Here is a 537180-nt window from a genome sequence, read left to right on the forward strand (position 1 = left end):
AAAATATACAAATGGCCAATAAACATACGAAAAACTGTTCAACATCACTAATTATCAGGGAAATGCAAATTAAAACCACAATGAGATGCCACCTTACTCCTGCAAGAATGGCCATAATAAAAAAAAATCAAAAAAGAATAAATGTTGGTGTGAATGTGGTGAAAAGAGAACACTTTGACACTGCTGGTGGGAATGGAAACTAGTACAACCACTGTGGAAAACAGTACCGAGATTTCTTAAAGAACTACAAGTAGAACTACCATTTGATCCAGCAATCCCACTACTGGGTATCTACCCAGAGGAAAAGAAGTCATTATTTGAAAAAGACACTTGTACATACATGTTTATAGCAGCACAATTTGCAATTGCAAAGATATGGAACCAGTCTAAATGCCCATCAACCAACAAATGGATAAAGAAAATATGGTATATATACACCATGGAACACTACTCAGCCATAAAAAGGAACAAAATAATGGCAACTCACAGATGGAGTTGGAGACCACTATTCTAAGTGAAATAACTCAGGAATGGAAAACCAAATATTGTATGTTCTCACTTATAAGTGGGAGCTAAGCTATGAGGACAAAAGGCATAAGAATTATACTATGGACTTTGGGGACTCGGGGGAAAGGGTGGGAGGGGGATGAGGGACAAAAGACTACACATTGGGTGCAGTGTACACTGCTGAGGTGATGGGTGCACCAAAATCTCAGAAATTACCACTAAAGAACTTATCCATGTAACTAAAAACCACCTCTACCCAAATAATTTTGAAATAAAAAATAAAAATATTTTAAAAAGAACTCTTTAAAATAAATAATGAAAAGCACCAACAGACTTATGAACAGGCAATAGAAAAAATGAGAAATAGAAAGGAATACAAATAAAAGTACAGAAAAAAAATATGGCAAGTTATTCAACCAAACTGGTAATTTGAAATCCAGATTGAAATAATGCAAAAAAAAGGCAATTTCTGGCACCATGGCAGACCAGGTACCTGGATGATCTGTTGCTGAAAACAACTGAAAATGCTGGTTAAAATATATTAACACATTCTTGAATACAGTCATGGCCAAAGGAAGTCACATGACTAAGCCCACAGTCAAGGAGTGAGAAAGTATTCTCTACCTACCATGAGGCCAGGGCAAGGGTGTGCACTTTTTTTTTTCTTCTGTTCATTGAATACAGTCACTGTGTATTTTACATACTTTCATTTAGTCTTATGACAATCCTATGAAACAAGTACTTTTAAAAAAATTGAGATAACAGTTGCATACCGTGAAATTCATCCATTTAAAGTGAGCAATTCACAGGTGCAGCTAGCTCAGTCAGCAGAGCATAAGACTCTTAAAGTGAACAATTCAGTGCTTTTTAGTATATTCACAGAGTTGTGCAACCATCACCACTATCTAATTGGTCTTAGTCTGTTTGGGCTGCCATAACAAAATACCACAAACTGGATAGCTCATAAACAACAGGCATTTATTGCTCACAGTTCTAGAGGCTGGAAGTGCAAGATTAAGATGCCAGCAGATTCTGTGTCTGCTGAGGGCCTGTTCCTCATAGAAGGTGCCCTCTTGCTGAATTCTCACATGGTGGAAGGGGGAAAACAAGCTTGCATTGCAAAGAGGTGGGCCTCTTTAATCCCAAAGGCCCCACCTCTAAAAGGCCCCACTTCTGAATACCATTACATTGAGAATTAAGTTTCAACATAGGAATTTGGGGGAACACAAATATCCAGACTGTAGCATAATTCCAGAACGGATTCATCACCCACGGGGACCCCAGCCCCATGAGTAGTCACTCCCCATTCCTAGTCCCTGGCAACCACTAATCTACTTTCTGTAGGACCACTAACTGAATCTACCACAAGGGACTAATAAAAACCCTGCCCTGAGAATTCATAAGTATAAGTTGGCCCTTGCTCTGGTTGGCAGCTCAAAGTTGCACTACCTGAGTGACCTGACAAACCTTAAGTAGATAATTTAACTTCAAGGGTTTTCTTGACTGATAGAGCCCCAAGGTGCCTGGCAGAGCAAAATATGTCTTTTTGAAGGAGTCCTCATTGATACCAGACCTTAAATTCCATACATATTTATAGACTGATAAATCGCTAAACAATCAAGGAAACAAAGTCCCGTGAGGGAGATCCAGCAGAAACGATAGGTGACCAAATTGAACCAAAAACTTCAGATACTGAAATTCAAGATTAGTTAACACTAGAAAATTTATTAATCCAATTTACCATATTCATGGAGAAACTCATATTATCTCAGTAGGTGGAAAATATTCAATGTAATTCAATATCCATTAATGATAAAATATCTTTTATCAAATCTAGGCATAGAAAGAACCATCTTTAGTCAGGCACGGTGGCTCATGCCTGTAATCCCAGCACTTTGGGAGGCCGAGGTGGGTGTATTGCCCGAGGTCAGGAGTTCGAGACAGCCTGGCCAACATAGCTAAAAACCATCTCTATGAAAAATACAAAAATTAGCTGGGCGAGGTGACAAGCACCTGTAGTCTCAGCTATTCGGGAGGCTGAGGCAAGAGAATCGCTTGAATCCAGGATGCAGAGGTTGAAGTGAGCTGAGATCATGCCACTGCACTTCAGCCTTCAGCCTGGGTGACAGTGAGATTCTGTCTCAAAACAAACAAACAAACAAAAAAAATCTTCCCTCTTTAACCGATTTTAAAAAACTATTTGTAAAACATCTAAAATACCTACAACGAATATAGTTTTAAAAAGCTGAATGTATTTCCTTTAACATGTTGAACAAGACAAAGATGCCTCCCTCTATAACCACTTTTCTCTGTGTCGTATTGTAAGTTCTATCCAGCAGAATAAGGCAAAAGTAAATTATCATGGTATAAAGACTGGGAAGGAAGAAACAAAATTGTTGTTATCTATGGATATATTATTGTCTTTGTAGAATATTTAAAAATCTACAGATAAATTATTAAAATTAATAAATGCTATTACTAAGGTTGTTAGCTACAGTCATACAAAGAAATCAATTGTATTTCTATACACCAAAGATACACAGAAAATTTAATTTTAAAAGACACCATTTTGTTATGACATCTAAAATGATCAAATACCTAGGAATAAGTTGAACCATATATAGGTACTGTATGGAGAGAATTATAAAATTCTATCTGCATACATTGAAGAAGAGCTAAAAATTGAAAGAGAAACATGTTCATGGTTTGGAAGGCTTAATTTTATTAAGATGTAGGTTCTCCTGAAATTGGCCTATAGATTCAATGCAATCCTGGTAAAAATCTCAACAGGTATGTTTTGTGAAACTTGACAATCTAATTTCAAAATATGTGTGGAGTTGTAAAGAGCAGGACTAGCTAAAGAAGAACAAAGTGGGGGACCTGTCTTGCAGATAGCAAGACCTTAATAAAGCTATGGTAATTAAGAGTGTGGTATAGGCACAGAAATAGACCAATGGACCAGAAGGGAGAGGCTAGAAACAGATTTGTGCATATTTAGACACTTGATAAGGTGACATGAGACATCAATCAATATATGTAAGATGTACATTGGTTTCATCCAGTAAGGTGGGACAACTGAAATAGAGGAGGAAGCTTCCAGATCGTGGGTAGATAAGAGACAAATGGTTGAATTCTTTTGAGTTTCTGATTAGCCTTTCACTGGATACACAATTTACAGGAATAGTCAATATGTCTTGGTCTGGCTCAGTGCAACAGTAGGGCAAAAGAAGTAATCAGGTATGCATTTGTGTCATGTGAGTAGAGGGATGACTTTGAGTCCTGCCTGCCACTTGTTTCACAAGGAATTTCCTTGTGGGCAAATTGTGAGGGAGGTATGTAGCTTACTTATTTATTTATTTATTTATTTATTTATTTATTTATTTATTAATCTTTATAGCTATCTTATTTAGGAATAGAATGGGAGGGAGATTTGCCCAATGCAGTTCCCTGCTTGACTTTTCCCTTTGGCTTAGTGATTTTGGGGAGATTTATTTTCCTTTCATATTCTCCCCTTTTCTTTTTAAAATCTTTCGGAGAAAGCACTTTAGAAGAAAATGAGCCTCTGGTCTCAGGTTTTGTCTGATCTGTCGTGGCTAGGATGCTTTATTCCTAGACAGATAGGTCCCACATTATTAGGAAAGCTCATTTTTAGCAGGTTGTGAAGTCTCATGTCCTACAAAGGGAAAATAGGGGTAGGAAGAGAGAAAAACAACAACAAACAAACAAAAACTGAGGAACAATCCTGGAAAATCAATATAGGCCATATTCCTCTGAAGTCCATACATCAGTAGGCAGGCATGAAATTGGTTTATGTGTAATATGTAAATTGGTTGCTGTTGTTTTCTTCTGAAGTTTAAGTTGTCTAGCTTTAGTTTACAGAGCTTTAAGAAAGCACAGCTTAATTTTTAAATTTCAAATCAGGAAAAATGGGAAAAAAGGAAAGAATAAAAAATTGAAAACGTTATTTTGGAGACTTGTAGCCAGAAAAAATTTTAGAATTCAGCCCAAACTGTAGAAAATAATAAAAATGGAAAAACGTTAGGGAAGACCAGAATCTAATAACAGGTGTACCATAGTTTATTTTGAAACATAATTTTTCTCTCTCCAGTTCCATTTTCAGTAAAGACAAATCATAGGACAAATTCATTTGCAAAATAAGTTTTAGTCTTATTATACTTGGCTGGAGTAGTCACATAAAGTCAGCAAGAATAATTATTTGCCATATAGGCTCCTCTTTTTTTTTAAAATTGGCTTTGCTGGAACTTTATTCCATAAGGAATCTCAGATTTGAATTTAATGTCTTAAGCCCAGCCTATGTCTGCAAATACCTATGTTAATTGGGTGAATTCCTTACCTCGAGGTTCCAAGAAAACTTGGGGATCCTGGGCCAGTCAGAAAGTGACATTTTTCACTTACCACAGGTCAGGAACCTGTATAGGGACTGCATAGACAAGGTATGAGGCATGTTTTCCCAAGGGGCTTTTATTGGCTCTATAATTCAACTTTGATTACTTGAAGGAATCTGTATTTGAAAGCATGTTATTCCAGTCAAAACCTTGGTAGAATAACCAGTGTCTCCAATTGTGTCCTGTTACCAAAGAAAGCAGATTCTTACTGTACTTGGGCAAATAACAATATTGCCACAAGTTGAGAATACTCACAACTACTTTCCAAATTTTGGAGAAATCAGGTAGAGAGAAATGTGCTCCAAATTTTGTTTATAGGAATATATTTTACTTAATTGTCAAAAGTTTCAAAAAGTTTCTTTGGCTCTGAAAAACAAACAAAAGATCAGCAATGTTTTAGGCAAAAAGTCATAAAAGGATTTATTTCAGTCTTCTATTAGTTTAGTCCATGCAGTTAACTCCTGTTCTGCTTGATATTCATGAACATTTCAGCTCTCTATGGGAGTCTTGGAAGTTTTTCCTCTAATCTAGTGTCACAATCTCCAAGGTTATCAGAAACCTGCAATCAAGAGCACCTGTCAGAGTCCTATGCTGATTATAAACCACCTTTTGAAAAGGATAAAAATAAAACAACTGTGGATGACAAAAGTCTTAAAATAGTCATAGTTAAACACACAATTGACAAGAAAATTTGGTTATTTCTGTGGCATACAACAGTTTTACATAATAATCATAATCACTACTGATAACATATGCTAAGACCTATCAGAATCACAGGAATTTCATACAATTCTGGAACATACACTAATAACACAGTTATATAAACATAATCCAAAGAAGCTTAAACACTGTTTCATATTTGACAATACTTCCTGTATGACTTTATTATACCAAATAAGCTGAATATGTCTCTTCTGAACTTCAGGGAACTAATATAAAAAAATTAATGAGGACTGAAGTTAACATTTGATTTTGGAAAGTTTGTCAAATATAAAAAGTTTAAAACACTTGATATCACAAAATAGGATCACAGGTCATTGTAAAATAAGTCATTCATTTAGCCAAAGTGATAACTCAGTTTTTTTTTTAAAGGTGAAAATCTTTAGTCTTTGAGAGAGGAGACTTAATTTTCCAAACAATAAGCCCTAATAAAGACAGCATGAGGCCAATTAAATTTTTTTTTCAAAATTTTATAAACAATCTATAAAATGTTAACCATCCTGACCATAAGATATAATTTCCATAGCCTTTTTATAACCTTTATAATCTTTTATTAAGGAGTAGTTTAACGCTCCAAGAAAACCTTGTTAATCTGACATAGGGACCCCTATGCTAGTCCTACATCAGTGTGCCTTCAACATTAATGGTTAATTTATAGAGAAACTGAACTTACTTTATCTCTCAAAATCAGCCCTTACAATCTCATGTGCTTGCCTCTTCCACGATAGTCCCTGGGCCTTGAGAAGTTAAATAGTTTTAATTTCTGGCCATGTGTCTCATGAACAAAGTTTATTTTCATTGGCATCTTCTATGGGGTTTGAAGATAAGGATTTAACTGCCGTCAGTGTTTAATATTTAGCAGGACTTGGGGTTCTTTTCAGACCCAGTAGTCAAAGCCCTGTGACTCACTGGCACAAGAACTTTAAAAGCACATATAGAAAGTCACACGGATGTAATAACCTTAATTTTAAAAAAAGTTTTAATCTCAGTTTTTTCCCTAAACAAATCAAAACTTAGTAATAATGACATAGAAATTATTTTGATAAAGCATAAAATCTGTTTATTAGGCCAGTTACCCAAAGGCAAAAGAGACCTTCTGCAGTGCGACTGCTGTTCCCTATGGGGAGTTCCATTTAGATAAGTTCGAGTCAAAACTAATGAAAAAGGTACTTGAACTAGTTAGACATAGGAAGAATGTTTCCTGGATCATAAATGCAAATTTTCAGATCCATAGAACAATTTAAAGCCAAGAGCACAGAATATTATGTTGGAAGGAAACACTTTCTTTAGACCTTTAAGATAAAACATTTTTAGCATCAGATCACAACAAACAGAAACCGAAGGAGGAAAAAAAAAACCGTACAGGAGCTGAAAATGAGTTGAAGGAGAGTTATTATTTCAGACTTTTAACGGAGAGAAAGCTGAAAACACGAGACACAAAGTTGAACTTTGCATTAAAAATCATAATGTCTTATAGTTTTATTAAGGGTAAAGCAAATACCTTAAGAAAATATCATTGTTCTAATCAATCCTTTAGTGTATAAGTGTTTTTTTCTTTAAATATCAAAACCCAATCTCTAGAAAAACCATTATAAATGATTTCCCTTTAATTATAGACAACTTGATCATGTAAGTTTTTTTATTTTCATAATTGAGATTTTATTGGTTGAGGATCAGTACAGACATTTCAATTTGTACACAAATCTTAACATACATAACGAAATTCTAAAAAGCCATGTATTGTAATTCTTTTTTAAAGTTATTCCAGTGACTTTCCAGCTTAAAATTTGGAAGCAAATTTTCCTTAAGAGGCTATCAAGTACCAGTATCTTCACATGTTGGTCAGCTGTTACATACGGCCCACCAGTTCACAACTGAATAGCACGTACACTACATGTTCAAATTTGTAATCTTTCACAGCACAGTAACCAAGTGATTAGGAAAACCACAACCAAAGATGTTACAGAGTGCACACAATTCTGACAGGGAGAGCCATGATCAAAGAGTGGTTTTCTTTAGGAAACAATTCTACTAAAAAACAACATGGGAATAGAAGTAATTTAAAATGTTCAAGACATTAAATGCAGGACTGACTCCATATTGCCATTTAATATGCTTTGTATTATAGGATATAAAAACTAACCCCCCCATCTATGGAATGTTAAGCTGACACCCGAGACAGTCAGAGCCTCCCATAATTCAATATCCCACACTATTTTCTGGTTGTACCAAAAAATAAACAACCAGCAAATGATTTCACCTCTTAAAAAAAGCATTTACACTTAAAAAGTGGGATGAGGTGGGATTCCCTCCTTCTTAAAAATGTTTCTAGAGCTACTAAAAAACTTGCATTTACAAAATAGTTGATAAAAATATTCCTCTGGATTGTACAAGAAGGGAGACAGGGACCACTGATAAGACATGGTATATGGTATTAATCAGACTTGGCTTCTTTCTCTCCTGCTTCATCAGAGGCTGGACTCTCCTCAGTTTTCGTTTCCCTGTTTACTGCAGGTAAATCTTCTTTAGTTTCTTGGTTAGCCACTTCGGCCTGTTTTCCCTTTGCTCTCCTTTTCCCTTTTGTTTGCACTTTTTTGTCTGAAGATTTATCCTTCGCTGCTGCCTTTTTTGGCTTCACTTCCACTTTTGCAGGAGGTTTAGCTGACAACCGCGCCGATCTCCTCTTGGGCTCTTCCTTGGCGGCCCCTTTGGTGGAGCTGACCTTCCTCTTGGGCATCCTGGTGGCAGGGAGGGTGTGTGCCGGGTGCCTGCGGGCTGCGGCGCGCCGAGAGCCTTCGCGAAACTGGGCTGCCTGGCCGCTGCCACTCCTCCCGCCACCCGAGCTGCTGAGACCCACCGATCATATAAGATTTGATCCCATATTTTTTTTTTCTTAAAAGGAGGAACTGAGCTGTGGCCAGACCATTCATGATATGCTTGGACTTTCTGGTTTGTCCTGACCTTCCCTCTTTCTTAAATAAACAATCATTTTATTCTGGGACAAAAAATTACCATATAAGATTCTTTATCATATAAAATTATTTTTAAGCTTTCTTACCAAAAATACTTCATTTCTATACCTTTCTTTACATATCTCTTATTTCCCGGTTCTTTTTACCTTGTTTTATACATAACCTTTAAATAACCTTTGAATTAGACAAAAATTACTCACCCTTTAACAAGAACACACACATTTTTTAGAAAAAATGTTTTCCTACAATACATATTTTTTCATTAGAAAACACCCATTTAATGAAATACCTATTATTTAACTTTAGATTCTAAATGATGGCAAGTTTATCTACAAGTATTTATCCCATCACATTTACCTAATTATTTTATTTTAATAGTTTACCTAGATTATTTATGAAAACTGCAACAGTCACCAAAGTTATTTTCCTGTCAACCATTTTATAGCTTGTGAATTTCAGGCATTTATCTGAGTTAGAATCTTAAGATTGAATACATGGTTATTTTACCAAATAATTCAGGATTTAGCTGTCTTCATTAAACCAATAATAATGTCTTTTTTGTGAAAGATTACACAAGCAAAGATCATTCTGTTTTGGGCTGGGTTTATTGTTTAATAACCTTTATGACAGCTGGGCACGGTGGCTCAGGCCTGTAATCCCACCATTTTGGGAGGCCGAGATGGGCGGATCACGAGGTCAGGAGATCGAGACCATCCTGGCTAACACGGTGAAACCCCGTCTCTACTAAAAGTACAAAAAAATCAGCTGGGCATCTGTAGTCCCAGCTACTTGGGAGGCTGAGGCAGTAGAATGGCGTGAACCCCGGAGGCGGAACTTGCAGTGAGCCCAGATCGCACCACTGCACTCCAGCCTGGGCGACAGAGGCAGACTCCGCTCAAAAAATAAAATAAAATAAGCTTTATGACAAATTTTGACACCTTATAATATTTGGCAGGGATAAGTATGAAATCTCTTGATCAATAAATGCAAACAAAAATGTATACTGACATTTCTGAAGATATTTGTAATATTACTCTACCAATAATTTTAAAGCTAGCTTAGTAAAAACTCTACTTAAGTCATGTGAGCTTGAAAAGCATTTGGGCTTATTATTTAATTTATGAGTACTCTTTAAGCCAAATTTGGTACCTTGTGGCAGAAAACATATAACCAAATACATCTACATACACGTAAACACACACACATACACACTCATATAAACAAATATCCTAGAGCATTTACTTCAGAACTCTAGCCATGCGATATTAATAACAACTCATTGGTTTGCAAAAACAATAACAAAAAGAAACGGTTAGGTGCAAACAGTGGATTTTATCTCAGTAGAAAAGTAACAACAGACTTAAAGCAGGCAGAAAAGAAAGCAGAGAGATAGAGAACTCAGGAGCTTTATAGTTGCAGATTGACCTTCAGGCTCGGAATTTTCCTTGATGTAATCTGCCTGTCAGTTTAAAACGTGCACAATAACAGACCTAACGCGTGAGCAGCTGGAGTCGTAGGAAATCCGGCCCTTCCATTTACACAGCCACTTGCGAGTACAGGAGCCATGAAACCAAATGGGCTTCCAAGGGGGCTTGTTCTCCTTGTCTTTCCTTATTCTTAGATGATGTGTTTCCCACATTGTTTTTTTCTTAAAAGGAGGAACTGAGCTGTGGCCTAGGGTTTAGTGTGGTGGGTCAAAGTGTGCTGGTTGCGGACAGGACTCCACAATGCATCACCACTGAATTGTTTCGGCCCTCTTTTGTGTCTCAGTTTCTCTCTCCAGAGGTCTAGCACCTCTGGGAGGGCTCAAAGCTTGGGGTGAGCAGCTCCTATATGTGCTCCCTGGACGAGGCTTTTAAAACTAATTTTGTTGGCAATTCCCTGTAGGGCTACTGCACATCACATGGAGGCAACCCCCAGACACTCCCACTTGGCCTCCAGTCACCCAGGAGCACCTTTTGACTGGGAGGAGCAAAATGCCCTTTCTCTTTGGGGTTGAGGAAACTCAGTCTCTCATTTATCTATGAAAGTGACAGTGCAGTTCCTCATGCAAATATGCAGACAAGCCAATGGAGATTAATTTGGGCAGGAAAGGCAATGGAGAAGACTCTTTAAAATGCACCTCTGAATTAGAATTGAGATCCTAAACAACCTCCTAGGAGGAAAAAAGCCCAGCCAAGACCACTTTCTGTAAACTGTCCTCGGCCACCTTTAACTGTAGCTCTTGTCTGCTATTACACATGCCAAGGTCAAATCCTCTCACAGGACAAGGTAATCTCTGGTACCCCTGATACAGGACTTAAGAAGAAATCACTTAGGCAGACAGTAAGGGTATGGGGATCCTCAGTAAAGTTTTTCTTTTTAATGAAAAGCAGCCTCAAATGATTTTCTAACAAAGAGCAGCCTGTAAAGTTCAGCTGCAGACATAGAGAGGCAAGATGGCTCCAATCAACTGGAAAGTCCATTTGCATAATAATATTCAGCTGGGGCCACCAGCCTTCCCCCGCACTATGTAAACGTCATACCTGATCGAACCAATCTGTCAGCCCTATGTAAATCAGACACCACCTCCTCAAACCTGACTAAAATTTGGCGCATCCACCACCCGCTGGTCCTTTCCACCGGGAGACCCCTTTCTCTATAGAGAAAGCTGCTTCTCTTTCTCTTCTCTTCTGCTCATTAAACCTCTGCTCCTAGACTTGTGTGTGTCCATGTCCTAAATTTTCCTGGTGCATGACAACGAACCCCAGGGTGTATACCCCAGACAATGTAGCCACTTCACCCCCAGAAGCCAAAGAGGTCAGGTAATGCAATACAGGAGAGCAGAGCTTTACACCTAAGAAGAATCTGCCCATGACTCTTGAAACTCCACAAAGAAAACAGAACAGCCCCAAAGGAGTGAACGGTGCCTTTGTCCTGAGTTCTTTAAAGGGTTAGAGTCATTAGATGCCTTCTTTATATTCTTCTTGGTACCAAAGATGGCGAGGGGAGAAGGAGGAATAGGGTGGAAGAAAAGTAAACGAAAGAACAGTTATTTTTTTAAGACAGGGAGCAAACACACAAACCAACTGCATGTTTGGTCATTTTTTTCTCTTTTGCAGCTGCGAGGAATTTTAGCCAATTCAGAGATACCTTGTTACTCACTATTTGGAATTCTCATTCAAATTTGACCAAGTCAGGTAGAATTGGCCAAATCTGATGGGAGAAAGACTGGAACAAACAACAAAAGAACCCCAACAATATGATTACTGAGTCCTCTAATGGTAAGGAGAAATTAAGACCAGCCGACTGTGAATCATAACTTTAGCCAAGAGAAAACTCCAATTCAGCTACTTACCTAGGAGTGGGTCTCAGGCTGAAGACTGCTCTCTACCATCCCAGAAGTAGGAAAAAACTCAAACTCACCTTCCCTGTTGGAAGTGAGCTCAAATTCCAGAATGCAGTTATTTGCCTTTCATTGTCATGGAAGCAGGAAAACTTGCCTTCCTTGTTGGAAGCAAGCAAAACTCCAGAAAAGGAGTTGTACAGCAAAATAAACTTTAGATCTCAACCAAATTTTGGGAGATGAGGGATTCTCTGGAGGGAGGGGAGCTCCCAGGCCTCAGCAAATTGTTCTATTGGTTTGAGCCATAAAGATAGCTCGAGTTGGTACCAAGTACTGATAGGAGATTTGTCAAAGGTCAGGGCCACCTCCACTCAGAGTCTCTTTGTGGTCACCAAATGTGTACCTCAAATATCTCAGACAGGTCTCAGTGAATTTAGAAAGTTTATTTTGCCAAGGTTAAGGACATGCCCATGACACAGCCTTAGGAGGTCCTGATGCCATGTGCCCAAGGCTTGGTTTTATACATTTTAGGGAGACATGAGACATCAATCAATATATGTAAGATATGCAATGGTTTGGTCCAGAAAGGTGGGACAACTTGAAGTGGGGAGGGGGCTTCCAGGTCATAGTTAGATAAGAGAAAAATGGTTGCATTCTTTTGAGTTGCTGATTAGCCTTTCACTGAATACACAATTTACATGTGAGAGCAGGAAGAGTCACTTATGCTTTAGTCTGACTTTGTGAAACAATAGGGCAAAGGAAGCAATCAGATATGCATTTGTCTCATGTGAGCAGAGGGATGACTTTGAGTTCTGCCTGTCCTTTGTTTACAAGGAATTTCTTCATGGGCAAATTGTGAGGAAGGTATGTAGCTTTAAAAAAAAATCTTTGTAGTTATCTTATTTAGGAATAGAATAGGAGGCAGGTTTGCCCAATGCACTTCCCAGCTTGACTTTTCCCTTTCGCTTGGTCATTTGGGGGCGATTTATTTTCCTTTCATGGGGTCAATCCATCAAGAAGACATAACAACTGTAAATATATATATGTATGTACCCAACATTGGAGCAGCTAAATATATAAAGCAAATATTTACAGAAGACAAGGGAGAAATTGACAGCAACACGGGGACTTCAACACCCCATTCTCAACAGTGGACGCATCATCCAGAAAGACAGTCAAAAAGGAAACATTGGACTTAAGCAAAACTCCAAGTCTTTTCTGAGTTCACCTTGGCTTGCCACAGCAGGCCACATGACAGGCCATGTGGCAGCCCACTGGATCTCACCTCAGCATCAATTAGAATTTCACTTCAGTTTTTCTTTCTCTTTGCATTTTCTCTGTAGTAAATTCCTAACCTCCTGCAGTTTTCTCTAGCTCAATAAATGACAACCCCATTCTTTCATCTGCTTGGGCCAAAAACCTCGGAGGCATGCTTGAAGCCTCACTCTCTCTCTCATCTCATCCAAATCCTAATCAAATCCCATCTGCTCTCCCTTCACATCCCTCCTCCGATCTAAACCTTCTGTTGGCCCCCACTATGGCCCCCAGGAAGAGCCTAAATCCTTTCAATGGCTCACAATATCTACTCTGCCCCTCGCTTAATCTGGTTTCTCTGAATCTTCACATTAGCATGGTGGCTCCACAAGAGCTGGGGTTAGATAGCACCATTGCACTCCAGCCTGGGTGACAGAGCAAGACCCCGTCTGTTTGTTACCTGTTCAGTGTCTGGCTCACAGTAGGTGATCAACAAGTGTCTGTTGAATGAATGATTTCAAACTCAGAACAGCAAAAAGGAAAAGCAAATTAATATATATTTTTTTGTGACGGGGTCTTGCTCTATCACCCAGGCTGGAGTGCAATGGCACTATCTCAGCTCACTGCAGCCTCCACCTCCCGGATTCTAGCAAGTCTCCCACCTCAGCCTCCTGGGTAGCTGGGATCACAGGGGCTCACCACCATGGCCAGCTAATTTTTGCATTTTTAGTAGAGATGGGGTTTCACCATGTTGGCCAGGCTGGTCTCGAACTCCTGACCTCAGGTGATCCACCCGCCTCGGCCTCCCAAAATGTTGGGATTACAGGCATGAGCCACCGCACCCAGCCAATAATTTTTAATAATATTACCTGTATTACATTTATAATAGTCAATAAATAGAAATACCTTAAATAATTATTATATGGAGAGGTCATTAAATGACTTATGTCATCTCCACTACATTAAAAAAAAAAGCTCATGTTTAAATTAGTTTGGGAAATGCTATATATTATACTCCCTTGTGGAGATTAGTATTAGCCTGTTAAAAGTTCTTAGAAGTCCTTGAGCAAAGAAAGATAGCTTTAAATTTGTTTAATCCAGCATTTCCCAAACATAACTGACCACAGGGCCCTCACTGTTTTGTGACTTTTATTAAAACAGAACTATTGTTTCACAGAACAGACTTTGGAAAACTTGTAATACATATATAGAAAAAAATTGAAGGGAGGTACATCAAGATGTTAATGATGTTTATTTCTGGTTGCTAGAATTATGGAAACTTACTCTTTTCTCTGTATTTCTCAAATTTTTTTTGCAATAAATATGTATTACTATTATAACCAAAACAGTAATAAGGATATTCACATTTTAAAATTGCAACTTTTGAAGGAGAAAATGAAGGCAAAGGATGATTCAAGTTGGAAGACGATTTAATTTCAACTGATAGATACTTCCTCATTTTAAGCAGATAGCAAATGCCCCACTCTTTTGGAGTCCAACTGGAGAGACCACACTTGCCCTGTTGAATCTTCTAGTTCTTCAGTGGACTGGATCAACTACAAGAATGCTGGGAAAGGAAGATAAAATGGTGAATGCTCTGCACAGAGTTGCTATATAATTATATAACCTTTTCAAAGATTGGATTTGACACCAGTTTTTCTCTTAATATGAACCAAATAATTCCATACAAACAAAATACTTTGATGAAAAAGCAGAATAAGAATGTGTTTCCAGTACAGTGGGGCTTGGAGGTAGTGGTATAAGTATGGTTAGGTAGTTTTTCTTCTTTTGTTTTTAAAGTATCTTTTTAAAAATGAACTGATCAAACAATACAGCTCATTGTAGAAAGATCAGAAAGTGGGCCGGGCGCGGTGGCTCACACCTGTAATTCCAGCACTTTGGGAGGCCGAGGCAGGCAGATCACGAGGTCAGGAGATCGAGACCATTCTGGCTAACAGGGTGAAACCCCGTCTCTACTAAAAATACAAAAAATTAGCCTGGCGTGGTGGCGGGCGCCTGTAGTCCCAGCTACTCGGGAGGCTGAGGCAGGAGAATGGCGTGAACCCGGAGGCGGAGCTTGCAGTGAGCCGAGATCACGCCACTGCACTCCAGCCTGGGCGACAGAGCGAGACTCCGTCTCAAAAAAAAAAAAAAAAAAAAAGAAAAAGAAAAAAAAGAAAGATCAGAAAGTGCAATTAGACAGGAAAAACAAAAGTTAACACCACCGCCAATAGTAATAAAACAACCTATTCACTACCACAAGGAGATAACCAATGTCTAATACTTGGGTTAGGTTCTTAGAGGCTTTCCCCCTATACAATTAGTTTTTAATAAGAAATTAGACTAAACTATATATCTTCTGTTATAATCTGCTTTTTCCACTCAATGATATTTCATGAATATGTTTCTGTGTAATTATCCTTAGTACTCAGTGTATGAATGTGCAATACTTTCTTTAGCTAGCCCCAGACTGATGGACATTTAAGTTTCCATTTCTTCACTATCGTAAACCATACTAAAAATTCCTTGTACACATATCTTTGTGGACTTGTTAGAGCCTGTCAGTCCTCCTGATTTCCACCTCTGCTTCTGGAATGCTGGGAGATTAGCCAAGCTTCCATGTGCCTCAGGTAATAAGCAGCTAGCTTAAGCCTTCATTACAGCTGCAGCTAATGGTATACACAGGTGAGTATAGAGGAGGAAGAATGAGGCACAGAGAGGCTGTGTGCAATCCTCACTGTGAAATGTCTTAATTAAAAATCAACAAGTATTACTGAGAGTCTACTATGTGCCCAGTAGCAAGTCCCAATTTTTCCTGGGACTTGATGTGTCCTTTATGACCACAGACTCCAGTCTTCTTTAATTTCTGCAACACTTAAAAAATTATAACTTGGCTGGGCGCGGTGACTCACGCCTGTAATCCCAGCACTTTGGGAGGCCGAGGCGGGTGGATCACGAGATCAGGAGTTCAAGACCAGCCTGACCAACATGGTGAAACCCCGTCTCTACAAAAAATACAAAAATCAGCTGGCTGGGCGTGGTGACGCGTGCCTGTAATCCCAGCTACTCAGGAGGCTGAGGCAGGAGAATCGATTCAACCCGGGAAGCAGAGGTTGCAGTGAGCCGAGATGGTGCCACTGCACTCCAGCCTGGGTGACAGACTGAGACTTCACCTCAAAAAAAAAAAAAAAAAGTCAGGAAACAACAGGTGCTGGAGAGGATGTGGAGAAATAGGAACACTTTTACACTGTTGGTGGGACTGTAAACTAGTTCAACCATTGTGGAAATCGGTGTGGCGATTCCTCAGGGATCTAGAACTAGAAATACCATTTGACCCAGCCATCCCATTACTGGGTATATACCCAAATGATTATAAATCATGCTGCTATAAAGACACATGCACACGTATGTTTATTGCGGCACTATTCACAATAGCAAAGACTTGGAACCAACCCAAATGTCCATCAATGATAGACTGGATTAAGAAAATGTGGCACATATACACCATGGAATACTATGCAGCCATAAAAAAGGATGAGTTCATGTCCTTTGTAGGGACATGGATGAAGCTGGAAACCATCATTCTCAGCAAACTATCGCAAGGACAAAAAACCAAACACCACATGTTCTCACTCATAGCTGGGAATTGAACAATGAGAACACATGGACACAGGAAGGGGAACATCACACTCTGGGGACTGTTGTGGGGTGGAGGGAGGGGGGAGGGATAGCATTAGGAGATATACCTAATGCTAAATGACCAGTTAATGGGTGCAGCACACCAACATGGCACATGTATACATATGTAACAAACCTGCACGTTGTGCACATGTACCCTAAAACTTAAAGTATAGTAACAATAAAAAAAAAAGAAAAAAGAAAAAGAAAAAATTATAACTTTTTCTTCTGTTGGATTATTTTGGTTCTCTTCATCGAAGAAATCATTCTGTGCCTCCTGCATCTACCATTTCTTCTCTAATCTTACTTTCACCAAACTGTTTACTTAATACTGCTTGCCTATATAATCCTATTTTCCATATTTTCTTTCATATTTTGCACCAATGTCTCTTTTTCTTCATGCTTCCTCATTTTGGTGATAGTTTTACTTTTTGTCTTTTACATTTTTCTTGGGATTTTCCAACTAATTTTCATCTTCTTCTTTTGTTTTGGTATACCTTATCTGCCCTGTTGTATTTCTGCATATAGCATTTACTATTATTATTATTGAGATGAGGTCTTGCTATGTTCCTAGGCTGGTCTCAAACTCCTGGCCTTAAGCAATCCTCCTGCCTCAGCCTCTGAAAATGCTGGGATTACAGGCATGTGCCACCATGCCCGACCTTAGCTATTATTTTATATTTTGTATCAAATGTTTTGAATTTATGGCAATATGTTAGTACATGGTTTTTATCTGCCCTGAGATATTTTTCTAGTGAGTATTCCTCATCTGCCATTTCTTGCTTATACGTTTCTTGTGTTTTCCATATAGTAACTCTGCATAGATCTGGTGCTGTTTCCTGTTGAATGAGGTAAACTCTTACTGGACCAGTTATTTACAGGAGATGTGCACAAGTCCAGAGCTATACTTTGGACTAACAAATTCTCTTCATGATGCTGAGGTATGTGTGAGCTCTTGTAGCCTTTACTTCTTTCCAGTCAAGTGAGAGCAGCAGATGTAGGTCTGAGCATAAAGAAGTTTCAGACTTTACCTTCTTGCCTCAACAAACTGCTTCTTAAAAATATGGCTTGCCTATATGCTTATTCATTCCAATTTACCTGTTAGGCTTCTACTTGGTGCCCAACTGGGTCCAGAAATGTTTCTTTCACTAGTTAGCTTGCTTGTTCCCAGCAAGGGCTTATTGGCTTTTCTATTCAGGTTAAGCCATCTACTTCAAAGAAGGAATTCTTTTTCTTGGCATATTGCCTGCTTTATCTTCACAGAAGTCCCTCTGAATATTAATTAACCAATACTTCAGATGCTTTTGATGCAGCTGACCTGCTGACCACAGTTTGAGTAACAATGACTTCAAAGATGTGGAACCAGACATATCTTGATTTGAGTTCCAGCTCCCTTGGTTGGTTGCTAGGTATACTAGTCAGGGATATTCAGCTGCTATAACAAACAATCCTGAGATCTTAGTAGCTTAACACAATAAAATTGATCCTTCACTCATGCCTCATTCTGATGTAAGTTAAGTTCTCCTCCACAAGGTGATTCAGGGATCCCAGCTCCTTCCATCATGTGGTTTCACCATCTTAGAGTCCTTCAGTTGAAGCCCTGCATATGTGAAAGAGAGAGGCAGCATGGACACATGTGCAAGACATTTTATGGCTAGGCCTGGAAATGTCATACATTCCTTTTGCTCGTATTTAACTGGCCAAATCTCAGTACTGTGGTCCCAGCCTAACTGGAAGGAAGGTTAAGAATATAATGTTACTCTGTGCTTGGGGAAGAAGGAACAGGATTGCTGAACATATAGCCAGTCTCTGTTACAGTCTGTCTTTCTGATCACCCAGTATCTGTTTCACTTTTCCTTTCATACGTGGAACACAGCCACCCTGTCATGCATATGGAAATATTCCACCCATATTTCCGCTTGAGAAAGGCCTTATTTCCCTAGCTGCTGAGAGTGTTGTCAGCAGAAAGCCTCTACCTGTCAGCTCATTCAGAGTCTGCCTCAGCTGCAGAGAGCTTCCATGTACTTTCTGGGGGCAGCCCACATCCAGTGAATGACTGAGGTGGGGTTAGAGAGGTCCAGCCATTTCAGCCATGTGGGACAACCCTGATGGGGCCGACTGAGTCTTTGTTGGGCTTGCAAGGCAGTTTGATTTCTCCCTTCCACCCCCTATCTTCCACAGGCATTGATCATTAATTATACTCTGAATGCCAAATTCCGGTCTCCCTGTCTAGTTTCAGAATACCTGACTTGTGGCAAACCCTTTCCTCAGTACTAAGTCACACTCATCACTGTGTCCAGCTCAAAGTCCAGAGTATCTGGGTGATGCTTAGTTCTCTCAAGTCTGAGGGTGGCTCTGCTTGGTTAAGTGACCTATGAACTAAAACGAGTTATATGCTCCTGATCTCCACACCCCAGAATAATGATGGAACAGGAAGAGGATAAGCACCATAAACATTCCCATTTGGAAATAGGAAGAATGAGAGACACACAGCAGTCACTGCTCTGTGGCAATCCTGGAGTCCTGGTAGGTAGGCATGGATTAGGCCCAAATCCTGCTTTCAAAGGGTGACTCTGTGGCCCATTGTCCATTCTCTGGGAGGCTCTACTGATCCATTATTCTCTATGGCTGCATCTGAAGCAAATGTTGGGACCTTCGAAGCTGGTGTCCTTCTTTTTCATGGAAAGGTGGAGGCCTAACTATTGTTTACAACAGATGGCTCATTTAGTTCTGGCTTATGGTTTCTCTGGCAATAAGCTTCTCTCAAAAGCTTAGCTGACTTCTAATCTATTTGTCTCCAATCAGTTCCATGTGCCAGTAACCACATCCAAGGTTGCTTCCTAGACACAGTTCTTGATCCTGTGATCATTTTGAGGTTACAGGAGCCATAGGTGATGCCACACCCTTAATCTGATCTTTATCCTCAGCCACTTTTATTAGATTTTTGAGCTCTGCAGGACCCCCCATTTCTATTCTCTATTCCCTTTTAGTTCCTCTTGCAAACTGGCCAACTATTTCCTGACCTCATCTCTTTAACACCTTTGTTGATCACTTTCATAGGTCTCCCCACTTGGACTCTGTCTCCCACAATAGCAATGACCTACCAATTTGTAATTTTTAATTGTCTTCTTTCTCTGCCTTTCTAGCAACAAGCACAGAGACAAGCAAGTAGTCATTTGTTGGTAAATACTGACTGAATTAACAAAATTTAGCTCAACTATTTTGTTTTCCTCAGGATTCTTTTGGCTTCATATGATTTATGTAGATAAATATTATGATAAATTTTCAGGAAATTGAGAGCACAGCTAATTATTTATTTTCTATGTATAGTTCTTGAGCCACAGGGAAGAAAAATTAGGAGTTAATAAAGTTGATAAAAGAAATGACCATTGGAAACACTAGTCATTAAATGTGACCTGTCAGTCACTGGTAACAAATGGAGCAAGTTGGAGGAAGTAAAAGAGAAAGTAGACATTTTAAAAGGGGGTTGCATGACCTTTCACAGTTTTCCTCCCAGAATTGAATTTCTTAAAACTTTCCCTTAATTACAGATATGCAGGCTGGTGAGCAACCTGTTTCTGTTCCCACCCCCCTTCACATTCCCTCTCTCCTCCCTGTCTCTTCTTCCCACAGAAGCTTACGTGAAGCAGCAGAGGATCCCCATTAGTGCTGAGGTGAGAAGAAAAGCAACAATGGCTGCTGGAGGTAAGGCACTCTTGATAAGTTGCCATAAGTAATCCCTGAAGTTGTTCAGCCAGGACCTGTGATTACCTGCAGAAAGAGCATAGACATTCATTGAGGAGAGGTCAAGTAAATGATAGGGCTGGCGTTTGAATCCAAATTCGAGTTCAAATAGTTGTCCCAGATATCATGTTCTTACAGTTGTCCAGAGCCCATATTCTAAACTACTTTGCTGTGCTGGCTGTAAGATGTTCAAAGGGCAAACATTTTGTTTTTAAAGTATCCTGAGATGGATATAATTTTTGCCTCCTTGTAAGTCAAATAGGAACAATAATTGTTGTTTCGGATATCTTGAGTATATTGGGTACTTTTTGAAAGAGAAGCATGACTTGATAACAAGAAAGTCTTTACTAAGGTGTTGTTGCCTAGAGTATATCTGGGAGTCCTGCAGGAGGCTGAGGAGAGGGAGTATCCCAGGAAGAGAAAGGAGAAGGCCACCAGCCCTAAGAGCAGAGGAGAAAGGGGCCAGGGCCACTGGAAGAAGGACCTCTAGGGGGAGTTTGCTGATCAATGTAAGGCTGGGGATGTTGGGTCTTTTCATTAGCAACTGGGGGAGGAAGGTACAGTGCTTTGACCCTGAAGAAAGAAGGAGGGGAAAACGAAAGTGTCTGCAGCATGGAGTTGAGAGGATTCACCACTAACCAGCAAGACACTTGAATAGCATGTGTGTGCATGTTGGAACCTAGATTGTGGATCAGTGGACCATCAGGTTTATTTTCAATTTCACCTCCTTTGTCAAGTCTTTCCTGACCCCTCCCCCAAAACAATTTAAATTATCCCCTTGTCCCCTGGGAGCATTGATCATACTCCATGGAAGGTTGGCATCTATGGCTTTGTCTGCCTATCTGTGAGCTCCTTCATAACAGAGGCTGTTCAATTCCTAATCCATGTAGTTCAGAAAAGGGCTTGGTACGTAGTAGGTAGGTTAATGCTTGTTGAACTAAATTGAACCAAACCAGAATAGTTTGCTTTCCTATGAACATTCTTTTTAAACATGAAATTCATTTTACCTGACCTGAACTGAAACATGAATCTTAAGTCCTATGAAGAAAGAAACATTCATCCTAACAGCAAACACACCCCCTGAGCGTGGTTTCGATCCTGTTTTTTCTTGTATTCCCAAGGCAGACAAAGGCAAAGGAGAGGAAGCTACTGTCTCCAACAAGAGGCAAGTTAGAGAGCATAGCAGAAATCCAATTATCAGCAGCTTCTGGGGTTCCATGGACTCCCGCCTTCAGCTGCGGCTGAAGAGCTGGTAATCCTAGCTCACTCTGCCAAGGAGAGATGTCTTTGTCCGTAGGTCTTTCCACAGAAACTTTGTCTGAAAAGTTAGACAATGATGGTTTAGCTCATATTCCAAAAATCTTCTCACCATCACGAACATAAGGACAATTGACTGACTTACACAGGTGACTCCTGAAAATGGTCAGTTTCCAAAGCAAAATATATCCCCTCCAAGAAAACAAAACAAAACCTGACTATGCTCTATCAGGTCAGATACCGGACATTCCTTCCTACACCTGATACCTTTTCAATCTTCCCCAACTCAATTAGTAGAAACTCTTTCACCTGTTCAGGCTGAAAAAGGTACATTCACATTGTTGTGCAACAGATCTCTAGAACTTTTTCAACTTGGAAAACTGAAACTCTAAACAGCTCCTCATTTTTGTTTCTATGAATTTGACTACTTTAGATACCAAATATAATAAATTTCTATATATTTTTAACTCCATGATATATTTTATATATTCAAGTAACAAACTTTAAATTGCTTTAAAAAGTAAATGTTTGCTTAGATTTACATATATAGTAATGACTCTTCTTTTTCTCTCATACACTTTATCCATCAGAAAAGTCTAGTCACCTTTACTTACAAAACGTATCCAGAATCCTGCCACTTCACACCACCTCCACTGCTACCCACCATCATCTCTGTCTTTCTGCTTCCGTCCTTGCCTCCCTTAAGCCTCTTCTCCAGTGAGTGGCCAAAGAGATCTTGGTAGGTTGTAGGTCAGATTATGTCCTAGTTACTGCTGACCACATATCCTATGAGTCTCCTCTTGATCATCACTCCAACTTAGCCTCATTTCATTTTGAACAAGCTAGGCATGTTCCTACCTTGGGGCTTTTTAACTTGCTTTTCCCTTTCCAGGGAATGCTTTTCCCCCAGGTATTCTCAGAATTTATTTCCTCACCTCTGTCAGGTACTCAAATATCACCTTCTCAATGAGGATTTTCCTTAGATCCCATTGTTAAAATTGTACCACCCTCCTACAAACTTCCTAATTGTCTTACCTGCTTGATTTTTCTCCAGAACCTCATCAGAACCTAGTAGAATATATTTTACTTTACTTTATTATATGTATCTCCTGAATATAATGTAAGCTCTATGAGTGCAGGGATTTTTGTCTGTTTTGTTCACTGCTAAACAGTACCTAGCACATAGGGTATCCAGGTGCTCAATAAATATTTTTTGAATGAATGGCGACTTTTGGCAGATATTGTTCCCACCCATTTTTCATTTACTACATCCAACTAGATAAGCTGAAAAAGCTGAATCCTCCCTTTCTTAGCCATCCTTGAAGTTAGGCATGGCTATGTGACATAGCTCTGGATAATGAAACATAAGGGAAATCTGATGGATAGCTTTTGGGAAGGCTTTTTGCTGTCTTGATAAAAGAGATGGTGCTACCATTTTCCCTTTATGCTGCCTTGAATATTGCTTAAGAAATGTTGCCTGAAGTTGCTCTGATAATTTCAAGCCACTAAACTAACACCTGTATCTGCTTACTTCTGGACTGCATGGTATGAGAAAAATATACTTTTATTTGAGCCATTATAATTTGGGCCTCCTATTACTTAAGACATTTATAACTGATACACTCACCTACTGTTTGATACGGCTTAAAGAGACCCACATCCAGCGGGAAACCACTTACCTGAAAATGGACTTAGGACCACGGAATTCAAAGAAACCAGTGGAATTAGGCCTTAGTCTTTAGAGGGCAGAAGTCTTCAGAAGAAGCTGGTCAGTCTTCTCCTTAGGTCTCTGAAGTTCCAAACAGAATTCCACCACTCCTTATGATATCACTGATTACATTTAACCCTCCCCCAGTCTCCTTATTTGACAGCTAAGCACACAGACATCATTTTCTCTCTATGTATAAACATCTGTGTTGATACCAAAACCCATCCTTGCAGTAGTTCTATCCTCTTAGGCTTGAATAATTCTAAGATATTTTATTCACCACATGGTATCTAACTATGCATTATAATAACATATATATGTGGCATTTCATATCAGGGAAAAAGACCTTATTTAATATGATGTTGGGTGTGAGCCCTTTGCCATGCTATGCAAAATAGAAATTCTAGATGGATCCAGGACTAAACAAAAAATAAAATTATATACAAAATATGACATTTTCTGTCATACTTTTATGATAGAAAATTCTATGTGTGGATATTTTTATAATCTTGGTGCAGAAAAAGCTACTCTAAGCATGTCATAAAACCCAAAGCCATAAATGAAAATGCTGATAAATTTATAACATAAAAATGTAAAGCTTTCATATAGCAAAACATTGTTTAAAAAAGATAAAAGGTTAATGACAAATTAAGTAATTTCACAGCATATACGACAGACATTCAATTAAGATTGTTAACGTACAAAGAACTCTTACAAACTAATTAAAAAGAAATAGTACTGGCTAGGCACAGTGGCAGACGCCTGTCATCCCAGCACTTTGGGAGGCTGAGACAGGAGGATAGCTTGAGCCCAGGAGTTCGAGACCAGCCTGAGCAACATAGCGAGATCCTGTCTCTACAAAAAATTTAAAAATTAGCTGGGTGTGGTGGTGCATGCCTGTAGTCCCAGCTACTCGGGAGGCTGAGGCAGTAGCCTGGCTTGAGCCTGGGAGATTGAGGCTGCAGTGAGCTATGATCATGCCACTGCACTCCAGCCTGGGGGACATGAGGGGCTTAAAACCTAGATGATGGGTTGATGGGTGCACCCAACCACCGTGGCACATGTATACCTACGTAACAAACATGCATGTTCTGCACATGTATCCCAGAACTTAAAGTAAAAAAAAAAAATGCAAATCAAGTCGAGGCAACATAGCAGGATACTGTCTCTACAAAAAATAAAATATTAAAAAAATTAAAAAAATAATACTTATCCATAGAAGAACTGGCAAAAATGGTATCTCAGTTAGGTTCTATCAGAAAACAGAGCTACCAGGAAATACATAAAATGAAAGTTTTTGTAGAGTCCTCCAGTCTCCCCCAGTTTCTTGCTGTGTCATGCTAGAAAATCATGGAGTGGCTTGATCATTCTGTGACCCAGCCAACAGGCCTGAATGAAAATTAGGACCTTGAACATTCCCAGGCGCTGATAAAGGTGTATCTAGGTTGTGACCCGAAACACTGGAGGAAGCTGGCCCTGGCCCTTGAGCCAAATTCCTCTAAACCCTCATATGAGCTCCATACCCTGACCTTTCTGTGGAAGGAAAGGTGAGGTGAAGTGGAGAAAGCAAGTATACACTGGAAGCCTGAAAAGAGAAGAGCCCATGAAATGGACTAAAACCTGCATCAGTCTCATGTTATCTCCAAGCTTCTAACTTCGATGGTGGAGTAACATGCATGAGAAGGTCAGGTGTTTTCTGAAAGAGCTAAACACACAACTTTTCTAGGATTTGGAGAAGCTAAAAGATCCAGCAGGAGCTGGAGGACCTGCAAACTTGGTCACTGTCCTGTGCCCACCAGGTAACCCCACAAAATAGTGACAATGTGAATAAGCTGAAAATGAGCATTGTATGCCTGTCTGACTTTTCCATTGTAAAAAGAATATGGCTGTCATATAAGTTAACTTTAGCTGAATGAAAAATGACCTCCAACTTAGCAACTGTGAAGAAAACATTTATTACCTTATAGTTTCTGTAGGTTAGTTTTGGAGTGGATGATGAGATTGGAGTCATGTATCTGCTGGGACTGCAGTCATCTGAAAGCTTGACTGTACTGGAGGATCTACTTCCAAGATGGTGCACTCACATGACTATTGCTAGGATGACCAAAAGTCCCAGCTTGCCTGGGACTCAGGATTGGCTTCATGGGAGTTTGATCTATGCAGGTCTACAGGGCCCCACACCCTGAGGGGCCCTATGTTTCGTTTGCTCTGATGTCACTGTCTCGAAATTCTTAATAATTTTATCTTTGATCTTGTGTTTTGTAAGGGAAGTTTAATGAGACCGCCTATTTCATCACACTCATTTTCTCCTCCCCACTGACTTTGCCAACATTCTTCTCCCTTTGAGTCTCACTGAACTCTGATGCATTGTGGGTCCACTAGAATGTTATGCTCATGGGCACTGTATACATTCTTTGCTATTCTATTTGCACATAGTGTTTACAATGCATTTTTGCATTGTTGTAAAACTGTAGTAAGAACACAACGTGGTATCTGCTCTCTTAACAAATTTTTAAGTGCCCAGTATGGTATCGTTAGCTATATGCACAATGTTGTACATTAGATCTGTAGAACTTAATTCATCTTGCATAACTGAAACTTTTTTTTTTTTGAGATGGAGTCTCACTCTGTTGCCCAGGCTGATGGAATGCAACGGCACGATCTTGGCTCACTGCAACCTCCACCCGCCTCCCGGGTTCAAGCGATTCTTGTGCCTCAACCTCCCAAGTAGCTGGGACTACAGGCATGTGCCACCATGCCCAACTAATTTTTATATTTTTATTAGCGACGGGATTTCGCCATGTTGGCTAGGCTGGTCTTGAACTCCCGACCTCAGGTGATCCGCCCGCCTTGGCCTCCCAAAGTGCCAGGATTACAGGCATGAGCCACTGTGCCCAGCAGCATAGCTGAAACTTTATGCCCATTGAACAGAAACTCCCATTTCTCTCTCAGTCTCTCTCTCTCCATATAAGCTGTTCTCCTGGATTGAGGCTCCATTTCTGATTTATTTTATTCAGACTCTCATGAATTATATCATTTTTACTCTGAGTTCAATTTAATCTGGTTTTCTAACTCACTAATTTGGTTTTCTAGAGTGTCCATCTTGCTATTCAGTGCCCCTATTTGTTTTAAAAATCAGTGTTCACATTTTTATTTCCAGTGTAAAAACACAATTCTCAAAGGCATTTGTTTGTATGTGTCAATGTTTTATTTAACTCATTACTGAAGAAACCAGCAGGAAAATAAAAGAGCTAGTTCCATGAACATTTGAGAAATAGAGATGTATATAGTCAATGGGAAAAGAATGCCAAAATAAGATTATCAAGTTAAACATAACAGGAAATAAAACCATATCACCTTTGGGGTTAACTCCTCTACCGGGCTATAAAACAAAACAACTTATTCATTTCTGTAAGTTAGCCTCTAAACTTTAAGAACTTCACAGGGCTATAAACCATTTGCACCTGCATCATTTGTGGATTGTGACTATACTGTGACAGCTATGTTATAGTTTCCAAAGAGGTCAGATAAGGGTCAAGCAGGATTATTAGAAAATACTCCAGCATAGAAAAAAGTAGCCATTCTTTTGCCTTTTCTCAGATTGGGATCCATTTTTCTTTCATATTAGGATCTCCTGTTTTCCATTTGCCCTGGGTTGCAATCTTTGGATGCTTCCTCCAACTGCTCTATAACTTATCCTTGTCTCCAGCCCCCTTTACTATCAGGAGATTCTGTGTAGTCATAGTGAAGGGGTCAGGCAGATGGAAGGAGCAGTAAACCCTTCACAATCTTATGGGGGTGGAGGGCAAGAAGGGGGATCCTATTGTGTGGTGATATGGCAGACTGGAGTGTTTTTTCTGTTTTCACCAGTCCAATTTTCTTCTGACCTCCTTGATATTTCAACTATGTAAGTAGGACTCTAGTTTTCAGTCACGGTATATAATTTCCCCTGTTACATTTTTGTTGTGTTATTTTCAGCAGGAAATTAGTAGAGGGAGAGAGTAAACTGAGTGCATTATTAGAATTACAAAGTTTGTATCTCCTATCTCAGATAACCATGGATTTTCCTCATATTTCCACAGAAATATTAAATGTATGTCCTTTAGAAGCCTAATGTCATCATCATTTTCTTTCTTGGCCATCACAAATTTCAAGAAGACATTGTTATTTTATTTCAAAGCTTTCAACAATTGCATCCTCCTGACTTATTTTTTTATTGGTCAGAATTAAGACCAAATGGCTTTATATCTATGGACACTCGTCAGAAAAATGCACATTTGCATTTATACAGAATGCCTTATATAATTTCAGGGGACTTAGGGATTCTTGAACCCCATCTATAATTCTCAGTTTAAGAATGCTAGTTTTGGAGATAAGAATGTGCCCCTCATAATGACTAAATAACATAATTATATCTATGTGTAAGGAAGCAGAAACAGACTTTACTGTAGTAGTTATTGTATTCTCTCCATTTTGCAGATTGTCCAAATGATTTGCCTTTTGACTCCAAGATTGTATTGATCTGATCCTGAAACATGCTTTGTTCCATGCTTGATCAGGATAATAAACAACTGAGAGTTTTATTTTAAACGTATGAGGCTTAACCTGAAATGTTAACATCATAAATATCTTTTTCAAAGTTTCATCACATAGTTTTTCTACAACAGAGGAAGTGGTGACTCTGAGAGGCCTAACTTTTCAGGGAAGAATGCTTTCATGCAGGTTTCTCCTCACTTCTTTTTGCCTAGTTATATTGGAAGGAAGGAGTAATCTGGGAGCAGCTGCAGAAAATAGGTAAGAGTTAAGTTAAATTGGATGCACCCTCCTGGCCCCCCACCAAAGAAATGCAGGACTGATGATAGTTAATTCAGGAGGCTTCAAGGCAGTGTCTGCTAGGATTTAGCACAAAGGTAGAAGGCAAGCCAGGGAGGGACACTGCCCTGGAGCTGAGGAGGGAGAGGTGACGGCAGTGGCAGGTGCTGCAGTGGCCACCCTCAGTAGAGGTCCTGTGCCTCGCAGCCCAGAACCTCCATCCTCAGGGCAATCTGGTGCACCCAACTCTGGGGGTGAATTCGAAGGTAGCGAGTCAGTAACGGTGGGTCTAGAGAGTTCACCACAGGTGTGAAGGAGTCTTGATTTCCCTGAAAAACCTGAAAGAGGAAAGATAGCATTTATTGGTTGTCTGACAGGACAATGGTCACTGCAAAGCACAGACGCTTTTCTCACTTCTAGTTGTTTCCAGTAGTCCAGGATTAAACCCTGGAAGATGACTAGATGACTCTGTCCTACGCATCTGGGACATCTAGAATTAAGAGCACCCTGCTTTGGAGGCCTTCACTCTAGCTAGGCCTTATATCTACAGTGTTCTCACCCACTTCCCAAACCTCAGTGACATTAAGTGCTTTGTCCTGGGTCACACACAGCATCTGTGTTGGACCATCTGGAGATGAGAGTCAGGCTTTGGCCAGCAGACTCCCTTGTCAATGCATTTGCTGTGGCAAGAGGAGTACATGGCAAGAGCTCAGAAAATGGTAGCTATCGTTATTAGATAAACTGGTTTCGCACATGTTGGTGACAACTTTAGAATGATAACGAATGCAACACAGCAAGGCATGCAATTTAGTGTGGCTGGGCAACCTTGGCAGGAGGGGATGCAGAAGAGAGAAAGAAGTGGGAAGAGTCTAAGACTCAAGGCACCTTGCTACTCCAGGACTTTGGAGCAAAGGTCACCTATAACTGGGTGGATGTTTGGGAAAATGAAGATCTGAATGTTCAAAACGTGTAATTCAAGGCAACTCTGAAACCCTGTGGGTTTTGTGTGGATTCCGAGGTAATCCTACAGTAGAAAGTCCAGCCAAATGGTGAGAATAAGCAAGAGTCTTGGAGAAAAAGGAACAGAATGAAGGCAATGTCCTACCATAATGCATGCTCTTGCAAGGACAGACAGACACCATGATATCTTTAGGATCTCCTGAGGCAGTTTGTGTAAAAGGAGGCAACTTGCCACCAAAATGGGAAAGAAGTGGTTAAACAGCAACAGTAGGGCTCCTGCTTCCTGGAGCTATTGGGTGACATTTTCCTCTAACAATCCTGGCATCTTCAAGTGTGGTGTCAGTTTTACTTCGGATTCCAAATGGGAAGAGACTTTTCCTGGCAAATGCACTGTGAAGTAACACTGTGATCCTACAGAGAGTTTAGCTATCAGAACAAAAGACGTTTGGGCCATCTTCATTCATCTAGCTACATTTTCCCCCTAGGTTCCCAACCCTGGCTGCTTATTGGAATCGCCTTTGGAGCTTTTAAAAAATGATGCATGGGTAAGTTCCCCACCCCCCCACCCCCCCAAGAGATGCCAATTTAATCGGTCTGTTCCCACCTTGGCCCCCTTACTCTGGTCTCCAAGTTCTGCCTAATATAGCCCCTGCCCAAGTCTCTGATCTGTTCTCCCACTGCATTCCTCCTATTTTACCGCATCGCAGATGAGCTGATCTTTCAGTTTCTCAACAATGTCAACTCTTGTTTTATTTAACATGAGAGCCTTTGTATATGTGATTCCCTCTGCTTGGAAGGCTCTTACCCCTTCTGTTTCTTCTTTTATCCATGTTTTTTACCCTTCGGGTCTCAGTTTAAATACCACCTCTTAAACTAAGCATAGTGGCATGCCCCTGGAGTCCCAGCTACTCAGCAGGCTGAGGCAGGAGGATTGCTTGAGCCCAGGAGTTTGAGACAAGCCTAGGCAACATAGCGAAATTCTGCCTCAATTTTTTTTTTTTTTTTTGAGACGGAGTCTCGCTCTGTCGCCCAGGCTGGAGTGCAGTGGCACCATCTCGGCTCACTGCAAGCTCCGCCTCCCGGGTTCACGCCATTCTCCTGCCTCAGCCTCCCAAGTAGCTGGGACTACAGGTGCCCGCCACCATGCCCGGCTCATTTTTTGTATTTTTAGTAGAGATGGGGTTTCACTGTGTTAGCCAGGATGGTCTTGATCTCCTGACCTCGTGATCCACCCGCCTCGGCCTCCCAAAGTGCTGAGCTACCTCTTTAGAAAGGTCTTCCTCATTATTCCTCTTGTAAAATAGGACTCTTTTTTGTTCTAAATCTCAACTTATTTGTTTCCTTTGTAGCATTCAGTATCTTTTCCTTTATCTCTTTACATGCTTATTGACTGTTTCCTCTGTCTCCGCCACCAAATGTCAGTTCCACAAGGGCAAAGACCTTGGTCATTGTTGTATCTTCAGCACATAGAATATATAGCATAATGTATATAGCATGGCAAATATACCATAAACATCTATAGAAATAAAGTTCTGTATTTGGAAAAATTTTTGAGAAACATTAAGGTCCCTGTTCTGAGATTATTTTACAAATGTTTACGCTGTATTTGGAGGCTTTGTACATCTTTTGTTAGACTTAATCCTTACTGCATTAAATCAGGGGGCATGCGATGCCAGATTGTCCCATTATTGATGATGCTAAGTTTGATCACTTGGTTAAGATGTCCACCTAATCTCTATATTTATAAAGGTAACCCTTTCCCTTTCCTAACAATCTGTGGAGTGAGACTTTGAGACCATGCAAATATTCTGTTTCACAACAAGCTTTTATCCAATGGTATTAGCAACCCTTAAAGTTCTTTACAAGTATTCAATAGTAAGTACATTGATGGTTGCAAACTGATTTTCCAGTTATGATCCATTACCCTCATTATTCCTTTTGATGCTCAAATTGTCTCAAATCTGGCCAACAGGAAGCCCTTCAGACCAGTTTCTGTGTTCTTTTCACATGATCCCATTAATCTTCTGGCACATCAAGATCACCAAGATCATCTAAGATTGCCTGGCAGTTTCCTTGATCCAGCCTTGAAAAAGTCATTTCTCTAGGGAGCTCAGATTCTTTTGACTGGAAAATGGTAGTTAGAGACCAAGATTTGGGCATGGGATGGGCTCGTTATTACTGCAGTGTAATTACTTCTAGATTCCCTCAGTGAACAGTGCTAAGAATATGATTTTTTAAATTCCTAAGTTCTCACTGACACTTCTAATTCAACTCTAACATTCTTTTTGTTAGTATTAGATTTCTAGGGCTACTGTAACAAATTCACCACACACTTGGTGCCTTTAAAACAAAAGAAATTTATTCACTTATCGTTCTAGAGGCTTAAAGTCTGGAGCCTGGAGCAGAGGCACAAAAGAGTGTGTCAAACACAAAATCACATTTAAAGCTTCTATTTGGAAGTGGTATATATGTCATGTCCAATCACATTCTATTGATCAAGATGAGCCGTACGGCCATGCCTAAAGTTGATGAGGTTTTCAAGGAAAGAGGGAATAAAAACTCAAGAACATTAATACCATCTGCTTCATATGCTATTTTCTGTTCATTTAGAAATTCCTTACATTTTCTTGTTTCAGCAATAAGAGGTGATTTATGCAGGCAGACATGAGGGCTGGGTGGCTTACTAGGTTTCTTAGCCAGGAGTACCCTCTACTGTTGATAAATGGAAGTGTAATTTATTTAATAGATGTGACCAAAGAGGTTTGTGGGTCTTGTGATTTAGTAATTCACTTTTGTTTTTATAGGACAGTTAATTTCCAACATTTGCTTTCTTCTTTTTTTTTTTTTTTTTTTTTTTGAGACAGGGTTTCTCTCTGGAGCAAGGTTGGCTAGATTTATATATTTATTTTCTACTTGTAAATATAAACTTATAGTACTTTTTGTCTTCTGGTTATTCTATAGATGGGTTATGGGTGGTTTTAGTCATAATTTAAAATTGTGTGTGTATGTGTATGTATGGTTTTTGAAGACTGTGGAGAGATTTAGGCAGCTGCCATTATCTGACAGGAATGTGCAACTCCTGCTTGGAATTTTTAAATGCTATTTAAAACTATTTTTCCAACTGTTTCAGGTATACAGAAATACAATTAATTTTGGTATTTATTTTGTTTTCAGCAAGCTTGAAAAATTTTAAAAATTCTAATAATTTATATATAAATTCCTTTGGATTTTCTATCTATGCCATCATATCTTCCACATACAATGAGTTTGTTTCATCATATTCAATCCTTACATATTTTCCTTCTTTTTCTCATCTTATTGCACTGCTTAGGACAGCCAATATGTATAATCCTTCAGTCTGTCACTGTGATAAATTATATCAGTTTTCTAATGTATAAGCCAAACTTGCATTCCTAGCATAAATCCAATTTGGATCCATATTGCTAATATTTTGTTTGGGATTTATGTTTATGAATAAAACGGGCCTATTATCTTCCTTTCTAATATTGTTCTTGTTCGGTTTGGTTGTCAAGGTTATGCTATTATCATAAGATAATTGAATAACATTCCATCTTTTTCCATTTTCTGAAAGAATTTTTGCAAGGTTAATATTATTTCTCCTTTGAAAAATTGGTAGAATATAGTTAGTGTAGCCATCTGGATCTGGATTTTTTAAATTAATAACCTTTTAACACTAAGTTTGGAAAATTAGGTAAAATGGATTAATCCCTGGTAAATACAACAAGAAAGAACATTTAATATTAATAAGTATCCTCATTTTTTATATTTTTATATTGGCAGAAATTTTTGTGGGATCTTTATTGATGTCCAGTTTTTTAAAGTTTCTGATATTATTTGTGCCTTCTTTTCATCTTGATTGCTCTTGCCAGAAGTTTGTCAATTTTCAAGGAACCAACTTTTGGTTTTCTTTATTCTCTCTATTGTATGTTTCTTTTTTACTTCATTTACTTCATATCTTTATTATTTCCTTGCTTCTACTTCCTTTTGGTTTATTTTGCTGTTTCACTAGCTTCTTGAGACATACCTTAGCTCATTAATTGTCAGGCTTTCTTCTCTTCCAATATATGTTTTTAACGCTATACATTTCTTTCTAAATATTGCTTTAGCTGATTCCCACATTTTAATATGTCATGCCTTGTTATCATTCAGTTTAAAATATTTTCTAATTTATGATTTCTTATTTGACACATGGGTTTAAAAGTATAGTTCTTGATTCTAACATAGGAAGATTTTATAGTTATCTTTCTTATTTATATCAACTTTAATTGTATTGTGACCAGAAAACATGTTTTATATTATCTGAAATTTGAGACTACTTTATTTGTAGCTTATTTGTAGCTTAAAATGGAAAATTCTAACATGTTTCCTTTGTGTGCTTACAAAGAATGTGTAATTTTGCAATTTCTTTTTTTTTATTATACTGTAAGTTCTAGGGTACATGTGCACAACGTGCAGGTTTGTTACATATGTATACATGTGCCATGTTGGTGTGCTGCACCCATTAACTCGTCATTTACATTAGGTATATCTCCTAATGCTATCCCTCCCCTGTCCACCCACCCCATGACAGGCCCCGGTGTGTGATGTTCCCCTACCTGTGTCCAAGTGTTCTTATTGTTCAATTCCCACCTACGAGTGAGAACATGCGGTGTTTGGTTTTTTGTCCTTGTGATAGTTTTTGAGAATGATGGTTTCCAGCTTCATCCATGTCCCTACAAAGGACATGAACAGATCCTTTTTATGGCTGCATAGTATTCCATGGTGTATATGTGCCACATTTTCTTAATCCAGTCTATCATTGATGGACATTTGGGTTGGTTCCAAGTCTTTGCTATTGTGAATAGTGCCGCAATAAACATACGTGTGCATGTGTCTTTATAGCAGCATGATTTATAATCCTTTGGGTACATACCCAGTAATGGGATGGCTGGGTCAAATGGTATTTCTAGTTCTAGATCCTTGAGGAATCGCCACACTGTCTTCCACAATTGTTGAACTAGTTTACAGTCCCACCAACAGTGTAAAAGCGTTCCTATTTCTCCACATCCTCTCCAGCACCTGTTGTTTCCTGACTTTTTAATGATCGCCATTCTAACTGGTGTGAGATGGTATCTCACTGTGGTTTTGATTTGCATTTCTCTGATGGCCAGTGATGATGAGCATTTTTTCATGTATCTGTTGGCTGCATAAATGTCTTCTTTTGAGAAGTGTCTGTTTATATCCTTCACCCACTTTTTGATGGGGTCTTTTTTTCTTGTAAGTTTGTTTGAGTTCTTCGTAGATTCTGGATATTAGCCCTTTGTCAGATGAATAGATTGCAAACATTTTCTCCCAATTTGTAGCTCGCCTGTTCACTGGGATGGTAGTTTCTTTTGCTGTGCGGAAGCTCTTTAGTTTCATTAGATCCCATTTGTCAATTTTGGCTTTTGTTGCCATTGCTTTTGGTGTTTTAGACATGAAGTTCTTGCCCATGCCTATGTCCTGAATGGTATTGCCTAGGTTTTCTTCTAGGGTTTTTATGGTTTTAGGTCTAACATTTAAGTCTTTAATCCATCTTGAATTAATTTTTGTATAAGGTGTAAGGAAGGGATCCAGTTTCAGCTTTCTACATATGGCTAGCCAGTTTTCCCAGCACCATTTATTCAATAGGGAATCCTTTCCCCATTTCTTGTTTTTGTCAGGTTTGTCAAAGATCAGATGGTTGTAGATGTGTGGTATTACTTCTGAGGGCTCTGTTCTGTTCCATTGGTCTATATCTCTGTTTTGGTACCAGTACCATGCTGTTTTGGTTACTGTAGCCGTGTAGTATAGTTTGAAGTCAGGTAGCGTGATGCCTCCAGCTTTGTTCTTTTGGCTTAGGATTGACTTGGCAATGCGGGCTCTTTTTTGGTTCCAAATGAACTTTAAAATAGTTTTTTAGAATTCTGTAAAGAAAGTCATTGGTAGCATGATGGGGATGGCATTGAATCTATAAAATACCTTGGGCAGTATGGCCATTTTCACAATATTGATTCTTCCTACCCATGAGCATGGAATGTTCTTCCATTTGTTTGTATCCCCTTTTATTTCATTGAGCAGTGGTTTGTAGTTCTCCTTGAAGAGGTCCTTCATATCCCTTGTAAGTTGGATTCCTAGGTATTTTATTCTCTTTGAAGCAATTGTGAATGGGAGTTCACTCATGATTTGGCTCTCTGTTTGTCTGTTGTTGGTGTATAAGAATGCTTGTGATTTTTGCACATTGATTTTGTATCCTGAGACTTTGCTGAAGTTGCTTATCAGCATAAGGAGATTTTGGGCTGAGACAATGGTGTTTTCTAGATATACAATCATGTCGTCTGCGAACAGGGACAATTTGACTTCCTCTTTTCCTAATTGAATACCCTTTATTTCTTTCTCCTGCCTGATTGCCCTGGCCAGAACTTCCAACACTATGTTGAATAGGAGTGGTGAGAGAGGGCATCCCTGTCTTGTGCCAGTTTTCAAAGGGAATGCTTCCAGTTTTTGCCCATTCAGTATGATATTGGCTGTGGGTTTGTCATAAATAGCTCTTATTATTTTGAGATACGTCCCATCAATACCTAATTTATTGAGAGTTTTTAGCATGAAGTGTTGTTGAATTTTGTCAAAGGCCTTTTCTGCATCTATTGAGATAATCATGTGGTTTTTGTCTTTGGTTCTGTTTATATGCTGGATTACGTTTATTGATTTTCGTATGTTGAACCAGCCTTGCATCCCAGAGATGAAGCCCACTTGATCATGGTGGATAAGCTTTTTGATGTGCTGCTGGATTTGGTTTGCCAGTATTTTATTGAGGATTTTTGCATCAATGTTCATCAGGGATATTGGTCTAAAATTCTCTTTTTTTGTTGTTTCTCTGCCAGGCTTTGGTATCAGGATGATGCTGGCCTCATAAAATGAGTTAGGGAGGATTCCATCTTTTTCTATTGATTGGAATAGTTTCAGAAGGAATGGTACCAGCTCCTCCTTGTAGTTCTGGTAGAATTTGAGTGTGAATCCGTCTGGTCCTGGACTTTTTTTGGTTGGTAAGCTATTAATTATTGCCTCAATTTCAGAGCCTGTTATTGGTCTATTCAGGGATTCAACTTCTTCCTGGTTTAGTCTTGGGAGGGTGTATGTGTCCAGGAATTTATCCATTTCTTCTAGATTTTCTAGTTTATTTACATAGAGGTGTTTATAGTATTCTCTGATGGTAGTTTGTATTTCTGTGGGATTGGTGGTGATATCCCCTTTATCATTTTTTATTGCGTCTATTTGATTCTTCTCTCTTTTCTTCTTTATTAGTCTTGCTAGTGTTCTATCAATTTTGTTGATCTTTTCAAAAAACCAGTTCCTGGATTCATTGATTTTTTAAAGGGTTTTTTGTGTCTCTATCTCCTTCAGTTCTGCTCTGATCTTAGTTATTTCTTGCCTTCTGCCAGCTTTTGAATGTGTTTGCTCTTGCTTCTCTAGTTCTTTAAATTGTGATGTTAGGGTGTCAATTTTTGATCTTTCCTGCTTTCTCCTGTGGGCACTTAGTGCTATAAATTTTCCTCTACACACTGCTTTAAATGTGTCCCAGAGATTCTGGTATATTGTGTCTTTGTTCTCATTGGTTTCAAAGAACATCTTTATTTCTGCCTTCATTTCGCTATGTACCCAGTAGTCATTCAGGAGCAGGTTGTTCAGTTTCCATGTAGTTGAGCGGTTTTGAATGAGTTTCTTAATCCTGAGTTCTAGTTTGATTGCACTGTGGCCTGAGAGACAGTTTGTTATAATTTCTGTTCTTTTACATTTGCTGAGGAGTGCTTTACTTCCAACTATGTGGTCAGTTTTGGATGTGGTGCTGAGAAGAATGTATATTCTGTTGATTTGGGATGGAGAGTTCTGTAGATGTCTATTAGGTCCGCTTGCTGCAGAGCTGAGTTCAATTCCTGGATATCCTTGTTAACTTTCTGTCTCGTTGAACTGTCTAATGTTGACAGTGGGGTGTTAAAGTCTCCCATTATTATTGTGTGGGAGTCTAAGTCTCTTTGTAGGTCTCTAAGGACTTGCTTTATGAATCTGGGTGCTCCTGTATTGGGTGCATATATATTTTGGATAGTTAGCTCTTCTTGTTGAATTGATCCCTTTACCATTATGTAATGGCCTTGTCTCTTTTGATCTTTGTTGGTTTAAAGTCTGTTTTATCAGAGACTAGGATTGCAACCCCTGCTTTTCTTTTTTTGTTTTCCATTTGCTTGGTAGATCTTCCTCCATCCCTTTATTTCGAGCCTATGTGAGTCTCTGCATGTGAGATGGGTCTCCTGAATACAGCACACTGATGGGTCTTGACTCTTTATCCAATGTGCCAGTCTGTGTCTTTTAATTGGAGCAGTTAGCCCATTTATGTTTAAGGTTAATATTGTTATGTGTGAATTTGATCCTGTCATTATGATGTTAGCTGGTTATTTTGCTCATTAGTTGATGCAGTTTCTTCCTAGCATCGATGGTCTTTACAATTTGGGATGTTTTTGCAGTGGCTGGTACCGGTTGTTCCTTTCTATGTTTAGTGCTTCCTTCAGGAGCTCTTGTAGGGCAAGCCTGGTGGTGACAAAATCTCTCAGCATTTGCTTGTCTGTAAAGGATTTTATTTCTCCTTCACTTATGAAGCTTAGTTTGGCTGGATATGAAATTCTGGGTTGAAAATTCTTTTCTTTAAGAATGTTGAATATTGGCCCCCACTCTCTTCTGGCTTGTAGAGTTTCTGCCAAGAGATCAGCTGTTAGTCTGATGGGCTTCCCTTTGCGGGTAACCCGAACTTTCTGTCTGGCTGCCCTTAACATTTTTTCCTTCATTTCAACTTTGGTGAATCTGACAGTTATGTGTCTTGGAGTTGCTCTTCTCAAGGAGTATCTTTGTGGCGTTCTCTGTATTTCCTGAATTTGAATGTTGGCCTGCCTTGCTAGGTTGGGGAAGTTCTCCTGGATAATATCCTGCAGAGTGTTTTCCAACTTGGTTCCATTCTCCCTGTCACTTTCAGGTACACTAATCAGACATAGATTTGGTCTTTTCACATAGTCCCATATTTCTTGGAGGCTTTGTTCATTTCTTTTTATTCTTTTTTCTCTAAACTTCTCTTCTCGCTTCATTTCATTCATTTGATCTTCAATCACTGATACCCTTTCTTCCAGTTGATCGCATCGGCTACTAAAGCTTATGCATTCGTCACATAGTTCTCGTGCCATGGTTTTCAGCTCCATCAGGTCATTTAAGGACTTCTCTATACTGGTTATTCTAGTTAGCCATTCATCTAACCTTTTTTTTCAAGGTTTTTAGCTTCTTTGTGATGGGTTCGAACTTCCTCCTTTAGCTCAGAGAAGTTTGATCATCTGAAGCCTTCTTCTCTCAACTCGTCAAAGTCATTTTCTGTCCAGCTTTGTTCCGTTGCTGGCGAGGAGCTGCGTTCCTTTGGAGTAGGAGAGGTACTCTGATTTTTAGAATTTTCAGCTTTTCTGCTCTGTTTTTTCCCCATCTTTGTGGTTTTATCTACCTTTGGTCTTTGATGATGGTGATGTACAGATGGGGTTTTGGTGTGGATGTCCTTTCTGTTTGTTAGTTTTCCTTCTAACAGACAGGACCCTCAGCTGCAGGTCTGTTGGAGTTTGCTGGAGGTCCGCTCCAGACCCTGTTTGCCTGGGTATCAGCAGCAGAGGCTGCAGAAGAGCGAATATTGCTGAACAGCAAATGTTGCTGCCTGATCGTTCCTCTGGAAGCTTGGTCTCAGAGGGGTACCCAGCTGTGTGAGGTGTCAGTCTGCCCCTACTGGGGCGTGCCTCCCAGTTAGGCTACTCGGGGGTCAGGGACCCACTTGAGGAGGCAGTCTGTCCGTTCTCAGATCACAAACTCTGTGCTGGGAGAACCACTACTCTCTTCAAAGCTGTCAGACAGGGACATTTAAGTCTGCAGAGGTTACTGCTGTCTTTTTGTTTGTCTTTGCCCTGCCCCCAAAGGTGGAGCGTACAGAGGCAGGCAGGCCTCCTTGAGCTGCGGTGGGCTCCACCAAGTTCGAGCTTCCTGGCCGCTTTGTTTACCTACTCAAGCCTCAGCAATGGCGGGTGCCCCTCTCCCTGCCTTGCAGCCACCTTGCAGTTTGATCTCAGACTGCTGTGCTAGCAATGAGCGAGGCTCCGTGGGTGTGGGACCCTCTGAGCCAGGTGCAGGATATAATCTCCTGGTGTGCCGTTTGCTAAGACCATTGGAAAAGCGCAGTATTAGGATGGGAGTGACCCAATTTTCCAGGTGCCATCTGTCACAGCTTCCCTTGGCTAGGAAAGGGAATTCCCTGACCCCTTGTGCTTCCCGGGTGAGGTGATACCTTACCCTGCTTCGGCTCATGCTCGGTGGGCTGCACCCACTGTCCTGCACCCACTGTCCGACAAGCCACAGTGAGATTAACCTGGTACCTTAGTTGGAAATGCAGAAATCACCTGTCTTCTGTGTCATTCATGCTGGGAGCTGTAGACTGGAGCTGTTCCTATTCGGCCATGTTGGAACCACCCTTGTAATTTTGCAATTTCAAGGTGCTATTTTCTAAATATGTCTATAAGATCAAACTTGTGAATCATGTTAATTGTTCTATTTCTATACATTGTTCCATCAATTGACGAGAGATGTGTTAAAATCTAGCCTCCCGAGTTCACGCCATTCTCCTGCCTCACCCTCCTGAGTAACTGGGACTACAGGTGTCCGCCACCACACCCGGCTAATTTTTGTATTTTTTTTTAGTAGAGACGGGGTTTCACCATGTTAGCCAGGATGGTCTCAATTTCCTGACCTCATGATCCACCTGCCTCGGCCTCCCAAAGTGCTGGGATTACAGGTGTGAGCCACCGCGTCCAGCCATGAAATCACATTCTTAATCTTCAGCAATACTTTCTTGCTTTAAAGTCTATTTTTCTGCTATCAATAGAGCTGTAATCGATATCTTTTAGATATTTGCATAATTTCTTTTCCCATTTTTGTCTTGCTACTTTTCTGTATCTAATGTTTTAGATATGACTCATAAAATGCACACAATTTACTTTTGCTTTTTTTTTTTTTTTTTAAAGAGACAAGTCTCACTATCTTGTCCAGGCTGAACCTCCTGGGCTCAAGTGATCCTCCCACATCAGCATCCTAAGTAGCTGGGACTACAGGTGTGAGCCATCACACCCAGCTACTTTTGCTTTTTTATCAATCTGACAATCTTTGTCTTTTAACTGAAATATTTGGTCCATTCATATTACATATGATTACTGTTATATTTCAATTTAAATATACCATCTTATCTTGCTATTTTTCCTACCTGTTTTATGTTTCTTTATCTCTCTTTGCTTGCTTTCATTTAGGTTTGTTGAGTATATTTTATCCTTTCATATTTTTTCTTCTACCATTTTGGGAGTCTTACATTGTGTGTATTTCTATTACTTACTGGCTATCCTATAAACTACAACATTAATCAAATTATGAAGGTTTAATATTAACATCTTTACCTCCTAGATAATACATGGATTTTAGAATCCTTTATTCTATTTATCCACATGCTGACTTTTTTGCTGTTGTCATATGTTCTAAATTTTCACACGCACACCTGGCTTAAACAATAGAAATTTATTTTCTCACAGTTCTGGAGGCTACAAGTCCAAGATCAAGGGGTAGGCAGGCTTGTTTTGTGTGTGTGTGTGTGTGTGTGTGTGTGTGTGTGTGTATTTTTTTTTTGTCTGTTTGTTTTTTGAGATGGAGTCTCCCTCTGTAGTCCAGGCTGGAATGTGATGGCGCGATCTGGGCTCACTGCAACTTCTGCCTCCTGGGCTCAAGCAATTCTTGTGCCTCAGCCTCCCGAGTAGCTGGGATTACAAGCGCATGCCAGCATGTCCAGCTAATTTTTGTATTTTTAGTAGAGGGGGGTTTCACCATGTTGGGCAGGCTGGTCTTGAACTCCTGACCTCAGATGATCTTCCTGCCTCAGCCTTCCAAAGTGCTGGGATTACAGGCATGAGTTACCACGCCTGGCCAGCAGGCTTGGTTCTTTTTTTTTTTCTTTTCCTTTTCTTCTTCTTCTCCTTCTCTTTATTTTTTTTTTTAGAGGCAGGGTCTTGTTCTGTTTCCCAGGCTGGAGTGCAGTGGCACAACCCTAGCTCACTGCACCCTTGTAACAAGAACTACAAGTGCACACTACCACACCTGGCTAAGGGTTGGTTTCTTGTAAGGCCTCTCTCGTTGGCTTGTAGGTGTCTGTCCTCTTTCTATATCTTCATGTGGTCGTCCCTCTGTGCCTGTCTGTGTCCTAATTTCCTCTTTTGCTTTAACGCATAAAAGATATTTTCATTAGGTTTTCTTTTTGAGAGAGGGGTTCACATTGTTTATTTTAGCATTGTGAAGACATCATTCATTATTTTCTGATATTTGCTATTATTTAGAAATCAGCTGTCAGTTTGTTACTCATTATGGTAATGTACATGTCTTCTGACTTATCTATTGCAAAATTCGCAAACATAAAATTTACCATTTTAACAATTTTAAAGTGTGAAGTTCAGTGCCATTTAGTACATTCACAATGTTATATAGCCATCACCACTATCTAGTTCCAGAACATTTCTATAACCCCAAAAGGAGATTCAATACTTATTAAGAAGCCACTCCACATTCACTCCTTCTGCCAGCTTCTGGCAACCACTAATCTGTTTTCTGTCTCTATGGATTTGCTATTCTGGGTATTTCATATAAGTGGAATGTGGCCTTTTGTGCCTGGCTGCTTTCACTTAGCATAATGCTTTCAAGGAGCATCCATGTTTTAGCATGGATCAGTACTTTGATTTTTTATGAATAAATAATAGTCCATATATGGATAGACCACATTTTGTTTATCTGTTCATCACTTGATGAACATTTGAATTGTTTTCACCTGTTTGCTATTATGAATAGTACTTCTATATGCATTTGTATATTAGTTTTTGTTAGAGTGCCTGCTTTTAATTCTTTTGGGTCCACACCCAGGAGTAGAATTGCTGGGTCTATGTTAATTCTATGTTTTCCTTACTGAGGAACTGCCAAAATATTTTCTACAGTGGCTGCCCTATTTCACATTCTCATCATCAAGGAAGGTTCCAATTTCTTTATATTCTTGCTAACACTTGTTATTTTCCCGCTTGACATTTTGTTTTTGTTTTTTTTTTAATTTAGCCATCCTAGCAGGTTTGAAATGCTATCTCATTGTGGTTTTGATTTGCATTTCCCTAATAACTAATGATGTTGTCTATCTTTTCATGAGTTTGTTGGATCCTTGTATATCTTCTTTGGAGAAGTTCCATTGAAGTCCTTTACCCATTTTAAAATTTGGTTGTCTTTCTGTTGTTGAGTTGTAAGAGTTCTTTTTATATTCTGGGATACTAGGCCCTTTATCAGATATATGATTTGCAATTTTTTTCTCCTATACTGTAGATCATCTTTTTACTTTCTTGATAGTGTTCTTTGATGTACAAAAGCTTTTAACTTTAAAGATGCCTACTATATATATTTTTATAGAGTTGTTGCTTGTGATTGTGGTGTCACATCTAAGAAACCATTGCCAAATCCAGTATCATAACAATTTACCTCTTTGTTTTTTCTTACAGTTTTATGGTTTTAGCTTTTATATTTAGTTTTTTGATACATTTTTAGTTAAATGATTTTTTACAGACAGGGTCTTGCTCTGACACCCAGGCTGGAGTGCAGTGGTGCGATCATGGCTCACTGCAGCCTCCACCTCCTGGGCTCAAGCGATCCTCCTATCCCAGCTTCCCTAGTAGCTGGGACTACAGGTGTGTACCATCATGCCAGCTAATTTTTTTTTCTTGTTTTGTAGATACAGAGTCTCACTGTGTTGCCCAGGCTGGTCTCAAACTCCTGAGCTCAAGTGATCCACCAGCCTTAGCCTCCCAAAGTGCTGGGATTACAGATGTGAGCCACCACATCCAGCCTTGAGTTAAATTTTGTATATGGTAAAGATCCAACTTCATTCTTTTGCATGTGGATATCCAATTGTCCCAGCACCATTTGTTGAAGAGACTATTCTTTTCCCACAAAATGGTCTTGGCACTTTTATTGAAAATCAATTGACCATAGATGTATAGGCTTATTTCTGGACTCTCAATTCTATTCCATTGATCTATGTGTCTATATTTATGTAAGTACTGCCCTGTTTTGATTCTTGTAGCTTTGTAGTAAGTTCTGAAATTGGGAAGTATGACTCCTCCAACGTTGTTCTTTTTCAAGATTGTTTTGGCTATTCAGGGTCCCTTGAAATTCCATCTGAATTTTAGGATAGATTTTTCTATTCCTCAAAAAAAAAAATGTCTTTGGGATTCTGATAGAGAATGCTTTGAGGCCGGAGAATCGCTTGAGCCCAGGAAGCAGAGGTTATGGTGAGTGGAGATTGCACCACCACACTGCAGCCTGAGCGACAGAGTGAGACTCCGTCTCAAATCAAAAAACAAACAAACAAACAAAAAAACCCAGAATGCTTGCTTTGAATCTGCAAATGGTTTGTGGTAATATTCTTATCTTAAGAATATTATGTCTTCAAATCCATAAATCCAGGATGCCTTTTCATTTATTTAGTTATTTAATTTCTCTTTTAATTTTTAATTTTTAATTTTTTTCTAGTTGCTAATTTTCCATATTTGCTGTCTTCAGACCAGACAGTTCTTTAGTTTCTTTCAACTGGGTTTTTTTGTTTTTAGTGGACAAGACTTGCACCTCCTTCGTTAAATTTATTCCTAAATATTGTATTATCTTTGATGCTATTGTAAATAGACTTTTCTGTTTTCCTTTTCATATTTGTAATTGTTAGTATATAAAAATACAATTGATTTTTGCATGTTGACTTTGTAACCTGCAATGGTTTTTTTCAACTGCCTAATAATGTTGGATAATTTGTCTTTTATTTTCATGTTTCCATATGTTATTACTTTAAAGATTTTATACATAATTATTTCATATTATGTATCCGATAATGTCAATATCTGGTGTTCTTCAAGTTTTAAATCTGAATTGATTGTTTCTGTTCACTTGTACTCAAGTTGTCTTGTTGTCTTGCATGTTTGCTGATCTATGTCTGTGATCTTATAATTTTAATATGTAGGAATCCTGGAGGCCTAAACTGGAGGTGCTTTTTTTCTAGAGTAGGTTGAGAATGGTTCTTCCAGGTGCCAGAGGATAATATTTATCTGCAACTTCTCTAGCTTCCTTCTGGGATTCATGACAATGCAGAATTCTCACACTGAGTTCTCCTTGCATTTTGCTCAAGGCTTAGTCTTCCAGTAACAACATTAATATGGGCATTCTGTCTGAGGAAAGGTCTTCCTTTTTATATTTGCTCATTATTCACCTCTCCGCTATGATTTCAGCTCATTATTTTAAAATAGAAGTTTGTGGGGGTTTTTGTTGATGGGGAGGCTGGAGATTCCCCTTTCTTTGCTAAATACAACAATGCATTGTCAGTGATATAGCCTTTTTTATTGTTGTACAATATACATAAAATTTACCATTTTAATCATTTTTAAGTGTACAATTTAGTGGTATTAAGTATACTCACAATATTGTGCACCCATTACCACTATCCATTTCCAGAACTTTTTCATCACCCCAAACAGAAACTCTGTACTCATTAAAAATAACTCTCCATTTCTTCCCCATTCCAAGACCCTGGTAACCTCTTTTCTACTTTCTGTCTTTATGAATTTGCCTGCTCTAGATACCTCATTATGGTGGTTAATTTTATGTGTCAACTTGACTGGGCCATGGGGTGCCCATATATTTGATTAAACTTTATTTTATGTGTGTCTGTGAGAGTGTTTTTTGGTGAGATTAACATTTGAATTGGTAGACTAAGTAAAGCAGATTGTTCTCCCCAGTGTGGGTAGAACTTATCCAATCAGTTGAAGGCCTAAATATAACAAAAAGGCTTACTGTCCTCTTAGTAAGAGACAGTTCCTTCTATTTGACTACCTTTAAACTGGGACTTCAGTTTTTTTCCTGCCTTTGGGCTCGAACTAAAACATTTTAACTCTTTCTGGGTCTGTAGCCTGCTGGTCTTTGAACTGGAACTACGAATCAGCTCTCTGGGGTCTCTAGGCTGCCAACTCACCCTGCAGATCTTGAGACTTGGCAGACTCCATAATCACATGAGCTAATTCCTTGTGTGTGTGTGTGTGTGTGTGTGTGTGTATGTATCTCCTCTTGGTTCTGGTTTTGTTTCTTTGGGAACCATGACTAATACAGATTTTCACACCAAGAGTGATTCTAAAGGAACAGAATTTTAAGGATAAATTTTATAAATTTGTTATTGGATTTCTGGAATTGGTTCTGTAACCTGATGAAATTTAAAGACACTAATGACTATTTTCAGTAGTAAAAATTGTCCATGGCATGATCTGGCAATAGAAATATGTAGGCCAGGCTGGGCGCGGTGGCTCACGCCTGTAATCCCAGCACTTTGGGAGGCCGAGGTGGATGGATCACCTGAGGTCAGGAGTTCGAGACCAGCCTGGCCAACATGATGAAACCCTGTCTCTACTAAAAACACAAAAATTAGGCAGGTGCCTGTAATCCCAACTACTCGGGAGGCTGAGGCATGATAATCGCTTGAACCTGGGAGATGGAGGTTGCAGTGAGCTGAGATCATGCCACTGCACTCCGGCCTGGGTGACAGAGCGAGACTCCATCTCAAAAAATATGTATATGCAAAATATCTCCATTGGATACTCCTAATCAACTACTTTTAAGAAGCAAGGGTCTTGGTGACTATGTATATTGACACTTGTGAACATATTTGTCAAACTAATGAATATGATGGGATTAGTCGGTTGCTCCTAATGTTGCTGGAAAAAGTGATGAAAGAAAAGGAGGAGCTCAGGAATTTGAATTCCCAGCTCAAGAGCTGCATAAATGACTTGACAGATTCTATGTATGCCCTGAAGGAGACCCTTATCTACTGTAGCCACAGAGCTGAGATTGCTGAAAATCAAATGCCAAATCTCATCCTGTGACTAACTGAATTACAAAGCAAGCCAAACTCCCAGCTTTGCAGGGTGTCTACTGTTAAAGCAAGGGCAGTGATTGGGAAAGAATGGGGCACTACAAGTTGGATTAGGTATGTGTGGAAGACCCTGATTAAGCTGGGGACATTGAGCTCCTAAATATTGATGAGTCTTCTTTGTCAGTGAAAGTTTTCTCTCCAGCCCTGTGGTGGCAGTATCTCTACTCCAGTCTAAGTGGATTAACCCTGCACTGCCTGAGGAAACTGTAATGGCTTCCCCTGAGGCAACTGCCATGCAAGATAATGCTGATTCCTTCAGGACCCACCCTACCACCCCTCTTTGTTATTAGATCTATAACTACACTCAAGTCCCAGCAGGCGAGGTGAGGTATGAAGGTGACCCATGACAAGGTGCACTACACTCCAAAATCATGACTTGAGTTTTCTAATTTACACAAGCAGGAATCCAGAGAATATGTATAGGAATGGGTACTAAGGATGTGAGATAACGGTGGAAGGCACGTAAAGTTGGATTAGGCCAAATTTATTGACATGGGCCCACTAAGCAGAGATTCTGGACTTAATGTTGCATCTCAGGGAATTAGGAAGGCCTCTAACAGTTTAATTGGTTGGCTGAAACACAGACCAAAAGATGGCCCACAGTGAGCAAACTAGAAATTTCAGACTTGCCCTGGTTTAATGTAGAAGAAAGGAGATTGAAATGCTAGAGTGAATTTGTCATTTAAGACATACTCACCAACACTGGGAGAGTTCAGAAGACACAGATCTCACTATTACTTTGAGGAATAAATTTGTGAGGGGAACCTCAGCATCCTTGAAGGGCTCTGTGATCACTCTTCTCTGTAGGTGACACCTTACAGCAGGACCTGCAGTCACTGAATTAGAAAACCTAAATACAATGGGAATAATTGGATCCTGGGGTGGAAGGGGCCAATGGGCAGCACTCAACTGCCAAAGGCAAGGTAAGTGTGGTTACCATAAGGGACAGCAGAGTCAAAGCAGCAGTTAGAATAGTATGACTTGCACAGACCTATGGTGTTGGCTAGTAGATTATAGTGTTCCTAGATGTGATATAGATAGAATGCCTACCAAATTCTTGAACTGCATAAGTGGAAAAGTTCTAGGTCAAGTGAACAAAAGTCTAACCTGAATAATAAAAACAGAGTCACGGCCTCTCAATCAATTCCCAGACTTGAGCAGGTTTACAGACCCAGCACTCCTTGAATGAAGGGGAGGCTCAGTCTCCTTGAGGAAGGACTCTGGTACACTGCCAAGAATACTGCCACTCTTTCTCTCAGCCTTCCCCAAAGGGACATATGGCCTTTCTATCAGAATAAATGTGCACTGAAGAAAAATAATTAATCAGACCTTTCAGGGACTACTGGACAATGGCTCTGAACTGGCACTAATTTCAGGAGACCCAAAATGTCACTGTGGTCCACCAGTCAGAGTATGGGCTTATGGAGGGTCAAATGATCAATGGAATTTTAGCTCAAGTCCATCTCAAAGTGGATGCAGAGGATCTGTGAGACTATCTTGTGGTTATTTCCCCAGTCCTGGAATGCGTAATTGGAACAGATATATTGAGCAGCTAGCAGGATCTTCACATTGGTTCCCTGACCTATGGAGCAGGGGCTACTGTAGTGAGAAATCCTCCTGTAATCCTCTGTGAATAACTGTTCTCCTTTTGTGAGATAGCTCTTGGCCTACTACTGGGCCTTAGTAGATACTGAATGCTTAGCCACAGACCACCAAGTTGCCATGTGACCTGAACTGCCCATCATGAACTAGGTGTTATCTGACCCACCAAGCCATAAAGTTGGGTATGAACAATGGCACTCCATCATCAAATGGAAGTGGTATATACATGATCATGTCTGAGCAGGTACTGAAAACACATGTAAATTACATGAAGAAGTAGCCCAAATGTCCATGGTGCCTGTTTCTGCTACCCTGCCTTCTCTCTCCCAGCCTGCACTTATGGCCCCATTGGGAGTTCCCTATGATCAGTTTACAGAGGAAGAGGAGTCTTGGGCCTGGTTTACAGACGGTTCTGCACGATATGCAGGTACTACACAAAAGTGGACAGTCCCGATCTGAGATACCCATGAAGGACAGTGGGCAGAATTTTAGGCAGTGTACCTGGTTGTGGACTTTGCTTAGAAGGAGAAATGGCCAGGTGTGCAATTATATGTCAAGTAATGGGCTGTAGTCAGTGCTTTGTCCAGATAGGGACTTGGAAGGAACATGATTAGAAAACAGGTGACAAAGAAATTTGGGGAAGAGGTATGTGGACAGATCTCTCTGAATGGGCAAAGGATGTGAATATATTTATGTCCCATGTGAGTGCTCAACGAAGGGTGACCTCAGCAGATAAGGATTTCAATAATCAAGTAAATATGATGGGCCGGGTGCAGTGGCTCACGCCTGTAATCCCAGCACTTTGGGAAGCCAAGGCGGGAGGATCACCTGAAGTCAGGAGTTCAAGACCAGCCTGGCCAACATGGTGAAACCCTGTCTCTACTAAAAATACAAAAATTAGCCAGGCATGGTGATGCGTGCCTGTAGTCCCAGCTACTCGGGAGGCTGAGGCACGAGAAATGCTTGAACCTGGGAGGCAGAGGTTGCAGTGAGCTGAGATTGTGCCACTGCACTCCAGCCTGGGCAACAGAGCAAGACTCCATCTCAAAAAAAAAGTAGATATGATGACCTGTTCTGTGGATACCAGTCATCCTTTTTACTCAGCCACCTATGTCACTGCCTGATGGGCTCATGAACAAAGTAGCCATGGTGGCAGGGATAGAGGCTATGCATGGGCTCAGCAACATGGACTTCTATTCAACAAGGCTGACCTGGCTATGGCCACTGCTAAGTGCCCAATCTGCCAGCAGTAGAGACAAACACAGAGTCCTCAGTATGGCAGTATTTCCCAGGATGATCAGCCAGCTATCTGGCAGCAGGTTGATTACATTGGAATATGTTCATCATGGAAGGGGCAGCGTTTTGTCCTTCCTGGAAGGAAACTGAACTACTGCTTCACAATGGAGGTATGGAAGAGTGTGTCTGGAATACAATAGATCCCTTAGAGTGTCTCTTAGTATTACCAGGCCCTATGATTCTGGTCAATGGGAAACTACAGCAACCCAATCCATGCAGGACTACTAGTGGCCCAGGCTCTTCAGGAATAAAGGTTTGGGTCACCTCATCAGGTAAAGAACCACAATCAGCTGAGATGCTTGCTGAAGGCAAAGTCAATACAGAATGGGTAGTAGAAGAAGGTAGTTATCAATACCAGCCAAGTTTTGTTATATCATGTTAGGTGGAATTATGACCTCATTTTTGTCTCTACTTAGAGATAAAGGAGATGTGTATGATGGGTGCTACATTGACAAGGGGTGGACTTGTCATGGTTAATTTTATGTATCTACTTTACTTGGTCATAAGGTGCCCAGATATTTACTCAAACATTATTCTGGTTATTTCTGTGAAGGTGTTTTTGAATGGGATTAACATCGAAGTCAGTAGACTGAGTAAAGCAGATTGCTCTCCCTAATGTGGGAGGCATCATCCAATTAGTTGAAGGCCTGAATAGAACAAAAAGACTGAGTCTTCCCCAAGTAAGAAAGTATTCTTGCTGCCTGTCTGCCTTTGGACTGGAACATCAGCTTTTTCCTGCTTTCAGTCTTGAACTAAAACAGTTTAGCTCATCCAGAGAGACAGAGAGAGAGAGACAGACAGACAGAATCTCCTATTGGTTCTATTTCTTTGGATATCCCTGACTAACACACTCATATAAGTAGAATCATATAATATCTATCCTTTTATGTCTGGCCTATTCACTTAGCGTATTTTCTTTTTTTTTTTTTTTTGAGATGGAGTCTCACTCTGTTGCCCAGGTTGGAATGCAGTGGTGCGATCTCGGCTCACTGCAAGCTCTGCCTCCCGGGTTCATGCCATTCTCCTGTCTCAGCCTCCCGAGTAGCTGGGACTACAGGCACCCGCCACCACGCTTGGCTAATTTTTTGTATTTTTAGTAGAGATGGGGTTTCACTGTGTTAGCCAGGATGGTCTCAATTTACCGACCTCGTGATCTGCCTGCCTCAGCCTCCCAAAGTGCTGGGATTACAGGCATCAGCCACCGCGCCCGGCCTTCACTTAGCATATTTTGAAAGTTCATCATGTTGTGGCACTAATCAGAGATATAACCTTTTTTAAATGGGAATTTTTCTTCTAGAATATCCAATGTCTAGACTTCAGTTCACCAAACTGCCAGTTTGGTGAAGTCTTTCATCCAGCCTTGATGGATAAGGGAATTCTTCTTGGACATGATGTTTACCTGAGACTTAACGAATGAGTCAGGTGAAAGTGGCAGTAGAGGGTAGCTAGAAAAATGTTCCAGGTAGAAGAAATAGTATCTATTTAAAAGCCTGGTATGAGATATAATGGCTGTATTTAGTGACCTGAGAATTTCTTAGTATGGATGGAGCTTAAAGAGCCAAGTGGCAAGAGACTGTATTAGAGAGATTGGTAAGGACCACATCATGGTTAATTCTTGGTGAAAAAAGAATATAAAAAATACCAAAGAGAGGAACTATTCCTTCCCCCATTACTCATGGGGTGATAAGACTTTATGTCATGTCTTTTAATCAGGACAATTTGTTGAATTATCCAGCAAACCCAGATTAAGAATGAAGACTTCCTGGACCACTAAACTTAAAGGTCAAAAAGGCTTGGGAATCAAGGTGCTGATGAGGAGAATTAACTCTTGGATCTACTCTGCCCTTTTCTCAGTATTTTACCTTTTTCTTAAAGTCACTGTGTTCTCTCAGAATGCCTTTTACAATGTCTTGCTACCATAGGTACTTAATAAATTTTGCTCTGAAAATTTGGTCATATATCAACCTTTTTATGTTATGTTAAGCTCTAGGAGAGGTGGTATTTTTTTTCTTTCTTTCTTTCTTTCCAAGGAGACCAGCTTACCTTTACTTTGCCATTCTGAAAAAAGAGAGTCCACTGATGGCCATCTTGACTGCTGGAGATGAGGAACTCCTTCACATACATGCTGGTAAGCAGAGATTTTACTCCCTGAGTAGTTACTCCTGTGACTTTCATTGTCTTCTGGAAGTCCACTTGCAGCCACTCTTTTGGATTATTCACCTGAGGGCAATAGAGTTGGACTAGTAGCCTCTTGGTCACCATTTACTCCCAGAAATTCCCAAATCCCTCTTAACCATACCACAGCACTTCTCACTCTACTTTCTTTTTTGAGACGGAGTCTTGCTCTGTCACCCAGGCTGTAGTGCAATGGCATGATCTCAGCTCACTGAACCTCTGCCTCCCGAGTTCAACCGATTCTCCTGCCTCAGCTTCCCGAGTAGCTGTGGTTACAGGTGCCCACCACCATGTCCAGATAATTTTATATTTTTAGTAGAGATGAGGTTTCACCAGGTTGGCCAGGCTGGTCTTGAACTCCTGACTTCAGGTGATCTGCCACCTAGGCCTCCCAAAGTGCTAGGATTACAGGCGTGAGCCACTCTGCCCGGCCTCCTTCCTTCCTTCCTTTCTTTCTTTTTCTTCCTTCCTTCTTTCCTTTCTTTCTCTCTCTCTCTCTCTCTGCCTCTTTCAGACAGAGTCAGGCACTGTTGCCTGGGCTGGAGTGCAATAGCATGATCTCAGCTCACTGCAACCTCCGCCTCCCAGGTTCATGCGATTATCCTGCCTCAGCAAAAGAGTGATCTAGAACTCCTGACCTTGTGATCGGCCCGCCTCAGCCTCCCAAAGTGCTGGGATTACAGGCATGAGCCACCGCACCCAGCCTCCACTTTCTATTGGCTAGTCAGTCTCTCTTATTCAACTCTAAGCAACTTCAGGGCCAAAATTTTTCACAATTCACCTTTGTATCCCTAGGCTCATCCTAGGGATACTAAGATGTGCAGTAAATGTTTACTTTTCATTGATGTAATGAGAAACCTGGAAAGAAAGCTAATTGTTGATATTTATCTGTAAAATGGACTTTAGCTTCTACAATTCTTTGACAGATATTAGCTCAGTACTAGATATAGAGATTCTTCTTCCAGGAGGTTCAATTAGAGATCATTTCCCCCAAATGCCTGTGTGGTTGTCTGCCCATAACCAAACTTCCTTGACACACTTTTTAGAACTAACAGTTGACAGAAATACCTCAGAAGAAACAGTCAAGGCCTTCCCCGATTTTTTCCCCAACCACTGCTCTGAGTCAGTTAAACAGTAAATCTGTTGCCTCTTACCTGAGGTCTCCAGGCATTACTCCTCCCTTGGAGGTGAAGTCGAGCTTTTGAAGGAGACCAGGTGGCAAACATATTGGTAAAGTAGGATGAAGCAGTAATCTGTGCATCTGATATTGCTTTACTCTCCATTCCCAATGGCATGCTGCAACCTCAAAGAAAAGAAAAAAGAAGGTTATCACAAGGACATGCTTCAGCCTCAGTTATACTGAGCAGCTTCCACTGATATTCTAGGGCTACTGTCATCATAATATCATTTCTCAGGTTTTAACTTTTGCACAGATTCTGTTATTGGTTTTTTGTTTTGTTTTGTTTTGTTTTTGTTTTTTTGAGATGGAGTCTCGCTTTGTCACCCAGGCTGGAGTGTAGTGGCATGATCTCAGCTCACTGCAACCTCTGCCTCCCGAGTTCAAGCGATTCTCTTGCCTCAGCCTCCCGAGTAGCTGGGACTACAGGCGCACACCACCACACCCGGCTAATTTTTTGTATTTTTAGTAGAGTTGGGGTTTCACTATGTTAGCCAGGATGGTCTTGATCTCCTGACCTCGTGATCCACCCGCCTTGGCCTCACAAAGTGCTGGGATTACAGGTGTGAGCCACCACGCCCGGCCAATTCTGTTATTGCTATCTGTTTTCCAGCCAGCTCTTCCCACTTTGTGTGACTCTTTAATTTTCTTTGTTTCTTTTCTTCTTCTACTTTTATTTTAGATTCTAGGGGTACATGGGTAGGTTTGTTGCATGGGTAAATTGCATGTCACTGAGGCTTGGTGTATGAATGATCCCCTCACTCAGGTAGTGAGTGCAGTACACAATACATAACCTTCTAACCCACACCCCCCTCCCAACCTCTCCCCTCCTGAGTGTCCATCATTGTGTCCATGTGCATTTAATGTTTAGCTCCCACTTATGAGAACACATGATATTTGGTTTTCTGTTCCTGCATTAGTTCATTTATGATAATGGCCTCTAGCTGCATCTATGTTGCTGAAAAGGACATGATCTCATTCTTTTTTATGGCTGCATAGTATTCCATGGTATGTATGTACCACATTTTCTTTATCCAATCTGTTGTTGATGGGCATTTAGGTTGACTCCATGCCTTTGCTATTGTGAATAGTGCTGAAATGAACATATGCGTGCATGTGTCTTTATGACAGAATGATTTATATTCCTTTGATTATATACCCAGTGATGGGACTGCTGGGTTGAATGGTATTTCTGGGTTTGCCCAGGACTATGCTGGTTTTAGCACTGACAATTTTGTGTCCTGATACCGGGAACCCCTCCCCCAGTCTCAGGATAACTAGAACAGTTAGTCACCCTACCCATGGTTGAGGGAAGAAGGATATGGGATGACTTGGCACTTACTATTTAAATCACAGCCCATCAACTCCATGCGAAGAGTGCTGCGAATGCTATAATGAGTTGGGTGCAAACGGATGTATCGAGCAATAATTGGAGGGTTAAAAATATTGTGTTTTATCCCAGATGAATCCACATTGCCAAAGAAGACCTGTATGGAGAGATTAGCACAAATACATGGAAAGTGAATACAGAGTAAAAAGCAATTTCTGTCAATCATATCTTCCTTCTAATTTGCTTTGTGCGTTTCTCAACAGCATCCAACATCTACATAAGACAACTATGGTTAGATGGATGTTACGATGGTAGACACAAAGGAGGAAAGCACCAAGAAGAAGTGGGAACAAAGGAAATTATTAGGTCTGGGGCAAGTGAAGTTATTTTCTACTTTGAGTTCCTGTAAAAGGCTCATAAAAGTTGAGGAAGCCATTTGGGCTCTGCTACTCCAGCATGGTCCACAGACCAGGAGTAGCAGCATCACCTGAGGGCAATTCAAAATGCAGCATCAGGAGAACGGTATCAGTGAGTTGATGGGATAGGAGGTCCCTAGCTCTTGTTCCCCCACAGGAACAATAATTTGACAATGATCTATGGACAAAAGTGTCTTTGTGGGAGCCTTGGGATTCAGGTAGGAGGTTGAGAAACCCTGGTAGAGCTCAAGAACAAAGATGAATACTTTAATAAGGCAGGCCCACATTCTAGCGGCAGGCCTGTCAACTGTAGTTCTGGTTGTGGACCCAGAAGCAGCCCACCACCCTGGGGACTTAGCTCCAGAGTTGTTTGTATGTGGTCCTACCACTATCCCTATCTGCCCAGGAATCTGGGAGGAGCAACTCCCATTGGCAACCCCAGTAACAGGGCTCCCAACTGTGGACTCTGAAGCAGCCCTGTACCTAAAGCAGCTTCAGTACCACACTACCATGGTCTTGGGGAAGTTTTGCCTACTTAGGAAACAGGTGGGAGTCATGCCAGTCCACCTCTGGAAGCAGGCCCACCAACTAGACCTGACTGTGGACTCAGAAGTAACCCTGTGAGCCAACTCCAGTCTTGCTGTACCATGTTCTGGAGACAGTCCTGCCTGAATCCACACTTACCTGTGCCCCCATAACAGGCCCACTGACTGTGGGCCCAAGTGGGGACCCTGAAGCAGCCCTTTGACCCAGCTCCAGGCCCACTGCATCATGGTCTGCAGGCAGTCCTGCCCACTCAAGGACCCAGTGAGAGCTACACCTATCCAAAGCCCTGGTAATGGGCCCATTGTCTGAGTACCCAACTTCAGACCAGAAGAGGTGTCAGCTCACTCCAATGCACAGATACCAATGCTAGGCTATGTGGATCATGAAGAATCAGGCAAATATGACATCACCAAAGGGAACTAATAAAGCTCCAGTAACCAACCCTGAAGAAATGGAGATTCATGAAATTTTTGACAAAGAATTCAAAATAATCATTTAAAGAAGCTCAATTAGCTACAAGAGGATACAGGAAGACGACTAACAAAATGAGGAAAACAATACATGAACAACATTAGAAGTTTAATAAAGAAATAAAAACCATAAAAAAGAACCAAATAAAAATCCTGTAGCTAAAGAATATTGCTGAATATAGCTGAAGAATGACTGAACTAAAAAATTTAATAGCGATCTTTAATAGCAGACTCAATCATTCAGAAGAAAGAATTTGTAAACTTGAAGACAAGTCATTTGAAATTATCTAGTTAGCGGAATAAAAAGAACAATGAGAAAGAGTGAAGGAAGAACAGAGGACTTATGGGACATCATCAAGCAAAATGATAGATGCATTATAGAAATCTTAAAAGGAGAAGAGAGAGAGAAAGGAAACTTATTTAAAGAAATAATAGGTGAGAACTCCCCAAATCTATGGAGGGGAAGTGCCATCTGGATTCATTAAGCCCAAAGATAACCAAATACATTAAACCCACAGAAGTCTACAGTGAGATGCATTATAATTAAATTTTCAACAAAGACAAAAGAGAATTTTGGGGTAGTAAGAAGAAAGTGAATTGTCACCTATAGGGGAGCTCCATAAGACTATGAGTGGATATCTCAGCAGAAACCTTGCAGGTCAGGAAAGAGTGGGATGATATATTCAAAGTACTGAGAGAAAAAAATCCAATCAACAATACTTTATCTGGAAAAACTGTCCTTTAAGAATGAACACAAAGATAAAGCCTTTCTCAAACAAAAACTGAGGGGGTTTGTCACCATGAGACCTGCCTTATAAGAAGTGCTAATAGTTCTTCAAGTTGAAATAAAAAAAAAACAGTAACACAAAAGCATATGAATCCTTTCACTGCTAAAGGTAAATATAAAGAGAAACATAGACTATTGTAACACTATAATGATTGTTATAAATCACTATTAATATTAATTTATAAATTAAAAGACAAAAATAGTAATAGTAACTATAGTGACAGAAATTTGTCAATGGAAACACAATATAGAAGGAAGTAAAATATGACGTCGATTACATAAAGTTGTGGCGGGGGGAATGAGTAAAGTATAGAGTTTCTGTATGTGATTGAAGGTGTTGTCAGCTTAAAACAGACTGCCATAACTATAAAGTGTTCAATTTGATCCCTGTGGTAACCCCCCCGACCGCCCCCCCACACAGTAGATATACAGAAGATAAAGAGAAAAGAATCAAAACACATCCAAGCAAAAATCATCAAACCACAAAGAAAGAAAAAGAGGAAAGGAACAAGAAAACTACAAAACAGAAAACTATTAACAGAATGGCAACAGAAAGTCCTAACCTATCAATAATTACTTTAAGTGTAAATTGACTAAACTCCCCAGTCAAAAGACACAGAGTAACTGAATGGGCTTTTTAAAAAGCCAACAATTCAGAGATGGGAAGTAAGAAACAAAAATAAACAGGACCCAACTACATGTTGTTGATAACAGACTCACTTTTGATTTAAGGACATACATAGGCTGAAAGTGAAGGGGTGGAGAAAGTTATGCCATGCAAACTGTAACCAAAAGAGAGCAGGGGTGGCTATACTTGTATGAGAAAAAATAGTCTTTAAGTAAAAAACTGTGACATGAGACATAGAAGGTCATTATATAATAAAAGGGTCACTTGAACAGGAAGATGTAATAATTATAAATATATATGTACCCAACACGAAAGTACCTAAATATATAAAGCAAACATTGACAGACATGGAAGGAGAAATAGATAACAATATAATATAGTTGACTTCAATACTCCACTCTCTATAATGAATAGATCATCCCAACAGAAAATCAATAAGGACAAAACAGAACTGAAGAATAAAATAGACCCAATGGACCTAAAATGTATATACAGAACTTTCCACCCAACAGTAGAATTATCAAGCACACACAAAACATTCTTCAGGACAGATCACCTTTCAGGTCACAAAACAAGTCATAATAAATTTAAGAAGATTAATATCATACCAAGTATATTTTCTGACCACAATGGATTGAAACTACAAATCAATAACAATAAGAAAACACGAAAATTCACAAATATGTGGAAACTAAACAACACATTCTTGAACGACCATTGGGTCACAGAAGAAACCAAAATCTTGATAATATACCAAAACTTAAAGGATGCAGTAAAAGCATACTAATAGGGAAATTTATAGCAATAAATGCCTATATTTAAAAAGAAGAAACATATGAAATAAACAACCCAACTTATCACCTCCAGGAACTACAAAAAGAAGAAAAAAAAAACTAAGCCCAAAGGTAGCAGAACAAAGGAGATAATAAATGCTAGAGCAGAAATAAATAAAAAAGAGAATAAAAAAACAATTGGAAATAACTGACAAAACTAAGAGTTGATTTTTTTGAAAAAATAAACAAAATTGACAAGTCCTTATCTAGACTACGAAAAAAAGAGAGAAGACTCATATAAATAAAATATAAATGAAAGAGGAGACACTACAACTGATGTCACAGAAACAGACAGAACCATAAGGGACTATTATAAGTGTCAACAAATTGGTTAACCTAGAGGAAATGGATAAATTCCTAGAAACATATAACATACCAAAACTGAATAACAAAGAAATAGAAAGCCTTAACAGACTAACAACAAATAGGGATATTAAATCTAGTAATCAAAAACCTTCCAACAAAGAAAAGCCCAGGACCAATGGCTTCATGGATGAATTCCATCAAACATTCAACGAAGTATTAATACCAGTATTTCTTAAACTCTTCCAAAAAATACAAGAGAGAACACTTCAAAATACAATTTATTAGCCAACATCACCCTGATACCATATCCAGGCAAAAACAACACTAGAAAAGAAAACTACAGGCCAGGCCAGGTGTGGTGGCTCAAGCCTGTAATCCCAACACTTTGGGAGGCTGAAGCAGGCAAATCACTTGAGGTCAGGAATTCGAGACCAGCCTGGCCAACAAGGTGAAAACTCATCTCTACTAAAAAAATACAAAAATTAGCTGGGTGTGATGGCATGTTCCAGTAGTCCCAGCTACTCAGGAGGCTGAGGCAGGAGAATCGCTTGAATCCAGGAGGTGGAGGTTGTAGTGAGCCAAGATCATACCACCACTGCACTCCAGCCTGGGTGACAGAGCAAGACTCTGTCTCAAAAAAAAAAAAAAAAAAAAAGAAAGAAAAAGAAAATGAAAAGAAAAGAAAGAAAACTACAGGCCAATATCCCTGATGAACACGGATACAAAAATCCTCAACAAAACACCAGCCAACCAAATTCAACAGCACATTAAAAGGATCATTCATCATGAACAAGTGGTATTTATCCCTAGGATGCAAGGATGGTTCAACATGGGCAAATCAATCAATGTGATATACCACATTATCAGAATGAAAGATGAAAAACACATGATTATTTCGATCAATACAGAAAAAGAATTTGACAAAACTAGATATCCATTCATAATAAAAACTTTCAGCAAGATAGATACAGAAGGAACTTAACACAATAAAGACCATATAGGAAAAGCTCACAGCTGATATCATAACCAAATGTGGAAAAACTGAAGGTTTTTCCTTTTAGATACTGATATGGTTTGGCTCTATGTTCCCACTCAAATCTCACCTTGAATCGTAATCCCCATAATGCCCACATGTCAAGGGAGGGACCTAGTGGGAGGTGATTGGATCATGGGGATGGTTTCCCCCACGCTGTTCTCCTGATAGTGAGTTCTTATGAGAGCTGATGGTTTTATAAGTGTTTGACAGTTCCTCCTTCACACACTCTCTCTTGCCTGCTGCCATGTAAGATGTGCCTATTTCCCTTTCTGCTATGACTGTAGGTTTCCTGAGGAAAGAACATGGGACTTATGGGACAGCCATGCAGAACTGTGAGTCAATTAAACCTCTTAAAGCTTCATAAGTGAAGGAGAAATGAAATTCTTTACAGACAACCGAATGCTGAGGGATTTTGTCACCATCAGACCTGCCTTACAAGAGCTCCTGAAAGAAGCACTAAACATGGAAAGGAACAACTGGTACTAGCCACTGCAAAAACATACCAAATTGTAAAGAACATTGACACTATGAAGAAACTGCATTAACTAATGGGCAAAACAACCAGCTAGCATCATAATGACAGGATCAAATTCACACATAACAATATTAACCTTAAATGTAAATGGGCTAAATACCCCAATTAAAAGACACAGACTGGCAAATTGGATAAAGAGTCAAGACCCATCAGTATGCTGTATTCAGGAGACTCATCTCACTTGCAAAGACACACATAGGCTCAAAATAAAGGGATGGAGGAATATTTACCAAGCAAATGGAAAGCAAAAAAAAAAGCAAGAGTTGCAATCCTAATCTCTGATAAAACAGACTTTAAACCAACAAAGACCAAAAGAGACAAAGAAGAGCATCACATAATGGTAAAGGGAAAAATGCAGCAAGAAGAGCTAACTATCCTAAATACATATGCACCCAATACAGGAGCACCCAGATTCATAAAGCAAGTTCTTAGAGACATACAAAGAGACGTAGACTCCCACACAATAATAGTGGGATACTTTAACACCCCACTGTCAATATTAGATTAATGAGACAGAAAATTAACAAGGATATTCAGGACTTGAACTCAGCTCTGGACCAAGCAGACCTAATAGAGATCTACAGAACTCTCCACCCCAAATCAACAGATTATACATTCTTCTCAGCACCACATTACACTTATTCTAAAACTGATTACATAATTCGAAGTAAAACACTCCTCAGCAAATACAAAAGAATGGAAATCATAACAAACAGTCTCTCAGACCACAGTGCAATCAAATTAGAACTCAGGATTAAGAAACACACTCAAAACCACAAAAATACATGGAAACTGAACAACCTGCTCCTGAATGACTACTGGGTAAATAATGAAATGAAGGCAGATATAAAGATGTTCTTTGAAACCAATGAGAATGAAGACACAGCGTACCAGAATTTCTGGGACACACTTAAAGCAGTGTTTAGAGGGAAATTTACAGCACTAAATGCCCACAAGAGAAAGCAAGAAAAATTGAAAATTGACACCCTAACATCAAAATTAAAGAATTAGAGAAGCAACAGCAAACAAATTCAAAAGCTAGCAGAAGACAGGAAATAACTAAGATCAGAGCAGAACTGAAGGAGATAGAGACACAAAAAAACCTTCAAAAAATCATTGAATCCAGGAGCTGGTTTTTTTGAAAAAATCAACAAAATAGATAGACTTCTAGCCACACTAATAAAGAGGAAAAGAGAGAAGAATCAAATAGATGCAATAAAAAATGATATTGGGGATATCACCACTGATCCCACAGAAATACAAACTACCATCAGAGAATACTATAAACACGTCTATGCAGATAAACTAGAAAATCTAGAAGAAATAGATAAATTCCTGGACACATACACCCTCCCAAGTCTAAGCCAGGAAGAAGTTGAATCCCTGAATAGACCTATAACAAGTTCTGAAATTGAGGCAGTAATTAATAGCCTACCAACCAAAAAAAGTACAGGACCAGACGGATTCACAGACAAATTCTACCAGAGGCACAAAGAGGAGCTGGTACCATTCCTTCTGAAACTATTCCAAACAATAGAAAAAGAGGGAATCCTCCCTAACTCATTTTATGAAGCCAGCATCATCCTGATACCAAAACCTGACAGAGACACAACAAAAAAAGAAAATTTCAGGCCAATATCCCTGATGAACATCGATACAAAAATCCTCAATAAAACACTGGCAAACCAAATCCAGCAGCACATCAAAAAGCTTATCTACCACAATCAAGTTGGCTTCATCCCTGGGATGCAAGGCTGGTTCAACATATGCAAATCAATAAACATAATCCATCACATAAACAGAACCAATGACAAAAACCACATGATTATCTCAATAGATGCAGAAAAGGCCTTCGATAAAATTCAACACCCCTTCATGCTAAAAACTCTCAATAAACTATGTATCGGTGGAACATATCTCAAAATAATAAGAGCTATTTATGACAAACGCACAGCCAATATCATACTGAATGGGCAAAAACTGGAAGCATTCCCTTTGAAAACTGGCACAAGACAGGGATGCCCTCTCTCACCACTCCTATTCAACATAGTATTGGAAGTTCTGGCCAGGGCAATCAGGCAAGAGAAAGCAATAAAGGGTATTCAAATAGGAAAAGAGGAAGTCAAATTGTCTCTCTTTGCAGATGACATGATTGTATATTTAGAAAACCCCATCATCTCAGCCCAAAACCTCCTTAAGCTGATAAGCAACTTCAGTAAAGTCTCAGGGTACAAAATCAATGTACAAAAATCACAAGCATTCCTATACACCAATAACAGACAAACAGAGAGCCAAATCATGAGTGAACTCCCATTCACAATTGCTACTAAGAAAATAAAATACCTACGAATACAACTTATAAGAGATGTGAAGGACCTCTTCAAGGAAAACTATAAACCACTGATCAAGGAAATAAGAGAGGACACAAACAAATGGAAAAACATTCCATGCTCATGGATAGGAAGAATCATTATCATGAAAATGGCCATACTGCCCAAAGTAATTTATAGATTCAATGCCATCTCCATCAAGCTACCACTGACTTTCTTCACAGAATTGGAAAACACTACTTTAAACTTCATATGGAACCAACAAAGAGCCCTCATAGCCAAGACAATCCTGGACAAGAAGGACAAAGCTGGAGGCATCATGCTACCTGACTTGAAACTATACTACAAGGCTACAGTAACCAAAACAGCATGGTACTGGGGCCAAACAGATATGCAGACCAATGGAACAGAATGGAGGCCTCAGAAATAACACCACACAGTTACAACCATATGATCTTTGACAAACCTGACACAAACAAGCAATGGGGAAAAGATTCCCTATTTAATAAATGGTGTTGGGAAAACTGGCTAGCCATATGCAGAAAACTGAAACTGGATCCCTTCCTTACACCTTTTACAAAAATCAACTCAAGATGGATCAAATACTTAAACGTAAGACCTAGGACCATAAAAATCCTAGAAGAAAACCTGGGCAATACCATTCAGGAGATAGGCATGGGCAAAGACTTCATGTCTAAAACACCAAAAGCAATGGCAACAAAAGCCAAAATTGACAAAGGAGATCTAATTAAACTAAAGAGCTTCTGCACAGCAAAAGAAACTATCATCAGGGTGAGCAGGCAACCTACAGGATGGGAGAAAATTTTTGCAATCTATCCATCTGAGAAAGGGCTAATATCCAGAATCTACAAAGAACTTAAACAAATTTACAAGAAAAAAACAAACAACCCCATCAAAAAATGGGCAAAGGATATGAACAGACACTTCTCAAAAGAAGACATTTATGCAGCCAACAGACATTTGAAAAAATGCTGATCATCACTGGTCATTAAAGAAATGCAAATCAAAACCACAATGAGATACCAACTCACGCCAGTTAGAACGGTGATCATTAAAAAGTCAGGAAACAACAGATGCTGGAGAGGTTGTGGAAAAATAGGAACGCTTTTACACTGTTGATGGGAGTGTAAATTAATTCAACCATTGTGGAAGACAGTATGGCGATTCCTCAAGGATCTAGAACTAGAAATACCATTTGACCCAGCAAATCCCACTACTGGGCATATACCCAAAGGATTATAAATCATTCTACAATAAAGACACATGCACATGTATGTTTACTGTGGCACTATTCACAATAGCGAAGACTTGGAACCAACCCAAATGTCCATCAATGATAGACTGGATTAAGAAAATGTAGCACATATACACCATGGAATACTATACAGCCATAAAAAAGGATGAGTTCCTGTCCTTTGCAGGGACATGGATGAAGCTGGAAACCATCATTCTCAAAAACTATCACAAGATCAGAAAACCAAACACTGCATGTTCTCACTCATAAGTGGGAGCTGAACAATGAGAACACATGGAAACAGGGAGTGGAACATCACACGCTGGGGCCTGTTGGGGGGTGGGGGGCTAGGGGAGGGATAACATTAGGAGAAATACCTAATGTAGGTGACGGGTTGATGGGTGCAGCAAACCACCAGGGCACGTGTATACCTATGTAACAAAACTGCATGTTCTGCTCATGTAACCCAGAACTTAAAATATAATTTAAAAAATAAATAAAATAAAAAGCATCCAAATAGAAGAGAATAGTAAAATTATCTCTTTTTGCAGATGACATGATCATACATGTAGAAAACTCTAAAGACTCAAAAAAAAATTGTTAGAACTAATACATGAATTCTGTAAAGTTGCAGGATACAAAATCAACATACAGAAATCAGTGGTGTTTCTATACACTATAAAATATCCCAAAGGAAATTAGAAAATAATCTTATTTACAATAGCAACAAAAGAATAAAATACTTAGGAATAGACTTAACCAAAGAAATGAAAGACTTGTACAATGAAAATATAGAAAACATTTATGAAGGAAATTAAAGAAGACACAGATAAATAAAAGATATTCCATATTCCTAGATTGGAAGAATTAGTATTGTTAAAATGTCCACACTACCCAAAGTAATCTATAGATTTGATGTGATCCCTATCAAAATCTCAATGGTGTTCTTCACAGAAATAAAAAAAAAATTTTAATTAATATGAAATCACAAAAGACCCCAAGGAGGCAAAGCAATCTTTTTTTTTTTTTTTTGAGACAGAGTCTTGCTCTGTTGCCCAGGCTGGAGTGCAGTGGTGCGATCTTGGCTCACTACAACCTCTGCCTCCCAGGTTTAAGTGATTCTCCACCTCAGCCTCCAGATTAGCTGGGATCACAGGGGCCTGCTACCACACCTGGCTAATTTTTGTATTTTTTCAGTAGAGACGGGGTTTCACCATGTTGGCCAGGCTGCTCTTAAACTTCTGACCTCAAGTGATCCACCCACCTCAGCCTCCCAAAGTGCTGGGATTACAGGCGTGGGCCACCACATGCAGCCTGGCAAAGCAATCTTAAGCAAGAAGAACAAAGCTAGAGGCATCATACTTCCTGATTTCAAAATATACTACAAGTCTCCAGTAATCAAAATAGTATGGTACTGGCATAAAAATAGACACATCAACCAAGGGAACAGAATAGAAAAGCCCAGAAATAAGTTCACACATTTACAGTCAACAGATTTTTGACAAGGGTGCCAAGAACACACAACGGGGAAAAGAGAGTCTCTTCAATAAATGATATTGGGAAAACTGAATATCCACATGCAGAAGAAAGAAATTGGGCCCTTTTCTCACACTATACATAAAATTCAACTCAAAATTGATTAAACACTTGTATATAAGACCTGAAACTATAAAACTCCTAGAAGAAAACAGGAAAAAAGCTACCTGATATTGATTTGGGCAATAATTTTTTTATATGACACCAAAAGCACAGGCAACAAAAACAAAAATAGAAACTGGGATTGCATTAAACTAAAAACTTTCTGCACAGCAAAAGAAATAATCAACAGAGTGAAAAGACAACCTATGGAATGGATGAAAATATTTGCAAACTGTATATCTGATAATGGGTAAGAAACTCAAACAACTCATTAGTAAGAAACAACCCAATTAAAAATGGGCAAAGAACCCAAATAGAATTTTTCAAAAGAAGAAATATAAAAGGCCAACAGATAAATGATGCTCAGCATCACTAACCCACAGGGAAATGCAAATCAAAACACAATGAGATATTCCCTCACATCTATTAGAATAGTGTCTTAGTCTGTTATGGACTATAACTTATTATGGACTCTAATTTATTATGCTGCTATGACAGAATACCACAGACTGAGTAATTTGTAGTGAACAGAAATGTATTTGGCTCACAGTTCTGGAGGCTGGGCAGTCCAAGATCAAGAGGCCAGCATCTGGCAAAGGCCTTCTTTCTATATCATAACATGGCAGAAGGGCAAAAAGAGGGCAAGAGAGAGCAATTCAAATTCACAGCCTTAGGTGCTTTTGTAATCGGCATTAATCCATTCATGAGGGTGGAGTCCTCATAACCTAAACATCTCCCATTCGGCCCTACCTCCCAACACTGTCGCATTGGGAATTAAGTTTCCAACACATGTTTTTTGGGGAAAACACTCAAACCATAGCAAATAGCTATTATCAAAAAGACAAAAGATGACAAATGTTGGTGGTAATGTGGAGAAAAGGAAACCTTTGTACACTGTTGCTGCAAAAATAAATTGGTACAGCCATTATGAAAAACAGCATAGAGGTTCCTCAAAAAAACTAAAAATGAATACCATGTGATCTGGCAATCTCACTTCTGTTATATATCCAAAGGATACAAAATCAGTATGTTGAATATCTGCACTCCCATGTTCACTGTAACAGTATTCACAATAGTCAAGATATGGAAACAACCTAAGTGTGTCCATTGATGGATGGAGGGATAAAGACAATCTGATATATATATATCTGATGGAATATTCCCACAATTATAAAATATTATTTGGCCTTAAAATAGAAGAAAATCCTCCCACTTGTGATAACATGGATGAACCTGGAAAATATTATGCTAAGTGTAATAAGCCAGACACTGAAAGAAAAATACTTCATGACCTCATATGTGGAATCTAAGATGGTCAAACTCATAAAAGCAGACAGTAGAATCTTAGGTGCTAGGGACTGTGGTGTGGGGGAAACAGGGAGATGTTGATCAAAGGGTACAAAATTTCAATTATGCAAGATAAATTAGTTCTGGAGATCTAATGTACGATATAGTAACTATAGTAAACAATATTGTATACTTGAAATTTGCTAAAAGAGTAGGTCATAAATGTTCTCACCACAAAAAAAGGTAGCTAGGCAAAGAGATAGATATATCTTAATTAGCTTGCTTGTGGTGACCATTTCACAATGTATCAAACATCATATATGAAAAACAAAATATATCAAAACATCAAGTTGTACCTCTTAAATATATGCAACTTTTGTCAATTATACCTAAATAAAGATTTTTTAAAAGAGATGCAGTTCCTTGGGCACCATGTCAGTTCTACTGAATCAGAATCTAAATTTTAATAAGACCCTTAGCTGTTTCATAAGCAGTAAAGTTTGAAAACACTGGCAGAGGACACAGTCAGCTGTGAAAGAGTACTGGGAATGCACAGCCTATCCTCCACCCTGGTCTCAGAATGATCTTCTAAGAATGTAGTGTGTGTGTGTGTGTGTGTGTGTGTGTGTGTGTGTGTAGAGAGAGAGAGAGTCTATAATGTGGGCATTAATGAATGATCCCACTGTATGAATTAATGAGACACGTTAGTATCCAAAACGTGGGATTTGACACCTTGACATGTCTGGGTTCTGGACAAAATTACATAACATATTCAAGAGAAAGGGAATACAGTTTGAGAAATATGGTAGTAATGCCAATTCGAAAGGCCTAGATTTAAACCATGGCATACAGCATAAGAAATACTGAAAATGATATCACTCATAGAACACCTGGGATTTTTTATCTGCTTGAATACACTAAAATAGGTATCAGTGTAAGTCTATTATATGATCACACATCAGTTTAGTATCATGGGAATTTTTTTTTTTTTTTTTTTTTTGAGACGGAGTCTCGCTCTGTCGCCCAGGCTGGAGTGCCGTGGCGCGATCTCGGCTCACTGCAAGCTCCGCCTCCCGGGTTCACGCCATTCTCTTGCCTCAGCCTCCCGAGTAGCTGGGACTACAGGCGCCCACCACCACACCCAGCTAATGTTTTGTATTTTTAGTAGAGACGGTGTTTCACCGTGTTAGCCAGGATGGTCTCAATCTCCTGACCTTGTGATCCGCCCACCTCGGCCTCCCAAAGTGCTGGGATTACAGGCATAAGCCACCGTGCCCGGCTGGAAATTTTAAAAAATTATTCTGCCATGTAGCATTTTTTTCTTCCCAGGGAATAGAAAATATTAATAAATTTGTGGCTTTGTTCCTAAACAAGTTATACCAGAAATCACAATATTCTTTTTTATAAATATATCTGTATTGGGGGGTTAAAATAGAATGAATAACATATTCAAACCATATAACTTTGTTTAAAGATTTACCAAGGATTTTGTTTTCTCTGCTGCTCTCCTTTCTATATAGGAGAAAATTTGACCTTCTATTTATGGCCTTTAGATTTGGCTTTTGCAAGAGCTAGTATAATTAAATCCCAGGTAATAAGTAAACACTCCAAACCACCTCTCTGGGGTGGGATGGTGCAAAATCATTTGTAGAAAGCTACCTGTTTCGTCTAGCTACCTCCTGCGTAAGTGGGTACTGGCAGCTCTTGGGGGCCTGAATTTTATGTCTCATTTTGACTAAAATAATGAATGTGTAGTCTGACTCCAAAAGGGGATAGTCATCTTTGATTTGAGATAGGTCTCGTTATGTTTCCAAATTTCTGATTTAAAAGAAATTTGTTGCTACAGAATAATCATTGAGAAGTAGAAGAAGTTTTGAAATGAAGTATATATCAATGTAAAATGCCATTCCGTTTTATCAGCATCCAAAAAGTTTATGTTGAACTTAAGAGTATTATATAGCTAATAAATGTTGATCATTAACTTGTGACTAAACCGTATGTGCTAGGAAGAATATGATCTCTCAGTGATGTCCACATTTTAATCCCCAGAACATTTGACTGTGTTATGTTGCATGGCAAGAGGGATTTAAGGTTGCAGATGGAATTAAGTTTGCCAATTAGCTGATGTCAAAATAGGGAGAATATCCTGGATTATCCAGGTCGGCCCAATGTAATCACAAGAGGCCTTGAAAGTGAGAGAGAGAGGCAGAAGAGGAGAGTCAAAGGGAGACGTGACTACTTAAGAATAGTCACAAAGGTGCAATGTTACTGGCTTCGAAGATGGAGGAAGGAAGCCATGAGTTAATGAATGTGTGTGGCCTCTAGAAGCTGGAAAAGAAAGGAAAAAGGATCCTTTTCTTTTTCTTTTTTTTTGAGAGGGAGTCTCACTCTGTCGCCCAGGCTGGAGTGCAGTGGCGCCATCTCCGCTCACTGCAAGCTCCGCCTCCCGGGTTCACGCCATTCTCCTGCCTCAGCCTCCCGAGTAGCTGGGACTACAGGCGACCGAAAAAGGATCCTTTTCTAGAGCTTCCAGAAAGAAATGCAGCCCTGATGACACCTTGATTTTAGCCCAGTAAGACTTGGGTCAGTCTTCTGCCCTATCGAACTGTAAGATAATAAACTTGTGTTGTTTTAAGCCATATTAAGTTTGTGGTAATTTGCCACCCCAGCATTAGAAAACTAATACCCTGTATACATTGGCTTTGCCTTCATTCGTTACTCAATCTTTGTGCCTTGATTAGAAACCTGCTTGGGGAGACAATTTATTAATTCAACAAATAGTTAATGACTGACTATACAAATCCTAGATTCCATATATTATGTGCCAGGCATTGTGCTAGAAGGCCTCACTGGTAAATTCTACTAAATGTTTAAGGAAGGATTAACATTAATCCTTCTTAAACTCTTCCAAGAGACAGAAAAGGAGAGTAAACTTTACAACTCATACTATGAGGCCACCATATCTTGATATCAAAGCCAGACAAATATATCACAAGAAAAGAAAATTACAAATTGCATGTAATTGAATATGTGAGTATAATATTCCCTTATGCATCTAGGTGCAAAAATCTTCAACAAAATATTAGCAAACCAAATCCAGCAGCATGTTATAAAGGTTATAGCCCATGCTCAAGTGGAAATTATCCCAATAATGCAAGACTGGTTCAACATAAGACAATCAATCCCCCAGTCAACTCCACATTAATAAAATATAGGGAAAAAAACCCCTGCAAGTTCATTCTGGTTGATGCAGAAAAATCACTTGATAAAGCTGAGCACCTTTTCATGACCAAAAAAAAAAAAAAAAAAAAAAACCACTAAGCAAACTAGAAATGGAAGAGAAAATCCACAACATGATAAAGAGCATTCATAAAATACCCAAAACTAACATCACACTCAATGGTAGAAGACTGAAAGATATTTCCCTAACATTAGAAACGAGACAAGAATGCCTGCTTTTACTGCTTCTATTCAAAATTGTATTGGAAGTCTTAGCCAGAGCAATTAGGAAAAAAAGAAATAAAAGGCATCCAAATTGAAAAGGAATAAGTAAAGCTATCTTATTCTCAGATGAACATGAGCTTATGTATGGAAAACCCCGAAGAATCCACAAAACACTATAGAGCTAATAAACGAATTCAGCAAAGTTGCAAGATATAAGATCAACGTGCAAAAATCAGTTGTATTTCTACACACTAGCAATGAACAATCTGAGATGAAATTAACAAAATAAAAAATAATTCTATTTAAAATAGCATCAAAAAGAATAAAATACTTAGGAATAAATTCAGCTAAGGAGGTAAAAGACTTGTACACTGAAAACTACAAAACATTGCTGAAAGATATTAGAGACAGCATAAAGAAGTGAAAATATATCCTGTGTTCATGAATTGGAAGACAATATTATTAAGATGATAGTACTACCCAAAGTGATCTACAGATTTAATACAATCTGCATCAAAATCCCAATGGCCATTTTTTTTTTGGCAGAAATGGAAAAGCCAATCTTAAAATTCATGTGTAATTGTGCAAGACCTCAAATAGCCAAAATAATCCTAAAAAATAACAAAGCTGGATAACTCACATTTCCCAAATTCAAAACTTCGTATAAAGCTACAGTTATCAATGCTTTGTGGTACTGGCATAAGGACAGACATATATATAAATGGAATAGAATTAAGAAGCAAGAAATAAACCCATAAATATATTCATGGGTATGTACCTCAAATATGGATGGTTCCCAGCTTATAATGGTTGGACTTACAATATTTTGACTTTATGATGGTATGAAAGCAACATGCATTCAGTAGAATCCATATGCATAAAAGTACTTAAAGTACACATACAACCATTCTGCCTTTCACTTTCAGTGCAATATTGAATAAATTACGTGAGATAGTCAACACTTCATTATAAATTTGGCTTTACGTTATATGATTTTGCCCAACTGTAGCCTAATTGTAAGTGTTCTGAGCATGTTTAAGGTAGGCCTGGCTAAATTATGATGATTGGTAGGTTAGCCGCTGATATGGTTTGGCTCTGTATCCCCACCCAAATCTCACATCGAATTGTAATCCCCGTGTGTCAGAGGAGAGGCCTGGTGGGAGGTGATTGGATCATGGGGGTGGATTTCCCCTTGCTGTTCTTGAGACAGTGAGTGAGTTCTCATGAGATCTGATGGTTTAAAAGTGTATGACATTTCCGTCCTTCACTCTCTGTCTCTCCTGCTCCACCATGGTAAGGCGTGCTTGCTTCCCCTTTACCTGCTGCTGGGACTGTAAGTTTCCTGAGGCCTCACAGTCATGCTTCCTGTTAAGCCTGCAGAACTGTGAGTCCATTAAACCTCTTTTCTTCATAAATTACCAAGTCTCAGGTAGTTCTTTATAGCAGTGTGAGAATGGACTAATATAGCTGTATTAAATGAATTTACACTAATAATGGTTTTAACTAACAATGGGTTTATCAGGATATAATACCATCCCAAGTTGAGGAGCGTCTGCAATTTAAAACATCTGTTCAAACAAACACTTGTACAGGAGCGTTCATGGCAGCACTATTCACACTATCCAATCAGTAATGTAGGGGATCAAATGCCACCTCAAAATATGCCACTTTGGCATATTGATTATTTTGTGTTTAAAGGCACTTGAAAGTAGCAGATGCAAGAAGGGCACACTGACCTTCCTTTTTTTTTCATGAAAGGAAGAGATGAAACTCTGATGTGAAAGGTATTATCTGTATACCAGGAAGAAGAAACACATTCTTATTGCCAGAGATGGGGAGTCCAGGCTTGAGGGAAAGCTGCACCAAAAAACCTTGTTACACAACTCTTACCTTCTTAGTGACTTTTCCACAATTAACTCTCCTAGCCCAAACCCCAATGTCTTGTTATGTTTTCACAATTTACCATACTTTTCCCACCCTAGTATGTAAGTATTCAGCTGTAATTAATCACTTGAGTCTTCGTATTTCTTATGAGGGCTCCCATGTACATGTAAAAAATGCCAAATAAAATTTTGTATGCTTTTCTTTTGTTAATCTATCTTATTTAAGTCCTAGCTGGAGAATCTAAGAGGATAGAGGACAACATTTACCTCCCCTGCCATGGAAATCATTTAATGAACTGTTCATCAACTGATGAGTAGATAAACAAAATGTGGCCTATTTATACAACAGAATATTTCTCGTTGGTGTTGTCTCAATGCTTAACACAGTATACCTGGCACTACCCTTCAATATTTTTTGAAGAATGAGCACATGAATTATCATGTCTCCAGCTAGGTTCACCAGTATGAGTAATATGTAGTGAGTGTCTACTGTGTGCCATTTTACTACCTAAACTTTTTATGGACTCTGTCCCCTAGTCTTATCTACCAATGCCATTGTCTTAGTTGAGATATCTGTCATTTCTTGACTGGTATAATACAGCAGCTTTCTAATTCCAATCTCAGTCCTCTCTGTTCTATTCTCCACACACAATCCTCTCTGTTCTATTCTCCACACAGCTTCCAGGGTGATATTTCTAGAGGCAAATCAGACCACGTCACTCCCAAGCTGAAAGACCACAGTGGGTTCAGTGTAGCCTACAGGGTATTCTAAAACCTGAGCATGGCATAATAGAACCTCCATGTCTTGGCTCCTGCCTACCTCTTTCCCAGCCACATCAACCACTACTGCTCCACTGGCATCGTACTCTCCAGCCTTAATGAATTGGTTGCAACTCCCCTCCTCCCACCGGTGCCTTGGCTTCTCATCATGCTACAGATTCTTTAACACACACATTGTCCTCCAAGAAGCTTGCCAGATCCACTCCTATTCTTTCAACGAAATGTTTATTGACCACTCTTTATACACTATGACCAAATAGGATTTATCCCACAAATGTAAGGTTGGTTCAACATGTGAAAATCAATTTATATAATACACCATATTAACAGAATGCATGGCGGAGCGGGGGCGGGGGAGGGGGCTCATGGTCATCTTAATCATGTACAAAAAGGATCATTTGACAAAACGCAGTACCCTTTCATGAAAATAAATTCAACAAACCAGGAACAGAAAGAAACTTCTTCAACCTGATAGAGGGCATCCATGAAAAACCCAGAGATAATATCATACTTAATGGTGAAAGACTGGTTGATTTCCCCCTAAGATCAGGAATGCCACTTGTAACTCAACATCGTACTCAAAGTTCTAGTCAGGGCAATTAGTCAAGAAAAAGAAATAAAAGGCATCCAGATCGGAAAGGAACAAGTAAAACCATCTCTATTCATAGATGCATAGATGGCATGTTCTTATATAGAGGACACTAAAGAGTCCAACAAAAGAAAAAAAAAAAAAACTGAGACGGTTTGGCTCTGTGTCCCCACCCAAATCTCATGTCGAATTGTAATCCCCACCTGTTGAAGGAAGGGCCTAGTGGGAGGTGATTGAATCATGGGGGCGGACTTCCCCCTTGCTATTCTTCTGATAGAGCGCTCACAAGATCTGATGATTGTTTGAAAATGTGCAGCGCTTCCCCCTTTGCGTGCGTTCTCTCTCTCTTCCTCCTGCTCCAACATGTGAAGAAGGTGCTTGCTTCCCCTTCGCCTTCCGCCATGATTGCACGTTTCCTGAGGCCTGCCCAGAAGCAGAAGCCTTGTACAGCCTGCAGAACCATGAGGCAATTAAACCTCTTTTCTTTAGGAATTACCCATTCTCAGGCAGTTCTTTATAGCAGTGTAGGAACGGACTAATATGCCAACCCTGTCTGAGTATGCTCAGCAAAGCATATTCGGCTCAGCAAAGTTGCAGTATCCAAGATCAATCTGCAACAGTCGGTTGTATTTCTACACCCTAGCAATGAATAACATGAAAATAAGATTAAGGAAATGATTCATTTTACAGTAGCATCGAAACAATAAAATGTCGAGGAATAAATTTAACTAAAGGTGTACAAGATGTATACTCTGAAAATTTCAAGACGTTGCTAAAATAAATTAAAGAAGACCTAAATAAATCGAAAGGCATTTTGTGTTAACGGATTGGGACACTTAATATTGTTAAGATGCCCATAATCTCCAAGGCAATATACAGATTCATCGTGATGCCTGTCAGAATCCAACCTGCCTTCTTTGTAAAAACTGACAAGCTGATCCTAAAATTCATAAGAAAATGTAAGGGGCTCAGATAGCCAAAACAATCTCAGAAAAGAAAAAAGTTGAAGGACTCACACTTCCCAATTTCAAAACGTACTACAAAACCGCAGTAATCCGAAAAGGGTGGTACTGCCATCGTGATCGATACATTAGGTCAATGTTACAGAACTCAGAGTCAGGAATAAACCCATATATTTATGTAAAGTTTATTTTCAGTAAGAGTTCCGGCACCCCTCAATGGGTGGAGGGGAAGAATAATCCCCTCAACAAACTGCGCTGGGACAACTGGATAGCCACATGCAAAAGAAGGCCCCTGGACCCCTACCTCACATCATGTAAAGAATTAATTCAAAATGGATCACAGATCTAAATGTAAGGGCTGAAACTATAAAACTCTAAGAAGAAAACGGAGATGTAACTTTGCACGACCTTGGATTAGGCAACAGCTCCTTCAGTATGACACCAAAGGCAAAGCCACAGATATCTTTTCATTTGGCAAGTTGGACTACATCCAAATGTAAATCTTTTGGGCAACAAAGGGCTCTATCCAGAAAGTGAATGGGAGAAACATTTGCAAGTCACATATCTGATAAGAGTCTATTTTCCAGAATATATGAATAAGTTTTAGAAGCCCACAGCCAAAATACAATCAACCGAATTAAAAAATGGGCAAAGGGCTTGAATAGACATTCCTCCAAAGCAGAGGTACAGAGGGCCAAGAAGCACATGAAAAGATGTCTTAGTCTGTTTTCTGTTGCCATAATTGAATACCCGACACTGAACAATTTATAAAGAAAAGAAATTTATTTCTTACCGTTCTGGGGACTGGGAAGTGACCCGGCATCTGGGGACGGCAGAGGGTATCACACGGCGAGAGGGCAAGAGCGTGTATGTCGTTTCAGGCCTCTCTTCCTATTCTTATAAAGCCACCAGTCGCATCCTGGGGGTCTCACCCCGATGACCTTATCTAATCCTAATTACCGTCTCAGAGGCTGCGCCTCCAATCAACATGTGAATTTGGGGATTAAGTTTCCAAGACACACAATTTGGGGGATGCACTCAAACCACAGCAACATCATTAGCCATTTGGGAAATACGAATGAAAACCACCATGAGATAGCACTTGACACCCAGTAGGATGGCTACTGTAAACAAAACAAAATGAGGCAAACAGAAAACAGGTTTTGATGAGGCTGTGAAGAAATTGGGACTCTCATGCACTACTGTTGGGAATGCGAAAGATTACAGCTGCTGTGGAAATCAGTTTGGTGGTTCCTCAATAAGTTAAACAGAATTACCACACGAGCCAGCAGTTTGACTGCTAGAAATAGACCCAAAAGAACTGAAAAGAGATATTCAAAGAAAAACCTGTAGAGAGATGGTCATGGCAGTGCCACTCACAATAGCCAGAAGGGGGAAATAACCTGTCCATCAACTGACGAGTGGGTAAACAAAATGTGGCCTCCTATTCATACAACAGAATCGTACTCAGTCATTCAAAGGAAGGAAGTAGTGATTCATGCCTCTACATGGATGCACCCTGATGAAACCATTACGCTAAGTGAAAGCAGCCAGACACACACGGCCTCACATTTGGTCGTATAATTCCATCTATAGGAAATCTCCAGAACAGGCTAACCTCTATGGACAGAAAGCAGATGGACTAGGGGTTGCCAGGGACTATCGGGAACGTGTGTATGGGCGGGGGCAGGGGGTGTGTGTGGGAGGGTGTGGGGGCTGGTAGTGGTGGTGTGGAAGGAGGCGTGCGGCAAGTGACTGCTTATAGGTACAGGGGTTTCGGTTTCTTTTCGGGGTGTTGAAAACGTTTTGGAACTAGGTGGTCGTGATGGATGTGCAACATTGTGAAGGCGTGGTACCCGTCCTCCCCTCGCCCACCCCTTTGTCTTTCCCACGGTGTTCCCATCCAGTAGAAAGGGAAAGTTCCCACTGGCAAAGAGAGGGTCACCAGCGCGATTCCCCCTGCCCCGCCCCACCCCACCCCCACGGCCCTCCAGCCACTTCTAGGCCCAGGCCTGCTCCCTCGAGGCCAATGGGAAAGTGATGAGGTCACCTGACGGACGTGTGTCCCTTGTGAGGGGCCGTCACCACATGCGTGCCCGTCGCCGGATGTGCGTGCCCATTGGTCTCGGCTCCCTAGCCAATGAGGGGCTGGGCCCTGGTCGCTAGGATACACAGTACTGGACGCGGTAACTGTCCTCTTGAGAGCCATCTTGCCTAGCTGGGCCAAGCCGAGATAGCACACTCAACGCCCAGCATGCCGAGGAGGAGGAGACGCCGAGGGTCCTCCGGTGCTGGCGGCCGGGGGCGGACCTGCTCTCGCACCGTCCGAGCGGAGCTTTCGTTTTCAGTGAGCCAGGTGGAGCGCAGTCTACGGGAGGGCCACTACGCTCAGCGCCTGAGTCGCACGGCGCCGGTCTACCTCGCTGCGGTTATTGAGTACCTGACGGCCAAGGTCCCGGAGCTGGCGGGCAACGAGGCCCAGAACAGCGGAGAGCGGAACATCACTCCCCTGCTGCTGGACATGGTGGTTCACAACGACAGGCTACTGAGCACCCTTTTCAACACGACCACCATCTCTCAAGTGGCCCCTGGCGAGGACTAGCTTCTGACACCCGGCCCCTGGGACCTGACAGGTCCACTCGTCCACCCACCCGGCCCCAAATCCCCCGGCCTGAACCCCCGGCCTTAAACACCCTCCCCCCACAACCCAGGCCCCAAAGTCTTGGGCCTTCATTAATTCTGTCAATAAAATGTTTCAAGGAAGCCATCTGCCCGCTTCAGTCACTTTGCCTTGGGGTGGGGGTGGGGGGGCGGTGAGATGGGTTGGGGGGTTGTGAGACCTCCACAGCTGGAGGGATGGAGAGGTGGTGGGGGTCTGGGGTTGGGTGGGAGCCAGGGATGGCACAGAGGAGCAGTCTCTCCGGGTGACAGTGCAGGGGAGTGGCCCTGGGTGGGAAGGGGACACCCCCGCTGGTTCTGAGCAAGTCAGGGCCTGCCCGGGAAAGTCCTCAGCATGATGGTGTTCGTTGGGGCGGGTGGGCCTCAAGACCATGACTGCAGTGTTGCGACAGGACGGACTTCTAAGGCAACCGGGGTGGGGACGGAGAGGTGGACCCGGTGCTTGGCAAGGGGCCCTGGACCGGAAGACGGAGGACTGAGTAGTCGGGGCGGGGGGGGGGGGGGACAACAGTCTAGAAATGCGCAGACATGGAATTAGGGTCACGAGTTTCGTTTGGGTCATGTTCAGATGGAGAGGCTGTGGGATGCCTTTAGCAACCTAGACCACTTGCATTGCAGCCGAGCTAGCAGCAGCTGGTGCCCCGCCAGGCCCCGCGTACCTTCCCAGGGTCTTGGATCCGCATCCCCGAGACCCTCGATTTGCATACGCCGCTCACAGCCCGGCCAGGCCCCGCCTCCGATCCCGCTCTTTGCACCTCATCAGGGCAAGGGGCAGGCTCGGGCTGGGGAGCCGGCGCGGGCACGGCGGCAGCCCGCCGAGGGGGACGCAGGGCACGTCGCCCCGCCCCGGCCCGCCCGCCAGCTGCGGCGGCGCGTCGGGAAGTGCTTGGGGCGGCGAGCATGGCGGCAGCGGCTGCAGGCCTGGGCGGCGGCGGCGCCGGCCCGGGACCCGAGGCCGGGGACTTCCTGGCCCGCTACCGGCTGGTATCGAACAAGCTGAAGAAGCGGTTCCTGCGGAAGCCGAACGTGGCGGAGGCCGGCGAGCAGTTCGGACAGCTGGGCCGGGAGCTGCGCGCCCAGGAGTGTCTGCCCTACGCGGCCTGGTGCCAGCTGGCGGTGGCGCGCTGCCAGCAGGCGCTCTTCCACGGGCCCGGGGAGGCGCTGGCCCTCACCGAGGCCGCCCGCCTCTTCCTGCGGCAGGAGCGCGACGCGCGCCAGCGCCTGGTCTGCCCCGCCGCCTACGGGGAGCCGCTGCAGGCCGCCGCCAGCGCCCTGGGCGCCGCGGTGCGTCTGCACCTCGAGCTGGGCCAGCCGGCCGCCGCCGCCGCCCTCTGCCTCGAGCTGGCCGCCGCCCTGCGCGACCTGGGCCAGCCGGCCGCCGCCGCCGGTCACTTCCAGCGCGCCGCCCAGCTCCAGCTGCCCCAGCTGCCCCTGGCCGCGCTGCAGGCGCTTGGCGAGGCCGCCTCCTGCCAGCTGCTGGCGCGCGACTACACCGGCGCCCTGGCGGTCTTCACGCGCATGCAGCGCCTGGCGCGGGAGCACGGCAGCCACCCGGTGCAGTCACTGCCGCCGCCCCCGCCGCCGGCACCCCAGCCCGGGCCCGGGGCGACGCCCGCCCTACCGGCCGCGCTGCTTCCTCCGAACTCCGGCTCGGCGGCGCCCTCTCCCGCCGCCCTGGGCGCCTTCTCGGACGTGCTGGTCCGCTGCGAGGTGTCCCGCGTGCTGCTGCTGCTCCTCCTGCAACCACCGCCCGCCAAGCTGCTGCCGGAGCACGCCCAGACCCTGGAGAAGTACTCCTGGGAGGCTTTTGACAGCCACGGGCAGGAGAGCAGCGGCCAGCTTCCCGAGGAGCTCTTTCTGCTGCTCCAGTCTTTGGTCATGGCTACCCACGAAAAGGACACGGAAGCCATCAAGTCGCTGCAGGTGGAGATGTGGCCACTGTTGACTGCTGAGCAGAACCACCTCCTTCACCTCGTTCTGCAAGAAACCATCTCCCCCTCAGGACAGGGAGTCTGATCCATCCCATTCACCCAGTGACTTCTTTTTGCCCAGGCCTGGACTTTTTGCATCAGTCACGTTAACCAGATGACTTTGCCTGTTACCAAACCTCATGCATCCACGTTTGCGTCTGGGGAGGAATAAAAAGACATCGTTCCCGCTTCTGCGTTTTGTTATTCCTACTGCCGCCATAGGAATTATTTCGTTGGCTGAACGTTACCAGCACCCCGAGAACACATTTTGATAGAATCAGAGTAGAGGACATGGCTGTCTTCTAAAAAGCCACGACATGAAAATGACAATCCCTTTCGTCTCCTTCCTCCGCTGCTTCCACCTAACGCAGCCTCCTGCCTCCGCCTTTGTTTCATAGTGAGGATTTTATTTTGCACGGCGCCCTCCCTCTAAATACCTACCCTAGATGATTTCATCCTGCCCCTCACTTCTTAACATATTCCTGTGTCTTTGTAATGGCCAAATTTCTCCTTCCACTCGTCCGCACGGTACGTCTTCATGGGAGTCATTTTATTCCTTACAGCTTCCTTGTAACCACAGCCCTAAATCCATGATAAAGCTACTCTTGTACTCCTCATGTGTGGTTTTGGTGTCCGTCGTCTATAAAATGTGACTCTCTTACCTACTTGTCAGGAGGCCAGCAGCAGAACCAGATAGCTGTTTGGGCTCCAGGATGTATTCGTTCCTTTGAAATTTGCGCTATGCCTCCTATGTGGGCAACGAACCTGCAGAGATCATCTATGATGTGCTCCGTACTCGGGTGACTGCAATGCAGATACATCCAGTGCAGCGGGTCTGGTGCCGATGCATCGATTTGCATTGGAATTCACGGTTCTGGTTCCATTCGCAGAGGTATATGCAGTCTGGATCACAACAGCTTTTATTTGTAATAGGGATTTTTTTTTTTTTTTTTTTTTTTTTTCCCCCCGAGATGGAGTCTCACTCTGTCGCCCAGGCAGGAGCGCAGTGGCGTGATCTCGGCTCACTGCAACCTCCGCCTCCTGGGTTCAAGCGATTCTCCTACCTCAACCTCCAGGGTGCCTGGGATTACAGGCGTGCACCACCACGCTGGGCTAATTTTTGTATTTTTAATAGAGATGGGGTCTCACCATGTTGGCCAAGCTGGTCTCCAACTCCTGACCTCAAATGATCCACCCTCCTCGGCCTCCCAAAGTGCTGGGATTACAGGCATGAGCCACCACGCCTGGCCTGTAATAGGGATTTTGCTGCAACTTTTAGTTAAGTAGGTGAAATCAGAGTGCGTGGCCCTTTGGTGTTGTGCGATCACGTGACTGCAAGGCAGCCTCCGTGTTCCCCCAAAGCAGGATGGCGTTCCGTTTGAGAACACTTAAGTTTCCAAGGCTTTCTGGCTCAAATGGAGCATGCCCCCCAACTACGCTGTTTTCTTATTTATTGCGTCTTTTTAATCCTTTTGATGGTGACAACAAGAACTCTTCAGAATATAGCCTCTTTCTCAAACTTTCAACCCTGGGGAAATGCATCCTTTGGGCCGAAGTTGCACACAATCCTGATCTTCGGGGCTGAGATGTAAGGACACAGTTTGGAGTAGGTGTTTTTGTTTTGCGTCTTTTTGCAGGGGAGAGGTGTGGAGGGTTGTCACTGTGAGTTGAGTGCCTCCAAATGGGTGGGACTTGTAGGGTGTTCTTTTCTGCTTCTATTTCTATTTCGACAGTGTGGAAGTAATGGGAAGCACAGGAGAGGCCCATTCCACCATCATTCCTCTTTCTCTCACTTGGCTGCCAGGAAGGGTCCTACGGAGCCCTGAACGCCTAGCCCAAATTATTGTAAAAGCGGTTGAAGGGCTCATGCTCCTTTGCTCTTTGGCTCTTTCCTGGTATGCTCCTCTTAACCCGGGCTGCAGACCTGGCCGGCTGGCTTCTTGTCAGGTTCAGGAGTTACGGAGCATGACTGGTGACCAGTTTGGGATTTGGGCTTCAGGAGAAGCCTCCTTAGGCCTCTGGTCCAAACTCCTTGCGTCAGGGAGGTGAGGGGAAGGATAACCAGACGGTCAGGTAGTGGGTATCTGAGCATAATTCTAGGAAACACTAAAACTCCTCGTTTTCCATTTGCCGTGGGCTCATTCATGTATCTCCCTCAGAAGCTTAAGAGCAGTGATAACTGGGCCGAGGCCAGATTTCAGCAGTTTTGAGAATTCCCTCGTAATGTATCACATCAGTATCAAAAGTCAACACTGATTTCTAGCATGCCAAAAGCAAATACTTTCAGAGGACATGATTAGTTTGCTTTTTAACTTGAAAACAATTCCAAATTCACACTTAAAACAGTGTAAACCGTCGGAAATGGTGGCAGCGAAGCAGTGAACCCTTAAAGGCTGTTGGGGTTCCCCTTCTCCCCATTGTGAGGTATTCCCAAAAGGATAAATGTTGCTTATGAAAGAATATTTTATACGTGAATAGTACAAAGACAAAGACGTTTGAGAACCGCTACGCCGGAGGAAGGTGGTCAAGACTGAAATTAGCGTGTTAGGCAAGATCTGGTTCCTAGGTGCTGAGGATTCTGGTGCCAAGGATTAATGTTAACCGTGCAGGCATCTCTACCACCGTTAGAGGAGACCAGCAGCCCACAGACTCTTTCTGTCAAGGGCGGGATAGAAATGTGTTAGTCTTTACAGACCACAGGTGGTCTCTGTTGCACAGTCTTCTTTGTTTCTTTGTATGTTTGTCTTTGCAATCCTTTCAACGTGTAAAAACTATTCTTAACTCACAGTCCGTACAAAAGCAGGCTATGGGCCAAATTCTGGGGCTATAGTTTGCCCACCCCTGAATTAGAACCCAGGACATAGTAGTTGCTCAGTGACTGTTCAAGGAATGAACCTCATGAGAGTAGTTAATAACTGTAAGTAATTTATCCTTATCGTTAAAATACAAAGATTGAAGAATAAGTGAACTAAGCATTCACCTCCAGATTGTAGGAAACAAACCAAAAGAAAGGAAAATAGAATTTTTAAAGTTTTGAACAGAGATTGATGAACTAGAAACAGCTCTTTCAAAACCACGTTTGGGTTTAAAACTGAGCTGATTCTTTGAAAAATTAATAGAATAGACAAACACTTGCCAACTCTTGATACAGAAGGGAAAAAAGGAGAAAAGACATATGTGTGTATACAGATATAGATGTATGGCACAGGAAGGGATATATGACTCTAATGTGCACATTTGCAGACATTAACTCAAGGCAACACAAATGAGAATAGCAATAATCATATAACGATTGGAAAATATAGCCTAGTATCTCTCACTAAATAAAGCACATGGCTCATATGGCTTTTTCATTTACTCTCATTAAATACTGGATTCCTACATTAAATAAGCTATTCTAGAGCAATAGTCTTCATGGAAAAAAATGGAAGCTTTCCCACTTTATTTTCAAGTTTAATATAACCCTCATGCCAAAACCTGGTAAGTAGAGCTACTGAAAAAGCTAAACCCATTTCATTCATGAATATAGATATAGAAATTATAAATGAAATGTTGGCAAATTGGATCCAGCTAAGTTTTAAATAACTAACACACTATGACTGACGAAAGTTTTCCCAGAAATGGAGCACAGTAGTGCTCTTGCACTGGTCTGTGAGAGCCAATTGTAAGTAAGCATCTCTTCCCATCCCTGGGGCCAGGCATGATGGGAGTAGTATTTATGTCAGGGAAATCTGCCAATGCTATAAATCAAGGCCTTTACTTCTTAACCTCTTCTCACTTTGCTCCCCTGTGGGTTGTTAATTTCTTGTCAGCACACTATTGAATGTTAAGTATAATTTGACAACACAAAAGAGAAATGTGACCATGTCAAAGATGCTGGAAAAGCATTTGATAAAATTCAGTTGCCATTGCAAATAAAATAGGGATAGGAGAAAACTTTTTAAACATCATAAAAAGTATTTGAAACTAACAGTGAACATTATATTAAACAGTGAAACACAGGTTACATTCTCATTAAAGTCAAGAGCAAGACAGGCTTATTTGTTATGTGTTTACCAGATCCTGTCAGCATAATGTCATCAGTGTAATGGACAGGCATTGTGCTTGTGGGATGTAAAGATGTTTGAGGTCCCTTGAGTCTATATTATGATAGAAAACAAGAGAGCTAACATTGCCCTGATGCATGGGCAGTAAACTTAATACTCTTGTTCCTACTTGGTAAATTCAAATGTATTCTGATTTTACTAATGTATGGAAATGAAGAAAAAACATTCTCTAGGTCAATACTTCCATATCAGGTGCCTGGGGCTGTGTAAATTTGCTTCAACAGAGATATGATATCTGGAATTGCAATTGTTTTTTGGCATCACCACCTGATTAAATTTGTGATCTGCTGTCATTTTCTGTGACTCGCCTGGCTTTCGTAGTGTCCAAACAGGGTCTCTAAGGAGAATAGTCACTGGTTTGTGAGGCACCTATCTCAGTTATAGCCACTGAAAGGCTTTTACACAAAAGAGGGATGACTGCTTCAGAGACTGGGGAGTGGTTGCCTCCTCAGGCAAAGGAGGTTCAGGGGAATTTGGAGGTTTGCAATTCTCAGCCTCATCCATGTCTGCCTAAATGCCTCCATCTCAGGCCTCAGAGTTTCACTCCTTCCCACCGGTACTCTTACCACAGCATAATAGATCTGGTGGAGTTAAGCATTTAATTGTCACTGCAGCTCTGCAACTTATGCTCAGCCCCTAAGTCGTATCTGCCTACAACCACAGGATACGGAGTATTCCTCAAAAGCTCTATGCATGCATCCTGATTTTCCATGTATGTTCATCAGTGTTCTTATTTTGTATATATTCATAACATTTCATTTCTTTTTCCATGTGTATGCCCTCTAGGGCTGTAAGAAGACAGACCACTCTACAATCAGGTAATGCTACGTTTGTTGCCACAGTGACTAAATGCCACTGTCATTTAATCTCCCCAGTGTCTTACTTGCCATCTGCAACTCATCCCATAGTATCACTGGTGATAATCTGAGAAACTATAATACTAACACATGTCATGGATTCCCTAACTGCTCATTTTCTTCCTTGGCAAATATGTTATCTCTGTGTTTCTTGAATATATTAGCAACATAACCTTAGAATTGCATTTTGAAAATCTGTTTCCTGGGGTTTCTTCTAGCACCAATTACTGTATGAAACAAGGGATCCAGCAAGGAACAGAAAACATGGAAATTAGGATAATTTGTGGAAGGTTTAATAAAGATACTAGTTAGGAGGGTGGGAACAGAGTATTACCATCCTGTAAACCCAAAATAAAATTCTAATCCCCCCTCCTTTCGGCAAAGGGCCTTCCAAAGTTAACCTGAAAAACGTTCAGGCCATGATGGGAAAGTGGGGATCAAATATGCCTTATTATACCCGCCTCCCTTTTGGAATTCAGAAAAATCTGACCAGCATTAACATCAACACAGACCTTCAGACTGATAGAACAGACTCTTTAAGTCTGATAAGAAACATTTACAATCTATTCTCTCTGAAGCCTGCTACCTGGAGGCTTCATCTGCATGACAGAACCTTGGTCTTCACAACCCCTTATCTTAACCCCGATGTTCCTCTCTATTGATTCTAAGTCTTTACACAATAACTTAACTCTTTCAACCAATTGCCAATCAGAAAATCTTTGAATCTACCTACGACCTGGAAGCCCCGCCTCGCTTCCAGTTGTCCTGCCTTTCCAAACTCAATGAATGTACATCTTCCATCTATTGATTTCGGTCTTATGTCTCCCTAAAATGCGTAAAACCAAGTTGTAGCCAGACCACCTTGAGCACATGTTCTCAGGATCTCCTGAGGGCTGTGTCACAGGCCATTGGTCTCTCATATTTGGCTCATAATAAATCTCTTCAAGTATTTTACAGGGTTTAACTTTTTGTTTGTTGACAATCCCTAAACCTGAAAGGATCAGAAGAGAGAAACATCCTGAAAGAGAGAATTGGATAGATTATTGTAGTGGCTTTAAAAAATGACCACCAATTATTTAACATTTCTCCCATTAAAAATTAGGGTCTATGTCTCTTCCCCTTGAATCTGGGTGGATATGCGATTTGCTTATAACCAATAGAATGTATTGAAAGTGAGGACTAAACTCTGATTTTTTTTTATCTTGCCCAAATTCCTATCTAAGGGGTCTGGGGAGTCATGCCCTACAAATCATAAATTCTCATCAGATGGGTTTTATTTAACCTTATATGTCATGATTTACTTTCCAACCTTACTCTGGCATAACATTATGAGACAAGGAAGAAAATCAAAATATTTTACCCCAAAACATGTTTTTTTGCCATATTTTGAAATGGCCCTGCAAAGCTGTTCTTTGTGGAGGGAAATTTGCAACTGTAAAGAATCTCTATTAACATAGCTAGATCTTTTTCTCCCAGCCCCTCCCAATCCTAAAGAGATTAACTAAGATCTGAATACAAAACATTTGTCATCTATTGTCTCTAAGGGGAGCCACTATAAGACTTCAAAAGAACTTTGGTCTCCACAATGTTTATCTTAACCTGAACATTCCCTTTCTATCAATCCCAGGTCTTCAGACAAACTCAACCAATTGTCAACCAGAAAATGTTTAAATTCACCTATAGCCCGGAAGCCCCCAGGTTGAGTTGTCCCGCCTTTCTGGACCAAATCAGTGTATTTCTTAAATGTATTTGATTGATGTCTCAAGCCTCTCTAAAATGTATAAAACCAAGCTGTGCCCTGACCATCTTGGGCACATGTTCTCAGGACCTCCTGAGGGCTGTGTCATGGGCCATACTCACTCATATTTGGCTCAGAATAAATCTCTTCAAATATTTTATAGAGTTCAACACTTTTTGTCAACAAAAGTGATGCTACATAACTTAGAAGACTCGGTCAGAAAAGGTTATGTAGTCTTCACCTTGTTAACTGTAACACTCACACTTGGAGGCCCTAAAATGACGTGTAAGAAGTCCAACTACAGGCCGGGTGCCTGTAATCCCAGCACTTTGGGAGGCTGAGGTGGGCGGATCACCTGAGGTCAGGAGTTCAAGACCAGCCTGGTCAACATGGCAAAACCCTGTCTCTACTAAAAATACAAAAATTAGCTGGGTGTGGTGGCATGAGCCCGTAGTCCCAGCTACTCAGCAGGCTGAGGCAGGAGAATCACTTGAGCCCGGGAGGCAGAGGTTGCAGTGAGCCGAGATCACACCAGTGCACTCCAGCCTGGGCAACAGAGTGAGACTCTGTCCTCCCCCCACCTTCCTACCCCCCCTCAAAAAGAAGTCCAACTACCTTGAAACATGCTGTAAGGAAGGCCAGGCCTCAGGGATAATCCATGTAAAGTTACATCAGTCAACAACCCCAGATTCTGTCCTAGCTGACAGTCAGTACCAACCACCAGAAAAGCAAGAGAAGGAACTTCCAGATGATTCCAGCACCCAGCTGTTAAATAATCCTAACTGAGGCTCCAGAAACCACCCATCCCCACTGTGTCCCAGTCTTGATCTACAGAATCTGTGAGCAAAACATAATGGTTATTGTTATGACAGCAAGTTTTGAAGTGGCTTGGTACACAGCAATAGTAGCTAGTACAGGTAGAAAAAGCCACTCTGAGGGAAACAGTGACCTTAAGTGGGGAGATACAGTGAACTCCTCTGCAAGGAGAAAGTCAGAAGAATAAATATGCCAATCTTTTGCCAGTGCTCCCTGTTGGTGAAATCCAACCAAAAGCTGGAGGACAAGGTAACCTGTTGATGTATTCTATACAAGCTCACCTCACAGAACAAGAAGCAGGGTAGAGAAGCAGGAAAATGGATCTAAAGGGGCAAACAAAAGTTATCTTGCTTGGGGTCATTTGAAGACTTTGAACTTTATTCTAAAGACAATGGGAAGACATTGAAAAGTTTTAGGCAGGCGACTGATGATTATCCTGAAAATGATGTGCAGCTTTTATCGGAGAACAGATTAGAAACGGGGGAAGACTAGTTAGGAATGTAATACAATAGATCAAGTGTGAGGTGATGGGACCCTGGGCTGTGGCAACAGCGGTATAAATGGAAACAGAAGAAAGAGATGTGAGAGGCATTGCAAATAAAGGATTGACCAGATTTGTGGGCATAAAAATGAGGGAAGAGTAGACAATAACGCTGAGGTTTTAAGCCTTTAAGGGTCTTGAGCTCACCTCTAGAGAATTCATCAATTCCCAAAGTTTCACCCATCCTTTTATGTGGAAGTCATGAATCTTCATCTCCATCCATGGTTTTGCCCCCTAAACTTGTCTTTCACCTACTGCCTGCTGGACATTTCAACCTGATTGTCCTACTATAACCTCAAACCTAGGATATCCATAAGCAAGCTCACAATCATCAATCCACACAGTCCTGAATCACATATTTCTATCAATACAGCATCTCTTCATTTCTATCATCTATGAGCCTTGACACTACTACATTTTTGCTGATATGTCCGTAATAACTCTATTGCTCATAAGTGAAAAATTATTTTTTGGAATTAAGTTTGTGGAAGCTAAGAGTGTTTGTCCAATATCTGAAATCTGCCAAAATTCTTTAAAGTATTCAGGCATTCCCTTTAAATGACTAATTACATACCATTAAGGTTCCAGTGGAATTTCCTCGATAAGTCTGCCACTTCTTCCCATCAAGACTATACATGATGATAAACTGAGAGATGTAGAGGCTGGAGAACTTCTGACGGGCACCCTGGGTCTTGATGCCGTGAATAATCATTGGTGCCAACAGATCCACCTACCAATTAAAATAACACTTTATTTTAACCTATTTTTAAATGTATGTGCTACCTCCTGAAACTAATTATTAGCTTAGGAAGAATCTACATTGCTACAGGTGTGTCCATCATTACCTTAGGTGTGCAAGTGAAGCAGTCACCAATGTTGAAATGTGCATGTGTGTGTGAAGCTGTGGGATACACAGTAGAAATGAATGGAAAGATGCTTATTGAGTTCCCAGCCTGCTTCTTGACAAACCAAACCACTACCAAATCATTGAGCCCCCATTTCGTACACACACACACACACACACACACACACACATACACACAAACACACACACACCTTTTGTGGACTCACATAAGCTAATGGACCCACATAAGCTAATGCTTTGCCCACACCTCAGCCTCAGACCAAAGCCAATTTCCTCCCCTCTCCTGAAACCAGACCCACCCCAACATCACTGTCAGTGATGAACTGCTACACCTCCTTCAAGTGTTAGTTCAGAAACTATTTTTCCTGGTTAGCCTTCTCTGACTCACCCAGACAAATTTAGTGCTGCTTCTTCTATGCTTCTACTTCACTTTGTATATAACTTCATTATAGCAAATTATTGCACCATATTATAAGGTTGCTTTGCTTTTCTGCTTTCCTTATTAGACTGAGATCCTTAAGGCAGTGAACCCATTTGAGTCACCTAACTTTCTGTGTCTCAACTTATCTGTAAAGTGAAGATAATATTAGTTTTTATCTCAAAGGGCTGCCATAGGGGTTAAAGAGTTAATACATGTAATGTGCTGAGTTCAGGGCCTGGCGCATACTAAACACTCAATCAATGTTAGCTTTTATATTCTCTCTAGCCCCAGCACCTAATATGGTATCTGGTATAATACTGCTGTATAGCAAATGCTTTGGAATGAATGAGTGAATAATGGGAAAGTAGTACAGAATGGACACTTCTTAAAGAAGAGGTCATGGGCTGCAAGAACATTAGAAGTATCAGTTACTGTCCTAATAAGCAAGTCAAATTTAGCACGTTTTCACACATGCCTGACACACACAATTGGACTGGTCATCACTCTTATGCTTAATAACTGTCTCCTTCAGCTGACTGTAAGTTCCATTCATACACTCATTCAAAGAATATTTTTTAGCACTTGCTATGTGCCAAGCACTGTTTTAGATACAGGGAATAGAGTAGTAAACAAGAAAGAAAGCCCTGCCCTCATGGAACTTACAGTTGAGTAGGAGAAATAGACCTTATATCATATATGTTTTTATTTGTTTATAGCATCAAGTAGTGATAAGCGCAGGAGAAAAATGAAGCAGGGTAACAGGACAGAGTGTCAAGGTCTTCAGAAGTTGCAGCCCTGTCTTTTCCCAGATAGATGGTATTCCCAATCAAAGACACTTCATTTTAACCTCTTGGTATTGTGGCATAAAAAAGTGAAAGCACCAGGCACAAAAATCATGATTTCTACTGAATTGACTTTTACTGTTTCTTCATATAGATAGAGTATAAGAGTTCTTTCTTGGACCAGTGATTATTGTATTTTCCAGCAGCCTTGCTAGAATAAAGCTGCAATAGAACCAGGCTACAATAAAGCCTTGGCAGCCTACCTACATTCTGCAACTGACAAATGCTTGACAACTGATGAATGCTTGACAAACTGCCAGGCTTATCCACTTCATCTTCTTGTGCCTCTTCTACATTATAATTGGCACCTGGGAGCAGTTTGACAATTACAGACTCAACAGCTTCACCTATGTGCCCAGCCAGGTGTTTCAGTGTAACTACAAGACACATCTCTCTACTAGGAAGTAAGCAAGGTGGTAATGAGTTTCACTGTATAAAAGTACAAACACTGCAGCTGCGTATCTCCATGGGGCCTGCTGACTTCCCCCTGTGCATTGCCTGGTCTTGGTCACCTGGTGCTCCTCAAGCCAGCCCAGTGCTCTTGTGTCTTGGGGCCAGGCTGTTGTGCACTCTTCAGGCCTTCTCACGAGAATAGATGCCTTCTCCAACTCCCTTCCTTGTCAGCACCCCCTTTCAACTCCATCTCCATGGTTTATTTTATAAAGTTACGAGATCTATAAAAAGTCTAGCTGGACCTTAGTAGGACAGATGGCAAAACCACCTTGAAGATAAGGCGATTCAATAGTGGTAGATGATAACATAACTAGGTGGATTTGTAACTGGTTTAATTACCACAAGTGAACAGTGACAGTTAATAGATGGTTATCAACTTAAAGGGAGCATTCCGGAAACAGTGTAGTACAACGATTACCAGTTAGGGTTCTGGAGCCCAACTATCAGAATTTGAATTTTGGCTCAGTCACTTATTAGCCATGTGACTTGGGCCACAATAACCTCTCTATGCTTCAATTTCATTATCTGAAATGAAGATGATAGTAACATCTACCTCACAAGGTTGTAGTAAGGACTTAACAGCTTGATTTGTATTGTGCACATACTAAGGAAGTCTTGTCTACTTCAATATTTTGATCATGACTTTGCTGCAGTATTAGAAAGTTTACTGATCAAATCAGTAACTGGAAAAACTAGGAAATACTTTGGGACACTGAAGATCGGCAAGCTGAAACAATGGGCCAAATCTAGTAAGTGGAAACAACAGAGTATATCATTCAGGGTTCATTGGCTAGGCACAGACAGGACACTCTATTTACTAGTCTTATCAGGTTGTATCTAGTGAGGAAGATATAATTCCGCCCTCCCAAATAAGAATGTTATTACAAAAAATTAAATAGCACAGACAGACACAGGGTGGCCAAATAGATAAACATGTTCTCTATATAGGGATACACTTAAGGTTGAAAATAACCATAGAAATACAAGGTGAAGAACATAACATGTTGTTTGGCAGAAGCACAAACCAACAAAAAATACTTAGGGATTAGTGAACAGCAGCTCAGATTGAGTCAAAATTGGCAGTGTCTACAAAACAATGCTGTGGCATTAATAGACATGCTATTTGCAAAGATGGAAACCAAAATGTTTTCTCCATTTCCTGTTTGGGCTTCTAGAAGGCATCTAGCCTTATGTTTAGGTGGAGAGGCTGAGCAGGCACTTCCAAGCTGCCCTCAGCTTTTGTGAGGCATGGAAGAGACCCAAGAGTTTCCATCTGTCTGTCTTTGAAGGGGCCTCATTGATCATATGTTGAAATGATAGTATTTTCAGATATGTTGAGTTAAATAAAATGTATTATTAAAGTGAATTTCACATTTTTGAAAACGTGGCTACAGAAAATGTAAAAGTACACATGTGGTTTGCATTTGTGAACCATTTGTTTTATGTTAAAATAAAGGGGATTGGAGTACTTAAGGACACGTGGGCAGTTGGAAGCATCTAATAATAACATATACTGTCTTGAGAGATGACGAGTTCAATATTATAGAAAATATTCAGATGTTCTAATCCCAGTAGAAGGACTAAAATACAGAAACAGGACATATCAATATACTCAATTCTATCCCCATATCTCTTTGTTCATGACTGCTTTTGTACAAATCATTAAGGCATTCTGTTCTTTAGTTTTCTCATATTCATAGAATCCTTTGAGCTTGCAAGAGGAATAAGTAATGCAATTGATTGAATGTGATACATTTCCCATCATTGATTACATTTTCTAACCTTGATCCAAGAAAAGGGCTCCTTGGTGCTCCAGGCATTGATTGATCCGGAATAATGAAGTCTGGCCAGCTTTGGGGCCCACTGTCCTTTGCCCAAGTAAAGAAACAGAGATTAAATTCAGCTGGGTTAGTCCTAGACACTTGAGAATAAAATTATTGTCTTGAGAAAGGTTAATCTAAGCTGTGGTGAAAATAGAGAAAAACATAAAGGCTTTATGGCATACCAGTATCAATTACTATCTAAGGATATTGCTTATCCTTGTTGTCCATTTTATTTTCTAAAATTTATAATTTTGTTAATTGTTAGCACCTCTAACTAGCTGATACTGCAATTTGTTACCAACACTACCAAATAATAATATTATTTCTTCTTTTCTTTCTTTTTTTGAGATGGAGTCTTGCTTTGTCACCCAGGCTGGAGTGCAATGGCATGATCTTGGCTCACTGCAACCTCCACCTCCTGAGTTCAAGCAATTCTCCTGCCTCAGTCTCCTAGGTAGCTGGGACTACAATCGCGTACCACCATGCCCGACTAATTTTTGTATTTTTAGTAGAGACGGAGTTTCACCATGTTGGCCAGGCTGGTCTTGAACTCCTGACCTCAGGTGATCTGCTTGCCTCAGCCTTGCAAAGTGCTGGGAGGCATGAGCCAACGTGCCCCGCCTATTATTTATTACGCAATGTATGTTCATTGTAGAAAAATCAGAAAATGAAAAGTAAAAATTAGTAAAAATACAAATAAAAGACATTTTAAAATGTAACCCTTCCACCTAGTGAAAAATGTTACTATTTTGGTGTAAAACTCTCACGCCTCCTTTTCAAGAGGATTTTTTTTTACCTCACAACAACATAGGTTGGCAAACTTTTTCTGTAAAGGGCCAGATAGTAAATCATTTAGGCTTTGCATATTATATGGTCTCTGTTGCAACTATGTTACTGCTGCTGTAGCCATAGATGATATGTAAATTAATGGACGTGGCTGTGTTCCAAAATAAGGCTTTATTACGGATGCTGAAATTTGAATTTTATAATTTCACATGTCATGAAATAGTCTTCATCTTTTTGACAATTATTTAAAAATGGAAAATCTGTTCATAGCTCACATGCCATACAAAAACAGGCAGTGTGCTGCATTTAGCCTGTGGGCAGTAGTGCTCTAAAACAATTTCTGAGAATTCTCTATAGACCCTAGTCAAACTTTACCATTACTGCTCATAGGAAAGTATAGCTTCCTGCTGCACTGAAAAGAATTGACTCAAGGAAGAAATACTGAAGGTAGGGAGGATATTTAAGGAGGCAGTGTCATTGCCCAGGTAAGAAATGATGGTGACCTGAGTTAAGATGGCCACAGTGGGAAGTGGAGAGGAGGAGATGTATTTGAGAGGCACTTATGGAATAGAACTAATAGAAGCATGGAGATGGATTCATTATCTGAGATTCTCCACCAGATTATTAAAAAAAGATATAATCAGCCCAGGTTCTTGGAGCAAAAATAATAGTATTTACCATATTGTCCTGAAGCTGTAATCTGAAAATCTCTAATGTGTCCAGAAGCCATTCCCAGGGGAGTCTGACACTCTGAAATGAAACGGGTGGAACACAGTAACTAGAAGTGCACAAAATTCAGCTTCTCAAATGTAAGTCAATGAAAATGGGAGAACGTCAACAAATGCTATTTTTTAGTGTTTAAATGTGCCAAGAACTGTACTCAACGTTTTACTGTATTAGTTCATTTAATTAATCCTAACAGGTGCTAGAATGATTCACATTTTACAGCTGAAGAAACTGGGGTCCGTACATAAATAGACCAGTGGCTCTCTTACTTGTTTAGGGTTAAATCTCCAAACTCTTCCAAGTAGTATTTCTAAGTTATCTGGTAACTAAATCAACATTAAATTCCAAAATCTGCTACTGGAGATCTTCGAGCTTTACCAAGTTGTGAAAATGAGGTGGTATTTTTTTTTTGTCAATTATTTAGAGCTTCAGGTACAAAGTGTTCAAAGCTTCAAGTATATCTGCCCTACTCTGAGAACTCTGATGATTTCTACCAGCAATATTCATTTTAAATTTGATAATGATGTAAACTTGTATTTATTTCCTGACACAAGCAACCATTCCAGAAAGGAAGAAAGCTGTAAAGAAGTAGGCTGAGTAGGTAGGGAACCTCTGCCCACATTGCTACTCACTATTGCTGTACACCAGAAAAAGTGTGCTCATCCCAGCATGTAGATGCTCGCCAATAAGGCATTCCACCCGCCAAATTCCAGCTTTGGATGGTAACATTTCCACTGTCTCAAAAACACCTTATAAAAACCAACAGGAACAGAAATTATTTCTTTTCACTAAAAAATGAGCATGAGATACATTGGTTTATGCGAAATATCAGAGTAGACCTACCAAATTTGGTAGTTCCACTACTTTTGGACCCCTCAAATGCAAAGTGCTTGCTACGTGACCCTTACAGTTGGGGGTTGTGGAGATTGAGTTCTGACCACTCCCCTCCCCCCAGGAGATGAGAAACAGGGTGACTGAATTCTTTGATGGTTGGGACAGGAGAATGCTACTGCATTATGATTGACCTACATTCCCAGGGTCTTTCTGAGCAAAAGGTGTGTTTCCCATTGGCCAGATGTGGACTCTGTGAAACAGATAAGTCAGGGTGAGTTCCCTCTGGATCCAGTCCACTAGAGCTGCCTACAAGGGTAAAGTTACCCCAGCAACAAGAAGCTGCAGGTGAACACTGAGGGCTGAGAAATGAGTCACAAGTGACCACCCAGAGTAAAGGTGGAAGAAATCATGTCAAGGGGATTTCATGACAGTCACGTAAGGGAGTCTCTAAAGAGTTCCCTGAAAGTGCCCTGCAGGAGAAAGAGTCAACAAGTATTGCCAGGCACAAACAGTGTTAAGCTAGTTTACAACAATGGTGCCAGCTGTAAATAGGTAAGAACTATCTTATCCCCTTACCTTTAACCTATCCATGTTGGAGTTCAAAACAGCAGCTATAAAGGGGTTGTGGGGAAGCACGATCATCACAAGGTACAGAAACAGAGGACTCAACCATGTCTCCCTTTTCCAATGCAGACTTCCAGCCTGATGCAGGCTCAAGTTGGAGGAGGGGAGATTGAAGTTAAATCAAGTTTACAATTTTGATTAATATCTTGGGATGGACATTGTAATTTCTGATTTGAACTGTATTTGTGACATAAAGTGACTTTAGTCCTGTTTATTACTTAAGGGTGAGCAGAAAAGTTACAGGGCTTATCAGAATTTTTACGAAGAAATAAGGAAAGTTTACCCCCGCTATTAAACTGGATGGTTTTTTTTTTTTAGAGACAGGGTCTTGCTCTGTTGTCCAAGTTTGAGTGCAGTGGCACTTTCATAGCTCACTGCAGCATCAACCTCCTGGGCTCAAGCAATCCTTCCACTTCAGCCACCCAAGTAGGTGAAGTAGCTGGGACTACAGGTATATACCACATGTCTGGCTAATTATTTTTTGTAGAGATGGGGGTCTTGCTTTGTCACCCAGGCTGGTCTTGAACTCCTGGCCTCAAGCAATCCTCCAACCTTGGCCTCCCAAAGTGCTGGGATTACAAGTGTGAGCCATCGCACCTGGCCAAATCTATTTTAAAGGGACAGTGAAGAACCAAAATAAAATTGTGTTGTGATCAACATTATGAGTAGTGCTTAATCAATATACTGGTTACATACATAAACAAATGACTCTTTGGATGACTACTGGTGCCCTATGGGATTTGAGATGGTAAATGATAAAGGAATAAATTCCTTTTCCCTAGGAAAGTACTGTGACATTAATTATCCATTTATTCTGTTCTATTTCCTTTTTAGCAATTTTTCTATATCTGAAATTATCTTGTTCATTTGCTTTGAACAAATGGTTTAAAAAGCATTTGAAAAAGTATTACTTAAGAGCATGGAGCTTGTCTGCTTTGATCACTGATTGTGTTCCCAGTGCCTAGACCATTTAAAGTAAGTACTCAACAAATAGAGTAGGTAGAAGAAAGAGCACAAACAAGCTCATACCTGGATAGAGATTGTACAGTGCCATTTTATACTCCTCTTTTTTTCGTACAGTGAACACATGTCCACTGAAATGAATAGAATGGATGTTTTCATTGCTGCCCATGCTGAGCAGATACCATCGAATCCTTTGATCCTGAGCCATTACTAAGCCAGGTAGTGTATCCATTATGTAGCCATTGATTGCTGGAGAAGGACACAGAGAAGCCTGTTAAAATCTATTATATAAGTTTCTTTCTCTCCACTCCACCAAAAAAACTGACATCTATGAGGATTCCACTCCCACAGATATACTCTAAATAAATACAATGTTCAAGTCCCTGGATCAAGTCTCATTTGTCAAAGTGCAATCTGCATTTCACAGTGATAATGTTTGGATGTGGAATATATTACCATGGAAGCGATAATTCTCTTTAAAAGTGGGATCTTCCATCTGGATATTGCAGGGAGCCCTGCAGTTTCTTTCCATATTTTCAGTGAAGTACCAGCTTTTGGTCTCATCAAAGATGGTGAAAAACAGAGCAAATTCCTGTACTGTCACTTGTCTCCCATGAGCAGGGTTCAGTGTGTTAGTGTGGCAGACCAGAAGGGGTCCAATCAGGCCTGAGTGCACATCTTTTTCCTAGGGAGGGAAGACATCAATCCTATGAGTATAAGCTCTCTCACCTATGAACCAGAGTGGATTTCTCATCAATTTTTATGCCAGTCCAACCTGCCTCCCACCTTCCAAAAATATAATCCATCCTCTTCAGTAGATTCCAGAATGACATTTCTAAAACACAAATATAATGATCAACTCTCCTATTTAAAGCTTCTTATTGCACGTAGGATAAATATCAAAATTCTTAGTACACAAAGACCATTTCTTTTAAACCAAAAAGTGGTCAGCACAATAGACACCTGCTTACCAGGTCAACATCAGAGAAATAAGCCCAGGCTTTGCAGTCAAACTCATCTTTAGTGGGTGCCATATGATGTTGCACTTTCCAAAAGTAAGTTTTGGTTTCATTAGGCTTGACAAAGTTTTTTCTAGGTTCTGCTCCTTGCCTCTGATCTTCCTCATAAGAAATAAGGCTAGAATAGAAGGAATAGGGACGAGAGGCCTGATTTCTGAAAGTTACCTGTAGAACAATAACGACAAAAAAAAAAAAGCAAGAATAATCTTCTAGGATCTTAAGGTCCTTAGGGTTTACATCCCTAAAAGAAATACCTGTCTTTTGGTCTTTATCAAAGTTTTTAATACCCTGGAAGAAGTGGTACAGAAGATGGATGCTGTTAGAACTCAAACCTAATCCTGAGGAGGTTTTGTATTCTAAATTTAAGGTATGAACTCAAAGTTGCAAAGGAGAAAATTCCTAAACACATAAAAGCCATTCCAGAGTAAAAGGGAAAATGTTACTGCAGGGGTTATAAGAGACCATAACGCCAGGAGTTGATATGTAAGTTAAGGTTCTTCATGACAAATTCTAGAATGAATGCATATTATCTTTTAAAAAAGGCTTACTTTCCAGATTAAAAATTATACATATTTATCATAGAATATAATGGAAAGTAAAATAAAATGTAAGGCAAAAATTGCCCACAATTCCATAATTTTAGATCCTTCTACATCCTTAATATACACCATCAATTAATTGAAACAACGAATAGATATTTTCAGAAAAAAATAAAACTACTTTGATCTTTGGTTCACACAATGCACCAAAATAACTTTTAGTCTACAGGAAGTATTAAAAAGTTAAATGTAAAAAATTAAACTGTAAGAGAAAAACTGAGGAAAGTATAGGTGTTTTTTAAAAAATCTCTGGATAGGCAGGAATTTTTATAAACATAAAAGCAATGAAAGTGTCAAAAAGTAAAGATTGATGGGTTACTACCTAAAAATTAAAACCTGTTTTATTTCAAAAACCATCATTTATAAAATTAAGAGAAAACAAAAACTTGAAAAAGTACCTCTCATTAAAATGTTCAGTGGTTTACTATCTAATATATAAGGTAACATAATCAATAAGAAAAGCACTTCCTCCATGAAAGACAAATGTGCAAGGGACATTACCAAATAATTAATAAGAAAAACTCTTAAGATGCTCAAATACATTGCACTTCTGGAATTTTATCTTAGAAAAACTGTTGTGATTACAGCGTTATTTATATAGTGAAAAAAGAAACTGTCTAAAAGCTTGTTCAAAATAAATGGTTACATAAACTATGGTTCCATAAATTCATATAATAGACTATTATGCAGTATTTTAAAAACATACATAGGAAGTGTTTTTAATGACGTAAGAAATGTTTATGATGTGATATTTAGTAAAAAAACAAGAATCAGAATTCTGCATGGTATAATTTGAATACATAAGGAGAAAAATACATAGGAAAAATAGAACGTACACAAAGATAATTATGGAATTATTTTTCTATACTTTAAAAATTTCCAAAAGTGGGAATACATTATAGTCAGCAAGAAAATAAATATATAAAATTAATTTTCTTGTAATTCCACTGTCCTTAACTCACCATGATATTATCTTCAACTTCTGCTCTTATATATGGCCCCAGGAGTCCCAAATGTTCATTTAGTTCTCCACGGTATAAGGGCTGAGTAAAGGAGCCATCAGTAAATTCCTGGAAAACAACTTTCTTGAACTGAGGGACACTGCCACTCTGAGCCCTGGAGAAAAAAAGCAGAGGAAAAGCAATAATTTTATGTACCAAGTGGGTAGAAATGCCTCACATCCTCATTTTCCTAGGTGCCTGAGAAGCATTTTGCATAGTTAACCACTTCATCTTCCTTGAAATACTCTTGCCAAGCTTTATTAGCATGTAAGTTCCATGAAAGCTGGGGTTTTGTCTGTTTTGTTCCCTGTTGTATTCCCAGCACCTGTAACGGTGCTTGGCACAAAGTAGGTGCTCAAAAAATATTTGTCGAATGTTGAATGAATGTAAAGTTTATAAACATACTCCAAATATAAGAGAGTCCCATGGTCAAGCCCTTGGATCTCTTTTCTTTTTACTTTTTAAAGCCCTATTAAAATTGTGAACTAAAAAAATTGTGAACTAAAACATATACAATAAAGTGCATAAAACACAAATGCCTTTGGTACATAAATGCAATCATCACCCAGATCAGTAACATTGCCAACAACCCACAAGACTCACTGGATGTCCCTTTTCAATCATACTTTCTCCCTTCCCACTGAAGGTAACCACCATTCTGATCTTTATGATAATCATTTCTTTGCTTTTCTTTATAATTTTACCAGTTACGTATACATCCTTTAAAAATATAGTTTAGTTTTGCCTGTTTTGAAGTGTGTAAATAAAACATACTACATATATTCTTTTGTTTCTTCTTTCACTTAGCATTCTGGTTGTGAGATTCATCTATATTATCATATGTAGCTATAGTTTGTTCATTCCCATTGTTGTATAGTATTATATGAATATACCCTAATCACGGACATTTGAGTTGTTATAATCTTTGGCACTTTCATATGGACCTGCTATAACCTTCTGGTGCATATCTTTTGGTGAACATATATGTGCATTTCTGTTGGGCGGAATTACTAGGTATGCATGTGTTTGGCTTTGGTAGGTATTGCCACACTGTTTTCCAAAGCAGCTGGACCATTTTCCATTTTCATTAGCAATGTATGAGAGTTCCATTTGCTCCAAATTATTACAAATATCTGGTATTGACTGTGTTTTTACATTTTTGGATGTTCTATGAGGTTGAGCATCTTTTCTTATGAGTAGCAGTCATTTGGATGTCCTCTTTTGTGGAGCACCTATCCAAGCTTTTTTCTGCCAAGTTTTCTCTTGGATAATCTGCTTTTTTCTTGTTGAATCAAAAGAGTACCCTATATATCCTTGATATGCTTTTTTATATATTCCTTGATTGCTGGAGAAGAAGGACACAGAGAAGCCTGTTAAAATCTATTATATAAGTTTCCTTTGTGTGTCCTTTGTGTTATGTATTGCAAACATTTACCATTCCGTGGCTAATCTTTTCATTGTTTTTATGTTATCTTTTGATGAGCATAAGTTTGTAATTTTAATGTGTGGAATTTATAAAAAAAAACCTTATTGGCTAGGGCTTTTTGTATCTTGATGTCAATTCTCTTTCTTTCCCTACCCTGTGGTTATTGATATATTCTTTTACATTTTCTTTCTAAAATGTTTATGATTTTATATTTCACTTTTAGACTTGTAATGCAATGTGAATGGATTTTTGTGTATGGTGTGAGTTAGGAATCCAATGTAATGTTTTATCTATATAGATACCAACATTTTCCAGCATTTTATTGAAACTCTACTTCTGTGACACCTTTGTCATAAATCAAGTTTCTATATGTGTTAGACTAGTTTTGGATTTTCTATTCTATTTCATTTACCTGTTTGATTATCCCTATACCAACTGCTACATTGTTTTAATTATTATAGCTTTAAAATAAGTCTCAATATATTAGACAGCAATTACTCTCATCTTATTCTTCCTCTTCAAGAAGGACTTGGCTATTCATAAACCTTTACATTTTCATATTAATTTTAGAATCAGCTTGTTGAGCTCTACAAAAGGAACGTCTTGGGATTTTCATTCAGGTTGCACTGAATCTATAAATCAGTTTGGGAATAACCGACATTTTCAAATATCATGTTTTCCAATTCATGTACGTGGTATATCTTGAAAGTTATTTAGGTACTCTTTAAAGTTTCTCAGTAAATTTCCATAGTTTTTTTTTCCATAGACATTTTGCAAATTTTTAGCTAGACTTATTTCTAGGTACTTGTTAGTATTCTATTCCACTATTTATTTTGTTTTTACTTCCTCATTGTGTCTCACCAAGCTGACACACTCAAACTTAACTTTCCCCCTGGTCAGGACTCTCCTAGAAAGTGGCTCTCTTGGCTTATGACCATTCTCAAGGGAGAGACCTCAAGACTAAATTAGAAAGAAACCATAGCAATAAAAATCACAATGGGGGTCATCTTCCAGCTTCTAACCAGAAGGAAATCAACCACCTTCAGCTCAGCAAACCTGCAAGCAATGTGAGCTGTGTGACAATCCAACAGAGGTGGAGAGCCAGCACTGATTTGGGCTGGATGGTTCAGGAAGCCAGCTGCTTCCGTTGGCGAGTCATTTTCGCTGTCACAAGCCATATTGCCATGATAAACATCTTTGACAGACACATTCTTGACACTGAAGCCCACATTGTCCCCAAGAAGAGCTTCATTTAAAGCTTCATGGTGCAATTCAAAAGACTTTATTTCAGTTGTAATGTTAACTGGAGCAAAGCTGACCAATCATGCTGGGTTTGAGGGCACCAGTCACCACTAGGCCCACAAAGACATTACCAATACTACCAATTTTGTAGACTTCCTGGAGAGGTAGGCACAAGCCTTGTCAGTTGGATGAGCTGGTGGTATGATATAATCCAGAGCTTCAAGCGGTGTGCTACACTGGTATTGCCATCTCTGCAGGTGACTCTCCACCCTTTAACCAAGGCATGTTAGCAAGTTGTCAGCATTCCAACCAGAAATTGGCATAAATACTACTGTGTTGCGGTTGTAGCCAGTATTCTTAATGTAGGGCTGACTTCCTTATTGATTTCCACATAGCTCTGTTGGCGATGGCATAGTTCAGTGAAATCCATTTTTTAACACCAACAATTAGTTGTTTCACTTCCAGTGTGTAAACCAGAAGGGCATGCTCATGGGTCTGCCCGTTCTTAAAGATACTAGCTTCAAATTTGTTAACACCACTAGCAATAATCAGGACAGTACAGTCAACCTGAGAGGTGCCTATCATGATGTATTTTTAAATTGATACACGATAATTGTACATGTTTTGGGGATACATGTGATATTTTGATACATGAATACAATGTGTAATAATCAAATGATGGTAATTGGAATATCAATCACTTCAACCATTTGTCATTTATTTGTGTTGGGAACATTCCCAGTCTTCTCTTCTAGCTATTTTGAAACATACAATAAATCATTGTTAACTATAGTCACCCTACTGTAATATCGAACACTACAACTTATCCCTTCTATTTAAGTGTAATTTTACTGTGGGGAAAAGAAAGAGAGATCAGACTGTTACTGTGTCTATGTAGAAAGAAGTAGACATAAGAGACTCCATTTTGGTCTGTACTAAGAAAAATTCTTCTGCCTTGAGATGCTGTTAATCTGTAACCCTAGCCCCAACCCTGTGCTCGCAGAGACATGTGCGGTGTTGAGTCAAGGTTTAATGGATTTAGGGCTATGCAGGATGTGCTTTGTTAAAAAAGTGCTTGAAGGCAGTATGCTTGTCCATGGAATACTATGCAGCCATAAAAAAGGATGAGTTCATGTCCTTTGCAGGGACATGGATGAATCTGGAAACCATCATTCTCAGCAAACTATCACAAGGACAAAAAACCAAACACCGCATGTTCTTAGTCATAGGTGGGAATTGAACAATGAGAACACTTGGACACAGGAGGGGGAACATCACACACCGGGGCCTGTCATGGGGTGGGGGGAGGGATAGCATTGGGAGATATACCTAATGTAAATGACGAGTTAGTGGGTGCAGCACACCAACATGGTGCATGTATACACGTGTAACAAACCTGCACGTTGTGCACATGTACCCTAGAACTTAAAGTATAATAATAATAATAAAAAAAGTCATCACCATTCTCTAATCTCAAGTACCCAGGGACACAATACACTGCGGAAGGCCGCAGGGACCTCTGCCCTGGAAAGCCAGGTATTGTCCAAGGTTTCTCCCCATGTGATAGCCTGAGATATGGCCTCGTGGGAAGGGAAAGACCTGACCGTCCCCCAGCCCGACACCCGTAAAGGGTCTGTGCTGAGGAGGATTAGTGAAAGAGGAAGTCCTCTTTGCAGTTGAGATAAGAGGAAGGCATCTGTCTCCTGCTCGTCCCTGGGCAATGGAGTGTCTCGGTGTAAAACCCGATTGTATGTTCTATTTACTGAGAAAAGAGAAAACCGCCTTAAGGCTGGAGGTGAGACAGGCTAGTGGCAATACTGCTCTTTAATGCACCAAGATGTTTGTATACGTGCACATCAGGGCACAGCACATTTCCTTAAACTTATTTATGACACAGAGACCTTTGTTCACATGTTTTCCTGCTGACCCTCTCTCCACTATTACCCTATTGTTCTGCCACATCCCCCTCTCCGAGATGGTAGAGATAATGATCAATAAATACTGAGGGAACTGAGAGACCAGTGCCGGCGCGGGTCCTCCGTATGCTGAGCGCCGGTCCCCTGGGCCCACTTTTCTTTCCTGTGCTTTGTCTCTGTGTCTTATTTCTTTTCTCAGTCTCTCGTCCCACCTGACGAGAAACACCCACAGTGTTTCTCGTCACTGTGGGTGACGAGGGGCAGGCCACCCCTTCATTTTACACCTATTAATCAACCTCTCTTCATTCCATCCCACCCCCCCATACCATTCCCAAACTCCTTTAAGCACCATTCTACTCTCTATCTCCGTGAGATCCACTTTTTAAGCTCTCACATGTAAGTGAAAACGTGATATTTGTCTTTCTATGCCTGGCTTATTTCACTTAACACAGTGACATCCAGGCTCATCGATGTTGCCACAAATGACAGGATTTCATTCTTTTTAATGGCTGAGTAATAGTCTATTGTGTATATATACCACACAGTCTTTATCCATTCATCTGTTGATGTATACTTAGGTTGATTTTATATCCTAGCTATTGTGAATGGTGCTGTAATAAATGTTGGTGTGCAACTATCTCTTTGATACACTGATTTCCTGTCTTTGGATATATATCCAGCAGTGGGATTGCTGGATCACATGGTCGTTCTATTTTTAGTTTCTTGAGGAACATACATACTCTTTTCCATAGTATCTGTACTAATTCACACTCCCACCAATAGTGTACAAGCATTCCCCTTTTGCCACATCCTCATCAGCATTCATTATTTTTTGTCTTTTTGATAAAAGTCATTTAACTGGAGTGAAATATCCATTGTGCTTTTGGTTTGCATTTATCTGGTAATTAGTGATGTTGAGCAGTTTTTCATATACCTGTTGGCCATTTGTATGTTTTCTTTTGAGAAATGTTTATTCAGATCTTTGTTCATTTTTAATAGGATCCTTTGCTTTTTTGCCATTGACTTGTTTGAGTTCCTTATATATTCTGGTTATTAATACCCTCTCAGTTGTATAGTTTGCAAATATTTCATCCCATCCTGTAGGTTGTCCCTTCACTTTGTTAATTGATTCCTTTGTTGTGCGGAAGCTTTATAGCTTGATATAATCCCGTTTGTCTACTTTTGCTTTAGTTGTCTGTGCTTTTGATATTTCCCAGGCCATAAAATATTTCCCAGACCAATGTCCTGGAGCATTTCCCCAATGTTTTCTTCCAGTAGCTTCATACTTTCAGGTTGTATATTTAAGTCTCTAATCCATTTTGATTTAATTTTTGTATACAGTGAGAGATAGGGGTTTAGTTTAATTCTTCTGCATGTGGATATCCAGTTTTCCCAACATCATTTATTGAAGAGACTATTCTTTCACCAATGCATATTCTTGGCACTTTGTCAAAAATGAGTTGGCTCTAAATGTGTGGATTCATTTCTGGGTTCTCTGTTGTGTTCCACTGGCATATGTTTCTGTCTTTATGCCAGTACCATGCTGTTTTGGTTACTACAGCTTTGTAGTATAGTTTGAAATAAAGTAGCATCATGCCTCCAGCTTTGTTCTCTTTGCTCAGGACTGCTTTGGATATTTAGGGTCTGTATTAGTCTGTTTTCCTGCTGGTATAAAGAACTGCCTGAGACTGCATAATTTATAAAGGAAAGAGGTTTAATTGACTTACAGTTCCACATGGCTGGAGAGGCCTCAGGAAACTTACAATCATGGTGGAAGGTGAAGGGGAAGCAAGGCACCTTTTTCACAAGGTGGCAGGAGGGAGAGGTGACAGAAGGGGAAATGCCAGATGCTTATAAAACCATCAGATCTCATGAAAACTTACTCACTGTCATGAGAACAGCATGGGGGAACCTGCCCCCATGATCCAATCACTTCCTACTGGGTCCCTCCCATGACACATGGGGATTATTTTGCCTTACATGAAATGTAAGGCAAAAATTGCCCTTGCCCACAATTCCATAATTTTAGATCCTCCTAGATCCTTAATATAAACAATCAATTAATTGAAAAAATGAATAGATGTTTTCAGAAAAAAATAAAACTACTTTGATCTTTGGTTCACACAATGCACCAAAATAACTTTTAGTCTACAGGAAGTATTAAAAAGTTAAATGTAAAAAATTAAATTGTAAGAGAAAATTGAAGAAAGTATTGTTTTTTTTTAAAAAATCTCTGGATAGGCAGGAATTTTTACAAACAATATACTACAATTCAAGATGAGATTTGGGTGGGGACACAGAGCCAAACCATATGTTTCCACCCATGGCCCCTCCCAAATCTCATGTCCTCACATTTAAAAACAGAATCATGCCTTTCCAACAGTCCCCCAAAGTGTTAGCTCATTCCAGCCTTAACCCAAAAGTCCAAGTCCAAAGTCTCATCTGAGACAAGGAAAATCCCTTCTGTTTATGAGCCTGTAAAATCAAAAGCAAGTTAGTTCCTTCCTAGATACAATAGGGGTACAGGCATTGGGTAAATACACTCATTCCAAATGGGAGAAATTGGCCAAAACAAAGGGGCTACAGGCCCCATGCAAGTCTGAAATCCAATAGGGCAGTCATTAAACCTGAAAGTTCCAAAATGTTCTCCTTTGACTCCGTGTCTCACATTTAGGTCACCCTGATACAAAAGGCAGGCTCCCACAGCCTTGGGAAGCTCCACCCCCATAGCTTTGCAGGGTACAGCCCTGCTCCTGGCTGCTTTCATGGGCTGGCATTGAGTGCCTGTGGCTTTTCCAGGCCCACGGTGCAAGCTCTCAGTGGATCTACCATTCTGGGGTCTGGAGGACAGTGGCCCTCTTCTCACAGCTCCACTAGGCAGTGCCCCAGTGGTGACTGTGTGGGGGCTCCCACCCCACATTTCTTTTCCTCACTGCCCTAGCAGAGGTTCTCCACGAGGGCTCTGCCTCTGCAGCACACCTCCGCCTGGACATCCAGGCATTTCCATACATCCTCTGAAATCTAGGTGGACATTCCCAAACCTCAATTTTTGTCTTCTGTGCACCCACAGAACAAAGGCTGGGGGCTTGCACCCTCTGAAGCTATAGCCCAAGCTGTACTTTGGCCTCTTATAGCTGGAGTGGCTGGGACACAGGGCACCAAGTCCCAGGCTGAACACTGCAGGGGAGCCCTGGACCCAGGCCACGAAAGCATTTTTCCCTCCTAGGCCTCCAGGCCTGTGATGGGAGGGGCTGCTGCGAAGGTCTCTAACATGCCCTGGACACATTTTCCCCATTATCTTGGTGATTAACATTTGGCTCCTTGTTAATTATATAAATTTCTGTAGCTGGGTTGAATTTCTCCCCAGAAAATGGGTTTGTCTTTTCTACTGCATCATCAGGCTGCAAACTTTTCAAACTTTTATGCTCTGTCACTCTGGAATGCTTTGTTGCTTAGAAATTTCTTCTGCCAGATACCCCAAATCATCTCTCTCAAGTTCAAAGTTCCACAGATCTCTAGGGCAGGGGCAAAATGCTGCCAATCTCTTTGCTAAAGCATAGCAAGAGCCACCTTTATTCCTATTCCTAACAAGTTCGTCATCTCCATCTGATACCACCTCAGTCTGAACTTCATTGTCCATATCACTATCAGCATTTTGGTGAAAGCTATTCAATGATTCTCTAGGAAGTTCCAAACTTTCCCAGATTTTCCTGTCTTCTTCTGAGCCCTCCAGGTCTCTAGGAAGTTCCAAACATTGCCACATTTTCCTGTCTTCTTCTGAGCCCTCCAAACTGTTCCATCCTCTGCCTGTTACACAGTTCCAAAGTTGCTTCCACATTTTCAGGTATCCTTATAGCAGTGCCCCCCCTACCTCGGTACCAATTTACTGTATTAGTCTGTTCTCATACTGCTATAAAGAACTGCTGGAGACTGGGTAATCTATAAAGGAAAGAGGTATAATTGACTCACAGTTCCGCATTGCTGGGGAGGTCTCAGGAAACTTGCAATCATGGTGGAAGGCGTAGGGGAAGCAAGGCATCTTCTTCACAAGGTGGCAGTGGGAATAAGTGCCAGCAGGGGAAATGCCAAACACTTAGAAAACCATCAGATTTCATGAGAACTCACTCACTATCACGAGAACAGCATGGGGGAAAACTGCCCCCATGACCCAATCACTTCCCACTGGGTCCCTCCCACGACATGTGGGGATTATGGGAACTACAATTCAAGATGAGATTTGGGTGGGGACACAGCCAAACCATATCTGGGTCTTTTGTGGTTCTGTACAAATTTTAAGACTGCTTTTTCTATTTCTGTGAAAAATGTTATTGGTATTTTGATAGGTAATACATGAAATCTAGTAGTATTGATATTTTAACAATATGAATTCTTCCATTCTATGAACATGGGATAGATACCTTTTCATTTTTTGTGTGTCTTCTTCAATTCCTTTCATCAGGGTTTTACAGTTGTCAGTATAGAGATCTTTCACCTCTTTGGTTAAATTTGTTCCTAGATATTTATTTTTATTATAGCTATTGAAAATGAAAATGCTTTTATGATTTCTCTCTCGGATTGTTAGCTCTTGGTATATAGAAATGCTACTGATTTTTGTATGTTGGTTTTGCTTCTTGCAACTCTACTGAATTTGTTGATCAGTTCTAACAGTTTTTTGGTGGAGTGTTTAGGTTTTTCTAAATATAACATTATATCGTCTACAAACAAGGGGAATTTGATTTCTTTTTTTCTAATTTGAAGGCCCTTTGCTTAATTGCTCCATCTTGGACTTCCAGGACTGCATTTAATAGAATTGATGAAAGTGGGCATGCTTGTCTTGTTCCAGATCTTAGAGGAAAGGCTTTCAATTTTTTCCCATTTGGTGTAATGTTAGCTGTGGGCTTGTCATATATAACATTTACTGTTTTGAGGTATGCTCCTTTAAACCAAATTTGTTGAGAGTTTTTATCATGAAGGGATGTTGAATTTTATTCAATGCTTTCTTGACATTTATTGAAATAAATATATGGTTTTTGTCTTTCCTTCTGTTAATGTGGTGTATCACATTTATTGATTTCCATATGTTGAACTATCTTTGTGTTCCTAGGATGAATCCCCCTTGGGCATGACAAATACTCATTTTAATGTGTTGTTGAATTTAGTTTGCTAGTACTTTGTTGAGGATTTTTGCATCTATATTCATCAGCGAAGTTGGCCTGTAGTTTTCTTTTTGCTGTTGTTGTGTCTTTGTCTGGTTTGGGTATTGGGATAATGCTGGTCTTGTAGAATGAGTTTGGAAACATTCTTTTCTCTTCAATTTTTTGCAATATTAAATAGTTTCAGTATAATTGGTGTAAGTTTTTCTTCAGCAGTGAAGTCATCAGGTCCTGGACTTTTATTTAATGCCAGACTTTTTACTACTGCTTCAATCTCATTACTAGTTATTGGTCTGCTCAAGTTTTCTATTTCCTCATAGTTCAATCTTGGTAAGTTGTATGTGTCCAGAAATTTATCCATTTCTTCTAGTTTTTCCAGTTTGTTGGCATATAGTTGATCATAATAGTTTCTAGTGAAACTTTGTATTTTTGTGTTATCAGTTTTAATGACTCTTTTCATCTTTGATTTCAATTATTTGGGTCTTCTCTCATTTTTTTTCCTTAGTCTAGCTAAAGATTTTAAATTTTATCTTTCAAAAAGCCATTTTAAAAATTTCATTGGTCTTTCATATTGTTTTCTTTTTCTCAATATTATTTATTTCTATGATTATTATTATTATTTTCCTTCTACTAATTTTGGGTTTGGTTTGCTCTTGTTTTTCTATGTCCTTGAGTTACATCATTACCAGGTTTATTTGAGTCTTTCTTTTTTGATGTAGGCATTTATAGCTATAAACTTCTCTCTTAGTACCGCTTTTGTTGTATCCCATTCATTTTGGTATGTTGTTTCCATTTTCATTTGTTTCAATAAATTTCCTTCTTAATTTCTTCATTGACTTATTGGTTGTTCAGGAGCATGTTGTTTAATTTCCATGTATTTGTATAGTTTCAAACGTTCCTCTTGTCATTGATTTCTAGTTTTATTCTACTGTAGTCAGAAAAGATACTTAATATAATTTTATTTTTTTAAATGTTGAGACTTGTTTTCTGGCCTAATATATAGTCTATCCTGGAGAATGTTCCATGTGCTGATAAGAAGAATGTATATTCTGTAGTAGTTGGATAAAATGTTCTGTAAAATGTCAGGTAGGTTCATCTGGTCCAGAGTATATTCCCGGATGAACTGGAGCTCCTTTATATGTTATTTGCTTCTTTTTTCTTGCTCTTTTTAGGATCCCCTCTTTGTCTTTGACCTTTGAGAGTTTAATTATTGTATGCCTTGGGGTAGTCTTATTTGGGTTGAATCTGTTTGGTGATCTTCAGCCTTCCTATAACTGGATACTTACATCTCTCTGTAGGTTTGGAAATATTTTCTGTTATTTCTTTGAGCTTTTTATTCATTGCTCTTTCTCTCTTGAAGGCCCATGACTCTTAGATTTGTTCTACTGAGGCAGTCCTCTAGATCTTGCAAGTGTTCTTCATTCCTTTTAATTATTTTTTGTCCTTTGACTGTGTATTTTCAAATAGCCTGTCTTTGAGCTCATTGATTGTTCGTTTTGCTTGATCAGTTCCGCTGTTTAGACTTTCCAGTGCATTTTTTTTTTCCGTTCAGTTGTATTTCTCAGCTCCAGCATTTCTGGTTTTTTAAATTATTATTTTGATTTCTCTGTTAAATTTATCTCATAAATTTCTCAGTTGCTTTTTTGTGTTCTTTGAGTTTCCTCAGAACTTTTATTTTGAATTATTGATTTGAGAGCTACAATTTGCCATCTCATTAGGGTTGGTCACTGGCTCCATGCTGTTTCCATTTGGAGAGGTCATAGCTCCCTATTTGCTCTTGTTTTTTATGCACATATATCTATGTCTTTGTATGAATGCTAAGTTATTTATTCCAGTCTTTGTGTCTGGCTTAGTTTGGTTTTTCAGGAGTATGCCTGTCTAAAGGTTATGTATGAATTAGAGCTTCCTTACTCTGAGATTACTGCCTCTTTTTTGGCACTAGATGGTGCTGTAAGCCCAGATTTGCTGCAGCTCTTGCAACGGCTTGGATTACTGCCTATTCCCGATTTGGGGGAGGTCCCAAACTGGATATCCTGGTTGGGTGAGACATCTGGTTAGGATTTTGTGTCCAGAGGAACCACGGGCTGAACATTCTCTCTCATTTGGTGTCTTCTTTGGCTTAGATGAAGAGCAGCCAATGTGTTTTGCATGCTGGGGTTGCTAGCCCCGCCTCCATCCTTTGTCTCTAGCTGCCCTCAGGATTTTTTTACCCTAGAGGCAATCAGGCTGCTTCCCACGGATTGAGGCAGGAATGATTTTTCTGCAAAGGAACCCAAGATGGTGGGAAAGCTGGCTCTTCATCTAGATGTCACTTTTTCTGATGTACATACTGTCAGTCTGGGGGAACTTTTCTGCATGGTGCCTGGCAGCTTGGGAAGGGGATGCTGCAGTTAAACAGGCCCATTTTTGTTATCTTCTGCTTGCAGTTTTTCTCTTCTATGTGGCCACTCAGATCCTCACAGCCTCTGTTTTGAGTTATGGGATATTCCTGGTGATAAGCTAGACACTGAATAGTTGTTTTTGGTTTTTCTGGAGGAGAGTGAAGCCAGATTGCTTCTATCCACCATTTTGGTGATATCACTCTAATCATGTTTTTTTTTTTTTTTTTTTTTTTAATAAAGCCCCTGTGTGCTGGGGCATCAATGATGGTCACAGGATATTTTTGGCCTCAGGTTTCTTTAGGAGATATCAATGGTGATATTCCATTCATGTTCAGTTTATAGTTATCCAAGACCCAAGCATACTCAAATGAGCCCTTTCCCATCTCAGCAGGTTCTTTCTCAAATTTTTCAATGGTTCCTTTGTTGATCACATCACATTTATAGATCAGATGACCAGTAGTGTTGAACTTTCCTGAGTCTACATGTCCAACGTTGATGATAGTGACATGAACCTTTTCCTTTCCCAATTTTGGCTTAGATTTAGCAGTGATTTTCATGATACTTGTGTTATGACAGCAAACCAACTGTGAATAAAGCAATTCTATATATCTTAACGCTCATAAAACATTTGACCATGTTTTATGATACTTATCTCTATTTATCCACATATTTAACTTTGTTTGCTCTTTATCCCATCTTGTCTCTCATGCCTTCCATTCTGTATCACTTTTTTATTGTCTCAAGTATAACATTAGAATATTTTAGTGGACTTTTGCTAATGGTGAAGTTTCTCTGTTTATGCTTGTCTGAAAATGTATTTCTTTCACCTTCATTCTTCAATAAAATATTTTTTAGATTTTCATTTTTATTATTATGTTAGAGCAAGTGAAGTAGCAGCAAAAGTGTCCATCATACAATCTGGCTTTCCCTGGTCCTCAGGGCAAGGAGGAAACTTGGGCAGCAGACAATCACTCAATCCTGGCAGACTCTCAGAATCTCACTTGGACCCTAAAGTGCATCTGCTTGGTGGCATTGTTCTTCATTTCTGTCTTCAGCATCCATTTTGACTTCATCCTTTGGATATAATGCATGTCTCACTTTCATGTAACAGCTGCTCCTGTGTTGCCAGTCTATCCCAGGGCTCTCTATTACTGAAGCACTCGGCCCATGGCCTCACAATATTTAGCAACTACCACAGCTCTTGACAAGCCAAATCACTGTTTGTAGTATCTCATCAAGGAGTGATGACCCACTCTGGCATCAGAAGGCAGAATCAGTTCCATGCTTTCATCATCATATTCTAAGTCCTTTCCTAAGGGCGACTCCTCAGCCTCATTAGGGTCCTCCCCTTCCTTGTGATCTGGGTAGCTACTCCTAAACTCATACAAGTCTGCAAATTCCAAAGCAGCATCACCATCTGTAAAAAGCTTACACCAGCTTTTGTCATATGTGCCTGTACAGCTTCTGTTGAGTAGAACTTCCCCTTCTCATTGCAACACAAGCAAATCTTCTCAACACAAACTTTCTCTCCCAAGTAATTAATCAGTCCCTTAAGATCTGAAAGATATTCTATATCAGTAATAAAGAAGCAGTGGACTTTGGTCATACTTGTGTCATTTTGTTAATTGCTTTCTTTCTTTTTTTTTTTTTAGATCCTTTGATCCTTTCTTCTTCTGTTGCATTCTTCCTTTATAGTTTGATGGCTTTCTGTAGTGGTATGCTTTGGACCTTTTTAAAATGTTTTGTGTATCTACTATAGGCTTTTGCTCTGTGGTTACTATGAGGCTTACACAAAATTAGCAGGCTATTTTAAACTGATAACAACTTAATTTTTATTGCATCCACAAACTCTACACTTTTATTCCCTTCCTCCTACATATTATTATTTTTTTTGAGACAGGGTCTTGCTCTGTTGCCCAGGCTGGAGTGTAGTGGTGTGATCATTGCTTACTGTAGCCTTGACCCCCCCAGGCTCAAGCAGTCCTCCCACCTCCACCTCCTGAGTAGCTGGGACTACAGGCATGCACCACCATGCTTTACTAATTTTTAAATTTTTTATAGAGATGAGATCTCACTATCCTGCCCAAGTTAGTCTCAAATGCCTGGGCTCAAGTGATCCTCCCACCTTGGCCCCCACAAAGTGTTGGGATTACAGCCATGAGCCACTGTGCCCAGCCTATTTTATGTTTTTGATGTGACAGTTTACATATTTTAATAATTTGCATTCCTTAACACATTATTATAGCTTTAGTTTTTAAAATAGCTTTCTTTGTCTTTTATCTTTTATACTAAAGATATAATTAATTTACCCACTGCCATTACACTACTAGAGTGTTTTGGATTTGACAATGTACTTATTTTTACTAGTGAGTTTTATCCTTTCATATGTTTTCATATTACTAATAAGCATCCTCTTTCTTCAGCTTGAAGAACTCCTACTAGCATTTCTTATAAAGCAGATCTAGCTTTTGTCTTTCTGAGAAAATCTTTATCACCCCTTCATTTCTGAAAGATAAAATTACTGGATATAGTATTTTTCATTGCTAGTTTTTATTTCCTTTCAGGATTTTAAATCTATATTTTCACTCCCTTCTGGTCTACAATATTTCTTCTGAGAAATCCACTAATAATCTTATACAAAGGATATGAACAGACACTTCTCAAAAGAAGACATTTATGCAGCCAAAAGACACATGAAAATATGCTCATCATCACTGGCCATCAGAGAAATGCAAATCAAAACCACAGTGAGATACCATCTCACACCAGTTAGAATGGCGATCATTAAAAAGTCAGGAAACAACACGTGCTGGAGAGGATGTGGAGAAATAGGAACACTTTTACACTGTTGGTGGGACTGTAAACTAGTTCAACCATTGTGGAAGTCAGTGTGGCAATTCCTCAGGGATCTAGAACTAGAAATGCCATTTGACCCAGCCATCCCATTACTGGGTATATACCCAAAGGACTATAAATCATGCTGCTATAAAGACACATGCACACGTATATTTATTGCGGCACTATTCACAATAGCAAAGACTTGGAACCAACCCAAATGTCCATCAATGATAGACTGGATTAAGAAAATGTGGCACATATACACCATGGAATACTATGCAGCCCTAAAAAAGGATGAGTTCATGTCCTTTGTAGGGACATGGATGAAGCTGGAAACCATCATTCTCAGCAAACTATCGCAAGGACAAAAAACCAAACACTGTATGTTCTCACTCATAGGTGGGAATTGAACAATGAGAACACTTGGACACAGGTAGGGGAACATCACACACCGGGGCCTGTTGGGGGGTGGGGGGAAGAGGGAGGGATAGCATTAGGAGATATACCTAATGTAAATGATGAGTTAATGGGCGCAGCACACCAACATGGCACATGTATACATATGTAACAAACCTGCAGGTTGTGCACACGTACCCTAGAACTTAAAGTATAATAAAAAGAAACAAAAACAAAACAAAACAAACAAACAAAAAGAAATGTTCTTTACATCCTCTCTCCTCATTCTTCCCATACTCAATTAACAGCCAGTCTTATATGCTTATCTTTAATTATACCCAACATCCTTCCATTTCTTTCCATTTCTGTCACCACCACACTGGTCTAAATAACTGTCTTCTTTTATCTGTATGACTGCAATAGCATCTTAACTGGTATCTCTGCCTCCACTCTTGCCCATGGATGCTGTGTGACACGATTCCATATAATCAGTCTTTCCTAGAGTCCTAGAGTTTGGATATAAATGGGAGACCTGCTTTTGTCTCCCTACATTTATCATTTTCTAATTCATTCAACATACATTTATTTGAACATCTGCCACGTGCCAGGCACTGTTCAAAGTTCTGGGGACACAACATTGAACAATACCTCCAAAGTTTGTGTTCTTAATGAGCTTAACTTATAGTCAGAGAAGATAGACAATAAAGAAATAAATATATAATATTTCAGGCACTGTTAAGTGCATTGAAAAAAAATGGTGGGAGCAATATTTACATACAGTGTTCAGGGAAAGCCTCACTGATAAAATGAAATTTGAGCAGCGTCCTGAAGGAAGTAAGAGAACTTGCATTAGAGTATCAGGGACATAATTTTAAGTAGAGAGAACAGAAACTGTAATGGTCTAGAGATAGGCACACATCTAGTCCATTTGAGAAGAACAAGGAGGTCAGTGTGGCTGAGGCAGGATTAACAGGAGACAATGGTAACAGATGAAGGCAGAGAGGTTGCAGAGGGTCAAATTTCGTAGGGTCTTGAAGGCCATGGTGAAGGCTTTGGAATTTACTGAGTGAGATGAAAATCCACTGGAGGATCTGAAGCAGAGAACAGTGATCAGAATTGCAATTTGAAAAATTACTTTAGATGCAATGTTGGGAAAAGACTATATGAGGGTAAGGTTGGAAACAGGAAGGCTTTGTATCAACTCTCATCTGAATTATTGCAATGGCTTCTTGCAATAATTCAGATGAGAAATGATGATAATTTAGATGTGGTTGGTAGTCACTGAGGTGTAGAGAAGAGGCTGGGGTGTGTGTGTGTGATTTATAGACTTGATTTTATTATTTTAATACCCTTTTATTATTACAGAAGCAGTGCATATGCAGTGCAGATAATTTGAAAATATAGCCAAATAACATTCAAAAAATAAAAACATCACTTTTATAGCATCTGAAGTGACACTGTATCCTCTCTTGGCTTGTAACCTGCTTTCCCTGGTCAATTATCTTCATCGTTCCATTTCAGTACATTTTCATCTTATTCAATACTAAGTCCATAATCAACCCTGACTATTTTTTGAAATGATAGCCAAGAGGATCCCCACCCAAATCTCATCGTGAATTCCCATGTGTTGTGGGAGGGACCTGGTGGGAGGTAATTGAATCATGGGGGCAGATCTTTCCTATGCTGTTCTTGTGATAGTGAATAAGTCTCATGAGAACTGATGGTTTTAAAAAGAAGAGTTTTTGGCTGGGCATGGTGGCTCACACCTGTAATCCCAGTGCTTTGGGAGGCCAAGGCGGGCGGATCATAAGGTCAGGAGTTAGAGACCAGTCTGGCCAATATGGTGAAACCCCATCTCTACTAAAAATACTGTGGACTTTTGAGTTAATGCTGAAATGAGTTATGACTTTGGGGGACTGTTGGGAAGGCATGATTGGTTTTGAAATGTGAGGACATGAGATTTGGGAGGGGACAGGGGGAATGATATGGTTTGGCTGTGTCCCTACCAAAATCTCATCTCATGTGGTGGCACATGCCTGTAGTACCAGCTACTTGGAAGGCTGAGGCAGGAGAATCACTTGAACCCGGGAGGTGGAGGTTGCAGTGAGCCAAGATCACGCCACTGACTCCAGCCTGCGTGACAGAGCAAGACTCTGTCTAAAAAGAAGAAAAGAAAAAAAAGAGTTTTCCTGCACAAGCTTTCTTTCTTTGCCTGCTGCCATCCATGTAAGACAAGACTTGCTCCTCCTTGCCTTCTGCCATGATTTTGAGGCCTCCCCAGCCATGTGGAACAGTAAGTCCATAAAACCTCTTTCCTTTGTAAATTTCCCAGTCTCAGGTATATCTTTATCAGCAGTGTGAGAACAGACTAATACAGTAAGTTGGTACCAGTAGAGTGGGGTGCTGCTGAAAAGATACCCAAAAATGTGGAAGCGACTTTGGAACTGGGTAACAGGCAGAGGTTGGAACAGTTTGGAGGGCTCAGAAGACGACAGGAAAATGTGGAAAGTTTGGAACTCTCTAGAGACTTGTTGAATGGCTTTGACCAAAAGGCTGATAATGATATGGACAATGAAATCCAGGCTGAGGTGGTCTCAGATAGAGATGAGGAACTTGTTGGGAACTGGAGCAAAGGTAACTCTTGTTATGTTTTAGCAAAGATACTGGTGGCATTTTGCTCCTGTCCTAGAGATTTGTGGAACTTCGAATTTGAAAGAGATGATTTAGGGTATCTACCATTCTGGGGCCTGGAGGACGGTGGTCCTCTTCTCACAGCTCCACTAGGTGGTACCCCAGCAGGGACTCTGTGTGTGTGCTCTGAGCCCACATTTCCCTTCTGCACTGCCCTAGCAGAGGTTCTCCATGAGGGCCCACCCCCGCAGCAAACTTCTGCCTAGGCATCCAGGTGTTTTCATACATCTTCTGAAATCTAGGCGGAAGTTCCCAAACCCCAGTTCTTGACTTCTGTGCACTCGCAGGCTCAACATCATGTGGAAGCTGCCAAGGCTTGGGACTTGTACCCTATGAAGCCACAGCCTGAGCTCTACATTGACCCCTTTCAGCCATGGCTGTAGCGGCTGGGACACAAGGCACCGACTCCCTAGGCTGCACACAGCATGGGGATCCTGGGCCCAGCCCATGAAACAACTTTTTCCTCTTAGGCCTCTGGGCCGGTGATGGGAGGGGCTGGTGTGAAGACCTCTGACATGCCCTGGAGACATTTTCCCCATTGTCTTGGGGATTAACATTCGGCTCCTCATTACTTATGCAAATTTCTGCAGCCTGCTTGAATTTCTCCTCAGAAAATGGGATTTGCTTTTCTCTAACATTATCAGGCTGCAAATTTTCCAAACTTTTATGCTCTGCTTCCCTTATGAAACTGAATGCCCTTAATAGCACCCAAGTCGCCTCTTGAATGCTTTGTTGTTTAGAAATTAATGGAAGTGCCTGGATGCCCAGGCAGAAGTTTGCTGCGGGGGTGGGCCTTCATGTAGAAACTCTGCTAGGGCAGTGCAGAAGGGAAATGTGGGCTCAGGGCACCCACACAGAGTCCCTACTGGGGTACCACCTAGTGGAGCTGTGAGAAGAGGGCCACCGTCCTCCAGACCCCGGAATGGTAGATCCATCAGAAACTTGCACCAGCATCTGGAAAAGCTACAGAAAATGCCAGCCCATGAAGGCAGACACAAGGGAGGCTGTACCCTGCAAAGCCACAGGGGTGGAGCTGCCCAAGACCATGGGCACCCACCTCTTGCATCAGCATGACTCAGATGCAAGACATGGAGTCAAAGGAGATCACTTTAGAGATTTAAGATTTGACTGCCCCGTAGAATTTCAGACTTGCATGGGGCCTGTAGGCCCTTTGTTTTGGCCAATTTCTCCCATTTGGAATGGCTGTATTTACCCAATGCCTATACCCCATTGTATCTAGGAAGTAACTAACTTGCTTTTGACTTTACATGCTCATAGGTGGAAGGGACTTGCCTTGTCTTAGATGAGACATTGGACTGTGGACTTTTGAGTTAATGCTGAAATGTGTTATGACTTTGGGGGACTGTTGGGAAGGCATGATTGGTTTTGAAATGTGAGGACACGAGATTTGGGAGGGGATGGGGTGGAATGATATGGTTTGGCTGTGTCCCTACCCAAATCTCATCTTGAATTCCCATGTTCTGTGGGAGGGACCTGATAGGAGGTAACTGAATCATGGCAGTAGGTCCTTCCCTTGCTGTTCTCATGATAGTGAATAAGTCTCACAAGATCTGATGGTTTTAAAAAGAGGAGTTTCCCTGCACAAGCTCTCTCTCTTTGCCTGTGCCATCCATGTGAGATATAACTTGCTCCTCCCTGCCTTCTGCCATGATTGTGAGGCCTCCCCAGCCATGTGGAACTGTGAGTCCATTAAACTTCTTTCTTTTGTAAATTGCCCAGTCTCAGGTATGTCTTTATTAGCAGTGTGAAAATGGACTAATACAGGATCCTTTACAGATTAGATGTTAATGTAAGAAAAAAAGAGTTGGAAAACTTCAAGATCTGTGACTGAATAACTGAAATAGGGAATGGTTTTACTTATTTATTTTTTTGAGATCAAGTCTGACTCTGTTGCCCAGGCTGGAGTGCAGTGAGGCCATCTCAGCTCACTGCAACCTCCGTCTCCCCAGTTCAAGCGATTCTCGTGCCTCAGCCTCCTGAGTAGCTGGGACTGCAGGTGTGCACCACCACGCCTGGCTAATTTTTGTATTTTTAATAGAGATGAGGTTTTGCCATGTTGCCCAGGCTGATCTTGAACTCTGGGGCTCAACCAATCCACCTGCCTCAGCTTCCCCAAGTGCTGGGGTTACAGGAGTGAGCCACCATGCCCGGCCAGGAATGGTTTTTGATTGCCATGGAGAAGGCTGAGCAATCAGCAGGTTTTGGGAAGGGGCAGGAATTAAGAGTCTAATTGTGTGCATGTTAAGGTAGGGAGTTGATATGTAAATTTTGACTTCAGGAGAGAGATCTGAGAATATCTCCAGATATTCAACTGGAATTATCTGCAGATAGATAGTACTTAAAATCATGAGGCTAAACAATGTCGTCACAGAGTGAGTATAAATAGAATAAAGAAGAAGTTGGAGAACTAATCCCTGGAGCACTCTAACCTTTAAAGATTAGGGGGATGAAGAAGGACTCGCAAAGTTGACAAAGATTGGCAGTAAGTTTAGTAGAAAAGTGAAGAAAAGTGGTGTTAGAGAAACCAAGTGAGAACCTGTATCAACGATGGAGTAATCACCTCTCAAATACTACTGAGAATTCAAATAAGATGAGGGCTAGTAATCAGTAATGTAAAGATCAATAATGACCTTGAAAATGTAGTTCTTATGAAATAATAGAGATAAAAGCTTCTTTGGAGTGGGTTAAAGAGGAGAGAATGGCAGGAAAAGATGCAAAGGCTGCAAGCAGGGACAATTATTTTAAGACGGTTTCTGTAAAGATAGGGGAGGAAATAATAGCATGATTGATGTTGATGAGATTAATCTAGTGGAGAGATAAATTGATGATGTAAGGGAGAAAAGGAGAAATTGCTGGAGCAACATTTTTTATGAAGGGAGAAGAGATGGGAATCAAGTACAAAACTGGAGAGGTTGGCCTTAGGAGCACAGACACTCTATTTATTGTAATAAGTGTGCAGGCAGAGTATATGGGTACAAATGCCAGTAAATGTGATGTTGGGAGTCTGTGGAGGTTCATTGCACAGCATCAGCTAAGAGTGAAAATGGGCATTGGAGAATGGAAAAAAGGTGCTCGAGATTTAAGGAAAACACAGAAAATCTAAGATAGAGGTCCAGGAGAATGAGAAAGTCAGTGGACTAGGGAAATAGTCTATGGTTGCAATGCAGCAATAAGGGCTTACTTGAGCTAGAAAGCAAGGTGGGAAAGTGACAAGTCATGCTTGTCCCTTCTTGTTCCTCAAACATGGTAAACTTTTTCCATTCTCAGGGCCTTTGCATTTTCTCTTCCCTCTGTCTGGAAACATCTTCTCTCAGAGCTCCATCAGCTGGCCTGTTATCATCATTTAGGTCTCAACTCCTCAAAGATGATTTCTATGACCACCACAGCTAATGTAACACTCTACCGTATTACTCTATCATATTATTCTCTCTACCATATTATTCTATTCTATCTTCTGAACAACACAATTGAGATTGCCTTATTTAGTTTTGTACTAACTTGTCTCTTGCTCTTTCCAATAGAATATAAGCTCCTGCTGTGCTGCACTCCAATGTGTACAAAAGTGTCTGGCATGTAGTAGGTGTTCCATAAATATTTGTGACTGACTGACTCTCCTTATGTTTATATTCCACATTTCTCTGTACTACTTGACTGCTCAACCTCCCTCTACTCACCTAAAAATAAAATCATCCTACTTTGCCCTCTGGATCCCCAGTATCATGAAAACCAATCCTCCCCAAGTCCTTAACCTCTTTAACACGAACTTGCTTCTTCCTTCTGCCTTGCTTAAAGTTCTCTGATGAGACTAAGATTTCCCCTGCAGCTCATAAGGTTGATAGGTGAGGTTGACTTTCTTCCTGCTCCCCATTGCTCCTTCTTGTCCCTGATTCCTCTACCCTCTTGTAAACCTCTCTTCTCTCTATCTCACCAGAGTAAGAGTTTCAAGACACCTTGATTTTTCATCCTCTAACTCTCATTGTTGGTGTCATCATCTGGTAAAGTCAAATGTCACAAGAGCAGAGCAAAGGAATAACCAATGCATTCATACCTGTTTCTTAGAACATGTGGGGAGCTACTCATCCCATAATCCCAGAGCCTCTCCACTGCAGCAATAAAATAGTGTCGTGTTTTCTTTTGAAAGCTGCGGGGGCTCTGATTTTCATCCTCATCATAAATGTCAAAATCTTCCTTCTTCATTTCAACTGATATGGTATCATCATAGTCAATTTCCTCTTGATCTGACTGAAGAGTAGTACGAGTTATTTCCCGTTGATGGCGTTTCAAGACTGGTGGGTTTTGAGAGCACAGCCTTTCAGTCCTACCTTGCTTTGCCCAGGTGACTTCTATTTCGGGCTTATTTTGTCCCTCATTTATTGCTGCTATTGCATGATTGCTTTCACAAGCGTTCAGGGACAAAATGGTATCCTTTTTCTTAAAAGCTGTTTTTTCTGGTGACTTCTCTTGGGATTTCCACTCTTCTTTTGGTATCTGAGTACCATAGTGGTTATCCCAAGCAAGAGGATCCAATAGCTTGGAGGGAGTCTTTGCAGAGCTTTCTGTTGCTACTCTCAGAAAGGGAACTTTTCCAGGTCTGTTTGCTTCATTCCACTTAATCGCTCCCTCTGTTCCCTGAAGAAGGCTCCCTTCCACGAGATCCAGATGGCCAGGAGACCCATTGCTAGTTTCCGTAGGGAATAGGTCCTTCTGATAAATGTGAACTTTTGGAAGCAATTCAACTTTGCCAGATGTTTTGGGCAAGTCTGGTTTCGGGAGAACAGTGTTCTCAACTTTCTTGTATGTGACTGAATTTGTGGCACTTGTCCCCAGGGAGCCAACCTCTCTTTGATCACCAGTCATCTCCAAGGTTAGAATGGCTAAAGAAAGGTTATTTTTTTTGGCTCCTTGTAAGAAATGACTGCTTTCTTGGACCCCAGAATCTTTCTTTCTATAAGATGCTGCTGGAAGATGAGAAGAGTTGTCTTGGAATAGGACCCTGGTCAGATATATAGGTCTAATAGATGGAAATGATGATACCTTTGCAATGGGTAATGGAGATCTATTTGCTTGAGGGATGCTATGACTCCTCGTAAGGCAATCTGATAAGGGAGACTGAGTAATGGCCCCTTTCTCCTTCTCATTGTAGTCTATCTGTGTGAGGGTGCTCGGGGTCAAATGTTTCATGTTTTTGGACCACTGGGTTGAGGTGTCATCCACAATTATCCTTTTTTCAAGTTCTGTTTCTTCTAGTGGGAGTCTGAATTGTTTCAAAGCTCTCTTACTACGTTGCGTGACAAAATTCTGCTGGCTTGTATTAGGAGATATCCTTGTGGTGCATGCATATTTCTCTACAATTTGCTTGGTTTGATTTCCCAAGCCTTCCAAGTTTTCTTCCTCCCCTTTTTTTGAGAAATGAGCTGTGTGTTTCTTTGTTCTATTTGTTGAATCATTTAATGACCTAAAATCTTGAAGTACTGGAGCATATGCCCCGTCATATGAACCTTCTACATTTTGCCTAGTGCTCAGTAAGAAAAGGTTCTTCATGAAATTCTTAGTGCCAGTCACTGTATGTATCTGAGGCAAAACTACATTCTCTTGGATTAATGTTTCCTTCTTTTCTATTTCTTCCTGAATTTTTTTTTCTTGATTGTGTGTATTATTTTCATGTAAATTATCCAAGTTAGTAAGAAATAGGTTTCTGCTGCTTGGAAAAACCATCTCTTTGAGTCCTACGTCCTTTGTAAATTCACCCTTTCCTACTACCACTTTGTTTTTCTCAGACAAGAAATTCTGACCTTCCACAGATTTTTCTGGTCCTAAGGATACTAATTGCTTTGGACTGGGGCCTTGCCCAGAGTTCAGAGAGTTCTTTCCATGAGTCCTTTGTATCCACCTTGCTGATTCTGGCAAGAATAGCATCTTAAAGAACGACATATCTGGATTTTGTGCATCTGGTGGAATGGGGCCCTCTTTTTTCTGTTGGACCATTTCCATGTTTTTTGATGAAGTAGTTTTATTTGACATATGATTTAGCCTCAAAGCTGTAGCATTTTTGTCCATAAGCATTCTGTCATGAATCAAAGGTGTCACTTTTTTAAACTCAGTGTCACTTTCTAATATATTTTGCCAGACTGATGGACTATTCTCAATTAATAATGATGGGCCATCAATGTGAGTCTTTCTATTAGTTGCTGAATTATTGGAAGTTTTGTTTGTCTTTAACAAAGAGATGCTAACTTTGAATAAGGCATTATCTTTAGTCAACAAAGCAGGTCCATGAGCTCTTTTCCCTTTAAATAACCTACCACTCTCTGTTGACGATACATTTTTTCCCCATGAACTTTCTTGGCTATTCATTAAACCTGATTCTAACAACTTTGAATCATTATTTTCTTCACTCAAGCTCAGAGGTCCACCAGACTCAGTAAGGGGAGATGACTTTTTGCCAAATAGAGTGGTATCTAATTGACTATCATAATGAACTGGCATACTTGGGGGTCCTAAGGAACTTGTATTATCAGTACCTGCTGCCAAATTGTCTGATGGAATTGTTGAAATCAGATTATTTGATGTACTAGAAACTTTGAAATCAAGTTTCTTCAACTCTGTTGCTGCAGTTGTCCCCAGTTTCTCATTTAATCTTAATTGGAGGCCTGACTCAGGGGTAAATACCATGTCCCCACTGTGATGGAGCTGTGGCCTGAAGTGTGTCATTTCAGACAGGCTGTTATTACTGTCTATTGCTCCAGGTGATGGATCATCAGAAAAAGTCTCATATTTGGCTTCTTGGAGATCAGATAAGGATAGCCCATGTGGAGTAGGACTCTGTCGCAAGAGCATCAACAAATCACTAGAGGAGACATTTTGTATTTTAGGCATAGGTGTTCTGTGTGCAAACCAAGGGTCAGTCTTCTCTATGTCATTTTCTGGAATTGTGGTGGCATTAAATTGCTTTTGCCTAGTGCTAGGGTGTCTTGAATTCTGGGAGAAGCTTCTTGGTTCAATGGCATTGTTTTTACTCAGCAAGTATGCTGAAATATCTTCATAACTGTCCTCGTAATAATCACCAGTGTTCTTGTCACAACTAGAAACCTTCAGTAAGGCGGTCATGCCTCTGTTCCGAAAGTCTGAGTTGTGGCACCCCAGAATCCATAGACCTGGAGATGAGGAAGAATAAGACTCTGGTTACTCATAACACAGATTCTAAAACGTTCTGTTAGAGGTTCTCTCCCATTCCCAGATAAATGAAAAAATACTAGTCAGTATCATTATATCACAGGTCATTGGGTTAAATCCCTGGAACATGTAATATAAAAGTGGTTTTTGCATTGCTGCTGTTGTACTATGCCTGTTTGTGACCATAAGAAAGGACTGTGATAAAAATGAATAGATATTGGGATTAAAATAGGGAAATGTAATTAATATACACAATAATGGAGGGTCTTAATAGTGACACAGAACTCTCTGAATATGACAGTGATTTAATTCAGGAAAGTATTTATATTGGCTAGATGTTATTGCTATATCACATAGTGGCACAGGTTCCTCTTAAATCCATCAGATTGCCTGGATTCAAATCCCAGTTCTACCATTTACCAGCTGTGTGACTTTGAGAAAGTCACTTAAACTTTCTGAACAATAGGTTTCTAATTTTCAAATGAGGCTAATAGTATCTACCCCATCATATAATACATTGAAATCACATAACACAATACCTAGCATCCACTGTCACCCACTTGCAGAATATGTAAGCACAAGGAAGGAGCATTTAGGTCTAGGATCCAGCTAATATAAAATTCTACCATGGTACTAGCAATATTAATTTCTACCATGAACAAGATTAGCTGAGTGAAGGAATGCAACAAGTTATAATAGGCTAATTACATGGTGGTAAAGTAGATGCATAAACATAAGAGACAAGATACACCTTTACCAAGCTACCCGTTGGGTACCTCAATAGCCTTGTCATTTCACACAGTCTTTTCAGGGAAGATCTTAACTGCATCCACCTTCTTCTCAAGGGAAGCTGCTCCCAAAAGCCCTGTGAATGCTTACATTCTATGTGCAGCCAAATTATCAATCAAGTGGCAAAGGAGAATAAAAACATATTCTAACATATAAAGACTCAGAAAATCTACCTCAAATGTCACCATTATCAGGAAGTGATTATGGAATGTTTGCCACCAAAATAAAGGAGTATCTCAAACAAGAGTAAGACCTGGTATCCAAGAACCAGGTACCTATCCTGAGGGAGGGTAAATAAAAGTCCCAAGTTGATAACTGAGCCTCAGGCCTAGAGAGAACCAGCTCAGACTGGAGCAGGGGGATGCATGCCTCTAGGAGGTCAATCTGTAAGCAAAAAGGAATACATTATATGATGGAACTCTTGAAAAAAAGAGGATAATTCAAAGGCAGACATTATAAGAAAAACAGGGAAACAATTAGAGATTCTCGTCAAACTAGTTACCAAAATGGACTTTTATTTACCCTCCCCTCTGAGAGGGGCCTGGTATTAGGAATGGTGACCAAGCTGGAGTTTAGTTTTAATGGCTTGGGTTAAAATTTTGTAATGAAAATATCTTTTTGTATTGTATGTGTGACTAATGGTAAATTTAAAACATTATAATTAATTCATAAATTTCAATCCAAGAACTTAGAGTTGGTTGTTTGATGAAAAAGTCAATAAAATAAATAACCAAATAAAAATTAAGAAATTTCACATATACAAAATTTGAAGTAAGAAAAGAGACATAATTACAGACACAAAGAAAATGAAAATAATTGTAATTCCCTTGGAGACACCTCAGCTGTCAATCTCCTCCTCCAACTTCTGACATAGGTATAAGCTATCTGGCCAAGTTGGGGTCTAGTCAGCACTACAAATATATAGATCAGTCTCCTGCCTCTGTGATCAAACCAGGGCTTTCACTGAACTAATTAATTCTGTAAGCTATTATCCGATCTTGGAACTAGTTACTAGCTGTTGAGTTGAGAAGGGAATTCGACATCCATTAAGTAGACAGAGAGTTAGGCTAAGAGCAAGCCACTTATCCTCTCGGCTAGCAAACCTTGATCAGAACATATTTGTACCTTGTTTAAGGACGAGAAAACATGCAATCTATAAATATACTACAGAACAGGGAGAAGGAAACAGAAGTCAGGAAACTTAGAGGCAATACCTACTTCTGAAAGTAATCCACTGCAGATTCTAGAGGAAAAGTAAGAACAAATATCTTGCCATACTAAAACACAAGAAGGCACAGCTTCCATAATTTAAAACCACAAAGACATAGCTTCTATAATTTAAGACTGGAAAGGGCATACACAAGGTGAAATGGTAATTCAGCTGGATGAAATAGAAAAGAATAATTATAAGAAAACTTAACACATAACAAGAGATGATCAGTTTGTGTGTGTATGGGTTCCAATAAAACCTTACAAAAACGGACAGAGACCAGACTACCCAAGGGCCATAGTTTGCCCACTCCTGATGTAGATGGTCACCCACTGTGCCTTTCATGGGGTTTCAAAAGATGACCAGTTTTTAAGGTAGTGAAGAAAGGGCTGGCCTTTCTTCTTGCTCCTTTCAGAAATTGCTGCAAATAATTAAAGACAGAGTACAATTAAGCTGGAAGATATCTGAAGCCATGAAACCACAAAATAGAAGTATAGTTAATATAAAACAGGTATCAAAAGATAAAAAGAGTGGATGCTCATGGCTGGCAGATTTCAGAAAAGTCCAAGAAGACATACTTCCTCATATCTTATACCGCCATATCTTCCCCATTTTTAATATCAAAGTCTAATTATTCCTCCTACTTCAGCCTCCCAAAGTGCTGGGATTACAGGCATGAACCACTGTGCCTGGCCTTGTTTCTTTCTTCTATCAAGGTGCAAGTATTATACTTTGATATGAAAAACAGTCAGTCATTCATTATAACAATGGGATCAGGGTATACAAGCTAGCATCGGTGGTTTTACTGGACTCCTTTCAACACAAGTCTCAAAAGGTAGGAAAGATGGGACCAGAAGAAAGAATCACATTGACAAGTCATTTTTGCACTGTAAGTCTGTTTTGCAAGGTGGGGAGGGGAGGAAAGAAATTCTGAAATGTAAACAACTCTGCAGCTTTGATCTTGATGGGCTGGAGAGAAGTAAAGGCTGAAAACTCACACATACAATCAATACCTTTCATAAGAGAATTCCTGCTAATCTAAAACTCACTCCTAATGCCTCATTGATATTAATATATCTACATAAACTTTCTGCGAAAAGTTTATTTAGAACAAACTCACCTCAATGATAAATAATAAGCAAAAAGGATCAAGATACTACAAGATAAAAGGAAGAAAGGAACAACAAGGCCAGGTGCAGTGGCTCATACTGGTAATCCCAGCACTTTGGGAAGCTGAGGTTGGAGGATTGCTTGAGCTTGGAGTTCAAGACCAGCCTGGGCAACAAAGCAAGACCCTGTCTCTACAAAAAATAAAAAAGTTAGCCTGGCATGATGGTGCATGCCTGTAGTCCCACTACTTGGGAGGCTGAGGTGGGAGGATTGCTTGAGCCCAGGAGGTTGAGGCTGCAGTGAGCCATGATCACACCACTTACTCCACCCTGGGCAACAGAGTGAGACCCTGTCTCACAAAAAGAGAAAGGAACAACAAAAACGAATAAAAGAAGAGCAGTAATAAAAAAAATGTTGCCAAGGAGAAGATAAAACTTGTAACCAAACATATCACCATAATCTAATGAGATGACCACATCTGAAAAACCAAAGTCTAATGTAGAATTAGCTATAAGAATTTATAGAAGACGTATGGGTCAATGGAACAGAATGGAGAGTTCAGAAATAAACTCTCACATTTATGGTCAATTGATTTTCAACAAGGGTGTCAAGATGACTTAATGGGAAAAGAATCATATTTTCAACAAATGGTGCCGGGACAACTGGATGTTTACATGCAAAAAATAAAAAAGAGGTTAGACCTCTTCTTCACACCATACACAAAAATTTATTCAAACTAGATCATAGACATATATGTAACAGCTACAACTATCAAACTCTTAGAAGAAAATATGGAAGTAAATGTGGCCTTGGGCTAGACAAAGCCTTCCTAGATGTGACATCAAAAGCACAAGTGACACAAGAATAAAAAGATAAATTGTATGTCATCTATGAGTTCATCAATTAACTCAACAACCCAGGAAACAATTACTGAAGTAAAAATAGGTCAATAAATGTCAACAAAACTGAACAACTAGAAGGAAAAATAGTTAGAAAACAAACTAGAACAGCATATTCAAGAGCTGTGTGACAAAATTGAACAGTATAATATATGTAAATGCAATACCAGAAGAAGAGAAAGAATTAGAAGCAATATTTGAAGACACAGATGATAAATATTTTTCAAAATTAATGATACCAAATTACAGATTGAATAAGCCTAGAGAATGCCAAAGTAACACACACACACACACACACACACACACACACACACACACACAAAAATCAAAGTAAAGAGCTTGAAGCCATCCAGATTTTTTTAAAAAGATACATTATGTACAGTTGAATGCAAATGGGAATTACAACAAACTTATTGTGAAAAACTATGCAAGTAGAAACAATGGAGCGGCATTTTTAAAGTGCTGAGGGAAAAACCAATAAAACAAAATGTAATAAAACAAAAACAACAACCACAAACCCAGAATTCTATACACAGTGAAGATATAATTCAAAAACAGAAATAAAGACTTTTCAGAGAAGCAAAAACTGACAAAATTAATTAACCAACAGACTTGCACTACAGAAAATGTTAAAAAAGACACACTGTAAATATAAGGATAGAGATAGGTTGAAAAGAAAAGAATGGGAAATATATACCACACAAACATTAAGCAAAATAAATATGATAGTGCAGGTGTATAAATTTTAGACAATGCAGACGTTTAAGGCAACAAGTACTACTTCAGACAAAAAGGACATTTCACAAAGATGAAAGAATTGATTTAATAAGAATACAACCTTAAAGTTGTAAGCACCTGATTTTATATTGCCTCATTTATTTTGAAACATTCTTACTAACAAATACAAAAATCAAAATAACAAACTCAACAATCACAGAGATGTCACAGTTTCCTCCATGTCTGTAAGAAACAGATAAAATATCAGGAAGTTTATAAGGATTTTAAAAACATGATAAAGCAACTTGACATAATAGGCAAATATATGACACTCTACCCAATAACAGCAAAGACATATTTGTTTCAAATGCAGTGGGCCATTAATCAAATTAAATTATTCACTGGGCATATAGCAAGTCTCAACAAATTTCAAATGATTGAAATAATATAGAGTATGTTATGTGATCACAGTAAAACAAATAAATCAGCAACAGAGAGAGAGCCAGAAAATCGCCATATATTGGGAAATTAAGTAAAACACTGTAAAATAACTATGAATAAAACAAGAAATAACGTAAAATTTATAAAATATTTTAAACTCAATGATAATAAAAATATGACTCATCAAAATTTGTGATATGGGGTTAAAGCAGTATATAAAGGGAAATTTATGCTTTGTATGAACTTTTAAAAAGTAAGAAATGTTGAAAATCAATGAACCAAGTTTTAATCTCAAGAAGTCAAGAAGAAAAAGAAAACTGAATCCAGAGAAAGTATTGGAATAATAACAAAAGACCAGAAATAAATGAAATGCAAAGCAAAATAAAAATAAAAATTCAACATAGAAAATAAACAAAACAAAAAAATTTTTTTAATTCCATGACCTGATGAACAAAGCAAAAATTTGATCCTATGGTAGGATTAGTAAATTTGATGAACCTATAACAAAGGCGACAAACTTTTTTTTTTTATTATACTTTAAGTTTTAGGGTACATGTGCACTAGGGGGAGGGGCGAGGGATATCATTGGGAGATATACCTAATGCTAGATGACGAGTTAGTGGGTGCAGGCGATAAACTTAAAATAGATAAAATATAAATAACAATATCAGGTATGAAAACGGAGACATCAGTACAGACATTATAAGGATGATAAAAGAACATTACAAATAACTTACTTCAAGTAAATTAAACAACTTAGATGAAAGGGACATATTTCTAGAAAAACACAATTGACAAAAACTGATACCATAAAAAATATTATAATAGCATTAAATACCAAAGAATACACTTTACAAAAATGTGCAAGACCTGTACACTAAAATTTTACAAAAACATTGCCAAGAGAAAATTTAAAAGATGTAAATAAATAACTAAACCATGCTCATGGACAGGAATACTCAATATTGTCAAGAGGTATGCTCCCCCAAATTGATCTGCAGAATCAATGTAATCCCTATCAAAACCTCAGAAGATATTTTTATTGATAAAATTGACAAGATGATTCTAAAATTTATATAAAAATCAAAGAGAGCAAAGTTGGAGGAATTATACTAACAAATATTAAAACTTACTATAAGATAGTATGTTACTGGTACAAAGATAGACCAATAAGTCAATGGAATATAAGAGATCAGGGGTTGGCAAACTTTTTCTGTAAAAAGCAACATAGTAAATATTTTAGGTTTGTAGACACATATGGTCCATGATACATATCCTTATTTGTTTTTTTGCTTTTTTTTTGTTTTGTGTGACAATTCTTTAAAAATGTAAAAAAATTCTTAGCTCAATGCCATATAAAAACAAGCTGCAAATTTGGCTTGTGGATCATAACCTACCCCTGAAATAGAGTACAGAAACAAAGCTACAGTGATACAGTCATCAGATTCATGGCAAAGACAACAGTGCAATTCAGTGAGGAAATTATTTTTTTCCAACAATTGGTGCTAGAGCAATTAAATATCCATATGGAAAAATGAACTTTTATCTGCATCACTCCATCAAAATTAATTAAAAATGAATCATAAACTTAATTGTGAACAACACAGCAATCAGACTTCTAGAAGAAAATATTTAAAATATGTAGAAAGAAAATATAGAAGGATGGCATCATGTTCTTAGGATAGGCAAAAATTTCTGAAACAGAATACAAAAGGCATTAACCATAAAAAACTGAAAAATAAGAATTAATTAAATGTAAGAACTTCTATTAACCATAATGCACCCTTAAAGGAGTGAAAAGACAAACCACAGACTGGGAGAAAACATTCACAATATGTAAATCCAACCAAGGACTTGTATCTAGGCAAAATAAAGACCCATTCTGACCAAAAACTGACAGAGAACTTTTTACTAGCCAACACACACTGAAGGAAGTTCCAAAGAAGTTTCTTCAGACAAAAAGAAAATGATCATAGATGGAAGCAAGAAATGCAGAAAAGAATGAAAGAAATGAAAGGTGTAAATATATATATATATATAAATGATATTGATTATATAAAACAATAATAATGTCTTATGGGGTTTAAAATATATGTAGAATTCAAATAAATGACAAGAGCACAAAAGGTAGGAGTGAGAAAATGAAGTCACGTTGTTTGAAGGTCTTTGCATTGGGAGCCAAGATGGCCGAATAGGAACAGCTCCAGTCTACAGCTCCCAGCATAAGTGATGCAGAAGACGGGTGATTTCTGCATTTCCAACTGAGGTACCGGGTTCATCTTACTGGGGAGTGCCGGACAGTGGGTGCAGGACAGTGGGTGCAGTGCACTGTGCGTGAGCCGAAGCAGGGCGAGGCATCGCCTCACCCAGGAAGCACAAGGGGTCAGGGAATTCCCTTTCCTAGTCAAAGAAAGGGGTGACAGATGGCACCTGGAAAATCGGGTCACTCCCACCCTAATACTGCGCTCTTCCAACGGGCTTAACAAACGGCACACCAGGAGATTATATCCTGCACCTGGCTCAGAGGGTCCTACGCCCATGGAGCCTTGCTCATTGCTAGCACAGCAGTCTGAGATCAAACTGCAAGGTGGCAGCAAGGCTGGGGGATGGGTGCCCGCCATTGCTCAGGCTTGAGTAGGTAAACAAAGCGGCCGGGAAGCTCGAACTGGGTGGAGCCCCCCACAGCTCAAGGAGGCCTGCCTGCCTCTGTAGGCTCCACCTCTGCGGGCAGGGCACAGACAAACAAAAGACAGCAATAACCTCTGCAGACTTAAATGTCCCTGTCTGACAGCTTTGAAGAGAGTAGTGGTTCTCCCAGCACGCAGCTTGAGATCTGAGAACGGGCAGACTGCCTCCTCAAGTGGGTCCCTGAATCCTGAGTAGCCTAACTGGGAGGCACCCCCCAGTAGGGGCAGACTGACACCTCACATGGCCAGCTACTCCTCTGAGACAAAACTTCCAGAGGAATGATCAGGCAGCAGCATTTGCAGTTCACCAATATCTGCTGTTCTGCAGCCTCTGCTGCTGATACCCAGGCAAACAGGGTCTGGAGTGGACCTCCAGCAAACTCCAACAGACCTGCAGCTGAGGGTCCTGACTGTTAGAAGGAAAACTAACAAACAGAAAGGACATCCACACCGAAAACCCATCTGTACGTCACCATCATCAAAGACCAAAGGTAGATAAAACCACAAAGATGGGGAAAAAACAGAGCAGAAAAACCAAAAACTCTAAGAATCAGAGCACCTCCCCTCCTCCAAAGGAATGCAGCTCCTCACCAGCAATGGAACAAAGCTGGATGGAGAATGACTTTGATGAGTTGAGAGAGGAAGGCTTCAGAAGATCAAACTACTCCGAGCTAAAGGAAGAAGTTCGAACCAATGGCAAAGAAGTTATAAACTTTGAAAAAAAATTAGACGAATGGACAACTAGAATAACCAATGCAGAGAAGTGGTTAAAGGACCTGATGGAGCTGAAAACCACGGCACGAGAACTATGTGATGAATGCACAAGCCTCAGTAACCAATGCGATCAACTGGAAGAAAGGGTATCAGCAATGGAAGATGAAATGAATAAAATGAAGTGTGAAGATAAGTTTAGAGAAAAAAGAATAAAAAGAAACAAACGAAGCCTCCAAGAAATACGGGACTATGTGAAAAGACCAAATCTACAACTGATTGGTGTACCTGAAAGTGATGGGGAGAATGGAACCAAGTTGGAAAACACTCTGCAGGGTATTATCCAAGAGAACTTGCCAAATCTAGCAAGGCAGGCCAACATTCAAATTCAGGAAATACAGAGAATGCCACAAAGATACTCCTTGAGAAGAGCAACTCCAAGACATATAATTGTCAGATTCACCAAAGTTGAAATGAAGGAAAAAATGTTAAGGACAGCCAGACAGAAAGGTCGGGTTACCCACAAAGGGAAGCCCATCAGACTAACAGCTGATCTTTCGGCAGAAACTCTACAAGCCAGAAGAGAGTGGGGGCCAACATTCAACATTCTTAAAGAAAAGAATTTTCAACCCAGAATTTCATATCCAGCCAAACTAAGCTTCATAAGTGAAGGAGAAATAAAATCCTTTACAGACAAGCAAATGCTGAGAGATTTTGTCACCACCAGGCCTGACCTAAGAGAGCTTCTGAAGGAAGCACTAAACATGGAAAGGAGCAACCAGTACCAGCCACTGCAAAATCATGCCAAATTGTAAAGACCATCAATGCTAGGAAGAAACTGAATCAACTAACGAGCAAAATAACCAGCTAACATCAAAATGACAAGATCAAATTCACACATAACAATATTAACTTTAAATGTAAATGGACTAAATGCTCCAATTAAAAGACACAGACTGGCAAATTGGATAAAGAGTCAAGACCCATCAGTGTGCTGTATTCAGGAAACCCATCTCACGTGCAGAAACACACATAGCCTCAAAATAAAAGGATGGAGGAAGATCTACCAAGCAAGTGGAAAACAAAAAAAGGCAGGGGTTGCAATCCTAGTCTCTGATAGAACAGACTTTAAACCAACAAAGATCAAAAGAGACAAAGAAGGCCATTACATAATGGTAAAGGGATCAATTCAACAAGAAGAGCTAACTATCCTAAATATATATGCACCCAATACAGGAGCACCCAGTTTCATAAAGCAAGTCCTGAGTGACCTACAAAGAGACTTAGACTCCCACACAATAATAATGGGAGACTTTAACACCCCACTGTCAACATTAGACAGATCAACGAGACAGAAAGTTAACAAGGATACTCAGGAATTGAACTCAGCTCTGCACCAAGCGGACCTAATAGACATCCACAGAACTCTCCACCCCAAATCAACAGAATATACATTTTTTTCAGCACCACACCACACCTATTCCAAAATTGACCACATAGTTGGAAGTAAAGCTCTCCTCAGCAAATGTAAAACAACAGAAATTATAACAAACTGTCTCTCAGACCACAGTGCAATCAAACTAGAACTCAGGATTAAGAAACTCACTCAAAACCGCTCAACTACATGGAAACTGAACAACCTGCTCCTGAATGACTACTGGGTACATAACGAAATGAAGGCAGAAATAAAGATGTTCTTTGAAACCAATGAGAACAAAGACACAACATACCAGAATCTCTGGGACACATTCAAAGCAGTGTGTAGATGGAAATTTATAGCACTAAATGCCCACAAGAGAAAGCAGGAAAGATCCAAAATTGACACCCTAACATCACAATTAAAAGAACTAGAAAAGCAAGAGCAAACACATTCAAAAGCTAGCAGAAGGCAAGAAATAACTAAAATCAGAGCAGAACTGAAGGAAATAGAGACACAAAAAACCCTTCAAAAAATTAATGAATCCAGGAGCTGGTTTTTTGAAAGGATCAACAGAATTGATAGACCGCTAGCAAGACTAATAAAGAAGAAAAGAGAGAAGAATCAAATAGATGCAATAAAAAATGATAAAGGGGATATCACCACCAATCCCACAGAAATACAAACTACCATCAGAGAATACTACAAACACCTCTACGCAAATAAACTAGAAAATCTAGAAGAAATGGATAAATTCCTCGACACATACACCCTCCCAAGACTAAACCAGGAAGAAGTTGAATCTCTGAATAGACCAATAACAGGCTCTGAAATTGTGGCAATAATCAATAGCTTACCAACCGAAAAGAGTCCAGGACCAGATGGATTCACAGCCAAATTCTACCAGAGGTAGAAGGAGGAATTGGTACCATTCCTTCTGAAACTATTCCAATCAATAGAAAAAGAGGGAATCCTCCTGAACTCATTTTATGAGGCCAGCATCATCCTGATACCAAAGCCGGGCAGAGACAAAACCAAAAAAGAGAATTTTAGACCAATATCCTTGATGAACATTGATGCAAAAATCCTCAATAAAATACTGGCAAACCGAATCCAGCAGCACATCAAAAAGCTTATCCACCATGATCAAGTGGGCTTCATCCCTGGGATGCAAGGCTGGTTCAATATATGCAAATCAATAAATGTAATCCAGCATATAAACAGAACCAAAGACAAAAACCACATGATTATCTCAATAGATGCAGAAAAGGCCTTTGACAAAATTCAACAACCCTTCATGCTAAAAACTCTCAATAAATTTGGTATTGATGGGACGTATCTCAAAATAATAAGAGCTATCTATGGCAAACCCACAGCCAATATCATACTGAATGGGCAAAAACTGGAAGCATTCCCTTTGAAAACTGGCACAAGACAGGGATGCCTTCTCTCACCTTTCCTATTCAACATAGTGTTGGAAGTTCTGGCCAGGGCAATTAGGCAGGAGAAGGAAATAAAGTGTATTCAATTAGGAAAAGAGGAAGTCAAATTGTCCCTGTTTGCAGATGTCAGGATTGTATATCTAGAAAACCCCATTGTCTCAGCCCAAAATCTCCTTAAGCTGATAAGCAACTTCAGCAAAGCCTCAGGATACAAAATCAATGTACAAAAATCACAAGCATTCTTATACACCAATAACAGGCAAACAGAGAGCCAAATCATAAGCGAACTCCCATTCACAATTGCTTCAAAGAGAATAAAATACCTAGGAATACAACTTACAACGGATGTGAAGGACCTCTTCAAGGAGAACTACAAACCACTGCTCAAGGAAATAAAAGAGGATACAAACAAATGGAAGACTATTCCATGCTCATGGGTAGGAAGAATCAATATCATGAAAATGGCCATACTGCCCAATGTAATTTATAGATTCAATGCCATCCCCATCAAGCTACCAATGACTTTCTTCACAGAATTGGAAAAAACTACTTTAAAGTTCATATGAAACCAAAAAAGAGCCCGCATCGCCAAGTCAATCCTAAGCCTAATGAACAAAGCTGGAGGCATCACGCTCCCTGACTTCAAACTATGCTACAAGGCTACAGTAACCAAAACAGCATGGTACTGGTACCAAAACAGAGATATAGACCAATGGAACAGAACAGAGCCCTCAGAAATAACGCCACGCATCTACAACTACCTGATCTTTGACAAGCCTGAGAAAAATAAGCAGTGGGGAAAGGATTCCCTATTTAATAAATGGTGCTGGGAAAACTGGCTAGCCATATGTAGAAAGCTGAAACTGGAACCCTTCCTTACACCTTATACTAAAATTAATTCAAGATGGATTAAAGACTTAAACGTTAGACCTAAAACCATAAAAACCCTAGAAGAAAACCTAGGCAATACCATTCAGGACATAGGCATGTGCAAGGACTTCATGTCTAAAACACCAAAAGCAATGGCAACAAAAGCCAAAATTGACAAATGGGAACTAATTAAACTAAAGAGCTTCTGCACAGCAAAAGAAACTACCATCAGAGTGAACAGGCAACCTACAAAATGGGAGAAAATTTTCGCAACCTACTCATCTGACAAAGGGCTAATATCCAGAATCTACAATGAACTCAAACAAATTTACAAGAAAAAAACAAACAACCCCATCAAAAAGTGGGCGAAGGACATGAACAGACACTTCACAAAAGAAGACATTTATGCAGCCAAAAAACACATGAAAAAATGCTCACCATCACTGGCCATCAGAGAAATGCAAATCAAAACCACAGTGAGATACCATCTCACACCAGTTAGAATGGCGATCATTAAAAAGTCAGGAAACAACAGGTGCTGGAGAGGATGTGGAGAAATAGGAACACTTTTACAATGTTGGTGGGACTGTAAACTAGTTCAACCATTGTGGAAGTCAGTGTGGCGATTCCTCAGGGATCTAGAACTAGAAATACCATTTGACCCAGCCATCCCATTACTGGGTATATACCCAAAGGACTATAAATCATGCTGCTATAGAGACACATGCACACGTATGTTTATAGCGGCAGTATTCACAATAGCAAAGACTTGGAACCAACCCAAATGTCCAACAATGATAGACTGGAGTAAGAAAATGTGGCACATATACACCATGGAATACTATGCCGCCATAAAAATGATGAGTTCATGTCCTTTGTAGGGACATGGATGAAATTGGAAATCATCATTCTCAGTAAACGATCGCAAGAACAAAAAACCAAACACTGCATATTCTCACTCATAGGTGGGAATTGAACAATGAGAACACATGGACACAGGAAGGGGAACATCACACTCTGGGGACTGTTGTGGGGTGGGGGAAGGGGAGAGGGATAGCATTAGGCGATATACCTAATGCTAAATGACGAGTTAATGGGTACAGCACACCAGCATGGCACATGTATACATATGTAACTAACCTGCACATTGTGCACATGTACCCTAAAACTTAATGTATAATAATAAAAAAAAAGAACTAATACCAGCTCTTCACAAACTATCCCAAAAATCAAGGGGGAAAAATACTTCCAAACTGATTCCACAAGGCCAGTATTACCCTGAAACCAAACCAGACAAAGACACACACATACACAAAAAGAAACTACAGGCCAATATCTCTGATGAACATTGATGCAAAAATCCTCAACGAACTACTAGCAAACCAAATTCAACAACACAGTAAAAGATCATTCATCATGATCAAGGGGGATTCATCCCAGGGATGCAAGGATGGTTCAACATATGGAAATGAATCAATGTGATACATCATATCAACAGAATGAAGGACAAAAACAAATGATCATTTCAATTGATGCCAAAAAGATTAAATTCAACATCCCTTCATGAGAAAACTCTAAACAAACTGGGTATAGAAAGCTTACCTCAAAACAATAAATGCCATATATGACAAACTACGGCTAATATCATACCAAATGTGGAAAACCAAAAGCCTTTCCTTTAAGATCTGAAACAAGATAAGGATGCCCACTTTCACCAATTCTATAAAATGTAGTCCTGGAAGTCCAAGCCAGAACAAGTAAGCAAGAGAAAGAAATAAAGGGTACCCAAATTGGAAAGGAAGAAGTCAAATTCTCCTTGTTTATAGATGACATAATCTTATATTTCACAAAAAACTAAAGACTCCATCAAAAAACTATTAGAACTGATAAACAAATTCAGTAAAGTTGCAGGATACAAAACCAACATGCAAAAATCAGTAGCATTTCTATATACCAAGAGCTAACAACCTAAAAAGAAATTTTTTAAAAATCATTTACAATAGCTATAATAAAAATAAATATATTGGAATAAATTAAACCAAAGAGCTGAGATATCTCTATAATGAAAACTAAAATACTGATAAAGGGAATTGAAGAACACACAAAAAACTGAAAAGGTATCTATCCCATTTTAATGGGCTGGAAAAACTAATATTGTTAAAATATCAATGCTACCAGATTTAATGTAATACCTATCCAAATGCCAGTGAAGTTTTTCACAGAAATAGAAAAAAGAATCTTAAAATTTGTGTGGAACCACAAAAGACTCCAAACAGCTAAATAATCTGGAGCAAAATGAACAAAGCTGGAGGCATGACACTACTTGACTTGAAACTATACTACAAAGCTGTAGTAACAAAAACAGCACGGTACTGGCATAAAACCAGAAATATATGCCAGTGGAACACGACAGAAAACCCAGAAATAAATCCACACATTTATAGCCAACTCACCTTTGACAAAGTGCCAAGAACACGCACTGGTGAAAGAATAGTCTCTTCAATAAATGGTGTGGGAAAACTGGATATCCACATGCAGAAGAATGAAACTATACCCCTATCTCTCACTATATACAAAAATCAAATCAAAATGGATTAGAGACTAAAATATACAACCTGAAAGTATGAAACTACTGGAAGAAAACATTGGGGGAATGCGCCAGGACATTGGTCTGGGAAAGATTTTGCAGGTAAGACCTCAAAAGCACAGGGGACTAAAGCAAAAGTAGACAAATGGGATTATATCAAGCCATAAAGCTTCTGGACAGCAAAGGAAACAATTAACAAAGTGAAGAGACAATTTATAGGATGGGATGAAATATTTGCAAACTATACAACTGAGAGGGCATTAATAACCAGAATATATAAGAAACTCTAGTCAATAGCAAAAAAAACAAAGAACCCTATTAAAAATGGACAAAGATCTGAATAGACATTTCTCAAAAGAAGACATTCAGGCTGGGCACGGTGGCTCACGCCTGTAATCCCAGCACTTTGGGAGGCCGAGGCGGGTGGATCACGAGGTCAGGAAATCGAGACCATCCTGGCTAACACGGTGAAACCCTGTCTCTACTAAAAATACAAAAAATTAGCTGGGTGTGGTGGCGGGCACCTGTAGTCCCAGCTACTCGGGAGGCTGAGGCAGGAGAATGGCGTGAACCCGGGTGGCGGAGCTTGCAGTGAGCCGAGATCGTGCCACCGCACTCCAGCCTGGGCTACAGAGCGAGACTCCGTCTGAAAAAAAAAAAAAAAAAAAAAAAAAGAAGACATACAAATGGCCAACAAGTATATGAAAAACTGCTCAACATCACTAATTACCAGAGAAATGCAAACCAAAAGCACAATGAGATATTTCACTCCAGTTAAATGGCTTTTATCAAAAAGACAAAATAATTAAAAAATGCTGGTGAGGATGTGGCAAAAGGGGAATGCTTGTACACTGTTGGTGGGAGTGTAAATAAGTACAAATACTGTGGAAAAGAGTAAGGAGGTTCCTCAAAAAACTAAAAATAGAACTACTACGTGATCCTTCAAACTGTTTATTAGTTGCAAGGGTGAAAATAATAACTACTCAGAGGAGAAACTAGATCCCTGTACCTCAAGGAAGAAAATGCTATAAATGACAGCATGTGAGCTAGTGGGCAAAAGAGCATACGAATGGCTAGTGAAGCATTCACAGCTGTTGGTACAAGAAAAATATAATAACTAACCTGGGTTTTCCATCGACATGAAGACAGTTTCTCCTGAGAATGGGAATAGGGTGAGTGTGTCTTCATAGACCATTTTGTGTTTGAAGGTATATCCAGAGAAGAAGACAGAAAGGAAGTCAGTCTGTGCTCCAATGCTTAGAATGTACCAGTATGCCACCTCATGCAAACAAACTGACAACTGCAAACTATCAAAAACATAGCCATTGATGCCTGCAAAAACAATGGGGAAAAGAGATTTAGACACATCACAGATTTAGTATTTTGGATTGTGATTGTCATGATACAATTAGGAATTATTATATGTTATGCCCATTATCTTATTCCCAGGAAGAGATATTATATCTTCCAAAAAAGTAGATTGTTAATAATCAGTTGGGCCCCAATCCCAATGTGAGGAGACAGTCATAAACCATCATGATAAAGATTAATTTGGATGTTATATGGGGGGCATTTTGATGAGTAGCAAGATGTTTGCATGGTCTTAAACTACACAGAGGAGAAACCAGAAAAAAACCTTTGGGTGCTTAAAGTTACCATCTGATGAAGGTCCAGATTCAAGGAAATGAAAGAAGCAGGACAAGTAGTTACTTGTACTAGATCCCTGTACTTCAAAGAAGAAAATGCTATAAATGACAGCATTGGTTGATACAACTGGAATACCAGTTGTAAATTATGGAAATGTGCTTTATCAATTTGAAGTGTCTGTTATGTAAAAGATATCTTTATTCACAGGAAATGTGTACTAAAGTATTGAGAGGTAAAGGGATGTGATGTCTGCAACTAATTTTCAAATAGAAAATAAGTAACAGAAGTGTGTATATAAAGAAAAGAAAATGAAAAACAAAATTGCAAAATGTTAAACATTTGTGAATCTGGGTAAAGGGTGTGTGCAAGTTCCATGTATTATTCTTGTAACTTTTCTGTACATTTTAAATTATTTCAAACTAAAGAGCTAAGCAAAAGTAACATTGGCCTTAGTCTATGAAGGGAATTGTTTCTGAAAGCCTCTTCCACACATCCATTCATCCATCCATTCAATAAACACTTGTCTACTCTGTTACTAGGTACTGTGTAAGATGGTTGCCCACAAACCACTAAGCAATACTTAGACATTGGCTTAGTATAACTAATTAATAATTGAAGTTTTTTTCCTATACAACATTGAGATATTATAAAGCTATTATAATTAAAAATGCAGTCTTAATGCAGAATAGATAAATATATCAAACAAAATATGGAGTCCAGAAACTGACAAGATGTAAGCGGAAACTTAATATATAATAAGTTGAAACTTAATATATAATAAAGGCAGCATCTCCAACCAGTACAGGAAAAAAATCAGCTAGTTGGTAAATGATAATAGAAAATATGACTATCCACTTGGAAAAAATAGATTCCACTTCATTTCACATAACTAACAAAAGTAAAGTCCTTTTAAATTAATCTGAATTTTGCCTAAGGGTACCTTTGCACTTGAGTCCTTGCACAACAAAGTTGCAGCCTGGCTTAGTTGATGAACTAACTGAAAGCCTAATTTAGGAATATGCTTTTATAACAAACAGCTCAGTCTCAGCCGATTATAGCAGCTGAACTTCCATCAATTGCAGGCGACTAACAGCTTCAAATAAGGCAAAAATGCCCAACTGTAATCAATTAAGCTGTCTCTAAACCTCACTTCCAATTTCTATCCATACTATGTTGCTGGCTGCTGTTCTGTATTTGGTTCTGAGGGCTATCTGATTCTAGAATCATGTATAAAAGCCAATTACAATCTTTAAAATACATTTGTTGTATTTTTGCCTTTTGACACTCCACATGGATTAAATAGTTACATGTCTTTTGTGAAATATGTACACACTACTTTTGGGTGCTGTACTAGTGGCTAGGGTTGCCATAACAATATACCACAGACTGGGAGGTGTAAATAACAGGAATGTGTTTTCTCACAGTTTTGAACACTAAAATTCCAAGATCAAGGTATTGGCAGGTTTGGTTTTTACTGACACCTCTCCTTGGCTTGGTCTTTCCTCTGTGAATATGCATCCCTGGTGTCTCTGTGTGTACACATTTCCTCTTCTTTTTTTTTTTCAAATGGAGTCTCGGTCTGTCTGCCAGTCTGGAGTGCAGTGGCGTGATCTCTGCTCACTGCAACCTCCACCTCCTGGGTTCAAGCAATCTTCTGCCTCAGTCTCCCGAGTAGCTGGGACTACAGGAGCTCGCCACCATGTCCAGCTAATTTTTGTATTTTCAGTAGAGATGGGGTTTCACCATGTTGGCCAGGATGGTCTCGATCTCTTGACCTCGTGATCCGCCCGCCTTGGCCTCCCAAAATGCTGGGATTACAGGCGTGAGCCACTGTGCCTGGCCCACATTTCCTCTTCTTATAAGGACACTAGTCATATTGGATTAGGGCCCATTGTAACAACCTCATTTTAACTTAATAAACCCCTTAAAGACCCTATCTCCAAATACAGTCACATTCTGAAATACTAGTGTTAGGGCTTCAGCATATTAATTCTAGGGGACATGATTCAGGACATAACAGGTGTATACTAGGAGTGGATTTCCTGAGTCAATAGGGTATGCCGATGTTTGGCTTTCGATGTTTGGATTTCCTGACCAGAAATTTATGAGAGTTCTCATTACTCTACATCTTTACCAATACTTGGTATGGACAGCCTTTTTAATTTTAGCCATTCTGGTGTATCTCATTGGTGGTTTTGTTTTTTTAATATCATCCTATCCAGTTTATTCCTTAACTTGCATAATGGTTATCTGAAATCACTGGAATGTAAGCTTCCTCAGGCTTAATTACTAGAATGGCTGATTCTTCTCTATCCAATCTTTTTAAATTTATTTTTTAATTGACAGGGAAAAATAGAATATATTATGATGTACATCACAATGTTTATATATGTATATATTGGAATGGGTAATTTATTAACTGTAGTCACCATAGTGTACAATAGATGTCTTTAATTTATTTCTCTTGTCTAACTGGAATTGTGTGGCAAAGTCTTTATCTCTCTGCATTTCTGAAGGAAACATTTTCTAGGTAAAGTTTTCCCAGTACTCGGAATATATCATCCCACCCTCTTCTGACCTGTAAAGTTTCTGCCTTATTGGAATTTCCTTGTATGTGGTTTGCTTCTTTTTTGTTGTTGCTTTCAGGATTCTCTCTTTGTCTTTGATATTTGACAGTTTGATTGTAACGTGTCTTCATATAGTCTTGTTTGAATCTAATCTGACTAGAGATCTTTGAGCTTCTTGTACGTGGATATTTACATCTTTCTCCAGATTTGGAAAGTTTTTGCTATCATTTCTTTAAATACACTTTCTTCCATTTTGTCTCACTCTTCTTCTAGTTACCCATATCAGAAATTTGGTAATCATCTTTGAATCCTCTTAGTCCTTTACCAAACATAGCTAATTATTTACAAAATCATGTGCCTTCTATCTTCTAAACAAATCCTGTACATGTTCCTTCCTCTTCATTCCTACTGCAATTTCCCTATCATTTGTAGGATCCATCTACGAAATAAATCATAAATCCTACAATTTTTTAAAACACAAAATTATAAAACAAACATCTAGGTCATGAAATACAATATTGCTGCTATCCCCACAAAACACATGTGTTTATTCTCAAATGAACTCTTTCTAAGAGGTAGCCACTATCTTGTCTTTTATTATAATCATGTCCTTACTAACCTTTATACTTTTCTTCCTCTGTATCCCTAAACTATATAAGTTAATTTTGCCCATTTTTGAACTTTATGTAAATAATATAATACTGTATATATTCTTTTGACACTTACCATTTTACTAAAAATTGTCTTTGTGATACTTATTCATATTGTTGTGTATAGCTTTATTTTTGTGAATCTTCATTGTCACATGGTATTTCATTGTATGAAAATAGATTATCAATTTTACTGCTAATGGAAATAGGAGTGATTTATGGTTTGGGTCTCTCTCCTCCTGGTCCTTTTTTTTCTTCTTTTCTTATCCCTCTGTCTTAGCATCTTTCTCCCTGGACTCTTCCTCTGAAGATCCTTCCCCTGTGTCTCTTGGTCTCTGCCTTTGTGTCTCTCCCTGTGCTTTCTCAGACTCTTTTTCTCAATTCCAATCTCTTCTTTCTCAATTCCAGACTCTTATCTCCACCAAAAGCTATATTAGAAATCCCAGAGGAAAAAAAATATATATCATCTTCAGTGAAATTGTTTTCTGGCTCTGCTTATGTCACTATATCTCTCTAGTTTTCATCACCGTCTCCAAGAAAATGAGACAGTTTAACTGTCCAGATACTGTGGCAAGTGCACATCCTACTTGGAAAAAGATGTGGTGGGAAAGGGAGAAATTATGAATAGAAAAAAATAGAAGAACAAATATCTAGTAAATAGCACAATAAGGAAATTATAAAATACAATATTCTATCAGGCTGAAGGAATTCTAAACCAAAGCCATGAGGCTGGAGAGAAGAGGGAGAAAAGAAAAAGCTCTGTGCCACTAGAATTAAATACTAAGCATTAGACTCTTGCACAAATGTGAAATCTGAATCCTTCAGAAGGAAAGCAATACCCTGAACTATGTAAAAAATAAAAATGCAACTCAAAGGACTAAACAACCTTAAAATTTTTAGAATAATGGATAGTAAAGGACTTTAACTCTGGAGAATAATATATCACTATTACTAGAAATTCAAGCTAAATATGAGGCTCAACCCAAAGTTAAAGGGCTAAAGCTTTGAGAGGAGGGGCATAGAATTGTAACATATGCCACATTCTGGTAGGTGAGTATAACTCACATTATAACTTTTCAAGGTTCCCATGCATTTCGTTCAGGATTTTTTTTTTTTTTTTTTGAAACGGAGTCTCACTCTGTCGCCGGCCTGGAGTGCAGTGGCACGATCTTGGCTCACTGCAGTCTCCGCCTTCCGGGTTCACGCCATTCTCCTGCCTCAGCCTCCTGAGTAGCTGGGACTACAGGCGGCCGCCACCATGCCCGGCTAATTTTTTGTATTTTTAGTAGAGACGGGGTTTCACTATGTTAGCCAGGATGGTCTCGATCTCCTGACCTCGTGATCCGCCTGCCTCGGCCTCCCAAAGTGCTGGGATTACAGGCGTGAGCCACTGTGCCCGGCCTGTTCAGGATTTTTAGTTGCATCCAGTGGGACACACAGGGAAATGTGGCTCACTCCATCTTAAACATCTTAATAATCAGAATTTCAAAAGGCATATATTGGTTTTGAAAAGACTATACTACTTATCCACTAATATAGCATGAGAACACTCTTTTATCCACAAGCCCACTAGTAATTATAATTTTGGCAGTTTGATGGGTATAAAGTGCTATCCTATTGTTATTCTATTTCGCATTTCCCTGTAGGATAGTGCAATTGGAATTTTTTACCATATTTTTGACCATTCAGATTTGTGGTATATATAAATATATACACATGTGTATGTATGCAATGGGCTGAATTGTGTTCCCCCATCCCAAATTTATACCTTGCAGTCCTAAACCCCAGTACCTCAGCATGTGACTATACCTGGAGATAGTGTTTTTAAATAGGTAGTTAGTTAAAATAAGGTCATTACGGTGGGCCCTAGCCCAACAATACTGGTATCTTTATTAGAAGAGGAGATTAGGACAAAGATATATAAAGGAGAAACCATGTGAAGACAAGGGAGAAAGCCATCTACAAGACAAGGAGAGAAGCCTCAGAAGAAACCAACGTTGCCCACATCCTGATCTCAAGCCTCCAGAGTTGTAAGACAATAGATATCTGCTGGTTAAGCCACCCAGTCTGCAGTACTTTGTTATGGCAGCACTAGAAGACTAATACAATGTATGTATGTGTTTATATATGATTATATAATTATAGAGAAAATATGTCTTAAAATATGTTACCTGGGCATGGAATGGTTGGTGAAAAGATGTAATATAGAAGGAGATAGGGAATTAAAAGGGAGAGGGAAATCAAGTAAATATTGAAAGGAAAAAATGGTGACTGGATTTTTAAAATATGGGTTATATGATCACGTGTGTTTGAGTAAAAATTATACATTTATAGGTAACATAATTGTTAAATTTATGTGCACATACAATTCATTCATTATCTGGACATCACTTTGATTACATCAATTTTTCTTTATTCACCACCCACTGGACTTAAGTGCTGCTTTACTCACTGTGCATGATGTTGGAGGCTTGGAACTCTGGATCCTCAAGCTGCACTCCAGCTGGATTGGGGAGAAAGCGTTGTATATTCTCTGTGAGGTACCAGCTTCGGTTCTCATCAAATACAGAAAACAGGATGACATTCCTCTTGTCTGACATTATCTGTTAATTACATATATTGAAAGGGGTAAAGAAATGCTACTGATGTTGTCAGGTAGGAGCTAGCAGTCTATGATGAAAGCGATGGCATGCATGTGATATATCTAATCCATTGGTTTAATTCCATTTCCTCTTAGGCATGTACCAGGGCTTGGGAGTTGAGGGTGGGTGCTATGAGCAGTGAGTATATGCTTACAACAAATGTGTCCCCAGGACAAGAGGGTGACTGATCCCACTGAACTTAGTTTTTTCTGCACCCAAGGCCATATGCTAGCTGATTTATTTGGTACAGTCTGTAGCCTTATTCTCTTCATGTTCAGATTAGAAGATTTAACTCCTTAAAGAACCAAGTGGTTATTCAGTGCCTTTCTTAAGTTAGTTAAGTCAAATGAGATACTGACTTTCCTAAACTTCCATCTAGCAACTGACCTTCCACAAGGCTATAAAAAATTAAAAATAGAAAAACAGAAATCAAATAAGAAAGATAAGGTGAACCACAAAAATGTCAAACAACACTAATACCTTAAATTTTCTGTTTAAAACATTCAAATTTTTTTCAGAAGAGCATTTTGTATATGAACCAGATTTATGAATTAGTCGCTTGCTAATTGGATCTGCTAAGATTTCATATGTAAACCTCACTAATATGTATAAACCTCATTTTTTATAACCTATAGCTATATAAACCAAAATACTGAAGAGAGGAGATTGGAGAATATAGAATAATATTTCAGTTCTCTTCCCAAAAGTGACGAAAAAACTATAGTTAGGAAAAATCGGTCAGGACAAGTACTTGGCAAAATTTATACTTCTCTGAGTTTATGTGCCATGTGTTTTATTGGCACCAAAGTTCATATACTTTACTCTCTAAACATATGAAATGTTTTCAGACTAGTAGGGATCTTATGTATCATAAATATAATCAAATGGACATGTAGTCAAGCCTCAGCAATATGGCACTGAGTTATTCTGGGGCCGAGCAATGAGTTTTTGTGAAGAACTAAGCTTTTCTTGTTCAGAGAATTTAGCTTTATTTTTTAAAGCAGTAGAAATGGTCCAAATTCTAGCCATATTTTGAAATATTTTATATCTTTCCCTATGTTTTGCCCAAAAGTATTTATTAAGCTTTTTTTTTTTTTTTTTTTTTTTTTTTTGAGACAGGGTGTCGCTTTGTCATCCAGGCTCACTGCAGCCTCGACCTCCTGGGCTCAAGCTATCTTCCCACCTCAGCCTCCTGAGTAGGTGGGACTACAGGCACACACCACCATGCCCAGCTAATTTTTTTTTTTTTTTTTTTTTTTTGTAGACAAGGTCTTACTATTTTGCCCAGGATGGTCTTGAAATCCTGAGCTCAAGCAATCCTCCTGTCTCGGCCTCCCAAAGTGCTGAGATTACAGGCGTGAGCCACCGCACGTAGCCTATTAAGCTCTTACTAAGTGAGATGCACTGTGCTATATTGTGGGAACTAGCCCCCAATATTTCAACATAGGTTCTTTTCTATTTTACCTAAGTGTCGGCCGGTCTGGGAAATAAAGAGAAAGAGTACAAAAGAGAGAAATTTTACAGCTGGGTCTCCAGGGGTGACATCACATGTCGGCAGGTTCTGTGATGCCCCCAAGCCGCAAAACCAGCAAGTTTTTATTAGTGATTTTCAAAGGGGAGGGAGTGTACGAATAGGGTGTGGGTCACAAAGATCACATGATTCAAAGGCAATAAAATATCACAAGGCAAATAGGGACAGAGCAAGATCACAAGGTAGGGCGAAATTAGAATTACTAATGAGGTTCCATGTCCTGCTGTGCATGCATTGTCATTGATAAACATCTTAACAGGAAACAGGGTTCAAGAGCAGAGAACTGGTCTGACTAGAATTCACCAGGCTGGAATTTCCTAATCCTAGCAAGCCTGGGGGCACTGCAGGAGACCAGGGCATATTTTATCCCTTATCTTCAACTGCATAAGATAAACACTCCCAGAGCGGCCATTTTAGAGGCCTCCCCCTGGGAATGCATTCTTTTCCCAGGGCTGTTCCTTGCTGAGAAAAAGAATTCAGTGATATTTCTCCTATTCGCTTTTGCAAGAAGAGAAATATGACTCTGTTCTGCCTGGCCCTGCAGGCAGTCAGACTTTATGGTTATCTCCCTTGTTCCCTGGAAATCGCTGTTATCCTGTTCTTTTCAAGGTGCCCAGATTTCATATTGTTCAAACACACAAGCTTTACAAACAATTTGTGCAGATAACGCAATCATCACAGGGTCTTGAGGCAACATACATCCTCAGCTTATGAAGATGACAGGATTAAGAGATTAAAGTAAAGACAGGCATAGGAAATTATAAGAGTATTGGTTGGGGAAGTGATAAATGTCCATGAAATCTTCACAATTTATGTTCAGAGATCGCAGTAAAGACAGGCGTAAGAAATTATAAAAGTATTAATTTGGGGAACTAATAAATGTCCACGAAATCTTCACAATTTATGTTCTTCTGCCGTGGCTTCAGCCAGTCCCTCTGTTCGGGGTCCCTGACTTCCTGCAACAGTGCTACATGCTGCAGACATGTTAATTTTGAGGTACTTTTGAGTCACCCATAATGAGATGTCCATGGAAGAAATCTAGGCTGTAGATATAAATCTGTGGGTCATCTGAAAATAGGTGGTAATTGGACATATAAAAATGGGGAGGATCAGCTAGAGAGAGCTAAATCCCAGACTGGGAATGAGTACTATAGGAAAAATCTAGGGCCTACATTCTATGGCCTATCCATCCAGCAGGCACGTTTACTACGTGAAACTCAAATTTAGTAAAAGCTAAGCTCATTTCTTTTACTGACCTATATTGCAAACCATTATATTTTCTTCAGGTTATAAGGGGACATACACTGAGAATGAAACCCAGCACTTGGAAAGGCAAGAACTCACCTGGTTTCCTCTTTGATCTACAGATTCTTTGTAGCAGATGAGGAGAGGGCCAATGAGTCCTGAAGCTAGATCTCTCTCCATATTAACGAAACTAGAGTAATAGCGGGTCAGGCACCGAGGATCTGATTTAGTTGGCCCATCTTCTACAGTCACTGTCCATTTATATTTGAATATTTCTCCTGGCAGAATTGGAAAATCCTTCAAATGTTTTACACCTACCCACAAGCAAAACCATAAATAGCTCAATTAGAGTACAACAAGCCACATATTGATAATCATGTTGTTGTTGCAAGGGTTCTACAAATCTGTATGTACATATGAAGTTTCTGAGCAAGTGGAAGCTAAAGTCGCACCTATTATAATTTTAAGATTCAAACAATTTTTTTAAAAAGTAAAAAGCTGTAATTGATTATCCGGTTGACTGTGAAAGTGTCAGGCCTGAATATATGCCAAAGAGCTTGGCATTGGAGTTTTAAGGTGTAGTCTCTGACTTCTGTGAGGAAAGGGAGCAAGAACTGAGATCTGCCCTCAGGGTAATGGGTCCTCAGGACAAGAACTGATTTTAGTAATTAAGTCTCATTCTGGGTATGTTTCATACCTGAAGATACAATCTAAATCAAAATTTTAATTTTATATTCATTCTAAGCTCTTCCTCACCTCAGTAAGTTATGCCTGACCTATGGTTAGAGGATCCATAGAAAGGGAATGGTGTTGAGGTGAGGAGTTCGAGACCAGCCTGGTCAACATGGTGAAACGCCATCTCTACTAAAAATACAAAAATTAGCCAGGTGTGGTGGCAGGCACTTGTAATCCCAGCTACTTGGGAGGCTGAGGCATGAGAATTGCTTGAACCTGGGAGGCAGAGGTTGAGCCGATATCATGCCAATGCACTCCAGCCTGGGGGATAGAGCGAGACTCTGTCTCCAAAAAAAAAAAAAAAAGAAAGAAAGAAAGAAAGGGAATGGTGTAGTATGTTCTTTCAATATTTCTGAGCCTTCTCTTCCCTTTTCCAGGAGCTGGGGGTGAGGGAGGGTAGGTAATAGAAGAAAGGGCAAACAGACTCTTGTTTAACAGGTCCTGCTGCTCTATCTTTGACAACACTATTTGGTCATCAATGTTCTCTGTGTGGGAGGTGCCCAAATGCTGGTCTTTTCATAGGACACATGTATGGTTTCTTTAGAGTTACCATGGGGACCTCAGCATTACATAGTTCCATGACATGAGAGATGTTTCTTTCAGCTATCCTTCTGCAACTCTCCTCTCCCCATCAGCTCTTCTTACTTCCAGTGATATATCCAAGACTCTATTGGTTCTGCTATCCCCTCAGCCTGCCTAACTGCCTTCTTGGGTAGAATATCTTCAAAAGGGATAAAGCCCAGCTACTTTCAACAGTATTCACTTGTTACAGAATAAACTCATGTCAAACAGCAGGAAGGTAAACTGCTCCACTCTTGCCCTCTCTTCTTGCCCACTATTATGGGCATTACAGCCTTCAAAATTCTCCATGGAAAAGCAGGTTACCAGTAACTATCCACGTATGCCTCCAAATTTCGGGACACACATTCAAAATCTCCCCAGAACTCTGTCACTATGCCATTCTTCCATAAAGAAATGCAAATAAAGAATTCTTATCGGCAATAATGAATATTAGAAAACAGGGGAAGGAATTTTTTTTGAGATGCAGTCTTGCTCTGTTGCCCAGGCTGGAGTGCAGTGGGGTGATCTTGGCTCACTGCAACCTTCACCTCCCAGTTTCAAGCAATTCTCCTGCCTCAGCCTCCTGAGTAGCTGGGATTACAGGCACACGCCACAATGCCCGGCTATTTTTTTTGTATTTTTAGTAGAGATGGGTTTTCACCATGTTGGCCAAGCTGGTCTTGAACTCCTGACCTCAAGTGATCTGCCCGCCTCGGCCTCCCAAAGTGCTGGGATTACAGGCGTGAGCCACCGCACCCAGCGGGAAAATTTTTATAACCAGTCTGTCTGCCCATCATGTGATACTGAAGGATTCAGAAAGTTCACCCTCTATGTACCACATATTTAGAAGTTACTTGAGAATATACTTCCAGAAAAACAAAAGAAGAAATCAAAAAATAGAAATGTACAAGGGAAAAGTAGTTAATGCTATTCACTACAAGAATGTCTTTAAGAAGAAAAAGATTTGGTTCCAGCACTTTGGGAGGCTGAGGCAGGCAGATCGCTTGAGCTCAGGAGTTCGACACCAGTCTGGGCAACAAGTTAACACCCCATTTCTACAAAAAATAAAAATAATAAAAAAAATTAGCTGGGCATGGTAGTGTGCGTCTGTGGTCCCAACTACTCAGGAGGCTGAAGTGGGAGGATAGCCTGAGCCTGGGAGGCAGAGGTTGCAGTGAGCCAAGATCGTGCCACTGTACTCCAGCCTGGGTGACAGAGCGAGACGCTGTCTCAAAAAAAAAATAAAAGATTTGGATAGCAAGCAATACATAGAATGATTAAGAAGCTGAAAGGCCTAAGAAATAGGGTTGAAGAAGCCTACATTTCTTTTCCGAATAAAAGAAAACAAAGTCTTACTTCAGGATACACCTTTGTGTTGGGAACATTCCAAATCCTCTCATCTAGCTATTTGAAAATAGATGTCATTGTTGACTACAGTCACCCTACAGTGCTATAGAACATTAGGACTTATGCCTCCTATCTAGCTGGAATTTTGCATCCATTAACCAACGTCTCCCTATTTCCCCCTCCCCTTCCCCTCTTTAGCCTCTAGTAACCACTATTTTATCTCTACTTCTATGAGATCAACTTTTTTCCTTCCACATATTATTTTATCTTAATAGTAAAATCACTTGAGCTGTAGAAAAGAGAGCAATCATAGCATATTACCCAGTTCTGCAGTTAACATTTATGAAAAGAAACTTGCTAAAATACTAAAATAATACAAATGCTGTTTTTTAATTTTTTAAGCTTTAGAGAAAATATATAGACAAAGCAAGGAAGAGTTATTTCAAATTACAGCACAAAATGTAAATGTTATCAAGTTTAGTTTTGTAAAAGTAAAGGAATGGCTAGCAGCAGTAGAGAAAAGAAAGGTTTGGGGAAAGGAAAAGTGAGGGGTACAGTTTTTAATATCCTTAATTTATGAAGTATGGAGTCAAAAGATATTTTCAATCCATGATTGGAAAATATCTTACTAAAAGTTGATGTTTAGTATATTTTTAAAGTTCTAATGATAGCCAATCCAACTGAAAACACTGATAAAACTGAAACAACTTGAATGGAAAAAAGCACAAAACAAAGTAAGTATATAATGTCTAAAGTTGAAAAACAAAGAGTTAGCAGTATAAGTAACTTTTTAGAGATGTAGAGATAACCACCAAAAATCAAAAACAGAAATTCTTAAAAATGGATGCCTCTAGGGAGGCAGCCCTTTTGTAGTTTTAAGCATACACATCTATTATTTTGATAAATATTCATCCAAAATTAAATAATAGAAAGAATATACATAACATCCAATCTACTAAAAGAAAAAATAAATCTTTAAACAGCAAACAATATAGTAAATAAAAACTGGAGTTGTGAACTATTTAGAAATGAATATGCGAAGAACCCTGAAAATATCAAACTAGATACCAAAAGTGAGAGTGAAACCCTGTTGAGAGAGAGAGAGAGAGAGAGCAAGGAAGAGCAATAACATGGAAGCTGCAGCAAAGAATCCTGAAAATATCAAACTAGTTACCCAAAGTGTGGAATACCACACTAGATACCAAAAGTGTGGAATGTAGCTGAAAACCGTACTCAGAAAAAAAAATTATCTTAAGTGCCAGAAGAACCAGCTTCAAGATTTTAGGGCATTTACAGTAGTTGCAGTGGAACCAATTGCAGTGGAATCTAATTGGCTGTGGAATATTTGAACATCACCGCTAGGTAATAGGAAAAACATGTCAGGCGACTCTTCACGAATTTACATGAAACATCACCTGAGGATTCCTATAATTGATTTTTATAACTTTAGACTGGAGCTTGAGGTCCGGCCAACAGCTGGAGAAAGGACCAACATAATTTTAGTTGTTATTGATGATATTTATCTCATCTGTATCTACAGGTAAAAAAGAGCTATAAATCGAGGGAATATTTACCTTTTGGTAATCTCCTTGAATACAAAGGACGGACATCAGTGATTCCGTGAGGGTAGATGTTATATGGTCTGCTTGCTTGATTCTTAAATATAATCTGAAAGTATAAGCGAGATCTAAGATCAAATCCTAAAACGACTAGGATCAACAAGAAAACTGTGGTCTAACTCCAGATAAATAAAAGTGGCCTCTATCTACATTATAGTAATTTGAGGCTAGATAAAACTCAAAATATTTGGTCTTTTCATGAAATTGTTCCTTGGCATGCATGGAGGATTGGTTCCAGGACCCCTGCAGATACCACAATCTGTGATGCTCAAGTCTCTTACTCAAAATGATGTAGTATTTGCATATAACATATGCACATCCTCTCATGTACTTTAACTCGTCTCTAGATTTCTTACAGTACATAATATAACATAAATGCTATGTAAATAGTTGTTTTACCGTATTGTTTCTTTGTATTATTGTTTATTGTTGTATTATTATCTTTTATTGTTTTGGGGTTGTTTTTTGAATACTTTCAATCAATGGTTGTTTGAATATGAGACTAGAAATCCAGTGATACTGAAAAATAAAAATAAAATCTTAAGCATCCCCAAACGACTGAAGAGACCCCTTTCTCGGCCAAGGAGACCCCAGAGATGGCTTAAAAACTGAGTTTCTGACCATGATGGGATGGGAGATCGGGCATGCCTTGTTACATTCCCTCCCTCCCTAATCTGCCGTTAGACTTTCTTTCTTAAGGGTTAAACATAAACCAGTCCTTTCTAAAGACGTGGTGGATTCCCCTCCCTTTGTGCAGTTTTATCATAACAACCGAGAAGCATTGCTTCCTGATGAGAGACCACTGACCATGGACTGGCTCTGGCCAGTTTACAGAGGCTGCCTCTGTGTCCTCTGTTTCATCTTTTGACATATACAGCCTAATTTTCATGCATCTAAATGTTAAGTCTCCACCCCAAAGTGAACATGGAATGTATGTAACATGTGTGGTTGCAGGTGCCCCATCATAAATATTCACAGCTCCTCCTGGAACCTGTTAAATATGTATACTTAGCCAACTCATTCAGCATAAATTCTTATCTCATCCTTCCTTCTTCAAAGTGCTTGCTTCCATTTGCTGCCAGAGGCTACACTTCCCAGCCTGCAACCCTTTCCACTCCAAATTTACAAACTTAGGATTCTTCAGTTGACAATGTAGAGGGCTGACAGTACTTAGGTTTCTCTCTAAAGGCCCCTTTCCACTTCTTTAAAAATTGTTTCAATTGCTTCAGGAAGTATTCTCTGCACCTTCTCACACTAATTGAAATTTAGATGCCTGGTGAGGACACTGCTTCCTCTCAGCCTTTATTACTATTTGGGCATTAAATTCACTGATAATAGAGAAAGAGACAGTGTTTCAGGAGATAAAATCTTCAGTGCATGAGCAGGCATGACCAAGAGGACAGTTGATTACAGTATTAAGCAAGGGTAGCAGGTGGTATTGCCTGATTGCACCAGCTTTAAAAGAAAACAAAGGCCTAGGTGCAGTGGCTCATGCCAGCACTTTGGGAGGCTGAGGCAGGAGGATCGTTTGAGCCCAGGACTTCAAGACCAGCCTGGGTAACACAGTGAGACCTCATCTCTACAAAAAATAAAAAAATTAGCTAGGCGTGGTGGTGCATGCCTATAGTACCAGCTACTTGGGAGGCTGAGGTGGGAGGATCACTTCAGCCCAGGAAGTTGAGGCTGCAGTAGTGAGCTGTGATCACACCACAGCACTCCAGCCTGGGTGACAGAATGAGACCCTATCTCAAGAGAGAGAGAGAGAGACAGAGACGAGAGAGAGAGAGAGAGAGAGAGAGAGAATGGAAGAGCAATAACATGGAAGCTGCAGCGAAGAACCCTGAAAATATCAATCCCACCTCCAGATCTGAGGTGTGTGATATGAGGATAAAAATGCAACTTCCACTTCTGCTCTTGTCTTAAAACCCAGTCATTCTTCCTATCCATGAGCATGGAATGTTCTTCCATTTGTTTGTGTCCTCTTTTATTTCGTTGAGCAGTGGTTTGTAGGTCTCCTTGAAGAGGTCCTTCATATCCCTTGTAAGTTGGATTCCTAGGTATTTTATTCTCTTTGAAGCAATTGTGAATGGGAGTTCACTCATGATTTGGCTCTCTGTCTGTTATTGGTGTATAAGAATGTTTGTGATTTTTGCACATTGATTTTGTATCCTGAGACTTTGCTGAAGTTGCTTATCAGCTTAAGGAGATTTTGGGCTGAGACAATGGTGTTTTCTAGATATACAATCATGTCATCTGCAAACGGGGACATTTTTTATGGCTGCATAGTATTCCATGGTGTATATGTGCCACATTTTCTTAATCAGTCTATCATTGTTGGATATTTGGGTTGGTTCCAAGTCTTTGCTATTGTGAGTAGTGCCGCAATAAACATACGTGTGCATGTGTCTTTATAGCAGCATGATTTATATTCCTTTGGGTATATACCTAGTAATGGGATGGCTGGGTCAAATGGTTTTTCTTTTGTTGCTTGTTGGTTTTGGTGTCCTATCCAATAAACTATTGTCTAATTCAAGATCACAAAGATTTATCCTGTTGTTTTCTTATAATTTTGTAGTTTTAGCTCTTACATTTTATCTTTGATCCATTTTGAGGTAATGTTTAAGTGTAGGATTCAGCATGGTATCCAGAGTATAACCTGAATAAATCAAAGAATGGGGTAGATCTATATATGTTGACATGAAATGATATCCAAAATATATTGTTACTTTTTTTTTTTTTGAGACAGAGTCTCACTCTGTTGCCCAGGGTGGAGTGCAGTGGTGCGATCTCAGCTCACTGCAACCTCCGCCTCCCAGATTCGAGCGATTCTCCTGCCTCAGCCTCCAGAGTAGCTGGGACTACAGGCATGTGCCACCATGCCTGGCTAATTCAAAATATATTGTTACCTTTTAAAAATCAAGGTACAGACCAATTTACACTGCTCTTGTTTTTGTGTGAAATGCACACACACACACACATACACACACACATTTGTACATGTATGCACTACTTCTGGAGGGGAGTATACAAACCCACAGCAATGACTGTCTGTCAGACTATGGGGTTGGAAGTCCAAGAGGGAGGAAAATTTACATTTTATTGCATGCTCTTGTTTATCTATTTTTAAATTAGCCAGTAAAAGTAACTCAAAATACACAAAAAGTACCCTATAAATATGTAAAATTATTGTGTCATTATGCATTTTAAAAATTAATGAATAAAAAATAAAATTATACAATCTTCAAAAAATGAAAAATAGAAAAAATACGTACACAAAATTTATGAAGAAAAATTGTACAATAATAGCTAATAAAAATTTTGAAGAAGTACAATGAAAGAAGATGTCATACAGATATCAAACATATCACAAAGTTGAAGTCATTAAAACAGGGTGGTAACAGATTAGTTAAGGAGAATTAAAAATCCCAGATTTTAGCAATTTAGTATATGATAAAGAAGACATTTTCAAATTAATGAAAAAAGGATTGGTTGTGTCAGCTGCCATTTGGGAAAATTTCTATTTGAATTATGCACTACATTCAAAAGTAACTTCCAGGGCAATTAGATTGCTCACTGTAAAAATAAAGCTATACAAGTAAGAGAATAAAATATAGACTATTTTTGTAGTGTCTTGGGGGTGGCAAAGACATTCTCAGGCAGAAAACATAAGTGAAAAAGATCCAGAGACATATAAATGAAAAGATTGATAAAAGATAGGAGGTTTTGACTATATAAAGATGAAAAATCTTTGAAGGACAAAAAATATCATAAAGGAGTTAAAGTACAAGTGACAATGTGAGGAAAACATTTGAAAGATAAATAACAATGTGTCAATATCCATAATCTATAAAGACCTTTTACAAATACATAAGCAAAAGATGACTGACCAAATAGAAAACTGGACAAAATTTACAAGCAGGCAATTCACAGAGGGAGTTATACAAATAGCCAACAAACATGAAACAATATACAATTTGACCACTAACCAGGGAAATGCAAATGAAGACAACATATAAACATTTTGCTCATCAAATTGGAAAATTTTCTGAAGGTTTATAATATATGTTGTTGGCAATGGTGTGGGGAAAAGGGCAGTCATATACTTATGGTAGGGGATATAAATTGGTACAAAATTGCTGAAAGTCAGTTTGGCAGTATCTAACAAAACTCCATATCTAAAAACCAGTGTTCTTCATGACATTCTTCAGCGGCTGAATTTATGGAACCAACGACCAATCTTCAAATTTCTTGTGAAGAAAATAAACCCTTATTTATTTAAACCACTGTCCATTGAGTATTCTGTTACTTACACCATACTCATTCTTAATATCCTAGATCAGGAGCAAGCAAGCATTTTTTGGAAAAGGCTGGATAGTAAGTACTCTAAAATTTGTGAGCCCTATCTAGCCTCTGTCACATATTCTCTTGCTCCTCCGCCTTCTCCTCCCCTTCCTCCCATCCTCCTTTCTTTTCTTTGCAATATTTTAAAAATGTAAAATCTCATCTAAGCTCATGGACTGTTCAAAAGCAGGCCACAAGCCAAATTTGGTTCACAGGCCATAGTCTGCTGACTCCTATATGACATAATTAATGGAGAAAGATCTGGAAGGATATGTATCAAAGTCTAAGCAGTATTTCAAAGGAGTGTCGAGTTTAGTGGGTGACATTAAATTTTTATTCTATATACTCAAACTTTAAATACATACAATCAGCTATTATTTGTGTAACATTTATAGCTTTTAAAAGATCATGTCCATTGGAGACAAGGCTGAATTATGAGGTATTTTAGAAACTCAAAACTCTCCAGACTTTTTCTTCTTACCTGACCTTAAATCTTTTCTTCAACTTACCAACAGTGTGTCTCCAACTTCCCCATAAAGTAAAGGTCCCAAGATTCCTGATTCATGCTGAATAGCTTCACGAGTCTTAAAGGTTTCATCTGTGTATGCCATAAATCGGACTTTTTTGTACTTCCTACCAATCCGCTGAGGGCCATTGTTCAAATATTGACTTTTATAACTTCTGTATAAGAGAAAAAAAGATGAGAGGTTGGGAAGAAAAATTCTAGGTAGGCTCAAATCCAACTCTAAAACAGCTTATATGATTCAATCAAGGCAAGGAGTGAGAAAAATACAAGCTTCTCTGATGCTCAGCTATGTTAGTTTCCAAATGTTAATACCCTTGCCATTTGATTCCATACCTGTACCTAACCTTAAACATGGCTTCAGGATTTGTTGGTTTGAATAACTGGTAAGAACTTTTTGAGTATGGGGAAGAGAGAGTACCAATAGTCAAAAAGTGCTTACCTGTCATCGGGGGCGAGGACTAAGGGAGCATAGTCCCAGTCCTCCTCTTCAGCAGCAATGTAATGTACCCAAGTTTTAGGATGCTTCTTGGCAACTGAGCGAATTTGGATAAAGGAAGGAGAGTTGTCATCATCAAACCTGACCACATCCATTTCAGAATCAGTAAGATCATCATCATAGTCTTCCGCTTCTTCATTATTTTTCATTCGTAGTTGGGGTTCCTCTGGACAGCTGTCTACTTTGACATAAGCTTCCATGCCATCTGGAGTCAGACAAACCAAACAATGTCAGAGTGTCTTGCTATATTAGGCTGTTCTATACCAGAGACTAGGTAATTTATAAAGAAAAGAGATTGAATTGGCTCATGTTTCTGCAGGCTATATGGGAAGCATGGTGCTGGCATCTGCTTGGCTTCAGGGAGGTCTCAGGAAGCTTACAATCATGGGGGTAGGTGAAGGGGGAGGAGACATGTCACATGGTGAAAGCAGGAGCAAGACAGAGAGTGCAAGTTGCCACACACTTCTGAATGACCAAATATCATGAAGACAGCATCAAGCCATGAGGGATTCACCCCCATGATCCAAACATCTGCCACCAGACCCCACCTCCAGCATTGGAAATTACAATTCAACATGAGATTTCAGTGAAGATAAATATCCAAACCATATCACTTGCCTTAACTTTTATGACTTCTTTCTCTCTTATTAGGCCTTCCAGGCTCTCCCCTAAGTACCCCCCCTTTCCACATCACTATCCCTTCTTGCCACAAATCATTGATTTAATAACAGCTTATTGGGAAAAATGTTAGTGTAGATATAAACTTTAAGACATGTTCCAAGTTCATAAAACCATGACAAGATACAACTTAAAATCAAGGAGATATATATTTTAAGAGCATGTCTGCCTGTGACTAGTTGTAAACCCTATGGCAAATGTATTCAACATTCTCAGTCTCATCTTCATGCTTTGTAAAATGGATAATAATAATTCCTGCCCTATTTATACCACAGGGCAATTTTGAAGATCAAATACTTCTAAGAAGGGAGACCTGTTTACTTGATTATGAGGAACAGGGAAGGTTTTAGGAGCAGCAAACAACTAGTCTGGGGTTCATGTAGCCTTAAACATAACTCAGTCTGCATCGAAAAACAAAGTGTTTGGTCTGAGGTTCAATAAGATAAAGCATTTTTTTCTGAAAAATAAAGATTAAAATTAGTGGATAGAATCTGTGAAAAGGAGAAAAACAAAACAAAAAATAAACTGAATCGGGGTCCAACTGGACAATGATTGATTGACAATGATCATATACAAGTAAATGACCTATTCCTCTGTGCCTGCAAGAATGTTGTTTGTGCATCAACTTCCTGTTACTCATTCAGTATGACACATTTTGTCCACTAAGGTCTTGTCAAAATTCCATAAATATTATGTGACACATGGGGAAGAGAGATTTCTATTCTTAATCACTACAGAAGACAATAAACAAGGTCACTAATAGAACATAAGGAGGAAAATGGTGGATGCATGGCAAGATCAATTCTCTTTTCTAAGTCAACCAAGGAACCTGAGGAGAAGGTTAATATGAGAGTAATAGGAAGAAAGAAATGCTATTAAATATAAAAGATTAGGCCTCTCCGACATTTTTCTCCAATAACTCTTGCTATGGTTTGAATGTCTGTCCCCTCCGAAACTCATATTGAAATTTAATTATCATCGTGATGGTATTGAGAGGTGAACATATAAAAGGTGTTTAGGTCATAAGCGTTCCACCCTCATGAATGGACTAATGCAGTTATCTGGGGAAAGTGTTCATGGGAGTGGATTTGTTATCACAGGAGTGAGCTCACCCTCCTCTTGCTCTCTCTCACCCTTTCTTTGCCCTTTTGTCATATAATGCCTTCCACCATGTTAAGACGCAGAAAAAGGCAACTTGATATTGGACCTCCCAGCCCCCAGAAATGTGAGCCAATAAATTTCTGTCCATTATAAATTACCCATTCTGTGGTATACTGTTATTGCAGCACAAACTGACTAAGAGCCTTCAATGGCCACGAGAGGGGTAGAGAAAGAGGGTTATTAGGTTGATCCAAGATTAAGAGTTAGCAGAATAAATACAAAAGTAAGGAAAATTGGGGTGAAATGATGATGCAATCTGAATTTGCACAACTAGCAGTTACAAATAAAGTTACATTAACAATAATTTAAAACTGTAGTTACCATCGTCCTAATTTGCTTACACAGAACCTTTGACCCTTTCCAAAGTTCCCACCAAATAGTCCTTTCAATCCCATGTTACTTCTAAAATTCACTAGCTCCTGACCTGCCCTCAGTTTCACAGGTGTCTCTCATCTACTGCCAGGTATCTACAGAGTGCCTCTGGCTGTCTGGTGTCTGAAGTCAAGCTCTACAATAGCCTGTCATATTTGCTATTTACTGCTCTGGGCATTACTAATGATATAGTGGAGCCCTTACAGTTGCAATCTGGACAATGCCTTTTTTTCCCATTTCCCTAGATTTCTCCAAAAAAAAAAAAAATCTCTTCAGCTACAACTTGCAGTTCCTCTCTCCATAATATTGGAGCGTAATTAATGGGATAAGGCTGAGAAACCAAGGGCATACTATTCTCCTCATTTTCCCACCTCAATCATCCATAAGCCATCTTTTCTCCATCACAGACATTTAACTAAAAATCCATGAGTCCTACTAATACTCAAGCCCTTTTATAGTCAAGGTAAAAACTTTACACTGGAAGCTGGAAACTAGGGGATCTTGGCTGAGGTCTAATACAGTAACTCTATAATGTCCCCTTCAGCAACACACTATATTCCTGTACATTGTCCAGTAAATTTTATTAAAAGTAGGACTGGATATTTATAATATTCATTTTAAAGATCCAAGATATTACCATGTTGGTGGGAAGAGATATGACAAAACAGTAGAAACTGTCCAAGGTCCATCAAGAGTGTTTGAGCAGTAAGGAAAGTTATTGGCGAGATTTCCAAGGACGCCTGGCGATGGTTCCTCACAAGAAATGTGTGACCTTCGAGGAATATTGAGTGCACTTCAGGAGTGGTGCCCATTCCAATCACATGCCAATAGACTGATTTCCTGTGGCATCCAATCAGACCTGTAAAGTAGGAATAAGACACCTATGGCTATGAAGTAGAGAATCTGAAATGGAAAACACTTGCTAGGACAGAATGGACAAATTGACTTTAGACACTTTATTGCTACCTTGACTTGTAAACAAATTTATCAAGAACATTGGGCTACTATCAAACCAACAGCTCTTGCCAAGGTCACCAATCACCATCATGCTGCTAAATCCAATGGACATTTTTCAGTCTTTATTTGCACCTGTTGACCATTCATTCGTTTTTAAAACTCTCTCTTCCCTTGGCCTCTGTGCCAACATCTCTGTGGGTTTTTTTCTCCTACTTCTCAGACTGCTCCTTCTTCTGTCTCCCCTGCTGACCTCTTCTGGAACTCCAGGCTCATACAGCCAATCACTTTCTCAACATCTCCACCTAGATATCTCAAAAAACCCACATGTTCAAAACCAAATTTACAATTTTCATCACTTCATTCTCTTCCAGAGTTTTTTATAACAGTGAATGGCAGCATCCTGCATTTGAATATGCAAGTGAGAGTTATCCTTGTTACCATTCTCATCTCCCATATGCAGTTTGACACTGACCAGGGCAATATAATCAATAATAGCTAATATGTATTGAGCACTTGTTTTATGTCAAGCACTGTCCAAAGTATTTTACAAGTTTTAATTCATTCATTCCTCATAACAACCCTATGAATGTAGAAACCATTATCATCCATGTCTTGCAGGAGAGGAAACGGATGCCCAGAGAGGTTAATTAATTTGCTCAGTATTTGAACCCAAGTAGTCATGTGTTCAGATCCCACACTGGTAACAACAAGGGCACAGCTGCCTCCTATTTTGGCTCTAAAAGCTTTCAAATGTATCTAGTTTTTCACTGTTACTACTACCACTATCTTAATCCAAGTTACCATTATCTCGTCTGAGCTACTGATAAACTTTTTTTACAGGTCTCCCTACAGTTGGTCATATTCTCCCCTCTAAGACTTTTACCCACAAAGAAACTGGTGTACTATTTCTGCATTCCAGATCTGATTGTAGTATCCGCCAGCCTAAAACCCACTGGAGGCTGTCATTCCACATAGAATAAAGTCCAGACTCTCTACTAAGGACTAGAAGGCCCCAATAGGTTTGATTCCTAATACCTCTAACAGCTTCATCTCACATTGCCTCATTTTCCCAGTTTCAAAGCTAAGTTCAAGGGGTACTTGCTTAGGGAAGCCTTCTCTGATTCCCCAGTCTAGGTCAGATTCCTGTATTATAGGCTTACATAGAATTATGTAATTTTCCTTCAGAGTAATGCTCAGTTTGTAATTTTGCATGTATTATTATGCTTATTTGACTACAATCTGTCCCTCCACTATAAGGTATGTGAGAACAGGAACTTGCATGTTGTCAAAATTAATTTCCTTTTTAATTATAAAATTATGCATGTTTATTATCAAATTATTGAAAAATACGGAAAAGAACTAAGGAGAAAACATCCCCCTCATACTTCATTATTCTCTTGGGTTGCTGAATCTCCCAAATTCCTCTTTTATGTAGTTTCTGGTTTTACTATAGTACACATTCAGTGACTATTAAGGCCCTCTATATATGAAAATGTCTTTTTTCTTCCCCCAAAATTGATTCATAGTTTGACTAAAAATTCTAGGTTCCAAATAATTTTTCCCTTAGATCTTTTACAATATTGCTTAATTATATCGCCAGTCTAATTCCCATTCTTTTGTATGCGTCCTGTTCCTCTCAGAAGAAGCTTTAAGTATCTTCTCTCTGTGCTCTGAAATGCCACAATGATAATTTTGTGTGTGGGTCTTTTTATTTATCCTAATGGGCAATTTTATTTTTTTAACTGTATTACTTTTTATTGACACATAAATAATTCTACAAATTTATGGGTACAATGTGATGTTTCAATACATGTATACATTGTGTAATTATTCAAATCAGGGTAATTATCATATCCATCACCTTAAATGTTTGTCATTTCTTTGTTGTGAGACCATTCAAAATCCTCTCTTCTATTTGAAATATACAATATATTATTGTTGGCTATTGTCACCCTACTGTGCAATAGAGTACCAGAACTTATTCCTTCTATCTACCTGTAACATTGTACCCATTGACCAATCTCTCCCCATCTCCCACTTCCCCCTTATCTTCCTAGAATCACTAATCTCAACTACTATGAGATCAAATTTTAAAGATTGTACATAGGACTGAGATCATGGAGTATTTGTCTTTCTCTGCCTGGCTTATTTCACTTAACATAATGTCCTCCAGGCTCATCCACGTTGTTGAAAATGACAGGATTTCATCTTTTTTAAATGGATGAATAGTATTCCATTGTGTATCTATATCACAGTTTCTTTATCCATTCATCCATTGATGGGCATTTAAGTTGATTTTATATCTTGACTATTGTGAATAATGCTGTCATAAACATGGGGATGCAGATGTTTCTTCAACATGCTGATTTCATTTCTTTTTGGTATATACCCAGTAGTGGGATTGCTAGAAAATATGATAGATCTATTTTTAATTTTTGAGGCATCTCTATACCATTATCTCTAATGGCTTAACTAATTTATATTCCCACCAACAGTGTATAAGGGTTTCTTTGTCTCCACATCCTTGCTAGCACTTGTTATTTTGTCTTTTTTATAATAGTCATTCTAACAGGGGTAAGTGATATCTCATTGTAGTTTTGATTTTAATTTTCCTGATGGTTAGTGATGTTGAGCATTTTTCATATACCTGTTGGCCATTTGTAGGTCTCTTTTGGAGAAATGTCTATTCAGGTCTTTTGTTCATTTTTAATAGGATTATTTGGACTTTTGCTATTGAGTTGTTTGAGTTCCTTATATATTCTAGATATCAATCCCTTGTCAGATGTATAATCTGCAAATATTTTCTCCCATTCTATAGGTTGTCTCTTCACTCTGTTGATTGTTTCCTTTGCTGTGCAGAAGCTTTCTAGTTTGATGTAATCCAATTTCTTTATTTTTGCTTTTGTTACTCATGATTTTGAGGTCTTGTCTAACAAATTCTTGCCCAAATTGATGTCATGAAATGCTTACACTATGTTTTCTTCTAATAATTTCAGAGTTTCAGGTCTTAAATTTAATTCCTTAATCTATTGTTCTTTTCTTTTCTTTCTGTCTTTCTTTTTTTTTTTTTTTTTTTTTTTTTTGAGACAGAGTCTCACTCTGTTGCCCAGGCTGGAGTGCAATAGCACGATCTAGGCTCACTGCAGCCTCCACCTCTGGGGTTCAAGTGATTCTCCTGCCTCAGCCTCCCAAGTTGCTGGGACTACAGGTGTGCCACCACACCTGGCTAATTTTGTATTTTTAGTAAAGACGGGGTTTCACCATGTTGGCCAGGCCGGTCTCAAACTCCTGACCCCAAGTGATCTGCCTGCCTTGGCCTCCCAAAGTGCTGGGATTACAGGCATGAGCCACTGTGCCTGGCCTATTTGACTTTCATACGTGGTGAGAGATAGGGGGTCTAGGTTCATTCTTTTGCATATGGATATCCAGTTTTCCCAGCACCATTTATTGAAAAGACTGTTCTTTACCCATCATGTATTCTTGCCAACTTCGTAGAAAATCAGTTGGCTTTAAATGTTTGGGTGTATTTCTGGGCTCTCTATTTTGTTCTATTGGTCTATATGTCTGTTTTTATGTCAACACAATGCTGTTTTGGTTACTATAACTTTGTAGTATAATTTGAAATCAGGTAGTGTGATGCCTCCAGGTTTATTCTTTTTGCTCAAGACTTCTTTGGCTCTTTGGGATTTTTTGTGGTTCCACACAAATCTTAGGATTGTTTTTCTATTTCTGTGAAGAATGACATTGGAATTTTGATAGGAATTGCATTGAATCTGTAGATTGCTTTGGCTTTAATAATATTAATTCTTCAATCCATGAACATGAAATATCTTTCCATTTATTTGTGTCTTATTCAATTTCTTTCATCAATATTTTATAGTTTTCATTATAGAGATCTTTCACTTCCTTGGTTAATTTATTTCTGGACATTTTTTGTAGCTATTGTAAACGTGATTGCTTTCTTGATTGCTTTTTCAGATTGTTCACTGTTGGCATATAGACATGCTATCAATTATTGTATGTTGATTTTGTAGACTACAAGTTTACTACATTCATTTACTAGCTCTAACAGTTTTTTGGTGTAGTTTTGGCAGTTTTCTATATATAAGATCATGTCTTCTGCAAACAGGGACAATTTGTTTTGTTTGTTTTTGTTTTTGTTTCGAGACAGTGTTTCACTCTGTTGCCCAGGCTGCAGTGCAGTGGTGCGATCTTGGCTCACCACAAGCTCCGCCTCTGGGGTTCTAGTGATTCTCCTGCTTCAGCCTCTCGAGTAGCTGGGACTACAGGAGCGCACCACCATGTCTGGCTAGCATGTGTGTGTGTGTGTGTGTGTGTGTGTATTTTTAGTAGAGATGGGGTTTCACCATATTGCCAGGCTGGTCTCGAACTCTGGACATCAAGTGATCTGCCCGCCTTGGCCTCCCAAAGTTCTGGGATTACAGGCATAAGCCATTGAGCCTGGCCAAACAGGGACAATTTGACTTCCTTCTTTCCAATTTGGATGTCTTGCCTAATTGCTCTGGCTAGGACTTCCAGTACTGTGTTGAATAGAAGTGGTGAGGGTGGATATGCTTGTCTTATTCCAGTTCTTAAAGGAAAAGCTTTCAACTTTTCCCCACTCAGTTTCATCTTGTTTGTAGGTTTATCATATAGGTATGCTCCTTCTATACTTTGTTGAGAGTTTTTATCATGAAGGGATATTGAATTTTGTCAAATGCCTTTACTGTGTCTATTAAAATGATAATATAATTTTTGTCCTTCATTCTTAATTTGCATATGTTAAACCATCCTTACATCACTGGGATAAATCCCACCTGATCATGGTAAATGATCTTTTAATGTGCTGTTGAATTCTATTTCTAGTATTTTGTTGAGGATATTGGCCTGTAGTTGTTTGTTGTTATTGTGCTTTTGTCTGGTTTTGGGATCAGGATAATGATCATTATCCTCCTAAAATAATTTTGGAAGAGTTTCTTCCTTTTCAATTTTTTGAATAGTTTGTGAAGAATTGGTATTAGTTCTTTAGATGTTTGGTAGAATTCAGCAGTGAAGCCATTGGGTACTGAACTTTTCTTTGATGGGAGACTTTGTATTTTTGCTTCAATCTTGTTGCTCATTGTTGATTTGTTCAAAATTTCCATTTTTTCTTGATTCAACCTTGGTAGGTTGTATGTGTCCAGGAATTTATCCATTTCTTCTAGGCTTTTCAATTTGTTGGCTTATAGTTGTTCATAGTAGTTTCTTATAATTCTTTGTATTTCTGTGTTATCAGTTGTAATGTCTCCTTTTTCATGTCTGATTTATTTCTGTTTTTCTTCTTTATTATCACTTAGTCTGGCTAAAAGTTTATTGACTTTTTTTTATCTTTTCAAAGAACTAACTAACTCATTATACTGATCTTTTGTATTTTTTAGTTTCTATTTTGATTATTTGTGCTCTCATCTGTATTCATTCATTTCTTCTAATAATTTGGGGTTTTGTTTGTTCTTGTTTTTCTAGTTCCATGAGATGCATCATTAGGTTGTTTATTTGAGATTTTTTTTTGATGTAGGCATTTATTGCTATAAACTTTTCTTTAAGGACTACTTTTGCTGTATCCCATAAGTTTTGGCATGTTATGTTTCCATTTTCATTTGTTTCAAGAAATTTTTTAACTTCTCCTTTAATTTCTTCATTGACCCATTGTTTGTTTAGGGGCATGTTCTTTAATTTCCATGTATTTGTACAGTTGTTCCTCCTGTTGTTGATTTATAGTTTTATTCCATTATTGGCAGGAAAAAAATACTTCATTTTAAAAAAGTTAGTTAAGACTTGCTTTGTGGCCTAATGTATAATCTCCTGGAGAATGTTCCATGTGCAGTTGAGAAGAATGTGAACTGTGTAGCTGTTGGATGGAATGTTCCGTAAATGTCTGTTTGCTCTATTTGGTCTACAGTGCAGTTCAAGTCCAGTGTTTCTTTGTTGATATTTTGTCTGGATGATCTGTCCATTGGTGAAAGTGGGGTGTTAAAGTTTTCTACTATTATTTCATTGCTGTCTTCATTTCCCCCTTGGTCTATTAATGTTTGCTTTATATTAGGTTGGTGCAAAAGTAATTGTAGTTTTTGCCCTTACTTTTAATGAGACTAGAAAATACAAAGATCAAACATTAATATATTTAGGTGCTCCAATGTTGGGTGTATATATATTTATGCTTGTTACATTCTCCTGTTGTATTAACTTCTTTACTATTATATAATGGCCTTGTTTGTCAATTTTTTTTTGACAGATTCTCGCTGTGTGCCCAGGCTGGAGTGCAGCGGTGCAATGTCGGCTCACTGCAAGCTCCGCCTCCCGGGTTCATGCCATTCTCCTGCCTCAGCCTCCCGAGTAGCTGGGACTACAGGCGCCTGCCACCATGCTTGGTTAATTTTTGTATTTTTAGTAGAGATGGAGTTTCGCCATTTGGCCAGGCTGGTCTCGAACTTCTGACTTCAGGTGATCCACCCGCCTCAGCCTCCCAAAGTGCTGAAATTACAGGCATGAGCCACCACGTCTGGCTGTTTGTCTCTTTTTATAGTTTTTGACTTGAAGTCTATTTTATCAGATATAAGTATAGCTATTCCTGCTTTCTTTTTGTTTACATGTGCATGGAATATCTGTTTCTATCCCTTCGCTTTCAGTCTATGTGTGTCCTTACAGGTAAAGTCTTTCTCTTAGGCAGTATGTAGTTAGATCTTTTTTTAAAAAAAAATTCATTCAGCCACCCTATGTCTTTTTTTAAATTTTTTTATTTTTATTTTTATTATACTTTAAGTTTTAGGGTACATGTGCACATTGTGCAGGTTAGTTACATATGTATACATGTGCCATGCTGGTGCACTGCACCCACTAACTCGTCATCTAGCATTAGGTATATCTCCTAATGCTATCCCTCCCCCTTCCCCCCACCCCACAACAGTTCCCAGAGTGTGATATTCCCCTTCCTGTGTCCATGTGATCTCATTGTTCAATTCCCACCTATGAGTGAGAATATGCGGTCCAAATGTCCAACAATGATAGACTGGATTAAGAAAATGTGGCACATATACACCATGGAATACTATGCAGCCATAAAAAATGATGAGTTCATGTCCTTTGTAGGGACATGGAGGAAATTGGAAATCATCATTCTCAGTAAACTATCGCAAGAACAAAAAACCAAACACTCTATGTCTTTTAGTTGGAGAATTTAACCCATTTGTATTCAAGGTAATTTTTGATAGGTAAGAACTTGGTAGTGCCATATTTTTACTTGTTTTCTAGTTGTTGTGTAGATCCTTTGTTCCTTTCTTCCTCTCTTAATCTCTTCCCTTGTGGTTAAGTGATTCTTCTATCAGTATGTTTTAATCCCTTGCTTTTTATTTTTAGTGTATCTATTATAAAAATTTTTGCTTTGTAATTACCATGAGGCTTACACAGAATACCTTATAGTTATAACAAGTTAGTTTGAACTGATAACAACTTAATTTTGATTGCAAGAAAATTTTTTAAAAAATCGACTCCCAAATTTTGTGTTTTTGATGTCATCATTTACATCTTTTTATATTGCTTATTCTTTAACAGGTTATGGTAATTATTTTTATCTGTTTTGTTTTTTAATCTTCCTACTAAGGATATAAGTGATTTATGTTCTACAATTACCATGTTAGAGAATTCTGAATTTGTCGGGATACTTACTTTTACCTGTGGGTTTTATACCTTCAGATGTTTTCATGTTACACATTAGGACCTTTTTCTTTCAGTTTGAAAAACTCCCTTTAGCATTTCCTGTAAAGCAGATCAGGTTGCAATGAATTTCCTCAGTTTTTTTTTGTCTGAAAATATTTTTCTCTCTCTTTCATTTATGAAGGATAATTTTGCTGTGTACAGTATCCTTGGCTGGCAGGTGTTTTTTTTTTTTTTTCTCTCTCTCTCATTCTCTCCTGGCTTGTAAAGTTTCTGCTGAGAAATTCACAGTTAGTCTGATAGCGGCTCCTTTACAGGTGACTATATGCTTTTCTCTTGCTATTTTTAAATTTTTTTCTTTGACTTTTGATAGTTTGACTATAATGTGCCCTGGAGAAGACCTTTTTGCATTGTATTTATTTGGGTATTTTTGAGCCTTCTTTATCTAGATGTCTAAATCTCTTGGTAGACTTGGAAATTTTTCATCTAATATTTCATTAAATAGGCTTTCTAACCTCTTCATTTTCTCTTTGCCTTCTGGGACACTGAAGATTCAAATATTTGGTCACTTTATAGTGCCTAATATGTCATGAAATCTTTGCTCATTTTTTAAAATTCTTTTTTCTTTATTTTTGTCTGATTGGGTTATTTCAAAAGATCTGTATTTCAGTTCTGATACTCTTCTGCTTGGTCCGGTCTATTGTTGAACCTTTCAAATCTATTTTGTATTTCATTCAATGAATTCTTTGGTTCCAGAATTTTTGTTTGGTTCTTTTTTGATATCTATCTCTTGGGTAAATTTCTCTTTCATAGCCTCAATTGTTTTTCTGTGTTCTTTGTATTTTTTTCAGAATTCTCTTGTATCTCACTGAGTTTATTTAGTATCAAAATTTGGAATTATTTTTCCAGGATTTCATAAATTTTTAAAGAGATGTTGGCCAGTTTACTTAAAAACCAATGGTCACATATACTGTTTTGCTTGTAAACTATGATTTTTTTATTTTGTGGATACATAGTAGGTGTATATATTTATGGAACACATGAGATGTTTTGATACAGGCATGTGATGTGAAACAAACACATCATGGAGAATGAGGTATGTATACCCTCAAGCACTTATCCTTTGAGTTATTAACAATCCAATTACACTCTTTATTTTAGAATGTACAATTAAGTTATTATTAACTATAGTCACCATGTTGTGCTATCAAATAGCAGGTCTTATTCATTCTTTCTATTTTTTTGTACCCATCTTAAATTTTTTTTATTTGGATCTCTTGCTACAGAATTATTGTGCTCCTTTGGAGTGTCATAGTTCCTTGATTTTTCATGTTTCCTGTGTCCTTACATTGATATCTGCACATCTGGTGTAATAATCACTTTTTCCAATTTTTAAAATTTGCTTTTGTAGGAAAGAACTTTTTCCTGAAGATGTATCTGTGGTGTTGCTTGGGTAGAGCACTTCGGTTTTGATTCTCGGTGAATGTAGTAGCCTCTGTATAAGATTCTAAACAGCATCAGTGATATTTGTGATTTTCTCAGTGGCTTAGGGTGTGGTTATTAGTGGAGGCTGTGGTGAAGTTTTTCTGAGAAGTGGGATGCCAGGTAGGCCTGTCTTCAGGCCCCAATGGTGGCAGCAGTGGGCTGAGTGTGCTTGTCTTTGGTGTACCATGGTGGCATATGATTGCACTGGTTTTAGGTCCAGGCAGGTTGATTTGTGGGCCTCCAAGTGGTTTACTTGGGTGCCAGAAGTGGTATTGATGGATCACATGGGTGGGTGGGTTCTCAAGTTCCTGGGCAGCAAAGTGGCATGGTTGATGGCAATCATAGCAATGAAACAACCTGAATCTCAAGTGGTCTGTGCTGGCGTTGGTTGTGGCTGCTATGGATCGCATGGCCAGTCTCCAGACCCTCAAGTGGTGCATGCAGTGAGTGCTAACTGTGGCAGTAGTGGCAGGTTGAGTGGGCCTGACCTCAGACCCCAGGAGGTGCTCAGGTGCCACCAGTGGTGGACAGGGCTAAGTGATCCCTAGGCCCCTGGATGATATGCTTGGGTACTGGGGGCAGGTAGAGCTGGGCTACGTGAACCTGCCCTCAGGCTCCTTGGTGGTGTGTGAGGTGCTGGTTGTGCTATGCAGGGGTGGGGTGATACCGAGGTCACTAGCAAAATGCTCAGGTTGGGGTGCAGCAGTAGCTGTGCTATAGCCCTGCTCTTGGTGAAGGTGGGGTTGCTTTCTCAGGGAGTAGCTGTAGGCAGGTAGCTTGGGAGCACAAGGTTCACTAGTGTTTTGGCCCCACAGCAGCCTGCAGCAGCAGTGGTTGTAGGTAGTGGAATTTGTTCTTGGAATATGTGAAAATGCATGGGCACTCCTCTGCTGGGTGGGGCAGGATCACTGCTCAGGGCTCCTGCCTAAGTCACGGCCATCATAGCAGGGCAGGATGTGTGGGCTGTGTTCTCAAAATGGTGCTGTGCTGCAGCTGCTTGGGAGAATTGCAGAATCCAGCGTGAGCTCTCTGTTGCAATGCCTTCACACGGTCTTTAGGCAACTCCCTATGCTAGTCTCTGTGCTGTCAAGGAATAAGGCGCTCTCCTGTGGCTAGGATTGCAAGAGTCCTTGGTGAAAATGAGGAACACTAAGGGTCTCTTACCTTTTCCCCACATTAGGAAGCTGTTCCAGACTCCCAGCCAATCCCAGGCAAACAGGCCTTATTTCTCTCTCCTCCCTTGCTTTCAATGCTTCCTGTCACTGCTCTGTTGAATTCCAGTGTTCTCTCTTAGATGACCTATTCAAAGTATAATTATCTACTTGCTACTTTGGTTCCTCTCCATGGAAGGGATGAACACTAGATGCATCTAGTCAACCATCCTGAAGCCCCTCCTGATTGTATTTTTGGATAACCTGTCTTTGAGCTTGCTGATCCTTTCTTCTGCCTGATCAATTCTGTTGCTGATGTCTTGTATTGCATGTGTCATTTTTTATTATACTTTTCAGTTCCAGGATTTCTGACTTTTTTTATTCCTTCAATTTCTCTGTTAAATTTCTTTGATAAACTTCTGAATTGTTTCTCTGTGTTTTATAAAAGTTTGTTGAGTTTTCTTAAAATAGCTATTTTGAATTCTTTGTCTACCAGATCATTCACCTGCATGTCTTTAGGATTAGTCACTGGCACGATTTTTTGTTCATTTGTTGAGGCTGTCTTTCTTAGGCTATTCTTATTCTTTGCAGATGTGCATCCCTGTCTACACATTGAAGAATTAGGTATTTATTCTCATGTTCACAGTCTGGGTTTGTTTGTGACTGCTCTATTTCAGTGAGCTCGTTTAGAAATTGAGTGGGGCTGAGTGTGGTGGCTCATACTTGTAACCTAGCACTTTAGGAGGCTGAGGCTGGAGGATTGCTTTAGGTCAGGAGTTCGAGACCCAGCCTGAGCAACATAGCAATACCCCAATCTTCCCCACCCCACACACAAAACCCGAAAATTTAGCCAGGCATAGTGGCACACACCTGTAGTCCCACTCTGGAGGCTGAGGTGGGAAGACCGTGTGAGCCCAGCCAGGAGTTCAAGACTGCAGTAATCTATGATCGCACCACTGCACTCCAACCTAGGCAACAGAGACCATATCAAAAAGAAAGTGAAAGGACTGGCTGTTGTATTTCCTTTTAGCACGAGAGGGCGCCCTGAGCCCAGGTTAGACGCAAGTCTCATGCTGGCTCTGCTACTAATTAGTGGAGATCCACAGAGGGCACTCAGGCCATACGGGAGAGTTTTCCGGTGTAAAAACCGTGGGTCCATGGTGACTTTCCGCCTGTGGTACTGCAGTGGCTTGCGGGTGGGGTCTCAGTCATAAAGAACCAATCCCCTTTATGTGCAACTATGGTTTTACTCGTCTTTGCAGTCCAAAAGGGCTTCACAGTCTTGCTCATGGGTTCAGGTTTTCTTAACTCTTCTGAAGGTAATTTCACGCATCGAGTTGTTACCTTGATGTTTCTGTGAGGAGATTATTGCTGAAGAGTCCTATTCCACCACTTTGCTCCACTCAGCATGCACTACTTAATCACAAGCAGGAGATGAAGGCCCGGAAAGAAGACAATAGAAGCCCAAACCCCTCTCCTCAACCTTTATCTAGTAGACCACAGTGTCCTTATAATTCAGCAGTCAGCACCTTTTCTTATAAACGCCAGATGGAAGAGATGCATATATAAGGAAGGGTATGTGGGAAGGGGCATGGGGCCAGCCACTCTCCAGGAACCTCCATGCGTTCAGCTACTCAGAAGCTCCTGATGGGCAATTCTAATATGAATATTTATCTCTTTTAATTCTTATCATTTTTCTATCATTTCTTGATGTTAAAATCTGCTTTAAAACACACAGTTGACTCTTGAACAATACAGGTTTGAACTGCATGAGTCCACTTATATGCAGTTTTTTTTCAATAAATATAGTGAGATTTTTTTGGAAATTTATGACAATTTGAAAAAACTGTCAGATGGACCACATAGGGTAAAAATATCAAAAAAATTAAGAAAAAGGTATGTTATGAATGCAAAAAATATATGGAGATGGCCGGATGCAGTGGCTCACACTTATAATCCCAGCACTTTGGGAGGCCAAGGCGGGCAGATCACGAGGTCAGGAGTTCAAGACCGGCCTGGCAAACATGGTGAAACCCCATCTCTACTAAAACTACAAAAATTAGGTGGGCGTGGTGGCACATGCCTGTAATCCCAGCTACTTGGGAGGCTGGGGCAGGAGAATCGCTTGAACCCAAGAGGGGGAAGTTGCAGTGAGCTCAGATTGTGCCACTGCACTCCAGCCTGGGTGACAGAACAAGACTCCGTCTCAAAAAATATATATATATACTTTGGGAGGCCAAGGCGGGTGGATCACGAGGTCAGGAGATCGAGACCATCCTGGCTAACACAATGAAACCCCGTCTCTACTAAAAATACAAAAAATTAGCCAGTCGAGGTGGCGGGCGCCTGTAGTCCCAGCTACTCGGGAGGCTGAGGCAGGAGAATGGCGTGAACCCCGGGGGGCAGAGCCTGCAGTGAGCTGAGATTGCGCCACTGCACTCCAGCCTGGGCGACAGCAAGACTCCGTCTCAAAAAAAAAAAAAAAAAAAATATATATATATATGTATACACACTTATATATACATATACATGTTGATACTAGACTATTTTATCATTTATTACCATAAAATATACAAAAATCTATTATAAAAAGTTGAAATTTATAAAAACTTACATACTTACAACCATACATGGCACCATTCCCAGTTGGGACAAATGTAAACAAACGTAAAGATCCAGTATTAAATCGCAACTGCATAAAATTAACGGTAGTAGCCATCTCCTATTGTTATTGTGCTGAGCTCGAGTGCTGCAGGCATCCACTGAAAACTCTGCATGATGCTAATCATCTCTGCATAAGCATTTCATCTCTCCATAAACTTTGAAGGATACTTGGGACCCGTATAAAGTGCCACTAGTGATGCTGGAAGTACTCCCAAGAAGCAGAGAAAAGTATAAATAACATTTTCCTTTCTCTAGCTTACTTTATTGAAAATATACAGCATATAATACATACACAAAATATTTGTTGTTTATGTTATTGATAAGGCTTCTGATCAACAATAGGTCATTAGTACTTGAATTTGGAGGGAGTCAAAAGTTATACATGGATTTTTGACTGTGCAGGGGGTTAGTACCCCAACCCCCACATTGTTCAAGGGTCAACTATATTCTCAACCACATTTTGTTTGACCTTATGAAAGATTTTATCTATTCTTAGTACTTTCTATTGAGTTTCTATTTTGACCATTGTGTTTATAATTTTTATGAGCACGTTTTGTTATGATTGTTTTTCATAGAATCCTATTGTTACCTTATTTTTAAGTTTCTTTTTATTGATGTAAAATATACATATGTAATTTGCCATCATTACCATTTTTAAGTGTACAGTTCAGTGGTATATATACATAATGGAATACTATTTGGCCATAAAAAAGAATATTTTCATTTGCATCAACATAGGTGACACTGCAGGGCAATACCACATGTTCTCACTCACATGTGGGAGCTAAAAGAGTGGATCTTGTGAAAATAGAGAGTAGAATCGTGGTTACCATAGTCTGGGGTGGGGAGGGTGGAGGTGATGAAGGTGCCAGTTGGGACAAATGTAAACAAACGTAAAGATCCAGTATTAAATCGTAACTGCATAAAATTAACGGTAGTAGCCATCTCCTATTGTTATTGTGCTGAGCTCAAGTGCTGGGATTACAGGTGTTCCAGTAAGTGGTCAGAGCCCTGCCTGTCCCAAGTGGGTGAGGTCCCAAAGGGATTATCATAGCAGTGTTGGAAGGCCAGCTAGTGATTCATGCCAAGGTGACCTGTAGGATAAACCTGCTACAGCATGGTGCTGCTGCACGGCCATTCTGAATTTGCATGTCTTTGGCCAAATTATAGAGCAGAATTTCCAGGGCTGGGGATGGTAGTCCTTCCTCCCTCATTTGTCTCTGCCTGTACTCTGGGATATTTCTGCCTTCAGACAGTCATGATGTTTTCTGTGGGTTAAGGCAAGGACAAATCTCCCCCCAGGGAACCCAAGAAGGTGGAGAAGCTGGTTGAACACCTCAATGTCACTTTTTCCAGTGTAGAAACCATGAGTTGAGGGGAGATTTTCCATACACTTGGTGCTGGGCAGAATAGGAGGAAGGAGAGTCATGGATGTGGAAGTCTGATTCTCAAAGTTTTTTCACTTCTCTGTGGCTCCGGGAACTGTCTCATCCTCACATGTGAGCTCTGGGTTGTTGTTGGTGTAGATATTGGTGCTGTATGTTTGGTTTTGGTTTTCTGTGAGAGGGAGTAAAGCCAGCCTGCCTCTATGCCCCTATTTTAAAACTGGAAGGCATCTTATTGTTACTTTATTGATGCAGTATCTTCTTGAATCTTTATGAAAATAGAAGTAAGAGCTTCCGATGAGTTCTGTTCTGAGCCATAGCTTTTTTTATTCTGGGATTATTATTTTCTTTGTTCATCTTTGCATATCCCTTCCATATTTTAGGTTCTTTTTAAATGTCTGTTCATCCTTGGTTGCCCACTCACATTTAAGAAAAGGAAAGAAAAATCTGACTGTGGGCTGTATGTACATGGGTAAGCCTTCATTTTCAGGTGACCAAAAGAGGAATTGCCTACTATACATTAAGATCCCCAGAGGCCAGAGATCTTCAAGTATTCAGTGGGCTATATCCTCTGAGATGCCGAGCTGTTTGTGAACTGAAGTACAGAACTCTGGTGCTGAATTTGGAAGACCCTGAGGATTGTTGAGCAGGTGTGTACATACCTGGCAGAGACCTGTTTACATAACCATTGACTGTGTGCATTTTAGGCCAGGCCCGAGCAGATGCAGCATCCCTATCCTGCATCAAGGAGTTCTTTGTTTCTGAGTGCCAACTTTTCCCTGATGAGAGAGAAGGCAAAGATAGAGTCAGCTAAGCATGTGTCTCATGAATGACCGCCTCCCCTTTCTCCTTCCCTGCTCCCAGTGTGCTCACACCTTAAGCATTTTTGTCAGCAAAGTAGGCACACAGCACTTATCCTCTCAAAGTCAGTGTGAGGGAGGGAGAAGATAATTATGTAAAGGCAGACATCTCTTGCTCAAACTGATTTTCTCTCCCTCCATTTGTCCATGACAATAAGTGGGAATGGATAATAATAGAAGACAGAATATTGGTTAGCTTGAGGCATCAGGATTCAATTCTTTTTATTAGCTGAATTATTTAAAAGAAAGCTTATGAAAATCATCCTAGGGGCCGGGCGCGGTGGCTCACACCTGTAATCGTAGCACTCTGGGAGGCTGAGGCAGGTGGATCACTTCAGGTCAGGCGTTTGAGAGTAGCCTGGCCAACATGGTGAAACCCTATCCCCACTAAAAATACACAAATTAGGCGGGCATGGTGGCATGTGCCTGTAATCTCAGCTACTCAGGAGGCTGAGGCAGGAGAATCACTTGAACCTGGGAGGTGGACGTTGCAGTGAGCCAAGATTGTGCCACTGCACTCCAACCTGGGCAACAGAGTGAGACTCGATCTCAAAAAAAAAAGAAAAGAAAAAAGAAAATTGTCCTAGGAAAAAGGCTGTCTGTCAGTCCCTGTCTCCGTTATAATTGCTTCATCCCAGCTTATATTTATGAAACCCCAGGAACCTGAAAGCTCCCTAACACTGTCTCTGAAATTGATAAGGGCTGAAGCACTGGAAATACTATTGAACAGTGACTCCCTGGAGTTACCCCTTTGTGTGAAGGACTGGTAGCTAGTGCTAAAACTTTATGAGGCAGCCATTCATTTGTTCATTCATTCAAACACATATTTATTGAGCACTACTAATTGTAGACACTGATGATAGAGAGGAAGATACAGCCTCTGCTTTCAAGATGCTTACACTCTAGCTGGAATCGTCAGAGAAGCTGATAATTATAATAAAGAGTAAAGAGTGATATAATAAAGATGAGAGTAGGGTGTTACAGGGAGCAGAGAGGAGAAGAAATTTCACTTTGCTTGAAGGGAAAAAGATATGAGATCAAAGAAGATAAATATTAAATAAAGTAGAAAATACTGATATAGTATGATAAGGAATAAGCTCAAGATGCTGTGGAAATATAAGCAGGCATCTAATCCAGACTAGAGGTCATCCTGGGAGAAGGAATTAAGGAAGGGGATAACTGAAGTAAGTCAGACTTAAAGAAAAAGGAGAAGCTTACTTAGTGTAAAGAGGGAGACAGATTTTTCCAGGCAGAGGAAACTGCATATGCAGAGGTCTCATGCAAGAAAAAGCATTACATATTTGGGTGACATGGAAGATAAGGCAGGAAATGGAACACAACAAGGCTGGAAATGTCACCAGAGAATAGATAATGCATTTTGCACTTTACCTTGAAATTGAATTATTTTATTTGTTTTGTTGTTTGAGATAGGGTCTGGCTTTATCACCCAGGCTGGAGTGCAGTGGCGCAATCACAGCTCACTGCAACCTTCACCTCCTGGGCTCAAGTGATCCTCCCACCTCAGCCTCCCAAGTAGCTGGAGTACAGGTACCCGCCACCATGACCGGCTGATTTTTTAATTCTTTTGTAGAGATGTGGTTTCGCCCTGTTGCCCAGGCTGGTCTCAAACTCCTGGGCTCAAGCAATCTGCCCACCTCAGCCTCCTAAAGTGCTGGGATTACAGGCATGAGCCACCGAAACTGGCAAACTGAAGTATTGTAGAGGCTAGAGTGACAAGATCAGATACTCACTTCAGTAAGCTTCCTTTGAGAGTTATGAGACAGATCATGAGGGCCTCAATTAAGAAGATGGCAATGTAAATTGATAAGGGGGCAAGAAGAATATTATGTTACTATGATTACATAGTGATTACATTAGGAGGAGGAGGAAGAGGCGGAGGTACTAACACTATTGAGGGCCTACTCTATGCCACACAGTGCTCTAGGTTACTTAAGTGAAATCACTCAGCACTCACAACAATCTTATGAAAAATGTACTATTATTTCCATTTAGGAAACCGAGACACAGAGAGGTTAAATAACTTGCCAAAGGTTGTGCACTTAATAATAGATGAAGATAAGAGAAAGTATTTAGAAAGTAGAGCCCAAAGTATTTGTTGACAGTCTTAATGAGGGGGATGAGGCCAGTCCGTTATCCAGCTCCTCTATCTTCTTACCTCATAGCTGCCAGTGGAACTGAGGTTACGTTTTGTTTTCTTGGAATTCATTTTTAACCCCATCTCCTTCATTCCTGAACAGTAATGTAATTTATGATCTTTCTATAATCACCTCCTCTTAATAGTAGCAGAGGATTTCTTTCAGGAATCCAAAATTCAGATTAAGACTCACTAACCTTCATCAAATACAGCAAAAAGTAGTATAAATTTGTGCAAGGTCTGTGTCTTTTCCTTGGCCAGACTCCCTGAAAAAGAAGTGAGAACATTTATCTTCTATTTAAAAAATCTCATTGTAGGAAATTGTCACTAGGAGGAGACAGTTCTTCATCAGTTACTTGACAGTAAGAACAAATGTAGTCTTCTGTCTCTTGATAACTTGGCTTTGATGTCAGGTCTCCTATAGCAGTGTTTCTAAAACTATCTGGAGCAAAGAATTTTTTTATTTCAACTTTGATGAAGACCACTACTTGTGTAAAATATGATAAAAATGAATTACTAAAGAAAAAAATTAAAAACACTTACAAAATACAAGCCCTCACACACTGTGTGATAATAGTGAAATTATAGATAATTTCTGTTACTCTTGTAACTTTTTATACTTCTGCAATTGTAAATTAAAAGTTTTGAGTAAAATAGCAATTGTCCATATTAAACATCTATACTCATGATTTTTTTTCAATAGCCCACAGTGCTTCTAATTATACTCACATTTTAAATAAATACCGTGTATATCGATAGCTGAAGTTTTTAATGGAACAAACTAGCTTGTTTCATGCTTTAACTGTTGAGCTTGTTGGCTATCTTTCTTAGAATTATATATTTTTTAAATTTGACTGGAAACTTTTGTTTACAGGCTTATTTTGAGTAGAAAGATTTTTGTTTATGACATTTTGCCGTTCTTTCTCTCTCTCGCACCCTTAATGCTTAGAAATAAAAATTAGCTTGGACTAAGAAAGCAACAGTACGTGTGCTGCTACTCATCAGGCTGGGATAAGAGACATAGATAAAGCTAACTGCAGAGTTAACAACACCATTTCTCCCAAGGACACATTGCCACTGTATAAACTCACTGAATGCCAACTATTTGCTTTGATTATCTCTTGCTTTCTTACTCAATTGAGTTGTTTGTTCTCTGAATTCACAGCCTGCCAGAAATGTTTGAACTAATAGCAACAAGAATGAAACATCTCATTCTTTCCTAGGTCATCTAAATTACTTTGACACAAAGAAGCAGCTCAATTTAAAGCTCAAGCTTCAGGTAAGGGGTGCCTTGACTTAACCTTTCATGTCTATGTTAACTTTTTAGAACACTTCACAGTCTAGACCTCATGGTTATTTCTTTACACACAACTCTACTTTGCTTCATTTAAATATCACCTAACCTCCACCCTTCCCCAAAATTCTTTACTAACTCTATACAGTATTTCCCTTTGTTTAGGGAGGTGTCCACAGTCTCTTGTTGCCATGAGCCAATAAATCTGACTTTGTTGAACTATAGTGATCTTTGCTGTCCCTTGTGATCATTGGTTGATTAAGCAAAGGATGTGTTCACTATTCTCTATCTAGCAAATCATACCCTAGAATGGAATTTTGGAGATACTGGCCAATGGAAACCTTGGGGATATTGCAGATTCCCCCACTGAACCAAGAAAACTTAGTTCAGTTCCTATTCTAGGACTGGGTTTGCTTTCCCCTCTTCTAGGACTCTGAGTTTCCACAAAGCCATGGCCCTAAACAAAGAGTGAGCAGCAGCTGTGCTCAGCTCTCTTTCAAGTGAAGAAGAGCCCAACTCTATGATATGGGCTCTCAGTCCCTCTGGTGGGGAGCACTATTTATCCTTGTCATCCTGACTCCTTGGCTACCGCAGCTGGCTTCCTGACCCAGATCTCAGTTGGCCTGTAATTTCCACCCCTTTTACTACTCACAGTTCCTGTTCTGCTTCTGGTCCACAAATATTTATCTTCTTTTTCAGCTGACCATGCCTATTCGATTTTCTCTATTTATGGTTTACCTATCTTTGTTGTTGGTTTTCAGCGAGGTTGGGGTTGAGGTGGAGGATGGAAAAATGGCTAAGTAGGAAGACCCTGTGCCATCTTTACCAGAAGTACTGGATTAAAAACTTTAGAGACACATTTAAAATACGTATAAAGCTGTCTTAAAACATTCTAATTACTTTTATATAAATTTTCAATTATAGTGAAATTGACTTTTTCTTTTGGTGTATAGGTCTATAACTTTTAACAAAGATATAAGCTCATGAAACCCCATCATCGTCAAGATACAGATCCATTTCAATATCCAAAAAGAACTCCCTCCTGCTATCCCTCTATAGTGTACATCTAATTTCACAAGAAACTGCCAGAGACTGTTTCTCTACCAAGCAGCAAAACTGCCATTCTGTTTTCCAGAATGGCTATACCATTGTGCATTGTGAAACTTTCTGTTGCTCTGAATTCTTGACAGGATTCTTGGCAATTTTATATTATTATTTTAGCTATTCTAATAGATACATCACTGTTGATTGAATTTGCATTTCCCTAATGGTTAATGATGTTGAACATCTTTTCATATGTTTGTCCATATAACTCTTGCTTTATAAAAGACACCATTAAAAGAATGAAAAAACAAACTATAGAGTGGGAGAAAATATTTGCCAATCACATAACTGGCAAGGGATTTATATCCAAAATGAATTTCATATTCAGACTTAAGTTCCATCCCCAAGCTATCTCATTATATATGTGCAAATATTCCAGTATCTGAAATCTGAAACGTTCTTGGTTCCAAGCATTTCAGGTAAGGGATACTCAATCAGTATTTTGCATGCAGATATTCACCTGTTTCAGCACTGTTTATTGAAGACACTATTCTTTCCCCTATTGAATGGTTTTGGCACTCCTGGCAAAAATCAATGTTGTGATTACAGATTTGTACTACTTCAACTTTCTTCATATTCATGTTTGCATCATATATCCTTTTCCATCTTTATGCTGGTAACCTACCTATATCATTTTTTTGAAATGAGTTTCTTGTAAACAACATATAATTGGTTCAAGCTTTTATATCCAGTATGCTAATCTCTGTTTTTAATTGGTGTGTTTTAGCCATTTGCACTTAATGTAAGTATTGATATGTTTAGATTTAAGCCTATCATTTTATTATGATTTTACTGCTTCTTCTCTCTGATTTTCATCTCTCCTTACTTGCCTTCTTTTGAGTTATTTGAATATTTTTGATATACCATTGTAATTAGTTTATTGTGACTTTTTACTGTGTCTCTTGGTATAATTTTTTATTGGTTGCTCTAGGGATTACAAAATACATACTTAACCTTTCACTATCATCTACTTAGAGTCAACATTTTACCATTTGAATTGGAATGAAGTTGAATGGACCATAAAGTTTTCCTTACCCTCCTCTTGTTATGCTATGATTCTTTTATGTATTGTATCTACCATACATTAAAAAACCTATCTCACAATGTTCTATCTTTGCTTTCAGCCATCAGACATGTTTTAAGGAATTCTGTGGGCGTTAGTTTCAGATGAAAGTATGATTTCTCATATACTGAGTTCAGTTTCATAGTCATAATTAATGAGAAAGTGCCAAAACCACAGTGTGTTATTTATGGGACGTAAAGGCTAATGGAACATGTTGAAGACTGTGAAACTGAGATTTCCCCTCAAGCACCAGACTGGCCACTGCGTTGGACTCAATGGCACTGCAAGGGGTTTAAAACAGATCTGACACTGAAACTACATACCTGGATGTGTAGGTTGGGGGTGAATCCAGGAGTTAATGCACAACTTTATGGGTTTACTTTCCTGGGATCTTTTCTCTCTGTCATCTATAAACTTTCCAGTTCTGTGAGCTCCCTTTTTTGGTTTTCTAACCAGAAGCTTCCAATTTCCACAACTACATCATAGCTAAGGTCAAGCAATGGAAGGGGAAAGACAGAGAGAAAGTAATGTGCTTTTCCCCCAATGTCTTAGATCTGTAGCTGTACTGAATGAAGAATAATGTTCCCCTCCCTAAGTTTTTACTCCGGCAGGTTTCTGTTGCCAGCCACTGTCATTGCCACAGGCAACCTGGGACTGAAGCTTGAGAGAATGGTGGAAAAGAGGACAAAAACCCTAGGGGATTTCCCCTCCCACGCTCTCTGAGCATTTAGAGTTACCTTTCTCACTCCTTGAAACCCCAGAGGGTTTGTCCTGGAGCTCTCTTTGCAACATAGTACTCACTTCGAAGTCTCCAGTTATGTTTTAATTCAGGTTAAGGAATACTAGAGTGGGGAAAAAGGTATACTCCCCCACAAGTTTGGTAATACTTTCAATTCTAGTGTCTTTTCTCTATATACTTGTTCTATTTGCTTTTTAGAAATTTTTAAATATCTGGGCTTTGCATTTTGTCAAGGTTTTATAGTTAAGTTCAATGGGAAATAAAGGGTGGAGTGTGTTTATCCATTTCACCTGGAACTAGAACCTCTGTAGACTCTTTAGTTCAACTCTGTGTCAAAGAATCATTTGGGTTTTTAACTTATTTCTTTATATGTCATATGTAAACACTAATGTTTTGATGATCTCATTGTTCCATTAGCCTTTACATCCCATAAATAATACACTGTGGTTTTGGCACTTTCTCATTAATTATGACTATGAAACTGAACTCAGTATATGAGAAATCATACTTTCATCTGAAACTATTATAAACTACAAACCTTTCTCATCTTCTCCACTCCCCGCTCCCATCCTTTTTTTGAATCACATTCATCATCACCATTCAGAAAGAGTATGGTGATTCCTGTTAATAAATTCTTTGCCTATTCCCCATCAAAAGGTGGAGTCTCCCTTTATAGACTGGTCTTAGTGATGCATTCTAACTAATAGAATGTAGGTTATGTGAGTGATTTCCAAGGTTACATTAGAAATCGTGAAACAGCTTCTAATGGGCTATCTCAGGACCATATAAGAAGTCTGGCTACCCTGTAAAACCCATGTGAGAGAGATCATGTGGAGAGTACCATCAAGCCAAGGTCAAAGACATGTGAATAAAGTCACCTTTGGGATGATTTCAGCTCTAGCCACTGTTTGACTACAGCCTCATGAGACACACTTAGATAGGCCACCAAGTCAAAACACTGACAAATTCCATGAGACTCACAGAAACCATGAGAGATAATAAGAGACTGTTGTTGTTTTAAGCCACTAAATTGTGGAGTTATGCAGTAAAAGATAAATGGAACAAGGAAAAGGTACAGTGAAGCTGATTTCACCATAAAAAATAGGATAAAAACAAATTATGCAAAATTTACTTCCCTAATTTATGCTAAGGTATAAATTAAAAACAGGTTTGATTAGAATTATTTTAGAATATATTAATTCAATCCAAATTAATTAATTTTCAGTAACATATAAATAAATGCTGACTTTTCTTAGATTTTTATATACTTTTGGTTTACAGATGACAAACTAACCACCTGAACCAGTCTATATGCCATTGATCACACACTTGGATGTGTTTACCTCCATGAAGTTTTCAAGGAACCTAGCTCAAAGTTTGCAAAAGGCAGAGGACAGTAGAAATCACTACTGATAAAGCCCACAGATTTGAAGAGGAAAATAGCAATGCTTTGAGGAGAGAGATTTAATTCTGGAACTCAGCTCCTCCTGATCCCAGCTTAGAGTTTATTGTGGTTATATAGAATGCATATCTGCTTCTCTCAGAAACTGGATTATTCTCCTTTCCATGAGCATGATGCTAGAGTAAAAAAGCCTCTTTCAGGTGAAGGAACACAAATGCTAACTGTTATAGATAGATTCAGTTGTTTGTACTTCTCTGCTTATTTCATCTCAATCCTACGCTTTCATACACTTACCTTCTCTACATACTAGTAGGGCTCCAATGAGGCCTGAATTCAAGTCTTTTACCAGGTCCACATGAGAAAGATATGAGTAGGTAAGGCACAGTGGGTCAGAGGCCATTGGACCATTCTCTTTCAGGACCTGCCAGACATATGTATGGCTTCCACCAGGGAAGACTTTATCATCTTCTTTCTCCCTTTGACTGGTCTGATCATCATATTCAGCTCCTATAGCAGGAAGAAATAAAATTGTCCTTTCTATATCCACTGTACACTCAAAGAAACATGTCAAGTTTATTGTCACCAATAGGTTCTACATAAGAAACGGACTTTCTGCATCTTTGTTGTTGTTGTTGTTGTTGTTTTGAGACGGAGTCTCACTCTGTTGCCCAGGCTGGATCTCGGCTCACAGCAACGTCCGCCTCCCAGGTTCAAGTGATTTTCCTGCCTCAGACTCCCCAGCAGCTGGGATTACAGGCACGTGCCACCATGCCCGGCTAATTTTGTATTTTTAGTAGAGATGGGGTTTCATCATGTTGGTCAGGATGGTCTTAAACTCCTGACCTTGTGATCCACCCGCCTCAGCCTCCCAAAGTGCTGGGATTACAGGCGCGAACCACCACACCCGGCCTACTTTCTGCATCTTAATTTGAAAAACTAACAAGCAGCAGCCACAAATGGGGAGAAGCTTCATATACTCCAGAGGATCTTGAGATCACTAACCCTAGCATGAGCAGTAAAAACTAGGTTCTGGTTGATATCTCCACATTCTGTTAAATAATAAATTGCTTCCATTATTGCATCTTTTTGCCTAATTCAATTCAACAACAAATACACTTTGTCACAGACTCTTTGGTAGGCACTAGTGAGGGTCACGGAACAGTAAGAAAGAGAGATTTAAGAAAATTTCTTAAACTTTGTTCTTTCCTAGTGGTACAACACTATGTTTGGTGGGGGACATAGACATATAAAGATATAATTATAATACCATGTGGAAATATTCACCTATTTATTCACAAATATTTATTGAGTTCTTATTCTTTACCAGACTCAGCTACAAGCTGAAAATATAAAGATCAAGATAGAAGTCTCTATGCCCTTGGAGCGAGCAACACAGTGGATAAAAAAAGTAAACAAGCTTCCTACTCTTCAGTAATGCTTGATGAAGGAGGTGGAATTTGAGATGAATCTTGAAAGACAGATATATTTGTGTTCTTTTTCATGTGTTTAATATAAAGAATTTAATATTTTTGTGAGTGGATGTTAGAAAATTATTCTTAGAATTGCACTGCTACTTTCACTTTTTTCTTTCAACACACTTTTTATGATGATGCATTTTAATGTACATTACAAATTTCATGATAGTCCACTCCTATATACTTTAGAAGTCATCTTTAAAAAAAAATTGCCCACATAAACAAAATGACACTAGCACACCTGATCCAGTTAATATCACCTAATATCAATGCAATATTCAAATTTTCTTAATTGCCTCAAAGGCATCCTTTGTAGCTAGTTGGTCCAAATCAGAATCCAACCTAAGACTGCAGATTGCATCTGGTTGTTTAGGCCCATAGTCTCTTTTAGTATGGAGTAGTCCCTTTTTTTCTGACACTCATTTGGTGAAAGAAATTTGGCTTGTAGTCCTGTAGAATATCCCATGCTATTGAATATGCCTAAGTTCTGATTAGATTCAAATTAAATAAGTTTTTTGGCTAAAATATATCAAAGATGATGCTGAGTCCCTCATATTGTGCCATATCAGGGGCAGATAATATCTGGCCATCCCATCCTTAGTGACACTAAAACTGACCTGTGGATTAGCCTGATACCTCCATTCTAAAGTTAACATTTCCACTTACAATCAGAAAAAAATCACTGGGATATTATTTTGGCGCCATACAAATGTCAAATTCCACATCAGGAATTCACCTAATGATTGTAACATCAGCTTGGATGTGTTTGAAGCCAATCCTAGACAGGATATCATTTCATTTATGAGTATTACAATATGTATCTCTATTATATAAGTGTTGTTTTTAATGTGATCATTATTTTTTCAATGATCAATTACTTTGAACTTTGACAATGAGAGCCTTTTCCTGCCAGCCCCATAGAGGAGTACAGACTGTATGTAAAATGCTTAATTTTGTAAAATAAATTAAGCAAAGATGACAAAATGTTAAGATTTGGCAAAGTGAGGTGATGGGCACATGTTTGTTTGTTATATTATTTTCTGTATTTATCTTTGTTTGAAATATTTCATTAGGAAAAAAATACCCTTTTTCCCAAGGCTCACGTTGTGGTGGGGGCAGGGGCGGGAGCACATGTTGGAGGTTCAATGAGAGGCTAACAATGTGTGAAACATTATAGCTGTCTTGGGGAGAGGGAGAGTAAATGGATTAGGGGAAATGTAGCAGTAGAATGGCTAGGCAATGCTGAAGGCCCACCTGAGGTGAGATACCATTCAGTGTGATTGCGTGATTTTTATTTCAGCTATGTCCATCCCTTTGGTTGTTGGTAGAATAGGTGGAGAACAGATTTAACCAAGGTAAGTGACCCAGCCCAGAAAGATTTGAGTCTGTTCCTCTCCAGGAATGGGTTGAACCTAGTTTTCCTTGGACAGAAGAACTTGGCCAAATCTGAGATGAGCCACTGCATCAGGAGCAGCAACTTCAACATATGCTAAACATTTCACTGTTCAATAGAAATATAATGCAAACCACATATGTAATTTTAAATTTTCTGGTAGTCACATTAAGAAAAGTAAAAAGAAACAGGTGAAATTATTTTAATAATGTATTTCGTTTAACCTAGTATATCCAAATATAAGCATTTCAACTTGTACTTATAAACAATGAATGAGATATTTTTAGTCTTTTTTGTACTTAACCTTTGAAATCTGGTGTATATTTTACAGTATGTCTCAAGTAGGACTCACCACATTTCAAGTGCCTGATAGCTCATGGCTACCATTTGAACTGTGCAGTATAGACTCTATGGTTGGTGTCCCCTCATTGGATAAGATGTGGCCATTTGGGGGTCCCAAAAGGTGTTACCTTTTCTGATGGGTTTAACTTGAGCTGGATTTTAAAATATTATCTCCCCATAATTGTGATTTTAAAGCTCTTATCTCTCCCTGATGTCAGCAGAAAAAAAAAGATAAAATTGCATTGGCCACTCGTTTCTCCACCAATTTTTGGAAAATTTCCCCAATGTTGAACTACGAATACATGTAACTCTTTAAGATATAGCCAAGCCGAGACCCTCCAGATTTGCCATGGCTTCCTGTCTCTGATTATACAGCTACATGTTTAGGGTAGGATCAGTGGTATAGAAGGAGCAGATAAAGGTAGATTGTCCTGCCTTTGCACCATGCCTGCAAAGAGCTAGGCAACTAAGAAAAGGACAAGACCAACACCCCCTTAAGACTCCTATAAGATCCATGGCCCACATGATATACATGAAGTAGTAGAATCTTGATTTTATTATATTTGGGCTCCATCCCCTAAGTATAGGATTACCTGGTAATAATAGGTCCTTTTTCTCATAAATTTCAAAATGCTAGTGCAAGTACTCTCATTGGCCTAGCTTGGGTAAGGTGCCCATCTCTGGACCAATCAACTGTGGCCAAGGAGGTGGGATACCCGTGTCAACTGCTCACTCCTAGATCAACTGCTATGGCTAGGGAGGCATGGGCTTTAAGAAAATGGCAGGTTCTGTTTGAAGTATATTCAGAAAAGCAATTCCTAGGGGGTATACAGGTGAGAAATGTTTAATTTTAGGAAGAAAAAATGACTGGTGTCCACTACACCCTCATTCTTGTATTGAGTATCTACTATAGGGTAGGCAATATGTTATATGCTAAGGACACAGCAATAAATAAGATGGATTTCCCTATCTTGAGATATTTATAATCTAGTAAATGTTAAGAAATACACATAATGTTCAGTTAGGACCTTAAAAGAGTTGTAACGCCACCATTACAAAGCACACACATCTCACTGTTCTATTCATAGAATGACAGGACAATAGGAGGGTATTTTACTCACCCTCAGAAGCTTTCCAGTAGGATACACCAACAGCATGAAGACTGACAGGATGGGAAGCCATGTTCTTAAGTGTAATGACCACTGTATCATAAACCTCAGCCTGGATGGTAGGACCTAGCAGACCTGTAAGAATGAGATGTCCGCCAAAGGTTACTTGGGGATAGTACTCCAGAAAACCTGTTATTCCAAAAGTTAGAGTCAAGGTCACAGTGGAGAAGCATGCCCCTGTAATTACTGACAAAAAGTAGTATTTGCTTGCTGCCAACATCAGCCTAACCTTATGGTTGCTCTGAGGCAAGATTTCTGGCAATCATTCAATTCATTCATTCATTCAACTAGAGTTCCTACTATATTCTAGGAACTGTCTTATGCACTGGAGGTGCAGTAGCAAACAAGACAGATAATGGAGATCATATTCTCAAGACATTAAGCACATAAAGAAATAAATAAGAAAATTTCAAGTTGTTATAAATATAAAAGATAGTGGTCTGCTAGAAAGTGATGAGGCAGGAGGTAGAGGATACTTTCAGTGTAGTAGTCAGGAAGGGCCTCTCTGAGGAGGTGACATTTGAGTAGAGATCTGACTAATGAAAAAGAAGCAAGATTTTCAAAGATCTAGTGGAAGAGCATTGAAAACAGATAAAACAAATGCAAACGTCCAGAGGCAGAAATAAGTTTGGTATAGTCAAGTAAAGTGTGGCTGAAGCACAGTGAATCAGCAGAGGAGTAACAGAAAATATGGTCAAAAAGGAAACATAACATGTAGGACCTTGCAGGCCACAGGAATTTGGATGAATTTGGATTTTACAAGAAGTAAAATAAGAAGACTTGGAACTTGTTTTGGAGGAACAGTCAACAGGACTTGCTCATAAATATGATGTGGAGATAGAAAAAAAGAGAGGAGTCAAAGAAAACTCCTATGATTTTGGCTTGTGCAACTGGGTTGTTAGTCAGGCCATGACAGAAAATCAGGAGGAAAATTAAGAGCTCTGTTTTATGAATACACTAAGTATAAAATGCCTATAAACAGTCTGTTGAATGAACTGGATTGAGTGGGATAAAAACATAAAATAGCCTTATTTTTCTTAGACCACTGCTTTTAATTACTTTATGTGAGATCTCCCTTTTCTTGCACTTTGGTTGATCCCAAATCTTTTCCAGTAACCTTCAGGTATTAACCAACAGTATCACTCTTAGGTTCTAACAAGTCCAGTCCAGTCTAATACCAAATTTTTGATGTCTTCTGCAATTGCAAGTTCCCTTCCTTCTCCAGCTACATTCTGACAGCCCCAGAAATCTGCAATATGTAAAGGTAATTTGTTTTGGCAGCTTCGCTGCTTTCCCACCTTCCTCTCCTAATCTTCCTCCCCAACTCACCTTTGTGTCTCTGGACCTGCCAAGGTAGGAGCAAGTGGAAAGGAGGGGGGAGGGTAAAAACAAATAGGCACAATGACAAAGTCTTTCTTGGAAGGAGCAGTGATAATGTGGCATTAGTACTCCCTAGTTGTGACACATACCAAAATTCTGCCTTTCTTTCTTAGGGAACTTATGAGTTATTTGGAGACCTCTCCCTGCCAACAAGGAGACACCCCACTGCTCCTGATCTTGGCATGGGATATACCTTCTCCAGCTGGTCACTTGTATCTCTCCTCTCAGATTCTGCTTCTGGCAGTACAACCCATACAGGCTTTTTCTATTGGGGTTATCTAATCCTGGCAGGAAGACCTCTCAGGCAGAGTCTTTGTAAGACAAGTCCCATTCAGTGACCTTCCTGGCCTTACACCTAACAATGGTAGTGCAGTTAGCTCCCACTATTGCCCACTCCCCCTGCTATTCCATCAGGAGAAGTCCTTTTGGCCTCTGACCTTGAAAATTTATCCAGATAAAAACCAGGCAGTGGTCAGTGTCTCCCAAGTTCCATAGGTACCTTGTCCAGTCTTCTAAGTGGTTCTCCTGAAGCCTCCTTCATTATACCTTGACATGAGGGACAGGCCTCCCACTCCCCATGGGGTAAGCAACACATAAAACACCGAAGAGGCTCTCCAAATAATAAATATTCAAATCTAAAGTCTTCCATAAGTTCCTAGCCTTTTTTTATACAAGGTTGGAGGTGAGTCAGGGCCTAAGGGTTGCAGAACCAATTTTGGACTACTACCTGAACAAGTTCTAAATCGATAGGCTGATATCTCTCTTTAGAATAAGGGGATACTTCCCACCTATAATTCTCAGCAACAATTCTAAGACAGAAAATGTCCTGTCATAACATGTTGTTACATACTTTATTTGACATCTAAGTGGAGGTAAGCAGTTGGCATAGACCAAGCAGAGGAAGACGGCCCAGCAAAAAGACAGAAAATGCAGTCAGTGTATTTCCCTATAGGTAGCAGTTAGGGAAACATTCTCTTTGGCAGCTGCACTTTTTAACTGCAACCTCAAGATTGGGGAATCTGTGATAGAAAATAAGATACCCAATTTCATAAATAGCATTCAACATTGTTTTCATTACCCATCCAGGGTGGCCTTGGCTTAGCGATGTTGAAAAGGTGATCCGTGAATTCTACAAACAGAGTCTTTTTGTACACGACTGAGGTGTTGAATGGAAAAGATTTTGGCACTCTAGGAGGAAATCTGCGTGAAGAAAGGAAAAAGTCGTTCATTTTGGTGGACACTTCAAAAAGCAGCTGGAAGTAATGCTTCCATACTACTCTTTTCTACTATTAGCAAGGAGGCAAATTTGAAGTTGTATATAAATCCCTAACATCCATTAAACCGAAACACTGTTTTCACAACTCAACTGATACATTAGGTGCCATATGATAAGAATCATAAAATCAATAACCATACACTGCATCAGCCAAAAATCCTTTGCCAAAGCAATAGCTACTGCATCCTTCAATTTCATCTCTAAAACAGACTATAACTTTCATCTAAGTACCTTGTGTTCAAATTTTGTCAGTATGTACCTAAAATTATACTTCCCTCCTTAGGGATACCAGGAATATCACAGAGAAAATTACCTTTCAGCAGACTATGTATATTGAAACCTACTAGTGCCAGAAGCTGTAATTCAGAATCAGTCCTACATTAATGTTCATTCTTGTCTCCACTCAGATACTCCCAATTACTCATTTATTCATGAACCAGCTACTGAATCAGAAATTATATAATTACTTATATAAATGTTCCCAAAATGTTATTATTTGCCTCCATTGTCAAAGCCCTTTTAAGCAAAGGCTGGTTCCCAACTTTTCCTCTCTCCCTGCATGACAGTTTAGCATGTCTGGGGGCCTCCTCACGCCAAATAATCAAAAGGACCAATGTGAATCTTGGTGAATAAGGGACACTGGCCCCAAGTGAATTGGTAGAAATTACAAAGTGGTTGAAGGTGACTATCTCCACTCACTAGTTTCATGTGCTGATGAGTTTTGCACACCATGGAGCAGTTCTGCAGCTTTCTCTATGCCATAAAGAGCCTCTCTTCCTGACTTTTATGCTTCTGGACATCTAACTTTTATCTCCCATCAGATTTTACCAGTTGGTATCATTTCAACAAGCCAAAGGCACAACACATGGGCATTTGGGTAATTAAGGCTTAGTTGGAGAAAGCAAGGCTCCTGCCCTGGAAAAAAGCTTTCATGTGTAGATCTAAAATTGAGCATTTGCCCTCCACAGATATACATCGATTCACTTATGAACCGTATACTACATGCCACTTTGCCATAACAAAACACATCAGACATAAACATGGAAAAGGAGAGATTTTTAAAGACATACACTTAGATGTGAAGCAGTTGTTCGAGTCGCATGTCTTATTGACTCTCAGGGACTTTTGAAAAGTGGTAGATGTGAAAGATGGAGAACAGCACAAATAAATGCTTGGTATGGCGGACCACTGAAGAAAGAACCCCAAATATCATCCAGTGAGACACTCCCTCCATTGTCATAAATGATGGCAATAATGATAAAGTGAGGGAAAGGAGAGGCAGCTTCTGATTGTAAGTATTCATATGCTTGGAGTAAAAGCCACACCATGCCTCAGATTACCAGGATGTGGAATGAATAAGAAGGGGTCTGGGCATTTATCACTTGTTTATTTCTTTCTCAGTCTTGTGGTGAAATAACAAAAGTCTCATTGTTCCTTTCAGGAGCAGCCACACTGGAGAATCATTCATTCTTGTAAGAAATTTTGCTTTTCCTTTAGTCAGAATGCTGAGATAGAGAAGGAAAATGCAATCTAAAAATGGTGAAAATGGCTAAATTGGTAAACCAGTGACCCATGGGGATTTTCTTCAATTTTAATAATTGTGGTAAAATACACATAAAATTTACTATCGTAAATCTTTTTTTTTTTTTTTTTTTTTTGACAGGGTCTCACTCTGTTGCTCAGGCTGGAGTGCAGTGGCGAGATCCACCTCCCGGGTTCGAGTGATCCTCCCGCCTCAGCCGCCAGAGTAGGTGGGACTACAGGCGTGTGCCACCATGCCCGGTTAATGTTTTTGTAGAGACAGGGTTTCACCATGTTGCCCAGGCTGGTGTCACACTCCTGGGCTCAAGCAATCCACCCTCCTTGGCTTCCCAAAGTGCTGGGATTATAGGCATGAGGCACCATGCCCAGCCCAAGCATGTTTAAATATACAGTTCAGTAGCATTAAATATTCTGGCCAGGTGTGGTGGCACACACCTGTAATCCCAGTACTTTGGGAGGCCAGGGCAGGATGATCACTTGAGCCCAGGGGTTCAACACCAGCCTGGGCAACACAGCAGTACCTGGCCTCTACAAATAATAATAATTAGCCAGGCGTGGTGGTGTGCACCTGTGGTCTTAGCTGCTTTGGTGCCTGGGGTGGGAGGATCACTTGAGCCCAGACAGTTAAGGCTGCAGTGAGCTATGATCACAAAACTGCACTCCAGCCTGGGCAACAGAGTGAGATCCCATCTCCAAAAAGAAAACGTGTAATATGCTCCCATCTACCTCCAGAATTAATTTTATGTTGTAAACTGAAACTGTATAAACATTAAACAATAACTCTCACCTCCTCCAGTCTCTGGCATCCACCATTCTACTTTCTGTATCATTTTGACTACTCTAAGTACCCAATATAAGTGGAATCATACAGCATTTGTCTTTTCATGACTGGCTTATTTCACTTAGCGTAATATACTCAAGGTTCATCTATGTCGTAGCATGTGTCAGAATTTCCTTCTTTCGTAATGCTTTGTGTGTATATACCACATTTAGATTATCCATTCATCTGTCAATAGACACTTGCAGTACTTCCACATTTTAGCTATTGTGAATAATGCTGCTTATAAACATGGATATGATGGTTAATTTTATATGTCAACTTGACTGGGCTAAGAGATGCCCAGATACATGGCAAAACAGTATTTCTAGGTATGTCTGTGATGATGTTTCCAGAAGAGAATAGCATGTGAATTGGTAAAGAAGATCACTCTCACCAATGTGGGTGGGCATTATCCATTCCACTGAGGGCCTGAATAGAACAAAAAGACAGAGGAAGGGCAAATTCACTCTCCCTGTTTGAACTGGGACATCTGTCTTCTCCTGCCCTTGGACATAAGCATTCTTGGTTCTGCCTTCTGACTCAGACCCTGTACTTTTACCATTGGCATATATTTACACACACACACACACACACACACACACACACACGGATCTGTTTCATTGGAGAACCCTAATACAATTGATGTATAAATATCTCTTTAAGACCCCATTTCAGTTCTTTTGCATATATAGCCAGAAGTCGAGTTGCTGGATCATATGGTAATTCTGTTTAATTTTTAGAGAAACTGCCCTATTGTACATTTGCAATAGTGCACAAGGGTTCCAATTTCTCCACATCCTCACCAACATTCATTATTTTCTGTTTTAGTTTTGATAGTAGCCATCCTAATGGGTGTGAGGCAGTATCTCTTTGTAGTTTTGATTTATATTTCTCTAATGATTAGTGATGTTGAGCATCTTTTCTTTCTTTCCATCTCACCACATCACTATGGGCCTATTTACTGTAGTTCCTCATAGCCAGTACATCATGTCCACCTTTTAACAAGAAATTACAAGGCACACTAAAGGGCAAAACCCACAAAATTTGAAGAGACTGAACAAGCAAGCATCAGAATCAGAGTCAAATATGGCAGGAATGTCATAATTATCAGACCAGGAATTTTTTAAACTATGATTAATATGCTAATGGCTTTAATGTAAAAAGTAGACAACATGCAATGACAGATGTATATCATAAGGAAAAATATGGAAATTCTAAGACAGAATAAAAAAGAAATGCTAGAGATCAAAACACTGTAACAGAGATGAAGAATGTCTTTGATGGGCTCATTGGTTGATGAGACATGGCTGAGGAAAGAATCTCTGAGCTTGAGGACATGACAATAGAAACTTCCAATCAAAACTGAAAAGCAAAGAGAAAAAAAGACTGAAAAAAAAAAAAACACCAACAACAACGGCAGAGGCTATGCATGGGCCCAGAATGTCCAAAAACTGTGGAACAACAACTACAAAAGTTGTAACATACACATAATGGAAATGCCAGAAGAAGAATGCAGAAATGAATAGGAGCAAATTTTTAAAGCAATAATGACTGAGAATTTCCCCCAAATTAATGTCAGACACCAGACACCATACCACAGATTCAGGAAGCTCAGAGAATACCAAAGAAGATGGATGCAGCTGGGCGCGGTGGCTCACGCCTGTAATCCCAGCACTTTGGGAGGCCGAGGCGGGCAGATCACGAGGTCAGGAGATCGAGACCATCCTGGCTAACATGGTGAAACCCCATCTTTACTAAAAAATACAAAAAAAATTAGCCAGCTGTGGTGGCGGGTGCCTGTAGTCCCAGCTATTCAGGAGGCTGAGGCAGGAGAATGGCGTGAACCCAAGAGGTGGAGCTTGCAGTGAGCCGAGTTCGCGCCACTGCACTCCAGCCTGGGTGACAGGGCGAGATTCTGTCTCAAAAAAAAAAAAAAAAAAAAAAAGATAGATGCAAACGAGCAAACAAATAAAAAAACCCTACACCTAGGCATATTATATTCAAACTCCAGAAAATCAAAGACAAAAAATGTTGTAAGAAACCAGATGGGGAAAAACACTTTATCCATAGAGGAGCAAAGATAAAAATTACATCCAACTTCGCCTCAGAAACCATGCAAACAAGAAGAGAGTGCACTGACATATTTAAAGTGTTGAGAGAAAGAAAAAACAGTCAACCTAAAATTCTGAACTCTGTGAAAGTATCCTTCAAAAATGAAGGAGAAATAAAAACTTTCTCAGACAATAAAAATTAAGGAATTTATTGACAGTAGACCTGCCTTTCAATAAATATCCAAAGAAGTTGTTCAGAGAGAAGGAAATTGAATCTACAAAGGATACGCATTACAGAATGAATAAATGAAAAGAACATCAGCCACAGAAACAGCACTAAACAACCAAGTAGACTGAATGACTTAGCCACTTTGATGCTTACCAGTCTCTGCTGTTGGTGCCCCAATTCTTACAAAATGGATGTATGAAAGGAGGAGCCATGGCAGAGGCTATGCATGGGCCCAACATCATGGACTCATCAATACAGATCTAGCTACTGATGTTGTTAATGTTCAACTTGCCAGTAACAGAGACCAAAGCTAAGGCTCTGATATGTCACCATTTCTCAAGAAAATCATTCAGTTGCTTGGTGAGCCTCAGTAAACACCACCATTCAAGGCCTCACAGAATATTTGATCTTACATAACACTGCATCAGACCAAGAGACCTACTTTAAAGCAAGAAGATACATGACCATGGAATCCACTACCCAGAAGCTACCCACTTGATAGAGTGGTAGGACAGCTTGTTGAAGGCACAGCTGAGGCACTAGCTTAGACATAATACCTAAGGACGAGGCACCATCCTGCAGGATGCAGTATATACTCTAGATCAATGGCCATCGTTTAGTGGGGTGTGTCCCGAAGTAAAATATATGGTTTTGGAAAACAAGGAGTGTAAGTAGGAGCAGCCTCACACTACCATTACTCCCAGTGACCCAATTAGGGAAACTATGCCTCTTATCCCAACTCTGGGCTCTGAGAGTTTAGAAGTACTGGTTCTTAAAAGGGGAATATGTCCGCCAGTGGACACACCAAGAGTCTCATTAAACTTGAAACTATGGTTGCCATCATATTACTTCAGATCACTATTAAGAGACCAAGAGGTAAGGAAAAGAGTCACTATCCTGGCAAGCGTAACCGATCCTGATCATCAGGAGGAAGGGCTGACATTACACAATGGAGACAGAGGAGAATATATTTGGCAGCCAGGTCATCTGCCTGGGTATCTCTTAGTATTCCCTTGTTCAATGTTGATGATAAATGGACAAGTACAGTCATGGCTTACAAAGGGCATGATGACCAGATACCTTATCTGGTAACCCACTTGGAGCAGCAGAAGTATGAATTGAGAGGGTGGTGGGGGGAGGGATCTAGAATGGGTAGTAGAAGGGGAAGATGATGAGTACCAGTTGCAGACTCAAGAAAAGCTAAAGCAGCAGGAGTTGTGCTGTGTTCCAAACCTTTCTCTTTTGTTTCCCCAGGAAAGGGAGCCCATCAGAATCCTGAAGGAACCATTCCAGAACTTATGAAGCAAATGAATCTGAGCAGCAGAAAGGGTGGACCACAGTGGAGGCTGGTGTCCAGATTCACCGCTTCAGGACTAAAGCACTTATTTCCTAAGCTGCTGGGTGTGCTGACAGCTGACAACTCTAATCTGAATTCCTCTCTGAGAACCAATTTTGGCTGAAGTCAGTCACCACATCCAAACTCATGCCTTATTCCTGGTAAAGGTGGGACTATATAGGTCCAGACAACTTGCCTCAATAGAGAACATCTCTGCAGAGCCATCCTAGCTTGAGCTCCCTGTGGGACTGACCTTTATTCAGACTGTATCACCTCAACTTCTTTTACCCAATCCTGCTTCCTTCACTCCCCCATGGGTGTTGATCCAGAGGATCCCCCTCCTATAAACTTTCTGCATGCAAGAAAAAAAAGAGAGAAAAAAGGAGAAAAAAGCAGACAATAATTTTTATTCATGTGCTTAAAAAGTTGTAAAATCACCCAAGGAAGCACATAAGTTGTCAGTATGTGAACAATGTTGGAAACATTTTATTTTGTCTGATTTCCTTTGGGAGAATTCATTGCCAGCTATAAATCTGTGGAAACGCTGCCACACAATCTTAGCACACAAGATTGGCAGAAAATCGCTTAGAAACACTGAAAACATGTGACAAAGTGCTTTCCGTGAAAAGGGTGGATGCGAAGCAGTAAGGACCCCCTTCATGAAGCACGCGGTCACCCTCCAGCCACCAGAACCAGAGGAACGCTGTGGTAACTGAGGGAAAACGCATCTAGGCACACGTCACGGTGGCACCTTCCAGCAGGTCCCCGGGGTTGTGCCCCTGGAGCTCTGACAAAGAGTGTGGCCCGGAAATGTGATGTTTGGACTGCAAGTTTTGGTGAGAAATAACAATGCATCAGGTTGCAGACAAAGCAGACCCTGCTCTGTGCGTTTATGGGAGCCGCGCCCAACAGGAACCACAGGGAATGATCGAAAGGAGAGGGACGGACACAAACAGACACACCAGAGAGAGGTTCTCAGGAGGAGGCTCTGTGGCCTCCAGACCACGTCAAAGCCAAGGCAGAAAGGATGAACTGAGGAAAGGAGGAAAATTTCCCCTTAAGGAAGGTAAAATCCAGAAGGGATCCCTAAAATGGTGAGCAGTTTAAACCTAGCAGTTTTGCATTAATTCACATAAAGTATAATGAAAACTGTTGGACACACAAGGAGAGACTGGCCAATCTATAGTCACAGAGGAAGACCTTCACACCCCTTCACAGGATCTCGCAGCAGATTGGCTGAAAAGTCTCCTTGAAACTGCAGACCTCTCTCAAGGAGACCCACTGAGTTGGGCAAAGGTGGGGCCGACTTAATTCTTGCCTCCCTGCTCTCCCACGTAGCCCTGCATTTCACTCCATTCCAGGGTTTCTGGGACACCCGAGAAAGCACGTAGTCCAGGGAGCACGTCTGCCAACTGAAGGCCTTGACAAATGACTTTCTGTACTGGCTGAGGGCCAGGGCCCAGCGTACTGATAAGGAAGCTCTTCCAGAAAAAAGTTGGGACAAAGGCATATTAGTGAGTGGACACAAACTAGAAAAATCTCCAAGTAATACGTTAATGCCAACAGAAAGCATCCATCTTGAAGGAAGCACAAACCAACAACACATATAAAAATGACTCTGGCAATTCACATCAGCTAGCCTCTGCATAGGCCATCGCAGTACTGGCAAGACATGAGCTAAGTGGCTACAGCAGCAGGGAGAGAATTAATGCATGGACCCAAAAGCGTGGCTTCCCACTGACTAAGGCTGATCTAGCTACTGTTGCCACCAAAGTCCAACCTGCCAGCAACAAAAATCAATGCTGAGCTCCCAATATGCCATATTGGGCCCAACCCCTGGGCCCCTGACCAGTACTGGTCTGTGGCCTGTTAGGAATGGGGTCACATAGCAGGAAGTGAGCAGCAGGCAGGGAGCAAAGCTTCATCTGTATTTACAGCGGCTCCCCATCACTTGCATTACCGCCTGGGCTCTGCCTCCTGTGAGATCAGCTGCTGCATTAGATTCTCATAGGAGTGCGAATGCTACTGTGAACTGCATATGCAAGGGATCTAGGTTTTGTGCTCCTTATGAGAACCTAACTAATGCCGCATGATCTGAGGCGGACAGTTTCATGCCGTAACCATTCCCAACAACCCCAAAGTCTCTGGAAAAATTATCTTCCACGAAACCAGTCCCTGGTGCCAAAAAGGTTGGGGATTGCTGCAATATGGTATTGTCCATCACAGAGACAAACCAGCTTCTCGGTGGCCAGACACACTGAACTCCTTCCATCCTAGAAAGGACAGGACTTCATTGTGATACCTAATCTTGGCGTAACTTAGCCTTTCCTCCCTTCAGGGCCTTAGCCAGCACCACTATCTGAAATCTTACAGAGGATTTGATTCACTGATGTGGAATTCCATATAGCACCGTGTAGACCTGGGGAATCATTGTACAGCAAAAGAGATGAGGGAGTGGGTCCACAACCAGGCACAGGTAGAACTCCAGCTTGGAGGCAGGTCTCTGTGAGGATGGAGGGCCAGCCTCCAAGGTGCTGTATATGTATGAATTCAAAGATGATTCTGTGTCCCCACTAAGAAGATTACATGGGGTTTGGGAATCAAAGAGTGGCAGCAAAAGAACTCTGATTAGCACCCCCGCCAATGAGCCACGTGGGGAGTCTCTGCCGCCCCTCCCTGCAGCTCTGGGACCCGCAGCAGAAAGGCCCCTGCAGCAGAAAGGCAAGAGTATACGGCGGGTGCCACCTGGCCCCGCCAGGCTAACCCAGGGCAATGCAGAGCAGTGGCAGGGAGAGGGGGTGAGGGGGAAGAATGGCAGGGGCTGGGGGTGCCATCACGCCCAGGGCGCGGGCAGGAGCGTGCAGCTGAGCCCTGAACCCACGACGACCTGGAGCTGAGCAGCAAGAGGGTGAGGGGCGCCCGGATGGCAGTCTAGGAAAGAACTCCCCAGTCCCAGCCATTGGGTGTGGGAAGTCAGCCTTCACCTCCGCTGAGGTGTGCGCCGGGATTGCCCCAGAGGAATGTTGCCTGTGGGGGCCACGCACCTTCCTTCCCAAGACAGACCACGCCCCTCTACCAGGGCATGCCCCGCCCATTTCCAGGACAGGCCCCACCCCCTCTCTGGGCAGACCACGCCTCTTCCCAGCGCCGACTCTGCCCTGTCCCAGGATGGACAGCACTTCATGAGTGCTCAGTGCAGGGACACAGAGGCCTGGACATGTTGGTCCAACCTGGAAGGTTCATTCCAGCTCCAGAGCTCCCTGTAAGATCCAGCAAGGCTGTCCTGGAGCCTACCCGGCAGCGCGCTTCTCCCTCTGCCTATCCCTGATTCCTCAGGTGTTGATCCCAAGAACACTCCAAATAAAATTCCTGCATGTTAATCTTCATCTCAGAGTCTACATCTAGGGAACACAACCAGTAACATTAATTTTTTTTTTTTTTTTTTTGAGACGGAGTCTCGCTCTGTCGCCCAGGCCGGACTGCGGACTGCAGTGGCGCAATCTCGGCTCACTGCAAGAACATTAATTTATATTTAAACATACTCTAATGTCATCTACCTCTAAAAATTTCCATGGCACTAGTCTTAACATAAGCCTATGTAGTTTTCAGTCATTTAACATTATTATGCCCTTCCACATTCACCAACTCATCCCTAGTTTGCTACCTTTCTCCTTTTTCCATATCATATCCTTGGTTCCACTACGTCTATCCTACCCCCTCTCTGTGCAGTTTCCATTGATTTCTAAGGTATTTCAACATAAGTTACCACAGTGCTTTCACTTTAAATGTTTCTGATTAAAGGCCAGACCCAATGGCTCACATCTGTAATCCCAGCACTTTGGGAGGCCGAGGCGGGAGGATCACCTGAGGTCAGGAGTTCGACACCAGCCGGGCCAACATGAAGAAACCCTGTCTACTAAAAATACAAAAATTAGCTGGGCGTGGTGGGGCATGCCTGTAATGCCAGCTACTCAGGAGGCTGAGGCAGGAGAATCGCTTGAACACGGGAGGCAGAGGTTGCAGTGAGCCGAGATCATGCCACTGCACTCCAGCCTGGGGGATAGAGTTAGACTCTGTCTCAAAAAATAAATAAATAAATAAATAAATAAATGTTTCTGACTAAAATGAAGATATAAGACACATATAAAATATGTTATAGAGCAATAGATTGGAAGATCAGAGAGGGAACAGGATCAAGAGCACACAGAAACACTTTTTCCCTCTCTGAGGGAAGAGTGAAAACACATAATTGATGGAGAAACAAGATTGTGAGACAGAAAAACAAAAAGGCCTAGGCCCTAGGTCAAGTATATGTGATTCAGGACAGGACTCTATTCAAAGGGAATAACTAGATGTTCCTAAGAGCATTAACACCCTCCAAGTGTGTGATTCAGTTCTGAGATGAACCTATTACAGGACAATATCCAGCTCCCCAGCCTGAGACCTTTGCCATTTGAGTGAATATTTTCCACGCTGGCAGAAACATGTGATTTATTTGCCTGTCTCACTTTCAGGCAAATCTGCATAGTAAATGACAAAATGTTCCAGGGTTCCTGGGTTTTACTCCTTCCTAACTTTTGTGGGGTTTTGTTTGTGTATTTCCTTTGGGATTCAATATAGAAATCCTGCCAAATATATTTGGCAACCATTGTCCTTGACATGAACTGTTCTTTCACATTTTATCTAAAACTAATCGGAAAACCTATTATATTCCCTGACCTGTGGTTAGAAGAAACTGAGCAGCTGCGGGAACAGATAATATAAAACTGAATTTTCCCAGCTGTTTATTTCAAACCTTGGCAGAGGCTGTCAGGATGTGTCCAGAGTCAGCTTATCCTGTTAATCAGCATCAAAATAATCTAAAGTATAAAAGGGTTTCATTAAAATAAAAATTCTATCAACTTTTTTCTGGTAAATACATGTGACTGCCTATACAATAACAGAAAGCTAGATAATAAATTAATGATGTATTCCATTCAATTCAATTTTATACTCAAACTATTATTCTCTGTGCCTCAGGCTGCATGCTAGATGGACACTAATATACACAGTGTATTAAGTAAAATTATCTCAATATTAATTGTTAACAGGGCTAACTTTAATGGATAAATGGTTGTTTAGTTAGATGCCAGGCTACTGACAACCTGGGCCTCTACTTTCAAGGTCACTAACATTGCTCATCTGCAGGCTATATAGGCTGTAGAACGAACTTGGATCCCCTCCTCACACCATATACCAAAATTAACTCCAAGTGGATCAATGACCTCAATGTAAGAACTAAAACTATAAAAGTCTCAAAAGAAAATATAGGTTTAAATCTTAGTGATCTTTGATTTGACATTGATTTCTTAGATATGACAACAAAAATACAAGCAACCAAAGGGGTAAAATAAATAAATATTGGATTTCATCAAAATGAAAAACTTTGTGCATCACAGGATACTATTAGGAAAGTGAAAATACTACCCACAGAATGGGAAAAAATATTTTCATGTCATAGCTCTGATAAGGGTATAATATTAAGAATAAATAAAGAACTTATACAACTCAGTACTAAAAAACAAATAATCCAATTAAAAACACGCAAAGCATTTAAATAGACATTTCTCCAAAGGAGATACACAAATGGTCAATAAACACATGAAAAGACTCTCAACAACGTAAGTCATCAGGGAAATGCAAATCCAAACTACAATGAGATATCACTTTATCCACACTAGGATGAGTATAATTAAAAAGACAGACAGTAACAAGTGTTGATAAGAATATGGAAAAATTGGAACACTCATACTTTGGTAGTGAAAATGTAAAATGGTGCAGCTGCTTTGAAAAAGTCTGGCAGTTCCTCTAAAAGTTAAACATAGAATTACCATGTGACCTAGCAATTATATTCCTAAGTATATTCCGAAGAGAAATAAAAGCATATGTACACAAAGACTTGTACATGAATGTTCTATAGCAGCATTATTCATAATAGCCAAAAGGGGAAACAATCCAAAAGTCCATCAACAGATGAATGGATAAACAAAATGTGGTCTATCCATACAATGGAGTATTATTCAGCCATAAAAAGGAGTTAAATTCTGATACATACTACAACATGGAAGATTTTTTTAAATTAAAAAATGAAAATAGTTTCATTCTTACTATATCTTTATTTTCTTATTTTAACTCCTCTATCATTCTGCAAAAATGGAAGAATCTTGAAAACATGCTAAGCAAAAGATGCTAGACACAAAAGGCCACATATTTTATCCCTTCATTTACATGAAATATCCAGAATAGGCAAAACCACAGTGACGGAAAGTAGGTTAATGGTTGCCAGGGGCTGGGGAAAGGAAGAAAATTAGAAGTGACTGTTTAATGATTACAGGGTTTCTTTTTGAGGTGATGAAAATATTCTGGAATTAAATAAAGATGATAGTTGTACACTTTACGGATTCACTAAAAACCACTGAATTGTACACTTTCAAATGGTGAATTTTATGATATGTAAAGTATATGTCAATAAAAATGTGGAGATTTAGGAAAGGAAAAGAATCTCCACACTGAAAATAAGTGATTTTTACAGTATGTAAATCATACCTCCAAGGAGTGAAAAAATGGTAAGGAAATATTCTGAACTTTATACTATTAAATTCAACAGCTCAGATGGAATTTCTTTTCTTTTTTTGAGACAGAGCCTTGCTTTGTTGCTCAGGCTGGAGTGCAGTAGCATGATCCATAGTTAATTGCAGCCTTGAACTCTTGGGCTCAAGTGATCCTCCTGCCTCAGCCTTCCAAGTAGCTGGGACTACAGGCATATGTTACCACACTTGGCTAATGAAAAAAAATTCTGTAGAAGTCAAGTCTTGTTATGTTGCCCAGGCTGATCTCAAACTCCTGGCCTAGAGCAATCCTGCTGCCTCCTCCCAAAGTGTTGGGGTTACAGGTGTGAGCCACCATGCCCAGTCTCAAATGGAATTTCTTAAAAGAAATTATTAAAATTTATCCTATAAGAAATAGAAAATTCAAATAGCCCTTTACCTATTAAAAATAGAATTCACAATTAAGACCCTTAAAAAAAAAACCAAACCAAAACAAAAAACACTGGGATAAGATGATTTCCCTGGTGAATAAACATTTAAAAAAGAAATGATACCAATTCTACACAAACTCTTTCATTAAATAGAAGAGTGAACACGTCTCAACTCATTTTATAAGAATAGTCAGCCGGGCGCGGTGGCTCACGCTTGTAATCCCAGCACTTTGGGAGGCCGAGGTGGGCGGATCATGAGGTCAGGAGATCGAGACTATCCTGGCTAACACGGTGAAACCCCGTCTCTACTATCAGTATAAAAAATTAGCCAGGCGTGGTGGCGGGCGCCTGTCGTCCCAGCTACTCGGGAGGCTGAGGCAGGAGAATGGCGTGAACCCGGGAGGCGGAGCTTGCAGTGAGCCGAGATCGCACCACTGCACTCCAGCCTGGGTGACAGAGCGAGACTCCGTCTCAAAAAAAAAAAAAAAAAAAAAAAGAATAGTCTTACTCTTTGATATGGTTTGGCTGTGTCCCCACCTAAATCTCATCTTGAATTGTAGCTCCCACAATCCCCATGTGCTGTGAGAGGGACCAGGTGGGAGGTAATTGAATCATGGCAGTGGGGTTTTCCCATGCTGTTCACATTATAGTGAATAAGTCTCATGAGGGCTGATGGTTTTATAAAGGGCAGTTCTCCTGTACAATGCTCTCTTGTCTGCCACCATGCCATATAAGATGTGTCTTTGCTCCTCCTTTGCCTTCCACCATGATTGTGAGGCCTCCCCAGCCATGTGGAACTGTGAGTCCATTAAATCTCTTTCCTTTATAAATTACCCAGTCTCGGGTATGTCCTCATAGCAGCATTAGAACGGACTAATACCACTCTTATATCAAAACCAGACAATGACATTATAAGAAAATCACAGCCAAATATCCATCATGAACACAGACGCAAAAACTAAAAAACCACCATCACCACCAAAACCCTTAACAAAACAGTTTTAGTTGGCCAGGGCTGCCATAACAAAATACTAGAGATTGGGTGACTTAAACAACAGAAACTTATTTTCTCACAGTTCCGGAGGCTGGAAATCCAATATCAGGGTGCCAGCACGGTCAGTTTCTAGTGGAGCCCTCTTCCCAGCTGGTAGATGGCTGCCTTCTCGCTGTATGTTCACATGGCTTTTCCTCAGTGCATGAGTGTAGAGAGAGAACCTTCTCTCTTCTTATGAGGCCACCAGTCCTATCAGATTAGGACTCCATCCTTATGGCCTCATTTAACCTTGTTTACCTCCTAAAAGCCCTATCTCCAAATATAATCATCTTGAGAGTTAGGACTTCAACATATGAATTTGGGGTGGGGGGAGGTGGAGACAATTCAGTCCATAGCGAAAATATTACCAATGTAATATGTCACAACCAGGTGGATTTTTTCCCTGGGAATACATAGCTAGTTCCTCATTAAAAAATCAATCAAGGTAATTCACCATAACAGAATAAACAAGATAAACCATATGACCATTTGAATAGATGCAGAAAAAGCATTTGACAAAATCTAATATCAAATCTTGATAAAAACTCTCACACCAAGAATAGAAGGAAACTTCCTCAATTTGACAAAGGGCATCTATGAAAAAATTTACAAGTAATTGTACTTAATGGTAAAATAATGAATATTTTCCCTCTGAAATCAGGAAGAAGACAAGGATTCTGCTATCATCAGTTCTATCTAACATTGTACTGGAGGCCCTTGCCAGTACAGTAAGGCATGAAAAAAAAAATAAAAAGCATCCAGTTTGGAAAGGAAGAAGCAAACTGTCTTTATTTGCAGACAACATTATTGTATATGTAGAAATTCTAAAAGAAGTGCAAAACGCTACTAGAGCTAAAATGCAAATTAACAAGATTAGAGTGAACAAGGTCAATATACAAAAATCAATTGAATTTCTATATTTTAGTAACAAATGATTGGAAAACGAAAACAAATAAAAATGATACAATTAACAATAGCATCGAATCCCTCAAAATACTTGGGGATACAATTAATATAATTCTTGCAAGAACTACTCTGTAGGCTACAAAATATCCTAGAGGGAAATTAAAGAAAATTTAAAGAAACAAAGCCATACCATGTTGTTGTATTGAAAGATTCAGTATTGTTTAAATGTCAATTCTCCCCAAATTGATCTACAGATTCAATTCAATTCCAGTCAAAATCCCAGTTGGCTATTTGGTGGAGTTGGCTAGTTGACTATAAAATTAATACAGAAATATAAAAGCCTAAATATATCAAAAGCAATTTCAATAAAAAAGTAAGTTGGAGGTTTTAGACTGCCTGATATTAAGACTTACTATAAAGTTACAACAATCAAAACAATCTGGTACTGGCATAAGCACAGATATACACATCTATGGAACTAGAGAATCCATAAACAGATTTGCCTATATACAGTCATTTAATTTTCTACAAAGGCACCAAGGGAATTCAATAGAGAAAGAAAAGTCACACCATACAGAAAATTTAACTCAAAATGTATTATAAACCTAAATACTAATGCTAAAATGATAAAAGTTCTAGAAGAAAACAGAAGAAAGGCTTTGTGAACTTGAGGTGGGCAAAGATTTCCTAGGACAGGGGAAAAAAAAGCATGAATCATAGAAGAAGAAAAGCTAAATTGGACTTAACTACAACTATAAATTTCCACTATTTGAAAGACACCATTTGGAAAATGAAAATGCAAGCCATAGATTGGAAAAAAACATTCAAAACAGGTACCTCTGAATAGTCTTGTACCCAGAATATATAAAAAATTATCAAAACTCAACAATAACAAGACAAACAACCCAATTAAAAACTGGCAAACCATTATCCTAAGTGAATTAACACAGGAACTGAAAACCAAATACCATATGTTCTCACTTAGAAGTGGGAGCTAAATGATGAGAACACATGGACATAGAATAATAGACACTGGAGACGACTAGAGGAAAGAGGGAGGAGGAAGGGTAGCAAGGAGTGAAAAACCACCTATTGGGTACTATGTTCACTACTTCAGTGACAGGATCATTCATTCGTAACCCAAACTTCAGCACCATGCAACATACTCATGTAACAAACCTGCACATGTACCTCCTCAGTCTAAAATAAAAGTTGAAACTACGTTTAAAAACAAAGGACCAATGATTTGAATAGACACTTCCAAGAAGATATAGGAATGGCTAATTAGCACATGCAAAGATGCTCAACATCTTTAGTCATCAGAGACACGCAAATTAAAAGTATAACCAGGTGCAGTGGCTCAAGCCGTAATCCCAACATTTTGGGAGGCCGAGGCGGGTGGATCACTTGAGGCCAGGAGTTTGAGACCAGCCTGGCCAACATGGCAAAACCCCGTCTCTACCAAAAATACAAAAATTAGCTGGGCACGGTGGCGTGTGACCATAGTCCTAGCTACTCAGGAGGCTGAGGCATGAGAATTGCTTGAGCCTAGGAGGCAGATGTTGAGCTGAGATTGCGCCACTGCACTCCAGCCTGTGTGATGGGATGAGATTCCATCTCAAAAAAAAAAAAAAGTATAGTGAGATACCACTGTGCAGTCATTAAGTACTGGCAACATCAAATGTTGTCCAGGATATATTGCAACTGGAACTCTCATGCATTGCTGGTGGGAGTATAGAATGGTACGTTCAAGAAATCTGTCTGGCAGTTTCTCTTAAACATGCACTTACCATATGATCCAGCAATTCCACTCCTAGATATTTAACTAAGATAAATGAAAATAGATGTTCACACAAAACATGTGGAGCACTGTTCATAGCAGGTTTATTTGTATTTGCTCCTAACTGGAAATAATCCAAAATTATGATATAATCCCATAATGGAGCAGTAATCAGCAATAAAAAGGATAGAAATACTTTATACAACAACCTGCATGAATTTCCAAATCATGATGCTGAAGAAAAAAAGCCATAGAAGAATACATACCGTATGATTCCACTGATGTAAAATTCTAGAACATGTGAAAACAAATCTGTAACTTCCAGATAGCAGTTTATTGGCTGAGGCCAGGTCAGTGGGAGAGACTCATTAAAAAGTTGCAGGAGGGTTGATGTAAATGCATGTTGATTAGGGTGGTGGTTATGCAAGTGTATGCATTTGTCAAAACTCATCAAACTGCATATTTAAAATTGATGAGCTTCATTGTATGTAAACTATACCTGTGGCAGGTAAAAATTTGGCCCACATCACCTTTGCTCCTTGGTGTCATGTCCAAAAATATATTATGTGGCAAATTAAACTTTGCAGATGGAATTAAGGGGCTGATTAGCTGACCTTGAGATGGGGAGAGTATTCTGAATTACCCAGGTCGGCCCAATGTAATCACATGAGTCCTTAAAAGTAAAAGAGAGAGGCAAAAAAGGCCAGAGATATGCACGGAAAATTGAAGTCAGAGCAATTCCAAGCATGAGAGAGTGTTGATGCACCATTGCTGGTAGAGGGCACTACATGGAAAGTGAGAGAAGGAACTGAATTTGCTAACATTCCAAATGAGCCTGTAAGCAGATTCTCCCCAAGAGCTTTCACTAAGGAGTGCAGCCCTATTAAAACCTTGGTGTTGGCCTTGTATGACCCTGCACAGAGTATCCAGCTGAGTCCACCTGGACTTCTAACTCACAGAAACTGTGAGACAGTAAATGGGTCTGTCATAAGCTGATACATTTGATGTAGTTTGTTACACAGCAATAGGAAATTAACAGGATATTCAATGTTGACCCAAATACTACAAACTAACTTGATAAACAAATTTAAAAAGCAATTAAAATCATACGTCTAGATTATCAAAGATGAAATCAAAGAAGATATTACAAACTATTCTGAAAAAAATGAAAAGAAAACCCTTCATGCTATACCATTTTACAATGTATACTTACATCAAAACATTATCTTGTACACCTTAAATATATACAACTTTTATTTGTCAATTATACCACAATAAAGCTGGGGTGGGGTGGGATAGAATTACCTGGGGACTAAATAGTTTGCTGAGGATGGGGCCTAGGAATGTAAATTTTAATAAGCTTCCCGAGTGATTCTTATGCACACTGAAGTTTGAGAACTAGTGCCTTCATGGACTTCAGCTTTGGGGTGAGCTTTAAGAAAGTCAGGGTCCAGTTAATGAATATGAGAGATACTGCTTTTTTTTATTTTTTTATTTTTTGAAATGGAGTCTCACTCTGTCACCTAGGCTGAGCACAATCTTAGCTCACTGCCACCTCCGCCTCCTAGGTTCAAGCAATTCTCCTGCCTCAGCCTCCTCAGTAGCTGGGATTACAGGTGAGCACCACCATGCCCAGCTAATTTTTTTTTTTTTTTTGGTAGACACGGAGTTTTGCCATGTTGGCTAGGCTGGTGTCAAACTCCTGACCTCAGGTGATCTGCCTGCCTCGGCCTCCCAAAGTGCTGGGATTACAGGCATGAACCACCATACCTGGCCGATTGCTTATTTATATCTCCAAGCTTCACTGATCAGAAAATACTTTTCCTGAAAAGTTATCCTACAGAAATCAGATCATGTTGAGAGGATAAGTCTCTGGAATGTTAATAAAGGTATATGGAGCTAGCATAGTTGAACTGTTCACTTTTTGCATAAGAAATCTCACTGTTCATGTTTTCCCATCAGACAAAATAAAACAGACTGACGAGTTTTATATATTAATGTGTGAACAGTGCATAGCTACATGCCAATAAAGCAGCACAGTTAATGAATCAATAGCTTCTTTTTCTGCTCAGTGAAAATAAAAATGCTTTATACCAACTAGAAAAAAAAAAAATCCAAAAGCCCATTCTTTGAAAAGAGCACCACCAGCAACAAAATAGACAAGTCATTGGCAAGCTTATTCAAGGAAAAAAAGATAAATAGCAAAGATAGAGGAATTTAGGAATAAGAAAGGGCACATAACTACAGATAATGTGGAGTAAAAGAATCATGAGTGAGTGCTACATGCAACACTGTGGCAACAAAATTGAAAAAATAAATAAAGTTACTTCCTAGAAAGGTATATAATTATTGGAAGTTGAAACTTGAATTGACTGATTATCATAGAAGAGCCTGGAGGGGTGATTAAAGATATTGCAAATGCCACTAGGACCAAATGGATTCATAAGTGAGTCTCACCTAACTTTTAGACAATGGATAATTCAAATGTTACTTAAGCTATTCTAAGCAATAGAAAAAGATGGAGTACTCATCAATTCATTTGATAAAGCCAACAAAACTTTGTTTATTATTATTAGTAGGTTGAGTAGTGAAAATCTACTAAGAATAGTCTAAAGAAATAGTACATAGAACCCACTAATGATCAAATTCCATGAATAGTAGATTTTACTCCAAGAATGTAAGGGTATTTAGTGTCAGGACATCTATGAACATAATTTGTTCATCAGCATATCAAAGAAGACAATTCAGATGATACCAGCTGCTGAAAACTTATTTATGATAAACATTTTGTGGCAAATGAGAATAGAATAAACACCATTTACAAAAACCAAAACAGCAAATGTTACTCTAAATAGCAAAATACAAAAATTATTTCAAGTAAAATCATAGAGTAGAAGGAATGTTCACTTTCATTGTTATTATTTAACATTTGCTCTTGTTTTCTAATAAATTCAATAAGATAAGAAAATGAAATAACTGGCTATAAATATTGGAAATGAGCTAAAATCTGTCTCATTTAACTTATGATATGATTCAATACTCACAGAGACTTTAGGGTAAAATTACTAGAATTAATAGGCAAATTTGGTAAGGTAGCTAGATTTAAGATGAATATACAATGGCTGGGTGCGGTGGCTCAAACCTGTAATCCTAGCTCTTTGGGAGGCTGAGGTGGGGGGAATGCTTGAGCTCAGGAGTTGAAAACCAGCCTGGGTAACATGGCAAAAACCCATCTCTAAAAAATATACAAAAATTTTCCGGGCATGGTGGCCTGCTCCTGTAGTCCCAGCTACTTGGGGGGCTGATATACAGGAGAATTGCTTGAATCCAGGAGGTTGAGGCTGCAGTAAGGTGAGATCACCCCACTGCACTCCAGCCTGGGTGACAAAATGAGACCCAGGCTCAAAAGAAAAAGCTGAAAATACACAAACCAATAGCTTATCTCTATTTGGTACTAAGCACTCATAAATGGAAATAGGAGAAAACTATCTTATTAACAATAGCATCACACTTATAAAATACACAGAGATAAATGTAATAAGAAAAATATTTAAATTTATTACATTAATAAAATTAAGGTCTGAGTTTAATGAAATTGCAGTTAGAATCACAACAGGGCTTGGATCTTTTTAATTTGAAAAATATCTTAACAGTTTTATGTGGAAGAATAAAGTGTCTAAGAATAGCTAAGAAAGGTACAAAAAGAATAGTGAGGATTGCTTTCACCCACCAGATATCAGAAGATATCATAGGCTCACTGTAATCAAATCACTATGGTACTGGCATAGCAAGATAATAGTAGATTAGTGAAACAGCCTAATGAATCCAGAAATATATGCTAATATATATGAGAACTTTATATGATGAATGTGTTGATTCAAATCAGTGGCAAAAGGTGCCATCACAATAGGCTATTGATCTGGATGGAAATAAAACTAGACAAATCCCTCTCTCATGCCATATGACAAAAGTAATTAGCAGATAATTGAAGCAATGCATATAAAAAGCGAAACAGTAAACATCTTGCAAGAAAATCTGGGAGATTACACGTACAATCTTGAGGTGTGGGAAACATTTTTAACCAACCTTGCCGACTCTGAAGATATGAAAGAAAAGATATCTCTGATTATAAAAATTAAAAACTGTTTTGGTAAAAGTTATAAGAAAGTCAACAGACAAACAATAGATCTTGGGGAAAACTGCAATATACATGACAAAGAGTTAATATTTGTAATAATAAAAGGGTTCTCATAATTTTTTTAAATGAAAGAGTCCAAAGAATAATGGGCAAATCATATGACTAATTAAATCCCCCAAATAAATCCAATAGCCAACAAGCATTTAAAAAGATGCTCAACTTATTAGAAATAAAAATAACACAATGAAAGTAATGATGCAATATCACTCTACACCTGTAAAATTGGCAAATTTTAAAAACAGGATAAAACTTATCGCTATGTGAATGCAGAGAGAAGGCCATTTTCATACTTCGATGGTAGAAATGTTTGAAAAGTTCTGACCTCTTTGGAAATTAAAACTTAGAAGGAAACATTCCCTTCGTTCCATTAATATTCCTCTTGCAAGTTTGTTCAACAGAAGTAAAAGCACCAGTATGTAATGATATAGGATATAGTAGCCAAAAACTGGAATAAAGTGAACATATTGACTAAATTGTGATACAGCCATACCATAGAATCTTATATAGCCAATAAAAATAATGAATTAAAGCTATACCAATTGACTTAGAGTTCTAGTACGTGTTAATGAGTGAGAAATGTGTGTATAATGTCCCAATTTTATAAAACAAATAATGTCCAAGAAAACCTTTGTGTGTGTGTATGTGTATGTGAATATATATTATCATACTGGGGTTACCTAGCTGAGGTGGGGGAGAAGGGGACTGATGTGGAAAGAGGGTGGGGAGCCAAACAGAAAGAACCAAAAAGAATATAAAGTATGTACAACATGACCACATTTAATGTTTACACAGCCACAATCTATGTATTATATTTAAATCTTTATAATACACATTTAAAGAAGACAAAAAAATAAAATAAATGATTTCAGCATTCAACTCAAGAAGCAAAAATCTAACAACAAAATGAACCAAAGGAAATTAGAAGGAAGGAATAAATCAATGAAAGTAGAAGCAGAAACTGATGCAACAGAAAGAAAAAAGAGATTGATAAATCAAACCAAAAGAAAATTCTTGACAAGACCAATAAAATCAAGAAAACTCCTGGAAATATTATTTTTAAAAGAGAGGAAGAGAACATATACAACATAAGGAATGAAAAAGAAAATATAACTACAGACACAGAACAGTTTAACAAAATCACAGGAGACTCTTACATAACTTGATACCAATACATTATCAAATCTAGGGACAGTAGATTGCTTTCTATGAAAGTATAGACCAAAATATACCAATATTTACTGAAGAAGAGGTAGAAAAATCTGAATCAACTGATGACCATAGACAATATTGATAAAGTTATTTAATACTCTGCCTAAATGCACCAGAACCCCCAAAACACGAAAAGCTTCTGAACTCAAGGCTCATATTATCCTTACACCCAAAGTAGGAAAAGATATTATAAAAACACACATTGCATGTACACACAAGAGAACCAGACATGAAACTTGTGTGTGATATTGATTGGATTTCATTGCCTTGATTCTCTCTATGGAAGCTTGGGCAGGCAGAGGGAAGTTTTGTCTTTGTCCCTTCACCCTCCCTCTACTCCAGTCTCTAGATTCTGGAGGAGCAGCATATGACGAAGAGAAGCAATGGACAAAACAGAACAAAATATCAACAAATAGGTCAGACCTATGAAAAGAATTGGCAGTTAGCATTTCTGCTAATAACACAGATGTGTGCACACCTTACCCAGAAATGTTTCTTTGGGGCCCAGGTAGCATCACAACCATCCTAACCCGATGTCTGCACCTTCCTCCAAGCAGACTTACATCCCCACAATCCTGGCCCCGATCAGACCCTACAGGACATGCCTTTACCTTGCGTCCACAGGCAGCTCACCGAGATCACTTTGCATATAGTCCCATGACAGTTCCACTGCACCCAGGTAGTATCTTCTGGTGGCACTAAAGCAGAATCGCAAAAGGCACAGAAAGAAGCAGGTGGAGAGCTCTATTTGCATGACTTATTGCTACAAATGTTCAACTGGAGAAGCAAAAGGTTAATTCTTCTCTAAAATATCTTTAGCTCCCAGGAGGGGAAAAAAGTAAAATTTCTGATTTAATGAAAAGTCCCAATTTCTTTGCAGAGCATTTTAAGGAACTTTACCCACTGGATGTGCTCAGCACTAAGCAGTAACCGATAGGATTGCTTCCTTTTTATCAGTGGGAAGCAGCCACAGGAAGAACTGAAGTAGCAAAAGGGAGGCTGCTAAACTTAACCCATTCACTTCTGAGAGCAGTAGGGGCATAAGTCTGCTTTAATCAGAACCTTTAAGGAAAGGAGGAGAGGGATGGAGAAGTCAAAGTGAACAGGAGCTTTAATTTGTGCTCCTATTCCTAGCCTACTCCAACCCTCTTCCTGAGTGGCAGCAGCAAGAGAAGTTCTGGATGTTGTCGAAGATTCTAGAATTCACTTGCACTAGCAAGAGTAACCAGCAACCTGTTAGTCTCTCTGCTTTTGCCCTTGCCCCTCACACTGCTGCCAGTATGAGGAATTTATAGTTTTTAAAACTGTAGTTTTACATATAACATGAGGTTAGGCAACTATTGTTTTAAAAACTATAATTTATAGTTATAATTTAAAACTATAAAGCGAGTCCTGTCACTCCTCTTCTCAGAATCCTCCAATGGCTTCTGACCTCCATCAGGGTAAAACCCTACATCTTTACCATGGCCTAGGTCCTAGAGCATCCCACATGGTCTGCATGCCCTTTCTCCTGACCTCTGTAGTCTCATCTCACTCTGGTTATACTGGTCTCCTTACTCTTCCCTAAAATATCAAGCACACTCATGCCCCTGGACCTCAACACTTGCTATTTCTTTTACCCAAAACACCTTTCCCCCAGATTTCCACGTAGTTCCACTCCCACAACTCCTTCACATTTCAGCTCCAATCTTCCCTGTTGAATGAGGTTTAAATATGGAACACCACATTTATGTTGTAAGCTCTTTACCCCCACCTGCATCACTGATATCCCTCTTGGCTTCATTTTTCTCAATAGCACTCATAACCACCTGGCATTTATTCATTTATTTATTTTGTTTTGTTTTTAACCTAACACTTTTCCAGGCTGTTTACATTTGGCCCAGGTATAGGATATATCTCTTTACATCAGAATGTAGCCATGGTGAGCTCAAACACCCTACTCAGGTTAATGTTTATTAGGGAGAGTGAGGGCCCCTGCAGGGGCCTCAAAGTGTAAGAGATTATGAGAAGAAACTTGATCAGGGTTGCTATAAAAATGTTATCATTGAGCTCAGTTCTGCACAAACAAGAATGTGTTAGGGAGCAATTGGTATATTGTCGACTGGTTTGGAAACAGGCAGCAAGAAGCCCCTTTGATAAACACTCCTCTCTGACAGGTACAAGGATGCAGAGATGACAGCTGACACTATATGCCAGGAACTGTTCTAGGTGCTTTTAAATACAGGTACTATTCTTACCTTCATTTTATGGGTGATGAAACTGAAGCACGGAGAGGTTAGGCAACTTCTCCATGGCCACACAGCTTGTGAGTGGTAGCATTCAAACCCATGTACTCTGGCTCCAGAAGTCATGCTCCTAACCACTATGCTATACTTCTATGCCTCAGAAATGAAGAAATCCCAGTTCCCAACCCCCTGGGAATGACAGTCCAATGGAGGAGACAGAAAAGTAGACAGTTACAGTACAGGGTGATAAATTCACTGCCAGGTGCTACACATAGGCTATCTGATTTAATCCTCATGACAACACCGCAAAGTGGATACAGATAAAGTAACTGAGGTACAGAGAGGTTAAATGGCTTGCCTACAGCCACATAACTACCCATTTGTCCTAGACAGATATTGTCCTAGGCACTGGGTACACATTGATGAAAAATATAAGCAACTGAAAGAGGGATGATAAGCAATAATTACAATACATGAGTACATTATACAGTATGTTAGAAGGTAAAATAAGTGCTGTGCAAAAAAGAGAAGTGGGGTAAGGGGGAGTAAGGGTGGACCAGGTTGCAATTTTAAAGGAGGTTAGTCATGGAAAGTTTCACTAAGGTTGCATTTCAGCAAAGGGACATTGACTTCTACACTGAGGGCAATGGGGAGACACGGCCGGGTTGTGAGTAGAGGAGGGTGGTGATCAGAATTATCTTTTAGGCTGATCTTTCTGATCACTGTAGATAAAACAAACTCTAGCAGGATAAGGGTAGAAGGAGGGTGGCCTGTTAACCGGGGGTGAGAAATGGTGGCGGCTTGGGCTATGATGGTACCACTGGAGAGGGTGAAAAATGGCTGGATTCATTGTGAGGGTAACGTTTGTGGGAACTGCTGATGAATTTTGGATCTGTGGGCTTTGAGAAGGAAAAATTTGGAACACCAAGTTTTTTGGAATAAAGTTGACTAACTGGGATGGGGATGACTGCATGAGTAGCTTAGGGGCGGGGCACACTGTTAAAGGGCTCCTCAGGCACTGCAGGCATAGAAGCTCCTTTCTTTCCCAGTGCTTCTCTTATAGCGATTACAATGTTTTAAAAATGTGTCTTCCAGACAAATACAGTACAATCCAACATGTTTGAGGTTCTACAGTTAACAGATTGTATAATTAATAATCTGGGTGGGAATGTTAATCAGGAATGAAATACAATTTAAAAATTAACAAAGTAATGAGTCAGAGGCTATATTGATAGAAGCACTTTTTAAGGAATAGCATTCCCTGGCCCAAGGGCTTAGTTGATTGAAAATTTTATCTATTATTGCTAAATTTTAAATCAAAATATGGCCGGGCACGGTGGCTCACACCTGTAATCCCAGCACTTTGGGAGGCTGAGGCGGGCAGATCACGAGGTCAGGAGATCTAGACCATCCTAGCTAACAAGATGAAACTCCTCCTCTACTAAAAATACAAAAAATTAGCCGGGCATGGTGGCACGTGCCTGTAGTCCCAGCTACTTGGGAGGCTGAGGCAGGAGAATCGCTTGAACCCGGGAGGTGGAGCTTGCAGTGAGCCGAGATCGCGCCACTGCACTCCAGCCTGGGCAACAAGAGCGAGACTCTGTCTCAAAAATAAAATAAATAAATAAATAAATAAATAATCAAAATAGACCCCATTACCAAATTTTCATGTTTTCAAGGATTCTCTAAAACCTACAATATTATCAATTACATATTCACAAATAATTACTGAATACAATATGGTATGTGGTAAAGTACAAAGGAGTACTGTGGCCATTTGTGATAAATAGAAATCAAATTGGAAATCTTCATAGATAACGTATTTTTTCTTTTTTTTTTGGAGACGCAGTCTCACTCTGTCGCCCAGGCTGGAGTGCAGTGTCGCGATCTCGGCTCACTGCAAGCTCCGCCTCCCGGGTTCACGCCATTCTCCTGCCTCAGCCTCCCGAGTAGCTGGGACTACAGGCGGCCGCCACCATGCCCGGCTAATTTTTTGTATTTTTAGTAGAGACGGGGTTTCACCATGTTAGCCAGGATGGCCTCGATCTCCTGACCGCGTGATCCGCCCGCCTCGGCCTCCGAAACTGCTGAAATTACAGGCGTGAGCCACCGCGCCCGGCCAGATAAGGTATATTTTTATTCCTTTTATTTTTACTCAACTCCTATGGTGCCACAAAATCCTATATTAAGCAGTATAATTGAAAAGAAAAAGAAAACAATAGCACAATGATTATAAAGAAAATAGCCTGAGTTAACTTCATTTGTGTCACTCCTAAAGCAGTGGATCAGATGTCAATGTTTATTATCATTCACTAATTACATTTATGAATAATTTTTAAAAGTAAAGGAAAAGACTGGCTGTTTTAACTAACATAATAGAAACTGTTGCTGGATTTTCTGTTGAAGGTATATTTTGAAGTGAGTTTTATTAAGTATAACTCGCATGTAAAATTCAAAAGAAAAATTAAATACATAAATAAAATGTGTCTTCCTCCACTAAAAGAGTAGGACACATCGCAGAAGCCGATAAATATTTGTTCAATGTTTACATGAACAAACACGGTCACTCAGCCGTCTTTATTTTCAGTGAGTCATAGGTAAAATATTCTTCACCAGGCGAGGATTGAGTCGCAGTCGCGTCAGGAACTCGCCTCCAGGTACTGAGCGAGCGAGCCCCGACGGCCGCGGTGGGTGGAGGGGGGAAAGTGGGGGAGAGTGGGGCGGGAGTAGAGGGAGAGCGAGGGAGGGAGCCTCACCCCCGGGACGCTTTCTGCGCACGCGCATCTCGGTGCATCTGTTGGGCGGGACCGCGGGGCCTGTGACACCGCACGCTGAGCTCTGTGATGTAGCCGCTTGCGGAGACTGCAAGCAGCCGCGGCGCGCCCGGCCCTCCCTCTTCCGCTGCCGCCGTGGGAATGGAAACATCTGCCCCACGTGCCGGAAGCCAAGTGGTGGCGACAACTGCGCGCCACTCCGCGGCCTACCGCGCAGATCCTCTACGTGTGTCCTCGCGAGACAAGCTCACCGAAATGGCCGCGTCCAGTCAAGGTAAGGGCGGGCGCGCGCGCGGCCGGCGCCGCGGGGAGCCGCCTTCCTGGGCTCCGGAAGGGGAAGGGCTCCGCGCCCGCCAGTCGCGACCGAGCTCCCCGGGGAGTCCAAGCGGCGCGGGGACGGGGAGGGCGCTCGGGGATCGCCCCTGGCTCAGCCGCTCCCAGGGTCCGGCCAAGGTCACGCGCGTGTCTGGGGCCTAACCACCCTGGGGTGTCGTCTCCAGTGGAGCTCACCCAGCCTTCCGGCGCCGCCCCCGGCGCAGAAGCCCGAAGACATTCTGTCCCCGTTCTCGGAAGCGGTCTGGCTTCTTTGTCCCTTTGGACGTTCATCTCAAATGCCTCGTGGCGTCATTCTGTGTACAAGGCACCTCCCCAACTGCTTTATTGTTGGTTTTGAAAAACTAGCACATATGGGATGGTACTTAGGAATAGCCTTCTGTTTAGTCGGCATAGTCAAAGATTCCGTGTAATTCGCAGTGGAGCACGTCTTTAAGTTATGCGTCTTACCCTATTTTGAATGTTTAGGTTGTATTTAATTTAGTACTGACTCACGGGATCCCATTGCTAAACAGAGCCATCATTGAAAACTCAATCATATAAACGTAAAATTACGTAAATTATGTTAAAAACAAAGGCAGTGAAAATACTAAAAACTCATCACTTTTATTATTTACCATGTTTTATTGTTACTTTACTTTTGAGGTTATTTATACATCTATTGTATCTTTGTGGAGGAGATACTATACTATGGTGCTCTACTGTGCGTCTCTTCCCATCTCTGGGTTCAGTAGTTTCACAATTCAGTAATGTCATGCTCACGATGAATGAATACGCAATGGAAATTGGCTACACTACAAATCAGCCCTTGCCTAAAGCCGACTGTTAAGCATTTCACCAGCACGCCGCTAAATTTTAGATGACTCTGGGAAGGTGGAATGTGCAATGTGATAATTATGTATTTTCCTGCAGAGCAGACTGCTCTTATAGACTTTTATAAGAGCAGACTGCTCTTATAGACTTTTATAAGAGCAGACTGCTCTTATAGGTTGATCAGGTATTTGCACCTAGGAAATTGTTGTGAGAAATTTTGAGGTTAAGATGAGTTTCAATTGTTATCACAGTGATGATCACATAATAACTGTGATCATTGATTTTGTGGGCTCATAAACGAAGCTATTGGCTGACTTTTGTCTGTCATAGTGCTTAGCAGTGTTTGACCAATGACTGACCAAATATCTCGCATTTAATCTACCTTCCCCCCTACTCCCTTTTTTAGGGACTAGATCTGTCATTCAGGCTACAGCACAGTGGCACAATCATAGCTCACTGCAGCCCCAGTGGAGCCACCTGTTGATCTAAGGGGCTTGGTCAAATTACGTTAAAACTGTAATGTTTTGTTGTTACATTAGAAAAATAAATTATTTAACTACTTGAGAGGCCATGGAGTACCCAGGTACTCAGACATCCATATTTTGTTCTGCTAAATGGGCGTCTGTGATGTATCCTGAATGAATTCTTGAATTATATTTTGTGTATGGTTTAAGGTAGAGGTTGAGAGTAGTTTTTTTTGAAACACAAATATATAGTAGTTCTAACATCATTTGTTGTTTCCTTCATTGAGTTACCTTGGTGCTAAGTTATTAAAAATCAAATGACTATATGTGTGGATCTATTTCTGGATTCTGGATTCTCTTCCATTGCTATATTTGGGTATCCTTGGGTCAGTTTGACAGTGTTGAATGTCATTGCTTTATAAGCCTTGAAATTAAGATAGTTGTATATTATACTGTAGCTTTATAATGAGCCTTGAAATTCCTTGAACCCTCCTCTTTCCCTTGCCCGCCTCCGCCCCCAGGATTATTGTGGCAGTTTGTATTTTCCTGATTGCAGCAATATTTTCCATTCCTTATGGTCTTTTTCCTAGTGACTTTGACACTCCTCCCACCCAGGGGTGGGATCTATATTCCCTCTTCATGAATCTGGATGGGAGTTTGTGACTGACTGCCTGTTCCTACAGAATGCAGTGGAAGTTAACACTGCATTTGCTCTCTCCCTTTCTTGGGACTTTCACCTCCTGAACTCAGCTCCTATGCTGTAAGGAAGCCTAGACTGACTCACATAGAGTAGCAGCCTATCTATCTGTGTGAGTGTAGAGTCTTCAGACCCAGCCTGTAAGTCTTCTGGCTAAAGCCTCAGACATGAAACAAAGACAAACCACAGTGCTGTGGCTGAATTCCTGATCCACAAAATCTGAGAGCATAATATATGATTGTTTTGCTTCATGAAGTTTTGGAGTAATTTGTAGTACAGCCGAAGTAACTGGAACACTGCTGGGTTTTTTTGTATCTTCATATGAATTTTAGAACCAGTTTGTCAATTACATAAAAACCTACTTTTTTGCCGGGCGTGGTGGCTCACTCCTGTAATCCCAGCACTTTGGGAGGCTGAGGCAGGCGGATCACCTGAGGTCGGGAGTTTGAGATCAGCCTGACCAACATGGAGAAACCCTGTCTCTACTAAAAATACAAAAAATTAGCCAGGCGTGGTGGTGCATGCCTGTAATCCCAGCTACTTGGGAGGCTGAGGCAGGAGAATCACTTGAACCTGGGAGGAGGAGGTTGTGGTGAGCCGAGATTGTCATTGCACTCCAGCCTGGGCAAAAAGAGCAAAACTCTATCTCAAAAAAAAAAAAAAAAAGAAAAAAGAAAAAACCTACTTTTTAATTGAGATTGTATTGAATATATAGATCAATATATGGAGAGAATGAACATCTTAAAAATATTGAGTCTTGCAAAACATAAACAGTATATCACTGTTATTTTAGGTCATCTTCAATTTCTTGGCAGTGTTTTGTAGTTTGCAGTGTTTTCTAGTTTACAGTGAACAGGTCTTGTGCATCTTTCATTGAATTTACTACAACATAATTTTTGCAATTAAAATTATTTTGTTTTCCAATTCATCATTTCTAATACACAAAAATTCAAATGACTTTTTAATATTGGTCTTATAATGTGTGACCTTGCTTCTGGTACCTTTTTGTAGATTTTTCTGGGTTTTCTATATACACCGTTATATTATCTGCCAATGAAGACAGAATTATTGTTGTACCTCCTTTCTAATCTCTTTGACTTTTATTTCTTTTCTTTTGTTGCACTGGCTAGGAACTCCAGTACAGTGCTGGGCGAGGTGGCTCACACTTGTAATCCCAGCACTTTGGGAGGCTAAGGAGGGAGGATCACTTGGGGCCAGGAGTTCCAGACCAGCCTAGGCAACAAAGTGAGACCTCCTGTCTACAAAAAAAAAAAAAAAAAAAAAAAAATCAGTTGGTCATAGTGGTGCACAGCTGTAGTCCAGCTACTGGGGAGGCTGAGGTGGGAGGATTGCTTGAGCCCAGAAGTTTGAAGTTGCAGTAATCTGTGATAGTGCCACTGCACTCCAATGTGGGTGATAGAGTGAGACCCTGTCTCAAAACAAAACAAAAAACAGTTGAATAGATTTTAGGGAAAGAAAAGTGTTCCATATTTCACCATTAAGTATGATGTTAGTTGTATATTTTTCATAGATGTCCTATATCAGATTGAAGAAATCCCTTTCTATTCCTATTTTCTACTTTTTTTTTTTTTTTTTTTGAGATGGAGTTTCGCTCTTGTTGCCCAGGAAAATGGGCAGTGGTCTGATCTCGGCTCACTGCAACCTCCGCCTCCCAGGTTCAAGCAATTCTCCCATCTCAGCCTCCTGAGTAGCTGGGATTACAGGCGCCTGCCACTATGCCCGGCTAATTTTTGGTATTTTTAGTAGAGACGGGGTTTTACCATGTTGGCCAGGCTGGTCTCGAACTCCTGACCTCAGGTGATCCACCCGCCTCGGCCTCCCAAAGTGCTTGGATTATAGGCATGAGCCACCACGCCCAGCCCCTATTTTCTACTTTTTATTCTGATTTTTTTCTTTGATTTTAAAGTATAAAATTTCTGTAATTATTATTTTTTTACAGTAAGTATTCATTTAGATTTATCCACCTATTTGCCCATTCCAGTGTCTCATTCCTTTCTGCATTTCCATATTTCCATGTGGCATCATTTCTTGTCGGCCTGAATAACTTTTGTGTACCTCTTTGAATATTACTTCTATCCCATTCTTTCTAATCTTCTGGAACTCCAATTACATATATGTTTAATCTTTTGAGCAGTTTTTGATCATTGTTATTTGCTTACTTCAGCATCTTGATCATCACTGGTTCTGTTTCTGTTTCTGTTTCTTTTTCTTTTTTCTTTTTGGGACTGAGTCTCGCTGTGTCACCCATGCTGGAGTGCAGTGGTGCGATCCTTGGCTCACTGCAACCTTCGCTACCCGCGTTCAAGTGATTTTCCTGTCCCAGCCTCCCGAGTAGCTGGGACTACAGGCACATGCCACCACGCCCAGCTAATTTTTGTATTTTTAGTAGAAACAGGGTTTCACCATGTTGGCCAGGCTGGTCTTGAACTCCAGACTTCAAGTGATCCGTCCCCCAGGCTTTCCAAAGTGCTGGGATACAGGCGTGAGCCACCGTGCCTGGCCTGCTTCTATTTCTTTTATTTAAACAAATTTTGTTTCCTTTATATGGCTTTGCCTTTGCATGGGTAGTAGTCATTTTCTATTGTTTGTTACATTATGTGTGAAAAGATTGTACACACTCCATGCCAGATGAAGTTGATCATTTGAGGTCAATTTTACAGTAAACAGCTTTGAATAGTACATTGCTGACATTTCATATCAGACATTTCTTAGTGCGGTGTGTTTCCAGGGAAACAGGGCTGGGTATAGTAGGGGAGCCTGACATTATCTTCCCACAGAGAAAGGGATTGACATTTTGTTAAGTCTTTCTCCATGCTTGGGCAAATCATTTAACTTTGGAACCTTCATTTCATTTTTTTTTTTTTTCTGAGACGGAGTTTCACTCTTGTTGCCCAGGCTGGAGTGAAGTGGCGCGATCTCGGCTCACTGCCACCTCCACCTCCCCGGTTCCAGTGATTCTCCTGCCTCAGCCTCCCAAGTAGCTGTGATTACAGGCGCATGCCACCATGCCCAGCTAATTTTTGTAGTTTTAGTAGAGACGAGGTTTCACCATGTTGGCCAGGCTGGCCTCAAACTCCTGACCTCAGGTGATCTGCCCACCTTGGCCTCCCAAGGTGTTGGGATTACAGGCGTGAGCCACCACGCCTGGTGCCTTCTTTTTTTTTTTTTTTTTTTTTTTGAGATGGAGTCTCATTCTTGTTGCGCAGGCTAGAGTGCAGTGGTGCGATCTTGGCTCACCGCAACCTCTGCCCCTCAGGTTCAAGTGATTCTCCTCCCGAGTAGCTAGGATTACAGGCATGTGCCACCACCCCCGGCTAATTTTGTATTTTTAGTAGAGATGGGGTTTTTCCATGCTGGTCAGGTTGGTCTTGAACTCCCGACCTCAGGTGATCCACCTGCCTCCGGCCTCCCAAAGTGCTGGGATTACAGGTGTGAGCCACCATGCCTGGCCTTCATTTCTTAATTATAAAATTGAGTTAATAAGTAGTACCTACCTTATTCTGTGGATTAATTAGATGTACATGATTAATGTTTAGCACATTGCCTGGTAAATAGTAAGAGCTCAATTAAACATTACCCTCTCATCTTCATTATCACTGGAGATCCACGTAGTACTTAGAAAATTTGTGGATTACTGAATAGCATTGAGCTACTTCTGAAGAGAAGGGGCAAATTTGTTTCATTTGGGATGCATTACTGGCAGTTTTTTATAGGTCTTTTTGGATTTATTTATTTATTTGAGATGGAGTCTTGCTCTGTTGCCCAGGCTGGAGTGCAGCGGCACTATCTCGGCTCACTGCAACCTTTGCTTCCTGGGTTCAAGCAATTCTTTTGCCTTAGCCTCCTGAGTAGCTGGGATTACAGGTGCCTGCCACCACGCCTGGCTAATTTTTGTATTTGTAGTAGAGATGGGGTTTTGCCATTTTGGCCAGACTGGTTTCGATCTCCTGACCTCAGGTGATTCGCCCACCTCGGCCTCCCAAAGTGCTGGGATTACAGGCGTGAGCCACCGCGCCCAGCCTTTTTTGTTATTTTTAAATTTGAGAGGACAAACTAGAGGACTAATTTGAGATTTTCTAGGTTTTTCCCTGTAATATAGACATTAGTATTTGCTGATTTTAGTCTGATTTTCCAAAATTGCAACTTAGAATAAATTTACTATTTAAAATAGAATATTTGGAGGTTTCTTATTACATTTATGTCTGTTTCTTTAAATATCTCAATCTAGTTAGGTATAAAAGTAAATATTTTCTTATTTAACGTATTACTTCTTGTAGGAAACTTTGAGGGAAATTTTGAGTCACTGGACCTTGCGGAATTTGCTAAGAAGCAGCCATGGTGGCGTAAGCTGTTCGGGCAGGAATCTGGACCTTCAGCAGAAAAGTATAGCGTGGCAACCCAGCTGTTCATTGGAGGTGTCACTGGATGGTAAGTGATGTGAAAGATGTCCACTGTCTTTTGTGCATGATTTAGTATTGCAGTTATAGGTACCATCATCTCCTTTAACCAGTGAAAACACATTGGCTTCTGTGAAATTGGTCACTTAATGTGGAGCATGTATCTAAACATCATCTTAAAGTACCATTTAATGGTTACACATAATGATTGTTTCCTATATGCCAGGTTCTGTTTGAAGTATTTACATAGATATCTCATTTCCTTCTCACAACTCTGGAATTAGTACTGTTATTTTCTATCCTCATTTTATAGAAACTGAGGCTCAGAAAGGTTAGTTTGCCCAAGGCCACATAGCTGGTAACTGGTAGAATAAGGAGCTAACTACTTATTAGCTATGTCAGATGATAACTTAATGTGACACAGCTTATGGTTTCATTTGTAATAAATTCAAAAAGTAATAGCAAATTTCATAGGTGAATATTGAATCCATTAATCTCATAGACTCTTTACATTTGAAAAATTTTATAGCACCATATAGCAAATATAGAACAGCACATTTAACAGGTGTACATTTTAGCAAATACTTGGAGTGAACACCTATGTAACAACTGCTAAGGTTAAAAAAAACGTGGCTAGCGCCCTAGAAACTCGAGAGGTTATTAAGCAGTTATTTCATTGCTTTTCTTTGTAGTTTTAACACCAGTTATGTCACTAAATAACATACTGTGGTTTACCTGCTTTCCACCTTAAAGTAAATGCAATCAGTATGTATTCTTTTGAGTCTTGCTTTTTTCGCTCAACCTGATGTTTCATATATTCAACTACATTGTGTATAGTTGTAGTTTCTTCACTTTCACTTGTATTTTGAGTTCCATTATGTGAATATACCACAGTATATCCAGTTGATGACTGATATTGGAGTTGTTTCCATTTTTGGCTAATACTATGCTTATATGAGTATTAGATTTCCCAGTGTATATGTGCATACATTTCTGTAGGGTCTGTACCTAGAAATTGCTAGGTAATGGGTATAGGTATCTTCAGCTTCACTAAATAATGTCAAACCACCTTCCAAAACTGTTTTTAACAGTTTACAGTCCCAGCAAGGACCAAATGAACCTGTTGTTCTACATGGTGGCACTTGATTTTGCCAGGCTATTAAATTTTTAAAAAATTAGTTAATTTTTCCTTAGCGAGGTAATCAAGTTAAATCCAGACTATAAAAATTTTACCAGTCTGGTAGTTAGGTAGTAGTATTTCATGGTGGCTTCATTTACATTTCCCTGAGTAGGAGTGACATTGATCGACTTTTACGTATGTTTGTTGACCATTTGGATCTCCTCTTTCAGTTCCACTCTAGTTTTTTTCCTCTGAAGTTGTCATTCTTTCCCTTGTTAAGCTGTAAGAGTTCTTTATATATTCTGAATATTCTCAGTCCTTTGTTAGTTGTGTGTATTATAGATATTTTCACTCATTCTGTGGTTATCTTTTCGTTTTATGGTATCTTTTGATGAACTGAAGATCTTATTTTTAATATAGTCAATTTTATCAATCTTAACCTTAATGGTTAGTGATTTTTGTGGCTTATTTAAGTAATCTTTGCCTACCCCATGTTTCAGAACTTTTATTATTTGACCTTTCACATTTAGATTTATTATCCACCTGGAATTGTTATTGTGCTCAGTATGTGGTAGATTCCTTCTTTTCTTCCCCATGTGGAATACCCATTTGTCCCAACTTAATTTATTGTGAAAGCTATCCCTTTCCCCGCTGCTTTATGTGAGTGTGTGTGCGCATGCATATGTGTGTGTCTGCTATCTTGTTCTTTAGGAACATCTTGGCTATTTTCTTTATCTCTTAGTTTTTAAATTTAATAAATAGGTATATTATAAGTTGCACATATTTAAAGTATAAAATTTGATACATTTTTACATATGTACATGCCCATAAAACCATCACCACAGTCAAGATAATGAACATACCTATCACTTCAAAAGCTGCTTTGTACCTCTTTGTAATTCCACGCTCTTTCCTTCATGCCATCCTCCCGCCACTGATCTGCTTTCTATTACTATAGATTATGTTTTCTAGATTCTTTTTAGAAGTGGAATTACATAGTATATATTCTTTTTTGTCTGGCTTCTCTTATTCACCATAATAATATATTTTTTTGTTTTGAGACGGAGTCTTGCTCTGTTGCCCAGACTGGAGTGCAGTGGCACGATCTTGGCTCACCGCCTCCTGGGTTCAAGCAGTTCTCCTGCATCAGCCTTCACCATAATAATTTTGAGATAATCTGTGCTTTTCTGTTTATCAACAGTTCATTCCTTTTTATTGCTAAGTAGTACTCCATTGTATGGATGTACCACAATCTGTTTCTCCATCCACCTTTGATGGACATTTGAGTTTTTTTTTCACTTTTTAGCTGTTACAGATAAAACTTCAAGTTTGTATACAAGTGTACAAGTCTTTGTATGAACATATGCTTTCATTTCTTTTGGGTAAATATCTAGGAATAGTATGGCTGAGTCACGTAGTAAGTGAATGTTCTAAATTTACAAGTACCTGCCAGTTTTTAAAGTGCCTGTACCATCTTACATCTCCACCAGCAATGTGTGAGGGTTCCAGTTCCTCTGCATCCTTACTAACACTTGGTATTATCTTTTTGATTACGAACATCTTAGTGGGTATGAAGTTGTATCTCATTGTGGTTTGAATTTGCGTTTCTCTAATGACTAATGATGTTGAGCATTTTCACGGGCTTATTTTTTGCCATTCATATATCTTTGATGACTTATTTGTTCAAATCTTTTTCCACATATTTTTATTGGGTTGTTGGTTTTCTTTCACTGCTGAATCGTGAGAGTTCTTTAAATATTCTGGATAGAAGTCTTAGATATGTGATTTGCAAATATATTACTTCTCTGTAGCTTTTCATTATCTGAACTGTACCTTTCAAAGAGCAGAAGTTCTTAATCTTGAAGTGCAGCTCTTTTGTAGCTCCAGCTTTTGGTGTCATGTCTGAGAATATTTGCCTAATCCAGGGTCACCAAGATTTTCTCTCGCTTTTTCTAGATTGTATATAGGTTCGGATTTTATATTTAGTTCTGTGATCCATTTTGATTTACTTTTTGTATATAGTATAAGGTAGGAATCCAAGTTTTTTTTGCGTATGGGTATCTAGTTGTCCCCACATTTGTAAAAAAAAGACTGTCTTTTTCTCCACTGAATTGTCTTTACACCTATGTTGAAAATCAGTTGACTATATGTTTTTGAGCTCTTTGTACTGCCAAATTGATCTAGGTGCCATTATCATGCTGTTTTGATTACTGTAACTTAGGTAATGCAAGTCTTGAAATTTTGTTTTTCATCAAAGCTATTTTGAGTATTCTAGGTATTTAGCATTTCCATCTGAATTTTATCTTGTTTTTATACACTCCTCCATATGAATTTTAGAATTAGGTTGCTGCCAGTTTCTGCCAGACACCCGATGAGATTTTGACTGGGATTGCATTGATCCATAAACATTGGTGTATCTCTCCAATTTGTTTAGGTTTTCTTTAATTTCTCTCAGCAATGCTTTGTAGATCTTACACATCTTATATCAGATTTATTCCTAAGTATTTCATATTTTTGATACCATTATAAATGGTATTACTTTCAAAATTTCAAGTTGCCATTGTTCATTGCTTGTATAGTATATAGAAATGCAATAGTTTTCTTTGTATATTGATCTTGTATATTGTAGTCTTGCTAAAAGCCACTTACTAGTTGCAGAGTTCAGGGGTCCCCAAGACCACTGTCATGTTTGATAGTTCTCTAGGAGAATTCACAGAACTCAGAGCTGTTCCACTCAGGGTTATTTTTTTATTTTTTATTTTTTTAACAGAAAATGATACAGATTAACTCAGCCAAGGGAAGAGGCACATGGAATAGGGTATTGTGGAGTCTTTATATTTATATTTATTTATTTTTTTTGAGACATAGTCTCGCTCTCTCACCCAGGCTAGAGTGCAGTGGTGTGATCTTGGCTTATTGCAACCTCTGCCTCCCAGGTTCAAGCAATTCTCTCGCCTCAGCCTCCCAAGTAGCTAGGACTACAGGCGTGAACCATCACACCGGGCTAATTTTTGTATTTTTAGTAGAGTCAGGGTTTCACCATATTGTCCAGGCTGGTCTCAAACTCCTGACCTCAAATGATCTGCCTGCCTCAGCCTTCCAAAGTGCTGGGATTATAGGCGTGAGCCACCACACCCAGCTGAGTCTTTACATGTAAAGTAGGTTTCTTGTAGGTTCCATATAGGTGGTTGTTAATTTTTTAGAATCCAATTTGACAGTCTCTTCCTTTAAATTAGGGTGGTTAGACTATTTACATTTAAGTTTATTTTTAAAATTCTTTTAATTGACTAGTAAAAATTGTAGGCTGGGTGCAGTGGCTCACACCTTTAATACCAGCACTTTGGGAGGCCGAGGCAGGTGGATCATTTGAGCTCAGGAGTTTGAGACCAGCCTGGGCAGCATGGCGAAACCCCATCTCTACAAAAAATAGAAAAATTAGCCGGGCGTGGTGGTATGCGCCTGTAGTCCCAGCTACTTGGGAGGCTGAGGTGGGAGGATGGCTTGAACCTGGGAGGGGGAGGTTGTAGTGAGCCAAGATCATGCCACTGTACTCCATCCAGCATGGGTGACAGAATGAGACCCAGTCTCAAAAAGGAAACAAAACAGCAACACCAAAATTGTATTTATTTGTGGCGTACATGATGTTTTGATATATGTATACATTCTGGAATGGCTAAATCAAGCTATTTAACATGTATTACCTCACATACTTACCATGTTTTTGTGGTGAGAACACTTAAAACCTACTCTTATAGCAATTTTCAAATATATAATATGTTGTTATTAACTGTAGTCACCATGATATACAGTAGATATCCTAAACTTCTTCCTCCTAACTGGAATTTTTGTGTCCTTGACCAACATTTCCCCAACCGCCCCACCCCACAACCTTTGGTCACCACCATTCTCTGTTTCTATGAATTTGACTTTTTTTAGATTCCACATATAAGTGAGACCATTTGGTATTTGTCTTTCTGTGCCTGACTTATTTTACATAGCATAATGTCCTACAGGTTAATCCATGTTGTCACAAATATCAAGATTTCCTTTTTAAGGGTTGAACAGTATTCCATTATGTAATATACCACATTTTCATTATCCATCTGTTGATGGACACTTAAGTTGTCTCTATCTTGGATATTGTGAATAGTTGCAGTGAACACGGGAATGCAGATACCTCTTTAATGTACTGACTTCATATCCTTTGGCTGTATACCCAGTAGTGTGATTGCTGAATCATATGTTATTAGTTCTACTATTTTTAATTTATTGAGGAGTCTCCATACAGTTTTCCATAATGGCTCTACTAATTTACATTCCTACCAACAGTGTACAAAGATTTCCTTTTCTCTACATCCTCACCAACACTTGTTATCTCTTGTCTTTTTGATGATAGCCATCCTAACAGGTGTGAGGTGATAGCTCATTGTGGTTTGCATTTTCCTCATGATTAGTGATGTTGAGCATTTTTTTCATATACCTTATTTATTGGCCATTTGTATGTTTGTATGTCTTCTTTTGAGAAATGTCTATTCAGGTCCTTTGCCCATTTTTAAATCAGGTTGTATTTTTACAATTGAGTTGTTTAATCCCTTGTATATCTTTTATATTAATCTCTTATCAGATATATGCTTTGCAAATATTTTCTCCCATTCTTTAGGTTGTCTCTTCACTCTGTTGATTCCTTTGCTGTACAGAAGCTTTTTAGTTTGATGTAATCCCATTTGTCTATTTTTGCCTTTTGTTGCCTCTGCTTTTCGGGTCATATCCAAAAAATATTTGTGCAGACCAGTGTCATGGAGCTTTCTCCCTGTTTTCTTCTAACAGTTTTACAGTTTCAGGTCTTATATTTAAGTATTTAATCTGTTTCCAGTTGATTTTTGCAATGGTTTGAGATGAGGGTCTCTTTTGCATGTGGATAAACAGTTTGCTTAGGACCATTTTTTGAAGAGACTATCCTTTCCCTGTTGTGTGTTCTTGGCATCTTTGTCAAAAATCAGTTGACTGTAAATACGTGGATTTATTTCTGGGCTCTCTATTCTGATCCGTTGGTCTATGTGTTTGTTTTTAATGCCAGGACCATGTTGTTTTGGTTACTATAGCTTTGTAGTATATTTTGAGATCAGGTAGTATGATGATGCCTCCAACTTTGTTCTTTTTGCTGAAGATTGCTTTGGCTATTAGGGGTCTTTTGTACTTCCATGTGAATTTTAGGATTTTTTTTCCTCTTTCTGTGAAAAATGTCATTGGAATTTTGATGTGGATTGCATTGAATCTGTAGATTGCTTTGGGAGGTATGGAGATTTTAGCAATTTTAATTCTTCCCATTCATGAACATGGAATATCTTTCTGTTTATTTGTGTTGTCTTCAATTTCTTTCATCAGCCTTCTGTAGTTTTCAGTGTATGGACCTTTTGCCTTCTTGGCTAGATTTATTCATAAGTGTATATTTTTTGTAAGTGGGACGTTTGTTTTTGTTATTACTGGGTTCAAAATTACCATCTTGGTATTTAATCGTACATATATAACATATATACTGAGGTGAAATTCACATAACATAAAACTAACCATTTTAAAGTGAATAGTACAACTTAGTACATTCACAATATTGTACAACCACTATCTCTATATGGTTTTAAAATCCTTTTATCACCTCCAAATAAAACTGAGTACCCACTGAGCAGTTACTCCTAATTCTTCCTTCCTACAACTCCTGGCAACCACAGTCTGCTTTCTGTCCTTATGGATTGACCTATTCTGAATATTTCATATATATTGAATCATGCAATGGCTGAACTTTCGTGTTTGGCTTCTTTCACTTAGCATAATGCTTTTGAGGTTCATGCATGTTATAGTGTATATATATTGCTACTTCATTCCTTTTTATAGCTCAATAGGATTCCACTGTATGTATATGCCACAGTTTGTTCATCCAGACATCTGTTGGTGGACATCTGGGGTATTTCCACCTTTTAACTGTTGTGAATAATGCTGCTATGAACATTGGGTATAAGTATTTTTTCAATACCTATTTTTAGGTCTTCTATTTTTTTGTATATACCCAGGAGTGGAATTGTTGGATCATATGATAATTCTATGTTTACTTTTTTGAGGACCCACCTAACTTTTGAGCATCTTTTCATGTACTTCCTGGCCATTTGTATATCTTCTCCAGATAAATGTCAACTCAAGTCCTTTGCCCATTTTTTAATTGGGTTTATCTTTTTGTTATTGAGTTGTAAGAGTTCTTTATATGTTCTGGATTCTAGACCCTTACCAGACACGATTTGCAAATATTTTGTCCTGTTCTCTAACTTGTCTTTTTCACTGTTTTGATAATGTTCTTTGATACAAGAAAGTTTTTAATTTTGATGAAGTCCAATTTATTTTTAATTTTGATGAGGTCCAATTTATTTTTTTTGTTGCTTAGATCAAATATTTTCAATTCCATTTTCATAATTCTATTTTTATGGATATTTTCATAATTATGTCCTTTGTTGGCTTATTAGCTATAACTGTTTGTTGTGTAATTTTAGTGGTTGCTTTAGGGTTTATAGGAGACATCTTCTACTCGTAGTCTGCCTTCAAGAAATCTAACGCTTCATATATGATATAACAGTATGCTTCCATTTTCCCCTTCCCCCTTTGTTTTCATTGCTATAAATTTTACTTTTAAAATTATGTAAATTCATAATACATTCTTATTATTTTTGCATTAAATGTTGAATTTTTATAGTTTTTAATAACAAGAAGGAAGCCTTTCACATTTTACTCCATAGTTTCTATTTCTTGTGCTCTTCATGCCTTTGTGTGGATCCTGATTTCTATATGATATCATTTTCCCCTGCCTGAAAGACTTCCTTTAACATTTCTTATATTGCTGGTCTGCTGGGGATATTTTTTTTTTCAGGTTTTGTATCTGTGAAAAAGGTCTTTATTTCATTTCTGTTTTTGCAAGATCACTTAGTGTAGAATTCTAGATTGACAGGGTTGTTGCTTTTTTTTCAGTACATTAAAAATGTTATTTCATTGTCTTTTGGCTTTGTATTATTTTCTGTGAGAAATGTGTTCACTTCAGACTTTATTCCTCTGTACCTAATGCCTCTTTTTTCCCCCCTTCAGGCTCCTTTTAAGATTTCCTCTAGGTCGGGCATGGTGGCTCACGCCTGTAATCCCAGCACTTTGGGAGGCTGAGGCGGGTGGAACATGAGGTCAGGAGATCGAGACCATCCTGACTAACATGGTGAAACCCCGTCTCTACTAAAAAATACAAAAAATTAGCCAGTCGTGGTGGCGGGCGCCTGTAGTCCCAGCTACTCGGGAGGCTGAGGCAGGAGGATGGCGTGAACCCGGGAGGCAGAGCTTGCAGTGAGCCAAGATTGTGCCACTGCACTCTACCCTGGGCGACAGAGCGAGACTCCGTCTCAAAAAAAAAAAAAAAAAAGAAAAAAAAGAAAAAAAAGATTTCCTCTTTACCATTTGTTTTAAGCAGTTTGTTTATGTTGTACCTTGCTATAGTTTTCTTTTTCTATCTTTTTTTTTTTTTTTTTTTTTTTTTTTTTGAGATGGACTCTTTCTCTGTCACCCAGACTGGAATGCAGTGGCATGATCTCAGCTCACTGCAACCTCCACCTTCCAGGTTCAGGTGATTCTCGTGCCTCAGCCTGTGGAGTAGCTGGGATTACAGGTGTGCACCACCGCACCTGGCTAATTTTTGTATTTTTAGTAGAGATGGGGTTTCACCATGTTGGCCAGGCTGGTCTCGAACTCCTGACCTCAGGTGATCCTCCTGCCTCAGCCTCCCAAAGTGCTGCGATTACAGGTGTGAGCCACCATGCCTGGCCTTCTTTGTTTCTTTTGCTTAGATTTCATTGAGCTTTTTGGATCTGTGGGTTTATAGTTTTCACGAAGCTTGGAATATTTTCTGTTGTCCTTCAAATATTTTTTTCTGTCCTCCTTCAGTGATTCCAATTACACATTTATTAGGGTGTGTGAAGTTTTTCCACAGTTCATTAATACTGTTTACTTTTTAGAAACTTTATTTTGAGATAATTGTACATTCACATGCAGTTAGAAATAATCCATAGAGGTCTTATACCCATTCCCCAGTTCCCCCTATGGTAGCATCTTGTCTAACTATAGTTCAGTATCATAACCATTTTCATTTTTTTGTCTCTTTTCTGTTTCATTTTTGATAGTTTTTATTGCTATTTCATGAAGTTTATTAATCTTCTACAGTGTCTAAACTGCTATATTTTTCGTCTCGGACATTGTAGTTTTTATTTCTATAAGTTTGATTTGCATCTTTTTTTTTGAGACTTTCTTGTTCTGTTGCTTAGGCTGGAGTGCAGTGGCACAATCACAGCTCACTGCAACCTCTACCTCCTGGGCTCAAGAGATCCTCCCACCTCAGCCTCTTGAATAGTGGAACTGCAGGTGCATGCTACCGTGCCTGGCTAATTTAAAAAAGTTATTTTTAGAGAGATGGGGACTCACTATGTTGCCCAGGCTGGCCTTAAACACCTGGGCTCAAGCAATCCTCTTGCCTTGGCCTCCTAAAGTACTGGGATTACAGGCATGAGCCACTGTACCCAGCCAAGATTTGCATGTTTTTAAAAGAGCTTCCTTGCCTCTACTTATTATGTGCAATCTTTTCTCTAGCTTCTTGAACATATGGAATATAATTGTAATAACTTTTAATGCTTTTGTCTACTAATTTTTTCATCAGTATCATTTCTGGGTTTCTTTTAGTTTATTTTTTTTTGATCGTGGTATTTTTCTGCCTTGCAAGCCTGGTAGTTTTTAATTAGATGGCAGATATTATGAATTTTACTTCATTGGGTGCTAGATATTTTTTATTCTTATAAATGTGCTTGATTCTTGTTCTTGGATGCAGTTACTTAGAAATCACTTGATCTTTTTGGGTCTTGCTTTGTTATTAGGCTTTATTTAAAATGTGTGTTTTGTTTTAAAAAGAGAAAAAGCCAGGTGTTGTAAACAGTGCAACAATTTTTGTAACAGCAAAAATCTGTAACCATTCTAAATATGTCAGTTACTCTGATTATACTTTAGTAAGTCTGAACAGTGGAATGCTCTTAAAATGGACCCTTATCATTTATTTACTGGTCCTACCACCCTTCCAATTTCAGAGTCGCTTCAGAAATATACTGCCTGACATCTAACTTTTGTTTAAAAAAGATTAAAAGTCTTATGAGGTTCTCCATGCATTGTTGTATTTGTAATTCTTTCTCTTACTGAGCTGAAATGTAATAAGGGGAGAACAGTAGACAATGAGGGTAGTGAGGTAATGGGAGACAAGATGTTAAGTGTAAGGCTTTAACTTTCTCTCTTAGTGAGGAGGGAAGCTACTGGAAGGTTATGAGCAGAAGTGTACCTTGATCTTACATTTTAGAGCAGGGGTCAGCAAAGTTTTTCTGTAAAGAGCCCATATGGTAAATATTGTAGGCTTTATGGATCACACAATCTCTGTTGCAACTTGATTTACAAAGAGACATCTGGCAGGATTTGGCTCCCAGGCTGCGGTTTGTCGACCCCTGTTTTAGGACTGTATGAGCTGCTATATTGAGAATAGATTCTAGGGGGTGAAAGTGGAGGTAAGAAGTCCAGATGAGGAGCTGTAACAGTAACCTACATCAGAGATCATGGTATAGACCCAGCAGATAGAAAGTGAATACACAGAGCAAAGAGGTTCTAGGACTGAGCCTCAGAACAACCTAACATTCAGAAGTCAGAAAGAGGAGGACTCAGCAAAATTGTCTGATAAGGAATGGCCAGTGATATATGAGGAAAACCAAGAGAGAATGGTATTCCAGAGCAAAAAGATGTCAAGAAGGAGAGAGTACAATAGCAGAACAACAAATAACCTGATTTAAAAAATGGGGAAAAGACGTGAACAGACATTTCCCCAAAGAAGGCATAGAAATGGCCACCAGAGGTATATGAAAAGATGCTTAGCATCATCAATTATCAGGGAAATGCAAATTAAAAGCACAATGAGATATCAACTGGCACTTGTTAGAATGGCTGTTATCAAAAAGACAAGAGATAATTGTTGATGAGGGTGTGGAGAAAAAGGAACCCTAGTACACTGTTGGCGGGAATGTAGATTGTTACAACCATTATGGAAAACAGTATGGAGGTTCCTAAAGAAATTAAAATTAGAACTACCATGCGACCCAGCAATTCCTCTTCTGAGTATATACCCCAAGGAAATGAAATCACCACCTCATAAAGATATCTGCCCTCTCATGTTCAGTGCAGCATTAATTTATAGTAGCCAAGATATGGAAACATCCTAAGTGTCCATCAATGGATGAATGGATAGAGAAAATGTGTCTACAATGGGATACTATTTAGCCTTAAAAAAGGAGATTGTGCTGTTTGCCATAGCATAGATTTTGGAGGACATTATGCTAAGTGAAGTAAGCCAGACATAGAAAGACAAAATACTGCATGATCTCATATGTGTGGGGAAAAAGTCATATATACAGTTGTATAATATAATAAATATAAAGAAATAAAACTGGTTACCAGGGATAGGATGGGAGGAAATGGGAAGATGTGGGTCAAAGGATACAAAGTAGCAAATATGTAAGAGGAGCAAGTCGAGAGATCCAATGTACAGCATGAGGACTGCAGCTAATGCAATTGTATTGCCTTAGGGATTTCTGTGAATTAAGTGGATTTTAGCTGCTCTTATCACAAAAAAGTAACTATGTGAGATGATAGATATATTAATCTGATTCATTATAGTAACCACTTTACTTGTCTATATGTATCCCATAACATCATGTTGTAAACCTCAAATATACACAATAAAATACCTTTTTTAAAAAAAGGAGAGAGTAATCAACTGTGTCAAAAGCTGCTGTAGGTCAGATGAGATTAAAGCTGAGAAGTGAACACTAGCATTTGGTAAGGTCAAGATCAGTGGTAACCTTGATAGGAATGGTTTCATTGAAGTCATGGGACAAAAGCCTGAATGGTGTAGGTGTGAGAGAATATGGACACAGGACAAAAGAGACGGCCTCAAAGTAGTTTTGCTGTAAAGGAGAGCACAGAAAAGGGAAGGGGGCTGGAGAATTGGAGTCTAGGGAGGATTTTTTCAACAATGGTTAATGATTACAGCTGATAGGTGTTCAGCAATGAAACAACAAAATCTCTGCCTTCATGAAGCTTACATTTTAGTATCGGGTGGGGGCAGGAAGATAGACAGTAATAAAGAAACACATAATTATATTAAACTGGCTACAAGATGTTGCCACTCAGATATCATATGGACATTTTGCATTCAACATATTCAAAATGACATTATCTCCTCCCCTCCCTTCCCCCACCTTTTCCTCTATTCCTCTTCCTTGTTTTTATATTGTAAAAAATGCCACATTCAGGACAGAATCTTGTGCCTTATCCCTTGCAACCATCCTGTCCTCAAACTCAGGAGTGTTTTTTTTTTTCTTCACAAACAGTTCCTCAGGTCTGCTCCCTCCTTGCCATCTCTACCTCGGCCCATTGGCATTCACTTCTCTTCTGGATCGCTACCTCACCGTCTTAACTAGAGTCTCTGCCTTCGTCCTCCCCCTTTAATCTCTTCTCCACAATGTAGCCAGAGTCATCTTTTAAAAATATAACCTGAGAGTTTTAAGGGACTTACTCAAGACCACAAGATTCATAGAGCCAAGATTTGATTTCCTTATGTCATGCTCCTCTTGGGGCTGGCTTTATGTAGGGGGTAGGAAGGAGCTAGGTCATCTTAAGCTAAGTAAGATATGAACATTGCCAGAAATGCATGTTTGTATGTAACTGACAGCTCATCAATTTGTCTGATGTTGGTTTGTTTTTGTAGGTGCACAGGTTTCATATTCCAGAAGGTTGGAAAGTTGGCTGCAACAGCTGTGGGAGGTGGATTTTTTCTCCTTCAGGTCTGTATGTGAAATGTTCTCAGATGTTTGGAAATTCCACCTGCCCATTAAGGAATGTGGTGTGGGGAGTTGTAATACAGTCCTGGCTATGTCACACTAGACTAGCCTTAGCACTTGTTTTCATGTACTATTTTAAATGCTAGTGACCGTTTGAGTCAAATTTTATTCATTATACTAGTAAATGTTATTTGCCAGTCCCATTTTATTTCCTCATGTGGCGACAGAAGTGCAAATTCCTTATCATAGCTCCCTTAAAAGAGTTTTTAAGACCAGCTGAATTATTAAGCGGATGTGATTTCAAAAATACAAGTGTGCTGTGATGATTTAGTGTCATATGCTAATATTATAGCTAGCTTTCACAGAGGGGATGTTGAGCATGTGATGAGAAATGGGAGCTAAGTGACAGTACAGTCAGATGTCGTCTGCTGTCTCCTTGACCCATAGTTTCAGAACCAGTGGTTGCCAGTTCTCTGAGACTGCTTAGGAGAGACTAACAAGCAAGACTTGAAAAAGGGAGCAGTTTCTCCAAAAACAAAAGAAAACTGACATTTGATTGTATTAGGCATACATTTCTTAGCTCTGTGGCATTGGTATTCAAATTTGGCTCCACATTGGAATCACCTAGGAGTTTTTAAAAGAGCCAACGTGTGCCACTCCTGACCCACAGTCTGATTTCATTGGAAAACTTAAAACTCCTGAGGTGATTCTGCTGTGCTGTGGGAGCCATAACTTGCTGAATCATGCCAGAGTCTCTGAATTCACAGCCGTTTGTCTCTTCCCACAGTTGGCAACCCTCACTTTTGCAAGGTAAGTTCTGCATTAGCACCATGATTGGAGTGAGTTTTGCAGATAGGTCAGGTGAAAATCAAATGTATCGAAGAGGGAAGCTGGTAACTGGCTGTAGCTGGGTTGAGTGTGGTATTGCTGCATGACAAATTCCCCCAAACCTAATGGCTTCAAATAATGATCACTTTATTCTCTCTCATGGTTACAGGAGTTTGGGGAGGGTTAAGGTAGGTGCTTGTGGATCAGAGTCTCATGTGGTTACAGGCCAGATGATCAGAGGGTTAGGGTAGGTCTGGACTTGTGGGGCCTCTTTGTGTCTCTGTCTCTGTTTGTCTTCCCTCCTCCTCTCCTTATTTCCCCCCTGTCCATAGTCTCAGTGCTCTTCCATGTGGTCCCTGTGCCAGTATAGGCTTCCTCACACTACCATGACCTCAGGACTCCCAAGCACAGTTCTGCAGAAACATGGTGCAAGTTGCATCTCCTTTGTTGCCCAAGCCTCACTTTTGTTGGCTGCTTCCCTGTGGGCTTGTTACGTGCTGGCTCTGTTGCTAGACAGGTCAGACTCCCTGCAAGGTGGGGCCCCTCCTCACACCTCTCTCTCCTTCCCCTTGACCCTTCAGGTGGAAGTGCAGTAACATCTCTATCCCTGTGGTTTCCCTTATATGCTGCCCCAAACTTCATAAACATTTTAATATTGCTTTGAAATGTCTTAATTTGAGTGTGTCCTCTGTTTCGTTTTGGGGCCCTGACAGAAATAATTGGTATTGAAAATGTCTCCAGAAAGGCACCTCAAAATGAGATTTTGGGGTTGGATAATTCCAATATTCAAGGGGTACAGGGACACTGCTTTGCTGCAGAGGTGAGACATGGAGAATCTGTGGCAGGCACTCATGTTATCTGTCACCAGGGGAGTGAGAGCAGGAGGCAAGCATAATGTTGGGAGATCAGTTATATCACAAGTTATAGTTTGACATAGGGATCCAGTTTCCTTTTTTCCATACTGATAATTGAGCAGAATTTAGTGAATAATTCTTCCCTTTCCCAACATTTGCAGCATTGTCTCTTTCATATATCAGAACCCATGTATGTGTGGCTGTGACTCTGGTTTCTGTGTTCTGTTCCACTGGTCAACTTTCGATCTTTATGACAGTACTAAAGCTTAATATTTGGTAATGCAAATTCCTCCACCTTATTCTTCAGGAGTGTTGCAGCTACTTTTGTGTTTCTGCTCATTCATCTAAATTTTAGATCAGACTTGTCAGTTATTTTCAAAAATCCTGTTGAAATTTTTATCGGAATTGCATTGGAACCATGTAGATATCTCTTATGATATTGAGTATTCTATCTGTGAACACGGGCTTTCTCTCCAATTATTTAGGTCTTCTTTAATGCCTTTGAATAGACTTTTTATTATTTTTCCGTATAGATCTTGTACATCTGTGATTCAGTTTTATTCCTGGATACCTTATAACTTTAGTTGCTCTTGTGGATGATACGATTTTTAAAACTACACATTCTGATTCATGCTAGTGTGTTGAAATACAGTTGATATTTTATGTTGCTCTTTCAGCCAGCCACCTTGTTAAAAAAGTCTTGTCTGGGATTCTTTTGGGTTTTGTCTATAAAATCTTTTTATGCCATCTGTGAACAGTGAAATTTTTCCTTCACGTCTTTATGAATGTAGTTGCTTTTTCTTACCAAGCTGTAGATCATTTCCAGCACTTTTTGCAGCTTTCAGAGCCCAGCAGCAACGCTTGCCAGTTTTCAGTTTATTCGGCTCCCTCTACTTGTTGTGCTGCAATGGAAGTAGGATGTTGAGCTTTGTCAGTAGAGGGCGCTGGAGGGACCTTGCAGCGGGAGAGGCTGCTTTTCCCAGTTCTGGTGTTGCTTTGCCCCTGCAGTGCAGTCCCCCAGTAATGCCAAGGAGAGCAGGAAGTCACCTCGCAATCCTGGCCTGGGCCACCCAGGGGACTTCACCACCACCATTACTACTTTTGCCCCCTTGTGAAAAATCAGTTTGTTGTAGTTGTCCACGTCCGTTTCTGTACTTTTTATTCTGTTCTGTTGGTCTGTGTGTCTATCTCTTCTTCAGTATGACACACTGTCTTGACTACTGTAGCATTATAGTAAATCTTAAATCAGGTAGTGTGATTTCCCCAACTCTGTTCTTTTTCAGATTCATTTTGGTGATTCCAGTTCCTTTGCCTTTCCATATAAATCTTAGAACCGGCTTATTTATGTATCTATAAGAAATCCTACTGGGATTTGTGATTTGGGATTGCAGTAAATCTATGGATAATTTGGAGAGAACTGGGCATCATTTCTGTGTTGAGTATTCCATTCCATGTACATGATGTGTCTCTCCATTTATTTAGGTTGTCTTTGAGTTCTTTCTTCAGCATTTTGTAGTTCTCAGTATACAGATCCTGTATGTTTTATTTGATTTGTACCTAATATTTAATTATTTTTTGCACCCATTGTTGTAAATCATTTAAACATTTTTCATTTCCAGTTCAAATTGCTAGCATATAGAAATTCAGTTGGTTTTGTGTGAATTTGTGTCCTGTGACCCTGCTAAACTCACTTTTTTAGTCTAGGAGTTTTTGTTTTTTGTTGAAGTCTATGAAATTTTCTATGTAGACAAAGATGTCTATGATTGGAGACAGTTTGACCTCTTCCTTGTGAATCAGGATGCCTCCTAATTCTTTTTCTTGCCTTGTTGTGCTGACTCTGAATTCACTTCTGGTACGATATTTAATAGGAGTGGAGACGGCGGACAGCTTTGCCTTGTTCCCTGCATTCGTTCTTTCACCATTCTGTACAGTGTTAGCTGCAGGGTTTTTTATGTAGATGTTCTTTATCAAGTTGAGGAAGTTCCCCTCTATTGCTCTTTCTCTGAGAGTTTTATCATGAATTTGCGTTGAATTTTGTCAGATGTTTCTTGAGTCCTGCCTTGAGGTTAGGCCAGGCGATACTGCAGGAAAAGCAGGAAACACGCCACCAGTTTGGTGGTGCTTTGAATTCTGGTCTTCTCCAATCTGCACGTCGCTGTTTTTATGTAAGAGCCTTCAAATAGCTAGTCCATGTATTCTCTCAGTTTAATAGCAGGATTTTGTGGGATAAACAGGGTGGAGTAAATGAACCAGAGCCTTCTTTTAGATACAAATGTTGATACTCAACTATGTGGTTGCTGTAAGTAATTTGTTCTTTTTAGTACTAAGTAATATTCTATTGTGTAAATATGATACAATTTGTTTATCCATTCATGTGTTGATAGACTTTTGTGTATTTCCAGTTATAGACTCATAAATAAAGGTACTATGGCTTGATTACTTGTGAAGTTGAACTTTTTCCTTTTTGTGGACACTTTCCTCTGAATTGCCCTTACCCATTTTTAAAGTGAACTTTCTTACTGATCTCTATAAGAAGTTCACTTTTTTGAGTATCAATGTTTTGTTTATGATACACATCACAAGTATTTTCTCTAGTCTGTTTGGGTGACTGGTGGTGCCATTAGCTAAAATAGGGCCTAGAGGAAGAGCAACAATGCAGGAGGAGACTCTAGCAAGGTGAAGACTTTTAGTTTCAGATATTTTGAGATTGCCAAAAATTTGGTAGAGAGAAGTGATATTGATAGGGCATTGATTGATTGGCTACAGTCATTCTCTTCATTCCTAGGATGATATTAATCCATCATCAAAATCTACATGCTTGAATCAGATTTACACTGAGTTTTAGTGTTTGTGCCTGCTGTTTTTATCAAGGGAAATAGGTATATGCTGTAGGTGTCTTTGGATGTGGTTCTCTTAATATCCGTTTATATGAACTTGCTCATGAGAAATCTCTGTGGGGCCAGATGCTAGATTTCTTCCTGTTAAGCAACAGTAATAACTGCCTGAATGCTTTGCTCTGTTCACATTGTCAGGAAACTGACACTCATGGGCACATTGTCAGAGTCATTCTCTGGAAACATTTGTATTGGCTGTAAGGTCCATCTCTTCACCCTACATCTTGACCCCCCACCTTGATTTTCATCTTATGTAACTCTTTGTAAAAGGGTTGTAAGAGTATAAATAATTTAAAAGAATTGCCAGTAGTTATTTCTAGTGCCAGGCATATGGCTTCGCATATAGGGGGGATGCTGAGTAGATGTCATCATGATACAAAGAATCAAATGGCAGATGTCTCCAAAAATGGAAAGTCAGAGGGTTTCGAGAGTCTACTTCAGGATTTATCCTGACTAAAAGAAATAACAAATCTGTTTCTCATTTCTTGTTGTCATTATTGTTGATACTGTAGCTTGCAAACCATACTGGGTACATCAAAGTTGACTGGCAACGAGTGGAGAAGGACATGAAGAAAGCCAAAGAGCAGCTGAAGATCCGTAAGAGCAATCAGATACCTACTGAGGTCAGGAGCAAAGCTGAGGAGGTGAGACTTGCATTGTTCACGTGTAGTGTGTGAACAGTGCAGACAAAAACAGGGCTTAACCCTATTGTACCATATCTCAGTGATGGACAGGGCTTAAGCATTACAAAGAACTTAGAGTAATGAGACAAAACTAACTTGGATTATCATCACTTCAGAACATTTTTAAAAGCTGGATAATTGTTTGGTGACCTTTGTCTGTGCACATTTGTGGAGTGATTATCCCTTTAACCAGTTCTTGTAGGAATGTGGGGCAGCATAGTAGGTGGGAAGGATATATGGCCAGTATAATTATTTTGAGTCCCATTTTGTCGCTATACACGCATATCTCTGAAACATTCATACTCTGCTTGTTCTGCATATAACTAGTGGAAATGTCACAAGTATTCAACTCCACTGTATATCATCAAAATAGCCATAGATGATATGTTAAATAAGTGGATGTGGCTGTGTTGCAATAAAACTTTATTTAAAAACAGGTTCAGATTGGATTTGGCCCATGGGCTGTAGTTTGCTAACCCCTGATCTTGTTCATTAAAGCCAAGTTAGATTATGACCTGGCACTGCAGGGACAGGAGAAGTCCTTCCTTTTTAAAAGGATATTTTTTGCTGCTGCTTTATTACCTTTAGAAATATGTCAGATGTTGCAAATAAATAAGTACACTGAACTGGGGAGAAATAAACAAGGATCAGGGTGTCAAGAAGATAGCTGGTACTTTCTGTAGCCTGGAGTGATGAGAGATTCTCCCATTAGCTCACTCTAGCCTCACAGGGAAAACAGACAGATTGAGTGCAGGGGAGGAGAAATACCCTGTGTGCGCCTCAGGCTTCTCATGTTGTGAGTGGCTCTTCGTGCTGGTGATTGGCAAGTGGCTGGTCAAAGCTGGTGCCTTTACCCAGAGTGGGAAGGTGGCAGAGATGGGTATCTACAGGAGCCCAGAGCCCAGATAGTTTCTCTTTCCTTTCTTCCTTCTGTCTCTCCTCAAAGTTAGGAAAGTTACATTTTTTATTTCATGAAAACTTTATTATTCAAATGTTTATAAAAATAATGCATGGCTGGGCACAGTGACTCACCACAGTGAGTAAAAAAAAATTTTGTAAGAGAGGTCTCACTCTGTTGCCCAGGCTGGAGTGCAGTGGCACAGTCATGGCTCACTGTTGCCTCAACCAAGCGATCCTCTGACCTCAGCCTTCTGAGTAGCTGGGTCTATAGGTGTGTACCACCACACCCGGTGAAGTTTTAAATTTTTTGGAGAGACAGGGTCTCCCTGTGTTGTCCTGGCTGGTCTCAAACTTCTGGGCTCAAGCAGTATTCCCACCTCGGCCTCCCAAAGTGCTGGCATTACAGGTGTGAGCCATGGCACCTTGCTGAAAACTTTAAAAATAATACTGGAAGTGTATATAATAAAAAGCATAAAGTTAATATTTGATTAGAACCAACTGTTGACTCACAGAGGGAGTTTGTTATAAAGTAACCAGATAATTTGGAATTGAGTTCACTGTCACAGGCCCTGGGGATGTAGTGGCTGGTTTTCCTACTCATAGAGCCGGTGGTCTGATTTGAGAAACAGGATGAAGATTTAGTTCAGTATTTACCAACAAGATGACTTCAGTGAGAACAGTTTGGTGGGGTGGTGGAGTTGAAAGCCAAATTAGCAAGTTGAAGAAAGAGTAGTAAAAATAATAAACGAAACCAATTTTCTCAGGAAGTTGTATGATTTTTTTTCTTCACCCCAATGGCAGATGACAAAAGTGCTTCATTTAAGGAAATGTAGAGGTCCAGGAGAGATGGAGGAGGAGTGGAAATGAGGCAGGAAGACATAGGCATCGTTGGAGTAAGGGCTTACTGGAGGGTTAGAAGACAGTGGTCCTAGGAGGATGGGGTTGGTAGTGTGAAAAATGTTAGGGGAATGTCAGGGTGTGAGTAGCTTAGGTGGTTTGGGGATGGAAGTCACCGTACTTGAGTTCAAGAAATGATCAGGCCAGGATGTTGGATGTCTTGTTCATATGAACACTTTCTAAGGTGGTGATCACACTTAGGAGAAAGAGGAAGTCTGAGCCACTTATCAAAATTGTCTCTGAAATTGGAAGGGTGGGGAGTGGTCAGGAGATTGGTAGAGCACAGACTAAGGAGCCATAAAGAGTGTCTGAATGTATGCACTGAGTCTCAGATGACCGGGAGCTATTCCAGGAGGGTAGAGGGGAGGTGGGAAGCTTTGGGAACTTAAGGAAATAAGAACGTCACCTGTTAATCATCTTAGATGTGGTGAAGTGTGAGAATGAGAATTTATAGCATCTACCTGGGAGCAGGTTTCAGGGGGGAATGCATGGATGGAGAGATTTAGGGGAGAGACTTCAGGAAATGAGAAGCCTCTATTGGAGGGTAGATGCCAAAGAGGATGGAAGGAGCAAAATTGGAAACAGAATTGCCTCTGTAACCAGTTTATTTAGTGCAGCTTTACTCTTTCGCCATAACTGTCCCCATGAACTCTCCTTCTTTGTCCTTGATTCAAAGAGCCATTGTCTCTACCTCCTGATGTGCATCCTCCTTCCCATCAGGCTCCCTCTAGTCTTATTCTCCCCACACCAGCCAGTAGTCATTTTCATATGTAAGTCTATTTAATTATTATTAAATAGACTATTAGTGTAAGTCCATTGCCCTTTGGGTAAAGTGCAAATTACGTAACCGATGAGGGGATTGACATTGTTAAGACTGGCATAGGTATAATAGAGATGATTCTTAATATTATTAACATCCTTAGCAAAACAACCCATTGTACTATCTTCTGTTTTCAGGTGGTGTCATTTGTGAAGAAGAATGTTCTAGTAACTGGGGGATTTTTCGGAGGCTTTCTGCTTGGCATGGCATCCTAAGGAAGATGACCTCATGTTCATTGTTCCTGGTTTTTTCCAGCCAGCAGCCTCTACACTCCATCATAGGACATCGAGTCCCTCCTCCTCTTCTCCCATGCCTTCTTCCCTGCCATGGCAAATCTGAGTGGCTTCTCTAAGCATCTGCTGGTACAAGTCAATGTGGCACCATGAGCTTCATGGTGGCAGAAGAGACAATAGTCCTTAGCTCTCCTCCCAGTACACCCCCTACTTGGCCAGTCTGTAGGCCAACAAGAAGGTTCCTTTACCCCCATGCAAGACACTTATGAGAACACATTACAAGATGGCTGACCGTGGAGGATGAGTGGATCCTGAAAGGTTGTCCCAAACTGTTGATTTGGAAAAGAAATAAGCACATAGATAACCTTATTGTGTGCTGCATGGAAAGGAACTGAATACATTTGCCTTTAAGCATGAAAGATTTTGGTATCTTGGTGTCTACTTTCTTTTTTAGTTGGTTTTACATTACAGAAAGCTATTTAAATGTGTTATAATTATGCCGACAAAATTGGCAGCATAATTACTGTAATTGAAAAATCTGATATTGTCCAGGAATGCTTTCTACCGTACAGGATAATGTATCTCATGGCTGTTTCCAAAGGGTTTATTTATTGTAAAACAAGTGATTTAGGTGGGAAAGGGAAGATTTTGGATTTTTATTTTGTAGAAAAGGTTTTAAGCTTTGAAATGTGAATGAAATATCCTTATCAAAACATTAGGGGTGGCCATAACTCCTCTGTGCCACTTCTACTATTTTTTTTTTTAATCTAGTTAGTATGAAATACAACATTTAAACCGGAATTTTAAAGAAGTAGCTTTCCAGGGATTCAGAATTAAGAAAGATAGTGATAGGACATGAGAAATAAATTTCCATCAAGTGTAATCTACCGTCTCATGATGACCACAACCCTGAGAATTATTCTTTAAAAGCTTACACACACACACACACACGGGCACACACGCACACACAGAATCTTACCACATTTTGCTGTAGTGGCATGTTACCATGTCTACAGTCCCTACTAGAATATCAGTCAGCTTTCAGAGGGCAAGACTTCTGTCTTCACCATTATACTCACAGGGCCTAGCACTTAATAGGTGCTGAGTATTTGAATAATGACTTTATAGAAAGAAAACTCACTATTAAAGGTTAGTTTTACTCAGAATTGTTAATCTTGGAGATGATCTCTTGTGAAATATGAGTGTGTTTCTAAGGCCATACATTTAAAAATGTTTGCATTTTAACCCGTCTTGAGAATGATGTATTGAATTTGAAAATCAAAACTACCAGTGGATGTGTGGAACTTTACAGAAACCACCTATTTGCGTTTTTCTCCTTACATTTAAGGAAACATAAGCCATTTTGCTTGCAATATGTATGAATCATCTCAAAACCATAATGGTATGAGCCTCTTTGCTGCATATTTTGCTATAAGAACTTATTTTTTTTCACTTTTTATTATGGACGCTTTCAGGAATATATAAAAGTAGAGAATATAGTACAATAATCCCCCTGTGTATCTATCACTCACTCACAACAATCATCAAATTATAGCTCTGCTGGTTTTTACCAGTTATTGTGAAACAAATATCAAAATGTCATTTTATCATATTTCAGTATGTATCTCTAAAAGGTAAGAATTATTTCTAAAAATCATAAATACCTCATCATATCAGACATTAACAGTAATTACATAATATCCAAAATCTGATCAGTGTTCAAAATTTCCTCAAGTGTTTTATATTTAGTTTGTTTGAATCAAAATTCATGCAAGGTTCACATCGTATTTGCATGATTTGGATAAGTCTCTTAACCTTATAGATCCTCCTCTATTTTTTTTTTTTTGCTTGCTATATATTTATATCTCTATATATATTGATATAGACATATGTAGTGACACTGAGTCATCTGTTTCCTGCTTCCCCACACTCTGCCTCTCCTGACATCTGGGTCTCTGGGTTATGCCATATATGGTGATAGTGGCTGCAGCCACTTTACCTGTGTGACTTACCCACAGCAATGGGATGGTAACAGCAAAGCTAACCAAAGTGCTCTGTGCCCCTTTGGGTTGCATGTGGGGAGACTGGCCACCCAATGCCTCTCCAGTGGGGTAGGGGTTGTCTTTTGGTGCATCTGTTTTTCCTGTGATTATTGGTGAGGGCAGCAAAGATTAGCAGGTGGTTGTAAACTACCTTGAGTAGGTTGTAATAAATAGTCTGGCCTCAGACTGTATTCTGATTGTCTGAATTAAGATCTGTAGGTAGGTCCCTCCTGAAGTTTTTTCCCAGCTGGCTGCCTCTACGACTGTGAGGGTCATGGTTGAGGTCAGTATTGCAGGTTGGCCTCATCCTGCTAGTATGAGAACGGCTGTGAGTTCTGCCCACGGTGTGAGGCCACTGTGACCACTTGGGATTGTGCAGAGCTGGCATGGAGGTTGAACACGCACAGCTGCACACCTTGTTTTCAGTTTAGCTGAACCATCGGTGAAGGAGGCTCAGGCATTTGGGGTTACCTGTGAATCAAGGCCCTATTGTGCCAGCAGTTTTGTTTCAGGTGGTGAAGTGGGAGTTAAGGTTTCCCCCAAAAGAACAGCTGCCACTCCTCCATGCAAAACCGAGATGATTCAAGGACCAGGCAGCTCCACCTTTCAGTGCACTACTTTCATTTGACTGGAGAGGCCTGCTTAGCTAGGCACGTATTTTCTCCAGTAGCAGAGTCCAATGACGCTCTGGACTTCCTAATTAGTGGTGGTGGGGCGGAAGTTTTTCCTTGGGAAGAGCGTTGTCGCTGTATATGGTCCGCAGAAACTTGACTTGGAATGTGTTCGGGGTTTCATCGCCCCCTTGTGGCGGCGACGTGGTAACACCGCACTCAAGGCTTCCAACTTGTCAACCAATAGGATGGCATCTACGTAGTGAAGGCTTCCCTTCCCTTGTCCTGCAGCGTGCTGGACAGTGTCCCGGCTCAGGGACCCCTTCTGTCCCCTTCCTGGCTACTATGGGTCGGCCCTGCGTCCTCACCACTTTGAGCCACCCTTTGACCCAGCGTCTCTCCCGCAATGGGACCTGGTGGGATGGGGACTTGGAGCATGCTACAGGAGAGGTAGAACTTTTGAGTCTCTTCTTCCCAAGGTTCTCCCCAGAGTCGGAGAGCAGAGACGGATCCAGGGGCACTTTCTGGCCGCTGCCTGCTCGGGCTCAACAGATGGAGTCCAATGTTTCAGTCTCCCCCAAGAATGTGTATCCTCATTGCTGACACGGGAGCTGGGTGCGGGGAGAGATGTGGTGGTGGGGACCCTTGCCTGAGCAGCCCATTGTCATGAGTGTTATTGCCATTGTGATAATATGTTAGCATGACTCTCCTCCCAAATGGCCGCTTGTTTGTTGCAATCTCCCGCCACTCAGCCTCCAGACATTCATTAACAGGACAGTGGGGTTCTTGACTCCCCTACCACTGGGGTGACAGTCCTTGCTACTGGATCTGGGCAGTTACTGTCTCATGGATGCTGGCAGAAGACGATTCAAGTTGGCGGACTAGATTCTACAAGGAATGATCTCTTGCATAATTCTAGCCAACATGCTCTTGGGGTGGGTGCTTCTGGTTTTGGAAAGCAAAGTTACTGTGTAGTTAACAACTATTGTGGTAAGAATAGTCTCTCCATCATTCTTTTGTTTCACGGTTGTCAGAAAGATGGGCATAACTAATGGTTGGGCTCTTATTTGGAACCTCTACTTTTGTACAGTTTGGGAATCTCTGCTTGAAAAGATGGTATACTGATGGATTTGAAATTTCTGAGTATCATCAATGTTTCATGATGATCTCAATTTCTTCTCAGAGGGAAGCTCACAGCCAGTTTTGGACCCCAGAGAAAAATGTGGCTGCTGCCCTCTACTCCCTCTACCAAATTATCAGCTTCATTTCTTTGTCATGAAATCTAGTATGATTTCTCAGAAATCAGGCCCAGAACTAAAATACATTTTCTGCCCAATTTTCTAAGAGGTCACACTAACATCTGAGTAATTGGGCAGAAAACCTATTTTAGTTCTGAGCCTGATTTTTCTAGAAGTCATATGGTATAGCTTATATTTCCGATGCTTGCATTCTTTTTAAGGGGTCATGAATCTTAATACTTTTTTTTTTAAAAGAAAAGTGTCGCACTTTTTCACATTTTTATAAAGCTTTAAAGTCAGTTTACTGACTTTTCAAAAGTGTCTACCTTTTTAAATTTTAAAATGGTAAGAAATGACATTCCTGAGAGCAGTGGCTTTCATCCTTGCTTGCACTTGGGAATCACCTGTGAAATTTTAAAAACTACTAATGCCTGGCTCTCATCCTAGAGATTCTGATTTCACTGGTCTGGAGTGCTGTTCAGGCATCCTGAGGTTTTAAAGTGTCTTAGCTTTTTCTAATGAGCAGCAGAGACTGAGAACCACTGAAGTACACAGTTGGAAGCTGGTGCTGAAAAAATTAAGAGTTTTGCTGTTAACTCCTTAAGAGGGCTTTAAAGCCTTTTATATTAAGTGCCATACAACTTCAGATGCCTTCTGAATACTGAACACAAGTGTAATATTATAGTTCATTAAATGTCTTAGGAATCGTGTGGAGTGAATGCAAGGAAAGGAGTGACAAGATATCACCCCACAAATGACTTACCCATTACGAAGGGAAAACTACCTTTCTAGCTAAAAGGTCTGTCAGTCACTAACCAAGTGATTAAACTTAGCATCACTAATAGCCAACTTAACAAAGTTTTTTTTTTTTTTTGGTTTCTAAAATGGGAGATCATAGTTTTCACCTTCCTAGAGTTCTTTGCTTAAGACTGAGATTCAGTGTTACTCTTGGTCCCTAACAATAAGAAGCACTCAGTAAATGTTAAGCCTTCTATGATGGCTATTTTATTTTTTTGTATGTCATAATAATACCTAAGAATAAGAAGAGTTAAATTAATGTCTTCAAATGGATTTGTTGACTTAAACTGACACAATCCTTTAAAAGAAGGAACTGATTTGAACCTTTCAAAACTGAAAGAAAGTCGTATACTGATACAGTTTGGAGCCACCGAATGTCATGTTGAACCGTATTCCCTAATGGAGGTGGATCCTGGTGAGAGGTGATTGGATCGTGGGGGCCATCCCCTCTTGGTACTTCACTCATGATAGTGAGTTCTCATGAGATCTGGCACTTCACCCCTCACTCTCTCTTGCTCCTGCTTTGGCCATGTGGAGTGCTCACTCCCCTTTTGCTTTCTGCCATGGCTGTAAGTTTCCTGAGGCGTCCCCAGAAGCCCATCAGATACCAGTGCCATGCTTCCTGTACAGCCCATGGAACTGTGAGCCAACTAAACCTCTTTTATTTATAAATTACCGAGTCTCAGGCACTTTTTATAGCAATGCAACAATGGACTAATACATATACTTTAGCATAAAAACATTTAAAAGAGTCTGAAACTGGAGTAGTTAACTCAGTAAAAATAACTTGGCAATAAAACACAGAAAAACAATCTATTTGATCATGTAGTGATTCCTAATGTAAATCCTAGTACAACTGTCAACTGATAATTTTAAATGTAATTTAGATTTGTAGATGGTGTAACATTAAAGTTGTATGATGTTTTATTGTGTTATTATTAACACAAGACGTCATTTAAATTTCATGGGGATTTAGCTCTGTCACTCTGGTTTGTGGACCAAACGTCTCTAAGGCAGCATTTCTTTAAGTCGCTCTGGAGAGCATTCACACACAGAGATGCTGTCTGCAAAACAGGTTCACTTAGGTTTTTTGAAAGCTCTGAAGTCTGACAGGAAATTAACCTGTGTACTTGTATGCAACCTAGCATTCCCCAAACTTACCTGACCAGAGAAGCCTTTTTTTTTTCTTCCGGTTACAGCAATTCCTAGAAACACTTTGAGTAATGCTGCTTTAAAGAAAACAGTTGGTCTCAAATAATCATGGTATTTTAACATCAGGGACCTAGCAGAAATTGTTCCTGCTTTTAGTCATCTTTTTCTTTTTTAGAGGACAGCCTTTGGTGGTTCAAGCATCCATTTGAGGAAAGCAAATGGCCTGTTGCATGCTGCCTCCTCCTACTTCATAAAGTGACTGACAGCTGTCAACAGGCTTCATTCAGCAGCTTTGTATTAATGTTGTCTGGATCCTCTGTAACAGGTTTTTATTATCAGGATATAAAGAATAGATAAACCAACTAAGTTTGAATTATCTTGCTGCCTACCTGACTTCCAATGAAAATTTTTTCTTCAGTTCCTTCATGATAAATTAAGGATCATTAAGCATTACAAGAATCATTTCTATGCCTTTCCTACCTGGTTAGTCGCTGCAGTGGGGATGCAAAAGCAGAAAGAAATGCTCTTACTGGCATCTGGAAAGACACTTTTTGCTCTGCATTTTTGGAAGTACAAAAGGTAATGAGTTAGTTTAAAGGAAACTTTGAATTAGTTTAGCATGTAATCTATAAAAGGTATCAAAATTGGCTCACGCCTGTAATCCCAGCACTTTGGGAGGCCGAGGCGGGCAGATCACGAGGTCAGGAGTTCAAGACCAGCCTGACCAACATGGTGAAACCCCGTCTACTAAGAACACAAAAATTAGCCAGGCGTGGTGGTGCATGCCTATAATCCCAGCTACTTGGGAGGCTGAGGCAGAATTGCTTGAACCCGGCAGGCAGAGGTTGCGGTGGGCCGAGATCGCACCATTGCACTGTAGCCTGGATGACAGAGTGAGACTCCATCTCAAAAAAAAAAAAAAAAAAAAAAAAAAGGGCGTCAAAATTGTGATGCTGGAAGTGAGTCCTTTCACCTAACATACCTCATATGACTTAAATTTGATGAATGGCACTAGTGGCTTGAACTTCAAGAGAATTCATTAATACCCTATATCTAATAGTCTTAAAATACATTTAGTACAAAACCCAAATTTTTCTCTTAAACAGGTTTATTTTAGCAGCTCAGTATATTACATTCTACATATTTGTCTTTTAATGTGTTTATATTTCTGCCTGTTCTGCATAGATGGCATATTCATTAACTTTTGTAGCTGACTTTTTCATTTGCTATTTGCTGCTACCTGGCCTGAAGAGTCAGGAGGATAAAAAAAATTCATTTGGTGGAAACATGGAGCAGCACTTCAGAAGAACTTTACTTTGATGCAGACTTCCGTGTTAGGTTTTCTTCCTCTTCTTTTTCAAATCCTGAACAGACGACAGATCTTCCCTTGGGATACTGAGCACAACACTTACGCAGTTCTTGGATGACAGCCTGACACTTTGATTCCATGTAGCTGTTGGCTGAAAAACATACAGGCAGACTCTAGTCATGATCTCATAGGACTAAGGTACAGGGAGGTTTAGATCAGTGCTTCCCACCCCTTTTCACTTTCAGTACCTATGGAACTGGAAGAAAGAAGATATACCAAAGTCCACTGAATTCTTTCTAATTTAGAGACCTGTCGACAGGTTCGTTAGGGAAAGTATGATTTACAAAGTGGTTGAAAGCTATTTTAATATATAATTTCCTTTAAGGTTAATAGCATGTATGCACCTTTTTCTAGGACATTGGTTTTTAACATCATTTTTATTACTGGTCACTAATTTGATGAATTAGGAAAATGCACATACACCACACATTATTTTGCATACAGTTTAAGCTGATTGTTGGACCTCCCCTACTAAGGCTGTGCATCAGGAATTGGCAAACTGCAGCCTTAGGGTCAAATTCAGCCGGTTTTTACAGCTGGGAGCTAAAAATGGATTTTAATTTTTAAAGGGTTGTAAACACACAACACATACACAATATATACAACAAAGGCCTTTGGCCTCCAAAGCCTAAAATATTACTTGTTTGGCCTTTTTCATAAAACATTTGCAGATCCCTACTATACATAAACACTAAGTTAAGGAGGACCTGACCTAAAGACTCTAGGTCAGCTGCAGTTAATGAGTCCCCCAGTACTAAAATGGAGTACATGGTAGTTAGCTCAGGATAGGAAAGACAATTCTGATTAGAAAGGCAGTATAGCAAGGTGGGTAACAGTCCAGATTTGGAGCTAGACCAAGGGCGGGGTTGGCGGGGGGTGTTCAAATTCCCACCATACCTCTTACTAGCTATGTGACCCTAGTCAAATTACATAACTTGTGTGTCTGTTTTCCCCTTTATGAAATGGGGGTCATAGTAGCATCTACCTCATGGATGAAAGGCTTAATACGTATAAAGTCCTTATAACGGTGCTTGTCATCTTTTAGTCTTTCCAGTTCTTAATCCTCCCACACTGCCAAGGGGGTGTCACCAGCTCTTTTTAACTTATTTTTTTCCCTTAGCTATGGGTTATTTCAAACAAGGTAAGGTTTTATTTGGGAGAAGGAATTAAATGCAAAAAACTTTTTCCTTTTCCTTAAAGTTGGAGGGAAGAAGTTTGACTAAAATGGCATTATTATACATCCAGATTTTAATCTAAAAGATTTTATAAAATATTGCTAACATCAAAAAATGAAAAGTCCAAGAATGAAAGCTAAAAGTCCAAGGAGATACACAAACAAAGGATTTCTTTGGTGGTGAATCTTTGGGGGAACTCTGAACATTTTTCCTTCATACCTTTCTATATTTTCATGACCTTCCATCTCCATCTATTACTTTACTAGTGAGGAAAACTTATTAAAATTTTTTCAAATTCAGATAGCCTTATAGCTTTTTCTATTTGCTCTTCTGGCAACAGTCATTCACTGATTAGAAAACTAAAATCCTCTAACATTTGGTCAAACTTAGCAGCTGGACAAATGGACAAATCACCTCAAATATGCTTTAGTCGAGATTCACTTCTGCCTTTAAGAGTTAGTTGATGACTTTGGCAGCCTGAATTCCAATTGTTATTTCAACCGCACCTCTTCCAGATTGCTTTTAAAAAGTGAATTGTCAGCTGCAGTGAAGTATAACCAACCAATTTAAAACTAGCCTTTTAGTAAAAACAAACAACAACAACAAAAAACCCTTTTTTTCCTAGCCCTAGCCCTAGGAAGTCTGAATTGTTCTAGGTAAGTGTTTAAAGATCTCCAGGTGATGCTAATCACCTGGAGTGAAAACCCCTAGCTTTGATCACATTACTTTTTATTTTCTGCATCTTTGATGATACAATGAAGAGAATCTTCAGGATAATTACATATACGTTACATTCTTAAAAAAGAGTTAATACAGATAAAAGAATAATTGGTCTCTTATAGTTAGTTCACAGTGGAAAAATATTTTTAAAGCATTTTACAATATACTACCTTGTAAACATTTCTGTATCTCACAGGCTTGCTTCTGGCACGGATCCTTCTGCGGCATATCCAGAAAACTAAAACAAGAAAAATGATTTTTATTTTTCTTTTTTCCATAAAGACTTTAAAGCCCCTCTACGTGGAATTTTCTTCTGAGACAAGCAGTATATGCCCTTACAATTGCTGGAAAATAATTACACTAAAAATACTCTTCCCAAACATAGGATGAATCAACTGTATTTTTATAATATCCATTTCATTAGGCTTGGAAGATATAAATAGCTTTACATGGAAAAAAAACCTTGAATTCAATCAACTCTTTTTGAATACTGTAAACCAACGTTAGGCTAGAGGAGCCGACGGCGCAGCCTGGCTCTATCATTCGCAGAAGAAACCCTTGATAAATGATTAAACTCCTTGAGCTTTTTTTATTACTCATATATAAAATGGGAATCATACCTACCTCAAAGCATTGACAGGAGGATTAAATGTGATAAAGTATATAAAGTACATACAATAGTGCCTGGAAAGGACTCCAATACATGGTAGCTATTATTCCCAAGACTTTTTTTTTTAAAGTAAAACCTTACTTTTAATGTATATAAACTGTTATAACTACTTTAACTCAGGAAATTCTTTACAAGTAGTAAATGTTTTCCTAGGAATCAGCAATATTTGGTGTTATTACTTCCTGAGAAAGGTGCCAGTTAAGCAGCTAAAATGGTTTTTCTTGAAGTTCTTATAGAAACCAGCTTATTTAAAATATCTGTAATCAGAGAATGAATTCAAGAGCCCACAATTTTGATCAGCAACTTCCAGTAATTTGAAGACACGATTTCAGATAGAAAAAAAGGCCCACAAGCCTTTGTAGCTAATTTCATCAATGCATATCTCTTTTCAGAGCCCTCTAAATACTCAGCAGATCCAAATTAGGTCAGTACTGGGATGGGAAACACTGGAGCAAAACCTAGGATATTTACAGGATGGGAGAAGGAAAGGCAGGTGAATTGCTGCAGGGCAAATAAGCGACAAATAGATGTTGATGCTGCTAGGAGCTGCTCTCTTCTCTCTAAATCAGTACCAAGTCCTTGGTGATCAGGGCATCTGTTCTGTAGAAGGTGCTGACTTTTGTGGGATTCATCAGATCCCAGGTCCAGCCGATGATGTCCATTAAGGGTTCTATGGCAATTTCCAAAGGAGTCAATTTCAAGTTACGGATCCTGACTAAGTGCTTTTGTTGACTTGCTTTCTGCCTACGTAACCTCTCTCTGCAGTTTCACTTGCAGTATTCTTCATGACCCTTGCTAAACTTCTGTTTCTTGAGCAGTTTTTCAACCCACTCCCTCCCCCCAGGCCCAAGGGTGGGTGCACTGCAGTAGTGGATGAAGTGATTGCCAAATACTGAACAGAACAAAGGAGCATATCTTCGTAGAATCCCAGCACCTGGAAAAAAAAATCATTAAAATCACCACAACTGAATAGAGCCAAAACAAAGAGGGGGAGGACAGAGGAGAAATAGAAATACATACCAGGTTAGTCATCAGGCAAAAGCTTAAGCAACAGCTCCTGTACTCCCCTGACCTGTCAGAAAAAGAAAAGTTTATGGAGTACTCTGTTACGAGAGTCCCAGTACAATGGAAAATAATTAAGCAACATGTGTACCATTAAATGATGCTGTATCTGCCACAAGCGAGAGTTGTTATCCATGTAGCGCTCCTCCGGGTAGAGTTGCCACATGAGAGGTAGCTGGGAGGTAAGAAGGTGACTTGGCCTAGCTGCGTCACCTAAGGGAACCTGAATTTGCTGGACTCGTGCCCTTAGGAAACTCGTCTCCTAATGGAAAGGAATGATCAAAAATAAAACCAAAGACTTCAGAATATTGAGACTGGAATAGAAACCAAGTTACTTGAAAGCAAAATCAAAGAAATAAGCAAAATGTAAACAGTTACCTCTTCCACGACGGCCACCCACGTGCGCTGGTATTCGTCGCGGTAGATACCCTCTTGGTGAACCCAGAGGTGATCGGGTGGAGCCCCCACATCCTCTCCTGCCATTCTGGGCTTTGGGTTCCAATTCTAGCCCTGCTTTTCTCCACCTAAGCCTGCAGCACCCGCGCACAGGACACAGGTGTGACTTTTTGGGTTTGAATGAACTCACCAGTAAGCAAGGTGATCTGGTACTAGCAACCACTAACCAGAACCAAACCTCATATGTCTATTTGCACAACCTAAATAGAACCAAGGACATCTGAAGCTTTCTGCAAGACAACTAAAGTGACACTCAGGCAGAGCCTCAGGTAGTGCTGCTGACTGCAAAGCGCTCAAGAATTTGGCTAGGTGAGGAGTTCTGTGGAAATGTAGGACTAGCACTACAGGAAGCTGGGCAGTGGTCTCACACATACTGCATTCACAAGCAGTGTCTGGCAAAATGTAGTTAGCAATAGAATATGCAAAGAGCGTGCCTAAAGACACACTTATTTTGGCAGGAAGGCAGTATAACAGACACATGCATGTCATATTCCCCAGGTAAAAGCCACTTCCAAGCAGTTTCCATTTTAAAAGGTAAGATTCTGAAGGACATATATGCATGTCTTTCAGAGTTGAAATTAAAAGTTTGTTTTAAGGGCAAATGATCTATTTATCAGTTTACTAAGAAAGTTTACAAATAGCGGATGGGCATTTCTAGAAGGGGATTTTCTTGTTAGGAAAAGTAAGCTAGCTTCATGGAATTTCTGAGCTGCAAGAGACTTTGGGGATCATGCTGATTTGGAGCTGAGTGAGTGCAAATGAAAGTTATCCATCTAGGTCCTTGTTTTATTTTAATAATTCTGCAGGATGTTACAGGAGCCCATTTTTCCATAGAGGACTAGGTTTAAATTTTGACTTCCTAAGCCAGAAGACCAGAAGCACATTTGAGAGGTGTAAAGGAAGCATACCTCCCAAAGCATTTGAGTGGTAGGGCAAACTCTATAACGATCCTCTGCCCAAGCCCCAGATATCATTTCAGGACCTCACAATAACTTGATGTGCATTTTGCATGAGTCAATCTTCTAGACCTTACTCAGAGCATTATAGCGCAGTTGTACTGTATTTCTACCTTTGGCCAGAGTATAGATACGGCACTGGGGAGCTGCCCCTCAAAACAAAGACCTGCTATTCTCATTAGGTGGGAAAAGAAATGCAGCGTGGGAGGGTGGTTGTTAGAGTCCTCAAAGTGAGACTGTCGAGAGCAACCAGATGCTTCACCCATTATACCCTGAGTGCATCTGACTCTGAGCCTGGTGTAAGCTCCTGTCTTAGTTTTCATACATATGTGCTCTCTCATTTCAAACTCGTCTAAACTTTCTCTTTAACCAAATCCTGATTTCTCTCAATGGCAACACCACCATTCCTGATCCTGCAGACTCAAAACTTATGAATTATCTTGGATTTCTTCCTCTTATTCAGTTGCTACATCCTATATGTCACCAATTCCAGCAGGCACTACAACTACCACTGCAGTTGAGACCAACTTTCCCCAAATACCAGGCTCATTTCTAGCTCCATACCCTTGCTCTTGTTTTCCACTTGCCTAAAATGCCTCCCTGGGCCTCTCTGCCTATCTTAGTGCTATTATAGCAGAGTCCAGGTGCCTGCCTCCTCTATGAAAACTTTAGAAAATTCTTGCCTCTTTTGACTACTGTAGCATTTATATTTAAACAAAGTCACCTTACACATTTGCTTTGCTTATTTCACAAGTCCTGTCTTCCCTAAAGCACAGTATTGTATTCTGCTCAATAGCAGGAATGATACAGTTCTGGGCACCCCAAGTCTCAGGTACTGGTCAAGCAATGTTTCAGTGAACAGGTGTATATGTATGGTGGGTAGGGAAGGGAAACAAAGGAACGCCACAGTGGTTGTCATGATTGGCTATGTATACGTGGGTAGAGATTGATTCTCTAGGCATAAGCCTCTGGCTATATATAATTTTTTTCCAAAGCCCCCCTTTTTTCCCATTTGCAGATACAGTTGTTTTGCCTCTCTTCCTTCCCAGAGCTTTGGAAAAGAGAAATACAAATAAAAACCTGGTAAATACTAATGTCAAAATAAAATATATTAAATTCGGATTTCAAGCACAGAAGACTTAAGTGTGGCCAATAACTGTTTTAAAAAAGTGGAAACCATGTGTTAAGGGTTTCAGGACCATCTCAATTTCATAGATAGGTCCTAGCAACAACCAACATGTTGACATTTAAATTTGTTTTGAATGGAAAACAAAATTGCATTGGTTATATTGACATTAAAAGGAAATAATGCCAGTGGAATAGAGGGCAAAGAGTTTGGAGATGATGGTCTGAGTTACTGAGTCACTACAAAGAGGCCTATGAGTCACTACAAAATATTCTCAGAAGAAAGGCAGTGTGATGTGCTGCTGTGACCCAAAGGTCAACATGCTGGGCATCAGCGGGATGAGCTTGGGAACCACCTCTCAGCACAGTATCCTGGAATTGTGTGTGCTAGCATTCAGAGGGCATGCAGGCCCAGAGAAAGACAACTGCAGTGATCAAGGGACAGAGAAGTCACCATATGAGCATGAACAAAGTCCTCAGCAGAGAAATGCAAAGGCTGAGGGAGAGGGATTCAGATCAAAGCCTATACAATCACAGGTTTTATGAGTGGAAAAATGTGATTCTTAGAAAACTTGCTCCCAACATTTTCCTTGGTCAAATAAGTTTGGGAATCTTGGAGAGTCATAAAGCACATTAGTGTAGTAACTGTTCTGGCAAGTTATGCAGTAAAGAAACTTTATGTTAACATTTCCCAAATTTATTTGACTAGAGAACATTTTATTTGCACATGATACTTGTTTACAAAATTCAGGACTTCTCGAACTAAGACGAATCTTTTAAAACCTCAACATAGACTTAGGTACAAGGTGCAATACAATACATGGAATATAAACTTGTGCAACTCAACTCAAGGAATACTGCCAGCTACAAATACAAATGAATTCCAAAAATGTTTAGATAACTGCATAACTTTATCATCCACTAGAAGAGATTGTCCCCATGAGGGTCACCTTGATTTCGGGGCCAGAGAGCACACTGGCCAAGACAGACAATTTCTTAGTAAGGCATTTTGTAAATTAGGTTTTAAATGGATGACATATAAGATAGAAGGGCTTCCTTAGGTAGTAATCTAAGTAAAACTATCATTTTTCCTTTACAGAATAAATTCTTTTGTGTCTTTTTTAAAAAAGTATAGTTTGCTTTAATTGCCAGGTTGATGAACAGTTTTTAAACATTGATCAGTTGAATACACTTATTTTATTAGAAGTCAATTAATAAACTCGTCCAATTACAATGAGTGAAATTACCAAGAACACAGGCCCAGGCCTGTGTATGAGTCCTGAGTCTGTCACTTACTAGCTTTGTGACCTTGGACAAGTTAACGTCTCTCCACCTCAGTTTCCTGAGGTGTAAAATGAGAATTAAAGAACATATTAATCATGATAGTCTTTATTTAGCATTTCCTATATGTTTACATATATTGACTCATTTAATTTTCACAATCTTCATAGGGCGCTATGAGGTGGGCAGAATTATTATCATCCCCACTTAAAGGTGAGGAAAAGAAAGGCACAGAGAAGTTAGGTAACTTGCTCAAGGTCACACAGTGGGGAAGTTGTTGAGCTTGACTCCAAATGGGGCAGTTTACATGTACCAGGCATATAAATGCTTAGTATCTAGCATATAATAAGCTTGCCATAAATGTTAATAATTTTGTTCTACTCCAGTTAAATGCCTGGAGCTGTAAAAGGCAGCCATGAGCATTAGAAAAGTTAGTGAACCTCATTCTGGAATATGAGATTGACTACCGCCGATAACAAACAAAAGGTATTTTTCTTCTTGAAAGTGCCTAAAGGCACTATATCCCATCACCAAATGTTAATGTCATAATAATAAGAACAGCCGTTCCTGCTCCATGAGGACGGGGCATACTAGCCACAAACAGTAACTGAAAATAACATATGATATAAAATTGAAACAAGAGAAAATTTAGACAGGTCCAATGTAACTGCACACGAAAATTTTCCAACCTTCATCATGATCAAATTAATTATAGAAAGATGTGCCATGTGATCCTTACAGATCGTTAGGTAAAAACGGAGGCTGCTGGCGTGCACATTACAGATCGTTGCACTGGATGGGGACCCTATGTGTGGGGAGACTTGGGTTGGAACTGACTTGGGAGAAAAGAGCAAAGCATCAACACTTCAAGTAGCACCTTGGGAATGTTCCCTTTCCAGTACTGCCATACCTGCCTGGCTTCAAAACTACACAAAGTAGAAAACCAAATCAAAGACACGAACACGGACGGGCTGTGGAGGCGGCACGGCATATATTGTGCTTTGATTTAGAATCGCTTTCAAAATCCACGTGTGATTCCTAGACTTGTGAGTTGGAAGATCTGTACTTTTATCCTTGGCACGTTTGACATACCTCGAAATAAAAATTACTTTTACATATATTTTTACTGTCTGATATCATCGAGACAAGGAGACCCGAGGAAACTTGCATTCTGGATACCTAATGTGATACATCCGAACTTGAATAAAAACTGAAGTTCTCCATTTCCCCTTCCCTGTATCCAACAAATAGCTACCTAAAAGCCTTTGTAGAAAGTAGCAGCAGCCAAGCTTAAGAGTGATACTTTTTCAGATACAGTATAACACTGTTTCTGCAAAAGGTTACTCACATGAATATAATGTTTCTTGGGCTAATTAATCCGCCTTGAGAACAGCTAGGCTAAAACTTCCAGGTCTCCCACCCTGGGCCACTCAAGCCAGGATCGCGACGTGAGCCCGGGGTGAGCCGAGGGGCATCCCGGGCCGAGGTCACTCGAACCGAAGTTATGAGGCGCGGGCCGGCAACCGGAAGTGGTCCAGGGAGAGTTGTACGAGATTCGGGGGCTGTGACTTGGAAATAAAACAAAATAAAATAAAACCTTAACTGTTTTGGGACTGACTTTCAAAAGAGCGTCCCCCTGGCTCAAGAGGCCGGCGTTCGCGGAGATGTCGTCTTAAAGGGCTGTCCCCCAAGCGTGTAGGCCGCGCACGGGTCTCCTTAGCGGGCGGGCAAAATGGGCGCCGGTACTCGGGAGGCGCCTGCCCAGGCGCCCGGGCGCCGCTCACAGAGTACGTCCGCCTGCGGCCCCAGAGCGCCGCCTCCCTGCCGCCCCCGCCGCCCGGCCTGACGCCCGGACCGCGGCCGGCCACCGCCCTCCGCCCCGACGGCCACGCCTGCCCCAAACCGCGCGGGCGTTTCCCAGGTGCTGCTGGGCGGGCCCCGCCCCCGTGCCCCAAGGCCCGCCCCCGCGCGCCAGCCGCGCGCCCGCTGCCCCCTCCTCGCCCCCACAGCCCCGCCCCCACAGCCCCGCCCGCTCCCTAAGCCCCGCCCCCTAGGAACCCGCGCGCCGAAGGCCAGGCCTGGGCGGAGCGCACAGCGCTGGGCGCTGGGGAGGCTGCGCCGCAGCACCCGGTTGGTCAGGACCAAGTGGGCCCGAGGCGGACGTGAGAAGGGTCGGGCCAAGATGGCGGTGCAGGTGGTGCAGGCGGTGCAGGCGGTTCATCTCGAGTCTGACGCTTTCCTCGTTTGTCTCAACCACGCTCTGAGCACAGAGAAGGAGGAAGTAATGGGGCTGTGCATAGGGGAGGTGAGTAGGTCTGTTAGCCTGGATGGAACCCTGCTGAGCAGTCCCAGTGTGTCCCCGGGGTGGGTGCCGGCAGCTCCCAGGGCTGCGGAGGCCACAGGCATCCTCGATTTAGGTCCTTGGACACCCTTTACATAGCTCTGTCGCGGGGAGCCCCGTTTCTTCTGGCCGCCTGACACTTGTTTAGTCTCCTGCGAGCCCCCGGCGGTCTGTACAGGCCCCGGGAGCCTTGCCCTTTCTCCTGTAGCCTGGGGCTTCTCTTTAGATCTGCGCTTTTCGCCCGGTTGACCAAAACTGCAAGGCAGGTCAGAAAGACACTGGAGTATAATGAGGATGTCCGGGTATTACGACGCAGCAGCTGACCACAGTTAGAGCCCCTTGCCTCGCCTCGAGTCTTCTGTCTAGGGAGCAGAGATATCAACCAAAGCATTTGAAGGGTATCGAAGAGCCTAACAGAAGGTGCGGGGCTTGAAGGAAGCAAAAGTTTCCGCTGCATTGTGTTGAGGAGGGGCCGAAGAGGATGAGGAAATACAGTTTAGCTGTTTACAGTCTAAAGTAATTCTCCAGTCTTTCATACCATGTGCGTGAACACATGACCTAATTGTCATATAATCTGCATCCATATATGTCAAACAAACGTAATGTGATCAATAATGTTTTTTGCTTTTTCCCACTCTAGTTGAACGATGATACAAGGTAAGACTGTATTTGTTTACTCATATCTTATAATCTCTAAGTCATTGTTAACCTAAAATTATGGCGACTTTGGCAGTATTGTGTCCGGATCGTGTCTTAAATTAATTACCATTATCACTCCGGGGCTCCCTTAATGATACAACCTTGAACTTTGGTTTCTGCCTTACCTCCTATTCAGTTGAGATATGGGATAAACATCTTAATAAGCATTATCATAATTGTTGCGTTTTAGGGGTGAGACAGAGCCTCACTCTGTCGCCCAGGCTGGAGTGCAGTGGCGCGATCTCTGCTCACTGCAACCTCCGCCTCCCAGGTTCAAGCGATTCTCATACTTCAGACTCCCGAATAGCTGAGATTACAGGTGCCCGCCACCACACCCGGCTGTCTTTTTTTTTTGTACAGACGGGGTTTCACCATGTTGGCCAGGCTGGTCTCGAACTCCTGGCTCAAGCAGTCTGCCCACCTCGACCTCCCCAAGTGCTGGAATTTCAGGCGTGAGCCACCACACCTGGCCTTGCTCAGTGTATTTCATGTTCTGTCTCCCCTTAAATGCCAGTGAGATATCAGTAATTTTCTTAGTGACAGAGAGCATATACGTTTAGAGGCATTTCCCCATTGATCCATTCCTTCACGTAAATTGACAGTGACATTGCCTTTCCTCCTGATGGACCTCAGTGATCTCAGAGATCCCCAGTAGCTTCAATACTTGACGTGGTGAAACCTTTCGGTAACATTTTAATTTAAACTTCAAATCATACCATAGTATACTTCTCAAGCCCACCTCCTTAGTTCCCAGGATTCCAGGAATTTAGCTTTGTCCATTATAACTTTATACACTCAGCCACTTGTGCATGTGTCCCAGATTGCTTCTAACAGATAGAGTGCAGCTCTAGCCTCAATTCAGTTTCCCTCCTCTTCTTTGGTCTCTGCTAAGATTTCATTGCAAAAACAGTTAATCCTGTTATTTTGCTTTAATTCCTTTTTATATTCCAAACCCCACTTCCTTTTTTTTTTTCTAATTTATTCCCAGTAGGAGTGACTCCAAATTTGCATATACTGGAACTGAAATGCGCACAGTTGCTGAAAAGGTATGTGTGCTAAAATTTTGCATGATGGAAACTTGCAGTTGGGGAAAGATTTCTGTAATCCAGTGATCTCAGCCAGAGTATGCGGTTTCTGGCTGGATGAGATATTCTTTCTAGTAAAATCAGATGAAGAATCTACTCACTAGGAATGGGACCTAATTTTCTGTTCTTTGTAGCAAATTGTCTCTACTTGATCAAGATTAATAATCACTGTCAGTACCACCCTCTTGCTGCTCTCCTTGCTGTCACTGCCTGTTTTCTGGCCCTTCTCCCACTTTCCTTGATACTTTGGCATCCTTGATACTTTCACATCACTATTACCTCTTTATCTCGAATTCCAACATCTACTCATGCAGCCCTCTCTTCTTAAACAGGCAAACTGACCATAGCATCATAGTTCTTAGTCTGCCTTGACTTTTTTCCTATCTGCACTCCTACACCATCTTTTGTGGCATGCTCTAGCCTTGATGGTCTAGTGTAATGCTTCTCACCTAATCGTGGTATCGGACCAGTTAACGTTTCCCCCAGTCTGTCACAGACCGATGCTTTTGTAAAATACAAAAAAAATGAATTACTTCCCCTCCTCCCACCAAGTTATCAGGCCACACCTTCATCTACTTATTACTACTAGTTACAAACTTCTCCACCTTAATCACTTTGCATCTCTTCCCATATCAAAGAAATAAGTCCTCTTCCTATCCAAAGCTGCAGCTTCTTCAGAGACCTTGTTTATCAAATGTTCTGTCTCTTTTCTGGGTCTTCTCCCTGTCACCTGGTTCTTTTAGGATAAACATATGCTTAAATTACTCTCATTTTCAGAAAGGAAAGCTACTTCTTAATCCCGTATCTTCCTGTAGTCAGTACTCTTATATCCTTCCTTTAATAGCCAGACTTCTTAAAAGAATGGGCTACAATTACTACTCCTTCACCTTCCCCAGTCAAACCCACTGAGGTCTGGTTTCTAATTCTACCTTCGGTGGATTATTTCCTGGTGCTTATCTTCATCTTTCTCCTTGAATCTCTAAACTCTCATGAGTTTTTGTTGGTTTTGTTGTATTGCCTTTATTCCTGTTTCCCCCTTCCCACAATCCTTTGTGGACTCCTCTTCCTCCTCTGTCTATGCATTAAATATTACTCATTCCTCTTAGGCACTGAAATCTCTGACTAAAGCAAGAAAGAGAGAAAGAAACAATTCACCCTGGGCATCAGTTACTAAGATACATTCCAATCTTAATAATGTAATTTTATTATTCAAGATTTCATGCCCTCGTCTTGAGTTTTATGTCAGTTTGTACTGTCTAAATTAGATATTAAACTTTATTAGTTAAGCTGCCTTTTTAGTGTTGCATAGTGTATTTTTTATCCTTTTATTTTTAGCCTTTCTGTATACTAATATTTAAAATGTGTCTCTTGTGTCTCTTATTAGTGGTAAATACTTTTTAAAAAATCCAGTGTGATAATCTTTTTAAGTGGAGTATTCAGTTGAAAAACAAAACAAAAATAAACCACAAAAAAAGAAATATCATGTGAGCCACGAATGTGATCCATATACATAATTTTAAATTTTTTAGTAATCACAGTAAAAAGGAATAAATGAAATTAATTTGAAGGGTGTATTTTAGTTAACCTAAGTATCTGAAGGATTATTATTTTAATATGTAGTGAATATTAAGAAATGTTGAGATATTTTACATTCCTTTTTTCTCTTTTGTGTTGTCTTTGAATTCCATGTGTATTTCATACTTGCTGCATATCTGAAATCAGACCTGTTGCACAGTGAAAATCTATAGCTTGTTTCAAAAGCCTTCTCTCAGATTTCACCCTTGTCCCTTCAACATCTGATAATGCTAAGCCCACTCTTTCCCCTGGCCCTTCTTGTTCTTCCCCACACTAAATGTGGCCACTCCCCTTGATTCAGGCCAAGACCTCTGCTCCCTTTCTCCACACCTTTTTTGTCCACTCATAAATGCTTTATTGATTCCTGCATTGATGCTGTTTGAGTCTAAGCTATAATCCCACTTGCCTGCTAAAAATTGCCATATTGTATATCTCTCATCCCAGATTATCTCATCTGAAAACAAGCTCATCTTCTTTCCTTCCTGACCCTTTCTAAACTTAGATCTGCCTCACACGTTCTACCTAGTTTCAACCTTGAAACTTTAGAGTCCTCTTTGACCGTTTCCTGTCCACCATCACCCATGGTCCATAAGCTACCAAATCTTGTAGATTCATTCTTTTTAATGGGTCTCAAATCTGTTTCTTCCATCTCTGCCATCTGCTTAGCCCAGTACTTCATTGTTACTTCATGTACAGTTTATCTGAAATAATTTTTTTTCCTTCGAGTTCATCCTGCAAATTATGGCTTGGCATTTGAGGTCTTGTACATTCTCACTCCAACTTTCTTAGCTTTGCCATCTGCCATTTCACCTCAAGCTCTGTATCTAAATCAGTTGGGTAAGTTGTCTCCCAGACACCTCATTCACACTTTACTACTTCCATTCGGCACCTGTAGAAAATCTGTTCCCCCCACTTCCCACAATAATCAAGGAATGGATACACTTGTCTGCCTTTTCTATGAAGATTTTTTTCTTTTTTAGATTCATATTCTGCTTATGTAAAAGATTACTTTTCTAATATAAGTGAGTTCTTTCCTCTGAGCTCCTGTATTAGTCTGTTATCACACTGTAAAGAACTCTCTGAGGCCGGGTGCGGTGGGTTATGCCTGTAATCCCAGCACTTCGAGAGGTCGAGGCAGGCCTGAAGTCAGGAGTTTGAGACCAGCCTAGCCAATATGGCTACCAAAAAATACAAAAAGCCGGGCATGGTGGCGTGTGCCTGTAATCCCAGCTGCTGAGGAGGCTGAGGTGGGAGAATCGCTTGAACCCAGGAGGTAGACGTTGCAGTGAGCTGAGATTGCACTACTGCACTCCAGCCTGGGCGACAGACTGAGACTGTGTCAAAAACAAAAAAACAAAAAAACAAAAAAAAAACTCCCTGAGACTGGGTAATTTATAAAGAAAAGAAGTTTAATTGACTCACAGTTCCACATGGCTGGGAGGCTTCAGGAAACTTATGATCATGGTGGAAGGTGAAGGGGAAGCAAGGCATATCTTACATGGTGGTAGGAGAGAGAGAGAGTGAGGGGGGAAGTGCCACACTTTTAAACCATCAGATCTCCTGAGAACTCACTCTCACACTATTATGAGAACAGCGTAGGGGAAATCCACCCCTACAATCCAATCACCTTTCACCAGGTGTCTCTCCTGATACGTGGGGTTTACAATTTGAGATGAAATTTGGGTGGGGACACAGAGCCCAGCCATATCAGCTCCTATGGCATTGACTTACTACATTATCTTAGTGGAGTTTCATGAATGACAACTTGCCACTCAACCATGTCGTTAGCACATTGAACCCTTTGTCAGTGCTCTGATTTATATTCCTTTGTGCAATACAGTGTTTTGTACATAGTTGTAAGTCAAATAATTACTAGTTGATCATCCTAAAAGTCCTTCCTTGATTTAAATATTAGCATATATATTTTATATTTTTGTGTCTGAAATGTATATATTGAGGTTGGGTGTCTTTTATTTGAAACATTTCATTATTCGTGAGAAAAGTGTCAGTTTTCTAAAATGGAATATTTTATCTGATATTATAATAAAATGCAATTCTATAGTTGAAGGGGGATGTGTTATTGGAGAGAGCTGTAAGTAACCATTTCTGTGGATTTTCCTTTAGGTTGATGCCGTCAGAATTGTTCACATTCATTCTGTCATCATCTTACGACGTTCTGATAAGAGGAAGGACCGAGTAGAAATTTCTCCAGAGCAGCTGTCTGCAGCTTCAACAGAGGCAGAGATATCCTTACTGGTCAATAGAAGCTTTTATGTGCTCTGGGGTTCCTGGGCCGCATTGCTGCTTGCTGCAGTCATCCTGCTTTAGGTGGTTTCACAAGTTTTCTTCCCTTAGATCCAATTGTTTGGTTTTTAGAATTTCTCTCTATTTCTCCTTTTGAGTGGCTTTTATTGGAAGAATTAGAAATTTTCTGACATTCCTGCTCCTAAATGCCAAAAGATCTCAGGGTCAAACACTGCGACAATGAACTCTGTGTGGAGTCCCCTCCATCTTCCTCCCTAGTCTTCTCTCCATTCCTCCCTGCCCCTCCTTCCAGTTTTCCTAGTATCATTTAATTTCTAGGCCATTTACTATCTTGGTCTCTATCCTCTTGAGAGATTCTCTTTTGTGACTTCCTCTCAAAAAATGCAATGCTGGGAACTGAATGCAGTGTTTCATGTTACATATAACCCCAAAATGATCAAATGGGGCATTTGTTTCCTGTGATTTGTTTCAGTATGATTCCGAGTGTCCTGGCCGGCGCCTCGTAAGTGAATATGAAGCTGATCCCCATCCCACTTTTGTTTTCTTCAGGGATCCTTTCCCTGGCCTCTCGTAGTTTCCTCACATGCTTCCGCTCATCAGTGATCTGCTGAATGCTCAAGTGGGACCCTCAAGTGCAGATATGCAGGCTATCTCTCTGCAGCTCTCCTCTCTGGTCCTCTGCCCTGCAAACTTCAGCTGCAATTACTATTTGTTAAGCACTTACTAGGTGTTTGCCAGGCACTATGCTAAACACCGTGTGTGGATTATTGCACTTACTCTTCACTGCTCTGAAACATTATTCCCCTGCCTCAGTCTGCAGCTGAAGAAATGGGCTAAGAGAAGTTAAGTAGTTTCTCTTGGCATTTGAAAACTTGAAAATATATCTTAGAAATATTGTTTCTCAGACTTAGTTGTATAAAAAGGATTATTATATTTTAATATAAATAATTTGCAGGAAAACTAATGAGCATTTTACAGGATAACAGCAGCAGTCTTGAAAGTGACAACTTCTGAAGATTTAGAAAAGCTTTTCAGATAGCACAGTGGTAAGGATTCGAGTGATGAAACATCAGCTAAATTAAACTTGAGGATGTAAGTATATATGGCATTGGAAACCATGTGGATTCTAGTTTAGAAATTTTGGCTTTAAATGGGCATTATGGGAAACTCAGCATTAATCTTATTTCATTCTTTTGTTGCCATTAAATTGTAATAAGCTTATTTTAAACTTCAGGGTGCTTTCTGAGCCCTTATTAGCATCATAAATTTTGTTCCCACATTTTTAAAGTACCTTGACAGACACACAGGTTGGCTGAACTGACAGGCCGCCCCATGAGAGTTGTGGGCTGGTATCATTCCCATCCTCATATAACTGTTTGGCCTTCACATGTTGGTAAGTATCATGGGGTTGCAATGTTTATTGTTTTCAGAAATTAATATCATGTTTCCTTTTCCATTACATAGGGTATGGTTATTTTAAACCAAAATTTGACTGTCCTTTAGCAGATGTCATTATTTTGATTTATTTTATTATGTATTAAAAGTAATGATTTATGTCATATTGATTGTTTTTAATAAGTCTGTCAGTTGATATAAAAAAATTAAACTGTTAACTGAAAATTGCTGATTGCTGAATATCATTACTGTCCAGGACACTCCCATTCTGCAGACTTAAAGATATTAAAGGGTAAAATTTGCAAAATTGATTTTTACAGTTGCTGTTTACGTATAGTCCATTGGGGCTCTCAATATACATCTTTACCCTTCTAATCAGTGTAATGTAACTAAATTGCTTTCTTTCTACCTTTACCCCTTTTTGAGAATCATGGTGGGTTTTTTTGTCCGTATCTGCGTCTCCAGAAAGAAGGAGAATAACTTGGGGAGAGTGAACTAATATTCATGAGCACTTAACTATGTGCTAATGGTTTACAGATGTTTTCTTCTCTAATCCTTGTGGCAACCTGTGAGTTAGAGATCTTACCCCCATTGTACAGAAGGGTAAACAAAGACTCACATGAATTAAGTAAGTTGCAGAGCTGAGGTTAGAACCCAGGTCTGACTCCCAAGTCTGCTCTTCCCACTGTGCTACTACTAGTCATATGGGTTTGAGTTGATAGCAAGTTATATATTCATCTACACTGTGATACGAATGGCAAAAAGTCATCAGTGGTACAGTCCCAGACTTTAATGAAACACGAGTGGTCCTAAGAAATACAGTATTAGTTCTCAGTCTTGGGTGGGTGAGGATGTTTCTCAGAATCACCTGAGAAAGCTTTCATAAAATGTGCCTGCCCCAAATTAATCTTTCCTAGACCCTAACTCAAACCTACTGTAACAACCTCTGGGAGTAGGTGTTAGGTGGGGATATTGTTGAACGCCCCTAGTTAAATACTGATTTAGAATAAGGGAGATGACAGATCTACCTTCTCCCAGATTTGCCAAACTTTAACATTTGGCAACACTTGCTGTATCATTCTCTTATACATATATGTATATACGTGTGTGTGTCTGAAGATAATTTTTTCCTGAAGTATTAGATTAAGTTGCAGACATGGTACCTTTTACCCCTACTCTTCACTATGAATTTCCTAAACACAAAGAAATTCTCTTACATAACCATGATACATTTATAAAAATTGGGAAATTACCATTCATATAATAGTATTATTTAAATTACAGACCTTATTCAGATTCTTTAATTGGTTCACTGATGTCCCAATAAAGTTGTTTTTATAACTATTAATATATTCCTGTAAAGCCTTAATGTCACTGAAAAAATTCAGTGGCTGATTTGTTTTCCTGTCATTGTCAACACTGAAATCAGATTGGCCTAAAATTTTTCCCATGGTAGTGCCATCAGCCACTAATGAAGAAAAGTTTGACACATATATTACTGAACAATTATTTTCACTATAGTAATAAGTTACAATGGGAAATAAATACATAAAATTTGGTGGTAAAAAGAAATTCCCTACGAATTTAAGGAAAAATACCTTATAAGTATCTGAAGCAGAGCACCCAGAAAATTTCAGAGTTCAGAGAATAATTGAATTCTCTCAGGGGAGAAGATCTGAGCCATTAAACAAGAACCCAGGTAGGAGTTTGTAATGCAGCAGTAACAGTAGTGGGAACATTTCAATCTTTATAGCAGTCAGAAAAAAAAAAAAGGGATACTGCAGAAAGTAACTGAAAAAAATCAACTCTAAATTATGAAATGATTAAGAAGCCATGTGCAAATAATTCAAGACAAAATAGATTTGGAGTCCAGAGTATAGATATCCTACCTGAACAAGAATTAGAATATGCAATAAGGGCTATGTGTAAAGAAAGTTTAGAGAGTTACCATAGCATGAGGGTTGGGAATACCAGCTTTGATTTAGTTGGAGACTAGGTCTGTGTTAGCATCTTGTTTCAGTCACTTACTAGTTGAGAAAATATTTTAACTTGTCTATGCCTCTGTAGTTTCCTCTCTGTCAGAAAAGAACATAGTCTCAGAGTTAAGAGTAGTATATGAAAATCATGTATACAACACCTTGTCCCACACTTACCATGGTAGCTGTTCACCTATAAAATGAGCAACAAAAGAAAGACACCAAAGCATTTATTTGTAAAACTCTCAAGGACATGGAGAGAGTATATGAAATATCTATATTGAAGGGCAGACAATATTCAAAGGATTAACAATGAGGACACATCAGGTCTCTCATTTGAGATCCTGAGATCTCAAAAATATTTACAGGCCGGGCATAGTGGCTCACGCCTGTAATCCCAGCACTTTGGCAGGATGAGGTAGGCAGATCACTTGAGGTCAGGAGTTGGAGACCCACCTGGCCAACAAGGTGAAACCCTGTTTCTATTAAAAATGTAAAAATTAGACAGGCATGGTGGCGGGTGCCTGTAATCCAAGTTACTGGGGAGGCTAAGGCAGGAGAATTCACTTGAACCTGGGAGATGGAGGTTGCAGTGAGCTGAGATTGTACCACTGCACTCCAGCCAGGGTGACAGAGCGAGATTCTGTCTCAAAAAAAAAAAAAAAAAAGTACAGTAATGAAACTATGGGTACAACTAAAGAAAAATAATTGCCCAACTGAGCTGGCATTCACACTCATCTCCAAACAGCCTTTTAAGAAGTAGTACCTTATAAATGTATGCAATTATGATTTGTCAATTAAAACTAGTATTTAAGAAAGTAAATAAATGGGAAAAAAAGAATTGAGTCTAACAGAGGCACTGTATTGCATTACAAACCTCAGAAAAAGTGAGCAATGAATAAAAACTAACTACCTTTAACAGGAAAAGAATTCCAAGCTGTGGTAAAGAGTGACAAGTGAGAAAGTGAAATCTTTTTTTCTGTTAAAGGAAAGGTATAATTTTAGTTGGTGAGGGAGAGTGACGTGACCATTTCAGTGCTTTTTATGATAAGGTAATTAGTGCAATTAGGTTAAGTTCCAGTGGGCTAGGTAACACTGTTTTGAACATAATTTAAAGGGATCATTCCATAAAACGATTCTTCAGGAAATTTACTGGATACCTGTATGGAATAATAAGGTCATGGCTCCTGCTGTCCTGGACCTTAATGATTTTGTTGGGGGGAAAACAGAGTACTAAAGGGAAAACAATGAGTAACATGATAAAGAAGAAATGAGATGTAGTCCATATAGAACATTTGTACTTGTAAATATAAACAGGGGAAGCATCTATAAAAATAAAAGCCTTGGGATTAGGAAAAAGGAAGAATAAGATGTTACTAAGACAAGCTGCAAACCTAAAGACTTGAACAAAAACTAACAAACTAGGTTAAGCTGTATGGGGAAAATAAAGAGCAGCCATCATCAGCTAAAGGGTAAGTGAGAGAAGATAGGTCATTTATTCTATAACAAAAGGCATAGTAACTAAGGAAACTCTAATGAGGCTGAATTATGTGCCCTACCGTAGCAACATACATGTACACAGGATAAAGTTTTACATGTAAGGAATGGAAACTAGTTGAGATAGAAGAACTTGATAACCCACTTTCAAAATTTATTCATTCCTTCAAAAGAACATAAAGTGAGTTGGCCTTCGGTTGAGGTTGGCAGTGGAGCGTGGAGGGGACAGTGAACAAAAGCAAGGGTGAGGTAGGACAAGCACACACACAAAGACTTTAAAATTTCATCTTAAAAGAATTTTATTCTTACAGAAAAATTTCAAGAATAGTATGAAGAACCAGATGCAACAATTGTTAACCTTTGGTCGCATTTGCTTTATCATATTCTCCCTCCCTCTCCAACATACACACATGCACATGTGCACACATGCTATTTGAGAGTGAGTTGCAGACATGATGCTCCTTTACCTTTAAATACTTCATTGTGTATTTCTCAAGATCAAGGGTATTTATTTACATAACCACAGTGCAATTGTCAAAATAAGCACATTTAATAAATACGATCATATTGTGCAAACTACACAGAACTTATTCACATTTTGCCAGTTAACTCAATATTGTCCTTTATGGCAGTTTTTTCTTTCCAATACAGGATCCAATCTCAGATCATGCATGGCATTTAGCCTTCATGTCACTTTAGTCTCCTTTCCTCTGGACCAGCTCCTTAGACTTTTTTTCCTCTTTCGTGACATAGACATTTTAGGAGATGGAATGTTGCTCCATTTGACTTTGTCTGCTATTTGCTTATGACTAGATTCAGGTTATGCACTTTTGGCATGTGGTGCTAGGCCTTTGTCAGCGTCTCCCATCTGGACGTGCGTGATTTCTCTGCCTCAAACTAACATTTTCATGCCACTGATGAGGCAGAATTAACAAATGTGAGTCAAATGGGAAGAGGTGATAACAAGCCTCTTCTCAGCCTGTCCATTTGTTGAACAGATACCGAGGACTTGGCCATGCCAATTTGTAATAATATCTGCAAAGCCAATTCCAAAATTGGGAAGCTGTGCATGTTCCATGATATCTCTGATCAGTATGCTCCTACTTTTTGCAAAGGCAAACCCTTTCATTTTCAAACCTCTGAATTCCCCGTTTCTGCCTTCATGTTCAGCAATGTTATCTAACATTGCTTCCCACTTTAATAGAGAAAACAGGAACCATTAGAAAGGAATTTCATCTGTTTCTCTTGATTCACCTACTTGTCACTGTGCCTCTCTTCCCCTTTTCCCTCCTATTTTATCTTTGCCTCCTACATTCTCAAGAACCTTACTCTGTTTTTTATGCCCCTCTTTTTTACACATCTACATACTTTGCCACTATACTGGATTCTTCCCATTATTATTTCTTTCAACAAATTTGAGTGTCTACCATGTGTCAAAGTGCTGAAGATAATGAATGAGAGAAACACGGTCCCTGCCTTCATGGAGCTTTCAAATATGTTCATACTTCACATTGAGGAAAACAACAAAAACACTCTAGTTTGGCTTCTATTAAAGTGGATCTTGCTAGAGTCATCAATGGTATCCATGTTGAAAATCTAGTGACCATTTTAAAATCCCATCTTATAAAACATTGACACTGTCAGGTACTCTCTACTTATTGAAATACTTCCCAGCTAATCACGAGGAGTGTGTGGCTTTTGGGGGAAGAAACTAAGCTGAGGGTCAGAGCTGAAATACCCAGTCCAAAACCAGATGGCTAGTAAGCAGCAGACCCAGTATCTGAATTGAGTTTATATGAGTCTAGAGCCTAGGATTTCTACAGCATCTCACTTTGATTGAACAAGTGGGAATCCTATTCATGGAAGTAGGAAGTGGAGGAGGAAACATAGGTTTGGTGATGGGGAAAGAGATATAGTTCAGTTACATCATACACACACTTAACGTACCTGAATTTTACCTATACAGTACACGTTTGCAAAAGAAAAATAAGTGATTTAAATGCTGCAGACTATTTCATAAATCTCCCAAGACTTGGTACTGTTTGTAGAAGTTATTCTTTTATATTCATTTTATTTTACTTGTAAATGCTTATCCAAGGAGACATGTACCTGTAGTTATGTTCCTCATTTTAAGATCTGCTCAATTTTTTTTTCTAGCACTACGGTGAGTTCTAATATCTTTGTTTAAAAAGTTTTTTTTTTGAGACAGAGTCTGGCTCTGTCGCCCAGGCTGGAGTGCAGTGGCACGATCTCAGCTCACTGCAAGCTCCGCCTCCCAGGTTCGCGCCATTCTCCTGCCTCAGCCTCCTGAGTAGCTGGGACTACAGGCATCCGCCACCACACCCGGCTAATTTTTTTGCATTTTTAGTAGAGATGGGGTTTCACTGTGTTAGCCAGTATGGTCTTGATCTCCTGACCTCGTGATCCACCCACCTTAGCCCTCCAAAGTGCTGGGATTACAGGCCTGAGCCACCGTGCCCAGCCCCAAAAAGTTTTTTTAAAGTAGGATAGGCCAGGTGTAGTGGCTCCTGCCTGTAATTGCAGCACTTTGGGAGGCTGAGGTGGGATGATTGCTTCAGCCTGGGAGTTCAAGTCCATCCTGGGCAAGATGGCGAGCCTCTGTCTCTTAATTTTTTTTTTAATTAGCCAGGTGTGGTGATGCATGCATGTATTTCCAGCTACTCAGGAGGCTAAGGTGGGAGGAACCCTTGAGCTCAGGAGTTGGAGGTGGCAGTGGGCCGTGACTGCACCACTGTGTGCCAGCCTGAGCGACAAAGCAAGACCTCGTCTCTTAAAATTTTTTTTTAAAAAGTAGGATATGAGAAATAGTCAATTATTTTCAGATATATAAGAACATTTCCAATGGCCTCCACATGTAATTTTGGAAAGATAGGCTGGATTCAGAGCAGGTCTGCCACTTCACAGGAACATTTTCACCACGTAGCTCCTAAAAGGAAATGAGAAGGCCTATTTCTGAAATGTTTCCATGTCCCCTTGGGGGGAAAACAGTTTCAGTTCATTCCTCCACTGACATTAAAAGAGAATGTCTATTTCAGGCAAGAATAATAAAATGGGCTTTTAATACTACATATGGTTATTTCATCATATTTCTTAGGAATGGTGCTGTGTAATATCACTGTGCACAAAATCACAGATTCTTCAAGAAAACTGTTTCTTAAATACCTGTGTAATTGCCCACAAAGGGGCCCAGTGCATGTGACATTCAGTCTAACAGCTTAACCAGCTCTCTGCCGTACTTGCCATACAGAAAAGCTGAAACTGCTGGTTTCCAGGTCAGTTTATGTGGTCCAATCCGTAACCTGCTTTCTTCCTGAAAGACCCAACCAGAGGAAACTGACCAAAAGAGCATCTCTCGTGTACCAGGCCTGAGTTCAACAGAAAACAGATAAGCGACCTCCAACTTTTTATCCCTGGGTCTGAAGTCACATCCTGAAGAGTTTGGTTACACCAGTAATGAAACATACATGGTTTCCTGTTGCTTTCCTTTCTTAATTTCCGGTGAGGATAATGTCACCAGAAAGTTCCATCTCCCTCTCTCAGTAACAGGGAGAAGTGGAACAGGCAATTGGATCTCAAGCAGGGTCTTGGCTTGAGCCTTGGGGCGGTTTACAGAGTTTCTGTCTTGACCACGGAGATCTTTACCAATTTGCTGGGTAGGTCCATGGCTGCCTGGTTCCCCCAGGACTGCTTTGCCATGACAGCTACCTGAATGACTCCGAGGAACTGCTCTTTGGTGATTTCAGGAGGTTCTTTCCCTTTAAGGGTTCTTCAGACAAAATGTCTGAAGCGCTCTCGATATGAGTTTTGGTAGCGGCCAGCCTGGGTCTGGGAGCAGAGTGATAGGACGTACCCTGCCTGGTCATGCCCAAGGGATTCTGATTATTCATCTGCAACACACCTTGGAAATCATGAACGTCCCGTCTGTGGTCACAGCTGTCTGTCCAGTGCTGGCTGACGTCCAAGCTAACAGCCGCCCCATTGGGAAACTTCATGCTGATCACAGTGGCATCTGCATCCTTTAAGGAGGCCATATCTGGTCAGAAGGCATGTCCGAGAGAAAGCACAGTGTCCAGAGTGGCTTTTAACAGCAACATGCATGCGATGTCCACATTGTGCACCCAGTCTTGTAGAGAACCCCACCTGCCCGCCTGCCCTCGCTTCCTCCCTCCGTCCCTCCCTCCCTTCCTTGCCCAGGCTGGAGTGCGATGGCGCGCCCTCTCAGGTAACTGCAACCGCCGTCTCCTGGGCTCAAGCGATTCTCCTGTCTTAGCTTCCCGAGTAGCTGGGATCACAGGCACGCGCCACCACGCCTGGCTAATTTTTTTTTTTTTGCATTTTGAGTAGAGAGGGAGTTTCACCACATTGGCCAGGCTGGTCTCAAACTCATGACCTCAGGTGGTCTGCCCGCCTTGGCCTCCCAAAGCGCTGCTCACAGCGCCATCTGGTGGATCCTTTTGTAAGCTTCCTCAAAGCAGGACTGGGCAGTGGCCTATTCAAAGCACGCAGCCTCGTGCAAAGCACCCCCATCCCTGTTCTCGAATTACCCTAGTGTTGGCCAAATAATCGGCTCTGAAGGTTCACTCCACTTTATATAGCTGATCGTCAAAAACATACAGCAAGCAGCAGCCGTTCTTATCCATTATATCCCAAAGATGGCCAGGCTAATGCTCCGATGTCATTAAAGCATCTCATACCTCTGTTGGAGGCTTCTGAAATGTCTTTGGCTGTTCTGAGGGCACCAATGGGCTTTTCACTCAGAGAGAAGGAAAGGCTGAGAGGTGGCCAGCAGAGGTAGATAGCGTTGTGTTTGGACGGAAGCAGAATGCCTGAGAGAATTTCTGAGTGGATGCTGAGGGGCAAGGGCGAGAGGTGCAGGGTCCGAGCCTGCTGAGATGAGAATAAGTGTCCATAGGATGACAGCTCCTCGCGGGCAGCGGTGGCTGGAGTGGGTCCCTCAGCGCTCAGGTGGTCTCCCAAGGGGTAGACAATGCTCAGAGGGGGTACATCCATTAGGACGGGATGCCAGAACGATCCCACCCGGAGAAGCTTCGCCGGCGAGAAGAATACGCCTTCCCACAGGGGAAGATGGGGGTACGAGGGACTCCCCCGGAGGGGTGACCGAGGCCAGTCTGAGCCTCTGGGGGCCCAAGGTTGGGAACTCTTGGTAGCCAGTGGACGGGCAGGGTCGGCTCGCTTTGGCAGGCGCCAGGGTGGAGGTACTGAGCTTACGTGAGACATACTCTCAGGAGCATTGTTTTAAGACAACCAAGTTGAACTGTCAGACGGCAACTTAGATCTATGGTTCTGGAGTTCTGGGACTAGAGTTTGTTGGGCAAGAGTTGGGAGTGGCTGGTGTAGATTTGAAGCCACAAAACTAGATAAAATCCCCCAAAGGGTAAGGGTAGAGAGATAAAAGGACTGAACACTGAGCCTGGGCCACACCAATATTTGGAGAGTGGGAAGATGAGAAGGATCCAGCAACAGAGACAGGAAGTTAGAGACGAGTAGGAAGAGTGGGAACGTGAGGCAAAGTGAAGATAGTGTTTCAAGAAGGGAGTGATCAGCTGAGATCAGGTAAATTGAAGACCAAGAATAAATCATTGGTGACCTTGACAAAAAGCAGTTTGGGTAACATGATGGGCACAGTAGTTGTTACCAGTGGTTGTAGATAAAATTGAATGGAAGTAATGCTTATGAAGTACCTTTGATGTGTGTTAAAAATTTTGCAATTTAAAAATTACAAAAACCCTATGAGAGAAGCGATGATGTTTATTCTCATTTAACTGATAAGGAAATAGGCTTAACAGTACCAAGAATTTTACTTTTAGCAATTTACTTTAATTCTCTGTACTGCTATAGACCGTTTTACAATGCTATGTTCTTTTAGCAATATTTTCAGCCAATTTCCTTTGTACTCATTGCTGGGTACTGTTTGGTCTCAGTCTTTACTTAGGAGGACATTGGGGAGAAGTCAAAATCTAGATCAAAAAGGTATACACACAAAGAATGTTGAAGAACAGATTGCCAAAATAAGTGAATGTAAGCCATTGGGCAAAACTGTAATCTGCAGTGTTTCATTGTGACACCTGATCTTTTGTATCCTTTATAAACAATGGTCTGAAGACTAAATTTAGCCTCTGTTTAGTTTTTGGCTTTTTTTTTTTTTTTTTTGAGACGGAGTTTTGCTCTCGTTGCCCAGGCTGGAGTGCAATGGCACCATCTCGGCTCACTGCAACCTCTGCCTCCCAGGTTCAAGCGATTCTCCAGCCTCAGCCTCCCAAGTAGCTGGGATTACAGGCATCCGCCACCACACCCAGCTAATTTTGAATTTTTAGTAGAGAAGGGGTTTCTCCTTGTTGGTCAGGCTGGTCTCAAACTCCCGACCTGAGGTGATCCGCCTGCCTCAGCCTCCCAAAGTGCTAGGATTACAGGCAAGAGCCACCACGCCTGGCCGTTTTTGGCATTTAATATTTTAATCCTTTCTAATGTTGTTATTTGGTGCCTGTTTATTATCTCTTTTCAAAAGTTCAGTAACCATATCAAGCAGAATTAAGAAAAAAATCAAGTAACCATATAGGAGGGGTTTCTACTCTCTGGAATGTTGAATTTATATCACAACCACTTCCATACAATGGCTTCCTGTAAGATTTTCCTCTGTAATTGTTCCACACTTCTATTCTTTAGTAGCAAGCCTAATAAATATGTTCACTTTCCTAGAAGCTGTCCATCAAAAGGCTTTTTCTAGGAAATACTTTCTCTCCTTTTTAATTTCTCTTTCTATTACCACATTCCATAGCAGAGCTACTCTTGGGCTAGGCAGGCTAGAGTTATTAATAAGTTTTATTATTTAATGGCAGACTTTCGATAGTATTACCCTAACCTAGCAAAACATTTTTACTTTGATATTGTCCTTAGGATATATTCCTGTTTTGCCTGTACAATCTGAATCCTAGGAAGATTATATGTTGCTGTTATCTTTAAATCTTTAAGTCAATCTTTAAATCAATAAGCTGTGAGACACAGCTTATTGACAGAAGATTTTTAAATTTTCATTTATTTTCAGATGTTCGCACACAAGCCATGTACCAGATGATGGATCAAGGCTTTGTAGGACTTATTTTTTCCTGTTTCATAGAAGATAAGAACACAAAGGTATTGTGTGTGCATGTGTGTGTGTGTGTGTGTGTGTGTAGGGTCTGTGTGTGTGTCTACACACAGAGTAGAGAAAAATCTCTTTGCGATTTTAATAGGATGGTCAGGAAAGGTTTCAAGGAAAAGGGTCATTGAGTCAGGACCTGAAGAAGGTGAGGGAACAAGTCTTGTGGATTTCTTGGGGAAAGAACGTTCCAGGCAGAGGAAATAGCCAGTCCAAAGACCCTAAGGTGAGTGTGGCATGTTCAGGAAACATCAAGGAAGTTGGTGTGGCTGCAGCAGAGTGAGGAAGACCATGACCATACATGCCAGTTTGCCTCTGTCAGTCCCAGTTTTACCCTATTATCCTAGTGACCTTCCCTCTTGGAAGTGTCCCAGTTTGAATGATAACTCATTTAGTTGTCCTAAACAAGGTCCAGATCTTGTAAGGCCTTGGATTTGACTCTGAGTTGGGAAGTCACTGGAGGATGACTTTATGTTTTAATGGGATCTCTCTGGCTTCTGTGTAGACTGAACAGTGGGCAGAGGGTGTGGGTGGAATCCGTGGCATCAGTGAAACCTGTTAGGAAGATATTGCTGTAATCTAGACAAGAGATGATGGAGGTTTGGTCATGGAGGTAAGAGTGAAGATAATGAGAAGTGGTTGGATGCTGAATATAGTTTGATGGCTACTAATAGTAACAACTACCATTTATCACCTATTGTATGGCATGTACTTATTAGGTGCTTTACGTAAATATGCTGTAACCCTGACAAAAACCCAGAAGGAGTATTATTCCCATTTTATGAATGAACAAACTGAAGCTCACAGAGGTTAAACAGTTTGATCAGTGGCCAGTCTTGCCATTCTTTATTTGGATTCTGTTTGAATTTTATGTTCATGTCAAGAGGTTATAATATGTGTCAGTTCAAACAAAAAGAAAATTACTACTTAACATTGTAGGTATGAATTCTGCTAAGAATACCAATAGTGTCTTATTTAGTGCATTAGTTATATTCTCAGAATCTGTGTTAATAATGAATATTTTCCATAAAATCAGTTTTCCAGAAACACTAAAGTTCAGTACCTTGAACTTTATACATCATTTGAAATGCTTTCAACCTTGTCATCATGCGTTTATTTATTTATTGTCATCATAAGTAGTTGTTGAATAAGTTTGTCAGCTTTCAGGATGGCAGTTTGAATGTTCAGGTTCTTAGGTTCCTGGTTCTTGTGTTTGTTAACAATTCCCTGCTGTTACATGAGCAGATGTTTGGTTGTGACCATCTTATGTTGACTGAGCATATGATCCTTTTTATAGAAATTAATTTATGGCATATTCCATCTTTGGTATCTCTTTTAACATTCTGCTTCTAGAGGGACCTTTGGGGTCTTTTTCAATATTAATCTTTCTTTGTGTGATATTTCTTTCTTTCTTTTTTCCTTTGATAGACTGGCCGGGTACTCTACACTTGCTTCCAATCCATACAGGCCCAAAAGAGTTCAGAGTAAGTATGAGAGAGACTTATGTGTGTATTGGAGGGCTAATCTCCAATTCAGAGAATTTATTGTTTTGTTTCATTTTATTCCTTTCACTGGTAAGACACTAAGACACTGCATTTTTATTTATACTCATTTACAGCTCTACGATGAGTTAGAATCTCTTTAGCAGCTTGGATACTGGGGACCTAGGAAGCTAGGGTCATATGAGCAGTCTCTTCACTGTAATTACATCACCACAGTCCTGCCTGACATTTCCTTTTGTACACTTATCCTAACTGAGCTGCTATTTTTCCTTTCTCTGGTAAATCATAAATCAAAGACTGAACATGCAGAGTACTAGATTTGTATAGATTCTTGTCTTTGCTGTGTCATAAACTTGATTTAAATGTTTGCATAGATCCATTTCCTTATTGAAATCCAATTCAATCTAAATTAGCAAATCTTTTTTTTTTTTTGAGACAGAGTCTCACTGTGTCACCCAGGCTGGAGTGCAGTGGTGTAATCTTGGCTCAGTGTAACCTCCACCTCCCGGGTTCATGCATTTCTCCTGCCTCAGCCTCCTGAATAGCTGGGACTACAGGCATGTACCACCACGCGCAGCTAATTTTTGTATTTTTAATAGAGATGGGGTTTCACCATGTTGGCCAGGATGGTCTCAAACTCCTGACCTCAGGTGATCCGCCTGCCTCGGCCTCCTAAAATACTGGGATTACAGGTGTCAGCCACTGCACCCGGCCACTAGCAAATCTTAATTGAGTACCTACTATATGCCATGTTCATTCATTGTCTAATTGGGAGATAGAAGCAAATACTGTATTGCCTTTTTTCTTGTCATATTTATCAATTTATTATTATAGCATTGTTTGAAATGTCAAAGAATTGGGAAACAGATGCTCATCAGTACAGAACTGATTAAATAAATTATAATACATTCATATAATGGAATAAAATGCAGCCGTTAAAAAAAAAAAAAGCAAGGAAGCTTGGTAGTAATACACAAATATCTCCAAGATATTTTGTTAAATGGAAATGCAGGGTAGAAGAACAGTAAGCTATGATTTGTGTAAAGATGTAGAAGAGAAATAGATAAATACCTAGTCAAGAAAAATTAATTTTTAAAATTTTCACCACACTAATGCATGCATATGCATGAAAATATTGAGTGGTACAGAAGGGCTTATAATAAATAGTTTCACTCCTCAAATGGAACCACTTCTTTCTCCTTATTTTCCTTTTAGTTCTTCTGTTACTTTGATATCTCTAAATAATATACTTATGATGTTCTTTCTTGATTTACCAGTTTTGGATATTTTCTATTCTTATTTATTATTGTGTTATATTGCTCTCACAAATGAGGATTTAGCTCACTTATACTACCCCATCTCCATTCTCCTCAATGTAGTTATGTTACTATTTTTTGTTCTGTTGGTTACTTTTCTAATCTTAAAGTTTGCTTATTTATTCTATTAACAATTGACAGTAGACAATATTTTTTGGCTCCCTGCTGTTACTTGTAGTTTTACCCTAAGCATTTATATTTTCACAGTTGTAAGCATCTATGTTCTGTGTTGTAACCATAATTGCATTTTCTGTGCTTTGTCTATGGTTGATTCTGAGAGTAGAAAATAAAGTGTTTATATTGTTATTATTATGTAAAGATTATTCTCTGTACAACCAAGCAGTGTAGTGTACTATGATTCCACTTCCTTTCTTACATAGCTTTTTGTTTTTTACATGGGGTTTTGAGTGGCTTTTTCCCCTTATTTTTCTGCCTTTATCATCTCCCAGAGCTCTACATCCTCAGAAGTAATATTAAAATATTTGGAATCCTTGCTTTTCCTAGGATTGCTCCCTTGAAACCCACTATCCTCTTACCCTGATCTGGTATCTTCTCTAGGCCTACTGCACAGCTGACATTCTGGGACTTTCCTTCATTATTCTCCTGGGTTGGATCCATTGTCACCTGGATTTTATGTTATCTTTCTTGGTTCACTGTGTCATTTTGCTGGAAAAGACTCTCTAGTAACTTCCTAAGAATGGTGTGTATTTCAGCTAAACTTTCTGAGTTCTGCTTGTCTGAAATGTTTTTATTCTTAATTAATAACCTTACTAGATAAAGAATTCAAAGTGGAAATTTTCCCCCTCATAACTTTGAAGGCATTGTTTCATTGTTTTTAAACATCCAATGTTACTGATGATAAGCCTTTGTAGGGCATTTTTTTCCCTTCTCTGACAGCTTTTAGGTATCTCTCTTTATTCTTGATGTGAAATTTTCTATGATTTTCTAACTATGATATAGTTAGAATGTGGATATTTTATTCAAACTGCTGTACACTTCAATCAGAAAGTGCTTGTCTTTCAGCTCTGGGCAATTCTCTGTTGTTTTTTGTTTGTTTGTTTTGTATTCCCAGATAAAACAATCCACAACCTACCTAGTTCCTGGAGAGAGGAAATCTTATTTGTAACTCAGTCCAATTCCATAATTTAAACAGTTTCTTCTAGTTTATATTGGTCTTTGGGGAATGACTTCTCATTCCTTCAATTACTTCCGTTACTCCCCATGTTCACTCTAAGATGGCATCAGAAGTATTGGGAAGATGACTTAAATAAAACTACACTGTAAGGAAAGGAGGCTTTCTAGTCTCATGCTGGTTATGGTAGTCAGTGTAGGAGTCCTTGTTCTCATGGTCAGTGTTCTCCTTAATTTATCCAATAGAATCCTGTCTCATGGACTTGAAGTCCTAGCAGAAGGAGATGCATCTCTCACTTCAAGTCCATGAGACAGGATTCTATTGGATAAATTAAGGAGAACACTGGTGATGCTTCCTCTCTCACAGCTCTCTCCTTCCTTTTCCCCCTAAGTTAATAGGACAGAGATATCATATCCTTTTCTCTATTCTTTGATAATTCCTCCCTGTTTTTTTCCCTTTCTTTTTCTAGAACTCCTATCAGTCACAAGTTAAAGGTCCTAAATTGACCTAATGACTCTTTCTTTTTACTCATATTTTCTGTCTCTTTTATTTTGTTCTAGTTTCGGCTTTTTAAAATTTTATCTTCCAACTCTTTTATTTTGGCAATTTTATATTTTTAATTTTCAAGAGTTTTTTCTACATTTGCTGGTTACTCCCATTTCACAGCATCCTTTTTTATTTTATTGATATGATATTGAAAATGTTAGATTGCCTTCTGTTTTTTACAGTTACCTGTTTCCTCTGATAATTTTTTTTTGTTTAATTTTTAAAATCTTCCTTGTCTATCCCTTTTTAAGAATAAAGCAACAAAAAGTGAAGTGGTAGCTCATTATTTGTGGCCTTGGCTTGTCAACATGAGGCTTCACTTTACGGTGAATAGGTTGGGAGCCAGCTCTTTTGTTCAGGTATCACTCTGTTCTAGACCTGAGATATCTTGCTGTGGGACACCAGTCTTAGCCATTGCTGTCATACTTCCTCCCAGACAGTTTATCATTATTATTGTTATCATTATTAACTATTAATTAGAAGAATTCTTGATGCTGCTGTTACTGCAAATGATAATGATTATTATTATTATTATTTTGATAAAAGAATGAAAGCTTGGTTATTAAACATTTGGTGTATACGCAGGCCAAATCATGAAGGAACACAAGAGAGTAGCTAGAGTCTCATTGCTGGTAGGAGGAACAAAAGGGGTCCAAGAAATCACATAAAGGGAGGAACATGATAAAGCAACTTCATAAAGTTGCTTATAAATTTCTGGGCTAATACTTGAGCAATGTATGCATGGATCTGATCCTAATTAGCATAATTTAGAACAGAATTAACCAATAGACCACCGCATAGATCCTATACTGACCACTAGGTGGTGCACATGCAGGTATGATCCAAAGAACACTACAAAGGCTCTGAAAAATTAGAACCGCTGCCTACAGAAGGCTGCGGAAAATTGAACCTGAACCTAACTAGGTGGATTGTTACAAAAGTAACAACATTCTCCATAGAATATAAACAAGACCCAGCGTGTCAACATAATATTCCAAATACTGGGAATCCAATTCAGAATTACTTGGTATGTGAAGAACTGAGAAAATTTCAACTTGCATAGAAAAGGACATTAACAGATGCCAACACTGAGCTGACACCCATGTAGGAATTGTGTGATAAAGACTTTAAAGCAAATACAGATTGAGTATCCTTTATATGAAATACTTTCAGATTTTAGATTTTTTAAGATTTTAGAATATTTGCATTATACTTACTGGTTGAGCATCCCTAATCTGAAAATATGAATTCCACAGTGCTCCAATGGTCATTTTCTTTGAGTGTAATGTTGATTCTTATAGAATAAGAATATAAAGAATGAGAATATTTTTGTATAGCTGTACAGTGTGTTTTAAGCTAAGTGTTACCAGATTCAAAATATTAACAAGTTTATAAAGTAAAAGAGTTACGGTTAATTATTGAAGAAAGAAAAAATTTAGTTTTTATTGTTATTTATTTATTTTTTTGTGATGGAGTTTTGTTCTTGTCACCCAGACTGGAGTACAACGGCAGGATCTAGGCTCACTGCAACCTCCACCTCCCGGGTTCAAGTGATTCTCCTGCCTCAGCCTCCTGAGTAGCTGGGATTACAGGCGTGCACCACCATGCCTGGCTAATTTTTGTATTTTTAGCAGAGATTGAATTTCACCATGTTGGCCAGGCTGGTCTTGAACTCCTGACCTAAGGTGATTCATCCACCTCGGCCTCCCAAAGCGCTGGGATTATAGGCATGAGCCACCGTGCCCAGCCAAGAAAGAAACAATTTTTAATATAGTGTAGCCTAAGTGTTCAGTGTTATAAAGTTTCCAGTAGTGTACAGTAATATCTTAGGCCTTAACATTCCCTCACCACTCACTTAATTGCTCACCCAGAGCAACTTCCAGTCCTGCAAACTCCATTCATGGTAAGTGCCCTATACAGGTGTACTTTTTTTTGGTCTTTTATTCTGTATTTCTACTGTACCTTTTCTGTGTTTAGATACACAAATAGTTGTCATTGTGTTACAGCTGCCTATGGTATTCCATATGATAACATGCTGTACAGGTTTATAGCATGGGAGCAATAGGCTATACCATATAGCCTGGGCATGTAGTAGGCTGTACCATCTTGTTTGGTATAAGTACACTGTATGATGTTTTAATGACAATGAAGTTGCCTAACGATGCATTTCTCAGGACGCATCTCCATCAATAAGTAATGCATGACTGTATATCCATTCGATCAAATATTATTCATAAAAAAGAAACAAAGTATAGAAGCATGCTACAATCTGAAAGAATTTGAAAACATAAGTGAAAGAAGCCACACAAAAAGTCACATATTGTGTGATTTCACTTATAGGAAGTATCCAGAATAGCTAAATCCATAGAGACAGAAAGCAGATTGGTGTTATCCTGGGCTGGTGGGAAGGAAGAATGTCGAGTAACTGTTTAATAGGTACGGGATTTTATTTTGGCGTGATGAAAATGTTTTTGAACCAGATAGAGGTGGTGGTTGTACGATATTGTGAAGGTACTAAATGCCGCTGAATTGTTCACTTTAAAATGGTTAATTTTATGTTATGTGAATTTCACCTAAATTTTAAAAAATGTGTAAAAGGATTTTAATGGACGTTTTTCCAAGGAAGATATACAAGTGGTCAATAAACACGTGAAAAATTGCCCCAAATCATTAGTCTTTAGGGAAATGCAAATAAAAACCACAATGAGACATTACTTCCCACACACTACTACCCAATGTCATCTACAGATCCAGTGTAATCCCTATCAAAATTCCAATAACATTTTTCACAGAGATAGAAATAAAATCATAAAATTCATATGAAACTACAAAAGTTCCTGAATAGCCAAAGCAATCTTGAGAAAGAAGAACAAAGCTGGAGAAATCACACTATGTGATTTCACAGTATATTATAAAGCTATAATAATCAATGCAATATGGTACTGGCATAAAAATAGACACATAGACTAATAGGACAATAGAGAGCCCAGAAATAAACCCATGCTTATGCAGTCAACTAACCGTCAACAAAGATGTCAGGAATATTCAATGGGAAAAGGATAGTCTCTTCAATAAATGATGTTGGGGAAACAAGATACCCACATGCGAAAGAATGGAAGTGGATCCTTATCACACGTATATACAAAAATCAAGTTAAAATGAATTAAAGACTTAAACATAAGACCTGAAAGTGTAAAACTACTAGTGGAAAGCAGAGGAAACACTGCTTGACATTGGTCTTGGCAAAGATTTTATGAATACGACTCCAAAAGCACAGGCAACAAAGGAAAAAAGAAACGGGTGGGACTATATCAAACTAAAACGCCTGCACAGCAAAAGAAACTGAACAAAATGAGAAGGCAACCTACAGAAGGGGAGAAAAATATTTGCAACCCATATATCTGATAAAGGGGCTGATATCCAAAATATATAAAGAACTCATATAGCTCAATAGCGAAAAACCCAAATAATATAATTTATAAATGGGCAAAGATCCTGAATAGACATTTTTCCAAAGAAGACATATAAATGGCCAATAAGTACACGTAAAGGTACTCAGCATCACTAATCCGAGAAATGCAAATCAAAACCATAATGAGTTAGGATGGCTATTATCAAAAAGTCAAAGATAGAAAACAGTATAGAGACTCCTCAAAAAACAAAAAATAGAACTGTCATATGATTCAGCAATCCTATTTCCAGGAGTATATCCAATAAAATTGAAATCAATATCTCAAAAAGGTGTTTTAAAAAACCAGAAAATAACAAGTGTTGGCAAAGACATGGAGAAATTGGAACCCTTGTACACTGTTGGTAGAAATGTAAAATGGTACACCCACTGTGGAAAATGGTATGGTAGTTTCTCAAATCAAGAATATTATTACCATATGATTCAGCAGTTCCACTTTTTGGTATATACCCAAATGAATTGAAAGCAGGGTCTCTCCATCCGGGTTAACACGGTGAAACCCCATCTCTACCAAAACTACAAAAAATTAGCTGGGCGTGGTGGCAGACGCCTGTGGTCCCAGCTACTGGGGAGGCTGAGGCAGGAGAAAGGCGTGAACCCGGGAGGCGGAGCTTGCAGTGAGCCGAGATGGCGCCAGAGTGAGACTCCGTCTCAAAAACAAAAAAAAAGGAAGCAGGGTCTCTAAGAGATAGTTGTGCACCCATGTTCATAGCAGCATTATTTACAACTCAGTTTCTTAGCCTTTTTTAAAAATTCTGCATTTCTCTTTATTAATTTATTCTATTTTCTTTGCATTTTATTGTTGTATTCTAAATTCTTGAGGTGAAAACCAGGTTTATTTTCTGTCTTCCTAGTTTTCTAATAAATACATTTGAGGTCATAAATTTTCCTCTTCACTCTGGGCCCACAGGTTTTGATGTATATATAGTAAGGCAGTTCTGATGTTTTTTGTTTGTTTACTTGTAAATAATTTGTACTTTCCATTTTTATTTTCTCTTCAACCCAAGGGTTATTTAGAAGTGCATTTAAAAATTTAAAATTTTGAAATTTCCAGTTGTTTAGACTTGAGGGAGGGACTAGTATGTTAATTTTTAACACTACATTATGGTAACTGATTGTGGCCTGTGTGGTATCAGCCTTACGGATTTTTAAAATATTTCCTCTGTTACCTAGAACAGGGGTCCACAAACTATAGCTTGTAGGCCAGGTTGGCCTGGGGCCTACATTTGTAAATCACGTTTTATTGGAATATAGCCACATCCATTTATTTACATATTGTCTATGACCCCTTTCCAGCTATGATTGTAGAGCTGACTGTTGTAATAGAGACCCTGTGGCCCACACAGCTTAAAATATGTCTTTACTTCAAGAGTTTGCTGATCCCTGACTTAAAACATAGTCAATTTTCACAGCTTTTTCATTTGGGTTGAAAGTATGTATATTTTCTCTTGGGTACAAGTTCCTTATATCCCCGTCAGAATAAGCTTAAGTTGTGTTATACCAATCCTTATATCCTTCATTGTGGTTTTGATTATTGATATCTGAGAGAGATGTGTATGTATAAACTTCCCATCCCAACTAAATTATTTGTCCACTTTCATATTTTAGTCAGAGTTAGCTTTATATCCTTTGAAGCTGTTTTTTGTTTGTTTGTTTGTTTTAGTGCAGAATATTTACAGGTCATAACTATTAAACTTCTCTGTGTTTTTCCTTCACACAATATGAAATAGTCCTCTTTGTCCTATTTATTTTTTATTTATGCCTTGAATTCTTTCTCTCTAAATAATATTATTGTTCCCGTCAGGATTAGGTTCAGCAGCATATATTAGAAAAAAAAATTTAAATAAGAAATAAAATTAGAAATGTTTTTTTTTTTTTTTTGTGGTAAAAGAAGTCTGGAGATGGATATCAGGTCTCAGGGCTCTGCAGTGTCATCAGGGACCCAGACTCCTCTATTTTGCTTCACCATCTTGGTGTGTGGTTTCCATCCTAAGGTCCCTTCATGGTCCACGAGACTTCTGGAGCTCCAGCCAGCACATCTCCATTGAGGGCCAGAAGGAAGAGGAAAGGTAGGAGGGCAAAAAGGGGCCTGTCCCCCAGCTCAACTGATTTCCAATAAGTGACCTTCCCAGAAGTCCCAGAAAACAATTCCACTTCCATCTCACTGGCAGAACTCAGTCAAGTGGCCATACCTAAGCTGCCAAGGAGACTAGGAAATCTAGTCTTTTACTTCAAGTAGCTCTGTCTTTGCTAAAAATGGACATTCTGTTATCAAGGAGGAAAGTGAGAATGCGCATTTGGAATAGGCAGCCAGCAATCTCTGCCACTGCCCGTTATGTATTATAGTTCTTGTTAGCATTTGTTTGCCTATTATAACTTTTTCCACTCTTTTATTTTTGACCTTCCTCAGTTATTTTGTTTTAGGTATGCCTCTTATAAAATATAGCAAGATCTTGAGTTTTTTGGTTTTAAGCAATCAGGACATTCGTCTCTTAATAGGTGAATGTCATACATTCATTTTATTACCATTGCTGACATATGTGGCAGTATTTCTGCCATTATGTTTTGCCTTCTGTTTGCTATGCTTTTAATTTTTTCCCCTTCCTGTCACTTGCACTCATTGAGTTTTCTGGTGTCTGATTTTTCTGTTTTAGGAATTGTCCTTACTAAATCAATTTTTAAGGTTATTACTCGATGTTTTTTAATATTCCGTTTTGAAATAATATTAGATTTACAGTAAAGTTGTAAGAATAGTATTAAGGATTCCTGTATACCCCTCACCCAGATTCCCCAAATGTTGGTATTTTGTCACATTTCTATTGTCATTTTTTTTCTTTATTGTATGGATATTTTTCCTGTACCATTTGACAGTAAGTTGCACACATGATACCTCTTCAGTAGGCATTTCTGAAAGAACGACGACATTCTCTTACATAACCAGAATATCATTATCCGTATCAGGAAATTAAAATCCTTACAGCATTATTATCTAATCCATAGATAGTATTCAAATGTCATCACCAATTTTTCTAATTACATCCATATAACAGAAGAAAAAACCTTTAGTCTGGTCCTGGATGCAGTCCAAGTTCACACATTGCACGTAATTGTCTTGGCTGTTTAGTTTCCTTTGGCTTGAAACAGTTCTTATGTCTTTTGTGACCTAAACATTTTTGAAGACTACTAAAGGGCAGTTATTTTGGAAAATGTCCTTCATTTTGGATTTGTTCATGTTTTATCATGATTAGATGTAGATTATGCACTTTTCGCAATAATGCCACTGAAGTTATGTTGGTTCTTTTGGTGATTTGTATCAGGAGGCACATGTCAATTTGTTCCATTACTGGTGATTTTAACTTTGACCATGTGCTTCAGGTAGTGCCTGATATGTTTTTCCACTGTAAAGTTAATTATTCCCTTTGATATTAATAAACAGTTGGCCCTCCACATTCATGGATTCTGTTTCCATTGATTCAACCAACCCTGGATCAAAAATATTTGGAAAAAAACTGCATACAGGGTGAACATGTACAGACTTTTTTCTAGTCATTATTCCTTACACAATACAGTATAATAATTTTTTTTTTTTTTGAGACAGGGTCTTGCCTTGTCACCCAGGCTGCAATGCAGTGGTGTGATCACGGCTCACAGCAGCCTTGACCTCCAAGGCTCAAGGGATCCTCCCTCGTCACCCTCCCAAGTAGCTGGGACTACAGGCATGTGCCACCAGGCTTGGCTATTTTCTTTTTTGTATTTTTTATAGAGGTGGGGTTTCGCCATGTTGCCCAGGCTGGTCTCAAACTCCCGGGCTCAAGCGATCTGCCCATCTCAGCCTCCCAAAGTACTGGGACTACAGGCATGCACCAGTGCACCCAGCCTGTATGAGGTATTATAAATAATCTAGAGATGATAAGTCATCTAGAGGGAATTTAAAGTATACAGGAGGATGAGGTTATATGCAAATACTGCACCCTTTTATATCAGGGACTTGAACATCTATGGATTTCAGTGTCTGTGGGAGGTCCTGGAACCAATCCCCAACAGCTACGAAGGGATGACTGTATCTTGTGGGGAGTTTTAGCATTCATCAATTAGTATTTCCTAAATTACTTATTACTAAGATGTTTGTCACATGGCAATGTTCTAATTCCATCATTCCTTCAACATTTACTAGTTGGTATTCTTCTCTAAGAAAGAGTTTTCTCTTCTGCCAATTTGATTATTTGTTCATTTATTTATTTATATTAATGTGAACACCTGGATCCTTATTTTATTCAATGAGTTTTAATCCATTACTATCATTAGTTATTTTGAGGCACCCAGTGTTTCAGAATTGGCTAGTGGAAGCTTTTCCTGTGTTATTTTGACCTACTCCCATCTTTCTTTGATTTTCTAGCACAAGTAGATGTTCCAGGTTTGTCTCATTCTTTCCTCTACCCAGCCTGGATTCATTATTTCTCCAAGGAGCCTTGGTTCTTTGTAATTCTTTTCTTCCATCATGCCCTATCACTTCTCTAACCACAGAAAACCCTGATCTACTATTAGTACAGATTGGTCTTCATTTTCTAGATTTTTTTGTATATGGAATCATAGAGTATGTACTTTTTTGTCTGTCTCTTTTCATACATCGTAATTATTCTGAGATTCAGCCATGTCACAGCATGTATCAATAGTCTGTCCTTTTTATTACAGAATAATATTAAATTGTATAAATATTACCACAATATGTTTATCCATTCACCTGTTGATGGATATTTGAGTTATTTATAGTTTTTGTCTATTACAAATAAAGCTGCTTAGAACATTTGTATATAGGTCTTGGTGTGGATATATGCCTTTCCTTTCCTTGGGGAAATACCTAGGATCACACTGGCTGAACATACAGTAGTCTTCCAAAGTATGGACATGGTATATCTCTCCATTTATTTAGGTCTTTAATTATCTCAGTAATGGTTTGTGGTTTTCAATATACAGGTCTTCCATATCTTTTGTCATATTTATCCCTATACATTTCATGTATTTATATTATTGTAAATGTGATTGTATTAATTTCAATTTCCTATTCATTGCTACTATATAAAAGTACAATTCATTTTTGTATATTGAGTTAATATCCTACAACCTTGCTAAATTCAATTACTTTTAATAGCTTTTTTGAAGGGTCCATTGGATTATCTACAGGCGATTATGTCATCTGTGATTAAAGGCAGTTTCACTTGTTTCTTTCCAATGTGGATGCCTTCTGTTTATTTATTTATTTTTTTGCCTTATTGCGTTGTTAGAACCTCTAATAAGCTGTTGAATACAGCTGGTAAGAGCGGTCATGGTAACTTTGTTCCTAATCTTTGGAGAAATCATTTACTCTTTCACCATTAAGTATGATGTTACCTGAAGATTTTTCATAGATTCCTTTAATCAGTTTGAGGAAGTTTCTTCAATTCCTGGATTGATAAGAAAATGTTTTCAACAAAAACAGATGTTGTATTTTGTCAAATGGTTATCTCCTTTATAGACTAATTAGCTGTAGTCTTTTGTTATTTCAGTGGTTGCTTTAGGGTTTTTCACAGGGTCTGTCAACATTGGCACTATTGACATTTTGGGTCACATAGTTTTTGTGTGTGTGTGTGTGCGTGTGTGTGTGTTGTCATAATCAGAAACATCTCCAGACACAGCCAAATGTTTTCTGCAGGGAAAAATTACCCCTGGTTGAAAACCACTAGTTTATAGTATACATCTTTTACGTATCACAGTCTGTCTTCGAGTGATATTTTACTAGTTCATACGTAGTATAAGAATCTTGCAACATCATACTTTCATTTCTCGCCTCCTGGCCTTTGTGCCATTGTGGTCATACATTTTACTTGTATGTATAAGTTTTATTTAAACAGTTTATTATCTTTTCAAGAAATTTAAATAAGAAAAGTCTTTGTATTTAACCATATGGTTAGTCATTTCTAGTGCTCTTAGTTTCTTTGTTTACATCTGGTATCATTTTCTCTCTTCTTGAAGAACATCCTTTAATGTGTCTTGTAGTGTAGCTCTGCCGGTGCTATATTCTTTTGACTTTGATATATCTGAAAAAAGTCTTTGCCTTCATTTTTTGAAAGATATTTTCGATGGGTAAAGAACTCTAGGTTGCCTTTTTTACATTCAGAACTATAAAGATATTTCTCCGCTGTTCAACAAGAAAGTGGCTGACATTTTTACCTTTGTCTACTCTACTTAATGTGTCCTTTTTTAAGGCTTCTTTTAAGATTTTGTTTTTATCACTGGCTTTAAACCATTTGAGTATAAGTGTATCATGGTGTAATTGTTTCCTGTGCTTGGGTTTCATTGAGCTGCTTGGATCTGTGGATTTATGTATTTTTTTTCATCAAATTTACAAAAACTTCAGACATTATTTCCACTAGTTTTTTATGTCCCACTTTCTCCTCTCCTTTAGGTGTTTCAACTAACCATATATTTGGCCACTTAATGTTACCTCACAGTTCACTGATGCTCTGTTCATTGTTTTTCAGTCTTTTTTTTTTCTATCTGTGATTTGTTCTGTATAGTTTCTATTGCTGTCTTCTAGTTTACTCATCTTTCTTTCTGCAATGTTAAATTTACCATTAATCCTGTCCACTGTATGTTTTAATTTTTATTTATTTATTTTTTTAGAGACAGGGTCACGCTCTGTCACCTAGGCTGGAGTGCAGTCTAAAAGTCTCATTTGGATCTTTTAAATTTTTTCTTTTCTATACTTAACATGTTTAATCTTCTAGCTTCTTGAACATACAAAATAGTTATAATATTCATTTTAATGTTTTTGTCCTCCAATTTTGTCACTAAATCAGCATCATTCTGGGCCAATTCCAATTCATTTCCTCTCCTTATAGGTTGGACTCTTCTGCTGCTTTTCATGCCTGATAATTTTTGATTGGATGCAGACACTGTGAATTTTACCTTATTGGGTACTAGATATATTTGTATTCCTAAAAATATTCTTGAGTTTTGTTTCAAGATACTGTTAAAATTATTAGGAAACATTCCTATCCCTTTGGATCTTGCTTTTAAGCTTTGTTAGGCAGAAACAAAGCAGTGTTTAATATAAGGTTCATTTTTTCCCCACTACTGAGGCAAGACCCTTTTTAATACTCTGATGCTTCCAATATTATGAGATTTTCCATTCGGACTGTTGAAAATAGATGCTATTCCTGCCCCTGTGCATACTTTGGAGTTCACTGGAGGGTCTGGACATGTTGTTTCTCTTCCTATGCAGCTCTTTCCTCTACGGTACTTTACTTTGCAAACACAAGCTATCTTGGCCTTCCCAGAGTCTCAGCTCCATTTTCTCAACTCGGCATCTGCCAAGCCCTACCTGGGGGTTCTCCTTGTGCTTCAGCTGGGAAACTTTCTCCAGTTTACCTCTGAGTTCAACCTGATAACTCCAATTCTATTTCCATACTTTAAGGTTCATCCTAGCATTCTCCTTTTTCATATTCACAGTTCTTTTTATTAAGCTTTATTGAGGTATAATTAACATGCAGAATTGCACATATTTAATGTACACATTTTGATGAGTTTGGACATATGCCTAAGAGTGTATACTCAAAATACTTAGCTGGGTTCAGTCTATTTTCCCCCTGACCACTTCAGTGTGGTTATATGATTTATTTGAAAGACAGCTTTTTCTTGTTTGCTTGTTTTCCATTTTAGGATTTTTTTTAACTCATACTTTTTTCCCTTTTAGAGTATATGAAACATCAACATGGTTCAAAAAGTCAAAAGTCAGAACTATATAGAGTTAATTTTGTATAGACTAAGATATGAATCTAATTTTATCTCTTTCTAAATGGCAATCTACCTGTTACAAAACCATTGTTTAAAAAGTTTGTGTTAGGTGGGCACAGTGGCTCATGTCTGTAATCCCAGCACTTTGGGAGGCCGAGGCGCGTGGATCACTTGAGGTCAGGAGTTCGAGAACAGCCTGCCCAACATGGTGAAACCCCATCTCTACTAAAAATACAAAAATTAGCCAAGTGTGGTGGCGCATGCCTGTAATCCCAGCTACTCGGGAGGCTGAGGCAGGAGAATTGCTTGAACCCGGGAGGCGGAGGTTGCAGTGAGCCGAGATTGTGCCACTGCCCTCCAGCCTGGGCGACAGAGTGAGGGAAAATAATAATTAAAAAAAAGCTTATCTTCATGTCAGCAATTTTACATGCCACCTTTTACCATATATGAAAGCTCCCTATTCACTTGGATCTCTTTCTTTTTATTCTGTCTGTCCATTTAGTTACCATCACATAAATTATGGTGGCTTTATTGTATGTTTTATTATCCATAGGGCTAGTCTCCATTGTAGCTTTTCTTTTCTCAGTGTTTCCCTGACTATTCTTTTTGTTTTGTTTTGTTTTGAGACGGAGTCTCGCCCAGTTGTCCAGGCTGGAGTGCAGTGGTGCGATCTTGGCTCACAGCAGCCTCTGCCTCCCGGGATCAAGCTGTTCTCCTGTCTCAGACTCCTGAGTAGCAGGGATTACAGGCACGTGCCATCACACCTGGCTAATTTTTGTATTTTTAGTGGAGACAGGGTTTCACCATGTTGCCCAAGCTGGTCTCGAACTCCCAACCTCCCAAAGTGCTGGGATTACAGGTGTGAGCCCAGGCTTGAGCCACCACGCCCATCCAAGACCCTGACTATTCTTACATGTTTGGTTTTTCATGTGAACCTTACTATCAACTTGTCTAGCTCCAGATAAAAACTTTTTGATATTTCTATTGAGATTGTGTTAAATTTATAAATTAATCTGTGATGTTGCATCATCCTATCCAAGAGCACTGGCTGTCTTTCCACTTGCTGTAGTCTACTTTTGTGTCTTTCGGGAGTGTTGTTTTTCTCATATAGGTTTTGTATATGTCATACTGAAATTTATTCTTAAGCATTTAACTTCTTTTTTGCTTTGTTAATGTTTTTTTTCTATTACATCCTCTGTTTTTTGCTTGTATATTTGAAGGCTACTATTTCTGTATGTAAATTTTTATCTTCCTGAATTCTTTTGTTCTTTGAGTTAATTATACCTTTATTTCTCTAGAGCTTTCCAGATAAGTATCACACTCCATCTGCAAATACTTTTACTTATTTCCCAATTCCTAAACCTCTAATTGATTCCTTAAATATAACTGCATTGCCTAATATCTTCTTTAGAACATTAAATAGTAGTGGAAATAGTAGATGATCTTGTTTTGTTTCTGATCCTTATGGAAATTCCTGTAGCATTTCTTCATTAAGAAAGATTCTGTATTCAGGAAAAATCATAAGTGCTATCAGAAATATTCTTTTTTTGTACTGTCTTTATCAGGTTTAGGTATATATATTACACTTGCTTCAGAAGAATTGTTTGGAGTTTTCTTTCACTGTCTAGGCTGTGACAGAAATGTAAGTAGCAGTGAGACAATCAGTTCTTTGACAATTCCTCTATGAAATCAACTAGGCCTTTTTGTGTTTCTCCTCTGGGAATTTATCTGTTTATGCTTTCTTTCTGTAATGGGGTCAATTTTGGTACAGTTTCCTAAGAAATTATTCATTTTTTATGGTTTGCAAATTTATTTACACAGAGATCTCTCTGCCAGATAGTCTGTCATATTTTAAATCTCTTGTATTTCAATAGTTATCTCCCCCTTGTCATTTCATATTTTGTATATTTGTGCTATTTCTTTTTTCCCTTGGTTATGTTAGCCAGTGGTGTGTCAATTTTGTTATTTTTCCTTGAAACACTGATTTTTATTTAGTTATTTTTTTTCTATTCCCAACCTTACTACTTTTTCTTTTATGTTTATTATTTCCTTCCTTATGTTTCATTTTGGTCATTTTGTTGTGCTTATCTTAGCATTTGGAGTTTGGAATTTAATGAGTATATTTTTTGTCTTTCATTATTATTGATATAAATGCTTAAGGCTGTGAATTTTCCACTGATCTTTGCTTTAAATATATCCCATAGATGCTAAGTAGTATTTTTATTTATTTTTTTTTTTAAAAGTTCTTTAATTTTAGCACTCACCCATTTTACTTCCTTTCAATTTGGTATCATGGTGTAGCTATTCTAAAATGATCCTGCTCCCTAATGCCCTCAGAATAAAGCCCCAAACCTGCAGCCCTTCATGGTTTGCTTATTTCTCCAGCCATGTTCTCTCTCTGTCATATGCTCACTCTGCCTACAGTTTCCTTTTTCCTTATACCACCTGGCCAATGTCTAGTCATTTTTGAAGATGAAGATCAAATTTAGGAATCCTTCTCTGATAATTCTCAACCCCCAATACCATCCCAGTTAAGCATTCCTCCTGGAAACTTAATAAAATCATATACTTCCTTTTTGTAATACTTATAACATTATATTTTAATATTTTGTTTTTCCACTAACATTGTAAGATCCTTGAAAGAAGGTATGCTTTTTTATTACTGTTCCCATGGTGTTCAGTAAATATTTGTTTAGTGTCCCTTCAGCTGTAGATTTCAAAACTACTATTTTAATGCATACATTCTGACCTGTGAGCTCTAGCATACTCTAGAGCTTCTTTGTCATAAACTTAGTTTGGTTGGTTGGTCTTAGCTTTTCAATTGAAGTGTAACATACAGAAAAGTACACAAATTACAAGTGTCCAGCTCAATCAATTTTCACAAAATGAAAACACCTATGCAACCACAACCCAGATCAGCTCCATGAATTTTTACAAGGTGAACGCCTGTGAAACTGTACTACATATCAAGAAATAGAACCTTACCAGCCCTCCAGAAGCCTCCTTTGTGACTCCTCTCAATTGTTATGCCCTTGTTTTTTTCCCAAAGGTAACCATTATCCTAATCTCTAACAACACAGATTAATTTTGTCTGTTTTTGAATTTTATATAAATGGGAAAATACGGTAAGTACAACTTTGTGTATGGCTTCTTTCACTCTGTTATGGTAGTTCTTTTTTATTGCTGTGTAATATTTCATTGTTGGAAATTACCACAATTTACTTATATGTTCTATTGTTAGGCATTTGGGTTGTTTCCAATTTGGGGCTCTTATGAATAAAGCTGCTATGAAAATAATCCTTACATAAGCCTCTTTTTGCCCATGTGAATGCATATCTTTTCAGTATGTACACAGAAGTGGAATTGCTGGGTTATCACTTTAGTAGAATAGTTTCCAAATTCACATCCTTGCCAACAGTGTATGAAGGTTTTCACAGCTTAACAGCTTCACTGACAATTAGTATTTTCTGACTTTTTCATTTTTTGCAGTTCTGGTGAGTGTGCAGTAGTATCTTATTGTGGTTTTAATTTGGATTTCCCCAGTGACTAATTAGGTTGAACACCTTTTCAAATGTTTATAGGCTTTTTGGATATCCCCTCATGTATAAGTCATATTCATTTTTCTTTAACTTTCTTAGTACTTCAAAAGAATTCCAGTATGTTCTGGATACAAGCTGTCAGCTATACCTATTCCAAGTATCTACTCTCTCACCCTGACCTGGTTTTCACTATCTTAATGGTATCATTTGATGAGCCTAAGTTGTTTATTTAATATAATAGTCCAAATTATCTTTTTATCTTTTCGATCTAGTGCTTTTTAGTGTCCTACACTATTTAAGACATCTTTCCCTATCTGGAAGAGATGCTTTATTATTTCACCATTCGTGCTTAAATCTACAATCTACTTAGTGTTAACTTTAGGATATGATGTGGGATGTGAGTTGACATTCCCTTTTTCCCACGTGTGTATCCAATTGACCTGGCACCATTTATTGCTGCCTTGCCACTTTGCCTTAAATCAGTCGTCCCTATATATATGATTATGTTTCTGGACTCTAGGCGAATTCTGTTTTGTCTATGTGTCTATCCTTGTGTCAGTAACACACTTAGTTGCTGTAGCTTTATAATAAGTCTTGATGATATGCGGTAACATTAGTTCTCCCCTTTGTTGTTATTCTTCAAGACTGTCTTGGCTATTCTTCGCCCTTTGTAGCCCCATATAAATTTTAAAATCGGTTTGTTGATTTCCACAAGAAAACTTGCTGAAACATGTCAGCTGAAATTTGACTGGGATAGAATTGAATCCATTCATCAATTTGATGTATCCCTCCATTTATTTAGATTTTAATTTCTCTATCTTTTGTATTTTTCTGTGAAACATCTGAAAAGATTGCACACATCTTTCATTTAAATTATTCTTGGGAATTTGGTGTTTTATGTTATTGTAATTGGTATCTTTTCATAATTTTCCAGTTGGTACCGGTTATTTAGATAGCAAATTGATATATGTATATTGGCTTTATATCCAGCAGCCTTATGGATATAAATGTACTTATTAATCCTAATGATTTATCTGCAGATTTTATTTCCTTGGGATTTTCTATGTAAACAGTCATGTCTTCCATAAACAAGGGCAATTTAATTTCACCCTTTCCAATCTTTACACCTTTTTATTTCTCTTTCATGCCTTATTATACTGTCTCAGTCTTCCAGTAAAATTTATGAATAAAATGTAAAAGAGAATGCTTTAAAATTTCCCAATTATCTCTGGTGTTTAATTTAGCTTTTCTGTAGTTAGCCTCTATCATATTAAGGAAGTTCCCTTGTATTTCTAGTATTCTAAGCCTCTTTTTTATGATTGAATGTTGAATTTTATCAAATGCTCCTTCTGCATTTATTAAGATAATCATATGATTATTTGCCTTAATGTGGTAAGTCGCATGAACTGATTTCTGAATCTTAACCCAGCTTTGCATTCCTTAGTCACTGTATATTATCTCTTTAGTGTATTCACTAGGCTAATCTTTTTAGGAATTATATATCTTTTTCATAAATAAGATTGATCCATAATTTTCTTTTCTTTAAACACCTTTGCTAGATTTTGATATCATGGTTTTGCTGGCTGCATAGTACAAAGTAGAAAATGTTCCCATATCTCGATTTTCTGAAATGGTTTGTGTAAGTTTGGGTTTTTTCTTTAAATGTTTGATAGAATGTAACAGATTAGCAATGTCAGTGTGGAGTTTTCTTTGTGTAAAGTTTTAAATTATAGGTTCAGTTTCTTTAAAATATGTAGGATTATTCTGATTTTCTGTATCGTTTTAGTTTTGGCAAGTTGTGCTTTTCTAGGAATTTATCCTAGAACTTTAGTTTACATTGTTCACAATATCTTCTTATTATTCTTTTAAAGTTTGTAGGATCCGAAGTGATTTCTCTTTTTTCATTCCTTACATTAGTAATTTTTGTGTTCTCTGTTTTTACCTTGATCAGTCTTGGTGGGGGTTTATTAATGATATCAGTCTTTTCAAAAGAGCCATAAATGTCCCTTTAAGCACTGCTTTGGGTACATCCATAATTTTTATTTACTATCCTTCAGTTCAAAGTATTTCCCTTGTGATATTATTACCCTTGTGATTTACTTTGATGTAGGTGTTATTTAGAAATATTTCATAAGATGAAATCAACACATGCTGCCCCTATATCTCACTGAACTCAACTATATACTCTGGAAAGAATGCCAAGCCTAGCTATTTGTGAACTCTGGAATGTAAATAACAGGCAGATTGGAGAAGGGCCCCAAAACTCAAAATACCACAGAAGTGGGGATATAAACAAGATCCAAAGTCTCATAACTTAATATCCAAAATAACCAGGACATAAACCAAAGTTATTTAACATATTAAGAACCACAGAAATCTCATCTTGTATGGGAGAAGATAATCAACAGATACAAAAGGCAAGATGACACTTATGTTGGAAATATCTGACAAGACTTTAAAAGCTGCCATTATGAAAATGCTCAAGCTATCAGTCACAAAAATGTTGCAACAAATATTTAAAAAGAAAAAGTATCATATAAGAAATAGAAGATAAAAAGAAGCAAATGTAAATTTTACAACTGAAAAATATAACAACCAAAAATTTTAAACTCTAGATTAAAAGTGAGAATGCAGTGGAAATGCCAGAGGAAAGAGTCAGTAAACTTGAAGATAGATTAATAGAATTATCCAAGCTGGATAACAGACAGAAAAGACTGGGAAAAAAGGGACAGAGTTTCAGAGAACTGTAGAAAAACCACAAAAGGTAGCAAAGGATAGACATATAAATCAGTGGAATAGAATTGTGAGTCCATAAGTCAACCTGTACATTTCTGGTCAATTGATCTTCAACAACTGTGCCATGATAATTCAACAGGGAAATAAGAGGCAATTCAACAAATGGTGCTGGGACAGCTGGATATCCACATGCAAAAAGAATAATGCTGGACCACTATCTTCACCCAATATACAAAAATTAAAATGGATCAAAGATCTAAATAGAAGAGCTAAAACAATACAACTTTAGAAGAAAACATAGGGGTACATCTTCATGACCTTCAATTTGGCACTAATTTCTTAAATATGACATCAAATGCACAAGGGAGAAAGGAAAAACAGATAAATTGGATTTGATAAAAATTAAAAACTTTTGTGCATCACAGCACATTATCAAGAAGGTGAAAATAACCTACAGAATCAGAAAAAATAGTGGCAAATTACAAAAAGCAGTCTCCCCTTATCTTTGGGGAATATGTTCCAAGAACCCCAGTGGAGGCCTGAAACCACAGATAGTACTGACCCCTATTACACCATGTTTTCTTATACACGCACACCTGTGATAAAGTTTAGTTTATAAATTAGGCACAGTATGAGATTAACAACAACAATAGTAAAATAGAACAATTATAACAATATATTGTTCACAATTTCAAAGATAGAAGATTTGTTCTTACTATAGGCCTTAGCAGCATTAGCATATGATATGTTCTCGTTTTTTAAAATTAAGTTGGATACTTTTCATCATTTCACTTAAATGAAGCACTTTAGGGCTTCTCTTTGGCATAGCAGAACTGCCAACATTGCTGCTCCTATGTTCTGGGGCCATTATTAAGTAAAATAAGGGTTATTTGAACATTAGAACTGCAATACCGTGACAGTCAATCTGATGGTTACCAAGTGACTAATGGGCAGGTATCATATACAGTATGGATCAGATGGACAAAGGGTTGATTCATATCCTGGGCAGGTTAGAGCAGGATGGCGTAAGATTTCATCATGCTACTCAGAAAGGTCTGCAACTTAAAGCTTATGAATTGTTTATTTCTAGAATTTTTCATCTAACATTTTTGGACCGTGGTTGACCACAGGTAACTGAAACCATGGAAAGTAAAACCAAGGATAAGAGAGGACTACATATTTGATAATGGTATAGCATCCAGAATAGGTAAAGAATTCTTACAACTCAAAAATAAAAGGACATACACTTCAATTTAAAAATAAGCATTCAACACAGGACTGGAATTCCTAGCCAAAACAATTAAGCAAGAACAAGAAATAAAAGGCATCCACATTGGAAAGGAAGATGTAAGTTTATCTCTCTGTTCACACATGAAATATATGTGGAAACCTCACAAAACTGTTAGAACTAATAAGCAAAAAGAAAGTTGCAGGATACAAAAATCAACAAACCAAAATCTATTTTATTTCCGTATACTAACAATGAATAATCAGAAAAGGAAATTTAGAAAATCTCATTTACAATAATATCAAAAAGAATAAAATAATTAGGCATAAACTTAACCAAGGAGGTGAAAGACTTATATATTCAAAACTACAAAATGTTGCTGGAAGAAGTTACAGACACAAATAAATGGAAAGACATCTCATGTTCATGGATTGGATAAATTAATATTGTTAAGATATCATACTACTCAAAGTGATCTGTAGATTTAATGCAATCACTGTAAACATCCCAATGGCTTGCTTGCTTTTTTTTTTTTTTTTTTTTTTTTTTTGATGGAGTCTCACTCTGTCACCCAGGCTGGCCATTTTAAGTTGATACGGAATCTCGGGGGACCTTGAATAGCCAAAACAAGTTCGAAAAAGAACCAATTTGGGCAATTCACACTGCCTGGTTTCAAAAGTAACTACAAAGCTACAGTCATCAAAACAGTGTGGTATCAATGAAACAGAATGGTCAGCCCAGATTTAAACCCTTGCATATGGTCAAGCAAACTTCAACAAGGATACCAACACCACTAAATGGGAAAAAGACAGTCTCTTTAATAAATGATACTGGGAAAACTGAATATTCACATGCAAAAGAAAGAAGCTGGACCCTTATCTTACACCGTATATAAAACTTAAATGAATTAAAGACCAAAATATAAGACCCCGAACTACAAAACTAGCAGAAAACATAGGGAAAAAGCTTCATGACATTGGATTTGACAATAATTTCTTGAATATGACACCAAAAGCACAGCTAACAAAAGCAAAATAGACAAATGAGACTACATCCAGCTTTAAAACTTATGTGCACGAAAGGAAGCAATGAACTGAGTGAAAAGGCAACCTATGGAATGGGAGAAAATATTTGCAAATCATATATTTAATAAGGGGTCAATATCCAGAATATATAAAGAACTCCTACACTCAACAACAAAAAAATCTGATTTTAAAATGGGCAAAGGACTTAAAGTGATATTTCTCTTGGTCAACAAGCATATGAAAGAGTGTTCAATATCACTAATTGTCAGAGAAATGCAAATCAAAACCACAATGAGATACCACCTCACACCCATTATGACAGCTACTATCTAACAAAATCAGAAAATAACAAGTGTTGGTGGGAATATGGAGGAGTTGGAGCCCTTGTACATTATTGTTGAGATTGTAGAGTGGTGCAATAAGCCTGTAGTTTCTTTAAAAACCTAAAAATAGATCTACTATATGATCTACCAGTCTCACTTCTTGGGTGTATATCCAAAAGAATTAAAAGCAAGATCTCAAATAGGTATTTACATACCTATGTTCACAGCATTATTCACAATAGTCTAGAAGTAAAAGCATCCCACATGTCCATTGATGGATAAATGGACCAACAAAATGCAACGTAACATATAATGGAATACTATACAACCTTAAAAATAAAGGAAAACCTGTTACAACCTACAGCATGAAAGAACCCTGAGAATATTATGCTAAGTGAAATAAGCTATTCACAAAAGGACAGATGCAGCATTTTTCTATTTATATAAGGTATCTAATGATCATAGATATACAAAGTAGAATGGTGGTCACCAGGGGCCGGGAGAAGGGAGAAAGGGGAGTTTCAGTTCTGCAAGGTGAGAATGTTTTGAAGATCTGTTTCATAACAATGTTAATATACTTACATTACTGAACTGTACACTTAAAATGGTTGATAGTAAATTTTATTTTTTTAACCACAATTAAAAAAAAAAACCCAAATGGACATTGTAAAAGTGGAAAATACCTAAAATTAAGAAATCACCAGAGGGACTAGCAGGAGACTCAGGTATAGCAGAAGGGATCAGTGACAAAGACAGGTTGATAAAATATACCCTAAATGAAGCAAAGAGTTAAAAAAAAAAAGAGAATGAAATAGAAGAATGGCATGTGACAGAACTGTGAGGCAGTGTGAACCATTTTAATTTACATGTAATTGGAGCACCAGAAGTAGACAAAGAATGCCTAAAGAGATAATGGCTAAGAATTCTCTAAAAACTGATTCATACCCATAGATGCATGAATCTCAGCCAATCACAAGCAATATGAACATAAGCAAACTAAAATAGGCACATTATAGCAGCTAAAGGAATAAAAGATATATTACAAATAGTGGAGAAATACAATGATAAGAACGATGGCTGACTTCTCATCAGAACCCTGGGAGGCTGGAAGATGATGGGGTGACATCTTTAATGTGCATGAAGAAAAAAGCTATCAACCCCAGAATTTTATATTAAGACAAACCAGACATTTTTATGGAAAAAAGCAGGCAGAATTAATCTGGAGAATTCACTACAAGAAATATTAAAAGTTCTTCAGACTGAAAATATATGATTTTAGATGGAAGCACACCCTGACTACTTGGGTGTGGGGAGGGGAGGGCTTGTAATGCCCCACCATTTGTGTTCCATCTAGGTTGTGGTATGGGGACTAGACATGTTCTGCTGGGATGGGGAAGCTAGATCTTAAGCTGCCTTACCACCATGTGCCAGTGGGGCCTCACAGTGCCAGGGGCCTTCAACCTGAATTCTCCACTGAACCTGCTGGTAGGTAGAGTTTAGGTGTATTTGGGGTGAGAAGTGGGTAGAGGTAGATTGGTTGGGCCTTAGTAACAAACATTTCTGTTTCTCCCACTCTAGCATGAGCATGTGAATATTTGTGAATTTCTTACCTATTTCCCCCCAGGGGAGAAAATGGGAAGTGAGGGCCACTGGTAAACACTGAGTTAGAACAAGTGAGTAATCCCACCTACATAATGAATGTGATGGAGTCATTGAAGAGTCTGTAGTTCCTCTTCTCCAGACTTTTGTGATTAATTTGTTCAACCTCACTGGCAACTTCTTGACTGAAGACAGTATTAATTAGCTATTTCCCCTGACTGGGGAGCAGACGTAAGGACCTTGAGCTCTCAAGGCTTCTCTTAAATTTACAGAAGTGGTCTTAGATTCTCTATGGAACTAGGGAATACTGGCTCTGCAGACGGGCTTTTAGTTTGCTCTCCAGACGAACCCAGTTTGAACTCTATCCACTTTGAAGTTGCATCACTAAATGAATTACAGCAATGCTTAATCTTTAAAGTATGCCATATCCCAAACTTCCAATTAAAACTGTAGAGAACTTCTGATTATAACAACTCAGGGTTTAAAAACTGACCTGAACTGATTGCCTCACAGGTATGAGAGAATCGAAATCCCAATCCATATTGTACCTCATGTCACTATCGGGAAAGTGTGCCTTGAATCAGCAGTAGAGCTGCCCAAGATCCTGTGCCAGGAGGAGCAGGATGCGTATAGGAGGATCCACAGGTAGAGACCCTCTTCACTCCTCTTCTCTACTTCTCAGGACCTAGTCTCTCTTTTCTTCTTCTGTCCTTTTCTCTTTAGCAGCTCAACTCTTGAGGCCCCTTCTTTTTGCCTCTCTGGGAAGCTTTCTAGCAGTCTCCAATCATAATGTTTCTCACGTTGTATGATAATTTCTTCAACATTTGTTTTTCTCCTGCTACTTTGGATCTTTCAAGGGCAAGGATGCTTTCTTTTTTGGTTGAGAAAAGAGGATAATCCACAACATCTTAATCCTGTTGCCAAGCACTAGGTCTTGCCCAATAAATTTGTACTAAGTCAGAGCTTTGGTGAGAGACAGCAATTTCAAAATTATCACTTTGAATTATCTTTGAATAAAATCACATCCCCCAAATCATCAAGAAGTTGATATTGGGGATTTAAATACTACATATTCATCTAATACAGTTGGCAACGGTATAGTCCATGACCATTTTGCTTTCCCTTCAGTGCTGCTTTGCCACTAACCTAAACTATTTTATTCTTTAGCCTTACACATCTGGACTCAGTAACCAAGATCCATAATGGCTCAGGTAAGAATTGTTTCTTGAGTACTCAGCATTTTTTCTGACTATTTCCCTGAAACACTCAGCTGACAGATGCAAATTTAGTTTAAGTGAGTGAAGTGATGGGTACAAGTTGTCTTCAGGCTTCCTTTCCCAAGGGTTTTCCTGATCCTGAGCCCAACATTTCTTGTAAACTCTGGGGATCCATGAATACTATAAATACAGCCTAGAGTAAGACAGGAGGAAAGACAGGAAAGAGCTTTATGATAGACCTACTCAGTGATATACTGGCACACATTTAACAACCAGATCTCAAGGAGCAGGGAGGACCCTGATTTGTCGTGTTTGACGGTTTCCATGGTGTAATGCCCCTGGCATGGCTGGTTTCAAGCAACTAACATGTCATCAACTAGCTTATAAACTTCTTGGAATTTTAATAGTTGGCTTTTGTGAGCTGGCATGAATTGGTTCCAGCATAACACTACCAGCCTGTCGTGGTGGGAACTGAAAGAGATGGATGGATACACAGATAGAGAGATAAAAGGGAAGGCATGAGGGAGAAAATCTTTTGATGTCAATAAATATAAAAGTAATTTTTGTACAAGGCAAAGGAACAAAAAGCTGAATACAATATATATACTAATTCACTTGTCCCTAACATACACATTGCCCCAGCCACACTTTCTGTCTGAGTAACCCTGACTTCTGGGTCATTCTGTGCACTCTTCCCCAGTTACTTCCAAAGTCACCAGTGAGGAAGAAGGGGAGGCTTTTGAGTGTTATAGGCGGTTACTTTTCAAAGAAAAGGGAGAAATGGCTTGGTCTATCTGTCCCATAATTTCGGTCTCAGGATAAAACATGACAGAGTTAAAAGTTGGTAATATATGATATATAACCATATTCTAAAGCCACAGTAATTTAAAAAGTATAAATAATAGCTCAAAATAAACAAATAGATCAGTGGAACTGAACAGAGTCCAGAGATAGGCCTATGTATATATAAGAATTTATATTTAGCAAAGATATTACTTTAAATAAATGAAAAAAGCATGAATTATTTACTAAATAGGATTGGGACAGTTCATTTCTTTCTTTGTTCATTCAGGAAACATTTGAGTGCTATTCCAGGCACTAAGGTACAGTGCTGAACAAAAGAGACAGTTTTAACCTTCATGGAGTTAACATTCTTTTATTTCCATTTGGGGGAAAATAGATTCCTACCTAATACCCTACACAAAAAATAAATTCCAGATATATTTAAACTTTTACTATTGTGGTACAACCACTTTAGAAAAGAGGTTGGCAATTATACTTGCCAAATGTCATACCAGTTCCTTTCCTAGGTATATACGTCAAAGAATTGAAAACAGCTGCTCAAACAAAAACTTGTACACAAATGTTTACAGCAGCATTATTCACAATAGCCAAAAGGTAGAAACAACACAAATGTGTATCAGTGGGTGAATGGATAAACTCTGATATATCCATATAATGGAGTACAACTCAACAATAAAAAGAACAAACTACTGAAACATGAACAAAAAGGACGCGTCTCAAGAACATTATGCCAGGTGAAGGAAGCATCACACAAAAGGCTACATACTCCATGGTTCCAAATTCAAGAATAAGCAAAACTAATCTATGGTGTGGTAGCTGCCTGGGCCCAGGGGTGAAGGGGCATTTGATGCAAAGGGAACTGCGGAGGGTATTGTTTGAGGGTGGTGGAAATGGTATGTATCTTGACTAGCACTGGTTACATAGGATGTCTTAGTTCATTTTGTGTTGTTATGAAGGAATACCTGAGGCTGGGTAATTTATAAAGAAAAGAGGCTTACTTGGCTTTACAGTTTTGCAGACTGAACAAGAAGCATGGTGCTGGCACCTGCATTTGGTGAGGGCTTCAGGCTGCTTCCACTTGTGACAGAAGGCAAAGGGGAGCTTGTGTATGCAGACATCATGTGGCAACAGAGGAAACGAGAATGGTGGAGGGACCAGGCTCTTTTTAACAGCCAGTTCTTGTGGGAACTAACAGAGGAAGAACTCACCCCATGACCCAAACACCTCACATGAGGCCCTACCTCCAACATTGGGGGTCACATTTTAACATGAGGTTTGGAGGGCCAAATATCCAAATTATAACATGGGGTATACATTTGTCAAAACTCATAGAACTGTATACTTTAAATTGGTTCATTTTACTGTCTGTAAATTACACCCCCAAAAGCTCATTTTATAAGTTAAAGAAATACAGGAGGAAAAATATAAGAATTTTTTTCAGACTCTAGGAAGGTGATAGCCTAAGAATAATGTGAAACCCTGAATTCACAAAAGGAAAGATTGACTAAATAAAAATTAAAGACTTTTATGGCCCCCTACAAAAATAAAAATGTTAATTATTATCTTTAAAAGAAGTATAGATTAAGATAAGATTATCAGCTTTTCACCTTTTCAAAGATTAAATTGAGAGACAATTAGGTGAGGATGTGAGGGAAGTGAACAGTCTCACTGTTTCTGGAGATATAATTTGGTACAATCTGGAAAATACTGGATAATTAGTTTTAAAGTGTACATGTACTTAGATTTTAAAGTCTTTAAAATAGCAAAAAACTGGACAGTGGTCATTTAAGTAACAGTCACATATTATGAGAGAGAAAAAGATACTTACATTAGATGGAATTTGTTTTAAAAGAGTACCTTAGAATCTTTGTCTCACCATGAAGCTGAACAGTCACAGTAAAGCATAAAAGATGGTAACTCCCTTACTCTTCATCCCTCTGTTCTTCATTTCAAAAGAGGAGCTCTCAGGTGTATTCAATTAATGTATATTTCTGCAATATACATAACAGTTTATATACCTACAGGGCGCTCTGGAAACGTAAGTTGCAGAAGGCAGACTTCTGGCCCATTAGGAGGTTATGGTGGTTTACAGCAAGGGAAGGTCTGAGAGGCTGGGGAAAGGAACCCTTTCGTGGCTCTTAGCCCTTTTGCCTAAGGGAGTAAAGAGCTGGCCCTCTTTCTGCCAGGCTTCCCTCTGGCTTATGGATTCAAGATGGCCTCAGAATGGGTATTTTCTATGCTCAGCTCTTCTGTTTTTCCCCTGGCTGGGCACAGAAAATAGTTTACCAGTCCTACTTATTACACTTTTTCTACTTCCTTCTCCAACCCCTTCTTTCTGTGCTCATGGTTGGGGGTCTGTTGGTGATAGAGTGGAAACATGCTAGTGGATGGTGCTTTTCCACAATTATTCTCATCTTTATTTTTCCTATTGAAGTGTTTACCAAGAATCTGTGCAGTCAGATGTCGGCAGTCAGCGGGCCTCTCCTACAGTGGTTGGAGGACAGACTGGAGCAAAACCAACAGCATTTGCAGGAATTACAACAAGAAAAGGAAGAGCTTATGCAAGAACTTTCTTCTCTAGAATAAATCAGGAGACAAAATGGGGTAAAAAACTTCTTTTTCAATTTGTGTACTAAACACAGTCTGAAAATGCACACAGCTCACATGCAGGCAGACAATAGAGTAGTTATTTTTCACATGCAATCAGCACAGGATGTCTTCCTGACAGTTTAATTAGAGTTCACTGAACCCTCCTACCTATAACTGACCAATAAGGAGCTTATGCAAGATGATTTAAGTAGAATATGAAAGTTATTTTTAAAAAGGCTATGAGTGGTACAATGGCAAGGAATATCTTAGAATAAAATGTCTGGGGGGTATATTTTAAACATTTATATTTCCCTTTCTTTTAACTTGGAAGTCTTTATTTTCATTTTCAAATACATTCACTCACTAGAATATTTTATGTTTCAATTTTGTAGGTATGATGCTTATGTTGGACAAGCAAATAATAAATCTAGTGTGAGTGGAAGGAAGTACCCCACCTCTATGCCCTCACTGAGAGGGCAGTGTCTTCCTTCTTGATTTCTAAAATATATGTTCTGAGATACCTATCAAACGTTGAATCTCTGAGGGTGCCCTTTTTAGCCCAACATGAGTTCTAGCATATTTGACTCTGAAGTAAACTCCTATTGAGCAGATCCTATCTGCCTAGGAGTTTCCATTATAGTAAAATGTGTTTCTCCAGAAACATTTAGGATTGAGGATATAATAAAAATCATGCTTTAAAAAGTTTGGTTGCATTACTCTTATCATGTAAAAGCACAAATGATAAATGTGTCTGCAGAAAAGACATACTTTTCTGTGTGCTTGTTGCATACTGGAAACAAAGTATGCTTGTTGGATACTAGAAGTTAAGTGATAAAGGCTGTTTTTGGTTTTTGTTTCTCCCTCTCATTTTTCACATTTCAAAGTGTTGTCCAGAACCACCTGCATCAGAATCACTTGAAGGTCATACTCTATCTCTGGGGATAAAATCTGCATGAACTACTTAGCTGATTTGAAAACCACTAGCCTTGAGCATATGGAATGTATATACTATATTGTCCCTAATTTCCCACAGCCACTGTTCTTCTCTATTCTTTTTCTTTCCCTATAGGAAAGATGAAAATATCCAGTGTAAAGTTACTTAAGCTAAATCAATTTCAAAGAAGAAAAACTTGGAGGACTCATTTTACCTGACTTCAAGACTTACTATAAAGCTATAGTAATCAAGATAGATGGTATTGGCAGAGGAACAGACACATACGTCAATGGAACAGATGAGAGAACCCAGAAATAAACCCATATAAATATGCTCAGCTGATTTTGAAAAAGTGAAAAAGCAATTCAATGGAGGAAGAATAGCCTTTCTGACAAATTATGCTAGAGCAATTAGACACCCATGGCGAGGAGAAAAAAGAACCTCTACTTAAACCTCACATCTTATATAAAATTTAACTCAAAATGTATAACGGACTTAAATGTGATACATAAAACTAGATAACTTTGAAAAAAGCCACAGGAGAAAAATCTTCAGGATCTTGGGCTAGGTGACAAGTTCTTGGACTTTGCCCCGAAAGCACATCCATAAAAGACAAAATCTGATATATTGGACTTCTTCAAAATTTAAAAACTTGTGATTTAAGAAGAGGAAAAGATAAGCTACAGATTGAGATGAATTTGCAAACCATATATCTGATCAATTTGGAATATATAAAGTGTACTAAAAACTCAACTGAAGTCAGGCATGGTAGCTCATGCTTGTAATCTCACCACTTTGGGAGGCCAAGATGGGAGGAGTGCTTGAGGTTAGGCGTTCCAGACCAGCCTGGGCAACATAGTGAGACTCTTGTCTCTACAAAAAGTTTTTTTAAAAAATTAACTGGGCACCATGACACACACCAGTAGTCCCAGCTACTAGGGAGGCAGGAGGATCACTTGAGCCCAGGAGTTTGAGGCTGCGGTGAGCTGTGATCACACCACCACACTCCAACCTGTGTAACAGAGTGAGGCCTCATCTCAAAAAAAAAAAAAGGCCACAAAACTCAACAATAAAAACAAACAGTCCAATTAGAAAATGGGCAAAAGACATGAATAGATGTTTCACTGAAGAGGATCTATAGATGGCAAGTAAGCATATGAAAAGCTGTTAAACTCCATAAGTCATCAGGGAATGCAAATTGAAACCACAGCGAGGCTATGACTTACTTATCTCAATGGCTAAAGAAAAAATAGTGAAAATACCAAATACTGATGAGGATACAAACTGGATATTTTATACATTGCTGACAGGAATGTAAAATGGTACAGCCACTCTGGGAAAGAGTTTATGAATTTCTTATCAAGTTAAACATAATTTTTTAATCAAGTTAAACATAAGACCCAGCAGTTGTGCTCCTGGACATTCATTCCAGAGAAATGAAAACCTATATTGTACTTGTACTCAAATATTCATAGGAGCTTTATTTGTAATAGCCCCAAACTGGAAACAACCCAGATGTCCTACAACAGGTACATGGTTAAACAAACCATCCATAACTTGGAATACTGCTCTGGAATGAAAAGGAACTAACTGTTGATACAAGAACTTGGTTGTACCTCAGGGGTATTATGGTGAACAAAAAAAAAACCAGTCTCAAATGGTCACATACTGTATGATCGCATTTATATAACATTCTTGAGGTGACAAAATTATTGAAATGAAGAACAGATTAATGGTTGCCAGGGATAGGGACTGGAGGGGGTGTGGGGTATGTATGACTATAAAGGGATGACGCAAGGAGTTCCTTTGTGCTGATGGAACAGTTCTATATGATTATGATGATTACGATGTTGATTATAACATTTGATTATGAGGTTAAGCACATGAGTCTTTACCTGTGCTGAAGTTGTATGGACCTACATACACACAAATGAATGCATGTAAAATCTGGTGATACTGAATAAAGTCTGTGGTCTAGATAGCAGTATAATATTATTGTCAATGTCTTGGATGTGAAGTTGTGCTATAGTTACAAAACCGTACCACTGGAGGAAACTGGGTAATGGATACATGGGACTCTGTACTATTTTTGCAACTTCCTATAAGTATATAATTATTGCAAAATGAAAAGTTGTAAGTTTTAAGTAAGGAACTGGGACGTATGGTACCTATTTTATGAAATAAGAAAAGGGTGCTAGAAAATTTGAGGGGAATAAAACGATTGGAATATTTTTACATGCCAACCTTTAGCACAAGTCCTTTTCCCTTTCTGGGTTTCATTTTCTTTAGGTATAGAATGAGATTAGAGTAGTTGACCACCAAGGTTTCTTTTAGCTCAGTGTCCAGTCTTTAAAAGTGTTGAGCATCACAAGAAACAGTGGTGTGAACAGGATGTATCATTATTTTCCCAGCTGCACCAATCTGGCTTACCTTTACACAACCCTGTATCCCCTTATGAACACTAGATTCTCTATTCTCAATCACATCCAAGACTCTCATGGTAACTGTATATACTTGTTCTCTCTGTTTTCTTATCTCCTATAATTTCAACTCATTGCCTTGTGACCTCTGTCCACAGCACTTCATTGAAACTACTCCTGCCAAAGTCACCAATGAGCTCCATACAGTGAAAGTCAATAGTTGCTTTTCCCATCCTTGATGAACCTCTCAGTATTGACACAGTTGGTCACTCCTCCTTGAAATCTACTTCCTTGGTTTCTCTTATTTTCTTCTCTGGCTATCCTTCCTGCTATCCTTTTCTTCTCTAGCTGTTCCTTCTCAAATTCATTCATAGACTTCTCTATCTTTGCATACCTATATGCAGTTGACACACAAATCTGTATCTGTCCACGCCTCTATCTGAACTCCAGACCTACATTTCCACCTCTCTACTGGACATTTTTTTTGAGACAGGGTCTCACTCTGTTGCCCAGGCTGGGGCGCAGTGGCATGATCATGGCTCACTGAAGCCTCGACCTCCTGACCTCAGCCTCCCAAGTAGCTGGGACTACAGGCACGCACCACCATGCCTGGCTCATTTTTTTGTATTTTTTTTGAAGAGGCAGGGTTCCACCATGTTGCCCAGGCTGGTGGCAAACTACTGGGCTCAAGCAATCCACCTGCCTCGGCCTCCCAAAGTGCTAGGATTACAGGCACGAGCCACCGTGCCTGGCCTCCACTTGGCTGTCTTAATGGCACATAAAAATTAATATATCTAAATCTGAAATCATGGTTTTCAATCTAAACTATATTCCCTTCCAACATTTCTTACCTCAGTGAATAGTGAATGTAACATCCATTTGCACAAACCAGAAACCAAATAGACATTCTTAACATCTCTCTCCATCACCTTCTAAACTATTTATATTGATAAAGTTACAGCGATTTGAAATTCTTTTTCTAGCCTAGTAATCTGAGTAATTTGTAGGATAAACATGTTGGGGGAGGGGCAGGTACATGGAGGTGTCAAAGTGCCTGATGGCTGAGGAAGCAGGCTGGGATTACTGCATGGAGGTGTCAGAGTTTCCAGCTTTGTGGCTCCATGGTTGGGTGGAGGGGCAGGGGGAGAGATCCAGTGGAAGCCATGTTGTGCCAGTGCCCTCAGGGCGAGGAGGCAGCCAGCAGTGTGCTACATTAAGCAAATAACTAAGTTGATTGAGTGAAGAAGTAAATCTGTTGAGGAAAATGGGAGCTAGGTTTCTCAATGTCAGAGAAATTATTTGAAAACATGGAAAGGCCAGGCGCAGTGGCTCACGCCTGTAATCCCAGCACTTTGGGAGGCCGAGACGGGTCAGGAGATTGAGACCATCCTGGCTAACACGCTGAAACCCCATCTCTACTAAAAATACAAAAAAAAAAAAAAAGGTTAGCTGGGCATGGTGGCAGGCGCCTGTAGTCCCAGCTACTCGGGAGGCTGACGCAGGAGAATGGTGTGAACCCGGGAGGCAGAGCTTGCAGTGAGCGAAGATTGCGCCACTGCACTCCAGCCTGGACGGCAGAGCAAGACTCTGTCTCAAAAAAAAAAACAAAACAAAATCATGGAAAGGAGGAAGGGTAAAATGAATCTCATGGTATTGGATTAAAATTGGAAAAGAGTTCATTAATATGAACTCTTGTTCAAAGGAAATATATATATATATATATATACACACACACACACACACACACACATATATACACACACACACACATACACACACATATATACACACACACACACATATATACACACACACACAGAAACCCTATATATATATATCTCAGAGCTGAGAAAGGTATGTGTATATGTACATATCTGTCTCAGCTCCGTCCACCAAGAGGGACTAGAAGTGACACCCAGTGGTTATGAGCACAGCTAGCACCAAGATGCTGATTTCCAAACCCTCCACTAAAAATGGAATTGAATTGACAGTCCAGAAATAAGCCCACACATCTACAGTCAACTGATTTTCAACAAGGGTGCCAAGACTATGGGAGAGAATAGTCTTCAACAACTGGCGAATGGACAAGTGGATATCCACGTGCAAAATAATGAAGTTGGACTGAGATCCCACACGATAAATGAATATTAACTCCAAACGTATTGAAGACTTAAATTCAAGAGCTTAAACAATAAAAACTTTATAAGAAAACAGTAGTAAATCTTTACGATCTTGGTTTTTACAATGGATTCTTAGATATGACACCAAAGTACAAGCAACAAATAAAAAATAGATAAATTGGAATTTATGGAAGTTAGAAAATTTTGTGCATCCAAAGACATGATCAAAAAGTGAAAACTCAGGACAATGGCAGAAAATATTTGCAAATCCTATGTATAAGAGTCTAGTATGCAAAATATATAAAGAACACTGAAAACAACAAAAACCAAACAGCACAATTCAAAAATGGGCAAAGGACCTAAATAGAAATTTTCCAAAGAAGACCTACAAATTGCGAAGAAGCACATGAAAAGATGCTTGACGTTACTAGTCACCAGAGAAATAAAAATCATGAGATATGACTTTATACTAACCAGAATAAAAATGTAAGAGAATAACAAGTGTTGGTGAGGCTGTGGAGAAATTGGAACTCTTGTACACTACAGGTAGGAATATAAAATGGTGTAGACAATTTGGAAAACTGGCTGATGGCTCCTCCAAAACTTAAACACAGAATTACCATAAGACCTAGCAAGGGCATTTCTAGGTGTATATCCCACAGAACTGAAGACAGAAATTTAAACAAAAACTAGACAACCCAAATGTCTATCAACCAATGAATGGGTAAACAAAATGCAGTCTGTTCTTCAATGGAATATTATTTGGCCATAAAAAGGAATGAGGGGTAGGAGGGAGCAGGGATAGAGGGTTGATGGCTAAGAGGGATGAGGTTTCTTTTTGAGGTGATGAAAATATTCTAAGTTGACTGCAGTGATGGTTGTACAGCTCTATGACTATACTAAAAGTCATTAAATTGTTCACTTTAAATGGGTGAATTGTGTATAAATTATGTCTCCATAAAGCTGTTTATTTTTTTAAAAGACACACAAAAGAAGAAACTTTCCTGCAGCTCCAGCTGACCTTGCAGGCTGGCCTCTTCCGCTCTGACCTGTGCTCCCTAAGCTCCCTGCGAAGGAGATAAAATGAGCTCCTGGTCTGCAACAGCTATTGGTTATTGTAATGTCTGCTTTTGTTTAAAAAGAAAAAAAGACCCAACTCCTTATACAGTTTGAATTGTATATATTTGGGGATCTCTGAGTTTCCTGTATCTGGATGTCTAAATCTCTTACTAGACTTAGGAAGTTTTCAGCAAGATGACTGGATGATCATGTTTCAGCCTCTGTGAGACAAACATTACAGCAGCAGATGGCACAAGACCCAGGAGCCTGAGGATGAACATCACTGGAATCCACACACTCATCAGATCTGTGCTTCCCAGGCAGCAGGCACCAGTTCCCCCTTTGCCTTCCACCATGATTGTAAGCCTCCTGAGGCCTTCATCAGATGCAGATGCTGATGCCATGTTTTCTGTACAGCCTGCAGAACTGTGAGCCATTTAAACCTCTTTATAAATTACCCACCCTCAGGTATTCCTTTATAGCAATGCAAAAATGGACTAATACACAATTTAGGAGCAAGGTGTAGGTAAGACAAGGAAAGGACTGGAAAAGGGTGAAGTGACTGCTGTAAGGACTGGTAACATCAATCACATGGCTGTGAAAGGAGGGCAACAGTCCTGACTGGTGGAGAGAGCACACTTTAAACTCTGTGAAGGCAGAGGAGGGGCCGCTAACATCTCAGCTACTTGTCTGCAGAGCCTCTGGACAATTTAGCCCAGACTGCCACCACCACTTTCAACTCAATGGCTGGCCAACAAATCTTAATCTAAGGACTCTCAGAAACTTCCCAGGAACTGCTGACTCAAGTAGTTAACAGCCTCCATTCAGAACGATAGAATGAGATTAACTTTCTGGAAACTAACAAAACTCTTTTGTACAAGAGCTTAATAGAATTGGACCCTGATCCCAACTCAACACAATGGCACTGCTGAGGTCACTACAACTTCTTACATGAAAAGAAGCTACCTATACTAGCTTGCCACACACAAAGTGGTCTATTGTCTCTAATGTACATGGTAATGGGACAATAACACATTACCCAGGACTTCCTGCTGGTCAGTCAAGGCAGGATATGTGCAACTGTCAGCATCCCTTACTGCACCTGGGTTAATGAAATATTTAACTGGCTTGGCTCCAGTTGGGGAGCCTAGCTGCAGTGTGTATCCTCCAAGTGGGCCTAATTAGAGACTCATTCTTGTATATGTTGCCCAAAACAATCAGAATGTATTTGGTTAAGGCCCCTATAAGCACAGTTAATTAGAGTAATTTGATGGGGTGGCCTATGCTCCTGAGAATTCTTAGCTAGCTATTTGAAAAGTGAGGGATGGAGCTGTAGAGAGTGGATCTGCCATGGTGCCCTTGTGACCTGGCATGCATATATCTATGCAAGCTAGGCTTGAATTGCAACTTATCTGAGTCTTGGCAGGATGTATCATGATCCTCCCAGAACACAAGAGGATGGGAGGGTGGTGAGGTGCTGTTTCAAGGCTATCTCTAACCTCCTAATCTCTCCTGGGAGGCTGCCACTGAGACAGACAGTTTCTCATCTGAGTACTATTGAGGTCTGAGGCTATCTGCTCTGCCCCACTCAGGGTATAGCTACAGAATATAAAACTGCTAGCTGCAGTCTAAAAGGGGCTCCTCAGCAAGGGAGTGTCCCATAACTGGTGCAGCAAACATGCAGGCCTTGTTTCAGAAGTCCTGTTTGGTGCAGGGAACAAGGACATGGGGAGCTGGCACCTTTGGCCCATCTTCCTCTTGCTGTCTATGTAGGTAATAAACTGAATCTTAAAAGGACATGTCATTACTTTAGAAGCCAAATCAATCACTCTTGGGCTTGGCCTTTTTTTGACAATGTGGTAGTTATGTACAAGAGTGTCTTTGTTTTTGAGAATTGTACACTGGAGTGTTTAGGACTGATGGAACATGTCTGCAACTTGGTCTCAAATGGTTAAGAAAAAGCCATATGATAATGGTGGTACACACATGCACGCATGCATGCTGCAGAAATGTGAAGTGTTACCAATTGAACAATCTGGATGAAGTGAACATGGGAGTTCTTTGTACTATTCCTCCAACTTTTTGGTAAGTTTATAACAAGTTACTTTTTAAAATCTACTGAGCTTAAGGCCAGGGGGAAGTCTTATTTTTCACTTTGAACTCTTCTGTAAATTGTGTTTTGAATTTCTACAATGAGTATGTATTACTTTCTTAATACAAAATTAAAGTGTCCGATTTTTAAAATCACAAAAGTAATATAATAAAGGAAACTTGAAAAATGTGAAGAGAAACCTATAATTTCCTCAAAATAACTCATTTTTGGTAGTCCTTTTGGTCTTCTCTTTCTTATTTCTGTTATTCATTTCTAGTATTAATGCATCTTATAGTTTTGCATGTGGATTTCTTCATTTAACATAATTCTAAAACTTTAATATGTTGTATAGGTTTTATAATTTTAGTGCCTGTAGTCCCAGCTACATGATTCACTAAACAACAACAGCAAACCCTGGGGAGAGGGACATCTGATTTCCAGAGCCACCACATTATAACATCAAAATGTCCAGTTTTAAACAAAAAAGTATGAGGCATGCAAGGAAACAAAGTACGGCCCACTGACAGGAAAAAAAAGTTTATAAAAACTGTCCCAGACAAAGCCCAGGTCTTGGACTTACTAGACAATTTAAATCAACAGTTGTAAATATGCTCAAAGAACAAAAGGAAACCATGAATAAACAATTAAATCAGGAAAATGATATCTCGCCAAATAGAGATAACAAAGATAAAATTTTTAAAAGGAACAAAATAGAAATTCAGGAGCTAAAAACTATAATAACTGAAATGAATAATTCATGAGAGAGACTTAACAGCAGATTTGAGCAGGCAGAAGAAAGAATCAGTAAACTTGAAGATAGGTCAATTATCAGAGACCCAAGTATCAAAAAGAAAAAAGAATGAAGAAAAACAAACAGATCCTCAGAGACCTGTGGGACACCATCAAGCTTAACAATGCACCCACAATGGGAGTTCTAGCTAAAGAAAGAAGGGGCATAAAGAAGTAATGGCCAAAAACTCCCCAGATTTGATGAAATCTATGAATCTACATATTCAAGAAACTCTAAGTATTTTGAGAGGGATAAACCCACACCTAGACACTTCATAGTCAAAATGTCTAAAGCCAATGACAGAATCTTGGAAGCAGCAAGAGAAATGACTTATCACATACAACTGAACGTCAATAATATTGACAGCCAAATTGTTGTCAGAAATCATAGAGGCCAGAAGGCAGTGGGATGACATATTCAAAGTGCTGAAAGAAAAAGTGTCAGTGAAGAATTATATGTCCAGCAAAATTATCCTACAAAAATGAAGTAAAATAATGACATCCCCTTACCAGTGGATCTGTTGGATTGAATTAAAAAAAAGAAAAAATAATGACATTCCCAGAAAGAAAAACAAGAGACTGCCATTGCAGACCTATCTTAGAAGAAATACTAGAGAGAGTTATTCAGGCTGAAATGAAAGGACAGTAGACTGTAACTCAGATTCACATAAAGAAATAAATATCATTGGTAAAGGTAACTACATAGATAAATATAAGACATGGTATGTTGTATTTTTGTGACGCTTTTTTCTTCTACTTAATTTAGAAGACAGCTGCATAAAGCAATAATTCTAGGATGTGTTGATCGGCATATAATGTAAAAAATATATAATATGTATGACAATAATAGCCCAAAAGAGAGGAGAATAGAGCCATGTTGGAGCAAATTTTTTTAATATGGTTGAAATTAAATTGGTATTTATTAAAACCAGATGATTTTAAGTTAAGATGTTAATTGTAATCACCAGGGCAACCACTAAGGAAATAATTTAAAAATATAGTAAAGAAACAAGAATTAAGATGGCATACTAGAAAATATGTAACACAAAAGAAGGCAGTAATGGAGAAATAGAAGATCAAAAGACACAGGTATATAGAAAACAAAGAGCAAAATGACAGGCATAAATCATCGCTTATCAGTAATTAGATATAAATGAATGAGTGAGATTATTAGAATACACACAAAAAAATCCTATTATATGCTGTTCACAGGATACAGACTTTAAATTCAAAGATACAAATAAAGTTAAGATGATGGGAAAAGATATATCATGCAAACAGCAACCATAACAGCTGGAACAGCTAAACTAATATCAGACAAAATAGATTTTTTAAAATGTTAGAGACAAATAGGGGCATTTTATAAAGTTACAATGGTCAATCCACCAGGAAGATGATATAAGCATATAGGCACATAACAACAGAGCCTAAGATACATGAAGCAAAACCTGACAGCATCAAAGCAGAAATAGAAAATTCAACAATGACTGTTGGAGACTTCAATACACCACTTTCAATAGTGGATAGAACAACTAGGTAGATGATAAACAAGGAAATAGAAGAACTGAATAACATTATCAACCAAGAAGACCTAACAGACAACTTACTTATAAGACACTTAATCCAACAATAGCAGCAGAATATACATACTCCTCAACTAAACATGAAGAATTATCTAAGTTAGATCATATGTTAGGCCACAAAACGAGTTTCAATAAATTTAAAGGACTGAAATTATACAATGTATGTTCTCTCTCCACAATGGAATAAAATTAGAAATCAATAACAGAAGAAAATTTGGGAAATTCACCAAGTTATGGAAATTAAACAATAAATTCCTAAATACCCATTGGGTCAAAGAAGAAATCATAAGGGAAAATAGAAAATACTTTGAGATAAATGAAAAAAAAAAACCAAAACTTATGCAATGAAAGCAGCGCTTGGGGGAAATTTATATCTATAAATGCCTACAGTAAAAAAGAGAAAGGATTTCAAATTAATAACCCAACTTCTCAGCTTAAGGAACTGAAAAAAAGCAAATTAATTCCAAAGCTAGCAGAGGGAAGGATATAATAAAGGTTAGGGTGGTAACAAATGACAGGGAACAGGAAAACAATAGAGAAAAATCAATAAAACCAAAAGTTGGTTTGCTGAAAAGATCAACAAAACTGACAATCCTATAGCTAGACTGACTATGAATAAAAGATTCAAATTTCTAAAATTGGGAATGAAATAGGAGACAATACTACAAACCTTACAAAAAGAAAACGGGAATTATATCCAAAGGGGCAAAGCAAGATGGTAGAATAGAAGCCTATGCCATTCATCCTCCCTCCCCACACAGAAACACGAAATTTTAACAATTATCTGCACACACAAAAGCATCGTCACAAGAACCAAAAATCAGGTAAGCAATCACAGTACCTGGTTTTAACTTAATATTTCTGAGAGTCATTGAAGAGGATAGGAGAGACAGTCTTGACTCACAGACAGCACCCCTCCTCCATCTCCTGGTAGCGACCATGCATTTGCAGGTAGGGAGCATATGGACCAGACCTAACCAGAGGGGAATTGCCCTTCCCAGTGGTCAGACCTTAAGTTTTTGCAGGCCTCGCCACCATGGGCCAAAGTGCTCTGGGGTTCTAGGTAAATTTGGAAGGCAGTCTAGGACACAAGGACTGCAATTCCCAGGTGAGTCCTAGTGCTGAGCTGTGGACTAGGGTGGCACATGACCTAGTGAGACACATACCTAATGGAGTGCTTGCAGTACCCCTCCCTCAACACCAAGCAGTGCAGCTAGCATCAAGGAAATGTTTAAGGAGAGAAGAGTAAAGAGGACTTTGTCTTGCATCTTGGATACCAGCTCAGCCACAGTAGGATAGAGCACTGGGCAGTCATGAGGCCCCCATTCCAGGCCCTAGCTCATGGACAACATTTCTAGACACACCCTGGGCTAAGAAGGAACCCACTGTCTTGAAGGGAAGAATCCAGTTTTGGCAGGATTCGTCACCTGCTGACTAAAGAGCCCTTGAGCTTTGAATAACCAGCAGCAATACCTAGGGAATATACTGTGGGCCTTGGGCTCTGAGATGTGCTGTCTTCAAGTAAGACTCAGCACATTCCCAGCTGTGGTGGCTACAATGAGAGGCTCCTGTTTGAGAAAAGCAGAGGAAAAAGTAAAGGGAACTTTGTCTTGCTCCTTAGGTACCAGCTCAGCTACAATGTGGTAGAACAATGAGGAGGCTCTTGGACAGCATTTCTGGACCTGCTCTGGGCCAGAGGGGAGCCCCCTGCCCTGAAGGGTGAGTCCCAGACCTGGCAGCATTCACCACAAGCTGAATGAAGAGCCCTGGAGCTTTAAGTGAATGTTGGAAATGGCCTGGAAGAGCCCCCCAAGGGACAGGGTTGGTCGTGGCCACAGGGAGAGGCACCTCTGCCTGTGGAAGGGGGAGGGAAGAGTGGGAAGTACTTCGTCTTGTGGTTTAAGTGCCAGCTAAACCACAGTAGAACAGAGCATCAGGTAAATTTCTAAGATTTTTTTATTCTAATCCCTGGGTTATTACCCTGATACCAAAACCAGACAAAGATACATTAAGAAAACTATAGGCCAGTATCTCTGATGAATATTGATGCAAAAATCCTCAATAAAATACTAACAAACTGAATTCAACAATTCAGTTTATATTACAATAAATTAGATAACATAGATGAAGTAGACAAATTTTTAGAAAAACAAAAACCACCAAAGCTGACCTACCAATAAACAAAAAATCTGAATAAACTTATGAGAAGTAAAGAGATTGAATTACTGGTTTTAAAACTTTCCACCAGTAAAAGCCCAGGACCAGATGGCTTCACTGGTGAATTCTGCCAAACATTTGAATTCATATACCAGTTCAGAATTAACAGCAGTTCTTTACAAGCTCTTCAAAAACAGAAGAGGAAATACTTCTCAACTCATTCTATGAGAACAATACTACCCTGATACCAAAACCAGACAAAGACATCATATGGAAAGAAAACTAGACACCAATAATTCTTTATGAATATAGATGTAAAATTCCTCAACAAAATCCTAGGAAACCTAATCCAGCAACATATAAAAAGAATGAGGCCCCATTACCATGTGACAATTTTCCTAAGAGTGCATGGACAGTTCAACATACAAGAATCAATCGATATAATACACCAGATTAAATGAGTAAAGGACTAAAACTGCATGATCATCTCAACAGGTGCAGGATAAGCATTTGACATAAGCCAACACGTTTTCATGAGAAAAAGACTCAACAAACTACAAAGAGGAAGGAACTTCCCCAACCTGATAAAGGCCATATATGAATAACCCACAGCTAATATCATACTTAATGGTGAAAGACTGAATTATTTCTGCATAAGATCAGAATCAAGACAAGGATGCTGTTTCCTGCCACTTTAATATTGTACTAGAGATTCTAGCCAGGGCAGTTGAGGGCAGGGGAAGACACCCAAATTGGAAAGGAGATGTAAAACTGTATCTATTTGCAAATGGCTTGATATTATATAGGGAGAACCCTAAAGAATGCATGCACACACACACACAAAACCTATTAGAGCTAATAAATGAGCTCTTCAAAGCTGCAGAGTTTGGGCAGGGTTGCTAGCTGCTCTGGTACTGGAAACCCAATTTAGCTGGGGGTTGTCAAAACAAATGGGTACGGGGTTTCTTTTGCAAGTGGTGGAAAGGCTGTAGATTGATCTTGGTGATAGTTGCACAACTCTATGAATATACTAAAAACTACTGAATTTTACACGAAATGAGGGAAAAGTTGTAGTGTGGTGGGCCCCCCACCATGTTACTTAAGAGTGTATGTCCACGGCTTGAAACTTCAAGGCTTGGCGGTGAGCCAAGGCCATGGTGCCCAGCCTAGGAGCAGGTGTCCTTGAGAACCCAAACATCCTGGAATGGATCTGGGAACCCACTACAGCAAACAGTCTCATTGCACACAGTAGGCAAAGAGCCAGGAAATTAGCTTAAAAGCAGCTTAGAGATGGGAGGCAGGGCAGATCTCTGGAGTTGTCCTGCTGCTGCCCAGGAGTGCCCTGTATGTAAGTCCTAATAAACTCCTAAGATGGACTTCTTTGGTACCTTGGCTCCTTCCCAGTTTGGGGGGCCCAGTTTGAGGGAATGTTACAGTGCCAGGCTTTTCTCATAACGAAGATATATGTGAATTAAATATCAATAAAGCCATTTAAGAAAATATGCCTTAGAAAGATGTGATTTAAAAGTAATGTGTGTGCATGTCTAAACAAACTTCAACATTCCTTAAAGGAATACATGAACATACAACACTCAACAAAGCAAAATGAACAGTATCTGGCATCCAATCAGCAATTACTAGGTATAGGAAGAAGCAGAAAAATGTGACCCATACACGAGACAAAAATAAGTCAATAGGAACAGGCCAAGAAATGCCCAAGATGATGGAATTAGCAAATATTTAAAAATAACCATTATAACTATTATAATATCCACAAGGGTTTAAAGGAGAATGTTCATTCTTTTAAAATCTTTCATTACTCTCATTATGTTGAATAATATAAAAAGAACCAAATGGAACTTCTAGAGATGAAACATGCAATATTAGAAACGCAACATGTTCTAGATGGGATTAACAGCAAATCAGACTCTGCAGAAGAAAAGATCCGTGAATTTGAAGGCATAACAAAAGAAAATCTCCAAACTGAAGCATAGGGTAGGAGGAAGGCTCTTAAAAAATGGAAATGAACAGAGCTTTGGTGAACTGTGATACGATCATCAAGAAGTGGCCAGACGTGGTGGCTCACGCCTGTAATGCCAGCACTTTGGGAGGCCCAGGCGGGCAGATCACTTGAGCTTAGGAGTTTGAGACTAGCCTGGACAACATGGCAAAACCCCCCATCTCTACAAAACATACAAAAATTAGCTGGGTGTGGTGGCACATGGCTGTAGTCCCAGCTACTCAGGAGGCTGAGGTGGGAGGATGGCTTGAGCCCAGGAGGCAGAGGTTGCAGTGAACCGAGATTGCACCATTGCACTCCAGCCTGGCTGGGCGACAGAGCAGAACCCTCTCTCACTAACAAAACAACAACAACAAAATCACTGAGTGTAATACACATTTAATTGGAACACTCCACTCAATAATAGAAGAATATACATCTTTTCAAGTTTACAAAGAACATTTATGGCTGGGCGCGGTGGCTCACGTCTGTAATGCCAGCACTTTGGGAGGCCGAGGCGGGCGGATCACGAGGTCAGGAGATCGAGACCATCCTGGCTAACACAGTGTAACCCTATCTCTAATAAAGATACAGAAAATTAGTGAGGCATGGTGGCGGGCACCTGTAGTCCCAGCTACTGGGGAGGCTGAGGCAGGAGAATGGCGTGAACCCGGGAGGCGGAGCTTGCAGTGAGCGGAGATCCCGCCACTGCACTCCAGCCAGGGCGACAAAGCGAGACTCCGTCTCAAAAAACAAAAAAAGAACATTTACCTTGATAGACCATATTCTGTGCCATAAAATAAATCTCAAATTTTAAAAGACCAAAGTCAGAAAAAGGTGTTTAGACAACAAAAGCAGTATTTAGCAGTAAATGTCTATATTATAAAAGAAGCAATACATCAAGTCGGAAACCTAGCCTTCTACCTTAAGAAACCAGAAAATAAAGAGCAAAATAAACCCAAAGCAAGTAGAAGAAAGGAAATAATAAAAAGCATAAGTTCATGAAATAGAAACAGAAAATAGAGAAATCCCATGGAACCAAAAGTTGGTTCTTTGAGATCAACACAATTAACTCTTTAGGCAGACCAATCAAGAGAAAAAAAGAACATACATTACCAATATGAAGAGTGAGAGAAGTAACATCGGTAAAGAGTCTACAGATATTAGAAGGATAATAAAGAAATACTATGAACAACTCTATGGACTTGTGAATCTGGTGCTGCCTGAAGAGTAGGAAGACATGACCTCAAGCAGGCTGCAGCCCTGATAATGTGTGACTGAAGCTTCCCTAACAATGCCATATCAAGAATTTCCAAGGTACTGTCATAGGATCACCTAACTTCCCAAGACCTGAAGATCTCGAGAGCTTTCATATGGAGTCCCCAACATGTCCCCGTTCCTCATAATATTCGTTAATGGTTGTTGTTTATTTTGTTACTGTGGCATGTACTATGCAAAGCGCCCTAGCTCCTCCAGAGATGCCCTGCCCCAAACCTGGACTTGCCCTCAGAAACCAAGCAAGTGCGTGGTACCTGCCTTCTTGGGCCGGGCAGCCATCTTTCCCAGCATTCTTGCAGAGCCCGAGCTCCTCGCAAGTTCAAATCCCACCTCATAATGCTGGATGTCTGCGTCAGGCTGCATGAAGTAAGGTCGCCCGCTGAGGGCTCCCTGCAGGGTCAGGCATTTCTTCCGTCACCTGGGGCTCCTTGTCCAAAACCAGGGGTGCCGGTACCCTGCTCAGGGTCTGGAAGAGGTGGGGCTGGACTCTGTCGCCATCACCCTCGACTCGCACATGGGGTTATCTGCGTCCAAGGCTGCCCTCGGGGCGACCACCGATGAGCCCATGGAGCCTGAGCCGAAACTGGCTGGTGAGTAGGAGGCCGGGTATGGGCAGCCCACGCAGCTAGTGCAGTCTGAGTGGGGAAGAACCTCCTAATGGCTGCACCTTTTCTCCTTCCGCTCCCCCCTCCCCCTCCCCCTCCCCCTCCCCCTCCCCTCAGTGCCCTCCCCTTTTCCACGTCCCTGCAGGAGGGGGAGTTTGAGCTGTCATTTCTAGTAATCTTTGAGCAGAGAGGGGAACCTCTGGTGGGTTGTTTGTTTGTTTGTTTTTTGTTTTTTGAGACAGAGTCTCGCTGTGTTGCAGGCTGGAGTGCAGTGGTGCGATCTCAGCTCACTGCAACCTCTGCCTCCCTGGTTCAAGCGATTCTCCTGCCTCAGCCTCCTGACTAGCTGGCACTACAGCAGCCCGCCACCACGCTCAACTAATTTGGTATTTTTAGTAGAGACGGGGTTTCTCCATGTTGGTCAGGCTGCTCTCGGAACTCCTGACCTCAGGTGATCCGCCTGCCTCAGCCTCCCACAGCGACCTCTGGTGTTTTTAACTACAAATTCCAAAATATTTAGAAATTATTCAACTAAGATAGGAGACAAAGAGGGTGGAATAATAACCCAGGCTTCTTAGAAAGGTCTCATTTCCCAAGTTCACCCCAGTGCCCTTATAAATTGTAACATTCAGCGAGTCTTCTGAAGGAAAGTCTATTGAATAGATTCTCCCTTAGGTATTCCTAACCTAACGTCCATGAATAGGCTTTAGAGTGTCCATGGCACAATTTTTGTGCCCTGTGTATGTTTCTAGGAGGAAGATTTTTGATTCCTAGAGTGACCCGTTGCTCAAAGGATAGACTCCCAGTCTACCCAGTCTAGCCCCATTCCCTGTTGTTTGAGCTTGTAGTGAGCAGTGACTTGATAAACAATGTGTGCTATTGGCAGAGTATACTTAAATTTTACAGCTATTGAAAGCTTCACAGCTAGCTCACTGTTTTGATCACCCCTTTATGTTGGTATTTTGCTTAAACTATTCATTGACTTAATCTGTATTTGCCTTCTGAAGTTTTATCTTCTTATCATCGTGCTAATGTGCATGTGTTACAGCAAGTTACTAAGTTAAATAGAGATTAATTTCATATATATATATATATATATATATATATATATATATATATGTTTGCAAAGCATCATTCTCAGCAGGCCACATACTAGATTCTCTGTATATATTATACAGTCCTGGATACTTATGTAATATATGCCAGAATTGGCTTCTGAAGACCTAAAGAAATGCTCATTAATGAATAAGTGCCATGGATGAAGTTGTGCCATAATCATAGTTTGTAGACAGTTTTGAAAGCAAAGAGGATTTTGAACTGGTAAAAAGTAGGGAATCATTGCCATGTTCTTGAATGTGAAAATCAAATTATGAAACTTAACTTTTGAGGGGCTGTATGAAATGAATTCATGAATGGTTATAGGCATGAGGCCAGAAATTTAAAAGCTGTCACAATAAACTAGGTACAAAGTTATGAGGTAGTGGACTCAAGAAAAAGAAGCAATAAATAAAAGGATACGGGATGCAGATAAAAGGATCAGAGATGGAGTGACAGTACAAAGAAAGTTCCTAACTGAACCTTCATGGAATGACAGTTTTCTTGAGAGAAGTAGTGACAGTGGTTAATAGCTTGGTCTCTAGGGTCAAACAAATCTAGTTTCAAATCCCAGCCCTGCCATTTAACTACCTGTATGATCTTGGGTATGTTACCTTCTTCAGTACTGTTCATTCATTTAATAAGTATTGACCAAAACCTGTTATGTGCCATCTGCTTTGCTGGGCCTTGAGGACCAAAATGGATTCATTCCCTCCCCTCATCAAGTATGCAAGATAACTAAAGGCATTAAATATCATGTAACATATAACAGTGCAAATTGTAATACATGTAATGAAGAAAATGTTTTTGAGGATTCCCTATGTCATTTCTCCAACATTTGATTGCATCTGTACTTAAGTTAAAATTACCAATTTTGGTTTTGAAAATTATTTCTCAGTCTGTATTCTAATGCTTGTCATTGTCTCTAATTTAGATCTAATACAGTACATCAGTGAAACTAACATAAGCGTTGAACATCTGGCTAATGTTCTTTCTGAAAAAACTAGGAGCAGTAGCTGGGTGGTGGTGTTCAAAGCCCTGGTTACTGTACATCACCTCATGGTGCACGGAAATGAGGTGAGCGTAAGCATGCAATTGCAAAATGTTCTTGGTTTGTCAAGGGCTTACTACCTTTTACTTTAATTAGTGGCAAGTGAGAGAAGTGAATAGCAGTATGTATTTAAAATATTTTTATCTGTTTTTATTAATGAATATATCTTTGTGATCAGTATTCTTTGAGGTGTATCATTTTAGTCACTGATGAAATAGCCACTGGATAACAATGTCCATAATAGAGTGGATATTTCTGTCAATTCTTTAGAGGATTTAGACCCCAAAAAGCCCCTTAGAAATGTGTTACCTCATACTTGCTTTACTTTGACAGGAGAGACTACACCTAAGCATATTACCTCATCACCTACCCATCTCTCTATATTTTACAGAACAACTGGAATGCTCCATAACATTAAATTACTTATTATTTTCTACTTTAAATTCACAGGCATTTTCCCTCAGTAAGTTTTGTATTAAAAAATCAGGGTTTAGAAATTGACTGGATTTTGAAACTCATTATAAAGCAACAGTAATTACACAGCAGAGTACTGGTAAAAAATAGAACATATATATAAATGGAACACAATAGAGAGCTTGGTTATAGAACTACACTTATATGGGAACTTGGTGGCACTAAAAAATGTGGGGAAAAGCATGGGGGAAGGAATTTAAAATAAAGCCTATTGGCACAAGCAGCATCCCTATGGAAAAAATGAGAATGAGATGCTTATGTTACCCCATATACAAAAATAAATTCCACATGGATGAAATATCTAAATTCAAAAAATAGATAAAATTGAAGAAAATGTAGGAGAATATGCTTATGACATTTGGGTAGGGAAGGCGCCATAGTTAAAAGAAGATATTTGCAACATATATACTATAGACTAAAGGTTAATATTCAGAATACATAATTAGTAAGAAAAAGGCACTACAATAGACTAATGAGCAAAAGAAATGAACAGAGGGTTTATAGAAAAGGAAAACAGAATGTCTAATAATCATCTGAGAACATGCTCATATTAGCAAAAATTAAAATTTCTGACAGTATGAATAGTTGGGAGGACATTGAGGTAATGGGAATTCACATACTCTGTGGATACATGTAGCTGCTGCAGTTTATCACTGTGGAGCGGAGAACATTGAGACACATTTAGAAAGTTGAAAATGCCCATCCCAGTGACTCAGCAAATCCACTTCTCACATCATGTTTATAATAATGAAAAACTAGAAATCACCTAAATTTCCATCACTAGAGAACAGATAAAATTTAGTGTAGTTATACAATAAAATGCTGTATTACATTAAATGAGATTGTATACCAGTAAGGCTAGACCTCAAAAACAATGCTAATAGAAGAAGCAAATTGTAGAATGACACTTAGAGTGCAAAACTACTTACGTAAAAAATTTAAAATACACACAGTACTTGTCCATGGAACAAATACATGTGAAACTATGAGGAAAATAGATTATAAAGATAATGCATTAAAATTATGATACCAGTTACTTCTAGGTAGAAGCAGGAAATGGATCTCAGGGATGGGGCTTTATCCGTAATCATTTATTTTCTCTTATTTTAATAATAGACTTGAAGCAGATATGTCAGAAAGTTAGCAGTTATCATTTCTAGGTAGTGGGGTCCACAGATGTATCATATTATTATTTGTATACTTCCGTAACTTAAAATTACTCAAAATCAAGAGTGGGGCATGGCTAAATAGAAAGTCTTAGAGGGAAACAGTGTGTATTCACATGAGCTTTAATGTTTAACTCCTTGTTTATTTGGGGGGTATATAAATAGAGGAGAGTTGGCAGCTGCAAATCTTTATGTTGGCCAGCACAGGATGTGATTGTGCGCAACTTAATCAATGTTCCTGAAATAGATACAAGGTGAACGATAGAATTAAGTATACATTCATAATGACAATCATTAAGGAACTTTTTGTGTGTACAGAAACTAATTTTAGAATTTGGCACATTTGTTTGACAGCGTTTCATTAAACATGTTTCATGTCAGAGCTCTTTGTTCACTTTACACAATTTCCTGGATAAAAGTGTCATAGAAGGTAAGATGATTCTTTGATGGAAATATTTCCATATGCCAAAGAGGGAAAAGTTCTGAAAATTGTGCCTAGTTAAAAAAGTGTCTAAATTATGAAGGCTGCGATGTGCTATACATTTTAAGAATGTAAATAATCCCCAAATTCATTGATACAACGTATATTTGGAGCTTACTAAGAATAACAGAATATGCCATATGCTAGAGACAGAAAAGTTAATGAGACCTACAGGTCTTTGCTCAGTGAAGCCTTGTCCAGCCTACCAAAAATTGCAGCACCTTTACACCAGTTCTCTGCCTGGGTTTATTCTTTCCCCTTCTCCCTGACTGTCTCTGTGTTCCTTTTTTTTTTTTTTTTTTAACATAATTGTCTGTCATTTCCCATTGAAATGTAAGCCCTATGAGGGCAGGAATATTTGTCTGTTTTTTTCACTGCTGAACTTCCAGCACTTAATACATCGCCTGGCTTATAGTAGGCACTCAGTGATTGTTTAATGAATGAATAAATTGAAGGGGAATCAGCATACATTTGGAGGTCGAGTAGAGAGTAGTTGAGTTTGTACCATGGCCTTTCTTCTCCTTTTTCTCTATGAAGTAGGCTGCAGGTCATTTGCTGAGTGGAGGGAGAGGGGAGGAGGGATGGTGGCAGTGGGATGACGAGAGTAAGGAAAATGCTAACAATTTATAATAGTTTCTGTGAAAATGTCGAAGGAGCTGATACAGTTCAATTATTTCATCTGTTCAGGAATGTCACCATCAATATCCCATTAAGGGATGATATCAAAGCTCTAAGGAAATAAAAATTAATCTTTAACAGAAAGCTGGAAGAATGTTGGAGTAGGTGATTAATAAAGGCCATTCTAGCTTTTGTGCTTCAAAGATATTGTTGAAGTATACAGGTGAATGTGGAATAAGTCTTTGCATTTATTGACATATTGTAAAAAGCTACTGTTGGTTGAATTGGAAATAATCGAAATATCTCATTTTTAGGCTATACTATGTCAACTTCATCAGACGATACAGCAAGTACTTGAATGAAAAGTCACTCGCATATAGAATGATCTCATCTGACATCACAAAAACCAAGAGAGGGTCAGTAAATATCATTAGTTTGTAAGCAAGAAGTACTGAAGCTTACATGTGGCCTGCTTTGTAGTTTGTCAAAAACAGCCCTATTTCAAGATGCTGATGTCACAGAGCTTCTCAAACTCTTAATTATTGAGGTTCATGAATTTCTTTTATCTTTTATAGGACAGATTGTGTGATAAGAAACTATGAATACTGAAGAGCTGCTAAACACACTTCCAGTTATTCAAACCCAGTTTAATGCAACATAAGAGCTTTATAAATTTTGTTAAAAAATATAGTAAATAGCATCCTGTAACTATAGGTAGGAGAAATAATTTTCTAACTGTGGTGTTAATTGGTTACGTTTTTATTTAATTTTCAGGCAAATCCTGATGAACTAACTAATGGTATAATACATGCTGCTTTTATGCTCCTCTTTAAAGATTCTCTTTGTCTCTTTGCAGCTTATAATGAAGGGATCCTTAATCTGCTAGGTAGGATAAAGAATAAGCTTTTTAAATGATTACTTTTTAAAGCATAAAATGGTAAAATAATTTATTTGTAAAAATCCCTTGTCTCTACATTTAGACTCACATTTGTTTTAGATACAAAATAGAAAATCTTTGCAGGGTCATGTATACTTTTCAATACAAATATTATATTGCTTCATTGGTTAAACATTATTTGGCTAATTAGCTACAAAACTTTTCCACTTTTATGTAAGTGCTAACTGATATTTCTGGGAAATTTGTCAGGGAATCAACCTAGGTTGCCATGTTTATTCATTATATGGTAATAAGGCCCATTTCCACCAAGTTCAAATAACACAGTTTTGACTTTCCTAAGAAGGTAAAGCCTATAACATAAGTAATTGTTATTGATGATATACAAGCATATATTTTTAGACTTTTCAGGAAATTACTGTCATCATTTAGCCCTAATGAATGATTCATTTAGCTGCAATTATTCTATAAACTTTATTGACGGGAATTTGATAGCTTTCCTTATACTGAAGAAATACGTAGTATTATACATTTGTAGGGTTATAAGAGAGTAGGAAACACAGCTCTTTCCCTCAAAGGGTTGCAGAGCTTTGTATTAATCAAAAAGACTATAGACTAGAAGTCGTTGAAATTAAAATCTAAACTATCTGTGCATGCTATTAAATTCCATATACCCAGCACCAGTATTTGGTATACAGTAGTTACTCCATAAAAAATAGTTGATTATGGGGATAGAGCAGTGCTATTTCTTGTTATTAAAACAGAAAATAACTTGATTAAAATTATAATTGTTTTGAACAGGTTAAATTCATATCCAGAATTAGCTTAAAATAGAATAATCAGAATGGAGTAAAACTTGAAAATTGCTAAGATATTGGCTCCTTTATGGTAATTTTTTTCTATTTTTAGACAAATATTTTGACATGAGGAAGAACCAATGCAGGGAAAGTTTGGATATTTACATCAGGTTCCTTAGAGGAACAACCAAATTGACACAGTTTCTGAAAGTTGCAGAGGTACAGAAATCCATTTCTACTTAAGGTGTTTCTTTTTTTGCAATAATTTAGTATCACTTGAAACTATACCTCTTTCCTCCACCACCATAACCACACAAACGCACAGAAATTGGTAGTTGTTTTAACTACTTTGTAAACAGTAAAACTAAAACTAAAACTAAAGTTAGGTACTTCAAATGTACTATCCAATGCACTTGCACTCAAAAGCAATCTTACAAGGACTTCTGTTTGCAGCCATAAAGATAACCAGTATGAAGCTTACCCTCCCACCAGAAACAACTCTAAAAGTAGACCAAAATATATATGACATAAGTCTTTTTAGGTAGTGAACAATAGGTAGGTTTGTGGTCAGTGACAGAAACACTTGAGGTGAGCCCCATGTTCTCCCTGACACTCAGAGAACCCAAGCAGGATAAATACAAAGAGAACCACACGGAGGCGAGTGATAGTCAAGCTTCTGAAAACCAAAGAGAACAAAGACATATTACCCATGGGAGAATGACAATACGAATAATCGCTGACTTCTGACTACTTGAAAAATTAGAACACGTTTGTATGATATCCAAAATGCAGCTTAGCTCTTCTTAAATCAGCAAAGACTCAATAAGCTGGAAACCATCATTCTCAGCAAACTAACACAAGAAGAGAAAACCAAACACCGCATGTTCTCGCTCATAAATGGGAGTTGAACAATGAGAACACGTGGACACACGGAGGGGAACATCACACACCGGGGCCTGTCAAGGTGTGAGGGGTTACAGGAGGGACAGCATTAGGAGAAATAACTAATGTAGATGATGGGGGTTGATGGATGCAGCAAACCACCATGGCACGTGTACACCTATGTAACAAACCTGCATGTTCTGCACATGTACCCCAGAACTTAAAGTATAATGAAAAAAATAAAAATAATTTAAAAAGTCTATCCTTAGGATAAATATAAGGGTGTCCTTAAGTGTGCGAGGCATACTTTAGCCTGATAAGGTACCAGCCCAGGAAGACATCATACTCTTGGGGTATTTTCTCTTTCATGCACACAATGATCTCTCAGTTACATTTTTGTTGTTGCCACTCCCTGCTGTAACGTGTACTTTCCCCCTCTTTTTTGTTTCAGCAAGTTGGAACTGACCAGAGCAACAACATTCCATATATTACTCAGGTCAGTGTATCTCTCCTATGTATTTAAGTGACGTTTTTGTCTTTGTTTATGTGTGTTTATTATATTAATCATCATCTGAGACTCTCCATCCTTTGCTATATACTTATGTGTGTGCGTTTTCATTTCTCCATAAGTAACATATATATGTGTGCTTATTATGTGTGTGTGTGTATGTGTATAACAGCTAGACCATGCTTTCAATATTATCAGTAGAAACAGCAGGGTATTTGGAATAAAGAACTTAGATTTGAGGACTGCCCTGTCCACCTTTCAGGTATATGGTCTCAAGCAACTCATTTCCATTCTCTGTTCCTTATTTCTGCAACTGCAAAATGGGTATGATGCACCACCTGGCTCATAGTAGTGTTGTAAGAATCAAAGGAGCTCAGGCTTTTTTTCTTCCTCAGCAACTAGTTCTCAGGGATCCCCTCATGGGCATAGGTGTGATCTGGGGTAGAGGTGGCAGTGCTGGAGGTGTGGACAAGATGGGCCTCAGGCAACCTGCTTGTGGATCCTACTTAGCCCTCTGGACCTGCCTGTGCTCCAACCCAGATATATCATGGGGCCTGAGCAGCACGGCTTCTGGTCCAGCCTGTACCTACTACAGAGCCCTTTCCTACTCTGGGCCCCCAAATTTAGGTGGCAGGCCTAAATTTTAGGCCACCTGGGATATGGATGAGAGCAGTTTTCCCTCATGTGGGAATATGCTGTCTCCAGAGCCCAAAGAAGCCTACCAGGTATCATGTATCCTTTTTTGTTGTGGGAGGTACAAGATGCAATACTTTATCTTTTATTTTGGATGTGATGTCCTGGTATGCCTCTGACCACTGGAACCCCCCAAATTTTATCAGTGTGAAAAGAAGGTAGACTGCATGTATCTTTCACTATACTGCCCACTGCCTGCTCATCTGATCCTATGAGCATGACATCATGGATACAGTGGATCAATTTCATGCTCTGAGGAGTGACCAGATGTTCTAGACTTCTAACTTTATTATGACAGAAGATAAGAGAGTTAACACAGCCATGGGTATAAAACTGAAAATGTAAAGTGTTGTTCATTCCATGTGCCTGTGAACTCTTTCCGAGTCACACTTCTGATGGTGATAGAAAGCAACACAGTCACCAAACCAGCAGCCACATACTATGTACCTAAAGCTGCATTAACTCCACCTCTACCAAAGAAGCTATCATGGCTGGCATAGTGGCTACAATTGGGGTACTACTTGATTGATTTTGCTGTAGTTGTTAATCTCCAGAACCCAACTGGTTTTGATGGGGAATGGGGACTATCACCACTAATATAATCCTTTCTGCTATTTAGATTTGTGCTAATTTCTGCCATCCTCTTGGGAGGTAGTCCTGTTTTTGTTTTTGTTTTCGTTTTTGTTTTGTTTTGTTTTAATCTACTGTTTTGCTTGGAGGGTGATTGGGGGCTATATCAGAGGCACGCCCCTAGATGAGTTTTGCTGTGGCTTAACTATAGTTATAGGCCTAGAGGACAGGAATGGAGGTGGGAGCAGATCCTGATGGGGCATGTAACTTGTGGAGTAGAGGCCTCTGTATCATCTCCAACAAAGGAGGCTCAGAGGTTTCTGGAAAATCTGGAGACTCAAGACTTTCAAAGCCATTCCCCAGCTGTCCTCATCCTACATATCAGCGACTGGTGTGGCAGACCTGCCTTGGTTGGGACTAGAAGAATGAAGGATTATCTGAGATAACACATGTGGAATGCTCAGACAGTGCCTGGTTCATGTGGCAGTCATGTGTATGTGAAGAAGCCTGTGAAGAGAGAGAAAATGAAGATGTAGGGGAGAGAGGATGGTTGCAGATGCAAATAAAATGTTAGGTTTAGTGGCAGAGAAGGAGGGATTTTTTGGCTGATGGCTTATAAATCTTTGAAGGAAAGGAATGTTCTCTCAAGTATACACAGCACAAATGTTCCTTCATGTGCAGACAAGTACAAAGGCAGCTTGCACGTAGCCCTGAAATCCCACAAAGTGGTCCACAATGGGAACCACTGTTGGGTGAAATAATGCATGGCTTCCTGAATGAGAACTCAGATGACCAGTGGTGGGAAGAGAGAGAGACAATGAGAATGTCTGGGTTAGTAGGGGAAAAGACAGAGTTTCATTGCCTCATGGCGACATAACCAGTTGATTTCAATCAACATTCATTCGTAAACATGCTTGACTCCTTTTCAGTTATAATGAATGAGACACAATCCCGGCCCCTGAGTTCCCGAAAAAGACTGAACCAAAATTACACATGAAGAATCACTAGGTATCCATCACAATGTAGTCCTCTGACTTTTTTCTACATTGACCTTTCTTCCCTAAGGGAGGTGGTGGGGGCAGCAAGGGGACCTTTGCTAGGAACCACAGTCTCAGCCATTGTCAGGATGCCGATGAGCATTAACTGACCAGCACCTGTGCTTAGAGTTCTAAGGGACATTTGCCAGGAGGAGTACCTGAATGGAGAGCCACATTTCCCACCAGTCCACCCTCCTCCTTACCTCAGCTCTGGTCTTCCTGAGATCAAAAATGAAGTAGATGGTTGCAGGAGAGCCTGCAAAAGGCAGGCAGGGATCTTGTTGGTAAACTTTCATGCAGATTCATTCCTTTGTAAATCAACCCTTTTTCTGGAAGAGCTTCCTTATCAGTACGCTGGGCCCTGGCCCTCAGCCAGTACAGAAAGTCATTTGTCAAGGCCTTCAGTTGGCAGACGTGCTCCCTGGACTACGTGCTTTCTCGGGTGTCCCAGAAACCCTGGAATGGAGTGAAATGCAGGGCTACGTGGGAGAGCAGGGAGGCAAGAATTAAGTCGGCCCCACCTTTGCCCAACTCAGTGGGTCTCCTTGAGAGAGGTCTGCAGTTTCAAGGAGACTTTTCAGCCAATCTGCTGCGAGATCCTGTGAAGGGGTGTGAAGGTCTTCCTCTGTGACTATAGATTGGCCAGTCTCTCCTTGTGTGTCCAACAGTTTTCATTATACTTTATGTGAATTAATGCAAAACTGCTAGGTTTAAACTGCTCACCATTTTAGGGATCCCTTCTGGATTTTACCTTCCTTAAGGGGAAATTTTCCTCCTTTCCTCAGTTCATCCTTTCTGCCTTGGCTTTGACGTGGTCTGGAGGCCACAGAGCCTCCTCCTGAGAACCTCTCTCTGGTGTGTCTGTTTGTGTCCGTCCCTCTCCTTTCGATCATTCCCTGTGGTTCCTGTTGGGCGCGGCTCCCATAAACGCACAGAGCAGGGTCTGCTTTGTCTGCAACCTGATGCATTGTTATTTCTCACCAAAACTTGCAGTCCAAACATCACATTTCCGGGCCACACTCTTTGTCAGAGCTCCAGGGGCACAACCCCGGGGACCTGCTGGAAGGTGCCACCGTGACGTGTGCCTAGATGCGTTTTCCCTCAGTTACCACAGCGTTCCTCTGGTTCTGGTGGCTGGAGGGTGACCGCGTGCTTCATGAAGGGGGTCCTTACTGCTTCGCATCCACCCTTTTCACGGAAAGCACTTTGTCACATGTTTTCAGTGTTTCTAAGCGATTTTCTGCCAATCTTGTGTGCTAAGATTGTGTGGCAGCGTTTCCACAGATTTATAGCTGGCAATGAATTCTCCCAAAGGAAATCAGACAAAATAACATGTTTCCAACATTGTTCACATACTGACAACTTTTGTTATTCATTCTCTCAGAATTGTTCCTTAGCTGTGTCCGCACCTCTGTAAGTAGTACATTAAACCTGCTAGCTCAGCAGCTTATATCACCCATCTTCCGCCCAGATCTGCTTCTCTTTCTGTGTACCCTTCTCATCCTTGATACTCTCTCCTTCCACTCGCCTTTACAATCCAACACTGAATCCTAACGACTTTGTCTGCAATGCCTCCTCTTTTCTGCATTTTAGCTTCAACTTCCATCCTCTCTCACCTTCCAACCAGTCTGTCTCCAGATACTCTGCCCCCTGCTGTTTGTTTTACACAGTGCATCCAGAATGCAGATCTGATAACATCCAAAATAGAGATCTGATCATTTCACCTCTCACTCAAAAGCCCTCGAAGGTCTCCCAGGATTCTTAGGACAAAGTGCAAGCTCCTCAACATTGCTTTTAATTTAAGGTCCTGCATTGTTGAACCCTTTCCTACTCTCCAGCTTCATCTCCCTTATGCTCCCCTCTGCTGTTTCTGCTCTAGCAACAGGGTTCATCTGTGCCATATGCCTTCCCCAGGGCCTTTGCACATGTTATTCCTCTGTCTACAGTGCTCTTTCTTCCCGAACTGACCTACTACTTATTCCTCAGCTATCCTTCATAAGGATAAGTATACACAGCACAAACTATTACTTTCTTCAGGAGGGCTTGCTTCCCTGACTTCCCTGACTTGGTTAGATTCCCCTGCTTCAACAGTGAGTATTGTGTACCTCTCTTTCATGCTACTGTTTACAACTTAAAATGACTTTACATTTATTTGTGTGATTGTTTGATATATCTTCTCCTTATCTGTAGACTGTAATCTTATGAAGCTTGGGATCAAGTTGTTTGTGCTTATGGTTATATCCCCATTTCTTATTGGTAAATTATCATAAATATTTCTTGAACAAAGAATCAGTGAATGGTTCAGGGGAGTTGGTGGAATATAGAATCCTGGTGAGGAATTGGCCTTATATAAGAGGGAGTCTATTGTTTCTAGTTTTTTTTAATTTTTTTCCCATAGGTTTCTGGGGAAGAGTTGGCATTTGGTGACATGAGTAAGTTCTTTAGTGGTGATTTCTGAGATTTTGGTGCACCCATCACCCGAGCAGTGTACACTGAACCCAATTTGTAGTCTTTTATCCCTCACCTCCTTCCCACCCTTTCTCTCAAGTCCCCAAAGTCCATTGTATCATTCTGATGCCTTTGCATCCTCGTAGCTTAGCTCCCACTTGTGAGTGAGAACATACGATGTTTGGTTTTCCATTCCTGAGTTGCTTCACTTAGAATAATAGTCTCCAATCCCATCCAGGTCACTGCAAATGCTGTTAATTCATTCCTTTTTATGGCTGAATAGTATTCCATCGTATATCTATACCACAGTTTCTTTATCCACTCGTTGATTAATGGGCATTTGGGTTGGATCCACATTTTTTCAGTTGCAAATTGTGCTGCTATAAACATGTATGAGCAAGTATCTTTTTCGTATAATGACTTCTTTTCCTCTGGGTAGATGCCCAGTAGTGGGATTGCTGGATCAGATGGCAGTTCTACTTTTAGTTCATTAAGGAATCTCCACACTGTTTTCCATAGTGGTTGTACTAGTTTACATTCCTACCAGCAGTGTAGAAGTGTTCCGTTTTCACCGCATCCATGCCAACATCTATTATTTTTTTATTATGGCCATTCTTGCAGGAGTAAGGTGGTATTGCATTATGGTTTTGATGGACATTTCCCTGATAATTAGTGATGTTGAGCATTTTTCCATATGTTTGTTGTCCATTTGTATATCTTCTTTTGAGAATTGTCTATTCATGTCCCTAGACCACTTTTTGATGGGATTTTTTTTCTTGATAATTCGTTTGAGTTCATTGTAGATTCTGGATGTTAGTCCTTTGTCAGATGTATAGATTGTGAAGATTTTCTCCCACTCTGTGGGTTGTCTGTTTACTCTACTGACTGTTCCTTTTGCCATTGGAAAGCTCTTTCATTTGATTAAGTCCCAGCTATTTATCTTTGTTTTTATTGCATTTGCTTTTGGGCTCTTGGTCATGAAATCCTTCCTTAAGCTGAGGTCTAGAAGGGTTTTTCTGACATTATCTTCTAGAGGTTTTATAGACTCAGGTCCTAGGTGTAAGTCTTTGATCCATCTTGCGTTGATTTTTATATAAGATGAGAGAGGAGGATCCAGTTTCATTCTCCTACATGTGGCTAGCCAGTTATCCCAGCACCATTTGTTGAAAAGGTTGTCCTTTCCCCACTTGATGTTTTTATTTGCTTTGTCAAAGATCAGTTGGCTGTAAGCATTTGGCTTTATTTCTGGGTTCTCTATTCTGTTCCATTGGTCTATGCATGTATTTTTATACCAGTACCATGCTGTTTTGGTGACTATGGCCTTATAGTATAGTTTGAAGTCAGGTAATGTGATGCTTCCAGATTTGTTCTTTTTGCTTGGTCTTGTTTTGGGTATGCAGGCTCTTTTTTTGGTTCCATATGAATTTTTGGATTTTTTTTCTGGTTCTGTGAAGAATGATGGTAGCATTTTGATGGGAATTGCATTGAACTTGCAGATTGCTTTTGGCAGTATGGTCATTTTCACAACATTGATTCTACCCATCCATAAGCATGGGATGTGTTTCCATTTGTTTGTGTCATCTATGATTTATTTCAGGAGTGTTTTGTAGTTTTCCTTGTAGAGGTCTTTCACCTGCTTGGTTAGGTATATTCCTAAGTATTTTATATTTTTGCAGCTATTGTAAAAGGAGTTGAGTTCTTGATTTGATTCTCAGCTTGGTCACTGTTGGTGTATAGGAGAGCTACTGATTTGCATACATTAATTTTGTATTCTGAAATTTGCTGAATTCTTTTATCAGTTCTAGGAGTTTTTGGAGGGATCTTTAGGGTTTTCTAGGTATACAATCATGTCATCAGCAGATAGCAACAGTTCGACTTCCTCTTTACCAATTTGGATGCTGTTTATTTTTTTCTCTTGTCTGATTGCTCTGGCTAGGACTTCCAGTACTATGTTGAATAGAAGTGGTGAGAGTGGGCATCTTTGTCTCATTCTGGTTCTCAGAGGGAGTGCTTTCAACTTTTCCCCATTCAGTACTATGTTGGCTGTGGGTTTGTCATAGATGGCTTTTATTACATTGAGGTATGTCCCTTGTTTGCTGATTTTTGCTGAGGGTTTTTATCATAAAGTGATGCTGGATTTTGTCAAATGCGTTTTCTGCATCTATTGAGATGATCATGTGATTTTTGTTTTTAATTCTGTTTATGTGGTGTATCACATTTATTGACTTGTGTATGTTAAACCATCCCTGCATCTCTGGTATGAAACCCACTTGATCATGGTAGATTATCTTTTTGATATCTTGTTGGATTCAGTTGGCTAGTATTTTGCTAATGATTTTTGCATCTATGTTCATCAGTGATATTGGTCTGTAGTTTTCTTTTTTGGTTATGTCCTTTCCTGGTTTTGGTATTAAGGTGATACTGGCTTCATAGAATGATTTAGGGAGGATTCCCTCTTTCTCTATCTTGTGGAATAGTGTCAATAGGATTGGTACCAATTCTTCTTTGAATGTCTGGTAGAATTCAGCTGTGAATTCATCTGGTCCTGGACTTTTTTTGTTGGTAATTTTTTAAAATTACCATTTCAATCTTGTTGCTTGTTATAGGTCTGTTCAGGGTGTCTAATTCTTCCTGATTTAAGCAAGGAGGGTTGTATCTTTCCAGGAATTTATCCATCTTCTCTATGTTTTCTAGTTTATATGTGTAAAGGTGTTCATAGTAGGCTTGAATTATCTTTTGTATTGCTGTGGTGTCAGTTGAATATCTCCCATTTTGTTTCTAACTGAGCTTACTTGGATTTTCTCTCTTGTTTTCTTGGTTAATCTTGCCAATGGTCTATCAATTTTATTTATCTTTTCCAAGAACCAGCTTTTTGTTTCATTTATCTTTTGCATTTTTTTTGGTTTCAATTTAATTTAGTTCTGCTCTGATCTTGGTTATTTCCTTTCTTCTGCTGGGTTTGGGTTTGGATTGTTCTTGTTTCTCTAGTTCCTTGAGGTGTGACCTTAGAATGTCTATTTGTGCTCTTTTGGGCTTTTTGATGCAGACATTTATGGCTATGAACTTTCCTCTTAGCACTGCATTTGCTGTATCTCAGAGGTTTTGATAGGTTGTGTCACTGTTGCCTTTCAGGTCAAAGAATTTTTTAAATTTCAATCTTGATTTCATTGTTGACTCAATGATCATTCAGGAGCAGGTTATTTAATTTTCATATATTTGCTTGATTTTGAAGGTTCATTTTGGAGTTGATTTCCAGCTTTATTCCACTGTGGCCTGAGAGAGTACTTGATCTAATTTCAATTTTCTTAAACTTATTGAGACTTGTTTTGTGGCCTATCATATGGTCTATCTTGGAGAAGTTTCCATGAGCTGATGAATAGAATGTATATTCTGCAGTTGTTGGGTAGAATGTTCTGTAAATACCTGTTAAGTCCATTTGTTCCAGGGTATAGTTTAAATCCCTTGTTTCTTTGTTGACTTTCTGTCTTGATGACCTGTCTAGTGCTGTTAGTGGAATATTGAAGTCCCCCACTATTATTGTGTTGCTACCTATCTCATTTCTTAGGTTTAGTGGTAATTGTTTTATAAATTTGGGAGCTCCAGTGTTAGGTGCGTATATATTTAGGATTGTGATATTTTCCTGTTGGACTAGTCCTTTTATCATTATATAATGTCCCTCTTTGTCTTTTTTAACTGCTCTTGCTTTAAAGTTTGTTTTGTCTTTTATAAGAATAGCTACTCCTGCTTGCTTTTGGTGTCCATTTGCATGGAATGTCTTTTTCCACCCCTTTACCTTAAGTTGATGTGAGTCCTTATGTGTTAGGTGGGTCTCTTGAAGGCAGCAGATAGGTGGTTGGTGAATTCTTATTCATTCTGCAATTCTGTATCTTTTAAGTGGAACATTTAGGCCATTTACATTTAACACTAGTATTGAGATGTGAGGTACTATTCCACTCATCATGCTATTTGTTGCATGTATATCTTTTTTTTTAATTGCATTTTTGTTTTATAGGTCCTGTGGGATTCATGCTTTAAAGAAGTTCTGTTTTGATGGGTTCCCAGGATTTGTTTCAAGATTTAGAGCTCCTTTTAGCAGTTCTTATAGTGCTGGCTTAGTAGTGGCAAATTCTCTCAGCATTTGTTAGTTTGAAAAAAAACTGTATTTTTCCCTCATTTATGAAGCTTAGTTTCACTGGATACAAAATTCTTGGTCAATAATTGTTTTGTTTAAGGAGGCTGAACATAGGGCCCCAATCCCTTTTAGCTTGTAGGGTTTCTGCCAAGAAATCTGCTGCTGATCTGATAAGTTTTCCTTTCTATGTTACCTGGTGCTTTTGTCTCACAGCTCTTAAGATTCTTTCCTTCATCTTAACTTTAGATAACCTGATGATAATGTGCCTGGGTGATGATCTTTTTGCGATAAATTTCCCAGGTGTTCTTTGAGCTTTTTGTATTTGAATGTCTAGGTCTCTAGCAAGGTCAGCAAGTTTTCTTCAATTATTCCCCCAAATACGTTTTCCAAACTTTTAGATTTCTCTTCTTCCTCACGAACGCCAACTATTCTTAGGTTTGGTTATTTAACATAATCCCAGACTTCTTGGAGGCTTTGTTCATATTTTCTTATTCTTTTTTCTTTGTCTTTGTTGGATTGGGTTAATTTGAAAACCTTGTCTTTGAGCTCTGAAGTTCTTTCTTCTGATTGTTCAATTCTATTGCTGAGACTTTCCAGAGCATTTTGCATTTCTCTAAGTGCATTCATTATTTCCTGAAGTTTTGATTATTTTTTATTTATGCTATTTCACTGACGATTTCTCCCCTCCTTTCCTGTAGCATTTTTTGATTTCCTTAAATTGGACTTCACGTTTCTCTGGTGCCTCCTTGATTAGCTTAATAACTGACCTTCTGAATTCTTTTCAGGTAAATCAGGGATTTCTTCTTGGTTTGGATCCATTGCTGGTAAGCTAGTGTGATGTTTTTAGGGGGGCGTTAAAGGACCTTGTTTTGTCATATTATCAGAATTGTTTTTCTGGTTCCTTCTCATTTGGGTAGGCTATGTCAGAGGGGCTCAAGGCTGCTGTTCAGATTCTTTTGTCCCATGGGGTGTTCCCTTGATGTAGTACTCTCCCCCTTTTCTTAGGGATTTGGCTTCCTGAGAGCCGGGCTGTAGTGACTGTTCTCTCTTCTGGATCTAGCCACCTAGCATGTCTACCAGGCTCTGGGCTGGTACTGGGAGTTGTCTGCACAGAGTCCTGTGATGTGAACTGTCCGCAGGTCTCTCAGCTGTGGATATCAGCACCTGCTCCAGTGGAGGTGGCAGCAGGGAGAAATGGACTCTGTGCGGGTCCTTAGTTTTGGTTGTTTCATGCACTATTTTGTGTCTGCAATATAGTCCTCTAGTCTATTTTTAATGGAAACAGAATAAAAAGATACATCCACATTCATTCAGCAAATATTAATTAAGCACTTACTATGTGCCAGGCACTTAAGATTCATCAGTGGACAAAACAGACAAAATCCCTGTCTTCATGGGGCTTATAGTCTATTGCAGGGAAACAGACAGTAAACATATACAGAAAGAAATCTGTAATGTTAATAAAAATTAGTGCCTTGGTGAAAAATAAAGCTTATCATTAATGAGACTATTGGAAGCCCAGTGTCTTCTGAGGAGATAGATATTTTAGCAGTTTTTTGATCTTTTAAGAGACTTTTTTTTGTTGTTTTTAAAAACGTATTTTATTTTATTTTTTTGAGACACGGTCTCACTCTCCAGCCCAGGCTGCAGTGCAGTGGAACAATCACAGCTCACTGCAGCCTTGACTTCCCTGGGCTTAGGTGATTCTCCCACGTCAGTCTTCCAAGTAGCTGGGACTACAGGTGTGCGTCATCATGCCCGGATAATTTTTCTATTTTTTGTAGAGATGAGGTCTCACTGTTGCCCAGGCTAGTCTCGAACTCCTGGGCTCCAACAATCCTCCTGCCTTGGCCTACCAAAGTGTTGGGATTACAAGTGTGAAACACTGCACCTAGCCTAACAATATGTTTTAAATCATAGTTTGAAAATCTGATTTGATACCAAGATGCTACTTTTAATAATGAATTTACATGTAGCAATTTTAGCTTTAATGAGGCACCTTAATTTTTGTTCAAAATATTTTTATACAGTTGTCCCTCAGTGTCCACGTGGGATTGTGCAAGTCTCTGATATAAAATGGTGTAGCATTTGCATATAACGTACGCACATCCTCTGTATACTTTAAATCCTCTCCAGATTACTTGTAATGCCTAGTACAATGTAAGCGCTATGTAAATAGTTGTTAAACTGTATTGTTTAGGAAATAATGACTAGAAAAAAACTTTACATGTGCAATAGAGACACAACCATCTATTTTGTTCAGAATACCTTCCAACCCATGGTTGACTGAATTCATGGATGTGGAACCCATGGATGTGGAATCCATGGATATGGAAGGCTGACTGTAATATAGAAGAGTATGAATTTGCTAAAACTATCAGAAAATAAGTGTTTCATAATAACTTTTTAGGCACCCCACAGTTTACTTGAAGCACTAAAACAGTATTTAGCTTCTTTGGAAGAGAAAAATGACACTTTACCTCCTTACTGGTAAGTTAATAAATGTCTTAATGTAGGTTAATTTTGTTTCCCTCTAGATAATTTCCTGCGTCTTGAATGTTTAATGATATGCGATCGACTAAATAAATTATGGGCTATGAATATGATGGAATACTATTCAGCTATTTTAAATGATGATATGGGACCGAGGTTTTCAGTCTTTTGTGGGATTCCATACTCTTCGCAGGATGATATGCTTCCCAAAGGAACATCTTTTATTAAACTGAATGATTTGCAAAGTCAGAGATTGGGATGGGAATATTCAAGAATTTGATTCCTTCACCTAGGGGCTCCTTTAGTGAGAATAACTATTATTGTAGAAGATTATTTAATGACGTGTCAAAGTGCTCATTCATGGAATAGAACACATAGTAACATTCAAGACGTGTGTATAGATACACACATCTGTCTACACATACACATACATGTACTCTGCTATATATGCATATACATATAAACTGAATAATGCAAAATTTGAGGTATGTCACCCCAAACTGTTCACATTAGCTATTTCTTTTTTCTTTTTCTTTTTTTTTTTTTTTTTGAGACAGAGTCTCACTCTGTCGCCCAGGTTGTAGTGCAGTGGCGTGATCTCGGCTCACTGCAACCTCCACCACCTGGGTTCAGGTGATTCTCCTGCCTCAGCCTCCCCAGTAGCTGCAATTACAGGCACACGCCACCACACCCTGCTGATTTTTGTATTTTTAGTAGAGACGGGGTTTCACCATGTTGGCCAGGCTGGTCTCTAACTCCTGATCTCAGGTGATCTGCCTGCCTCAGCCTCCCAAAGTGCTGAGATTGCAGGCGTGAGACACTGCAACCAGCCTTAGCTATCTCTAAGTGTAACAATTATGGTTGATTTCCATTTTCTTTTTTGTATTTTTCTTTTTTTTAAATTATACTTTAAGTTTTAGGGTACATGTGCACAATGTGCAGGTTAGTTACACATGTATACATGTGCCATGCTGGTGTGCTGCACCCAGTAACTCATCATTTACATTAGGTATATCTCCTAATGCTATCGCTCCCCCCTCCCCCCACCGAACAACATGCCCCAGTGTGTGGTGTTCTGCTTCCTGTGTCCATGTGTTCTCATTGTTCAATTCCCACCTATGAGTGAGAACATGCGGTGTTTGGTTTTCTGTCCTTGCGATACTTTACTGAGAATGATGGTTTCCAGCTTCATCCATGTCCCTACAAAGGACATGAACTCATCCTTTTTTATGGCTGCATAGTATTCCATGGTGTACATGTACCACATTTTCTTAATCCAGTCTCTCATTGTTGGACATTTGGGTTGGTTCCAAGTCTTCGTTATTGTGAGTAGTGCCGCAATAAACATACGTGTGCATGTGTCTTTATAGCAGCATGATTTATAATCCTTTGGGTATATACCCAGTAATGGGATGGCTGGGTCAGATGGTATTTCTAGTTCTAGATCCCTGAGGAATCGCCACACTGACTTCCACAATGGTTGAACTAGTTTACAGTCCCGCCAACAGTGTAAAAGTGTTCCTATTTCTCCACATCCTCTCCAGCACCTGTTGTTTCCTGACTTTTTAATGATCACCATTCTAACTGGTGTGAGATGGTATCTCATTGTGGTTTTGATTTGCATTTCTCTGATGACCAGTAATGATGAGCATTTTCTCATGTGTCTTTTGGCTGCATAAATGTCTTCTTTTGAGAAGTGTCTGTTCATGTCCTTCGCCCACTTTTTGATGGGGTTGTTTGTTTTTGTCTTGTAAATTTGTTTGAGTTCATTCTAGATTCTGGATATTAGCCCTTTGTCAGATGAGTAGATTACAAAAATTTTCTCCCATTCTGTAGGTTGCCTGTTCACTCTGATGGTAGTTTCTTTTGCTGTACAGAAGCTCTTTGGTTTAATTAGATCCCATTTGTCAATTTAGGCTTCTGTTGCCATTGCTTTTGGTGTTTTAGACATGAAGTCCTTACCCATGCCTATGTCCTGAATGGTATTGCCTAGGTTTTCTTCTAGGGTTTTTATGGTTTTAGGTCTAACATTTAAATCTTTAATCCATCTTTAATTAATTTTAGTATAAGGTGTAAGGAAGGGATCCAGTTTCAGCTTTCTCCATGTGGCTAGCCAGTTTTCCCCACACCATTTATTAGATAGGGAACCCTTTCCCCATTTCTTGTTTTTGTCAGGTTTGTCAAAGATCAGATAGTTGCAGATGTGTGGCATTATTTCTGAGGGCTCTGTTCTGTTCCATTGGTCTATATCTCTGTTTTGGTACCAGTACCATGCTGTTTTGGTTACTGTAGCCTTGTAGTATAGTTTGAAGTCAGGTAGCATGATGCCTCCAGCTTTGTTCTTTTGGCTTAGGATTGACTTGGCAATGCGGGCTCTTTTTTGGTTCCATATGAACTTTGAAGTAGTTTTTTCCAATTCTGTGGAGAAAGTCATTGGTAGCTTGATGGGGATGGCATTGAATCTATAAATTATCTTGGGCAGTATGGCCGTTTTCACAATATTGATTCTTCCTATTCATGAGCATGGAATGTTCTTCCATTTGTTTGTATCCCCTTTTATTTCACTGAGCAGTGGTTTGTAGTTCTCCTTGAAGAGGTCCTTCACATCCCTTGCAAGTTGTATTCCTAGGTATTTTATTCTCTTTGAAGCAATTGTGAATGGGAGTTCACTCATGATTTGGCTCTCTGTTTGTCTGTTATTGGTGTATAAGAATGCTTGTGATTTTTGCACATTGATTTTGTATCCTGAGACTTTGCTGGAGTTGCTTATCAGCTTAAGGAGATTTTGGGCTGAGACGATGGGGTTTTCTAGATACACAATCATGTCATCTGCAAACAGGGACAATTTGACTTCCTCTTTTCCTAATTGAATACTCTTTGTTTCTTTCTTCTGCCTGATTGCCCTGGCCAGAACTTCCAACACTATGTTGAATAGGAGTGGTGAGAGAGGGCATCCCTGTCTTGTGCCAGTTTTCAAAGGGAATGCTTCCAGTTTTTGCCCATTCAGTATGATATTGGCTGTGGGTTTGTCATAAATAGCTCTTATTATTTTGAGATCCGTCCCATCAATACCTAATTTATTGAGAGATTTTAGCATGAAGGGCTGTTGAATTTTGTCAAAGGCCTTTTCTGCATCTATTGAGATAATCATGTGGTTTTTGTCATTGGTTCTGTTTATATGCTGGATAACATTTATTGATTTGCATATGTTGAACCAGCCTTGCATCCCAGGGATGAAGCCCACTTGATCATGGTGGGTAAGCTTTTTGATGTGCTGCTGGATTCGGTTTGCCAGTATTTTATTGAGGATTTTTGCATCAATGTTCATCAAGGATATTGGTCTAAAATTCTCTTTTTTGGTTGTATCTCTGCCAGGCTTTGGTATCAGGATGATGCTGGCCTCATAAAATGAGTTAGGGAGAATTCCATCTTTTTCTGTTGATTGGAATAGTTTCAGAAGGAATGGTACCAGCTCCTCCTTGTACCTCTGGTAGAATTCGGCTGTGAATCCATCTGGTCCTGGACTTTTTTTGGTTGGTAAGCTATTAATTATTGCCTCAATTTCAGAGCCTATTATTGGTCTATTCAGAGATTCAATTTATTCCTGGTTTAGTCTTGGGAGGGTCTATGTGTCGAGGAATTTATCCATTTCTTCCAGATTTTCTAGTTTATTTGTGTAGAGGTGTTTATAGTGTTCTCTGATGGTAGTTTGTATTTCTGTGGGATCGGTGGTGATATCCCCTTTATCATTTTTTATTGCGTCTATTTGATTCTTCTCTCTTTTCTTCTTTATTAGTCTTGCTAGTGGTCTATCAATTTTGTTGATCTTTTCAAAAAACCACCTCCTGGATTCATTGATTTTTTGAAGGGTTTTTTGTGTCTCTATTTCCTTCAGTTCTGCTCTGATCTTAGTTATTTCTTGCCTTCTGCTAGCTTTTGAATGTGTTTGCTCTTGCTTTTCTAGTTATTTTAATTGTGATGTTAGGGTGTCAATTTTAGATCTTTCCTGCTTTGTCTTGTGGGCATTTAGTGCTATAAATTTCCCTCTACACACTGCTTTGAATGTGTCCCAGAGATTCTGGTATGTTGTGTCTTTGTTCTCATTGGTTTTAAAGAACATCTTTATTTCTGCCTTCATTTCGTTATGTACCCAGTAGTCATTCAGGAGCAGATTGTTCAGTTTCCATGTAGTTGAGCGGTTTTGAGTGAGGTTCTTAATCCTGAGTTCTAGTTTGATTGCACTGTGGTCTGAGAGACAGTTTTTTACAATTTCTGTTGTTTTACATTTGCTGAGGAGAGCTTTACTTCCAACTATGTGGTCAATTTTGGAATAGGTGTGGTGTGGTGCTGAAAAAAATGTATATTCTGTTGATTTGGGGTGGAGAGTTCTGTAGATGTCTATTAGGTCCGCTTGGTGCAGAGCCGAGTTCAATTCCTGGATATCCTTGTTAACTTTCTGTCTCGTTGATCTGTCTAATGTTGACAGTGGGGTGTTAAAGTCTCCCATTATTATTGTGTGGGAGTCTAAGCCTCTTTGTAGGTCACTCAGGACTTGCTTTATGAATCTGGGTGCTCCTGTATTGGGTGCATATATATTTAGGATAGTTAGCTCTTCTTGTTGAATTGATCCCTTTACCATTATGTAATGGCCTTCTTTGTCTCTTTTGATCTTTGTTGGTTTAAAGTCTGTTTTATCAGAGACTAGGATTGCAACCCCTGCCTTTTTTTGTTTTCCATTTGCTTGGTAGATCTTCCTCCATCCTTTTATTTTGAGCCTATGTGTGTCTCTGCACATGAGATGGGTTTCCTGAATACAGCACACTGATGGGTCTTGACTCTTTATCCAATTTGCCAGTCTGTGTCTTTTAATTGGAGCATTTGGCCCATTTACATTTAAGGTTGATACTGTTATGTGTGAATTTGATCCTGTCATTATGATGTTAGCTGGTTATTTTGCTCATTAGTTGATGCAGTTTCTTCCTAGCCTCGATGGTCTTTCCAATTTGGCATGTTTTTGCAGTGGTTGGTACCTGTTATTCCTTTCCATGTTTAGTGCTTCCTTCAGGAGCTCTTTTAGGGCAGGTCTGGTGGTGACAAAATCTCTCAGCATTTGCTTGTCTGTAAAGGATTTTATTTCTCCTTCACTTATGAAGCTTAGTTTGGCTGGATATGAAATTCTGGGTTGAAAATTCTTTTCTTTAAGAATGTTGAATATTGGCCCCCACTCTCTTCTGGCTTGTAGAGTTACTGCCAAGAGATCCACTGTTAGTCTGACGGGCTTCCCTTTGTGGGTAACCCGACCTTTCTCTCTGGCTGCCCTTAGCATTTTTTCCTTCATTTCAACTTTGGTGAATCTGACAATTATGTGTCTTGGAGTTGCTCTTCTCGAGGAGTATCTTTGTGGCGTTCTCTGTATTTCCTGAATGTGAATGTTGGCCTGCCTTGTTAGATTGGGGAAGTTCTCCTGGATAATATCCTGCAGAGTGTTTTCCAACTTGGTTCCATTCTCCCTGTCACTTTCAGGTACACCAATCAGTTGTAGATTTGGTCTTTTCACATAGTCCCATATTTCTTGGAGGCTTTGTTTGTTTCTTTTTATTCTTTTTTCTCTAAACTCTTCTCGCTTCATTTCATTCATTTGATCTTCAATCACTGATACCGTTTCTTCCAGTTGATTGAATTGGCTACTGAGGCTTGTGCATTCGTCATGTAGTTCTGGTGCCTTGGTTTTCAGCTCCATCAGGTCATTTAAGGACTTCTCTGCTTTGGTTATTCTAGTTGTCCATTCGTCTAATGTTTTTTCAAGGTTTTTAACTTCTTTGCCATTGGTTCGAACTTCCTCCTTTAGCTTGGAGTAGTTTGATTGTCTGAAGCATTCTTCTCTCAACTTGTCAAAGTCATTCTCCGTCCAGCTTTGTTCCGTTGCTGGTGAGGAGCTGCATTCCTTTTGAGGAGGAGAGGCGCTCTGATTTTTAGATTTTTCAGTTTTTCTGCTCTGTTTTTTCCCCATGTTTGTGGTTTTATCTACCTTTGGTCTTTGATGATGGTGACGTACAGATGGGGTTTTGGTGTGGATGTCCTTTCTGTTTGTTAGTTTTCCTTCTAACAGTCAGGACCCTCAGCTGCAGGTCTGTTGGAGTTTGCTGGAGGTCCACTCCAGACCCTGTTTGCCTGGGTATCAGCAGCAGAGGCTGCAGAACAGCGGATATTGGTGAACAGCAAATGTTGCTGCCTGATCGTTAGACTCCCCAGAGGTGGAGTCTACAGAGGCAGGCAGGCCTACTTGAGCTGCAGTGGGCTCCACCCAGTTGGAGCTTCCTGACTGCTTTGTTTACCTACTCAAGCCTCAGCAATGGCGGCCACCCCTCCCCCAGCCTCGCTGCTGCCTTGCAGTTCAATCTCAGACTGCTGTGCTAGCAATGAGCGAGGCTCTGTGGGCGTAGGACCCTCCAAGCCAGGCGTGGGATATAATCTCCTGGTGTGCCGTTTACTAAGACTGTCGGAAAAGTGCAGTATTAGGGTGGGAGTGACCCAATTTTTCAGGTGCCGTCTGTCACACCTTTCCTTGGCTAGGAAAGGGAATTCCCCAACCCCTTGCACTTCCCGGGTAAGGCAATGCCTCGCCCTGCTTCCACTCAGGCTCGGTGCACTGCACCCACTGTCCCGCACCCACTGTCCGACAATCCCCATTGAGATGCACCTGGTACCTCAGTTGGAAATGCAGAAGTCATTCGTTTTCTGCGTTGCTCACACTGGGAGCTGCAGACTGGAGCTGTTCCTATTCGGCCATCTTGGCTCCACCCCTCTTTTTTGTATTTTTCTATATTTTCAACAATCACTACAAAGGTCACATAATATTAATTCATTAGACTTTTTAAGGTTGTATTGATTGTAATCTATTTATATTATCACCTTCTCTTAGACCACAAGCCTATTGACTATTTCTTAATTATCTTTATCACAGACAGACATATAGTTAGTATATAGTTGGAGAGATGGATGGATAGATGGATAAACCAAAGAAATGTAAGTTCAGCCAGGCAGAATATATGTAATTCTATTTATTATCCAGTGTGCCTCATATTTACGGTCATCTTTTAAGTCTTCAACGTGCATTGACTACATCCTTCCCAAATAGTCCAGTTGTGACAGCTTCAGCAAGCAGAGCTTGGTTTGCAGGTAATGTGGCATTATTACATGATTATGTAAGTAATAACTGAAGATAGGATTAGAATCTTCAATTTTTTTTAATTTTATTTTACTTTATTTTTTTATTTTATTATTATTATACTTTAAGTTTTAGAGTACATGTGCACAATGTGCAGGTTTGTTACATATGTATACATGTGCCATGCTGGTGTGCTGCACCCATTAATTCGTCATTTAGCATTAGGTATATCTCCAAATGCTATCCATCCCCCCTCCCCCCACCCCACAACAGTCCCCGGAGTGTGATGTTCCCCTTCCTGTGTCCATGTGTTCTCATTTTTCAATTCCCACCTATGAGTGAGAACATGCGGTGTTTGGTTTTATTGTCCTTGCGATAGTTTGCTGAGAATGATGGTTTCCAGTGTCATCCACGTACCTACAAAGGACATGAACTCATCATTTTTTATGGCTGCATAGTATTCCATGGTGTATATGTGCCACATTTTCTTAATCCAGTCTATCGTTGTTGGACATTTGGGTTGGTTCCAAGTCTTTGCTATTGTGAATAGTGCCGCAATAAACATACATGTGCATGTGTCTTTATAGCAGCATGATTTATAATCCTTTGGGTATATACCCAGTAAAGGGATGGCTGGGTCAAATGGTATTTCTAGTTCTAGATCCTTGAGGAATCGCCACACTGTCTTCCACAATGGTTGAACTAGTTTACAGTCCCACCAACAGTGTAAAAGTGTTCCTATTTCTCCACATCCTCTCCAGCACCTGTTGTTTCCTGACTTTTTAATGATCGCCATTCTAACTGGTGTGAGATGGTATCTCATTGTGGTTTTGATTTGCATTTCTCTGATGGCCAGTGATGGTGAGCATTTTTTCATGTGTTTTTTGGCTGCATAAATGTCTTCTTTTGAGAAGTGTCTGTTCATATCCTTTGTCCACTTTTTGATGGGGTTGTTTGTTTTTTTCTTGTAAATTTGTTTGAGTTCATTGTAGATAGAATCTTTAATTTTTTTCACTGCTAAACTACCAGCTGTGTCTACTGCCTCTTCCTGAAGCAGTATTTGACCGAGCACTTTCATTCCTAGGAATTTATTCAACATATATAGTCAAAATTGTGAAATGATATATGATCAAGAATATTCATTGCAACATTATAATAGCAATGGCACAATTAATAAGAGGCTTGCTTTTATATAACTGAAATGTAACAATCTCCAAGTTGTATTGTTAAATGACAAATGAGCAAGATGTGAAACAAAGTATAGTATACTATCATTTTTATTTTTTAAGATAGTAAAAAGAAGGAATATGTATGTAATGTCTTAAATAATACTTCTGGAAGGATATATAAGAAATGAGTTAAAATGGGCTGCTTCCAAAAAGAGTTTGGTGGTTCATGGAAAGAGATGGGTGGGTGAGTCTCCACCATATACCATTTTCTAACTTTTGAAATTAATACCATGAAAATAATTACCTATTATTAATATATAAAGTTTACAAAGAAACAAAAATATACATCCATACAGTGTGATACTTTGTAATGCTTAAGATGGAAATCCTTTGTAATTTCTTACATTTAGTTTGCTTCATACTTAAGTGGTGTTCTGGAGCCAACTCCTACTAGCTTAGAGGAGCCATAAATTTCCAGGAATATTTCTAGCTGGTTGATGTCACATTGGCAACTTGAAATTGGTCACGATGGGAGTATTTATCCTACAGAAATGGGCAAACACTACAAATTAAGCTTTTTTTTTTTTTTTTTGGAGCCTTGCTCTGTTGCCAGGCTGGAATGCAGTGCAATCTCCACCTCCTGGGGTTCAAGCAATTCTCTTGCCTCAGCCTCTCGAGTAGCTGGGACTACAGGCACATACCACCATGTCTAGCTAATTTTTGTATTTTTAGTAGAGATGGGGTTTCACCATGTTGGCTAGGATGGTCTCAATCTCTTGACCTTGTGATCTGCCTGTCTTGGCCTCCCAAAGTGCTGGGATTACAGGTGTGAGCCACTGCACCCAGCGTTTTTCTTGAGAGCTGTTTGTTATACATTTATTGGCACACAACTGCTCATAGGCAGCCATATTTTGGTTATCTCTACTCTAGACACAAATCCACGTAATAATGAGCAATATTATCATAGGGCTTATATAGCAGTGTTATCATAGGGTTTATATGTATTTGAATTAAATTTTGTTCTTATTTTAACTTAAATATTTAGACTGTATGTATGTTAAATGTTTTTATTTTTCTTTTATATATATATATATTTTCAATGGACAAATCTTCTGCATTTTTAATGGCGAGTTCAACCAAAGCTACGATAAACATAAGTTCTTTGCGTAAAACAATATGCATAGAAAAACTGTACACTTGGTTCATTTCCAAAAGAATAACTACTGTCACTTTTCTGAGTCCTTGTGCTTTGGGTATTATTAGTGCTTACAACAGATGTTACAAGACAGTTTAACATAGTGGTTAAGAGAATAAGCTATGGATTCAGTTCGATGTGTATGTATTCTAAAGGCCTATGGGCGTGATTACCAACAGACCAATACTGACTACTGGTGATCTCCACAGTAGTGTCACCCTCATTGCTTCAACCAATTCTATTGACAATACTGTGACCAGTTGAAACCACTTTTTATCTTAAATTACTATAATTTACAAATGCTGGCCATGGAGCCAGAGTGCTTGGATTCAAATTTCACTCTGCCATTCATAGACTGTGTTTTTGAGCAGATCATTTAGCCTCTCTGTACCTCAGCTTCCTTATCCTTTTAAGATTGCTGGCAAAATTAAATGAGTTGATATACACAGAGTGATTAGAACAGTGCCTAGCCCATAGTAAGTGCTGTTATTGTTGTTTTTGTACTTCTATCCTTCTATCACTCTTACCAACTTATTCCATGGTAAACCAAAAGCTCTATCCTTGGCAGTTTCACTGAATGATTTTTCTCTATCTCTGGCCTTGGTTGGAGATACTTCCCTTAGGGTTTTAATTACTATGTATATTCTGGGGAGAGAGAAAGAGAGAGAGAGAGAATTATATTTCTGTTTACATTTATATCTACAGCTCCAAACTTATATATCCAGCTGTCTAATGGACTTTTCCACTTGCATGTTCTACAATTATCTCAAACTCAATTTATCCAAAATGAAATGGCTCACTTACCGTCTCCCAAACCTTGCTCCTTTGCCTTTGGCATGTGCTTAGTAAATGGCACTGTTATCCATTTACTCAGGTGCTCAGTTGATACCAGGGAATTATTTTTGATACTTCCTTCTCCCTCACTTCCATATCCAACACATTACCAAATCCTATTCATTCTACTGCTCAATGATCTCTCAATTCTCTCCACTTCTTTCTATCCAAACTGCCTCAACCTTAGCTAAAACCACTGTCATTTCTCTCTTGGATTACTATAATAGCTACATAACTGCCCCCCCCACATCCATTTGCCCTCCTATAATCCATTCTGAATATGGCAATCAGAGTGATATTTTAGAAAGTCAAATATAATCATGCTATTCCCTTGATCAAAACCTTTAAGAGAATTTCAGTTATCCAAGGATAAAGCCTACAAGCTTCATGTTGTGTTGTTCTTGCTCAACTTTCTGGGATACTGGAGTTGTTTCACTTATTTACACATCCCCCAGGGTCTTTCTAATTCTCAGGCTGGAATCCTTTTCTCTCCTTCCCCTGGCCCTAATCCTCATGGCCTATATAACTTATATTTTATCCTGTAAGTCTCAGATTAACTAACACAGAAGACTAATTCTTGACTCCCTAGATGAAGTTAAATTTCCTTGATACATTCATGTAGTATTCTGTACTTCTTCTTTTATAATATTCAACAAATTGTAATTTTACTCAGATCCTGCAGGATCACCGTGATTCACTTTCTCACATCCTTTAGGTCATTACTTAAAAGTACCCTTCTCGGTGAGCCATTCCTATTTAAAATTTAAATTACTGCATGCGCCAAACTAAATACATAAAGCAAAAGTTATTAGAGATACATGGAGAACTTGAGAAAAATACTACTATAACGGGCAATTTCAAACCATCTCTTTCATTATTGGACATATCTCTCCCACTGACATATCATGTCTCTTTCCCTGATGTTTTTTCCTTAGCACTTATCAGTATCTGACATAGCATATACTTCATCTTGGTTGTTTTCTGTCTCCATTAGAATGTAAATCACATGAAGGCAGGGATATTTATCTTTTTTCCTCACTGCTGTATCTTTAGCACCTACTACAGTGTCTGGCACATAACAAGGGCTAAATTAAAATTTATTCAATAAATAACTTTAAATCACTCTTCTTTTACCTAATAATTTGAGGTCCTGTTAGTTTGTAGTGGGAGGGTACACATATATCATTACTCTATTGATATAAACTTGGTTTATGTTTTCATCTCATTTTGTCTCTTATTTTTAGATTATTTTGACTACATGATACATTACAACCATCATTACCTTCACAAGCCCACGAACCTATTGGAGCCAGACAGCAAGGTGGAACGATTATAGCAAACAACCTAAATGGCTCACCTGCTAGCCTTGTAGGACATAAACATCTATTTTTAAATTAATATTTTAAATATATTTTAAAATGCATTTTAAGAAAAAGTATTTACACAAAAATAATGTAAACCTTCTGTTTGTTTTATGAAACAGATTTTTACTTCGAATAAATCCCAGTCAATAGGTAAGTTTTTATTATTTAAAAAAAGATAGAGAGGGAGGGCTGGGCAGGAAAGAAAAAAAAAGGCAACCAATAAATACATGCCAGAGGAAATGGCTTGTAAGAGTAAGAACTAGAAAATAATTTTCAAATTAGATATCATAATTGCTTGTTATGAAACTCTATAACATGTGGACTTTTTAAACTTAAATAATTAAAGTGGAAAATTTATTTATTATGCACTATCCTAACTTTTGTAGGTAAAGTTCTTGGTTAAAGTATACTGTATTACATGGTTCTCCACCTACCCATCTGATAATCCTTCTTGGCTCATCTGAAGGATCTTCTTTTCTAGGCATGTCTTAAATATTGGCATTCCTCGTAGTTCTTTGTATTCTTGGTTCTTTTCCTTATGATAATAGACTCTATTAAATAAATAATGCTTATTTTTATTTTATCAAGCAAAAATAATGAATCAACTAGTTGGAGCTCCTGAGTATCTATCATAGGTTAGCCAGTGTGAACTTCAGTGAGTTAACTCCTAAAATTTCAGCCAAAAAAATAACAGGGAAATGGAAACCAAAGGAAGGCAGAAGTGATAATATTAACAACAAGTAATATAGAATGTAAGGTTAAAAGCCAGGTAAAGAGGATAAGGATAAGGATTTTTAGGCCTTATCTGACAAAAAGGGCATGATCTGATGTTAATCAGCTAGGGGAAACAGCAAGGCCTGTTTCTTCAGATTCTTCTCTGTGATCCTTTGCCTTCAGACATAAGGATGTTTCTTACCTGGATTTTTAGGTCTACCTAAAAATCCCTCCTTTAAGGATAAGGAGGGATATCATATAACGGTAAAAGGCACTATTTATGAAGACATAACAATATTAATGCTGTAGCACTAAGCTAAATATAGACAGCAAAAGTTATTAGAAATACATGGAGAACTTGAGAAAAGTATAATTATAATGGCAATTTCAGATCACTTCTTTCATTATTAGACAGGTCTAGTAGATAAAACATAAGTAAAGACGAAGGAATTCGAATAAAACATAATAAATAAATAACAATAATAAACCAGAACACACACACACACACACACACACACACACACACACACACACACACACACACAGAACGTTCATTTTCTTTAAAGCAATAATATACTTGGCCACAAAGAAAACCGTAACAAAATTTTGAAGAATTTTACAGTCTATATCTCATAATTCAATAAAATTAGAACTAATTAATAAAAATTTGACCATGAAAATTTTAACCATTTAGAAATTTAAAAATATAATTCTTTTGCCCAAGAGGAAATCAAAAGGAAAATTATTAACTATCTAAAGGTAATGAAGAAGAAAACTTCATACCAATGCTAATAGGGCACTGAGAGAGCTAAAACTCAAGATAAAAATTTGTGGCTTTAAATATCATTATGGTTTTAAAAAGATAAATTTTAAGAAAGAATTTCATTTTTATCTTAAGAAAGTAGAAAATAATTAGGAAGATAAAATTTTTAAAGCTAAAAGCTTAAATTAATAACACTACCAACAAAAACAGATACAAAATTCCTTGTAAAGTCTAATAAAATAAGCTCCTCTGATTAAATAGAAAAGAGAATGCAAAAGTTTACAACATTGGGAATAAAAGAGCTGACAGATGGAGGGGAGATTAAAATAATTATGATTGTGCAACCGTTTGGCAACAGCCTGTTTGAAAATCTAGAGGAAATGGATGATTTCCAAGTAAAATATAAATTACTATATACCGTCCAAGAAGAAGCAGAAAGATGCATAGACCAATTACCACATAAGTCTTTGAAAAGGTAGCTGAAGATCTACCAGTGCATCATGAGTTCACAGTTGAGCTATCTAACCCTTAAAGAATAGGTAATTTCAATTCTATGCCATAGAAAAAGGGAAGATCTCCAATTCAGTGTAGAAAGTGACATAACTTTAATATCAAAGCTGAATGAAGATGAACAAAGAAAGGAAGCTGCTAACTGGTCTCACGTATTCATTATATTTGGCAGAATCCTACATAAAATATTAACAAATAAAATCCAAGAATATATTTTAAAAATTCATTGCTTGTACAGACTGCTTCTTTGATATTCGAGCATACTCTATGAAACCCTGCCTGAGATGATACATTTATAGTTTTATAATCTTAAGTATCTAGTAAAGATAATATAAGCTTGATTGACTAGTAAACCTAGGTATAAAAAATTGTATGCCTGTATTATATTTAATGTTGACAACTCTGAAGATATTCCAGTTTTTATTTTACCGACAATCTTTCTTTTAAAAATGTGTCTTGAACATTTATTTATTTTTAATTGACAAAATTTATATATTTATGATTTACGTTGTACAACAGGTGTTTTAATATACATTGTGGAATGATTAAACAAATTAACATATCAGCTTCCTCATATTTTTAATTTTTTTTTTTTGAGACGAAGTTTCGCTCTTGTTTCCCAGGCTGGAGTGCAATGGCACAATCTCGACTCACTGCAACCTCCACCTCCCAGGTTCAAGCGATTCTCCTGCCTCAGCCTCCCAAGTAGCTGGGATTGCAGGCATCCGCCACCACACCTGGCTAATTTTTTTTTAATTTAGTAGAGATGGCGTTTCACCATGTTGGTCAGGCTGGTCTTGAACTCCTTACCTCAGGTGATCCACCCACCTCAGCCTCCCAAAGTGCTGGGATTATAGGTGTGAGCCACCATGCCTGGCCATTTTAAACCATTTTTTTTGTGGTGCGAACATGTAAAATCTACTTTCAGCAATTTTGAATATTCAATACACTCTTATTAACTACAATCAATGTGTTGTACAATAGGCCTCCTGAACTTACTCCTCTGTCTAGCTGAAGTTTTGTATCCTTTGATCAACATCTCCCCAATCCCTTTTCTCCCCAGGCCTCACAGCCCCTGGTAACTACAATTCTACTCTCTGCTTCTATGAGTTCAACTTTTTTTAGATTCCACATATAAGTGATATCATACAGTACTTATCTTTCTGTGTCTGGCTTATTTCACTTAGCATAATGTCCTCCAGTTTCATCTATGTTGTTGCAAATGTCCACTATCACTATTCTAGACCAGGCCACTTGAGACCTCTTGTTTGGATGACTTGAAAAGATTTCCTAACTGACTTCTTCACTCTATCTTACTTGCCCACTATTCATGTTCCATACTCCTCCCAGTCTAATCTTTCAAAAATGTAAACATGATCATGTTATAGCTTCAGTTCCCCACTGAAAGGGAAGGATTTCCTTCTTTTTATAATGAAATAGTATTTAATTATGTGTATACCACACTCTCTTTATCAGTTCATCCATTGATGGACACTTGGGTTGATTCTGTATCTTGACTATTGTGAATAGTGATGCAATGAACATGGCAGTGCAGAGATCTCCTCAATATACTGATTTCGAGTCTTTTGGATATATACCCAGAAGTAGGATTGCTGGATCATATGGCAGTTCTATTCTTAGCTTTTTGAGGAAAACCACAGTTTTCCATAATGGCTGTACTAATTTATATTCCCACCAACAGTATACAAACGTTCTCTTGTCTCCACATCCTTGCCAACACTTACCTTTCATCTTTTTGATAATAGCCATTCTGACAGATATGAGCTGATATCTTGTGGTTTTAATTTGCACTTCCCTAATGATAAGTGATGTTGAGCATTTTTTCATATATCTGTTGGTCATTTGTATGTCTTCGTCTGAAAAATGTCTATTCAGGTCCTTTGGCCATAATTGGGTTATCTCTTTTCTTGTTATTGAGTTGTCTGAGTTCCTTATGTATTTTGAATATTAACCCCTCTTCAGATGTATGGCTTTCAGATATTTTCTCCCAATCCATAGGTTTTCTCTTACTCTTTTAATTGTTTCCTTTGCTGTGCAGAAGCTTTTTAGTCTGATTTAATTCTATTTGTTTATTTTAGCTTTTGTTGCCTGAGCTTTTGGGGTCAAATCCAAAAAATTGTTGCCCCAACTAATGTTATATAGTTTTTCCTCTGTGTTTTATTCCAGTATTTTTACAATTTCAGGTTTTATGTTTAAGTCTTTAATGCATTTTGAGTTGATTTTTGTATATGGTGTGAGATAAGGGTTCGATTTCATTCTTCTGCATGTGAATATTACGTTTTCCCAGCACTGTTTATTGAAGAGACTGTTCTTTTCCCATTAGATCTGACATGAAGTGGTGTCAGCCTTCAGAGATGGAAATTAATGATGGAATAAACTGGCAGTTGAATACCTTCACCTGCACATCAACCATATGGAATTCCATTGCTGCTCCTCTTCCCTACATGGTAAAATTTGTGCTGTATAATTACTCTAGTTTTTTGATATATATATATATAACATAGAAAAATTGTATTAAGGATGTAAGTAGAGGAAGAAGTGTTTTCTTTTTAATCATTTTTAATGTATTACACTAATACTCGTAAGTATATTAAACTATTTCATAAATTGAAATGTGAAAATTCACATTAGGATCTCTATAAGGCCTGCAGTTCTCTTCTCATCATAGAATCTACACTTCCACTATTTTGCTCTACTTTTATTGTGCACCTATTAGGTACCATGCACTGTGCTAAGTGGTAAAGACACAGAATCAAATAGGAACTAGGCTCTACTCTCAAGGAGCTACTGTAAGGGTAGATGAAATAAAGACATTGAATATTTTAAGTGCTAAGATGGAACACTTCAGAGGGTATATTGATTAATTTTACAAGTAAACTGAACATGAGGTAAAAGGAGATGAGGTGAATCTATTGTATATTTCAAAATAGCTAGAAAATAATAATTTGAGTGGTTCTAAGATAAAGAAAAGACAAATATTTAAGGTGATGGATATCCCAATTACCCTGATTTGATCTTTACAAATTATATGAATGTGTTATCACATGTACCCCCGAAATATGTACATTTATTATGTATCAATAAAAATTTTTTTCAGAAAGGAGATGAGGTAAATTGATAGTCACCATGTAGCGGGATTGATAAGGAACTAGAGAGACCAATGGGGTTAGGAGGATATTTATTATTTAGGTGCACCAGCCCAGTTCGGATTAACATCCAAAGGACTGAGCCCTGAACAAAGAGTTAAGTTACCTTTTAAGCATTTTGTGGGGTGGGGAGAGATCTGTGCAGGGGGAAGCATATTACAGAAGCAAGAAACAATGACAGTTATTCAATTAATTGAGACATGCTTTACATCATTTCTTACTTTTTAAGGAAAAACATGTTTTACGACTTGAGTTTATCTTTTTAATGACCTTGCAGCTGCACAGCTAGAGAAACAGGGTCTTCACAATGCCTGGGAAAGGAGGAGAGATAAGGCTCACTAGCCACAGAAAAACAGACAGTTAATTTTAAAGGACTCCAGCTCTTTCTCTTTCTCAGGGGGAATTGGGTTTTCTTACATACAACTGAGTTTCTGCTTACACATTCTTTAATTTCTTTTTTTTTTTTTTTGAGATGGAGTCTCGCTCTGTCGCCCAGGCTGGAATGCAGTGGTGTGATCTTGGCTCACTGCAACCTCCACCCCTCCAGGTTTAAGCAATTCTCTGCCTCAGCCTCCGGAGTAGCTGGGATTACAGGTGTGTGCCACCATGCCTGGCTAATTTTTTGTATTTTTAGTAGAGACGGAGTTTCACCATCTTGGCCAGGCTGATCTTGAACTCCTGACCTCGTGATCCACCCACCTTGGCCTCCCAAAGTGTTGATTACGGGCGTGAGCCACCGCGCCCGGCCAAATTTCTTTTAATTCCTGTTCCAACCAGTTGACAAATAGGGCAAGGGCATCACAAGCAGAGGGAGCAGAAAACTACATGGACTATTCAGAAAAATGTAAACAGCTTAACATGGCTGTAGCATAATATATGACAGATGCAATAAGAGATAAAGCTAGAGAGGTTAATAGAGGCCAGAACTCATAGGAACTTGTATAAGAGTTTATCTTATTGGCAGTGGGGAGCCAAAGCTATAACATGATCATGTTTACATTTTTGAAAGATTAGTCTGGGAAGAGTATGGAAGATGGATAGTAGGCAAGTAAGACAGAGCGAAGAAGTCAATTAGAAAGTCTTTTCAAGTTATCCAAGCAGGAGGTCTCAAGTGGCCCGGTCTAGAGTAGTGACAGTGGACATTGAAAGAAAGAGATTTCAGAGATACACAGATAGAATTAATAGGACTTGCTAATAGATTGAAAGTTGAAAGATAAGATCCCCTATACATTATATGCAATTTTAAAATTCAAAAAGTTCTGGACAACAAGTTTACTTACTTAGTTAAGGTTTGTGACAAACTCTTTTGGCTGCAAAATGTTATCTGAACTATAATGAGTCTATAGTCACTATTTATGATCTTGTTTGCATTTTGCTGCATAAATATTAATGCATTTGATTATAGGGTACTATCCCATCCCCCCTGAGGTGTTACATCATATGTTTTATGTGCATTTTCTAAATTGTCTTTCTAATGTACAAAACATTGTGAATTTCAAAACACTTTTGATCCCAAGGATTTAAAATATAGGATTGTGGACCTGTGCTATTTTTTGTATGATTTTGCTTTAAAACTTCCTTGTTTCATAGATATAACAAACTGTACATTAACTTTTGAGTAGATAGTGACTTTTCTTTTTCTAATATCCAGCTGAGCTATATCTAGGAATGAAAATTTTGGTAGGGTTTGGGAAGAAGGAAGGAGTAACTTTGAAGCATACTGAGGAAAGTTGTGGCTGTGCTACTGCAATAGATTTGAAAACAAGGTAAGGCAATTTGAGGGAAATGGATGCTTAGAAAATAGACACAGATGACTAAGAAATACTAGAAAAGGTACAGCAAAGAAAGGGGTTTGCAGTAAAGAAGATGAAATGTAGAAATAACATAAATATTTAGTTTAAATTTATATGCATAGAGCTGTTCATAGTATTCTCTTATTTTCCTTTTAATCAATGTCTATGCAAACTGTAGTGATCTCTACTCTTTCATTTCTTGATATTGGTGATTTATGTCTTCTCTCTCTCTCTTTTTTTTTTTTGCCTTGCTTAGAGGATTGATATGGTTTGGCTGTGTCTCCACATAAATCTCATCTTGAATTGTAGCTCCCATAATTCCCATGTGTTGTGAGAGGGACCTGGTGGGAGATAATTGCATCATGAGGGTGGTTCCCCCCATACTGTTCTCACAGTAGTAAATAAGTCTCATGAGATCTGATGATTTTATAAGAGGAAACTCCTTTCGCTTGGTTCACATTCTCTCTTATCTGCCTCTATGTAAGACGTGCCATTTGCCTTCCACCATGATTGTGAGGCCTCCCCAGCCACGTGGAACTGTGAGTCCATGAAACCTCTTTTTCTTTGTAAATTACACAGTCTCGGGTATGTCTTTATCAGCAGCATGAGAACAGACTAATACAAGGATTATAAATTTTAGTTTCAGTGAATTTTCTCTATTGATTTTTTTGTTTTCAATTTCATCGATTTCTACTTTTTGTTGTTTCCTTTCTTCTGCTTGATCTGGGTTTGCTTTGCTCTTCTTTTTCTAGTTTCTTGGGGTGGAAATTTAGATTATCAAGTTGATATTTTTCTAATACAAGTGTTTAATTTTATAAAATTCCCTCTAAGCCCTGCTTTGATATAAACCAAACATTTTATTATGTTATATTTTCATTTTCACTCAGTCCAAAATATTTCCTAATTTCTCTTTGACCCATTATTTAGACATGTGTTGTGTAATTTCTTTCTTTTCTTTCTTTCTTTTTTTTTTTTTTTGAGATGGAGTTTTGCTCTTGTCACCCAGGCTGGAGTGCAATGGCGTGATCTCAGCTCACTGCAACCTCTGCCTCCCAGGCTCAAGCAATTCTCCTGCCTCAGCCTCCTGAATAGCTGGGATTATAGGTGCCCGGCACCATGCCTGGCTAGTTTTTGTATTTTTAGTGAAGATGGGGTTTCACAATGTTGGCCAGGCTGGTTTCGAACTCCTGACCTCAGGTGATCCACCTTCCTTGGCCTCCCAAAGTGCTGGACTTACAGGTGTGAGCCACCACACCTGGCCGTGTTGTGTAATTTCTAAGTGTTGGAAAATTCTCTTATCTTTCTGTTATTGATTTCTAGTTTAATTCATTTGTGGTCAGAGAGAATATTTTGTATGCTTTAAATTGTTTTAAATTGCTAAGTTTTGATTTATGACACATGAGATGGTCTGTTTTTGTGAACATTGTTGGGTGAAATGTTATGTATGTATGTAAACGTCAATTAGATCCTGTAGGTTGATTGCATTGTTCTGTATCTTTGCTGATTTCTGCAAAGTCCTTCTGTCTAGACATCAGAGTAGAGTATTAAGTTCCCAGTTATTGTGGATTTGTTCATTTCTCCTTTCAGTCTGGTCAGTTTTTGCTTCATATAATTTGAAGCTCTGTTATTTGGTGTATACACATTTAGGATTATTATGTATTCTTGGTGGATTGATCCTTTTACCAATAAGTAATGTTCCCCTTTATTCCTGGCAATTTTCTTTGCTCTGAAGTCTACTTTGATATTAATGTAACAGCTTTCTTTTGAATAGTGTTTGTGTATTATATCTTCTCTCCATTCTTTTAGTTTTAAGCTGCCTATATCATTGTATTTGAAGTGAGTCTCTTGTCTATAGTGCAGAGTTGGATTATTTTTAAAATCCATTCTAACAACCTCTGTCTTTTATTTGGTGTATTTAGAGCAATTGCACTTAATTTCATTATTGATGTTTGTATTTAGGTCTACCATTTTATTATTTTCCGTTTATCCCCTCTATTTTTGTTGTTGTTCCTCTGTTTCCTCTTTCCTGCCTTCTGGGTTCTTTGAACATTTGTTTTGTCCCACAGGACCTGTGGCTGGAGTCACCTCAAAAGCAGGAGCAGAGGAGTTCCCACAATGGAGTGCCCCAAACTGTCCTGAGATGGGACTGTTTGGGATTCCAAAGACAGAAGCACTAAGTGCCAGGGTGATCAGTCCAAAGCATGGACTGGTATGTCTGCAGATACAGGGGCAGGGGATGGAGTTTTTATTAGGGTTTAACAAATTTGGCTCAGTCGTGGGGCCAGTTTTTTTTTTTTTTTCAGTGTTTTGGGTAACAACCTAGATGCCTTTATTAGCACCTGGGAATGTTCAAGGCCCCAGTTTTTGTTCAGGCCTCCTGGCAAAAACCTGGAGTGGGCTGGGTCACAAAGTGATCAAGTCACTCTGTGATTTTCTGTCAAGACTCGGAAAGAAAGTTGGGGGAACTGGGGAAGCCCACAACAATTTTTAGTATCCCATTTTAATTTATATATTGTGATTTGAATTATATCTTCGTGTAGTTTCCTTTAATGCTTAATCTGGCAATTACCAAACACATTTCACAGTGAGTTTAGAATCAATATTTGACCACTTCAGTTGGAATGTAGAAACATTAGCACCATATGGGTCCAGCTTACCTTCTTCCCTTTATGTTATAGTTGTCTATCGATTACATCTACATACATCGAAAAACCATGCAGACAATCTCACACTTTTTGTTATCAACCATCAAACATGTTTTATAGAACTCAAGAGTGGCCAGGAGCGATGGCTCACACCTGTAATCCCAGCACTTTGGAAGGCCAAGATGGGCGGATCACTTGAGGTCATGAGTTCAGACCAGCCTGGCCAATGAGGCAAAACCCTGTCTCTAACAAAAATACAAAAATTAGCTGGGCATGGTGGTGGGTGCCTGTAATCCCAGCTGCTTGGGAGGCTGAGGCAGGAGAATCGTTTGAACCCGGGAGGCGCAGTTTGCAGTGAGCTGAGATTGTGCCACTGCACTCCAGCCTGGGTGACAGAGCAAGACTTCATCTCAAAAAAAAAAAAAAAAAAAAAGAGGGGACAAATAGTCTAGTATAATTACCCAGATAATTGACATTTCTGTTGCTCTTCCTTTTTCTTGATATTTCAAGTTTCCTTCTGGTATAATTTCCCTTGCTACCTGAAGAGCTTCCATTAGCAATGGAAGTTCTGCTGTTAGCAATTTCAGCTATGACTTCTCTTATTTTTCTTTCACTTGAGGATGGCTTTACTCCACCTTTATTCCTAAAGCAAATTTTCACTGGATATAGAATTCTGGATTGATAATTCTTTTCTTTCAGCACTTGAAAAATGTGCCACTTTATTCTGGCCTCTGTGGTTTCTGACGAAAAATTTACAATCATTTAAATCATTGTTCTCCTATAGCCTATGTCATTTTTTTCTGGGGCTGATTTCAAGATGTTTTCCTTTGTCTCTCATTTTCAGAAGTTTGGTGATGATGTCTGGGCATGGGTTTTGGGGGAGCATATGCTGTTTGGAGTCTATTCAGCTTGATCCTTCATTTCTATGTCTTTTGCCACACTTGGGAATAACTGGAAAATTTTCTGCTATTATGTCTTCAAATACTTTTTCAGCACTGCGCTTAGTCACTCCTTATTCTCAGACTCCAATAACACAAATACTAGATGTTTAGATGTTGTAACACTGGTCCCTGAAGCTCTGTTTGGTTCTTTCAAATCTTTTTTTCTGTCCTTCAGTATGAATGATTTCTACTGGTCTGTCTTTAAGTTCACCGAATCTTTGCTCTGTCATCTCCATTCTGTTATTGAGTCCTTCCATGGAATATTTTAATTGTGTTATTGTATTTTTCAGTTCTAAACTTTCCATTTGGTTTTTCTCTGTATCTTCCATTTATTTGATAATGCTTTCTATTTTAACTTTTGTTGCAAGAGTGTTCATGATTGCTCATTCAATTATTTTTATAACAACCACTTTAATGTCTTTGTCAGATAATTCCAATATCTGTGTCATCTCATCATTGGCATCTGTTGATTGTTTTTTCTATGCAAATTGAGATTTTTGTGGTTCTTCATGTGCCAAGTAATTTTGGATTGCATCTTGTACATATTGACTGTTATTTTGTAAGACTCTATCTTTTATTAAATTTTATGGAAAATGTTGATATTTGTGTTTTAACAGGTGTTTCACCTGATTAGGTCTAAGCAGCTAGTTTTAGCTGCTTCTCTGGTCCCTGGTTCTAATGTCAGCTCAGTTTCCACAGCCTCTGTGCTGTTCTTCAGGTCTGTCCTGCATGTGCACTACTCAGTGGTCAGCTGTGGACCTGCACATTGGTTTCTTCACTGGTTTAGTAATCAGAGTCTTTGCTATGCTCAAGATTAAAACCACCCATGCATGGGGACAGTGGTAGTGAGCCAAGGAGTCATAAAGTTTCCCTTTGGTATTTTTCAGTTTCCTGGTCAGAAACCACCCACTTCTGTGATAAAGACAAGTCAAGGTTTTGAGTGGTGGTAGGACAGAGACAGATTTATTAAAAAACATTTTTTGTCCCTGCCCTTATGGAGCCATAGCTCCACCTAATGGAAATGAATGTTTCCCTCCCTCAGATAGTTGGCTCTTGCAGAACAGTATTTGTCCTATTGTTTCTTTTACTCAGCATTATATCTTTAAGGTTTATCCATGTTGTAGCATGTATTAGAATTTCATTTTCAAAATTAATTAATTAAATTGACTATAATTGTATATATTTATGGAGTATGATGTGATGTTTTGATGTATGTACACATTGTAGAAAGATTCAATCAAACTAATTAGCATATTCATCACTTCACCTTTTTAACCTTTTTTTTTTTGCAGTGAGAACATTTAAAATATATCCTTTTAGCAATTTTGGAGTATATAATACATTATTAACTATGTTCACCATGCAGTGCAGTAGAGCACTAAAACTTATTCCTCTTGTCTAACTCAAACTTTGTACCCTTTGACCAACATATCTCCTTTCCCCATCCCTCCCCACCCTTCATCTCTGGAAACTAACATTCTATGAGATTGACAAAATTTTAGATTCCACATGGAAGTGAGATCATGAAGTGTTTGTCTTTCTGTGCCTGGCTTATTTAGCTTAACATGTCTTCCAGGTTCATCCAGGTTGTTGCAAATGACAAAATTTTGAGATAACGGTCCAATTTTATTCTTCCGCATGTGGATATCTAGTTTTCCCAGCACCATTTATTGAAAGCACTGTCCTTTCCCCATTGTATGTTTGTATTAGTCCATTTCCACAGTTCTGTAAAGAAATACCTGAGACTGGGTAATTTATAAAGATAAGAGGTTTAATTGGCTCATGGTTCTGCAGGCTGTACAGGTAGCATGGCTGGGGAGGCCTCAGGAAACTTATAATCATGGTGGAAGGAGAAGGGGAAGCAGGTACATCTTACATGGCCGGAGCCAGAGGAAGAAAGTGAGAGGGAGGTGCTACATACTTTTAAACAACCAGATCTCATGAGAATTCACTCACTATCATGAGAACAGCAAGAGGGAAATCCATCTCCATGATCCAGTCAGCTCCCACCAGGCCCTTCCTCTAACACTGGAGATTATAATTTGACATGAGATTTGAGTGGTGACACAAATCCAAACCACATCAATGTTCTTGGCACCTTTGTTGAAAATCAATTGACTGTAAATGCATAGTTTTATTTGTAGGCTTTTTATCCTGTTCCATTGGTCAATGTGTCTACTTCTATGCCAGTACCATAGCATAGAAGTTTTGATTATCATAGCTTTATAATACAGTTTGAAATCAGACAGGGTGATGATTCCAGCTTTGTTCTTTTTGCACAAGATTGCTTTGGACATTTGAGTTTTAAACAATGGTTCCATAATATATAACATTTGTTTATCCATTCATCTGTTGAAGAACATCTGGGTTGTTTCAACCTTTTGGCAATTGTGAATAATGCTGCCATGAATATTAGCGCACAAATACCTGTTTGAATCTTTCAATTCTTTTGATTCTATATCCTGAGGTGGAATTGCTGGATCATCTGGTAATTTCATATTTAATTTTTTGAGGAGCCACCATACCATTTATTACAGCAACTGTACCATTTTACATTTCCACCAGCAACATATGAAAGTTCAAATTTCTCCACATCCTCAATACTTGTTATATTCTGTGTTTTTTGGGAGTGGGTGATTTTGATGACAGCTATCTTAGTCAGTTTGAGCTGGTATAATAAGTTGCCATAGACTAGGTGGCTTAAACAAGAAAAATTTATTTCTCACAGGTCTAGAGGCTAGAAAATCCAATATTAAGGCACTAGTAGATTTATTGCCTGGTGAAGGTCCTCTTCTTGGTTTCCAGACTTCTTGCCGTACCCATCACGTGGCAGAAAGAGAGCAAGAGTGCTCTCTGTGGTCCTTTATATTCCACTCATGAGGGTCCCACTGTCATAACCTAATTACCTCCCAAAGGCCCCATCACCTATTACCTATTACCTATTACCATCAACTATTAATGTGATGGTAATCACATTAGGCGTTAGGATTTCAACATATGAATTTGGGGGAGTGGACAGGAATATTCAGTCCATAACAATAGCCATACTAATGGGTGTGAAGTGGTATCTCATTGTGGTTTTAATTTGAATTGCCCTAATGATTAATGATGAGCATCTTTTCATGTGATTACTTGCCATTTGTATGTCTTCTTTGAAGAAACTTTTGTTCAAATCCTTTGGTCATTTTTTAATGTGGTTGCTTTGGTGTTGTTGACTTGCAGAAGTTCTTTATATATTTTGGATATTAACCCTATATCAGATATATAATTAGCAAATATTTTCTTTTATTTTATGAGTTACCTTTTGACTCTCTTAAAAGTGTCCTTTGATTATACAAAGGTTTTTAATTTTGATAAACTCCAATTTATCTATTTTTCCTTTTGTTGCCTATACTTTTGGTCTCAAATCCAAGAATTCATTGCCAAATCCAGTGTCATCAAAGTTTTCCCCTTTCTTTTCTTAGAAGATTTTTATAGTTTTAGTTCTTAAGGTTAGGTCTTTGATTAATTTTTAGTTAACTTTTGTCCCTGGTATGAGGTAAGGGCCCAAATTATTCTTTTTTTTTTGTACTTTAAGTTTTAGGGTACGTGTGCACAACATGCAGGTTTGTTACATATGTATGTATGTGCCATATTGGTGTGCTGCACCCATTCACTCATCATTTACATTAGATGTATCTCCTAATGCTAACCCTCCCTGCTCCCCCCACCCCACGACAGGCCCCGGTGTGTGATGGTCCCCTTCCTGTGTCCAAGTGTTCTCATTGTTCAGTTCCTACCTATGAGCGAGAACATGTGGTGTTTGGTTTTCTGTCCTTGCAATAGTTTGCTGAGAATGATGGTTTCCAGCTTCATCTGTGTCCCTACAAAGGACATGAACTCATCCTTTTTTATGGCAGCATAGTATTCCATGGTGTATATGTACCACATTTTCTGAATCCAGTCTATCATTGATGGGCATTTGGGTTGGTTCCAAGTCTTTGCTATTGTGAATAATGCCGCAGTAAACATACATGTGCATGTGTCTTTACAGCAGCATGATTTATAGTCCTTTGGGTATATACCCAGTAATGGGATGGCTGGGTCAAATGGTATTTCTAGTTCTAGATCCTTGAGGAATCGCCACACTGTCTTCCACAATGGTTGAACTAGTTTACAGTCCCACCAACAGTGTAAAAGTGTTCCTATTTCTCCACATCCTCTCCAGCACCTGTTGTTTCCTGACTTTTTAATGATCGCCATTGTAAGTGGTGTGAGATGGTATCTCATTGTGGTTTTGATTTGCATTTCTCTGATGGCCAGTGATGATGAGCAGTTTTTCATGTGTCTGTTGGCTGCATAAATGTCTTCTTTTGAGAAGTGTCTGTTCATATCCTTTGTCCACTTTTTGATGGGGTTGTTTGATTTTTTCTTGTAAATTTGTTTAAGCTCTTTGTAGATTCTGGATATTAGCCCTTTGTCAGATAGGTAGATTACAAAAATTTTCTCCCATTCCGTAGGTTGCCTGTTCATTCTGATAGTAATTTCTTTTGCCGTGCAGAAGCTCTTTAGTTTAATTAGATCCCATTTGTCAATTTTGGCTTTTGTTGCCATTGCTTTTGGTATTTTAGACATGAAGTCCTTGTCCATACTTATGTCCTGAATGGTATTGCCTAGGTTTTCTTCTAGGGTTTTTATGGTTTTAGGTCTAACATTTAAATCTTTAATCCATCTTGAATTGATTTTTGTATAAGGTGTAAGGAAGGGATCCAGTTTCAGCTTTCTCCATGTGGCTAGCCAGTTTTCCCAGCACCATTTATTAAATAGGGAATATTTCCCCATTTCTTGTTTTTGTCAGGTTTGTCAAAGATCAGATGGTTGTAGATGTGTGGTATTACTTCTGAGGGCTCGGTTCTGTTCCATTGGTCTATTTCTCTGTTTTGGTACCAGTACCATGCTGTTTTGGTTACTGTAGCCTTGTAGTATAGTTTGAAGTCAGGTAGCGTGATGCCTCCAGCTTTGTTCTTTTGGCTTAGGATTGACTTGGCAATGCGGGCTCTTTTTTGGTTCCATATGAACTTTGAAGTAGTTTTTTCCAATTATGTGGAGAAAGTCATTGGTAGCTTGATGGGGATGGCATTGAATCTATAAATTACCTTGGGCAGTATGGCCATTTTCATGATATTGATCCTTCCTATCCATGAGCATGGAATGTTCTTCCATTTGTTTGTGTCCCCTTTTATTCCATTGAGCAGTGGTTTGTAGTACTCCTTGAAGAGGTCCTTCACATCCCTTGCAAGTTGTATTCCTAGGTATTTTATTCTCTTTGAAGCAATTGTGAATGGGAGTTCACTCATGATTTGGCTCTCTGTTTGTCTGTTATTGGTGTATAAGAATGCTTGTGATTTTTGCACATTGATTTTGTATCCTGAGACTTTGCTGAAGTTGCTTATCAGCTTAAGGAGATTTTGGGCTGAGACGATGGGGTTTTCTAAATATACAATCATGTCATCTGCAAACAGGGACAATTTGACTTCCTCTTTTCCTAATTGAATACCCTTTGTTTCTTTCTCCTGCCTGATTGCCCTGGCCAGAACTTCCAACACTATGTTGAATAGGAGTGGTGAGAGAGGGCATCCCTGTCTTGTGCCAGTTTTCAAAGGGAATGCTTCCAGTTTTTGCCCATTCAGTATGATATTGGCTGTGGGTTTGTCATAGATAGCTCTTATTTTTTTGAGATCCGTCCCATCAATACCTAATTTATTGAGAGATTTTAGCATGAAGGGCTGTTGAATTTTGTCAAAGGCCTTTTCTGCATCTATTGAGATAGTCATGTGATTTTTTGTCTTTGGTTCTGTTTATATGATGGATTAGGTTTATTGATTTGCATATGTTGAACCAGCCTTGCATCCCAGGGATGAAGCCCACTTGATCATGGTGGATAAGCTTTTTGATGTGCTGCTGGATTCGTTTTGCCAGTATTTTATTGAGGATTTTGGCATCGATGTTCATCAGCGATATTGGTCTAAAATTCTCTTTTTTTGTTGTGCGTCTGCCAGGCTTTGGTATCCGGATGATGCTGGCCTCATAAAATGAGTTAGGGAGGATTCCCTCTTTTTCTATCAATTTGATTAGTTTCAGAAGGAATGGTATCAGCTCCTCCTTGTACCTCTGGTAGAATTCGGCTGTGAATCCCTCTGGTCCTGGACTTTTTTTGGTTGGTAGGCTATTAATTATTGCCTCAATTTCAGAGCCTGTTATTGGTCTATTCAGGGATTCAACTTCTTCCTGGTTTAGTCTTGGGAGGGTGTGTGTGTCCAGAAATTTATCCATTTCTTCTAGATTTTCTAGTTTATTTGTGTAGAGGTGTTTATAGTATTCTATAATGGTAGTTTGTATTTCTGTGGGATCGGTGGTGATATCCCCTTTATCATTTTTTATTGCATCTATTTGATTCTTCTCTCTTTCTTCTTTATTAGTCTTGCTAGCAGTCTCTCAGTTTTGTTGATCTTTTCAAAAAACCAGCTCCTGGATTCATTGATTTTTTGAAGGGTTTTTTGTTTCTCTATCTCCTTCAGTTCTGCTCTGATCTTAGTTATTTCTTGCCTTCTGCTAGCTTTTGAATGTGTTTGCTCTTACTTCTCTAGTTCTTTTAATGGTGATGTTAGGGTGTCAATTTTAGATCTTTCCTGCTTTGTCTTGTGGGCATTTAGTGCTATAAATTTCCATCTACACACTGCTTTAAATGTGTCCCAGAGATTCTGGTATGTTGTGTCTTTGATCTCATTGGTTTCAAAGAACATCTTTATTTCTGCCTTCATTTCGTTATGTACCCAGTAGTCATTCAGGACCAGGTTGTTCAGTCGCCATGTAGTTGAGCGATTTTGAGTGAGTTTCTTAATCCTGAGTTCTAGTTTGACTGCACTGTGGTCTGAGAGACAGTTTGTTATAATTTCTGTTCTTTTACATTTGCTGAGGAGTGCTTTACTTCCAACTATGTGGTCAGTTTTGGAATAGGTGTGGTGTGGTGCTGAGAAGAATGTATATTCTGTTGATTTGGGGTGGAGAGTTCTGTAGATGTCTATTAGGTCTGCTTGGTGCAGAGCTGAGTTCAAGTCCTGGATATCCTTGTTAACTTTCTGTCTCGTTGATCTGTCTAATGTTGACAGTGGGGTGTTAAAGTCTCCCATTATTATTGTGTGGGAGTCTAAGTCTCTTTGTAGGTCTCTAAGGACTTGCTTTATGAATCTGGGTGCTCCTGTATTGGGTGCATATATATTTAGGATAGTTAGCTCTTCTTGTTGAATTGATCCCTTTACCATTATGTAATGGCCTTCTTTGTCTGTTTTAATTGATATTATCAAATGTTTTTCCCCTCATTCTATTAATGTGGTGTATTGCATCGATCGAGTTTTGTATATTGACTCATCATTGCATTCCAGGAAGAAATCCCACTTGGTCATGGTGTATAATCCTTTTCATAAACTGCTGGATTCGGTTTGCTGGTGTTTTGTTGAGGATTTTTGCATTAATATTCATAAAGAATATTGCTCTACAGTTTTCTTCTATTGTCTTTGGCTTTGGTATCAGAATATAGCAGCTTCATAGAATAAGTTAGGACGTGTTTTCTACGCTTCAATTTTTTGGAAGACTTTGAGAAGATTTGGTATTAATTTTTCTTTTGATGTTTGTTAGAATTCGACAAACATCAATTTCAATATTCATCTGGTCCCGGGCTTTTCTCTTTGGGAAGTTTTTGATTACTGATTCAACCTCTTTACTAATTATAGATCTATTCAGATTTTCTATTTCTTCATGAGTCAGTATCTTGTTTATTTTTTTAATCACTACAAATTAGGCGTAAGTATCATTGTTTTATATAGTCAGTGTTTGTTTAGATTTAAACACATTGTTTACCATTTTCTTTCTCATAATTCCTTCTTCTATCTTAGACCTTCTGTATGGGATCACCTGAAGTACATCCTTAAAATTTCCACTGGTAAGAGTGTATTGTTGGTCAACTCAATTTTCATTTGTCAAATTTCAATTTTCATTTGGTATACTCTTTTAGTTTGACAGTTATTTTCTCTTAGTACTCTGAAGATATCATTCTACTATATTCTGGCTTCTACCACCACCATTGATAAAACAACTTTCAGTCTAATTATATTAGCCGTGTAAGCAGAATAATGCCCGCCACCCGGAAGTCAACGTCCTAATCCATGGAATCTGTGAATATGCTTGGTTACATGGCAAAGGGACCTTGAGGTTGCAGGTGGAATTAAGTTTGCTAATCAAATGACTTTAAAATCGGGAGATTATCCTGGTGGGCCCAATATAATCACAAAATTCCTTAAAAGTGAAAGAGGGCGGCAAGAGGGACATAAAAAGAGATGTGATAATGGAAGCAAGATTAATGCTACAGTTGCTGACTTTGAAGATAGAGCAAGGGGGACACAAACCAAGGGATGTTGGTGACCTCCAGAAGCTGGAAGGAACAAATAAACTGATTCTCCCCTGGAGCTTCTAGAAGGAATGAAGCCCTGCCAATACCTTGGTTTTAGCCCAATGAGATCCATGTCAGACTTCTGAACTCCAGAACTGTAAGCAAATACATTTGTATCATTTAAGCCCATAAGTTTCAAGTAATTTGTTATAGCAGCAGTGGTAAACTAATATAGTGATTCTGAATTTTTTTGCTGTCTTTAAGGTTTTGCCTTTTTAATAAGTAGTTTTACCTTGATATTTCTACAGGTAGATTGGTTCATTGATAGATTGATTGACTGATTTAACTTGCTTAAAATTTATTGGGGCTTCTGGAATCTGAGAATTATGATTTTTCTCAGTTCTAAAAATTCTTAGCTGTTATACCTGTAAATATTGGCTTTCTTCCTTGCCCTCTAGTGTCTTCACTGGCAAGCCAATTAGACTTCTTTTATATCTTTTCACCCTCCTTTTTATCTCTTAAGACCTCTCTCCTGTATTCTCTCTTTATCTCTATGTGCTTCATTTTGGATATTATCTCCAAATGTATATTCTACTTTATGAATTCTGTCTGCATCTATGTCTAATTTGCAATTTAGCCCATCCATTGAAGGTTTGTGTTCTTGTAATTCAATCCTTCTGTTAAAGTTTTAATTTCATTAGTTATGCTTTTAATTTCCAAGAATATATTCTTATGATCTGTTCTTTTTCATAACATCCTGTTCACTTTCATAATAACCTTATTTGTCTCTTTTTACAGTTTTTTACTTAAAGTCTCTTTTCTCTGATATAAGTATAGCTACTCTTGCTCACTTTTGTTTTTCATTTGTGTGAAATATCTTTTTCCATCCCTTCACTTTCAGTCTATATGTGTCTTTACAGATGAAGTCAGTTTCATCAAAATTATTATTGATAAGTGAGGACTTACTCCTGTCATTTTGTTGTTCTCTGGTTGTTTTGTATATCCTTTGTTTCTTTCTTCCCTTCTTACTGCTTGTCATTGTGGTTTGGTTGTTTTCTATAGTAATAAGGTTGATTCTTTTTTGTTTCTTTTTATATCTGCTCTACTAATGAGTTTTAATACTTTTGTGTGTTTTCATAATGCTGATTATCTTTTCACTTCCAGATTCAGGACTCCCTTGAGCATTTCTTGTAAGGCCAGTCTGTTGGTGACAAATTCCCTCAGTTTTTGCTCATCTCGGAAAAACAAAACATCGGTTCGAGCATCTTTTCATATATTTATTAACCACTAAGTTCCCTTTTTAACGAAATACCTACTTAAGTTTTCACCTGATTTTTATTGGGTTATTTGTCATTCTCTTATTGCTTTATGAGTTCTATACAAATTCTGGATACTATTCCTTTGTCAGCTATTTCTTTGTCCCATCTTTTTTTCTGTTTGTGACATTTCTTTTTCAAGAAAGTATTACTTAGTGTTTTAGGAACATTTTTGATTAAACATGTTTCCCGCTATGAGTTCTCAGAAATTTAAGAAATACACAAAGGAACCAGGTGGGAATTAAAATTCAGATCTCGCTTTACGACCTAAAATATAGAACTTTGCAGTAAAGCTAGATTAGAGAAGATAGCAAGGGCTTCTACCTACCTCTTCAAATTGAACTTACTCCCCCAGTCACTCTTGTGAAAACTGTAGAACTGGATGGTGGAGACTTCAAAGGGACAGGAAGTTCTGCAAAGATGAGCCAACCTCTTAAGAAGGAAGTAGTAACAGTGCATGCCACTTGCTAGCAAGCTTTAGACCAGGAGGACTTTATGTAATACTGTAGCTTAGTGGTTAAGAGTACAGGCTTTGGCAGCAGACTGCCTGACTTGGAAACGAGGTAGAGCCTACTTAATATCTGCGCGACCTTGGACAAAGTACAGAACCTCTCCATGCCTCAGTTTTCTTACCTGTAAGATGGAGATTAATATGGCACCTGTCTTATAAGTTGTTATGAGGGTTAAATGAGGTAACACATGTAAAATGCTCAGAATAGTGCCTAGGTCACAGTTAGCGCTCAAAAAATATTTGTAATATGATGATGGTGATGATGATGATGATGATGGAGACTATGTGGCACAGTCCTCCCGCCCACTAATATATGAGACATAGACCACTAAATTAAATCCCCTCAGTCCTCAGGGAGGGATATGGAAATAAGAGGGCAAGGAGAATAACCATTTCCCCTAACAACAATTAAGATGCTCTGTGGGCATTGAGAACACACGTGGCATAGTTCCCCCTTGACAGAATTTTCTAGAACCTTGCTATACTTTCTTATTCTCAAGCTTCAATATTCATACGGTTCACCTAGAATTCTTAAAATGAAGTGGGTTTGGGATGGAGATTGAGATTCTGCATTTCTTTTTTGAAAAAACTTTTAAATTTATTTTTAAATTTTTATTTTATTTTATTTTAAGTTCTGGGATACATGTGCAGGATGTGCAGGCTCGTTACATAGGTAAACGTGTGCGATGGTGGTTTGCTGCACCTATCAACCCATCACCTAGGTATTAAGCCCCGCATGCACTAGCCATTTATCCTGATGCTCTCCCTCCCCTAACCCCTCCTGCAGGTCCCAGTGTGTGTTGTTCCCCTCTCTGTGTCCATGTGTCCTCATTCTTCAGCTCCCACTTATAAGTGAGAACATGTGGTGTTTAGTTTTCTGTTCCTGTATTAGTTTGCTGAGGATAATGTCTTCCAGCTCCATCCATGTCCCTGCAAAGGACATGATCTCATTCCTTTTTGTGGCCACATAATATTTCGTGGTGTATATGCACCACATTTTCTTTATCCAGTCTATTATTGATGGGCATTTGGGTTGATTCCACATCTTTTCTATTGTGAATAGTGCTGCAGTGAACATACATGTGCATGTATCTTTATAACAGAATGATTTATATTCCTTTGAATATATACCCAATAATGGGATTGCTGGGTCAAATGGTATTTCTGGTTCTTGGTCTTTGAGGAATCGCCACACTGTCTTCCACAATGGTTGAACTAATTTGTATTCTCCCAAACAGTGTAAAAGCATTCCTATCTCTCCACAGCCTTGCCAGCATCTGTCGTTTCTTGACTTTTTAATAATCTCCATTCTGACTGGGGTGAGATGGTATCTCATTGTGGTTTTGATTTGCATTTCTCTAACAATCAGTGATGGTGAGCTTTTTTTTTATATGTTGTCCACAACATATAAAATTGCTTTTGACATTCTTTTGAGAAGTGTCTGTTCATGTCCTTTGCCCAATTTTTTATGGGGTTGTTTCTTTTTTCTTGTAAATTTAAGTTCCTTGTAGATTCTGGATATTAAACCTTTGTCAGATGGATAGCTTGCAAAAATTTTCTCCCATTTTGTAGGTGGTCTGTTCATTCTGATGATAGTTTCTTTTGCTGTGCAGAAGGTCTTTAGTTTAATTAGACCCCATTTATCAATGTTTGCTTTTGTTGCGATTGCTTTTGACATTTTCGTCATGAAATCTTTGCCCATGCCTATGTCCTGAATAGTATTGCCTAGATTTCCTTCTAGGGTTTTTATAGTTTTGGGTTTTATATTTAAGTCTTTTATCCATTTTGAGTTAATTTTTGTATAAAGTGTAAGGAAGGGTCCAGTTTCAATTTTCTGCATATGGCTAGCCAGTTTTCCCAGCACCATTTATTAAATGGGGAACCCTTTCCCCATTGCTTGTTTTTGTCAGGTTTGTAAAAGATCAGATGGTTGTAGGTGTGCAGTTTTATTTCTGAGATCTTTATTCTGTTCCATTGGTCTATGTATCTGTTTTGGTACCAGTACCATGCTGTTTTGGTTACTGTAACCTTGTACTGTAGTTTGAAGTCAGGTAGTATGATGCCTCCAGCTTTGTTTCTTTGCTTAGGATTTTCTTGGCTATATGGGCTCTTTTTTGATTCGATATGAATTTTAAAATAGTTTTTTCTAATTTTGTGAAGAATGTCAATGGTAGCTTAATGGGAATAGCATCAAATCTATAAATTACTTTGGGCAGTATGGCCATTTTCACGATATTGATTCCTCCTATCCATGAGCATGGAATGTTTTTCCATCTGCTTGTGTCCTCTTTAACTTCCTTGAGCAGTGGTTTGTAGTTCTCCTTGAAGAGGTCCTTCACTTCCCTTGTTAGCTGTATTCCTGGTTATTTTATTCTCTTTGTAGCAATTGCAAATGGGAATTCACTCATGATTTGGCTCTCTGCTTGTCTGTTGTTGGTGTATAGGAATACTTGTGATTTTGGCATATTGATTTTGTATCCTGAGACTTTGCTGAAGTTACTTATCAGCTTAAGAAGCTTTTAGGCTGAGATGACAGGGTTTTCTAGATATAGGATCATGTCATCTGCAAAGAGAAACAGTTTGACTTCCTCTATTCCTACTTGAATAGGCTTTATTTCTTTCTCTTGCCTGACTGACCTGGCCATAACTTCCAATACTGTGTTGAATAGGAGTGCTGAGAGAGGGCGTCCTTGTCTTGTGCTGGTTTTCAAGGGGAATGCTTCCAGCTTCTTGCCCATAAAGTATGATATTGGATGTGAGTTTGTCATAAATGACTCTTATTATTTTGAGGTATGTTCCATCAATACCTAATTTATTCAGTTTTTAACATGAAGGGATGTTGAATTTTATCAAAGGCCTTTTCTGTGTCTATTGAGATAATCATGTGTTTTTTGTCTTTAGTTCTGTTTATGTGGTGAATTACATTTATTGATTTGTATATATTGAACCAGGCTTGCATCCTGGGGATGAAGTGAACTTGATTGTGGTGCATAAGCTTTTTGATGTGCTGCTGGTTTCTATTTGCCAGTATTTTATTGAGGATTTTTGCATTGATGTTCATCAGGGATGTTAGCCTGATGTTTTCTTTTTTTTAGTTGTATCTCTGCCAGGTTTTGGTATCAGGATGATGCTGGCCTCATAAAACGAGTTAGGGAGAAGTCCCTCCTTTTCAATTGTTTGGAATAGTTTCAGAAGAAATGGTACCAGCTCCTCTTTGTACCTCTGGTAGAATTCAGCTGGTAGGCTATTTAATACTGCCTCAATTTCAGAACTTGTTATTGATCTATTCAGGAATTCACCTTCTTCCTGGTTCATTCTTGGGAGGGTGTATGTGTCTAGGAATTTATCCATTTCTTCTAGATTTTCTCGTTTATTTGCATAGAGGTGTCTATAAATAAATAATGTGTCTATAAATAATACTGTAAAGTATTCTCTGATGGTTGTTTGTATTTCTGTGGGGTCAGTGGTGATATCCCCTTTATAATTTTTTATTGTGTCTATTTGATTATTCTCCCTTTATCCTTTATTAGTCTAGCTAGTAGTGTATTTTATTAACTGTTTCAAAAAAACAGCTCCTGGATTTGTTGATTTTTTAAGGTTTTTTTTTTTGTGTGTGTATCTATCTCCTTCAGTTCCACTCTGATCTTGGTTATTTCTTGTCTTCTGCTAGCTTTGGGGTTTGTTTGCTCTTGGTTCTCTAGTTCTTTTAGTTGTGATATTAGGGTGTTGATTTGAGATCTTTCTAGCTTTTTGATGTGAGCATTTAGTGCTATAAATTTCCCTCTTAACGCTGCTTTAGCTGCGTCCCAGATATTCTGGTACGTTATCTCTTTGTTCTCATTGGTTTCAAAGAACTTCTTGATTTTTACCTTAAGTTCATGATTTGCCCAGGAGTCATTCAGGAGCACATTGTTCAATTTCCATGTAGTTGCTGTGGTTTTGAGTGAGTTTCTTAATCTTGAGTTCTTATTTGATTGTGCTGTGGTCTGAGAGACTGTTGGTTATGATTTCAGTTCTTTTGCCTTTGCTGAGGATTGTTTTACTTCCTGTTATGTGATTGATTTTAGAGTAAGTGCCATGTGGCACTGAGAAGAATGTATATTCTGTTGTTTATGGGTGGAGACTTCTGTAGATATCTATCAGATTCACTTGATCCAGAGCTGAGTTCAAGTCCTGAATATCCTTGTTAATTTTCTGTCTTGATGGTCTATCTAATATTGACAGTGGGTGATAAAGTCTCCCACTATTATTATCTGGGAATCTAAATCTCTTTGTAGGTCTCTAAGAACTTGTTTTATGAATCTGGGTGCTCTGGTACTGGGTGCATATGTATTTAGGATAGTTAGCTCTTCTTGTTGAATTGATCCTTTTACCATTGTATCATGCCCTTCTTTGTATTTTTTGATCTTTGTTGGTTTAAAGTCTGTTTTGTTAAAAACTAGAATTGTGGCCAGGTGCAGTGGCTCACGCCTGTAATCCCAGCACTTTGGGAGGCCAAGGTGGGCGGATCGTGATGTCAGGAGATCGAGACCATCCTGGCTAACATGGTGAAACCCCGTCTCTACTAAAAATACAAAAAATTGGCTGGGCATGGTGGCGGGCACCTGTAGTCCCAGTTGCTCGGGAGGCTGAGGCAGCAGAATGGCATGAACCTGGGAGGCGGAGCTTGCAGTGAGCTGAGATCATGCCACTGCACTCCAGCCTGGGCGACAGAGCAAGGCTCCATCTCAAAAAAAAAAAAAAACAAAAAAAAAAAAAACCAGAATTGCAACCCCTGCTTTTTACTGCTTTCCACTGCTTGGTAAATTTTCTTCCATCCCTTTCTTTTGAGCCTATATGTGCCTTTGCACATGAGATGGTTCTCTTGAATACAGCACACCACTGGGTCTTGACTGTTTATCCAGCTTGCCGTTCTGTGTCTTTTAATTGGGGCATTTAGCCCATTTACATTTAAGGTTAATATTTTCAGGTGTGAATTTGATTCTGTCATCAGGATGCTAGCTGGTTATTTCACAGACTTTTTATGTGGTTGCTTCATAGTGTCATTGGTCTTTGTACTTCAGTATGTTTTTGTAGTGGCTGATAACAGTTTTTTCTTTCCATATTTAGTGCTTCCCTCAGGAGCTCTTGCAAGGCAGGCCTGGTAGTGACAAATTTCCTCAGTATTTGCTTGTCTGAAAAGGATCTTATTTCTCCTTCACTTATGAAGTTTAGTTTGGCCAGATAGGAAATTCTGGGTTGGAAATGCTTTTCTTTAAGAATGTTGAATATTGGCCCCCAATCTCTTCTGGCTTGTAAGGTTTCTGAAAAGAGGTCCACTGTTAGTCTGATGGGCTTCCCTTTGTAGGTGACCTGGCCTTTCTCTCTGGCTGTCCTTAACATTTTTTCCTTCATTTTGACCTTGGAGAACCTGATGATTATGTGTCTTGGGGTTCATCTTCTCATGGAGTATTTTACTGGAGTTCTCTGGATTTCCTGAATTTGAATGTTGGACCTGTCTTGTTAGGTTGGGGTAGTTCTGCTGGATGATATCCTGAAGTATGTTTTCCAACTTTGTTCCATTGTTCCCCTCTGTTTCAGGTACCCCAATTATTCGTTGGTTTGGTCTTTTTACATAATCCCATAGTTCTCGGAGCTTTTGTTTGTTCCTTTCATTCTTTTTGCTCTAATCTTGTCTGTCTTATTTCAGCAAGATAGTCTTCAAGTTCTGAAATTCTTTCCTCTGCTTGGTCTATTTGGTTATTGGTACTTGTGGTTGCATTGTGAAATTCTCATGTTATGTTTTTCAGCTCCATCAGTATTGGGGGAACCCGCCCCCAATATTTCAACATAGGTTCTTTCTATTTTCCATACGTGTCGGCTGGCTGAGAAATAAAGAGAGACCGTACAAAGAGAGGAATTTTACGGCTGGGCCACTGGGGGTGACATTACATATCAGTAGGACTGTGATGCCCACCTGAGCCTCAAACCAGCAAGTTTTTATTAAGGGTTTCAAAAGAGGAGGGGGTGTAAGAACAGGGAGTAGGTACAAAGATCACATGCTTCAAAGGGCAAAAAGCAGAACTACTAATAAGGATCTAACAAAGATCACAAGGCAAAGGGCAAAAGCAGAACTATTGATAAAGGTCCAACAAAGATCACAAGGCAAAGGGCAAAAGCAAGAACCACTGATAAGGGTCTATTTTCAGCGGTGCACATGTTGTCTTGATAAACATCTTAAACAACAGAAAACAGGGTTTGAGAGCAGAGAACCAGTCTGACCACAAATCTACCAGGGTGGAGTTTCCCAACCCTAGTAAGCCTGAGGGTACTGCAGGAATCCAGGGCATATCTCAGTCCTTATCTCAACTGCACAAGACAGACATTCCCAGAGTGGCCGTTTATAGACCTCTCCCCAGGAGCGCATTCCTTTCCCAGGGTATTAATATTAATATTCCTTGCTAGGAAAATAATTTAGCGATATCTCTCCTACTTGCACGTCCATTTATAGGCTCTCTGCAAGAAGAAAAATATGGCTCTTTTTGCCCGACCCCGCAGGCAGTCAGACCTTATGGTTGTCTTCCCTTGTTCCCTAAAAGTCGCTGTTATTCTGTTCTTTTTCAAGGTGCACTGCTTTCATATTGTTCAAACACACGTTTTACAATCAATTTGTACAGTTAACACAATTATCACAGTGGTCCTGAGGTGACATACATCCTCAGCTTACGAAGATAACAGGATTAAGAGATTAAAGACAGGCATAAGAAATTATAAAAGTATTATTTGGAAACTGATAAATGTCCATATTAAAATGAAATCTTCACAATTTATGTTCCTCTGCCGCAGCTCCAGCTGGTCCCTCCATTCAGGGTCCCTGACTTCCCGCAACACATTGGGTCATTTCTGTTCCTCTCTAAAGTGGTTATTCTGGTAAACAGCTCCTGTGATGATTTATCATGGTTCTTAGCTTCTCTGCGTTGGGTTAGAACATGGTTCTTTAGCTCAGTGAAGTTCATCATTACCCACGTTCTGAAGCCTACTTCTGTCAGTCCATCCATCTTGGCCTCCACCCAGTTCTGTGCCCTTGCTGGAGAGGTGTTATGATCACTTGGAGGAGAAGAGGCACTCTGGCTTTTTGAGCTTTCAGCATTTTTTTTGTTGATTCTTTCTCATCTTAATGAGTTTACCTAGCTTTGATCTTTGAGGCTGCTGACCTTTAGATGGGGTTTTTATGGGGACTTTTTTGTTGATGCTGTTGTTGCTGTTGCTTCCTGTTTGTTTTTCTTTTAACAGTCAGGCTACTCTTCCATAGGGCTGCTGCAGTTTGCTTGGGGTCCACTCCAGATCCTAGTCACCTGGGTCCCTCCTGCACCTGGAGGTATCACCAATGGAGGCTGCAGAACAGCAAAGATGGCTTCCTGCCCCTTCCTCTGGGAGCTCTGTCCCAGAGGGGCACCAACCTGATGCCAGTGGGAATGCTCTTGTATAAAGTGTCTGGCGACCCCTATTGGGGGGCTCTCACCCAGTCAGGAGGCATGGGATCAAGGACCCACTTAAGGAAGCACTCTGGCTGCCCCTTGGTGGAAGGGGTGCACTGTGCTGGGGAGAAATCTTACTCGTCCACACTGCCTGGATTCCTCAGAGCCAGCAGGGAGAAAGACTAAGTCGGCTGATCCATGGAGACTGTGGCTGCCCCTCCCCCCAGGGGCTCTGTTCCAGGGAGATCAGAGTTCTGTCCATAAACCCCTGGCTGGAGTTGCTGAAATTCCTGCAGCAAGGCCCCACCCAATGAGGAGGGTTGGGTTAGGGTCCAGCCTAAAGAGGCAGTCTGGGCTGAGCGTGGTGGCTCACACCTGTAATTCCAGCACTTTGGGAGGCCGAGGTGGGTAGATCACCTGAGGTCAGGTGATATAACTGTGTCTCATGTTATATCACCTAGTAATGGACAAAGAAACAAAGACAGGGATTAAAGTTATGACTGGTATTACTCAGCTTTTCATCTGCTGTGTTGAAAGCCAACTTATCATTTTTCACATTATTGTATACATCTAAAAGACATCATAAACGAAGACTGGAAGTGAAAACTGAAAAACTGAGAAAGTTTTATTTGTTGGAGGTAATGTGATTATGGTTGAAATTTTTATTTAATTTGTCTATTGTTATTGTTTTGTTTATGCAGTACAGAAAAGTCACAACTCTTTCTTTCTTAGCTAAGTTCACATTACTCTCTGATGTGCAATGTTTTCCAAGCAAATTCCTGTTCCTCAGGAAATTTGAGCTATTGTGAACTCTGCTCTGCCTTCTAAAACAACACAGCAATAATTAGATGTCTTTAAACCTCTTAAGGAAAGATAATTGCTTAAGGAAAGATCACTGTCTTGGCTATAAAAAGTTCACTATGAATTTGTTCTCAATGTTAAACATATAGCAGAAAATGTTCTGTATCTTTTAATATTGCTTATTAAATACTAGTAGAAAATTTACTTTTTGTCAAGGTTCTACCTCCAGTGACTCCCCAGCAAATGCCTATGTATAGAATGGTAAGAAAAAACGCTCTTTTTTAATCATTCATTTGAGTTTATTAGAAAATTTTGAGAGCTGGCAGCCAAGATGGCCGAATAGGAACAGCTCCAGTCTACAGCTCTGAGCGTGAGTGACGCAGAAGACGGGTGATTTCTGCATTTCCATCTGAGGTACCGGGTTCATCTCACTAGGGAGTGCCAGACAGTGGGCACAGGACAGTGAGTGCAGCGCACTGTGCGCAAGCCGAAGCAGGGCGAGGCATTGCCTCACTTGGGAAGTGCAAGGGGTCAGGGAGTTCCCTTTACTAGTCAAAGAAAGGGGTGACAGACGGCACCTGGAAAATCGGGTCACTCCCACCCTAATACTGTGCTTTTCCGATGGGCTTAAAAAACGGCGCACCAGGAGATTATATCCTGCACATGGCTTGGAGGGTCCTATGCCCACAGAATCTCGCTGATTGCTAGCACAGCAGTCTGAGATCAAACTGCAAGGTGGCAGCGAGGCTGGGGGAGGGGCGCCCGCCATTGCCCAGGCTTGCTTAGGTAAACAAAGCAGCCAGGAAGCTCGAACTGGGTGGAGCCCACCACAGCTCAAGGAGGCCTGCCTCCCTCTGTAGGCTCCACCTCTGGGGGCATGGCACAGACACACAAAAAGACAGCAGTAACCTCTGCAGACTTAAATGTCCCTGTCTGACAGCTTTGAAGAGAGCAGTGGTTCTCCCAGCACGCAACTGGAGATCTGAGAACAGGCAGACTGCCTCCTCAAGTGGGTCCCTGATCCCTGACCCCCGAGCAGCCTAACTGGGAGGCACCCCTAGTAGGGGCAGACTGACACCTCACACGGCGGGGTACTCCTCTGAGACAAAACTTCCAGAGGAATGTCAGACAGCAGCATTCGCAGTTCATGAAAATCCGCTGTTCTGCAGCCACTGCTGCTGATACCAGGCAAACAGGGTCTGGAGTGGACCTCTAGCAAACTCCAACAGACCTGCAGCTGAGGGTCCTGTCTGTTAGAAGGAAAACTAACAAACAGAAAGGACATCCACACCAAAAACCCATCTGTACATCACCATCATCAAAGACCAAAAGTAGATAAAACCACAAAGATGGGGAAAAAACAGAGCAGAAAAACTGGAAACTCTAAAAAGCAGAGCACCTCTCCTCCTCCAAAGGAACGCAGTTCCTCACCAGCAACGGAACAAAGCTGGACAGAGAATGACTTTGACGAGTTGAGAGAAGAAGGCTTCAGATGATCAAACTACTCCGAGCTACAGGAGGAAATTCAAACCAAAGGCAAAGAAGTTAAAAACTTTGAAAAAAATTTAGACGAATGTATAACTAAAATAACCAATACACAGACATGCTTAAAGGAGCTGATGGAGCTGAAAGCCAAGTCTCGAGAACTACGTGAAGAATGCAGAAGCCTCAGGAGCTGATGCGATCAACTGGAAGAAAGGGTATCAGTGATGGAAGATGAAATGAATGAATGAAGTGAGAAGGGAAGTTTAGAGAAAAAAGAATAAAAAGAAATGAACAAGGCCTCCAAGAAATATGGGACTATGTGAAAAGACCAAATCTACAACTGATTGGTGTACCTGAAAGTGACGGGGAGAATGGAACCAAGTTGGAAAACACTCTGCAGGATATTATCCAGGAGAACTTCCCCAATCTAGCAAGGCAGGCCAACATTCAGATTCAGGAAATAAAGAGAACGCCACAAAGATACTCCTCGAGAAGAGCAACTCCAAGACACATAATTGTCAGATTCACCAAAGTTGAAATGAAGGAAAAAATGTTAAGGGCAGCCAGAGAGAAAGGTCGGGTTACCCTCAAAGGGAAGCCCATCAGACTAACAGCGGATCTCTCGGCAGAAACTCTACAAGCCAGAAGAGAGTGAGGGCCAATATTCAACATTCTTAAAGAAAAGAATTTTCAACCCAGAATTTCATATCCAGTCCAACTAAGCTTCATAAGTGAAGGAGAAATAAAATCCTTTACAGACAAGCAAATGCTGAGAGATTTTGTCACCACCAGGCCTGCCCTAAAAGAGCTCCTGAAGGAAGCACTAAACATGGAAAGGAACAACCAGTACCAGCCACTGCAAAAACATGCCAAATTGTAAAGACCATTGAGGCTAGGAAGTAACTGCATCAACTAACGAGCAAAATAACCAGCTAACATCATAATGACAGGATCAAATTCACACATAACAGTATCAACCTTAAATGTAAATGGGCTAAATGCTCCAATTAAAAGACACAGACTGGCAAATTGGATAAAGAGTCAAGACCCATCAGTGTGCTGTATTCAGGAAACCCATCTCTTGTGCAGAGACACACATAGGCTCAAAATAAAAGGATGGAGGAAGATCTACCAAGCAAATGGAAAACAAAAAAAGGCAGGGGTTGCAATCCTAGTCTCTGATAAAACAGACTTTAAACCAACAAAGATCAAAAGAGACAAAGAAGGCCATTACATAATGGTAAAGGGATCAATTCAACAAGAAGAGCTAACTATCCTAAATATATATGCACCCAATACAGGAGCACCCAGTTTCATAAAGCAAGTCCTGAGTGACCTACAAAGAGACTTAGACTCCCAAACAATAATAATGGGAGACTTTAACACCCCACTGTCAACATTAGGCAGATCAACGAGACAGAAAGTTAACAAGGATACTCAGGAATTGAACTCAGCTCTGCACCAAGCGGACCTAATAGACATCTACAGAACTCTCCACCCCAAATCAACAGAATATACATTTTTTTCAGCACCACACCACACCTATTCCAAAATTGACCACATAGTTGGAAGTAAAGCTCTCCTCAGCAAATGTAAAACAACAGAAATTATAACAAACTGTCTCTCAGACCACAGTGCAGTCAAACTAGAACTCAGGATTAAGAAACTCACTCAAAACCGCTCGACTACATGGAAACTGAACAACCTGGTCCTGAATGACTACTGGGTACATAACGAAATGAAGGCAGAAATAAAGATGTTCTTTAAAACCAACGAGAACAAAGACACAACATACCAGAATCTCTGGGACACATTCAAAGCAGTGTGTAGAGGGAAATTTATAGCACTAAATGCCCACAAGAGAAAGCAGGAAAGATCCAAAATTGACACCCTAACATCACAATTAAAAGAACTAGAAAAGCAAGAGCAAACACATTCAAAAGCTAGCAGAAGGCAAGAAATAACTAAAATCAGAGCAGAACTGAAGGAAATAGAGACACAAAAAACCCTTCAAAAAGTTAATGAATCCAGGAGATGGTTTTTTGAAAGGATCAACAAAATTGATAGACCGCTAGCAAGACTAATAAAGAAGAAAAGAGAGAAGAATCAAATAGATGCAATAAAAAATGATAAAGGGGATATCACCACCGATCCCACAGAAATACAAACTACCATCAGAGAACACTACAAACACCTCTGCGCAAATAAACTAGAAAATCTAGAAGAAATGGATAAATTCCTCGACACATACACCCTCCCAAGACTAAAGCAGGAAGAAGTTGAATCTCTGAATAGACCAATAACAGGCCCTGAAATTGTGGCAATAATCAATAGCTTACCAACCAAAAAGAGTCCAGGACCAGATGGATTCACAGCCGAATTCTACCAGAGGTACAAGGAGGAACTGGTACCATTCCTTCTGAAACTATTCCAATCAATAGAAAAAGAAGGAATCCTCCCTAACTCATTTTATGAGACCAGCATCATCCTGATACCAAAGCCGGGCAGAGACACAACAAAAAAAGAGAATTTTAGACCAATATCCTTGATGAACATTGATGCAAAAATCCTCAATAAAATACTGGCAAACCGAATCCAGCAGCACATCAAAAAGCTTATCCACCATGATCAAGTGGGCTTCATCCCTGGGATGCAAGGCTGGTTCAATATACACAAATCAATAAATGTAATCCAGCATATAAACAGAACCAAAGACAAAAACCACATGATTATCTCAATAGATGCAGAAAAGACCTTTGACAAATTCAACAACCCTTCATGCTAAAAACTCTCAATAAATTAGGTATTGATGGGACGTATCTCAAAATAATAAGAGCTATCTATGACAAACCCACAGCCAATATCATACTGAATGGGCAAAAACTGGAAGCATTCCCTTTGAAAACTGGCACAAGACAGGGATGCCCTCTCTCACCACTCCTATTCAACATAGTGTTGGAAGTTCTGGCCAGGGCAATTAAGCAGGAGAAGGAAATAAAGGCTATTCAATTAGGAAAAGAGGAAGTCAAATTGTCCCTGTTTGCAGATGACATGATTGTGTATCTAGAAAACCCCATTGTCTCAGCCCAAAATCTCCTTAAGCTAATAAGTAACTTCAGCAAAGTCTCAGGATACAAAATCAATGTGCAAAAATCACAAGCATTCTTATACACCAATAACAGACAAACAGAGAGCCAAATCATGAGTGAACTCCCATTCACAATTCCTTCAAAGAGAATAAAATACCTAGGAATCCAACTTACAAGGGACGTGAAGGACCTCTTCAAGGAGAACTACAAACCACTGCTCAATGAAATAAAAGAGGATACAAAGAAATGGAAGAACATTCCATGCTCATGGGTAGGAAGAATCAGTATTGTGAAAATGGCCATACTGCCCAAGGTAATTTATAGATTCAATGCCATCCCCATCAAGCTACCAATGACTTTCTTCACAGAATTGGAAAAAATTTTAAAGTTCATATGGAACCAAAAAAGAGCCCGCATTGCCAAGTCAATCCTAAGCCAAAAGAACAAAGCTGGAGGCATCATGCTACCTGACTTCAAACTATACTACAAGGCTACAGTAACCAAAACAGCATGGTACTGGTACCAAAACAGAGATATAGATCAATGGAATGGAACAGAGCTCTCAGAAATAACGCCGCATATCTACAACTATCTGATCTTTGACAAACCTGAGAAAAACAAGCAGTGGGGAAAGGATTACCTATTTAATAAATGGTGCCGGGAAAACTGGCTAGCCATATGTAGAAAGCTGAAACTGGATCCCTTCCTTACACCTTATACAAAAATTAATTCAAGATGGAGTAAAGACTTAAACGTTAGACCTAAAACCATAAAAACCCTAGAAGAAAACCTAGGCATTACCATTCAGGACATAGGCATGGGCAAGGACTTCATGTCTAAAACACCAAAAGCAATGGCAACAAAAGCCAAAATTGACAAATGGGATCTAATTAAACTAAAGAGCTTCTGCACAGCAAAAGAAACTACCATCAGAGTGAACAGGCAACCTACAAAATGGGAGAAAATTCTCACAACCTACTCATCTGACAAAGGGCTAATATCCAGAATCTACAATGAACTCAAACAAATTTACAATAAAAAATCAAACAACCCCATCAAAAAGTGGGCGAAGGACATGAACAGACACTTCTCAAAAGAAGACATTTATGCAGCCAACAGACACATGAAAAAAATGCTCACCATCACTAGCCATCAGAGAAATGCAAATCAAAACCACAATGAGATACCGTCTCACACCAGTTAGAATGGCGATCATTAAAAAGTCAGGAAACAACTGGTGCTGGAGAGGATGTGGAGAAATAGGAACATTTTTACACTGTTGGTGGGACTGTAAACTAGTTCAACCATTGTGGAAGTCAGTGTGGCGATTCCTCAGGGATCTAGAACTAGAAATACCATTTGACCCAGCCATCCCATTACTGGGTATATACCCAAAGGACTATAAGTCATGCTGCTATAAAGACACATGTACACGTATGTTTATTGTGGCACTATTCACAATAGCGAAGACTTGGAACCAACCCAGATGTCCAACAATGATAGACTGGATTAAGAAAATGTGGCACATATACACCATGGAATACTATGCAGCCATAAAAAATGATGAGTTCATGTCCTTTGTAGGGACATGGATGAAATTGGAAATCATCATTCTCAGTAAAGTATCGCAAGGACAAAAAACCAAACACCGCATGTTCTCACTCATAGGTGGGAATTGAACAATGAAAACACATGGACACAGGAAGGGGAACCTCACACTCTGGGGACTGTTGTGGGGTGGGGGCGGGGGGAGGGATACCATTAGGAGATATACCTAATGCTAAATGACGAGTTAATGGGTGCAGCACACCAGCGTGGCACATGTATACATATGTAACTAACCTGCACATTGTGCACATGTACCCTAAAACTTAAAGTATAATAATAATAAAATAAAAAAAAGAATGCTTGGAATCAATTACACCCAATTGCTGTTAAATTTCTCCAATTTATCATGCTATACCTTGCATGAGTAGTCAAAGAGGACATAGTATACAAAGTATATAACACAAAGATAGTTTGAGTAATACGGTGGAAAGACTATATCACAAGATTGGAAACACCCTGGGATCAAGATCAAATTCTAATGATTTGCACAGCTATCGGACCTTGTGGTGTAACACATGGATTATGCATTATGTGTTAGAAATGGTTTGTGAAGGAATTCATCGATTTTGTAGCTTGTTTTATTTAGGCTCTGCACAGAACATCTATACTGTATGATTGTTCACTTTATCTCGTGCAGCTGTTTGCTAGAGAACCATAAAGAAGGGTTTTGAAAACATTTTTTTTTTGAGATGGAGTTTCACTCTGTCACCCAGGCTGGAGTGAAGTGGCACGATGTCGGTTCACTGCAACCTCTGCCCCCCGGGTTCAAGCGATTCTCTTGCCTCAGCCTCCCAGGTAGCTGGGGTTACAGGCGTTTGACACCACGCCAGGCTAATTTTTTTATTTTTAGTAGAGATGGGGTTTCGCCATGTTGGCCAGGCTGGTCTTGAACTCCTGACCTCAGGTGATCCGCCCGCCTTGGCCTCCGAAAGTGCTAGAATTACAGGTGTGAGGCACCACACCCGGCCAGAAAAGCCTCTTTTAAGATATCAAGAGTTGGATATATGGTTACAACTACGAACAGAAAAAAATTATACAGATATTTTTAAATGGAAGGTAATCCATCCACATTCTTTTCTTGCATTGGAAAAAATGGCAGCTCTCTGAAAAATAATATAGCACATGCCTTGTGAGATGGCTAACAGTAATAAAGAAAGGAACCCTGGAAATGGGGATGAAAAGAGATGCACAGAAGTGGAATAGTCAAGAGAAAGCTGCTTCAGAATTAATAGATAATCCAAAATAGGAATTATCAACATGCACATAATAGAGATTCAAGTATTAATATGGTTTAGTTTAGGTTACATTCTTGGTTTATTCTAAGAGTTATGAACTACTGTTTGCTGCTGGTTTTTCTCCCCTTCTGAAGGATTTTATTGTTGTCTCATTTTGTTTTGTTTTATTTGCCATTTTGCTGTTTGGGATCACTTCTAGTCTATATTAATCAGGTTTAAAAAGTTGAACTGATTTTGCTGTTATCATATAAAGCTTCTAATGGGAGACATTGTTAATACAGATAGAATATCTGGAATTTTTCTGATTCCAACTTTCTTTTAACTCATTTTTAGTTTATTGTTTATATTCTGCTTATTTGGCAAATTTTCATGATTTAAAATTTTTCTTAGTTAAAAATTGTTTGTAATCACTAGTTCTATTTGTAGCTTCAGTGCACTGCATAAATTTTATGCAATACAATACAGGTAATGGAAACTCTGAAGTCATTTAGTTGCTCCAGCCACACACCAATTAGCTCATGTTGTTTTTGCTGTTGGTCCATTCCAGAAAATGGTAAATATACAGGAACATACAGAGGATAACAAATATTCATGTTTCTGATACATCTCAAATTGCACGTGTCCAAAACTGTACCCTTGATCTCCCCAAAGCTGTTCTACTTGCAGCCTTCCCAATCACAGCTGATGACATCTCCATCCTTCCAGTTGCTCAGGCCAAAAGCCTTGCAGTCCTCCTTAATACATCTTTCTTTCACTCCACATACAATTCATGAGCAAATGCAATGGCCTTTATTTTCAGAATGCATCCTAACTTTTTCCTAATCCATTTTCTTTCACCTGGGTCACTGCAGTAGCCTCCTACCTGGGCTCCCTGCTTCTGCCCTTGCTCCCTACAGTGTTCTTCACACTGCAGCCAGAGTGATTGGCTTACAGTTTAAGTCAAATCAAGCAACTTCATTGCAATTGCCCCCACTTCTCCCAGAGCAAAAGCCAAGATCCTCCATGCTTCCTCTCTGCTTCCATCTCCTGACACTCCTGCCTTGCTTAGTTCTTTCTAGGCACAGGGCTACTCGGTATATATTCTTGAAGTAAGGCAGGAACAACCCATGTTTGTATTAAAGGACATTGAGGTTGTCTCCCCGGTTCACTTTTCAACTCACTTTAATGTGACTTCTATCCCCACTGTTCCACTAAACTGCTAACGTAAAGGTCTCTAATGACTTTCATGTGACTGAATCTAATAGCTACTTCTCTGTCCTTGTCTTACTTAGTCCTTCTGTCTTATCACTCAACTAGCACATATTCTAATTCTAGGAATATGGCAATAATTAAAAGAAACAAAAACCCATGTCCCTGTGGGATGTACATTCTAGTGGAGGGAAGAAATAAATAAGGTGACAAGTGCCATGGAGAAATTTGCAGCAGGGAAGAAGAATTAAGAGTATTGGAGTAGGTTTCCATTTTAAATAGGCTGGTCAGTGGGAACTCTATTGAAAAGGTGACTCAGTCTTGAGTAGAATTTTTTTTTTTTTGAGACAGAGTCTTGCTCTGTTGCCCAGGCTGGAGTGCAGTGGCACAATCTCGACTCACTGCAAGCTCCGCCCCTTGGGTTCACGCCATTCTCCTACCTCAGCCTCCCGAGTAGCTGGGACTACAGGCACCTGCCACCACGCCTGGCTAATTTTTTAATATTTTTAGTAGAGATGGGGTTTCACCGTGTTAGCCAGGATGGTCTCAATCTCCTGACCTCGTGATCTGCCTGCCTCGGCCTCCCAAAGTGCTGGGATTACAGGTGTAAGCCACTGTGCCTGGCCTTGAGTAGAAATTTTAAAGAGTAGAAGGAGCAAGTCAAGTGGAAGAGCATTCCAGGAGAGGGAATAATCAGTGCAAACACCTTGAAGTAAGAGTGTGCTGAGAGAAAGAATGGATGAAATCAACTAGGGGTGAGTGGAGAATGAGCCCAAGGGTCGTCTGTCACTGGGGCAAGGAAATGAGAAGGAACCTGCAAAAGAGGTGGAAAAGGAGTGGCCAGTGAGAGAGGAGGAAACACTCTCCCTTCCTAGAGTTAGAAACACCATTTTCTCTTAGTTTTCCTCCTACCTCATATCTCTTTTGAGTCCTGTTTGTGGACTTCTCTATACATCCTCTATAATAATATACTGTATGTGCCAGTTAGTTTCCAGAAGAGGATTCGAGTATAATATGATACTAGGTGTGCATGCATGTTAGAACTATGAGTGAACCCAAGCCCAGAAAAAATAGACTTAGTAAGAATTTAAGGTAGAAGGAGTAGAACTGAGATACTCCACAGGTCAGGGTCCAAGTACCAAAGGAGTGTGGTAGATTCCAGGTTAGGCATCAGTAACCAAAGTCCATTTATTAGTATAACAGGGCTTGAGGCAAAAGTATGGGTTGCAGAAAAAACTATGAAGGGCTACGTAAAAAGCCAGGCTATTTCAGATTCTTTCCAAACAATGGTGAACAGAACAGGGCCCATTTCCCAGGGAGAGAAGCTGACAGGAATCGGGTAAAAAGTAGATCCTAGCATTGACTTGACTACAGAATGAGAATCCCACTCCTCAGGCATGAATAACTATGGACCCAGGTGGACTGAAGGAGGTATATTCACCTAGGTTTCCTAAAAGGACTAGGTGCTCAGTCTAGTCACCACATGGGGCTATTCCAGGGTGTACTATCTGATAGCATCACAGAAGTAGACCAAGATCTTCATCCTCAGGCAAGAGCAATTTCAAGGATTTCTAGGCAGCACTGGTTTGTAAGGCAAGAGGTCTTGGTACCTTGCTCACTTAGGCCCTTTGTTTGATACTGCAGAAGTGGCATCCCTGCACACTGAAGATAGCTAGGAACTGCTTCCAAATTGCTGGCATGGGGCTGAGACAGGAGGAAGGACTGGAAAACTTAAATGTTACTATCAACTAAAATTCTTTTAACTTCATTTTCACTTCTCATCCATTCTATATATATGTGGGTATTTTTTTAAGATCCAAGTGCTAGACTCTGTTAACCTTCCTCTTATTCAGTTGGGACCCTATCTCTAGTCTGTCGAGAAAATTAATGTTTCTGATTATATTTAATATATTCATTATCCTTTCCAATGTGTATGTTATTCACATGCTCAGTGAACATGTCCTCTACAACATTTTCATTGATAGATGAAGATGAACAAGAAGATCAAGAACATAACCCTGTAGTGTATCACCAGAAACCTCTCAGCAGGTCAACATATTAACCCTTAGCCTTTGGTTATGAGTCATTTGAACAGTTTCTAATTTACCCAGTTGTTCTTAAGTAAGCCCATATTTCCTCAATCAGTGAGGGAGAAGTGAGGGAAAAGATCAAGAGGAGGAAGCAGTAGGCTTGGTAAGCCATGCCAAGGAGTTTACACACTATCTACAGTCAATGAGGGTCCATTTAATGGTTTTAAACAGTGGAGGGAGATGGTCACAGTCTTATATTAATGGGTCTGTGCAACCTCCTTAGTTTGTTCTTCATTAATTGCTATTCTTTCATCTTTTGAATATAATTTAAAATCTGAGCTCATAAAGTAACTAGAAGAGTAAAACAAACTAAAGAGATGTCAAAGCCTTTCTAGTTCCACCTACGTCCTTGACCTGATGTGCTTGCGCTTCCTTCACTACTTTCATCTGGCAAATTTCTATACATCCTTCACATTTAACCTGTAGATCGCCATATCAAATCATATGTTCATACTAAAGTATTTCATGAAAGATACATACATACCAGTATACATTTAACATGTTCCATGTCCACCTACAAACTTCCTTTCTTTTTCCTATGAGTATTATTGGCCTTGAGATGTTGGAGTTCTGTCTTGAAAAGAGTCATTTGTAGGCCTTACTTTGTGGCTAATTCATCCCTGCTTTTCAATAACTATTCTTTAGGTTTTCCACACTCTTTGGTCTGTCACACTTTATCACTAGCAGCCCCTTCACAGATACATTTTCGTCTTTTTCTTTGCATCTGGCATTTAGCATTCCTTTCAATTGATGCTTATTAAATATTAATATAATATTTACTCTAGGGGGCTACTTGTTCTCATGGTACTATTGTATTAGGAGAGCAATTAAATACTAATTAATTTTTAACTGATTGTTTTCTTTTACAATTCATAGGTTCCAACTCCATTGGGAGCTCCTTCTCTAATGGCACCTCAACCCATGATTCATACCCAGCAAGGCCTAAGGACCAGTAGTCCTTCCACTCCATCCCCAGAGCATCAGGTACGTTTGGGCTGTTGTTGCTAAGGGCCTTGGCAGAGATAGGCAGTCACTGGAGGCAGGATCAGTGTTATAATGGAGTTTTGCAACATAGCCATCTTTTGTATACTGTTGGTCTCTCATAGAAGAAAGCATAGTTCTAACATTTTCATCATCATAGAAAGACACAGAACTGTGCAGACCTGGTGCAGACCTCTATAAACTTGTGTTGTTAAGCCTCAACTGGCTTCTTATATTTATTCAGCCATCCTTTTATTCATTTATTTGTTTATTCAGTCAACAAACCCAACTGTGATTAGTATTGGAGAAGTGGCTAACTCAGTCTGGAGATTTCAAGGATGACTTACCAGAGAACTGATACTTAAGTTTAATGATAAGATTTAAAAATAGACAGAGAGTTAACAGAGTGAGAAAGCGTGCTCCAGATAAACACAGACACAGAGAGGGAAGCACAAAGCACCATGGGAACTCAAAGAACGGAATAATTAATTTAGCAAAGGAAGCTTTCAAGTACTGAATGATAAAGAAGATTTCAAATAGTAGATGTATAGCGGATAGAAGAAGTTTGGCATTACAGGCAGAAAGAATAGGTTGAACAAAGAAGTGGAAGTAGGCAGTGGTAATATGAGTGAGTATAGCTGAAGTGTATGGGAGAGTGTCATGATCCAGGTGTCCATTGTCTCAGAGTATTGTTTTCTAGAAGACTTTACAAGGTTTCTTCTTTCAGTCTTCAGCTGATGTGCTGAGCCCCCTGATACCTGAACATTTGTTTTAGGAGGAGTGACAAAGCTTCAGGTGTTAGATAATGAGAAAAATGACGAGAGTTTTGTATTAAAATATTTGTAATTTATTTCATAACTACAAATAAAAATATGTATAAATGATTAAATATTTACAGATCTGTCTCTCATTCAGACGCAGTCCAAGTAGAGGTCCCAAAGCAAAAAGATTCAGATTCAGAAGTGAATAAAAAGATCTTTCAACAGGCTGAACTGAATCCTCCACATCTTCCAAGTAAAATAAACGTTTACTTGGAAGACATTCAATACTCTTGAAATTCTTTAATTTGACGTTTGGAGGTTATGTACTCTATTTTTCTTATTTTAATGGTTAATAATTCACCTAACCCACTCTAGTCTTCCAACCACACCCCTTCCCTAACAAGTTCCTAAAAGCACGTGTGTCAGCCCGGTGCAGTGGCCCAAGCTTGTAATCCCAGCACTTTGGGAGGTTGAGGTGGCAGGAGGATGACTTGAAGCCAGGAGTTTGGACCAGCCTGGGCAACATTGCGAGGCCCCATCTCTACAAAATTACAAAATAAAGAAATTAGCTGGATATAGTGGCATGCACCCATACTCCTAGCCACTCGGGAGGCTGAGGCAAGAGGACTGCTTGAGCCCAGGAGTTTGAGGCTGCAGTGAGCTATGATTGCACCATTGCACTCCAGCCTGGGTGACAGAGAGAGACCCTGTCTCTAAAAAAAAGCACATATGCCATGTGTCATACAGGCGCAGTTCTGGGCCCTCTGAGTGCCCTCAGTAGCCACAGTACAAGCCTTACTTCATACCAGGTGTTCTTCAGTTGTTTGGCCCCTTTAGGGACTGCTACAGATCTAGTCATGACTCTCATCTAATCCAGAGCCAGGTCCCTAGGTAAAATCTCAGGACTTCATCCCCTGAAGACTGCCATGGAGTGACAATTCGCTTCCTTCCTGTCCTCATAGCAAGGCTGATGGCATCATTTTGCTGAAATTGATTTCCTGAGCAGACTCTCCAGACTCCCAGCATGTAATTGCTGTAGCTGCTCTCTAAGTAACAGCAAGAGCAATGGTTGCCTATGATTCCTTGTCTTGGGCAGGGAGTGTGATCCCTGAGTAACTAACATAAACTCACCTTGCCATGGGAAATTTCATCAAGTATTCTGGTCTCTGCTGGCTTGGCTTTCTTGAAACTGTAATGTGCCCACACACCGTTATTTTTGAGCCATCATCTGTATCACAAATAAACAGAGACTACAATATGTGAAAGGTGATGAATTTTCTAGAGATTAGCAATTCCAAAATCCTCTTTAGGAAGAGGAAATGGAGGCCCTAAGAGAGATGACTTCCAAGGTTTCTTGGCTCCAAATCCAGAATTTTTTCCAATGTGTAGGCAAAAGCAGGTCTTCCATGCAAGATGGAGTCCCACTACACTTAGTGTCTCTGGCACTTAGCATTAACTGTCTTGCCCAGCTAGGTGGTTTTTCATGTGAGTGTCTTAGTTTCTTAACTAGATTTATTATCTCCAGTTATACACTGCATCGGATTCTTCTAGTGTAATTTATCTTCACTACCTCAATGTTGAGCACATTGTACATGCTCCACAAACATTTGTTGCTTGATTCACACAGTCAATAAATAATGATCAAGCAATAAATATTGATCAACTTGATCAATAAATAATGATCAGTTATCAAGCTCAGTGTGAGGCCCAGAGAAGCAAAGGCAAGAGAAACAAGTCCATACCCTTAAGTATTTATAGGCTGATAGAGGCACTCGTCTCAGCTTCTCCTTTTCTTTGGTACTGACATCAGACATTTTAGAGTCAAGTTGAAAAGAGTTGGTCGTATTTTTGGGCTTTCATATTTCAAGGCATTTCAACATATCCACAAATAGCAGGCCCAGTGAGCTGTGCAATATCATGGGGCTCCAATGTTTTAGGAGTTAGTCCTGAGCCAGACTGAATGCTCTCTCTTATCTGTATATGTGAAGAATAGCCCTTCTTCCTCCCCAGGAGGCTGTGAGGGATTTAAAACAGATGTCTATCTGAGGGACCCTGCAGATCTCCCATGCTATGAGCAGGCTGTGTGATTTCTCCCCATCATGAGGCCATTATCATGACATGTTATGGCTCATGTCTCAAACCCTTGAGTTTCTTATTCTGTGCCATATCCATGCCTTTCAATTATCAGGACAGTAGCTGAAATTTATTGAGGGCTTACTAGGTACTGGGCACAGTATCAAGTATGTTATTATGTGTAATTCCATTCAATCTACTTAATAATATGTGCCCAAAGCCCTATTATTATGGTTATTTTACAATGGAGAAAACTGAGACAGTGTTAAAGTAACTAACCTAATATCCCATAGCCAATAAATAATCAAGCTTGACTGCAAAGTGCATGCTCTTAGCCTTAACCATTGTGCTGGAAATGCACCATCTCTCCCAATTATTATACAGGAAAACTTGTGACTGGGAATTTACCATGGCTTATACTGAAGGTCTTCATGTATCCTAAGGAGTCCGGCCCAAAGGAGATTCAGGAACATGAAAGCAGAGTTTGAACCTTTTTACATCCATGCTTTTTATTGGGTTTGGTTGGAAAGGAAGAGCTTGGGTGGACATGGGGGCAGAGGGATTTGGAGGGTGTAATTACTCACCTTGGGGCCCAAGATCAGGTTTTCTAAATTGAGAATTGCATAGTTACAGAAGGAACCCGGAGGATCCAGTGGGATCTAGTGACAACCATGGGATGCAGAATTAGTACTAGTGCCCTGATGACTCACCAGAGGTCGTAGTCAAAATGTATTAGCACTAGAAGTGAGTCTGGAGATCCTCTAGTCCAAAGCTCACATTTCACATGTGAGGACACTGAGCTAGATAGGTGAAGACACTTGTCTAATGAGGCACAGCCTGTTAAATGACAGGGTTAAACTAGAACCCAAGTTCTAGGGCCTATTACACAGTGGCAAGCCTAGAAATGGATTCTGGAAATAAAGCAGGGTAATGTCTGGGAGTCCCCAGGGCCATCATTCTGGCAGATGAGGTGGTGGGGTGGGGGTTGCAGAAGGGTTAGTTCCCTGAACAAAGGACCTCTCCACATCACCTTGGATAAATAACATCAGTCCCAGGAAAAAGGAAATCACATTGCCACATTTTACCTTGTCTAGGAAAATCCTACCTTGTCCTCTCTTGTATAAACAGAGCAAAAACACTGAAGATACAATAACAATACACAGTGAGAACACTACCAGCACACTCAACAACCCAGGGTAGTGAGTATGGAGGCCCATTGGCATGTCTGGAAATAGAATACACATGTATTCTGACTTACTAGGAAATAGCCCCAAGAGGCTGGGGTGGCTTAGCATGCAGGAGCACTATCACAGTTGAGTGCCCTCCAGGGGAGTTCCAAAGCCCCTAGGGGAAACTGCACTTTCTGCTCTCAGAAGTCAGGATTAGAAACTGAATCAGAAGGTCGAGCAGAGGCTGTCTCAGAACATCCTGAAATGCTTGGCATCTCTCTGAAGGCCTTGGGCTCTTTCCCAGTGGGCTTCCTGGGAGGAAATGACCCCAGTGACCAGGCTCAGGAAAAAGGAGACACATTCCCCCAGCCTCAGGATTTGCAGCTCTTCAGAGTAATTTCAGAGGCTTGTGGAGATTGGGACAGAACCTGTTACCTGCACAAAGCTTCCAGGCAAAGATGGAGTGAGAGTTGTTGTCGGTTCCCGGCTGTACAAATTTAAGTCAACTCTTGGTTATCTGGGTTCTGGAAGTTGCTAAGGATATCACCCTCTTCTTCCAGGGGACTCCAATTGTATGTCACATCATTTTCTTCCTTCTCTGCAGAGCACATTAGTGTGACATTTACAGGTACTATTCACTGAAGTCATTAAACTCTGGCTTCCCAAAATATGAGCCAGTGGTGCACCAGAGCTGGCTTGTACCAGCTTGTGAGAACCAATTGTTAAATTTCTAGAAATTCTGCAAGATGGTTGTTAAACACAGCCATCATTTAAAATTAAATTATAAAAATTTACAATTAAATTCTTTTAAAGGCAAAGGTAATAAATATTCAAAATTTATCACCTTCTAATTATTTTTCGACATTTGAATGTTACCTATGCTCTTGAGGTTATTTACATCGATTGTATCTGTGTGCTACTGGGCATGTCCTCCCAACTCGACATGGATTGAAATCAGCCATTGTGGGAGTATCCAGGCTACAGAAATTGGTAGATGCTACAAACTACGGCTTGATCTATGTTTGTCACTCTAGACTTGAAAGCAATGGAGAAAATGTTACTAATGCAGATTCAGCTTAAAAGTGAGTTGTGTCTGTAGCCATTATTGTGAACAGCACCATAAAATGAGGCAATATTTTTCTGGTATTTGAAAACCATTATCCAATTCAGCAAATAAATCACTCACATTGTTGATGAATGATCCAAGTACCAATATAAAAATAATTGTTGAATTACTTTTTTCTTATTACTTAACATAAATGAAAATATCAAGCAACATTCATGTCAGAACTACACTAGTTCATCAATTGCAACTGTAGGTTGTCTAGGGAGATATGTATTTGGCAAAAATCAAAAGCATCCTGTCAGAATTGGTTATACAGAATTAACGATAAAGAGTATTGTATATTTTATTATCACTTATGAAATTGTGTGCTATACACCTTTTACATCAATACAATTTATAATAAATATATACCCCCTTTCTAAAGAGAATTAGTTGAACATTTATCAGCACAACACTACGTGAAATGATTGTTTAAGTTGTTCTGTTTCCTGTTGTATGCGTATTTTCTTTACATTTTGTTTTGTTTTGTTTCAAAAGTGTCCATGGTGAAAAACTACAACCTTTTAAAGTCTGTTTTAAAAAATGCTTTTATTAAAGCAATCTAAAGATAAGCTGTAAAAGGTGTGGGCTACTGAAGGGTTGCTAAAGACCAATCATATTTAGTCAGGTAATAGCTAGATTTGGATCTGGCAAGAGGAAGGTTTTTTTTTTTTTCTTTTCCTTTTTTTTTTTGCTAAGAGATAAGAAAATGACCACCTATAGAGTTGATAAGGTTAGTGTACTCTTGGAAAAGCTGCTGCAGCCATGGCAGGAAGGAAAGAATTGGTATACAACTTTCTAATTAAGAGAACACTAGAAAGGAAATATATTCAGCAGTATAAATAAGGGAATCTTCTGTTTGTACCTGTAAGGGAGTAAAACATGAGCGATAAGCTGATAAGGCTTTTGGCTCCAAAAGAAAAACCTGGCCCGAAGTGTCAAATACTATATCTCTTAGAGGGATTTATTCCAAATTAAAATTAGTGATAATTTGGAGAAATATTTCCTAAAGTTTGAAGTAAGTCCTTGATTGGTTCTAACAATGATTAATATAGATAGGGATCAGTGAAGTTGAACAAAATTTGCATGTGTATCTGATATCTCAATGTTTTTCTGTAGAAACGTTACCTACTTTTCAAAAACAAAATTTTTTTTTGGAAGGCACTGAGGTGGGGGAGAGTGGTGAAGAATAGAATTCCCATATACTTTTCTCTCCAGGAACAGAGACATTATCTTACAAAACTGCTGACCAGAAAAGGTCAGAGTCATGGTTAGCTAACATGTCTTCATCCTCCCAAGCCAAATCGCATAGAAGCCACTGGAGAACTAGTTTGGAATTCCGGCTTCACTACTATGTAGTTGTAGGATTTTGGAGGAGCTGTACAGGTTCACTGAGCTTTAGTTTCCTCATTCACAATATGACGATACCAATTTCTTCCTCATATTATATCTAAAGACATATCTATGTCTATATGCTTGATCGTACATTATGTGCGGAGATAAACCGGTAACAGTGATTGCCTCTGAGAAGAGAGACTTACTTTCCATTGCGTAATTCTTAGGCTCATGGTAGAATTTGTGCAAGTGGATGAAGCACTGCCTCACTGGGAAACACTCCAGTGAAATAAAGCACAGAAAAGAGCCCGAAGAATAATTACTTGGTTCTGTATGACACATGTGCTTTTAAAGGGTTGTAGTGTAGGATGACATTGGGTAAGTCCATGGGCCTAGAAGCCTAGGTGGAGTTCTTAGGATTTTGTATGTAGACTATGAAGTTTTGGAAACGTTTGAGCTGGAGAGAAGACATTCTGATCAAAGGTGGCTTTCAGGAAAGGCTGGTGCGACAGGCAGGGTATTTATTAGAATGAGGCCAGTGACCACTCTGAAACAGACACAAAGTAAGTTCCCTTCAAGGGGCAGGAAGCTCCCTGGGATGGTGAGACCAGAAAGGCACAGAGGCTGAACCCTCGTGATGGCGCTAGGTCCCAGGTTCGCTAGCATCCGAGAGAGGGGATTGGGTCGCTCCAGAGGCCATTGCGAAGGCTGCTGCCAGTTCTAGGGTCGGGGTGGGGTCAGGCTAGGTCCCTATTCCTAGGGCTTTAGCACCGCTCACTCACAAGACCCCTTTTCCCAGGAGGACGTATGGGTTTTTCCTGTCGCTCCAGCTTCTCTTTCGCGGCCCTTCCACGCTTGTCACTTACCTGAGCGCAGCCAATCAGCACCTAGAGGTTGGGCTACTTTCGGCCAAAGGAGAACGGGGACTTGTGGGGGACGCTCCCTGCGCACCAATGAATGTGCATGGAGATGGAGAGGCGGGCCTGCAAGTGCGAACAAGCCAATCACGGAATCCCGGCGGCCGGCGGCCCGGGAGGCAGTCGCGCGCTCGCATCCCCAAGATGGCGGCCGTTAAGGACAGTTGTGGCAAAGGAGAAATGGCCACAGGGAATGGGCGGCGGCTCCACCTGGGGATTCCTGAGGCCGTGTTTGTGGTAAGAGGCACGCTGTTCCCTGGCATCTTGGCTTGAGGCCTTGGACTGCCCCTTTCTTCCCGGCTCCCACCCAGGCCTCGACTGTTGGAAGGAGCTGAGCCAAGTGTTCAGGGAGGGGGCGCTCGGTCTGCTCTCACCCCTCGCACCTGGACAGATTGAGCTCTGCTGGGGGCCCGCCCGGAAGAAACGTAGCTCGAGAAGGCCGTAGAAGAGAACGGGGTGCGGGGCCGGGACGAGGGGCGAGGGGCGAGGGGCGGCGGGTGGCAGGGCAGGGCGGCCTGAGGGACCTCCGGGCTGCCGCCGGTTTTCGTCCCCCTGCTGGTTGGAAAAGGGGAGGTGGTGAGGAGCTCTCGACTCAGCATGGATGCTGGAGACACAGTACAATGAATAGGCAGAACAGCCAGTGCTAAGATGTGAAAACCGGGAATATCACTTTGTCTGTTGAAGGAATGCAGTGGTCTCGGGAATGTTGCCTCGGGAAATGGAAGAAGAGACCGATGGGAAAATAGGATGATAGGTTGGGAGTGTAAAGTCCTTCTGTGTCTTGCTAAGGAATTGAGGTTTTCCAGTAGGCAACGGGCTGTCATCAGAAGGCCTTTCGTTTTAACTACATCATTCTAACAACTTAGTGGAGAATGAATTGTTGAGAGAGGAGGCTGAACCCTCCTGATGGCGCTAGGTCCCAGGTTCGCTAGTGTCCTAGAGGGGATCGGGTTGCTCCACAGGCCGTTCTGGAGGGCGCTGCCTGTGCTGGGTGGCTTTTTAAAAATTTTATTTTATTTATTTAATTTAGAAATAGTAGTTGAAAACTATTTGACTAATGAGAGAAAACATCTGACTGGCCCTCCAGGCCAGGTCATCTGTCTGTCCCCACTTAGCTACTATAAAATCTTCATGGAAGTTTCTCAATCTTTTGGTTTGTACCTTACCTTACCTCTGCCTTTTTTTTACTAACTACGTCTTATATCCTTCTAAAGACTCATTTATTTATACCACACTTGATATTGTATATTCGCATTTGCTGATTGAATTTCGTAATTGGTTATTATTTTGTGTTTTTATGAGCTGTGTCATTTATTTCTCTACATTGATCTATTATCTAACCATAACAAGGAATAAAATTTGTTGAGTGCCAGGCACTTTCTTAATGATTTTACAAAACTCGAGGTGGTAGCTACTACTGTTATGCCCGTTTTTTAGATGATAAAACTGAGGTACGGGGCACTTGAGTAACTTGCCCCAGGCCACACAGGATGTAAGTGAGGTATCCAGGGTTTGAACTTGGACAATCCGTGGAGGTCCAGACTGGCAGCTTACCCCTCATGCTCTGCTACTGGGAGGAGGTGAGGTAGTTCTCATGAATCGCCCTACTTCTCCTGGTCATAGCATAGTGCCTCACACATAGTATAAGCTCAAACTAAGTGTCTAATTGAATTTCCATAGGGCCTTAAATGTTACATTCATGGTGCTCAGCTAGAGATGGCGTCAGAAATCTAACTCGGGAGGAGACACTTTATCTGAGGGCTTTATAATGTCTTGAAATGCTTTTTCCCTACAATGTCGTGGTTATTTTTTTCTAGACCTTAAAATTTCTACCAACATAATGTAATAAGCAACCCAAATTTTATATAACTGTTTATGTTTCCAAACTATTAATAATTGAAGTGACATGGTATTGTAGAAAGATTATTGGCCTCTAAATAGACCAGGGTCTGAATCCTGGCTCTGCTTCCCAGTTGCTGCTTAACCTTAAGCATATTATTTTACCACTTTGAGCTTGAGTTTCTTTAACTGAAATAGGGATGACAATACTTAGAGAGTTGTTATGGGAAACAGAGAACATGCTTGCAGTATTGCAGTGTAGTAGGTGTCGAATAGGTATTAATATTCATGATGATAGGAAGCAATATACCATAGTGGTTAGAAGTCAGACCCAGTCCATTCCCCAACCCCGCTGAGGCAGTAATTTGTTTTCTTTCTCTGCTTGAATTGTTGTTTCACCCTTGTCCATTTCATGACCTCTTCATCTTTCCACATCTAGTTCAGATATCATCTCCCTGTAGTTTTCTCTGACCTCTACCCCAAAACAAAATCCCTGGCACTTTGTGTCCCTGTGGCACATTATGCTATACATAGGTGTCACGTACTCTTATAAGCGTTTCACATATGCTAACTCATTTAATCCCTGGTGACGAAAAGGTACTTGTACAGATGATGAGGAAATTGAGGCAAAGAGAGGTTAAATAACTTCCCTAAGGTCAACTCATCTAATGAGTGGCGAAGCTGGGATTCAAACCAGGCACCTCCTGTCTCTTAACCACAGCCTATGCCGCTATAGTTAATTCTTGCTAAACTCCAGCACCTGATAACATGTATCATGTGCCAGAAACTTACACTTCTTTCTCTTCCCTGCAGTGACCCTTCTAGGAAGATGGCATCTCTCTTTAACATACAGAACTCAGCCATTATCTCTCAGCCTCACCTTTTCAATTTCCTTTACTGTCTAGTTTGATGGCTTCTTAGTTCACTCCCTTGCTGTGTTTCTCTTCCTTTTTCTTCCTTGTTTCAGCTAAGATATTCTCTGGTAGCTAGTAAATATGGATAAGAATAATGATGTGAAGATCTTAGAAGCTATAAGATAATTGAAGTTACTTATAATAAAGAACTAGAGTTCTGTAAAGTACTAGACGACTCTTGTAGCATCTCTTTTAAGTTTCATATATTTTCATCTTGTTTCTGATCCTTATCTAATTAACTAGCCTTTCTTCAAGGATCAGCATGTGGTATAAAAAATATTTTAACATCAGTTTTACTGCTTTTCTTTTGATCAGTTATTACTGTTACAAAAGATTATTCTGTTTGCCTTTTAGGTTTACTTTGTTTCAGTTATTTGATACTGAAGGAAGCATTTGTGGATTGCCTTGGGAACCCAGTAACCATATTTAGTATGATTTCTATGGTAAAACTTGTTGAATTAAAAATAAGTAATAAAATTGATAATCTTGACATGCAACCTGTAAAATCATTTTGTGAATAGGATGCATGAATAGGCAATGTATTTGATTGTTAGTTTCATATTTACTACTAGGGATGCATGGGAAATGCATAAAGTGGTGGGCAAGGTCATTCTTCTTTTCCTATTTTTGAATAAAAAATGAAGAGGAAAGTGAAAGAATAAATTAGCTATATAATATATATGTACCATCTGAAATTGTCTCTAACTTTTTATAACTACAGGTTGAGCATCCTAAATCTGAAAATCTGAAATCCAGAATGCTCTAAAATCCAAAACTTTTTGAACACCAATATAGTGCTCAAAGGAAATGCTCATTGGAGCATTTTGGACTTTGGATTTTTGGATTGAGGATGCTCAACTGGTATAATGTAAATATTCCAAAATCTAAAAAAAAAAAAAAAATCTAAAATCCAAAACAATTCTGGTCCCAAGCATTTTAGATAAGGGTGCTTAACCTGTACTTTTAGTTAAAAACAAACCTTTGGAGAAAAACAAAGCTTTTTTTTCTTCTATGTTTTAAAAACAAAGCAGTCAAAAAATCTGAGTGGCATGAATTCTAAAATTTGTAAAGTATTATTTTTGATATTAAAGGAAGATGTAGATTCCTTCATGAAACAGCCTGGGAATGAGACTGCAGATACAGTATTAAAGAAGCTGGATGAACAGTACCAGAAGTATAAGTTTATGGAACTCAACCTTGCTCAAAAGAAAAGAAGGTAAGTGTAAAAATTTCTAAGTTTTGAAAATCTTATATGACTTGAACTTTTAAAAAATTGAGATATAATTTACATATAATAAAATATTCAGATGTCAAGTGTTCAGTCCTCCAAGGTGGCTGTACCATATGAAATTCCCACCAGCAACGTACAAGAGTTCCAGTTGTTCCGTATCCTTGCCAACACTTGGTATTGCCAGTCTAAATGTGGTTTTGAAAACATAATAGAATGGTTGTTAAAGACTGTATTCCAAAGCTTTCAAAATCATAACGTCTTATATGTCTAGTTCATCCTTCTAATTTTGCCAGTGAGATTAGAGACCCACAGAGTCTGGGCATAAGACTTAATTAGTTATGAAATCCCAAGATTTCATAACTAATAGGCATAGGAAAAAAGCTATCCTTACTCTCAACTCTTTATTTCCCTACATTATTTTATATAGCTTATAAAGTCAATTCACTGTAATAAATATTTATAGATCTCTGTTTTGTGCATGTGCCAGCATTCTTCTGTAAGATAAATATTTATGGAATGCCAGCTAGATGCCACATACTGTTTTGGGTGAAATAACATCCAGTATCTGCTTTCAACAAGGACACAGGACTGGGCATGGTGGCTCAAACCTGTAATTCCAGCACTTTGGGAGGCTGAGGTGGGAGGATCACTTCAGTCCAGGAGTTCAAGACTAGCCTGGGCAACATAGGGAGACCCCCGTCTCTACAAATAATTAAAAAATAATTAGGCTGGGCCCGGCGGCTCGCACCTGTAATCCCAGCACTTTGGGAGGCTGAGGTGGGCAGATTGCCTGAGCTCAGGAGTTTGAAACCACCCTGGGCAACATGGTGAAACCCCGTCTCTACTAAAATACAAATAAATTAGCCAGACGTGGTGGCATGCGCTTGTAATCCCAGCTACTCGGGAGGCTGAGTTGGGAGAATTGCTTGAGCCCGGGAGGCGAAGGTTGTAGTGAGCCGAGATTGTGCCACTGCACTCCAGCCTGGGCAACAGAGTGAGACTCCATCTCAAAAATAATAATAGTAATAATTAGCTGGGTATGGTGGCATGCATCTGTGGTCACAGCTCCTCTAGAGGCTGAGGTGGGAGGATCGCCTGAACCCAGGACGTTGAGGCTGCAGTGAGATGTGATCATGCCCCTGCACTCCAGCCTCGGCAAAAGTGCGAGACCCAGTCTAAAAAGCAAACAAACCACACAAAAAACTAGGGACACAGTTTGGTGGAAATTATAGGTATATAAATAAAATTAGCACACAAAGTAGAACAGTAGAGGTACAGGGGGATGGTAACTCATTACTTTGTACCAAAGCACCTCATTAACCTGGAGGGGCCAAGGAGGTTCAGAGGAAGCTTCTAAGAGGAACAGATAGCTGTGTAGAATTTCAAAGATTAGTTGTGAGTTTGGAGGCAGACTAAAGTGAGGAAGGGGTAGTCTGGGCCTAAGGCACCATTTATGCAAAGGTACAGAAGTTTGTAGGTATATTTTCTCATTTGATTTTGGTGACAGTTGTACAAAGTTGAATATGTACTGAGTATTAGATGAGATGAAAAGTCATTGACATGGAAAGATGGAGAGTGTTAATGGACAGAAGCAAGATAGAAAACATTAAGAACAGTGTGCTCTCGTTTTGGAAAAAAATGTATGTATGCACAGGAATATCTGGAGAAATCCACACTAAAGGCATATTAACAGTGGTAATCTCTGGGTAGTTAGAATATGGCATTTTTCTTGTTTTTGCTTAGCTGTTTTCTTAATTTTTTACAATGTACATGTACTGCTTTTGTGATAGTAAAAGTTTATTTGAAAAAGAAAAATAAAGCCATTGGATTTGAGATCACCTACAGGGAGGTTACAGATAGAGAAGAAAATGTGCCTTGGGGCGGGGTGCAGTGGTTCATGCCTGTAATCCCAGCACTTTGGGAGGCCAAGGTGGGCGGATCGCTTGAGCCCAGGAGTTCAAGACCAGTGTGGGCAACGTGGCAAAACCCTATATCTACAAAAATTAGCTAGGTGTTGTGGTGCATGCCTGTAGTTCCAGCTACTAGGGAAGCTGAGGTGAGAGTATTGCTTAAGCCAGGGAGGTTGAGGCTGCAGTCAGCTGTGAGTGTGCCACTGCACTCCAGCCTGGGCAACAGAGTGATGATACCCCGTCTCAAGAAAGAAAAAAAGGAAAAGAAAATGGGCCTTGGGACCAAGTCCTGGGAGAGGGGGAAATTTGCGTATCAAACTTAAATTGCTCTTCTAACTAGTAAATTAATGATAGACAAAAACAAAAAAAAGAAAAAAGTTATATTGCTAACTCTACAACTGTGGTATGTAGCAGGATACTCACTCTAGCTTAACATATGGTCTAGGCCTAAATGTGGGGAGAAGGGGTAAAAATTCAAAGCACTTAGGAAACATCAGTGAACGTTGGTGTTCTGGATGAGAACAGTGTTTGTCTAGTGTTTTAAAAGAGAATGGTAGAGTTGGAGATAGTGAGTTAGGAAAATTTTCTTGAGTTTTACCTATTTTAATAGTGGGTTGGTCATTTTTTTGAGACAGGCTTTCTCTCTGTTGCCCAGGCCAGAGTGCGGTGGTGTGATCACAGCTCACTGCAGCCTTGACCTCCTGGGTTCAAGCAATTCTTCCATCTCAGCCTCCCAAGTAGTTGGAGGGCTACTTTTCTCTTTTTATTTTTCTGGAATTTCTCTCACTCCTATGATGTCAGCTATGCAACAAAACTATTTTTGTGTCATGATCTAGTTGTTTTGCAGCAGATGGCTCTATGTAGTTTACATGCTAGCCTTTTTGTTTTTTTTTTTTTTCAATTTGCTATTATTTTATTTAGGATTTTTGAATTTCTGTTCATAAGTGAGTTCAGCCTATTTCTTTCTTTTTTTAATTTTTTTAGTATTGATCATTCTTGGGTGTTTCTCGGAGAGGGGGATTTGGCAGGGTCATAGGACAATAGTGGAGGGAAGGTCAGCAGGTAAACATGTGAACAAAGGTCTCTGGTTTTCCTAGGCAGAGGGCCCTGCCGCCTTCCGCAGTGTTTGTGTCCCTGGGTACTTGAGATTAGGGAGTGGTGATGACTCTTAACGAGCATGCTGCCTTCAAGCATGTGTTTAACAAAGCACATCTTGCACCGCCCTTAATCCATTTAACCCTGAGTGGACACAGCACATGTTTCAGAGAGCACGGGGTTGGGGGTAAGGTTATAGATTAACAGCATCCCAAGGCAGAAGAATTTTTCCTAGTACAGAACAAAATGGAGTCTCCCATGTCCACCTCTTTCCACACAGACACAGCAACAATCTGATCTCTCCTTCCTTTCCCCACATTTCCCCCTTCTCTATTCGACAAAACCTCCATCGTCATCATGGCCCGTTCTCAACGAGCTGTTGGGTACACCTCCCAGACGGGGTGGCGGCCGGGCAGAGGGGCTCCTCACTTCCCAGACGGGGCGGCCGGGCAGAGGCACCCCCCCACCTCCCGGACGGGGCGGCTGGCCGGGCGGGGGCTGCCCCCCACCTGCCGGACGGGGCGGCTGCCAGGCGGAGGGGCTCCTCACTTCTCAGATGGGGCGGCTGCCGGGCGGAGGGGCTCCTCACCTCTCAGACGGGGTGGCTGGTCAGAGACGCTCCTCACCTCCCAGACGGGGTGGCGGCGGGGCAGAGGTGCTCTTCACATCTCAGACGGGGTGGCTGGGCAGAGGCGCTCCCCACATCTCAGAGGATGGGCGGCCGGGCAGAGACGCTCCTCACTTCCTAGACGGGATGACGGCCTGGAAGAGGCGCTCCTCACTTCCCAGAGTGGGCGGCCGGGCAGAGGGGCTCCTCACATCCCAGACGATGGGCGGCCAGGCAGAGACGCTCCTCACTTCCCAGATGGGGTGGCGGCCGGGCAGAGGCTGCAATCTCGGCACTTTGGGAGGCCAAGGCAGGCGGCTGGGAGGTGGAGGTTGTAGCGAGCCGAGATCACGCCACTGCACTCCAGCCTGGGCACCATTGAGCACTGAGTGAGCGAGACTCCGTCTGCAATCCCGGCACCTCGGGAGGCCGAGGCTGGCAGATCACTCGCGGTCAGGAGCTGGAGACCAGCCCGGCCAACACAGCGAAACCCTGTCTCCACCAAAAAAATACGAAAACCAGTCAGGCGTGGTGGCGCGTGCCTGCAATCCCAGGCACTCGGCAGGCTGAGGCAGGAGAATCAGTCAGGGAGGTTGCAGTGAGTCGAGATGGCGGCAGTACAGTCCAGCCTCGGCTCGGCATCAGAGGGAGACCATGCAAAGAGGGCGAGGGCGAGGGTGAGGGTGAGGCTAGCCTTTTTCTTTGTATGTGTTGTAAATCTTGCAGCCTGTCATTTAACTTTACCCTTCAAGCTGTGTAAAAGTTCCTTAGTATTTCATGTGTTAATCTCTTTTTCGACACTTGAATCTGAGATCTTTTATCTTTCTTTAATTGGAAATTTTGTGATTATCACTTTTTCTATCGTCTGTTAATTTTTTTTCCTCTTTCTTTCTGGGATTCCTGTTTACAGATGTTGACACTTCTAATTCTGCCTTCCATTTATTTATATTATTTCCCTTTTTTCTGTCTTTGTCATTTATCTTTTGGCAATTAGATGGATAGCCATGAGTTCTTTGTTTCAGCTGTTAAGATTTTTATAGCTGGTAGTTCTGGTTGGTTCCTCTTCATATTACCAATATCCTTTCTTTTCTCTTTGTGGTATCTTTAAGTATTTAATGTATAGTTTTATCTTTTGGTATTTGTTAATTTTGTTTCATATGGTAGAGGTTGTTGAATTTATTGTCTTTATTTATTATAATGATCAAATTATAATGTCTTTTCCCTGTCAGCTTAGATTCCCTCAGGGATATCAGCTACTTTGGCCAGTAATGTACGTGGAGGTGGGGGTAATTTAAGTCACTCCTGGTGGGTAGCAGTGGCGCTACCTCGGCTCACTGCAACCTCCACCTCCTGGATTCAAGGGATCCTCCCGCCTCAACTTCCCAAGTAGCTGGGATTACAAGCATGCACCACCACGCCCAGCTAATTTTTTTGTATTTTTTTTTAGTAGAGACTGAGTTTCACCATGCTGGCCAGGCCGGTCTCGAACTCCTGGCCTCAGGTGATCCACCCGCTTCGGCCTCCCAAAGTGCTGGGATTACAGGCGTGAATCACTGTGCCCAGCCAAGCTACTTTCTCTTCAGGTGAAGCAGGGTAGGGAGGAGTGTATTGCTTGGGCATGTGCTGTGTCATTGGTGGTCTGGTTCCTAAGTTAGCTAGGGCTGCATCTGATTGATTCATTAATATGCTTTATAGCATATTACATATAATATTTATATATACAGAATGCATCTTAAAAGTCATTTACATGACAAAAAATCTTGATCTGAACATACTCCTTATGTTGTGTGTGTATCACATATTTTACAAATGTATAACATCTTTCTGTTTACCTATATGAACATATCATGCAAAAATAAGCAAACTTGAGCAATCTATGGCATCCAGATTGAATTGTAGTGAAAAAATGAATGCTAGGTGTTTCTAGATTATTCACTGGACTGTATTATCAAATGATGACACTATGTTTTTTTCTTAAGCAGCAGGCTCATTTAACACATTTCTTGCCAGGTCAGTAGCACAGGGTGTAGTAAATTTGCCCTGCCAACCTGCTGCACACATGGAGTGACTTCTTTTATGTGACGCAATAAGTTCATTTTCATTGTTGTGTTTATATTTTGTTTACATTTTGGTCTCTAATAATATTTAGTAAATTTACCTCGAAAGAACCAGAGCTTCGTTTTTATATCCTTAGTCTGTTTTGCTAGAAATTACATTTGACAGAGACCCTAGAACTGTTTTGCATATATCTCCATGCAAAACACATGCATCTAATTACCATAAAGAGCTAAACCCCAGTGACAAAAACGGTATCATTGTTTTCTCTCTTTAATTGACTGAATGTTTTTAGCATACTGTTTTTCTCTTATGTTCTTGTCAGTGAGGTTGATTGCATTTGGGAGTCACTTACTAGCATTTTGCTAGTAGCTATCATATAACTTATCCATTAAGTCGGATCAGTTGTATCATGTCCATCATTGTTTTTTTAAATTTCTTGTGTTTAAATCAGTGATCCATTTATAATTTTAAGAACGATCGTTACCTCATTTGAAAAGAAGAGCATTTATCAACATAAAAGTTAAGGAAGAAATACCCAAAGCTTAAAAGAATCACTAAATTATACTGTATCATAATGTGGTGTGTTTGGCATTCAGATGATTCTGTACATTTTTCACAGTGTGACAAGTGCACATACTGAGAAGGTGTCACTGTGCTTTGCCTGGCATTTAGCTGACTGTGATGTACATGTGTGTATACCCAATGCACACACCAGGAGTAGCTATGTGCATCACTGGATAGGGGATTGGTGTCTTCTATTTTAGAATGTAACTTTTGAATCCATGTTATTTTTAAAATTAGTTTTAAAATTAATCTATTTAAAATTTCATTCTAATCAAATGCAGAACCTATGAATCACCTCTGTGGAATATAGTCTGCTCTAGAAATGTTAAATAGCCATGGGGTATTTGACATAATAGAACAGAGCTTTGTCTTCATGGAATGGGCATTCCATAAACATTCACTAGTATATCTTAAATATTTTTATTAAGTATTTATACTTTAAATATTTTATGAATATTTTACTAAATATATTTTCTTTTGGTGAATATTTCTTTAAATATTTTATTTTTATAAATATTTATATCTTATTTTATCTCATATCTAAAAATATCTTAAGTATTTTATATCTATAAATAGTCCTCAAGAACACATTAGTAGAAAATGCAAAGTTAGTAAGACCGTGTCCTGTTGTTTATTTTTGCCTGCAAAATACTAAGTTACTCTTTTTCTTGTTCACAGGCTAAAAGGTCAGATTCCTGAAATTAAACAGACTTTGGAAATTCTAAAATACATGCAGAAGAAAAAAGTAAGTGCATTTTTGTTTGTAAATATGAGCAAGCTAGGATATGTCAGCAGAAACTCGTCTTCTTTGACTCTTTGGTCACTGATATTTGATCTGTGCTGTGGAATCCAGTCTGCCTTCTTAAGCACATACACTAATGTTATGATGTGCTTCTGTAGCAAATGTGGCTTTGTGGCCTTCCCCCAAAAGTCAAGTTTAATTCTAGGGCCCACACTTGGATTACTTTGCTTATCTTTAGTGCTTGTGAAACTTAAATGCAATTTGAAATTGTTTTAGGTGTACAAAGAAAATGTCTTATTCTGTGCTAGCAGCATCTAGGGTTTTTTCTTTGTTGTTGTCTTTCTCCCTAAGAATAAGGAGTTAGTCCAAGATTTATAGAGCTGGAACGAATCTTAGAGATCATCTGTTACAGGTTCTCATTTCATAGTTGAGGAAATGGTTATGGAGAGGTTATACTCGACCATTGTCTATGTAGTTAGTTACTGGCAGAACTAAATTTGAGAGTCTTCTAAGTCTTAATCCAGTATTCATTAAATAAAAGCAGGTTGTAAAGATTAAATCTCATAAGCATATTGTATTTAAAAGATTGTGTGTATGCTTATGATTTTGCTTGACTGGTAGAATAACTATTTCTAGTACATTTTAATATGTGGTGAACTTTGTAAGACTTCAGCAACTGATTGATTGGGCATGAAGCACCAATGAAATAATAGAAGAATGGCTAATTCTTACAATAATGCCTTCTCTGTATGTCAGGCACTCGGGGGTGTGTGTGTGTCTGTGTATACTCAGTGCTTACCACTGACTTCATAGGTGTAGGGACTGTTGTAATCCTCATTTTACAGATGAAGAACCTGAGATATAGAAGTTAAGTGAGATGCCAGATTTGTACAGCTAGTGAGTAGCTGAGCCAGAGTCCATACCCAGCCACCTGGGTCTAGCATTCATTTCTTTTACCACTACACTTAGCCTGCATGATGGTACTGTTTTAAATGTCCTAGGTTCAACTGTGCAATCTCTCCTTTATAACCTTGGTATCAAACTGGCCTGTTTATGGTACTGTCATTTTTTTTTTTGTTTTGAAGGAGTCCACCAACTCAATGGAGACCAGATTCTTGCTGGCAGATAACCTGTATTGCAAAGCTTCAGTTCCTCCTACCGATAAAGTGTGTCTGTGGTTGGGGGTAAGTAAATGTTATAGCCACAGCTGATATATTTGTAAACCAGTGTGTTTTCTGTAGCAAACACACTGGTTTTGCTAGTATTTGCTAGTATTTTAGTAGTATTGCTCGAGATATGTAAAGTGTTCATCTCCTTTTGATTGTGGAAGGGACAAAGGGACAGAGTCCAAGTGGTTCATATTAGAAATTGACTAGAATCAGAAGTGCGATGAAGATCGCAGTAAAAACATACTGAAGTCTCTCCCAATCAAGATAAAACTGATCAAACAAACCCTGCTTCTCTTCCAGTTAGTGCTTTATCTCTCTTAAATATAATGGAGGAAGAGCAATAGAAGTAAAATAGAAGGTACTGCTGAACTTTAGATAAACGCTTCTTCCCATAAGAGTTTAATAATTCTAGAAAGATCCCTCTCAATTTAAGGGGAAAAAGAGTATTGCAAAAAGTTTGAGGTTAGAGTTTATTTTTTAAAACCATGTATTTCAGTTTTAGATGATTTCATTGAGCTTATCTGTGATTTACCTATTTTGCTCTTCTCAGTCCTCTGACTATCCAGCTACCTGTCTGTGGATCTTGTTACCTCAGGCAAGTTCTCATACAAAGTAGCAAGCCAAGTGTACTTCTACCAGCTGTCCTACGGGGAGGATTTCCCCTAGCTGCTGTCCTGTAGGATCACTCTGGAGAGGCACTCTAGATTAGCCCAAGGAGGTTTGCTCAAAGTTTGTACAACATTTATATTTCACTCTACAATCTGCATTTCAGTATTTATCTTTTATAATTTATCACTAAGGCTTTTTAAAAAATAACTTTGAAGCATAGCAACTACACCTGAGTGTCCAAGGATTCAATGATTTTCTGTATTCAGTTTTTTTGTAGAAATTGCATGACCTTTTGATTCACAAATTCAAGTGTTACTTTATTTCAGGAAAGATAATTTCTGTTGTGTACTTGAATGTGACTTTTGCCCCATTTCTTTTATTATCTTTTGGGAATAATAAATATGCATATGTTCGATCTCCTTTATCTGTTTTCAGTACCTATCATGTTCTCTGTTTTCAGTTATTCGATGTGTTTCATTCTGTGTGATTTCCTCTGGCTGCTTCCCCATGACTTTGTGTTTTCCCTGGTAGTTATTCTGTTTTGTTGCTTTTACTCTGTCTTTTGTAACTGTTCTTCTGTTTCTCTTTCTCTTCATTTTCTTTGCTGAGCTCTTCTTGCTCTTTTCATGTTTTTCTTCTTTCATTCCTCTTGAATGTTTAAATCCTCATTTCACCACTCATAGACTGGCACTTCCCACAATCTTCTCCATCTCAGTAAATGGCAGAATCTTTTGCCTGGTTGCTCAGAACAAAAATCTTTGAGTCTTCTTTGACTCTTCTTTATTTTATATCTCTCAACCAGTCCTTCAGCAAACCCCACTGGTTCCTTCTTCTGAATAGATTGAGAAGCCAACTATCTCTCACTTCCTTACTGCTGTTACCATGGTCCAGGCCACCTTTGTCTCTTGCCAGGACTGTGGGAATACTGTCTATTAGTTTTTAGGGATGCCATAATAAAATTACCACAAACTGGGTGGCTTTAACAACTGAAATGGACTGTCTCATGGTTCTGGAGGCCAGAAGTCCGTGATGAGCCCCAGAATCAGGGTCGATTCCTTCTGAGAGCTGTGAGGGAAAATCTGTTCTAGCCTCCTCTCTTAGCTTTGGTGTTCGCGGACAGTCTTTGGCATGTTGATGTGTAGAAGCATCACTGTGATCTCCGCCTTCATCTTCACATGTGTGCATGCATGTGTCCAAATTTCTCCTTTTGAAAGACCTTATCTCCAAATAAAGTCACATTCTGAGCTACTGGGGGTTAGTAGTCCAACTTATTTTTTGTTGGGGAGACAGAATTCAATCCATAATACCTTACTTCCACGTAAGGTCACATTCGCTAGTATAAGGGGTTAAAACTTAAATGTATCTTTTTTGGGGACACTGTTTAACCCATAATAATACCCTAATTCACTGTCTTGCTTCTGCCCTTGCTGGAATTCCTAAAGTCTTTCCAGCACAGTGGTCAGATTAATCCTTTGAAATCTCAATCAGGTCATTCCATTATTCTGCCCAAAATCTTTGAATGGTTTCTTATCACATTCCGAGGAAAAGTCCAAGTTCTTTGAGTGGCTGACAAGTTCCTATACATCCTGGTACTCTCTGTTACTTCTCTCTTTTTTTTTTTTTCTGAGACAGAGTCTCACTCTGTTGCCCAGGCTGGAGTACAGTGTTGTGATCTCAGCTCACTGCAACCTCTGTCTCCCGGGCTCAAGCGATTCTTGTGCCTCAGCTTCCTGAATAGCTGGGATCACAGGCACGTGCTACCATGCCCAGCTAAATTTTTTGGTAGAGACGGGGTTTTGCCATTTTGGCCAGGTTGATCTCGAACTCCTGGCCTCGGGTGATCTGCCCACCTTGGCCTCCCAAAGTGCTGGGATTACAGGTATGAGCCACCGTGTCCAGTCTCTCTGTTCTTCTCTTACTTCCTCGCTTGGCCACACTTGGACTTCTTGCCAGACTTAGAGCATGCTGGGAATGGCCCTGCCTCAGAACCTTTATTCTAGCTCTTTCTTCTGCTTAAGCTGCCAGAGTAGTGCTTTTAAAACATGTCAGATGATTCCGCTTTTCTGCTCAAGACCCCAGTGGTTTCCCTGTCACCAAGGGTGGAATACAGAGGTGTCCTTTCCACAGGACAGCCCTACTCCCTCTCAGCACTCATTTATGCTCATTCTTTTGCTCACTCTGCTGTAGCCATGGTGGCCCCCTAACTGTTCCTGGAACCTGCCAGTGTGGCCCCACATTTCTACTTCTGTGTTCTTCACACTCAATCCTTTGAGTTCTCAGTTCTGATTGTTAGCTCCCCCAGGGACCTGCTATGACTTGTCTGTCAGCATTTCTTGGTTTCACTTGTACTGTTTATCTTGTATTGTTTTCCTTCAAAGTACTTAGCACTCCCTGATATGTTATTGATTGGTGTATTTACCAGTTCCCTGACACATAATAAGTGCTCAGTAAAAATTTTTCTTGGGTGAATGACATTTTTGTTAGTTTTTCATCAGAGTTCATACATGCTAATGGTTCAAAGAGCAAATAGAAAGCAGCAGGCTACTGCTCCATCCCCAGATGCACCCACTTTTAATCATGTCTGTACATCTGTATGTACCTAAATATTTGGAATTTTGTTAATTGTTTTTACAAAAATGGGATATATATTGTATATTGTTCAGCACAGATGTCTTTATTTGTGAGTAGACACAGAGTTTGCCTCCTTGGTTTTATTGGCTTACTATTCTGTGGTAGGGCTATGTGATAATATTCCCAAGTCAAGGGGTGTTTGGATTGTTTTAAAATTTCTTGTACAGTGAGCGGTGCTGTAGTAAATATTTTTGCACATATAGACTTGTATACAAAGGCATATTTTTGTATGCTGCTTTGAAATGGAATTGTTGTGTCTAAGAGTATGCACATTTAACATGTTGATGGATACTATCAAATTGCTCTCCAGAAAAGACTACCAATTTTCATTTTCTCCAACCGTATATAAAAATACCCTTTTATTAACAGTCTCACCCACATTTTTAGATTTTTGCTAGTTTTATAGGTGAAAATAGTATCATCTTATAGGTTTTTGTATGACAAAATGCTCATTTGTATTTCCTCTTCTGTTTCCCTTCCTGACTATGTTGTTGCTCCATTTTTCTGTTGGATTCTTTTTCTTTTTTTTTTTGATAGACATTTAGGTCTTCTTTATATATTATGTATTTCGGATGCACAGTCTTCTCTTAATATTGCAGATACTTTTTCTCATCTGTCACTTGTCTTTTGTGGTAGCTCTTAGAAGTTTTAAATTTTAATGTAATCGACTTTATCAGATATTTATAATTTTATCTTAACAGTGTACTCCTTTCACCAAATCTGCAAACATTTTTTTCCTAATATTTATATACTTAAATTTTTTAGAAAACTTTTTTGTTAAGGATAACATGGAAAGATAAGCAACTCCTCAGGATAATGGGTGAGTGACTTCCAAAAAGAGGGCCTCCCAATGGCCAGTAAACATATGAAAAGTTGTCCCACTTCATTAGTAAACAGGGAAATGCAAATTAAAAGCACAATGTGATCTCACTGTGTACCCACCGGAATGGTAGGGTGATACTAAGTGATGGTAGGACATGGAATAGTGAGAACACTGATTTACTGTTGGTGAAGGTGTAAATGGACACAGCCACTGGGGAAACTGGCAGTATCTGTTAAAGCAGAACATATGCATTGCCTATGCCATAGCAGTTCCATGCCTGTCTCTATCTCTTTCTGCCTCTTGCTGTATATAAGAAATGTATAAATATTAACTAAAAGAAAGGTATAAGAATGTTCATATCAACTCTGTAGTAACCAAAACCTGGAAACAACCCAAATGTTCATCATAGTCGAATGGATGAGTAAATCATGATGTGTTCAGACTGTGGAATACTATACAGTACAGAGGAGGAATGAACTGCTGCTACACGCCAGCACTGCAAGGGTGATTTTCACAAACAAGGTTGAGTGAAAGAAACTGCATAGCAAATTACCACAAACTCAGAGGCTTAAAACAATATCCATTATCTCCTAGCTGTATAGGTCAGAAATCCAGATGGGCTTGGCTGGGTCCTCTGTGCAGGGTCCCACAAAGCCAGAATTAAATTGTCAACAGGGCTGTATTCCTTACTAGCATCTCTGGGGGAGAATTAGATTTCAGCCTTATTCACGTTATTGGCAAAATCCGGTTCTCTGTGGTTGAGGTCCCTGTTTCCTTGCTGCCTGTCGTCCAGGAGTCAGTCTCAGCTTCTAGAGGCCACCTGCAATCCTTGGCTCATGGTCCTTTCTGTTTTCAAAGCAGTGATATGACTAGTCTTTCTTACACTTTAGATCTTTCAAACTTCTCATTCTGCTGCCAGCCAGAAAAAGTTCTCTGCTCTTAAGGGCTCATATAACTAGATTAGGCCTACCTAGGCAGTCTGTATATTAAGGTCAGCTCTGACAAATGATGTAAATATCTCATCAGAGTCACAGATTCCAGAGATTAGAATGAGACAGCTGTTATGGGAGCCATAATTCTTGCCTACTATAGAAGTCAGTCACAAAAGAGCACATATACTGTGTCATTCTGTTTATGTAAAGTTGTAATACAGGCAAAACTATGCTGTAAGTCAGGTTAATGGTTACCTTTGCGGTGGGGGTGCTGGTGGTAACTGAAAATGTTCACAAGGAAGCTTTGGGGTGTTGGTGATAACCTGTCCTTGATCTGGATGCTGGTTCCATGAGTGTGTTAAGTTTGTGAAAATACATCAAGCTATATATTTATGATATGAATACTTTTCTATATGTATATAATATTAAATATAAACAAAAAAATCAGAAAACTGCATAAAGCAAAGTGTAAGTGAACGAATCTGTTGTCAGGGTTCAACCGGAGAAATAGAACCAGTAGGATATAGCTAACCTGCATAAACTTGTGTGCAAAGGTTCAGGTTAATATGTGTGTACCTCATGGTTTCATACTGTTACCTCCAATTCAAATTCAGGACAACAGAGTTTTCACTTTAGTTGTTCCTCTGTTTTTTTTTTTTTTTTTTTTTTTTTTTTTGAGACAGAGTCTTGTTCTGTCGCCCGGGCTGGAGCGCAGTGACGTGATCTTGGGTCACTGCAACTTCCGCCTCCTGGGTTCAAGTGATTCTCCTCCTTCAGCCTCCTGAGTAGCTGGGATTACAGGCACGTGCCACCACGCCCAGCTAATTTTTGTATTTTTAGTAGAGACGGGGTTTCGCCATGTTGGCTAGGCTGGCCTTGAACTCCTGACCTCAAGTGATCCACTCATCTCAGCCTGCCAAGTGCTGGGATTACAGGTGTGAGCCACCGCGCCTGGCCCCCCTGTTTCTTCTATATCAAGAATCCTGGTTTTCAGAAATACCAAGGGTGATAGAATTAAGCTAGACAACATTACTATTCACACGCAAAGCATTCTTAGAATAACACCACCCAACACTGTTACCACTGACATTTTTGCATATGTTCTTCCTGTCCTTACACATTCTTTATAAGGTTGTTCCCACATTGTTGGAGCACAGAGCCATTATATACTGTTTGCTCTCTCTCTTTCTCTCTCTCATCTTTCATTTATCCTAGTTCTTCGTGTAAATATTGAATGCACATCATAGTCTTTATGTTGATGTCCCCCCAGTCATCATCCAGTCATTTTGATTGTATGTTACTCATTCGTCTGATAAGTAGATTGCCTTAAGATTTATGGGAATGATATTCCCTGAGTTATCTCATGTTGCTGACAACTTGTCTGTGGCCTTTGTACTTGAAATTCAGTTTTGCTGGATATAATATCTTAAACTCACATTTTATTTCCTTGAGCATCTTATACAGTGCCCCATTTTCTTTTGTTGTAAAGCATCACTGTCAAAAAGTGTGAGGGCAAACTGATTTCTTTCTTCTATGAGTGATGTGTTCTTTTTGCCTGGATGCTCAAAGGACTTTTGGGTCAGTTTCCCCCAGGTATACAAAGTACCCTTTCATTTCATTTTGCGTGTCATTTCACCCAGTGTGTGTGTGTGTATGTGTGTGTGTGTGTGTGTGTGTGTGTGTAGTATGTGCATGTGTCACATTTCAGGAACATTTTGTTGAAATGAAGGATTTAGAAATTTTTTTGGTCCCCTGCTTTGGTTTTTTTTTCTTTGTGGATTCTTGTTATATTTATGTTCAGTCTTTGCTTATGTTGAATATTTTTGTCCTATCTGAATTTTAATACAGTTTTCTAATTATGGATTGGATTATTTGGTCAATAAGTATTTATTTGGCATTTACTTTGTGCCAAATACTTTCATGTTGTCTTGTTTAATCCTTACAACAATCCTTTGAGTAATTTTAAAATTGCATTTGTGAGATGAGGAAAGTGGTTTAGGAAATGCCAGTGGTAAGTCAGGTGATAGGGAGAGTTCAAAGCTGTAAAAGGTGTGGCTTCCCAATTCCAGGGTACATGCATCCCTGAATGTTGGCAGTAACACTAGATCTTCAGAATGACAGACACATTACCTTGTCTTAATCCCTAACATCTGTCAGAAGTAGTAGGAAGGGACAGGTAAAAGCTAGCTGTCTTTTTTACCTGGTCAAATATAGATGATAATAAATGTCTTTGAAAAATTTTAAATTAATATCATATCTCAAGCTCAGAATTTATTTAAATTGATACAAACAACACTATTTAGTTTCACGATGGAGGTAGTAGAAAGATAGGATTTTGTATCTAAACATACTGGTTTCTTATCCTGATTCTCCCATTTACCCACTAGCTATGCCAGCTAAGGAAACCTGAGCCTTCATTTCTTTAACTGTGAAGAAGACAACTTTGGCCTCAGCAGGGTTGAGGATTAAATGATACAATGTATGTAAATATATTCTTTAACCAAGGGGTCAGCAAACTTTCTGTAAAAGGTCAAATGGTAAATATTTTTGGTTTTGTAGATCACATGGTCTCTGTCTCAACCACTCAGTTTTGCCATTGTGGTATGAAAGCCTGAGTAGAGAATAGCTGGGCTCCAGTGAAACTTAACTTACAACAAAAGGCAGCAAGCTGGATTTGACCTGAGGGCTGTAGTTTGCCCACACTTTACTCTAACCTATAAAGCTCTGTGTAAATATTGAGTAATTGTCATGACTTTCTCTCTTCAGGCTAATGTAATGCTTGAATATGATATTGATGAAGCTCAGGCATTGTTGGAAAAGAATTTATCGACTGCCACAAAGAATCTTGATTCCCTGGAGGAAGACCTTGACTTTCTTCGAGATCAATTTACTACCACAGAAGTCAGTATCCTTTCTTAAAACAAAAAGCAAGGGAAAAAAGGAGAAAGATTTTTTTAAAAAAACATTCTTTCATGGGCAGAGGGAGAGCATTAGGAAAAATAGCTGATGCATGCTGGGCTTAATACCTAGGTGATGGGTTGATAGGTGCAGCAAACCACCATGGCACACGTTTACCTTTGTAACAAACCTGCACATCCTGCACATGTACCCTAGAACTAAAAAAAAATTAGAATACAAAAAACCTCCCACATTCTTTCTTACATTGCTTTAGTGGGAAGAATTTCCTTATTAGGCTAATATAAAGGTTATAGATTTTATAAGATAATAAATAAGATATTCGGAACTAGTACTTAAATAAGTTTGTAGATAGATTAGTGATTTTGAAATGTGATGTGGAAACAGCAAATTCACATAGGTGAGTAAGTATTTTTCTTCCAAATATTTTCCCAAGACAACTTTATAACTGGTTAAATAGTTTAATTTCACAAGCATTTAAGGGTCTCCTATGTTCCTGCAACTGTGCTAAGACATATGGGGCATGAAAATCAATTTTAGAAAAGAGTGGCAGTGCCTTTCTCTGGTAGAACTGTACATGTAAAACAGCTGAATGATAATTCATAGCAAACTATAAGTAAGTTAACATATGCAACACCAAGGCAATTTAAACTTTGGGAAAGATAGATGTAGGCTGGACTTAGTTCAAAGAAGGCTTTGTTGAGAAGATAAAAGTTAGGCTGCTTTTTTAAAGGCGGCGTAGGGTTTAAAGATCAGCAGAGAGAAGAGGTGGGAGTGGGGTATTCTGGTCAAGGGGGAAGGCAAGCTCTTTGCCTTTCTTCTCTGGCCTGTCTTTTCCTCCTACTTCCTGTCACAGTCACTCAAGACAAAATCACGGGAGTCACCTTTCACACTTCTCTCTTCCTCACTACCAATAATAAATCAGTCGCCAGATTCACATCAAATTTCCCTCATAAATCTCTCTGCCCATTACTGTTCTCGTTCTGGGGCTCCAAAACCTGCACTCAGAACCTTTTTAGGTTCCTCTCATTCCATCTGTCCTTCCCACTATCTCTAGTATGAATTTACTAGGTCACTCATTTTTATTCCTCTGGTTACAATATTTCAACGGTTCCTTGTTACTTACAAGATATACATATAGGCACTCTTGTGAAGTGCCCCCAGCTTGTCTCACCTCATGCCACTGACCTCTTCTTGCCTTTCCCCAGTGCATTCCAGGTTCCAGATAACCCCAGTCAGTTATTGTACACACTCCCCAATTGTGCCACACCCTTTGCATTTCTACACTTTGTTCCTCCTAACTGGAATGACTTTCCCATATTTACAGGATGTGCTCTTTTTTTACCCTTTTACCCTAAATATCTCAGTCCAAGCATCAGAGCTTTCCTGAACATTTTCTGATCCTCAGAGTGTTTCTTGTGTGCTTGCTTAACACATACTGCTTAGTTTTACCTTGCCAAACCGTGAGCTCTTCAGATGTAGGAGCTGCACTTTCTCTTCTTTTCCAGTGTGCAGCATGTGGCAGTTGTTTATGGTTGGCTGAGGGAAGGCAGGCCTGTTGGGGCCTAGTGCAGTGGTCATCATCATCTGACGGGTAGTGTGGAAACTTCATCCAGCTATGAGATGACGAGGGCCTAGGACGGGTGGCTTGTGGAAAGGAAAAGATATTAAACGTGTGAGAAAAAAACAGGATCCAGTGACTTAGATGGGTACAGGAGCCAAAAGTGAGGAAATCCTCTAAGATGAGTCCTACAAGCTTAGTTAAATGCCATTTGTTATTGCTAGTACTGCAAAAGGTAGGAAAGGAAGGTGTGCAGACAAGTGAGGGAGCTAGGGTGGACAGTCTCTGTTACATTGACATTCTACTGGAGTCTAAGCTCCACGAGGAAAAGAACTTCACCTGTCTTATTCAGGTCAGGGCTTTGTACAGTGCCTAGTCAAAAATACAGTAGATGCTTAATAAACTTGTTAAGCCAAAGGGAGGGTAAGAGATAAAATTATTGATAATTGTAATAATATAAATATTACATGGCAGGATATGGGTTGAGTGATCTTTCAGATTTCTTGGATGAGGGACTGTCTTTAAAACTATCGAGAGTGTCTAGTACATATTTGTTAAATATATCATAGTTGACTAGCTGACAGTTGACTAATACCATAGTAAACAATGGGTTAACAATTAATTTGAGTCCTTAGTTTTGATAGAGTTTAATTATAGTATTTTCCTAACAATTGACATTATAGCAGGATGTCTTACAATACTATTTGTTACCAGTATTTGTATATGTTTCATTTCTGTGTCTTTGATTCATTGTGTGAGTGGAGTGAATACTTAGTCATTGCATGCATTATCTTTAGAATTGCATTTGCATTTTCTTTGACAATTCTTGCAGATATGGCCAGGGTTTATAATTGGGATGTAAAAAGAAGAAACAAGGATGACTCTACCAAGAACAAAGCATAATGCTGGCAATTAAAAATGTGGTTTAGTTTTCCAAACATGTTATCTTAAATACCCCTTTATCCTTACAGGTTGACATAACTTTGAATGTTTTAACAGCAAGAATTTTAAGAAAAGATAAACACCATTTTATTTATTTATAAAAACAAAATTAGTTTCAAATATTTTTGACATTGTGATTTTTTTTTCCACATTTCTCAGCAAAGCTAATGGTATTTTAATCATTATTTTTGCCTGTCATAAGAAAACTCTTAGCTGAAATGGCCGAAAACTGTGAGACATGCTATGGAAGCTGAATGCCGGACGCTAGCACAGTTTACTTTTTCCCTTTCTAATTGGCTGATGTTACTCTCACTTGATGTGGTTAAACCATTTTAGAGGTAGAGAAGACAGACAGTTTGAATATTTGTAAACTTGTTTTTCTTTGGTATATTTAGGACTTAGTGGTCCTCTGTTGCTATTGTCTTCTATAAGTGGAGTTTCATGACTTACTGCTTAACGAATAACTAACTACTATGATATTCTGGACATTTTAGGAAATGGTAATTTGCCTTGCTACACATTAAGAGGGCTATTAAGACTACATTTTTTCTAACCTCAGATAAGTGCAGTGTCTTTGCAATGCCAACATAAGGGAGATCTTGGCCAACGTGAAATAAAATTACTCATTCAAAACTCTGCCTAAGGTGATTTTGTAGTTCTTAACAGTTCTCCAGAGCATCTTGAACAGGAATATTAAGATAAATGTGAATCTGCAATGGCTGAAAAGAGTTGTGAGCTTTTTTATTCATGATAAAACCTTATAGGAATAGTATAAAAAATCCCTGTGGAAAGCTACTAGTACATTGACCAGCGCTGGGTGATACAGATTCTGATAAAAACATAAATGTATTAGTTCATCTCCATGTAGTAAAAAGTATACTTATACAATGTTTTGTACTTGTATTTCATGAAATTAAAACAGTGATGCTAAAACTATGGCAGAGCACTTTTTTCATGTTACTCTTTGTCTTACTATGTTTGGGCTGCTATAACAGAATACCACAGAGTGGGGGGCTTATAAACAGCAGAAATTTATCTCTCCCAGTTCTGGAGGCTGGGAAGTCCAAGATCAAGGTGCTGGCAGATTTGGTGTCTGGTAAGGGCTGTGTCCTGGTTCGTAAACGGCACCTTTTCACTGTGCCCTCATGTGGCAGAAGGGGCAAGGAGCTCCCTTGGGCCTCTTTAATTTGGCACTAATCTCATCATGAGGGCTCTGCCCTTATGACCTACTCACCTCCCAAAAGCCCCACCTCCTAATACCATCACCTTGGGGGTTAAGATTTTAACATAACAATTTTGGGGTGACACAAAGATTCAGACAATAACACCTTTTTAAAGTTAACATGGGTCTTTTCACGTATTTGTAAAGTTTACTTGTACATATACTAGCATGTTCCAAGAACAACTTATATTTCTAGAAACACCATAAAATCCCTGTGGAAGGAATACAGATCTGCAAACAATTGAGAAGTTCATTGAAAAGATAACAGAATTTCCTTGATTGAATTTTTCTTTCATAATTTTAAATTCTCATATTTTAGAATTTGAGGTTTGTAAACATCTTGAGATATTGTATGTGCTCATTTTCCCCAAACTTTGTTATGGTAAGTATATATTGGTATGAAATGTTCCTGTTAATGTTAGAACAGGAATGGTTTGCTCCGAAGATCTTCATTTTGTCTTTGAAAGTATAAATATGGATTTTTAGGTAATTACAAGGACTATGAAGAAACAAAACTCTTTCGAGATATGAATTACAGGCCAAAAATTAAGGTAATTATTTAACATATTTAAAAACACCCATTATGGGTCAGGAACTGTGTTAGGCTCTGTTAATTAAATAAAGATATTTAAATCTTACCTCTGCCAGATAATTTCTGTTAGAGTGGTTTACATTTTCAGAATAACATAACCATCCTGATTTGACATATTTTGAAGTTTAATATTAGTATAGCGTACTAGGAGAGGATATGGGCAAAAGATTGACTACAGAACTTGATGCTGAGAAATGTGTTGGAAATGCAACTTAAATTGAACTGCTTTTCATTATAAAATGGATGTTCAGTTAAGAAAATTTAGAAAACAGGAAAAAAAGATGTTCTATTTGCAGTCCCCCTTGATATTTCTGTGTATTCTGTTTCTTTTTCTGTGCATAGGTTTTTTGAAAACATAGCTGAAATGATTTTGTCTTAATCCTACTTTCTTCACTTAGCATGAAATTTGTGGGTTGTTTTTAAAACTTTTTCTCTATTGTAAGTAGAGAACTGAGCAGTTTATGTTTACATAAGACTTTTTCTTATATTTAGGGTTTTTTCTGAGACTAGATTACCAGTGGAATTATGGAGTCAATGATCATAGTATATCATTACCTGGGGTTAACTGAAAGTATTGTTTAGTTAGATAGAACTTGTTTGACACAGAGGCTGTGAGGCTGATGAGTTTTCGAACAGGTATGTTGAGAATTGAGTGAAGCATCAACAGGCAAAAACTTAAGAAATTGTTTTTGTTCTCACCTTAAAAGCCCAGAATCATAGGTGTTTGTTTGCAGGTTTTACAATTTAAAACACACAAGCCAAATTGGTGTTTTCTTTTTTCCAGCTGTTATTAATGTAACATTTTTCTAAATTCGTGTTTTTCCTGTACTTCAATTGTGCTTTCCATCATCCCCTGCTCCCCCTACCCATCCTCTTCAATATAAAGACACTGACATCTGTAGGGAGAAGCACCTTATTCAAGGCCATACAGCGGCTATGTGCACAGCCAGAATGACAGCCACATTTCCTTGCTTCTGGGAAAATTTACCCCTCTATACCATGATACTTTGCTCCTTTACTTAGTAATAGCTAAGTTTGGGGAAAATGTTAAGGTCCATTTTTTAATGAGTGAACACTCTGCCTTTATATATTTGCTATTCACAGCCTTAAACTTCAGTGATGTCTTTAAAGATCTTAAACCATTTTTTGAAGGTTTGCCTTCATTGGTTCTAATCCCATACTCTTGTGATAGTCATGGCTATGACAATTTGGTGCCAATGTGGGATGGGGTTGCCTCTGAAGACACTCCAGAGTGCTAGGGCAGCGCCCGTCACAGCTGGTGTTGGGTTCAACTACACAAACTCCCACAACATGGAAAGGCCTCCTCTGTTACCAGTTTGCTCTGAAGGACATTGGACAGGCAAGACAGCATGCCAGAGGGTGGCTTTAGGCAGAGTTCTATGAGAATTATCTTGGCAGTCCCCACAGACTGCACAAAAGGACATAGGAGTCACCTTGGCTTTAGAAGCCATAAGGGACCACCCTCTTTTTAACAGTTCCCTGTGCATGTAGCATCCTTGGGTTCCGGCTAGGGACAAAGCCCAGGAACAAGTTGTACACTGCGCTCTTGGAGCCCAAGCTGTGACTCTTAGCAGGTATTTACATTCATTTGCAGCTCTCCTAGCTTGGACACAGGATACTTCGCTGAGCGTTTTACCAGAAGCAGTCTCTCGTCACACAGCTGGTGGTCTCCCTTCGTCAGGTTTCCAGGGGAACCAAGCTAGAAAGCTATCCAACGTCAGTGCCAAATCTTAAAAGAGAAAGGGATTTGAAACACCTCACTCATAACCTGTTGAATCTTGCATAATCATGGCCCAGTTTTTGTCATTGGCCTGCTTCCCTTTTCAGTTCCTTTTGTAAGGCCTCTTAGCTAATAACTGCAGAAAATGTAGTAATATTGTCTTCAGTAAATTTTAAGGGTCAGATGGAAACATTTCTGTCTGGGTTAGGTGAAAGACAATCAGCCAGGAGGTCCAAGTAGTTAATCTCCAAAGTTCCTTAATAAATGGATCTGAAAACGTTTTTCTCAACTCAAAACCAAGTGATGTTATAAATTTAGTGAACCTATGAAGTCATTGCAGAGTGCAAGCTTTTAAGGCTTGTAGCCCAAACTAGGCAATAACTAAAAGTTTCATTTTCACACTTTTTATTTTGAAATTTTGTAACTATGACCAGTGTCATCGTTAGGCCTGCTAATTAACCATATTTCCTATATATTCATACTCTTTTCTGTACTCAGGGAGAACTGCTTGTATGACCAGTTGTGAGAAGGTACCAGTTTGAGATTGGAAGTGTCCAAGGCTGGAGAAATTGATTCACGTATTATGTGCACAGAGTTGCTTTTCTTGTTTGGTTAGGAGAAGATGGCCCAGGATCTCATCTGCACATGAAAATTCATATGGATTATGCCCTAAAGTTCAACTAGAGAATATACTTGTGTTTGTGTTCCTCTCTTGTCTGATGTCAGATTTAGCTGTAGTCACATCAAAAAGGATAGACCTGGTGTGCACAGTATTTTTGAGCAGTTTATAAAGGATCATGCCTCTTGATTATGGTTTTCAAATAATTTTATGTGTTAGTTGATTGTGTGACAACTCTATTTGCCTTCTGTGGATATTTGATATACAGGTAGGCAATGACCAAATAGGATTTTTTTTCCAGATTTTCCAAGTACACCCATCTTAGACTGAATCAGTTTATTTTCCCTAGATCAAAGCTGTGGATTCTAGAGTAAAAGTAAAAAATTTAAAGGTAAAAGGTCAGTGGATAACAATCTCTTGCATTTGTCTATTTTTGCTTGTATTACCTGTGCTTTTAGAGTCATATCCCAAAAAATCATTGCCCAGGTGAATGTTATCAAGCTTTTTCCCTATGTTTTCTTCCAGTAGTTTTTACAGGTTCAGACCCTATGATTAAGTCTAATCCATTTTGAGTTGATTATCATATATGGAATGAGATAGGGGTCCAATATCATTCTTCTGTATGTGAATATCCAGTTCCCCAAGCATCATTAATTGAAGAGCGTTTCCTTTCCCCATTTTGTGTTCTTGGCATCTTTATTGAAAATGAGTTAGCTGTAATGTGTAGATTTACTTCTGGGCTCTATTCTGTTCTATTGGTCTATGTGTCTGTTTTACACCAGTACCATGATGTTTTGATTACTGTAGCTTTGTAGTTGATTTTGAAATCAGAGAGTGTGATTTTATGAATTTTAGGATTGTTTTCTATTTCTGTGCAAAATGTCATTGGAATTTTGATAGGGATTGTATTGATTCTGTGGATTGCTTTGGGAAGTATGAACAGTTTGACAGTTTTAATTATTCAATCCATGCCCATGCCGTATCTATTCATTTACTTGTGTCTTCTTCAATTTCTTTCATTGGTATTTTACAGTTTTCAGTGTATAGACTTTTACTTTCTTGGTTCAGTTTATTTCCAAGTACTTTTTGGCTATTGTAAATGTGATTGTTTTCTTGATATCTTTTTCAGATAGTTCATTGTTAGCATATAGAAATAGTACTGATTTTTGTATGTTGACTTTGTATCCTGCAACTTTCCTGAACTTATTTATTAGTTCTAACAGTTTTTGGTGGGATCTTTACAGTTTCAATATGTAAGATCATGTCATCTGTAAACAGAGACAGTTTAACTTCTTCCTTTCTGATTTGGATGCCTTTTATTTCTTTTACTTTACTAATTGCTTTATCTAGCACGTCTGCCACATTGTTTGTGTCTTCTCTGATTTCTTTCATCAGTGTTTTGTAGTTCTCCTTGTAGAGATCTTTCACTGCCTTGGTTAAATGTATTCCTAGGTATTTAAATTCTAATTTCATAAAAAATTAGATTTTTAACTAATTTTCAACTTTACTATAGCAACTGGTTGCAATACCAGAGTAAAATGGCAATGCTGGCTTTGTGTGTGTGTGTGTGTGTGTGTGTCACACTCAGTGTGTCACACTGAGACACTGATACCAGTGATGCATTAAAAAGTATGGTGCACAGACGTCACCACTATGCAATATATTTATGTAACAAACCTGCACATGTACCCTCTGAACCTTTAAAAAGAGAAAGAAAAAGTGGACTGTAGTTGCCTTTTTCTTCTCCACTTGGTCCTCAGCCACCAGATCCCAAAGTGATTCTGGGAGAAATCCAGGTAATTAGCAACTATAGGGAAATCTGATTACTCATACTAATGACCAAGGAAAGGGTCATTACCCTGGTTATCTGAGAGATGACCATGGTCTAGGACTTTCTCTTTTAACTTTTCTGGCTAGAGTTTGTGCAGGTCAGATGATAGGGGAAGAAGGTCCAGAGAAAATAAATTTTATCCTAGGGAAGGAGTGGACAAGTCCCAAAACAAAGATGACTCTGGAAGACAAAAGGCAAGCAGAGATGGGAATCTGGCCCTGAAAATAGAGGCAGGAAAGCTGGAAACTAAGGACTGATCCCCTTCCCTTCTTCTCTGGTCCCTACCACACCCTCCTCCTTATGTATCCAATGGCCCATCTCTCTACGCCAGCCCCTAACCTCCACCTGTCCCATTTCTCCTTGGTGAAAAGTTAGTTACATCAGGAACTTTTGAAAGTAGATAGGGCCCAAATTGGTTCTGGGAGAAATCTAGTAACTGTAGGGAAAACGGATTACTGATACTAATGACCAAGGAAAGGATCATTTAAAAAGCTGATAATAAGAATACACCTTCAAAGAGTTTTTTTTAAAGGGGGAGGAATATGATCAGAGTACTGGGCAGCTCAAACTTTTCATGCATGACTACATATGTGATGAGACAAAATTATTTAGATTATTACTGAATAATGGCAAATAGATATCAGTATTTTAGTACTTAAAAGCGGCAGGATATACTGAAATACTGAATGCTTATGGCAATTATCAACCATATTAAATATTATAAACATGATTTAATATGACTTTTATTAACCTGCCCCCTTCAGGGAAGTCTCCTTCCAACCCCAGAAAATATTTCTACAGAATTATAATTAGTATATGTAAAGTACTTCAGAGCAACATACATGTTAGGAAATGTTTTCAAAACTTCAAATGAGATGGCAATTGGATATTTTGGAAAATCAAGCAATCTTTGGGTCTTCTATTAAAGTGTAAATATCTGTTGCGAGCTTTCATTCTGTTGTGGGTTCCAAAGTGTCAGGTCACCTGAGAATTTGTGGTAGAAGTTCAAGTTGCTGTTTTCTTAAGGTAATTTTTCTTTTTCTTTTCATATATGTATTTGCATTGGTAAAGACTACCATTTATGACAAAGATGAAACCTTCGTGAACATGTATCTGATGAATAACATTACGTGAAAATGTATAAAGTGTTAGAAATGCAAGGAAAATGGACAGAAACATTAATAGGAGTCCTAATATATTAATTGCAGTCATTTACAGGTTAATTAGGCAAGACTGCTAGTAATGCTAATTTAATAAATGTTAGCACCTACAAACCCAATTCTCAAAACTCATTTACAAAAAGTGAGCACATATTAAGCTAATGAAGAAAATGTCAAATTTCCAAAAGTGCAAATAGTCTGGGCCACATTTTCTGACCATAATGCAGGTAAAATCGGAATGAATAATGGTTTAAATGAGAAAAATATTTAACATTTCAAAATTAAGCACTATGTTAAAGAACTTCAGGTCAAAATTATAATTACAAAATTATTTAGAATTTGATGCAATGAGAACACTAATAAGCTTAAGAACAGGGGATTCAGATTAAAATATAAGCCTTTGTTGCTAAACTCAAAAGAATAAAATACAAATCAAGTGACCAACAGTAACTTTTGCTTCCTTCATCATTAAAAGTAAGGATAATCAGTCTCTTAGGATAATACTATGTGTCTTCTGTCTTAACTCTGTCAGTATTTATGTGACTCCTTCTAATAGCTTGGCATTCTTTCCTTTGGTGATCTTGTCTCCCCACTCCTTAGTCACTTATTCCCATGGTCACACCTGAGACCTTGTCATTACCAACCACTGCCGCTCCTTCCTAATTTCAGCCTCAAGCCATTCTGCTCCCTGACCACCACCTCCTACCTTTTCAGGTTTTCACTGCCCTGCACATCCTTACTTCTCTTCTTTTGTGTTTCATTCTTTGTACATGTTGTCAATGTTCTTGTCATCCAGCTTTGCTATACTGACTTGGCTGAGTCACTGTCTTGGTTCAGACCAACTCTGTCAATTCCCAGGCAGCTTAATGTAACCAAAGAAAGGTCACCACTGCAAGTCTCAAGAGGGCAGTGATGCTGTGCAGTGATCCATTCATTCCCCTTGCAAGACAGTGTCATACCCTCTCTCCTGGTCTCAAACCCTGACACTCCCTCTCTGGTTGTTGCTCACAGCTGATGTTCCTGCTTTCTAGTTGGCCAAGAAGACTGAAGTAACGATAGGACTCTCCATGCACTCCACCCCACATCTACCCACCATCTGCCCATATTCATAAGCCTTTGCTTCATCCTCCTCATCTTGGCCCCCAGTCTTGCCCTAACCAAAGCATTGTAAACATTTCCAGGGCAATGTATGGTATATTTGTAACATTGCCTGGCTCAGCCTCCAGTTAGAGGAGTTCTGGCCTAGGCAGTGCACATGTTATTTCCTAAGTACCAATGACCTTTTCTGTTGAGTGCTCTGGCCACAAAATTATATTGATTTTAAGTGATACACCCCAAACCTATTTTTCCCTTAGGCCTTGTTACTGTTAGTATATTAATTTGCTAGAGCTGCTGTTACAAAGTATGATAAACAATAAACAGAAATATATCATCTCATATTTCTGGAGAATTGAAGTCCAAAGTCAAGTGTTGGCAGAGCCATGCTCCCTCTGAAGGCTGTATGGAAAGATTTGTTCCAAGCCTCTCTCCTAGCTTCTAGTAGTTCTTGGCTTGTGGTAGCAGAACTCCAATTTTCACCTGGTGTTTTTCCTGTGCGCACATTTCCCCTTTTTATAAAGACACCAGTCATTGGATTGGGGCCCACCTTACTCCAGTATGACCTCATCTTAACTAATTACATCTACAATTTGACCGCCACCCCCTCCCCCAATAGAATCACATTTACAGGTACTGAGGGCAAGGACGTTGACATCTTTGGAGGACACAATTCAACTTACAACAGCTGCTGTGCAATTTTGCAGAATTTTAAAGTTTTAGGAGCGCATGCATTGCATTATAGTACACAGCAGAACACTCTGTACTTTACTTCTCGTTTCCATTGATGAAGTGTCCCTGCAATCTTAAAGAGAAGAAAGGTTCTCCCCTGCAACTTGTCTCTCTCCTGAATCCTCAGTCTTTCTCCACTGAATCTTTCTTATCTTAAAAAACAAAAACAAAAACAAACAAACAAACAAACAAAACTCTCTTGGCCTGACATCCCCTCAAGCTGCCATCCTTACTTGTCTTCACAGAAAATTGCTTGGAAGTATTCTGTACTCACTTTTCTTTTTTTCCCTCCTGTTCTCTTCTAACCAGGTTTTTCTATGCTATACTCCACAGAAACTGCTCTTGTCAGGGTCTCCAGACATGCACATTGCGAGATCCAATGGCCAGTCTTCATCTTCATCTTATTAGACCTATCAGCAGCATTTGACACAGTTGATTGCTCTCTCCTTTTAACTCTGCCTCCTTGGTTTCTAGTATATTTGCCTGGTTTTCCTCCCACCTCCCTGCCTGCTCCTTCTCAGTTTCATGTAGGAGTTCTATCTTCTATGACCTCTAAATTCTAGTGTTCCCTGAGGCTTACTCCTCAGACCTCTTTTCTGTGTATTTGAGGAACTCATCCAATCTCATGTCAGTGATTGTCCTCCCTGCACGGATAATGCCCAGATTTTTATCTCCAGCTTGGACCTCTAAACCTCAGAATTTTACACTCTCATATCCTACTGCCTACTTGACATCTCCATATGTGAAACTTAATAGGCATCTCAAACTGAATGTGTTGAAAACTAAACTGATTCTTCCTCCTTCCTCTCCTCACCTCAAATCCCACCCATGCTCTTATACGTCATATTCAGTTCATCAGCAATTCCTGACTAAATTCATGGTTTATCCAAAATTTGACCACCTCTCATCACCTCTTCAGCTACCATCTTGGTCCAAGTCACCAACATCTCTCATGTGGGTCACTGCAACAGCCTCCTGATTTGTCTCCCTGGTTCCACAGTCGCTCTCCTTCAGACCATTCTCTACAAGAAGCCAGAGGAATTCTGGTACAATGTAAGTCAGATCAAGTGTCTCTTGTGCTTAAAACTTTTCAGTGACTTCTATCTGATTCAGAGCAAAGCCAGAGTCCTTACAATGATGTACAAGCCCTACCTGATCTGGGTCCCACACCCCCTCTCTAAATTAATCTATGTGAGTCAGCCCCTGCCCCCCCCCACCCCGCTCTCTCTCTCTCTCTCTCTCTCTCTCTCTCTCTCTTTCTTCATTTACCCCCCTTTCATTCTTCCCTGGCTCATTCTGCTCTAGCACACCAGTTCCTTTGCTGTTCTCGAAACATACTCGTTTTGCTCCTGCCACAGGACTTTTCTACTTGTTACTCTCTTTTCCTGGAATGTATAGATATCTACATGGTTTACTCCTTAACACTTTCAGATCTTCACTCAGATATAACTTCAAATATAAGCTTCATTACTACCCCCCTCCCTCACACAAATGCATATCATTATCCTTCTTCCTTGCTTTGTTTTCCCTTTAGTGCTTAACTCTAGGGTAATTTTATGCCATGGTTTGCCAGGGACAGTCTGTTTTTTTTTCTGTTGCTCACAGCTATTAATTATTTTTAGCTCCTCTTTCTACTTTCAGTAGAAGCCCAGCTTGGATGATAAACTATGTGGTTAGTCTCCTCATCACTATTTTACATGCTATATATTTATATTACTCGTTGTCTGTGTCCCTACTCTAGAACTTAAGTTGTATAAGGGCAAAAATTTTTGTTCTAATCTTCACCTATCCCTAGTACCTACAACAGTGCTTTGCATACAGTGAGGATTCATATATTGCATGCATGAACAAAACATTGTTTAAAAATCTGTTCTTTTGCCAGGTGTGGTGGCTCACGCCTGTAATCCCAGCACTTTGGGAGGCTGAGGCGGGCGGATCACGAGGTCGGAAGTTCGAGACCAGCCTGGCCAACATGGTGAAACTCTGTCTCTACTAAAAATACAAAATTAGCTGGGCGTGGTGGTGCGTGCCTGTAATCCCAGCTACTCAGGAGGCTGAGGCAGGAGAACTGCTTGAACTGGGACCTGGGAGGCAGAGGTTGCAGTGAGCTGAGATCACACCATTGCACTCCAGCCTGGGCAACAAGAGTGAAACTCTGTCTCAAAAAAAAAAAAAAAAAAAAAAAATCTGTTCTTTTTTTTTTTTTTTTTTTTCCTTTGGAGACACAGTCTTCCTCTGTCACCTAGGCTGGAGTGCAGTGGTGCAGTTTTGGCTCACTGCAACCTCCATCTCCCGGGCTTAAGTGATCCTCCTGCCTCAGCCTCCCAAGTAGCTGGGACCATAGGCACGTGCCACCACGCCCAGGTAATTTTTGTATATTTTGTAGAGATAGGGGTTTCATCATGTTGCTCAGGCTGGTCTTGAACTCCTGAGCTCAGGCAATCTGTCCACCTCAGCCTCGTAAAGTGCTAGGATTATAGGTGTGAACCACCACGCCTGGCAAAATCTGTTGTTTTATGATAAAATATGTTCAAATGTTTAAAAATAAGTCTGGCCCCTTTAAGAAGAGTTTATGAGGACAGATGTCGTCAAAATTGCTATTGGTGTAAAAAAAACATATTTGTGAAATTGCTGTTGGAAACTAGTGGAGATTTAAAGTGCAGAAGTTCCAAGGAAAAGGTGAGACTTCTTAAAAATCAAAATTAATTATTTCCATTGTGGTTTGTCAGTGCCTCTTTGAAATCAGATTTATTTTCAGGTTTCAGCTCTATTACCTCCCTAATTAAGAATAAGATTCTACCTTCAAGAAACTTGTATTTTTATAAGAAAATCAAATGTATAGTAGATGCGATTATAAAAAAAATGTGATATCTGCTTTAACAGAGAAATATGTATTTGTATTCCATATACAATCTCCACAAAGCAGAGACCTTTTGATATTACTTAAATCAGGTGGATAAATTTTCTAAGAAGGTGATGCTTGAATTAAATATTATAGTTTGAATAGCAATTTGTTTAAAAGGTTAGAAAGGGAAAAGCATTTGATGGCATAGGGAGTGCTATATATATATAAATATAGCTGTGAAAGAAAATTGCATTTTTAGTGAATAGCAAGAAGTATACCTGTCTCTTCTGTGGCCTGTGTACTGTGGTTGGGTTGTTTATCTTTGTATTATTGAGTTTTGAGAGTTCTTCAGATAATCTAGACATATAAATCTTTTATCAGATATTGCAGATTCTTTCTCCAGGTCAGTGGCCTGACTTTTCATTTTCTTAATTGTCATTTGAAAAGCAAAAAGTTTCCAATTTTGATGAAATCATATTATCAGTTTTAAAACCTGTTTTTAAGTTTTCATCCTATCTAAATTTGTAGAAGTTTAGTTTTAGCACTGCATGTTCTCACTCATAAGTAGGAGTTGAACAATGAGAACACATGGATACAGGGAGGGGAACAACACACACCAGGGCCTGTGGGGTGGGGGCAGGGGAGGGAGAGCATCAGGGCAAATAGCTAATGCATGCAGGGCTTAAAACCCAGGTGATAGGTGCAGCAAACCACCATGGCACAAGTATACCTGTGTAACAAACCTGCACATTCTGCACATATATTTTGGAACTTAAAAATAAAAAAAAAAGTTTTAGCCCTCATATTTAGGTGTGTGATCTACTTTTAGTTTATTTTTGTGTATGATGTGAAGTAAGGGTTCAGGTTCATTTATTTGCATATGTATGTCCAATTCTTTCAACACTATTTGTTAAAAATATTATCCTTTCCCCATTAAATTATTAAATCCTTGGCACGTTTGTAAAAATACATTGAGTAAAATTTGATTTGTGGATAGGATGGAGGAAGCACACTTCCTCTGTCTCCCCTGCTGAGTACAGCTATAAAACCTAGGCAGAATGCATGGAACAGCTATTTAAAGACACAGAAAATAAAATACCAGTAGGCTATCAGGAAAGAACAACTGAATTCGGAGTACCGATGAACCCACAGTGAATTTACCATTTTTTCCTCTAGTTTTCCTGCCGCATGGCCCCTGACACTGCACAGCAGAGCAGGATAGCTAAAGCCCAAGATTTCTGCCTAGAGCACCCAAAAGGGAATTTCCAGGGAAGTGGAAAGTGCTGGAGATGGAGGACAAGGAGAGGGAGTTGCTCTGAAAAGCAACCACATAGCTGCACGAGCTTGGATGTGTTCCTAATTAGTATATCAAAGACTAAGAAGTGAACAAAAGGATAGACCACTGCAGGTTGGAACGTGTGACTTGAATTTACTCAGGTTGATTGCCTGCTAAAGCAAAAAATCAAAATCCTCCATAGGATTTAAACAAGACCCAGAATCTCATAATATTCAAAATGTTCAGAGTACAATAAAAAATTAGTTGGCATATGAAGAACCAGGAAAATATTCATTCACACAAAAAAGGACAAAGTATGACTTTATGTAGATAACATTAAAAATCAATAAATTAGAATGCAGAGGAAGTAAAATTGATAAAACCAAGTGCTGTTTATTTGAAAATACCGATAAAAATAAGTAATAAGAAGAGAAAACACACAAGACTACAAATGAGAGAGAGGTTTCTATCCACCATTACAGAAATTTTTAAATTATGCTAAGTACAACTGTACACCAATGCATTTGGAAATCTACCTGAAATAGATAATTTTCAGGGAAAACACAAATTACCAAAATTTACTCATGAGGATGTATGCAGTGTTTTTGTTTTTGTTTTTGTTTGTAGAGACAGGGTCTCACTATGTTGCCCAGGCTGGTCTCGAACTCCCAGCCTCAAGCTATCCTCCTGCCTTGGCCTCCCAAAGTGCTGAGATTACAGGTTTGAGCCACCACGCCCAGCCAGATGTACGTGTTAATCTAGATTGGCTATGACTTGCTGTGGTAGTCATTCCCAGTCCTGGGGGCTACATGTCCATTATAGGTCAAGGATTGCTCTGCTCCATGTTTACTTTACTCCTGAATCCAAGCTAATAGAAAAGCCCCTAGCTGGGACATTGCCAGTCACATGGCCAAACCTACATCATGAGAGGGAAATATAATCCTGTTTCAGGGAAGGGCAATGAACATATATGAAAACGGTCAATATTATGAAAACGGTCAATATTATGGTTGAAAACTGAATCTAACCATTACCATGAAATAAATGGAAAGATTGTCAAAGATCTATACCCCTTTCCACGCACACAAAAAAAGGAATGCTGGACCAAAAAGCTCTTATGAGTGAATTCTATCAAACCTTCAATAAACAGACCACCCCCACGTTATTTAAAATATTCTAGTGTATAGAAGAAGACAGATTTCTAATAGTTTCATCATTCCTGAGGCCAGCATAACCATGATATCAAAACCTGACAGAAAGCACAAAAGATCACCATTTTCCAATGTGTTATTCACTGAAATGTCTGTTAAGATGCTTCAGAAAGTGAGTTATTTTGTCATATAAGTTGAGGAGATGCTGTATAAAATTACCTCCCAATGGAGAGTCCCAATATACCATAGTATTCAGTAGTCCTACAGAATACTATTTTGCTTTATTTAATCCACAATTTTCTGAATTTGTTTGACTGTAGGTGCCCCCCAACACACACCTAGATTCTTTGTAATCCCCATGGAATACATTTCTGGAAATGGTATTATGAACCAATCTGAAGCATGAATTTAAATGCAAAGATCCTAAATAAAATGTTAGTAAATTAAATTAAGCAGTATTTAAAAAATACACTATGAACAAGTAGAGTTTATTCCAAGAATGTAAGTAAATATGGTTTAACATAAACAGATTTACTAATATAATTAATTACATTCACAGGTTAAGGGAAGAAAACCATTTGATTTCCTCAACGGGTACCAGAAAGACATTTGAAAAAGTCAATATGCATTCTTTCTAAAAGCACTTAGTAAAATAATAATGCAGCGAAAAGTTCCATAGACTATTAAAGATAATTTAAGGTCAAAATGCTAGAAGCACGTAACAGCAGGAAAAAGACAAAGGTGCCCACCACCACTGCAGTTATTTACCATTTTACTCTAAGATCTAGCCAGTGTAAAAAGACAATAAAAAGAAATGAAGTATAAATATTAAAAGGAAGAGAGAACATTATCATTACCTGTAGATTATAATGTCTGCCTGGAAAGCAGAAGAGATCAACTGAAAAACTATTTGAGGTAATAAGAGAGTTTAGTAAGGTGTCTGGCTACAAGATATAAACCAATCCACAGATTTCCTACATGCTAGCAATGATCAATTAGAACATATAATGAGAAAACGAGTCATTCCAATGATAGCAGAAGTTATAAATTAGGAATAAACAGAAAATGGCTAAACTTAGAACTATAAGAAGTTACTGATGGACATAAACAAGGATTAAAATAATTGAATGACATATTCTTGGGCAAATATTGTAAAGATACTTGTTCCTGCCATATATCAGTGTCAGTAAATTAATGCAACTTCAATCAAAATCCCAATATTACCTTAGGGGAAACTTGACACATCTTCAGGTTCTAATATACTGCATGAGAATAACAAAGACAATTTTGAAGTGACAAAAGATAATAAAAACATATTACAGAGTTACTGTAACTAAAACAACGTAGGCAAGGATAGAAAACTAGATTAATGAACTAAAAAAGCTAAGTCCAAAACCAGACCCATGTATATATGACAGTTTAATATTTGAAAAGGGTAGAATTTCCAATTATTAAAGGAACAATGGAATATTCTCCAGATGGTGGAGGGACAAATAGCTAGTCATTTGGGAAAAATAGTTCTTATCCCTATCTCCACTTCCTATACCTAAGTCAATTCCTAAGGGAATCCCAAATCCATTATAAGAAATCATAGGAAAACCGTTTTCTAGTTTTTGAGTGGGGAAGGCCTATCTCAACCTAACATCATTGCCAAAAAACATTAAGACAACATACTGTACAAGAAAGATAACATAAGTTACATGGCACAAAAATCAAAAGATACAAAATGTTATCCAATGGAAATTAAGTCTTCCTCACAGCTTGTCTTCCAGGCATCAGTTCCCCAATTCTGAGACAAAGACTGTTTCCAGTTTATTGTAGACAACAGATTTAATCACCTATATATGACAGACTTCTGTATTAACCACCAGAAAGCTTAAGAAATCAGAAAAACCTAAAAAAAATTGCAACATATGTGATGAATAAAAAACTAATTTACATATATAAGGAGATCATACTAATAAATAGGACTACTTCAGCTGCAAGCCACAGAAAACCAGTAACCAAGATATGCACATTAAAAAATATTGATCTAATCAATTATATCAAAATTTTAAATGTATATTTTCTTTGATTCATAAATTCTATTTCTAGGATTTTGACTTGAGGACATAATTAGTCAAATATACAAAGATATATATGCATCATAGAATTGCTTTATAACAGCAAAATTTGCACATAACCTGAGGATTGATTATATAACTTGTATATCCATACAGTGGAATACTATTGTATCAAGAGACTTTCAGCTATAGGTGGAAAAAAACTGCACAAACTAAAATGGGATTTATTACTCCTGTAACAAGGAATCTTAATATAGGGTGACTCCAGGGTAATTAAATCTGTAGTTCAATGACATTATCAAGGACCCAGTTTTCTTCTATCTTTGCTCTGTCATCTTTAGTATGTCAACTAACTCTTGATCACATTTAGCAAATATGTACAGGTACTGATAAACTGTAAAGATATAATGATTAGCAAAAACAGACATAGTTTCTGTCCTTGTGTATTTACAGGGAATATACAACATGTGAAAAAGGTAATGGCATAGTATGTGTTACATGATACCCTTTATGAAAAAGATTCATTTCGGGGCAAACATATTATAGTATGTAACCTTTTCTGGTAAGATTGTTATGTGATGTTCACCAAATGCCAGAGCCTGTGCTAAGTACTTTATATGGATTATCTCATTTTATCCTCACAACTCTATGAATTAATACTATTATTATCCAATTTTATATATGTGTAAACTGGGACTCAGAGAGATTGAATCACACATAACCGGTAGTCAGAATTTGAACTCATGTCTGTTTTATTCCAAAATCCGTACTCTTAACCACTATGTTAAACAACCTTTTGAAAATGGAAATAAAAATATATAGAAAGAAATAGACCAAGCTTTTAACAGTCATTTTCTTCAGGAACTTATGGTTGAATGCTATTGACTACAAGAGCCAGGAAAAACGGGGAGGAAAACAAAATCCAGGGGTACATTGATAGACTGGCAGTGGGGACTGGTTGATTGCCTAAAACGTCCTGAAGACATTTAAAAGCAGGTCTCATAGGAGAGAGTGAGCAACCAGAACTTATAATCAGAACTCTAGAGGCTGTATAAAATTTGGTAATGCTTCAAGATAGGGACATGTGTGTATTTTACTGATGTGAAGTAAGAATCAAGGTCATTGGATTAAAGTAGAGCAAGAAAACAATCATTCATTCAAGTATGTATAGATGATTCAAGCACCTAACTTGCTACAAGTTAGAGAAATACTGGTGAACAAGATGAGTAAGATTTGTAGCCATGTTAAGAAATGTAGGGTTTATTTGGATTTTGTTCTAAATGTGACAATAAACCATCAGTGGGTTTTAATCAGAGGAATTACTTGATCTGACTTACGTTGTGAAAAGATCACTCTGGCTGTTAGGTTGAGAATGTATCATGGGAGTGGGAACAAGGACTAGGGAGGCTAGTTAGGAAGATAGCGAAGTAAGAGTTCATAGTGGCCTGGACAAACGTGGTATCAATGGAGATGGAGAAAAGTGGCAGACACACACACACACACACTCACACACACGTACATATATTTATTTATATATTTGTTTATTTATTTGAGACAGGGTCTTGCTCTGTCACCCAGGCTGGAGTGCAGCGGTGTGATTACAGCTCACTGAAGTGATCCTCCCACCTCACCCTCCCTTGTAGCTGGGACTACAGGCATGTGCTACCATGCTGGGCTATTTTTTTTTTAGGAGAGATGGGGTCTCATTGTGTTGCCCAGGGTCAGACACATATTTTGAAGTTAGAGTTGACAGTGCTAGATGATGGATTTGATATGAGAAATGAGGGGGAGTGAGGAATTAAGAATAACTCCCAATTTCTGTGAATGGTGGTGTCATTTATAGAGCTGAGGAAGACCGGGGTTGTTGGAGCACATTTTGATAGACGTTGAAGACATTGATTTTAGTATTGGATATGTTGAGTCTGAGAAATCTGTGGCTTTGTTTAGTAGGCAAGTTGGCTGTATTGATATAACGTTCAGAAAAGTGAGCTAGAGTTACTGATTTTGGAATCAGCAATGGAAAGATGGTAACTGAAGTCACGAGAGTGGGTAAGATTGTCTAGGGAGAGGAGAGGATAGAGAGAAGAAAGAGAGAAGAGAATTGGTCCTCTGACAGAACTGAGAACACCAAGTTCCTGAGAGGCTTAATATAGGCAGCAATCATTCCACCAACACTATGCCGGCAAAGGCCACTCATGACTTCCTGTTCTCTCAAATCTTGCGGATTCATTTTAGTTTTTATCTTTCTGAATCGACTGCTGCATTTTGATACTACTGTTCACACCATCCTATAAAACTGTACTCTCCAGGATTTCATTGTCTCCTTGTAAGTTTCCTTTCCCTTTTCTGTGTGCCCTACACTTTATTGTTACCCAGGGAAGACTAAAGAGTAAGACTCTAGGTTGAGCTGTCAGCAATGACTTTTGGAGCCACGTCTCTTAAATCTATAAGAGAATTAATATAAATGTGATAAAGCTGTACAGAACTTAGGCTACCTATCTACTTATGCCCAGACTCAGAATCCATTATCTTTCCTTTTTTTTTTAACCCTCCCCCCACCCTCATGTGTACTATCAATCCTGGGAAATGTGCTGAACTATTGTGTTCTTATGTTGGTGCCACACTGTAAGTGATCCTGGCATAAAAAGCATGCCGTAGTAGGATTTGAAAAAGCTGAGGCAACTTAGCCTGGAAAAAAGAAGACTTTCCAGGGAACATAATAGTTGTAATCAACTACTTGGCAACAGAATTAAGACTCTTGATTAAAAATCATCATGATGAAGATTTAGGCTTGACAGAACCAACTTTTCTCAAAGTGGCATATGCTCACCAGGAAGTATTGAGGTCCCAGGGACTTTTGATATGATGGTCAGATAACTTTCAAAAATTATATTCTCTTTCTGGCTTTAAGGTAATGGTGAATACGATTGTGTATGGTATATGTCACATCTTATTGATATCCTTGGTAGTAGTTGCTACGCTGTAGTAACAGATTCTGGAAATAGCTATAACACACACTTGGAATCTCACAGTCACATAATCAATCATTTTACTAAATACAAGCATATTTTCATTCACATACAGCTAAATAAAGCATTTTTCACATTTCATTACAGTGCACAACAAAGTGAGGAAAAGTATACAGTACATTTTATTCTGAAATATGAGACAATCTAATCCAACATGCAGTTGTGGTCTTTGTTACAAGTTAGTTTATCTTTTCTTTACCTATGTAGTAAAATAGCTTCTAAAGCTTTATCCTTAGTATTATATTAACACCTGATTCTTTTCACACTTATTTTCTAAAACCCACTTATTGCAGTGACAATGGTACTGAATTCTACTAAAATGATTTTTAAATTTTCTAGAACTTATTTAAGCAATTAAGCTCAGCCACCTCTGCTGGATTTATGCTGAATATTTTTAAACCTGCCAGAAAATGCCAGGAGTGGGAATACTGTACATATAATAAATTTTAGTGAAGAAAATTGTAGGGAAGTTTTGTTTCTTTCCTTTTTTGAACTGACAGAATCCAGTCGACTCTCATTTACCCACTGGATAATCTTGCTTTCAGAATCTTCTAAACATAATTCAGTATAGCAGTTGATGAAATTTTGTGTTAATGAAATTTGCCATGTTTTGTTTGTCTTTTACAACCACGAAGGTGGCAATTTAATTACCCCACCTAAGCCAGCTCTTGTGAAATGAATATAGAGAAGATGATCAGTTCACTTGTAGTTAATGCTGTGAACTGATCCAAAGTGGTTTGCTCATCCAACTTGGGGCACAGGTGGCAGAATAGTCTTCCATAATTTTCATGATTTGGTTTCTTTATTCTGGCTAAAGCAAATTCCCAAAGTTTCAGATTCGGTCACATTCATACTGAAGTTCAATATTATATCTCAAAGCGATTTGCCATTCTTAGGCCTTCCTATCACAATGGATATGAGAAACCTGACTCTAGTCAGAATAGTTTTTTTTTTTAATTGTGAAAAGTATGGCTTTTGCCTAGCTGAACTGGCTACAATCCAAAAAGTAATTTAAAGCATCACCTCTCTTCAAGAAAATAATGGAAACTTCAAGCCAGCCATTCCAATTTGCTGATGCAGTTAGCTGTTTGTTCACCTGAGAATTAAGGGCTGACTCTCTTGGGTAGACAGGAACTCAGTGTACGTATATGGCAGACAGGTGGCCAAGGTCATTTTGGGGTGGGTATTTTATCCCTATCCCACTCCGCATTGCTGTACGTGGTTCCTTTCAATAAAAATCCACTGTGTCTCAGTGATAAGAACACTTATAGCCCACACAGTTCTAATGTCTTTTTAGTTGTGCAATTATTCACTTGTTTAAAGCCCTCTTGTCAATAATGCCTGAATGGGCTTTACCTTTGATTCCTTCCCATGTTCCCTCAGGATTATAGCTGAGTTGTAATCAATAAGGAAAACATATCCTAACATGTAGAGAACATTTATTTATAGTCATATCTCTTCCCAAGTAAACAAATTCATAATCATTTATTCATCTGACAGCAGTATGATGCAGTGAAAAGAGCTAGGAGTCACGAGTCCTTGACCCTGGCCAAGTGATTTTCATGGCTCTTAGTTTACTATTCTGTAAAATGGGGCAAAAACCTCGTAGGCCTGTTATGATGATCAAATAAGTAGCCCAAGTAACTGTAAGCTGTTTGTAAGGGTTACAGTGCCTCCTGTTCAGCAGGAGAGAGTGTTTGCCTCAGGGCTCTTTTCAGAGGCAGTCACTGTGTTGTCACTGTCACGTGCCTGAAGAAGCAAGCAGACTGTTTACTTCCAGATTGCAGGTGCCAAGGCATTGAAACCCCAGGCATGGTCAAAGGAAAAAGGGGGTATGGCATTTGGGTTATAGTGTCTCTTTCCTAGTTATAGGGTAATTTGCATGGGACAATTTGTTTCATACAGCTGGTAATTCTATCACAAGGGTGTTCATTTTCTGAAATGTGCTAATAACTGTGTCGATTGCCTTCCTTTCCATAGTCACATCATTTTTACTTGAACACCAGACCTTTTGGTCTGTGTTCCTCATTTTACAGAAAGCTGTTAAAAGCTAATTGGTACCTTTTAACCAAACCCAGCAAACACCTTTGGTGCAGGGTATTCTCACGGAATAAGTAGAGCTCATAATCTTTGTTTAGTTATGCTAATTGTCCCCATTGTGAAACTTTTTTCCCCTTTATGTATTTCTTTATGTTCATGGCCTATAAGTGAGCTCAAATACCAAGGAACAGTTGTCCTGTCTGTAGGTATGTTTTCCTGGGACTTAGCTTCCTAAACCCCAGGCCTTTAACATGTGGTCCACAAAGGGCTCATGGAGCAGCCACTGCCTAGCATGGGCCACAAAACAGTGCCTGGCCTGGCCCATGTCAGCAATTCAGTCCCTTGGTCACAGCACTCAGGCACCCCCATCCACCCGCACACGAGTCTGTCAGAGTCCCCCTGAGAGGGAGGCTCACTTGGTATCCAAATGGAGGTTGAGTTCTCATCAGTTACACAAAGATTCTATTTATTTCTCTTACTTTTCAGTTCAAGTAGGAGAGCATGTTTTGGAAATAAAAGAACTGACTAGCACAAACATCTCCTCTCTGATTTGACAACCTCTTCTGAAGAGTGAACCACATTTGGTACAAATCCACTCTTCACCCCTTCCCAGCCCTCCTGGATTGTAATCTCCCCCCTTTTAACCAGCTCATATATGTCTCTTGTCAGGTCTGTGAAGGCTTTCTCCACATTAATGGCATCTCGGGCTGACGTTTCAATGTACTTCATGCCGTATGCAGCAGCCAGTTTCTCGGCCTCGTGGCGAGTCACTTGCCTCTGTGTATCCAGGTCACACTTGTGACCCACCAGAACAAATACAATTTGGTAGGGCTGAACGTGTACTTTGGTCTCTTCTAACCACTCATGGACATTCTGGAAGGACCTGCGGTTGGTAATGTCAAATAAGAGAAGACCACCTACTGAGTTCCTGTAGTAGGCGCGAGTGATGGATCTAAAACACAAGAAAGAAGTAAAGAGTAAAGGCTGTGCCCAAACTTCTGCATGTCAATGAACTCAGTATATTCAAGTGTTCCTGGTTAGTGACACAGTCCTTTAATAAAAATGATTTTCTTTTTTTTTAAAAAAACAAAGGAATACAAATGGCATTCCATACTACTACTAATATGTGAGTTTCCAATTGGGCCAAACTTTGAGATGGGCATCTTCTAGAAACGAATGTTCATGAACTTTTAGGCATTTTCCATGGATTCAGCACTGGAGAGTGACCCTGGGACATAACTGAGTTCTATTTCTTGCCTTCAGGTAAAACTACAACTAACTCTCCCACCCCCCAAATCTGAATAACTGACAGAGACTTCCTTTTCTGCAAAATAGGATACCCAAGTCACAGTGTTACCATGAGGCAAAATGAAACAATGGATATTAAAGTGTTCTGTGACGTGGAGAGTTCATTACAAATGCTAGCAGTTGAAACAGGATTTTTAAAACATAGAAATGAATTTATGATAGTTAACAAAATATTTAAAGTAGGTATCTTGCTACTCCATTTTTTCCATTTATCATTACCATGTTTTTTTCTCTTTCCATTATTATTATTGTTTATTATTATTATTATTATTATTATTAGCTAACAGGGATCCTCAATCTCTTCTGTGAGGAGAAACACAATTTTATTTTTTATTTTCAAGGCCTGTGGGAATGGGAAAAAGAGAGATGGCGAAGGGTTCAGGCAAAGTGCCTCTCAGCCCTGTTTCCTGACACATTTCAGAGAGGCCAACTCAACTCAGGAGCCATCAGAAGAAACTTCACATGTTTTAACTTCTTGACTTGAGGAACCTCATTATAAATATACATTATGGCACTTTGCTTACAGTGTATTAAAGCTTATTACAGGGTATGGACCTATTTGTCTCTGCAGTCACTTGCTTTAGACTACTGTGATTTTTTTTACCTATGTCTATTTTTAGGTTTTCTGTCTCCTCAGATAAAGAAGATAGACAACGAAGGACTCAATAGCTTAGAGAAAATGGCTCAATGTTAGCAGAACAAGCATTGTCCAGGGACCTACAGTCCAAGCTAGATGATGGTAAAAGTAAAACTTACAAATGACTTTAAGTCTCCAAAATCAGGCAAATCAGCCCTGGGGACTGAAAGCATTTCTCGTCTCTTAGGTTTGAAGATTCATGGAGAATGGTAGATTTACCAGAAAATTTAGACATGAACAAACAAAGGTTTTGATTTGTGAGAAGGTTGATTCAAGAAATCAACAAGCAAGCTGTAGATCACTGTCAAAACTCTGGAATATATTATTACATTAATTGTTTGTGAGTACTTAGCAAAGAAAGTGACAAAGGCCTTCTAAGCATGGACATAAGGCTACATAAACCTTAAATTCTTCCCTACATTAAAAAATCTTAAATAATGTGAAAAGACAGATGATAAACTAGGAATATATCTTACAACATACATGACAGGAAAGGGTTAATATTCTTAATCTATAAAGTACTCTTACAAGTCCATATTGCCCAATAAATAAATAAGCAGTGGATATGAACAGGCTGTTCATATAGAAAGAAATTCCAACAAACACATAAAAGATACCTTTCTTTGCTTAGGAGAAATGCAATCGCAAGTTCAAAGTGAACCTGTACAAGGATATTTTCCACAGTGGTGTTTGTGGAAGTGGGGAGCTGGAGGTAACTTAAGTTTGTAATTATTTCTTCTCCTTACCCCTCTTCAATTACCCAACCAGTATCTTCTATGCTTAGTTAGTTTTCAATAGATAAATGAGTAAATGATCATAAACTTGGGCTATTGAGTTTTCTTGATCTGGTTCCTGCTGCTCTACTTTAGTTCAAATTGTTCTCTGCAAAGTTTTCTGTGTACACTCTGCTCCCTCTCACTTCTGTCTTTATTCATGCTGTTTCCTATCCCTGGGCGTTTCCTGTCTTTGCTTAGGCAGTCATACTCATCCGGTCTCATCTTCTCCAGTTAACCTTTCCTCCTCTGTGTTCATACATATAATTACAAATAATACATGCTACAATAGAAAAGCAAAGGGTTCTGAGTGAAAGTAAACATATTCATTGATTATTCAATGAATTCATTGATTGAAATTAAGCATGTTCATTTTGTGCCAAGTGTTACAGTAGGGAGTGGGCATACAAATATGAGCAAGACACACTTTCGTAATTGCTGATTATCTATTTCCCTCAACTATGTTAGCACAGAAGTTCCAAGAATGAAGGGGCTTTGTCTGTTTAGATTACATGGCATCCCCTTGTGTGAGTCTCCTCACACTGTTTTCCCAGGAACAAGCCCAGAGTCTGGCACATAGTAGATGATCACTGAATGTGTGCTGGTTGCAAGAAGGAATCAATCGTATCTATTTCATGTTAGAACATATGTTAGCATATATATGTGCACACACACAGATGTGGAAATAAAACATAATACACATGTATTTATGTATTTAAATCTCTGTCAGTTATGTTAGGATGACCTGGGAACGTTTTTGAAAGTATGTAACATAGGGACTGAGATTGATGAATTACAGATACAGAGATCAATTCCAGCTAGTTTGTTAGCCACCAAAGGGCAGGTTGGTGGAGTTGTGGTGCAAGCAATATGTGTTATTGACCGGCCTTCCCTGCCAGGGCGCTTCTTTCCTTGCACTAAACTCCGGGTTAGCCGAAGGTGGGCTTCGGCAGAATCCTCAAGACCCTTGGTGTTGCCCTCCTGGACCGCACCTAGAACCAGGAAGTCCTCTCTCCCCAGAGGCGGTGCAAACCCCGAAGACCCTCCCACTGCTTGCGGGCCCGGACTGCGCTCCCACCTGAACCTCTCTTGACCCGCGGTATCCCAGATCTGGAGCTTGATGCGTTTTCCTGGCTCGATCTCCACCAAGCGGGAGAAAAAATCCACCCCCACGGTGGGGTCAGAAACCTGGGCAAAGCGACCCTCGGTGAAGCGGCGGATCAGGCAGGACTTGCCCACTGTGGAATCCCCGATGACAATGAGCCGGAACTGGTACAGCCAGATGGCCTCCATGGCCGCGGCTCTGCAGGTCTCCTTGGCCCGGACCGGGGACGGCGGGAGGGGGCGCCCCGCCGACGCCTCAGAGAGCGCGGCTCGGCAGGATCTAGCTCAGCCGCGAGCGCATCGCTGGCCTGGGAGCCCGAAGCTGGGTAGGCCCAGGCGCCGGGAGAGCGGAGGGATGGATGCTGCGCTCGCAAAGGTGATGAAATGGCAGCAGCATCAGCACCACGCACTCTGACTCATCACTGACAACCGGGTTACTGTAATCCCCCGCGTAGACGCGACGCCTGGGCCGCCGCACTATCTGTAAGAGGAGCGCACACAAAATGGCTGCAACATTAGCGCGATCCCTCCCTTTCTAACTACCCCACCCACCCTCTGTTCATTAAAACTGTTCTCTGTCGTTCAAACTGCCAATGTCATACCTTTTCATTGAAACTAGCAAAGCAATACAAAACTGCACAAAAAAGGGAAGGCACATAATTATATATTAGTCTACAAGTGTTTCCATGCTCACATAAACACACAAATATTATATGTGTTTGTATTCCTATATGCATTTATTGCTGTTTGTTTTTACAAAAATTAAACTGGGGCCTTACTTTCAATTAATAATTGCTTTTTGCAATTAATAAAGCAACATAAATATCTTTCCATTTCCACCTAATTTCCCTTTTGTCATAACTTATTTTAAAGTGTAGCCACAAGTATTTTATTTCTGTGAGCTACAGTCTTAAAAAAGGGGCCATGAATTCAAAGAGTATAAGTATTTTAAATTTAACGGACATGGGCATTCTACTTTCCAAAACTATTTAACAGTTTAAATTCTACCCAGCAATGTGTGAAAAGACCATCGCTCTGCATTATTTCAAGCATCATATGTATGTTTTATTCTTTCTTAATTCTTCTCAATAGAATTTAGTTAAATAAAAATATGTCTCATTGCTTTATTTTTACATTTCTCTGACTACTGATGAGGTCAATACCAAGTCTTGTGTATTGACCATTTCATTTCCTCTTCTGGGAATTGTCTCTTCATATCCTTTGTATTTTTTATGTGTAATTTTATTTTATTTTTTTTTTGAGACAGAGTCTCTCTCTGTCGCCCAGGCTGGAGTGCAGTGGCGCGATCTCGGCCCACTGCAACCTCTACCTCCCGGGTTCATGCCATTCTCCTGCCTCAGCCTCCCGAGTAGGTGGGACTACAGGTGCCCGCCACCACGCCCGGCTAATTTTTTGTATTTTTAGTAGAGATAAGGTTACACTGTATTAGCCAGGATGGTCTCGATCTCCTGACCTTGTGATCTGCCCGCCTCGGCCTCCCAAAGTGCTGGGATTACAGGCGTGAGCCACCGCGCCCGGCCTTCTATGTGTAATCTTTTATCGTTGCCTTACTCTTTAAAAAAAATCAGCTTCATTAACATGAAAATTCACATACTGTACAATTCACCCATTTAAAGTGAACAATTCTTAGCATAGGTTTTTAATATACTCACAGATATATACAACTATCACCACAGTTAATTTTATAACATTTTTATCACTTCAAAAAGTAACCCAGAGGGGTGGGGGGAGGGGGGAGGGATAGCATTAGGAGGGATTACATTTACCTAATGTAAATGTAAATGACGAGTTAATGGGTGCAGCACACCAACATGGCACACGTATACATATGTAACAAACCTGCACGTTCTGCACAGGTACCCTAGAACTAAAAGTATAATAAAATATGTATATATATTTTTTAAAAAAAGGAACCCAGAACCTTTTAGCTATCATCTCTCTATCCCATGTTCCTCCAGCCTTTGGCAACCATTAATGTACTTTCTGTCTCTATAAATTTCCCTATTCTGAACATTTCATATACATGAAATCATATAATATGTGCATTTTTGTGACTGGCTGCTTTCACTTAGCATAATGTTTTCAAGGTTCATTCACACTGTAGCAAGTATCAGTACTTCATTCCTTTTTGTGGCTGAATACTATTCCATCATATGGATAGACCATATCTTGTTTATCCATTCATTCATTGAGGGACATTTGGGTTGTTCCCACCTTTTGGCTATTCTAAATAATCCTACCATCGAATATTCATGTGCCAGGTTTTTTTTTTTAATATCTGTTTTCAGTTTTTTGGGATTTATACCTAAGAACGGAATTCCTCAGTCCTGTGGCAACTCTATGTTTAACCCTTTGATGAAATGCCTGACTTTTTCACAGTGGCTGTACCATATTACATCCCACTGGCAGCCTATGGGGTTCCAATTTCTCCACATTCTCTCTAACATGGATGTGAAGTGGTACTTTATTCTAGTTTGATTTGCATTTCCCTAACGACTGATGACTTCAAGCATATTTTTACATTCTTATTGGCCATTTGTGTATCTTCCTTGGAAAAATATTGACTTAGATCTTTTGCCCATTTTTAAACTGGATTACTAGTCTTTGTATTATTGAGTTATAAGAGTTCTTTATATATGCTAGACACAAGTCCTTTATCACATATATGATTTGCAAATATTTTCTCCAATTCAGTGTGTTCTTTTTTTTCACTTTCTTGAGGGTGTCCTTTGAAAAACAAAGTTAGATTTTTAAGAAGTACAATTTATCGAGTTTCTATTTTGTTGCTCATGCTTCTGGTGTCATGTCTAAGAATACTTTGCCCAATCCAAGGTCATGAAGGTTTACTCATTCTTTCTTCTAAGAGTTTTATAGTTGTAGTTCATTCATTTAGGTCTATGATCCATTTTGTGTTCGTTTTTATGCATGGTGTGAGGAAGGGGTTCAAATTCATTCCTTTGCATGTGGATATCCAGCTATCCCAGCACTCTATTGAGGATACTATTCTTTCTCTATGGAATGATTTTGACACTCTGGAAAATCAATTGACCATGGATGTATGGATGTATTTTTGGACTTTCTATTTCTATGTTAATAAAGCTGATTTGTTTTAAAACAGTAAGGCAATGATAAAAGATTACACATAAAAAATACAAAGTATATAAAGAGACAATTCCCAGAAGAGGAAATGAAATGGTCAATACACATTGGTCTATATGTCTGCCCTTATGCTGGTATGACACTCTCTTGACTGTTGTAGCTTTGTAGAAAGTTCTGAAATCAGAAAGTGTGAGTCCTCCTACTGTGGAGGATCCAATCTTTTCAAAGATTGTTTTGGTTATTTGGAGCCCTTTGCAATTTCATATGAATTTTAAGAACAGCTTATCAGTTTCTGCAAATAAGGCAGTTGGAATGCTAATAGGTATTGATTTGACTCTGTAGATCAATTTGGAGAGTGTTGCTGTCTTATTAAAATTAAGTCTTTCAATCCATGAGCACAAGATGGATATCATTCCATTTATTTAGGTTTTTAAAACTTGTTTTAACAATGTTTCATAGTGTTCAGTGTATAAGTTTTGTACTTCAAGTATTTTGTTATTTATGATGCTATTGTGAATGGAATTGTTTTCTTAATTTCATTTTTAGATTGCTCCTTGCAAGTTTATAAAATGGAATTAATTTTTGCATATTGATTTTATATCCTCCAACCTTGCTGAACTTGCTTATTAGTCCTAATAGTTTTTATTTATTTATTTATTTATTTTAAATAGTAAGTTCTGGGATACATGTGCCGAACATGCAGGTTTGTTGCATAGGTATACACGCGCCATGGTGATGTGCTGCACCCATCAACCTGTCACCTACATTAGGTATTTTTTCTAATGCTATCCCTCCCCTACCCCTCCACCCCCCAACAGGCCCCGGTGTGTGATGTTCCCCTCCCTGTGTCCATGTGTTCTCATTGTTCAACTCCCACTTATGAGTCAGAACATGTGGTGTTTGGTTTTCTGTTCTTCTGTTAGTTTGCTGAGAATGATGGTTTCCAGCTTCATTCATGTCTCTGCAAAGGACATGCACTCATCCTTCTTTATGGCTGCATAGTATTCCATGGTGTATATGTACCACATTTTCTTTACACAGTCTGTCACTGATGGGCATTTGGGTTGGTTCCAAGTCTTTGCTATTGTGAACAGTGCTGCAATAAACATATGTGTGCATGTGTCTTTATAGTATAATGATTTATGATCCTTTGGGTATACACCCAGTAATAGGATTGCTGGGTCAAATGGTATTTCTGGTTCAAGATCCTTGAGGAATCACCACACTGTCTTCCACAATGCTTGAACTAATTTACACTCCCACCAACAGTGTAAAAGTGTTCCTATTTCTCCACATCCTCTCTAGCATCTGTTGTTTCCTTTTTTTTTTTTTTTGAGACAGAGTCTCGCTCTGTGGGCCAGGCTCCAGTGCAGTGGCATGATCTCAGCTCACTGCAACCTCCATCTCCTGGGCTCAAGCAGTTATCCTCCCTCAGCCTCCCGAGTAGCTGGGATTACAGGCACGTGCCACTGTTTCCTGACTTTTTAATGATTGCCATTCTAACTGGCGTGAGATGTTATCTCATTGTGGTTTTGATTTGCATTTCTCTAATGACCAGTCAAGCTACCATTGACTTTCTTCACAGAATTGGAAAAAACTACTTTAAATTCCATATGGAACCAAAAAAGAGTTTGGCAATTTTGTTGTTCTTTTCAAAGAACCAACTTTTGGTTTCATTGATTCTATTGTTAATCTATTCCCTTTGTTTCATTTATCTCTGCCCTAATCTTTATTATTTTCTTCCTTTTGCTTGATTTTCTTTTAGTTAGCTCATCTTTTTCCAGTTTCTTAAGTTGGAAGGTTAAGTTATTGATTTGAGATTTTTTTTCTTAATACAGGCACTTATAGCTATACATTTCCCTCTGAGCATTGCTTTATCTGAACCCCATAAGTTTTGGTATCTTTCTTGTGTCTTCATTTTCATTTATCTGAAAGTATTTTCTGATTTTCCTTTTGATCTCTTCTTTGACCCATTTGTTATTTATTAGTATTTTGTTTAATTCTCACATATTTGTGAGTTTCTTATATCTTTTTCCTACTATTGATTTCTAATTTCATTCCATGTGGTCAGAAAACATACTTTGTATTATTTCTATCCTTTTAAATTTCTTGAGGTTTGTTTTTTTGGCATAGTATATAGTCTATTCTGGATAACGCTCCATGTACACTTGAAAAGAATATATCCTCTGCTGTTTTATATATATATATATATAATAAATATATATAACATATTATATATAATATATAACATATTATATATAAAATATTATATATTATATATAATATATATATGTATAAACTGTTATGTCTAGTTGGCTTATAAAGACTTAGACATAAGTCTACTGTTTCCTTGTTGATCTTCAGTACAGTTGTTCTACATATTATTGGAAGTGGAGAATGAAGCCTCCAACTATTCTTGTAGAATGATTTTTCACTTTAACTGTCAGTTATTGCTTCACATATTTTGGAGCTGTATTGTTAGATGCATATATGTTTGTAATTGTATCTTTCTGATAGATTGACCCTTTTATCACTATGAATTGTCTGTCTTTAGTAGCTGTTTTTGTTTTGAGGTCTATTTTTTCTGATATTAGTATAGTCACTTCAGCTTTCTTGTGATTGGTGTTTTCATGATATGTATTTTTCATCATTTTACTTTCAATCACTTTGTATCTTTGAATATGAAGTGTCTGCTGTAGACAGCATATAGTTGTACCATTCGAAACATCTAGCCATATAATCTTTGCTTTTCTTTAAACAGATTGTTTAATCTGTTCACATTTAATGTTATTTATTGATATAGTGGGATTTATGTCAGCCATTTATTTGTTTTTCTGTATGTCTTAATATTTTTGTTCCTCTAGTCTTCTCTTATTGCTTTCTTTTGCACTAAGTGAATATTTTTTGATGTACCATTTGAGTTTCTTAATTCTTGATTAAAATTTTTTCACTATATTTTGAAGTATTTTTTAGTGGTTCTTTAGAGCTTACCATATATATCTTGACTTATCAGAATCACCTTCAGATTTATACTAGCTTTATTCTAGTGACATATAGAAACATTATTCTTATATAGTTCTTTTTTTTTTTTTTTGAGATGGAGTCTAGCTTTGTCACCCAGGCTAGAGTGCAGTGGCGTGATCTTAGCTCACTGCAACCTCCATCTCCCAGGTTCAAGCAATTCTCCTGCCTCAGCCTCCCAAGTAGCTGGGACTACAGGCCTGAGCCACCACACCTGGCCAATTTTTGTAGTTTTAGTAGAGATGGGGCTTCACCATGTTGGCCAGGCTGGTCTTGAATTCCTGACCTCAAGTGATCCACTTGCCTGGGCCTCCCAAAGTGCTGGGATTACAGGCATGAGCCACCATGCCCGGACTCCTGTATAGTTCTATTGTCTTGTCTGTCTTTTTATAGTACTATTGTTATGCATATTATGTCTATTAATGTTACAAACCTATCAATGCATTGTTATAATTATTGCTTTATCATCTATATTTCCTTATCCAAATATAGCTTTGCTCTCAGCCACCTCTTTTGTGTTGCTTTTGGCAAATATACTGCATTCTATGTTATAGACTGAAAAATACATTTTATACATATGTTATGGAATTGCTTTGTTAATCAATTAATAGAAAAAAAGGAAAAATATACGTTTATGCAGTCTTTTATAATTACATAATTACTAGTGTTCTGGTTCTTTATTTGTTTCTGTGGATTTGAATTATCATCTGAGATCACTTGCTTTCAGTCTGAATAACTTCAGTATTTCTTGTAAGGTGGACATGCTAGCAACAAATTCTTCAGTTTTTGTTTGTTTATCTGGGAATGTTGTTATTTGCTTTCTTTTTTTGAATGATAGCTTTGCTGGATATAAAATTCTTGGGTGACTTTTTTCTTTGATCACTCTGAATATGTTACCTCATTGCTTTTGACCTCCATTGTTTCTGCTGACAAGTCATTTGTTAATCTTATTAGGGTTCCCTTGTAAGTGATAAATCATTTTTTCCCACTTTTCATTTTTTATTTTTAATTTTTATGGTACATAATAGTTGTATATATTTATGGGTTACATGTGGTGTTTTGATACAGGTATCCAATGTGTAATGATTGAATCCGGGTAATTGGGGTATCCATCACCTGAAGCCCTTATCATTTCTTTGGGATAGGAACTTAGAATTCTACTATTTTAGTTATTTTGAAGAACATAATAAATTAGTGTTAACTGTAGTCACCCTATTGTGCTGCTGAAGACTAGATGTTATTCATTCTATCTAACCATCCCCGCTTTATTCCCCTTCCACTACTCTTCCCACCCTCTGGAAAACATCATTACACTCTCTATCTCCATTAGTTCAATTTTGTTTTAGTGCTCACATACGAGTGAGAACATGTGATTTTTGTCTTTCTGTGCCTGGCTTATTTCACTTAATATAATATCCTCCAGTTCTATTCATGTTGTTGCAAATGACAAGATTTCATTCTTTCTTATAACCAAATACTATTTCATTGTGTACCTGTCAGACATTTTAAAAATTCATTCATCTGTTGATGAACACTTAGGTTGCTTCTGTATCTTGGCTATTGTGAATAGTGTTGCAATAAACATGGGATTGCAGATATTTCCTCAATATATTGATTGCCTTTCTTTTGGATATATACCCAGCAGTGACACTGCTGGATCATATGGTAGTTCTATTTTTTTTTTTTTTTTTTTAGGAACCACCATACTGTTCTCCATAGTGGTTGTGTTAATTTATATTCTTATCAACAGTGTATGAGGGTTCCCCCTTTTTCACCATCTTCACCAGCATTTGTTATTGCCCATCCTTTGCATAAAAGCCATTTTAACTGGAGTTAGATGGTATCTCATTGCAGTTTTGATTTGCATTTCTCTGACGATTAGTGATGTTGAGCATTTTTTCATATACCTTTTTGCCATTTATATGTCTTCTTTTGAGAAACGTTTATTCAGATCTTTTACCCGTTTTTAAATTGGACTATTTGTTTTTTTCCTATTGAATTGTTTGAGCTCCTTATATATTCTGGTTATTGATCTCTTGTCAAATGAGTATTCTTAAATATTTTCTCCCATTCTATGGGTTGTCTTGTCACTTTGCTGATTGTTTCCTTTGCTGTGCAGAAGCTTGTTAGTTTGATGTGATCCCATTTGTCCATTTTTGCTTTGCTTGCCTGTGCTTTTGAGGTCTTACTCAAGAAATCTTTGCCCAGACCAATGCCCTGGTATGTTTCCCCAATGTCTTCTTGTAGTAGTTTCATAGTTTCAGGTCTTAGATTTAATTATTTAATCTATTTTGATTTGATTCTTGTATATGGGGTAGTTTCATTTTTCTGCAAATAGATATCCAGTTTTCCCAACACCATTTATTGAAGAGACTGTCCTTTTCCCAATGCATGTTCTTGGCACTTCTGTCAAAAATGAGTTGACTGTAAATGCATGGATTTATTTCTGGATTTTCTTTTCTGTTCTATTGGTCAATGTGTCTGTTTTTATGACAGTACCTTGTTATTTTGGTTACTATAGCTCTGCAGTATAATTTGAAGTCAGGTACTGTGATTCCTCCAGTTTTGTTCTTTTTCTCAGGATGGCTTTTGCTATTCTTGGTCTTTTATGGTTTAATATACATTTTAGGATTATTTTTTCTATTTCTGTGAAGATGTTATTGGAATTTTGATAGGGATTGCATTGAAACTGTAGATTGCTTTGGGTAGTATGGATATCTTAACAACATTTATTCTTCCAAACCATGAATATGCAATATCCTTTCATTTTTTTGTTTCTTTCATCAATGTTTCATCAATGTTTTACAGTTTTCATAGTAGAGATTTTTCACTTCTTTGGTTAAGTATATATATATATACATATATATATCTCACCATGGAATACTACTCAGACATAAAAAATGAAATAATATGTTTTGCAGCAACTTGGATGAAACTGGAGGCCATTATCCTAAGTGAAGTAACTCAGGAATGGAAAATCGAATACCACATGTTCTCACTTATAAGTAGGGGCTAAGTGATGGGTATGTAAAGGTTTGCAGAATGGTATAACGGACATTGGAGTCTCAGAAGTGGGGGAGGGCTGGAGGGAGGTGAAGGATAAAAAATACCACCTGTTCGGTACAATGCACACTATTCAGGTGACAGATACACTTAAAGCCCAGGCTTCACTACTATACAATTCACCCATGTAACCAAAAACCACTTGTACCCCTAAAGCTATTGAAATATAAATAAATTAATAAGCAATTAAACAGACAACCTACAAAATTGAAGAAAATATTTTCAAACTATCTCATAATGGTCTCATACTTGTAATCTATAAGGAACTTAAACGATTCAACAAGCTAAAACCAAATAACCCCATTAAAAAGTGGGCAAACGATATGAACAGACACTTCTCAAAAGAAGACATACGGTTGGGCGAGGTGGCTCATGCTTGTAATCCCAGCACTTTCGGAGGCCGAGGCAGGTGGATCACGAGGTCAGGAGTTCGAGACCAGCCTGGCCAATATGGCGAACCCCCCACCTCTCCTAAAAATACAAAAGTTAGCCAGGCATGGTGGCATGCACCTATAGTCCCAGCTACTTGGGAGGCTGAGGCAGAAGAATCACTTGAACCCAGGAGGCGGAGGTTGCAGTGAGCTGAGATCGTACCATTGCACTCCAGCCTGGGCAACACAGCAAGACTCCATCTCAAAAAAATATATACATATGGCCAACAATCATATGAAATAAAGCTCAACATCACATTAGAGAAATAAAAATCAAAACCACAGTGAGATACCATCTCACACCAGTCAGAATGGCTGTTACTAAAAAGTCAAATAACAGATGCTGGCAAGGCTGTGGAAAAAAGGGAAGATTTATACATTGCTGATGGGAATGAAAATGAGTTAAGCCACAGTGGAAAGCAGCTTAAAGATTTATCAAAGAACTTAAACAAGCTACCATTTGACCCAGCAATCCCATTACTGGGTATCTACCCAAAGGAAAATTAATCATTTTAGCAAACAGATACTGCACTTGTATATTCATCATAGTACTATCTACAATAGCAAAGACATGAAATCAACCTAAGTATCCATCAACAGAGGATTGGATAAATAAATTCCTCTGTAATGGGAGATTTGCCTCTTTTCCTCCATTAATTAATTAATTATTAATTAAGTCATTTGTGTCCATATGGACTCCTCTATTTTATACTTTGTGTTATAATCTAATACTGCATTACAGACAAACCTCAACTTATGACCATTTGACTTACAAATTTTCAAGTTTATGGTGGGTTTATTGGGATGTAATTGCGTGGTAAGCTGAGGAGCATCTGGACTTATGGTTTGACTTATGATTTTTTGACTTTATGATGGGTTTGTTGGGGTACTAAATGCCTTTTCAACTTACAATATTTCTAACTTATGATGGGTTTATTAAGTCATAGCCCCATCAGAAGGTGAGGAGTATCTATATTTTATTGAGGCAATTTTTCCAAATTTGGCAATCTTTCAGGATGACTCCTCTATTCCTTTGCCATGCCTTCATCTTTTTTTTTTTTTTTTTCCTCAATTCCTTACTTTCTGGTGCTATGAGATTCTCCAGGCCCATCTTGTATTTCCCCTGCCTTGGTCCTAGAATCAGTTATTTCTCCAAGTAGCTCTAGTTCCTTTTATTGGAGAATGATATTAGAATCCAAGGTCTTAGCATTGGGTGTGCTTGTTGCTACTAGGGTACTATTGCTTCTAGGCCCTCTCAGGACACAGGGCTAGGAACTATACATATGTATACTGACTCATGTATATACGCACATGTAATTATTTTTGTATCTATTCACCTCTATCAATATTAAGTTAAACTTGAGTACATACCGATGTCTCTGAATCGAATCCAGTACCACATAGTTCATCCTAGCCTTCTTGATTATTTGTACTTCCCACCTACAGTTCATTTACTTATTTTTTCAATCTTAGTATACATGTATGGCTGTTTCAGAATTGTCTACACATATCCCCTTGAGAAACAACTTTGCCAATTAGAGTACAATATTTATGTATAGTTTCTTTATATTTTGTTTTATATTTTCCAGAAGAAACACTGTTTCGCAAAGTTACTTTGAGACTATATGGTCTTTTAAAGTTTGGTAGCATTTCCCTGTGAAACTATCTGGGGATTGATACTTTTTGGTAAGTAGTTCCTTATAATTTTCTCTATTTCTTCTTTTTAAAAAATGTTCTCTCTTTCTTCTATGAAGATTGAGCTCTTCAATTTTCATATCTCTAATAAAGTTGTTTTTCGTAATCTTTACTTTGCTAGGAAATTATCTCTATCATCTAGATTTTGAAATTTGTTTGCACAGAGGTCTGCAAAGTAGTCTCTTATAATGTCTTAAATTTCTTCTAATAGTTATTTCCCCATTCTTTATTTTGCATACTTTTGCTTTCTCTGTTTTATTTCAATTAATGTAGCTAATGGTTTGTCTGTATTATCAATCTTTTAAAAAATAAAGGTTTTGATTCGTTAACTAGGTCTATGCTATTTCTATTCTTTTGTTAATTCTTACTTTTTTTGTTAATCTCTTGTGTTCTTTTACTTAATTTGTTGTACTTATTCTAAGTTTCTTTCTGTTTTTTGCTGGTGCTCTACCAAGATCCATTTGGACATTTTTTTTTAAGTTGTGTTAAAAACACATAGCTTAAAACTCATCACCTTAACTATTTTGAAGCAGAGAGTTGAGAAGTGTCAAGTATATTCACATTGTTGTGCACATTTTAAAAATTTTTGTTAGTTCAATATTTAATCAATTTATTTTCAATCTTTTATTTTTACTAATAGCAGTGTTTAGTTATAAAATTTCCTCTGATCACTGCTTTATATTTATCCCATGGATTCTGATATGAAGTGTTTACATCATCATTATTTGTTTTAGAGATCATGTAGTTTTGGTTTATATTTTTCTTTTAAACCAAGAGTTAATTGAAGGTTTTTAAAATTTATTTTTTAAATGTATAATGGGCACATAATTGTACATATATATGGGATACAATGTGGTGTTTCAATGCATGTACACACAGTATAATGATCAAATAGGCGTAATTACCATATCCACCACTATAAACATTTGTTATTTCTTTGTGGTGACATTTAAAAACCTGCTTTTCTAGCTATCTTGAAATACATGCTACATTATTATTTGCTATAGTCACCCTACTGTGGTGAATGCCAAAATTTATTCTTCCTAGGTGTAACTTTATACCCATTGACCAACATCTTTCAGTGCCTCTGCCTTCTTTCTCTCCCTAGCCCCTGGTAACCACGATTCTACCCTCTACTTGTGTGAGATCAACTTTTTAAAATTCCACATATGAGTGAGATCAACTTTTTAAAATTCCACATATGAGTGAGATCATGTGGTGTTTGTCTTTCTGTGCCTGGCTTATTTCATTTAACATTTCAAATGTATTCTATCAATTGTAACTTGCTAGTGCATTGCATGTATTCTGAAATATACTGATGACAGGATGTATCTCAAAGATTATCAACATGATTGCATTTCTCTGCCACCTAACCATACACTATACATTTATCTTGACTCTATGGTTTTCAAGGACAGTACTTTGAGTTTGCTCATTGCCTTACTTTTCTTTGAACCTATTAAAACGCTACTTCATTTAAATTTTATCTAAACTCCACCCTTCCACCAAAGCCTAAAATATTTTCCTTTTTTGAAGCTGCACTTATGCTTGTGTTTCTCTTTTGAGGGAGCAAGAGTTAAGTTCAGCTTTTGTTTCCAGATTTGAATGATTTAAGAGTACTTTAACAAGTGAATCTGAATACGTATAGTAATGTAACATTTTAACTTTTGTAGAAAGTTTTGTAATTATCTAAGGACTGTTTACCTTATCCTTTTATGGACAACAAGAAGACCTTTTGGTCAGCCACAGTTTTTATTTTCCTTTTCATTTCTATGAATAAAAGATTCAGTTGACTTTGTTTCTTATATTGTTTTTTAAAATTATGTTTTATTTAATGAGTGCTTCTTCATTTAAAAATAATATAATCTGGTCACAAAGGCTACATTCTCATCTCTGACCATGAGGTGGTCATAGTTCTAGGCGTCAAATGCTGTTCTATGACCAATTGATCTTGAGCTCTTCCTAGAGCTGATTTTAAAAATCATTCTTTAAGAATTTGCCTCTCTGATATGCTCACTCTCTGTATTTATTATTTATATCAGAAATAAACTCATGTATATATTAAACTAACAAAAATGTGAAATTATTTTAGCGATTTATATGGAAATGTTTCTAAGGAGCAGGGTGAGATTGTACCTCTACTTATGACATTTATAACTGCAGACATCTGTTTAGCTTATATGTATGCATTCCAGGAATTCAAGCAAAGGGCAAAAGATTGTGATGCTTTCCATGTCATTCAGGATTGCAGTGGTTTGCCATACAGATAAAGAAAATTAAGTAAAAGTATGAAGACCTGTAAAATACAGTGGACAGATTATTTATGGCTAATAGAAAATACAGAGTTCCTTTTCATAAGAGAGTTGGATAGAAGAAACAGTATTTTTCATATTCTTATTTGCAAAAACCTTTCTAATATGTCAATAAGTAAAATCTGATCACAAATATAGCCTTGTCTCCTGTAAGAGCTCTCCTAACTCTTCTGTTTAGCCACATTTGCGTAAGTATTTTCAATTTCTTTGTCTTCAGGACACGTGTGGGTAAATTCTTCACGGGCATAGGCATTGTGGAGATAACGCCAGACTCCTGAGAATTCTGCTGGAATGTCAAAGTCACGATATTTCTTGGCAGCAACCTAGAATTTTGCAAAAAAAAGAGGAAAAAGAAGGCATCAGTAATATGCCTACTATGTAGAAATGTTTCTTAGAAGTCAAGATTATCAAAGGCATCTTATCGACACAAAAAGCACTATAAAATAAACTATGAAGTAGACACGAATCTTGGACTATTTTGATGTTTTGTCTACAAATGTTGACAAAACTACATGCTTACAATCATGTTGATATTGATTCTGTATTTAATTATGACTATATTTAGAGGAAGGAACCACAGAAAATGAGCACATATCCACCACGACTAGACTAAGAGTTTATTTAGAGTCCTATGTCTTCTTTCTTTACATATTCTCTGTGTTTGGCATAGGACTCAAAGAGTAAATTCTGTGTAAGTCTATGCAATAAATATTTATTAAATTTATGATTAATTCATCATAATACTAATAGCCCAAATTGGTTATTCCCTATTATGATCTAGGCACTGTTCTAAGCATTTTAAATGCTTTAATTTATTTAATTCTCTTAACAATTCTGTAAAATAGGTAATATTATTACAAAATAAGACAGTGGAAAATACCTTCTGATTTAGAAAGAAAGAAACAAGTTTTGGCTGGGCACGGTGGCTCACGCCTGTAATCCCAACACTTTGGGAGGCCAAGGCAGGCGGATCACTTGAGCCCAGGAGTTCAAGACGAGCCTGTGCAACATGGTGAAACCCTGTCTCTACAAAAAGTACAAAAAATTAGCCAGGCGTGGTGGCACGCACCTGTAGTCCCAGCTACTCAAGAGTGGGGTGGGAGGACTGCTTGAGCCTCAGAGGTGGGGGTTGCAATAAGCCTTGATCATGCCACTGCACTCCAACCTGGGTGACAGAGCAAGACCCTATCTCAAAAAAGAAAAAAAAAGAAACAAGTTTTAATACTTCCCAGAAGAGAACATTATGGATCTTCCCTCTAAAGAGAAAAGAGATGTATATAGTACACATGATGATGATGATAATGACAAAGCTATAATATAATAATACCGCACTGGAAGGTCACTATGCTTTGTGCTGGCAACTGGCAAACCCCTCCCACCCATTCAGCCTGCCTTATAAAGACTTACTTTAATAATGTTCAGCTTGGGTAACAAGCTACAATCAGCCAGTGTTAGCTGGTCCCCATCCAAGAATAGTCTTCTGGAAACTGGGGGTTCCTCAGCACTGTCTGGATCAATTTCATCCAGAAGTGGGGTGTTTAAGTAGTCATCCAGACGCTTGAATTCTTTGAGCAGAGATTTTTCAAAATCTGAGGCAATGAAGTAATAGAGTTACTTGTAAATGTATTGTCTTTTGACTAAATACATTCTAAATATGCTTTCCACACATTTAGACACCTCTATCTATACATACTACTTACACTGGCTCTTCAATATCTAGTTAACTATTTAGAATGCTCAGCTACTCACTGATAAGACAAAGTAAGATGAAATAGTGAGTGTTAATCTTTTGGGCTTTTCTTAGGGAGGTGCATTGGCAGGAGAGTAAAAGAAAGAAAGAAAAGTGATCAGAAGAGTTAGAAAGTGAAAGAAAAAACACAGTTCTTGTGACTCAGAGGATAATAAATCTATTTAAGAATGTTCGTGGGAAATGGTAGGTGCCACAGTTTAAGAAACCTTAAAGGTACACAGTCCTGCAGTTAGTTCACACCTAGTATGTCAATATTCTAATTGAGCTATGGTTGGTAATAGCTATATTGAATCTTGAGTTCTAAATCTAATACAACTTCATGCGAGGGAATTTCAGAGGAGAGTATAGAGAATGAGGGGAAGACTAGGCCAGTCCCCAAAATATACTATATATTCAGGAAAATTCTATTTTTGCTGAGTGAGAAGATGAAGAGTGAGAGAAAAATAGAGATTTAAAGAAAGGTATCTTACTCTTATTTGCCTCCTTTTGTGTATTCTTAATGTATGCAGAAAACTTGGCAAAGAGGTTACAGCCCACATCAAAAGACTCCTTGTACTTGGGACTCAGGTGAGGGTACCTTAAAAAGAAACATGCGTCAACTATCATTTGCACATAACATGACAGAGACCAGGTGCCCTAGCTTGCACTATACTGAAAATGGAAGTTCTGGAACATTGTGCTGGAAACTAAACACCCTTAGAAGTCTCTCAGTAGAAGTTTATATTTTTTCCAATCTCAGAACACTTTGGTTTCTAAAGTTCACAGGGTAATCAGTTGTCTGGAATCCAAAGCTCATTTATCTGTAGAAACAATGTTTCAAATGGTGGTTTCCATACTTGCTCCTAAAAGCCTATTTGTCAGAAGATATAATGTCAGTACAATACATTTGCAGACATGAGTAGTAGAAAAATATGGTTTTGGCCAGGCGCAGTGGCTCACGCCTGTAATCCCAGCACTGTGGGAGGCTGAGGTGGGTGGATCACCTGAGGTCAGGAGTTTGAGACCAGCCTGGCCAACATGGTGAAACCTTGTCTCTACTAAAAATACAAACATTAGCTGGGCGTGGTGGCGGGCGCCTGTAGTTCCAGCTACTTGGGAGGCTGAGGCAGGAGAATTGCTTGAAGCTGGGAAGTGGAGGTTGCAGTGAGCTGAGATTGCGCCATTGCACTCCAGCCTGGGGGACAAGTGAAACTCAGTCTCAAAAAAAGAAAAAGAAAAAGAAAAATATGGTTTCAAATATTACAACTTATAAAACAAATGGTGGAATAAATAGGATGGAGAAAATGGGAAAAAAGTAGCCAATATAATTCACCACATTAACAAATCAAATAAGAAAACCCATTTGATAATGACTAGATGCAGAAAAGTATTCAATAAAAAATCAGCACCTCATGGAGATATCTGTGCTGCCATGTTCACTGCAGCATTATTCACAAAAGCTAACATATAGAAACAACCTAAGTTCCCATCAACAGATGAATGGATATAGAAATTGTGAGATATATATATATATATATATATATGTAATAGAATATTAATCAGCCTTAAAAAGAATGAAATCCTGTCATTTGCAACAACGTGGATGAGCCTGGAGGACGTTATGTTAAGTGAAATAAGCCAGGCACAGAAAGACAAATACTCCATGATCTCACTTATGTGTGGCATCTTTAAGAGGTCAAATATATAGAAAAAAGAATAGAGCAGTGATTACCGGGGCAGTGGGGGGAGGAAAGAGGGAGATGTAGGTCGAAGGGTACAAAGTTGCAGTTATGTAGAATGAGTAAGTCTAGAGATATAATGTATAATATGAGGACTAATAATATTGTATACTGAAAATTTGCAAAGGGTAGATTTTAGGTGCTCTTACCATATAAAAAAGATAACTATATGAAGCGATGGATATGTTAATTTACTTGACTGTAGTAATCATTTCACTATATATATGTATATCAAGACATCATGTGATATACCTTAAATATATACAATACAAACAAAGGCTAAAACACTCAATTCCTTTTCATAAAAAAAAATTCACTGGAAGCTAGAAATGGTCAGGTCAAAAACTTAGGTATCTTCCTTGATTCCTCTCTTTCCTTCTAACTCCACATTTGATCTATTAGCAACTCTGGTCAGCTTACCTTTCAAAATGTATCCAGAATCTGTCCACCCCCGCGCCCCTGCCCAGTCCAAAGCCTATATTACTGTAACAGCCTCCTGACTATTCTCCCTATTCCCATACTTGTCCCTCATACACCTGGAATATTCTCCACCCATAGACAGAGCAATCATGTTAAAATGTAAGTCATGTCATGTCTTTCCCCTACTCATTAGCCTGCAATGTCCTCATCTCAGAGTTAGAGCCCAAGTGCTCATAGTGGTCTACAAGGACCCACATGATATGAACCACCTTCTTTCCCACCCAGTCTATTAACCACCCAGAAGCCAGAGTGATGGCTTTCCCCTACTCAGTAGTCTGCAGTCGTCTCATCTTACCGAGTCACAGCCTAACTCATTACAGTAGCCTATAAGGATCCACATGATGTGATCCCACCTTACCTCTCTTCTCTCATATCCCTCACTCGCTCAATTATGACACAGACCTTCTTGCTACCATTCAAATAGGCCTGGAAAGCTCCTACCCCAGAGCCTTTTAACTTGGTCTGCCCGTAGGTGAGGGGGACACATGGACATCCCTTGCTCCCACTTTTCTTTCAGGTCTTTTTCATGGGTATCTCTTTCTAAGTGAAGCCTTTCTCTGGACGCTCAATTGTAACGTTGCAACATCACTCCTTTCCCTAACATCACTACTTCTCTTTTTTGCTTTATTTTTCACCTTAGCAGGACAGTTTTAAATTACCTGTGTTATGCCTTCTCCAACCCACAGTATGGAGAGAGATGCCCTTTGCTTGGGAGAAGAAGAGGTAAGTGAACACCAGACTTTGCCTCAGACCCAAACACTGGGCCCAACACAGTAAAGTCTAGCCCTGGACAGGCCATGATTACCCCAGACTTTAGGCTGGTCCCCACAGACTTGGGCAGTAGGCCAGCCCTTGTAGCCCCAATGTCCAGGCCATCCCTGCAGATGTAGTCTCCCAGCCCTGGGCCAGTAGCCCCAGACTCCAGACTTCCTTCAGCACCAGATCATACCTCCAGGCTTGCACCCCTCCAAGACAGCCCCTTTGCTTCAGGACAGCCACTGTACCCCCAGACTCAGCTTTCAGGCCCTCTCCATCACAAGACTAGCACCTTTGGACCCCAGTTTAAGGCCAATACCCACAGACCCAGTATCCAGACCAACTCAGCTCCAGGCTGGCCTTCACACTCCCAGGCTTTGGGTCTGTCCCAGTGCCACGTTGACACCCATGGACCTCAGCTCCAGGCTGGCCCCCATGGCCACAGGTACCAGGTCAGCATCCAAACATTCAGCCTCCAATACAGCCCTCATGGGTACAGACTCCAGGCCATCCCTGGTGGCCCCAGATTTCAGGCTGGCCCATTCAAGCTCAGGCTTCAGGCCCAGACCAGGCTCCAACCGAGTCCAAAAAAGGCTGACCCACAGAGCCCCAGGCTTCAGGCCCGACCCAGAACTAAGCTGGCTTCTTCAACCCCAGATTTTGGGCAACTGTAGCAGAATACACATTATTTTCAAGTGCATACAGAATATTCACCAGGATAGATCATATGTTAGGCCACAAAACAATTCTTAACCACTTAAGAAGATTGAAATTACATCAATTATTTTTTCCAACCACAATGAACATCCTTGTCTTGTTTCTGATCTTAAGGGGAAAAACTTCAGTCCTTCACTATTGAGTACAATGTCAGCTGTGGGTTTTTCTTTTTGTTGTTGTTGTTTTATTGAGTATTTTATTATGTCAGGAATTGTGCTAAATGCTATAAATGTATGATCGTATTTCTTCTATGCAATGTATTTTTTTCATTTCTTTTTTTATTATACTTTAAGTTCTAGGGTACATGTGCACAACATGCAGGTTTGTCACATATGCATACATGTGCCATGTTGGTGTGCTGCGCCCATTAGGTATATCTCCTAATGCTATCCCTCCCCACCCCCCGACAGGCCCCGGTGTGTGATGTTCCATCCTGTGTCCAAGTGTTCTCATTGTTCAATTTCCACCTATGAGTGAGAACATGCGGTGTTTGGTTTTTTGTCCTTGCCATACTTTCTTGTTTCCTCACATGCCTCAGTTTTTTTTTTTTCTTGAAAACCAGATGTTTTGAATGTTATAATGTAGAAACTCTGGAAATCTGATTGATTCTCCCAGTCCCCTGGTCTTGTTGTTGCTGCTTATTGTGGTTGTTGTTGGTTTAGTTAATTTTCTTAACTAATTTTGTAAAGCCTATATTTTTTTGGTATGTGTGGCCTCTGAAATATTTGTTCCATTAGCTTTAGTCAGTTATTGATTTTACAGAGATTTTATTAAACTCCTGGAAGCAAAACAAAGAAACAAACTATGAAAACAAAAAGCTTTCTTAGTTTTTGAGGGTTGGTTCTGTGTTGGGGCTCTCCTTCATTGCTTAGCTATACAGTTTAAAGTTCTGCCTTTGCCTTCATTTTCTGCTTGTGCAGTGCCTGAAATTTAGCCAGAATTGAGAGCCTAGTCTTCTCAGTTCTTTTGTGAGCACACATCTAGAAATGGGTCCATGCATAGTCTTCTATAGTCCTCAGAATACATAAAATGTTTTGAAGCCATTATTTCCCTAAGCATCCCCCAAGTATCTCAGCCTCTTTCTCCCTGGGATTTTTTTTTTTTTTTTGAGATGGAGTTTTGCTCTTGTTGTCCATGCCCAGGCTAGAGTGCAATGGCGCAATCTCGGCTCACCACAACCTCTGCCTCCCAGGTTCAAGCGATTCTCCTGCCTCAGCCTCCCGAGTAGCTGGGATTACAGGCATGCACCACCACGCCTGGCTAATTTTGTGTTTTTAGTAGAGATGGGGTTTCTCCATGTTGGTCAGGCTGGTCTCGAACTCCTGACTTCAGGTGACCTGCCCGCCTCGGCCTCCCAAAGTGCTGGGATTACAGGCATGAGCCACCGCGCCTGGCCCTTCCTGGGATTTTTCCATTTGTCTATTGCTTTTCCCAGATGTTATTCCTTGTTCTGTGTAGCTGTGACTAATACATTTGCTTTAAAATTCTTTCCACAACCAGCACCAGGGAAGGTGCCTCAGCCCTGGGGAAGCTCTAGTGCAGGTGATAAAAAGGTAAACCATTGAGGTAATCCTTCAGGGAACCACCAGATAGGTCAAACTACACAATCACAGTTCATTGAAAATAAGGTCAATATCGCTTCCTCTGGTACCAGTAACCTGCACCTGCAATATAAGCTGCCATTTTTAAGACTATTGATGGGCTGAGGGTTGGAGGATGGTCTCAAGGTAACCAAAAATGCCACAGAACTCTCACTGAAATTTAAATTTTTTATTCATTAAGTGTTCTCCTGGCTGCTGTAATTTTTGCTTAGATTCCAGAGTTCTGAAAAAGTTGCTTCTGACAGTTTTGCCAGCCTATTCATTGCTTTTATGAAAGAATGGAGTTCTGGAATTCCCTACTCCACCATTTCCATTAATGTGGGTGTTTACAAGGCTTTTAAAAAGTAGATAAAACAAAGTTCATATGGAAGGGTTCCCATATCCAGCAATATGGAAGACTAACCGTTGTGGAGGGCCTTGTAAAAAGACAATTCCTTTTAGCAGTGTTTGTAACAATAAAACGTAGAAACAATATTTCAGTCCTTTTTCAAGTCATGGTAACTATTATGAACTAGTATGAACCAGTGGTTGTTGTGTGTTATCGAATCTTCACTTTTAAAAATGGGTGTGTCAAAGAGTGGGTGGAGATAATTTTTAATATATTTGACTGCCTGACCATTAGTATCTAATGGAGATATTGCACATCATCCAAAGGTACTGGACTTTAAGCCGACTGTAGTAACTGTGTGTTCCATATGTGAGAAGAGGGATACATACATTTATTTGGGTGGTCAGAGGGGCAAACTATGGCAGATAACACACTTATATACCACTACTTAGATCTAACCACATGAATTACCTCTGGACAATGAGCTGTAAATGGAAATTTTTGGGTGTGGCTTCTGTGAAAACTCCTTAGAGCTGGCTTGTATATTAGATCTGTTGCCTGGAGTTCCAGCAGACATATTGTCACCATGAGTTAACTTTGAGACTGGAAGCCTCACTTGAAGGATGGCAGAGAAGAAAGATTAGGAGTTGAAATCCCTAATGAAATTACGGAGCTATCATCCTAGGTTCATTCTGAGTTTCTTATGTGAGAAAAATAAAAACCATATTTCTTTCTTTCTTTTTTTTTTATTTTGGTTTTAAGGAGCGGAGAGTTTAATAGGCAAGAAGGAAGGGAGAAGACAGAAGGAAGAAACTCCCCCATACCGAGACAGAGGGAGGGGGGCTCCAAAGCCGAAAGAGGAGGCCCCCCAAAAACCATATTTATTTCATTAAAAAAATTTATTTTAGTTTCGGATACATGTGAAGGTTTGTTACATAGGTGAACTCATGTCATGGGAATTTGCTGTACAGATTATTTCATCACCAAGGTATTAAGCTCAGTACCCAGTTGTTATCTTTTCTGCTCCTTTCCCTCCTCCAACCCTCCACCCTCAAGAACACCCCAGTGTGTATTGTTCCCTTCTTTGTGTTCATGAGTTCTCATCATTTAGCTCCCGCTTATATATGCGAACATGTAGTATTGGATTTCTGTTCCTGTGTTAGTTTGCTAAGAATAATAGCCTGTAGCTCCATCCATGTTCCTGCAAAAGACACGATCTCATTCTTTTCTATGGCTGCATACTATTCCATGGTATATATGTACCACCTTTTCTTTATTCAGTCTGTCATTGATGGGCATTTGGGTTGATTCCATGTCTTTGTTATTGTGAATAGTGCTGCAATGAACATTCTCATGCACGTGTCTTTATGGTAGAATGATTTATATTCCTCTGGGTATATATCCAGTAATGGGATTGCTGGGTCAAATGGTAGTTCTGCTGTTAGCTCTTTGAAGAATCACTACACTATCTTCCACAATGGTTGCACTAGTTTACACTCCCACTGACAGTGTATAAGTGTTTGCTTTTCTCCACAACCTTGCCAGCATCTGCTATTTCTTGACTTTTTATTTTTATTTTTAGCCATTCTGACTTGTGTGAGATGGTATATCATTGTGGTTTTGATTTGCATTTCTCCAATGATCACTAATGAGCTTTTTTCATATGCTAATTTGCCCCATGTATGTCTGTTCATCTGTTCATGTCCTTTGCCCACATTTGAATGCGATTTTTTTCTTGTAAATTTATTTAAGCTCCTTATAGACACTGGATATTAGACCTTTGTTAGATGCATAGTTTGTAAAAATTTTCTTCCATTCTGTAGGTTGTCTGTTTACTCTGTTGATTGTTTCTTTTGCTGTGTAGAAGCTCTTTCATTTAATTAAATCCCATTTGTCAATTTTTGCTTTTGTTGCAATTGCTTTTGACATCTTTGTCATGAAATCTTTGCCTGTTCCTATGTCTAGGATGGCATTGCCTAGGTTGTCTTCTGGGTTTTTGTAGTTTTGGGTTTTACACTTAAGTCTTTAATCCATCTTGATTTTTGTATATGGTATAAGGAACGGGTCCAGCTTCAATCGTCTGCATAGGGCTAGCCAGCCCAGCACCATTTATTGAACAGGGAGTGCTTTCCCCATTGCTTTTGTCAGCTTTGTCAAAAATCACATGGTTGTAGGTGTGCGGCCTTATTACTGGGCTCTCTATTATGTCCCATTGGTCTATGTGCCTGTTTTTTTCTTTCTTTCTTTCTTTTTTTCTTTTGAGACAGAGTTTCACTCTGTTGCCCAGGCTGGAGTGCAATGACGTGATCTTGGCTCACTGCAACCTCCATCTCTCAGGTTCAAGCAATTCTCCTGCCTTGGTCTCCTGAGTAGGTGGGATTACAGGCGTGTGTCACCAAGCCTGGCTAACTTTTGTATTTTTAGTAGAGATGGGGTTTCACCATGTTGGCCAGGCTGATCTGGAACAGCTGACCTCAGGTGATCCACCTGCCTCGGCCTCCAAAAGTGCAGGGATTACAGGTGTTGTATCAGTACCATGCTGTGTTTTGCTTACTGTAGCCTTGCAGTATAGTTCGAAGTTGGCTAATGCGATACTTCCAGCTTTGTTATTTTTGCTTAGAATTGCCTTGGCTATTCGGGCTCTTTTTTGGTTTCATAAGAATTTTAAAATAGTTTTTTCTAGTTCTGTGAAGAATGTCATTGTTAGTTTGTTAGAAATAACACTGAATCTTTAGATTGCTTTGGGCAGTATGGTCATTTTGTTGATATTGATTCTTCCTATCCATGAGCATGGGATATTTTTCCATTTGTTTGTGTCTTCTCTTATTTCTTTGAGCAGTGTTTTGTAATTCTCATTGTAGATATCCTTCACCTCCTGAGTTAGCTGTATTCCCAGGTATTTTATTTTTTTGTGTGTGGCAATTGTGAATGGGATTGCCTTCCCAATTGGGCTCTCAGCTTGGCTGATGTTGATGTATAGAAATGCAAGTGATTTTTGTACATTGATTTTGCATCCTGAAACTTTGCCAAAGTTGTTTATCAGCTGAAGGACCTATTGGGTTGAGAGTATGGGGTTTTCTTTGAGAAAAATTTTTTATTGTGATACAAAATGCACTTATAAAATGTCCACCAGAAGGCATGTAATTCTTCACTGCTATATAAATTTATTGGGAATATGTTATTCATTGTCTAGGTATGATAATGCCACCTAAAACATACTGTAAATGATGAGTTATGCTCTATAACAAATGCATCACTGATTTTCAGCAATCATAGGTTTAATAATAATTAGTTTAAGACTATAATCACATCTATATTCTGGAATGTCCATTTACTTTAATGTAGTGTAGTGGAATTTAGAGTATAATTGCACATAGATGGTACAGAAAAACATTCACTTCTAAATTATTTTATACCTTCATGACAGGTAGTCTTCCTGACTGAAAATAACTGCTTCAGCTATGGTCTGCAACACAGCTCCAGGATTCTTAATGCAATAGTTTGGGTGTATGTATGTCTGTCCATGTGTGCTCCCATGGAACAACTTATATCTTTAATAAACAAGTGCAACATTATTGTCAATTATTTTGCATGTTTAAATACTATAGTCTGATTATTTGTAAACAAACAAAACCCCACACAAATACTCTAAATTCTATATAAAAAATCTGTCAACCCATAATTATTCTAATATGCTTTACTTACTTGAACACAAATTTCTGAAAGGTACATATATTACCTTAGATAATAAGGTTTAGAAATAAGTGCTTTGGCCGGGCGCAGTGGCTCACACCTGTAATCCCAGCACTTTGGGAGGGCAAGGCGGGCGGGTCACCTGAGGTCGGGAGTTCACAACCAGCCTGACCAACATGGAGAAACCCCGTCTCTACTAAAAATACAAAATTAGCCAGGCATGGTGGCACATGCCTGTAATACCAGCTACTTGGGAGGCTGAGGCATGAGAATCACTTGAACCCTGGAGGCAGAGGTTGCAGTGAGCGGAGATCGTGCGATTGCTCTCCAGCCTGGGCAACAAGAGCAAAACTCCGTCTCAAAAAAAAAAAAAATGAGTGTTTCACCCTATGAAATGTGCATTTCTGATAACTGATTTACGCAGCATAAAGTTTAGATCAATAAATTACAAATCCTGGATCCCCACAGCTCATTTAGAAAATGCCTCAAAGTTATGGTTTTTGTAGCAGGTTTAACAGACTAAACATGAAGTATTCTAGCTTCCTCTATTTCAAGTATCAAAGAAATATGAGGCTCAAAATCTCTCTAGGTTGTAACTGAAAATGCAAAGCATTAGAAGACAGTTAAATGTGGTTTGAAATACAATATTAATTGAAAGGAGATTATTAAGGTGTTTATCTGTGCTAGCCTGTTAAATACTAGGACTTTAAAGTAATTTTAAATCTGAATATTTGTTCAGAAGTGACAAAGAACACAATTTGCCTATAAATGTATGGTTTTGGAGAAAAAAGTCAATCCTGATTTTTAAAACTCTTTCAACATTTTTTATTTCCTTTTGAATGATATTAATTTAAATTTCAATCTGAACATAAATGTTTGGCTTCACAGAGCCTTAGATAATTTACTAAGGCTGTTTAAAGTCTTTCAATGTCATCAGAAATCCTGCAGTATAGAAAATATCTGGTACCCTTAAAGTTTCAGAGTGAGCTGATCTGCAATTTTAATGCTGTTTAAAAAAAAGTCAAATATAAAAGACTGCTGCAATATAAAGCACTATTTCTAAAAGTTGCAGAGATGATCCTATAGTCTGACAGAGTTAGAACAGCTACTCAGAATAAGCAACTTCTGGCCTTTTCCGAGGCACACTAAGTTTCCAGCTTAGAAAATACTCTAGCCTGGTCTTTAACATATTCATTAAGTGATAAGAATATTTTAAGGTCTTTCTGTCCTACATGAAAGTAGTAAGTTTATCCTTCGAGACATCAGACTTTCTAGAACTGGCTCAATTGTATAAAATTTTAACAAGTATGTGAAAGTGTAGAATCAACACTATAAAAACAGTGTGACAAAATTAAACATTATGTTGAACTCTTTTCTAGCTTTAAGTCAAAAATAGAAATCATGACTCTTATGTAACATTAATTTAAAAAGTACATAGAAGTGACAAGTGCTATTTTCCAAAAAGTACAATTTTTTCCCTACTTTATATCAACATGGAATGATTTCAGTTCTCCTGTATTGAAAGCTGGACTTTTAAAAAACTAGTATTGCTATGTTTAATGTGATGACTTGAATCAGTAGTAGCTTCATTTTCCGCTGGGCCCCTAATTAGTCTTCGAATTCTTCTTTTTCCTGCATGCTGCTTGGGATGTACTTCTTCTTCACAAAGGAAGTCTGAAGTCAACTAATCCTCATTGTCTATCTCAATCTTTCTAATTACATCCATTACAACATCCATAGTTGTCTTTCTACAATTTCTAGCAGAGGGCTCTTGCAGCTAGAATACAGCATCCGTTCTCTTATACTGCATGTGTATCTGGGCATTGAATAGATAAAAACTATGGACTCTAAATAGTCTCCTTCATGGGAATGTTTATACAGAAAGAAATGGTAACGAGCTGAATCCTTGGGAATCCTCTTTGGCAAATCTTTTAGTTCTGTATTTGTTGTGTTGGCCAAAATTATAATTTCATTTTTTATGTTTATTTCCAACTGCACATAGTTCAGCTGTTATTTATTTTTTCCAAAGCCTGAAAAGCTTCTCGAGAAATAGGAAATGCTACTCCTTGTAGTGTTTGATGCTTAGCGTCCACACCCACGTCAGTCTGTACCTCATTGATTTTAATGTCATAATTCTTCCTCAGCTGCAGTCAGTGGGGCAGGGGAAGATTGTGAGAGCAAACATTTTTTATATCCATGTAATGATACATCTTCCTTTACTGTTCCAAATACTTCATCTTTAACGTGGCCACCTCCAGATTCCTTTTCCAGAGTTGCTCTTGTTGCTGCATATAACCTTTTTTGACGGACATGAGAATGATCTGGAAACCATGCAATGAATATCCATTCATATCCCTGGGCATTCTGAGAATCTAACCTGAATAATATATAGCACAGTTGTTTGTCCTCCAACAGGGGTAAAACAAAGGAATCATAATCGTTATCCCAGGAATCTGAAGGCTGACTATATATGATCCAATCATAAGTTGCCCATTTTCAATAGATATTTTCAGAGGTCTGTACTTTCCATTTCTGGCTCTGGCAAGATCTCTTTAACATCTTCACTTGCTTGGATGCAGGTCTGGTGGGACGTGGCGGCGGCCACTAGCTCCTGGCTCCGATGCTGAGTGCAGCCGAGTATGGGGTTTTCTAGATATGGAATCATGTCGTCTGCAAACAGGGATAGTTTGACTTTCTATGTTCCTATTTAGATGCCCTTTATTTCTTTCTCTTGCCTCACTGCTCTGGCTAGAACTTCCAATACTATTTTAAATAAGAGTGGTAAGAAGGGCATCCTTGTCTTGTGCCTCTTTTAAAGTGGAATGCTTCCAGCTTTTGCCTATTCAGTATGAAGCTAATAGAAAATCAGACGGATTTGACAAGATGATTCACAGGAGAACAAAACCAAATGATCAAACAACATAGGTAAAGATGCTTAAATGTATCTATCATTCAAGGAAATACAAGTTAAGTATCAATGAGATGTCACTACACCTGTTATATTGGCACAGATGTAAAAAGAGTGCTAATGCCTAGTATTACAGATATGTTGGGAAAGAGTATGCTGAATAAAACAGATATTTAAAAAAATGGGGTCGGACGGATGTCAGGAGCGCTGCCGCCGCCGCAGGACCTTCTCCATTCCCGCCCGCAGCCCCGCGGCCATGCGACAGCGACCCAGCCACCCCCGGAGCGCAGTCCTCGAAGGATGAAATTGAAGATAATTCAAATGACCGGACCCAGGCATCCAAAAAGAGGCGAATGGGCTCAGGAGATGGTTCTAGGAGCTGTGAAACTTCAAGTCAAGATCTTGGCTTTAGTTACTATCCAGCATAAAATTTGATAGAGTACAAATGGCCACCTGATGAAACAGGAGAATACTATATGCTTCAAGAACAAGTCAGTTAATATTTGGGTGTGACCTCCTTTAAAAGGAAATATCCAGATTTAGAGAGACGAGATTTGTCTCACAAGGAGAAACTCTACCTGAGAGAGCCAAATGTCATTACTGAAACTCAATGCACTCTAGGTTTAACTGAGCAGTGATGAAGTGATTGTTTTAACGATAAAGGAATATCCAGCCAAACATGCTGAGTATTCTGTTATTCTACAAGAAAAAGAACGTCAACGAATTACAGACCATTACAAAGAGTATTCCCAAATGTAACAACAGAATACTCAGAAAGTTGAAGCCAGTAAAGTGCCTGAGTATATTAAGAAAGCTGCCTGTAATCCCAGCACTTTGGGAGGCCGAGGTGGGCAGATCACGAGGTCAGGAGATCGAGACCATCCTGGCTAACACGGTGAAACCCCGTCTCTACTAAAAATACAAAAAATTAGCCGGGCGTGGTGGCGGGCGCCTGTAGTCCCAGCTACTGGGGAGGCTGAGGCAGGAGAATGGCGTGAACCTGGGAGGCGGAGCTTGCAGTGAGCCGAGATCGCGCCACTGCACTCCAGCCTGGGCGACAGAGCGAGACTCCGTCTCAAAACAAACAAACAAACAAACAAACAAACAAATAAAAAAGCTGCCAAAAAAAGCAGCAACTTAAACCGGGAACGCATGGAAGAAAGAAGAGCTTATTTTGACTTGCAGACACGTTATCCAGGTGCCTCAAGGGAAGTAGGAAGTTTTGCCAACAGGGCGAACAAAGGTCAGTTCTTACCCAGTGGCTCTCATCCCCGGACAGTTCCAGGAATATTATAAGAGGTACTCACCAGATGAGCTGTGGTATCTGCCATTAAACACAGCCCTGTACGAGGCCACTCTGGATCCTGAGCTCCCTGCTCTAGACAGTGACGGTGATTCAGATGACGGCGAAGATGGTTGAGGTGATGAGAAGCGGAAAAATAAAGGCACTTCGGACAGCTCCTCTGGCAAGGTATCTGAAGGGGAAAGCTCTCCTGACAGCCAGGAGGACTCTTTCCAGGGAAGACAGAAATCAAAAGACAAAGCTGCCACTCCAAGAAAAGATGCTCCCAAACGTTCTGTACTGTCCAACTCAGTTCCTGGGTACAAGCCCAAAGTCATTCCAAATGCTATATGTGGAATTTGTCTGAAGGGTAAGGAGTCCAACAAGAAAGGAAAGGCTGAATCACTTATACACTGCTCCCAGTGTGAGAATAGTGGCCATCCTTCTTGCCTGGATATAAAGAAAATAAAGGACTCAAATATTACCACTACACAAAACCACCAAACTGTAATGATAAATGACAAGAGAGAGAGAAAAAAAACAAAGAATATACAAAACAACCAGAAAAAAATAACAAAATGACAGAAATAAGTCTTCACATGTAAACATAAACAGATTAAATATTCCACTTAAAAGACATACACTGGATGAATAGACTTAAAAAACATAATCCAACTACATAGTACTTACAAGAGACTCACCTCACTAGTAAAGACACATATAGACTGAAATGGGTTGATAAAGATATTTCACACAAACGGAAACCAAAAGTGAGCAGGATTAGCTATAATCATATAAGACAAAACAGACATTAAATCAAAAAAAGTGAAAAAAGGACTAAAACTATCATTATATAATGACAGATCAACCCAGCAAAAAAGATATAACAATCCTAAATATATATGCACCCAATACTGGAGCATCCAGATTCATAAAGCAAACATTACTAGATCTAAAGGTAGAGACAGACTGCAGTGCAATAATAGGAAGGAACTTTAACATCCCACTGTCAACATTAGATAGATAATCTAGACAGAAAATCAACAAATAAACATTAGACTTAAACTGGACTTTAGACCAAATGAACCAAACAGACATTTACAGAACATTCTATCCAACAACTACAGAATATACATTCATCAGCACATGGAATATTCTCCAGGATGGACCATATGTCAGGCCACAAAATGTCTCAATAAATTTAACACAATGAAAATCATACCAAGGATATTCTCAGGCCACAATGAAATCAAATCAACTATAAATAAACACCAAGAGGAACTTTAGAAACTGCATAAATACATAAAAATTAACCAACATGCTCCTGAACAACCAATGGTCAATAAAGAATTTAAGAAGAAAAAAAATTCTTGAAACAAATGAAAATTGAAACATAACATACATAAACCTGTGGGATACAGCAAAAGCAGCACTAAGAGGCAAGCTTATAGCAATAAATGCCTACATGAAAAAAGTAGGAAAATGACAAATTAACAATCTAATAATGTATGTGAAGCTGCTAGAAAAGCAAGAACAAACCAAATACCAAATTAGCAGAAAAAGGAAGTAATAAAGAACAGAACTAAATGAAATACAGACTAAAAAATACAAAGCATCATGATTGAAAAAGTTGGTTTTTGTTAAATTGATAAACTGCCAGCTAGACTAACCAAAAAAGTAGAAGACCCAAACAAACAAATTAGAAATGAAAAAGGACACATTAAGTCATATATGTAAGAAATACAAAAGATTACCAGAGACCATTATGTACAACTGTATGCTGACAAACTGATAAACCTAGAGGAAATGGATAAGTTCCAGGAAACATACAATGTGCTGAGACTGAATTGGGAAGAAATAGAAAACATGAACAGACCAATAATGAGTAGCAAGATTGAGTCAGTAATAAAAAAGTCTCCCAATGAAGAAAAGCACAGGACTGGACAAATTCACTGACAAATTCTACCAGAAGAACTAATACCAATTCTCCTGAAACTATTCTAAAAAATGGAAGAGGAGAGAACTCTCCTTAACTCATTCTATGAGGCCAGCACCACCCTGATACAAAAACCAGACAAGAACACACACATAGAAGAAAACTACAGGCCAATATTTCTGATGAACATAGATACAAAAACTCTTGACAAAATACTAGCAAACTGAATCCAATAGCATATCAGAAAGATAATACACCATGATCAAGTGGGATTTATACCAGTGATACAAGAATGGTTCAACATGTGCAAATCAATAACCTCAATATATGACATCCATAGAATAAAGGACAAAAAACATATCATCATCTCAATAGATACAGAAAAAGCATTTGATAAAATTCAACACCCCTTCATGATAAAACCTCTCAACAAATGGGGCATAGAAGGAAAATATGTCAAAATAATAAAGGCTATATATGATAAACCCACAGCTGATATCATGCTGAATAGGGAAAAATTGAAAGCCTTTCCTCCAAGAAATGGAAAAAAAACAAGAATGCCCACTTTCACCACTCCTATTCAACATAGTATTGGAAGTCCTAGGTATGGCAATCAGGCAAGAGAAAGAAATAAAAGGCATCCAAATTGGGAAAAAGGAAGTAAAATTGTCCCTTTTTACTGGTGCCATGATCTTGTATCTAGTAAAACCTAAAAACTCCACCAAAAAATTCTTAGATTTGATAAGTAAATTCAGTAAAGTTCCAGGTTAAAAACATCAACACTAAAAAATATGTAGCATTTCTATACACCAATAATGATCTACCCACAAAAGAAATGAAGATGGCAATTCCATTTACAATAGCTAAAAATTAAAATATCTAGGAATAATTTTAATCAAGGAGGTGGAAGATCTTTACAATGAAAACTACAAAATGCTAATGAAAGGAATTGAAAATGATAAAAATATATGGGAAAACATCTCATGCTCATGGATCAGAAGAATGAATATTATTAAAATTGTGATTTTCCCAAAGTAACCTACAGATTCAATGCAATCCCTGTCAAAATACCAATGTCATTTTTCACAGAATTACAAAAAAAGAATACTAAAATTCACATGTAACCAAAAAAGATTCCATATAGCCAAAGCAATTCTGAGCAAAAAGAACAAAGCTAGAGGCATCACATTACCTGACTTTGAAATATATTACAAGGCTATAGTAACCAAAATAGCATGTTATGGTATAAAAATAGACACACAGAGCAATGGTCAGAATAGAGAACCTAGAAATAAATTCACATATTTACTGCCAGCTGATCTTTGACAAAGTTCACAAGAACATTGGGGAAAGGACACCTTTTTCAATTAATGGTACTGGGAAAATTGGACAGCCATATGCAGAAGAATGAAACTTGATCCTTATCTCTCACTGTATACAAAAATCAACTCAAAATGGACTGAAGACTTAAACATAATACTCAAAACTATAAAAATAATAAGAGAAAACCTAGGGAAAATTCTTCTGGACATTGTTCTAGACAAATAATTTATGATTGAGATGTCAAAAGCACAGGCAATAGAAACAAAAATAGACAAATAGGACTCAAGTAAACTAAAAAGCTTCTGCACAGCAAAAGAAATGAGTGAAGAGACAACCTTTTGAATGAGAGGAAATGTTTGCAAACTTCAACAGGGGACTAATATCCAGAATATACAAGGAAATCAAACAACTCAACAATAAAAAAAATCTCATAAAATATGGGCAAAGGGCATGGCCAAAATGTACATAAAGAAATGCTCAACTTTACTAATCAACAGAGAAATGCAAACCAAAACCAAAATGAGATATCATCTCACCTCAGTCAGAATTGCTATTATTAAAAAGACAAAAAAAAAATTAACAGACGTTGGCAAGGATGTGGAGAAAAAGGAACTCTTATACACTGTTTTTGGGAGTATAAATATAGCCACTATGGAAAACAGCATGGAGATTTCTGAAAAAACCAAAAGTAGCACTACCATAAGATCCAAAAATCTCACTAATTGGCATTTATCCAAAGCACGAGAAATCAGTATGTCAAAGGGATACCTGCACTCTCATGTTTATTATTGCATTATTCACAATAGACAAGGTATGGAATCGATCTAAGTGTCCATCAACAGATAAATGGATAAAGAAAGTGTGGTATACATACACAATGAAATAGTATTCAGCCATAAAAGAGAATGAAATCCTGTCATTTGGAACAACATGGATGGAACTGGAGTTGTTATGTCAAGTGAAATAAGCCAGGCACAAAAAGACAAAAATAGCATGTTCTCACTTATATGTGGGAGTTAAAAAAGTTGATCACATGAAGATAGAGAATGGAAAGAGAGATAACAGAGACTGGGGAGGGTGATTGGGAGGAGAAGGGAAGATGAAGAGAAGTGTGTTAAAAAGTACACACATAAATAAGATAGAAGGAATAAATTCAATGTTTGATAGAAGAGCAGGGTGACTATAGTTACAAAAATGTATTGTATTTGGGTTATGGACACCGTAGATACCTTGACTTTATCACTATGCATTACATACACATAATAGAATTTCATATGTATCCCATAATTTGTACTGATAAAAAAATTTAAAAGAAAGTGAACCATCAGGCCAGGCGCAGTGGCTCACGCCTGTAATCCCAGCACTTTGGGAGGCCGAGGCCGGTGGATCACAAGGTCAGGAGATTGAGACCATCCTGGCTAACACGGTGAAACCTCATCTCTACTAAAATTACAAAAAAAAAAAAAAAAAATTAGCCGGGCGTGGTGGCGGGCATCTGTAGTCCCAGCTACTCGGGAGGCTGAGGCAGGAGAATGGCGTGAACCCGAGACCCGAGAGGCGGAGCTTGCAGTGAGCCAACATGTGCCACTGCCCTCCAGCCTGGGCGACAGAGCGAGACTCCGGTCTCAAAAAAAAAAAAAAAAAAAAAAAAAAGAAGGTGAACCATCAGAGAGACATTCTCCTGCAGGTTTTAGAGGAAGAGAACAATCAGCCATGTTGCGAAATGCCTATACAGAGGGGCAGCCTCTAGTAATTGAATGCCAACCCAACCCCAACAAACAGCTACCCAATAACCTAAGACCTCAGTCATATAGCTGCAAGGAACTGAATTCTGCCAAAAACTTGAATGAAGATGGAAGAGTCACCTGGGCCCCATATGATAACTGTGTTCCCGACCAACACCTTGAATGCCACTTTTTGATACCCTGAGCAGAGGACCTTAGCAGGCTATGCCCAGACAACTGACCAATGGAAGCTGTGAGATAATAAATAGCTGTTGTTTTAAGATACTAAGTTTGTGGTAATTTGTTACACAGCAATAGAAAATTAATACAGCATGCTTCTTGTTTCTAGACCTATCCTGGGTAGACAGAGATGTGCGGTTGTCATTCAAGTGTAGGCAGTACAGTTCTGGCCTCTGGTTAACTGCTTGAAGTCTATGTCCTGGCCACTAGCCCTCGTGTTGGGTATGTTCTGTCATTTCGTCAGTGGTGTTAAGGACCAGTCATGACCAATCCTTATGAATTACATAGTGTTAGTATCCCATTCCCTCACTCCCATCTCACTATATGTTCCTACTCTATTTCTAGAGCACAGAGAACTTACCTTCTTGTGTTATGTATGTTATGCAGCTTTTAAAAATTATTTGAAATATTACACATATCATCTTTTTGTATTTGAAGTTGGAGGGGTATGTTTATGCATGTGTGTCATTTGACATGTAGGCCCAGAAATCCAAAAGTACTTAAATTGGTAAGAATACTAAATCTGCAATAAACAAGCCAGTAAAATAGATTATCTTCAGCAAAATAGTATCTTGTAAATGCTGTACCTTGGAGGAGCCAGGGTTTGTTCTAAAAACTCCTCAATTTTAATGAAGTCTGTTTTCAACTCCTTGTTATACACCAGGAACGGAGGATTGGTACCTGGGGCTAAGTCCTTTAGTTCTTCAGGCTTTCTATGATTATTAAAAATAAGCAGAGTTAGGTCTCTAGATAAAGTACACATTAAATAAACACCAATATTTTATTGGTATCTACCAATCTCAATTCCTAGAATTTAACATGTCCTGATTTCTCTTACCTGGTCATGTCAACAGTTGTCACATTAAATTTAACTCCTTTAAGCCAGAGGATCATGAAAAGGCGTTGGCAAAAGGGACAGTTTCCAATACTCTCTCCATCACTTCCAGCCTATTAAGATAAAGAGAGACCTCAGTTCATTTGTTTGTTCAATAAGTATGTATTTAGTTCCTAATAGGAAATGAGCCAGTTGCTAGAGACAAACATGGACATTCTTAATCTCATGTACTCCATCATCTATGGACAGAGAGATATAGGGAAGCAAATAATCTCATTATATGTAAAGTTACAACTGTGATGGGTACATAATAATAATAATAAATTTTATATATTATCAGAATTTATATAATTTTCCTATTGATAGACATTTAAGATATTCCAAAATTATTACTACTCTAAGCACTTCAGAAACAAACATTTCTGGGCATATAGCTTCTTCCACTTCTGAGATTATATCTTTAAGGTTAATCTTTAAAATGAAAATGGTCAGTAAAATGTATGCACATTTCCCATTTTGATAGATCTTACCAAATTTCCTTTCTTTTTTTTTTATTATTATACTTTAAGTTTTAGGGTACATGTGCACATTGTGCAGGTTAGTTACATATGTATACATGTGCCATGCTGGTGCGCTGCACCCACTAACTCGTCATCTAGCATTAGGTATATCTCCTGATGTTATCCCTCCCCCCTCCCCCCACCCCACAACAGTCCCCAGAGTGTGATATTCCCCTTCCTGTGTCCATGTGATCTCATTGTTCAATTCCCACCTATGAGTGAGAATATGCGGTGTTTGGTTTTTTGTTCTTGCGATAGTTTACTGAGAATGATGATTTCCAATTTCATCCATGTCCCTACAAAGGACATGAACTCCTCATTTTCTATGGCTGCATAGTATTCCATGGTGTATATATGCCACATTTTCTGAATCCAGTCTATCATTGTTGGACATTTGGGTTGGTTCCAAGTCTTTGCTATTGTGAATAATGCCGCAATAAACATACGTGTGCATGTGTCTTTATAGCAGCATGATTTATAGTTCTTTGGGTATATACCCAGTAATGGGATGGCTGGGTCAAATGGTATTTCCAGTTCTAGATCCCTGAGGAATCGCCACACTGACTTCCACAATGGTTGAACTAGTTTACAGTCCCACCAACAGTGTAAAAGTGTTCCTATTTCTCTACATCCTCTCCAGCACCTGTTGTTTCCTGACTTTTTAATGATTGCCATTCTAACTGGAGTGAGATGGTATCTCATTGTGGTTTTGATTTGCATTTCTCTGATGGCCAGTGATGATGAGCATTTTTTCATGTGTTTTTTGGCTGCATAAATGTCTTCTTTTGAGAAGTGTCTGTTCATGTCCTTTGCCCACTTTTTGATGGGGTTGTTTGTTTTCCTCTTGTAAATTTGTTTGAGTTCATTGTAGATTCTGGATATTAGCCCTTTGTCAGATGAGTAGGTTGCGAAAATTTTCTCCCATTTTGTAGGTTGCCTGTTGACTCTGATGGTAGTTTCTTTTGCTGTGCAGAAGCTCTTTAGTTGAATTAGATCCCATTTGTCAATTTTGTCTTTTGTTGCCATTGCTTTTGGTGTTTTAGACACGAAGTCCTTGCCCATGCCTATGTCCTGAATGGTAATGCCTAGGTTTTCTTCTAGGGTTTTTATGGTTTTAGGTCTAACGTTTAAGTCTTTAATCCATCTTGAATTGATTTTTGTATAAGGTGTAAGGAAGGGATCCAGTTTCAGCTTTCTACATATGGCTAGCCAGTTTTCCCAGCACCATTTAATAAATAGGGAATCCTTTCCCCATTGCTTGTTTTTCTCAGGTTTGTCAAAGATCAGATAGTTGTAGATATGCAGCGTTATTTCTGAGGGCTGTGTTCTGTTCCATTGATCTATATCTCTGTTTTGGTACCAGTACCATGCTGTTTTGGTTACTGTAGCCTTGTAGTATAGTTTGAAGTCAGGTAGTGTGATGCCTCCAGCTTTGTTCTTTTGGCTTAGGATTGACTTTGTGATGCGGGCTCTTTTTTGGTTCCATATGAACTTTAAAGTAGTTTTTTCCAATTCTGTGAAGAAAGGCATTGGTAGCTTGATGGGGATGGCATTGAATCTGTAAATTACCTTGGGCAGTATGGCCATTTTCACGATATTGATTCTTCCTACCCATGAGCATGGAATGTTCTTCCATTTGTTTGTAACCTCTTTTATTTCCTTGAGCAGTGGTTTGTAGTTCTCCTTGAAGAGGTCCTTCACATCCCTTGTAAGTTGGATTCCTAGGTATTTCATTCTCTTTGAAGTAATTGTGAATGGGAGTTCACTCATGATTTGGCTCTCTGTTTGTCTGTTGTTGGTGTATAAGAATGCCTGTGATTTTTGCACATTGATTTTGTATCCCGAGACTTTGCTGAAGTTGCTTATCAGCTTAAGGAGATTTTGGGCTGAGACAATGGGGTTTTCTAGATCTACAATCATGTCGTCTGCACACAGGGACAATTTGACTTCCTCTTTTCCTAATTGAATACCCTTTATTTACTTCTCCTGCCTAATTGCCCTGGCCAGAACTTCCAACACTATGTTGAATAGGAGTGGTGAGAGAGGGCATCCCTGTCTTGTGCCAGTTTTCAAAGGGAATGCTTCCAGTTTTTGCCCATTCAGTATGATATTGGCTGTGGGTTTGTCATAGATAGCTCTTATTATTTTGAAATACGTCCCATCAATACCTAATTTATTGAGAGTTTTTAGCATGAAGGGTTGTTGAATTTTGTCAAAGGCTTTTTCTGCATCTATTGAGATAATCATGTGGTTTTTGTCTTTGGCTCTGTTTATATGCTGGATTACATTTATTGATTTGTGTATATTGAACCAGCCTTGCATCCCAGGGATGAAGCCCACTTGATCATGGTGGATAAGCTTTTTGATGTGCTGCTGGATTCGTTTTGCCAGTATTTTACTGAGGATTTTTGCATCAATGTTCATCAAGGATATTGGTCTAAAATTCTCTTTTTTTGTTGTGTCTCTGCCTGGCTTTGGTATCAGAATGATGCTGGCCTCATAAAATGAGTTAGGGAGGATTCCCTCTTTTTCTATTGATTGGAAGAGTTTCAGAAGGAATGGTACCAGTTCCTCCTTGTACCTCTGGTAGAATTCGGCTGTGAATCCATCTGGTCCTGGACTCTTTTTGGTTGGTAAGCTATTGATTATTTCCACAATTTCAGCTCCTGTTATTGGTCTATTCAGAGATTCAACTTCTTCCTGGTTTAGTCTTGGGAGAGTGTATATGTCCAGGAATTTATCCATTTCGTCTAGATTTTCTAGTTTATTTGCGTAGAGGTGTTTGTAGTATTCTCTGATGGTAGTTTGTATTTCTGTGGAATCAGTGGTGATATCCCCTTTATCATTTTTTATTGCGTCTATTTGATTCTTCTCTCTTTTTTTCTTTATTAGTCTTGCTAGCGGTCTATCAATTTTGTTGACCCTTTCAAAAAACCACCTCCTGGATTCATTGATTTTTTGAAGGGTTTTTTGTGTCTCTATTTCCTTCAGTTCTGCTCTGATTTTAGTTATTTCTTGCCTTCTGCTAGCTTTTGAATGTGTTTGCTCTTGCTTTTCTAGTTCTTTTAATTGTGATGTTAGGGTGTCAATTTTGGATCTTTCCTGCTTTCTCTTGTGGGCATTTAGTGCTATAAATTTCCCTCTACACACTGCTTTGAATGTGTCCCAGAGATTCTGGTATGTTGTGTCTTTGTTCTCATTGGTTTCAAAGAACATCTTTATTTCTGCCTTCATTTCGTTATGTACCCAGTAGTCATTCAGGAGCAGGTTGTTCAGTTTCCATGTAGTTGAGCGGTTTTGAGTGAGATTCTTAATCCTGAGTTCTAGTTTGATTGCACTGTGGTCTGAGAGATAGTTTGTTATAATTTCTGTTCTTTTGCATTTGCTGAGGAGAGCTTTACTTCCCAGTATGTGGTCAATTTTGGAATAGGTGTGGTGTGGTGCTGAAAAAAATGTATATTCTATTGATTTGGGGTGGAGAGTTCTGTAGATGTCTATTAGGTCCCCTTGGTGCAGAGCCGAGTTCAATTCCTGGGTATCCTTGTTGACTTTCTGTCTCGTTGATCTGTCTAATGTTGACAGTGGGGTGTTAAAGTCTCCCATTATTAATGTGTGGGAGTCTAAGTCTCTTTGTAGGTCACTCAGGACTTGCTTTATGAATCTTGGTGCTCCTGTATTGGGTGCATATATATTTAGGATAGTTAGCTCTTCTTGTTGAATTGATCCCTTTACCATTATGTAATGGCCTTCTTTGTCTCTTTTGATCTTTGTTGGTTTAAAGTCTGTTTTATCAGAGACTAGGATTGCAACCCCTGCCTTTTTTTGTTTTCCATTGGCTTGGTAGATCTTCCTCCATCCTTTTATTTTGAGCCTATGTGTGTCTCTGCACGTGAGATGTGTTTCCTGAATACAGCACACTGATGGGTCTTGACTCTTTATCCAATTTGCCAGTCTGTGTCTTTTAATTGGAGCATTTAGTCCATTTACATTTAAAGTTAATATTGTTATGTGTGAATTTGATCCTGTCATTATGATGTTAGCTGGTTATTTTGCTCGTTAGTTGATGCAGTTTCTTCCTAGTCTCGATGGTCTTTACATTTTGGCATGATTTTGCAGCGGCTGGTACCGGTTGTTCCTTTCCATGTTTAGTGCTTCCTTCAGGAGCTCTTGTAAGGCAGGCCTGGTGGTGACAAAATCTCTCAGCATTTGCTTGTCTGTAAAGTATTTTATTTCTCCTTCACTCATGAAGCTTAGTTTGGCTGGATATGAAATTCTGGGTTGAAAATTCTTTTCTTTAAGAATGTTGAATATTGGCCCCCACTCTCTTCTGGCTTGTAGGGTTTCTGCCGACAGATCCGCTGTTAGTCTGATGGGCTTCCCTTTGAGGGTAACCCGACCTTTCTCTCTGGCTGCCCTTAACATTTTTTCCTTCATTTCAACTTTGGTGAATCTGACAATTATGTGTCTTGGAGTTGCTCTTTTCGAGGAGTATCTTTGTGGCGTTCTCTGTATTTCCTGAATCTGAACGTTGGCCTGCCTTGCTAGATTGGGGAAGTTCTCCTGGATAATATCCCGCAGAGTGTTTTCCAACTTGGTTCCATTCTCCCCGTCACTTTCAGGTACACCAATCAGACGTAGATTTGGTCTTTTCACATAGTCCCATATTTCTTGGAGGCTTTGCTCATTTCTTTTTATTCTTTTTTCTCTAAACTTCCCTTCTCGCTTCATTTCATTCATTTCATCTTCCATTGCTGATACCCTTTCTTCCAGTTCATCGCTTTGGCTCCTGAGGCTTCTGCATTCTTCACGTAGTTCTCGAGCCTTGGTTTTCAGCTCCATCAGCTCCTTTAAGCACTTCTCTGTATTGGTTATTCTAGTTATACATTCTTCTAAATTTTTTTCAAAGTTTTCAACTTCTTTGCCTTTGGTTTGAATGTCCTCCCGTAGCTCAGAGTAATTTGATCATCTGAAGCCTTCTTCTCTCAGCTCGTCAAAGTCATTCTCCATCCAGCTTTGTTCTGTTGCTGGTGAGGAACTGCGTTCCTTTGGAGGAGGAGAGGCGCTCTGCTTTTTAGAGTTTCCAGTTTTTCTGTTCTGTTTTTTCCCCATCTTTGTGGTTTTATCTACTTTGGTCTTTGATGATGGTGATGTACAGATGGGTTTTTGGTGTGGATGTCATTTCTGTTTGTTAGTTTTCCTTCTAACAGACAGGACCCTCAGCTGCAGGTCTGTTGGAGTACCCTGCCGTGTGAGGTGTCAGTGTGCCCCTGCTGGGGGGTGCCTCCCAGTTAGGCTGCTCGGGGGTCAGGGGTCAGGGACCCACTTGAGGAGGCAGTCTGCCCGTTCTCAGATCTCCAGCTGCGTGCTGGGAGAACCACTGCTCTCTTCAAAGCTGTCAGACAGGGACATTTAAGTCGGCAGAGGTTACTGCTGTCTTTTTGTTTGTCTATGCCCTGCCCCCAGAGGTGGAGCCTACAGAGGCAGGCAGACCTCTTTGAGCTGTGGTGGGCTCCACCCAGTTCGAGCTTCTGGGCTGCTTTGTTTACCTAATCAAGCCTGGGCAATGGCGGGCGCCCCTCCCCCAGCCTCGCTGCCACCTTGCAGTTTGATCTCAGACTGCTGTGCTAGCAATCAGCGAGACTCCGTGGGCGTGGGACCCTCCGAGCCAGGTGCGGGATATGTGGTGCGCCGTTTTTTAAGCCCGCCGGAAAAGCGCAGTATTTGGGTGGGAGTGATCCGATTTTCCAGGTGCCATCTGTCACCCCTTTCTTTGACTCAGAAAGGGAACTCCCTGACCCCTTGCTCTTCCCAAGTGAGGCAATGCCTCGCCCTGCTTCGGCTCGCGCACGGTGCACGCACCCACTGACCTGCGCCCACTGTCTGGCACTCCCTAGTGAGATGAACCCGGTACCTCAGATGGAAATGCAGAAATCACCCGTCTTCTGCGTCGCTCATCCTGGGAGCTGTAGACCGGAGCTGTTCCTATTCGGCCATCTTGGCTCCTCCCTCCACCAAATTTCCTTTCTGAAAGGTGCCTTTCCATATGGCCATTGGCCATTTCCTTATTTTGTGAATTGTTTGTTTATGACAGTTTTTAATTTTTTTATGAAGGTAATGACTTTTTCTTATTGTTTGGAAAAATTATTTGTATTTTAAAGACATTAACTCTTTGTGATATATGTTACATGTAATTTTAAAAACATGGATTATGTAAAATTTAAATTTACATGAGATCTACCATGCTTTTTCTCTACGTGGTCTGGCTTTTCTGATCTGCTTATATACATCAAGATTACAAAAAACATATTTCCTTACTTTATTTTTATATTTTGATTTACCATAAGGATTTTCTATCACGTTTTCTTCTAGTACCATCATGGTTTAATTTTTGCATTTGTTTCATTTATTTGGATTTTGTTTTGGTGTAAGAAGTGTATGAGGACTTCTTTAGTATTTTTAAATTTTTACAAATAGTTAATAGTCTTATGCCTTTCATTAAATAAATCCATCTGATATGGTTTGGATATTTGTCCCCTCCAAATCTCATGTTGAAATGTAATCTCCAATGTTGGAGGTGGGGCCTGGTAGGAGGTGATTGGATCCTGGGGGCGGATCCCTCATTAATGGTTTAGCACCATCATCTTGTTAATAAGTTTGTTCCTGCTCAGTTAGTTCCCTCGAGATCTGGTTGTTAAAAGTATGTGGCACCTCCCCCCTTGCTCTCTTGTTCCCACTTTCAGCATGGAGACACCTGCTCCCTCTTCACTTTCCACCATGATTGTAAGCTTCCTAAGGCCCTCACCAGAATCAGATGCCAGCACCATGCTTCTTGTAATATCTGCAGAACTATGAGTCAATTAAACTTTTTTTCTTTATAATTTACCCAGGCTCAGATTTTTTTTATAGTATTGCAAACACAGCCTGATACATCATTGTATTAGGTCACTCTTGCATTACTCTAAAGAAATACTTGAGACTGGATAATTTATAAGAAAAGAGGTTTAATTGGCTCACAGTTCTGCTGGCTGTACAAACATGGCACCAGCATCTGCTCAGCTTCTGGGGAGGCCTCAGGGAAATTTTACTCATAGCAGAAATTGAACTGGGAGCAGACACTTCACATGGCGAAAGCAGGAGTGAGAGAGAGAGAGAGAGAGTGGGGGATGAGATGCCACACTTTACAACAACCAGATCTCATGAGAACTCACTCACTATCATGAGGGCAGCACTAAGCCATGAGAGGTTTGCCCTCATGATCCAAACACTTTCCACCATGCCCCACCTCCAGAATTGGGAATTAAAATTTAACATGAGATTTGGGCAAGGAGAAATATCTAAACTATATCAGCCATCATTTTTTCTACTGATTGAAAACACTTTTTCTGCTTTGAAATTTTATATGCACTTGAGTTTATTGGTGGACCCTCTTTCTTCACTTACTCATTTACTTACCCAATGAATATTCACTGAACAAATTATGTGTGTAACATATACCAGACATATACATATATATATACACACCAGATATTAAAATAAAAATATTCCCCCAAATTAACTCTCAGTTTTAAACAGAGATAAATTATTTGAAGAAAGGAAGTGCATTTTATGAGTGTATAACAGAGAAACTCTGAGAAATCTATATGGGGTCTGTCAGGGAAGGCCTTCCCTGAGGAAGTAGCATTTAAACTAAGTTCAAAGGATAAGTAACAGTTAATTAGATGAATGGGCACGAAGAGGGCATTCTAAACAGGGAATAACATGTGCAAAGGTCTTGCAATAGGCTTGAGCATGGCATGTATAAAGAACTGAAAGAAGGTCAATGTGACTGGAATTCAGAGGAGGGAGAGAAGAGAAAAATTCAATAAGCTGGGATAGAGCAAAAATAAAATGTCCTGCTTTTCAAAAGAATTATTAAGAAAATAAAAAAGTCTTGTATCTATAACATATAAAAATACAAATAAAGAACACAACTCAACAACTAACTACCCAACTTTAAAAATGGGCAAGAGACGCCAAGTGTGGTGGCTCATGCCTGTAATCCTAGCACTTTGGGAGGCTGAGGCAGGCAGATCACTTGAGGTCAGGGGTTCGAGACCAGCCTGAGCAACATGATGAAACCCCATCTCTACTAAAAATTAGCTGGGCATGGTGGTGGGCTCCTGTAATCCCAGCTACTTGGCAGGCTGAGGCAGGAGAATTGCTTGAACCCTGGAGGCAGAGGTTGCAGTGAGCCAAGATCATGCCACTCTACTCCAGCATGGGCAACAGAGTGAGACTCTGTCTTAAAATAAATTGGGCAAAAGAGAGGAGAGGTGGAGCAGGAAAGCCAAATTAAAGCCTTCCCAAGAACGATGGGTACAAACAGGCCCAGACTGTGAAGATTACAATAAATACCTAACTCTTTAATGCCCAGATGTAGATAAACATCCATAAGAATCAAGACCATCCAGGAAAACATGACCTCACCAAATGAACTAAATAAGGCACTAGGGACCAATCCTGGAGCAACAGAGATACGTGACATTTCAGACAAAGATTCAAAATAACTGTTTTGAGGAAACTAAAAAAAAATTGAGATAACACAGAGAATTCTATCAGGTAAACCTAACAAAGAGATTGAAATAACTTAAAAGAATCGAGTGGAAATTCTGGAGTTGAAAAATGTAACTGACATACCGAAAAATGCATCAAAGTCTTTTAATAGTAGAATTGATCAAGCAGAAGAAAGAATTAATGAGCTTGAAGGCAGGCTATTTTAAAACACACAGACGAGAAAAAAGAAAAAAATCATAAAAAAGAATAAAGCATGCCTATGAAATCTACAAAATAGCTTCAAAAGGGCAAATCTAAGAGTTATTGGCCTTAAAGAGGAGGTAGAGAAAGAGATAGGATAGAAAGTTTATTCAAGGGATATCAACAGAGAACTTCCAAAACCTAGAGAAAGACATTGATATGCAAGTACGAGAATGTCATAGAACACCAAGTAGATTTAACCCAAAAAAGACTATCTCAGGGCATTTAACGTCCAACTCTCAAAGGTCAAGGATAAAGAAAGGATCTTAAAGCAGCAAGAGAAAAGAAACTAATAACATACAATGGCACTTCAGTGCGTCTGGAAGCAGACTTTTCAGTGGCAATCTTACAGGTCAGGAGAGAGTGGCATGACACAGTGAAGGTGTTGAAAGAAAAACACTTTTACCCTAGAATAGTATATCCAGCAAAAACATCCTTCAAACATGGAGAAATAAAAATCTTCCCAGACAAATGAAAGCTGAGGGCTTTTTATCAACACCAGATATACCCTACAAGAAATGCTAAAGGGAGTACTTCAATCAGAAAAAAAATAAGGTTAATGACAAATAAGTAATCACCAGAAGGCATAAAACTCACAGAAAAACACAGAATATTATAATACTGTAACTGTGGTTTGTAAACTACTCTTAAGTAGAAAGACTAAATGATGAACCAATCAAAAATAATAACTACAACAATGTTTTGAGACATAGACAGTACAATAAGATACAAGTAAAAAAAACCCTCTGTCTCTACTAAAAATATAAACAATTATCCAGGCATGGTGGCACGTGCCTGTAGTCCCAGCTACTCAGGAGACTGAGGTAGGAGGATCACCTGAGCTTGGGAAGTCAAGGTTGAAGGGAGCTAAGATTGTGCCACTGCACTCCAGCCTGGGCAACATGAGTGAGCCCCTGTCTCAAAAATAAAAAAATAAAAATAACTCACACCAATTCTACTCAAACTATTCTGAAAATTATAGGTGGAGAAAATACTTCTAATATCATTCTACAAGGCCAGTATTACCATGATACCAAAACCAAAGACACATCAAAAAAGAAAACTATAGGCCAATATCACTGATAAATATTTGTATTAGTCTGTTTCCATGCTGCTGATAAAGACATACATGAGACTGAGCAATTTACAAAAAAAATAAAAATAAAAAGAGGTTTAATGGACTCACAGTTCCACGTGGCTGGGAAGGCCTCACAATCATGGAAGAAGGTGAAAGGCACATCTCACATGGCAGCAGACAAGAGAAGAGAATGAGAGCCAAGTGAAAGGGGCCCTTATAAAGCCATCAGATCTCATGAGACTTACTACCATGAGAACAGTATGGGGGAAACTGTCCCCATGATTCAATTATCTCCCACTGGGTCCCTCCCACAACATGAGGGAATTATGGGTGTTACAATTCAAGATGAAATTTGGGTGGGGGCACAGCCAAACCATATCATTCTGCCCCTGGCCCCTCCCAAATCTCATGTCTTCACATTTCAAAACCAATTATGCCATCCCAACAGTCCCTCAAAGTCTTAACTCATTTTAGCATTTACTCAAAAGTCCACAATCCAAAGTCTCATCTGAGACAATGCAAGTCCCTTCCATCTATGAACCAGTAAAATCAAAAGCAAGTTAGTTATTTCCTAGATACAATGGAGGGGTACAGACATTGGGTAAACACAGTCATTCCAAATGGGAGAAATTGGCCAAAACAAAGGGGATACAGGCCCTATGCAAGTCTGGAATCCAGCAGGGCAGTCAGATCTTAAAACTCCAAAATGATCTCCTTAGACTTCATGTCTTGCATCTGGGTCATGCTGATGCTTGAGAGATGGGTTCCCATTGTCTTGGGTTTATAAGGTTTAGCTTAGGTGTCTTCTTGTTTATTTTGGGAATGGAAATCAACATTTATAGTGACTGTATATAGTGCCAGGTCAGGAAGCCTGGAGAAATAACCTATAGGAATCCACAAGGTGGCTTGTTTATGTATGTTTCTGAAGCCAATTTCCCCAGTGAGATCACTGAATGGATTGGCTATGCCCTGGCCACTTGGTCCATCCTGACACTTGCATTTGCATTTTTCTCACCTTGTTTCCTTGGGCAGCTCTGCCCCTGTGGCTTTGCAGGGTACAGCCTCTCTCCTGGTTGTTTTCACAGGCTGGCATTGAGTGTCTGTGGCTTTTCCAGGCACATGGTGCAAACTGTCAGTGGATCTACCATTCTGGGGTCTGGAGGATGGTGGCCCTCTTCTCACAGCTACACTAGGCAGCACCCCAGTGGGGACTCTGTGTGGGGGCTCCAACCCCACATTTCCCTTCCATACTGCCCCAGCAGAGGTTCTCCATGAGGGCCCCACCCCGAAGCAAACTCTGCCTGGACATCCAGGTATTTCCATACATTCTCTGAAATCTAGGCACAGGTTCCCAAACCTCAATTCTTGACTTCTGTGCACTGCAGGCTCAACACCACATGGAAGCTGCCAAAGCTTGGGGCTTGCATGCTCTGTAGCCACAGCCTGAGCTATACTTTGGCCGCTTCTAGTCATGCCTGGAGTGGCTGGGATGCAGGGCACCAAGTCCCTAGACTGCAAACAGCAGAGGGACCCTGCGCCCAGCCCACAGAATCATTTTTCATTCTTAGGTCTCAGGGCCTGTGGTGGAAGGGGCTGCCACAAAAGTCTCTGACATGCCCTGGAGACATTTTCCCCATTGTCTTGGTGATTAACATTCTGCTCCTTGTTACTTATGCAAATTTCTGTAGCTGGCTTGAATTTCTCCTCAGAAAATGGGATTTTCTTTTCTATCACACTGTCAGGCTGCAAATTTTCTGAAATTTTATGCTGTGTTTCCTTTTTAAAAGTGAATGCTTTTAACAGTACCCAAGTCACCTCTTGAATGCTTTGCTGCTTAGAAATTTCTTCTGCCAGATACCCTAAATCATCTCTCTCAAGTTCAAACTTCCACAAATCTCTAGGGCAGGGACAAAATGCTGCCAGTCTCTTTGCTAAAACATAACAAGTGTCACCTTTGCTCCGGTTCCCAGCAAGTTCCTCATCTCCATCTGAGACCACCTCAGCCTGTATTTTATTGTCCATATCATCAGCATTTTGGTCAAAGCCATTCAACAAGTCTCTAGGAAGTTCCTAGCTTTCCCACATTTTTCTGTCTTCTTCTGAGCCCTCCCATGTGTTCCAACCTCTGCCTATTACCCAGTTCCAAAGTTGCTTCCACATTTTTGAGTATCTTTTAAGTAGCACCCTATTCTTGGTACCAATTTACTGTATTAGTCCATTTTCATGCTGCTGATAAAGACATACCCGACACTGGGCAATTTACAAAAGAAAGAGGTTTAATGGACTCATAGTTCCTTGTGGCTGGGGAGGCCTCAAAATCATGGCAGAAGGTGAAAGGCACATCTCACATGGCAGCAGACAAGAGAAGAGAATGAGAGCCAAGGGAAAGCGGTTTCCCCTTATAAAACTATCAGATCTTGTGAGACTTATTCACTACCATGAGAACAGTATGGGGGAAACTGTGCCCATGATTCAATTATCTCCCACTGGGTCCCTCCCACAACATGAGGGAATTATGGGAGCTACAATTCAAGATGAAATTTGGGTGGGGACACAGCCAAACCATATGATTATTGTTGCAAAAATTGTCAATAAAATACTAGCAAACTGAATTCAACAACATATTAAAATGATCATTCATTCTGTAGGTTGTCTGTTTACTGTGTTGATAGTTTCTTTTGCTGTGTAGGAGCTCTTAAGTTTAATTAGACCCCATTTGTCAATTTTTCCTTTTGTTGCAGTTGTTTTTGGTGTCTTCATCATGAAATCTTTGCCTGTTCCTATGTCCAGAATGGTATTGCCTAGGTTTTCTTCCAGGGTTTTTGCAGTTTTGCATTTTGCATTTCAGTACTTCACCCATCTTGAGTTTATTTTTGTATATGGTGTAGGAAAGGGGTCCATTTTAAACCTCCTGCATAGGGCTAGCCAATTATCCCAGCACCATTTATTGAATAAGGAGTCTTTTCCCCAATGCTTGTTTTTGTCAGGCTTGTCAAAGATCAGATTGTTGTAGGTGTGTGGCCTTATTTTTGGGCTCTCTATTCTGTTCCATTGTTCTATGTGTCTGTTTCTGTGCCAGTACCATGCTGTTTTGGTAACCATAGCTCTGTAGTATAGTTTTGAGTGAGGTAAGGTGATTCCTCCAGCTTTGTTCTTTTTGCTTAGGATTGCTTTGACTATTTGGGCTCTTTTTGTGATTCCATATGAATTTTAAAATAGTCTTTTCTGGTTCTGTGAAGAATGTCATTGGTAGTTTGATAGGAATAGCATTGAATCTATAGATTGCTTTGGGCAGTATGGCCATTTTAATGATATTTATTTTTCCTATCCATGAACATGGAATGTTTTTCCATATGCATCTGATGAAGGCCTAATATCCAGCATCTATAAGAAACTTAAACAAATTTACAAGAAAAAGCCTATGAAAAAGTGGGCAAATAACATGAATAGACACTTTTCAAAAGAAGACATGCATGTGGCCAATGAGCGTATGAAAAAAAAGTTCAACACCCCTGATAATTAGAGAAATTCAAATCAAAACCAGAATGAGACACCATCTCACGCAGTCAGAATGGCTATGATTAAAAAGTCAAAAATAGGCTGGGCACCATGGCTCATGCCTGCAATCCTAGCACTTTGGGATGCCACGGAGGGAGGATGGATCACTTGAGCCCAGGAGTTCTAGACCAGCCCAGGATACATAGCAAAATGCCACCTCTCTATATAAATAAGGCAAAAAAAAAAAAAAAAAACAAAACTACTGTCAAAGTTGCAGGGAAAAAGGAACACAGACACTGTTAAGTGGGAGTCTAAATTAGTTCAACTATTGTGGAAAGCAGTGTGACATTTTCTTAAAGACCTAAAAATAGAACTACCATTTTACCCAGCAATCCTATTACTGGGTATCTACCCAAAGAGATATAAATTATTTTATCATAAAGATGCATGCACACATGCTCACTGCAGCACTATTCACAATAGCAAAAACATGGAATCAACCTAAATGCCCATCAATGGTAGACTGGATAAAGACAATGTGGTACATATACACAACTGAATATGATGCAGCCATAAAAAAGAATAAGATAATTAAGATGGCAGATAGGAGGCAGCACTAGCTTGCAGCTCCCACTTGGACAGACAGAGAGGTGAGGAGGCTCACATCATGATCTTTTGCTCCAAGAAGTACCACAGCAACATTCCAGGGAAGCTGAGATAATCCACAGACCCTTTGAAGGAACTGGAGCACTGCTGCATGCTCCCTGAGATGCTGAAAAACTGTGAGTCTCCTTGCTTTTTAGCTGGGAGGCTGGTGGTCTGGGGCAAGTTCTCAGCCTTGATCACCAGATGCCCAGAAATAGACTCGGTGCTGTTGAGGGGGCACAGTGGGAGTAAGACTGGCCTTTAGGACTGCAGGCTGCATGGGTGCGGGATGAGCCTGTGACTGCCAGCTTTCCCCTACTTCCTTGGTGATCTGTATGACTCAGCAGAGGCAGCTATTATCCCCGTGGGAACATAACTCCATTGGCCTGGGAACCACACCCCCATCCCCTACAGCAGCCACAGCAAGCTACACTCAAGGAGAGTCTGAGCTCAGACATGCCTAACCCTGCCCCCACTTGGTGGTCTTTCTCTACCCACCCTGGTTGCAAGGACAAGGGACATAATCTCTTGGGAGCTCTATGGCTCTGCCCACCACCCGAGAAACCTGAATACTTAACCAGGTGACCCTAGGGAAAGTTTGCTTCCTCCCTAGACTACTACAACTGATGTGCTCTTGAAAGCACCACCTCCTGGCTGGAGGCCAACCAATACAAATCCAGCACATTAAATAAAAATACAACCAAAGACTCTCACAGAATCCACTTCACTCCCCTGCTATCTCTACCAGAGCAGGTGCTGGTATCCATGGCCAAAAGACATGAAGATGGGTCATATCACAGGACTCTTTGCAGATACTCTCCAGTACCAGCCTGAAGCCAGTAGCTCCGCTAGGTGGCTAGACCTAGAAGAGCAAAAACAATCACCGCAGTTCGGCTCTCAGGAAGCCCGAATTCTAGAGGAAGTGTGAGAACAACAATCAAGGGACCACCCCGTGGGAGAAAAGAATTTGAACAGCCCCTCCCAGATCTTCCCTCTGACATAGTCTAAGCAAGTGAGAAATAACTAGAAAATCAATTCTGGTAATACAACAAAACAAGGTAATTTAACACTCCCAAAAGATCACACCAGCTCACAAGCAATGGATCCAAACCAAGATAAAATACCTGAATTGCCAGAAAAAGAATTCAGAAGGTAGATTATTAAGCTAATCAAGGAGACATCAGAGAAAGGTGAACTCCAACTTAAAGAAATCATAAACATGATACAGGATATGAAAGGAAAAATCTTCAATGATATGAAAGCAAAAATCTTCAATGAAATAGATAGCATAAATAAAAAACAACCACAACTTCTGGAAATTAAGGACACACTTATAGAAATGCAAAATGCACTGGAAAGTCTCAGCAGTAGAATCAAACAAGCAGGAGAAAGAACTTCAGAGCTTGAAGATAAGGCTTTCAAATTAACTGAATCCCTCAAAGACAAAGAAAAAAATAATTAAAAAACAAAAAAAGTGAACAAAGCCTCCAAAAAGCTTGGAACTATGTTAAACACCCAAACCTAAGACTAATTGATGTTCCCAAGGAAGAGGAGAAATCTAAAAGTCTGAAAACCATATTTGAGGGAATAATCAAGGAAAACTTCTCCAGCCTTTAGATATCTAGGCATCCAAATAAAATAAGCTCAAAGAACACCTGGAAAATTTATCACAAAAAGATAATTGCCTAGGCACATAGTCATCAGGTTATCTAAAATCAAGACAAACAAAATAATCTTAAGAGCTATGAGGAAAAAGCATCAGGTAACCTATAAAGGAAAACCTATCAGAGTAACAGCAGGTTTCTCAGCAGAAACCCTACAAGCTAAAAGGAATTGGGGTCCTATTTTTAGCCTCCTTAAACAAAACAATTATCACCCAAGAATTTTGTATCCAGTGAAACTAAGCTTCATAAATGAAGAAAAGATACAGTCTTTTACAGACAAACAAATGCTGGGAGAATTCGCCACTACCAAGCTGGCAATACAAGAACTGCTAAAAGGAGCTCTAAATTTTGAAACAAATCCTTGAAATACACCAAAATGGAACCTACTTAAAGCACAAATCTCACAGGATCTATATAACAATAACACAATGAAAAAAAAACCAAGGTATTGAGGCAACAAATAGCATGATGAATAGAATAGTACCTCACATCTCAGTACTAACATTGAATGTAAATGGCCTAAATGCCTCACTTAAAAGATATAGAATCCATTCTACAATGGATAAGAATTCACCAAACAAGTTTCTGCTGTCTTCAGGAGACTCACCTAACACATAAGGACTCAGGTAAACTTAAGGTAAAGGAAAAAGATATTCCATGCAAATGGACACCAAAAGTGAGCAGAAGTAGCTATTCTTATATCAGACAAAACAAACTTTAAAGCAATAGCAGTTAAAAAAGACAAACAGAGACATTAAAGAATGATAAAAGGACTAGTCCAACAGGAAAATATCACAATCCTAAATATATATGCACCTAACACCAGAGCTCCTGAATTTATAGAACAATTACTACTAGACCTAAGAAATGAGATAGATGGTAACACAATAATAGTGGGGGACTTTAAGACTCTACTGACAGCACTAGACAGGTCATCAAAAAAGAAAGTCAACAAATAAACCATCAACTTAAACTATACCCTAAAACAAATGGACTTAACAGATATTTACAGAACATTCTTCCCAACAACTGCAGAATATACATTCTATTTATCAACACATGGAACATTCTCCAAGATAGACCACATGATAAGGCACAAAACAAGTCTCAGTAAATTTAAGAAAATCAAAATTATATCAAGTATTCTCTCAGAACACAGTGGAATAAAATTAGAAATAAACTCCATAAGGAATCCTCAAAACCACACAAATACCTGAAAATTAAATAACCTCCTGAATGATTGTTGGGTCAAAATGAAATGAAGATGGAAATCAAAAATTGTTTGAACTGAACGATAACAGTGACACAACTTATCAAAACCTCTGGGATACAGCAAAAGTGGCTGTATTTGTCAGGGTTCTCTAGAGGGACAGAACTAACAGGATATATATTATATATATCCTATTAGTTTATTAAGTATTAACTAACATGATCACAAGGTCCCACAATAGGCTGTCTGTAAGCTGAGGAGCAAGGAGAACCAGGCCAAGTCCCAAAACTGAAGAACATGGAGTCCAATGTTTGAGGGTAGGAAGTATCCAGCACGAGAGAAAGATGTAGGCTGGGAGGCTAAGTCAGTCTCATCTTTTTATATTTTTCTGCCTACTTTATATTCTAGCCATGCTGGCAGCTAATAAGATGCTGCCCAATCAGATTAAGGGTGGGTGTGCCTTTCCCAGCCCACTGACTCAAATGTTAATCTCCTTTGGAAACACCCTCACAGACACACCCAGGATCAATACTTTGCATCCTTCAATCCAATCAAGTTGACACTCAGTATTAACCATCAGAGTGGTGCTAAAAGGAAAGCTCATAGTATTAAATGCCTACATCAAAAAGTCTGAAAGAGCACAAATACACAATCTGAGGTCACACCTCACAGAACTGAAGAAACAAAAGCAATCCAAACCCAAACCCAGCAGAAGAAAAGAAATAAAGATCAGAGCAGAACTAAGTGAAATTGAAACAAACAAACAAGACACAAAAGATAAGTGAAACAAAAGCTTGTTATTGGAAAAGATAAATAAAATTGATAGACAGTTAGTGAGATTAACCAAGAAGAGAGAAGATCCAAATAAACTCAATTAGAAATGAAATGAGAGATATTACTACTGATACGACAGAAATACAAAAAAATTATTTAAGGCTTCTGTGAACATCTTTACATGCATAAACTAGAAAACCTAGAGAAGAGGATAAATTCCTGGAAATACAAAGATCTTCTAGATTAAACCAGGAAGTTATAGTAACTCTGAACACACCAATAACAAGCAGCAAGATTAAAATGATAATTTAAAAATTGCCAACAACAACAACAAAAGTCCAGGACCAGACAGATTTACAGCTGCATTCTATCTGGCATTCAAAGAAGAATTGGTACCAATCCTATTGACACTATTCCATTGGATAAAAAGGAAATTATCTCTAAATCATTCCAGGAGGCCAGTATCCCCCTAATACCAAAACCAAGGAAGGACATAAAAAAAGAAAACTACAGACCAATATTCATGATGAACATATATGCAAAAATCTTTAACAAAATGCTAGCTAATTAAATCCAACAGCATATCAAAAAGATAATCCACCATGATCAAGTGAGTTTCATACCAGGGATGCAGGGATGGTTTAACATCTGCAAGTTAACAAATGTCATACACCACATAGAAATAATTAAAAACAAAAATCACATGATCATCTCAATAGATACATAAAAAGCATTCGACAAAATCCAGCATCTCTTTATGATTAAAACCTTCAGCAAAATTGGCAGAGAAGAAACATACCTTAAGGTAATAAAGGCCATCTATGACGAACCCATAGCCAACGTTATACTGAACAGGGAAAAGATGAAAGCATTCCCCCTGAGAACTGGAACAAGACAATGATGCTCACTTTTACCACTTATATTCAAGATAGTACTGGAAGTCCCAGCCAGAGCAATCAGAAAAGAGAAAAAAATCAAGGGCATCCAAATTGGTAAAGAGGAAGTCAAACTGTTCCTGTTTGCTGATGATATGTTTGTATACCTAGAAAACTCTAAAGACTCATCCAAAAAGCTCCTAGAACTGGTAAATAAATTCAGCAAAGTTTCAGGATACAAAATTAATGTACACAAAACAGTAGCTCTCCTATATACCAATAGTGACCAAGCTGAGAATAAAATAAGAACTCAATCCCTTTTACCATAGTTGCAAAAAATAAAATAAAATGAACAACTCAGGAATATACCTAACCATGGAGGTGAAAGACCTCTACAAAGAAAACTACAAAACACTGCTGAAAGAAATCATAGATGACACAAACAAATGGAAATACATCCCATGCTCATGGATGGGTAGAATCAATATTGTGAAAATGACCATACTGCCAAAAGCAATCTACAAATTCAATGCAATTCCCATGAAAATACCACTGTCATTCTTCACGGAACTAGAAAAACAATTCTAAAATTCATATGAAACCAAAAAAGCCCACATAGCAAAAGAAAGACTAAGCAAAAAGAACAAATCTGGAGGCATCTCATTACCCGACTTCAAACTAGACTATAAGGCTATAGTCACCAAAACAGCATGGTACTGGTATAAAAATGGACACATAGACCAATGGAACTGAATACAGAACCCAGAAATATAGCCAAATACTTATAGCCAACTGATCTTCAACAAAGCAAACAAAAACATAAAGTGGGGAAAGGACACCCTATTCAACAAATAATGTCGGGATAATTGGCAAGCCACATGTAGAAGAATGAAACTGGATCCTCATCTCTCACCTTATACAGAAATAATTCAAGATGAATCAAAGACTTAAATCTAAGACCTGAAACCATAAAAATTCTAGAAGAAAACATTGGAAAATCTCTTCTAGACATTGGTTTAGGCAAAGACTTCATGACCAAGAACCCAAAAGCAAATGCAATACAAACAAAGCTAAATAGATGGGAATTAATTAAATGAAAAAGCTTCTGTATAGCAAAAGAAATAACTGGGGGCTGGCAAGATGGCCAAATAAGAACAGCTTTGGTCTGCAGCTCCCAGCGAGATCAACACAGAAGGCAGGTGATTTCTGCATTTCCAACTGAGGTACCCAGCTCATCTCATTGGGACTGGTTAGACAGTGGGTGTAGCCCAAGGAGGGTGAGCCAAAGCAGGGTGGGGCGTCACCTCACTCAGGAAGCACAAGGGGTCGGGGAACTCCCTCCCCTAACCAAGGGAAGCCTTGAAGGACTGTGCCGTGAGGAATGGTGCACTCTGGCCCAGATACTATGCTTTTCCCACAGTCTTCGCAACCAGCAGACCAGGAGATTCCCTCCAGTGCCTACTCCACCAGGGCCCTGGGTTTCAAGCACAAAACTGGGCGGCCATTTGGGCAGACACCAAGCTAGCTGCAGGAGTTTTTTTTTTCATACCCCAGTGGTGCCTAGAACACCAGTGAGACAGAACCATTCACTCCCCTGGAAAGGGGGCTGAAGCTAGGGAGCCAAGTGGTCTAGCTCAGTGGATCCCATCCCATGGAGCCCAGCAAGCTAAGATCCACTGGCTTGAAATTCTCACTGCCAGCACAGCAGTCTGAAGTCGACCTGGGATGCTTCAGATTGGTAGGGGAAGGGGTGTCCACCATTACTGAGGCTTGAGTAAGCTCTTTTCCCCTCACAGTGTAAACAAAGCCACCAGAAAGCTGGAAATGGGCAGAGCCCACTGCAGCTCGGCAAAGCCGCTGTAGCCAGACTGCCTCTCTAGATTCCTCCCTCTGGGCAGGGCATCTCTGAAAGAAAGGCAGCAGCCCCAGTCAGGGCTTATAGATAAAACTCCCATCTCCCTGCGACAGAACACCAGGGGGAAGGGGTGGCTGTGGGTGCAGCTTCAGCAGACTTAGACGTTCCTGCCTACTGGTGCTAAAGAGAGCAGTGGATCTCCCAGCATGGTGCTCAAGCTCTGCTAAGGGACAGACTGCCTCCTCAAGTGGGTCCCTGACCCCCGTGCCTCCTGACTGGGAGACTCCTCCCTGCAGGGGTCGACAGACCCCTCATACAAGAGAGCTCCAGCTGGCATCTGGCAGGTGCCCCTCTGGGACAAAGCTTCCAGAGGAAGGAACAGAAGGCAATCTTTGCTGTTCTGCAGCCTCTGCTGGTGATACCCAGGCAAATAGGTCGGGAGTGGACCTCCAGCCAACTCCAGCAGACCTGCAGCAGAGGGTCCTGACTGTTAGAAGCAAAACTAAGATACAGAAAGGAATAGCATCAACATCAACAAAAAGGATGTCCACACAGAAGGTCACCATCCGAAGGTCACCAACATAAAAGACCAAAAGTAGACAAATCCACAAATATGAGGAAAAACCAGTGCAAAACGTCTGAAAATTCCAAAAACCAGAATGCCTCTTCTCCTCCAAAGTATCACAACTCCTCGCTAGCAAGGGAACAAAACTGGATGGAGAACGAGTTTGACAAACTGACAGAAGTAGGCTTCAGAAAGTGGGTAATAACAAACTCGTCCAAGATAAAGGAGCATGTTCTAACCCAATGCAAAGAAGCTAAGAACCTTGAAAAAAGGTTAGGCAAATTGCTAACTAGAAAAACCAGTATAGAGAAGAACATAAGTGACCTAATGGAGCAGAAAAACACAGCACAAGAACTTCGTGAAGCATACACAAGTATCAATAGCCAAATCAATCAAGTGGAAGAAAGGATATCAGAGGTTGAAGATCAACTTAATGAAATAAACCATGAAGACAAGATTAGAGAAAAAAGAATGAAAAGAAACAAACAAAGCCTCCAAGAAATATAGGACTATGTGAAAAGACCAAACCTACGTTTGACTGGTGTACCTGAAAGTGACAGGGAGAATGGAACCAAGTTGGAAAACACTCTTCAGGATATTATCCAGGAGAACTTCCCCAACCTAGCAAGGCAGGCCAACATTCAAATTCTGGAAATACAGAGAACACCACAAAGATACTCCTCGAGAAGAGCAACCCCAAGACACATAATCATCAGATTCACCAAGGTTGAAATGAAGGAAAAAATGTTAAGGGCAGCCAGAGAGAAAGGTCGGGTTACCCACAAAGGGAAGCCCATCAGACTAATAGCAGATCTCTCTGCAGAAAGCCTACAAGCCAGAAGAGAGTGGGGGCCAATATTCAACATTCTTTAAAAACAGAATTTTCAACCAAGAATTTCATATCCAGACAAGCAAAGCTTCATAAGCGAAGGAAAAATAAAATCCTTTACAGACAAGCAAATGCTGAGAGATTTTGTCACCACCAGGCCTGCCTTTCAAGAGCTCCAGAAAGAAGCACTAAACATGGAAAGAAAAAACCGGTACCAGCAACTGCAAAAACATACCAAATTGTAAAGACCATCGACACTGTGAAGAAACTGCAACAACTAATGAGCAAAATAACTAGCATCATAATGACAGGATCAAATTCACACATAACAATATTAACCTTGAATATAAATGGGCTAAATGTTCCAATTAAAACACACAGACCGGCAAATTGGATAAAGAGTCAAGACCCATCAGTGTGCTGTATTCAGGAGACCCATCTCATGTGCAAAGACACACATAGGCTCAAAATAAAGGGATGGAGGAATATTTACCAAGCAAATGGAAAGAAAAAAAAAGCAGGGGTTGCAATCCTAGTTCCTGATAAAGCAAAATTTAAACCAACAAAGATCAAAAAAGACAAAGAAGGGTATTACATAATGGTCAAGGAATCAATGCAACAAGAAGAGCTAACTATCCTAAATATATATGCACCCAATACAGGAGCAACCAGATTCATAAAGCAAGTTCTTAGAGACCTACAAAGAGACTTAGACTCCCACACAATAATAGTGGGAGACTTTAACACCCCACTGTCAACATTAGATCAACGAGACAGAAAATTAACAAGGATATTCAGGACTTGAACTCAGCTCCGGACCAAGCAGACCGAATAGACATCTACAGAACTCTCCACCCCAAATCAACAGAATATACATTCCTCTCAGCACCACATCACACTTATTCTAAAATTGACCACATAATTGGAAGTAAAACACTCCTCAGCAAATGCAAAAGAATGGAAATCATGACAAACAGTCTCTCAGACCACAGTGCAATCAAATTAGAACTCAGGATTAAGAAACTCACTCAAAACCGCACAACTACATGGAAACTGAACAACTGCTCCTGAATGACTACTGGGTAAACAACGACATTAAGGCAGAAATAAAGTTCTTTGAAACTAATGAGAACAAAGACACAATGTACCGGAATCTCTGGGACATAACTAAAGCAGTGTTTAGAGGGAAATTTATAGCACTAAAATCCCACATCAGAAAGCGGGAAAGATTTAAAATCAACAGCCTAACATCACAATTAAAAGAACTAGAGAAGCAAGAGCAAACAAATTCAAAAGCTAGCAGAAGACAAGAAGCAACTAAGATCAGAGCACAAGTGAAGGAGATAGAGACACGAAAAATCCTTCAAAAAAATCAATAAATCCAGGAGCTGGTTCTTTGAAAAGATGAACAAAATAGATTGACTGCTAGCCAGACTAATAAAGAAGAAAACTGAGAGGAATCAAATAGACACAATAAAAAATGATAAAGGGGATATCACCACTCATCCCACAGAAATACAAACTACCATCAGATAATACTGCAAACACCTCTACACAAATAAACTAGAAAAACTAAAAGAAATGCATAAATTCCTGGACACAGGAAGAAGTCAATCCCTGAATAGAACAATAACAAGTTCTGAAATTGAGGCAGCAATTAACAGTTTACCAACCAAAAAAGCACAGGATCAGACGGATTCACAGCCAAATTCTACCAGAGGTACAAAGAGGAGCTGGTACCATTCCTTCTGAAACTATTCCAAACAATAGAAAAAGAGGGACTCCTCCCTAACTCATTTTATGATGCCAATTTCATCCTGACACCAGAACCTGTCAGAGACACACACACAAAAAGAAAATTTCACGCCAATATCCCTGATAAACATTGTTGTGAAAATCCTCAATAAAATACTGGCAAACTGAATCCAGCAGCACATCAAAAAGCTTATTCACCATGATCAAGTTGGCTTCATCCCTGGGATACAAGGCTGGTTCAACATATGCAAATCAATAAACATTATACAGCATGTAAAGAGAACCAATGACAAAAACCACATTATTGTCTCAATAGATGCATAAAAAGCCTTCGATAAAATTCAATATACCTTCATGCTAAAAACTCTCAATCAACTAGTTATTGATGGAATGTATCTGAAAATAATAAGAGCTATCCATGAAAAACCCATAGCCAATATCATACTGAATGGGCAAAAGCTGGAAATATTCCCTTTGAAAACTGGCACAAGACAAGGATGCCCTCTCTCACCACTCCTATTCAACATAGCATTGGAAGTTCTGGCCAGGGCAATCAGGCAAGAGAAAGAAATAAAGCATATACAAATAGGAAGAGAGGAAGTCAAATTGTATCTGTTTGCAGATGACATGATTGCATATTTAGAAAACCCCATTGTCTCAGCCCAAAAACTCCTTAAGCTGATAAGCAACTTCAGCAAAGTCTCAGGACACAAAATCAATGTGCAAAAATCACAAGCATTCCTATACAACCAAAATAGAGAGCCAAATCATGAGTGAACTCCCATTCACAATTGCTACAAAGAGAATAAAATACCTAGAAATACAACTTACAAGGGATGTGAAGGACCTCTTTGAGGAGAACTACAAACCACTGCTCAAGGAAATAAGAGAGGACACAACAAATGGAAAAACATTCCATGCTCATGGATAGGAATAATCAATATCATGAAAATGGCCATGCTGCCCAAAGTAATTTATAGATTCAATGCTATTCCCATCAAGCTACAATTGCCTTTCTTCACAGAATTGGAATATGTAACAAACCTGCACGTTGTGCACATGTACCCTAAAACTTAAAGTATAATAATAATTTTTAAAAACCTACTTTAAATTTCATATGGAACCAATAAAGAGCCTGTATAGCCAAAACAATCCAAAGCAAAAACAAAAAACAAAAACAAACAAACAAAAAACCAAAGCTGGAGACATCATGCTACCTGACTTCAAACTATACTACAAGGCTACAGTAACCAAAACAGCATGGTACTAGTACCAAAACACATATATAGACCAATGGAACACAACAGAGACCTCAGATATAACACCACACATCTACAACCATCTGATCTTTGACAAACCTGACAAAAACAAGAAATGGGGAAAGATTCCCTATTTAATAAATGGTGCTGGGAAAACTGGCTAGCCATATGCAGAAAACGGAATCTGGACCCCTTCCTTACACCTTATACAAAAATTAACTCAAGATGGATTAAAAACTTAAACATAAGACCTAAAACCATAAAAACCCTAGAAAAAAACCTAGGCAATACCATTCAGGACATAGGCATGGGCAAAGACTTCATGACTAAAACAACAAAAGCAATGGCAACAAAAGCCAAAATTGACAAATGGGATCTAATTAAACTAAAGAGCTTCTGCATGGCAAAAGAAACTGTCATCAGAGTGATCAGGCAACCTACAGAATGGAGAAAATTTTTGCAATCTATCCATCTGACAAGGGGCTAATATCCAGAATCTACAAGGAACTTAAATAAATTTACAAGAAAAAACCAAACAACCCCATCAAAAAGTGGGTGAAGGATATGAGCGTCTCAAAAGAAGACATTTATGTGGCCAACAATCATATGAATAAAAGCTAATCATCACTGATCATTAGAGAAATGCAAATCAAAACCGCAATGAGATACCATCTCACATCAGTTAAAATGGCAATCATTAAAAAGTCAGGAAACAACAGATGCTGGAGAGGATGTGGAGAAATAGGAACACTTTTACACTGTTAGTAGGAATGTCAATTAGTTCAATCATTGTGGAAGACAGTGTGAAAATTCCTCAAGGATCTAGAATCAGAAATACCATTTGACCCAGCAATCCCATTACTGGGTATATACCCAAAGGATTATAAATCATTCTACCATAAAGGCACATGCACACATATGTTTACTGCAGCACTATTTACAAGAGCAAAGACTTGGAATCAACCCAAAGGGCCATCAATGATAGAATGGACAAAGAAAATGTGGCACAGATACACCATGGAATATTATGCAGCCATAAAAGAGAATGAGTTCATGTCCTTTGCAGAGACATGGATAAAGATGGAACCCATCATTCTCAGCAAACTAACACAGGAACAGAAAAGCAAACACCACATGTTCTCACTCATAAGTGGGAGCTGAACAATGAGAACACATGGAACACTGGAGCCAGTTGCGGAGTGGGGGGAAATGAGAGGGAGAGCATTACCTAATGCATGTGGAGCCCAAAACCTAGATGACGGGTTGATGGGTGCAGCAAACCACCATGGCACATGTATACCTATGTAACAAACCTGCACGTTCTGCACATGCATCCAAGAACTGAAAGTATAATAAAAAAGAAAATGTGATATATATATATATATATATATATATATATATATATATATATATATGCACACATACACACACCATGGAATACTACTCAGCCATAAAAAGGCACTAAATAATGGCATTTGCAGCAACCTGGAAGGAATTGGAGACTATTATTCTAAGTGAAGTAACTCAGGAATGGAAAGCCAAACATGGTATGTTCTCACTTATAATTGGGAGCTAAGCTATGAGGACGCAAAGGCATAAGAATGATACAATGGACTTTGAAGACTCAGAGAAAGGGGTGGGGGAGTGAAGATAAAAGACTACACATTGGGTACAGTGTACACTGCTTGGGTGACGGATGCACCAATATCTCTGAAATCACTACTATATATCTTATTCATGTAACCAAACTTCACCTGTTCCCCAAAAACCCATTGAAAAATAAATAATTCTTTTTAAAAAGAAACAAAATCATTGTGTTGTATACATTGAATATATACAATCTTTATTTGCCAACTAAATACTCTAAAATAAAAAAGGAAAAAAGAAAATGAGCAAAGGACATGGACAGACATTGCACTGAAGAGGACATGCAGATGACAAATAAGCAGACAAAATGTTCAATTTTATTAGCCTTTTGGGAAATGCAAATTTAAACAATAAAATGTCACTACACAGCTTTCAAAATAGTTAAGATAATAATAGTGACAACACAAAATGCTGGTAAGAATGCACAGAAATATTGCTGGTTTTAATGTAAAATAGTATGACCACACTGGAAAGCACTTTGGCAATTTCTTCCAAATCTAAACATGCAGCTGCTACGCGACCAAACAACTAGACCCTTTGGCATTTATCTCAGAGAAATGAAAACTTATGTCCATAAAGAAACCTGTAAAAGAGGATTTATACAGCCTTGTTTGTAATAACCCAAAACTAGTGACAACCAAAATGTCCTTCAACAGCTGAATAATTAAACAAACTGTGGCATATCAGTATCATGGAGTAGTACTCAGCAATAAAAAGGATCAAACTGTTGATACACACAACAACTTGGATGAAGTTCCAGGGAATTGTGCTGAGTGGGGAAAAAAAAGACAATCCCAAAAGGTGATATACTGTTTTATTCCATTTACGTAACATTCTTGACATGATAAAATTATCAAAGCAGAAAAGAGATTAATGGTTGAGGGACTGGATGAGACACAAGTGGATGTGGCTTTAAAAGGGCAACACGGATCTGTGTAGTGATGAAAATCTTCTGTATCTGACTGCATCAATGTCAATAATGTCCTGGTTTTCTTATCATACTATAGTTTTACAAGATGTTATCATTAAGGGAAACTTGGTAAAGGGCACACAGCATCTCTCTGTATTATTTCTTAAAACTGCATGTGAATCTTCAACTATCTCAACATAACAACGCCTTAATTTTAAAAAATTTTAGTCATAAGAAACCAAGACACACATACATACAGATAATATATTTAATGTTATAGAAATAAATTCATAATATATTGTGAAATAAAAATAGTTTGCAAAACAATGTATTAAAAGTAATGGCAAAAAGCGCAATTAATTTTGTACCAACTTAATATATGAAATAACCTCTTTTTGATGAATGTATTTATCTATATATGTGAGGAAATAAAGCATAAGAGGCTATACACATAAATGTTAAAGTGGGTGGTATCATGGATGATTTTTATTGATTTTATTTTCACTTAGTGATATTTTGTAATTTATGTAACTAAAATAAAATAAAGTCACTTTTTTAAAAAAGAATGAGATCATGTCCTTTATAGGAACATGAACAGAGCTAGAAGCCATTATCCCTAGCAAATTAATGCAGCAACAGAAAACCAAATACCACACATTCTCACTTACAAGTGGCAGCTAAAAGATGAGAATACATGGACTCAGAAAAAAAAATAGCTAATGGGTACTAGGCTTAATACCTGGGTGATGAAATAATTTGTACAACAAACACCCATGACACAAGTTTACCTAAATAACAAATCTGCACATGTACCCCTGTACTTAAAAGTGAAAACAAAAACAAAACAAAAGATCATTTATCATGACCAAGTGCAATTTATTCCAGTGATGCAAGAATGGTTCAACATACACACATCAATTAATGAGATACATCATATCAACAGAATGAAGAACAAAAACCTCATGATCATTTTAATTGTTGCTGAAAAAGCATTTGATAATATTAAACATCCCTTTATGACAAAAAACCCTCAAAAACATGGGTATAGAGGGAACATACCTCAACAGAATAAAAGCCATATATGACAAACCCATAGCTAGTATTATACTGAATGGACAAAAACTGAAATCCTGTCCTCTAAGATTGGGAACATAACAAGGATGCCCACTTTCACCACAGTTATTCAACATAGTACTGGAAGTCCTAGCCAGAGCAATCAGACAAGATAAAGAAATAAAAAGGCTTCCAAATTGGAAAGGAGGAAGTCAAATTACCTTGTTTGCAGATGATATGATCTTATATTTGGAAAAACCTAAACACTCCAATGAAAACTCTTAAAGTTGATAAATTCAGTAAAGTTGCAGGTTACAAAATCAACGTACAAAAATCAGTGACATTTCTATATGCCAACAGTGAACAATGTGAAAAAAAATCAAGAAAGTAATTCCATTTGCAATAGCTACAAATGAAATAAAGTACATAGTAATTAACAAAAATACTAAAAGATTTCTACCTGAAAACTATAAAACATTGATACAAGAAATTGAAAAAGACATACAAAAATGGAAAGATATTCTATATTTATGAATTGGAAGAATAAATATAGTTAAAATGTCCATAGTACCCAAAGCAATCTATAGATTTAATGCAATCCCTATCAAAATGACAAAGACATATATTCACAGAAATTTTTAAAAATCCTAATATTTATATGGAACCAGGAAAGACCCAGAATAGCCAAAGCTATCTCCTAAGCAATACCTGACTTCAAATTATACTACAGAGCTATAGTAACCAAAATGGCATGGTCCTGGCATAAAAAAAGACACATAGATCAGTGGAAAAGAATAGAGAACCTGGAGATAAGTCTATACATTTACAATGAACTCATTTTCAGGAAAGGTGCCAAGATCATACACTGGGGAAAGGTGCTGGGAAAACTGGATATCCATATGCAAAAGAATGAAACTAGACCCCTATCTCTCACCATATACAAAAAATCAAATACAAATGGATTAAAGGCTTAAATCTAAGACCTGAAACTATGAAACTACTAAAAGAAAACATTAGGGAAACTCTCCAAGACATTGGAGTGGGCAGAGATTTCTTGAATAATATGCCATAAATACAGGCAAGCAAAGCAAAAATGGACGAATGGGATCACATCAAGTTAACAAGCTTCTGCACAGCAAAGGAATCAACAATGTGCAAAGACGACCCACAGAATGGGAGAAAGTATTTGCAAACCACCTATCTGACAAGGGATTAATAACCAGAATATATAAGGAGCTCAAATAACTCTATAGGAAAAAATCTAATACTGTGTTTGACAAATGGGCAAAAGATGTGAATAGACATTCCTCAAAAGAAGATATACAAATGGTGAAGAGCCATATGAAAAGGTGCTCAATGTCATTGATCATCAGAGAAATTCAAATCAAAACTACAATGAGATATCATCTCAGCTCAGTTATTAGGTTGGTGCAAAAGTAAATGCGGTTTTGCCATTACTTTCAATTGCAAAAACCGCAATTACTTTTGCACCAACCTAATAAAATGGCTTTTATCCAAAAGACAGGAAATAACAAACGCTGGCGAGGATATAGAGAAAAGGGAATCCTCAAACACTGTTGATGGGAATGTAAACATTAGTACAACCACTATGGAGAACAGTTTGGAGGTTCCTCAAAAAAATGAAAATAGAGCTACCTTATGGTCCAGCAATCCCACTGCTAGGTATCTACCCCAAAGAAAGGAAATCAGCATATCACAGAGATCTCTGCACTCCCACATTCATTGCAGTACTATTCACAATAGCCAAGATTTGGAAGCAACCTAAATATCCCATCAACAGATGAATGGATACAGAAAATGTGGGCATATACACAGCAGAGTACTATTCAACCATAAAAAAGAATGAGATTCAGTCATTTGCAACAACATGGATGGAACTGGACGTCATATATTACATAAAATAAGCCAGGCACAGAAAGACAAACTTCACGTGTTCTCACTTATTTGTGAGAGCTAAGAACAAAAACATTTGAACTCATAGAGAGAGTAAAGGATGGCTACTAGAGGCTGGGAAGGGTAGTGAGTCTGTGTGTGTGGGGAGGTGAAGAGTGTTAATGGGTACAAAAAATAGCTAGGAAGGATGAATAACACCTAGTATTTGCTAGCACAATAAGGTGACTGCAGTGAAAAATAATTTAATTGTACATTTAAAAATAACTAAAACAGTATAATTGAATTGTTTGTAACCCAAAAGATAAATGCTTGAGGGGATGAATATCCCATTTACCTGATGTGATTATTACATGTTGCATGCCTGTATCAAAATATTCCATGCAACCCATAAATATATATACCTACTATGTACTCACAAAAATTAAAAATTAAAGTTAAAGAACAATTAAAATGGGGAAGAGATTTGAAAACTTTACAAAGGAAGATATACAGATGATAAATAAGGACATGAAAAGATGCCCAATATCATTAGACATGTGGGAAAGGCAAATTAAAACCACAATGAGATACCATGATAAACACATTAGAATAACTGAAATGAAAAAGAATGACCATACCAAGTGTTGACAGGAAAGTGGAGCAAGTGGAACTCTCACATAATGAAGTGAAGTGTAAAATGGTACAACTGCTTTTTAAAGTATTTTGTCAAAGTTAAACATGTACCTATGAAAATAGAGAAGTTCAAAAAGAAGAACAAAAAACACCCCCAAATAAATGATATTATGCAGAGGTTGCAGACATTGCAATGACAAAGGTAAGCGTATGACTATGGGAAGAAGCACCTGAGAGATGATGAGGACTAAGATCCCTGGAGGAGGGAAAGTCAGGGATCTGAGGGGCTAGAGTGTTGGAAGAATCATCTGTGTAGATATTAAAATCACCAAGAATTATGATAGGAAAGACTAGAGAGAGTAGCCTATAGAAGGAAATAAAAGGTACTTCATCTTACGGCTGCTCTGATCTATTATGCGTAGAATTATTAAGGTCCAGAAACACTGGACAAAATTTCAATTTTTTGACAAAATTTTCTTTCCCTGATAGTGGATGTGACAAAGAAAATGATATTGTTGATCTTTATGATGGCAGGGTGTGAAGAGGAATGGGAAGAGGCAACCAACCTTACCAGCTGCATTTGTTTTGTAATAGAAGTCAGACTAAGGATCCAATCAAAACTAGGTTTAGTGAGTGGAAACATGATTAAGGGTGGGAGGCAGGAAGAAGAATGGAGTCTGATAATAGATACAGCAGGAAGGGTGGATCGCCTTTGGCAAAAGGAAAATCAAAACACTGAGGTGTGGGGGAAATGCAGTAAAGTTTTACAGGAAAACTGAAGGGTTTTTTTTTCTGTTATGTTATGCTGATTTAAAGTGCCATCACATACAATTTTAGGATATAAATTCGCTAGCCTGATTGATGAATTACTGATCTCTTAATTATCTTCAGCTGGCAAAGACAGGATGCAGCCATTCACCAAAACAATTTTTTTCTTTGTGTTTGTGATCTAAGTTTTTAAACATGAAAAATAATAATGGCAACAATAGTTAACATTTATAAAGTGTTTACTACATTGCCAACTACTGTGCTTTATACACTTGTTTTATTTAATCCTTACAAATAGGATGATGCTATGAGGTAGGCTCTGTTATTACACTTGTTTTACAGGTGAGGAAACTGAGGCTCAGAGAGGCTGACTTGCTCAAGTACAGTCGGCTAATCAAGAGTTGATGACATACATCCTCTTCTCACTCAGTAAATTCAGGACCAGGACTATATCCTCCAGACACCATACTCTTAAACACTGCCTTCTCTCATTTAATAGTTTTGTTGAATTTTTATATTAATCAGTCTTTATAAGTATTTATAATAGCTATAAGATACTTTGAAATGGTCTGAACACTCAGAGTAGAGTATCATCTCTTCCTTCTTTCCCCCACACATTAAAAAAAGTTTTTGACAAAAGTATTACATTCAGAATTTTGGCCCAAATGTTAAATTCCATAATTTTATGTACAAATATACTAAAACTTAATTTTAGAGTCTTTGGTACAGAATGCAAACATTCCATTTAACAACAAACAACAAATCATTAAGATTATTTCATCCCTACACTTAGAGAAAATAAAATGTGTGTTATGAAATCTTTGTTCTTAGTTATTGGATAGAAACCTTGCTCAAATCATTCAGAGCTAAAAGACAATGTTTTTATTGACTACACAGAACACATAGATATCGTAGTATAAATTCTTAATTGTGACAGGAGAATGCTTAATCTCTTGTAGTAATGCCTTTTAAAAATTACTCATTAGCACTTTTAGTCTTTCTCAACCCCTATTTCCCCTCCCAGTATCTTCCACGAAACTTCTAGAGATCTGTGGAACACAGCTTAAAATAAAACAAAAACCTGGACCAGATGATATTTGAGGTTCTTCCAGAAAATCTGTAATTTGTATCAATGTCATTAGATAAGCTTACATCTAAAGCACTCCACCTGATAAAATTCTGGACTAGTTTACTAAAAAGTTCACACAACTGAAAACAATTGAATAATATTAGACATAGCTATTTTAAAGGAATAGAATTCTAACTCTGCCACTAACTAGCTATGTGACCTTGGACAAAGTTACTTAGCTGCTCTTTGCTTTAATTTCTGTATTCATAAAAGAGGGTTAATAATAAACCACTTAGCACAGTGCCTACCATATAGTAAGTACTCAATAAATTATTGGTTCCTTTGAAAGTTATTATTTAATTCAACATTTTCTCATCCATGTGTGACTTGCTAAAGTTTCCTGTCCAGATTACCACCCAAATATGAAAAGTCTATGAAGATAAACACATAGGTGAAAGCCAACAATTGATTTCAGGAGTCTAATTGAGTTGAATGAACAGTTCAGACAAAGGGAACACTTTAGTTACCCAGTGAAGAGACATTACTTCTGATTTGGAATTGGTAAATGTAAAAAGCCAGTTAGGAAATTACAGCTCATTTATATCCTATCTGAGCAGTTATATGTTTTGCTACAACCCAGAGATAGAAGAAGTCGCTCTTATGCCCGATAGTTTAGCAAACACTTAATTGCATTACCTAGCACTGCAGGAATTCAAGGGTCTTTCTCTTACAATTTTGAAAAGACAGGTTGATGATGTCCTTGGTGTATATATGTGACAAGCTGTTAAATAATCTAACTGGCTGTAAAAGCATTACTTTTGCCAATAGGTATTTAACTTAACATTTGGTAAGTATATCTTATTTTATGTCTTTGTAAGCCATCAGGGAGCTGTATAGTTTTAGAGGCAAGTTACTTAAACTTTAATGCCTTAGTTTACCTATCTAGAAATGATGAGAACAACATTATAATATTGTAATAACTAAAAGTTGTAATGAAGTAGTAATAACTACTACTATCACTACTACTACTGATGATGCTAGTACTATACAAGCACCATTAATAACAACCTATCTCCTAAGTTGTTAGGACTAAATTAGGTAACATATGTAAAGTATTTAGAAAAGAGCCAGGCACAATATGAGTTTGTTATTGTTCTTATTATCCTGAATACTATCCAATAGTCAGTGAAAATAAAGGGAAAAGCTACACAGTTAATGTAAGCGAGGATTTAGTAAGCTGTTTAATTTCTACTGGGAATAACCCATATAAATTTTTCTTTCTTGATGAGCTAATTTGGAAACACATGTTCCTTTCTCTTGATTTAGGGGTTTTCCAAAGTGCTTTTCTGAAAAGTTGACATGTTAAAAAAAAAAAAAAACAACTCCATGGCAGACCAAAAAGAAGAAGCAGAGCATTCTAAAATGTCCCCCTCCTCACATAACAAGCACACAGACTCCTGTTTTTTTTCTCCCAGTGTCCATGTGACCCTGCTGTGATGTTTGTCCATTGTAGAAGTTTAGAAAGTTCTGTCTAGGCTATGTGTGGGAATGGAGTTCTCAGGTCATTCTCGGCCCTCTCCTCCACCCAGTCAGGCCTTCCAAAACCTATCTCATAAAACACAGATTTTGAGACTTGGAAAGCCCTTAAGGATCATCTTGTCATGCTCCTTCATTGTATAGATGGAGAAAAAAAAGTCTGGAGAGAAGGAGGGATTTTTCTAAGGTTATATAGGAAGCCATTAAGAATATAATTTAGTCGCTCACTACAAACCAGTCTAGTGCTTTTCCACCATATCACCTTGCCTTTTTCAGAAGAGATCTGTTTTCCTGTTGTCATCTAAGAACAGTCACACACCCGGGCATTCTTCTAGAACTCAGAGTAGGAAAATAATCACAACATTCTTTCCTATCTCTAGCCCAAATGTGGAGAATTTTTAAAGACATTGGACTTCAGTGTCAAAAACTAATATATTCTACATGCAGTTATTATAACTGGAAAACTTACCTTTACAAAAAGCTCAATCTCAGGGTCCACTTGAGTGCCGGGCCGCAGGCCTGACATCTTTGTCTTTACTGCCAGTTGTCAGCCTCCTGCCTCCTGTAGAGTCCACAATACTTGTAGACTCTTTTCTCAATTTTATCCAAAGACTCAAGTAATGTTGGTGCTTTAAGAAGACCGTCTAGCTTGTAGTGGACTGAGTCAGACCTGGAGCCAGTCTCTTCTCTCAAGAGGTGTGACGCAGAAAATTCTAGATGCTTAAGTGCAGCTCTTGAAATCGTTTTCCTTCTTCCTCGTGATCTAACATTTAAATCAAGGAGGAGCCAAAGGGGTGTGTATAAACTGCCTGGCTAGAAGGGTGGGGGTGTTTCCAGAGAGGCTTCAATGCCATGAGTCAGCACAGGAGAAACACATGCACAGAAACACACACATGCAGTGCTAGTTTCTATATATCAAGCAGACCAGATGTTTTCTAGAGCCTCCCTTTGAGACCTGGGCTCCATGCCCAGAAAAGGGCCTCTTATTGGTGTTCCTGTAACTTGAAAGCACTTCCAGGAAAAGGGCCAGAAATGACTTGGATTTTTATTATTGAAAAGGATGTTTATCCAGTGATACTGTCTAAAAGAGGGTTAAAAAATTGTACTTCATTAAATGTTTCCACCCCCAATCCTACTGCTCACACAGCCAGATTTCTGTTCTGGGTTGCAAATTTCACTTCTCTCTACAACCAGGGAATGTTCACTGGGGTGGTTGAGTCTGGGGGCTTGTTTAGTGTGCCCCACCTAGTTCTTTATTTCTTGGAAGCTTGGACTGGAACAGATCACTTCCTTGTTTTGGCGTCTGTATCAGGAACCATGATTAGTTCTGTATTTCTGCTTGTCAACCCTGGGAACAGCAGTAAAACCAGTCAAACTGAATGTCTCTGTGAGATCACTCTGTGTCTGCAATGTTTCTGACAGCTGTATCTGATGCCTCCAGGGGCTGGGAGGGGGACCCCGGGATTAACAAACCTCTTTGGTGGGAAGAGTCTCTTCCTGCTTGGAGCCAAACTGAACATAGATCCATCAGTTGGGCACCACTGTGATCCCCTTTCTATAACACCAAGCATTCCCCATGCTCATATGGGCTGTACATGCACCTGCCATTGCCCTGTGTAAAGATTTACAGGATAAGAGGCTCTTGAAAAAACCCAGCCTGCTCCATACCTGTAGGTTCTAGGGAAGGAGTGGCTGATATGTAGGTGAGTGTTCTTCTGGATGAGGGAAACACCTCATGATTCCCCAAATGGTTTGAAAAGTGAGAAGAAAATTGTGCTGGACATCTGCTGAGCCAACCTTAATGGTGAGTTTTGTACTGGCTATTTGGCAGGACCTGGTGTCTGCCTTGTTTAGCTATATTTTCACTCTATTAATCATACTCTGTTCATTCACTCCAAAGGCAATCAATGAATGTCAACTCTGTGCCAGGATGCTGATCCATTCACTGAGATTGGCAGCACAGGACAGCCAGTTCGGGAGGACAACAGGAATTCAACTTTAAGCATACTCAGTCTGAGGCCTCCTCACCTTTCCCCACTCCCTATATCTAACTGCTACAAAATCTTGTCACTTCTACATCCTGAATATTTTAAAAAATCCATCCACTTCTCTTTGCCCCATGACTACTCCAAATTTCAAGCCAGCAATATTCTTTTTTAATTGATTTAAAAATTTTTATTTTAAAAGACCAAATGGTTGCATGACCCTCGACTCTCATGGGAAAACCACAACCCACCACCACCACAGCAACAACAACAAACAGCCTAATGACCTCTGTATGATCCCTAATAAATTGCCAAAGTAAGGAGATGAAAGTTCTCTTTTTTTCTTGATGCTCACAGTGTTTAAATATTGTATTTAGGATAATTTACATGCCATAAAATTTGCATATTTAAAGTGATTTTATAAATTTATTGGGTGGTGCAACCATCACTACAATCTAATTTTAGAACATTTGCATCACGTCAGTGACATCTTTCTTACCCATTTGTAATCAATCTTCATTACCACTCCCAGTATTAGGCAACCATTAATCTACTTTCTGTACCTATGGATTTGCCTATTCTAAATATTTCATATAAATGTTGTGTTAATCCATTTTTGCTTTGCTATAAAGAAATACTTGAGGCTGAATAATTTATAAAGAAAAGAGGTTTAATTGGTTCATGATTCTGCAGGCTGTACAGAAAGCATGGTGCCAGCATCTGCTTCTGGTGAGAGCCTCAGGAAGGTAGAGTGGGAGCATGCATCTCACATGATGAAAGTGGGAGGAAGAGAGAAAGTGGTGGGGGGACATGCCACACTCTTTTAAACGACCAACTCTTGCAATGAATTCAGAGGGAGAACTCACTCATTACTATGAGAGTGGTACCAAGCCACCCATGAAGGACCTGCCCCCATGATGAAAACACCTCCCACCAGGCCCTACCAAAACTTGTTTGCTCTTTGCTTTGTTTGCTTATAATAGTCATTCCAGTGGCTGTGAAGCGGTATCTTACGGTGATATTTTTCGATTTTAAAAATGGATTTAGAGGGTACAAGTGCAGATTTCTTACATGCATATATCGCATCGTGGTGGAGTCTGGGCTTTTAGTGTACCCATCACCTGAAGAGGGAACATTGTACCCAAGAGGTAATTTTTCAACCCTTGTCAACTTCCCACCCTTTTGTAGTCTCCAATATCTATTATGCTACTCTATATGTCCATGTGTACCCATTGTTAAGCTCTCACTTACAAGTGAGAATATGTGATATTTGACTTTCTGTTTCTGAATTATTTTACTTAAGATAACGTACTCCAGTTCCACTCATGTTACTGCAAAACACACGACTTCATTATTTTTTTATGGCTGCATAGTATTCCACGTATATGTAAAATGCAGATGGGTAGATACCCAGTAGTGAGATTGCTGGATCAAATGGTATTTCATTTTTTACCATGTTTAGTTCTTTGAGAAATCTATTTTTAGTTCTTTGAGAAATCTCCATACTGTTTTCCATAAATGTGATAATTTACATTCCCACTAACAGTGCATAAGCATTACTTTTTTCTCCACATCCTCACCAACATCTGTTGTTTTTTGATTTTTAAATAATAGCTATTCTGACTGGTGTAAGATAGTATTGTTTGGTTTTAATTTGCATTTCTCTGATAATTAGTGATATTGAGCATCTTTCATATGTTTGTTGGCCACTTGTATGTCTTTCAAAAAACACCCATTCATGCCCTTTGCCTACTTTTTAATGGCGTTACTTGTTTTTTGTTTTTGTTTTTGTCGTTGTTGTTGTTGTTGAGTTGTTGGAGTTTCTTGTAGATTCTGGATATTAGCCTTTGTTAGATACATAATTTGCAAATATTTTTTCTCATTAGGTAGGTTTACTCTGTTGATTGTTTCTTTTGCTGTGTGGAAGGTTTTTAGCTTAACTGAGTCCCGTCTGTTTATTTTTGTTTGTGTTGCATTTGCTTTTGAGGACCTGGTCAAAAATTCTTTGCCTAAGCCAGGCCAATGTCCAGAAGAATTTTTCCTACATTTTCTCACAGGATTTTTACAGTTTCATGTCTAAAGTATAAATCTTTAATCCATCTCGAGTTAATTCATGTATATGGTGAGAGACAGGGGTCCAGTTTCATTCTTCCGCATATGGCTAGCCAGTTTTCCTAGCACCGTATATTGAAGAGGGTGTTCTTTCTCTATTGTTTAATTTTGTCAATATTGCAGAAGATCAGTTGTTAATAGGTACTTTATTTCTGGGTTCACTATTCTGTTCCGTTGGTCTATATGTCTATTTTTATACCAATATCATGACGTTTTGGTTACTATAGCCTTGTAGTATAATTCAAAGTCAGAATGTAATACTTCAAGCTTTGTTCTTTTTGCTTAGGATTGGTTTGGCTATTCAGACTCTTCTTTCGGTTTCATATGAATTTTAAGTTTTTTTAATTATGTGAAAAATTGTGTTGGTAATTTGATAGAGACTGCACTGAATCTGTAAATTGCTTTGAGCAGTGTGGTCATTTTTAATAATATTGGTTCTTTTGATCCATGAGCATGGGATGTGTTTTCATTTATTTGTGTCATACACAATTTTTTCATCAGTGTTTTGTAGTTCCTCTTGTAGAGATCTTTCACCTCCTTGATTAAATGTATTCCTAGGTGTTTTATTTTTTGTGGCTATTGTAAATGGGTTCTTCATTTGGTTCTTAGCTTGAATGATATTGGTGTAGAGAAATGCTACTGTGTTTTGTACATTGATTTTGTATCCTGAAACTTTACTGAAGTTCTTTATCAAGTCTAGGAGTCTTCTGGAAGAGTCTTTTGGAGTTTTATTGTACATTATTTGGGGTTTTCAACATAATGGGGTATATTTTTCTCCTTTATAATATGTATGCCTTTCATTTCTCTCTCTCTCTCCCTCTCTCTCTCTCTCTGTGTGTGTGTGTGTGTGCGCGTGTGCGTGTGTGTGTGCATGTGTTATCGCACTAGCTGGGACTTCCAGGACTAACAGTGAATAGTAGTGGTGAGAAAGGACATCCTTGACTTATTTCTGATTTTAGGGGAAAATTACTCAGTGGTTCACTGTAGGTTTTCCATGGATAGCCTTTATTAGAATAAGGAAATTTCCTTCTATTCCTAACTTGTTGGGAATTTTATCATTAATTAATATTGAATTTTGTTGAATGCCTTTTCTGCATTTATTTATATGATCATTCGATGTTGCGTATTTAGTATGACAATATGATAAAATACATTGATTGATTTTTGAATGTTGAACCAACTTTGAATACCTGGGATAAACTCCACTTGATCTTGATGCATTATCTTTTTTATACATTGCTAGAGTTGATTGGCTAATATCTTAGTAAGAATATTTGTACCTATGTTTATGTGAGATATTGCTATTTTGTTTTTTGCTCGTAATATCTCTGTCTGAGTTTGGTATTAGGATGATGCTATCCTCATAATATGAGTGGGGTCATTTTCTCTCCTTAATTTTCTGAAAGAGACTGTAAAATTTGTATTACATCTTACTTAAATGTTTGATAGAATTCATGAGTGAAATTGTCTGGCCCGGAGTTCTCTTTCTTGAAAAGTTTTAAATTACAGATTCAGTTTCTTTAATGCATGCCAGGCTATTCAGATTATCTACTTTTCTTTGAATTAGTTTGTTTTTTTTTACCATGTGGGTTTAAGAAATTGGTTCATATAAGTTATCAAATATATAGGCATAGATTGATTGTAGTATTCCCCCTCTTATTCTTTTAGTGAGAACATTCAAAATCATCTCTTCTAGCTATTTTGAACTATACAACATATTATCGTCGACTATTGTCACCCTATTGTGCAATAGAACACCAGAACTTAATCCTCCTATCTAACCATAACTGTAACTTTGTACCCAGTGACCAACCTCTTCCCATCTCTCCTTCCCTCCTCGCCTCCCCTGCCTCTGGTAACCACTGTTCTACTCTCTACCTCTATAACATCAACTTTTAAATTTATATTTATCTTATTTTTATTTATTATTTTTGTGGTTACATAGTAGGTGTATATATTTATGGGTTAGATGAGATGTTCTAATATAGGTATGCAGTACATAATCACATCAGGGTAAAAATGGAGTATCCATCTCCTCAAGCATTTATCTTTGTATTACAAACAACCAAATTATACTCTTTTGGTTATTTTACTTTATTTTATGTTTTATGATTATTATACTTTAAGTTTTAGGGTACATGTGCACAACGTGCAGGTTTGTTACATATGTATACATGTGCCATGTTGGTGTGCTGCACCCATTAACTCGTCATTTAGCATTAGGTATATCTCCTAATGCTATCCCTCCCCCCTCCCCCCACCCCACAACAGTCCCCGGTGTGTGATGTTCCCCTTCCTGTGTCCATGTGTTTTCATTGTTCAATTCCCACCTATGAGTGAGAACATGCGGTGTTTGGTTTTTTGTCCTTGCGATAGTTTGCTGAGAATGATGGTTTCCAGTTTCAGCCATGTCCCTACAAAGGACATGAACTCATCCTTTTTTATGGCCGCATAGTATTCCATGGTGTATATGTGCCACATTTTCTTAATCCAGTCTATCGTTGTTGGACATTTAGGTTGGTTCCAAGTCTTTGCTATTGTGAATAGTGCAGCTATAAACATACGTGTGCATGTGTCCTTATAGCAGCATGATTTATAATCCTTTGGGTATATACCCAGTAATGGGATGGCTGGGTCAAATGGTATTTCTAGTTCTAGATCCCTGAGGAATCGCCACACTGACTTCCACAATGGTTGAACTAGTTTACAGTCCCACCAACAGTGTAAAAGTGTTCCTATTTCTCCACATCCTCTCCAGCACCTGTTGTTTCCTGACTTTTTAATGATCGCCATTCTAACTGGTGTGAGACGGTATCTCATTGTGGTTTTGATTTGCATTTCTCTGATGGCCAGTGATGATGAGCATTTTTTCATGTGTTTTTTGGCTGCATAAATGTCTTCTTTTGGGAAGTGTCTGTTCATATCTTTTGCCCACTTTTTGATGGGGTTGTTCGTTTTTTTCTTGTAAATTTGTTTGAGTTCATTGTAGATTCTGGATATTAGCCCTTTGTCAGACAAGTAGGTTGCAAAAATTTTCTCCCATTCTGTAGGTTGCCTGTTCACTCTGATGGTGGTTTCTTTTGCTGTGCAGAAGCTCTTTAGTTTAATTAGATCCCATTTGTCAATTTTGGCTTTTGTTGCCATTGCTTTTGGTGTTTTAGACATGAAGTCCTTGCTCATGCCTATGTCCTGAATGGTATTGCCTAGGTTTTCTTCCAGGATTTTTATGGTTTTAGGTCTAATATTTAAGTCTTTAATCCATCTTGAATTAATTTTTGTATAAGCTGTAAGGAAGGGATCCAGTTTCAGCTTTCTCCATATGGCTAGCCAGTTCTCCCAGCACCATTTATTAAATAGGGAATCCTTTCCCCATTGCTTGTTTTTGTCAGGTTTGTCAAAGATCAGATAGTTGTAGATATGCGGCATTGTTTCTGAGGGCTCTGTTCTGTTCCATTGGTCTATATCTCTGTTTTGGTACCAGTACCATGCTGTTTTGGTTACTGTAGCCTTGTAGTATAGTTTGAAGTCAGGTAGCGTGATGCCTCCAGGTTTGTTCTTTTGGCTTAGGATTGACTTGGCGATGTGGGCTCTTTTTTGGTTCCATATGAACTTTAAAGTAGTTTTTTCCAATTCTGTGAAGAAAGTCATTGGTAGCTTGATGGGGATGGCATTGAGTCTATAAATTACCTTGGGCAGTATGGCCATTTTCACGATATTGATTCTTCCTACCCATGAGCATGGAATGTTCTTCCATTTGTTTGTGTCCTCTTTTATTTCATTGAGCAGTGGTTTGTAGTTCTCCTTGAAGAGGTCCTTCATATCCCTTGTAAGTTGGATTCCTAGGTATTTTATCCTCTTTGAAGCAAATGTGAATGGGAGTTCACTCATGATTTGGCTCTTTTGGTTATTTTAAAAGTATGATTAAATTATTTTTTTACTACAGTCTCCCTGTTGTGCTAGCAAATACTAGGCTTTATTCATTCTTTCTAACTATTTTTTGTACCCACTAACCTTCCCCACTTCCTCCTCACCCTCCCACTAACCTTCCCAGCCTCCCTTCTACTCTCTATCTTCATTTCAATTATTTAATTTTTAGCTCACACAAATAAGTGAGCACATGCAAAGTTTGTCTTTCTGTGCCTGGCTTATTTCACCTAATGTAATGTCCTACAGGCTTATCCATGTTGTCACACATGACAGGATCTCATTATTGGTTATGGCTGAATAGTACTCCATTGTGAATATGCACCACATTTTCTTTATCCATTCATCTGTTGATGGACACTTATGTTGATTCCATATCTTGGCTATTGTGAATAGTGCTGCAATAAACATGGGTGTGTTAGTCAAGGTTCTCCAGAGAGACAGAACCAATAGGATATATGAGAGAGGATTTATGAGGTGTAGTTGGTTCAGATGATTATAGAGATGGAGAAGTCCCACAATAGGCCATCTGCAAGCTGCAGAACCGAAGAAGCTGGTAGCACGATTCACTCCAAGTCTGGAAGCCTCAGAACTAGGGAAGCTGAGAGTACAGACCCCAGTCTGAGGCCAAAGGCCTAAGAGCCCACTGGAGGCTGTGGATGCAAGTCCCAGAGTCCAAAAGTGGAAGAAACTGGAGTCTGATGTCCAAGGACAGGAGGAGGAAAGAAATCTGGCTGCAGAAGGGAGATAGGATGAGCAGAGAGAGAGAATTCCTCCTCTTCTGTCTATTTGTCCCAACCAGGCTCCCAGCTAACAGGACAGTGCACGCCCGCATTGAAAGTGGATCTTACCTGTTGCAGTCCACTGTCTCACACACCAAGCTCCCCTGGAAACACTCTCACCGACACACCCAGGGAACAATGTTTCAACAGCCGTCTTGGCATCCCTCAATCCAGTCAAGCTGACTCGTAAATTGAACCATCACAATGAGAGTGCAGGTATCTCTCCAACATACTGATTTCATTTCCTTTTAAAATACCCAGTAGTGAGTTCTTTGGATCATATGCTAGTTCTATTTTTAATTTTTTGAGGAACCTCAGTACTGTTGTCCATATTGCCTGTACTAGTTTACATTCCCATCAACAATGTATAAGATTTCCCCTTTCTACACATCTTCACCAGCATTTGTTGTTTCTTTAACATAAAGAGTGTAAAATCACTTTATTAGAAAGTTTAACTAATCAGTCACAAATGAACAGCATTTTTGAGCACTAAACAGAGGATTAAAATAATTTCCAAACACTAGAGAAAATTATTGAAAATTCTAATATTTTAGGCTTAAAATATCATTACCCTCATGAAAGCAAAAATCCTATAGATGATATTTTCTAATATATATATATATTCTAAGTACTATGAAATTATAATAGAAATCATCAATTAAAGTGTAACAAGTAATATCTAACCACGGGCAAATTTCTTTTAAGATCACTTTATTATATTTTATGTTATTAAATTAAATTTTGATTTTTTTAATTATTATGGGTAAATAATAGTTGTATATATTTATGGAGTGCATGTGATGTTTTGATACAGGCATACAATATGTAATGATCAAATCAGGATAATTGAGGTATCTATCATTTCAAGCCTTTATTATTTCTTTGTGTTAGGAACACTCCAGTTCTACTCTCTTAGTTATTTTTAAATATACAATAAGTTATTGTTAACTATAGTTGCCTTATTGTGCTGCCAAATACTAGATCTTATTCATTCTCTCTGTGTTTGTACATACTAACCATCCTTACTTTCAGCCTATTTTTTGTCTTTTTAATGATAGCCATTGTAACTGGGGTGAGGTGATATTGTGGTTTTGATTTGCATTTCCCTAATGATTAGTGATGTGGAGCATTTAAAAATATACCCATTTGCCATTTGTCTGCCTTCTTTGGAGAAATGTCTATTCAGAACTTTTGTCCATTTTTAAGGGAATATGTCTTTTTTGGTTATTGAGTTTGAGTTCCTTATATACTCCGGGTATTAATCTCTTGTAGATGCATAGTTTGCAAACATTTTCTCACATTCTGTGAGTTATCTCTTCACTCCGTTGATTGACTGTTTCTTAGAAATTTTCAAATTACGATACATTGTTATTAACTATAGTCATCACATGGAAAAATAGATCACTTGAACTTATTTCTCTGATCTAAAATTATGTATCCTCTGAGCAACATATCCCCAACCACCCAACCACTACTCCACAACCCACCAGCCTCTAGTACCCACCATTCTGCTCTCTATTTCTATGATATCAACTTTTTTTTTACATTACACATATGAGTGAGATCATGCAGTATTGATATTTCTGTGCCTGGCTTATTTTCACTTAATGTTCTCCAGGTTCATCCATGTTGTCACAAATGACAGGACTTTCTTCTTTTTCAAGGATGAATAGTATTCCACTTTTTATGCATACCACATTTTCTCTATATACACTCCCATGTATTCTGCCTAGATTGATTTTATATCTTGGCTATTGTGAATATTTCTGCAAAGAACATGGAAGATATCTCTCGGACATACTGATTTCATTTCCTTTGGGTATATACCCAGTGGTGAGATTGCTGGATGATGTAGTAGTTCTACTTTTAGCTTTTTTTAGAAACCTCCGTATTGTTTTCCATAATGGCTGCACTAATTCACATTCCCACCAACAGTGTGCAAGGGTTCACTTATCTCCACATCCTCATCAACATTGTTATCTTTTGTCTTTTTAATAATAGCCATCCTAAGGCGTATGAGATGATATCCCGTGGTGGTTTTAATTTGAATTTATCTGATTACTAGTGATGTTGAGCACTTTTTCATATACCTCTTGGCCATTTGTATGTCTTCTTTTGAGAAATGTCTATCCAGATCCTTTGCCCATTTTTAAATCAGGTTATTTGTTTTCTTACTATTGAGTTGTTTGAGTTCCTCAAATATTTTAGATATTAACCCCTTATCAGATGTATAGTTTGCAAATACTTTCTCCCATTCTGCAGGTTGTCTCTTCATTCTTTTGTTTCCTTTGCTGTGCAGAAGCTTTTCAGTTTGATGCAATTTCATTTACCTAGTTTTTCTTCCGTTGCTTATACTTTTGGATCATATCCAAAAGGTAATTGTATAGACCAATATCATAGAGTTATACCATGTGTTTTCTTCTAGTAGATTTACGGTGTCAGGTCTTACATGTAAGCGTTTAATCCATTTCTAGTTGATTTTTGTATATGTTGTAAGAAAAGGGTCTAATTTCATTCTTCTGCATGTGGACATCCAGTTTCCCCAGCACCGTTTATTGAATGTATAAGAGTTCTTTTCTCTCCACATACTTGCCAACGTCTGTCATTTTTGGTCTTTGTAATAACAGCCATTCTACAATGGCCATATTCCCATACTGTGGGTTGTTTCTTCACTCTGTTGATTGTTTCCCTTGCCTCACAGAAACTCTTTAGTTTAATCCAGTCTCATTTGTCTATTTCTGGGTTTTGTTTCCTGTGCTTTTGGGGAATAAAATCTTTTCCCAGAGCATTATCCTGGAGAGTCATCCCGAGGTTTTCTTCTAGCATTTTTATAATTTCTATAGCTCCTCCAAGGTCACACACCTGAACTGAGATTGTAATGGTGATCTAACTGAAAGCCTATTTATCTACCTATCTGAAAGCCCACCAGCTTTCACTTACACCACAATACACAAATCCATCAAATGCATCGTCTGCTCAATTATGGAGCTCTCTTGGGAAATACTTGTCTGTCAACTAAGAAGAAGGATAACTTTGTTAAATCTTCCTAGCTTTTCTTGTCAGATAAATGCCTGCTTTATTTGCTTTCCCCTACTCCCACGTCTCTCTTGCTTCATATCAAAGCAGGAAAAAAAGGAAAAACTGCACAATAATATGATGGCATCACTTTGTGCCAAAGTCCAGAAATAGTCTTATTCTAATCCAAAGTATTGCACAACCATTTTGCTTATGTGTAATAGACTTTTCCTGCTACTTTCTCTGTTGGCTTTAGAAAACACCACCATCTAATATAAATAGTGAATACCAAATTCCATGTAAGCTTGGACAAATCACAAGGTCTTATCATTATTTTCCTTATCTATAAAGTAAGACAATAACAGCTGTACTACTTACCTCACGTGGTTATCATGCAGAGGGTCAATCAGATAGTGTATATGGAAACATTTCTAAACTGCAAATCTCAGTTTGAAGTCAAAAGATTGTAAGTGTGATCTGTAAAAATGTTGC

General features: G+C 39.1%; 11 protein-coding genes, 1 non-coding gene and 6 pseudogenes across 19 annotated transcripts, besides 35 other annotated features; 7 read left to right on the forward strand and 11 right to left on the reverse strand.

Annotated features, from left to right (window-relative positions):
• HMGN1P37 (high mobility group nucleosome binding domain 1 pseudogene 37) lies at positions 7274–8490 on the reverse strand (annotated as a pseudogene).
• Positions 14317–25631, reverse strand: SMIM9 (small integral membrane protein 9). Its single transcript, NM_001162936.4, has 5 exons — positions 25532–25631; positions 23543–23652; positions 21684–21924; positions 20504–20633; positions 14317–14751 (listed from the first exon to the last, which is right to left on the reverse strand). The coding sequence occupies exons 3-5, from the start codon at positions 21823–21825 to the stop codon at positions 14724–14726; spliced, it is 300 nt and encodes a 99-aa protein (NP_001156408.1). The 5' UTR covers positions 21826–21924; positions 23543–23652; positions 25532–25631; the 3' UTR covers positions 14317–14723.
• Positions 18821–18900: an enhancer, noted in NCBI's record as "active region_30070". NCBI's record gives its function as "activates an Ori minimal core promoter by ATAC-STARR-seq in GM12878 lymphoblastoid cells {active_cell/tissue: GM12878}" and the evidence as "EXISTENCE:reporter gene assay evidence [ECO:0000049][PMID:35858748]".
• Positions 18921–18970: an enhancer, noted in NCBI's record as "active region_30071". NCBI's record gives its function as "activates an Ori minimal core promoter by ATAC-STARR-seq in GM12878 lymphoblastoid cells {active_cell/tissue: GM12878}" and the evidence as "EXISTENCE:reporter gene assay evidence [ECO:0000049][PMID:35858748]".
• On the reverse strand, positions 26761–213692 carry F8 (coagulation factor VIII). 2 transcript variants are annotated; one of them, NM_000132.4, is made up of 26 exons: positions 213379–213692; positions 190448–190569; positions 187942–188064; positions 183905–184117; positions 178206–178274; positions 175656–175772; positions 160300–160521; positions 157395–157656; positions 156939–157110; positions 152044–152137; positions 147926–148140; positions 144861–145011; positions 138667–138876; positions 119540–122645; positions 97389–97542; positions 95780–95992; positions 95265–95493; positions 94875–95057; positions 93020–93136; positions 92340–92411; positions 90835–90920; positions 87046–87201; positions 54052–54196; positions 52687–52835; positions 51401–51577; positions 26761–28721 (listed from the first exon to the last, which is right to left on the reverse strand). In NM_000132.4, the coding sequence occupies exons 1-26, from the start codon at positions 213519–213521 to the stop codon at positions 28566–28568; spliced, it is 7056 nt and encodes a 2351-aa protein (NP_000123.1). In that variant the 5' UTR covers positions 213522–213692; the 3' UTR covers positions 26761–28565. The 2 variants fall into 2 exon arrangements, with proteins under 2 accessions (NP_000123.1, NP_063916.1); NM_019863.3 differs by lacking the exons at positions 87046–87201; positions 90835–90920; positions 92340–92411; ... (17 more) ...; positions 190448–190569; positions 213379–213692 and adding an exon at positions 77103–77286.
• Positions 71788–81299: a non allelic homologous recombination region, noted in NCBI's record as "int22h-1 recombination region, recombines with either the int22h-2 or int22h-3 recombination regions". NCBI's record gives the evidence for it as "EXISTENCE:polymerase chain reaction evidence [ECO:0000082][PMID:9694739]" and "EXISTENCE:restriction fragment detection evidence [ECO:0001124][PMID:8275087, PMID:8528212, PMID:7981669]".
• Positions 74887–79298: a meiotic recombination region, noted in NCBI's record as "meiotic double-strand break mapped by DNA meiotic recombinase 1 chromatin immunoprecipitation followed by single-stranded DNA enrichment and sequencing in the germ cells of some male individuals with PRDM9 A/A, PRDM9 A/B and PRDM9 A/C genotypes". NCBI's record gives the evidence for it as "EXISTENCE:chromatin immunoprecipitation-seq evidence [ECO:0000229][PMID:25395542]".
• On the forward strand, positions 75941–76527 carry H2AB1 (H2A.B variant histone 1). Its single transcript, NM_001017990.2, has one exon. The coding sequence runs from the start codon at positions 76019–76021 to the stop codon at positions 76364–76366; it is 348 nt and encodes a 115-aa protein (NP_001017990.1). The 5' UTR covers positions 75941–76018; the 3' UTR covers positions 76367–76527.
• Positions 77239–77251: a nucleotide motif, noted in NCBI's record as "nucleotide motif; similarity to the predicted 13-mer PRDM9 A binding motif (LD hotspot motif), CCNCCNTNNCCNC".
• Positions 77324–79030, forward strand: F8A1 (coagulation factor VIII associated 1). The gene has a single exon (NM_012151.4). It carries the CDS (start codon positions 77344–77346, stop codon positions 78457–78459), a length of 1116 nt encoding a protein of 371 aa, NP_036283.2. The 5' UTR covers positions 77324–77343; the 3' UTR covers positions 78460–79030.
• Positions 78329–78427, reverse strand: MIR1184-1 (microRNA 1184-1). The gene has a single exon (NR_036049.1). It is a non-coding gene; the product is annotated as a microRNA 1184-1 (primary transcript).
• Positions 78405–78417: a nucleotide motif, noted in NCBI's record as "nucleotide motif; similarity to the predicted 13-mer PRDM9 A binding motif (LD hotspot motif), CCNCCNTNNCCNC".
• Positions 99793–110181, reverse strand: EEF1A1P31 (eukaryotic translation elongation factor 1 alpha 1 pseudogene 31; annotated as a pseudogene).
• On the reverse strand, positions 110402–111151 carry ZNF622P1 (ZNF622 pseudogene 1; annotated as a pseudogene).
• Positions 158231–159430: an enhancer, noted in NCBI's record as "P300/CBP strongly-dependent group 1 enhancer chrX:154195537-154196736 (GRCh37/hg19 assembly coordinates)". NCBI's record gives its function as "activates an origin of replication core promoter dependent on BRD2, BRD4, P300/CBP, MED14 and CDK7 cofactors, with strong dependence on P300/CBP, by STARR-seq in HCT116 cells {active_cell/tissue: HCT116}" and the evidence as "EXISTENCE:reporter gene assay evidence [ECO:0000049][PMID:35650434]".
• Positions 171879–171928: an enhancer, noted in NCBI's record as "active region_30072". NCBI's record gives its function as "activates an Ori minimal core promoter by ATAC-STARR-seq in GM12878 lymphoblastoid cells {active_cell/tissue: GM12878}" and the evidence as "EXISTENCE:reporter gene assay evidence [ECO:0000049][PMID:35858748]".
• Positions 172029–172078: an enhancer, noted in NCBI's record as "active region_30073". NCBI's record gives its function as "activates an Ori minimal core promoter by ATAC-STARR-seq in GM12878 lymphoblastoid cells {active_cell/tissue: GM12878}" and the evidence as "EXISTENCE:reporter gene assay evidence [ECO:0000049][PMID:35858748]".
• Positions 197076–198116: a non allelic homologous recombination region, noted in NCBI's record as "int1h-1 recombination region, recombines with the int1h-2 recombination region". NCBI's record gives the evidence for it as "EXISTENCE:nucleotide sequencing assay evidence [ECO:0000219][PMID:11756167]" and "EXISTENCE:pulsed-field gel electrophoresis evidence [ECO:0000338][PMID:8968748]".
• Positions 197076–198151: a biological region, named in NCBI's record as "int1h-1 recombination region". NCBI's record gives its function as "recombination_partner: LOC106146144".
• Positions 197229–198151: a meiotic recombination region, noted in NCBI's record as "meiotic double-strand break mapped by DNA meiotic recombinase 1 chromatin immunoprecipitation followed by single-stranded DNA enrichment and sequencing in the germ cells of some male individuals with PRDM9 A/B and PRDM9 A/C genotypes". NCBI's record gives the evidence for it as "EXISTENCE:chromatin immunoprecipitation-seq evidence [ECO:0000229][PMID:25395542]".
• Positions 198043–198337: a silencer, noted in NCBI's record as "tiled region #4209; HepG2 Repressive non-DNase unmatched - State 3:PromF, and K562 Repressive DNase matched - State 5:Enh". NCBI's record gives its function as "represses a minimal TATA promoter and a strong SV40 promoter by Sharpr-MPRA in HepG2 and K562 cells {active_cell/tissue: HepG2 | K562}" and the evidence as "EXISTENCE:reporter gene assay evidence [ECO:0000049][PMID:27701403]".
• Positions 217634–217723: a silencer, noted in NCBI's record as "silent region_21120". NCBI's record gives its function as "represses an Ori minimal core promoter by ATAC-STARR-seq in GM12878 lymphoblastoid cells {active_cell/tissue: GM12878}" and the evidence as "EXISTENCE:reporter gene assay evidence [ECO:0000049][PMID:35858748]".
• FUNDC2 (FUN14 domain containing 2) lies at positions 217813–251273 on the forward strand. The gene is made up of 5 exons (NM_023934.4): positions 217813–218040; positions 224372–224522; positions 237478–237553; positions 242639–242770; positions 245564–251273. Exons 1-5 carry the CDS (start codon positions 217908–217910, stop codon positions 245639–245641), a joined length of 570 nt encoding a protein of 189 aa, NP_076423.2. The 5' UTR covers positions 217813–217907; the 3' UTR covers positions 245642–251273.
• Positions 217994–218313: a silencer, noted in NCBI's record as "silent region_21121". NCBI's record gives its function as "represses an Ori minimal core promoter by ATAC-STARR-seq in GM12878 lymphoblastoid cells {active_cell/tissue: GM12878}" and the evidence as "EXISTENCE:reporter gene assay evidence [ECO:0000049][PMID:35858748]".
• Positions 218491–219394: an enhancer, noted in NCBI's record as "H3K27ac hESC enhancer chrX:154255797-154256700 (GRCh37/hg19 assembly coordinates)". NCBI's record gives its function as "activates a minimal SCP1, AML or CMV promoter by ChIP-STARR-seq in naive H9 embryonic stem cells {active_cell/tissue: H9 hESC(naive)}" and the evidence as "EXISTENCE:reporter gene assay evidence [ECO:0000049][PMID:30033119]".
• Positions 248237–248738: an enhancer, noted in NCBI's record as "H3K4me1 hESC enhancer chrX:154285543-154286044 (GRCh37/hg19 assembly coordinates)". NCBI's record gives its function as "activates a minimal SCP1, AML or CMV promoter by ChIP-STARR-seq in naive H9 embryonic stem cells {active_cell/tissue: H9 hESC(naive)}" and the evidence as "EXISTENCE:reporter gene assay evidence [ECO:0000049][PMID:30033119]".
• Positions 248403–248697: an enhancer, noted in NCBI's record as "tiled region #3530; HepG2 Activating DNase matched - State 12:CtcfO, and K562 Activating DNase unmatched - State 4:PromP". NCBI's record gives its function as "activates a minimal TATA promoter and a strong SV40 promoter by Sharpr-MPRA in HepG2 and K562 cells {active_cell/tissue: HepG2 | K562}" and the evidence as "EXISTENCE:reporter gene assay evidence [ECO:0000049][PMID:27701403]".
• A 1317-nt stretch (positions 251274–252590) lies between the features above and the next one.
• On the reverse strand, positions 252591–262105 carry CMC4 (C-X9-C motif containing 4). The gene is made up of 3 exons (NM_001018024.3): positions 261663–262105; positions 254935–255002; positions 252591–252960 (listed from the first exon to the last, which is right to left on the reverse strand). Exons 2-3 carry the CDS (start codon positions 254990–254992, stop codon positions 252812–252814), a joined length of 207 nt encoding a protein of 68 aa, NP_001018024.1. The 5' UTR covers positions 254993–255002; positions 261663–262105; the 3' UTR covers positions 252591–252811.
• MTCP1 (mature T cell proliferation 1) lies at positions 255003–262105 on the reverse strand. The gene is made up of 5 exons (NM_001018025.4): positions 261663–262105; positions 256875–257026; positions 256588–256758; positions 256455–256506; positions 255003–256368 (listed from the first exon to the last, which is right to left on the reverse strand). Exons 2-4 carry the CDS (start codon positions 256977–256979, stop codon positions 256459–256461), a joined length of 324 nt encoding a protein of 107 aa, NP_001018025.1. The 5' UTR covers positions 256980–257026; positions 261663–262105; the 3' UTR covers positions 255003–256368; positions 256455–256458.
• Positions 261733–262032: an enhancer, noted in NCBI's record as "active region_30074". NCBI's record gives its function as "activates an Ori minimal core promoter by ATAC-STARR-seq in GM12878 lymphoblastoid cells {active_cell/tissue: GM12878}" and the evidence as "EXISTENCE:reporter gene assay evidence [ECO:0000049][PMID:35858748]".
• Positions 262017–262738: an enhancer, noted in NCBI's record as "H3K27ac hESC enhancer chrX:154299323-154300044 (GRCh37/hg19 assembly coordinates)". NCBI's record gives its function as "activates a minimal SCP1, AML or CMV promoter by ChIP-STARR-seq in primed H9 embryonic stem cells {active_cell/tissue: H9 hESC(primed)}" and the evidence as "EXISTENCE:reporter gene assay evidence [ECO:0000049][PMID:30033119]".
• Positions 262073–262392: a silencer, noted in NCBI's record as "silent region_21122". NCBI's record gives its function as "represses an Ori minimal core promoter by ATAC-STARR-seq in GM12878 lymphoblastoid cells {active_cell/tissue: GM12878}" and the evidence as "EXISTENCE:reporter gene assay evidence [ECO:0000049][PMID:35858748]".
• Positions 262477–314046, forward strand: BRCC3 (BRCA1/BRCA2-containing complex subunit 3). 4 transcript variants are annotated; one of them, XM_005274751.5, is made up of 12 exons: positions 262477–262619; positions 263296–263312; positions 264343–264400; positions 268139–268258; positions 269585–269672; positions 280232–280320; positions 281753–281808; positions 290284–290358; positions 307026–307157; positions 307680–307723; positions 310968–311137; positions 312192–314046. In XM_005274751.5, exons 1-11 carry the CDS (start codon positions 262497–262499, stop codon positions 311117–311119), a joined length of 954 nt encoding a protein of 317 aa, XP_005274808.1. In that variant the 5' UTR covers positions 262477–262496; the 3' UTR covers positions 311120–311137; positions 312192–314046. The 4 variants fall into 4 exon arrangements, with proteins under 4 accessions (XP_005274808.1, NP_077308.1, NP_001229569.1 ...); NM_024332.4 differs by having other exon boundaries at positions 264346–264400; NM_001242640.2 differs by lacking the exon at positions 290284–290358.
• Positions 262503–262722: an enhancer, noted in NCBI's record as "active region_30075". NCBI's record gives its function as "activates an Ori minimal core promoter by ATAC-STARR-seq in GM12878 lymphoblastoid cells {active_cell/tissue: GM12878}" and the evidence as "EXISTENCE:reporter gene assay evidence [ECO:0000049][PMID:35858748]".
• Positions 262733–262782: an enhancer, noted in NCBI's record as "active region_30076". NCBI's record gives its function as "activates an Ori minimal core promoter by ATAC-STARR-seq in GM12878 lymphoblastoid cells {active_cell/tissue: GM12878}" and the evidence as "EXISTENCE:reporter gene assay evidence [ECO:0000049][PMID:35858748]".
• Positions 262733–263460: a biological region, named in NCBI's record as "H3K27ac-H3K4me1 hESC enhancer GRCh37_chrX:154300045-154300766".
• Positions 262739–263460: an enhancer, noted in NCBI's record as "H3K27ac-H3K4me1 hESC enhancer chrX:154300045-154300766 (GRCh37/hg19 assembly coordinates)". NCBI's record gives its function as "activates a minimal SCP1, AML or CMV promoter by ChIP-STARR-seq in primed H9 embryonic stem cells {active_cell/tissue: H9 hESC(primed)}" and the evidence as "EXISTENCE:reporter gene assay evidence [ECO:0000049][PMID:30033119]".
• Positions 338657–340642: a meiotic recombination region, noted in NCBI's record as "meiotic double-strand break mapped by DNA meiotic recombinase 1 chromatin immunoprecipitation followed by single-stranded DNA enrichment and sequencing in the germ cells of some male individuals with PRDM9 A/A, PRDM9 A/B and PRDM9 A/C genotypes". NCBI's record gives the evidence for it as "EXISTENCE:chromatin immunoprecipitation-seq evidence [ECO:0000229][PMID:25395542]".
• Positions 338750–339790: a non allelic homologous recombination region, noted in NCBI's record as "int1h-2 recombination region, recombines with the int1h-1 recombination region". NCBI's record gives the evidence for it as "EXISTENCE:nucleotide sequencing assay evidence [ECO:0000219][PMID:11756167]" and "EXISTENCE:pulsed-field gel electrophoresis evidence [ECO:0000338][PMID:8968748]".
• On the forward strand, positions 387976–430810 carry VBP1 (VHL binding protein 1). 4 transcript variants are annotated; one of them, NM_001303544.1, is made up of 7 exons: positions 387976–388108; positions 399843–399950; positions 411152–411276; positions 418204–418270; positions 419353–419451; positions 427198–427336; positions 429741–430810. In NM_001303544.1, the coding sequence occupies exons 2-7, from the start codon at positions 399873–399875 to the stop codon at positions 429809–429811; spliced, it is 579 nt and encodes a 192-aa protein (NP_001290473.1). In that variant the 5' UTR covers positions 387976–388108; positions 399843–399872; the 3' UTR covers positions 429812–430810. The 4 variants fall into 4 exon arrangements, with proteins under 4 accessions (NP_001290473.1, NP_001290472.1, NP_001290474.1 ...); NM_001303543.1 differs by lacking the exons at positions 387976–388108; positions 399843–399950 and adding an exon at positions 407242–407544; NM_001303545.1 differs by lacking the exons at positions 387976–388108; positions 399843–399950 and adding an exon at positions 407393–407544 and having other exon boundaries at positions 411156–411276.
• Positions 388523–389024: an enhancer, noted in NCBI's record as "H3K4me1 hESC enhancer chrX:154425831-154426332 (GRCh37/hg19 assembly coordinates)". NCBI's record gives its function as "activates a minimal SCP1, AML or CMV promoter by ChIP-STARR-seq in naive H9 embryonic stem cells {active_cell/tissue: H9 hESC(naive)}" and the evidence as "EXISTENCE:reporter gene assay evidence [ECO:0000049][PMID:30033119]".
• Positions 389025–389524: an enhancer, noted in NCBI's record as "H3K4me1 hESC enhancer chrX:154426333-154426832 (GRCh37/hg19 assembly coordinates)". NCBI's record gives its function as "activates a minimal SCP1, AML or CMV promoter by ChIP-STARR-seq in naive H9 embryonic stem cells {active_cell/tissue: H9 hESC(naive)}" and the evidence as "EXISTENCE:reporter gene assay evidence [ECO:0000049][PMID:30033119]".
• Positions 407082–407870: an enhancer, noted in NCBI's record as "H3K27ac hESC enhancer chrX:154444390-154445178 (GRCh37/hg19 assembly coordinates)". NCBI's record gives its function as "activates a minimal SCP1, AML or CMV promoter by ChIP-STARR-seq in naive H9 embryonic stem cells {active_cell/tissue: H9 hESC(naive)}" and the evidence as "EXISTENCE:reporter gene assay evidence [ECO:0000049][PMID:30033119]".
• Positions 407181–407475: an enhancer, noted in NCBI's record as "tiled region #7862; HepG2 Activating non-DNase unmatched - State 1:Tss, and K562 Activating DNase unmatched - State 1:Tss". NCBI's record gives its function as "activates a minimal TATA promoter and a strong SV40 promoter by Sharpr-MPRA in HepG2 and K562 cells {active_cell/tissue: HepG2 | K562}" and the evidence as "EXISTENCE:reporter gene assay evidence [ECO:0000049][PMID:27701403]".
• Positions 407473–407552: an enhancer, noted in NCBI's record as "active region_30077". NCBI's record gives its function as "activates an Ori minimal core promoter by ATAC-STARR-seq in GM12878 lymphoblastoid cells {active_cell/tissue: GM12878}" and the evidence as "EXISTENCE:reporter gene assay evidence [ECO:0000049][PMID:35858748]".
• Positions 407723–407812: a silencer, noted in NCBI's record as "silent region_21123". NCBI's record gives its function as "represses an Ori minimal core promoter by ATAC-STARR-seq in GM12878 lymphoblastoid cells {active_cell/tissue: GM12878}" and the evidence as "EXISTENCE:reporter gene assay evidence [ECO:0000049][PMID:35858748]".
• RAB39B (RAB39B, member RAS oncogene family) lies at positions 449204–455460 on the reverse strand. The gene is made up of 2 exons (NM_171998.4): positions 455043–455460; positions 449204–452198 (listed from the first exon to the last, which is right to left on the reverse strand). Exons 1-2 carry the CDS (start codon positions 455255–455257, stop codon positions 451772–451774), a joined length of 642 nt encoding a protein of 213 aa, NP_741995.1. The 5' UTR covers positions 455258–455460; the 3' UTR covers positions 449204–451771.
• Positions 455238–455447: a silencer, noted in NCBI's record as "silent region_21124". NCBI's record gives its function as "represses an Ori minimal core promoter by ATAC-STARR-seq in GM12878 lymphoblastoid cells {active_cell/tissue: GM12878}" and the evidence as "EXISTENCE:reporter gene assay evidence [ECO:0000049][PMID:35858748]".
• Positions 455458–455507: a silencer, noted in NCBI's record as "silent region_21125". NCBI's record gives its function as "represses an Ori minimal core promoter by ATAC-STARR-seq in GM12878 lymphoblastoid cells {active_cell/tissue: GM12878}" and the evidence as "EXISTENCE:reporter gene assay evidence [ECO:0000049][PMID:35858748]".
• CLIC2 (chloride intracellular channel 2) lies at positions 467180–525583 on the reverse strand. The gene is made up of 6 exons (NM_001289.6): positions 525340–525583; positions 490005–490114; positions 489754–489879; positions 470931–471037; positions 470118–470299; positions 467180–469033 (listed from the first exon to the last, which is right to left on the reverse strand). The coding sequence occupies exons 1-6, from the start codon at positions 525394–525396 to the stop codon at positions 468872–468874; spliced, it is 744 nt and encodes a 247-aa protein (NP_001280.3). The 5' UTR covers positions 525397–525583; the 3' UTR covers positions 467180–468871.
• Positions 479143–482388, reverse strand: TWF1P2 (twinfilin 1 pseudogene 2; annotated as a pseudogene).
• On the forward strand, positions 482908–484410 carry PHF10P1 (PHD finger protein 10 pseudogene 1; annotated as a pseudogene).
• SRD5A2P1 (SRD5A2 pseudogene 1) lies at positions 501216–501459 on the forward strand (annotated as a pseudogene).

The sequence above is a fragment of the Homo sapiens genome, chromosome X (assembly GCF_000001405.40).
Source record: "Homo sapiens chromosome X, GRCh38.p14 Primary Assembly".
NCBI lineage: Eukaryota > Metazoa > Chordata > Mammalia > Primates > Hominidae > Homo > Homo sapiens.

What these genes read in the sequence shown, in the direction of transcription:
- SMIM9 (NM_001162936.4), bottom strand. Translation starts at nt 21,825, where the DNA reads ATGGAACCCCAGAAGCTGCTGATAATTGGATTTCTGCTATGCTCTCTA. An exon ending in ATCGAAACCACGCTCAGGGG is followed by an intron (nt 20,634 to 21,683) that starts GTGTGTTTGCTG and finishes CTCTTTCTGCAG; the next exon opens with GTAATCACAGGTCCTGGCTG. An exon ending in GGGATCCTCTGCTGCTTCAC is followed by an intron (nt 14,752 to 20,503) that starts GTAAGCTTCTGT and finishes TTCCTTTCCCAG; the next exon opens with CATTCTTGTAGTTGATCCAG.
- H2AB1 (NM_001017990.2), top strand. Translation starts at nt 76,019, where the DNA reads ATGCCGAGGAGGAGGAGACGCCGAGGGTCCTCCGGTGCTGGCGGCCGG.
- F8A1 (NM_012151.4), top strand. Translation starts at nt 77,344, where the DNA reads ATGGCGGCAGCGGCTGCAGGCCTGGGCGGCGGCGGCGCCGGCCCGGGA.
- F8 (NM_000132.4), bottom strand. Translation starts at nt 213,521, where the DNA reads ATGCAAATAGAGCTCTCCACCTGCTTCTTTCTGTGCCTTTTGCGATTC. An exon ending in CCACATGTTCTAAGAAACAG is followed by an intron (nt 97,543 to 119,539) that starts GTATGAATGCAT and finishes TTTTTTCTCCAG; the next exon opens with GGCTCAGAGTGGCAGTGTCC. An exon ending in ATTCCACTGGAACCTTAATG is followed by an intron (nt 54,197 to 87,045) that starts GTATGTAATTAG and finishes CTCTCCATACAG; the next exon opens with GTCTTCTTTGGCAATGTGGA.
- FUNDC2 (NM_023934.4), top strand. Translation starts at nt 217,908, where the DNA reads ATGGAAACATCTGCCCCACGTGCCGGAAGCCAAGTGGTGGCGACAACT. An exon ending in AATGGCCGCGTCCAGTCAAG is followed by an intron (nt 218,041 to 224,371) that starts GTAAGGGCGGGC and finishes TACTTCTTGTAG; the next exon opens with GAAACTTTGAGGGAAATTTT. An exon ending in ATTGGAGGTGTCACTGGATG is followed by an intron (nt 224,523 to 237,477) that starts GTAAGTGATGTG and finishes TTGTTTTTGTAG; the next exon opens with GTGCACAGGTTTCATATTCC.
- CMC4 (NM_001018024.3), bottom strand. Translation starts at nt 254,992, where the DNA reads ATGCCGCAGAAGGATCCGTGCCAGAAGCAAGCCTGTGAGATACAGAAA. An exon ending in GATACAGAAATGTTTACAAG is followed by an intron (nt 252,961 to 254,934) that starts GTAGTATATTGT and finishes TATGTTTTTCAG; the next exon opens with CCAACAGCTACATGGAATCA.
- MTCP1 (NM_001018025.4), bottom strand. Translation starts at nt 256,979, where the DNA reads ATGGCAGGAGAGGATGTGGGGGCTCCACCCGATCACCTCTGGGTTCAC. An exon ending in GGGTGGCCGTCGTGGAAGAG is followed by an intron (nt 256,759 to 256,874) that starts GTAACTGTTTAC and finishes CCTTTCCATTAG; the next exon opens with GAGACGAGTTTCCTAAGGGC. An exon ending in AGATACAGCATCATTTAATG is followed by an intron (nt 256,507 to 256,587) that starts GTACACATGTTG and finishes TTTTTCTGACAG; the next exon opens with GTCAGGGGAGTACAGGAGCT.
- BRCC3 (XM_005274751.5), top strand. Translation starts at nt 262,497, where the DNA reads ATGGCGGTGCAGGTGGTGCAGGCGGTGCAGGCGGTTCATCTCGAGTCT. An exon ending in TGTTTGGCCTTCACATGTTG is followed by an intron (nt 269,673 to 280,231) that starts GTAAGTATCATG and finishes ATTTATTTTCAG; the next exon opens with ATGTTCGCACACAAGCCATG. An exon ending in GGCCAGAAGGAAGAGGAAAG is followed by an intron (nt 290,359 to 307,025) that starts GTAGGAGGGCAA and finishes ATTGCCTCACAG; the next exon opens with GTATGAGAGAATCGAAATCC.
- VBP1 (NM_001303543.1), top strand. Translation starts at nt 407,344, where the DNA reads ATGAATGTGCATGGAGATGGAGAGGCGGGCCTGCAAGTGCGAACAAGC. An exon ending in TTCCTGAGGCCGTGTTTGTG is followed by an intron (nt 407,545 to 411,151) that starts GTAAGAGGCACG and finishes TTGATATTAAAG; the next exon opens with GAAGATGTAGATTCCTTCAT. An exon ending in AATACATGCAGAAGAAAAAA is followed by an intron (nt 418,271 to 419,352) that starts GTAAGTGCATTT and finishes TTTGTTTTGAAG; the next exon opens with GAGTCCACCAACTCAATGGA.
- RAB39B (NM_171998.4), bottom strand. Translation starts at nt 455,257, where the DNA reads ATGGAGGCCATCTGGCTGTACCAGTTCCGGCTCATTGTCATCGGGGAT. An exon ending in GCGGGTCAAGAGAGGTTCAG is followed by an intron (nt 452,199 to 455,042) that starts GTGGGAGCGCAG and finishes CTTGTGTTTTAG; the next exon opens with ATCCATCACTCGCGCCTACT.
- CLIC2 (NM_001289.6), bottom strand. Translation starts at nt 525,396, where the DNA reads ATGTCAGGCCTGCGGCCCGGCACTCAAGTGGACCCTGAGATTGAGCTT. An exon ending in AGATTGAGCTTTTTGTAAAG is followed by an intron (nt 490,115 to 525,339) that starts GTAAGTTTTCCA and finishes TTATCTTAATAG; the next exon opens with GCTGGAAGTGATGGAGAGAG. An exon ending in CCAAGCTGAACATTATTAAA is followed by an intron (nt 469,034 to 470,117) that starts GTAAGTCTTTAT and finishes GCAAAATTCTAG; the next exon opens with GTTGCTGCCAAGAAATATCG.